The 576,716-nt window shown below is 43.0% G+C and overlaps 2 protein-coding genes across 2 annotated transcripts; one reads left to right on the top strand and one right to left on the bottom strand.

Moving 5' to 3' along the window:
* Window positions 1–48,474: 48,474 nt before the first annotated feature.
* Window positions 48,475–116,749, top strand: CCDC3 (coiled-coil domain containing 3). The gene is made up of 3 exons (XM_067468884.1): window positions 48,475–49,055; window positions 60,456–60,630; window positions 115,289–116,749. Exons 1-3 carry the CDS (start codon window positions 48,673–48,675, stop codon window positions 115,562–115,564), a joined length of 834 nt encoding a protein of 277 aa, XP_067324985.1. The 5' UTR covers window positions 48,475–48,672; the 3' UTR covers window positions 115,565–116,749.
* A 42,471-nt stretch (window positions 116,750–159,220) lies between these two features.
* On the bottom strand, window positions 159,221–526,376 carry CAMK1D (calcium/calmodulin dependent protein kinase ID). The gene is made up of 11 exons (XM_060778236.2): window positions 526,096–526,376; window positions 354,888–355,019; window positions 289,487–289,561; window positions 209,297–209,435; window positions 198,427–198,553; window positions 175,840–175,915; window positions 173,575–173,687; window positions 169,804–169,882; window positions 167,371–167,458; window positions 162,340–162,478; window positions 159,221–160,737 (listed from the first exon to the last, which is right to left on the bottom strand). Exons 1-11 carry the CDS (start codon window positions 526,185–526,187, stop codon window positions 160,619–160,621), a joined length of 1,179 nt encoding a protein of 392 aa, XP_060634219.2. The 5' UTR covers window positions 526,188–526,376; the 3' UTR covers window positions 159,221–160,618.
* Window positions 526,377–576,716: the final 50,340 nt, after the last annotated feature.

Below are 576,716 nucleotides of genomic sequence, written 5' to 3'. Positions count from 1 at the left end.
AGAACCGTACAGGTTAGCTACAGAGCGGAAACTGAGCACAGTTGTTCCCGAGGCATGCCGGTACACGACGCACGCGCTCGTTGCGGTATGCGCACAAACTACTAGTGTCTACAACAAAACGGACCTTACTTAAAAAATACCCCTCGTATAAAACTGTAACTTAGGATGGAATTTGTAACTAGGATTAAATCATTATTATGCCATTTATTCTTCAATATAATTGAATAATCACCATAACTACTTTTTGCCAGGGGATAGATAATTTTTTATTAAAGGATAGATACCATTTGGGGCACCCTGCATTTTTTTTCTATCAAATGCTTTCCTGACCTGGTTACATGTCACATGTGCATATTATTAGTTTTTGTTGAACTATTCTTGTTTTTGTGGTGCAGGAACTGATTATGTTCTTTTTAAAAATTCTGATACAAACTTTCTGCCCAGGGATACATCTGTTTTATTAACTGTATTTCAGTTTTTGTGACAATTAATATTTTGTATTTCTTGCATTTCTTCAGAAGATGGCACTGAAGATCTTGCTAGGTTCAGAAGGTAGACTGGATTAAGCAGGTTGTAAACTTCCATATGATACACACACACACTCATGTTTGTTCCTGATATTTTGTACTCTAATTTATCTATCTATATATAAATGCTCTGTGCATAATGAGTAACTTAAAAACAAAAGAACCAATGAACGAAAACACATACTGCTCTCAAGCTAGATTTCCCCCATTCTGTATCTTTGCATTTCATTTTTTCTGCCTAAGTGGAGTATCTTGCATTTGTCACTGTTGAATTTCATTTTGTTAGTTTTGGCCAATCATCTCTCTAATCTGTTAAGATTGTTTTGGATTCTGTTCCTGTCTTCTGGAGTATTGGCTGTCTCTCCCAATTTGGTGTTTGTTTGCAAACTTGATGATCATGCCTTCGAACCCTTCATCTAAGTCATTAATAAAGACATTGAACAGGACTGGGCCCAGGATGGAACTCTGCGGCACTCCACTTGTTACTTCTTTCCAGGATGAAGAGCAAGCATTGGTGAGCACCTTCTGGGTTTGTTCACTTAATCAATTACAGATCTACCTCACCATAGTTTTGCCTAGCTCACATTTGACTAGTTTGTTTGCCAGAAGGTCATGGGGGAAGTTGTCGAAGGCCTTACTGAAGTCCAGATACGCTACATCCATGGCATTCCCTACATTTACCCAGCTTGTACCTCTATCGAAAAAAGAGATCAGATTAGTCTGACATGACTTGTTTTTGATAAATTCGTGTTGACTATTGACTATTAGTGATGACCGCATTTGTTTCTAATTGTTTGGAGACCACTTCCTTAACGATCTTTTCCATAATCTTGGTATCGACATGAAGCTGACCGGATAGTAATTGTTTGGGTCATCCTTTCCCCTTTTTGAAGATAGGGACCACATTTGCCCTCCTCCAATCTGCTGGTACTTGTCCTGTTCTCCAAGAACTCTCAAAGATTATTGCCAGTGGGTCTGAAATAACTTCCACTAGTTCCCTCAATACTCTTGGATGTAGTTGATTTCACCCTGGGGACTTGAATTTGATTAGAGTGTCCAGGTAATGACTTGTTTCCCTCTTGGGGTTGGACTTTCTTTTTGTGAGAAAACTGAGGCAAAGAAGGCATTAAGTAGTTCTGCCTTTTCCCTGTCCCCTGTCAGCATTACCCCCTCTTCTCCTCGCACCTCTTTGTTCTTTCTTTTTCTACCGATGTAAGCAAAAAACCCCTTTTTATTGTTTTTAATGTCCCTAGCAAGCCTAAGCTCATTTGCACTTTAGCCTTGCGAAGCTTTTCCCTACAGGAGTTGGTTATTGGTTCAAATTCTTCTTTGGTGATTTCTCCTCTTTTCCACTTCTTGTGCTTGTCTCTTTTGAGTCTTAGCCCAGTTAGAAGTTCTTTGGACATCCATTTTGGCTTCTTTGCACTTGTCTTATTTTTCTCTTTCTTGGCACTGTTTGCAATTGTGCCCTGAGTATTTCACTCTTGAAAAACTCCCATCCATCCTGAACTTTCTTGTGCTTTAGTATCAGTGTCCATGGAATGCTGCTCAGTATTTCCTTCATTTTTTGGAAGTCAGCTCTTCTAAAGTCCAGAATGCGGGTTTGGCTTGTCTTAGTTTCAGCTTTCCTTCGTATCGCAAACTGCAGGAGTACATGGTCACTTGTCCCTAAGGATCTGACCGCTTCAACTACATTGATTAGGTCCTCTGCATTTGTTAGCATGAGATCTAGAGTAGTCAATCCCCTTGTTGCCTCCCCTATTTTTTGGACCATAAAATTGTCTGCAAGGCAAGCGAGGAATTTGTTGGACTGGTGTCCTTGGCAAAACTATGAATTCCCTGATTACGGGGCGGGGGGGGGGGGGGGGAATGACACCTACAACTACATTAGGGCCTGAGATTTGGGTGCCAAATAAAATATTTGAGAGTCTGAAGGTATTATAGCTAATGTTGCTTTGGGAGTGTCATCTGTTTGTGTACTAATTTTAGAACTTCTTCTGCCATTATATATGCAAGTAGATTATTACAAAATCATTATAAAGAAGGCAGCTGTAGCCTATTTACTAGGTACAAAATGCCCTTTTAATGCCATGAGAGATGTGTTTCTGCAACAGAAACAAACAAATAATACTTGGCTATTCTTTTTTCATAAGCTATTTTGGCCTATGTTTGTACCATTGCTCTTAATTCTTTGACATTTTGTAACAAAGCATCATATAAATGATAGGTTGGCTCCATACTTAGTCATACTTAGAGTCATCTCATTGAAATCAATGGGGATTTGCAAGAGACTTTGGATGCAAGCTTTGCATATTATTTAAGTTTCTAGTTATTCATTTTAAAAATGAATTTAGCTATTTTTGTTCCCATTTCACCAGTTACCTTTATGAAGAAAAAGAGTGCTACTCTGCAGAAAGACCAATAATTACTACTGCCAAAAGGGAGCTAACTAGTATAACACTTCTTCCTGTATCCTGTGGATAAGAGGTTTAATCTCATTATAAAAAGAAAAAAATAATTTAAAAATTGGTTTAGCACATAGTGGCACTAATAAGGGCCGGCACTGCTTCCTTTTAGATCATCCTTTTGACTTTCCTCTCATGTTGATTCACAACTCTTAAAGGTACAAAAGCCATGTCTGCCTTTCTGTCCTAGCAGATTGGGCTCCCTTGCTAATTTTTCAAGCACTTGTTAGGAATAAACACACAAGGGCAGCATTCTAAAATCATACCAGTACTACCAGTAAAATATATATAAAAGCAAAACCCTGTGTCTTTTCTCCAGGAAATTATGTTGCCCCACATTCTTCCTTTATGTACAAGTAAAACCTTCTATAAGTACTAGGGAGATGGGTGAAACAGGCTATTTTCCTATCTCTTTTTCTGTTTAAATCCTCATTCCCTACAATATTTTTGGATTAAAAACAAAAAAGGTTGGCAAAAAATATATAACTATGTAGAAGATAATTTTAAGATAAAATTAAACAGTTGTGCCTAAGCATGCATGGAGCTCTATATTCATCAAGAAATCTATCATAGAAATTTAGTGTCAGCAAATCTTCTCCTTGAAGGAAGCCCAAAGTGATGGCAAACACAAATTTGGGAGGCCCTGCCAAGGCAGAGACCAGCCAGACCCAAAAGGATGATCCAGAATACCTGGCGAGATGGCAATTGCCAAAAAGATTTTTCCATAATTTTCCCAAATAAATTCTCACCAAGTTGAAGGAAAGCTACCGAAGCATTTATTTCATTCCAGCTGGAAAGGATGACAATTGCAGTAATTTGCCAACAAATTGACATGTTTGCTAGGCAGGTAAATACAGAATATATATACCTTTCAGATTCAAAAGTTTCCATGCCCACCCACCAGCGAACCAGGAGGAGATCCAATGAGGGTCCTGGTCCTGCTTTGGCCGCTCAGCCAATGAGGTGGGAGGGAGGTGGGCAGCAGGGAAACAATGAAGAAATATCCAGGTGACTGGATTACAAATTACCAGTGTTGCCAAATGGCTGGGCGATAGCTTAAGGCTCTCAAGCCTGGCCTGAGTTATTGCTTGATTCCTTGAATTAACATTCTTGTCTAGCCTCGAGAGGCCAGGTCCTTTGCCTAACTGTCCTGCGATATAGAGTTCATTGATGAAGTAGATACTGGTTTCGGGAGATCAGGATGTGGCAAAGCAGGGAGGGGGTGACAAATCAGTTCCTCACAAATGGAGAGATGTCCTTTGTGTTGGGTGATCCAAAATGTCCATAGACTCCATCATGGCCTAGCTATTAACCCTCTGAGATCCAGGCAGATAGATTGATTTATTTATAATGCATGCAAATGGGTCTGGTGAAGTCCTTTGTTAGGGGATTATTGGCTCAGAAAGTTTGGAAACTCCAAGAGCCATGAGTTGCTGGTTTATAAAAAAGCAGCTTTGCTTCATATTTTCTTATATAGACGTACATACATATAGGGAATGAGGAATGGGGCATGGGAGCATACACAGAGTTCATAGGGAAGGGGGGATCATGCAGGGTTGAAGGGGAACTCATGCCAGCCCCCTCCCCAAAGTCCATTCATAAAAACAGGAGGAGAGACAGGGGATTATGGGATCATATGCGTAAGGTATGGATAAAACATAGACAGGCTTCATACTTAGGGCCCTTCAACACCGTCATATAATCCAGAATATCAAGGCAGGTAATCCACATTATCTGCTTTGAACTGGATTGTCTGAGTCTACACTGCCAAATAATCCAATTCAAAGTAGATAATCTGGATGTTACATGGCAGTGTAGAAAGGACCTGAGACTTGGGTCTTATCTCCACAATATCTCAATATCGCACATCCAGGTATTCCAAAATCTGAAAGAAGTGTTTAACAAAACAAAAAGAGACAATATTATATTTTAACATAGTATTTCTTAAAAGTAATTCTCTTCATGTTAATAGACTTCTTCCCAATAATTGATTTCAGTAAGGACACATCATTGCTTTATACGAGGGGTATTTTTTAAGTAAGGTCCATTTTGTTGTAGATACTAGGAGTTCGCGCGCAAACTGCAACGAGCGCATGCCTCGGGAACAACTGTGCTCAGTTTCCGCTCTGTAGCTAACCTGTACAGTTCTGTTCTGTGCTTTAAAAATGTTTAAGACTATCAACTCACCCGCCGCATGTGAGGTTCGCTCAGTGATACGGTTTTTGTCGGCAAGGAACCTGCCTGCTGCAGAAATTCATCGACAGATTTGTGAAGTGTACGGTGATACTGTTATGAGTGAAAGCAAAGTGCGTAAGTGGGTACGACAATTCAAAGATGGCCGTGACAACATCCATGATGAGGACCGCTCCGGTCGCCGTTCTTTGATTACAGACGATTTGGTGGCTTTTGGTGGCGGCAAGTTTTTATGAAGAGGGTATTTTAAAATTGGTTCAGAGTTATGATAAGTGTTTGAACAAACTTGGCAACTATGTCGAAAAATAGAGTGAAGTGTCAGGACTCGGTTTCCTGGCCTTGGATGTTGGCGCAAAAAACCGGATTCCTGACATGGAGAATTGATAAGGGTTTGCAGCTGGTGGCCTTGGGAGGGGCAGTTGGTGGTTTTGGCGGGGAATATTGAGCGGGATCCTTGGTCGGCGGGAAGAGAGGATTCGAATGTGGGGGAGGGTATATAAGGGTTGACTTGCGTCTGTATGCCAATCCTGGCTTTCATTGTGTATATGCATCCAGTAGTAAAAGTTTCCTGATTGATTACGGATTGGCGTCCTGTGTCCTTTCTGGGAGCGGCTGCTGTGAGCTTACATTAAGCCAGGATTCTTCGGTGCCATCCCACGGCTGTGGTGAGGTACCCCTATGCAACAGGAGGAAGATCCAACGGAGGGGGGAGAACCAGCCTCCCCTTTCGAGAATGCGGAAGAGGAGCTGGAGAGAGTGAATGCCTTGGCTTCATCGACTGCGTACGCCCAGCCCAACGGAGTCACACAGAGGCGAGTGAAGGGGGCAGGGGCAGCAACGAGAGAAAGCAGCGGGCTAGAGTTTCCCTCCCCGCAGAGGTTGGATTTCCTGGAGGAAAAGATGGCATCAATGGAGACCACCCTCGCGATGATGTCAAAGGTGATGGAGCGGTTGGCCCCCCTGTTAGAGGAACCACCACCCCGAGGGGAATCGATGTGGAGCGCGGGGGAGAGGAGTGACCGGGGACCCGGGGCACGTCCAAAAGCGCAGACGAGTTGGAGGGCCGCTGCGGAGAGCGATGAGGAGGAGGAACGACCCCGGGGACTGGCGTCCCAGCAGACGTTCCTGGTGCCCCCGGCCGGAGCCGGGCGCGGCACAGGGCGTCAGGAATTGCCCCCGGAGCAGAGAGGGCTCCAGGGAGGGCCACCGCGAGCGGAGAACCGGGAGAGGCAGCCCCTTCTATACCAACCTAGGAGGGAGGAGCTGAGGATCGAGTTCGGAGGAGAAGCCGGGAACCTCGCATACTTCCTGACTATGGTGAGGGGATATCTAGAAGATAACGCCCTTACCTTCGGGTCAGAGGCAAGCAGGGTGCGAGCAGTGGGCGCAGCACTGAGAGGGGGAGCAGCGGAGTGGTACGTCCAGCTCCACGCCAGGCGCGACCCATGTTTGGGATCTACAAGGCGATTCCTAGCTGCGATGGAGGCGCGCTTCAGGGATCCGCTCGAGAGGATCCGGGCGAGGGAAAAGCTGCAGACGATAACCCAAGGACATCGCTCCGTGTCCGAGTACGTGGAGGAATTCCGGTTGAGGGCGGAGAAGGTGCCAGAGTGGTCCAATACCACCAAGGTCCAGATATTCAAAGAGGGCCTACGGAAAGAAATCTTGATCTGGGCACTCCATCGTGACGATCCGGAGGAGATAGGCGGATGGATTGAGCTGGCCGGCCGCATCGAGACAACCTTGGCACAGGTCAAGAGGCATCAAGGAGCGGCGCCGCAGCAGACGAGAGCAAAGGAGGAGAGTCGGAGGACGGAGAGAGGCACGGTCGGGAAAGCCCCAACCGGAGGACCCAAGGAGCAGAGGGGCGGCTGTTATGTATGCGGTCGCCTTGGCCATCGGGCTGCCGAATGTCGGCAAAGGAAAGGGGGAGAGTCCCATTTCCCAAAGTTCAAACCGGCTGCAGGGAAGAGAGCGGAGGAGAGCCCCCCTTCTAGGGCCCCAGTGGGAGATCTGGTGAGTCACAGTCCAGGAATGCTGGTGTTCCCGATCAGGCTAGAAGGGGAGGGGAAGTGGGCCAGCTGCAAAGCCCTCATGGATTGCGGCTGCTCAAGAAACATTATGACCCCTGAATTAGCGGACGAACTGAAATGTGAGAAAACCCCCTTGCAGAGCCCCATAGCATTCTCGCAGCTAGATGGATCGGTGGCGGCTGGAGCCCCGGCGCGATTTGAAGTGGGGGAAGTGAGATGTAAAGTGGGGAGCTGGGAAGGCAGCATAACCTTTGTAGTATCCCCTATGGCTACTTACAATGTAATACTGGGGATGCCATGGTTAAAGGAAGCCAACCCACAAATCAATTGGAGGGAAGGCAGCATGACATTCCCGAGCGAAGAAGGGGGGGAGTGTTGCAAGGGGGCAGAAGGCACAGCAGGCGGAGTGCAGGAAATTCCCCCTGAGTACAGAGACTTCGAGGATGTCTTTGACGAAAAGGAAGCAGATCAGCTTCCCCCTCCTAGGAGGGTCGAAGTAAAGATTGAACTCAATGAGGATGCTAAGTTGCCCAGGAGTAGATTGTACCCCATGTCGGTCAAGGAGATGGAGGAACGGAGGAAATATATTGATAAGAACTTGGCCCGAGGGTTTATAAGGCCCTCCGAATCACCCTTGGGAGCCCCAGTGCTGTTTAGGCACAAAAAGGACGGCTCGTTGAGACTGTGCGTGGACTATAGGGGGCTGAACGCAGTGAGCACCACCAACAACTACCCCATGCCACTGACTAAGGACTTACTATCGAGACTGTCAGAAGCAAGGGTGTTCACGAAAATTGACTTGATCGAAGCTTATCATAAGCTGCGCATAAGGCCCGAGGACAGGTGGAAAACGGCGTTCACCTGTGCGCTCGGCCATTTTGAATTCTCCGTTTGTCCCTTTGGTTTAAAAGGCTCTGGATCAGCATTTATGCAAATGATTAATGAGGTGTTACACCCACTATTGTATCGCGGGGTGTTTTGCTTTGTGGATGATGTAATTGTGTTTACCCGGGATAGACGATCTCATGTCAAATTGGTGAGAGAGGTGCTCCAGAAATTGAGGGAGGCAAAACTGTTTGCAAAGCTGCCAAAATGTGAGTTCAATAAGGAACAGATAGACTTCCTGGGATACCGAATCTCCAAGGGAGGGATAGCAATGGACCCAGCAAAGGTGGAGGATGTCAGGGGGTGGAGCCCTCCCCAAACGCGCAAACAGTTGCAATCATTCCTCGGGTTTGCAAATTTCTACCGGGGTTTCATAAAGGACTTTGCTCAAGTAACATTGCCCCTAACTGAACTGCTAAAAACAAAGGGAAAGGGGGAAACGGTGAAGGTACAATCCCCGGGAGCAAAGCTAAATTGGTCAACAGAGTGCCAAGGGGCTTTTGAAGAACTGAAACGCAGATTCACTGAGGAACCAGTATTAATCCACCCCGATTTGACCAACCCGTTCGTAATCCATTGTGACGCATCGGATTGGGCTTACGGGGCGGCTCTGATGCAAAGGGACCCAGAAGGGAGGTTGAGACCCTGCGGGTTCATTTCAAAAAAGTTCAGCGAAACTGAACGGAACTGGCCAGTGTGGGAGAAGGAGGCTCTGTCAGTGGTGAGGGCTCTAGAAACGTGGAGGCACCTATTAGAGGGAAGCGGCATCCCCTTTGAGGTGTGGACCGACCATAAAAACTTACAATACCTCACTTCACCCAGGCAGTTGTCAGCAAAGCAAATAAGATGGGCCCAGTATTTCAGCAGATTTGATTTTAAGCTGCGGTTCCAAAAGGGAAAACAAAATGTAATCGCAGACACATTGTCAAGAATGCCGGAGGATGGAGGGAGGGGGCGAGGCCCAAAGGGGAGCATATTCTCAGAACAGCAGTGGGGCATGGCAGTGCAAACCCGAGCACAAATGGAGCGCAGCCAAAGACTGGTGGGGGTTGAGAGCAAGGACGGGGGATGGGAGGAGGAGATAAGGCAAGCATGCAGGGAGGATAAGTGGCTGGAAAGAAATAAGGAAAAGGTGGAATGGAAGGATGGATTGGGATTTGTGCACAGAAAGTTATACATCCCAGGCAACCTGAGGGAAAAAATGATGGTCAGATGCCATGGCAACAAGGGAGTGGGACACTGGGGAGTAACAAAAACCTTGAAAATGTTGGCACGTCAATGTTGGTGGCCCGGCATGAGGGGTGACACCAAAATGTATGTATCCCAATGTAGTGCGTGTGCACAAAATAAGGCAACTACACAAAAGCCGATGGGGTTGTTGCAAAAGGTGGCAGAACCCTCAAAACCATGGAGGGTGATTGCTATGGACTTTGTGGGCGAACTCCCAATTAGCCGAGGTCAACGTTACATATGGACGGTGATGGATCTGTTCTCAAAGCAAGCGCATTTCATAGCGCTGCCTAAATTGCCATCTGCAGAGAAATTGGCTGAGTTGTTTATCAAACATATCTACCGGTTACATGGTTGCCCGGACCAGGTGATTAGTGATCGAGGGGTGCAATTCACGGCCCGGTTCTGGGAAGGATTCATGCAGTTGATGGGGGTGGAAAGGACCCTGAGTTCGGCGTTCCATCCCATGACTAATGGGGGGGTCGAGCGCACACAACAGACCTTGGGAATGTTCCTAAGAACATACACAAACCAATGCCAAACCGATTGGGCCGATCTACTTCCGTTTGCAGAAATTGCGTACAATGGAGCCTGTCACGCGTCCACAGGGAAATCCCCCTTTGAGGTAGTATACGGCATGGAAGTAACCCCTTTACCCAAACTGCCGAGTTGGGGGGAAGAACTGGAGGGAAAGGAAGGATGGCCAGACAAAATGAAAGCGAACTGGGAGGGAGTGGCAAAATCACTACGAGAGGCCCAACGAAAATATAAGTTGTTTGCAGATCGGAAAAGGAGGGAAGGTGACAAATTGGAAGAAGGGGATTTAGTGTGGCTGAGCACAAAAAACCTTAAGCTAAATACCCCCTCTCGGAAGTTGTCTCCCAAATACATCGGTCCTTTTAGGATTTCTGACAAAATAAATGAAGTGACATATACCTTGAAACTACCTAAGGTATTGGGGAAAATACACCCAACGTTTCATTGTAGTTTGTTGAAAAAATACCAAGGTCCGCTAGACAAAGAAGGAACATGATGGTGATGTATGTTTCCCTTCCAGGAAGAAGAAGAGGTGGAGGGGAACGTTATGTCAGGACTCGGTTTCCTGGCCTTGGATGTTGGCGCAAAAAACCGGATTCCTGACATGGAGAATTGATAAGGGTTTGCAGCTGGTGGCCTTGGGAGGGGCAGTTGGTGGTTTTGGCGGGGAATATTGAGCGGGATCCTTGGTCGGCGGGAAGAGAGGATTCGAATGTGGGGGAGGGTATATAAGGGTTGACTTGCGTCTGTATGCCAATCCTGGCTTTCATTGTGTATATGCATCCAGTAGTAAAAGTTTCCTGATTGATTACGGATTGGCGTCCTGTGTCCTTTCTGGGAGCGGCTGCTGTGAGCTTACAGTGAAGTATGTACTTTCTGAAAATAAATTTCCTTTTTTGAAATAAACTTTCATTGTGTACTTATGTTCCAACGGACCTTACTTAAAAAATACCTCTCGTATATTGTAAAAAAGAAAGGAAGGAAGGGAGGGAGGGAGGAAGGGAGGGAGGGAGGAAGGGAGGGAGGGCGGGAGGGAAGGAAGGAAGGAAGAGAAAGAATGAAGGCAGAAATCTAGGTCATTTGAAGGGGAGGAAAACATCCTAAGACATTATGTGGGGTGTAGAGTCACAACTTGAAGAGACATGGTGCGAGACACGATAGTAAAGGGAAATGCTGAGAGCAGATCAGCATGTGAATGAAGATAACCTGAATGAAAAGAGCAGATACTATCATCACATCATTGTATCAACCCCATTCTTCCTCCAATTTTTACTCTATGCAACAAAGGAACTGCATCTCAGAATACAATATAATAGAAACAAAGAGCAGGTGAGTTTGAGTGTGATGTTTGGGGCATTTGTGTGGTGTTGACTATTCCATATTGAAAATGAAGTGACAAGGCTTAATCCACACTAGTGCAGCCTTGTTTACAAAAATTACCAGTCCTCTTGGCCACACATATCTGTTACATCTGTTCATCCATGTAGAGCAGTGGTTCTCAACCTTTGTAATGCCGCGACCCCTTAATACAGTGCCTCACGTTGTGGTGACCCCCAACCATAAAATTATTATTATTGCTACTTCCTAATTATAATTGTGTTACTGTTATGAATCATAATGTAAAAATCTGAAATGTATTTTCATTCACTGGACCAAATTTGGCACAAATACCCAACAACAGCACTCCATGCCGTCATGTCAGCCACATGACCTTGGAGGTGTCTATGAACAATACCGGCTCTTTGGCCTAGAAATGGCCAGTCGTGTCCAACTCCCAGAGTTGGACACGACTGGACTTAATGTCAGGGGAAAACTTTTACCTTACGTTATGCAATATGCCCAAATTTGAATACTGGTGGGGTTGGAGGGAAAATTGATTATGTCATTTGGGAGTTGTAGTTGCTGGGATTTATAGTTCACCTACAATTAAAGAGCATTTTGAACTCCACCAATGATGGAATTGGACCAAATTTGGCACACAGAACTCCCACAACCAACGAAAAATACTGGAAGGGTCTGGTGAGCACTGACCTTGAGTTTGGGAGTTGTAGTTCACCTGCATCCAGAGAGCATTGCAGACTCACACAATGATGGATCTGGACCACACTTGGTACAGATACTCAATATGCCCCAATGTGAACACTGGTGGAGTTTGGGGAAAATAGACCTTGACATTTGGGATATGCAGTTGCTGGGATTTCTAGTTGACCTGCAACGAAGAGCCCCCGCCTGCTCCGCACCCCTGCCTGCCGGCGGGAGAGCGGAGCAGGCAAGGGCGCCTGGCGCAAGGCCTTGCCTGCCGGCAGGAGAGCAGAGCAGGCGAGGGGCGCCCAAGGAGCCACTCGCCCGTCCGTCGCCTCCTTCTGCCATCAGAAGGAGATGAGGGACAGGCGGATGGCTTCGTGCGCAGGAATGCCAGTGGCGCAGGGGGTCAGCCGCCATTTTGGAGGGGGTGTGGCCAGCCAATGCGGCTTTGCGACCCCCAGAAAATGGCCAAACGACCCCCCGAGGGGTCGCGACTCCCAGGTTGAGAACCGCTGATGTAGAGTCTGTAGAAGGGGCCTGAGTGTTAGACTAACCTCCTTATCTCATTCAGAAATGTCCCAGTCGTATTACACTTCAGCCTCTTTTCAAGCATGGAGAGGCCCTGAACTCATCACATGAGTTAAACTACTTCTGGGTGTCATGAATAGCCCTCTACAAAGATCGCACCGCTGCTCTTTCAAATTATAATGACCACACAGCATTTAAATTTTTTAAAATACTGGGCATGACAAGGTGACATATAACTAGGATAAGTATTTGGAGAGAGATGGAACGAGCCTCCAATCCTAGATCATTAGTAAAGTGCGATTAGGGACATGTTGCTTAGGGTTCCTTATTCTGGGAAGGCTCACTGGAACAACCACGTTTTCAGGCTCCTCTTAAAGACGGCCAGAGTTGGGGCATGTCTGATGTCCTTGGGGAGCGAGTTCCAGGAGTCGAGGGGCCACCACCGAGAAGGCCCTATCCCTCGTCACCGGGTCCATCACACTCAATCTCAGAAAGCCCTGTGATGTGATCTTGGTTTTAAAATAAATAAGAGATTACTTGAAGGCACACAATAACCACAAATTAATTGGTAATTTAAACAAACTTTACCACTTAATAGTGGGTAAAAATTGTATCCTGTTCTGGTGTCCCAACTCATGACTGGCTTCTGGGAAAAATATGCCCAGAGGAGGCCCTAGGTAATTTTCAACGGTAAGCAAACAGTATTTTGGTGCCCCCCCCCCCAACCAATCATTGATACATATTTTCTGTTCGTCGTGGGAGTTCTGTGTGCCATATTTGGTTCAATTCCCTCATTGGTGGAGTTCAGAATGCTCTTTGATTGTAGGTGAACTATACATCCCAGTAACTACACTTGCCGCACTTGCTCCCTTGCCTGGCCCGCTTTGGGTCCGGAGGCGTGCCTAAAGAACCCGGCGTGTGCACCAAAAGTCACCTCTTCTCCTGACTTTCTCCTCAGCCATTGGGACCGAGAGGGAGAGAGAGAGACACACACGTGGAGATGCCCACCTTTCCTGAGGTAGGCGCAAAAACAAAGGAGGGAGCAGAGGTGGGGGTTACCTCCAGCCGGAGGAGCTCTCTCTCTCTCTCTCTCTCTCTCTTTCTCTCTCTTGGTCCCAATGGATGAAGAGAAAGTCAGGGGAAGAGGCAACTTTCGGTGCTCACGCTGGGGTCTTCAGACATGCCTCTGGACCCGAAGCGAGCCAGGCGCGGCAGCTCCGCCCCTTGGCCCACCCGCAGATTGGGGAGAGAAGAGGAGGCGGGTGGTGCGCCAGGGGGAACCGGCCATGGGGAAGGGATTGAACGCGGAGAACGATTGAGCGCCGGCTCTGCTTGCGCACCCGGTGGCCGGGTGGAGCAGGAACGAGAGGGGCTAGGTGAGGCTCAAGGGCCCGGCCCCTTTGGGAAGAGGATCGCCCGGCAGCGAGGCAAGAAAGCCGAGGCTCCCCCAGACTGCTAGGGCTGTTGTGAGCTGAGGGGGCGCTCCTCAAGTGGCGGTCGAGGGGCATTTACAGAGGCGCCTCTGCGCCCCTGGCAAAAAAAAGTGTTCTGCGACCGCTTACTTCGCGTAATGGACGAGCCGCCTCTGAATATGCCCACCATTAAAAACATGACCTCTTGGATCCTTTCATGGAAAATGCAGTTGTTACTAAAGAAGCTGCTTAGACATCACAATTGCTTTGGATATTCAAACTCTTTGTTGGCCTGACCTGCAAGAGAGCTTTTGCAGAATCTGAAGAAACTGGGTTAACTGAGCCTCCAGCGAGCTGTAATGAATTCATGCTCCTGGAAGCTAGGCTGGCATTGTGGGGGAGCCTTGTGTGGAACAAAGGGTGTCACAGCAGGTATTAAAAAGGAGCATTCTAAGAGCTCCAATGGGCATGGCTTGTATCCTGCGGAGAAGTAATGGGATCTTCCTGGGAGGTGTGGGAATTAATTCTGTCAATTAGAGGAACATTTCAGAAACGGACAAAAGTAATGCAACTGTACTGGATTCATTCAGTTATTCACCTAGGGCCTCTTCTTGGAACTTCCATTGTTCTTCCCATAGGAAATAATAGAGTTAATATTTTCTGAAGTTTCATGTATGCGTGCAAATTTTGGGAATGCATTAATCACAGATAGTATTATTTATTTATTTATTTAGGGCTTTTATATCCCGTCCTATCTCAACCTCCGCAGAGGGACTCAGGACGGCTAACAAAATGGCACCCCATGGCGCCCACATCAAAACATAAATGTACAATTTAACGACAATATAAAACAGTATAAACCGCTCTGAGTCTCCTAAGGGAGATAGAGCGGTATATAAATAAAGTTTTATTATTATTAATAAATACAACAAAATCCAAAATCTGCAACTTCTTTTCAGTTAGCTCCAACTTGGCAGCAGTAACAGCAACAAATGCTTGTAATGATTTTGTAATCTTTTAAATGTGTTGCTTTATTGAGATGATTTTGGTTGTGTTTTAAAATTTTATAATGTTTAGCTGATTCTGGATCCCACTTCCGAAGAAAAATGGTATCTAACTGAAATAAAATACTGATAAAAAATACCAAAAAGGTCAAAAACAGTATTTCCCCTTCACATGGAAGATGGTTTGTCAACTAAATATCTGCAGCCAAATTTATTTATTTATTTATTTATTTATTTATTTATTTTATTTGGGGTGCTTCTACCCTGTCCTTCTCAACCTCCTAGGGGGGGGGGGGACGGGACTCAGGGCGGCTTACAAAAGGCACAATTCGATGCCTAACAATTCACAAAATACAATACAATATACAACACACAAATTTACCATATAATGTCACCGTTATAACTAATTAAACAATCAAACAGTATACTAGCAGCAATAAAAACATCTTGTGGTCAATGTTCACCAAATCCAAGTCTGTAAACCATCTAGCATCGTCATTGTCCTTTCCTACTCTGGTTATTATTGGTTGTCTTTGTCCATCTGCCATCTTACCCGAAGGCCTGGTCCCACATCCAGGTTTTTAGCTTCCTTCTGTAGGAGAGGAGGGATGTTGATGTTTCCCCAGGGAGCGCATTCCACAGGCAAGGGGCCACCACCGAGAAGGCCCTGTCCCTCGTCCCCACCAGTCTCGCTTGTGATAAAGGTGGGACCGAGAGCAGGGCCCTCTCAGCAGATCTTAAACTTTGAGGTGGGACATATAAGGAGATACGTTCGGACAGGTATGCTGGGCCGGAGCTGTAAAGGGTTTTGTAGGTCAAAACCAGCACTTTGAATTGTGCTCAGAACTGGATCAGCAGCCAGTGAAGCTGACATAGCAGGGGGGTGGTATGCTCCCTGTATGACGCTCTGGTGAGTAATCTAGCCGCCGCCCATTGGACTGATTGAAGTTTCCGAACAGTCTTCAAAAGCAACCCCATGTAGAGCGCGCTGCAGTAATCTATTCGGGATGTAACAAGAGCGTGGACCACCGTGGCCAGATCTGACTTCCCAAGGTACGGGCGCAGCTGGTGCACAAGTTTTAATTGTGCAAAAGCTCTCCCGGCCACTGCCGAGACCTGGTTTCCAGGCTCAGCGATGAGTCCAGGATCACTCCCAAACTGCGAACCTGCGTCTTCAGGGGGAGTGTAACCCCGTCTGAATGAAAGAAGTGTGAATTGGTTGAGTGTGATGCTTATTAGAATTCCATCCAATGTTTGCTTTCTTTTTGTTCTTTGCCCATATGAAATATAACCCTCTTTCCACCGTGCTTACTGCAAACACAATTGTAAGGATAGAGTCTCAGCATGTAGTAAATTACCATCATAGCATCAGATCTGAAAAGCCTCTCTTAAAATATGCTTTCATCTATAAACAGTTTCTTGAAAGCTAAAAATTTACATTTCTAGATGCCCGTGTAGCTTCGTTTAAAAAAATAAAGCAAAACCAGAGCATAATTTTCCTTTTCAGCAGATGGCAGTGTGGATAAGCTCAGGAATATATCTGTGGGCTCTTCCACAAAGCCATATAACCCAGAGTATCAAGGCAGAAAATCCCACAATATCTACTTTGAACTGGGTTATCTGAGTCCACACTGCCCTATATTCCAGTTCAAGTCACAGGGAGGAGGGAGCAAGCTTGTTTTCTGCTTCCTTGGAGACTAGGACGCGGAACAATGGCTTCAAACTACAAGAGAGGAGATTCCACCTGAACATTAGGAAGAACTTCCTGACTGTGAGAGCCGTTCAGCAGTGGAACTCTCTGCCCCGGAGTGTGGTGGAGGCTCCTTCTTTGGAAGCTTTTAAGCAGAGGCTGGATGGCCATTTGTCAGGGGTGATTTGAATGCAATATTCCTGCTTCTTGGCAGGGGGTTGGACTGGATGGCCCATGAGGTCTCTTCCAACTCTTTGATTCTATGATTCTATGATTCTAAGGCAGATAATGTGGGATTTTATTCAGCTGTGTGGAAGGAGCCTGTAACAACATAGGTTAATTGGTTGTTTTTAATCATCATTATTATTCATTTCAAAACAATATGTAACCATCTTATGCTGAAATTGAGAAAAGTATTCAGTTATCTCTAGAAATGATGAAACATTATTTTAGATTTTAAAACAGTTGTCTGATACTTGCTTGCCATTTAAAACAACTTAAAACATAAATCTCATTTAAAAATTCCAGTTTATAAACACTCTTTGGGCACATGTTATAGTTTATCAGGGTTGAATGAAAAGTAATGCCTCCACCTTCATTACTTGGGCTTGGATGGAAATATTTTAATAAATCAAACACAGAAATAATCCTCTTTACCACTATTCACTTTTCCACATAATCACCAGACAATTGGATACATTTCTGTCAACGATGAACAACAGAAAGGAGGAAACCATGAAAATGAACAAAATCTGACTACCAGTATTAAAAAACTCTAAAATTAGAACAGCACAACAACAGAGAGGAAACAAACAAGGACATCTAATCATCTCTCATCAAAAGATTGCTCCAGGCACTGCCAGGCAATCAAATGCTAATCAAGGTGGTCAGTTGAAACATTCACACCTAGCTCCAGCAGACAAGAGTCCTTTGTCTCACCCTGGTCATTCCACAGATATATAAACCCTTTTTCCTAGTTCCAACAGACCTCACTACCTCTGAGGATGCTTTCCATAGATGTAGGCGAAACGTCAGGAGAAATGCCTCTAGAACATGGCCATGTTGTTGTTCATTCGTTCAGTCGTCTCCGTCTCTTCATGACCTCATGGACCAGCCCACGCCAGAGCTCCCTGTCGGCCGTCACCACCCCCAGCTCTTTCAAGGTCAGTCCAGTCACTTCAAGGATGCCATCCATCCATCTTGCCCTTGGTCGGCCCCTCTTCCTTTTGCCTTCCACTTTCCCCAGCATAATTGTCTTCTCTAGGCTTTGCTGTCTCCTCATGATGTGGCCAAAGTACTTCACCTTTGTCTCTAGAACATGGCCATATAGCCCAAAAAAACCTACAACAACCCAGTGATTCCGGCCCTGAAAGCCTTCGACAATACATTTTCTATTCCTGGTTTGAAAGTGTCATTTCCTGTTCAATTGTGCAGTACTTCCTTTGAAAGTATGTAGTTGTTATACTCCAGCAACTTCGTTTTTGTGGCTGAATTGGTTGAGGCTCATTGAGATATTCATTGAACTATAGCAAGATGTGCGGCAGGATGTCCCACAAAAACAACGTTTTTGCAGTTTAATAACCTTTCCCCATGTTTTATGATAGACCCAATTGGGAAATGACATTTCTAACCCAGGAACAAATGTTGTATTACATAGCGTAATCAAAAGTGATGGAGCTGTCATTCAATAACATCTGGGGACCCAAACTGGGTAAAAACTAAAGAGCACTGAGCACTATTTTTAATAATAATAATAATAATAATAATAACTTTATTTACATACCGCTCTATCTCCCCGATGGGACTCAGAGCGGTTCCCAGGTAACAATTGATACAGTGAGAGAACTTGAGACTCTGTGGCCACTTGCTGGGCCTGTCCTTGACCGGTTCATCCTGCTGGACGCAGAGGCTGTCGATAGGCTCTTAGCTGCAGCTAGACTGACCACTTGCTCCCTCAATTCGTGTCCCTCTTGGTTGGTGAAATCCTGCTTGAAGGGATTACGTGACCCTCTGTTGAAGATTATAAACAGCTCCCTTGAGCAAGGAGTTTTTCCAGTGGGTTTAAAAGAGGCGGTGGTCTCTCCCCTGCTGAAGAAACCAGACTTAGATTGTTCGGTTCCCTCCTGTTACTGCCCAGTGTTGAATCTCTCGTTCCTGGGCAAGGTGATTGAGAGGGCAGCAGCAGAGCAGTTGCAGCAATTCCTAGACGACACAGCCGGACTAGATCCCTTCCAGTCCGGCTTCCATGCGGGGCATGGGACAGAGACTGTGCTGGTCTCCATCACGGATCACCTTCGATGCCAGCTTGACCAGGGCGGGTCAGCGCTGCTTGTGTTATTGGATCTCATTTGACACAGTCGACCATAATCTTTTGATCCACCGGCTTGCTGTTGCTGGAGTCAGGGGGACAGCTTTAAATTGGCTGTCCTCCTTTCTTCACAACCGTGGACAGCGAGTGGAGAGGGGAGGCCTGGTCTCTGAGAGGTCCCCTCTATCTTCTGGGGTTCCTCAGGGGGCCATTCTCTCCCCTCTGTTATTTAACATCTATATGCGACCACTTGCTCAGCTGGTTCGAGGTTTTGGGCTTGAGTGTTACCAGTACGCTGATGACACTCAGCTGGTGCTGAAGATGGAAGGCCTACTGGACTCTGTACCCAATTATTTCCATCAGTGCCTCGAGGCCGTTACTGGATGGCTGCGTGCCAGCAGGTTGAGGGTGAATCCAGCAAAGACGGAGATCCTATGGCTGGGTCAACCGGGCAGTGGGGCTATCCAGCTGCCTACCCTGGATGGCGAGGCGCTATGCCCGTCATCATTGGTAAAGAGTCTGGGAGTCCTTTTGGACCCTCTGCTGACGATGGAGGCCCAGGTCTCCGCCATTAGCAGAACCGCTTTTTTTCATCTGTGACAGGCAAGACAGCTGGCCCCCTACCTGTCCAGGGACGACCTAGCTACGGTGATTCAGGCTACGGTCATCTCAAGACTGGACTACTGTAATGCCCTCTACATTGGCCTTCCTCTGTCGGTGATCTGGAAACTCAAGTTGGTACAAAATGCAGCTGCTCGGATTCTTGCGGGAATTCCGATGAGATGCCACATAACACCAATCTTACTGCAGCTGCATTGGTTACCAATTGAGCACCGGATCACTTTCAAAGTGATGGTACTTACCTTTAAGGCCTTGCATGGTCTGGGGCCGATGTACCTGAGGGGCCAACTCACCCCCTACCAACCCCAGAGATCCCTCCATTCTGAGGACCAAGATCTATTGGAAGTCCCCAGTGTCAAGACCTTGCGTCTAACAGCAACCAGACGCAGAGCCTTTACAGCAGTGGCACCATCACTCTGGAATACTCAGCCACCTGAAGTCCGTGCCTTGCGGGACTTATCAGCATGTAAGACATATCTGTTTCGACAGGCCTTTGATCTCTGACATTGTTGTTTTAAATTGTTTTAAAATTGTTTAAAATTGTTTTTAAATTGTGTTAGATTTTAGCCTGTTCTTGTAAGCCGCTCCGAGCCCCAGGGGAGTGGCGGCATATAAGTTTGAATTATAAATAAATAAATGACATCACAAAACATACAAAGTAAAAACGACATAACCATAAGATTAACAATACAATAGAAGCATAAAAATTGTCACCATAACACACATATATTAAAAGTAATCCTGCCTGTTCAAGGCAATTTAAAAGGCCGGGCCAAGATTTGTGCAAGCCCAAAAATGCTAGGGGACCCGAGAATTAAGTGCAATGCTATGGCAGGCAACAGTAATATTAAGTATGGGTCTGTGGCCGATTAGAGGAAGTGATCGGGGTAGGAAGAATAAGGCCGCATTCAACAATGTGTAAGACTGAGTTAGAACTGGTCATTTACAAAGGCTTGTTGAAACCACCAGGCACCGGGATTGTGTCGCAGCTGGCTGAGTGTCAGCTGCATTAAGATCACTCTGACCAAAAGGTCATGAGTTCGAAGCCAGCCCGGGTTGGAGTGGGTTTCCAACCAATTGTGTAGCCTGTTGTCGACCTTTGCAACCTGAAAGACAGTTGCATCTGTCAAGTAGGAAAATTAGGTACCACCTTGTGTGGGGAGGCTAAATTAACTAATTTATGAGGCCATAAAAAAGACTCCAGCAAAGCACTCCAGCAAAAAAAGCATGCAGGGAATGCGGAAGTACTTCATCAGCATCGCAGATGGACGATGAAAGCGACAGCTCCCCTGGCAGCCAGAAAAGTTAAATAGCCTCTGTGTATGTCTGTATACATTGTATGTCAAAATTGGCATTGAATGTTTGCCATATATGTGTACACTGTAATCCGCCCTGAGTCCCCTGCGGGGTGAGAAGGGTGGAATATAAATACTGTAAATAAATAAAGAAATAAGCAAACAATTCAAGCTCTTACGAAAGGAGGGTAGGGATGGGGCCTGTCTTATTTCCCTTGGAAGGGCATTCCAGAGGCGTGGGGCTACCACCGAGAAGGCCCTCTCTCCCACCTCCACCAACTGCGCTTGTGACAGAGGTGGGACCGAGCAGGGCATCCCTGGAAGATCTTAGAGTACTGTTGGCGCTCTGTATCCACAGATTCTCTGTCCATAAATTCAATGGCCCTTTGAAGACAACCATTGATGTAGCCCTCATTAACAATGGATTCAACACACTGTTTTAGACTCTCTTTGCCACCAGGTGAAATCCAGAAAAGTAATGGTTTTAAACTCCATCTTAGAAATCTTCTGATTGAAGCTTTAAAATATCTCAGGAAGAAGAGTGCACTTTGCCTGATGATCTCACTTCTGCTGGGTATTAACTAGAGCTTGCATCTGTCACTGAAGAATTAATGAAGCTCAAAGTAATTGCGTATCCAGGTCCATGCCTAGCAGCCTTCTCTCTCTCTCTCTCTCTCTCTCTCTAAAGCTAACACCTGTGATTACCTTGGTATGCCATTTGTCAGGTTTGCTTCAGTTCTTGGGGGAATCAAAATGACAGATTTATACAGAGTTGCAGTTTAGAGGAATATGTGCCTGTGGGGAGCCCTTTTATCAAAAGCTTCCTTCCCCACCCTTCGTAACTCTTAAGCACAGGAATATAGCCATTCTGGAAAAAGGCAGAGCCCTTTGCTTTTTTTAAAAATGTTTGCAGCTGTTCCTTGCATCTGGAGAAAATTAAGTTATATTAGCAAAAACGTCTTAGCAGGTTAATTTTCTTCTCATGGCACATATATGACTTCCAGTCGAGTGGCAGAGGCTTGGGGCTGGGGAATTACTTACTTACTTAGGCGATCCCTCGTTGGACGAGTAAGATGGTCTTTCATTATGGATTTCCTTGTGGGTCCGTAGGTGGCTGTGGAGCCCTATTCTTGCTCTGCATCTTCTTCCGCAGTGAGGGCATTGGTTTCCAGGTGGAAGGCGATCCCGGTCGGGGTTGGCTTGACGCGCCTTCCTCCTGGCACGTTTCTCTCTTTCACCCTCCACTCGTGCCTCCTCAAATTCTGCAGCACTGCTGGTCACAGCTGTCCTCCAGCTGGAGCGCTCAAGGGCCAGGGCTTCCCAGTTCTCAGTGTCTATGCCAGAGTTTTTAAGGCTGGCTTTGAGCCCATCTTTAAATCTCTTTTCCTGTCCACCAACGTTCCATTTTCCGTTCTTAAGTTCGGAGTAGAGCAACTGCTTTGGGAGACGGTGGTCAGGCATCCGGACAACGTGGCCGGCCCAGCGGAGTTGATGTTGGAGGACCATTGCTTCAATGCTGGTGGTCTTTGCTTCTTCCAGTACACTGACGTTTGTCCGCTTGTCTTCCCAGGAGATTTGCAGGATTTTCCGGAGGCAGCGCTGATGGAATCGTTCCAGGAGTTGCATGTGACGTCTGTAGACAGTCCACGTCTCACAGGCATAGAGCAGGGTTGGGAGGACAATAGCTTTATAAACAAGCACCTTGGTAACCCTACGGATGTCCCAGTCCTCAAACACTCTCTGCTTCATTCTGGAAAATGCTGCACTTGCAGAGCTCAGGCGGTGTTGTATTTCGGCGTCGATGTTGACTTTGGTGGAGAGGTGGCTGCCAAGGTAGCGGAAATGGTCCACATTTTCTAATGTGACACCATTAAGCTGTATTACTGGCATTCGAGAGGGATTGGCTGGCGACTGCTGGAACAGCACCTTGGTTTTCTCAATGTTCAGTGACAGGCCGAGCTTCTCATATGCTTCTGCGAAGGTGTTTAGAGTGGCTTGTAGATCTTCTTCTGAATGCGCACAGACGACATTGTCATCAGCATACTGGAGTTCTATAACAGCTGTTGTTGTAACCTTGGTTTTGGCTTTCAGTCTGCTGAGGTTGAATAGCTTGCCATCTGTCCGATAGATTATTTCCACTGGGAAGTGGGAAGTGGAAACTGTTGAAACCCGCCACTAAAACCCATTTTGAGATTGGGTGAAGTCTGAAGACTTGACTTCTCTCCCTGCTGTGTGCCTGGAAAGAGAGCAACTTGCTTTTTAAAGATTACAAACCCCCAAGTCCTGTAGACATAGTGATTGTGAGAAATTCTGAGAGTTGTTTTTGCACACATCAAAACTGAGGAAGCTGCTGTGTTCTGGAAAATTCACAAGAAGGAGTCAGTGAAGAGACGTAACTTTGGGTACATCTACACTGTAGAATGAATGCAGCCCAATATCACTTTAACTATTTATTTATCGTGTCATCAGCAACCATACCATTGTGTTACAATTCTAACAGAACAAAACAAACACACAGATTAAAAAGAAAAAAGAAAAAAAAACACACAGATTTTGCAAACTTGGTAGCTGGTTAAATGTCCTTTGACCAGTATCTGGCCACTTGGAGTGCCTCTGGTGTTGCCACAAGAAGGTCCTCCATTGTGCATGTGGCAGGGCTCAGGGTGCATTGCAGCAGGTGGTCTGTGGTTTGTTCTTCTCCGCACTCGCATGCCGAGGATTCCACTTAGTAGCCCCATTTCTTAAGATTGGCTCTGCATCTCGTGGTGCCAGAGCGCAGTCTGTTCAGCGCCTTCCAAGTCGCCCAGTCTTCTGCGTGCCCAGGGGGGAGTCTCTCATCTGGTATCACCCATGGATTGAGGTGCTGGGTTTGGGCCTGCCACTTTTGGACTCTTGCTTGCTGGGGTGTTCCAGCGAGTGTCTCTGTAGATCTAAGAAAACTATGTCTTGATTTAAGTCGTTGATGTGCTGGCTGATACCCAAACAGGGGATGAGCTGGAGATGTCTCTGCCTTGGTCCTTTCACTATTGGCTGCTACTTCCCGGCGGATGTCAGGTGGTGCAATACCAGCTAAGCAGTGTAATTTCTCCAGTGGTGTGGGGCGCAGACACCCTGTGATAATGCGGCATGTCTCATTAAGAGCCACATCCACTGTTTTAGTGTGGTGAGATGTGTTCCACACTGGACATGCATACTCAGCAGCAGAGTAGCATAGCGCAAGGGCAGATGTCTTCACTGTGTCTGGTTGTGATCCCCAGGATGTGCCAGTCAGCTTTCGTATGATGTTGTTTCTAGCGCCCACTTTTTGCTTGATGTTCAGGTAGTGCTTCTTGTACGTCAGAGCACAGTCCAGAGTGACTCCCAGGTATTTGGGTGTGTTGCAATGCTCTAGTGGGATCCCTTCCCAGGTAATCCTCAGAGCTCGGGATGCTTGTCTGTTCTTAAGGTGAAAGGCACATGTCTGTGTTTTAGATGGATTAGGGATCAGTTGGTTTTCCCTGTAATAGGCAGTAAGAGCACCTAGAGCTTCGGAGAGCTTCTTTTCAACCATCTCAAAGCTCCCTGCTTGAGTGGTGATGGCACGATCGTCAGCATAGATGAAACTCTCTGTCCCTTTAACTGCCATGCCCCAAATGCTATGGAATCCTGGAATATGAGGTTTGGTGAGACATCGAAGCTCTCTAACAGAGAAGGGTAAAAGACATTGTAAAACTCCTATAATTCAATAGCATGGTAGTTAAAGTTGTGTCTGAGTGCATTATTTCTACACACTTTTTTTCTTAGAAATGAACCAATGCTTGACATGAAGACATTTGGGGCAGTGTTATTGGAAAGAGAGGAAACATTCTGGAAATTGTGACCAGTCTAACCTTTACTACTTGGCCTGGTAGTTTATTTGCTCCAGTGCTTAAGATCAGCCATGCTTTGTATACTTTATTTATTTATTTACAATATTTATATTCCGCCCTTCTCACTCCACAGGGAACTCAGGATGGATTACAATGTACATATTTATGGCAAACATTCAATGTCATAGACACACAACATATATAGACAGACACACAGAGGCTATTTAACATTCCAGCTTTTTCATGAGGGTATTCTGGCCACCAGGGGAGCTGTCGCTTTACCGTCCATTTGTTACACTGATGAATTACTTCCTCATTCTTTGCATGCTTGCTGGAGATTTTTATGGTGCCGTAAATTAACCTCCCAGCATAAGCGGTACCTACATTTCCTACTTGACAGATGCAACTGTCTTTCGGGCTGCAAAGGTCAACAGTAAGCTACAAAACTCTTTCATTATCTGGGCGGAGGCCACGGGGGGGGGGGGGGGCACTAGAGAGAGACCGATAGTCAATTTTACAGCGGGGAGTTGGAGGAAGAAAACCATTTCCCAATTTTTGCTAATTATTCCCCTTCCTTCCCCTGTCATAAACTAGGGTTGTTTCCACAATGGGGACATGGGTGGGGGAAATAATGGGAAAACATGGCAAAATGGTTTTCCTCCATTTTCAACCCACCCTCCACCCCCCATAAAATGGACTAACCTTCTCTCTCTAGAACCCCCTTGTAGCTTCTGTCTAGGTAATGGAACTGTTTATTTATATTGTTATACTATACTTGCCGTCCCCTGCCACGCGTTGCTGTGGCCCACATGGGGTTCTGTGTGGGAGGTTTGGTCCAATTCTATCATTGGTGGTGTTCAAAATGTTCTGTGATTGTAGGTGAACTATAAATCCCAGCAACTACAACCCCAAAATGTCAAGATTCTATTTTCCCCAAACTCCACCAGTGTTCACATTTGGGCATATTGAGTATTCGTGCAGAGTTTGGTCCAAATCCATCATTGTTTGAGTCCACAGTGATCTCTGGATGTATGTATGTATGTATTTATTTATTTATTTGGTAGTTTTGTATACCGGTCTTCTCACCTCCATTCGAGGGACTCGGGCCGGTTTCCAACATCAATATTACAGACCTGCATTAAAACATCATATTTCTAAATCACACTAAAACATTAAAACATTGAAACAATTAAAATGGCAAAAAATACAATCATATGATTACAGTGGTCAGTCATCATCAAAGTCATTATTCGTTGTCATCCATCCATATCACAGGATCATGGCTCATTCATTGAATGCCAATCCCCAAAGCCAGGCTTTCACCTGTTTCCTGAACGTTAAGATCGAAGGGGCAGTTCTGATCTCCAGTGGAAGGGAGTTCCGGAGTCGAGGGGCCACCACCGAGAAGGCCCTGTCTCTCGTCTCCACTAGCCGCGCCTGTGAGGCCGGTGGGGTCGAGAGCAGGGCCCCTCCAGACGATCTTAGTAATCTTGATGGCTCATAGGGGAGGATACGTTCGGACAGGTAAATTGTAGGTGAACTACAACTCCAAAACTACAACTCCACTGCCCACCAAACCATTCCAGTATTTTCTGTTGGTCATGGGAGAACTGTCTGCCAGGTTTAGTTCAATTCCATCGTTGGTGGGGTTCAGAAGGCTCTTTGATTGCAGGTGAACTATAAATCCAAGCAACTACAACTCCCAAATGACAAAATCAATTTTTTGCATGAAGGACATACATTGAGTTGTTAGGTGTCTTGTGTCCAAATTTGGTCTCAATTCGTCCAGTGGTTTTTGAGTTTTGTTCATCCCACAAACGAACATTACATTTTTATTTATATAGATTGGTATTTCCTGCTTGATCTGTATCATGCAGTTTGCTGTGGAGTATTATGTTATTCATCACTAGTTGTACTACTATGCTATCTTAACAAATGTATAAGTTGCTAATTGGAATTAAAGCATATTCTAGAAGCTAACTGCCCAGTAGAGGCTGGTACAATGTCTTTCTTTAACTAGGCATCTGCAGATAACAAGACTTGTTTTGAAGATGGCTAGCAGCCCAAGGTCTTTCTCATGTGAAACAGAGAAATCTTGGGATGAGACAATGTTTTATTTGCTTGGCAAATGAAAGAAAAGATCATGGAAAGTGTAATGAACAGGGTCTTTGGACAAAATGTTCAAATGTACAATCTAGTCTGATTTTATGTGGAAGCTTGTACCTGTATTTATTTTTTTTAAAAAATAAAAATTTTCTCCTTCAAATGAGTTTCTTTTTGGGACAGCAAAAGTCTGCCTCTGACACCATCCAAGCCGAAAACTTCCAGTTTGCTCTGTATTTGACAACTCTCTTGTTTCTGCAGTCCTTAGGAACCAGCAAAACTATGTTTATTGCTCTCCCCACGAGCAATTTAGTGAGCCTCAGCCTGCTTCATCCTTTGCTACCTGGTTTAATGTATCTAAAATATATATTTATAGAGTTACCAGAGTTTATTTTAATGCCTCTAAGGGCAGGCAGCAAAACAATATATATTCACTATCAACATAATCCGGGATTGTGGCGCAGCTGGCTGAGTGTCAGCTGCATTAAGATCACTCTGACCAAAAGGTCATGAGTTCGAAGCCAGCCCGGGTTGGAGTGGGTTTCCAACCAATTGTGTAGCCTGTTGTCGACCTTTGCAACCCGAAAGACAGTTGCATCTGTCAAGTAGGAAAATTAGGTACCACCTTAAAGTGTGGGGAGGCTAAATTAACTAATTTATGAGGCCATAAAGAAGACTCCAGCAAAAGCATTCCAGCGGGGAAGCATGCGGGGGATGCGGAAGTACTTCATCAGAATCGCAGATGGACAATGAAAGCGACAGCTCCCCTGGCGGCCAGAAAAAGTTAAATAGCCTCTGTGTATGTCTGTGCATGTTTGTATGTCAAAAATTGGCATTGAATGTTTGCCATATATGTGTACATTGTAATCCACCCTGAGTCCCCTGCGGGGTGAGAAGGGCGGAATATAAAAGCTGTAAATAAATAAATAAATAAATAAATAAATTTAAAAGTATTACCAAGTGAACAGACTTTTTTGTTCATTGAAAAGCCATAGCATCAATAATTCCATATGAAATTTGTGCAGTTCAGTAATTCTGGTTTCAGCAAATGAGAAAGAAAAACAGTAAAAACACAAATGAGAAGCTGGTTGTGAAATTTGAGCATCCCAACCTAACTTGGTTGCATACACACACAGACACAGACACAGACACACACACACACACACACACACACATATGTGTGTGTGTAAAGTATACCTTTAATCAACACTTCATTCCAGTGTTCAACAATTCCCTGCCAAAATGTATAAGATGCTGACATCTGCAATAAATCAGTTTCCTTAAACTATATTAAAAACTTTATGAAGTTAAATGTATTGTCGAAGGCTTTCATGGCCAGAATCACTGGGTTGTTGTAGGTTTTTCTGGGCTGTATGGCCATGGTCTAGAGCAGGGGTCCTCAAACTTTTTAAACAGAGGGCCAGGTCATAGTCCCCAAAATTGTTGGAGGGCTGGATTATAATTTGAAAAAAACATGAATGAATTCCTATGCACACTGCACATATCTTATTTGTAGTGCAAAAAACACTTAAAAACAATACACTAATTAAAATGAAGAACAATGTTAACAAATATAAACTTATTAGTATTTCAGTGGGATGTGTGGGCCTGCTTTTGGCTGATGAGATAGGATTGTTGTTGTTGTGTGCTTTCACGAAGTTTCAGACTTAGGTTGACCCTGTGCAAGGGCCGGGTAAATGACCTTGGAGGGCTGCATCCGGCCCCCGGGCGTTAGTTTGAGGACCCCTAGTCTAGAGGCATTATCTCCTGACGTTTCGCCTGCATCTATGGCAAGCATCCTCAGAGGTAGTGAGGTCTGTTAGAACTAGGGAAAAGGGGTTTATATATCTGTGGAATGACCAGGATGAGACAAAGGACTCTTTTCTGCTGGAGCTAGGTGTGAATGTTTCAACTGATCACCTTGATTAGCATACAATGGGCTGACTGTACCTGGAGCAAACTTTTGTTGAGAGGTAATTAGATGTCCCAGATTGTTTCCTCTCTGTTGTTGTGCTGTTGCAATTTTAGAGTTTTTTTAATACTGGTAGCCAGATTTTGTTCATTTTCATGGTTTCCTCCTTTCTGTTGAAATTGTCCACATGCTTGTGTATTTCAATGGCTTCTCTGTGTAGTCTGACATGGTGGTTGTGCGAGTGGTCCAGCATTTCTGTGTTCTCAAATAAAATGCTGTGTCCAGGTTGGTTGATGGATGATATAACAGCCTACATATCCGGATAAATCCATACTGACTATTAGAATCATAGAATCATAGAATCAAAGATTTGGAAGAGACCTCATGGGCCATCTAGTCCAACCCCCTGCCAAGAAGCAGGAATGTTGCATTCCAATCACCCCTGACAGATGGCCATCCAGCCTCTGTTTAAAAGCTTCCAAAGAATGAGCCTCCACCACACTCCAGGGCAGAGAGTTCCACTGCTGAAAGGCTCTCACAGTCAGGAAGTTCTTCCTCATGTTCAGATGGAATCTCCTCTCTTGTAGTTTGAAGCCATTGTTCCGCGTCCTAGTCTCCAAGGAAGCAGAAAACAAGCTTGCTCCCTCCTCCCTGTGGCTTCCTCTCACATATTTATACATGGCTATCATATCTCCTCTCAGCCTTTTCTTCTTCAGGCTAAACATGCCCAGCTCCTTAAGCCGCTCCTCATAGGGCTTGTTCTCCAGACCCTTGATCATTTTAGTCGCCCTGCTCTGGACACATTCCAGCTTGTCAATATCTCTCTTGAATTGTGGTGCCCAGAATTGGTCTTACTTACTTACTTACTTACTTAGGCGATCCCTCGTTGGACGAGTAAGATGGTCTTCCATCATGGGTTTCCTTGTGGGTCCGCATGTGGCTGTGGAGCCCTATTCTTGCTCTGCATCTTCTTCCGCAGTGAGGGCATTGGTTTCCAGGTGGAAGGCGGTCCCGGTCGGGGTTGGCTTGACGCGCCTTCCTCCTGGCACGTTTCTCTCTTTCACCCTCCACTCGTGCCTCCTCGAATTCTGCAGCACTGCTGGTCACAGCTGACCTCCAGCTGGAGCGCTCAAGGGCCAGGGCCTCCCAGTTCTCAGTGTCTATGCCAGAGTTTTTAAGGTTGGCTTTGAGCCCATCTTTAAATCTCTTTTCCTGTCCACCAACATTCCGTTTTCCGTTCTTGAGTTCGGAGTAGAGCAACTGCTTTGGGAGACGGTGGTCAGGCATCCGGACAACGTGGCCTGTCCAGCGGAGTTGGTGTTGGAGGACCATCGCTTCAATGCTGGTGGTCTTTGCTTCCTCCAGCACGCTGACGTTTGTCCGCTTGTCTTCCCAGGAGATTTGCAGGATTTTCCGGAGGCAGCGCTGATGGAATCGTTCCAGGAGCTGCATGTGACGTCTGTAGACAGTCCACGTCTCACAGGCATATAGCAGGGTTGGGAGGACAATAGCTTTATAGACAAGCACCTTAGTATCCCTACGGATGTCCCGGTCCTCAAACACTCTCTGCTTCATTCGGGAAAATGCTGCACTTGCAGAGCTCAGGCGGTGTTGTATTTCGGCGTCGATGTTGACTTTGGTGGAGAGGTGGCTGCCAAGGTAGCGGAAATGGTCGACATTTTCTAATGTTACACCATTAAGCTGTATCTCTGGCATTGGAGAGGGGACGGCTGGTGACTGCTGGAACAGCACTTTGGTTTTCTCGATGTTCAGTGACAGGCCAAGCTTTGTGTATGCTTCTGCAAAGGTGTTGAGAGTGGCTTGTAGATCTTCTTCTGTGTGCGCACAGACGACATTGTCATCAGCATACTGGAGTTCTATAACAGATGTTGTTGTGACCTTGGTTTTGGCTTTCAGTCTGCTGAGGTTAAATAGCTTGCCGTCTGTCCGATAGATGATTTCCACTCCGGTGGGAAGCTTCCCGTCAACAAGGTGAAGTATCATGGCGATGAAGATGGAGAATAAAGTTGGGGCAATAACACATCCCTGTTTGACACCCGATTCCACTTTAAATGGGTCACTTTGGGAGCCATTGCTGTCCAAGACTGTTGCCATCATGTCATCGTGGAGGAGCCGCAGGATGTTCACAAATTTGCTTGGGCACCCGATTTTGTGGAGGATGGTCCAGAGAGCGCTGCGATTCACTGTGTCGAATGCCTTTGCAAGGTCGATGAATGCCATGTACAGAGGTTGGTTTTGTTCCCTGCATTTTTCTTGGAGCTGTCGTGCAGTGAAGATCATGTCCACAGTTCCTCTGGAGGGGCGGAAGCCGTTCTGGGATTCTGGGAGGGTGTCTTCTGAGAGGGGCAGAAGGCGGTTTGAAAGGATTCTTGCGAGGATTTTTCCAGCAGAGGTTAAAAGGGAGATACCTCGATAGTTTCCACAGTCTGTTCTTTCCCCTTTTTTGAAGAGGGTGATGATGGTGGCATCCTTGAAGTCTGCTGGGATTTTCTCGGTCACCCACACTTTTTCTATGAGCTGGTGGAGTTGGTGTGTCAGCGCAGGTCCTCCCTCTTTAAAGATTTCAGCAGGGATCCCATCCGGTCCGCTGGCTTTGTTGTTCTTTTGTTGGCTGATGGCATTGCTGACTTCTTCCAAACTAGGCAGTGCTGCAAGCTCATCCCTGGTTTGTTGTTGCGGGATTTGTGAGAGGACCTCTTCGGCCACACTGGAGCTGCGGTTTAGGAGGCTTTGGTAGTGTTCTTTCCAACGTAGTGCAATTGACTTTTGGTCCTTCAGGAGTTTGGTTCCGTCTGATGAACGTAGAGGCTGTATGCCATGGTTTCTTGGCCCATAGATGACCTTTGTGGCTTTGAAAAATCCTTGAGCATTATGGGTATCTGCCAGGTGTTGGATTTCTTCGGCCTTCTTTGTCCACCAGATGTTCTTGAGTTCTCTTGTCCTTCTTTGGACCTCAGCTTTTGCACTGGCGTAGATCTTTTTCTTAGCAGCACAGTTGATGTCTCTCTGCCATGTTTGGAAGGCTTTCCTCTTCTTGTCGATTAGCTGTTGGATCTCGATGTCATTTTCGTCAAACCAGTCTTGATGTTTCTTGGCTTGGTATCCAATAGTTTCTTCGCAGGCTTGGATGATGGAAGTCTTCAGTTTGTTCCAATGTTCCTCAACATTTTCGGGGTGTACTGTGGGTAGATGGTCCTTGAGTGCTGTTTGGAGATGGGCTCGCCTGGAGGGCTCCTGAAGGGCTTGGGTGTTCATTTTGCGCCTTGTCTTTCTTCCTTGGAGTCTGCGCTTGGGGGCGATCTTGATAGCCATCGTGGATCGGATTAGCCTGTGGTCGGTCCAGCAGTCGTCAGCACCTGTCATGGCTCTTGTGAGGAGTACGTCACGGTGGTCTCTGGCACGTGTGATTACATAGTCTAAGAGGTGCCAATGCTTTGACCGAGGGTGCTTCCATGATGTCTTGAACTTGTTTTTCTGGCGGAAGAGCGTGTTGGTGATGACAAGGTTGTGCTCCGCACATTTGGTGAGAAGCAGGATGCCATTCGAGTTGCTGTTTCCAACCCCGTCTTTTCCTATGGTGCCTGGCCACAGGTCGAAGTCTCGCCCGACTCTTGCATTGAAGTCCCCCAGGAGAATGATTTTGTCCTCCTTAGGTATCCCCGATAGGACGGTGTCCAGCTGACAGTAGAATTTCTCCTTGATGTCTTCATCAGCGTCTAGTGTTGGTGCATAGGCACTTATGATGGTTGCCCGTTGGTTTTTGGCAAGATCAATTCGGAGGGTGGAGAGTCGTTCGTTGATGCCAGTGGGTGCTTCGGACAGATGTTTCATCAGATCATTTCTTATAGCGAAGCCAACTCCGTGCATTCTTTGGTCTTCTTCGGGCAGTCCCTTCCAGAAGAAGGTGTAGCCTCCTTTTTCTTCCTTCAGCTGTCCCTCTCCTGCTCTCCGGGTCTCCTGAAGGGCTGCTATGTCGATGTTGAAGCGTCCCAGCTCCCTTGCGATGATGGCAGTTCTGCGTTCGGGGCGTTCACTGTCACTGTTGTCCATCAGTGTCCGTACGTTCCACGTACCGAAGTTCATTTTTCTTTTTTGGCCGCAGGATGGTGACCCCACTGGACGCGGCAGTCCAGTCAGGGATAAGTGAGGCAGACTATGTTTAGGGCACCTTTTCTAGCCCCCTCCCCGTGTGGGGTGAGCAGAGTGAGTCCTCAATAGGGCTGCTCAGTCGCGGATACAGCTGCCGAGCTACTCAACTGCCTCGGACCTTGAGGTAGAACGACTGAGTCCGTACCCACCGCCCATGTGCCAGTCTGTGACTAGGGGCTTCCAGATTTCACAGTCCTACCCCCGTCGCCACTCGCTGATCGCCATGGGACTTTGGTTGCTTGGTTTTTATTTTCTTTGGAAGACGCCTGTGCGTGGGTTTTTTTAATGTGTGGAGGTCAGTGCACAACTGAACAACACACAGTCTTCACAGAGTGAGGTTCCACTGGTGATGTAGTTTAACACAATGACCGTGGCTTCTCAGTCTGTTGCAGCCTTCTTCCGCCTTCGCAGCCGTTGTAACATGTGCCAGGTTATCCTCCGCCTGCTCCGCCGTTGAGGTCTTTGGGTCTTCGGACTGTGCTTGGTCTGGGACCTCCCCCGCGGCCACTCCTGGGAGTGCACGACTCCAGTTGTTGTGCCCACAGGTTCATCGGAACACGCAAGCCCCCTCACCACGACAAGGTGACAGTCCATCGAGGGGGGATGGACTGCCCAGAATTGGTCTAACCAAAGAGGAATAGAGGGGTAGCATTACTTCCCTAGATCTAGACACTATGCTCCTATTGATGCAGGCCAAAATCCTATTGGCTTTTTTTGCCGCCACATCACATTGTTGGCTCATGTTTAACTTGTTGTCCACAAGGACTCCAAGATCTTTTTCACACGTACTGCTCTCGAGCCAGGCATTGTCCCCCATTCTGTATCTTTGCATTTCGTTTTTCCTGCCAAAGTGGAGTATCTTGCATTTGTCACTGTTGAACTTCATTTTGCTAGTTAGTTAGTTATTAGCGATGACCGCATTTGTTTCTAAGTGTTTGCAGACCACTTCCTTAACAGTCTTTTCCAGAATTTTGCCTGGTATCGACGTGAGGCTGACCGGATGGTAATTGTTTGGGTCATCCTTTTTTCCCTTCTTGAAGATTGGGACCACATTGGCCCTTCTCCAATCTGCTGGAACTTCTGTTGTTCTCCAAGAACTCTCAAAGATGATTGCCAATGGTTCCGAAATGACTTCCGCTAGTTCCATGTTTGACAAGTTTCAGAAAAGAAGTTTACCAAACTTCTGCCATGGCAAATAGCCAAGATGTCAAAATGCTGCTTTTTCAGAATGTTGTTGTTTCTCCCCCAGGTTCAGTATTGCTGCCCTTTGGGGCCCCAGGAGAGGAAGACATATTTTATTGTGCTGGTTATCAAAGGGAATTTAATTATAGTTGTGTTTTTTTAAATAGATGACAGACCATCTCAAATGAACTCTTCATTACTTCATCTATCATTTCTACATTAACCTAATTATGTTTAATTTATAAAGTCATTAAGCACTCCCAACTTTCCAGGAATGATAAAAAACAAGGAGGTCCCATTTACTTTGGATGACAGAAAGCACTGGAGACTGATGGGGGTCTTAGTTTCCTTCCACTATGTTATGCTTGTAGATTTGATAAATAAATAGATATTATGTGGAGAGTGGAACCAATAGCCATTGCGTCATTTCCCTCAAAGACTGCACCCCAAGGAGACTTTGGATCTAGCCAAGTTTGAGCTAAAAGCTTTGAGATCTCTGCTTTTTTTCTGAATTCAAAGTTCAAACTGTTGTGCTTAAGCGGAATTTAGTCTGGTCCAATGCAAAAGAAACAATAACTTTGCACAAAAGCAGAAAACTTTAAGGCCGGGAGGGCTTTTGCACAATTAAGACTCGTGCGCCAACTGCGACTGTACCTTGTGTAGGCGGATCTGGCCAGGGTGGTCCATGCCTTAGTCACCTCCACATTGGACCACTGCAATGCGCTCTACGTGGGACTGCCCTTGAAAATGGCCTGGAAATTTCAACTGGTCCAATGGGCGGCGGCCAGTTTCTTAACTGGTGCTCCTTAAAGGGAGAGGTCAAGCCTCCTGTTTAAGGAGCTCCATTGGCTGCTGTTCATTTTCCATTCCCAATTAAGGTGCAGGTGCTTACCTACAAAGCCCTAAATGGTTTGGGACCCGCCTACATGCGTGACCGCATCTCCGTATATGAACCCACACGCTCCCTCCGATCATCTGGAGAGGCCCTGCTCACGATCCCACCTGCGTCGCAGGCGCGTTTGGTGGGGACGAGGGACAGGGCCTTCTCTGTGGTAGCCCCCCGACTCTGGAACTCTCTCCCTAAGGACATCAGACAAGCCCCAACGTTGGCTGTCTTTAGGAAGAGCCTGAAGACCTGGCTGTTCCAGTGTGCCTTTCCAGAATAGGAAACCCCTGGCTTCAAGTCCCAAATGCACTTTGTTAGAGATTCAGGATTATCTGCACATTGCACCTACCTCCAAATACTTCTACATATTACCTGTCAGGCTCAGCACTTTTAAATACATTTGCCCCGGCCTCTAGGTTTTTAATTGCGTCACGGTGTCATTGTTTTATTGTTTGCTTGATGTTTTATTATTTGCTTATGAGTTTTACTGTGTATTATATGTTGTTGTTGTTGGCAGCCTTGGCCTTTGTAAGCCGCATCGAGTCCTTTGGGAGATTTTGCGGGGTATAAATAAAGTTAATAATAATAATAATAATAATAATAATAATAACAACAACAACAATAATAAACCAACAGCACCCTTGCACCCTTGCACCCTTTCATGAAATGTGACATCCCCATTGACAACTGGAAAATAGAGGGAGAAAATGTGGAGGCCGTGACAGACTTTGTATTTCTAGGTGCAAAGATTACTGCAGATGCAGACTGTGGCCAGGAAATCAGAAGACGCTTACTTCTTGGGAGGAGAGCAATGTGCAGTCTCGATAAAATCGTAAAGAGTAGAGACATCACACTGGTAACAAAGATCCGCCTAGTCAAAGCCATGGTATTCCCTGTAGTAACCTACGGGTATGAGAGCTGGACCTTAGGGAAGGCTGAGCGAAGGAGGATAGATGCTTTTGAGCTGTGGTGCTGGAGGAAAGTGCTGAGAGTGCCTTGGACTGCGAGAAGATCCAACCAGTCCATCCTCCAGGAAATAAAGCCCGGCTGCTCATTGGAGGGAAGGATACTAGAGACAAAGTTGAAGTACTTTGGCCACATCATGAGGAGACAGCAAAGCCTGGAGAAGACAATTATGCTGGGGAAGGTGGAAGGTAAAAGGAAGAGGGGCCGACCAAGGGCAAGATGGATGGATGGCATCCTTGAAGTGACTGGACTGACCTTGAAGGAGCTGGGGGTGGTGACGGCCGACAGGGAGCTCTGGCGTGGGCTGGTCCATGAGGTCACGAAGAGTCGGAGATGACTGAACAAATGAACAACAACATGACCATCAGGCAAAGAATTTGTGCCTGAGCTTTGTACTTCTCTTTTGATGTACGAGGGGTATTTTTTAAGTAAGGTCCGTTTTGTTGTAGACACTAGTAGTTCGCGCACATACCGCAACGAGCGCGTGCGTCATGTACCGGCATGCCTCGGGAACAACTGTGCTCAGTTTCTGCTCTGTAGCTAACCTGTACGGTTCTGTTCTGTGCTTTAAAAATGTTTAAGACTATCAACTCACCCTCCGCATGTGAGGTTCTCTCAGTGATACGGTTTTTGTCAGCAAAGAACCTGCCTGCTGCAGAAATTCATCGACAGATTTGTGAAGTGTACGGTGATAATGTTATGAGTGAAAGCAAAGTGCGTAAGTGGGTACGACAATTCAAAGATGGCCGTGACAACATCCATGATGAGGACAGCTCCAGTGAACTCTTGGTTATCGGAGCAGGCGGCAAGTTTTTATGAAGAGAGTATTTTAAAATTGGCTCAGAGGTATGATAAGTGTTTGAACAAACTTGGCAACTATGTCGAAAAATAGAGTGAAGTATGTACTTTCTGAAAATAAATTTACTTTTTTGAAATAAACTTTCGTTGTGTACTTATCTTCCAACGGACCTCATTTAAAAAATACCTCTCGTACAATGTCCTGGTGGCCTACATCATGAAAGCAAAGTTGCATTCTCATTCTTCAAATATCTATTGTTATAAAGGTTGGGTGAAAAAAGTGTTCAAATCCCCATAGGGACTATTTTTCAGTTTACATCTCTGTAAAAAAAATGGTGTGGTTGGGGTAGACATGGGTCTGCCTGATTTCCACTATCTGAGAAAAGGAAGTGAATGAATAAGCTCTGCATGCATGAATGGTTAAGAGCACAGGCCCAGCAGTAATTGGCTCTATTGAGTTTTTTCTGATTAGCTAGTTTTGGCTACAGCTGTTCTGTCAGATCCACGCTGAGTTCAGAGGCAAGGGGTGGGCAGTGGGTAGAGAATTTGATGCCGTTCCATAGAAGAAAGTCTCAGATAAACATTCAGATCCCCTGTGAAGACACAGCAGACGTAAGTCTTGAAAAAGGTGAACTTCGCCGCTCTTCTTCTTCTTCTTCTATGAAATAAATCCTTCCCTTGATATCACTACCACCTTGTTTTCTAAAGTTTGGAGAGGATGAAAAGAAACCTGTGAAGAACATAGGAAGGCTGTTACATTTTAATGCCCAGCCGGGGATGAAGGAGTTCCTATGGCATGAATATGGATCAGGATCCAAAGACGTACATCCAGTGAAGTTAAGAGGAACTGTTCTCCCCACTGCAACACACATGGATACATTTGGAAATAGAATTCCTGAATAGGCTGATTTGTAAAAGCCACCTTGAAAGCCATTTCCACCCATGTGGGAAAAGAAAGTACAAAAACAAAGAATGGCTCAAGAGAACTGTCACCAAAAGACAACCCACTCTATAAGCTCTTGAAGTATTTAGCGGTCTCCTGTTGATGTTACAATATCTATATTTGGTTCACCATACATTGTTGGCTGCTGGATGTGCAGAGGAATAGAAATTCAGAACTCTGCAATGGTAGTAGGATAAGGCTGGAAGTTATAGAAGGGGAGATAGAAGAGGAACTAGACCAGGGGTCCTCAAACTTCTTAAACAGAGGGACAGGTCACAGTCCCTCATAGAATGATAGAATCATAGAATCAAAGAGTTGGAAGAGACCTCATGGGCCATCCAGTCCAACCCCCTGCCAAGAAGCAGGAACATTGCATTCAAAGCACCCTGACAGATGGCCATCCAGCCTTTGTTTAAAAGCTTCCAAAGAAGGAGCCTCCACCACACTCCAGGGCAGAGAGTTCCACTGCTGAATGGCTCTCACAGTCAGGAAGTTCTTCCTAAGGTTCAGATGGAATCTCCTTTCTTGTAGTTTGAAGCCATTGTTTCGCGTCCTAGTCTCCAGGGAAGCAGAAAACAAGCTTGCTCCCTCCTCCCTGTGGCTTCCTCTCACATATTTATACATGGCTATCATATCTCCTCTCAGCCTTCTCTTCTTCAGACTAAACATGCCCAGCTCCTTAAGCCGCTCCTCATAGGGCTTGTTCTCCAGACCCTTGATCATTTTAGTTGCCCTCCTCTGGACACATTCCAGCTTGTCAATATCTCTCTTGAACTGTGTTGCCCAGAATTGGACACAATATTCCAGATGTGGTCTAACCAAAGCAGAATAGAGGGGTAGCATTACTTCCTTAGATCTAGACACGATGCTCCTATTGATGCAAGCCATTGGCTTTTTTTGCCGCTACATCACATTGTTGGCTCATGTTTAACTTGTTGTCCACGAGGACTCCAAGATCTTTTTCACATGTACTGCTCTCGAATGAGGCGTCCCCCATTTTGTATCTTTGCATTTCGTTTTTCCTGCCAAAGTGGAGTATCTTGCATTTGTCACTGTTGAACTTCATTTTGTTAGTTTTGGCCCATCTCTCTAATCTGTAAAGATCATTTTGAATTCTGCTCCTGTCCTCTGGAATATTGGCTATCCCTACCCATTTGGTGTCATCTGCAAACTTGATGATCATGCCTTCTAACCTTTCATCTAAGTCATTAATAAAGATGTTGAACAGGATCGGGCCCAGGACGGAACTCTGCGGCACTCCATTGCTCAAACTGTTGGAGGGTCGGATTATAATTTTTTTTTTAAAAAAAGAATGAATTCCAATGCACACCGCACATTTCTTATTTGTAGTGCAAAAAATACACAAAAACAATACAATAATTAAAATGAAGAGCATTCTTAAGAAATATAAACTTATTAGTATTTCAGTGGGAAGTGTGGGCCTGCTTTTGGCTGATGAGATAGTGTCTAGATCTAGGGAAGTCATGCTACCCCTCTATTCCGCTTTGGTTAGACCACACCTGGAATATTGTGTCCTATTCTGGGCACCACAATTGAAGAGAGATGTTGACAAGCTGGAATGTTCCAGAGGAGAGCGACTAAAATGATCAAGGGTCTGGAGAACAAGCCCAATGAGGAGCGGCTTAGGGAACTGGGCATGTTTAGCCTGAAGAAGAGAAGGCTGAGAGGAGATATGATAACCATGTATAAATATGTGAGAGGAAGTCACAGGGAGGAGGGAGCAAGCTTGTTTTCTGCTTCCTTGGAGTCTAGGATGCGGAACAATGGCTTCAAACTACAAGAGAGGAGATTCCATCTGAACATGAGGAAGAACTTCCTGACTGTGAGAGCTGCTTAGCAGTGGAACTCTCTGTCCTGGAGTGTGGTGGAGGCTCCTTCTTTGGAAGCTTTTGAACAGAGGCTGGATGGCCATCTGTCAGGTGATTTGAATGCAATATTCCTGCTTCTTGGCAGGGGGTTGGACTGGATGGCCCATGAGGTCTCTTCCAACTCTTTGATTCTATGATTCTATGATTGGTGATGTTGTTGTTGTATGCTTTCAAGTCGTTTCAGACTGAGGTTGACCCTGAGCAAGGGCTGGGTAAATGACCTTGGAGGGCCGTATTTGGCCCCTGGGCCATAGTTTGAGGACCCCTGAACTAGACAGATAATTTTTTCAGCTTAGCCTTAGAGCAAAAAACTAAACCTATGCCACATAAATTCTACAGTTTTAAAATGGAAAGCATAGGAATACAGTTTAAGTGTTAATTTAGAAATGAGTTGCCATAGTTTCTCATTGTCTTAATGTAGTAGTGGGGAAAATGCAAGCCTTAAAAACTGCTCCAGGGCTACTTTTGGAGGGCCACTTTTGGAGTTGCAAGCCTTAAATCTCTCTCCAGGCTTGTGGACTTCAAGCTGTACTACACATATGTGTTGGGGAAGTCTGCAAGCGCAGCATTTTTCCGAATGAAGCAGAGAGTGTTTGAGGACCGGGACATCCGTAGGGATACCAAGGTGCTTGTTTATAAAGCTATTGTCCTCCCAACCCTGCTTTATGCCTGTGAGACGTGGACTGTCTACAGACGTCACATGCAACTCCTGGAACGATTCCACCAGCGCTGCCTCCGGAAAATCCTGCAAATCTCTTGGGAAGATAAGCGGACAAACGTCAGCGTGCTGGAAGAAACAAAGACCACCAGCACTGAAGCGATGGTCCTCCGCCACCAACTCCACTGGACCGGCCATGTTGTCCAGATGCCTGACCACCGTCTCCCAAAGCAGCTGCTCTACTCCGAACTCAAGAACGGAAAACGGAATGTTGGAGGACAGGAAAAGAGATTTAAAGATGGGCTCAAAGCCAACCTTAAATACTCTGGCATAGACACCGAGAACTGGGAAGCCCTGGCCCTTGACCGCTCCAGCTGGAGGTCAGCTGTGACCAGCAGTGCTGCAGAATTTGAGGAGGCACGAGTGGAGGGTGAAAAAGAGAAACGTGCCAAGAGGAAGGCGCATCAAGCCAACCCCGGCCGAGACCGCCTTCCACCTGGAAACCAATGCCCTCACTGCGGAAGAAGATGCAGAGCAAGAATAGGGCTCCACAGCCACATACGGACCCACAAGAATATTGGAAGACAATCATCCTCGGAAAGCGAGGGATCGCCTAAGTAAGTAAGTAAGTAAGTAAGTAAGTTGGGGAAGTACATATACACCTGCCTGCCTGTGGTCATGTGTCTTTGGGAAGTTGAAACCTGCGTTACATGATCAATATCAGAATGTGACAATTATGGCAAAGGTTATTAATGATGAAGAACAGATAAGCCAGGAATGATTATAGCAGTTTGCTGTTGCCCGAGCCTACTGGGAACAGCAAGATCCCATGTTCACATCTCTTTCCCTTGCTGCATTAATTGAGTACAAACTACTTTTCAACCTTGAACTCATGCTTGCAACAATGGAAGTAAGCTGAGGACAGGTGTGAAAGCAGGAAGGGAGGAGAGGGACATTGATATTTTTAAAGCAGCTGAAAAAGTGGAGTGCGAGAGGGTGAAATGGGACTGTCCCTGACAAATTAAGACTGTTGAAGGGTATGACATGCACTTCTGCCAGCATTGAAGAGGGGCTGTAGCAGCTGCTCTGACAACTGAGTAGACTTTCTTGGGGTGTGGTGGAAGCACATTGTGTGTTCTCTTGTCTGAGACAATCACTTGCCTGAAACTTGTAATAAAGCTAGCCCTGGTAATCATCATCATGCCCCACAATTCAGTGATGTATCTCTTGTTGGCTGTTATTATATTTGGTTTTGGAAGTCATTTGGATTGTCAGGATACAAGATCCAAGTGGCTGGTGGGTAACAGGAGAACTACAGTACATTTTTTTGTCATGTCAGGAGCGACTTGAGAAACTGCAAGTCGCTTCTGGTGTGAGAGAATTAGCCGTCTGCAAGGACAATACCCAGGGGATGCCCGGATGATTTGATGTTTTTATTATCCTTGTGGGAGGCTTCTCTCATGTCCCCGTATGAGGAGCTGGAGCTGATAGAAGGAGCTCATCCGCCTCTCCTTGGATTCGAACCTGCGACCTGTCGGTCTTCAGTCCTGTCAGCACAGGGGTTTAACCCACTGCGCCACTGGGGGCTCCACTGCAGTACATTAGTTCCATCTTATCTCAAAGAAGCTGTGATGAGGTCCATACTAAAAACAAAAATAACCCTCCCTAAACCCAACATATGCTGGATAACTAGTCAGTGACCAATATGCCTTTTTCTCAGCAAGATTCTGGAGCGTGAGGTACTCTGAGCTCCAGGGCTTCCTGAATAAAATGAATTCAGATCGGAAACCACAGAACATCACATTCTGAGTTTGCCCCTCCAAGAATCACTGTGTCATCATAAGCTATCACCAGGGATGGCTCGTCCATTATGTGAAGTAAGCGGTCGCAGAACACTTTTTTTTTGCCAGGGGTGCAGAGGTGCCTCTGTAAATGCCCCTCGACTGCCACTTGAGGAGCGCCCCCTCAGCTCACAGCAGCCCTAGCAGTCTGGGGGGAGCCTCGGCTTTCTTGCCTCACTGCCGGGCGATCCTCTTCCCAAAGGGGCTGGGCCCTTGAGCCTCACCTAGCCCCTCTCGTTCCTGCTCCACCCGGCCACGGGTGCGTAGAGAGAGAAAGAGAGCCCCTCCGGCTGGAGGTATCTCCTACCTCCGCTCCCTCCTTTGTTTTTGCGCCTACCTTCAGGAAAGGTGGGCATCACCACCTCTCTCTCTCTCTCTCTCTCTCTCTCTTGGTCCCAATGGCTGAGGAGGAAGTCAGGAGAAGAGGTGACTTTTGGTGCACACGCCGGGGTCTTCAGGCACGCCTCCGGACCCAAAGCGGGCCAGGCAAGGGAGCAAGTGCGGCAAGTGTAGTTACTGGGATGTATAGTTCACCTACAATCAAAGAGCATTCTGAACTCCACCAATGATAGAATTGAACCAAATATGACGAACAGAAAAAATATATCAATGATTGGTTGGGGGGAGGGGGGGCGCCAAAATATTGTTTGCTTACAGTTGAAAATTACCTAGGGCCGTCTCTGGCTATCACTCACAACCAAGTATGATTGCTTTCCAAGTGTAGGGCCTTGGTGGTGGGGTTGTAGGTGACCATAGAGACCTGGTCTTGATCTGAATTTTCTTTCACATTATGATTCATAACAGTAGCAAAATTACAGAAACTAAAATAATGTTATGGTTGGGGATCACCACAACATGAGGAACTGTATTAAGGGGTCATGGCATTCGGGAGGTTGAGAAACACTGATCTAGATAATCCAGTTCATTCAGAAACAGATTGTCTAGATCAGAGGTCCTGAAACTAAGGCCCGGGGGCCAGATACGGCCCTCCAAGGAGATTTACCTGGCCCTTGCTCATGGTCAACCTAAGTCTGAAATGACTTGAAAGCACACAACAACAACAACAATCCTATCTCATCCGCCAAAAGCAGGTCCACACTTCCCATTGAAAGTTTATATTTGTTAAAATTGTTCTTCATTTTAATTATTGTATTGTTTTAAAGTTTGTTTTGCACTACAAATAAGGTATGTGCAGAGTGCCTAGGAATTCATTCATGGTTTTTTTTTTCCAGATTATAATCCGGCCCTCCAATAGTTTGAGGGACTGTGACCTGGCACACTGTTTAAAAAGTTTGAGGACCCCTGCATTAGTGTGTCACCTGCAGTGCGTGGGTGTGTTGCACAAACTTGAGGAAAAATGGCAAAAAATCTTAGAAATGTTACTATCGTAGAAATCATATAAGTTTAAAAATATAAATGAAAGGATTTCATGAGATATGTTCTGTCCCCATACATTTTGTTATTGCACTTTATCTTTCTCTCGTAAGGGATTGATTTAACCTCCGGTTTGCAAGTAAAACAGAATGGCTGTGTCCCAAAAGTGATGCAGGTCTAAAAAGTGTGTTCCCATCATGAACATTTTGGAAAGCTCTGATCTAAGGAATGACAGCTTTTGGCATATGGGGATTTAGGGCCTAAAAGGGGGAAAAGTATGAAATGGGTTTAAAAAAACAAAAAACAACCTTTGCCTTAGAAATCACATGCAATGTGCTTATTTTTTTAAACAAAGGAAGGAATTAATTTTTCAAAAATACACATGCTGCAGTTTCTAGGATCAAGAATTTCCTGAGCATTATGAAGGTGTGCGTTGCTTGCCAAGACATAAATTCATAAGTATGTTGGGTGAGGAGGGGCGCATTCGAGCCATGAGGAGAAATAAAGAAGAAATATATTTATTATTATTATTATTATTATTATTATTATTATTATTATTATTATTGTTATTATTTGAAACACAAGATGAGTCCACAGCAGATCACTCTGCTGGCTGTTGTATTGGATCACATGTCGGACACTTCCAAAGCCGTTCAGCAGTGGAACTCTCTGCCCCGGAGTGTGGTGGAGGCTCCTTCTTTGGAAGCTTTTAAACAGGGGCTGGATGGCCATCTGTCAGGGATGATTTGAATGCAATATTCCTGCTTCTTGGCAGGGGGTTGGACTGGATGGCCCATGAGGTCTCTTCCAACTCTTTGATTCTATGATGTATCAGTGAATAATGCGTGCATATCCCAGTAAGGTGGCCTTCTGCAGCTGGTAATTTTATCAGCGCCGATTGTGTTTAAGTGCAGGCCAAGGTCTTTAGGCACTGCACCGAGTGTGCCAATCATCACTGGGACCACCTTGACTGGCTTGTGTCAGAGTCTTTGCAGTTCAATCTTTAAATCCTATTATTGTTCTGTTGTGTGCTGGGCTTGAAATGAATTGCTTTTAAAACAGGACGTGCAACTTTAGCCCAGCAGGAAGCCAGGGGGCCCGAAGAGAAATTCTTAAGGATTTTCACCATAAACAGTCTTTAGAAGGCTTGTGAAATATAACAAAGTCTTTTATTGGTGAACAATCAACAGAAACTTCCTTTGTCTTCAAAGGGTTAAACAAATGCTTCCAGGCTTTTGTGCAACTGGTGGCTTCTAACTGTTACTTTACTCTAAAGGAAAATCCCTTTCCAAACTTCTCCCAGGCTAACTGTGAACCTAAACCTAACTGATGTGGGCGCCACTACCGGGTTGAACTGCGTCTCAAAGCACCGAGTGGACCTACCAGTAGGCCTGTAGTCACTTCAGCTGGAGTTCTTAGATATTCAAAGCTGTTTTTCCCTCCAAAATTCCTCAGAGCTTTAGGGCTGAATCCCTGGGAATCTTTGGGAATCCCTTTGCTCTTAAGACTGGTCTCCCCCAGGAGGTCTTAAGGGTAGAAGCCTTTGTACAGGAGAAGTCTGTACACATCCTGTACATTGACTTTCCTTGCTGAGACTGACTAAAAATGGCTCCTTCTCAATTGTCCTGAACAGGGGGCGGAACCAAACTTAACGATGATGGACAGGGGGCCTGCCCTATAACTGCAAACCTTAACAGGAAGCCACCCTTCTGCAGAATCCCAAGCCTTGTGCTGCAAGCAAACACTTAATACAAGGCAAATACAAGCTTTTGGTACAACTGTACCAGCACAATTATTATTATTATTATTATTATTATTATTATTATTATTATTTCCAGATTTGGACAGAATAACAAAATGGGACAACATAACAGCATTTGGGATTTTTGTTTAGAAAAAAGAAAGCTTAAGGGAGAGGCATCATATGAAATTACAAGTGATGTGGAAAGTTGGACTACTATGTGTGTGTATGTGCATTTATTTATATTTCTCCCTCCCTCTCTCATACCATTAAAATTCAAGGTCAGTTGTAGAAACTCAAGAGGGATCAAAGACATTACAAGTTTATCCACTCTATAATTCACTTTTGGAATCCATTGTTGCAAGATGTAGTGACAGTTGGCAGTTTTATTGGTGATAAAATAAATTCACAGCAAAAGACAGCTTTATTGGCGACTATTCATCATTAATGCTGTATGGTATGGCTGGAGGATGTTTGACTTTCCAGATTTTGTGGGCTTCAGCTCCCACAGATCTTCACCACTGGCCTATCTTGCTATATATCAACCCAGATATGAGAATGGCTGGCGTTGCATTTTTCTTTTTGTAAGAGGACCTAATTCTGCACTATGCTTTACTAAAAGTGTTTGATGCTTCTTTCCTTCCACTCTCTTCTCAAAACTCTATATTCGCCCTCACCTTCTTTTTTAGCTCATCCATTTTCTTTTCTCATCTTTGCTTTTCTTGTATGAACTAATAAAGCATTTAATCCAGGGATAGTCTGGCTGACAGAATCATAGAATCATAGAATCAAAGAGTTGGAAGAGACCTCATGGGCCATCCAGTCCAACCCCCTGCCAAGAAGCAGGAATATTGCATTCAAACCACCCCTGACAGATGGCCATCCAGCCTCTGTTTAAAAGCTTCCTAAGAAGGAGCCACCACCGGGGCAGAGAGTTCCACTGCTGAACGGCTCTCACAGTCAGGAAGTTCTTCTTCATGTTCAAATGGAATCTCCTTTCTTGTAGTTTGAAGCCATTGTTTCGCGTCCTAGTCTCCAGGGAAGCAGAAAACAAGCTTGCTCCCTCCTCCCTGTGGCTTCCTCTCACATATTTATACATGGCTATCATATCTCCTCTCAGCCTTCTCGTCTTCAGGCTAAACATGCCCAGCTCCTTAAGCCGCTCCTCATAGGGCTTGTTCTCCAGACCCTTGATCATTTTAGTCGCCCTCCTCTGGACATTTCTCAATCAACTTTCCAAGATCCTTTTCACCCAAGATATCAAGACTGACCTGACTTTGGTTACTATCTTGTGTGCTTTTTTATCTCGAATGTCCTGTACATTTTGAAAGTTTTTCCCGTGGCCTTTGGCTGGCACAATAAACATAGTGAACTTGAACTGAGGAACATCTGCACACAATGCATGTGTTCTACTGTTGAGCTTCAGTCTCTGCCAGATGCCCTTTTGCTTTATCATCTTGCTTTATAACCATCTCAATATCTGCTATATTATTATTTGCCATTATTCCACCTCACTTTCAGCCCCTTAACTCTGCAAACTCCTGGCTTTCCTTTTCTGAAACAGTAGTGGAAGACTGATAACTTTAAAACTGCCTCTCTTTGAGAGGAGCAGCAGTTTCTAGCTTTCCTTTTCCACTAAGTTGTTCCCCCTCCTATATATATGCCCCAGGGCAGAGAGTTCCACTGCTGAACAGTTCTCACAGTTCAGAAGTTCTCCCTAATGTTCAGATGGAATCTCCTTTCTTGTAGTTTGAAGCCATTGTTCTGCGTCCTAGTCTCCAGGGCAGTAGAAAACAAGTTTGCTCCCTCCTCCCTATGACTTCCTCTCACATATTTATACATGGCTATCATGTCTCTTACACCACTGGAGAAATTGCAGGTATTGCACCACCTGACATCCGCCGGGAAGTAGCAGCCAATAGTGAAAGGACCAAGGCAGTGACATCTCCAGCTCATCCCTTGTTTGGGTATCAGCCAGCACGTCAACGACTTAAATCAAGAAATAGTTTTCTTAGATCTACAGACACTTACTGGAACACCCCAGCAAGCGAGAGTCCAAAAGTGGCAGGCTCAAATCCAGAACCTCAATCAGTGGCTGATACCAAATGAGAGACTCCCTCCTGGGCACACAGAAAAGTGGGCAACTTGGAAGGCGCTGAACAGACTGTGCTCTGGCACCACGAGATGCAGAGCCAACCTTAAGAAATGGGGCTACAAAGTAGAATCCACGACATGCAAGTGTGGAGAAGAGCTGCATTGCAACCTAAGCCCTGCCACATGCACAATGGAGGACCTTCTTCCAGCAACACCAGAGGCACTCCAAGTGGCCAGATACTGGACATTTAACCAATTACAAAGCTTGTAAACTGTGTTATGTCTGTTTGTTAAAAAAATTGTTAAAAATGTAATACAATTGCCTGGTTGCTGATGGCACGATGAATACGTATGTCTCCTCTCAGCCTTCTCTTCTTCAGGCTAAACATGCCCAGCTCTTTAAGCTGCTCCTCAGGGCTTGTTCTCCAGATTCTTGATCATTTTAGTCGCCCTCCTCTGGACACATTCCAGCTTGTCAATATCTCCCTTCAATTGTGGTGCCCAGAATTGGACACAATATTCCAGGTGTGGTCTAACCAAGGCAGAATAGAGGGGTAGCATGACTTCCCTGGATCTAGACACTATAATCCTATTGATGCAGGCCAAAATCCCATTGGCTTTTTTTGCCGCCGCATCACATTGTTGGCTCATGTTTAACTTGTTGTCAACAAGGACCCCAATATCTTGAGCCACGTGTCCCTCATTCTGTATCTTTGCATTTTGTTTTTTTCTGCCTAAGTGGAGTATCTTGCATTTGTCACTGTTGAACTTCATTTTGTTAATTTTGGCCAATCTCTCTAATCTGTTAAGACTGTTTTGAATTCTGCTCCTGTCTTCTGGAGTATTGGCTATCCCTCCCAATTTTGTGTCGTCTGCAAACTTGATTATCATGCCTTCTAGCCCTTCATCTAAGTCGTCAATAAAGATGTTGAACAGGACCGGGCCCAGGATGGGACCCTGCGGCACTCAGCTCGTCACTTCTTTCCAAGATGAAGAGGAAGCATTGGTGAGCACCCTCTGGGTTCGTCCGCTTAACAGATTACAGATTAATCACTTTGGAAAAGTTATTCTTTGGAAGGCAGAACCACAATTTATAAGCTGCAACGCTGGAAGATTTTGGAAACTGCGATCCCAAAAAAGACACTTTCCCTGCGCTCTTGTTTGGGACAGCCTACAGATCTTCATCCTGCTGCAGCTACTGCTACTGTTTGTGCGGTGTCCCTGGGAGTGTGCAGCAGCAGCCGAACTTCTGTCTCTTGTTTCTGCTCCTCCTTCCCTTTGATCAAGGGATCCGATTGGTTTGCCTCAGAGCCACTGGGGAACACAAGGCCCCCAGTCTCTTGCCAATTCAGTTGTTGCATTTCACAGAGATCTTGTTTCATAAACTTAGCCTCAGGTTTTGTGCCTCTGTGTGTGTATGTGTGTCTTTTCTTTCTTTCTTCTTACACACTTGGGAAACTTTAGCATCCAGAGTGCAGCCTGCTGCATCCTCCTCTCTTTCTCTCTCATCCATCATGCTGCAAACCCTGCTGCTCTGCTTTCTTGCCCTCCTTTGCCTAGGAAGTCTGCTTCGTCCAGGTTTGGGCTGTCAGCTGCCCTCGGACTGGAGACCCTTGAGTGAAAGCTGTCGGGCCGAGCTGGCAGAAATCATTGTCTATGCCAAGGTTTTGGCACTGCACCAGGATATGTACAGCATGTACAACTACTTGCCCTGGCAGTATGAGGCCACGGACGGAGGGCTCTTTTACTCAGCCGAGATTGAGATGCTGTGCGACCAGGCTTGGGGGAGCATGCTGGAAGTCCCTGCTGGATCCAGGCTGAACTTGACAGGCCTGGGGTATTTCTCTTGCCACTCTCACACCGTCATGCAGGATTATGCTTACTTCTTCTTCCTCAGGTGAGTACATCAACCAGACTCAGCATGAACACATGCACATGTGTCACAACTTGGAAGCGGTTCTTTTTCTTTATTGGCTCCATCTCCCTGGATGCCCAGACAGCGTGGACATTCCCAACGCTGGTGTGTGTTTGGCAATAATGCTCGTGTGGTTTGAGATCACACAAAATTTATTTTATTTATTTATTTATCGTGTCATCCGCAACCAGAACATTGTATTACATTTCTAAGAGAACAAAACAAACAAACAGATAAAAAAAAAACACAGATTTTGCAAACTTGGTAGCTGATTAAATGTCTTTTGACCAGTATCTGGCCACTTGGAGTGCCTCTGGTGTTGCCGCAAGAAGGTCCTCCATTGTGCATGTGGCAGGGCTCAGGTTGCATTGCAGCAGGTGGTCAGTGGTTTGCTCTTCTCCGCACTCGCGTGCCGTGGATTCCACCCTGTAGCCCCATTTCTTAAGATTGGCTCTGCATCTCGTGGTGCCAGAGCGCAGTCTGTTCAGCACCTTCCAAGTCGCCCAGTCTTCTGTGTGCCCAGGGGGGAGTCTCTCATCTGGTATCACCCACGGATTGAGGTGCTGGGTTTGAGCCTGCCACTTTTGAACTCTCGCTTGCTGAGGTGTTCCAGCGAGTGTCTCTGTAGATCTAAGAAAACTATGTCTTGATTTAAGTCGTTGACGTGCTGGCTGATACTCAAACAAGGGATGAGCTGGAGATGTCTCTGCCTTGGTCCTTTCACTATTGGCTGCCACTGCCTGGCGGATGTCAGGTGGTGCAATACTGGCTAGACAGTGTAATTTCTCCAGTGGTGTAGGGCGCAGATGCCCCGTGATAATGTGGAGTGTCTCATTAAGAGCCACATCCACTGTTTCAGTGTGGTGAGATGTGTTCCACACTGGGCATGCGTACTCAGTAGCAGAATAGCATAGCACAAGGGCAGATGTCTTCACTGTATCTGGTTGTGATCTCCAGGCTGTGCCAGTCAGCTTTCGTATGATATTGTTTCTAGCACCCACTTTTTGCTTGATGTTCAGGCAGTGCTTCTTGTAAGTCAGAGCACGGTCCAGAGTGACTCCCAGGTATTTGGGTGCGCTGCAATGCTCCAGTGGGATTTCTTCCCAGATGATCCTCAGAGCTCGGGATGCTTGTCTGTTCTTAAGGTGAAAGGCACATGTCTGTGTTTTAGATGGATTGGGGATCAGTTGGTTTTCCCTGTAATAGGCAGTGAGAGCACCTAGAGCTTCGGAGAGCTTCTGTTCAACCATCTCAAAGCTCCCTGCATGAGCGGTAATGGCACGATCATCAGCATAGATGAAACTCTCTGTTCCTTCTGGCAGTGGCTGGTCAGCAGATCACACAAAATGTAACAGCAATATTGTTGAACTTTTACATAGATTTTATTAGCGAACATATTTCGTATGCTATGACGTGGTTGTTTTTACAAATGGGTTAGACCAGTGTTTCTCAACCTTCCTAATGCCGCGACCCCTTAATACAGTTCCTCATGTTGTGGTGACCCCCCAGTCATAAAATTATTTTTGTTGCTACTTCATAAGTGTAATTTTGCTACTGTCATGAATTTTAATGTAAATATCTGATATGCAGGATGTATTTTCATTCACTAGACCAAATTTGGCACAAATACTTGATACAACCCACATTTGAATACTGGTGGGGTTGTGGGGTGGGGTGGGGTGGATTTTGTCATTTGGGAGTTGTAGTTGCTGGGATTTATAGTTTATTTATTTATTTATTTATTATTTACTGTATTTGTATACCGCCTTTCTCAGCCTATCGGCGACTCAAGGCGGTTTCCAACAAAACAGTATACACAGTATCATAGAACATTTTAAAACATTACAATTACATAAACCACAACAGCAATAAAAACAACATCATTAGCGTCTCCTTATTGCAGTGGTTCTCAACCTGGGGTCCCCAGATGTTTTTGGCCTACAACTCCCAGAAATCCCAGCCAGTTTACCAGCTGTTAGGATTTCTGGGAGTTGAAGGTCAAAAACATCTGGAGACCCCAGGTTGAGAACCACTGCCTTATTGTCAAGCATTGTCCAGTTCCATCGTCAATTGTCCATTCCTATATCATTTATCCATATCCGTTACTCTGTGTTTGAGAACGCTTGCTCAAACAGCCATGAAACGTGAGGAGGGCGGGAGCAGATCTAATTCCTCTAGGGAGGGTGTTTCATAGCCAGGGGGCCACCGCTGAGAAGGCCCTGTCTCTCGTCTCCGCCAAACGTACCTGAGACGAAAGCAGGACCAAGAGCAGTGCCTCCCCGGACGATCTCAAGGTCCTTGATGGTTCATAAGGGGAGATACATTCGGACAGGTAAGTTGGGCCAGAACCGTTTAGGGCTTTATAGGCCAAGACCAGCACTTTGAATTGGGCCCGGTAGCAAACCAGCAACCAGTGGAGTTGACGCAACAGGGGGGTTGTATGCTCCCTGAGAGCCGCTCCTGTTAGCAATTTGGCTGCCGTTCGTTGGACTAATTGAAGCTTCCGGACTGTCTTCAAAGGCAACCCCACATAGAGCGTGTTGCAGTAGTCTATACGGGATGTAACCAGAGCGTGTTCTACCGTGGCCAAGTCAGACTTCCCAAGGTTAACCTACAACCAAAGAGCATTCTGAACTCCACCAAGGATGGAATTGAACCAAACTTGGCACACAGAACTCCCATGACCAACAGGAAGGGTTTGGTGGGCATTGACCTTGAGTTTTGGATGTTGTAGTTCACCTACATCCAGAGAGCACTGTAAACTCAAATAATAATAATAATGATTGGTTTATGATTCTACGATGAGACGGCGCGGATGATTTAGTGTAATTGTATTAATGATTGTTATGTTGATATTATTGTTGTGATATTCCCTTTTGTAAACTGTTTTTTTTATGTTGTACACCGCCGTGAGTCGCCCTAGGGCTGAGAACGGCGGTCAACAAATGCAGTAAATAAATAAATAAATAAATAATCTTTATTTATACCCCGCCACCATCTCCCCGATGGGGACTCGGAGCGGCTTACATGGGGCCAAGCCCGGACAACATTACAATGAAACAAAACCAAAAACATAACCAACAATCACCATCATCAAAATTACATAGAAGAAAGAAAGAAGAAAAAAAACATTCCAATATACACAATCACGATAGTAAGATAAAATAGGAGCAAATTATTTAGAGTAAGGATGGATCTGGACTAAACTTGGCACAAATACTCAATATGCCCAAATGTGAACACTGGTGGAGTTTGGGGGAAATAGTCCTTGACATTTGGGGGTTGTCGCTGCTGGGATTTATAGTTCACGTACAATCAAAGAGCATTCTGAATCCCACCAATGATAGAATTGGGCCAAACTTCTCACTCAGAACCTCCATAACCAATAGAAAATACTGTGTTTTCTAACAGTCTTTTGGCGACCCTTCTGACACCCCTTCACGACCCCCCAGGGGCCCCAACCCCAAGGTTGAGAAACACTAGGTTAGACAATCAGTAGCCCTCCAAATGGGATTGTACTAAAATATGTGTCATGAGGAAGAGGGATCAGACTTGTCTTCTGCTGCCCTGGCAACTAGGACTTGGAGCAATGGGTTCAAATTATAGGAAAGGATATTCTAACTGAATATTCAGAAAAATTTCCTGACTGTAAGAGCTGTGTTGTTGTAGTTTTTTTCGGGCTGTATGGCCATTGTCTAGAGGCATTCCCTCCTGACGTTTCACCTGCATCTATGGCAAGCATCCTCAGAGGTAGTGAGGTCTGTTGGAACTAGGAAAAAGGGTTTATATATCTGTGGAATGTAAGAGCTGTGTTCAACAGTGGAACTATCTGCCTTGGAGTGTGGTGCAAGATCCTTTCTTGGAAGCTTTTAAACAGAGGCTGAATGCCCATCTGTCAGGGGTGCTTTGACTGTGCTTTTCCAGCATGGCAGTGGGTTGGGCTAGATGGCCCTTGTGGTCTCTTCCAACTCTATGATTCTGTGATTCTATAATTCTGCAATTCTCAACATCTCTCTCTATCAGCAATGCAGGCTATGATTTATCTGAAAGGTGACAGGTTACCCATCCAAAATTAACATCAACTTTATAAAACAGGGAAATATTATCTCTGTGGAACTGCATTAATTCCACTATGTAGATGCTCTTAGTGACCATAGGTCAAAAGATCGGAAGGTTCAGATAATTCAATTGCCAGACCAGCCACTTGAGCTGTTCCTCATTGTATGTAAACTGTAAGTAAACTATTTTATTTGAGCATGTGCAAAGTGCCATTCTGCCATTAGTGAACAACATGAATGAGGATTTCGAGAGCAAAAGATTGATAAAACTAGATTAGAATTTTTCAAGCTACGCATGCTTTTAACAGTTATTCATTACAACTACATTTAATATATATAAAACTAAAGGTTTTCCCCTGACATTAAGTCCAGCCGTGTTCAACTTTGGGGCGTGGTGCTCATCTCCATTTCTAAGCCGAAGAGCCGGCGTTGTCTATAGACACCTCCAAGGTCATGTGGCCGGCATGACTGCAAGGAGCGCTGTTACCTTATCGCCGGAGCGGTACCTATTGATCTACTCACATTTGCATGTTTTTGAACTGCTAGGTTGGCAAAAGTTGGGGCTAATAGCGGGTGCTCATGCCGCTCCCCGGATTTGAACCTGCGACCTTTCAGTCAATAAGTTCAACAGCTCAGTGCTTTAAGCCACTGTATTAGTGTTGTACTGGAAAGTTTAAATTCCAGTTTAAACACTGTCTCTTTCTGACAACAGATTGTTTTATTTTCAATATATTGTGTTTGGGTTATTGTAGGTTTTTTCGGGCTATATGGCCATGGTCTAGAGGCATTCTCTCCTGACGTTTCGCCTGCATCTATGGAGAGAGAATGCCTATAGGTCATGGCCATATAGTCTGAAAAAACCTACAACAACCCAGTGATTCCAGCTGTGAAAGCCTTCGACAATATATTATGTTTGTTTCGTATTTCCAATCGAGAAAAAGAGTGAGCATAATACACTATTTTTTCTTCTAAGGAGAGTGCACATTTGGAAGTGGTTTTGTGGTTTGTGTGTCTTTAAGTGGTGCCCCCCCCCCCTGGCTACATGCCTGGCTTGAAACCAATGTCGCTTAGCCATAGATACATGCATCAACTATCCACTGCACTTCAATCTGATCTATGTACTCCAATCTCCTTTTAGCAGCTTTAAACAAATAAAGGGCAACTTTTGTTGTCAGAATGGGCATTTCTTTTGAGTTTTTCTGCAGTTGAATAGGTTTTTTTTCAGGGACCACACTGCAGTATAAATGCTAAAACTAAAATCTACTCCTTTACCAAGTTTTATTCCCCTTAAAATTGATGTTCAAATACAACCCTTCACACACTGTTCTGTCTTAAAATTGCCCTTGGACTATCTTGTCAAATGTTTTATGTCAGAGTTACATTCTAGTCGTTAACACTGGATAATTGAAATGTATTTTCTAGGAAGTCTATCTTGCAGGAGACCATATCAGAGAATCTACAGTGGCCAGTAATTCCACACCAATGCTTCCTCTTCATCCTGGAAAGAAGTGACAAGTGGAGTGCCGCAGGGTTCCGTCCTGGGCCCGGTCCTGTTCAACATCTTTATTAATGACTTAGATGAAGGTTTAGAAGGCATGATCATCAAGTTTGCAGACAACACCAAATTGGGAGGGATAGCCAATACTCCAGAGGACAGGAGCAGAATTCAGAATGATCTTGACAGATTAGAGAGATGGGCCAAAACTAACAAAATGAAGTTCAACAGTGACAAATGTAAGATACTCCACTTTGGCAGGAAAAACGAAATGCAAAGATACAGAATGGGGGAGTCCTCGCTCGAGAGCAATACGTCTGAAAAAGATCTTGGAGTCCTCGTGGACAACAAGTTAAACATGAGCCAAGAATGTGATGTGGTGGCAAAAAAAGCCAATGGGATTTTGGCCTGCATTAATAGGAGCATAGTGTCTAGATCTAGGGAAGTAATGCTACCTCTCTATTCTGCTTTGGTTAGACCACACCTAGAATATTGTGTCCAATTTTGGGCACCACAATTCAAGAGAGATATTGACAAGCTGGAATGTGTCCAGAGGAGGGCGACTGAAATGAACAAGGGTCTGGAGAACAAGCCCTATGAGGAGTGGCTTAAGGAGCTGGGCATGTTTAGCCTGAAGAAGAGAAGGCTGAGAGGAGATATTATAGCCATGTATAAATATGTGAGAGGAAGCCACAGGGAGGAGGGAGCAAGCTTGATTTCTGCTTCCCTGGAGACTAGGGAATTGTATACCAAAGAGCTCTCGAAATTGCTGCACAAAATGATCTAATGAACATAGCGCAAGCTAGAGCCACTCCATACCTGGCCAAATTTAAATGTAACGGGGGAATGGAACCTTACCTCTCTTTTATACTTCCACTTTATATTAGAAAACTTTTTACCCAGGCTATATTTGAGCCCCCGGTGGCGCAGTGGATTAAAGCACTGAGCTGATGAGCTTGTTGATCGAAAGGTCGCAGGTTCAATTCCGGGGAGTGGCATGAGCTTCCGCTGTCAGCCCTAGCTTCTGCCAACCTAGCAGTTCGAAAACATGCAAATGTGAGTAGATCAATAGGTACCGCTCCGGCGGGAAGGTAACGGCGCTCCATGCAGTCATGCCGGCCACATGACCTTGGAGGAGTCTAGGGACAATGCTGGCTCTTTGGCTTATAAATGGAGATGAGCACCACACCCCAGAGTCAGACATGACTGGACTTAATGTCAGGGGACTACCTTTACCTTTACCTATATTTGAGCAGCTCGACATTAAATCCAAGTTGGGACGACATCAGAATATTCCCTACACGAGGAGAACCTGTGGGTGACGTGAGGTAGATGCAAAAGTGGAGGACTCAGAACATTTTGTCTTAAAATGTCCCTACTACAACAGGATCCGGTCTTACTACCTAGAGCCTCTGCTAGAGAATAACACTTATTTAGAGAATAAGGAGAAATTGCACATCCTCCTTCAGGGTTCAGATAAAATCTCTATTTTAAAATTGACCCTTTTAACCCAAAACGCGCTGGCCATCCGCAAGAAGATGGAAGCAGGGAGAGGTGACCTTGCTGCCATCAACAAAACTCAAACTTAAAAACTTAATATGGACATGCCACTAGTTTTACCTACCCATGCCCCCGCGCAAACCCTACTTTAGGGAATTGATCGATTTTTAATCTTTTAATCTTTTTATCTTGTAGTTGCTCAGTTATTTAGGAGTGGGTCGACAGGCCAGTAGGCCATGATGCCTTGTATTCATATATGGTTTTACTGTATGTGTATGTTTTGTATGTTTTGCATGTTTTGATATGGTCAAAATTGTATTATTGCTATGGCTATTTTCTCCTGCAGTTGCAATATTCTGGTAATTGTGTGGCATGAATGGGTGTGGTTCTCTTCCTCTCCCCTTTGTGCCCCCAAAGCAGTGTGAGCTTGCTTTTACTCATTTTTCCTTCCTTTTTATATTTTTACTTTTTAAATGTCATTTTCATGCAATTGTACAATCACGGCAAAAATACATTTTAAAATTGAAAGAAGGAGCTGGGGGTGGTGACCGCTGACAGGGATCTCTGGCGTGGGCTGGTCCATGAGGTCACGAAGAGTTGGAAGCAACTGAACAAATAAACAACAACAAGGTAAGTCATCAAAGAGCCCATTCCAATGTAACATTTCAGTAATTTGGGATGACTTCTGGAAATTAATGCACAGATGCCAGGAGAGGCAAGACTTATATCACAATGGGATAGTTTTGCAAGGGTTTGATTCAAACCGGAAAGCAAAGTCCTGTTTTTAGAACATACTGTTCTACTGCGTGTTGTGTTAATAGCACAAATGCTTTCATTTGTGATGGTTATCTGTAAAGGAGGTCAGGGCGGGCTTTTTAAAATAGCCCTATACAACAGGGGAGGAACTGGCCTTCCAGATGTTCTAGACTCCAATTCCCAGAATCCGAGTCAACATGGCCAATGGCAAGACATTATGAAAGTTGTGAAGTTCCCTTTTCTATGGTCTGTACTGTATTTTATAACTTACAAGCTTTGCCCTGCCACGCATTGCTGTGGCCTATATTAAGAGTTTTCGAAGTAGAGGTAGATATCTAGATTATTATGAAAGACAGATACCTACCTATTCCTTCCCCCTTTTTTCCCTTCCCCTTTCTCTCCTTTCTTCCTTCTCTGCCTCTTTCTTTCATTCCTTCTTTTGCTCTTTGGTTTCATCCTTCCTTCTCTCTTTCCTTCCTTTCCTCCCCCCTTTCTCTACTTCTTCTTTTGTCTCCTTTCTTCCCTCCCTGTTTCCTTCCTTCTTTCACTTTTTATTTCCTTTTCTCCTTCTTTCTTTACCTCTTTCCTGCCTTTCCTTCCCCTTTTCTTTCCTTTCAACTTTCTCCTCTTCCTTCCTTCGGTACCTCTTTCTTTCTTTCTTTCCTTCCTTCCTTCCTTCCTTCCTTCCTTCCTTCCTTCCTTCTCTCCTTCCTTCCTTCCTTCCTTCCTTCCTTCCTTCCTTCCTTCCTTCCTTCCTTCCTTCCTTCCTTCCTTCCTTCTCTCCCTTCTTCTCTCTTTCCTTCCCCTTTTCCATCCTTCATTCCTTCCCTTTTCCCCTCCCTCCTTTCTTCTCTCCTTCCTTCCTGTCTGTTCTTCCCCAATACCATGGTAGAGTCCCTTCTAACTCTATTCTATGAGTCAATTTTATATATATATATATATATATATATATATATATATATATATATATAGGTAAAGGTAGTCCCCTGACATTAAGTCCAGTCATGTCTGACTCTGAGGTGTAGTGCTCATCTCCATTTCTAAGCCGAAGAGCCAGCGTTGTCCGTAGACACCTCCAAGGTCATGTGGCCGGCATGACTGCATGGAGCGCCGTTACCTTCCTGCCGGAGCGGTACCTATTGATCTACACACATTTGCATGTTTTCGAACTGCTAGGTTGGCAGAAGCTAGGGCTGACAGCGGAAGCTCACGCCGCTCCCCGGAATCGAACCTGCGACCTTTCGATCAACAAGCTCAGTGCTTTAACCCACTGTGCCACCGGGGGCTCCTATATATATATATATATATATATATAACTGTGTATATATATATATATATATATATATACACACACACACACACACGCACACACACATCATATACCATATACCATATATATATATGGGTATGACAATTCAAAGATGGCCATGACAACGTCCATGATGAGGACCGCTTCTTTGATTACAGACGATTTGGTGGCTTCAGTTGAAGCGAGGATTCATGAGAACAGGCGCTTCACAATAACAGGTCTCTCAAACGAATTTCCTGACGTGTCGAGATCAGTGCTTTACAACATTGTTTCTGAACACCTAAAGTTTAGGAAACTGTGCTCCTGTTGGGTCCCGAAACTCCTAACAGAGGACCACAAAAACCAAACATTTGAGTGTGCGATCAAATCAAATCGTCTGTAATCAAAGAAGGGCGACCGGAGTGGTCCTCATCATGGACGTTGTCATGGCCATTTTTGAATTGTCGTACCCACTTACGCACTTTGCTTTCACTCATAACAGTATCACCATACACTTCACAAATCCGTCGATGAATTTCGGCAGCAGGCAGGTTCCTTGCTGACAAAAAGCGTATCACTGAGCGAACCTCACATGCGGTGGGTGAATTGATAGTCTTAAACATTTTTAAAGCACAGAACAGAACTGTACAGGTTAGCTACAGAGCGGAAACTGAGCACAGTTGTTCCTGAGGCATGCCGGTACATGACGCACGCGCTCGTTGCGGTATGCGCGCGAACTACTAGTGTCTACAACAAAACGAACCTTACTTTAAAAATATCCCTCGCGCGCGCGCGCGCGTGTGTGTACACACACACACACATATATACATATACACATTTCTTGGGGCTCCATTAGAAACTTTTGCTTCAAAAAGCCTGTGGCTGAAAAGGTTTGAGAACTTCTGGTCCAAATAAAGTAATTTCTCCAAGCTCTGATCACTCCATTGCCTTGCTAAACATGACTACAGGGAGGAATCCAGGAGGAATAGTTAAAAGGCTGCTATGTTTGCCTCTGGCTTCTTGTAACACTCACATAATTTCTGCCTAATGGTAGAGTTGGCCCTGTACTAGAGTAGCTTCTAATGAATTCCTGGAGAAAAATGGCTAAATAATAAAGTATAGGCAGTCCCTGACTTACAAAGGATTCATAGTTAAGAAAGGAGGTGGGAATAACAGGAAGTGAGAGAAATCTACCCCTTGGAAGGGAAATTTACTCTTGAAAGAGTTATAATGGGGAAAATTTGCTTGTTGCAGAAACAAGAACTGGTGAAGCTTTCTTGCCAATTCTTGTTTTTGCAACAACAATGTTTTTTCAAAATCCAGTTATCACATGGACAGAAAGGGAGGTGAAATCTTCTGAACAGGGGCATGGACAGCAAAGCAAACTCTACAGGGGTGCTAACCCTTCCTTATACGTGTATATACGTGTATATCCGAACGTAACTCCTTCTATGTCCCACCGCGGAGTTTAAGATCTTCTGGGGAGGCTCTGCTCTCGGCCCCACCTTTATCACAAGTGAGGCTGGTGGGACGAGGGACAGGGCCTTCTCGGTGGTGGCCCCTCGCCTGTGGAATTCACTCCCCGGGGAAATCAGGTCGTCAACATCTCTCCTCTCCTTCAGAAGGAAGCTGAAGACATGGATATGGGACCAGGCATTTGGGTAATCTGGCAGACTAACAAGGAAATGATGACTAGAGTTGGAAAGGATTATGGTAATGCTAAATGGATTGATGGATTTTAGAACTCAATAAACGTGTGCTGTAGATTGGCTTTTTAGTTGATATTGTATTAATTGTTTGTTTTTAACTATTGTGTTTATTGTTATTTGCATTTTTATTGTACTTGTTGGCATCGAATTGTGCCGGATGTAAGCCGCCCTGAGTCCCCCCTAGGGGGTGAGAAGGGCGGGGTAGAAATGCCCGAAATAAATAAATAAATATAGCTGGAGTTACACTTACAAAATGTACCTGTTACGACTTACATAGAAATACATCTACAGAAACTATCTTCACAACCTCTGAGGATGCCTGCCGTGGATGCAGGTGAAACATCAGGAGAGAATGCTTCTAGAACATGGCCATATAGCCCAAAAAACCTACAACAACCAGTGATTCCAACCATGAAAGCCTTCGACAATACAGAAACCATCCTGTTTGTAACTTAGGGACTGTCTGTATAGTGACGTCTGTAGTAATGGCTAAAAAAGTGTTTGTTATGTTCTACAGAAGAGTGGGCAGTTTGTAATAGAAGTTACTTACCCATTATCCCTGCTTTCCTTCTCCAGAATGGATGAGAATTATAACCTCCTTCCACACGGAGTCAATTTCCAGGATGCCATATTTCCAGATACCCAGGAAAACAGGCGGATGTTTTCCAGTCTCTTCCAGTTTTCCAACTGCACTCAAGGGCAACCTGCCATAAGTTTCTCCAGTGACTGGGAGATACAAGAGGATAACAGGGTAAGGTTGTTTTGTTCTACTGGGGACAGTTATCCAGGAGGACGAAACCCTACATACGGTCAGAACAGTCAACTGTGGTTTTTTACCTGCAAAGTTTGGAACAGTTCCTTTTTTACACAACAGCTTCTTCAAACCTCCAGTTAATATAGCCTTGTTGGAAAGAAGATTCTCTGAGAGTTGTAGTCAAAAAGTAACATTTCAAAACTCTCATTTTTTTTAGTTATGAGAACTATTTTGAGCTTACCGTATTAGTAAACTTCCACAATATCTCCTAAAGCACAAAGTGTGAACAGAGTGGATGGGATTCCTTTTACGATCTTCCTCCCATTACAACTGGCGCCAAGTTCTGTAGCCTTGGGGACCTCAGAAGGCCCACATAGTTTTCCAAACAGATATCAGTTGTGGAAATGTTCACTCCTTCTGATTTGGGAATGATTTTCTCCCTTTCCAGGTTAAAAAAGACTTTGAAACAGTAACAAGAAAACTCTCACTTGTAATTTTAGTGAAAGAGGAATGGTTGCCTTAGGCTTAACTTGTAAAATGGTACTTATTTTAAGTATAGTCCTATTTGGCAGTTATATTGCACCATCACTGCAGAGGGCTATTTACAATGTAGTGAAAAAGCAAATGTAATACTACAAAAATAATATTTCTAAGTTAAAAACCATCTGTCTAGAGCAGTGGTTCTCAACCTTCGTAATGCCGCGACCCCTTAATACAGTGCCTCACGTTGTGGTGACCCCCAACCATAAAATTATTATTATTGCTACTTCCTAATTGTAATTGTGTTACTGTTATGAATCATAATGTAAAAATCTGAAATGCAGGATGTATTTTCATTCACTGGACCAAATTTGGCACAAATACCCAACAACAGCGCTCCATGCCGTCATGTCAGCCACATGACCTTGGAGGTGTCTATGGACAACACTGACTCTTTGGCCTAGAAAATGAGCACCAACTCCCAGAGTTGGACACGACTGGACTTAATGTCAGGGGAAAACTTTTACCTTACGTTAGCCAATATGCCCAAATTTGAATACTGGTGGGGTTGGAGGGAAAATTGATTATGTCATTTGGGAGTTGTAGTTGCTGGGATTTATAGTTCACCTACAATTAAAGAGCATTTTGAACTCCACCAATGATGGAATTGGACCAAACTTGGCACACAGAACTCCCACAACCAATAAAAAATCCTGGAAGGGTGTGGTGAGCACTGACCTTGAGTTTGGGAGTTGTAGTTCACCTGCATCCAGAGAGCATTGCAGACTCAAACAATGATGGATCTGGACCAAACTTGGCACTTATACTCAGTATGCCCCAATGTGAACACTGGTGGAGTTTGGGGAAAATAGACCTTGAATTTGGGAGATGCAGTTGCTGGGATTTATAGTTCACCTGCAACGAAGAGCCCTCGCCTGCTCCGCACCCCTGCCGGCCAGTGGGAGAGCGAAGGAGGCGAGGGGCGCCCAAGGAGCCACTTGCCCATCCCTCACCTCCTTCTGCCATCAGAAGGAAGCGAGGGATGGGCGGATGGCTTTGTGTGCGGCCTAGCCACCCGTGGAGCCGCTCGCCTGTCCCTCGCCTACTTCTGCCATCAGAAGGAGATGAGGGACAGGCAGATGGCTTCGCGCGCGGAAGTGCCAGTGGCTCTGGGGGTCGGCCGCCATTTTGGAGGGGGTGTGGCCAGCCAATGCGGCTTCGCGACCCCCAGAAAATAGCCAACCAACCCCTCGAGGAGTCGCGACCCCCAGGTTGAGAACCGCTGGTCTAGAACCATCCATTGTCGGCACACAGGGACGGCTCAACCCATTACGCAAAGTAAGCATTCGCAGTATATTTTGCCCAGGGGTGCTCTTGAGGCACTCTTGGGGGAAAATAGACCTTGACATATGCGAGTTGTAGTTACTGGGATGTATGGTTCACCTACAATCAAAGAGCATTCTGAACTCCACTAATGATGGAATTGAACCAAATATGGCACACAGAACTCCCACGATGAACAGAAAATATATATCTGTGATTGGTTGGGGGGTGCCAAAATAATGTTTGCTTACCGTTGAAAATTACCTGTCGGCACACACCGAATTGCGATATGTGGGGTTATTTCCACTATTCTACAAAGCTCACCCTGCTGGGAACTTTGCCATAAGGCCCCTTGTAAGCAGACCACGAATCAGGCCCATTAACTCAAGTAATAGAAGGCACATGTCAAAAATCCCAGTGGCAATACTGGAAAACTGAGAAGCAAATGTGTTATAATCTAAGTTGCAGCTGCCTTGCCCCCTGACCTCTCGCAGCTGTGAACAGATTATAGCGTAAAGAAACTGCTGTTTGAATGGATATTTAAATAGTGATTATTGGGAATATACTTCCAGTTCTTGGTCATACTCATTTTAGATGTAAAAAACCTTTCCTTCAAAACTGCTTGATATATATAACACACACATATACACATGCATGTGTGTGAATATTTTTGTGCAGACATTTTAAAAAGTGGATTCCATGGATGAATTGCTGTAGCAAGTAGCTAGATCAGATTCCACAGTGGTAGGTCTATATAATGAAGTGTAGAATTTAAACGCTGGCAGCTATGCGGACCTTCCCTGTTCAAACACACTGTGAAAATTCTGCATGCCAGCTGATCCAGTGGGGCAGTTCCTAGGAAAATCTAGAAGAATGTGTTGCTTCTGCCAGCAGAATTCGGTGGTGGAATATTCTTCAAAACCTCCCAGAAGACCCTCTGGAATAGGTTTTTTAAGTAATGCAGTGAGCTACAGGGAAAAAGGGAAGAGCAGAAATGTTGTTGCAGGCATGGTGTTAGATGTTTTATACCAGGGGTCCTCAAACTATGGCCCGGGGGCCGAATATGGCCCTCCAAGATCATTTACCCGGCCCTCACTCAGGGTCACCCTAAGTCTGAAATGACTTGAAAGCACACAACAACAACAACAACAACAACAACAATCCTATCTTGTGTCCAGTTCTGGAATATTTGTCCAATTCTGGGCACCACAATTCAAGAGAGATATTGACAAGCTGGAATGTGTCCAGAGGAGAGCGACTAAAATGATAAAAGGTCTGGAGAACAAGCCCTATGAGGAGCGGCTTAAGGAGCTGGGCATGTTTAGCCTGAAGAAGAGAAGGCTGAGAGGGGATATGATAGCCATGTATAAATATGTGAGAGGAAGCCACAGGGAGGAGGGAGTAAGCTTGTTTTCTGCTTCCCTGGAGACTAGGACGCGGAATAATGGCTTCAAACTACAAGAGAGGAGATTCCATCTGAACATGAGGAAGAACTTCCTGACTGTGAGAGCCGTTCAGCAGTGGAACTCTCTGCCCCGGAGTGTGGTGGAGGCTCCTTCTTTGGAGGCTTTTAAGCAGAGGCTGGATGGCCATCTGTCAGGGGTGATTTGAATGCAATATTCCTGCTTCTTGGCAGGGGGTTGGACTGGATGGCCCATGAGGTCTCTTCCAACTCTTTGATTCTATGATTCTATGATTCATCAGGCAAAAGCTGGCCCACACTTCCCAATGAAATACTAATAAGTTTATATTTGTTAAAATTGATCTTCATTTTAATTATTGAATTGTTTTAAAGTGTTTTTGCACTACAAATAAGATATGTGCACTGTGCATAGGAATTCATTGATTTTTTTTTCAAATTATAATCCGGCCCTCCAGTGGTTTGAGGGACTATGACCTGGCCCTCTGTTTAAAAGGTTTGTGGACCCCTGTTTTATATTATGTATTATTTTCAAGTATGCATCATTTTATTTTGGTGCAGTTCTGTGGTAAAGTTGGCATTTTGTGATGGTTTGAATGTTGAACTAAAATTGTGGAAACCAAGGTTCAGTTCCCCACTCAGCCATGCAAAGCCACTAGGTAACTATGAGAGTGCCACACAGGCTCAGAAAATCCCATGATTCGTTTGCCTGAGGTTCACAATAAGAGAGATAATTTGAAGACATAGCAACAAGTAGTACTAGCAGTAGCAGGGGGAGGTGGAGGAGGAGTAGTAGTAGTAGTAGTAGTAAAGAACCTATTTGCTGTATTGTTGAAAACTTTCATGGCTGGAATTACTGGGTATTGTAGGTTTTTTCAGGCTATATGGCCATGTTCTAGAGGCATTCTCTCCGGGCTATATGGCCATGTTCTAGAGGCATTCTCTCCTGATGTTTTGCCTGCATCTATGGCAAGCATCCTCAGAGGTTGTGAGGACCTCACAGATCACCTTCGATGCCAGCTTGACCTGGGCGGGTCGGCACTGCTAGTGTTATTGGATCTCACAGCAGCATTTGACACAGTCGACCACAATCTTTTCACGCACCGCCTTGCTGCTGTTGGAGTCAGGGGGGCAGCTTTAAATTGGCTGTCCTCCTTTCTTCACAACTGTGGGCAGCGAGTGAAGAGGGGAGGCGTGGTCTCTGAGAGGTCCCCTCTGTCTTGTGGGGTTCCTCAGGGGGCCATTTTCTCCCCTCTGTTGTTTAACATTTATATGCGACAACTTACTCAGCTGGTTCGAGGTTTTGGGCTTGAGTGTTGCCAGTACGCTGATGACACTCAGCTGCTGCTGAGGATGGAGGGCAGACCGGACTCTGTACCCAATTATTTCCATCAGTGCCTAGAGGTGGTTACTGGATGGCTGCGTGCCAGCAGGTTGAGGGTGAATCCAGCAAAGACGGAGATCCTATGGCTGGGTCAACCGGGCAGTGGGGATATCCAGCTGCCTACCCTGGATGGCGAGGCCCTATGCCCGTCATCATTGGTAAAAAGTCTGGGAGTCCTTTTGGACCCTCTGCTGACGATGGGGGCCCAGGTCTCTGCCGTGAGCAGAACCGCCTTTTTTCGTCTGGCCCCCTACCTGTCCAGGGACGACCTAGCTATGGTGATCCAGGCCATGGTCATCTCAAGACTGGACTACTGTAACACCCTCTACATTGGCCTTCCTCTGTCGGTGATCCGGAAGCTCAAGTTGGTACAAATGCAGCTGCTCGGCTTCTTGTGGGAATTTCGATGAGATGCCACATAACACCAATCTTACTGCAGCTGCATTGGTTACCAATTGAGCACCGGATCACTTTCAAAGTGATGGTACTAACTTTTAAGGCCTTGCATGGTCTGGGGCCGATGTACCTGAGGGACCGCCTCACCCCCTACCAACCCCAGAGATCCCTCCGTTCTGAGGACCAAGATCTATTGAAAATTCCCAGTGTCAAGACCTTGATCTAACAGCAACCAGACGCAGAGCCTTTACAGCAGTGGCACCATCGCTCTGGGATACTCTGCCACTTGAAATCTGTGCCTTGCGAGACCTATCAGCTTTCCGCAGGGCGTGTAAGACATATCTGTTTCGACAGGCCTTTGACTTTTAATATTGCTGTTTTTAAATTGTTTTAATTGTTTTTAAATTGTGTTAGATTTTAGCCTGTTCTTGTAAGCCACTCCGAGCCCCAGGGGAGTGGCGGCATATAAGTTCGAATAATAAATAAATAAATATAGCCCGAAAAAACCTACAACAACCCAACCTATTTGCTGTCATGTACCCAAGAGCTTGTAAGGGGAATAGTAAGGAGGATCACCCTCTAGATTGAATGTGTGTACTGGAGTGCATGTGATACCTTCATATTTCAAGATGGAACGACAACCAGAACCATGAAGAAAGTCTTTCCATTACATTTTCCACAGGCAGATCCTTATCACTAAAAGATGTCATGTTGCATAAAATCATGTTCTGAAGTACAAGGGAAGTTAAGTTCAGTTAGCCAACAGAGTCTTAACCATGTGTTTAGGATTAAACTGTCCACTGACCAAAATAGAAAATGGCCTGTCTGTTGTTTGTTGTGATCTCTGGAGAAGTTTTCTTTGGCTTTTATATGAATCTATTTGGCAAATTGTGCTTGGAATATTATTCATGGTTCTGTGTGTGCGTGCATGTGCCCTGAGGTCATTATCAACTTGTACAGATGCTAAGGTGAACTTATCATGGGGTTTTCTTGGCAAGGTTTGCTCAAAGAGGGTCTGCCAGTGTCTTCCTCTGAGACCAAGAGATTGTGATTTGTCCAAGGTGCTCTGGTGGGATTCTATGGCTGTGTGGAGGATTGAACCCTGGTCTCCAGAATCCTTATCCAACACTTGGCCATTACACCATGTTGCCACAATTCTGACCATTGTATTCTACAAAAGCTATTGTAGACATGGGAAATTGCAAGGTTCTCCAGTATGATTCTTTGGTGATGTCTGGTAGAAGCATACCATAGAATTATTAGTCTGGAGACTAGAGTTAACATTCTTGCTCTGGAAAACCATAGAGTGACCTTGGGCAAGTTTCACACTCTGAACAAATCATGCCAAGGGGATCCAGTGTCAGAAGTCTGAGATGACTGGTAGGCACATTGCAACAACAATTTTGTAAGGACTGTAGAACACACACACTCGAGGGCAGTGGTTCTCAATGTTCCTAATGCCGCGACCCCTTCATACAGTTCCTCATGTTGTGGTGACCCCCAACCATAACATTATTTTCATTGTTACTTCCTAACTGTAATTTTGCTACTATTATGAATTGTAATGTAAATATCCGATATGCAGGATGTATTTTCATTCACTGAACCAAATTTGGCACAAATACCCAATATGCCCAAATTTGAATACTAGTAGGGTTGGGGGGAGGGACTGGTTTTGTCATTTGAGAGTTGTAGTTATATATATATTTATAGTTAATCTACAATCAAAGAACATTCTGATCTCCACCAATAATGGAACTAAACCAATCTTGGCACACAGGACTCCCATGACCATCAGAAAAAATTAGCAGGGTTTGGTGGGCATGGATCTTGAGTTTGGGAGTTGTAGTTCATCTACATCTGTGGACTCAAACAATGATGGATCAGGACCAAATTTGGCACAAATACTCAATATGCCAAAATGTGAACACTAGTGGAGTTTGGGGAAAATTGACCTTGGCATTTGGGAGTTGTAGTTGCTGGGATTTATAGTTCACCTACAATCAAAGAGCATTCTGAACCCCACCAACAATAAAATTGGACCTAACTTTCCACATGTAACCCAGATGACCAAGAGAAAATACTGTATTTTCTGATGGTCTTTGGCGACCCCTCGGACACCCTCTCGCGACCCCCCCAGGGGTCCCGACCCCCATGTTGAGAAACACTGCTCTAGGGAGTTAAACTGTCAGTTGAAATAATGTGTTGCTTCACTAGGCTTTATTTATTTATTTACAATATTTATATACTGTATAAATACAGGGACTCAGAGCGGATTACAATGTACATATACATGGCAAACATCCAATGCCATAGACACACAACATATATAGACAGACACAGAGGCAATTTAACATTCCAACTTTTCATGAGGGTATTCTGGCCACCAGGGGAGCTGTTGCTTCACCGTCCATTTGTGACACAGATTAAGTACTTCCTCATTCTTTGCAGGCTTGCTGGAGATTTTTATGGCATCATAAATTAGTGAAATAACCCCCCCCCCCCCCCGCATAGGCGGTACCTAAATTTCCTACTTGACAGATGCAACTGTCTTTTGGGCTGCAAAGGTCGACAGCGAGCTATATGCAGCTGACTCCCAGCCATCTGCGCCCCAGTCCCGGTGCTGGTGGATCTAGGTGATCAAACAGTTGCATTTGCTGACAAGAAGGTCAGGAATTTTTTGACCCAGTCAAGGAGGGTATTGACATTGTCCTACAATTGCATGCAATTCTTCCAACTTCTTCTGTCTCCCATATAAAGAACTATAGTGGTAGAGTAAAGTATTATTTTAAAAGACCCTATAATAAGCATCTAATCCTGCGGAAGCCCTTATTTGTGTTCTGAGCATAGTTTTGAGATGAGAGCTGCTGAGCTTTTGAAACTGGATTTGTAGCAACCTGCTAGTCTTTTAATGGGTTTCTTCCTTTTGCAATCTTATAATCCCAATCGAAAATCTCTTTGTTCATTTAGTTGTCGTTCTCTGTGTCTGTGCGTGTTGGAGGAGGAGGGGGGTAGTTGGCCTCTTTCCAGGATGGATTTGAGAAAAGATAACATGCATTAGAAGTGCTGCTGTGTTCCTTTCTTTGGTAGTTGTTTTTTAAAAACAGATGTTTGGCTGGAGTCTTTCCCACAAGACTCAAAACTCTGTGTGTGTGTATTTGTGTAAGTCTGTGTGCGCAGGTGGTTTGATCATGCAGTGGATTAGGACTGAATGGGTAAAACGCAAAAAGGACTGGATACCTTACAGTAATAATAAAAAAGAAAAGTGTTTCATGGTTATGATCACATCACTAACTTATATTCATGTAAGCTTCATGTACTTCCTTCAAGGCTGTAATTTGCCCCAGTCAATGGCTATGAAAATGATGTACAACAGAGAAGTGCCTCAGATTAGAAAAAATGCAAAATTTAGTAGGACAGGTTCAATTTTGGTGGGAAGCCTTAGCATTGAATGGTTGTGTTGTTAAACTGTGAAGTATGGAACCCTGCGCAGACAGTCAGTCAATGCGACTTAAGCAATGTGCAATCATTGAATTCTTGACAGCCAAAGGTGTCACCCCAAAGGAGATTCATCAGATAATGCAAGCTGTTTATGGTGATTGTGTTGATGTGAATACTGTGCATCGTTGGGTGAGCAAGTTTAAAGACGTTGAGATGACACCTTCTGCTGTCAAGAATTCAATGACTCACGTTGCTTAAGTCGCATTGACCGACCATCTGCGCAGGGTTCCATACTTCGCACTTTAACAACACAACAGTTAAATGCTAATGCTTCCTGCCAAAATGGAACTGTAGAGGAGAGTCTACTGAACAAGCCAGTACCTGCTGCATACCAGTACTGCCATCTGTTGAGAAGTTACAAAGGTGGAGGCATTACTTTTCAATCAACCTGTCTGAACGCATCTCTTCCTATGAACCATCTAGGTATTTAAGATTGTCTGGAGAGGACCTGCTCTTGGTCCAGCCTTCTTCGCAGATCTGATTGGCGGGAACAAGCATTATTTCCAATTTTAACTCTACATTTGGCCTTCCTACTGTTTTTAATTATGTGTTGCTTTTTTGATAATGTTGTGTATTTTATTGTCTATGCTTTTTAATTGCTTTTATTGATGTTTTATTGCTTTTGTTGTTGTGTTTGGGCTCGGCCCCATGTAAGCCGAACCGAGTCCCTTGGGGAGATGGTAGCGGGGTACAAATAAAGTTAATAAAATAAATAAGTACTCATCTGGACTGGTGAAAGTACGAGTATCTCTCTGTGCCTCTAAGTTGCAGTACAGTTTGGAAAGGAAGGGCATCTTTCAAGTATGTTGTGCTTCAAAGGAAGGGCTTAGGCCAGTCTTTCCACATGCTTGGGCAATACACCATTGTCCAAGTCATCAGGCCAAGCCTGAAAGCATCTCTTTCTTTTCTTTTGCTTGACAGGCATGCTGAGAACTAAGCCTATTTCATAAATATGTTAATGGTCTGACTGATGTTCTTTTGTCATCTTAACTAAACAAATTTGGCTAATGTGCTATGCATAAGGTCAGGGGTCCAGTGCATTCATGCACAGCAGTCTAAGGAAGTCCTCAGCTTTCATAAAAGAAAAAGGAACTGGCTTGGAAAACACAAGGGCTTTTGAGTCTCCTGGAAACCAGGACCTTTAATGATGTAATACTAGCAAAATTGCTGGCATTAGGGAGATAACTACTGCCATTAGCAGAAAAGGGCAAGTCTTTATAACCCTCATCCTTCTGATATGATTTGATGCACTTTCTAAAATGCTTCTGTTGCATTTGCCAATAAGAAGTGTCTCTCTTTTAATAAATGTACAGTAGGTAAAGGTAGTCCCCTGACATTAAGTCCAGTCATGTCTGACTCTGGGGTGTGGTGCTCATCTCCATTTCTAAGCCGAAGAGCCGGCGTTGTCCGTAAACACCTCCAAGGTCATGTGGCTGGCATGACTGCATGGAGCGCCGTTACCTTCCTGCCAGAGCGGCACCTATTGATCTACTCACATTTGCATGTTTTCGAACTACTAGGTTGGCAGAAGCTAGGGCTGACAGCGGAAGCTCACGCCGCTCCCCGGAATCGAACCTGCGACCTTTTGATCAACAAGCTCAGCAGCTCAGTGCTTTAACCCACTGCGCCACCGGGGGCTCCTGTAGTTAGCTCTAAATCCTAACTAAAAGGAACCTTTCATTTCTTCATGCTTTCAAGATGTTGCAGCTACTATGTGTTGCAGCTACCATGTGTGAAAAAGATGGAGTCCTCGTGGACAACAAGTTAAATATGAGCCAAAAATGTGATACAGCGGCAAAAAAAAAATTAAAAAAAATCCAATGGGATTTTGGCCTGCATCAATAGGAGTCTAGTGTCTAGATCCATGGAAGTCATGCTACCCCTCTACTCTGCCTTGGTTAGACCACACCTGGAATATTGTGTCCAATTCGGGGCACCACAATTGAAGGGAGATATTGACAAGCTGGAATGTGTCCAGAGGAGGGTGACTAAATTTATTTATTTATTTATTTAAAGCATTTATATTCCGCTCTTCTTACCCTGAAGGGGACTCAGGGCAGAGCACGACATATAAACAGCAAACATTCAATGCCGAAACATATTAGACCATACAGATACAAAAGCATTAAAATCACATATCTCGACGTTAAAATCCACTAGTTAAAACTGTCTCAAGGGAGTTCCATAGCTATGGGGCAATTACTGAGAAGGCCCTGTCTCTCGTCCCCCGCCAAACGCACCTGTAATGGTGGTAAGACCGAGAGTAGGGCCTCCCCAGAAGATCTATTTGAAGCTTCTGAGCAGTCTTCAAAGGCAACCCCACGTAGAGGGCATTGCAGTAATCTAACCTAGATGTGATGAGAGCATGGACCACCGTGGCCAAGTCTGATCAAGGGTCTGGAGAACAAGTCCTCATGGGTCATCCAGTCCAATCCCCTGCCAAGAAGCAGGAAAATTGCATTCAAAGCCCCCCCGACAGATAGCCATCCGGCCTCTGTTTAAAAGCTTACAAAGAAGGATCGTCCACCACACTCCGGGGCAGAGAGTTCCACTGCTAAACAGTCAGGAAGTTCTTCCTCATGTTCAGATGGAATCTCCTTTCTTGTAGTTTGAAGCCATTGTTCCGCATCCTAGTCCCCAGGGCAGCAGAAAAGAAGCTGCTCCCTCCTCCTTATGACTTCCTCTCATGTATTTATACATGACTATCATGTCTCCTCTCAGCCTTCTCTTCTTGAGGCTAAACATGCCCAGCTCCTTAAGCCGTTCCTCATAGGGCTTGTTCTCCAAGACCCTTGGTCATTTGAGTCACCCTCCACTGGACACATTCTAGCTTTTCAATATTGCTCTTCAATTGTGTAGCCCAGAACTGGACACAATATTCCAGGTGTGGTCTAACCAAGGCAGAATAGAGAGGTAGCATGACTTCTATGGATCTAGACACTATACTTCTATTGATACAGGCCAAAATCCCATTGGCTTTTTTTGCCGCCGCATCACATTGTTGGCTCATGTTTAACTTGTTGTCAATGAGGCCCCCAAGAACTTTTTCACACATACTGCTCTCGAGCCATTCATCCCGCATACCTTATCTTTGTATTTCATTTTTTTCTGCCTAAGTGGAGTATCTTGCATTTACAAATAGCTACTGTCCTGTTAAAATATCGGCACACTTCAAGTTGCTAACTTGATTCAGTCATGACACATATAAGTAGCCCAATACAACGGTGATAACAGAGTTATCCCATAAATGGTACACATTTTAAAAACATTCATAGGATAAATAAGGGAAAGGAAATAAGGGAGTAAATAATTTTGATGTACTGCAATGTCAAAGGCTTTCATGGCCAGAATCACGGGGGTGTTTTGTGGTTTCCAGGCTGTGTGGCCATTTTTAGCAGCATTTTCCTTGACATTTCACCTGCGTCTGTGGCTGGTATCTTCAGACAAATACGTTTGTACAGGTTTGCAACCCCCAACACACAAGGTGTCCTGGAACCAAACCCCAATAAATGCCAAGGGCCTGGGTGTCAAAATCACATGACATGAGTGATTATTACACTGGGATAAAGATCTGTGTAAAGTTAATAATATAATAATAAACTTTATTTGTACCCTACCACCCTCTCCCCAAAGGGGACTTGGAGCAGCTTACATGAGGTCAAGCCCAGCGATACATTACAGCAAAATAAAATATATACAACAAAAATAACATCACAATAAAATAAATAAGCCATTAAAATAAAATAAACAGTGCAAAATAACATAATGGAAAATCAAACACAGTGGGCAGGCCAAATGCACGAAATAAAATGATAAAACTCTGGATGAAATAGTTTTTTTTTTGTCATGTCAGGAGCGACTTGAGAAACTACAAGTCACTTCTGGTGTGAGAGAATTGGCTGTCTGCAAGGATGTTGCCCAGAGGACGCCCGGATGATTTGATGTTTTTATCATCTTTGTGGGAGGCATCTCTCATGTCCCTGTATGAAGAGCTGGAGCTGATAGAGGGAGCTCATCTGCCTCTCCCTGGATTCAAACCTGCGACCTGTCGGTCTTCAGTCCTGCCAGCACAGGGGGTGTAACCCACTGCGCCACCGGGGGCTCCGAGATAGTAAAGAAAAAGGTATATTTGTGGGGGAGTAGCTCATCGGGAAACGAACAGTGGAGTTAGACTTAGACTTAAAGTTTCCCTTAGTTAAACTTTTGTTTTGAGGAAGAAAGAACGGATGAAAAGTAATTAGTTAATTCCAAGACCAGACTGAGTCATGCCCCTTTCCTTCCACTCTTCTCATTTTTTTCCTGGAAAATATTTTGGCTTTGCTTTAAGTTGCTATTAAAAACATGGGGCTGAATCCAGCATTTGCATACTGAGAGCATGCAATCCTCTTGAAAGCAGTTGGACATAAGTCATGGCTAATGTAAACTGGTTATGGCAGTATCCATATTGCAGAATACAGCAGCTTGACACACCATTAACTTTCATGGTTCAAGGGCATGTAATTTCTGGATTTGTAGTTTTGAGGGGTATTTAATCATCTTTCTCAGAGAGCTCTGCAACAAACTATAAATCCCAGGATTTCATAAGACGGAGTCATGGAATTCTACATTGTGGATGGTCTATATCAGACACGGGCAAACTTCGATCTGCCAGGTGTTTTGGACTTCAACTCTCACAATTCCTAACTGCCAGTAAACTGGTTGGGATTTCTGGGAGTTTAAGTCCAAAACACCAGGAGGGCTGAAGTTTGCCCATGCCATGCCTGGTCTATATGAGCATGAATGTGATTAAATTATGTCTCCATCCTACGGATCAGTTGTAAACCTGTTGTTATGGCAAATTCTGTTCTCAAGGTCTAGTTCAGGGGTCCTCAAACTAAGGGCCAGGGGCCGGATACGGCCCTCCAAGGTAATTTACGCGGCCCCGTTCAGGATCAACCTAAGTCTGAAATGACTTGAAAGCACACAACAACAACAACAACAATCCCATCTCATCAGCCAAAAGCAGGGCCACACTTCCCATTGAAATACTAATAAGTTTATAGAATCATAGAATCAAAGAGTTGGAAGAGACCTCATGGGCCATCCAGTCCAACCCGCTGCCAAGAAGCAGGAATATTGCATTCAAATAATCCCTGACAGATGGCCATCCAGCCTCTGTTTAAAAGCTTCCAAAGAAGGAGCCTCCATCACATTCTGGGGCAGAGAGTTCCACTGCTGAATGGCTCTCACAGTCAGGAAGTTCTTCCTCATGTTCAGATGGAATCTCTTTTCTTGTAGTTTGAAGCCATTGTTTCGCGTCCTAGTCTCCAGGGCAGCAGAAAACAAGCTTGCTCCCTCCTCCCTGTGGCTTCCTCTCACATATTTATACATGGCTGTCATATCTCCTCTCAGTCTTCTCTTCTTCAGGCTAAAAATGCCCTGCTCTTTAAGCCGCTCCTCATAGGGCTTGTTCTCCAGACCCTTGATCATTTTAGTCGCCCTCCTCTGGACACATTCCAGCTTGTCAATATTTATTAAAATTGTTATTCATTTTAATTACTGTGTTTTTTGCACCTCAAATAAGATATGTGCAGTGTGCATAGGAATTCATTTTTTTTTCAAATTATAATCCAGCCCTCCAACAGTTTGAGGGACTGTGACCTGGTCCTCTGTTTAAAAAGTTTGAGGACCCCTGGTCTAGTTCACCAATGACCTTGGGGACCTCTTATGGAAAATCCCTAGGAGCACTTTAATCAATCTGCAGTTCCCAGGGTTCCCTGAAGGAAAACCTTGAGAGATAAGTAGTCACAAATCAGTAGTGCAAATATATCATTACTACTGCTTTGATATACTTGCCCCTTCTTCCATAATACAACAACTTCCATAATACAACAAATTGCCCCACTTCTCTGAGCTATTTTACATTTAGAAGTACATGTAATTAACATTGGCAAAACTGCTTTCTTCTGGTAAATGTCTAGCATCTGCATAACCCAGAAAGCTTGTCCTCGTATATGTTATAGTTGGATGCTTCCTTTTCTGGACACAGTATTTATTTATATCTTCATCTGCTCCCACAGATGGAAATAATTGAAATGTATGGGATTACCCAAATTGATTCTTCCCACACAATATTTCTGGAAGCACTGATGAAGTTTTCATACCAGGCACTGAAGCACTTCCACCATACAAATGCAAAGTCTACATGGGAAGAATGCAAATGTGCCAAATGACTTGCCCATTCATTTATGCTCAGATCAATTTAATACTAGAATCATAGAATCATAGAATCAAAGAGTTGGAAGAGACCTCATGGGCCATCCAGTCCAACCCCCTGCCAAGAAGCAGGAATATTGCATTCAAATCACCCCTGACAAATGGCCATCCAGCCTCTGCTTAAAAGCTTCCAAAGAATCTCCTCTCTTGGAGTTTGAAGCCATTGTTCCATTGTGTCCTAGTCTCCAAGGAAGCAGAAAACAAGCTTGCTCCCTCCTCCCTGTGGCTTCCTCTCACATATTTATACATGGCTATCATATCTCCTCTCAGCCTTCTCTTCTTCAGGCTAAACATTCCCAGTTCCCTAAGCCACTCCTCATAGGGCTTGTTCTCCAGACCCTTGATCATTTTAGTCGCCCTCCTCTGGACACATTCCAGCTTGTCAATATCTCTCTTGAATTGTGATGCCCAGAATTGGACACAATATTCCAGATGTGGTCTAACCAAAGCAGAATAGAGGGGTAGCATTACTTCCTTAGATCTAGACACTATGCTCCTATTGATGCAGGTCAAAATCCCATGTCACCCTTGTCTCAGGGGAGCATGCTCGCTCCATCAATGTTCAACATTTACACAAATGACCAGCCACTGCCAGAAGGGACAGAGATGATGATCGTGCCATTACCGCTCAAGCAGGGGGCTTTGAGATGGTTGAACAGAAGCTCTCCGAAGCCCTAGGTGCTCTTACTGCCTATTACAGGGAAAACCAACTGACCCCTAATCCATCTAAAACACAGACATTTGCTTTTCACCTTAAGAACAGACAAGCATCCCGAGCTCTGAGGATTACCTGGGAAGGAATCCCACTGGAGCATTGCAGCACACCCAAATACCTGGGAGTCACTCTGGACCGTGCTCTGACCTACAAGAAGCACTGCCTGAACATCAAGCAAAAAGTGGGTGCTAGAAACAATATCATACAAAAGCTGACTGGCACAACCTGGGGATCACAACCAGACACAGTGAAGACATCTACCCTTGCGCTATGCTACTCTGCTGCTGAGTACGCATGCCCAGTGTGGAACACATCTCACCACACTGAAACAGTGGATGTGGCTCTTAATGAGACATGCCGCATTATCACGGGGTGTCTGCGCCATACACCACTGGAGAAATTACACTGCTTAGCTGGTATTGCGCCACCTGACATCCACCAGGAAGTAGCAGCCAATAGTGAAAGGACCAAGGCAATGATATCTCCAGCTCATCCCTTGTTTGGGTATCAGCCAGCACGTCAATGACTTAAATCAATAAATAGTTTTTCAGATAAAAAAACCCCCACAAATTTTGCAAACTTGGTAGTTGATTAAATGTCCTTTGACCAGTATCTGGCCACTTGGAGTGCCTCTGGTGTTGCCGCAAGGAGGTCTTCCATTGTGCATGTAGCAGGGCTCAGGTTGCATTGCAGCAGGTGGTCAGTGGTTTGCTCTTCTCTACACTCGCATGTCATGGATTCAGCTTTGTGGCCCCATTTCTTAAGATTGGCTCTGCATCTCGTGGTGCCAGAGTGCAGTCTGTTCAGCGCCTTCCAAGTCGCCCAGTCTCCTGTGTGCCCAGGAAGGAGTCTCTCATCTGGTATCACCCACGGATTGAGGTGCTGGGTTTGAGCCTGCCAATTTTGGACTATCACTTGCTGAGATGTTCCAGCGAGTGTCTCTGTAGATCTAAGAAAACTATTTATTGATTTAAGTCATTGACGTGCTGGCTGATACCCAAACAAGGGATGAGCTGGAGATGTCTCTGCCTTGGTCCTTTCACTATTGGCTGCTACTTCCCGGCGGATGTCAGGTGGTGCAATACCAGCTAAGCAGTGTAATTTCTCCAGTGGTGTGGGGCGCAGACACCCTGTGATAATGCGGCATGTCTCATTAAGAGCCACATCCACTGTTTTAGTGTGGTGAGATGTGTTCCACACTGGGCAGATGTCTTCACTGTGTCTGGTTGTGATCCCCAGGTTGTGCCAGTGAGCTTTCTTATGATATTGTTTCTAGCGCCCACTTTTTGCTTGATGTTCAGGCAGTGCTTCTTGTAGCTCAGAGCATGGTCCAGAGTGACTCCCAGGTATTTGGGTGTGCTGCAATACTCCAGTGGGATTCCTTCCCAGGTAATCCTCAGAGCTCGGGATGCCTGTCTGTTCTTAAGGTGAAAAGCACATGTCTGTGTTTTAGATGGATTAGGGATCATTTGGGACAGATATGCTGGAACAGAGCCATATAGTGTTTTATAGGTCAAAACCAGCACTTTGAATTGTGCTCGGAATTGGATCGGCAGTCAGTGGAGCTGACATAACAGGGGGTTCCCTTGACATCACAACTTGCAGGAGGAGATTCCCATAGTGGGAAGAGAGATAGCTGGTAATTGGTCAGCTTGAAGGACCAATCCATTGCAGGGATCATGCGACCCTGGAGGAAATGGTAATGTGGATATTCTGATGAGTCCCTGCTTAACTCAGGCGTCCAGTTCTATGTGAAACAAAGGGTGCAAGATCCAAAAGGCAAAGGTAATTCTAGACAATCAAGGGCATGACTGCCCATTCAGAGATTTGATGAATTCGTGTTTGCTCAGCCCCCTCTGTCAGGATCATCTGTCTGCATATACACACACGGGTTTTGATATTTGTCTGGCTTGGGAAATAGTTTGAGGGGCCCTGGCTGTGATCACTGTTCCTAGAGGATTGTCCTTATTCTTTTAGGGAGGGGGTGCCATAGCTCGATAACATTTGGACTTGGATATCAGATGTGAAATGTATTTATTTATTATTTATTTACAGCTTTTATATTCCGCCCTTCTCACCCCGCAGGGGACTCAGGGCAGATTACAGTGTACACATATATGGCAAACATTCAATGCCAATTTTGACATACAAACATATACAGACATACACAGAGGCTATTTAACTTTTTCTGGCCGCCAGGGGAGCTGTCGCTTTCATCGTCCATCTGCGACGCTGATGAAGTATTTCCGCATTCCCCGCATGCTTCCCTGCTGGAATACTCTGCTGGAGTCTTCTTTATGGCCTCATAAATTAGTTAATTTAGCCTCTCCACACTTTAAGGTGGTACCTAATTTTCCTACTTGACAGATGCAACTGTCTTTCGGGTTGCAAAGGTCGACAACAGGCTACACACAATTGGTTGGAAACCCACTCCAACCCGGGCTGGCTTCAAACTCATGACCTTTTGGTCAGAGTGATCTTAATGCAGCTGACATTCAGCCAGCTGCGCCACAATCCCGGATGGCATTTTGATATACAGAGTAAGCTAGGATTCTGCTCTGTATATTTGGTGAAGTTGTCAAAAACTGTCTTACGGGAAATATAATTTGGAATTTGGGATACTTTCTATGCCAAGGCACTGGAGTGGCTGCTATCTACTTTCTGAGCACAAATCTGTAGCCTTCTTAGCTGTTTGCCTGTCGGCATGTCATTGTAATAAACAATCTGTCACTTTTGGAATGTTTGCAATGTGCAGCCCCAGCAGCAAAACAGATGACATGCGTCTGTGCTCAAAGCTCAAATATGCATGCCAAAGCTCCAACTGCAAGGGTTAATTGGGAAATCATCTCATATGTGGGAAGGTGATTGGAGACATGCTGCTTCATTGTTTGAGGCTGCTGGTGGTAATTCTCCAGAGCTGCAACTTAAACACCATTCTGACAAATGCACTATGTCCTTCTGGGACTTGTGACATGAGCGGCTGTATCAGATTTCCATAGAAGGGAAATTAGTAGGCAGACGGAAGGAGTCCTACCATTGCCTCTGGAATGTACTCATTCAAAGCAGACTTTCGCTTCATAAGCACGGTAGTTAATATGCATGTGAGGGAGGGCAGCATGGTGTAGTGGTTTGAGCATTGGACTATGACTATGACCAAAGTTTGAAACTCTATTTATATAATAATAATAATAATAATAATAATAATAATAATAGTAATAAACCTTTATTTGTACCCCGCTACCATCTCCCGAAGGACTCGGTGTGACTTACAAGAGGCCGAGCCCAAATACAATAGTAAAAACAACAACAACAACAGACAGCAAAATAACTCGGAAAACAAAGCAATAATATTGACAACACACAATGACACAATTAAAAACAATGGCAGGGCCAAATGTAACAATTAAAATTAAAAGTGCTGGGCATGACCAAGTGGAGTGTTTGAAAGGCTATAGGTTTTGTAATTTATTGTGAAAAAACAAAATCAAAACAGAGGAATAAAGATGCAAAAGTTCAATACGCAAAACAGAGTCTTAAATGCAAAGGTAAAGTTCCCAAGATCCAAAGGCCAATAACATGAAGCATAATGGTCAAATAAGAGTCCATGGTAGACAGGTAACATCAGGATCAAAATTCCAAGTTTCAAAGAAGCCAAAAGCGTTCCACAAAAGCCAATGTGATTCCACAGAAGTTAACCAGGAAAGAGCAACATTGGACTGACAGAAAATGCCTGCCAACTACATCATTAAATAAGTTTCCCTGACATGAAAGCATTGCGTTGACCTTTGGCTTCATGTTTGCTGGCAAGGCATGTGCTTCTGCGAACTCTAAATTGTAAACGGTCCTGTCTACTCATTAATTCACTATTATCTTCAAGGCTAGACAACTCATTATCTTGGCCCAGCTGGGCCTGATCACCCTGGGAACCAAAAGGAGTCTCCACCTGCAGTTGTGGAGTTTCACTGTCTTTATCTACAGGCACATTCCTTTCCCCGGGGAACAGACTATCAGCCCCATCTGGAACATGTACAGAAATCTGTAACACATCAACCTCCTCATCATCCTACAGAAAGTCAGGCTCAGAAGGCCCAGCATAAGGCCCAGACAGTTCAGTCTCAGACTCAGGCTCAGGCTCAGACTGAGCCACAACACTTAGATTGTCTTTATTGTCTCTATTCATTGGTAGCAGGAACATTTGATCTGACCACAGTGGTCCACGCTCTTGTTACATCTCGAATAGATTACTGCAACGCACTCTACATGGGGTTGCCCTTGAAGACTGTTCGGAAACTTCAACTGGTCCAGCGAGCGGCAGCCAGATTGCTCACCGGAGCGTCATACAGGGAGCACACCACCCCGCTGTTGTGTCAGCTCCACTGGCTGCCGGTTCAGTTCTGAGCACAATTCATGGTGCTGGTTTTGACCTACAAAACCCTATACGGTTCCGGTCCAGCGTATCTGTCCGAACGCATATCCCTCTACTTCCCACCTCGGAGTTTGAGATCATCTGGGGAGGCCCTGCACTCGACCCCACCGGTATCACAAGTGAGATTGGTGGGGACGAGGAGCAGGGCCTTCTCGATGGTGGCCCCTCACCTATAGAACTCACTCCCGGGGGAAATTAGGTCATCAACATCCCTCCTCTCCTTCAGGAGGAAATTAAAAACGTGGTTGTGGGACCAGGCCTTCGGGCAATCTGACAACTAGATAAAGACAATTGGACGACTGGGACTGACAGGACTGACAAAGTGGAATTGGAATTTGGACTATGAGATGGCAAACGCTGAGCCTTAATTAGGTGAAATCGGTTTTATTGGTTTTATTGTTGCAGTGCAGAAACTGATTGTTAATTGTTTAACTGCTGCTATATTGTTTTTATTCTACTGTTATGTTGATGCCGGCATCGAATTGTGCCTTTGTAAGCCGCCCTGAGTCCATCTCTAGGGTGAGAAGGGCGGGGTAGAAGTAACCGAAATAAATTTGTACTAGGGTAAAGCGGCTCGGGAGAGCCAGTGTACTTTTGTATATTTGCACCAACATCACACTTGGTTTGGATGTCTCCATATCTGAAAGCACTGACTGTGATCTAGAGGGAGTCATAACTAGGATAAGACAAGTCGGAGACACGAGAACATATCTCTTTTTGTCCCAGTGTATGGAAATGTAAAATGCAACATCTAATCATGGCTTGAGTCAAAAATAGGCAGGTCTGGTTTTCATTGTATTTGTATTGTTTCCCAAAGGGTTATATAAGAAGACGATCTTCTTGATATGTCTATTGAAAGAAAAACACAGCCTTATTTATTCTTTCAACAGATTGTTGAGCAATATCAAACATCTTGAAAAACACGATTGGTGCAAGCGGTGAACAGGAACACATGTGCTCCACTGTTCCAGATGTGAAAATAAACAGGGATTCCATGAGACTTAAAATCCCAGCCATCATAGTCATATTTTGCCCCAGTTTGTCCTATTTTTTTCCTATGGTTTGCTTTGCCCTTTTAATGTGCCGAGAAGTTGGAGAGGCCAGGAATATGGCCAAGATCATGCTTTTATGTGACTTGCTACTAAACAAGGACATCAGGAAAAGGAAATTACTTGGGGTGATTTTGGAAACGTCCCGTAGTGAAGTGCAGTCCAGCTTTTTAAGAGGTTCCGTCTGTATCTTCCATTAGCAATATCATTTGTATGCCAAGCTGGATTGGAAGAAGTTTAAATAAATGTCAAAATGAATATAGCGGAATAAAATCCGTCTGGGGTTGAAAGATTGTATCTCCTTTCAGCCACCAAAAATGACTGGATTACAGATGATAGAATCATAGAATCATAGGGTTGGAAGAGACCTCATGGGCCATCCAGTCCAACCCCCTGCCAAGAAGCAGGAATATTGCATTTAAAGCACCCTTGACAGATGGCCATCCAGCCTCTGTTTAAAAGCTTCCAAAGAAGGAGCCTCCACCACACTCCGGGGCAGAGAGTTCCACTGCTGAACGGCTCTCATAGTCAGGAAGTTCTTCCTAATGTTCAGATGTAGTTTGAAGCCATTGTTCCGCATCCTCGTCTCCAGGGAAGCAGAAAACAAGCTTGCTCCCTCCTCCCTGTGGCTTCTTCTCACATATTTATACATGGCTATAATATCTCCTCTCAGCCTTCTCTTCTTCAGGCTAAACATGCCCAGCTCTTTAAGCCACTCCTCATAGGGCTTGTTCTCCAGACCCTTGATCATTTTAGTCACCCTCCTATGGACACATTCCAGCATGTCAACATCTCTCTTCAATTGTGGTGCCCAGAATTGGACACAATATTCCAGGTGTGGTCTAACCAAGGCGGAATAGAGGGGTAGCATTACTTCCCTAGATCTAGACACTATGCTCCTATTGATGCAGGCCAAAATCCCATTGGCTTTTTTGGCCGCTACATGACATTGTTGTCTCATGTTTAACTTGTTGTCCACGAGGACTCCAAGATCTTTTTCACATACTGCAAGTCGTATTTACCAGCATTGACTGGATCTCAGTAGTTTTTGGAGATGTAATGTCCTTCTTTGTGTGTGTGTGTGTGTGTGTATTTCACCAGATGTGTTCTGTCACCGCTGGGCCTGTATTTGGTTGGCTTCAAATATAGGATGTGTAACCTTTGCCCAGCGGGAAGCCAGGGGCCTAAGAAGAAATTCTCAGAGGTTTCCACTACAAAAGAGTCTTGATATGGCTTGAAAAATACAACAGTCTTTTATTAATGAATCAAACAGGTATTTCAAAGCTTTCTTGATAAAGAATTAGTTCTCTCAATCTTGCCCGCAGGGGACAGGCACTATCTTCAATAACTTTCTTTAAAGGAAAATTCCCCTTTTTTGACTTCTCTCAAGGCTGACAAAAATACAACCCTCACTGGTGTGTGTTCCGCTGCCAGGCCGAACTGCTTCTAGAGCGCTGAGAGGACCTACCAGCAAGGCAATGGATGTTCTCCAGTTGGAGTTCTTTAGACCTTAAGGCTGTCTTCCTGGAAACTCCCAAGGCTGTGGGAAGGCTTCCCTGGAGTTCTTAGGAGACTCTTAAAGCTGTTCTCCCCTGGAAATTCTTTCCCTGGAGGTTCTGTTGTAACCCTGGAATTCTTAAAAGTTGAAGCTTTTGTACAGGGGAAGTAAACACATCCTATACATTGGTTAACCTGGCTGAGACTAAACACAAAATAGCTCACTTCCCTACCAAAGACCAAAAAGGCCGCGGGACTAGAGAACCTAAGGATAATTGACAAGCAATTGACCCAATAACTGCAAAATAAGGAGAGCCACCTAACTGCAAAGGCATATAACTTCAAAATACATGCAGCAACGAACAAATAGCAAGATAAGCTGGAACTCCTGGTGCGGCTGTACCAAAACAAGATGGTTTGATACAGAAAAATGGAACTGAACTGAATAGCCAAGATAAAAAGTAAGATATAAATTTTACACATGACAAGCATACCTTGAGATAATATGGTGCAGGGTTTTGACCCTGGGCAAGCCACACTCTCTCAGCCTCTGCGGAAGGCAAGGATAAATCTCCTTTGAAAAAACTCTTGCCAAATAAATATCTGTAATAGATTTGCTTTAGGATCATTTGAACTTGGAAACAACTTGGAGACATGAAACAATAAAGTAGCATACTTTCTTGTGCTGATCGAAGGAAATCTGTCAGCCCAGTTTTCCCCAAGCAGATGCCCCCAGATGTGTCAGACTATAGCTGACTGGGGTGACTGAATTGGAAAGACATTAGTCCCAAACGTTATGTATTGGGAGCAGGCAGCCTGTGACTCTATACATCTTGTTTCACTGCAATTCACACAATTCTCTTGATACTGTTGGATTGCAACTTAAGCATTTTGTAAGATAGCATACCCTGCAACCTTTAACAGATGAAAACTGGGACCTGTGTGGCCAAACAACATCAAAATATGATCAAGATGGCAAGAAATATTCATGTAGGAAGCAATATAAGCTAGAAGAAATGGCTGCAGTCTGGACTGGATTTTTATTAATTTGTCATTAATTTTTATTATAATGATGTATGTGCCGTCACACCCAAACACTATAAAATTAAAACTAAGATGTGCTCCTCTCTTTATCTGGGTGAACCGCGGGGGTCTTTCTTAAAAGCTCAAGATTTTTCAGCAATGGAGGCCAGTCCAGGTTTTGAACATCAACCAGAATATTTATTTCTCAAAGTCCTTGGCAGACTTGGCACAGCTTGGTGAAGTTACAACCAAAACAGTCAATTTGTGAAACCATGTAGATGTTCTTTTCTTCCTTTTTCCTCCAGCTGCTGAGTTAACTTCCTCCAAATGGTAGAAAAATCCTGAGATTTTCTGCCCTAGCCCTAATCTGCTATCTTTTAAAAAGAGCAGGTCTTCCCCTATTCAAGCTTAAGGCTACTTTTGGAGATGAAGTAATGGAACCTCTTCCAGTGGCAAAGAAATCCGGAGATATTCCCTGCCCCAGCACCAAGCTGTAATTTTCAGGAAGAGCAGGTCTTCCCCTATCTAAGCCCAGCACCAGTTTCAAAGGCAAGAGGGTCCCTAACCTGAATCTCATTCTCAATCTCAATAGTACTCACTAACTATCTCAATAAGCTTCTCTATCTATTTCTCAATACTACTCAAAAACTCAATTACTCAGTAACTCAATTACTCAATTCTCAATTGTACTTACAATGGCTTGTCAGAGCTACCTAGCTTGACCTAACAGCACATTTGAGGCTTTTTTCTATACTGAAGGAGGCAGGGGAGATTCCAAAATAGAGAACTCATCCCCAGGAAAAAGGGCGGTCTCTAGACCCAAAGAGATACTTTTCTAAACCAATAACTTTACTCCCCCAGCAGAGCTGTGAAAAGTGAAGCCTTTGTGCAGGTGGGATAGGGAAACCCACACGCAGGCCCGTAGCGAGGGGGTGGTTTTAGGGGTTCAACCCCTCCCCGAAATGTTTCAGATTTTTTTTAAAAAAACCTGGTTTACTCATGAATTTTAACTGGTTAACCCAATCCCCATGCTAAGTCTATGAGATGCAAAAAATCAAGAGTCCCTCCAGAACTGCAAGCACTATCTCAAGCCAATATTAGCAATTTATTCACACTGTCATTACTTGCAGCAATAGCCAATGTCGTTGTTCTGGTACAGCTGTACCAGGAGCTCCAACTTTATTTGCTTTGTATTAAATGTTTGCTTACAGTCCTAGGTTTCAGGGACTCTGCAGATAGGTGGCTTCTTTGGTTGCAGTCATAGGGCAAGTCACCTGTCCATCATTGTTAAGTTTTGGTCCCGCCCCTTGCTCAGGGCAATTGGGAAGGGAAGGGAGCCATTTTTAGTTAGTCTCAGCAAGGTAAGCTTATGTATAGGATGTGTGCAAGCTTCCCCTGTACAAAAGCTTCAACCCTTAAGACCTTCCGGGGGAGAAAGGTCTTAAGAGTCTCCAAAGAATTTCCAGGAAAACAGCCCTAAAGACCAAAGAACTCCAGCTGGAGAGCATCTACTGCCTTGCTGGTAGGTCCACTCGCCATTTGAGACGCAGTTCGACCTGGTAGCGGAGCCCACGTCAGTAAGGGTTAGATTACAGTCAGCCTGGGCGAAGTTAAAACAGGGATTTTACTTTAAAGAAGAAGTTATTGAAGACAGTTGCCTGTCCTTCGTGGGCAAGATTAGGAATTCACCAGTTGCCTAAAAGCTTGGAATCATTTGCTTAACTTTACTGAAGACAAGAGAAGTTTCTGTTTGATTGTTCATCAATAAAAGACTTTGTTGTACTTCTCAAGCCATCTGAAGACTGTTTGTGGTGGAAACCTCTGAGAACTTCTCTTTAGGCCCCCTGGCTTCCTGCTGGGCAAAGGTTGCACATCCTGTTCTAAAGACAATTATTTACAGGCCCAGCGCGCGACAGAACAGTAGTGAAGCAACCAAGTTGGGGTGGGGGGGTGGGATGTTAAATGCTCTCATTAAGGAGGCCAGACTTGGTGGAGGTGGTTGACAAGGGCGGAGCTGCAGGCTATGGAAGGCTGCTCTGCCCCCTGCAGATGTGCTCTTGGCTTCAGCGTGAGCTAGGAGGCAGGTTTCAACCTCCCCCTGTGAAATGTTCAAACCCCCCCCCCCCCCGAAAATTTCAACCCCTCCCGAATTTTTTTTCTGGCTACGGCCCGGCCCACACGTCCTGTTGTTAGGCTTCAAACAGTGAGACTGAACAAAAGTCCTCCTTTGCCTCCAAAACCCTGGGGAAAGAGGTGGGTCTAAAGACTCTAACGATGATTGTCAGGTTGCTGGCCCTATGACTGCAACCTGGGGAAGCTACCTGATTGCAAAATGCGTGGCTAAATAAATTCATACAAACTAGCAGTGCAAGAAAAAGAAATTCAAATCTCCTGGCACTGCCGTGCCAGCACACGAACATATATACACACAAACACATATACACAGACTGGGCCACAGCAATGCGTGGCAGGGCACGGCTAATACATACATATATGTTTTGGACAGCATAGAGAAGAGTAACCACCCCTGTGGTGTTTGTCTTGCTGTCTATAATAATAAATAAATAATAATAATATAATAATAAACTTTTATTTATACCCCGTTAACATCTCCCGAAAGACTCGGTGCAGTTTACAAGAGGCCGAGGCCAAATACAACAGTAAAACAATAGCATAACAAATACAACAATAAATAAACTCATAAAACAAAGCAATAAACATTAAACAATAGCAATAAACATTAAACAATAACACCATGACACAGTTAAAATCTAAGACTGGGCCAAATGTAATGATTACAATTTTTAAAAATGCTGGACATGATCAAGTGAAATGGATAGGTTTTTGGAGATAGGTGCGGTATGCAATTAATCTTAAATATCTAGTAAAGTGCATTTGGGACATGATGCTTGGAGTGGAAACTGGGAAGGCACACTGGAACAGCCACGTCTTCAAGCTCTTCCTAAAGACTGCCAACGTTGGGGCTTGTCTGATGTCCTTGGGGAGAGAGTTCCAGAGTCGGGGGGCCACCACAGAGAAGGCCCTGTCCCTCGTCCCCACCAATCGCTCTTGCGACGCAGGTGGGATCGTGAGCAGGGCCTCTCCAAATGGTCTATGCCCCTGTTCAGAAGATTGCACCTCATTTTCTGTCTGTGATAATTGTATTCTGAAAAAAAATTGACTTGTTATGGAAACAAGGATTGGTGAGAAAGCTTCTGTGGCAACACTTCCAGGGGTGGATTTCACTTTCGAACGGTAGATTTCTCTCACTGTTATCTCACCCCTGTTCTTAACTATGAGTCATTTGTAAGTCAGATGTTTGTAACTTGGGGACTGCTCGTATATATTTCTGCTCTCTCTAGATTTCTTCCTAAAAGGCCAAAGAGGGACATGTATAATTTTAGCTACTAAGCTACCCCGAGAATAAGCAGGCTAAGCAGCTTTAGATGGCATTTTTAACAACGAATTAAAATGCCATCATTCCTGAATGCCATTTTTCAAGGAAAGAAAATGCTTGACATCCACTTTGCCACCCCTCCCACATAATGCCAAATGGGTTTGCAGTGACAAGAAATGTGGTGCTAATTATATATCCTCTGTCGGAAGATGCAGGAGATGAGAGAAGACTTCTTCAGGAATGCTACCCATTCTCCCCTTCTGACAGCCTAAATATTTATACTTAAATCGGCTCAGTGTAGAGCTCCCTCCACCCCTTGGAAAGAGATGATGGACATATTGTCATGCTTTGCTACTTTTCCAGAGATGTAGAGTTGGCAAGTAGATGAATCCAGGGAATAACATTTCAGGTTAAATTTTCCCTTGCTTCATTGAGAAATGGTTCAGTGCAGTGTTCCATAACAAAAGGTTTCCTGTATTCAGCTAAACTGCTGAAATGCGAACATGCAAAGTATGTTCAGTGGCATTCTCTAGCCACCGGAATGCACCCCACTCATTAAACATTATCGCTGCTCTCGAAAACACTTAACAGATGTTAAGGCAATGAAGAGGCACACTCTATCCTTCATCAGACTCAGCTTGATAACAGAAAAATCCCTCACGAATGTCAAGAGCAACCAACTTTCACAATGCCTTCCTTTATGACAGGTTGTGGTGCATGTATGTGTGTTAGAAATCTTCTGGGATACCTACAGAATGACTAGGACAGTTCTTATTGTAATTACTAGTGGTCCCCTGCCACACGTTGCTGTGGCCCAGTCTGGTGATCTGGGAAATAAAGTAATCAGGAAGTGTTGGTTTCTAATTTTTGTAATTTCTTTATGCTTGTGGATAAATGATATTTCTTGTTGTTTCTTTGTCAGTGTTGATGTGGAGATTGTGTGGTTTGCCTACTCTGGAACATGCAACATATAATTGTCCTTCTTTAGGGGTCCCTTTCAAATCTACGATACTACTATGTGTGTGAATCATCTACGTTTTCTTGGCCTGGTGAAGGGAGTTGGACTGGATGGCCTTAAGTATTTTCTGTTGTTCATGGGGGTTCTGTATATGTTCTGTCGCACGCTGGTCCTGTAACAGCTGTACTTTTCTATAGGACGTATACTTTAAGCCCAGCGGGAAGCCAGGAGTGCCTCAAAGAGAGGTTCTCAGGGATTTTTCTGAAGTGATGGTCTTTACTGATACAACAAAGTCTGTATTATGGAACAAACAACAAATCTTCAATGGTTCAAACAACACTTCAAGGCTTTCTTAGTCTAGTCCTCAATGGGCTGGTACCTGACTTTGATTAACTGAACCTTCTCTGTAGGAAAAAACCCTTTTAACCTCTCCCAGGCTGTTTACTATCTATGCCTCATCGGTGTGGGTCCTACTACCGATTCCAAATGCGTCTGGGTATCGAGTAGACCTACAGCTGAGGCTTGAAGATATTTCAGCTGGAATTCTGTGGATCTGTAGTGCTGTCCTCCCTCAGAGAATTCTTTGAGAACTTCAGGGCTGTTTTCCCTCTGTTTGCTGTGAGCTCTCAGCCAGAGCCTTGGGACCTTTTCCCTGGAATTTCTGTTTCCCCGGATGTTCTGTTTCCCTGGATGCTATTGAGAAAAGAAGCTTTTCTACAGGACGAGCTGGTCTATGTCCTATAGTTAGCTTCCTTAAGTGAGACTGCCCAAAAATGGCTCCTTTCCCTCCCAGAGCCCAGAACAAGGGGCGGAACAAAAGCTTAATTATGATGGACAGGAGGCCTGTCCTATGACTGCAAAACAGATAACAGAAAAAAACAAAGTTGGAGCTCCTGGTACAGACGTACCAGCACAGTATGGGAAGTTTGCACCAATTCTGTTGTTTGTGGGGTTCAGCATGCTCTTTAATTGTAGGTGAACTATAAATCCCAGTAACTACAACCCCCAAATGTCAAGGTCTATTTCCTCCAAACTCCATCTGTGTTCATATTTGGGCATGTGGAATATTCATGCCACGTTTGGTCCAGATCCATCATTGAATCCACAGAGTTCCCTTGATGCAGGTGAATTACAACTCCCAAACTCAAGGTCAATGCCCACCAAACTTGTTTAGTGTTTTCTGTTTGTCATTGGAGTCCTGTGTGTCACGTTTGGTTCAATTCCATCATTGGTGGAGTTAAGAATGCTCTTTGATTGTAGGTGAACTATAAATCCCAGCAACTACAACTCTCAAATGACATTTTTTTAGTGATGGTCACTCCTTGGGTTAGTAAGTGTCTTGTGGCCAAATTTGGCAGCAATTCGTCCAGTGGTTTTTGAGTTATGTTAATCCCTCAAACAAACATTACATTTTTATTTATATAGATTTTAATCATTCCAGCTTTTGGAAATCATATTATGGCAGTTCCCTTTGTTAAGCAGAGAAGTAGTGGATAATCCGGCCAATTGTTTCATCCATGTGAGCTAAATGAGGGAGCTGTTTTCACAATGAGAAGCTTTAGGGCCCTATCACTGGGCACTATTGTAGTACTACAAGGGTTGAATGAAAAGTAATGCCTCCACCTTTGTTACTTGGGTTTGGATGGGAATATTTTAATAAATCAAACGCAGAAATAATCCTTAGACTACCACTATTCGTTTTTCCACATAATCACCAGACAATTGGATACATTTCTGCCAACGATGAACAAGTTTTCTGAAGCCATCAAGGAAGAAGTCGACACTCTGTTTCCGCAACCAGCATCTTACAGTTCTCTCAGTGTCTTCATCAGAAACATAATGATGTACCCGCAGATCTTCTTTCATTATCGGGAACAGGTGGAATTCAGACAGTGCTAAATCTGGACTCTATGGAGGATGATCGTCCTCAATCAATCTGTCAACCTTTTGCTTATCTGTCAACCTTTTGCTTATGAAACCCGGTGGTTGCTGTCACAGGACATCCAACTCTTTGTTTGTCATGCAAGTCAGATGTTCCCACCTCAACATCTTTAAACTTACTCGCCCAATGACGCACAGTACTCACATGACGCACAGTACTCACATCAACACAATCACCATAAACAGCTTGCATTCTCCAATGAATCTCCTTTGGGGTGACACCTTCTGCTGTCAAGAATTCAATGACTGCACGTTGCTTAAGTCACATAAGGTTCCATACTTCGCACTTTAACAACACAACCGTTCAATACTAAGGCTTCCCGCTAAAATGGAACTGTAGAGGAGAGTCTACTGAACAAGCCAGTACCTGCCATATACCATTACTGCCATCTGTTGAGGAGTTACAAAGGTAGAGGGGCCAACCAAGGGCAAAATGGATGGATGGCATCCTTGAAGTGACTGGCTTAACCTTGAAGGAGCTGGGGGTGGTGATGGCCGACAGGGAGCTCTGGCGTGGGCTGGTTCATGAGGCCATGAAGAGTCAGAAGCGACTGAAAGAATGAACAATAACAAGAAGACATATTTCACAAAAGTAGTGTAAGGTAGTAAACTTTTCCAGCTCTGCAGCTCTGCCAGGTAGAGCAGTTATTACTGAGTTGAATGGGGGAAAAATGGATTCAGCATAAGTCAAAATCACTTTCATATATCATATTTTCATCTTAGGCAGCAGGGAAAACAAAGCACACATGACACATCTAACTGACTTTAAAGAAGAGGTAAGTACAATCTTTAAAAGGCCATTCAAGTTCAGATGGCTGGGCAAATAGGTTTCCATATAAATGTCCAAAGGAAAAGTGCAGATCTCCAAGATATTATTGGAGCAAACCGTATTTTGCTGGGTTTGCAGCTGAAAACAAATTCACTTGCTGAGCAAAGTGAGCCAAATAATAGGGGTAGCCTGCGGTGCCTCATATATTCCACTTGAAGAAAACAGGCTAAGGATCCATGTTTGCTCTTTCTCTCTCTCCAAGGAATCATAGAATCATAGAATCATAGAATCAAAGAGTTGGAAGAAACCTCATGGGCCATCCAGTCCAACCCCCTGCCAAGCAGGAATATTGCATTCAAATCACCCCTGACAGATGGCCATCCAGCCTCTGTTTAAAAGCTTCCAAAGAAGGAGCCTCCACCACACTCTGGGGCAGAGAGTTCCACTGCTGAACGGCTCTCACAGTCAGGAAGTTCTTCCTCATGTTCAGATGGAATTTCCTCTCTTGTAGTTTGAAGCCATTGAGGGGTAGCATCCTCCACTTTGGCAGAAAAAATGAAATGCAAAGATACAGAATGGGGGACAATGCCTGGCTCGAGAGCAGTACGTGTGAAAAAGATCTTGGAGTCCTCGTGGACAACAAGTTAAACATGAGCCAACAATGTGATGTGGCGGCAAAAAAAGCCAATGGGATTTTGGCCTGCATCAATAGGAGCATAGTGTCTAGATCTAAGGAAGTAATGCTACCCCTCTATACTGCTTTGGTTAGACCACATCTGGAATATTGTGTCCAATTCTGGGCACCACAATTCAAGAGAGATATTAACAAGCTGGAATGTGTCCAGAGGAGGGTGACTAAAATGATCAAGGGTCTGGAGAACAAGCCCTATGAGGAGCGGTTTGGGAACTGGGCATGTTTAGCCTGAAGAAGAGAAGGCTGAGAGGAGATATGATAGCCAAGTATAAATATGTGAGAGGAAGCCACAGGGAGGAGGGAGCAAGCTTGTTTTCTGCTTCCTTGGAGACTAGGACACGGAACAATGGCTTCAAACTACAAGAGAGGAGATTCCATCTGAACATTAGGAAGAACTTCCTGACTGTGAGAGCCGTTCAGCAGTGGAACTCTCTGCCCCAGAGTGTGGTGGAGGCTCCTTCTTTGGAAGCTTTTAAGCAGAGGCTGGATGGCCATTTGTCAGGGGTGCTTTGAATGCAATATTCCTGCTTCTTGGCAGGGGGTTGGAGTGGATGGCCCATGAGGTCTCTTCCAACTCTTTGATTCTATGATTCTATACACTGTGAACTGCAATTTTGAAATGATTTTTAGCCATCTGCATTTGCCCTTGATTAACACATACAGTATAAACTTGACTTGCGTCCCAACTTAAGAGCATTTGCGTCCCAACTTAAGAGCTCAGTCAGAATTAAACTCCTAAGTCATGGTTTCACTGTATTGCATTACATAGATATTCAGTACAGGGGTATTGGGGCATTTCGTATAAAGGCAAAGTCACTCTGCTGGTGCATTACATTACATTCAAGTGATATAGGATCTCACCACTTGTGTCACTGGATAGCATTTGCATCACATAATCTAGTTGCTCATACAGCTGCTTTAAGATTACTTTCAATCTTTTAATCCTTGCCTTTAATCATATACTCTGATTGGCAAGACCTATTGCTTCTGTGAATTCCTACTAAATGGTCACAAGAAAGGTGTAGACCTGGAGTTGCCTGTTGTGGGTCATGGAAAATGGCCAGACTCTGTGTAACGTGTTCATTAGGGACATGTTAACTCAGCTGCCACAGCAGATGGTGGCTGCTAGCGCAAGGAATGTGATTGCTGGTGGTGAACTGAGCAGATGTCTCTTCTTTCCTGAAGGCCTTTAGAGCAGCAGTGCGCCAAAAAACAAGAAAACATGTTAGGAATTTCATTGTTACCTCTTGATTTCATTCATCCATAAGAAAACAGGAATCATGCTCCCTCTCCCTCTCATTACTTTCGCTTCGATAAACTTAAATTATGGTGATTTAAATGCTTTTAAATTGTTTTAAATTAGTGATGTTTGAATGGCAGTGTCGATTGTTTCAAACAACTCTTTAACCATTAAAAACCATTGCTATCATTCTGTAACCATAGTAATTGTGACTATGGAGTATGATGGATTGCAGAGCAGGTTTGTATTCAATAAGACTACATACTCACAATTTGTAGCACTAAGGACCTTATCCCATGGACAGGAGGGGGGAAGCACCCTTAATGTCATATGTTCCGCAGGTGATGGTGATGGTGATGGAAGGGTTAATGAGAGTAGTAGTTCTAGAGGGTTTAATATTCTGTAAGTGGGGGTTCATGGGTGAAAGCAATTAAGGGTGGAGGTATGCAGGAGATGGGTTGCAGCTGGGTGTTACTGGATTTAAGGAGCTAACCGTGAGATTGATCTTTGGGAGAAAAGTATCTGTTGCATTTTGGTGGTGGATGCTGCTGGTTTTTCCCCCAGGTCTGTTGGATTTTCGGTATCCTGACTTGTCTCCTGTAATCTTGGAACCCTGGAACCTTAAACCTTTGGATTGGCTTTTGACTATGGTATAGACCAGGGGTTCCCAAACTAAAGCCCGGGGGCCGGATCCGGCCCCCCGAGGGCATTTATCCGGCCCGCGGGGTGTGGAGAAGGGGGGGAGGCAGCGGGCGAAGCAGCTTCGGGGCCGCTTCCTCCTCCTCCTCCCTGGGCCCAGCCGGCTCTTCTCCTGCCTTCAGGAAGGGGCCTGGCCTCATCCCGACGGCAAGAGAAGGAGGGGGGAGGCGGCGGGCGAAGCACCTTCGGGGCTGCTTCGTCCTCTGCCTCCCTAGACCCAGCCGGCTCTTCTTCTCTACCCTTCTTTCTTTCCTTCTTTCTCTCCTTCCCACCTTCTTTCCCTTCTTCTTTCCCTCTTTCTTTCTCTCTTTCTCTCCCTCCTTCTCTCCTTCCTTCATTCTCTACCCTTCTTTTTTTCCTTCCCTCCTTCCTTCCCTCTTTATTTCTCTCCTTCTTTCTCTCCTTCCCTCTTCTTTCCCTCTTTCTTTCTCTCCCTCCTTCTCTCCTTCCTTCTCTACCCTTCTTTCTCTCATTCTTTCTCTCCTTCCCTCTTCTTTCCCTCTTTCTTTCTCTTTCTCTCCCTCCTTCTCTCCTTCCTTCTCTACCCTTCTTTCTTTCCTTCTTTCCTTCTTTCTCTCCTTCCCTCCTTCTTTGACTCCTTCTCTCCCTCCTTCTCTCTTTCCTTCCTTCTTTCCCCCTTTCTGTGTATGTGTTTTGTGTGTGTATATACATAGATGTGTGTGTGTTTGTGTGTGTATATATATGTGTGTGGTTTTGCGCATGGATTGTAATATATTTTGGGGGGGGGGGGAGGGGGTAGGTTGCTTTTTAAGTCTCTTCCACTTTGTATTTCAGTGTTTTTATGAGTGATGGTCACTCGTTGGCCTGATAGATGTCTTGTGCCCAAATTTGGTGTCAATTCGTCCAGTGGTTTTTGAGTTCTGTTATTTATTATTTATTTCTTTCCTGCATTTATTAACCGCCGCTCTCAGCCCTAGGGCGACTCGTGGCGGTGTACAGCACATAAAAGACAATTTACAATGAGCCAAGACAACAAAACTAACATATCACTAATACACAACATCTAATTATACTAAAATAATCCGCTCCGTCTTATCGTGGAATCATAATCAATCTCGTAGTCGTAATCCATTCCAGTTGTCATTTCCAGCAACATAGCACTCAGTTGAATGCCATCTCGAAAAGCCATGTCTTCAGGCCCTTACGGAAGGCCATAAGGGAGGGCGCCTGTCTGATGTCAGCAGGGAGGGAGTTCCACAGCCGGGGGGCCACCACCGAGAAGGCCCTCTCTCTCGTCCCCGCCAGACGTGCCTGTGAGGCAGGCGGGATCGAGAGAAGGGCCTCCCCAGATGATCTCAAGGTCCTCGTGGGCTCATAGGCCGAGATGCGGTCCGCAAGGTACTTTGGGCCGGAACCGTTTAGGGCTTTGTAGGATAGCACCAGCACCTTAAATTGGGCCCGGTAGCAAATCGGCAGCCAGTGGAGCTGGAACAACAAGGGCGTTGTATGCTCCCTGCGTCCTGCTCCTGTTAACAACATGGCTGCCGTGCGCTGGACTAGCTGAAACTTCCGGGCCGTCTTCAAGGGCAGCCCCACGTAGAGAGCGTTGCAGTAGTCAAGGCGGGATGTGACCAGAGCGTGTACCACCGTGGCCAAGTCAGACTTCCCAAGGTACGGGCGCAGCTGGCGCACGAGCCTAAGCTGTGCAAATGCTCCCCTGGTCACCCCTGTTAATCCCACAAACGAACATTACATTTTTATTTATATAGATTTTTCAAATTATAATCCGGCCCTCCAACAGTTTGAGGGACTGTGACCCGGCCCTCTGTTTAAAAAGTTTGAGGACCCCTGGTATAGACTCTGGCTCCCTGGACTCTGTTATTGAACTCTCGGCGTTTGACCACTGGACTGGACCCTTTTGACTATGAAGTTATTTTTGCTATCAGTTTTTGTTTATTCTGTAGCGGAGTGCTATCTTTATGTTTTATGTTTTGGTCTATTAAAACAGCCAGCAAGTAAGTGCTGTTTTAATTAAACAGTTTGTTAAAACTGGGAGTTTGGTTCAGCTCCATGTGAAAGTTTGATAGTAGAAACCATGACAGTTACAAACCTGTAATTTTACGCAATGTCCTAGTGACCACAGAGCTTATGTAATGCCGGAATGGATTATAGAAAAGCAATTCAGAAATCCACAGACTGACCACAGAATGTAAACTGATCCACACTGAAATCTAAATAGTGTGCCTTTGCTACTAAAATTGGATAACTGGTCATATTATGTGACTCGGGATCTGAGTATAAGTTACTGAAATGTTTTAGCGTTTTGTTTGTTTCACAAAGGGATGAGGTCATTACATTGGTTTGTTTCAAAAGGAGCTACAGGGCTAGCAGACCATTCATTTTGCTTTAAAGTATTTAATTTTGGAATTGAAGGATTTCAAGTTGTATTAGCTGTCTAGCTTCCCCATGATTCTTTGTTGTCTTTACTACAACAGATTACTTACTTAGGCAATCCCTCGTTGGACGAGTAGGATAGTCTTCCAGGATCAGTATTCTTGTGGATCCGTAGGTGGCTGTGGAGCCCTATTCTTGACCTGCATCTTCTCCCATAGTGAGGGCATTGGTTTCCAGGTGGAAGGCGGTCTTGGTCGAGGTTGGCTTGACGAGCCTTCCTCCTGGCACGTTTCTTTCTTTCACCCTCCATTATTCATGGGTGAAAGCAAGTAAGGGTGGAGGTATGCAGGAGATGGGTTGCAGCTGGGTGTTACTGGATTTAAGGAGCTAACCTTGAGATTGATCTTTGGGAGAAAAGTATCTGTTGCATTTTGGTGGTGGATGCTGCTGGTTTTCCTCCCAGGTCTGTTGGATTTTTGGTATCCTGACCTATCTCCTGTAATCTTGGAACCCTATCCCTCAGCTACTACTTCTGAAACTTGGAGTAATAGTAATAACAACAACAACAACAACAACAACAACAACAACAACGTATTGTCGAAGGCTTTCATGGCTGGAATCACTAGGTTCTTGTGGGTTTTTTCGGGCTATATGGCCATGTTCTAGAGGCATTTTCTCCTGACGTTTCGCCTGCATCTATGGCAAGCATCCTCAGAGGTAGTGAGGTCTGTTGGAATTAGGATCAGCCAGGCCTTCAAATGCTAATGAAGGTGGTCAGCTGAAACATTCACACCTAGCTCCAGCAGAGAAGAGCTCTTTGCCCCACCCCAGTCATTCCACAAATATATAAACCCATTTTCCTAATTCCAACAGACCTCACTACCTCTGAGAATGTTTGCCATAGATGCAGGCGAAACGTCAGGAGAAAATGCCTCTAGAACATGGCCATATAGCCCGAAAAAACCCACAAGAACCTAATAATAATACTTTATATTCTGCCCTTCTCACCCCGAAGGGGACTCAGGATGGATCACAGTACACATTTATTTATTTATTTATTTATTTATTTATTTATTTATTTACAGTTCTTATATTCCGCCCTTCTCCTCACCCCGCAGGGGACTCAGGGCGGATTACAGTAAACACATATATGGCAAACATTCAATGCCAGTTTGACAAACAACATTTAACAGACAAAGGCTATTTAACTTTTTTTCTGGCCGCCAGGGGAGCTGCTGCTTTTCATCGTCCATCAACGACACCGATGAAGTTCTTCCGCATTCCACATTATTTATTATTATTATTTATTTCTTGCATTTATTGACCGCCACTCTCAGCCCGAGGGCGACTCGTGGCGGTGAACAACAACATATAAAGACAGTGTACAAAAAATGGCGACAATACAAACACAGCTACTACTACATAACATATACTTATGCTAAAAATCCGCTTCGTCCAATCCTGGGGTCATAGTCAAATTCGTAGTCATAGTCCATTCCAGAGTCGTTCCAATGATACACTCAGTTGAAGGCCTGCTCGAAGAGCCATGTTTTCAGGCTCCTGCGGAAGGCCATCAAAGAGGCCGGAGTCTTCTTTCTTTATGGCCTCATAAATTAGTTAAATTTAGCCTCCCACACAAGGTGGTCCCTTATTTTCCTACTTGACAGATGCAACTGTCTTTCGGGTTGCAAAGGTCGACAACGGGCTACACAATGGCTGGACACCCACTCCAACCCGGGCTGGCTTCGAACTCATGACCTTTTGGTCAGAGTGATCTTAATGCAGCTGACACTCAGCCAGCTGCGCCACAATCCCGGTGCCGGTACATGGCAATCCCGGTACATGGCAAACATTCAATGCCGATTTGTATAGACAACACAGACAGAACAGAAGGAGGTGGTTTGTTTCAACTCAGTGTCCAGCTGTTTTTGGTGCCATTGAAGGTTGGGCTCGAGTTTAGAGGGTGCTGTTGCTCTATCCTCTATGGCAAAGAGTTGTCAGTGCATTTCCACAGAGAATGCTGCAATTGTCTCCCAGCATAACACGAATAAGCTTCCACATCATCTCTTTCTGGATACTTCAGGACAATTAAGAATAAGAAAAAAGATTTTCTGATCTTTTTTCTTTATGGCGTCATAAAAACCTTCCTCGCTTTTAGCGGTACCTAACTTCTCTAGTCACAGCTAAAGCTGTTTTCAAATTGCTTAGGTAAACAATGAGCTAGGCTAACAGTTAGCAGCTGACTCCAATCCAGGGCTTCAAACTTGCAACCTTTTTGATTGATAGATCTTATAACTGCTGATGATTTCCCAGCTGTGCTAAACCTCCGGCCATCCGGAGTAGGAATTATGGGCTTTATCACATGAACCACTCTTATTGATAAAAGGATAATCTGAACACTATGTTCCTAAGATGAATGGGAGTACTAAAGTGTAACGGGAGTGGACTGGTATGGTAGGCAAAGTACATAGTCTTGCTTGTTCCCTCATTTTCAAGGCTTTCTGTGATCAGGAATTCTCAAATCCCACTACCCTGTCAGAGTCAGACGATGCCCACCGGAAGGAATGCTAGATCAGCAGACACGGAGTTGCAAAATAAGGACTCTGCAAGCTTTGAGTTACAAAAGAAACTAAGTTTACTAAGCACATACATCAGACACGTCTTACTACAGCAAGCTACAATTCAGGAACTAGTCAAAACGAAAGCCTCTTCACATCTGCTTATCTTCTCTTGCTGAGACTGATTACTCCCTTCTGTTCCCAGCAAGAGCAAACCTTATCTTACTTTTCTCAAGTTCCCTTAATCACAGCCTCATAGTATAAACATTCTGCACAGCATTTCTAATTCACAGTAGCATCCATATTTGCAATACATAGAAGCACATTTAAAACACACACATAACTAAAGTAATCCTGACATACCCTTCCTGTTCCAAATTTTTACTGTTATTATTGTTGTTGCTGTTACTGTGTGCTTTCAAGTCATATACAATCACGTATAATTGACCTCATGTATAAGTTGAGAGCAGGCTTTGAGGTCAAAATTATATCAAGTAACACAATTTCTGTTCCTGGGTTATAAATGTCATTTCCTAATTGGTTCTATCTTAAAATAATGGAAAAAGTTTATTAAACTGCTAAAACTTTGTTTTTGCGGGACATCCTGCAGGTCTTCCTTTTTCATTCCAATTTTCCAAACTGTGTCTTGGTACCGAGTAAACCTACCAGACAAAGCTTGTAGATTTTCCAGTTGGAGTTCTTTGGGTCTGTAAAGCTGTTTTCCCTCTGGAATTTCTTTAAGACTTTAGGGCTGTTTCCCTCAGATGCTGTAAGATTGAGAGGCTGCAAGCTCCCAGCCAGAGCTTTGGGAATTTCCCCCCCGGAATGTCTTGAGAAATGAAGCTTTTCTGCAGGCGAAGCTTGTCCACGTCCTCTAACTTAGCTTTCCTCACTAAGACTAGCTAAAAATGGCCCCGTCTTCCCTTCCCATCTCCCTGGGAGAAGGGGCGGATCCAAAATTAACAATGAAGTCTCCTCATGATTTGGCCAAAGTACTTCAACTTTGTCTCTAATATCCTTCCCTCCAATGAGCAGTCAGGCTTTATTTCCTGACGTATGGACTGGTTGGATCTTCTCGTGGTCCAAGGTACTCTCAGAATTTTCCTCCAACACCACAGTTCAAAAGCATCTATCTTCCTTCGCTCAGCCTTCCCTATGGTCCAGCTCTCACAAAGATCCGCTTTAACTATGCGGATCTTTGTTGCCAGTGTGAAGTCTCTACTCTTCACTGTTTTATTGAGATTGGTCATTGCTCTCCTCCCAAGAAGCAACTACATATAACAAAGCAATATAACAGCAATTAAAACAATAAAGCAGTATTATCCATGGAGGGTCTTTGAACCTACCCGTCATGGGTATATGAGGAGTTTTACTGTATTCCAAGGTTTTTGGAAGGATTTCTGAGAGTCATAGTCCCCAACGTAACTTTTCAAAATCCTTCACCTCACTTCAAAAGATCCCTTCTGCCTTTCGTTCCATGGTAGATTTCCTATGGCAAGTTTAAAGATCATAAATACACAGGATACCTACAAATGGGAGACAACTCGTTTGAAACCCTTGCACAATTCACAGGACAACTGTACAATCGATGTTTCTTCTTGAAGCATTACAATTGTTAAATGTAAATATACAATATATCACCTGCCACAAAGTTGTCTTTCTCTATGCAGCCAAGGATATAATTCTTATAGATCTTTCTGTCCTGATAATCGTTTTTCCTTCTGCTTTATCTTTGCAGTCACTGATCTCATAAACCAAGACATGTTAGTGAGTTGATGAAATTTATTAAACTTCACACACACACACACACACATGCACACCCTCTGTCTTGTGTACTGAAGATTTCTTGACTTGATAATTGTTAAAGCAGGTCCAAATGCTGTGAAGTGATCTTCCTAGCAGAAGACAAAACACAAATCAAGTGGTAGTATGCTCCCAAGGTAGTTTTACAAATTGTAAAATACATGTGCTCAAAGCAACAAGGCAAGTCACTTGGGAAGACAAAATGTGCTTTGCAGATGGAGATGCTGAGATGAACACTAGCTGGAACAGATTTCAGACATGAACATTACTTTGAGAAACAGGCCTGGAAACTGTATTCTAACAATTTTTAGCTTTAACTTTGCATTGCTCTAGCAAATCCAAATAGATGCAAGGGGAGCCCAGACAGGTGCTCTGTGTGCCAAACAAATTTCTTTTCACATGACAATGGCACCACTGTAAACAAGATTAAAAATAAGAATATTCCAGTTTAAGATTTTGGATCACAAAGCATTTTAGCCAATAAAAATCAGTGTAAGTCTTCATTTTCTTTTTCTTAGAAAGACTTTCTAAGAACAGAAATTCGCCCAGTCAAATGTTGAAACATTTTCGCAATGCTCTAAAAAAAACAGCAGTTGCAACATTTTCTCATATTATGGGAACCTGAATGGAAGCAAAAGCATGGCAGGAATGGTTAGCTTTTCCCCAGAGAGACCACGTGACCAAAGGAATGATTGGGAGACTGAACCTCACAACCTCTGAGGATGCAGGTGAAATGTCAGGAGAGTATGCTTCTGAAACATGGCCATACAGCCCGCAAAAACTTACAGAAACCCAATAAGTGAAGAAATGACTTGTGATATGATTAACTATCCCTGGCATGAAAAACACAATGGACCTAATAGGTCTCCAAAACTTTTATTGTCACCTAGATGCATCCTAGACCCCTGCCCATCCTGGCTGATCAAAGAAGCCAGAGGAGGTTTGGCAGAGTGGGTTAAGGTGGTGGTTAATGCCTCCTTAAAGGAGGGCAAGATTCCAGCCAGCCTAAAACAGGCAGTTATAAAACTGCTGTTGAAAAAACCATCACTGGACCCCACTCAATTCATCAACTATCGGCCAGTTTCCAATCTTCCCTACTTCGGCAAAGTCATGGAACGTGTGGTGGCTTCGCAAGTACAGGGGTTCTTGGTAGACACTGATTATCTTGATCTGGCACAGTTTGGCTTTAGGCCAGGACACGGTACTGAAACAGCCTTGGTCACCTTAGTAGATGATCTTTGCCAGGAGCTCGACAGGGGGAGTGTGTCCTGTTGGTTCTGCTGGACCTCTCAGCGGCCTTCCATACCGTTGACCACGGTATCCTTCTGGGACGCCTCGCAGAAATGGGACTTGGAGGTACTGCTCTGCAGTGGCTTCAGTCCTTCCTGGAGGGTCGGTCTCAGAAGGTGTTGTCTTGTGGAGTCCCTCAGGATTCAGTGCTGTCCCTGATGTTATTTAACATCTACATGAACCCGCTGGGGGAGATCGTCCGGAGTTTCGGAGTAAGGTGTTTTCTGTACGCAGATGATGTCCTTTCCACCTGTTACTAAGGAGGCTGTCCAGACCTTGATTGTTCAGTGCTGCTATTAATAACTGCTGATATTACAATCTTTCTGCTAGTTCTGTTCCCACTGTCAATCCCGGCTCCCTCATCTCTTTAAATATCCCTTGACTGGTCCCTGGTTTAGCACTTTACTCAATGTTAGGTCAATCAAGTAGCCTGCCTTGCATTTGCTGTTGCTCCTAAATCCATTACAATTTACTTCTGCACTTTATATTTGTACTTTGCACATGCCCAGAGGACGGGCAATTTGGAGGGAAGCATAGACTGCAGGGCAGGGGGTGGTGCAAGGGGGAATCCAGCATACGAAGATGTATTATTAGACTATGGAAGTTTACGCAAACCACTTACTGAAGAGAGGAAGGGAGGTCTGGCTGGGGAGGGGGGATGGCATAATGGTAACGGGAAGGGGGAGATACGGGAAAGGGAGACCCAAATTATCAATTCAGGCCAAAACATGGAGAAGATCGAAATCATCAATTGGGCCTGAAATATGTGAAGAACCTAAATTACTGATTTGGCCAAGAATTTGTGACAGACCCAATTTACCAATGAGGCCTAGAGTAAATGAAGGAACTCTAAATCGGGCTCCTGATGGTGCCCGAATTAGGCCTAGAGTAAATGAAGGAACTCTTAATCGGGCTCCAGGATGGCGGTCCCTCCAGGTTAAGAGTGGTGCTGTTCAATGCCAGGTCATTCAACGGAAAAAGATCTATAATCCTTGATCCATGCTGCTTTGGCAATGCTTCCCCCGTGTGATGGGGGAAGCGTCACCACGGCAAAGTGGCAGACAGGGCAACAGAGTCACCCCTCATCCCTGCTGTTTCATCATGGAGGCTGGCAAAACGGCCCTGGAGGGGTGGGATCCAACGTAGATATTTCAGACTTACACAGCCATGTCTTTGAATGATGCCTAGGGCTGGGCGGTTTCGTTCGTTAATTTCGTAATTCGTTATTAATTCGTATTTAAATTAGCTTACGATCCGATATTGAGCCATGCAGGGCTAATTAAAAATCGAAACGAATTTTTCCAATTTATTTCGTAATTGATTCATAATTGATTCGTAATTATTTCCGTATGTCTGGTGCAAGTTTTAGGGTTGTTGTTTGTTTTATAAAAAATTATAAATTATAAATTATCACACCAACAGTCAACAACAGAGGGAGAGGGAAGCTTCAGAAGTTCCCCCTGTCCCATTTGGAGGGTTGTTTAGCATATTGCGCAATTGCGTCCGCCATTAACGAATCGATTCGTAATTGTTTCGTAATTGTTTCATTATTTTACGAAATTTCGTATATTTCGAACTTTTTTAAAGAAAAATTTCGGAATTCTTTTAAAAAACGAAACACAAAAACCCCCTAAAAACGAAACGAGTTTAGAAACAAACTTTTCCGTTGTTACCCAGCCCTAATGATGCCCCCAGTATTTGTCCTGAGCTGATTCAATATGACAAAGACCAGGTGCGTTCCTCCTATCCACCTATATTGTAATTTTAAATAATATCACAACCCACTGCCAGAAGAAGTGGTTGTGCACCCAGGGCATCTGTGTTTCTCTTCTTAAAATGTCATTATAAAACTTGTCAGACTGATTTGTATATCCCCTCTCTCCCTTCTGCCATTGCTCTGACAATAGGCAAATTGGTTTTTGTTAACCATGGTCCTTAATATCCCTAAACACATCTTTAGCTTTCTACTGTCTGACTTGGCAGAGCAGAGAAGCCACTTCCCACCCCAAGAGATCATGCCCTGTGCCCTGCCTACTTCACTCAGACTGAAATTGAAGATAATAATAGCTTGGAAGAATTATCTTTTGGATTATGACTCCCATCATCCCCCAACCTGCATGACCAATGGCATGCTGGCGTGCCATCCCCCTTTCTCTATAACCTTCTCAAGTTTTGAAGAGGAGGAGGGCCAATGTGGTCCCAATCTTCAAGAAGGGAAAAAGGAGACCCAAACAACTACGGTCAGCCTCACATTGATACCAGGCAAGTTTCTGGAAAAGATTATTAAGGAAGTGGTCTGCAAACACTTAGAAACAAATGCGGTCATTGCTAATAGTCAACATGGATTTATCAAAAACACGTCATGCCAGACTAATCTGATCTCTTTTTTTTTTATAGAGTTACAAGCTGGGTAGATGCAGGGAATGCTGTGGATGTAGCATACCTGGATTTCAGTAAGGCCTTTGACAAGGTCCCGCATGACCTTCTGGCAAAAAAACTAGTCCAATGTGGGCTAGGCAAAACTACGGTTAGGTGGATCTGTAATTGGTTAAATGGACGAACCCAGAGGGTGCTCACTAATGCTTCCTCTTCATCCTGGAAAGAAGTGACGAGCGGAGAGCCGCAGGGTTCTGTCCTGGGCCCGGTCCTGTTCAACATCTTTATTAATGACTTAGATGAAGGGTTTGAAGGCATGATCATCAAGTTTGCAGACGACACCAAATTGGGAGGGATAGCCAATACTCCAGAGGACAGGAGCAGGATTCAAAACGATCTTGACAGATTAGAGAGATGGGCCAAAACTAACAAAATGAAGTTCAACAGTGAAAAATGCAAGATATTCCACTTAGGCAGAAAAAATGAAATGCAAAGATACAGAATGGGGGACAATGATGTGGCGGCAAAAGAAGCCAATGGGATTTTGGCCTACATCAATAGGAGCATAGTGTCTACATCTAGGGAAGTCATGCTACCCCTCTATTCTGCTTTGGTTAGACCACACTTGAAATATTGTGTCCAATTCTGGGCACCACAATTCAAGAGAGATATTGACAAGCTGGAATGTGTCCAGAGGAGGGTGACTCAAATGATCAAGGGTCTGGAGAACAAGCCCTATGAGGAGCGGCTTAAGGAGCTGGGCATGTTTAGCCTGAAGAAGAGAAGGCTGAGAGGAGATATGATAGCCATGTATAAATATGTGAGAGGAAGCCACAGGGAGGAGGGAGCAAGCTTGTTTTCTGCTTCCTTGGAGACTAGGACGCGGAGCAATGGCTTCAAACTACAAGAAAGGAGAGTCCATCTGAACATGAGGAAGAACTTCCTGACTGTGAGAGCCATTCAGCAGCGGAACTCTCTGCCCCGGAGAGAGGCTCCTGTGGTGGAGGCTCCTTCTTTGGAAGCTTTTAAAACAGAGTCTGGATGGCCATCTATCAGGGGTGATTTGAATGCAATGTTCCTGGTTCTTGGCAGGGTGTTGGACTGGATGGCCCATGAGATCTCTTCCAACTCTTTGATTCTATGATTCTATGAAGAAGTACCTTTTCTTGCCTTGCTTCAAAGAGGGAACTAGGGTAGCTCTCCATTTTTCCTAACAGATGTACACCTCCACAACATTTGGCAGTGTGCATCTTAAGCAATTTTAATGATATACTGTATGATTGTAAGTCTGCCGTCTAGCCTGTGGCTAACCACTTTTGGCAATAGGAGCTGCAGGGAGTAGAAAACCTTTTCCTTCAGACACAACATTATGAAAGGTTTCAGTGCGTGTTTGAGTATGTGTGTAGTTGCTGCAATGTAAATAGTCTATGTATGCCAATTATTATGAAGAGTATCCCGTTTTTTATTTTAAAAATACATTAGGTGCTGAATTACTCTGCCATAAATTTCTTTCTCGAGGCAATTCTGGGAGAACAGATCTCAGGAAATTGGTATGCATGCTGACAGCCATCAAGCATTTAGCTTCAAGTCTGAACAGATATGAAGAGGCAGAAATATATATGGCTGGTCCAACCTCAATTTTTAAACACAAAGAGGAAAAAGTGCAAGTTACAAAAGAACCTTGTAGCACTTTAAAGATTAATAGGTTTAAGAAGCAACAGTTGGTTGCTCCCGTCAGTATGGTTTTAGTCGGAATTTTACAGGCAATATCCCAGATGCCAAATTTGTTTTTAAAGGGTTGTTTTAACCCAATTTCTCATTCTTATTTCCCTGAAAAACCTGCAGCAGGGATGGGTGCCATTGTCTGTTGCTTCCATTCTATGGCAGTAAAAAAGGTTGTTAGACTGGTTCCAGCATTGTTTGGAGTGTTGGAAATATTACTCTGAAGAATAGGGTTTGAATCCCACTTGGACATGGAAAACCATGGGGTGACTTTGGGTATGTCACACATTCTTAGCTTCAGAAAATTATGTGATAGATTTTCTTTAGTCAGAAATGGTTAAGTAGATCTGTAATTGGTTAAATGGATGAACCCAGAGGGTGCTCACCAATGCTTCCTCTTTATCCTGGAAAGAAGTGATGAGCAGAGTGCTGCAGGGTTCTATCCTGGTCCTGGTCCTGGTCCTGTTCAACATCTTAGATGTAGGGTGACAAGGCAGGATCATAAAGTTTGCAGACGACACTAAATTGGGAGGGATAGCCAATACTCCAGAGAAAAGCAGCAGGATTCAAAACGATCTTGACAGATTAGAGAGATGGGCCAAAACTAACAAAATGAAGTTCAATGGGGAGAAATGCAAGACACTCCACTTAGGCAGAAAAAACGAAATGCAAAGATACAGAATGGGGGACGCCTGGCTCGAGAGCAGTATGTGGGAAAAAGATCTTGGAGTCCTCGTGGACAACAAGTTAAACATGAGCCAACAATGTGATGTGGCGGCAAAAAAAGCCAACGGGATTTTGGCCTGCATCAAAAGCTTTTAAACAGAGGCTGGATGGCCATCTATCTGTCAGGAGTGATTTAAATGCAATATTCCTGCTTTTTGGCAGGGGGTTGGACTGGATGGCCCATGAGGTCTCTTCCAACTCTTTGATTCTATGATTCTATGATTTTATGATCAATAGGAGCATAGTGTCTAGATCTAGCAAAGTAATGATACCTCTCCATTCTGCTTTGGTTAGTCCACACCTGGAATATTGTGTCCAGTTCTGGGCATCACAATTGAAGAGAGATATTGACAAGCTGGAATGTGTCCAGAGGAGGGCGACTAAAAAGATCAAGGGGTCTGGAGAACAAGCCCTATGAGGAGCGGCTTAAGGAGCTGGGCATTTTTAGCCTGAAGAAGAGAGGGATGAGAGGAGATATGATAGCCATGTATAAATATGTGAGAGGAAGTCATAGGGAGGAGGGAGCAAGTTTGTTTTCTGCTTCCCTGGAGACTGTGACGTGGAACAATGGCTTCAAACTACAAGAAAGGAGATTCCATCTGAACATGAGGAAGAACTTCCTGACTGTGAGAGCCGTTCAGCAGTGGAACTCTCTGCCCTGGAGTGTGGTGGAGGCTTCTTCTTTGGAAGCTTTTAAACAGAGGCTGGATGGCCATCTGCCAGGGGTGTTTTGAATGCAATATTCCTGTTTCTTGGCAGGGGGTTGGACTGAATGGCCCATGAGGTCTCTTCCAACTCTATGATTCTATGACTGAAAGGCACACGACAACAACAATGAGCATTGTGCTCCTTTCAGGGAAGAGCCAGCATCTCAACATATGTATGTTTGATTGAGTCCGTTGCATGGTACTTCTTTTCCCATAAAAGAGTATGCAGGGTAATAGACAAAGTATGAATCTGATTTCTGAGCTTCAAGAAAGTTCAAGTTCCTTTGTGAAGAAAACAGAGATATGGCTTATTTATTATATTTCTATCAAAGATAAGAAGAAATTAATTGTATCCAGAAGAAATGTTCTCAGTATATAATACTTTTTTTTCAAGTGGTGAGAACATTTGGTCTGGTTATACATTGTGAAATGGTTCAGCAAACCTTCTTTCTTGGTCTCCTGGCTCTGAAATAACATCCACAGACCTTTTAAACACTTTATTCATCCTGAGCTTGATGTCAGCAGGTAGAAACATTGAAACAAGGGCCAGTTTTTAAATTAATGAGCCCCATTGTTATAGAGCTAAAATTTAGGGGTCTTTGCCAGGAGGCAGAGACCAATTAGACTCCTCAAAGAGTTATTTTTTCCCTGGCGAGACAGAGAAGCATCCCATATTTTTCTCTGATTTCCCAATGAAAAGTCTCACCAGTTGAAGAAGAGCCATCGAAGTTTAATGCGATTCAGCTGAAACCGGATGCAAAGCTGCAATCATTCGCCAAGCTAAGCATGAGGGGAATACACCAATATAGTCATATTTATAGCAAATTCAAAGTTGTAGAGTTCAAACTCCCCACCCCGGTTTCCCTGTTGTTTCCTGCCATGATTGGGCAATGGGCTCCAGTGGTCCGTAGGAACCAATGGGGAGACCTCTGCCGCCTGGCGGCGACAGCTAATCAGGAGGGATGGAGGTGGGATGAGGGAGCACAAAGGAATCTGGGAAAGGAAGTGCCATGCCATGCAGCCGGCAAGACAAAGGCCAGCCTGATCTATTGTGCTTTGAGTGGAATGAATAATCAGAGTGAAGGCAAAAGGTTTTTTCGAGGACCTTTTGTTCTTCAGGAGGAAATATGATTAAGATTTTTGCCAAAGGGGCAAGCTGAGGGCTGGGCAATTCCTCCGAGGGCCACCAGCTGCCCAGGCTATTGTCCATGCAAAAGGAAGTTGTGAATAAAAAAATTCCTGGAATGTTTGGGGCTTTGTAGTCCCTTTGGTGGAGTTTCTTCATGTATATAGGGGAAACAAAGGGCAGAGGAAAAGGGGAAAGGCTTCTGCCACACAAAGAAATCAGAAAACACATTTCATATATCTAAAGTTCATAAAAGGCAAGATTTCATAAGGTTGGGGGGAAAGAGCGTCCATAGGGGATGGCTAAAACACAAGGGTGTTGCACAAAGGTCCTGGCAGGAGTTCTTGAGTGGCCCCAATGGACCTGGTGTCTCTGGAAGCAAGCTTTGCTCCCCGTCCTTGGAGAACTACAGCTCCCGAGAGAGGCAGAGACCCCAAGGTCTAGCTATTCCCAAAGTTTCATGAGGTCCTCATTGTTGTTAAGGCCTTGGCAAATTGACAAAGACTTAATCCCTATTGTGCAGTCTGGTACCTTTGTCCTTTGCAGAACTATAAGTCACCATCCCTTGTTGGGGGGGGGGGGGTCATGTTCGGCTTCACCTTCTGTAGAGATTGACAAAAATTAAACCAAACTGCTAAGCAAGGGACTTTTAAGAGCATGTTTAAAAATAATTTCTGTGCATACATGCAGAGCTTATGTTCCTTGCAATCTCAGTGTTCTGCTGAGTCAGTGTTTCTTGGTCAGCCATTCGGCACACTAGCAAGAACTGAGAAATTGTGCTCACATTTTCCAGCAAGACACGCAAGGAAATTCTTGGTTCTTGCCAGGCAGTAACTGGGATGTCCATGCCACGTCTTAGTAAACACAACTGAAGTTCATGAGAAACAGGAGCAAAACAATCTAAAAGTATCCCTGCCTTTATATTCTTATAAAAAACATTGGATTTAAGAAGCAAAATGTTGATTTTTTAAAAACATACACAAGTACAATCCAGGAGTTTCCAAGAGTCTCCGTTAGTGTTTGGACAGTAAATATTGAACGGATGCGGCTACAGCTTCCAACTTTAAATTGGTCTTGCTGCTAGCAGGTTGAAATAAAGGTTGGAGGAGTTATTATTATTATTATTATTATTATTATTATTATTATTTGAAACACCACAAGATGAATCCATAGCAGACACTCTGCTGGATCACACGTCAGACACTTCCCAAGTGTTATTATTATCTATATAAATAAAAATGTAATGTTCGTTTGTGGGATTAACAGAACTCAAAAACCACTGGACGAATTGACACCAAATTTGGACACAAGACACCTAACAACCCAACGTATGTCCTTCACTAAAAAAATGATTTTGTCATTCAGGAGTTGTAGTTGCTGGGATTTATAGTTCACCTACAATCAAAGAGCATTCTGTACCAAACCAACGATGGAATTGAACCAAACTTGGCACACAGTTCTCCCATTACCAACAGAAAATACTGGGTTTGGTGAGCAGTGTCCTTTGGTTTTGGAGTTGTAGTTCACCCTACATCCAGAGAGTACTGTGGACTCAAACAATGATGGATCTGGACCAAACTCTACACGACTACTCAATATGTCCAAATGTGAACACTGGTGGAGTTTGGGGAAAATAGAATCTTGACATTTGGGAGTTGCAGTTGCTGGGATTTATAGTTCACCTACAATCACAGAGCATTCTGAACCCCACCAACGATAGAATTGGGCCAAGCCTCCCACACAGAACCCCCATGTGGGCCACAGCAATGCGTGGCAGGGGACGGCTAGTGTTTAATAAAAATAAATTGAACTCATGGTGACAGCATTTTCCATTATACCTAGGAGAGAAAGGTGGGTTAGGAAATGCAATACATATCATGTGCCATGCTCTCCAAGAGGAAAAAAATGTCCCTCATGCCCTCCAGCACCTGTTCCCTGAATTGGTTGATTGCCTCTGCCTAGTGCTAGAGCTGGCCTTAACTTGTATCAAACTAATATATGGATTTCCAGTGGTCTTACAGTCAAGTTTCTGGTTATTTCACCTGGCCAATGCTGAGTGCCTTCAGGGGCGGCTCAACCCATTACGCAAAGTAAGCATTTGCAGTATAATTGATTTTGCCCAGGGGCGCTCTTGAGGCACTCTTGGGGGAAAATAGACCTTGACACATGCGAGTTGTAGTTACTGGGATGTATAATTCACCTAAAATCAAAGAGCATTCTGAACTCCACCAATGATGGAATTGAACCAAATATGGCACATAGAATTCCCATGACGAACAGAAAATATATATCAATGATTGGTTGGGGGGGGGGGGCGGGCAAAATACTGTTTGCTTACCGTTGAAAATTACCTAGGGACACCTCTGAGTGCCTTTGGTCACTCAATGGGAATCAGCAAAGGCTCCTGCATTGCTAGGACAGAGGGAGGAACCCCCCTCCCCTCCTTTTCCCTGGTCTGAAGCTTCATAGCTATCTGTAATGTTGACAAGAGGGTGACATGGAACTGATCTGTCCAATTTTCCCCAATTTGTAAAAGGTGATGGTGGTGGCAGCCCATGTAGGCAGTGGACCAGTTTGGATTGACACTAGTCCTACTTTCCACACTCACACCAAAACTCTGGAGCATTTTCCTGATTTTACTCAATGCATGATGGAGCCAGTTAATCCAGTTTACCCTGGTTGTTGTTTAGACACCCATAAGTGAGTTCTGGTTCATATAGACCAGAGTAGACAATCTCTGGAAGACCAGGATTGAAATCCTCCCACAGCAACCTTGGGCAACTCACACTCTTTCTATCTCACAGGAAGGCAATGGCAAATCGTCTGAAAAAATCTTGCCAACAGAAAATACTGGGTTTGGTGGGCAGTGTCCCTGTGATGGGGTGGTCTTAGGTGTGCCATAAGTCAAGAATGATTTGAAGACACACAGAAGCAACCACAACAGCAACCATGACAACAGATGGACAGTCTGCAAGCTTAAAATGATCTAATTAACACACTTTAAAAAGCATATTAATAAAAATATTTAAACACATGCACCAGCATGGAATCAAACACAGTGCCTTCCTTGAACACCTCCGCAGCTGCCTACTGCCGTGACTCGGTCTGCTTCATACTTCTTTTCCATTTAATTATCATATGATTAATTTCTTTCTCTTCTTATTTTACATTTGGTAGCATCTTGTTAAGAGTTATTTTTGAAATGAGAATTACTTATTGAGTAACTCAGACCAAAACTACAAAGAAAGTGGGCTGATATTGAAAACAGAAACCTTGAAAGAAATTAGCTGCTTCCACCTGGGAACAGAATCCTGGTAGAGCACAAAGCTTCACAGCTTTTTCCTTTTCCCTCCATTTGCAGCCTTCCTTCTTGCTGTTTAACCACTGAATAGCAATGGTTAAACAGCAAGCTTCTGGCTATGTTTTTGTAGTTAGACATAAAGATGACATCTTACACCTTCAGCCAACTCCCATGACATCTGGGATGATCACATTTCTGTGCACCCAACATTTATTTATTTGCTTTAATTCTATACCGCATTTTTCAGCCCTTAACAGGCGACTCAATGCGGTTTACATGGTACAATTATCAAACAGTGTCAGTGCAATTAAAACATAACAATGCAACAAACAGGATCAACAGCATCAATCCACAACAGTTAACAATCAACAAGACAGAACAACAAAACAAAACATAACGCCTCAGTTGAAATCAGATCCGTTCTCATAATCCTTGTGCCATTCCTATGTTCCATTTACCGTCTTCCTATGATTGGTTGCACTGCTTAACCAAACGCTTGTTCATAAAGCCGGGTCTTAACCATTCTCCGAAACGTCAGTAGCGAAGGTGCCTGTCTGATGTCTGCCGGTAGGGCATTCCATAGCTGAGGGGCCACCACTGAGAAGGCCCTGTCTCTCGTCCCCGCCAACCGCGCCTGTGACGCAGGCGGGATCGAGAGCAGGGCCTCCCCAGACGATCTTAAAGTTCTGGTCAGTTCATAGGTGGAGATACGTTCGGAGAGGTAAGCAGGGCCAGAACCGTTTAGGGCTTTATAGGCTAAAGCCAGCACCTTGAATTGTGCCCGGTAGCGGATTGGCAGCCAGTGGAGCTGGTTCAGCAGAGGAGTGGTATGCTCCCTGAGTGCCGTTCCCGTTAGCAACCTGGCCGCCGAGCGCTGGACCATCTGAAGCTTCCGGGCAGTCTTCAAGGGCAACCCCACGTAGAGCGCGTTGCAGTAATCAATCCGGGATGTAACCAGAGCGTGGACTACCGTGGCCAAGTCAGACTTCCCAAGGTATGGGCGCAACTGGCGCACAAGTTTGAGTTGTGCAAATGCTCCCCTGGACACCGCCGAAACTTGGGGTTCCAAGCTTAGAGAAGAGTCCAGGATCACACCCAAGCTGCGAACCTGCGTCTTCAGGGGGAGTGTAACCCCGTCTAACACAGGCTGTAACCCTATACCCTGTTCGGCCTTTCGACTGACCAGGAGTGCCTCTGTCTTATCTGGATTCAGTTTCAATTTGTTAGCCCTCATCCAGTCTGACACAGCGGCCAAGCAGCGGTTCAGGACCTGAACAACCTCCTTAGTAGTAGGTGGGAAGGAGTGACAGAGTTGGACGTCATCTGCGTACAGATAACACCGCACCCCGAAACTCCGGATGATCTCTCCCAACGGCTTCATGTAGATGTTAAATAACATGGGGGACAATATTGAGCCCTGCGGGACCCCACAAGACAATGGTTATGAGGTAGAGCAGTTGTCCCCCAGCAACACCTTCTGAGTACGATCCTCTAGGAAGGACCTGAGCCACTGCAGAACAGTGCCACCAAGGCCCATTCCCGCGTGGCGTCTCAGAAGGATACCGTGGTCGACGGTATCGAAGGCCGCTGAGAGGTCCAGCAGAACTAACAGGGACACACTCCCCTTGTCTAGCTCCCTGCGCAGATCATCCACTAAGGCGACCAAGGCTGTCTCGGTACCATGTCCCGGCCTGAAACCAGACTGTGCCGGATCTAGATAATCAGTGTCTATCAAGAATACCTGAAGTTGTGAGGCCACCACACGTTCCAGGACTTTGCCCAAAAAGGGAAGATTGGAAACAGGCCGATAGTTGACGAATTGAGTGGGATCCAGTGATGGTTTTTTCAACAGCGGTTTTATCACAGCTTGTTTTAAGCTGGCTGGAATTTTGCCTTCCCGAAGGGAGGCATTAACCACCACCTTCACCCACTCGGCCAATCCCCCTCTGGCCTCCTTTAGAAGCCAGGATGGGCAGGGGTCTAGGATGCATGTGGTTACTCTCATTCCTCCAAGTATCTTGTCCACATCCTCAGGTTTCACCAATTGAAATGAATCCAACAAAATCGGATAAGCAGATGCTCGTGTTACATCCTCTGAGACTGCCGTTAACATGGTGTCCAGGTCAGAACGGATCAAAGCGACTTTGTCCGCAAAGAACCGAGCAAATGCTTCACAACGAGCCGTCAAGTTGTCAGGGTTCCCATCCGGAGTGGTGGGATTTAATAGACCTCTGACAACTCGAAACAGCTCAGCCGGACGGTTCTTTGCGGACGCAATATTGGCCGCAAAGAAAGATTTGCGTCCGCAACCGCAGGAACACCGCCAGATAATGCCTGGTGTCCTTGCTCTCACCCAGGTGCTCAACGGCTGTGAGGGGCTTCCTCCACAACAACCATAGAAAGACGTTGTTGTTGTTCATTCGTTCAGTCGTTTCCGAGTCTTTGTGACCTCATGGACCAGCCCATGCCAGAGCTCCCTGTCGGCCGTCACCACCCCCAGCTCCTTCAAGGTCAATCCAGTCACTTCAAGGATACCATCCATCCATCTTGCCCTTGGTCGGCCTCTCTTCCTTTTTCCTTCCATTTCCCCAGCATCATTGTATTCTCTAAGGTTTCCTTTCTTCTCACGATGTGCCCAAATTACTTGAAAGACTTGTGAAATCCCTTTGTATGGACCTCATCACATTGTAATTGGAACCATAGTGAAACTGGAGGGGTCTCGCATGGGGAACCCATCACCCTCCCAGTGTTCGTATATGGGCATATTGAGTATTAGTGCCATGTTTGGTCCATATATATCATTGTTTGTGTCCACAGTGCTCTCTGGATGGAGGTTAACTACTGTCTTGTGTCCAAATTTGGTGTCAATTGGTCCAGTAGTTTTTGAGTTCTGTTAATCCCACAAATGAACACTACATTTTTATTTATATAGATTTTGTTCAATTTTTGTTCCTGAGTTATAAATGTCATTTCTAATTGGATTTTTAATAAAAACAGGGGGGGGGGGGAGTATAAACTGTAGTGGGAGCGGTGAACACTTTCCCCTCCCCCCTCGCCCCATTCGCGGCTTTTCTGCTTCCTCCCGCCGCTGCCCCCGCCACCGCAGCCGCACATGGGACCAGGAAGAAGGAGAGCAAGCCTGCGAAAAAGCCTACCGCAGGGGGTTGCTTTTCCTCTGCCGCCGCCGAGGCCGGCGAGGAACGCTTGCCTTTCCCTCCTCCTCCGTCGTTCCCTGATCCGAATATAAGCCGAGGGGAGGTTTTTCAGCCTGAAAAAAAAGGCTGAAAAACTCGGCTTATATTCGAGTATATACGGTAATCGTAATTTGGCATCCTGTTCAGCAATTGCAAGATTGTAAACTGGATTTACCATTGCTCACAATTGCTGAGGATTAAGATTTACAGTTTTCAATGAGCAAACATGCCCCCTAAACCTTATATTTTCAATTGTTAGTGCTCCAAGCTCCATGACCTAGCTCCTTCAGTTTGTTTTTGCTTAGCATTCCTCTTCTTATGTCATTGCAGCTCATGTGCTCTTCAGTCCAGAAGGCCTTGTTTGATGAGGAAGACCATGTGAAGAAGCTCCAGCAAAAAATCGCAACTTTGGAAAAACGCAACAAACAGCTCAGAGATCGGGTGAAGAAAGTCAAGAGGTCCCTGAGACAAGCCCGAAAGAACACCCGGCACATAGAGCTGATCAACCGAAAGCTGAGCGAGAAGCTGTCCTCTGTCGGCAGCCAGGGCCCGCACATCAACTCCTTCAAGCAAGCCAACTCTCATGCCACCTATCTTAAAGTATAATGCCTTGTTGGGTTCAACAGGGAAAAAAGTGTTGTTGACTTTGTGGTCTGCACTTTTCCTCCTTATTTCATTTTGCAATTGGAAAGAGACACAATAATTTCAAGGTCCTTTTTGACTATTTGAATATAAAATGGACAAAAAAAATCTGCCTTTCCATTCAACATAAACTCGAATGGAAAAGGTACAAATTAATGTTCACTTGGGGTCAATGTGGACAGGGACCAACTGCCTTTCCATAGCCACCTGTCCTTTTTTAAAAGGTCAGTTTGAGACATAATTGGACTTGGCTTTGGGAACAGATAAAGGTGCCCAGGAATTCATCTCGGAGGGTCCAAAGGTACAATGGTGCTGTAGCAAGTACCTAAAGCTTGTCAAGCTTAGGCGCAACTTGACAGAAGGAATGTTAGATCTGACAGACACAGCTTAGTTGTAAAATAAGGACTCTGGAAGCTTAGGTTATAAAAGAAAGTCCAGTTTATTAAGCATACAGCTAATACATCCATCTTTAGCGAGTGACATACAGGAAGAGACAGTAAAACCGAAAGCTAAAACACTCCTCTGCAGTTGTTTATCTTTCTCTAGCTTCAAGCTGTCAACTCCCTTGAAGTTCTCATCAGAACATAGCTTATCTCAAGTTCTCTAGTTCACATAATCACAGCCTCAAATCTAAACATGTATCTGAATGGAAGACTATCAATGACAAAAGAGGTGCCGAACTTCTCATGGAAGGGCTGCGTTTGATCATATAATGTAGGTTCTGTTTTGACCCTGTTGAGATGTCTCAATCTAAATACAGTGAATTCAGCAAGCGCTGGAGGTGGGCCATGTTCAAATCTGTTTTCCAACCAAAGATGCCAAGGTTCCAATGTGTTCCTCTGCTTCCTCATCCCCAGGGATTCCAATGCAGAATTGAAATGCAGGCTTTCCATGTCATCTCAATATTTCCAGAAGGCAATCCAATTATATTTTAAAATCCACTTACTGAGTCGAGCAATTGGGATCTGTGAAATGAAATCACCCCTCCGAAGTCTATATTGTAACCCTTCATGCTAAAATTTCAAATTGGTTTACGATTGCTGGTAGAAGTTGCAATGATAAAGTCTGCCCATTCCTTCAGTCACTTCAACAATTAACAGTTTTCATTTTTCGGATCTCAAAATAAAAAAAAAACGTGTTTGCTGGAAACATGGGATCTACTTGCTCTTTTGGTCTCCCCAACTATTTCATTTCTGTGACGCTTAGGATCAATGCTACCTGGTACTGCTAATAATAATAATAATAATAATAATCCTTTATTTGTACCCCGCTACCATCTCCCGCAGGAGCCCTCGGTGGCGCAGTGGGTTAAAGCACTGAGCTGCTGAGCTTGTTGATCGAAAGGTTGCAGGTTCGATCCCGGGGAGCGGCGTTAGCTTCCGCTGTCAACCCTAGCTTCTGCCAACCTAGCAGTTCGAAAACATGCAAATGTGAGTAGATCAATAGGTACCGCTCTGGCGGGAAGGTAACGGCGCTCCATGCAGTCATGCCGGCCACATGACCTTGGAGGTGTCTACGGACAACGCTGGCTCTTCGGCTTAGAAATGGAGATGAGCACCACACCCCAGAGTCAGACATGACTGGACTTAATGTCAGGGGACTACCTTTACCTTTACCTTACCATCTTCCGCAGGACTTGGTGCGGCTTACAAGAGGCCGAGCCCAATGTACATCATCAACAAAAACACAACAGCAATACAATGCAACAATAAATAAATAAGCAAACAATAAAATAGTAACAAAAGCACGACACTGTTAAAAACCCGTGGCAGGGCCAAATGTAATAGTTAAAATTCTAAAAATGCTGGGCATGTCCAGGTGAGGTAGACTGGATATTTTGGGAATAGAAGGGTGTGCAGACAATTCTAACTCTCATAAAGTGCATTAGGGACAATTGCTTGGGATTCCTTAATCTGGGAAGGCACACTGGAACATCCATGTTTTCAAGCTCCTTCTGAAGACGGACAATGTTGGGGCATGCCAGATGTCCTTGGGGAGGGAGTTCCAGAGTCGTGGGGCCACCACCGAGAAGGCCCTGTCCCTCGTTCCCACCAATCGTGCTTGCGATGAAGGTGGGATCATGAGCAGGGCCTCTCCAGATGAATGAAGAGATTGTGTGGGTTCGTAAACGGAAATGCGGTCACACAGGTAGATGGATCCCAAACCGTTTAGGGCTTTGTAGGTAAGCACCTTGAATTGGACCCGGAAAATGAATGGCAGCCAATGGAGCGCCTTAAACAGGAGGGTTGATCTCTCCCTATAAAGAGCACCAGTTAACAACTTGGCCGCCGCCTGTTGAACCAACTGAAATTTCCAGGCCGTTTTCAAGGGCAGCCCCATGTAGAGTACATTACAGTAGTCCAATCTGGAGGTGACTAAGGCATGGACCACCCTGGCCAGATCCGCCTTCACGAGGAACGGTCGCAGTTGGCGCACAAGTCTCAATTGTGCAAAGGCCCTCCCGGCCACTGCCGACGCCTAAGCTTCAAGCGTGATGAATCCAGGAGGACACCGAAACTGCGGACCTGTGACTTCAGGGGGAGTGTAACCCCATCCAGCACAGGTTGCCACCCTATACCTCGATCTGGTTTATGATCGACCAGGAGGACCTCTGTCTTGTCAGGATTAATCTTCAGCTTGTTCCTCCTCATCCAGCCAGCCACAGCGGCCAGGCACTTGTCCAGCACCTGAGAGGCTTCCTTGGAGTTCGGTGGAAAAGAGTAGTAGAGCTGCATGCCATCTGCATAGAGATGGCACCCAACTCCAAAACTCCGGATGACCTCTCCCAGCGGTTTCATGTAGATGTTAAAAAGCATGGGAGACAGAATGGAGCCTTGCAGGACCTTACAAGTCAAAGGCCAGGGATCTGAGCAGGCGTCTCCCAGCTTCACCATCTGGGAACGGCCCTCCAGGATGGACTGGAGTCACGACAGAAGTGTGCCTCCGAGGCCCATCTCGGAGAGTCGTCCCAGAAGGATACCATGATCGATGGTATCGAAAGCCGCTGAAATGTTCAAGAGAACCAGCAAGGTCACACTCCCCCTGTCCAGCTCCCTGCCGTGGCCTGAAGCCAGACTGTGACTGGTCCAGGTAATTGATGTCATCCAAAAAGCCCTGGAGCTGAGAGGCAACCACCCGCTCTAGCACCTTGTCCAAAAAAGGTAGGTTGGAGATTGGTCTGTAATTGCTCAGCACCATGGAGTCAAGGGAAGTCTTTTTCAGGAGTGGTCATAGCCTGTTTTAATCGCGATGGAAAAATCCCTTGCTCCAACGATGCATTAATGATCAACACAAACCGATCAATCAACCTGTCCCTGGCCGATTTAATTAGCCAAGATGGGCAAGGGTCCAGGGCCGACTTAAAACACAGGAGGAATTAAAATTAATTGACCCAACGCTTTCCTGGTTCCAATACTGACAGATCAAAGAGAATTTCCAAACATAAAAAGCTGGGCTTCAAAGTAGAAGAATCTTTCTGGGATAAAATATTAAAAATTGATACAAAGTTAATAAGAAGAATATGCAAACAACTATTATCATGGTCAACAGAAGAACAGGTGAAGGAGACCATGATAAAATGGGCCAGAGATATAGGTCGCTCAATAAACATATCAGAATGGGAAGAAATATGACTAAAGAGATTAAAATTCACATCTTCAACCAAACTGGTTTAAGATGTTATACAGGTGGTATCTAACAACAGAAAAGCTTTCAAAAATCAATAAAGGTAGAATTGACAAGAAGTGTTGGAAGTGTGGGGAACACACAGGCAACTTCTTACATAGAATCATAGAATCAGAGTTGGAAGAGACCTCATGGGCCATCCAGTCCAACCCCCTGCCAAGAAGCAGGAATATTGCATTCAAATCAACCCTAAAAAAGGGTCATCCAGCCTCTGCTTAAAAGCTTCCAAAGAAGGAGCCTCCACCACACTCCGGGGCAGAGAGTTCCACTGCTGAACGGCTCTCACAGTCAGGAAGTTCTTCCTCATGTTCAGATGGAATCTCCTCTCTTGTAGTTTGAAGCCATTGTTCCGCGTCCTAGTCTCCAAGGAAGCAGAAAACAAGCTTGATCCCTCCTCCCTGTGGCTTCCTCTCACATATTTATACATGGCTATCATATCTCCTCTCAGCCTTCTCTTCTTCAGGCTAAACATGCCCAGTTCCCTAAGCCGCTCCTCATAGGGCTTGTTCTCCAGACCCTTGATCATTTTAGTCGCCCTCCTCTGGACACATTCCAGCTTGTCAATATCTCTCTTGAATTGTGGTGCCCAGAATTGGACACAATATTCCAGATGTGGTCTAACCAAAGCAGAATAGAGGGGTAGCATTACTTCCCTAGATCTAGACACTATGCTCCTATTGATGCAGGCCAAAATCCCATTGGCTTTTTTTGCCGCCACATCACATTGTTGGCTCATGTTTAACTTGTTGTCCACGAGGACTCCAAGATCTTTTTCACACGTACTGCTCTCGAGCCAGGCATCCCCCATTCTGTATCTTTGCATTTCATTTTTTCTGCCAAAGTGGAGTATCTTGCATTTGTCACTGTTGAACTTCATTTTGTTAGTTTTGGCCCATCTCTCTAATCTGTCAAGATCGTTTTGAATTCTTCTCCTGTCCTCTGGAATATTGGCTATCCCTCCCAATTTGGTGTCTTCTGCAAACTTGATGATCATGCCTTCTAGCCCTTCATCTAAGTCATTAATAAAGATGTTGAACAGGACCGGGCCCAGGACGGAACCCTGCGGCACTCCACTCGTCACTTCTTTCCAAGATGAAGAGGAAGCATTAGTGAGCACTCTCTGTGTTCGTCCACTTAACCAATTACAGGTCCACCTCACCGTAGTTTTGCCTAGCCCACATTGGACTCGCGCCGTCACAAAATGGACTATGATAAGCGGAATGAATTTATTAATTACGGACTTGGCGAAACGATGGCCACCAGGCTGGCTTTTTATTTTATTAATGTAATGTTTTAACTGTTTATAATTATTGTGTTGAATTATAGGCATCAAACGCATGCCGTTTGGAAGTCGCCCTGAGTTCCCCTTAGGGGTTGAGAAGGGCGGGGTAGAAATAACTAAATAACTAAATAAATAAATATCCAGACTGATTAAAAAGACTCTGATTTTTCCTGATTTTATATTGGATTAAAATAAACCAGCCTGGAGAGCTAGCATATAGAGCAGTGTTTCTCAACCTGGGGGTCGGGACCCCTGGAGGGGTAGCAAGGGGGTGTCAGAGGGGTCACCAAAGACCAGCAGAAAACACAGTATTGTCTGTTGGTCATGTGGGGTTCTGTGTGGGACGTTTGGACCAATTCTATCATTGGTGGGGTTCAGAACATTATTTGATTGTGAGTGAACTATAAATCCCAGCAACTACAATTCCCAAATGTGAAGGTCTATTTTCCCCAAACTCCACCACTGTTCACATTTGGGCATTTTGAGTATTCATGCCAAGTTTGGTCCATCATTGTTTGAGTCCACAGTGCTCTCTGGATGTAGGTGAACTATAACTCCCAAACTCAAGGTAAATGCCAAATAATCCTTCCATTATTTTCTGTTGGTCATGGGAATTCTGTGTGCTATGTTTGGTTCAGTTCCATTGTTGGTGGAGTTCAGATTGCTCTTTGATTGTAGGTGAACTATAAATCCCAACAACTGCAACTCCCAAAGGACTAAATCAAACCCCCTCAACCCCATCTGTACTCAAATTTGAGCGTATTTGTGCCAAATTTGGTCCAGCGAATGAAAATATATCCTGCATATCAGGTATTTACATTACAATTCATAACACAAGCAAACTTACAGTTGTGAAGTAGCAACAAAAATAATTTTATGGCTTGGGGGTCACCACAACATGAAGAACTGTATTAAGGGGTCGCGGCATTAGGAAGGTTGAGAACCGCTGATATAGAGACTCTGATCATATTGAAATCTGAACATAGATGTGCAAAACATATATGTGGTGGAATTAATCCAGGTAAAAAAATACATTTATCTCGTTTTAGTGGATCAGAAGTGAGACATTAAAAAGAAATTGTGCAAGCACTTACATATTTGTGTCATGTGCAGATTCACTACAATCCATTGAGCTTCTAGAAGTTATTGGCAGCCTTCAAACCACTCATTTGCTAGAGTGTATGTATGTATCTAGATGCACCATCTCATATTCAGAGCATGGCAGTTTCCAAAGGACTGAACAAGGGAGAAAAAAATAAGGACTGAAGGTCACAGCAGGAAGACAAGGACCGCAGGTGGTCCTCTTTCCTTTATTTGATCCATCATTTCAATGCATTTTTATTCCACCTGAACTATCTGTAAAATAATGAAAACAGCCAAAAGTTCAAAGCAAAGGGGCTTTGCTTTCAAGATACCTGAGAGAGTTCCTATTTCCCAAGGCACATGAGGAAAATCTGTGATGAAAGACTCAGTAGCCTATTTGAAATATTTAAACAAAGATATAACTTCCCACTGAGATCTTCTGTTTACTTGAACTTTTTGCTCTTCCTACCCCTTTCCAAATTTACATGGGACTCGTGTTTGCTCAGATTTTTCTTATTGCTTGAAAATGACTGAGAGCAATGAGAAGCTTAGTGGTATCATTTCATAAATGGAGAAGGGAGTGAGAGGTAGAGGAAGCAATCTGTTCTAAATGAACAGAGCCATGGAGAGGTCACCGAAAACAAAAATGAAGAATTGCCCATTGAGTTAAAACAATCCAGAGGAGGAATGGTGGAAAAGCTTTCAAGACTTCTTAATATACTCCAAAGCAATTTCCAGCATCTCAATCTTTGATACACGTATTAGACTCCAGCTCCCAGAAGTCTCCATCGGGATTGCCAATGATGGCAGATTCTGGGATCTGGAATCCAAAACATCTGAAGGACCAAAGATTGAGAATAATTGGTTTAAATTACCCATGGCCATTAAGCCAAGGTCAAAGCAAAAGAGAAGTCACAATTACAGTCCCCTAGCTTTTCTTGTTGTCAAATACAGGATCCCCTAAAATTTATAGTTTTCCAAGGGCAATAAGTCAAAATGAAATACAGCAGCGCCCTTCCTCATACATGAATCATAGAATCATAAAGTTGGAAGAGACCTCATGGGCCATCCAGTCCAACCCCCTGCCAAGAAGCAGGAATATTGCATTCAAAGCACCCCTGACAGATGGCCATCCAGCCTTTGTTTAAAAGCTTCCAAAGAGGGAGCCTCCACCACACTCCGAGGCAGAGAGAGTTCTACTGCTGAACGGCTCTCACAGTCAGGAAGTTCTTCCTCATGTTCAGATGGAATCTCCTCTCTTATAGTTTGAAGCCATTGTTCCATGTCCTAGTCTCCAGAGAAGCAGAAAACAAGCTTGCTCCCTCCTCCCTGTGACTTCCTCTCTCATAGTTATACATGGCTATCATATCTCCTCCGCATTTGTTAGGATGAGATCAAGAGTAGCCAACCCCCTTGTTGCCTCTTCTACCTTCTGGACCATGAAATTGTCTGCAAGGCAAGCGAGGAATTTGTTGGACCTTGTACTCTTGGACGAGTTTGTTTTCCAGCAAATATCGGGATAGTTGAAATCGCCCATGACTACTACATCTCTTCTCTGTGCCTCTTTTGTCAACTGTTGGCAGAAGACTTCATCAAGTTCTTCTTCCTGGCTTGGAGGTCTGTAGTAGACGCCTACAATGACATCTTTTTGAGTCCCAGTTCCCTTGATTCTTATCCAGATGCTTTCAAGCTGGTTTCCTGGATTGCTCTCTTGCATCTCTTCTGCAGCATGGCAGTTTTTGACATATAAGACTACTCCGCCTCCTCTCCCCTTTGTTCGGTTTCTGTGAAAGAGGTTATAGCCCTCGATGTCTACATTCCAGCGATAGGAGTCATCCCACCAGGTTTCAGTGATGCCTATGATATCATATTTGTGGTGTTGTGCTAAAAGTTGGAGTTCGTCTTGTTTATTTCCCATGCTCTGTGCATTAGTGTAAAGAGATGTAAGCCCCTGAGATCTTCCCCTGAGCTGTTTAATTGGGATTATTGTGCTTTTGGTACTTGGTCCTCGTGTTTGTGCAGCCCTCTGTTTAGCCTTCTGGTGGTCCCCTGACATTGTGGGTAAAGTAGTGTTTGCAAGGCTGTTGTACTGTCTGAACCAGATTTTTGTCATGGGCCAAATTGGAGCAACCATGGAGGTTAGCCAACAGTGCCATTTGAAACGCCAGATAATTTGTGGATTTCAATGATAAAACTGGGGCGCAATACTCAGCGCGCTCTGAACAGAGTGGTATGGAATTTAGACTATAATTATATGAGGGAATTGCCTGGCAGACATTATGCTAACCAAAATTAATACTCAGATTCCAGATTAAAGACTCACCAGGAAGCGAAGACAAAAAACAGAGACATTCTGGCCAAGAATGGATGCATGTGGGCTCCTGTCCAAACATGCAAGCATTAAAGAATATGTGCTGCGTAAACGGTTTTTATACAATCAAGTTAATATTGTTCAAGTTTGAATTGTCCCTCCCCTGTCTCTGGTTGGCCAGAAAAGAGGCTGGCTAGGATCCACGCCGGGATTGGTAGGCAAGGGAGAAGGGCAGCAGGGGACTGATCTACGTAGATTGAAGGACCCGTGCCACCTTGGAAATACAGAGCATACAGTTATCTACTAAACAAAGGCAGGGTCTTTAGGAAGCAAAGGGATAAGGCTGAGATGTTGAGGCAGACAAACAAGTTTGGCTAGGCAGGAGATTACCATATGTTTCGGGTTGTCCGGGAACTCCTCCACCCTCCTGTGGTGGAGGAGACCTCTGACGACCCAGCAGCTTGGTGTTGCGATTTCGCACACCATTTTGCAGACAAAGTTGCTCAGATACGCCTTGAGCTTGACTCCAATTTCACCGCAGTGCCAGAGGAGGTGATGGAGGTATCTGCTTGTCCAATTTTGTGGGATTCTTTTAGGCTTGTTCTTCCTGAGACCGTAGAAGAGGTCCTTGGGGCTGTGAGGGCGACCACTTCGGCGCTAGATCCTTGCCCATCTTGGCTTATCAAATCTGCCAAGGAGGGACTAGCTGATTGGTTTGTATTGATCATTAACGCATCGTTGGAGCAAGGGATTTTTCCATCTAATTTGAAACAGGCTGTGGTTCGCCCACTCCTTAAAAAGGCTTCCCTTGACTCCATGGTGCTGAGCAATTACAGGCCTATCTCCAACCTCCCTTTTTTGGGTAAGGTGCTGGAGCGGGTGGTCGCCTCTCAGCTCCAGGGCTTTTTGGATAACATCAACTACCTAGATCAGTCACAGTCTGGTTTCAGGCCTGGTCACGGCACTGAGACAGCCTTGGTCGCCTTGGTGGATGACCTCCGTAGACAGGGGGAGTGACCTGTTGGTTCTCTTGGACATCTCAGCGGCTTTCGATACCATCGATCATGGTATCCTTCTGGGTCGTCTCACTGGGATGGGTCTCGGGGGCACGGTTCTGTTGTGGCTTCGGTCCTTCCTGGAGGGACGAACCCAGATGGTGAAGCTAGGAGATGCCTGCTCGGATCCCTGGCCTTTGACCTGTGGGGTCCTGCAAGGCTCTGTCCTGTCTCCCATGCTCTTTAACATCTACATGAAACCGCTGGGAGAGGTCATCCGGAGTTTTGGAGTTGGATGCCACCTCTATGCAGATGACACACAACTCTACTACTCTTTTCCACCTAACTCCAAGGAGGCCTCTCGAGTGCTGGATGAGTGCCTGGCCACTGTGTCTATCTGGATGAGGAGGAACAAGATGAAGATCAATCCCGACAAGACAGAGGTCCTCCTGGTCGATCGTAAACCTGATCAGGGTATAGGGTGGCTGCCTGTGTTGGACGGGGTTACACTCCCCCTGAAGCCACAGGTCCGCAGCCTGGGAGTTCTCTTGGACTCATCGCTCACGCTTGAGGCTCAGGCGTCGGCGGTGTCAGGGAGAGCTTTTGCACAACTGAGACTTGTGCGCCAGCTGCGACCGTACCTCGCGAAGGCTGATCTGGCCGGGGTGGTCCATGCCTTGGTCACCTCTAGACTGGATTACTGCAATGTGCTCTACGCAGGGCTGCCCCTGAAAACGGCTCGGAAATTCCAACTGGTCCAACGGGCAGCAGCCAGGATTTTAACCGGGGCTCATTACAGAGAGAGGTCAACCCTCCTGTTTAAGGAGCTCCACCAGCTGCCGTTTATTTTCCGAGGCCAATTTAAGGTGCAGGTGCTTACCTACAAAGCCCTGAACGGTTTGGGACCACCCTACCTGCGTGACCGCATCTCCATCTATGAGCCTACACGCTCACTCCGGTCATCTGGAGAGGCCCTGCTCGTGATCCCGCCTGCGTCGCAAGCGCGCTTGGTGGGGACGCGAGACAGAGCCTTTTCTGTAGTGGCCCCCCGACTTTGGAATGCCCTCCCAAAAGATCTTAGACAGGCCCCCACATTGGCAGTCTTCAGGAAGAACTTGAAAACCTGGCTGTTCCGATGTGCCTATTCAGATTAGGAACCTCAACACCAAGTCCCAGATGCACTTTAGTAGAACCACGATCACTGCACACCGCACATTGCACTTATGTTATAACCCTATATTCCTCCCGCAATCTCAGCACTTTTAATCCTGTACCCACTACTTTGGCCGGCCCAGTTTTAATAATTGTCCAATGTATTGATACTGTTTTATTTACTTTGCTTAACTGTTTTAATTTGCTTTTTGTATTGTATTGCTGTACTGTTGTTCTGAGGCTTCGGCCTGTTGTAAGCCGCATCGAATCCCTCGGGAGATGCTAGCGGGGTACAAATAAAGTAATAATAATAATAATAATAATAATAATAATAATAATAAACAATGAGTCTGGCTGATGGCTCTGTCTTGGAAGAAAAATCCAAGGAGGGAGGTTGTTTAACCTTCTGGTTCAGGCTGCCTTGATACATTTAATACAGCTGGGAAAACCCACAGCAACCCACTTTCATAAAACAGTTTATACATTGCAGATTTGGGAAATAGATACGTTAGAAAAAGGATAAAATCTATACAAACATGAGAGCTGCTCCTGATCTTAGTTTTTAAATCCTGGATCAAGCTTTGGCCATCTGGGCATGGAGATGATGGGATTGTATAAATGTAGAGTCCAGGGTGTCGGAGACAATGGGTGATGATCTTTTCTGGGGCCAGCAAAATAAAGAAATGTCTGCAGGAATGCTGAAATAGCTAAAGTCTCCTTTGTCTCTGAGTATGGGGAGTTCACATCTTGGGCTGGTTCCCAACATGGCAAGTACAAAGTTATCTATTGGGTGTTAGAGTCCATAATAGCTGGATGGTTGACCTGAACCATGCCTATTGTTGTTAATAATGTTTAAAATTGATATTTTATAATTCATTGTTTTAACTAATGTTTAATTTGTGTTATATTGTTTTTGTTTGTATGTGTTGGCATCAAATTATTGCCTGTTGTGAGCCACCCTGAGTCCCGTCCCCCCCCCCCCCCCACTTGGGAGGTTGAGAAGAATGGGATACAAATGCTTGAAATAATAATAAATATGGCCCAGGACATTACATTCCCAGGGATCATTGCCTCTTGACCTAGGTCAGGCAGAGGCCAGTGCCTCTTGTCTCAGAAGTAAAACAGAACATATTTAGTAGATGTATAAGAATAAAATGAAATAAAATATAGTTCATAATTAGGTGGATAGAGGAGAGAAGCAAGGGTCTGGAACTAACAAAATGAAGTTCAACAGTGACAAATGTAAGATACTCCACTTTGGCAGAAAAAATGAAATGCAAAGATACAGAATGGGTGATGCCTGGCTCGAGAGCAGTACGTGTGAAAAAGATCTTGGAGTCCTCGTGGACAACAAGTTAAACATGAGCCAACAATGTGATGTGGCAGCAAAAAAAGCCAATGGGATTTTGGCCTGCATCAAAAGGAGCATAGTGTCTAGATCTAAGGAAGTAATGCTACCCCTCTATTCTGCTTTGGTTAGACCACATCTGGAATATTGTGTTCAATTCTGGGCACCACAATACAAGAGAGATATTGACAAGCTGGAATGTGTCCAGAGGAGGGCGACTAAAATGATCAAGGGTCTGGAGAACAAGCCCTATGAGGAGCGGCTTAGGGAACTGGGCATGTTTAGCCTGAAGAAGAGAAGGCTGAGAGGAGATATGATAGCCATGTATAAATATGTGAGAGGAAGCCACAGGGAGGAGGGAGCAAGCTTGTTTTCTGCTTCCCTGGAGACTAGGACGCGGAACAATGGCTTCAAACTACAAGAGAGGAGATTCCATCTGAACATTAGGAAGAACTTCCTGACCGTGAGAGCCGTTCAGCAGTGGAAATCTCTGCCCCGGAGTGTGGTGGAGGCTCCTTCTTTGGAAGCTTTTAAACAGAGGCTGGATGGCCATCTGTCAGGGGTGATTTGAATGCAATATTCCTGCTTCTTGGCAGGAGGTTGGACTGGATGGCCCATGAGGTCTCTTCCAACTCTTTGATTCTATGATTCTATGATTCTATGACATTGTAAAATGCTCCTACAGACAAACAAACAAATGTAATGGAAAACTATCCCAGAAGTCTAGCTCTTCAGCTGGTAGGATAGTTTTGTGAGGACTGGGATTTCTTCTCTCATGGAACACCATCCTGCATGTAGCTCTCCAATTACATTAAGAAGTGATGCAATTCCAGAACAACTTTGCAGTCTCATTTGCTCTTTTGTGTGCATTTCTATGTAGGATATGTTTTCTAGTAGAATCATAGAATCAAAGAGTTGGAAGAGACCTCATGGGCCATCCAGTCCAACCCCCTGCCAAGAAGCAGGAATATTGCATTCAAATCACCCCTGACAGATGGCCATCCAGCCTCTGTTTAGAAGCTTCCAAAGAAGGAGCCTCCACCACACTCTGGGGCAGAGAGTTCCACTGCTGAACGGCTCTCACAGTCAGGAAGTTCTTCCTCATGTTCAGATGGAATCTCCTGTCTTGTAGTTTGAAGCCATTGTTCCACGTCCTAGTCTCCCGGGAAGCAGAAAACAAGCTATCTATCTCCTCTTAGCCATCTCTTCTTCAGGCTAAACATGCCCAGCTCCTTAAGCCGCTCCTCATAGGGCTTGTTCTCCAGACCCTTTATCACTTTAGTCACTCTCCTCCGGACACATTCCAGCTTGTCAATATCTCTCTTGAATTGTGGTGCCCAGAATTGGACACAATATTCCAGGTGTGGTCTAACCAAAGCAGAATAGAGGGGTAGTAGGCTAAGGTTGCTTTGCTTTTTTTAAAGTGAGGATTTAGAATGGCTTTAATTTCTTTTATACAACACTGGTTCTCTTTAAAGAGGAGCAAGTCTGTTGTGTGGTGTTGGAGGAAAGTTCTGAGAGTGCCTTGGACTGTAAGAAGATCCAACCAATCCATACTTTAGGAAATAAAGCCCGACTGCTCATTGGAGGGGGGGATATTAGAGGAAAAATTGAAGTATTTTGGGCACATAATGAGAAGACAGGAAAGCTTAGAGAAGACAATGATGCTGGGGGAAATGGAAGGAAAAAGGAAGAGGGGCTGAGCAAGGGCAAGATGGATGGATGGAATCCTTGGAGTGACTGGCTTGACCTTGAAGGAGCTGTGGGTATGACGGCTGACAGAGAGCTCTGGCGTGGGCTGGTCCATGAGGTCACAAAGAGTCGGAAGCAACTGAATGAATGAACAACGAAAACAACAAGTCTGTTGTATGACTGGTGGAAACACAACTTTATTTCAGCAGCAGGGTGAAGGATTCAGATTCTGTAGAAGCAGGACAAAGGAAACTTGTGACATTTTGGAGATCCACATAATTTGATTATATATCTATCTATCGGTTGAGCATAACAGGAAGGACCATGGCACTAATATTCCAGCAGGTTCGTGTTCTTCATCAGATATGTAAGCAGGATTTTCTGAATAGCGAAAAGGCTTTTTTTAAATCCCCATTCCAGTGCAGACAGTCTAGAAACTTCATGCCTGACTTGTTTCTGTTCTTTTCAGCCTGGACTGTATTAGCTCATTTAACGGGTGGGAGAGACAGGTGAATCATCTGCGTCCTTCATCTTCCAGCGCTTTCTTGGCCGTCAACTGTCTATTGTTGGGTGTTTGAAGAATGGTGCCTCCAGGCAGCTCTACTTACAGAAATTTTAGAAAAGCTAAGAGTTGGATGTATTTCTGAATCTCTATGCAGTCAGAGGCATTACAGAACCTTTAAAGGATTAATGGCAAACTCATCACAATATGTTGTGACTCTTCATAAGTTAGGTTTGTGGGTTTATCTCTTCACAATTTATTTATTTATTTACAGCTTTTATATTCCACCCTTCTCACCCCACAGGGGACTCAGGACGGATTACAGTGTACACATCCAATGCCAATTTTTGACATACAAACATATACAGACATATACAGAGGCTATTTAACTTTTTCTGGCCGCCAGGGGAGCTGTCGCTTTCATCGTCCATCTGCGACGCTGATGAAGCACTTCCGCATTCCCCGCATGCTTCCCCGCTGGGATGCTGTGCTGGAGTCTTCTTTATGGCCTCACAAATCAGTTAATTTAGCCTCCCCACACTTTAAGGTGGTACCTAATTTTCCTACTTGACAGATTCAACTGTCTTTCGGGTTGCAAAGGTCGACAACAGGCTACACACAATTGGTTGGAAACCCACTCCAACCCGAGCTGGCTTCGAACTCATGACCTTTTGGTCAGAGTGATCTTAATGCAGCTGACACTCAGCCAGCTGCGCCACAATCCAGCATAGTTGGGTACCTTCTCATTTCCTTATGTAAATAAACACAGCTCTTGCAATTCACATGTGCTCATTCCTTTAAAAATATTTTTAAAACTTGCATCCTCATCATCATCTTACTCAGTGTCTTAGTCTGTAAGTTATAGAATCCTATAATTTCTTTCTTTCCTTGGAGTTACACCTACTTTTTTTGTCATGTCAGGAGCGACTTGAGAAACTGCAAGTTGCTTCTGGTGTGAGAGAATTGGCCATCTGCAAGGATGTTGCCTAGGGGACGCCCGGATGTTTTGATGGTTTATCATCCTTGTGGGAGGCTTCTCTCATGTCCCCGCATGAGGAGCTGGAGCTGATAGAGGGAGCAGGCCTGTAGTTGGGGGGTGGGGGTGTCTGGGCAGTTAGGGGTTCAACCGCCCCCCCCCCCTGAAATTTTTTAGGTTAAAAAAAAACCTGGTTTACTCATGAATTTTAACTGGTTAACCCCATGCTAAGTCTATGAGATGCAAAAAATTAAGAGTCCCTCTAGAACTGCAAGCACTATCTCAATCAAATATTGACAATTTATTCACAGTGTCCGGGATTGTGGCACAGCTGGCTGAGTGTCAGCTGCATTAAGATCACTCTGACCAAAAGGTCATGAGTTCCAAGCCAGCCCGGGTTGGAGTGGGTTTCCAACCAATTGTGTGTAGCCTGTTGTCGACCTTTGCAACCCGAAAAACAGTTGCATCTGTCAAGTAGGAAAATAAGGTACCACCTTAAAGTGTGGGAAGGCTAAATTAACTGATTTATGAGGCCATAAAGAAGACTCCAGCAAAGCATTCCAGCGGGGAAGCATGCGGGGAATGCGGAAGTGCTTCATCAGCGTCATAGATGGACGATGAAAATGACAGCTCCCCTGGCAGCCAGAAAAAGTTAAATAGCCTCTGTGTATGTCTGTATATGTTTGTATGTCAAAAATTGGCATTGAATGTTTGCCATATATGTGTACACTGTAATCCGCTCTGAGTCCCCTGTGGGGTGAGAAGGGTGGAATATAAAAGCTGTAAATAAATAAATAAATAAACTGTCATTACTTGCGGCCATAGCCGATTAGCGAAGCAACCAAGTTGGGGGGGGGGGTGTTGAATGCTCTCATTAAGGAGGCCAAACTTGGTGGAGGTGGTTGACAGGGGCGGAGCTGCAGGCTATTGAAGTCTGCTCTGCCCCCTATTGTGTTCTTTGCTTCAGCGTGATGTTTCAACACCCCCCCCCCCCGAAATGTTCAACCGCCCCCCCCCCCCCAATTTTTCTGGCTACGACCCTGAGAGGGAGATCATCTGTGCTCTCCCCGGATTCAAACCTGCGACCTGTCGGTCTTCAGTCCTGCCGACACAGGAGTTTAACCTACTGCGCCACCGGGGGCTTGCAATAACTCCTAACTTTCTGCATTCATTGAGTTGAAAATAACAGGGTATCTTTGTAGGCAGAGGTCACTGAATAGTGTGACAAACAATTTCAAGCTTCAAATAATTAATGCCCATTTGAATTTTATCCTACAGATATCAAAGAGTTTTTCTTTCTTTCTTTGCATTCAGGATTGGTCTTCGGACAGCAAAGAACTGAGCCCAAGGCATTTTCTTTCCAGTAGAAGGATCACAGACTCCAATGAAAACTGTTGCTTGTTCCGCCAGCACAGTGGAGCATGATGGCACCATATGCTTCTAATTTGTATTCTGACTTTTTATAGTCCATCCCACAAGAACTGGCTTTCTTCTATTATTTGAATGCCACACAATTCATTCATTTTTGCATGCTGTAGCCTCTGAAAGCTTCCTGGTAGCTTTTTCCACAGCTCAACAACATAAGGAATATCTCATTCGCCCAAGCCATCTGTTTAGAGAGTTGATGGAATTTGGTAGAGCCTACGAGGAGTAATTTGTTCTTGGTTATATTGTCATCATTATGTGTTTTTGGGATTTTAAAAAAACTTAGAAAAGTTACTTTTGGCCCATGTAGGCTGAGATTCTGGGAGCTATGGTCCAAAGGTTATTTTTCCAGACTCCTTTGAATAACCGTGGTCTTTACAATTGTACTCTTGTGCGGCTTCATGTTGGTTTTTCCTATATACTGGTCCAATTTACATGCCTGCCCTACAAGAAAGGTGCAATAGGAAAGACACCTGAAGTAGTAAGTTGTCCTCTGCTGAGTTTATTTAGAAGGAACTGACTAGTGGGGAACAACAGAGTTCAGTTCTAGCTCCACTGTAGTTCAACATTTTTATCAATGACTAACCATCCCCTGCCTTGCGTTGCTGTGGCCCAGTCTCTGTATATGTGTTTTGTGTGTGTATATATGTATGTGTATATATTTGTGTATATATGTGGTTTTGTGCATGCATTCTAATGTATTTTTTATTTTTTGGCTTTTTAAGTTTCTTCTGCTGTGCTTTTCAGTGTTTTTATGAGTGATGATCACTCATTGACCTGATAGGTGTATTGTGTCTCCAATGCCAGAAATACAGCTTAATGGTGTAATATTAGAAAATGTTGATCATTTCCACTACCTTGGCAGCCACCTCTCCACCAAAGTCAACATCAACACCGAAATACAACACCGCCTGAGCTCTGCGAGTGCAGCATTTTTCCAAATGAAACAGAGTGTTTGAGAACCGGGACATCCGTAGGGATACCAAGGTGCTTGTTTATAAAGCTATTGTCCTCCCAACCCTGCTATATGCCTGCGAAACGTGGTCTACAGACATCACGTGCAACTCCTGGAACGATTCCATCAGCACTGCCTTCGGAAAATCCTGCAAATCTCTTGGGAAGACAGGCGGACAAACGTCAGTGTGCTAGAAGAAGCAAAGACCACCAGCATTGAAGCGATGGTCCTCCGTCATCAACTCCGCTGGACCAGCCACATTGTCCGGAAGCTTGACCACCATCTCCCAAAGCAGTTGCTCTAGTCCGAACTCAAGAACGGAAAGCAGAATGTTGGTGGACAGGAAAAGAGATTTAAATATGGGCTCAAAGCAAACCTCAAAAACTATGGCATAGGCACTGAGAACTGGGAAGCCCTGGCCCTTGAGCGCTCCAGCTGGAGGTCAGCTGTGACCAGCAGTGCTGCAGAATTTGAAGAGGCACAAATGGAGGGTGAAAGAGAAAAACGTGCCAAGAAGAAGACGCGTCAAGCCAACCCCGACCGAGACCGCCTTCCACCTGGAAATCAATGCCCTCACCGTGGGAGAAGATGCAGGTCAGGAATAGGGCTCCACAGTCACCTACGGACCCACCGCCAGGACACCAAACTTGGAGGACCATCATCCTCGGACTACGAGGGATCACCTAAGTAAGTAAGTAAATAAGTATTGTGTCCAAATTTGGTGTCAATTCACCCAGTGGTTTTTGAGTTATGTTAATCCCATTAACGAACATTACATTTTTATTTACATAGATTGGATTAGTTTTGGACTTCAGCTCCCACAATTCCTAACAGCTGGTGATATGTCTGGGATTTCTGGGAGCTAGAATTAAAAATACCTAAAGAGCACAGTTTGAGAAATGCTGACTTGGATAATGGCATAGAGGGCATGCTTATCAAATTTGCAAATGACACCAGATTAGAAGGGAAAGCAATTACCACAGAGTTTACACAAAATAATCTATAATGATTCTTGTTGTAGGTTTTTTCGGGCTATATGGCCATGTTCTAGAGGCATTCTCTAGAACATGGCCATATAGCCCAAAAAAACCTACAACAACCCAGTGATTCCGGCCATGAAAGCATTCGACAATATGATTCTGTTTTTCCCTCCCCCCTCATATGTATGCATGTTAACCAAAGTGTTGCCTTTTTTGTGTGGTTTGGCATTGGGGAAATCTTTGTGGATGTACGCTCCTGCCCAGGTGTGCCTCAGATGGAAAAATTTAAATACTTTTGTGGCATGATTTTCAGTAATAAATTGGTTACCTTCTGCTGTAAACATATGAAAATAGGGCACAAAGCTTTGATTAAATGATACACACCAAATTGACCAAGGCTTAACCCTTATTATCCAGTCTGGTGTCCTGGCCCTTAGCAAACTATAAGTTACTATCTCTAATGGGGGGGGGGGGGGGTCATGTTCGACTTCAGTATTTCAGTGGGAAGTGTGGGCCTGCTTTTGGCTGATGAGATAGGATTGTTGTTGTTGTTGCATGCTTTCAAGTCATTTCACGCTTAGGTTGACCCTGTGCGAGGGCCGCATCCAGCCCCCCGGCCTTAGTTTGAGGACCCCTGGTCTACAGGTTAGGATGGAATTAAACCCTGCTAGTCTTGGTAGAGAAAATAGCACAGTTTCCTGACTTTGCTGTTACAGAAGTAGCCATTTACTGCTAATACAATTTCTCATTGGTAAATGATTTCATCCTAGCTTCAGACTATGAAACAGAAACAGATTTTGAAAATCCAAACTATGACTCCGTCCTCATGCTAAGGAAAATAAGCACAGGATAAAATTCCATCAGAGAAATGTTTTGGCTTCACACTGAGACAAAACCACACAGTAATTCAGGTTCAGACTGCGAGAAATGTTAGCTTATGGAGAGAATTAAAAAACACTGCATATTTTGACAGAGTATATGTAAGGAGGTAGATGTTCCAGTCTTAGAACTCTTTTGAAGACATAATTTAGATGAACAATATCTCAGCTGGAAGTGCTCAAGAAAAACAAGTCACTTTTGCCAAAGGAAGCATTGCAAATGGCCTTTAGTCATTCACAATTTATATAAATAAAAATGTAATGTTCGTTTGTGGGATTAACAGAACTCAAAAACCACTGGACGAATTGACACCAAATTTGGACACACGACACCTAACAACCCAATGTATGTCCTTCACTCAAAAAAATTGATTTTGTCAGTTGGGAGTTGTAGTTGCTGGGATTTATAGTTCACCTACAATCAAAGAGCATTCTGAACCCCACCAATGATGGAATTGAACCAAACTTGGCACACAGTTCTCCTATGACCAACAGAAATCTGGTCTCTGCCTGCTTCCTCTCTGTTGTTGTGCTGTTGCAATTTTAGAGGTTCTTTTAATACTGGTAGCCAGATTTTGTTCATTTTCATGGTTTCCTCCTTTCTGTTGAAATTGTCCACATGCTTGTGGATTTCAATGGCTTCTCTGTGTAGTCTGACATGGTGGTTGTGAGAGTGGTCCAGCATTTTTGTGTTCTCAAATAATATTCTGTGTCCAGGTTGGTTTATCAGGTGCTCTGCTATGGCTGACTTGTCTGGTTGAAGTAGTCTGCAGTGCCTTTCATGTTCGTGTTTGGGCGCTGCGTTTGGTGGTCCCTATGTAGACTTTTCCACAGCTGCATGGTACATGGTAGACTCCTGCAGAAGTGAGAGGATCCCTCTTGTCCTTTGCTGAACGTAGCATTTGTTGGATTTTTTTGTGGAAACCATGAAAAATGAACAAAATCTGGCTACCAGTATTAAAAAACTCTAAAATTGAAACAGCACAACAACAGAGAGGAAGCAGGCAGAGACATCGAATTACCTCTCAACAAAAGTTTGCTCCAGCCACAGTCAGCCCATTGTATGCTAATCAAGGTGGTCAATTGAAACATTCACACCTAGCTCCAGCAGACAAGAGTCCTTTGTCTCACCCTGGTCATTCCACAGATATATAAACCCTTTTTCCTAGTTCCAACAGACCTCACTACCTCTGGGGATGCTTGCCATAGATGCAGGCAAAACGTCAGGAGAGAATGCCTCTAGACCATGGCCATACAGCCCGAAAAAAACCTACAACCCAGTTCTGGTATTATTTTTATTCCTCCCCCAAAACAAAGTTCCCTATTCTCTATAATTGGTGGAACAGCATTTGGATTTTTATTATCGAATAAAAATATTTCCTCCCAAATAAATTTCCCTCCTACTTATTATATAGCACACCAGGAAAACCTATGATTTCCGACAACAGGTCCATAACTGTCCTTTAGTCAATAAGATCCTCTTTTAGACTGCATAAATGTTAACAGTCAAACAAAAATAAGTCAGAAAAAGGATGTTTAATCACCCTACATGCATACAAACTGTGACAAATGTCCAGATAGGATGGCACTTGATGAGGTACTAGAGGGCACAGTAGATGACAATTATAGCTAGTGCTGTGATCAATGAAGCAATTGGACTTTCATCTGTTGCTATGCTCAGAAGCAAAAGGAAAGTCTGAAACTGCACAGCACATGGCTATGGCATATGAGGAGCATGAATCAGGGGAAGCTAGACATAATAAAACAACAAATGGAATGTATCATCAACATTGCAATTCTTGGGGTGGGCGAACTAAAATAGCTGAGAATGGACTTTTGAGTCAGATATTTATGCAGTGTTTGACTCAAGAAATGCAAGTCTAGGAATAAATGGGGAGAAGTTTTAGTACCTGTGTTGAATGTAATATATGAATATCTCTGATATCAAAGATGGATGAAAGAAACTGCAGACGACTTCAACCAGAGAAGTCAGCCATAGAGGAGCACCTGATGAACCAGCCTGGACACAGCATATTATTTGAGAACACAGAAATGCTGGACCACTCCAACAACCACCATGTCAGACTACACAGAGAAGCCATTGAAATCCACAAGCATGTCGACAATTTCAACAGAAAGGAGGAGACCATGAAAATGAACAAAATCTGGCTACCAGTATTAAAAAACTCAAAAATTACAACAGCAAAACAGCAGAGAGGAAACAACCATGCACAGCTTAACACCTCTCAACAAAAGATTCTCCCAGGCTCAGCCAGGCCTTCAAATGCTAATGATGGTGGTCAGTTGAAACATCCACACCTAGCTCCAGCAGAGAAGAGCTCTTTGCCCCACCCCAGCCATTCCACAGATATATAAACCCATTGTCCTAGTTCCAACAGACCTCACTACCTCTGAGGATGCTTGCCATAGATGCAGGCGAAACATCAGGAGAAAATGCCTCTAGAACATGGCCATATAGCCCGAAAAAATCCCACAAGAACCTATTTATTTATTTATTTATTTATTTACTACATTTGTATGTAGCCCAGAGGTGACTAAAAAAGTGACATTATGTTTACATTAATTATTCTCCTGTTCTTGTGACTGTTTTTGAAGAGTGGCTTAAGTTTTTCCTATTCTGGATTGTACTGAGCTTTTTGCTAGCATTTTAGAAGATACAGTGAAGGAAGCACACATTAGGTTAGCATTTCACAGGATTGGATCTTGTTGATTGAAAAACTGGTGCCTTAAATCATGATTTCCCCTTGTGGTGTGTAAAGATCCCTTACCTTTCCAGCCTGGATGGCAGGGCCTAGGAGAAGCAGGCCAGTTAGTTGCAGCTTTAGCAAGGCCTGGCAAAAGGGCAGCAGGAGCCATTTTAGTTCAGGGAAAACACCATTTTAGAGAGGGGGAGTGTCCTAGGCCTGAGTTAGCATTAGAACAGCCAGGATTGGTTTAAAAAAGGGGGCGGAGTTTAGAAAGGTTTGGAGGGAAAGAAAGAGGCTTTTTCAGTCAGTCTGTTGTTGTTGGAGTTTAGAGTAGGATTAGAGAAGTAGTTTTAGGAGTTCGTGTTTGAGATTAGTTCAGAATAGACAGTTTGCCTTGGGTTTGCCAGCGAAGTAAGCTGTAGCAAACTGGGAACAGCTATCAGGGAGAGATAGCTGGATTTGTAGTTAGCTAGGCCACAGTTGAGGGTAGCTAAGCTACAGTTGTATCTTGACAGAGATTCAGTTCCTGTCAAGTGTACTTGTTTTTGTTCTAAAGAAGAAAATCTCTGTATTAGTAACAAAGAAAGAGCCACTACATGTAACCGTTACGCTTGCAAGAAGAACCAAAATTTCTATGTAACAGCCAAGATGATTAAACAGCACTTATTTTCTCCTGTATTTTCCTTCAATAAACTTTCCTTGATTATTTTTAAACTTTAAAAAGCCTGAGTCAAGTGTGCCTTTGTGGCTATAGTCCCTTTTCCTTTTCAACCTCAACTGTTTTACCTTTGAAGCAAGAAGAAATAATAATACACAGTGCTTGGTGATCTTAAAAGCCCTTTTTAATATTTTGAGTAGCTAGAGTGTTCCTGTTCATTTATTTATGGTGGCAGCGGAAGTTTAATCAGAGAGACATCCCCTCATAACGTTTATATAGGTGCCAGTGGTGTGAATTCTTTATATTGGAGGGACAGTTGGTGGGATTTGTTTTTCCCCCTGTCAAGATATATTGGTGCCATATACGTATTTATATTTAGATGGCAGTGTGGTGTTATTGATCGATATTGGTATCTTTATATGGTGCATAGGAGCACAAATACATTTTTTGTGTGCTTATGTGAGTTAAGTAGCAGGACAACAGTCTAGAATCATACAATCATAGAATCAAAGAGTAGGAAGAGACCTCTTGGGCCATCCAGTCCAACCCCCTGCCAAGAAGCAGGAATATTGCATTCAAATCACCCCTGACAGATGGCAATTCAGCCTCTGTTTAAAAGCTTCCAAAGAAGGAGCCTCCACTACACTCCGGGGCAGAGAGTTCCACTGCTGAACAGCTCTCACAGTCAGGAAGTTCTTCCTCGTGTTCAGATGGAATCTCCTTTCTTGAAGCCATTGTTCCGCGTCGTAGTCTCCAAGGAAGCAGAAAACAAGCTTGCTCCCTCCTCCCTCTGTCTTCCTCTCACATATTTATACATGGCTACCATATCTCCTCTCAGCCTTCTCTTCTTATCAAATTTAACATGTGATAGGAATTCCGAATTGTCTGCTTGTAAACATAATAATGCAATTCTGGAGGGAGGAGCCAAGATGGGCAATATAGATTCCTTTCTCTTGCCATAATCGTTTTGGGATTGAGGAGGAGGGAATGGTAATTTATATCTTTTTTAACAATGTAAATTCAAGAGATTTAACTTTTGAATTGAGAGCTATCTGTACTTATAAAGAGAAATTGTAATATCCCTTAAACCTCACTGGATTATTAGCACGCAGAAGCAAGGAAGAAGACAGTGAGAGGAGAAATATGTCTCTTCTATTTTATCTCATCATAGTCTGTTAATTGTTTTTTATTCGGAAAATGTGGCCCGCCCATTGTCACGCTCTTGTTACATCCCGTTTAGATTACTGCAACGCACTCTACGTGGGGTTACCTTTGAAGACTGTTCGGAAACTCCAACTAGTCCAGCGGGAGGCAGCCAGACTGCTCACCGGAGTGTCATACAGGGAGCATACCACCCCCCTGTTGTGTCAGCTCCACTGGCTACCGATCCAATTCCGAGCACAATTCAAAGTGCTGGTTTTGACCTACAAAACCCTATACAGTTCCGGCCCAGTGTATCTGTCCAAACGGATCTCCTTCTACGTCCCACCCCGGAGTCTAAGATCTTCTGGGGAGGCCCTGCTCTCGACCCCGCCTCTATCACAAGTGAGGTTGGCGGGGATGAGGAGCAGGGCCTTCTCGGTGGTGGGCCCTCGCCTGTGGAATTCACTCCCCGGGGAAATTAGATCAGCAACATTACTCCTTTCCTTTAGGAAAAATTGAAAACATGGATTTGGGACCAGGCATTCGAACAATCTGGCAGATAAAGAAAGGACTTTGACAATGGACAGGAATGGACTAATGGAATGGAATTATGGAACACTGAAAGACGAACGCTGACCATGAGAATAGTTTTATTGATGTGTTATATACTGATTGTTTTGATTGTTTTTAATTGTGATAATTGTTTTAACTATGGTTTTGTACATTATGTGTAATTTGTGCAGGCATCAAATTATGCCTTTTTGTAAGCCGCCCTGAGTCCCTCCTCGGGGGTTGAGAAGGGCGGGGTAAAAGTACCTGAAATAAATAAATAATAAATCTCTATTGTGATTGTGTCTATTGGAATTTTTATTTGATTTGATATTATTATTATTATTATTATTATTAATGCCATTTTGATAATGTTGTTGTTGTCTGTTGTATATGCTTTGATTTTATTGCTGTATTATGTCGTCTGGGCTTGGCCCCATGTAAGCCGCTCCAAGTCCCTATCGGGGAGATGGTGGTGGGGTAGAAATAAAGTTCCTTCCTGGCATCAAGTGTGACAAGCAGAAGCAATTCTTTGTTGCATCGTGGCTTGCTGATGGGAAGGAACCTGGTTTGTTGTTGTTCATTCGTTCAGTCGTCTCCGACTCTTCGTGACCTCGTGGACCAGCCCACGCCAGAGCTCCCTGTCGGCCGTCACCACCCCCAGCTCCCTCAAGGTCAGTCCAGTCACTTCAAGGATGCCATCCATCCATCTTGTCCTTGGTCGGCCCCTCTTCCTTTTGCCTTCCACTTTCCCCAGCATAATTGTCTTCTCTAGGCTTTCCTGTCTCCTCATGATGTGACCAAAGTACTTCAACTTTGTCTCTAGTATCTTCCCCTCCAGTGAGCAGTCGGGCTTTATTTCCTGGAGGATGGACTGGTTGGATCTTCTCGCAGTCCAAGGCACTCTCAGAACTTTCCTCCAACACCACAGCTCAAAAGCATCGATCTTCCTTCGCTCAGCCTTCCCTAAGGTCCAGCTCTCACATCCGTAGGTGACTACAGGGAATACCATGGCTTTGACTAGGCGGATCTTTGTTGCCAGTCTGATGTCTCTACTCTTTACTATTTTATCGAGATTGGACATTGCTCTCCTCCCAAGAAGTAAGCGTCTTCTGATTTCCTGGCCACAGTCTGCATCTGGAGTAATCTTTGCACCTAGAAATACAAAGTCTGTCACGGCCTCCACGGTTTCTCCCTCTATTTTCCAGTTGTCAATCATTCTTGTTGCCATAATCTTGGTTTTTGTGACGTTTAGCTGCAACCCGGCTTTTGCGCTTTCTTCTTTCACCTTGATTAGAAGGCTCCTCAGCTCCTCCTCGCTTTCGGCCATCAGAGTGGTGTCATCTGCATATCTGAGGTTGTTAATGTTTCTTCCAGCAATTTTCACCCCAGCTTTGCATTCATCCAGCCCTGCACATCGCATGATGTGTTCTGCATACAAGTTAAAAAGGTTGGGTGAGAGGATGCAGCCTTGCCGTACGCCTTTCCCAATCTTGAACCAGTCTGTTGTTCCGTGGTCAGTTCTTACTGTTGCTACTTGGTGCATCCCTCCAAATGCTTTGCTTGCCAACATCACAAAACTCCTTCACTCAGTAATGCTACATAGCATTTAAATGGCAAGGAAAAACTGTGTAAGAAGATCTGCATCAGGAGAAAAGCAGATAGCAATACATATACTTCTTCATATTAAAATTTGCTGGTTAACCAATTCATGAGTAAATCGGAGGTTTTTTAACCTGACACATTTCGGGGGGGGGCTAAACCCTTACAACCCCCCCCCCCCCCCCGCGTGCTACAAGCCTGCCATCTGCTTATACAAACTCGGGCAGCAAAATGCCCTATGTCAACCTTGCCAAACTTTCAAAAACATAAGGATGCATCCAAGAATTTCAGAATGCCAGCTGTTAAGAGATAAGATGCTGATTTCATGATTTCCAAACCATTGGATTATTTCCAAGCATAATTTCTTAAAAAAGAAAAATATGCCTGGGATAGCTATTAAAATTTCTGGCATCAGACCAGTTGGCTGAAGTGTAAAAGAAAAATGGCTGTTCACTCAAAAAGATCCCTGTAATATTTGGCCGGGTTTTCTTTTAGTGCAGTATAAATAAAACCATGCTAGAATTCTCTTCCAACATGTTAGCTACAGTTGTGCCCGAATCTCCTATTCACCCTGGCTTAAATTTTTACAATGAGGAGAGAAATATGTGTAAAAATTGGAGCCCCCGGTGGCGCAGTGGGTTAAAGCACTGAGCTGCTGAGCTTGTTGATCGAAAGGTTGCAGGTTCGATTCCGGAGAGCGGCGTGAGCTTCCGCTGTCAGCCCCAGCTTCTGCCAACCTAGCAGTTCGAAAACATGCAAATGTGAGTAGATCAATAGGTACCGCTCTGGCGGGAAGGTAACGGCACTCCATGCAGTCATGCTGGCCACATGACCTTGGAGGTGTCTACGAACAACGCTGGCTCTTCGGCTTAGAAATGGAGATGAGCACCACACCCCAGAGCTGGACTTAATGTCAGGGGACTACCTTTACCTTTAAGTTGTAAAAGGATCAACACCAAGTGTGTGTGTGTGTGTTAAAGAAAACCTTATACAGTTAATCATTATGTGCAGCTGCTAATCTAGGTCAGCTAGTAAATTTGAGCCACACCTGGTGGGGTATAACTCTATGTGTTTTAGAATACAGTTCAGCTTTTGCTCTGAGGAGCTTATGCTCACAGCATTTTGCTCAACCATTTCCACTTCTCGTTTGAAGGAAGATGAAGAAGCCATGTTCTTTGCATTCTGTAATTCTTACAAGGACAAATTCATTGCCCGACTTACCGGGCAAGGCCTGTTGCGGTGGGGGGGGGGGGGGGGTGCCCATCCCTCTGGCCATGTTGGTAGCAGGGGCTTCTCCTTCCCAGAAGCCCCTGCGTGGCGGGAAGTTTCCCGCCACTGGGTCAGCTGGCCAACCAATGGCCAGCCCCACCCAGCACCTGGCATTGGCAAGGGGCTGGTTGCACCATGTGCCCAGCAACCTTAAATAGGCTGCGCAGGGCCTAGCTTCGAGTTGTCCTCCCACCCAACCTGCATGTTCATGTTTTTGTTCAGTGTTGCAGTTGTTGTTCATTATCTGTTCGTCACAACTCCGGTTGGCATGTGGCATGGGCCCTGGATCTGGTTCTGCCCCTCCTCTACTGGCCGGGGAGGGAACATCCGGCGGTTTCCAGGGGTGCCATGTCTCGTGGCCGGTGGGCCCCATTGGACTCATCAGGTATCGGTCAGTAGCGGGCTGATCGATCTTGATCCAGAACCCATGCCTAGCAGCCAACCCTGTGTTCCTGTAATTAATAAATTAAGTTGTGGCCATTTTTACTCCATCTATGTGTCCGTGTCAGCTCTGGTTCTGTGGGCGGGAGGAGTGTCACCCATCCACACACATTGTAAGTTTGTTGAACTGTATATTTTGCATGCAACACTGCAAGTTTATGTTTTGACCCTGCTGACAAGAGTAAAGCTTTTCTGTTCTTTTTCCTCTTGCCTTTGTGCAAAATTATTGTGTCTTTTGCATTGGACCAGACTAAATTCCACTTAAGCGTAACAATATGTACGTGCATATCCACAACCGTCTGCTTTCACTGACTTTTCTATTTACGCCAATTAGCAGGCAGGATTTTTTGGCTGAAAGCTCGGAGGGGGAAAAGAGCACTTAAGGGTTACCTCACCATCCAAGCAACTCTTTGCTATCAAGTAGGTTTTCCCGAACAAAAATAGGAGGGGGCTTTGGTGCCTTTAACAATTGTGCAAAAGGGGGAGCATCGGCAGGTATTGCTTGTTACCTGGATGAATGAACATCAAAACTAGTTGAAATTATTTTTTTTTCTACAAAACTCCTAAAAGATACTGGAACCCTAATCTGGTTTCCCCTCTCTCGTTCTAGCCCACCTGCAGCTCCCCATGCTAAAGAAAAAGCTCTACTATGAGAGCATTTTGTATGTGTGAGAGTGAGCTTTTTGTGTGGATTGTGACGGGTGGCAGAGAGAATTGATGGTCAAGGAAAGCGGTTTTTAGTTGGGTAGCCTTGTATATTTTAATGACATGTATTGCCAGTTATTTTAAATTTCCATTTTATTAGAATGATTTACTTTGCAATCGTATTGTATAGCTTTGTGATTTGTGTTTACTTTTGTGAATATAAAGGGGTGCTCATGCAAAAAAACCTTAAGAATCAAAACACTCACCTTTGACTTTTTGTTACAGTTCATTTTCCGGTCCCAATTCAAGGTGCAGGTGCTTACCTACAAAGCCCTAAACGGTTTGGGACCCGCCTATCTCCGTGACTGCATTTCAGTGTACGAACCCACATGATCCCTTCGTTCATCTGGAGAGGCCCTGCTTATGATCCCACCGGCATCGCAAGCGCGATTGGTGGAGATGAGGGATAGGGCTTTCTCAGTAGTGGCCCCTCAACTCTGGAACTCTCTCCCTAAGGACATCAGGCAAGCCCCATCGCTAGCAATCTTTAGGAGGAGCTTGAAAACACGGATGTTCCAGTGTGCCTTTCCAGAATAAGGAAACTCCTAGCATTATGTCCCAACGCACTTTATTTAGAGATCCAGGATATCTGCTTGCCCACCCCCCTCCAAACACCCCACCTGTCAAGCTCAGCACTTTTTAATTTTAATTTTAATTATTACATTTGGCCCGGCCATTGTTTTTAACTGCGTCATTGCGTGTTGTTAATGTTATTGCTTGTTTTTTAAGTTTTATTTTGCTGTATTATTGTTGTTGTTGTTTTATTGTTGTATTTTGGGCTCGACCTCGCATAAGCCGCACCGAGTCCTTCAGAAGTTGGTAGCGGGGTACAAATAAAGGTTTATTATTATAGTAAAAACTCATAGGTTTCCCAAAATCAGTTTCATTTTCAACACAAGCAGCAAACTGTACCAGTAATGTGAATCCAAAGGGGCCATTCCTTTTTAAATTAAGGTTACCTGTCGCCATTGGGAAGGCAAGTGCGCTGGGAGGGAGACTAAGAATTCTGGGAAATGTAGTTTGGGAAGGCGAGGACCTTTGTGTCAGAGAGTTCAGAAGGCCATGCTCTAGGCTACATTTCCCAGAATTCTGTTCCCATCAGAAAGCCCCAATGAGGTTGTTGTTCATTCGTTCAGTCGTTTCCGACTCTTCGTGACTTCATGGACCAGTCCGCGCCAGAGCTCCCTGTCGGTCATCACCACCCCAACTCCTTTAATGTCAATCCAGTCACTTCAAGGATACCATCCATCCATCTTCCCCTTGGTCAGCCCCTCTTCCATTTTCCCCAGCATCATACTCTTATCTAAGCTTCCCTTTCTTCTCATGATGTGGCCAAAGTACGAGGGGTATTTTTAAAGTAAAGTGCATTTTCTTGTAGACACTAGTAGTTCGCGCGCATACCGCAACAAGCGTGTGCGTCATGTACCGGCAGGCCTGTAGCGAGGGGGTGGTTTTAGGGGTTCAAACCCTCCCCGAAATGTTTCAGATTTTTTAAAAAAACCTGGTTTACTCATGAATTTTAACTGGTTAACCAAATCCCCATGCTAAGTCTATGAGATGCAAAAATCAAGAGTCCCTCCAGAACTGCAAGCACTATCTCTAGCAAATATTGACAATTTATTCACACTGTCATTACTTGCAGCAATAGCCGATGTAGTGAAGCAACCAAGTTGTGTGTGTGTGTGTTGAATGCTCTCATTAAGGAGGCCAGACTTGGTGGAGGTGGTTGACAGAGGTGGAGCTGCAGGCTATTGAAGGTTGCTCTGCCCCCTGCTGTGCTCTTTGCTTCAGCGTGAGCTAGGAGGCAGGTTTCAACCCCACCCCACCCCACCCCCCAAAATTTTCAACCCTCCCCAAAATTTTCAACCCCCCCCCCGAAATTTTCAGCCCCCCCCCCCAAATTGTCAACCCTCCCCGAATTTTTTTTCTGGCTACAGCCCTGTGTACCGGCATGCCTCGGGAACAACTGTGCTCAGTTTCCGCTCTGTAGCTAACCTGTACGGTTCTGTTCTGTGCTTTAAAAATGTTTAAGACTATCAACTCACCCTCCGCATGTGAGGTTCGCTCAGTGATACGGTTTTTGTCAGCAAGGAACCTGCCTGCTGCAGAAATTCATCGACAGATTTGTGAAGTGTACGGTGATACTGTTATGAGTGAAAGCAAAGTGCGTAAGTGGGTATGACAATTCAAAGCTGGCCGTGACAACGTCCATGATGAGGACCGCTCCAGTCGCCCTTCTTTGATTACAGTTGAAGCTTCAGTTGAAGCGAGGTGGCTTCAGTTGAAGCGAGGATTCGTGAGAACAGGCGCTTCACAATAACAATAATAAAAATCTTTGAATTGTCGTACCCACTTATGCACTTTGCTTTCACTCATAACAGTATCACTGTACACTTCACAAATCTGTCAATGAATTTCTGCAGCAGGCAGGTTCCTTGCTGACAAAAACCTGCAGAAGTGAGAGGATCCCTCTTGTCCTTTGTTGAACGTATCATTTGTTGGATTTTTTTTGTTGAAACCATGAAAATGAACAAAATTTGGCTACCAGTATTAAAAAACTCTAAAATTGCAACAGCACAACAACAGAGAGGAAGCAGGCAGGGACATCTAATTACCTCTCAACAAAGGTTTGCTCCAGGCACAGTCAGCCCACTGTATGCTAATCAAGGTGGTCAGTTGAAACATTCACACCTAGCTCCAGCAGACAGGAGTCCTTTGTCTCACCCTGGTCATTCCACAGATATATAAATCCTTTTTCCTAGTTCCAACAGACCTCACTACCTCTGAGGATGCTTGCCATAGATGCAGGTGAAACGTCAGGAGAGAATGCCTCTAGACCATGGCCATACAGCCCAAAAAAACCGACAACAACACAGTGATTCCGGCCATGAAAGCCTTCTACAATGCCAGATTATCTGATTTGAACTGGATTATCTGGCAGTGTAGACTCATATCATCCAGTTCAAAGCAGATAATGTGAATTATCTGTTTTGATATTCTGGATTATATGGCAGTGTAGAAGAGGTCTCGGTCATGCAGAGTGTAGCTAATCTGAAAACAAAATGACTCAGATTAAGGTGGTATAATTTTATTTATTGAAGAAAAACCATTCTCAATAATCCTTAAATTATCATTATGATAGAAATCTTGATATGTATACATGATTGTCAAGGCAGAGAATAATTTGCAACAGAGCCCCATGAACAATTTGCAGCATCGCAAACTCCATTATGCAGGTTAAACATTTTGCAATGTATTGTTACATGCACTGAGTAAATATACAATTTTCCTTCTCCTGGAACAAGGATGGTATTATGGAACTGAAACAATCACAAGATTTATAATATTAGGCACACCAACATTCCTGGATTAAATCAGTAAGCTTTTTTTCCTCTCAAATTGATGAAACATTTGCATATTTGGGTATGTTTTAAAAATTAAAAATAACAAATAAATGTTTTGGAGTAACGTGGTTTTCTTCTCTATGAAAACTCAATTTTTAAAATCTTGAATGAATGCCAAGTAGGTACATGAAATGCCAATTCCTGGTTGGTTTGGTCACAAGCCATAACAGAAACAGTTGGAAATGCACACTGAAAGAAGCACCCAGAGAATGAAATAGGGTCTACAAGCACAATTAATGCAAAAATTTTGGACAAGTTACTTATGTGGACTATAGTTCCCAAACAGCATTAGCAAAGGGCATGTTGGTTGGAGGTGGGGTGGGTTTTGCAGTCTGAATAGATAGCCCTCCTAAGATCTGGCAATGGTGATGCACATCTTCATTAACTCTGGGCAATACGGACAGAAGAGCCCTTAATACTTGTATCCCTCTTTGCTATACTGGGTAACAGTCTAACTGAGACTGGATTTGCACTGCCCTATATCCCAGGATCTGATCCCAGATTTTCCGCTTATTCCAGATTCTCTGGCAAAATAGACTCTTATAGTCTAGTTTTGTGACGGCGCTAGTGGCGCCACCTATGTGTCAGGAGCAACTTGAGAAACTGCAAGTCGCTTCTGGTGTAAGAGAATTGGCCGTCTGCAAGGATGTTGCCCAGGGGACACCCGGATGATTTGATGTTTTATCATCCTTGTGGGAGGCTTCTCTCATGCTCCCACATGAGGAGGTGGAGCTGATAGAGGGAGCTCATCTGCCTCTCCCCGGATTCGAACCTGCGACCTGTCGGTCTTCAGTCCTGCCGGCACAGGGTTTAACCCACTGCGCCACCGGGGTCTCCAATCTGGGAATAATGAGTTATTTAGGGTCTGGGAATAATGAGTTATTTATTTATTTAGGAAATTTCTATATCGCCTTTCTTCAAAGACTTACTTAGCAAAGTATGCGCACAACCCACAACAATAAACACAATATGTAGAAATGAGAAAAAAATAGTATGAAATCACATTTATTTTTTAGTTGATAAGTGATAAAATAATATAAGATGTTGGCATCAAGGAAGGAAACTAAAAATGACTATTTTGCTTGGTTTTGATTGCAATCCAGGATGGGGAAAATAAATCAAAGTTAGCTAACTGAGGATGGATCTATTTGGTTCAGTTGAAAATTTGTTGAACTTATCATGCTCAGTACTTTGAACTTAAGTAGCCCTGAAACCACACTATTTTTCATCAAAAGCAGTATGAGTAATTTCAAACAAAACCATCATTACATTTCATTTTCCCCTTCCATTTTTTAAGCACAGATAATGACCCCAAACCAAAGAGCAATACGCATTGTCTATTTATGATAGAAATATTATTAGAATTTTCTCTATGAGGAAGTTTACAGACAGCTGAATGGACACTGTTATTGACCACCACCACCACCCCCGCAAAAAAACCCACACGTGGTGTAACAGCTCATATACACCCCAAATCTTTGCTTGTGTTGGATAGGTTTTGCATTCCATGAGAGGTCTATTCATGCAATATTGGCTGCTGCATGTAATTCTTATCATTTCCACAGATCACCGTGGGACTCCATGATAGCTTGTCCATAATACCTAGCACAACTTTTCCCAAAACAAGTGATTCAGCTCTCGATTCTCTGCTGATACTTTAATACGTGTTAAGTCCATGTCAAATGGATCCAAAGTGCTAACTCACACTTCTTTTGTCTATTCCAGAGAAATTTAGAGCACATACTAACACCTTTCTGGCTTAAAGCCTTATAACATACATCTCAGCAAATTAGTAAAGTTTCAGCTTCATTTTACAGAGAATGACATATGTAATCTTTGAGGATTGCTCCCACTTTTTTCCGGGTAACATGTTCAAGCTGGCATGAACCATGCTGGTATATCCTTTCCCTTTGGGATGCATGTTGCTGGTATAATAGAAAACCATTATATCACACAAACTGTGTGAGTGGGATCATACACAGTGCAATTGTAGCATTGGTAGTAATTGCAGTTGCATTGCTTGAAAGATGATAATCAAGGCTTATGTACCAATACACTTTTTACATGCATTTTTAGTTACATGCCTCCTATTGCATCTGAAGGCAGACATCAAAGAGTTAATATGCATTGTATTCCCAACAATTATAGATTATATGAAGTCCTTATTTACTTTCAGCTGTCTCCGAGGAGAAAAGCAAGGCAGATACAATGCAGGAAAACCTCCGAAGGAGGAGGGCAAGAAATATAGCGGAGTGGCTTCCTTTGAGCTACACAAGAAATACTTTGCGATGTGCAACCCAAATTGATTAGTTTAAAAGGCATTCTTATTTTTGATTCTTTGCAAAATAATCCAGCCCTTGTTTTCACTGTGCATAATTGTTTCATGCATGCAAACTCTTATGCAAGTTTGGTTCTACAGGTATAGTACATTCGACTAAGTAAGTGCCAACTTTGCAGGCTAGCTGCTCCCTGGGGAAAGAATAAAAAATGTACATGGCTTTGACTGAGATTCCCATCTTTCAAACCCTGAGGATTCTCCTTCTCATCAATTAGTCTCTGAAGAAACCACTGTGCATTGGCACTGACCAGAAAAAAACTGCACATTGCAAAGGAATCTAAAGAAACGGATGCATTGGCATCAAGACGTGGTAGCCTGGCCATCTGGTTGTAGGTATTGTTCTGTGAAAACTGAGGCAGAATCCTAACCTGTTCCTAACTCTTATGTTAGTTCTGCAAGGGAAGAGTACCGTATATCCCGGGGTACTAGACGACTGGGGTTATAAGACGACCCCAACTTTTAAACACAAAATAGAGAGTTAGGGGTATACTCGGCGCTTAAGACGACTCCGGATTTGAGCCAGGTGGTTTCTTTTCCCTCTCCTCTACGTCTGGTGTGCGGTTGCCCGTGGGCTGCTTCCCGCGCTGCTTCCAGAAGGGCCTCCTGCGCTGCTCAGGCTGCTCTCCTTCTTTCTGGCTCTACTCCGCCACCATCGCGCCTCTGCCTCCCAGCCCCACCAAGCCTAGCAAGAAGTGTCTCTTCTCCCGCGAGACAATGCTTGGAAAAAGAAACCACCATTGCTCAGGCCACTCTCCTTCTTCCTGGCCAGGCCTCGCGAGAAGTGCCTCTTATCCTGCAAGACAATGTTGTCTCACAGCAGTGCGGCACGGGAAGCAACCCAGGGGCCCAGGCGCCAACAAGGGAGAGGCTTGGGCCTGAGCAAGGAAGGCATCCAGAAAGGGAGGGAGGACGGGGAGCCCGCCCAGGAGGCCACCATGAGCCAAGGTAGCGGAGGAGGAAGAGGCGGAGGAGGAGGGGAGTCCGAGGACAAGGCCCTCCACACCAAGAGGCTCTACCGGTGAGGAGGAGGAGGAGAGAGACCCACCCCGCAAGGGCTGTGGTGTGCCTGGGATGGGCTCGCTGAGGCATTCTGGGAGCCGTAGTTTTAAACTTTATTATTATTTTAATTTTATACCCGGCATACTAGACGACCCCCAACTTTTTATAAGATTTTCCAGGCCTAAAAAGTCATCTAGTACCCCGGGATATATGGTAGTAATAGTTGAAAAAACTGTTCTGTCCCGCTCCTTTGCCTTTGTTCAATTTTCTAATCATGGAAGTCAGCTCAGATAGAAAACTAATATGTTGACCCTGACCCTGACCCTAGGTTGCGGAAAGACTCTGCTTGCAAAGCCAGAGTGATCGGCAGATGTGACACACTGCATTTGGGAATATCTTATGTTTTATATCCTTAGCATTTCTCTGCTGATGATGAAAAAATCATATGCTTGGGCTGTTTGCTAGAACATTTGCCTTTCTTATCTTAAGAATGCAACTTGCAGATGAGATCTACTGAAGCTTCTCGGTTTAAAGCAGGCTTCGGGAAACATCTTTCACTTATCTCTCTTAATCTCTCTCTTTGTTTTTTTCTGTAGAAACAATGGGCCTGTGCATAGACAGAAACCTCTTTAAATTGACTTCTAAAATCAACAGGGTTTAGAATATGGTGGGCAGTTCTTGTGGTTCTTATTGACCATTGCCATGCTTTCTTCACAAATCTTTTCACTTTTGTATTTAGCTGGAGTATGTGATAGGCCTTGGATTATGGAACCGGACAATGTTTACATTCAAGGCATCAACAAAAGCCTACAACAGGGGTCCTCAAACTTTTTAAACAGAGGGCCAGGTCACAGTCCCTCAAACTGTTGGAGGGCCAGATTATAATTTGAAAAAAACAAAACAAAACCATGAATGAATTCTTATGCACACTGCACATATCTTATTTGTAGTTTAAAAAACCCAAATAAACAAACAAACTTATTTTAAAACAATACAATAATTAAAATGAAGAACAATTTGAACAAATATACACTTATTAGTATTTCAATGGAAAGTGTGGGCCTGCTTTTGCCTGATGAGATAGGGTTGTTGTTGTTGTTTTCTTTCAAGTCATTTCAGAGTTAGGTTAACCCCAAGTGAGGGCCAGATAAATGACCTTGGAGGGCCGTATCTGGCCCTCGGGCCTTAGTTTGAGGACCCCTGGCCTACAACATAGGAACATGTTAACTCAAAGTTACGCTCAGAAAGGTAAGTTTAGCAACTGCATATTATTGAAACCATGCAGCGTAGTTTCATGCATTTATTGAATATTTTTGTTACTTCAACAGTGATTTCCATCTAAAAACCAACATATGGCCTTCACATTTTTGTCCTTCATCATTTTTTAGAGGTGAATTAAAAAAAACTAACCTAGAAGGAACCATATTTGCTTTCTGGCTGGAGACAGATGGAACATCTGAGGGAAACACGGGATAAAGTTGGATACTATAATTAATCATTATTCTCCTTCCTTCCTTCCTTCCTTCCTTCCTTCCTTCCTTCCTTCCTTCTGTCTTTCCTTCGTTCTTGTGGTGACTCTGGTCAAACTGGCTTTCAGTATGTCTTTACCTGAACTGGGAAAGAAACCCCTTTTGTAGGAAGAATCATTCTGGAAATAAATGCATGATGCACATATTGACAAATTTTTAAAAAGGCAAGCAATATATGTAGCCCTTTCTCTCAGACCATTTTAGTGAACATTTAAAAATAACATTTAAAGCTTTGGAAAGCTGAAGAGTAATGCCACTCTAAATGTTACAATTTTATACATCCTAATTCACATAAAGAGCGAGAGAGAGAAGCATATATTGTGGCTTTTGTTGGACTCTGATACTTAGTAGTGTTCAATTTGTCATGAATGATTGTGATTAGTGATACAATGAATTAGCCTTAATGGGAGAACCTGTTTTAGGGAAAACAGAGACATTAAGGATATCTCTATCTAGAGAAAGGGAAGAAACTAAAGTAGATTACTAAGCTGCCACAGGATAAATTTATCAGACAGAAACCCTTTTCAGTATTACTCAGACTATCTAAGCACGAGAAGTACAGATTTTTACATTCTAAACTTGGAATAAAGGAAAACAAAAGACTGTTATGACTACAGGCTACTCTGATCATATTATGTACGAGGGGTATTTGTTTTAGACACTAGTAGTTTGCGCGCATACCGCAACGAGCGCGTGCGTTGTGTATCGGCATGCCTCGGGAACAACTGTGCTCAGTTTCTGCTCTGTAGCTAACCTGTACGGTTCTGTTCTGTGCTTTAAAAATGTTTAAGACTATCAACACACCCGCCGCATGTGAGGCTCAGTGATATGGTTTTTGTCAGCAAGGAAGCTGCCTGCTGCAGAAATTCATCGATAGATTTGTGAAGTGTACGGTGATACTGTTATGAGTGAAAGGAAAGTGCGTAAGTGGGTATGACAATTCAAAGATGGCCATGACAACATCCATGATGAGGACCGCTCCGGTCGCCCTTCTTTGATTACAGACGATTTTGTGGCTTCAGTTGAAGCGAGGATTTGTGAGAACAGGTGCTTCACAATAACAAGTCTCTCAAACGAATTTCCTGACGTGTCGAGATCAGTGCTTTACAACATTGTTTCTGAACACCTAAAGTTTAGGAAACTGTGCTCCTGTTGGGTCTCGAAACTCCTAACAGAGGACCACAAAAACCAAAGATTTGAGTGTGCGATCAAATCAAATCGTCTGTAATCAAAGAAGGGCGACCGGAGCAGTCCTCATCATGGACATTGTCACGGTCATCTTTGAATTGTCGTACCCACTTACGCACTTTGCTTTCACTCATAACAGTATCACTGTACACTTCACAAATTTGTTGATGAATTTCTGCAGCAGGGAGGTTCCTTGCTGACAAAAACCGTATCACTGAGCGAACCTCATATGCGGAGGGTGAGTTGATAGTCTTAAACATTTTTAAAGCACAGAACAGAACCGTACAGATTAGCTACAGAGCAGAAACTGAGCACAGTTATTCCCGAGGCATGCCAGTACACGACGCACGCGCTTGTTGCACGCGAACTACTAGTGTCTACAACAAAACGGACCTTACTTAAAAAATATCCCTCATAATATGACCCAGACAAAATTAAACACTTTTGGGATCCATCGATTTCATTGGGAAGCAGCTCAGCCCATATACTGCTATGCTATTGACACCATAGTGCTTAATCCTGGATGGATTATTCTCTAATCTTGGTTCATTTGCTGATAGCTGCTGGATGGTTTTACTTGTCTTTCTTTTAATTAATGAGATTGCCTCTAGCATTGAGAATTTTGTGTTGTTATCAATCAAGGTCACGTAGGCTCTACTAGATCTGGATGGCACCTGGCAGGGTAAAACTGAACTAGATATATTTAGGAAGGACATTATGTCAATATTTGGTTTATTCTATTCATCTTGTTTTGATGGCAACTTTGGAATTTACTCCCTAAAATACAGTGGGGGTGGTGTTTGGTTTTGAGACCCCTGAAGATGACAAAAAATGGAGATGGGCATGCCTCATATTATTAAATATGGATGATGATTGTGTCCACAGGCATAACATTGTCATTTTAGGTATGGGCTGTAATGATTCATATTTGGATGCAACTGTAGATTGAGAGCTGTGGGTTGGGAGGGACCAATGTACTCATTTTGTATATTCAGGGAATAATTTGTGTGGGAAAGCTTTCAAATATTCAGCCCCTCCCAGCAGTTCAGAGAAGACCACAGCACTGTAATAGCAAAAGTTACATCACATGGAACTTCTTTTCTTTTTTAATCTAAATTCATTAACACATGGCTTTGAGTTTTGGGTTGTAAAGAATTTGAAAATGCATGTAGGGTGGAGATGTATTCATTTAGCTGGTTTATGGGAGAATCTGAGTGCTAAATTAGCAGGGATGTTCTTTGTAGTCAAGGTAACATGAAGGGGATATTATAATTTTCAGTAGTTGTTTCCCTCCTCTTACAGGGGAAAAATATTTTCCAAGAAGCCACATTCTAGCTGCCATAGTATGTTGTCTGGTTTACAAAGTCAAACATCTTAAGTATTAAATATCCACAATGAAAAGTCAGTGGTATGTTCGGAAACCCTTCTTCACTCACTGGAAATCACATTTCTGTGAAAGGTGGAATATGATATTGTGACTGATGGACATTTCTGGAGGAAATGGGTTACATAATGGCTATAAACCATAAATAGCTCATTACTGAGACCACTCATATTATGCAGTTGTAAATGACACAAGGTCTGTGTTGACTTTCTCAGCATGTTTGGGAGGCTTGATCAAAACTAACAACTTCTCAAAGTTTCAGTACAGAGTAAGCATGCTGAAATATTTTACAAAACATTTATTAGATGTTTTACATATTCAGAAGTGTTTTACTGAACTTCCCCAATTCAGATGCAAGGAACCTCCAAAGTACCAGATTCTGGGGTCAAAGAACAAAGGAAGGCTTTCATCATTTTGATCTTCTGTAGAAGACCCAGAGGCATCAGGTTGGATACAATAACCTCAGTGAGATGGACTGTTGATCTGTGCAGCAAGATTATTATTGCTGCTCTGGACAAGAAAGACCAGACTATTATCAGAGAATCATAGAATCAAAGAGTTGGAAGAGACCTCATGGGCCATCCAGTCCAACCCCCTGCCAAGAAGCAGGAATATTGCATTCAAATCACCCCTGACAGATGGCCATCCAGCCTCTGTTAAAAAGCTTCCAAAGAAGGAGCCTCCACCACACTCCGGGGCAGAGAGTTCCACTGCTGAACGGCTCTCAGAGTCAGGAAGTTCTTCCTCATGTTCAGATGGAATCTCCTCTTATGTGACTTATGAAATTGCCTCATGCCAAGTCACACCAATTCACCCTTATAATTCATTTGACCTTTGAACTACAGGTGGCCACTGTCAAGGATCCCAACAGATACTGACCTAAACTTGGTATCTAAGGACCTCATAAGATGGGGTGATTTCAGTGTCCTAGGACACTTTCACCCTCTCTAGAGGACAGAGCCCCACACCGGACATCACATGACTTTGAGTGAGTTCTAGTGGAGGCTCTGCCCCCAACTGGGGGAAAGTGTCACCCTACGCTTTCCCCTCAACACGGGAAGCTTGTTCCACGCTGAGAGGTTCCACGCTGTCTCCATTGGAGTTAGCACAACACGGGAAGCTTCCCGTGTTGTGCTAACTCCAATGGAGACAGCGTGGAACCTCTCTGTGAAGGCAACACTTTCCTCATGTGATGGGGGAAGTGTTGCGGAGAGGGAGCTGTGCAGAAGGCAACATATTCACCCTCTGTTCCCTCTTTCCTCCTGGTTGCCAGATGAAGTGGGATGCTTTGCCTGGCCTTTAGAATGAGCCCGTAAGACAGTTAAGACAAGTTAACTCTGATAAGAGTTATAATACAAGAATATTTGAGGGCCACAAGTTGCCCTCTTTTGCCTTAACCAGATGACTACAGTGAATCTCAAACATTAGGTATTTAGACCATGGGTATTCAAAGTATGAATTGCTTAGTGTTCCTTTCTTTGGAGATGTCCGAATGTTTTGGGTTAGGGGTGCCACAGCTCTTTCCCCACAATCAAAAACTGAGATGGAGGGGATCAAAGCCAAGAGTGGACATACAGTCACTTGTTTAAGCTCCTCCACTCCCCTCATGAGGCATTTCTGGGTCTTATGCAGCATATAATGGTGGAATGAAAATCTGGCCACCAATATTTTCTAACTTTCACTTACAGCATGTCTTTCAACAATGAGTGACACTACCAGGGTCACAAGATAAATCTTATGATTTGGAAATGTGATACACTGGGGTAATTATGAGTCAGGATGAACAACCACTTATGACGACACATGTTGCTCAGCCCTTTCCTTACATCCAGACCTAAATGCTATAGCCCTTGATCCAGTGAGCATTAACTAATATTCACAGCCCTTCCATTTGGAGGTTTACAATGCACTTTTATCCTTTGTTACATTCTCTTCAGCAGAGATAGAGAGCTCGATAGAGCCATTCTCTGCCAGGCCCTGATCGTCAGACTCCAAGGTGGAGTTTGCACTTTTATCAGAGATGTTGGTAACAGAGATTTAAAATAATTTAAAAATGAGAACCTACGGAGGCCCTTCATGACATTGCACTGCACCAGGGGCGGCTCAACCCATTACGCAAAGTAAGCATTCGCAATATAGTTGATTTTGCCCAGGGGCGCTCTTGAGGCGCTCTTGGGGGAAAATAGACCTTGACATATGCGAATTGTAGTTATTGGGATGTATAGTTCACCTACAATCAAAGAGCATTCTGAACTCCACCAATGATGGAATTGAACCAAATATGGCACACAGAATTCCCATGACGAACAGAAAATATATATCAATGAGTGGTTGGGGGGGCACCAAAATACTGTTTGCTTACTGTTGAAAATTACCTAGGGCCGCCTCTGCACTGTGTTGTTTTGTTTTGAAATGTTGCTTTGGATAATTCAGAATAATTGAAGAGAGGAAGCATATTTGTGCTCTTGCTCTTGGATTTCAACCAAAGGAAGGAGCTGCCCATTTTCACTTTAGGGCCAGATTAATGCATGTTCGTGAAGAGAACAAGTCTTTTCCAAGCCTTGAAATCCTATGAAGAAGCACAAGTTTGCAATGCTTCCACATCTCCGACTAATCTTGAGGTGCTCAGTGTGTAAATCATTTGAAAAACACAACATATTAGAGTACAAAAATCAATCAACAAGTGCACTCAGGGGAGTCAACACGCCATAATAGGACATACAGCCTCTTTTCATTAGAAAACTCCAAAGTTGTTATGGTTAGCCTGACTTGTGACAAGTTACAACAATAGCAGTCAACCTGCTGCTTTCTCCATGTTCAAACTCCTATACAATCCTGCCAGAATGGCCAATGATAATAGATTATTGGAGTCAGAGTCCAAAATATCAAATGGAATTGAAGTTGGCCAACCCTAAACTACTGTATTCCAGGCAAATTAATACAACCATTCTGCCACAACACAATAATAAACCTGCAGAGACTGTGCTGTATGTACTCCAGCATACATCGTACATTTCAGATTTTCTCCCACTAATAAGCATTGACAGAACTGTCGAAGGCTTTCATGGCTGGAATCCATGGGTTGTTGTAGGTTTTTCCGGGCTATATGGCCATGTTCTGGAGGCAATTTTTCTCCTGATGTTTCACCTGCATCTATGGCAAGCATCCTCAGAGGTAATGAGGACCTCATTACCTCTGAGGATGCTTGCCATAGATGCAGGCGAAACGTCAGGAGAAAAATTGCCTCCAGAACATGGCCATATAGCCCGGAAAAACCTACAACAACCCATTGACAGAACTGTCACAAACATGTTAGAGCACTCACAAGACCAGTTTCCATATCATGAAGTCAGTATGATCACATGAATATATTCAAACAAAATATTGTAAGATGACTCCTACTCACCAAACTGATTCAAATGGGCTCAGTGAGAGCTATATCACATCCCCATGTGCACAAGTATAGGGCAGGGATGGAAACAGTTGGAGTCTAGCAGGCAGCCTGGTTCCATTCCAGCCACTCTGGAGCTCTGGAGTGCTCCTGTTGTGACTATTTGACCAGAGGTGCTGTTGTGCAGCATTTCAAAGCCTTTTTAGACATTTAAACATGTTACTCAGCATCATTTCTTGCAAGAGAGGAGCTAGGATCTTTGAGGGGTGGGTGGGATTTCTCAGGGCCGACACTGACCTTCCTGCCTGAAAGGACTACTTGTGAGTTGCCCAATTTCCATTTCTGGTTCATAAAAAGAAATAACTGTAACCTGACATGAGATGATCACACATGTTGCTTCCCTTTCTCCGCTAAATATACATAGAATCATAGAATCAAAGAGTTGGAAGAGACCTCATGGGCCATCCAGTCCAACCCCCTGCCAAGAAGCAGGAATATTGCATTCAAATCACCCCTGACAAATGGCCATCCAGCCTCTGCTTAAAAGCTTACAAAGAAGGAGCCTCCACCACACTCCGGGGCAGAGAGTTCCACTGCTGAACGGCTCTCACAGTGAGGAAGTTCTTCCTAATGTTCAGATGGAATCTCCTCTCTTGTAGTTTGAAGCCATTGTTCCGCGTCCTAGTCTCCAAGGAAGCAGAAAACAAGCTTGCTCCCTCCTCGCTGTGGCTTCCTCTCACATATTTATACATGGTTATCATATCTCCTCTCAGCCTTCTCTTCTTCAGGCTAAACGTGCCCAGTTCCCTAAGCCGCTCCTCATAGGGCTTGTTCTCCAGACCCTTGATCATTTTAGTTGCCCTCCTCTGGACACATTCCAGCTTGTCAATATCTCTCTTGAATTGTGGTGCCCAGAATTGGACACAATATTCCAGATGTGGTCTAACCAAAGCAGAATAGAGGGGTAGCATTACTTCCTTAGATCTAGACGCTATGCTCCTATTGATGCAGGCCAAAATCCCATTGGCTTTTTTTGCCGCCACATCACATTGTTGGCTCATGTTTAACTTGTTGTCCACGAGGACTCCAAGATCTTTTTTACACGTACTGCTCTCGAGCCAGGCGTCACCCATTCTGTATCTTTGCATTTCATTTTTTCTGCCAAAGTGGAGTAAAAAATGAAATGCAAAGATACAGAATGGGTGACGCCTGGCTCGAGAGCAGTACGTGTGAAAAAGATCTTGGAGTCCTCGTAGTTATACTAGAATCTTGTGAAAGAATACTTTGCCAATGATGGGCAACCTTTTGATCTTGGTGTGTCAACATTTGCCAAAAACCTGAGTATAACTTGAGTGGGGGTGTCACTTCGAGAAAAAAACCCACATAATTTTGCTATATTTATAATTTAAATAAGAAAAATGTATAATCCATGCTGAGTTATGGAGTGAACAATGCTCAAACGTGCAGATGTTAAATTTGTAGAGCCTTTTACAAATTTAAGGATGGAATTAGATTGGTTCTTATAAGGTGTACTTCTTTGTATGCGGCTGCATGTGTCTGCATCAAAAATAGCCATGCGTGTCAGTGCTGACACGCATGTCATAGGTTCACCATCAAGGCCTTAGGATGATATTGGTGTGGACTGAGGATGTAATATGAAGATGAGTCCTTTGAGACAAAATCCTCTGAGACTCCTGACTAAAGAAAACATCAGCCATGATTTCCCATTTGCTCCACTCCACTGTGTCCCATTGCCTTGTCCTTGCTTACTCAGTGGCCAGCCTTTGATACTGTACCAGGGCAACATAGAGCAAATTCTCATTAGATCCAAGCAGAACTAATCCTTGTACCCTTGAGGAGAAAAAAATCTGCAAGTTCTCACAATTACTACAAGATTTGGACAAGTTTGCGATCCAACATCAGGGACAATGTCTTGATTTGAAAGATTAATGCAAAATTCTATGTACTCTCTACCCTGAACAAAACCAACACAGACAGAACAATGAAGAAAAAAAGAAGAAGAAATAATGCTTGGAAATTCTAGTTAAATAATCCAGTTGAAATCTTCAGGTAATGGAAAAAAGCATGTAACTGTTACCTATGTTGAAAACAGAGAAGATCATTGAGGAATCAACATGAAGGTCCATTAGGTAGAACATTCCCAGATTTGCTGCCCCAGCACCAGATACTGTTAGGTCTGACCTACAGCCCTTTCCCTCCCCAAACTCCCAGAGTCACTGCAGTTTGCGATAAATGCGACATTTCAGAATTGCAGTATAAAATATGGCCGTTAAAAAAAAAGTCTTTCCTTCTGGTCCTTTGCCAAGTTTTCAATGCAGGATGAGGTCACCCCAGGAGAAGGTCTGCCTGCTTGCCTTCTTGCCCACCTTGGCATTTCCCCCATCTCGGACTTCTTTTGGGGGGAGGTATGCAGGGAAAGGTCTGGCTCACTTGCTTCCTGTATGCACTGTTGTTACTGTAGTTGGCCTCGGTCTTCTCTCTCCAACAGGAGAAATGCCAGGTGAAGCGGATGATGCAAAACTACAAAGAGTGGATGGTGCCATACCTGAAATTGAGAGACAAGACAGCACATAATGCAAGACCTCTTCCCTTTAGCAATCAGTCATAGAATCATAGAGTTGGAAGAGAGGTGAAAAAGAGTCTCTACCTGTCTGCAGAAAGTAGCAAGGAGGGCACCATTCTCACATCTCTAGGAATAGGGTTTTGGACCTGGCAGTAGCCAATAAGCAGGGGCGGCTCAACCCATTACGCAAAGTAAGCATTTGCAGTATAGTTGATTTTGCCCAGGGGTGGTCTTGAGGTGCTCTTGGGGGAAAATAGACCTCCACCAACGATGGAATTCAACCAAACTTGGCACACAGGACTCCCCTGACTAACAGAAAACACTGGAAGGGTTTGGTGGGCACTGACCTTGAGTTTTGGAGTTGTAGTTCACCTACATCTAGAGACCACTGTGGACTCAAACAATGATGGATCTGGACCAAACTTGGCATGAATACTCAAGATGCCCAAATATGAACACTGGTGGAGTTTGGGGAAAATAGACCTTGACTTTTCAGAGTTGTAGTTACTGGGATTTATAGTTCACCTACAATCAAGGAGCATTCTGAACCCCACCGATGGCAGAATTGGGGCAAACTTCCTATACAGAACCCTCATGACCAACAGAAAATACTGTGTTTTCTGGTGGTCTTTGGTGACCCTTCTGACACCCCCCTGGTGACCCGTCCCTCCAGGGTCTTGACTTTCCAGGTTGAGAAATGCTGCCTTAAGGCCATCCAGTCCAACTCCCTACACCAGGGCAAGAAAACCTAATCGCAGCCCTCCTGACAAAAGGCCATCCAGCCATTTATACTCACACACATATATGTATAAGACAGATGCAGTATCAAAGATTTGAAAGGAACCCCTAGAGAAGGACAATGATATGTTGCATGTTCCAGAGTAGGCAAACCAGACAATCTCCACATCAACACTGGCAAAGAAACAGCAAGAAATACTGTTTACCCACAAGCATCAAGACCTTACATAGAAACCAACACTTTCTCATTACTTTATTTTCCAGATCATCAGACTGGGCCACAGCAACATGTGGCAGGGGACCGCTAGTATACTATATTATATTATTAGTAAAGACAAGATGGAACTGTCTTCTGCTCCCCTCTGTCTTTACTCTGGCCAAAGCAGCAGTTGGTACCAGAGGGGGGAAGGGGCTTCCCAACTGATGATATAGGCAAAAGACAAGATGGAAATGTCTTCTGCTCCCCTCTGTCTTCACTTTGGCCAGAGTAGCAGTTGGTGCCAGCAGGTGGAGGGGCCTCCCAACTGATGACACCCTGTTCAACCCGTAAGTACTTTCCAACAATATTTCAATACATTGACTGTAAGCAGTCAATGAAGTCCTCATGTTATGCCAAGGAGGACTTCATTGACTGCTTACATTCTTACCAGCTTAGAGTCATTCTTGAAGGAAACAATGCTACTTTAGGCTTGGAAGCAAAGTTGTATCATCCTATCAAGTGGAATTCATGGAAAGCAGTTTTGACCTAGGCTGCTACTGAGAAGGAACTCAGTCAAAATAGAAGGTGATCAACAGAGGATGGCCTCCAAAGGACTCCAGAAATCAATTGGCTTGCTATTTACTCACAATCTTTCCTGGCTGTTCCATCAGGTAGAGGGTTGGCCGGACTGCGGGAGCTTGACATGTTTACACTTGAACTGTCCAAACTACTGCCGAGATGTAACCTTCTCATGTGTCTCACCACTGCGGTGGCATTAAAGGCTTGCTGGAAAAGTGCAGAAAATAAGTAAGTAAGTAAGTAACTGGATATTTACTTATATATGAACTAATAAACTGAATAAAATATTTAATCTTTGATGAACAGGTAACACTCCCTTAGTAACACTCTTAGGAAACACAATCGGAAAAATCTGAATGAGGTCTTTCATATGATCTGGCATCTTGCTGACCTACCAAGTCATTAGTTGATTTTTTGAAACAATCACTTCCAAGGTATCTATCTGACACAATACTGAATCAATGATTTCACATTATGAAGCCATAAATAATCTAGTTAGATTCTGCATCCATGGATTCAATGATCTATAGCTGGCATTTTTTAAAAAACAAAAATCTAAAAAGCGAACTTGATTTTGTTATATTACGAGAAGGGACTGATTTTACTACATCCTTGTATATAATGGGACTTAAGCATCCATAGATTTTGGTATTCACTGAAAGTCCTGGAAGCAAACCTCAGCAGATACCAAGGGTCCACTGTATATACATTTGCATTGCCAAATATTTCAAATCCAAAGCATAATCTTTGAAAATTGTGCTACCCATCAGCTACATACAGCCCTTTCTGAAGGTCCTCTTAAAAATTCTGCATTATAATTACTTAGGCTCGATAACATACACAAAAGACTGTCTCAAAAGACTTTTTGTAACCCTCACTCCTGCCAGAAAATGACTCATACAGGGAGCTCTCCTTGCCAGAAAATGTCTCATACAAGACTGATGATAAGTCATCAAGTCATCAATTTTAATGGTCCAAAATGGCTAGTACTACATAATGGTGTATAAAAATGTAAATATATTCCTCTGGGACCTGGAGTGCATCCATTTTTTTTAATTGCATAGAATCATAGAATTGGAAAATTCCTCTTGGGTCATCCAGTCCAACCTCTGCCAAGAAGCAGGAAAACTGTATTCAAAGCACCCCTGACAGATGGCCATCCAGCCTCAGTTTAAAAGCCTCTAAAGAAGGAGCCTCCACCACACCCAGGGGCAGAGAGTTCACCTGCTGAACAGCTCTCACAGTCAAAAAGTTCTTCCTAATGTTCAGGTAGAATCTCCTCTCCTGCAATTTGAAGTCATTCTTCTGCAGCCTAGTTTCCAGGGCAGCAGAAAACAAGCTTGCTCACTCCTCCCTATGATTCCCCCTCACATGGTGATTATGTCTCCTCTCAGCCTTCTCTTCTGCAGACTAAAGATGCATAGCTCTTTAAGTCACTTCTCATAGGGCTTGTTCTCCAGACTCTTGATCATTTTAGTCACCCTCCTCTGGACACATTCCAGTTAGCATGCATGCCGAGACAGTTTTAATGGTGAATTTTAAATGTCCACTCTATGTCTAACTTTTGTTTTGTGTTTTTTAATATGTATTTTATGGAAATATATTTTATATGTGTATTCTATGGAGTGTTTTTAAATGATTATGTGTTTAGATTATGTGTTTTAGTACTGTTGTAGCCCACCTTGAGCCATGAGGAGAGGTGGGTAAGAAAGAAGAAGGGTAAGAAAGAAGAAGAAAAAGAAGAAGAAGAGGAGGAGGAGGAGGAGGAGGCGGAGGAGGAGGAGGAAGTTGCTATTTCTACTCACCATGCAAGGTACTGAACAGTGATGCTGTTGGACAGTGTCTCAAACAAAAAATCCTCAAAAGTATAAAACATTACAACTTCATCAACATAATGTTCTATGCCTTTGGGGTAAGAATAAAATCCTCCCAGCTCTTAAAATGCCAGTTCTTCATTTTAGATACAAGCAGTGCAGTCACAAACACAGTTTATGGACCATATCACACTGGGATATAATCTGTTTATATAAGTCTGTATCCCATATTTTTTTAGGACTGGATGCATACAGTATTGACACAAGATGCATATTCTCTCCATCACACTAATTATTATGATTCTTATGCTTTGAAAATACTGCACTTTGACTCATCACACAGTAGAAGGTCGGCTCCTCCCAATCCATGTTATTGCCCCCCTACGTCACCTTTTGTTTTTTCCCTAACATTACGCAGTGACATAGCCTAGAATTTTTGAGCTTGCACTAATCTTGGCCAGGCCTTTTAAATTGCCTTGAACAGGCAGGATTACAATATGTATGTGTTATGGTGACAATTTTTATGCTTATATTGTTTTGTTAATCTTATGGTTATGTTGTTTACTCTGTATGTATTGATGATGTTACTTGGAAACCGCTCTGAATCCCCTTGGGGAGATAAAGCAGTATATAAATAAAGTTTTATTATTATATTATTATAGCCTGAAGCCGTTCCTGAAAGATTTTAGCTGATTTTCTGATCACCTGTATGTAAAAACAGCACCTCAGCAACATGAAAAGTTGTAGTGAATCAAAAAACACAATTAAATCTCATGTGCATTTATTCTGCTTCTGTGATGTTTTGCAGATGGATTCCAACGGATTACGGATGGAATGGGGCAAGTGTCATGTGATAGGACATTTTATTTATTTATTTATTTTTCGAACTTATATGCCGCCACTCCCCTGGCGCTCAGAGCGGCTTACAAGAACAGGCTAAAATCTAACACAATTTAAAAACAATTTAAAACAATTTAAAAACAGCAATATTAAAAGTCAAAGGCCTGTCGAAACAGATATGTCTTACATGCCCTGCGGAAAGCTGATAGGTCCCGCAAGGCACGAACTTCAGGTGGCAGAGTATTCCAGAGTGATGATGCCACTGCTGTGAAGGCTCTGCATCTGGTTGCTGTTAGACGCCAGGTCTTGACACTGGGGACTTTCAATAGATCTTGGTCCTCAGAATGGAGGGATCTCTGGGGTTGGTAGGGGGTGAGGCGGTCCCTCAGGTACATTGGCCCCAGACCATGCAAGGCCTTAAAGGTGAGTACCATCACTTTGAAAGTGATCCGGTGCTCAATTGGTAACCAATGCAGCTGCAGTAAAATTGGGGTTATGTGGCATCTCATCGGAATTCCCGCAAGAAGCCGAGCAGCTGCGTTTTGTACCAACTTGAGCTTCTGGATCACTGACAGAGGAAGGCCAATGAAGAGGGCGTTACAGTAGTCCAGTCTTGAGATGACCGTAGCCTGGATCACCGTAGCTAGGTCGTCCCTGGAGAGGTAGGGGGCCAACTGTCTAGCCTGCCGCAGATGAAAAAAGGCGGTTCTGCTAACAGCGGAGACCTGGGCCTCCATCATCAGCAGAGGGTCCAAAAGGACTCCCAGACTCCTTACCAATGATGATGGGCGTAGCGCCTCGCCATCCAGGGTAGGCAGCTGGATATCCCCACTACCCGGTTGACCCAGCCATAGGATCTCCGTCTTTGCTGGATTCACCCTCAACCTGCTGGCACGCAGCCATCCAGTAACGGCCTCGAGGCACTGATGGAAATCATCGGGTACAGAGTCCGGTCTGCCCTCCATCCTCAGCACCAGCTGAGTGTCATCAGCGTACTGGTAACTCTCCAACCCAAAACCTCAAACCAGCTGAGCAAGTGGTCGCATATAGATGTTAAACAACAGAGGGGAGAGAATGGCCCCCTGAGGAACCCCACAAGATAGAGGGGACCTCTCAGAGACCAGGCCTCCCCTCTCCACTCGCTGTCCACGGTTATGAAGAAAGGAGGACAGCCAATTTAAAGCTGCCCCCCTGACTCCAACAGCAGCAAGGTGGTGGGTCAAAAGATTGTGATCAACTGTGTCAAATGCTGCTGTGAGACCCAATAACACAAGCAGCGCCGACCCGCCCTGGTCAAGCTGGCATCGAAGGTGATCCATGATGGAGACCAGCACAGCCTCTGTCCTGTGCCCCGCACGGAAGCCGGACTGGAAGGGATCTAGTCCGGCTGTGTCGTCTAGGAATTGCTGCAACTGCTCCGCTGCTGCCCTCTCAATCACCTTGCCCAGGAACGAGATATTTGAAACTGGGCGGTAACTGGAGGGAACCGAACAATCTAAGTCTGGTTTCTTCAGCAGGGGAGAGACCACCGCCTCTTTTAAGCCCTCTGGAAAAACTCCTTGCTCAAGGAAGCTGTTTATGGTCTTCAACAGAGGGTCACATAATCCCTCCAAGCAGGATTTCACCAACCAAGACGGACACAGATCGAGGTAACAAGTGGTCGGTCTAGCTGCAGCTATGAGCCTATCGACAGCCTCTGCGTCCAGCGGGATGAATTAAATCCCATGTGCATTTATTCTGCTTCTGTGATGTTTTGCAGATGGATTCCAACGGATTACTGATGGAATGGGGCAAGTGTCATGTGATAGGACATGTTTGGAATTGTTTTCAAAAAGTCTCAGAAATGGAATATATCCCAATTTGATAAGATCTCTTGAAAGAAAGGTATTAACAGCATACACCTTATCCATCTGTAATATTCCTTCCATAGAAGATTACTTCTAACCTAATAATGCCAAAAGATGGCAAGTGAAACTCAAATAACAGAAACAAATTCATTGTATAGCAGAAGATAATTCATCGTTATTGCAATTTCAGGGAGAGTTGATGATACAAAAGTCTAAATGAACTGTGTGACTTTTAATTTATTTAAGTGACATTACAACGTTGTATGGCATTGGAATTGCAGTATTGGAGAAAGTTGGTGAAAGGGATTGGGAGGTACCACTCCATCACCTTGCCAAGTTGTAAAGCAAATAGATAAGAGAATGGAAAATAGTGTGGATTCATTATCTATGAAGACCTTTCCTAGGACTTTGTTCAACTGTACTTCTTCACAAAAGAATGGAAACGCTCCACCAAGCTGAACTTTCATACTGAAAAGAAGAGGGAGTCTTTTGGAAAAGAGCAGGGAAATGTTCATGTTTGGCTCCATAACAGATTCCATGATAAAGTTCAAATCAACTCTTCCCAACAGTATTGGCAACTCAAAACATGATAACTTACTCTCCATTTGCTTTTAGCAAAGTTCTTGCGAATCTGAGCACTGACGGATTCATGGATATTTTTACTGAGTGCGGTGTCCCCAGCAATCCTGAAATAAAAGAGGGGCAAAAAAGATAAGGAAACATTTCACAAAATGTTTTTCATATGCTTTCCTTCTCTCCCGCCCATTCTTTTCCTTTTCATCACAGGCTTAGGAAACTGTGGCCCTCCAAATCTTGTTGCATTGCAACTCCAATCAGGTCTAGCTGGCTTTATTTATTTATTTGAAACATTTATATTCCGCCCTTCTCACCCCGAAGGGGACTCAGGGCGGAACAGCATAGATACGGCAAACATTCAATGCCAGGACACAAATTCACATACAATACATAAACATTTAAAAAATATATCAAAATGTTAAAATACACAATTTAAAACCGTCCTAGTCATCTGTGTAAAATCTAATTGGCCTGGTCATCTTTCCTATTGCTGCTTTATTGCCTTGTCTCGAAAGCTTGGTCCCACAGCCAAGTTTTTACCATCCTTCTAAAGGACAGGAGGGAGGGAGCCAACCTCATCTCACCAGGAAGGAAGTTCCATAGCCGGGGAGCAATCACCGAGAAGGTCTTGTCTCTCGACCCCATCAATTGTGCCTGTGACAATGGCGGGACAGAAAGCAGGGCCTCTCCAGAGGATCTTAATCTCCACGATCGTTCATAGGGGGAGATGCGTTCGGACAGGTAATTTGGGCTGGGGCCGTTTAGGGCTTTATAGGCCAAAGCCAGCACTTTGAATTGTTCCTGGTAGCAAACTGGCAGCCAGTGGAGCTGGCGTAACATGGGAGTTGTATGCTCCCTGTATGCTGGCCCACTTATTAACCCAGCTCCTAAAATCCTACATCATTAGTCATGCTGGCAGAGGCATCTAGGAGATTGAGTGAAAAAACATGTGAAAGGTAGAAGGGTTGATAATCCCTCAGCTTTGCCAAAGATGATAATTGCTGGAAGGAATATAATGGACATAGTAATCCATGCTATGTTATGGTTTACTGATTCCATGCGAAGATAATCAAAGTGAAACTTGATTTAGACAAGATAGAGTTGCTTTTGGTCAATCAAAAGACAAACCAGGGAATTGGAACTTTGCCTGGAAGGGGTTACACTTCTGAAGATGGAGGATTGCTGTTTAGTTGTATTGCTAGATTCAGTACTGAACCTAGATGGTTGGGTTTCTGCTGTGGTCAGGAGTACACTTTCACAGTCAAAGTTGTGTGCTAGCAACATCAATTCCTTAGGACTTGCTCACAGTGACACATTGCCTGAGTAACATCTCAGTTGGATTAGGACAGCAGTTCTCAAACTGTGCTCTGGGGAGTCCTTGGGACTCTGTGAGAGGTGCTCAAGGGCTCGTGAGTGCCCTACCTCTTCTGAGATTTCTGCCATTATTATTATTATTATTATTATTATTATTATTATTATTATTTTACTGACATAAAAGCACAGTATGTCACAGCATATGAGATATATATGCTGGATTTTGTATCACAAAATCACAAGTTGAACACTTCCCAAGCGTCTAGGACTGTGTGATGTATTTTCGAATGATGCACGCAGATTCAAGTTGCAGTTGACAGATCATGATTTTGTCGTTGTTTATTCCTTTTCTCCATCAGTGGTCACCTCGATCCACCAGGAAAATCTCCTATACATACTGGGCACTTGGAAGCTACAAGGTGTAGAGCTTTTTCGACCTATGCTCCAATTCTGTGGAACTCTTTGCCTCCATACATTAGAGCAATGTCGGATTTACGACCTTTTGTAAAGGTACTCAAGACTTGGCTGTTTGCATTTAAGTAATCAGATCTAATTTGCCAAATAGTCACTGTTGAATGTTTTTATGGTGAATGTTTTTATATTGTGTAAATGCTATTTTAGATTGTAAGTCGCTCGGAGCACCTTGGTGGAGAGCGACTAATTAAGAAATAAAGTGAAGCGAAGTGAAGTGAAGCGAAGTGAAATGGTGATCATGTAATATGCAGATCACTGCACACTCACTGCCCCCTGCCTTGCTTGCTAGCTAGAATTTTGAAACAGTGCATATGTATATATGTTTCAGTGTACATAGGTCTAATCCTGATAACCTCCACATGCTGAACCCAGATCTTGGACTAAAATGTTATTGAATGTATGCCCTTTGCAATGCACAAACATATATACTTCTTATAGCTGAAGCATAGTCACCTCTATAGTGAGTTTGTCATATAAAACAATAATCTTTTAGACAATTGAGAGAAAGAATTCCAGTCATGATAATGAACCCAAGATATGCAAGAGAATTTCTACCATTACTCCTTTCTTCATTCACTTGTTTAAGCAAGAGCTTGTTACAATTAACTATGTGGTCAAACAGTGTCAAATATTTCTGCATTAGGCAATCAATTGCAGGACTGCTTACCATGGATGTCGGACTGCCTGTTCACATGTATATCTTTTATTGGGATCTTTCTCCATCAAATTCCGGATAAAATCTTTAGCTATTTTCAGGAAAGGGAGGAGTATGGGAAAAAAGAAATATATTGGATGCCTGAAGCAACAAAGACACATAGTGGTATCAGCACAAACTTATGATTCTCTGAAATAATATAGAAATATTTTACTAGGAAGCATTAAAAATGAAACATGGGCTATCTATGGGATGTCATACATATAAGGCATTTGAGTAATATCAAAGAAATTGATCAACAGAACCACCACACAATTCAAGTCTGCTTGTTTCCCCAGAGTGCTGTATTACTTCATAAATCCATGTTTTATGTACTGAATTACAATAGTATGATTTATAGTATAAGACATAAACTGAAAATGGATTGTATTCAAATGTTTAAAAAACTGCATATTGGCTGTGCTCTAAAAATCAAATGTCACACAAAGAAAAGCATGACGTTACAAACCATACAGGCAGTCCTTGAGTTACGACCTACAAATGACTCATAGTTAAGAACGAGTTGCAAACATCCAACTTACAAATGACTCTTAGCTAAAAAGGGGGTGAGACTACAAGAAGTGAGAGAAATCTACCCCTCAGAAGGGAAATTCACGCCTGGAAGAGTTTTCATGGGGAAAAGGTGGCTCCAGTGAAGCTTTCCCACCAATCCTTGTTTCCACAACACATCAAATTGTTCAAAATCCAATTCTCACAGGGACAGAAAGTGAGGCGAAATCTTCTAAGCAGGGGCACAGACAGCAAAATAAATACCACAGGGGTGTTAGACCTTTCCTATGCCATCCAAAGTATGTGCGAACGTGCACACACACACACACACATTGCTGGAGTTACCCTTACAAAATGTGCCTGTTCCGTCTTACATACAAATTTAACTTAAGAACAAACCTATAGAACCTAACTTGTTTGTAACTTGGGGACTGTCTGTATATATGATTTCAAAAATATGCAGATGTGCATGGTTTGTTACTTGGGGCAATTTATTTTGGTTCTGATATTCCTCAGGATCACGAAGTTCTGATTCAGGACACTGGAAATTTTATTTAGCCTCCCACATCCTCCACATTTTGAGATTTAACAGTAAAGACAAATTTCATAAAAATGTGGGTTTGGAATGTGGATGCGTTACTTTTTTAAAGTATTTATTTATTTATTTATTTATTTTGCACATTTCTACCTCGCCCTTCTCAACCCGGGGGGGGGGGGGGGGGGACGGGACGACTGAGGGTGGCTTACAAAAGGCACAATTCGATGCCAACAGTACAGATAATAAGATAAAATATGTATCTTAAGTTTCTGAGTTAGTCGAATGTTGAACAGTAGACCCTCTCCATTCATGGGGGTTAGGCATGAGGATCTCTGTGAATGTGGAAAATCGTTAATATATCAGACTCTCTTAGGTGTGCCAAGGGAGGGGTGTCATGTATAATGTTCTGCAGTTGCTGGTGGTTGCTGGTGGTAGGACTAGCAGTTGGTGATGGAAGGGTTAATGTATGTCTTAGTTCTAAAGGGTTGAGTAATCTGTAAGTAAGAGTTCATGGCTGAAAGCAACACTGTTCTACAAATTTTCAGTTTTTCTCAGTTGCGGAAATGAAATGTGCCGTTTCTTAATAAATCTAACATGCTGAATTCAAATATAATAATTAAATATGTTAATTGGCTCTGGTTTTTATGCAACAGCTATTTCAATTTTCTCCACAATAGGTAATTCGTTAATATTATGATAATGTGCCTAACCTTACTGCATGTATATAAACTGTGAATATTTACTAAATTTTAGTCAAATTATATTGCCAATAGTTTATACATGAGAAATATTTATTTAATTAGTCTATTGTTTATGTTTGTGCAGCAAGAAACTATATTAGTAGGCCTAATGCAGTTGAAAAGTCTGAAAGTTTAAATGTCGCTTTAATCGTGACTTTAGTTTATATCCTGTTTGCTTCTCTTGACTTTTCTTTTGTATTCAAGGAAAGGATTGTCTCTTACAATGCTCCAGCAGTAGTCTGACAGCATTGACGGAGTCCATTTACCTTGATATCTTTTTTCCATAGTGCTTTATTTACACACGTGCGAGGCATAACAACAGTAAAAAGAACAATGTAAAACGATGTTTAACGATACTGTCTCAGTCTTCTACTGGCTGACCCTCACCGTTCAAAAGTCTGGCCTTATATAGGGCTTTCTGGCTTTTGCACACGGCACTAATACTGCATCATCAAACTTTCTAGAGTATTCTAGAATCTTCCATAGTGTAAGTCGCAACATGCATTTTTTCAACCATACGTGATCACGTGATTGCTTATATCATAAAAACTAGAGCCAATATACATTTTTAAATGTCATATTCGTTTTCAGCACCCCAAAATCATAAAAGAGCAACTATTTTCAGGCCCGCAACTTTTTCTCCGTTGAACAGTGCAATTAAAGGTGGAGGTATGAAAGAGATAGGTTGCAGCTAGGTGTATCTGGATATAAAGAGCTAGCCTTGGGACTGAGCTTTGGGAGAATTCTGACCTGTCTCTTGAACCCTTGGAACCCTGGAACCTTGAATCTTTGGACTGGTTTTTGACTAGGGTATAGATTCTTGATCCCTGGACTTGCTCATTGAACTCTCGGCATTTGACCACTGGACTGGACCTTTTGACTAAGGTGTTATCTTGAACCTGCAACAGCGTTTGCTGTCAGATTTGTTTTATATTCTTTCTGGCTGTTTTGAACTATTAAAACAGCCAGAAAGTAAGTGGTGCTTTAATTGAATTGTTTAACACAAACTGGGAGTTTGGTTCATCTCTGCCTACATATTGGCAAAGCCCTGGCATCATGACAAGGGGGAGGAGTGCCACAGTCATTAATGTGGTCCCCAGAGGGCTCAATTGCTCTCACAGCCTATTTCTTTGTGTGTTCTAGTTGTGGAAAGAAAAGGCAGGAAAGATAGGTGGGCAGAGAAAGAGACAGAGTACAAAGATGCCTAAGGGCCAAGAGGGAGGCAGTGGTCAGCAGGCAAGGGAGGAAAAAAGTTCTACTGGCCAGGTTCTCTGTGATTTGCTCTAGTTGCCCTCTCAAACTATTTCCTTCCACTGCAACTGGCATCTTCATATGTGTCCCAGGTTCAGAAGGAAGAGGAAGGGAGAGTGAGTAGCAAAGAGGGAAGAGAGTCCACTTCCTCTGTGCTCCCCATGGTCTCGCTACTAATTGGCCCAGCTGCCCTGCTGGCTTCCTTCTATCCATTGTGTATCTCCACATGCACTACATGGACCCCAGTTATGGGAAAGAGAGGCCAGGAAGTTCTGGTCAAAGCCCACAAAAATTGGATTTGGAGATGACTGATGACAGCCATGGTGATGTTGTTGCTAACTCATTCTGAAGCTGTTGTGGGAATGTGGATTAGGTTTCATGAAAGGGGATGGCGGCTTTGGAAGGGTGGTGGCAAATCCATGAAAAATCAAATCCAGGAACGTCAAACCCGCAAATATAGAAACTCGACTGTACTCTGCATGTCTGCATCCCATTCTGAACAGACTACTAGTCCACACAAATACATTGAGTCTTTATCATATTATAAGATGCATATTTAAATATGAAGGTTGAAAGACAAGTGAAATGTAATAATGGGAAATGTAGTTGGGAGGAGAAAGAAAGTCTATCTTCTAACATAATGTCAGATGTTTTAAAAGTATGAACAAATGAACATTTGATTAATTATTATACTTTTTTCCTTACCAGAGTCAGAGATATCATCCCAATATGGAGAATCAAACTCATATTCTGCCTTAAGGATTTGCTCAAAAAGCTTGGAGTCATTTTCATCGTAGAAGGGAGGATACCCACAGAGACTAAAAGACAACATAAAAAGCATGACATATTCAGTCTACAAAGAACACCAAAGATATACTTCAGAATTCTTTCATGGTATTTTCTTCTCCCAATCAAGAATTTAAGAATTGGTCATAGTTCCAACTGTTCCAAGGTTCCAACTGTTTTATTAGCCTTCCAATGCAGATATACTAAGCACAAACTATATGCAACCCAGACCATGTAACCAAAATAAAATGACATATTTGTCTTTTTTCTGAGGAAAAACATCAATATCCATCAAAGAGAAGCAGGATTTAGCATATAATAATAATAATAATAATAATAATAATAATAATAAACTATTTGTACCCCGCCACCATCTCCCCGATGGGGACTCGGTGCGGCTTACATGAGGCCAAGCCCAAACAACAATTACATAAAATAAAACCGAAAACGCAAATAACAAACAATAATAACGTACGAAGGGTATTTTTTAAGTAAGGTCCGTTTTGTTGTAGACACTAGTAGTTCGCACGCATACCGCAACGAGCGCGTGCGTTGTGTACCGGCATGCCTCAGGAAAAACTGTGCTCAGTTTCCACTCTGTAGCTAACCTGTACGGTTCTGTTCTGTGCTTTAAAAATGTTTAAGACTATCAACTCACCCTCCGCATGTGAGGTTCCCTCAGTGATACTGTTTTTGTCAGCAAGGAACCTGCCTGCTGCAGAAATTCATCGACAGATTTGTGAAGTGTACCGTGATACTGTTATGAGTGAAAGCAAAGTGCGTAAGTGGGTACGACAATTCAAAGATGGCCGTGACAACGTCCATGATGAGGACCGCTCCGGTTGCCCTTCTTTGATTACAGACGATTTGGTGGCTTTTGGTGGCAGCAAGTTTTTATAAAGAGGGTATTTTAAAATTGGTTCAGAGGTATGATAAGTGTTTGAACAAACTTGGCAACTATGTCGAAAAATAGAGTGAAGTATGTACTTTCTGAAAATAAATTTACTTTTTTGAAATAAACTTTCGTTGTGTACTTATGTTGAAACGGACCTTACTTTAAAAATACCCCTCATAATTACATAAAAAAATGAAAACATAGCAATATAAGATTACAATAAGCACAATCACAATAACAATGGGAAAGCTAAATGTAATGGATAAAAGAAAGGCTGATTAAAAGCAGATTAAAAACTCAGACGAGATTAAAAAACAGAAACAGATTATTTGTGGAGGAGATAGTGGAGGTCGTGGAACCAAGCTTTCCCACAAAGGGGGAATGTACTCCAATGACAAAAAACATTGAGGCTAAACACTAGAGGGAGAATGTAAATCTATTCATCAAATGTGCAGCGGAAGAGCCAGGTTTTAAGGTTCTTTTTAAAGGTTTCTAGGGTAGGGGTTTTCCTAATCTCTCCAGGTAATGAGTTCCAGAGTCGGGGAGCCACAGAGGAAAAAGCTCTCTCCCTTGTACTCACCAGGCAAGTCTGTGAGACTGGCAGGGGCGAAAGAAGGGCCTCCCCAGAAGAACGGAGGGCCCGAGATGGTTCATGGAGGGAGATACGGTCACGAAGGTAGGCGGGTCCCTAACCGTTTAGGGCTTTATAGGTGATAACCTGCACCTTGAATTGGGACCAGTAAATAAACGGCAGCCAGTGGAGCTTCTTGAACAGGTGGGTTGACCGCTCCCTGTAAGTTGCCCCATTTTCCTGGGAAGGGGGCAATATTGTAACAGACTACGTAATTCAAGGCCATACAAACATGTTTCTTGACCCAAAATTAGGAAAAATATTATCCTAATGGAGAAAAGCTGCCTCTCACCTGGCACACGTGCTTTGTTCACCCTCAGCCTCCCTCTGCTTGCTTCATTTTTGTGGTTGAATTGTTTTCTTTTGTCATGTCAGGAGTGACTTGAGAAACTGCAAGTCGCTTCTGGTGTGAGAGAATTGGCTGTCTGCAAGGACATTGCCCAGGGGACGCCAGAATGTTTTTGATGAATGGGTTGGGATTCAATGAGATAGTCAATGAAAAACTAAAGTGAAATGTGCTACAGGATATCCCACAAATTTGCAGTTTAAAAAATGTTTTAATGTTTTTATGAAAGAACCAATCAGGAAATGGCAAAACAAAAATCGTGTTACATAGTGTTATTCACGAAATCATTGACACAACTTTTATAGCACTTACAGAATATATGCAATAACTCCAATGGACCAACAGTCTACAGCTTTGCTGTAGGGTTTCTGTGCAAGCACTTCTGGAGCTGTAATAAGAAATGATAATAATAGTCAATAAATAAGGTAAAATCCAACAAATGTGTCCAATCCACGAACTCAAGAATTGTCATTCGAATACATTGTTCACCTACCTTGTTTCATTGCCACTGAAACAGAATAATTGAATTATGAGCCCTCCAAACATTGGAGATTGTTTACAGGTGTTTGTATAAGAATACATGTCTCTATGACATGTCTCTGTGTTTAAAATAGTAAGAGCACTGTTACTCCAAAGACTAATGTACAACAAGCCAAGCTTCTCCTCTTTTACAATGCATAATATAATTTAAGGTAACACTTGCAGAGCATATGTATACTAAGTCTGTGTTTAAATCTCTCAACAAGTCATAAAATATAGGGCTGGGCGGTTTCGTTTCGTTAATTCGTAATTCGTTAAAAATTCGTTATTTTTTTTGTTAATGAAGCGATAACGAACGATTCTGGAGCAGCTTAAAAACGAAACGAATTTTTCAATTCGTTTCGTAAATGCTTTGCATTTCGTTATGTATTCGTTTCGTTATTGGTTTGAGGTCGTTTCGTTATTATTTCCGCATATCTGGGGCAAGTTTTATAGTTGTTTTTTGTTTAATTAGTGAAAAAAAATTATAATATCACACCAACAGTCAACAACAGAGGGAGAGGGAAGCTTCAGAAGTTCCCCCTGTCCCATTTGGAGGTTTTTTAGCGTATTGCGCGGTCGCGTCCGCCATTAACGAATAGATTCGTTATTGTTTCGTTATTGTTTCGTTATTGTTTTGTAATTTTTTTACCATTTACGAAATTTCGTAAATATCGAACTTTTTTTAAAAAAAATTCGGAATTCTTTTAAATATCGAAACGCAAAAAACCCCAAAAAACGAATCGATTTTAGAAACAAATTTTTCCGTTGTTACCCAGGCCTAATAAAATAGTTTGTTGGGACTGGTTTTTTTTGTCGCCTAAAATGATTGTTAATCAGATGCAAACCACAGTCCGAATATGGACAAACTGACTTTTTTGTTGAAGAAAAACACAGGCAAGATAATGAGAAGAATGAATTGGGACGATCTTCAAGACTATCTGGACAATGGGAGAAAATAAAAAACAAGAGAGACAATTTTACCATCTTATTTTAGTAAGGAAAATATTTTTTGAGTAATAAGAAAATAATAACCAAGAAGATGGAATGGAAGTCACCTCTCTTTTTTGGTGTGTTTTTTTTTATGTTTTTGCCTCCCCCCCCCCCCCATTTTGCTTCTTGTGGGAGTATTTTTTGTAGAATGTGTTTTTATCTTTATCTTCCCCCCCTCACTTTCTTATACTTTATTGTTCTCACTCTTTCATTGTATTCTTTATAAAACCGAATGAAATTCTTTTAAAAAAGATTCTACATAGGAATCGTTTTGATCCCTACTTGGAGATCTCAAGGATTTAACCGGGGACCTTCTGTATGCAGTCGCTGAACTACAGATTATTTTCTACTCCAGATGAGTTTAGACATGAAATTGGCGCAACAATAAAGTGGAAACAATGAATAAGGGGAATGACCACGTATTTGGGAAATGTGTAATGCAGCGTTTCTCAACCTGGGGGTCGCGACCCCTGGGGGGGTCGTTAGGCCATTTTCTGGGGGTCGCCAAGGTGCCTTGGCTGGCTCCGCCCCCTCCAAAATGGCTGCCGACTCCCGGAGGCAGCCACATGGCACTCCTGGAAGGCTCCTCCTCTTGCTCTTCCCACAGAAATGTGGGTAGTCAGGAGGAGGAGCTTTGGAGGCAAAGGAACGGGGGAACAAGACTCACACTTTGTTAGACCGCAATGTGAGTAAAACTCTTCATGCCGTCCTCATGCCTGGCCATCTGTCTATGGGGGGGGGGGGGGGGGAAGGGAATTCTCTGTGCCAATTTGGAGTGCATTGCATGGCTGCATGAGTTCAGAATGCTTTGGGATGGGAGAGGACTATATATCCCAGCAGTTGCCAAGGTCTATGTATCACAGTTATCTCCAGTATTTTCTGTTCACCATGGGAATTCTCTGTGCCAAGTTGGAGTGCATTGCATAGCTGCATGGGTTCAGAATGCTTTGGGATGGGAGAGGACTATATATCCCAGCAGTTGCCAAGGTCTATGTATCACAGTTATCTCCAGTATTTTCTGTTCACCATGGGAATTCTCTGTGCCAAGTTGGAGTGCATTGCATGGCTGCATGAGTTCAGAATGCTTTGGGATGGGAGAGGACTATATATCCCAGCAGTTGCCAAGGTCTACGTATCACAATTATCTCCAGTATTTTCTGTTCACCATGGGAATTCTCTGTGCCAAGTTGGAGTGCATTGCATGGCTGCATGAGTTCAGAATGCTTTGGGATGGGAGAGGACTATATATCCCAGCAGTTGCCAAGGTCTACGTATCACAATTATCTCCAGTATTTTCTGTTCACCATGGGAATTCTCTGTGCCAAGTTGGAGTGCATTGCATGGCTGCATGAGTTCAGAATGCTTTGGGATGGGAGAGGACTATATATCCCAGCAGTTGCCAAGGTCTATGTATCACAGTTATCTCCAGTATTTTCTGTTCACCATGGGAATTCTCTGTGCCAAGTTGGAGTGCATTGCATGGCTGCATGAGTTCAGAATGCTTTGGGATGGGAGAGGACTATATATCCCAACAGCTCCAAAATGCCAAGGTACCCCAATCCTCTCCAGTAATTTCTGTTGGTTATGGGAGTTCTGTATGCCAAGCTTCTTCAATTCCATTTTTGTTGGAGTTCAGAATGCCCTTTTTTTGGCTGAGGAACTATAAATCCCAGCAAGTACAACACCCAAATGTCAAGATCCATTTCCCCCAAATTCCACCATTTTTCAAATTTGGGCATATTGAGTATTCATGCCAAGTTTTGTCCAGATCCATAGTCATTTGGGTTCTCAGTGCTTTCCGGATGTAGGTGAACTACATCTCCCATAAATCACTGTCAACTCCTCCCAAACTCCTCCAGTATTTTCTGTTGGTTATGGGAGTTCTATGTGCCAAGTTTGGTCCAGGTCTGTAATTCGTGGGGGATCTCAGTGGTTTGTAGAAGTCAGAGCTGAATTGGTTGAAGGTACTGCAAATCCCATCATCAATTATCCATACTCCCCTAAACATTTTTTTTTGTGATTAATCACTATGCTTTAATTATGTTCAATTTGTAACAATGAAAATACATCCTGCATATTAGATATTTGCATTAGAATTCATAAGAGTAGCAAAATTATTTATGAAGTAGCAACGAAAATATGGTTAGGGGGTCACCACAACACGAGGAACTTTATTTGGGGGTCACTGCATTAGAAAGGTTGAGAACCACTAGTGTAATGTGAAACAGGAAGTTCCAAAGATAGCCAGTAACAATTACTGTTGTGAGAAAAGAACAATCATGATGAATTGTTGAAGGCTTTCATGGCCGGAATCACTGGGTTGTTGTAGGTTTTTCTGCGCTATATGGCCAGTTGTTGGCTCATGTTTAATTTGGACAACAAGTTAAACATGAGCCAACAATGTGATGTGGCGGCAAAAAAAGCCAATGGGATTTTGGCCTGCATCAATAGGAGCATAGTGTCTAGATCTAAGGAAGTAATGCTACCCCTCTATTCTGCTTTGGTTAGACCACATCTGGAATATTGTGTCCAGTTCTGGGCACCACAATTCAAGAGAGATATTGACAAGCTGGAATGTGTCCAGAGGAGGGCGACTAAAATGATAAAAGGTCTGGAGAACAAGCCCTATGAGGAGCGGCTTAACGAGCTGGGTATGTTTAGCCTGAAGAAGAGAAGGCTGAGAGGGGATATGATAGCCATGTATAAATATGTGAGAGGAAGCCACAGGGAGGAGGGAGCAAGCTTGTTTTCTGCTTCCTTGGAGACTAGGACGCAGAACAATGGCTTCAAACTACAAGAGAGGAGAGTCCATCTGAACATTAGGAAGAACTTCCTGACTGTGAGAGCCATTCAGCAGTGGAACTCTCTGCCCCGGAGTGTGGTGGAGGCTCCTTCTTTGGAAGCTTTTAAGCAGAGGCAGGATGGCCATTTGTCAGGGGTGATTTGAATGCAATATTCCTGCTTCTTGGCAGGGGGTTGGACTGGATGGCCCATGAGGTCTCTTCCAACTCTTTGATTCTATGATTCTATGATTCTAGAGGCATTTTCTCCTGACGTCAGGAAAAAATGCCTCTAGAACATGACCATATAGCCGAGAAAAACCTACAAAAACCCAGTCATGATGAAACTTGGAACTGAAGTTAGGCCATAATAAAATTCAGACTAGAAAGCAGTGTCAAATATTCCGAGGGAAGTGAAAAAAGTGATTATGTTGCTCCAGACTTGGAAGAAATTATTTTTATTAAAATTTTAGAATCCTTCAGCCAGTATGTCCCCAAGCTGCCTCAGGAATTCTGGGCCCTGTAGTCAAAAAGGTACCTTCTGGAAGCTCTATTCCTTCTCCCCCATCCCAAATGTTTGAAAATGAACAGCTAACAGATGGCTGAGGGAGGCCTGCAATCCACCAGTTAATGGATATGATCCACCTCTGATTGCCACCCGCATTTACAATTTGAAATGTTAACGTTTTAAGGAGTTTTTATTTTTAAAAGTGTGAATCATATTCATAATTGTCATCTATCAGATCAGTGCACTGCAAATAAAAACAAGAATGATGGAAGGCCATTGAGTTCCTGCCAAACGGAGGAGAGAAAAAAAGATCTCAAAACAAAAACCCCAGACTTTTTGGAAACTTGAAAAAGTGTTTCACAACAACTGAACCACCTCAACTGGGCTCTCCAGGCCAATGGATACTGCACCTCAGACATCAGAAGAGCTGCAAGACCAAGAACAAGCCACGAGAGTCAAGATGAAGATCCACCCAGTGGAAAAGTGTTCCTGCCATACATCAAGGGAACCACTGACCGCATAGGGAAGCTGATGAGGAAGCACAACATACAAACTATATACAGACCCACCAAGAAAATCCAACAAATGCTCCGTTCAGCAAAGGACAAGAGGGATCCTCTCACCTCTGCAGGAGTCTACCGTGTACCATGCAGCTGTGGACAAGTCTACATAGGGACCACCAAATGCAGTGCCCAGACACGCATCAAGGAACATGAAAGGCACTGCAGACTACTTCAACCAGAGAGGTCAGCCATAGCAGAGCACCTGATGAACCAGCCTGGACACAGCATATTATTTGAGAACACAGAAATGCTGGACCACACCAACAACCACCATGTCAGACTACACAGAGAAGCCATTGAAATCCACAAGCATGTGGACAATTTCAACAGAAAGGAAGAGACCATGAAAATGAACAAAATCTGGCTACCAGTATTAAAAAAACTCTAAAATTACAACAGCAAAACAGCAGAGAGGAAACAACCAGGCACATCTTAACACCTCTCAACATAAGATTTTCCCAGGCTCAGCCAGGCCTTCAAATGCTAATGAAGGTGGTCAGTTGAAACATTCACACCTAGCTCCAGCAGAGAAGAGCTCTTTGCCCCACCCCAGCCATTCCACAGATATATAAACCCATTGTCCTAATTCCAACAGACCTCACTACCTCTGAGGATGCTTGCCATAGATGCAGGCGAAACGTCAGGAGAAATGCCTGTAGAACATGGCCCTATAGCCCAAAAAAAGCCACAAGAACCTAGTGTTTCACAACAACTCTAATGGCAGCAACCAACCAAGTTTTGAAGCCGCAAGGCCTAATGCTAATAAAGGCGGCCAATTGCAACATTCACACTTACTTCAAGCAGACAACATAATAATAATATTATAATAATAATAACTTTATTTTTATACCCCGCCAACCATCTCCCTAAGGGGACTCAGGGCGGCTTACAAGGGACAAGCCCAAAAATTACAAATAAAACACAGATTAAAAACATCTATATAAATAAAAATGTAATGTTTGTTTGTGGGATTAACAGAACTCAAAAAGCACTGGACAAATTTATTTATTTATTTATTATTCAAACTTATATGCTGCCACTCCCCTGGGGCTCGGAGCGGCTTACAAGAACAGGCTAAAATCTAACACAATTTTAAAACAATTTAAAAACAACAATATCAAAGATCAAAGGCCTGTCTTACATGCCCTGTGGAAAGCTGATAGGTCCCGCAAGGCACGGACTTCAGGTGGTAGAGTATTCCAGAGTGATGGTGCCACTGCTGTAAAGGCTCTGCGTCTGGTTGCTGTTAGACGCAAGGTCTTGACCCTGAGAATTTCCAATAAATCTTGGTCCTCAGAAATTGACACCAAATTTGGACACAAGACACCTAACAACCCAATGTATGTCCTTCACTCAAAAAAAATATTGATTTTGTCATTTGGGAGTTGTAGTTGCTGGGATTTATAGTTCACCTACAATCAAAAAGCATTCTGAACCCCACCAACGATGGAACCAAACCAAACTTGCCACACAGTTCTCCCAAGACCAACCGAAAATACTGGAAGGGTTTGGTGGGCAGTGCCCTTTGTTTTTGGAGTTGTAGTTCACCTACATCCAGAGATCACTGTGGACTCAAACAATGATGGATCTGGACCAAACTCTATACAAATACTCAATATGCCCAAATGTGAATACTGGTGGAGTTTGGGGGAAATAGAATCTTGACATTTGGAAGTTGTAGTTGCTGGGGTTTGCTACCAGTTTGCTACCGGACACAATTCAAAGTGCTGGCGTTAGCCTATAAAGCCCTAAATGGTTCTGGCCCTACTTACCTCTCCAAACGCATCTCCTCCTATGAACCGACTAGGACACTAAGATAATCTGGGGAGGCCCTGCTCTCTGTCCCGCCTGCATCACAAGCGTGCTTGGTGGGGATGAGAGACAGGGCCTTTTCAGTGGTGGCCCCTCGGCTGTGGTGCCTGCAGATATCAGATTGGCCCCCTCCCTGCTGGCGTTTCGGAGGAAAGTGAAGACCTGGCTGTTCGAACAAGCATTTGATTAAACAGTGTAATTGAACATAGGAATACAGAATAATGGATGACGAGACTGGATTCTGATTTTACTGTTGAGGCGCTAATGATTGTTATACTGATGTTAATGATTTATGTGATAATTGTTTTAATTTCCCTATACTTGTTTTGTGATGTTTTGTACTGATGTTGTTCACCGCTTTGAGTCGCCCGAGGGCTGAGAAAAGCGGTATAGAAATAAAGTAAATAAATAATAATAAATAAATAGTGTACCATCATTTTATCATTATAGTATTTAAATGCCATTATCATAGCCTTTTCTACATGTGAGTCCAATGCCAGATCAGGCTCGCATTGTGTCTTCATTATTGTCCAGCTTCTCTGAACTGCATTGCCATCCTAGATATCTCTCCACCCCTGTGTGGTGGCGGAATAAACTCACAACACATCACCTACTGCCATCCTGTATCATTGGGCTGCTTGAGCCTCGAGAACATAGAATAGCAGTCAAGACACTTGCAGCCAGTTCCACTTGGTAACCAACCTAACTGTCTGAATCTTGCATCAGGATTTGAGCTTTGCAGGATAGTTAACCCAGTTCATCCCCATCAGTGTTTAGCTACTGCAGGGCTGAACTGAACTGAAAGCCTGATTGAACTCAGTGTTGACATGTCTTGTGCCCTAAATCACTTCCCACTTCAATACATTTTCTGTTTCTTTTTATTTTCAGTAGCTGCTTGCTCTTCTTCACTCTGGCTCGTTTCTCTTTAGCCTGTTGCCTGGGTAACTTGGAACAAACAGACCAAAATGACTCTTGTCATTCCATGTGATTATGCCTTCCATTAGTTCTGCTGTTACTGTTATATATTCCTAGATTTTCTCTGCAGTTTCCTTTATTAGACAGCTCTTCTGAGTCACACTATCACCCTTATTATTAGCAATTTCATACTGTTCCATAGAGCGCATTTACACATGCCACCTAATTTGGAGTAGCAATAGTCCAGCTTGGCCCTAAGGGTACACCCTTGTATACTCCATCCCATAGCAGTTGCAGGATGGAGTCCAAACCGCCCAATTTTGGCCCTACTTACTGCTAGACTGCAACAGAGTTCTGAGAAAATGCCTGGCTATTGCACGATGCCAATGGCTATTAGCTCTCTGGAGCTCCGTGGTTGTCTGCCACAGTGACAAAAGAACAACATGGGCCCAGTCCATCCTCTTTTCCCTGAACCACAAAGTGTAGGGGGAAATGGATGAGAACAGTGGCCTCTGTGGACAGTGGGCCAGTTAGGATCAGAGCTGGCCCATAGCTTGTTTGGTAAAAAAAAAATGGTTTAAAACTCGTTTCGGATGGAAGGGACACTGGTGGTTCGATTCTAAAGTTGTCAGGTTTTACAATGTATTGTAATGTAATATAGCTGAGTCTTGCACTGCTAATAGGCTTCTATTGGAAATGCTGAGTCATGCATTAACTGTATATAGGGAATCATTTGGGGAATGTGTTCTGGCCTAGTCCAGGTGATTGTGAATGATGCAATCCTGGGTTTGAGTTAAGTCAATGAGTTGGGAACCAATCAGAGATTGCTATGTGTAAATGTACAGAATTGTATATAAGGAAGTCATGTACAGTGTATTTCCTCTCCTTGTGCTGTGATGCTGTTTGCCGAAGGCTCTGTGTAATGTATTAAAGGAACCTGTCTGCTAAGACAAGATATAACCGTGTGCTGTGGTAAGTTTGTAGTGTCATCTGGATTGGACGGGGAAACAATAGTAAAACTGACAATGGCCGGGCTTGTGCTCAAGTGCCTGTAAAGAGTTCCAGAGTGACTGCAGTTTGTGGGCGCAGTTGACTGAAAATACTGTGCAGGAAGAAGCTACTGGAAAGCGCTGAAGTTGTGCGACTGATTTGCTGCTGAATTGTGAGATAAAACACAACAAAAGTCAAGTCCGATTTTCACAGAAAAAAAATGTTCAAAACTTTTTGAAACTTCCAAGACTTCAGAATCCTTCCTTAATGGTTTGAAAGTGTTATTTCTTGTTTCATTGGGTGGTCTTTGCTTTGAAAGTAGTTGTTTTACTCCAGAAGCAAGGGGGGGGGGGCGCAAAGGGAGGAAATTCACCCTTCTCTGGTTAAAAAACGGTTTCTCTAGCTTGAGACAGAAGCAGGGGAAAAGGAAAGAGAGGCAATTCATCCACTCTGGTTTAAAACGGCTTTCCAGGCTTGAGACAGAAGCGGGGGGAAAGGAAAGAGAGGAAATTCATCCACTCTGGTTTAAAATGGCTTCTCTGGCTTGAGGCAGAAGCGGGGGGAAAGGAAAGGGAAGAAATACATCCACTCTGGTTTAAAACGGCTTCCCAGGATTGAGACAGAAGCAGGGGAAAAGGAAAGGGAGGAAATTCACCCACTCTGGTTTAAAATGGCTTCCCAGGCTTGAGACAGAAGCGGGGGGAAAGGGAAGGGAAGAAATACATCCACTCTGGTTAAAAACGGCTTCCCAGGATTGAGACAGAAACGGGGGGAAAGGAAAGAAATTCATCCACTCTGGTTTAAAATGGCTTCTCTGGCTTCAGCCGAGGCCAGGGACCAGAAGCGGGAAAAAGCTGAATAATTTCCGAATCACTTACTCCTTCGTAACAGAAATGGCGAAAAAAGCTTTGGAAGGGCAAAGGGACTTCCAGTTTCCTTAAAAACTTTGAAATCGCTTCAAAAAGCAAATCTTTCCTAATATATTCTGAATTAAGAAGATTCTGACCGAACCGAACCATGCCTACTGGCCCATCTGTTCAAACTAACCCTGAAACCCCAGAGTATTGTCTAATGTGGGCTAAAACAAAGATTACTCCAAACATTTCAAATTTTCAAAACAAGCTTTTCCCAGAAATCCAGAATTCACATGAATAACATAAATAATAAATGGTTTCTAAATGATTTCAAATCCATCCTCTTTATTTTTCCTTCCTTCTAATCTCACTTTATATGGTGTTCTGTCCTCTAAGAGAAAGAGAGGGGGGGGGGAAAGGGGGGGGAGATCATTCGAGAGACTGATTTAATATGGAAAACTAATTTATTTCTGCTAGTGCTATTGACTCTGCTCATTTCTAACCATCAAATAAATTTTTTCCTATGCAACTGAAGGGTGAACTATGGGTTGGAATATAACTAGCTTTGACACACACATAAGTACTATGAGTTTGTTGTTGTTACTATGGGTTTTTTATGACTGCCATTTGGTTGTCAGTACAACCAGAAAAAATCGATGTATATAAAATGAGTCCATGTCTTCCTATTGGGAAGCTTTATAGGATTGTGGCAGGTACATGCTATCCACTTCATGTTATCCTTTTCCTTGAAAAAAGTGCTAAGAGTTGCAAAGAAATGGCACATATGTTGGTGTCCATTACCATTGGTTTTATGTTTATTTAATTTGCATGTAGAAACTTCCCTATAGAGTCAAACTATTGCTCTATTCCACGTAACCCAATATTTATGAGAATCAATGCTCTTGAAGTTCTGTGTTTGCCTTGTCAGCTAAGGATAGTATCAATGAACAATTTTATGGAGTATATTATCGAAAGCTTTCATGGCTGGAATCACTGGGTTGTTGTAGGTTTTTTCGGGCTGTATGGCCATGGTCTAGAGGCATTCTCTCCTGACGTTTCACCTGCATCTATGGCAAGCATCCTCAGAGGTAGTGAGGTCTGTTGGAACTAGGAAAAAGGGTTTATATATCTGTGGAATGACCAGGGTGAGACAAAGGACTCTTTTCTGCTGGAGCTAGGTGTGAATGTTTCAACTGACCACCTTGATTAGCATACAATGGGCTGACTGTGTTTGGAGCAAACTTTTGTTGAGAGGTAATTAGATGTCCCTGCCTGCTTCCTCTCTGTTGTTGTGCTGTTGCATTTTTAGAGTTTTTTAATACTGGTAGCCAGATTTTTTCATTTTCATGGTTTCCTCCTTTCTGTTGAAATTGTCCATATTTATACATGGCTATCATATCTCCTCTCATTCCTCTCTTCTTCAGGTTAAGCATGCCCAGCTCCTTAAGCCGCTCCTCATAGGGCTTGTTCTCCAGACCCTTGAGCATTTTAGTCGCCCTCCTCTGGACACATTCCAGCTTGTCAATATCTCTCTTCAATTGTGGTGCCCAGAATTGGACACAATATTCCAGGTGTGGTCTAACCAAAGCAGAATAGAGGGGTAGCATGACTTCCCTAGATATAGACACTATGCTCCTATTGATGCAGGCTAAAATCCCATTGTCCTCCATTCTGTATCTTTGCATTTCGTTTTTTTCTGCCTAAGTGGAGTGTTTTGCATTTGTCACCGTTGAACTTCATTTTGTTAGTTTTGGCCATTCATCTCTCTAATCTGTAAAGATCGTTTTGAATCCTGCTCCTGTCCTCTGGGGTATTGGCTATCCCTCCCAATTTGGTGTCATCTGCAAACTTGATGATCATGCCTTCTAGCCCTTCATCTAAGTCATTAATAAAGATGTTGAATAAATAAAGATGATGTTTCACAAGAATACAGTACTGGAACTGAAGCTGCAACACGTCCAGTTCAAAAAGGACCATGTGTTCTCCAACTTAATTGCCTCTTGATGGGCTCACATTCAATCTATGTTCCTAGAACTAGTTGAAGAAATGGGTTCATTGGCTCTAGATGTTCCTTTAGTCAGTGACTGTTGATAATTGTTGGCTACAATACAAGCATCCTCCAAGCTGAAGAGACATCTTCTGGAAAGATGCACAGAAACCAAGGTTTGAACTTTGTAACTGGCTTGAAGAAAATAAAATGGTTCTGGAAGAGAGGACCTCTACACGCACGGAATATCATTAGAGAAAGTGAAAACACATTATGGGCAGCAGTACAGGTCCATTTGCTTATTTGCATGCCTTTAACATGCATATTTGTAGAACAGAGTATGAGATCATACACTGTCGCAACTCTTGAATGTTCTCTCTGCATGAGGATATAGACCTTATAAAAAGGAGCAGATAGATTTCAAGCTTGCATTGTCTTCTTTGATTTGGCGGGTGGGGTTGAAATAAAATAGTATGCAAGAATAACATACCTTGAAAAAAAGGGTTATTAGCCTAGGAACCTCTCAAAACCCCATTCTTAATTACCCCGACCCTTTTTCCTTCATTTCACCAAGGAAATTTAGGGCAGCATGGCTAGATTTACACTGCCAAATAGTGCAGCTTGACCTGCGTTATGTGGTCAGTATAGACCTTGGGCTCTACTCCATAATAATAATAATCTTTATTGTTGTTGTCGTGTCAGGAGTGACTCCTGGTGTGAGAAAATTGGCTGTCTGCAAGGACATTACCCAGGGGACGCCTGGATGATTTGATGTTTTTTATCATCCTTGTGGGAGGCTTCTCTCATGTCCCCGCATGAGGAGCTGGAGCTGATAGAGGGAGCTGGAGCTGGATGAGGACGAACAAGCTGAAGATCAATCCCGACAAGACAGAGGTCCTCCTGGTCGATGGCAAACCAGACCGGGGTATAGGGTGGCAACCTGTGTTGGACGGGGTTACACTCCCCCTGAAGCCACAGGTCCGCAGCTTGGGAGTCCTCCTGGACTCATTGCTCACGCTTGAGGCTCAGGCGTCGGCGGTGGCCGGGAGGGCTTTTGCACAACTGAGACTTGTGCGCCAGCTGCGCCCGTACCTCGCGAAGGCTGATCTGGCCGGGGTGGTCCATGCCTTAGTCACCTCTAGACTGGATTACTGCAATGCGCTCTACGTGGGGCTGCCCTTGAAAACGGCTCGGAAATTCCAATTGGTCCAACGGGCAGCAGCCAGGATGCTAACGGGGGCCCATTACAGAGAGAGGTCAACCCTTCTGTTTAAGGAGCTCCACTGGCTGCCGTTTATTTTCCGAGCCCAATTTAAGGTGCAGGTGCTTACCTACAAAGCCCTGAACGGTTTGGGACCACCCTACCTGCGAGACCGCATCACAGTCTACAAACCCACACGCTCACTCCGATCATCAGGAGAGGCCCTGCTCGTGATCCCGCCCGCGTCGCAGGCGCGTTTGGTGGGGACGCAGGACAGGGCCTTCTCTTGGTGGCCCCCCGCCTCTGGAATGCCCTTCCGAAAGATCTCAGACAGGCCCCTACTGTTGTAACTCAGCGTGTGCCTCATGTAGCTACTAGTGATAGTAGGAGGAAATGAGGCTTGGAAGAAGAAGACGCTCAGCAACAGCTGAAGCGCATTAGGGAATTGTTCTTAGAGCCTACGGATGAGGAAGACTTTGAGGGGTTTACTCGTGAGGAAATGGAAGTGGAGGATGGTGTAAAGTGAGTAGCACGCAGCTCAGACAGTGATGGGGAATCTATTTCCAAACGGCTTAAAGATGTAGCAGATTGCGGGGAGTTTGACAGCGAGGATGAAGAGCTGGATTGGACCAGGGTCCAAGAAGTGTTAGATGTGGTTAATGCTCCAACTTCCAGCGATGAGTTCCATGGTTTCACAGACACTTGGGTTTCAGATACTGCTTCGCAGGATGCAGTCCGAAGTGCAGAATGGCAGCAATGGAGAAGTCGTGATTCACCTGTGGAAATGGATGCACCTGGAGGAGAATCCAGTGACTCTGATGAGATTTAAGGAGTAGCTTGGGAGCAGTCTAGTTGCAGAGTTCAAAGTGTCGTGTTTCCGTGTGCCTTGTTCCTAAATTCTTGCCTTGAGTTCCTGCTTACAGCTTCGTGGCTTCCTGACTGTGCTGACGACCTTGCCGGAATTGGAATCGTGAGTCTTATCTCCTGCCCTGACCCTTGGACTGCCTTGACCACTCTACGCTCCTGCTTATCCCCTGTGACTTCGTTGGACGGCTCCTCATGCTGATTACTGCTTAATGATTTGTTTGGACTTCGGAATTGACTGAGTTTCGACGCTGACTTCAAGCCTTTTGCCTGTGTTATTCTTGCTTTCCTTTTCGCAGTGCTGACTGCCTGGACCTTTGTTTATTTACATTCTTGCTGGCTGCAAGCTCTTTTGTGTTTATTGCTCTGCTTTTAAGAGCCCTTTTTCATGTGTTAATTGACATTAAAGACCTTCTGTTAACTCTTTAACTGCTGTTCTGCCTTGCTGGTCCGCCTGGGTCTTGACACCTACCTTGGTGGTTTTCAGAAAGAACCTGAAAACCTGGCTGTTCCAACGTGCCTTCTCAGATTAGGAACCCCACTACCAAAGCCCAGAAGCACTTTAGTAGAGTCAAAATCACCCTCACCGCACACTGCACTTATATTTTAATCCCATATCCCTCCGACACTTCAGCACTTTTCATCTTGTACCCTACTCCTGGCCGGCTCAGTTTTTAATAATGTCCTGTTGTACTGCTACTGTTATTGTTTTCTGCTTTAACTGTTTTATTTGCTATGTATTGTATTGTTGTATTGTGTTGGGCTCCGGCCTGTTGTAAGTCGCATCGAATCCCTTGGGAGATGCTAGCGGGGTACAAATAAAGTAATAATAATAATAATAATAATAATAATAATAATAGAGGGAGCTCATCCGCCTCTCCCCGGATTCGAACCTGTGACTTGTCGGTCTTCAGTCCTGCCGGCACAAGGGTTTAACCCACTGCGCCACCGGGGGCTCATAATCTTTATTTATACCCCGCCACCATCTCCCCGATGGGGACTCGGAGTGGCTTACATGAGGCCAAGCCCAAACAACAAATTACAACAGAATAAAACCAAACTGCCTATTTCTCGAAGAAGTAACAATTCATGTGAAACAAGGTTATAGATGCGTAGTTAATCAGCAATGTGCCATGTAAATCATAATCAAATGCAGTTCATTTTCTCAGAACAATTTAGAGAACATTCCTGGCAATTGGTCCATTACAGAGATATACGCCAGATGCTGTTTATTAGTTCATTCTTGCAAAATATGACTTAGGAATGCTTAATGGTGGAACAGACCAAATCACAATAAACTTTCTAATAGTCTTATGCTCAAACTTGATAGGGAAGTGGTTCTCAACTTCTGGGTCCCCAGGTGTTTTGGCCTACAAATCCCAGAAATCCCAGCTGGTTTACCAGCTGTTCAGATTTCTGGGAGTTGAAGACTGTAAAACAACGTGTGTTTTTAAATCATCATCATCATCATCATCATTATCATAATTTAATTACTTATTAATTGCCCTCCATCCAAGATGCTCTAGATGATTTACAAGCTAAATTGTAAAGGATAAAAATACATACATACAGATATTGATAAAATTAACATAGATCAAAAGCTCTAGTAAAAAGCCAGGTCTTAAGTGCTAGGGTAAAAGGCCCTAAGTCACGCATGGCTCTCATGTAGGGCGGCAAGGAATTCCACAAGGCAGGGGCAGAAATAGAAAAAGCTCTGCGTCTGGTCCTTTCCAAGTGCACTTCTCTAGGACTCGGTATATAAAGTAAGTCACATTGGGATGGTCGTTGCGACCTCCGATGATGGGAGAATGAGAGACGGTCCCTAAGATATGATGGACCCTGGCCATAAAGAATTTTAAAGGTCAGAACTAGCATCTTATATAAACCACGGTAATCAGTTGGAAGCCAATGCAAATGCCGCAACACTGGTGTTATATGGCATTTCATGGGTGTTCTTGTGAGTAGCCTGGCTGCCACATTCTGAACAATACGGAGCTTTCGGGTTGTAGACATCGAAAGGTCAACATACAGGGCATTGCAATAGTCCAGCCTAGACGTGACCATGGCATGGATGACTGTTGCCAGAGCCTCATCAGATAGGTAGGGTGCCAATTGCCTCACTTGTTGTGGATGGAAAAAGGCCTGTTTGCTGGCAGCAGCGACCTGAGCTTCCATTGTCAGCTGCGAATCCAAAACAACACCCAAGCTCTTAACGGTAGGCGAAGGAGATAGGGCAGCACCATCGAAGGTGGGTAGCAAATGGGTCAGACCAATCAAGCGGCTATGCCAGAGAATCTCAGTCTTCGCCGGGTTCACATTCAGTCTACTAGCACGTAGCCAGTTCAACAGAGCATCCAGACATAAGGTGAAATTGTCTGGTATTGACATTGCTCCAGGCCCCAAACGCAGAAGGAGTTGGGTGTCGTCCGCATATTGATAGCAGTCTAGGCCGAAGCTCCAAGCCAAACTAGCAAGAGGTCTAACGTAGATGTTGAAGAGAAGAGGGGAGAGAATTGCACCTTGGAGTACCCCACATAGGAGGGGAGATCTTTCAGAGACTTGATCCATATACTCCACACATTGGCTCTGGTTTCGGAGAAATGAGTTGAACCAATTGAGGGCCTGACCGCGAACTCCGGACATGGCAAGACGGTGACTCCACATACTCAGGGCAAATCCAAAAATCTTCTGGCAGGGGGGGGCTTTACTCAGCCATCCCACCACTGCCACAAATACATGCAAAAGCTTAGGGCACCTAAAACTGATTTGAGAGAGGCAGAATAATCTTCAGGCCTTTGCCACCAATTAATGTAACATGCTGCCACCAATTAATAATATCCTGAGGAGATTTTACTAAGGAAACAGGCTACCATCAAAGTCAAAAGGGGTTTTCAGTTTTTGTTTGACTAGTGTATTGAAAGTAAGCTGAATTGGTTCTGAATTCAAACCCTGGGCGCAGGACACTGAGGTGGATATTATTAAGATTCTTCTAAGTATTTGCTGGCACCAATCTGGGAACTCTGTTTCCCTAACTTGCTATGGATACTTCTTCTTATAGAGGCACACTGAGACAGTTGTTTGTTGACAAAGAACAAAGATGTTTATATCTGTAGTTCTCAAAAACACAGGCACTTAAGCATAACGGTTGCAAGCAGGGCCGTAGCCAGAAAAAAATTTCGGGGAGGGTTGAAAATTTCGGGGAGGGTTGAAAATTTCAGGGAGGGTTGAAAATTGTGGGGAGGGGGGTTTGAAAATTTCCAGGGGGGGGGGTTGAAAATTTCTGAGGGGGGTTAGGGTAACGTTGAAGCGAAGAGCACAGCAGGGGGCAGAGCAGCCTTCAATAGCCTGCAGCTCCGCCCCTGTCAACCACCTCCACCAAGTCTGGCCTCCTTAATGAGAGCATACAACCCCCCCCCCCAACTTGGTTGCTTCACTACATCGGCTATTGCTGCAAGTAATGACAGTGTGAACAAATTGTCAATATTTGCTTGAGATAGTGCTTGCAGTTCTGGAGGGACTCTTAATTTTTTGCATCTCATAAATTTAGCATGGGGATTTGGTTAACCAGTTAAAATTCATGAGTAAACCAGGTTATTTTTTTTAACCTGAAAAATTTCGGGGGGGGGGGGGGGGGAAACCTACAACAACCCAATAATTCTTAACATATTTCCATCTGCCTCCAGTTGGTAGACTCGGGGTTGCAACAGTAGATGCTACAAGCCTGGTTTGGGAGACTGGGAGAATTATCTGTATCTCTCTATCTTTATCAATGCTTATCAAGGAGCCTCCGGTGGCGCAGTGGGTTAAACCCCTGTGCCGGCAGGACTGAAGACCAAAAGGTCACAGCTTCGAATCTGGGGAGATCGTGGAGTAGCTCCCTCTATCAGCTCCATCTTCTCATGCAGGGACATGAGAGAAGCCTCCCACAAGGATGGTAAAACATCAAAACATCCGGGCATCCCCTGCACAACGTTCTTACAGATGGCCAATTCTCTCACACCAGAAGTGACTTTCAGTTTCTCAAGTCACTCTTGACATGACAAAAAAATGCTTAACAAATAATTGTGCTCTTTGGCAACAGAGATTAATGAGATTTGGCAACAGAGATTAAAAACTAATGCATTCTCTTCCAGCAACAGAGAATGCATTAGTTTTTCTCTTAGTGTGTGTTACAATAGAAATCAAAGTAACTTCCATGATGGGGCAGATAAGGGCAGAAACTGCCATCAAGGAAATAAGGTTAAGATAATTTCAATGCCACAGTATATACATAAATGCAAGTTCAGGACTATTTCTGTCTTCAGTAGCCAGCACAGAAGTCTTAACATTGCCCAGCAGGATGAGTTAATAAAAGGAATATATCTGTATTGCCAATTTCAGCATGTAAGGTTGAAAAGAATAAATAAACTAGATTCTCAGCTGGATTCTGACAAATCAGAAACAGTGAAATTGCCTGTCAGGATGAAAGTCCAAACACTTTGGAATAAGAAAATTAAAAATGTGTATCAAAGGCTCAGCGATACCCTACTGAAATGTTTAAAAATCCACTTCAAATGGGAGTTGGACCAAGACTTAGAACAAGATGACTAAATGTCAAAATAAGGAATACTTCAAATACGAAAAAGTTAATAATTACTAGATCTGTAAAATAGGAAATTGGGATGTGTATAAATATATACTGTAGAATTTGTCACCCCATGTTTTAGATACAGTTCACATTATAATTTTGGGATAATGCACTTTGAAAATAGTGTACAGTGAAGGTGTAGAGTGGAGACAGCAGTAATGAAATCAGGAGGTGACTAGGACTTGAAAGAAGCTATAAAAGAACCATATAAGGCACTGAATTCTATATATAAAACTTTATTATTGTTCTCACAGTCAGGAAGTTCTTCCTCATGTTCAGATGGAATCTTCTTTCTTGTAGTTTGAAGCCATTGTTCTGTGTCCTAGTCTCCAAGGAAGCAGAAAACAAGCTTGCTCCCTCCTCCCTGTGACTTCCTCTCACATATTTATACATGGCTATCATATCACCTCTCAGCCTTCTCTTCTTCAGGCTAAACATGCCCAGCTCTTTAAGCCGCTCTTCATAGAACTTGTTCTCCAGACCATTGATCATTTTAGTCGCTCTCCTCTGGACACATTCCAGCTTATCAATATCTCTCACCAATTGTGGTGCCCAAAATTGGACACAATATTCCAGGTGTGGTCTAACCAAGGCAGAATAAAGGGGTAGCCTTACTTCCCTAGATCTAGACTATGCTCCTATTGATGCAGGCCAAAATCCTATTGGGTTTTTTTTCGCCGCCACATGACATTGTTGGCTCATGTTTAACTTGCTGTCCACGAGGATTCCAAGATCTTTTTCACACATACTGTTCTCGAGCCCCCCATTCTGTATCTTTGCATTTTGTTTTTTCTGCCTAAGTGGAGTATCTTACATTTGTCACTGTTGAACTTCATTTTGTTAGTTTTGGTCCATCTCTCTAATCTGTCAAGATCGTTTTGAATCCTGCTCCTGTCCTCTGGAGTATTGGCTATCCCTCCCAATTTGGTGTCGTCTGCAAACTTGATGATCATGCCTTCTAGCCCTTCATCTAAGTCATTAATAAAGATGTTGAACAGGACCGGACCCAGGACGGAAGCCTGCGGCACTCCACTCGTTACGTCTTTCTAGGATGAAGAGGAAGCATTGGTGAGCACCCTCTGGGTTTGTCCACTTAACCAATTACAGATCCACCTAACCATAGTTTTGCCAAGCCCACATTGGACTAGTTTGTTTGCCAGAAGGTCATGGGGGACCTTGTCGAAGGTCTTACTGAAATCCAGGTATGCTACATCCATGGCATTCCCCGCATCTACCCAGCTTGTTATTCTATCGAAAAAAGAGATCAGATTAGTCTGGCATGACTTGTTTTTGATAAATCCATGTTGACTATTAGTGATGACTGCATTTGTTTCTAAGTGTTTGCAGACCACTTCCTTAACAATCTTTTCCAGAATCTTGCCTGTTATTGACGTGAGGCTGACCATACGGTAGTTGTTTGGGTCATCCTTTTTTCCCTTCTTGAAGATTGGGACCACATCGGTTCTCCTCCAATCTGCTGGAACTTCTCCCATTCTCCAAGAACTCTCAAAGATGATTGCCAATGGTTCCGAGATGACTTCCGCTAGTTCCTTCAATACTCTTGGGTGTAGTTGATCTGGCCCTGGGGACTTGAACTCATTTAGAGTGGCCAGGTATTCCTGGATGACTTGTTTCCCAATTTGGGGTCGGATGTCCTCTAATCCCTCATCCACTCCATCTTGCTGAGGTTGAAGATTACTTTCTTTTTGTGAGAAGACTGAGGCAAAGAAGGCATTAAGCAGTTCTGCCTGTTCCCTATGCCCTGTCAGCATTGCCCCATCTTCTCCTCGAAGAGGCCCTATCGCCTCCTTGTTTTTCCTTTTTCTACTGACATAAAAAAAGAAGCCATTTTTATTGTTTTTAATGTCGCCGGCAAGCTTGAGCTCATTTTATGCTTTAGCCTTGTGGACCTTTTCCCTAGAGGAGTTGGCTATTTGTTTGAATTCTTCTTTGGTGATTTCTCCCTTTTCCCACTTCTTGTGCATGTCTCTTTTGAGTCTTAGCATAGTTAGAAGTTCTTTGGACATCCATTCTGGCTTCTTTGCACTTGTCCTATTTTTTTCTCTTTGTTGGTACTTTTTGCAATTGCGCCTTGAGTATTTCACTCTTGACAAACTCCCATCCATCTGTAACTCCTTTGTCTTTTAGTATCTGTATCCAAGGAATGCTGCTCAGTGTTTCCTTCATTTTTCGTAAATCAGCTCTCCTAAAGTCCAAAATGCGGATTTGACTTGTTTTAGTTCTGGCCTTCCTTTGTACCTCAAATTGCAGGAGCACATGGTCACTTGCCCCTAAGGATTCGACCGTTTCAACCGCATCAATGAGGTCCTCCGCATTTGTTAGGATGAAATTAAAAGTCTGGCCTTAGTTTGGTGACCTCTGCTATACAGCTTAGTCTACCTTGGCATAGTGTAATAAATGAGAAATATGTAAGCATACACTTCCAAAGCAGAGTTCTCCCTTTGAGATTTCTTCCTCAGGACTGGAAAAGAGGCTTCAGACCTTGAGTTCTGGGAAGGGAGGTTTCTCCCTGCTATGTTTCTAGCTGTGCCCACCAATGGGTCCTTCAAAGGATTTCTCAGCTATCTGTGCAACTCTCCACCTGTCCATCCTTGCCTCAGACAAAAGTACCGAGTTGAGAGACCGACTGACAAATAGCCCTTTAAATCAATTTGCCCGAAGGACACAAAGTCTAATTGGAGATCTCAAAATAAATGCATCTCATATATCATCGCTTCCAGCTTCCACTTATGGCTGCAGGGAGAAGGAAATCCAAACCTCTATAATTAATTAAAATGTGAAATAGGATATACATGCTGTGTTTATATCCAAACTTAACCAAGGAGCCTTTTGTTAGTGGCAGTCACAGCTCAGAGCATCATTCACATGTTTTCAATCAGCAGTAAATGCCAACCTCAAAATATCATTCCATAATGATGATTCTTCAGAGCATCTCTCCTTCAAATAAAGGCCAATATGTCGGAAATATAAAGAATAACCTACATTTTCAAGACAGTTAATCAAGGGTCTTCAATTCATAAGAATCACAGTAGATGATACATTAAATGTGTGTATCACATTAACAAGCTGGAAGAAGAGGCTTAAAATTAAAACCAGGATGGAAAGTATTGCTCATAAAACTTGTCCTTGTTCTTAAAACTTGTCAAATTTGTAGAGAAGGAATCTCTACAAATTTGGTAGAGATTTATTCAATGAAGCTGTTGTATGAGTAGAAAGCTGCAACTGGTACTGTAAGTCTCCATAACCGCATTCATTATTTCAGTCAAGTAATAAAAATAGGAGGTTTCTTGAACATCTCTAGGACACTCAGTTAAACCTGTCAGACTACATGTGAATTGATATGCTCCTCAGATCTTCAGTGGCAGTCACAGCTCAGTGCATCATTCACATGTGTAGCGAAATTGCTACTCTATGTTAAATTTTTGGTGTATAGCTCTATGTTTACATATGGCAGATAGGGAAGAATAGGCACAGACAGGGTAGCAACAGCAGAGATAGGATTCATTTGCATATGGAAGCCGATTGGTCATATGCAGATTAGCGTAGGCCCAGGATTTGAAAACGTTGCTAGGCCAAAATGACAGTTGGGGAATGAGAGCTAAACATTCCAAAGGGGCGGAGCCAAAGTTTAAACATAGGCAGTTAGAGAGTCAAAAGGGTGAGTTAGGAATTGCTGTTTGTGAGATGAGTTAGGGATTCCTATTTGTGAGAGACAGTTAGGAACTTCTGTGAGAGAAAAGAGTTAGGAACTCCTGTTAGAAATAAGCAGTTATGAAGATGTGTTAAAGACTTCTGATATATAGAAGCAGTTAGTTAAACAGAGCTCAAGGTTTAGGAACATAAAGAAAGCTAGTGGTGCTTTAGTCAGAATATTATTTCAGTAAAGAGTGTGTAAAGCAAGTAACATGTTTGTGAATGTGAAACATTGAAAGTCTATTTCAGAAAAGTAAACCAAGTATATAATACTGACTGTAAGCCTCAAGATTGCAACAAAACACAAATGTAACCTCAAGCGTTGGAGCCAGAAGTTATAAATAAACTGTGTTACTTCGTTATACAGAAGTGTGTCTCATTACCTGTACAAAGGTTAAACAGCACACAGAAAATCCCAGCTAATATAAAAGAAGAAACTGAATCAGTATAAGAGCAAAGAGGTTTTTCTTAAATAAAGAAATAGTCTCCCTCCCTCGCTACAACATGTTTTCAAGAAAAGAACAGAGTCACTGAACAGGTCAGATGGAGACACTGAAGAGTTTTACACTTACCAACATATCCAGGTGTGCCACAAGCAGTAGACATGACGTCTCCTTTACCTTCCATTTTTGACAGTCCAAAATCACTAATCATGATCTTAGATTCTTCATCCTGGCTGTAGTATAACAAGTTTTCAGGCTGTAAAGATATTAAAAAGCAAAGAAGAACCTGGTAAGCGAATCTAAGTGATCACAGAATAGGAACACTTGAGGATGAATTATTAATTTTTCTATGTCATCTATGTTTTCTATGTCAGTTCTTAATATAATAATTAGTTTAAATCATTTTTTGTCAGGTATACAGCTTAGTACAGAAAGTTCTGGTCATAGCTTACTAACATATGAAGTGTAGTTTGGTAGTGTGTACTACTACTACTACTACTACTACTACTACTAATAATAATAATAATACTTTATTTGTACCCCGCTACCATCTCCCCAAGGGACTTGGTGCAGCTTACATGAGGCCGAGCCCAAACACAACAATACAAGCAATAATAACAACAATACAAGCAATTAAAAAAACATAGACAATAAAATACACAACATTATCAATAAAACCACACATAATCAAAAACAGTGAGTTAAAATTGGAAATAATGCTGGGACATGAACGAACGGTGATACTGGTGTTTGTGGAAGGGCATACGAGCAGATTTAAAGAAATGTAAAGTGCTTGGAGGACAAAGTGCTATGGGATCATTATTCCGGGAAGGCACACTGGAACAGCCACATCTTCAAGCTCCTCCTGAAGACTGCCAGAGTTGGAGCCTGTCTGATGTCTTTAGGGAGTGAGTTCCAGAGTCGAGGGGCCACCACCGAAAAGGCCCTCTCTCTCGTCCCAACCAATCGCGCCTGCGATGCTGGTGGGATCGAGAGCAGGGCCTCTCCGGATCAAAAGACAATAAGACATCAAAAAGTTTTTTTTGGTATCTTTTTGATGTCTTATTGCCAAGGTACAGACTCACAGATGTTCTTAAGTAACTACTCAGGAACTAAGCTATTTATGTGGCCTACATGACTTATCTTGTATTTTTAATAACAGATGGCATTGCTAAAACCACTGAAATGAAATCTGAAGAACAAAAGCCACACTTCTCATATCATAAATGTAACCGTGTCACAAATAACGTAGACATTGGAAACCATTCATTGGAAATGCCCATCTAATAATGTGCTGCAAGACAATTCAACCATAATTACTGCCTTAAATGGTGGTGTAGCTCTTTTGACTGGTGGTTTTGACCAAGGAATGCAATGATACTAAATTGTCCATCTGTTTTGTGTCATTTCTTGGAAATCCCTGGATGGAACATATGTTGGGTTTAAAAAAAGAAACACATTAAATTATGGTAGGAATTTGTACCACTTTCTAGGTAACCTTGCTTCCAGTGTTATTGTAACTGCTAATTCTGTCTCCCTGAATTAATTTAAACGTATTTAAGAACAGTAACTTTGGCTTCCAAGAATGCCCTAAATTAAACTTAGGGTAGTCAATGCCTCAACAATCAAAAAGGACAAGGAGTCATTGAAACATGGAGGAAAGTTGCCAGCACTTCTTCTGTGAGAGAAGGGATTCATCAATAGTTAATAAAATAAACATGTTTTTGAAGACCAGTCAAAGCATATAACATTTAAGGAGCTCAGTTTTGGTTTAAAGTCAGATTTAAATTAGCATAACTCCCTCACTCCCTACAATTCATTGCATTCCACGAGATAGCCTTTTCTTATCACATGTTATAGTGAAATTAGAGATACCTGGGGCAGGGGGAAACAAAAAAAATCCCACCTCTGCCACCAAAGCAAGGGATGAAAAGGTATTATAAATGACCGATGTTATTGGTAGTATTAGCCGCCGCCACCTCAGCTTTATTGGTCTGAGGAACCAAAGGTGTGAATGTGTTTTAGGTAAGATGTGTTTGCCCTGGGTTCTTCTATTGCTTCTTAACTGGCTGACTGGACTTTAAAAGTGCTTGACAGACTGGAGCTGACACCAGTTAAAAGTGAACTAGAAAGAGTTTATTGAGCTTGGACCAAATATCACCTCATAGCATGAGGGGTACAGAAACTTGATTCAGTTGCAGAGACTTAGTTGGATTAAACAGTTAGTTCTACTGACCAAAAAGCTTTTAAAACTGAGTTTCCTTAAACACACTGTTCTATTCATGTCTCTTAGAGAACAGACTCCTGTCTGTCTCATACACAGGGCAATAAGATATCTTAAACTTCTCCTAAGTTTAAGAAGACAAAACTCTCTTTTACTTGTCCTCTCAACACAGTAAAACCCTAGCCTTTGTCTCAGCCTTATTCCCTAACCTTAAGGCTCACTTTTAAACTCTTCTTCCCTGTCAGAACTCTCACTTTAGCTTCCTCTCCTAAAATCCTATCCTTCTGGGTCTGATGTCAAGACACTTCTCTCTCTCTGTCAAGAGCTGACAGCCTCTTTCCCTCTCTCAACCGACTCCTCCCCTAATTGCTCCACCCAATCAGGAGTCAGCTTGACTCCTCCTCCTGCTTCTGCCTGTCCTTCAAGACGACAGCTACTGATATTCAGGCTTTGGCCTGTTCGCCTAAAAGGTAGATTTCACTACACATGTGCATAAATGTGATTGAACAGAATTGATTTTTTAAAAGATAATGATATTCCCCATAGTCACCTATGGATGTGGGAGTTGGACATAGGGAAGGCTGAGTGAAGGAAGATAGATGCTTTTGAACTGTGGTGTTGGAGGAAAATGCTGAGAGTGCCTTGGACAGCGAGAAGATCCAACCAGTCCATACTTCAAGAAGTAAAGCCTGACTGCTTATTGGAGGGAAGAATAGTAGAGGCCAAGATGAAGTACTTTGGCCACATCATGAGAAGAAAGGAAAGCTTAGAGAAGACAATGATGCTGGAGGAAAAGGAAGGAAAAAGAAAGAGGAGCCGACCAAGGGCAAGATGGATGGATGGTATCCTTGAAGTGACTGGCTTGACCTTGAAGGAGCTGGGGGTGGTGACGACCGACAGGGAGCTCTGGCATGGACTGGTCCATGAAATCACGAAGAGTCGGAAACGACTGAACGAATGAACAACAACATTTTTTCATGCTTCTTCATGCTCATGTTTCTTACAGCCATGGCCTCCTTCCTTGGTACCTCTTGGCTTTCATATTCTTCACTGCCACAAAGCTTGATAAAAAACCCCTTCACTGTGGGGTAACTACTACCGGAAACAAGTAGGTTCACCCTCTTCACAATTCCTCTAGAGAGGAAAGGAAATCTACAGAACTCTTATAACAATCACACCGCTGCTCACCAAATTATAACGCACAAGCCGCAATGTAAGGGAGAGTAGAAAGATTTCAAAATTAAATTCTTATACGAGGAAATGTATATATGAAATAAACCCCAACCATTCGCTGCTTCACCAAAATATAATGATGACACTACTACAGATTAGGCCAGGTTGTTAACTGGTGCTCCTTACAGAGAGAGGTCAACCCTCCTGTTTAAGGAGCTCCATTGGCTGCCGTTCATTTTCCGGTCCCAATTCAAGGTGCAGGTGCTTACCTACAAAGTCCTAAATGGTTTGGGACCTGCCTACCTGCGTGACCGCATCTCCGTGTATGAACCCACACGATCTCTCCGATCATCTGGAGAGGCCCTGCTCACGATCCCACCTGCGTTGCAAGAGCGATTGGTGGGGACGAGGGACAGGGCCTTCTCTGTGGTGGCCCCCCGACTCTGGAACTCTCCCCCCAAGGATATCAGACAAGCCCCAACATTGGCAGTCTTTAGGGAGAGCTTGAAGACGTGGTTGTTCCAATGTGCCTTCCCAGAATAGGAAACTCCTAGCATCATGTCCCAATTGCACTTTACTAGAGATTAAGATTGCACACCGCACTTATCTCCAAAAACCTATCCATCTCACCTGTCACGTTCAGCATTTTAAAATTTTAATCATTACATTTGGCCTGGCCTTAGTTTTAAATGTGTCATGGTGTTATTGTCTAATGTTTATTGCTATTGTTTTAATGTTTATTGCTTGTTTTATGAGTTTGTTGTATTTGTTATGCTGTTGTTTTATTGATGTGTTGGGCCTCGGAGACAGCAACCAAAAAGCCCACGATATGGTTCAGATATGTGGATGACACCTTCACCATTTGGAGCCATGGAGAAGAAGAACTCAACAGGTTCCTGGACCATCTTAACAGCATCCACCCAAAAATCCAATTCACCATGGAAAAAGAAAATGAAGGAAGACTGCCTTTTCTAGCTGTCCTAGTCATCCGCAAACCAGATCAACAATTGGGTCACACCGTCTACAGAAAACCCACACACACAGATAGATATCTACATAAAAACTCCAACCATCACCCAAGTCAAAAAAGAAGCACCATTAAAGCCTTGGCAGACAATGCAAAAAGAATCTGTGAACCCCACCTCCTCCAAGAGGAACTGAACCACCTCAACTGGGCTCTCCAGGCCAATGGATACTCCACCTCAGACATCAGAAGAGCTGCAAGACCAAGAACAAGCCACGAGAGTAAAGATGAAGATCCATCCAGAGGAAAAGTGTTCCTGCCATACATCAAGGGAACCACTGACCGCATAGGGAAGCTGATGAGGAAACACAACATACAAACAATCTACAAACCCACCAAGAAAATCCAACAAATGCTACGTTCAGCAAAGGACAAGAGGGATCCTCTCACCTCTGCAGGAGTCTACCGTATACCATGCAGCTGTGGACAAGTCTACATAGGGACCACCAAACGCAGCAGCGCCCAGACACGCATCAAGGAACATGAAAGGCACTGCAGACTACTTCAACCAGAGAAGTCAGCCATTGCAGAGCACCTGATGAACCAGCCTGGACACAGCATATTATTTGAGAATACAGAAATGCTGGAACACACCAACAACCACCATGTCAGACTACACAGAGAAGCCATTGAAATCCACAAGCATGTGGACAATTTCAACAGAAAGGAAGAGACCATGAAAATGAACAAAATCTGGCTACCAGTATTAAAAAACTCTAAAATTACAACAGCAAAACAACAGAGAGGAAACAACCAGGCACATATTAACGCCTCCCAGCAAGAGATTTTCCCAGGCTCAGGCAGGCCTTCAAATGCTAATGAAGGTGATCAGTTGAAACATTCACACCTAGCTCCAGCAGGGAAGAGCTCCTTGCCCCACCCCAGCCATTCCACAGATATATAAACCCGTTGTCCTAATTCCAACAGACCTCACTACCTCTGAGGATGCTTGCCATAGATGCAGGTGAAACGTCAGGAGAAATGCCTCTAGAACATGGCTCTATAGCCCGAAAAAACCCACAAGAACCTTATTATTATTATTATTATTATTATTATTATTATTATTATTACGAGTGAGTGATATTTGTATGATCCCCTCTCATCCCACTGATTGACAGTCATGCTAATTGTCTTACTTCTGAGACTCTCTCCCAATAAAAGTGTCTGAAGAATGCAACCAAAGAATTTTTAGTCCTTCTGAAGCTATTTTCATTACTGTGTCCTCACATAACTCCCAAGTGATTTGTAAATTAATCCCATTCCATAGACTTCCTTTGAGTCACATTTCATATTTCTCTCTGGCATGTGTAGCTAATAAGATTAACTTATTTTAAAAGTATAACTATGGAATTCCTTTAGGTGCAAAGTGCAGAAGTATTAACAGCTTATTCAAAGCATTGTCTGAATTACTTGAGTTTGCTCTTCAAAGCTTCTGTGTTAGGAATAAATCTTATAAGCAATTTCCTGCAAATCACATTATTTCAGGGTAAGGCTGTGTTAGCAAAAGACGATACTAAGCAACTAATTCCTGAACTGGATTGAAATAACAGTTTAATAAACAAGACAAATACATTTACTAAGAGCCCAGCCTCTGCTTTAAAGTCTTTGTGTCCTTAAAAAACAAAGTGGTGAAGATAGTTTTTGAAATACTTTCCATCCCAACAATGCCCCAAATATTTACATAACCAGCTGCAATTATACAGATGACTACAGTCATAAATCATTATGGGAGGACAAGATGGAGGATTTGAGTTTCAATTATGTTTTCTCAAGAACATCCAGGGAAATGCTATGAAGGCTGCCTACATCTGCAGTTATAGAGCTATCACTGTTGATATAGAGGCCATTAGAACATTAGAAAATGTTGATCATTTCCGCTACCTTGGCAGCCACCTCTCCACCAAAGTGAACATCGACACCGAAATACAACACCGCCTGAGCTCTGCAAGCGCAGCATTTTTCCGAATGAAGCAGAGAGTGTTTGAGGACCGGGACATCCGTAGGGATACCAAGGTGCTTGTTTATAAAACTATTGTCCTCCCAACCCTGCTCTATGCCTGTGAGACGTGGACTGTCTACAGACGCCACATGCAACTCCTGGAACGATTCCATCAGCGCTGCCTCCGGAAAATCCTGCAAATCTCTTGGGAAGACAAGCGGACAAATGTCAGCGTGCTGGAAGAAGCAAAGACCACCAGCATTGAAGCGATGGTCCTCCGCCACCAACTCCGCTGGACCGGCCATGTTGTCCAGATGCCTGACCACCGTCTCCCAAAGCAGCTGCTCTACTCCGAACTCAAGAACGGAAAACGGAATGTTGAAGGACAGGAAAAGAGATTTAAAGATGGGCTCAAAGCCAACCTTAAAAACTCTGGCATAGACACTGAGAACTGGGAAGCCCTGGCCCTTGACCGCTCCAGCTGGAGGTCAGCTGTGACCAGCAGTGCTGCAGAATTTGAGGAGGCACGAGTGGAGGGTGAAAAAGAGAAATGTGCCAAGAGGAAGGCGCGTCAAGCCAACCCCGACCGGGACCGCCTTCCACCTGGAAACCAATGCCTTCACTGTGGAAGAAGATGCAGAGCAAGAATAGGGCTCCACAGCCACATACAAACTCACAAGAATATTGGAAGACAATCATCCTCGGAAAGCGAGGGATCGCTTAAGTAAGTAAGAGGCCATATGTTCACAGAAGGCAGAACATTCCTCTTGGGACAAGATCTGACATTATGAATGACACTAGGCCATGTCAATTTCTTTTCTTTGTTCCCACAGATCTTTTCATCCATTTATTCAGGCATTCCATGACTATCCTGTGATGCAGCTGACATAACTCCCAAAACAGTTTACGTAAAAATATAAATCTTAATTACACAATAAAATCAAAGAACAATAAAAAAGAGTGAAGCAGAACAGATAGGATTCCAATATTAAAACAAAACAAAAGACGGTGAGAATATCAGATACAACTTAATTAAATGCATCTGACTCATCACTGAGCCTGGAATTCCAGGTTGCAGCGGTGGACAGGGGAGCTTTCGCACAATTATTATTATTATTATTATTATTATTATTATTATCTTTATTTGTACCTCGCTAACATCTCCCGAAGGACTCGGCGCGACTTACAAAGGCCAAGGCCCTCAATAAAACAACAGCATAACAAATAGGAACAATAAAACTCAAAAGCAAACCAATAAACATTAAAGCAATAACAGTAAAACAATAAATCAATACATCATAACACATTAAAACTATGGCCAGACCAAATGTAATGGATAAAGTTAAAAGTACTGGGCATGACAGGTGAAATATAAGGATTTTAGGGTAGGTGCGATGTGCAGACTATCTTAAATCTCTAATAAAGTGCGTTTGGAACATGATGCTAGGAGTTTCCTATTCTGGAAAGGCACACTGGAACAGCCAGGTCTTCAAGCTCTTCCTAAAGACTGCCAACGTTGGGGCAAAATCCAGACTAATTATAGCTACACATGCCAGAGAGAAATATGAAATGTGCGCCAGCTGCACCCGTACTTTGGAAAGTCAGACTTGGCTACGGTGGTCCATGCTCTCGTTACATCTAGGATAGACTACTACAATGCACTCTACATGGGGTTGCCTTTGAAGACTGCTCGGAAGCTTCAAATAGTCCAACGAGAGTCAGCCAGGCTAATAACTGGGGCGGCATACAGGGAGCATACAACTCCCATGTTATGCCAGCTCCATTGGCTGCCAGTTTGCTACTGGCCACAATTCAAAGTGTTGGCTTTGGCCTCTAAAGCCCTGAATGGCCCCGGCCCAATTAACCTGTCCAAAGCATATCCCCCTATGAACCATTGCGGCGATTAAGATCCTCCGGAGAGGCCCTGCTTTCCGTCCCACCATTATAACAGGCGCAATTGGTTGGGACGAGAGACAGGGCCTTCTTGGTGATTGCCTCTTGGCTATGGAACTCCCTTCCTGATGAGATCAGATTGGTCCTCTCCCTCCTGTCCTTCAGAAGGTTGGTAAAAACTTGGCTATGGGACCAAGCTTTCAGGACAGGGCAATAAAGCAGCAATAGGAAAGATTACCAGGCCAATTAGATTTCACGCTGTTGACCAGGACGGTTTTAAATTGTGTATTTTAATATTGAGATAAATGTTTTTAATGTCTATGCATGCGTATATGAATTCTGCCCTAGCATTGAATGTTTGCCGCATATATGCTGTGCTCTGAGTACCCTTCGGGGTAGCTGTGTGTTAGTAAGATGTATGTTATGGTCCTGATCTATTGTAACTGTTGTCTTCATGTTCTATGTTCTGTACACCGCCACGAGTCGCCTTCGGGCTGAGAGTGGCGGTTAACAAGTGCAAATAATAAATAAATAAATAAATAAATATAAATGTTTTAAATAAATAAATAATAAAATAATAACAATTTTATAAGTATGCATACACTTGATGAAGTGACATACTGGTATAACCTACCTTAACAGCTTCACAATAGTAAATTTGTTAAGGTAACTTAAACTTTCTAGAATAAATTAGATTAATTTAGGTCTAACTGAAACCAATGTGCCAAATTACACAAGCTCTCAGTAGGCACTGAAAAAGAAATTAGTCTGGATTTTGCTGAATGAACCCAAGACTAATGGTTCCTTACCAGTCAATACTGAGATGCGTGGAGGCTAGCACATATTGATTATCAATAAACATTATTGATATGCAGACTAAGGGAATTACAGAGACACTTTTTGTAACTGCTATTTTTGATTCTGTATTTTCCATATCTGGAAAATTCATTCAGATATTTTCTCATTCCTTTTGGAATCGCTCCCAGAATATCTAATCACCACATTGATTGGTTTTCCCCAGTATATGGCACAAAACCCAACACCAAATCCTATTCTGGATCTTTTGTCACCCAGATCAACAAGGAATGTGTTGAGATGTCCAAATTCCTGCACACCAGACAGGACTTTTGCTTCACTAGGCAGCATTGGAGTTATTGGGCCAATAGCTCTTTTATTTATTTACTAGCCGTCCCCTGCTAAGCGTTGCTGTGGCCCAGTCTGTGTATATGTGTTTTGTGTGTGCATATATGTGTATATTTATATATTTGTGTATATGTGTATTTATGTGGTTATGCGCATGCGTTGTAATGTATTTTTTTTTTTGCTTTTTAAGTCTTTTCCGCTGTGTTTTTCAGTGTTTTTATGAGTGACTGTGGCCAAACCTTCCCTCCTTCTTTCTTTCCCTCCTTCCTTCACTCCATTATTTTCCTTCTTCTTTCCCTTCTTCTTTCATCTTTTTCTACCTGTTTCTTACCTTCCTTCCTTTGCTCTTTGGTTCTTTGGTTCCTTCCTTCCTTCCCTCTCTCTTTCCTTCTTTCACTTTTTTTATTTCCTTCTCTCCTTCCTTCCTTCACTAACTTTCTTTCCTTCTCTCCTTCCTTCCTTCTTTACCTCTTTCTATCCCTCTCTCCTTCCTTTCCTCCATCCTTCCCCCTTTCCGTGTATATGTGTTGTGTGTGTGTGTGTATTTATTTGTGTATGTGTGTTTGTGTATATGTGTATATGTGTGATTTTGCGCATGTGTTGTAATGGGTTATTTGTTTTTTGGCTTTTTAAGTCTCTTCTGCTGTGTTTTTCAATTTTTTAATGAGTGATAAACACTCGTTGGCCTGCTAGGTGTATTGTGTCCAAATTTGGTGTCAATTGGCCCACTGGTTTTTGAGTTCTGTTAATTCCACAAACGAACATTACATTTTTATTTATATAGATAAGAGTAGCCATCCCCTGCCATGCCTTCCTGTGGCCCACTCTGGTTGTCATGGGGGTTCTGTGTGGGAGGTTTGGCCCAATTCTATCGTTGGTGGGGTTCAGAATGCTCTGTGATTCTAGGTGAACTATAAATCCCAGCAACTGCAACTCCCAAATGTCAAGATTCTATTTTCCAGTGTTCACATTTGGGCATATTGAGTATTCGTGTAGAGTTTGGTCCAGATCCATCACTGTTTGAGTCCACAGTGCTCTCTAGATGTAGTTGAACTACAACTCCCAAACTCAAGGTCAATGCCCACCAAACTCTTCTAGTGTTTTCTGTTGGTCAGGGGAGTCATGTGTGCCAAGTTTGGTTCAATGCCATAATTGGTGGAGTTCAGAATGCTCTTTGATTGTAGGTGAACAATAAATCCCAGCACCTACAACTCCCAAATGACAAAATCAAAGTTTTTTGAGTGAAGGACATACATTGGGTTGTTAGGTGTATGCTGTCCAAATTTGGTGTCAATTGGCCAACTGGTTTTTGAGTTCTGTGAATACCACAAACGAACATTACATTTTTATTTATATAGATTTATTTAAAACTTTTATATCCCGATCTTTTCTACCTCTGTAGATTGACTCAGACCGGCTGGATACATGGGACTGTGGAACCAGTTGCCATTCAGTTGTTGCCAAACTGCAACTTTCATCATCTCTTAGTATTGCCCATACAGGGTAGAGCTGATTCAAACACAAAACCGACAACATTTAGAGGGTTATACATTTCCCGATCCTGGAAAAATGTATTATCTTGTATGATTGCAAATCATATTACCTTAAGATCTCTGTGTACAATGCCCATTCTGTGCAAATAGTACACAGCATCCAAAACTTGTCGTATCAGAGTGCTTGCATCTTTCTCAGTGTAAAATCCTTTCTCCACGATGCGGTCAAACAGTTCACCTCCTGATACTCTGAAAAAAATCACAGGATATGGCAATACATTAGTTAATGCCATTCTAAAAGATAACAGAAAAGGAAAAAATAAGAGGAAAGTTAAGAGAAACAGAAGCTTTTCCTTCAACATAGAAACATATTCACACTTATTGGTTTTCCTTCTAATATATGCATTCATGTTGGCCTCAAAATGGAAAAAAGAGTCAAATTATTTTTCAGCATTGACTAAAGTTATTATTTTTGCTCATTTGTTTTAAATAGCTTTCAGACTGATACGAAAAATTACTTCTCAGTGCACTACGTATTGTGTTCTGAGCTACATTTCCTAGAAAGCAGAGAAAACAGATTCAAATAGATAATTTTATTTTATCGAGTCATCAGCAACCAGTCATTTATATTACATTTCTAACAGAACAAAGCAAACAAACAGACAAGATACAAAAATACAAAATACAGAATGCAAAATTTATAAGTTTGGTAGTTGATTAAATGTCCTTTGACCAGTATCTGGCCACTTGGAGTGCTTCTGGTGTTGCTGCAAGAAGGTCCTCCATTGTGCATGTGGCAGGACTCAGGTTGCATTGCAGCAGGTGGTCAATGGTTTGCTCTTCTCCACATTTGCATGTTGTGGATTCCACTTTGTAGCCCCATTTCTGAAGGTTGGCTCTGCATCTCATGGTGCCTGAGCCCAGTCTGCTTAGTGCCTTCCAAGTCGCCCAGTTTTCTGTGTGTCCAGGAGGGAGTCTCTCATCTGGTATCAGCCATTGGTTGAGGTCCTGGGTTTGAGCCTGCCACTTTTGGACTCTCGCTTGCTGATGTGTTCCAGTGAGTGTCTCTGTAGATCTTAGAAAACTATTTCTAGATTTAAGTAGTTGACGTGCTGGCTGATACCCAAACAGGGGATGAGCTGGAGATGTCTCTGCCTTGGTCCTTTCACTATTGGCTGCTAGATAATGGTTTCTATTAATTAAAGTGGGAAAACAGTGGAAATTAAATGTCAAAACAGATGTTCTGGGAATGCGATGGTCAGAAGACAGCTTCAGTACATCCAAATATTAACATACATTTTCCAAAACATTGTTTTTAATGAAATGTTTGACATGAAACTTATTTCAAGAAATACTGCTGATTAAAAAACAAATAGACACACATCTCTCAGTTATACAGACACTTTGTAGAAGAATTCAACAGGATCAGATAAGGATAGCATATAGAATCATAGAATCATAGAATCAAAGAGCTGGAAGAGACCTCATGGGCCATCCAGTCCAACCCCCTGCCAAGAAGCAGGAATATTGAATTCAAATCACCCCTGACAGATGGCCATCCCGCCTCTGTTTAAAAGCTTCCAAAGAAGGAGCCTCCACCACACTCCGGGGCAGAGTTCCACTGTTGAATGGCTCTGAATGAATGCCTGGAAAAGATAATGGGCTGAATAAGGAAAAACAAACTGAAAACTGAATCTAGACAAAACAGAGGTGTTTGCCATCAAGGATGGTAATCAGTGGATGGAGGTATGTAAACCAGTTCTGAATGGGGTTACACTCCCCTGAAAGACTGTTTTCGCAGCTTGGAAGTGCTCCTGGATCCATCTGTCCAAATGTAAACCCAGGTAGATGCGATGGTCAGGAGTGCTTACTACCAGCTCCAGTTGCACCCCTTCCTAGATTTGGAGGACCTTAAGATGGTAGTGCACACAATGGTAACCTCAAGGTTGAACTTCTGCAATGCACTTTAGATTGAGCTACCTTTGTAGCAAGTTCAGAAATTTCTGTTGGTTCAAATACAGCAAGTAGATTAGTTACAAGAACATCTAGAAGTGAGCATCCTAGTCACTTCACTGGCTGTCAATTAGTTTCTGGGTAAAACACAAAGTTGGTGCCTCAGTCTTCTCGCACGCACTGGAGAGAGGGCCTCTTGCGCATGCTCAGGTACTTTTTTGGAGGAGATATTAAAGTTATTTTCCCTTCCTTTTTAAAGATTTTTTTTGTTTGGAAGACATAGATTGGATAAGATTGTCTTCTGCTGCCAAATTTGGTGCTAATTCCCCCAGTGGTTTTTGAGTTCTGTTAATATCACAAACGAACATTACATTTTTGTTTATATAGATATAAGAAGATATATGTGTATGTGTGTGTGTGTATGTGTGAATGTGTGTGCATGTATACACACACACACCTACATATATACATACATGCGAGATAATAGACCCATCAGGGCCGTAGCCAGAAAGTTTTTTTGGGAGGGGTTGAAATTTTCGGGGGGGGGGGGGTTGAAACCTGCCTCTTAGCTCACGCTGAAGCAAAGAGCACAGCAGGGGGCAGAGCAGCCTTCAGTAGCCTGCAGCTCCGCCCTTGTCAACCACCTCCACCAAGTCTGGCCTCCTTAATGAGAGCATTCAACATCCCCCAACTTGGTTGCTTCACTACTGTTCTGTCGCGTGCTGGGCCTGTAAATAATTGTCTTTAGAACAGGATGTGCAACCTTTGCCCAGCGGGAAGCCAGGGGGCCTAAAGAGAAGTTCTCAGAGGTTTCCACCACAAACAGTCTTTAGATGGCTTGAGAAGTACAACAAAGTCTTTTATTAATGAACAATCAAACAGAAGCTTCTCTTGTCTTCAGTAAAGTTAAGCAAATGATTCCAAGCTTTTAGGCAACTGGTGAATTCCTAATCTTGCCCACGAAGGACAGGCAACTGTCTTCAATAACTTCTTCTTTAAAGGAAAATCCCCGTTTTAACTTCTCCCAGGCCGACTGTAATCTAACCCTTACTGATGTGTGCTCTGCTACCGGGTCGAACTGCGTCTCAAATGCCGAGTGGACCTACCAGCAAGGCAGTAGATGTTCTCCAGCTGGAGTTCTTTGGCCTTTAGGGCTGTTTTCCTGGAAATTCTTTGGAGACTCTTAAGACATTTCTCCCCCGGAAAGTCTTAACGGTTGAAGCTTTTGTGCAGGGGAAGCTTGCACACATCCTATACATAAGCTTACCTTGCTGAGACTAACTAAAAATGGCTCCCTTCCCTTCCCAATTGCCCTGAGCAAGGGGCGGGACCAAAACTTAACAATGATGGACAGGTGACTTGCCCCATGACTGCAACCAAAGAAGCCACCTATCTGCAGAGTCCCTGAAACCTAGGACTGCAAGCAAACATTTAATACAAAGCAAATAAAGTTGGAGCTCCTGGTACAGCTGTACCAGAACAACTACATCGGCTATTGCTGCAAGTAATGACAGTGTGAATAAATTGCTAATATTTGCTTGAGATAGTGCTTGCAGTTCTGGAAGGACTGAGAGGAGATATGATAGCCATGTATAAATATGTGAGAGGAAGCCACAGGGAGGAGGGAGCAAGCTTGTTTTCTGCTTCCTTGGAGACTAGGACGCGGAACAATGGCTTCAAACTACAAGAGAGGAGATTCCATCTGAACATTAGGAAGAACTTCCTGACTGTGAGAGCCGTTCAGCAGTGGAACTCTCTGCCCCGGAGTGTGGTGGAGGCTCCTTCTTTGGAGGCTTTTAAGCAGAGGTTGGATGGCCATTTGTCAGGGGTGAATTGAATGCAATATTCCTGCTTCTTGGCAGGGGGTTGGACTGGATGGCCCATGAGGTCTCTTCCAACTCTTTGATTCTATGATTCTATGATTCTTGATTTTTTTGCATCTCATAGACTTAGCATGGGGATTTGGTTAACCAGTTAAAATTCATGAGTAAACCAGGTTTTGAAAAAAAATCTGAAACATTTGGGGGGGGGGGTTGAACCCCTAAACCCCCCCCCCCCTCACTACGGGCCTGAGACCCATCATGGGAAAAGGAATAATGACAGAGAAGGTACAAATACAAAGTCTCCAAAAACCATATGCCAACAAAGCAGAAATGCAATGATGCTTGTAAGAGGTTGCGGAAAACTCATAAATGAAGCTTTCATGAAGTTTGTCAGAAAATGAGATAAAAGGAATATTTCTCTGATATTTTGGCACCAGGGAAGGCCTGAGCTGTTGCAACACTCTTCAGGGTTCCCATTAACAGAACTGAGGCAAAAGCCAGACAATTTGGGAATATTTACAAATATGTTACCATTGGTTTGAGTGGGCTTTGGTTTGTGTTTGTAAGCTGAATTAGTTTGGGCAGGATGTGCTATCTCTCCCCCGTTACAATGATCAGCCACAGTTCGTTCAAGGGGAAGAAATACATTTCACTGCTCTTTTGCTGAAAACAGGAAATGCAGTTTCCTGGCCACAGTTTCCTGGCCAGATAGAGATGGAAGGAAGCATTTCTCATTTTTGTGGTGTTCAGTACATTTCATCATCGACTGTCTCTGCCTTGCAGCTGTGGTTAATATCTAATCTGGATGAATGTATGCTCACTGAACATCTGCACTGCTTAGACTTGTAGCAGCAGGATTTTTCTTCTCTGGCAGTGCTTAGTAATTCTCTTTATGAAGTGAACATGAACAGATGAATGTGATTACCTCAATGATGTTTAACCTATAGATATTCTAATGCTATGTTGTTGCCTGAAGCAACACTTACACAGCTAGTACCTTTGAATTGAATGCAACAGGATACATCGGTGGCTCTGTATAATGTATATATATAACCTATTTATGGTTTGTCATGTTTATGTTTTATCAGTGATCTCTGAATGAAGTTATAATACAGGGATTTACTCCTGTGCATTGGGCATAGGTTTGGTGTAGCTCTTTTAGTTACTGCTGCTAAGAAAGAGAGGCTGAAAATTAAATAACCCACTCTTGAAACAGAATTATGTGTCACTATGATTATGGCCAACTTCCACAGAAATGGGCACTGTTGACCTACCACTCCAAACCGGCAAAAGAACCTCTACACATAGCTGGCATCTGCACAACTAATGAAAGTGAGGACAGATTGAATCCTTTGGCCAGGATCAATAGAGGCGATATGCTCACACAAAGAAGCACCCAATGCCACATTAAGCAAATGGCTCTTTTTCTTCTGTTCACACTGGTTGGACACATCACTTCACAAGTTTTTTTCTGGAATGCTGCAATGGATCTGTAGCAAAATTGCTACTCTATGTTAAATTTTTGGTGTATAGCTCTATGTTTACATATGGCAGATAGGGAAGAATAGGCACAGACAGGGTAGCAACAGCAGAGATAGGATTCATTTGCATATGGAAGCCGATTGGTCGTATGCAGATTAGCGTAAGCCCAGGATTTTAAAAGGTTGCTAGGCCAAAATGATAGTTGGGAAGAGCAGAGCTAAACATTCAAAAGGGATGGAGCTAAGGTTTTAAAAATAGACAGTTAGAGAGTAAGAAGAGTCAGTTAGGAATGGCTGTTTGTGAGAGGAGTTAGGAATTGCTGTTTGTGAAGAGAGTTAGGGATTCCTGTTTGTGAAAGATAGTTAGGAACTTCTGTGAGAGAAAAAAGCGAGGAACTCCTGTGAGAAATAAGCAGTTATGAAGATGTGTTAAAGACTTCTGATATATAGGAGCAGTTAGTTAAATAGAGCTCAATTTTTAGAAACATAAAGAAAGCCAGTGGTGCTTTAGTCAGAAAATAATTTCGGTCAAGAGTGTGTAAAGCAAGTACCATGTTTGTGAATGTGAAACATTGAAAGTCTACTTCAGAAAAGTAAACCAAGCATATTATACTGACTATAAACCTCAAGATTGCAACAAAACACAATTGTAACCACAAGCGTTGGAGCTAGAAGTTATAAATAAACTGTTTTACTTTGTTATACAGAAGAGTGTCTCATTGTCTGTACAAAGGTTAAACAGCACACAGAAAGTCCCAGCTAATATAAAAGAAGAAACTGAATCAGTATAAGAGTACAGAGGTTTTTTTTAATAAATAAAGAAATAGTCCCTCTCTCCCTCGCTACAATATAAAATGGTGGCAGCGGTGGGATAGAAAAGAAAGGTCTCCCCTGCCACACAACCATGCCTTTAGTTCCTCACAATATAAAATGGTGGCAGCGGTGGGATAGAAAAGAAAGGTCTCCCCTGCCACACAACCGTGCCTTTACTTTCCTCACAGGATCCCTTACCTTAGCTGGCTGCCTGAAGCCTAAGGGAGTGGGCCTGGCGAAGAAACAGCATCCATTTTAGAAAAGGGAGACAGGGAGAAGCCATTTTAGTTAGGTTTGCCTTGAGGGGGTGTGTTTCAATTAAAAATAAGAGAGCTAGGATTGGCTAGAAAGATGGGGGCAGAGCCTAAGTGGGCTAGAGGGGGAAAGTGTCCTTTTAAAAACAGAGGCTTGAGGTCCCAGTTAGTCAGTTAGGGTTTTGGGTGTTAAGAGAGAAAAGAAGAGTTGCTGTTAGTGAGAGCGAGTTTGGGTTTAGAGAAGTTTGGGTTAGTCTTTTGTGAAATATTCAGAGTAGCTATTGAGTAAACAGCTAGAATACTGTGGAGGAGCAGTACCCCATTAGTGGTCTGTTCAATTCCTAAGGAAGTCTAGTTCAGGGTATTTTTGGCTAGATTCCTAAGGGGCATTTTTGGAAGTTACTGTCAGAGATTAATTGCCTGAAGTAATTTTCTGTGGTGGAACTTTGAAGACTTGTAACCCAGAAGATTTTAAGATTTTGACTCTAATGCAACCACAAGCTTTTTATTTTACTGAAACCATTAAGCATTTGTACCTGAGTATTTCAAGCCTGTTCAATAAACATACTTGTTATTTTATCAACTTATACCAGCCTCAGTGTTTGTACCTTTGTGGTCAAAGTATTTCTAAAGACAGCTTCACAGTTGGGTGCTCAACCCCGACTTGGGGTTCGAACTTGCTACCTTTTGTTGGACAGTGATTTATTGCAACTAATTAACCTACCAGCCTGGCTCCTAAAATCTTAAAGATAAAGCAAACACTTTCTAAGATGCGTCATCCAAAACTTGGCTTTCCCTCATAACAGACTGCTGCTCTCAGAATAACCACCCATGGGAACTCCTCTCCGCAGTGCACCGAAACAGGAGGAGAGTGTGACAGTTTCCTTCAAATGTGTTTACCAGCTGGTACTATGGATCTTTGAACACAATTGCTCCTCTGTGTTCAGAGCTCACCCCTTTTGCCACAATTGCTCTCCAGTTCAATGATGGAAGGCAGAAATGATGACCAGAAGTCCAGATGCATCATGTGATGGCATCTATGCCTCCCTGTCATTGAAAGTGTCCTACCACTATCCATCTGATGAGGACATCTGTCCCTGTCACTGCCAAATATAGCAGCAATAGGGGGACCTACCTGCTGCTGGGCAGTCTTCCAATTATTTATTGTAACCCAATCAGAGATATGGCTGAAGGGGTGGGGGAGGATTGTGATTTATGACGTGTTTGTAGAGATCCTGAAGCAATGCATTGTAGAAAGCATTTGTATATTTACAGACAATGATGAAAATAGTCTTTTCCTGCTATTGCCAGATTATTTATGCTGACTTGCTTCTTTGTACCAAAGTCAACAGTCTCCATCATTACTCCAAAAGCAAAACTTAATCGATTTTAAATGCCATTGCACCATAGATGTCTGCTTTCTGTTGGTCTTATTATTCCCCATGCTCCTTTAAACATGTCATCAGTTGAGTTTCACTGGGCAAGCACAGTCAAGAAGAGAAAAAGCTAAGGAAAACATGTGGCAAATGAATATCCACATTTACTGCATCAACTGTTTAAGAGCTCAATTAAGAGGAATCCTTTCTTGTTTGATCTAATGATGTTAGAAAATGGAAAAACCATATGTACCTTTTAAAACGTATTTTTTAAATCACAGAATTAAAAACCTTTTAGAAATCATGTCCAGGAGTAGAACTTGAATCCCACTTCTGTGATGCCAAAAGTTTACTAGCAGGTAAATAATATAACGATCTTGACAGATTAGAGAGACGGGCCAAAACTAACAAAATGAAGTTCAACAGTGACGAATGCAAGATACTCCACTTTGGCAGAAAAAATGAAATGCAAAGATACAGAATGGGGGACGATGATGCCTGGCTCGAGAGCAGTACGTGTGAAAAAGATCTAGGAGTCCTTGTGGACAGCAAGTTAAACATGAGCCAACAATGTGATGTGGCGGCAAAAAAAGCCAATGGGATTTTGGCCTGCATCAACAGGAGCATAGTGTCTAGATCTAGGGAAGTAATGCTCCCCCTCTATTCCTCTTTGGTTAGACCACACCTGGAATATTGTGTCCAATTCTGGGCACCACAACTGAAGAGAAATATTGACAAGCTGGAATGTGTCCAGAGTAGGGCGACTAAAATGATGAAGGGTCTGGAGAACAAGCCCTATGAGGAGCAGCTTAAGGAGCTGGGCATGTTTAGCCTGAAGAAGAGAAGGCTGAGAGGAGATATGATAGCCATGTATAAATACATGAGAGGAAGTCAAAGGGAGGAGGGAGCAAGCTTGTCTTCTGCTCCCCTGGAGACTAGGACGCGGAACAATGGCTGCAAACTACAAGAGAGGAGATTCCATCTGAACATGAGGAAGAACTTCCTGATTGTCTGAAGAGCAAGCCCTATGAGAAGCGGCTTAAGGAGCTGGGCATGTTTAGCCTGAAGAAGAGAAGGCTGAGAGGAGATGTGATAGCCATGTATAAATGGCTTCAAACAACAAGAAAGGAGATTCCATCTGAACATGAGGAAGAACTTCCTGATTGTGAGAGCCATTCAGCAGTGGAACTCTCTGCCCCGGAGTGTGGTGGAGGCTCCTTCTTTGCAAGCTTTTAATCAGAGGCTGGATGGCCATCTGTCAGGGGTGATTTGAATGCAATATTCCTGCTTCCCTGGAGACTAGGACACGAAAAAATGGCTTCAAACTACAAGAAAGGAGATTCCGTCTGAACATGAGGCAGAACTTCCTGACTGTGAGAGCCGTTCAGCAGTGGAACTCTCTGCCCCGGAGTGTGGTGGAGGCTCCTTCTTTGGAAGCTTTTAAAGAGAGGCTGGATGGCCATCTGTCAGGGGTGATTTGAATGCAATATTCCTGCTTCTTGGCAGGGGGTTGGACTGGATGGCCCATGAGGTCTCTTCCAACTCTATGATTCTACGATTCTGTAAATGGTGACCAGAAGTCGGGATGCATCGCGTGATAGCATCTATGCTTCCCTGTCATTGAACTGGAGTGAAAGTGTCCTTCTGTGATGCCAGAAGTTTACTAGCAGGTAAATAATATTTCTGTAAAATCTCTTGGCCTACTGCCTTGTTAAAATAATTTTTTGTCTGGAAAATATTTGCCACTTTATCTATATCTATATCTATATCTATATCTATATCTATATCTATATCTATGTATATAATAAAAGTCAAAACTTGTATGCGGAGGACAAAAGTGTGGCGGGAGGAGTATGTGCCAGCGTTTTGATTGGCTGCTGCAGTGGTGCTATTTGCATATGGTCTCTGATTGGCCAGCTTCAATAGGAGCCCCTGGTGGAAAAAAGAGTTCATGGCAGAAACGGGGACATGAGAAGGAAATTTGCATATGGTCTCTGATTGGCCAGCCTCAATTCCAAGATTCCGAGATGACAAAGAGAGGAAAGGAAAAGGCCAGAGGGGGCGGAGTCAGACAATTACCAATACAGACCAGACTTGGCACACAGAGCCTGCAAGACCAACTCGACATCCTACTGCAGTTTGGAGGAGGATGAACCATGGATGATGGGACTTGTAGTACCATCACTCACATTCTGAGACCGTTGTTAATCTCATCCAATGACTGATCAGGACCAAACTTGGCACATAGACCTCTCATGACCCACTTTACGCCTGGTGTGGTTTGGCGGGGGATGGACCATGGATTATGGGACTTGCAGTACCTTTGCTCAATTCTTGAGACACTGCAACCCTCATCCAATTACCGATAAAGACCAAACTTGGCACACTGAGTCTCCATGACCCACTCTACATCCTGGTGCGACTTGGAGGAGGATGCACCATGGATGATGGGACTTGCAATACCTTAACTCACTTTCTGAGACTGCTGTGACCCTCATCCAATGACTGATCAAGACCAAACTTAGCACACAGAGCCCCCATGACCCTCTCTCCATCCTGGTGCAGTTTGGAAGACGATGGACCACAGATGATGGGACTCACAGTACCTTCACTAACTTCCTGAGACCACTGCGAGCCATATAAATAACTGATAAAGACCAACCTTGATATACAATGCCTTTCTCAAATAACCCGGGCAGCGGCGGGTCCCCAAGCTAGTATATAATAAAGAAGAGTGTTTGTTTGTATCGGACAGAGGAAGGACATAGGGCGGTGTATGTGCCAGCGTTTTGATTGGCCAGCCTGAAAGTTCCAACATTCGGATTGGCTGCCGCAGTGGTGCTATTTGCATATGGTCTCTGATTGGCCAGCTTCAAGAGGAGCCCCTGGTGGAGAAGAGGGTTCATGGCAGAAACGGGGCATGACAGAAGGAAATTTGCATATGGTCTCTGATTGGCCAGCCTCAAATCCAACATTCCGAGATGACAAAGAGAGGAAAGGAAAGGCCGGGGGCTGGGTCAGAACACTCCCAATACAGACCGAAATAGGCACACAGAGTCCCCATCACCCACTCTACAGCCTACTGCAGTTTGGAGGACTATGAACCATGGATGATGGGACTTGCAGTACTACCACTCACATTCTGAGACCGCTGTTAACCTTATCCAATGACTGATCAGGACCACACTTCGCACAGAGACCTCTCATGACCCACTTTACGTCCTGGTGTGGTTTGGCCGGGGATGGACCGTGGATTATGGGACTTGCAGTACCATTGCTCAATTCTTCAGACCACTGCAACCCTCATCCAAATAACCAATAAATACCAAACTTGGCACACTGAGTCTCCATGACGCACTCTACATCCAGGTGCAGTTTGAAGGAGGATGCACCATGGACGATGGGACTTGCAATACCTGCACTCCCTTCCTAAGACCATTATAACTGCCAACAATGATGGATAAGGAGAGCCCGCATAACTCACTCTACATCCTGGTGCGGTTTGGAAAAAATTGACAATGGATGATGGGACTTGCAGTCACTTCACTCACTTCCTGAGACCACTGAGACCCTCACCAATGACTCATCAAGACTAAACTTGGCACATGGAGCTTCAATGACCCACTCTACATCCTGGAGCAGTTTGGAGGACGACAGACCATGGATGATGGGACTTCAAGTACCTCCACTCCCCAAGACTGCTGCAAAACTCATCTAATGACCAATCAAGACCAAAGTTGGCACACAGAGCCCCCATGACCCACTCTACATCCTGCTGCAGTTTTGGAGAAGGGTGGACCATGGATGATGGAACTTCCAGTACCTTCACTCACATTCTGAGACCTCTGCAAACCTCATCCAATGACGGATCAAGACCAAACTTGGCACATAGACCTCTCATGACCCACTTTACGTCCTGGTGTTATTTGGAAAATTTTGGAGATGGATGATGGGACTTGCAGTACCTTTGCTCACTTCCTGTGACCACTGAGACCCTCGCCATTGACTAATCAAGACTAAACTTGGCACATGGAGCTCCAATGACCCACTCTACATCCTGGTGCAGTTTGGAGGAGGACAGACCATGGATGATGGGACTTCAAGTACCTCCACTCCCTTCCAAAGATTGCTGAAACCCTCTTCTAATGACCAATCAAGACCACACTTGGCACAAAGAGCCCCCATGATCCACTCTACATCCTGCTGAAGTTTGAAAGGGGATGGACTTTGGATGATGGGACTTGCAATACCTTCACTCACTTACTGACACCACTGCCACACTCATCTAATGACTGATAAAGACCAAACTTGGCACACAGAGCCCCCATGACCCACTCTATATCCTGCTGCTGTTTGTAGGAGGATGGCCCATGGATGATTCAAGTACCTTCACTCACTTCCTGAAAATAATGCAGCCGTTATCCAAAGACCAATAAAGACCAAACTTGGCATACAGAACCACCATTACTCACTTTCTCTAATAACCCGGGCAACGCCGGGTCCCCAAGCTAGTATATAATAAAAAAGAGTGTTTGTTTGTATCGGACAGAGGAAGGGCGGCGGGCGGAAGGGCGGAAGGTGTATGTGGCAGCGTTCTGATTGGCTGCCGCTGTGGTGCTATTTGCATATGATCTCTGATTGGCCAGCTTCAATAGGAGCCCCTGGTGGAGAAGAGGGTACATGGCAGAAACAGGGCATGACAGAAGGAAATTTGCATATGGTCTCTGATTGGCCAGCCTCAAATCCAACATTCCGAGATGACAAAGAGAGGAAAGGAAAGGCCGGGGCCTGGGTCAGAACACTCCCAATACAGACCGAAATAGGCACACAGAGCCCCCATCACCCACTCGACATCCTACTGAAGTTTGGAGGAGTACGAACCATGGATGATGGGACTTGCAGTACCACCACTCACATTCGGAGACCGCTGTTAACCTTATCCAATGACTGATGAGGACCAAACTTCACACAGAGACCTCTCATGACCCACTTTACGTCCTGGTGTGGTTTGGCCGGGGATGGACCGTGGATTATGGGACTTGCAGTACCATTGCTTAATTCTTCATACCACTGCAACCCTCATCCAATTACCAATAAAGACCAAACTTGGCACACTGAGTCTCCATGACATACTCTACATCCAGGTGCAGTTTGAAGGAGGATGCACCATGGACGATGGGACTTGCAATACCTGCACTCCCTTCCTAAGATCATTACAACTCCCAACGATGATGGATCAGGACCACAATTTACACAGAGAGCCCGCAGAACTCACTCTACATCCTGGTGCGGTTTGGAAGAATTTGTCAATGCATGATGGGACTTGCAGTCACTGCACTCACTTCCTGGGACCACTGAGACCCTCGCCAATCACTGATCAAGACCAAACTTGGCACACAGAGTCTCCATGACCCACCCTACATCCTGGAGCAGTTTGGAGGACGACAGACCATGGATGATGGGACTTCAAGTACCTCCACTACCCAAGACTGCTGCAAAACTCATCTAATGACCAATCAAGACCAAAGTTGGCACACAGAGCCCCCATGACCCACTCTACATCCTGCTGCAGTTTTGGAGAAGGGTGGACCATGGATGATGGAACTTCCAGTACCTTCACTCACATTCTGAGACCTCTGCAAACCTCATCCAATGACGGATCAAGACCAAACTTGGCACATAGACCTCTCATGACCCACTTTACGTCCTGGTGTTGTTTGGAAAAATTTGGAGATGGATGATGGGACTTGCAGTACCTTTGCTCACTTCCTGAGACCACTGAGACCCTCGCCAATGACTATTCAAGACTAAACTTGGCACATGGAGCTCCAATGACCCACTCTACATCCTGGTGCAGTTTGGAGGAGGACAGACCATGGATGATGGGACTTCAAGGACTTCCACTCCCTTCCAAAGATTGCTGCAACCCTCTTCTAATGACCAATCAAGACCAAACCTGCCACATAGAGCCCCCATGATCCACTCTACATCCTGCTGCTGTTTGAAAGAGGATGGACTTTGGATGATGGGACTTGCAGTACCTTCACTCACTTACTGACACCACTGCCACCCTCATCTAATGACTGATAAAGACTAAACTTGGCACACAGAGGCCCCATGACCCACTCTATATCCTGCTGCTGTTTGTAGGAGGATGGGCCATGGATGATGGGACTTCAAGTATCTTCACTCACTTCCTGAAAATAATGCAGCCGTTATCCAAAGACCAATAAAGACCAAACTTGGCATACAGAACCACCATTACCCACTTTCTCTAATAACCCGGGCAACGCCGGGTCCCCAAGCTAGTATATAATAAAGAAGAGTGTTTGTATGCGACGTAGGGCAGAGGTAGGTAGGATGTAGGGCGGACGTGTTTGACAGCTTTCTGATTGGCCAGCCTGAAAGTTCCAACATTCTGATTGGCTGCCGCTGTGGTGCTATTTGCATATGGTCTCTGATTGGCCAGCTTCAATAGGAGCCCCTGGTGGAGAAGAGGGTTCATGGCAGAAACGGGGCATAACAGAAGGAAATTTGCATATGGGCTCTGATTGGCCAGCCTCAAATCCAACATTCCGAGATAACAAAGAGAGGAAAGGAAAGGCCGGGGGCTGGGTCAGAACACTCCCAATACAGAACAGACTTGGCACACAGAGCCCCCATCACCCACTCTACATCCTACTGCAGTTTGGAGGAGGATGAACCATGGATGATGGGACTTGCAGTACCATCACTCACATTCTGAGACCGCTGTTAACCTCATCCCATGACTGATCAGGACCAAACTTGGCCTCTCATGACCCACTTTACGTCCTGGTGTGGTTTGGTCAGGGATGGACCATGGATTATGGTACTTGCAGTACCATTGCTCAATTCTTGAGACCACTGCAACCCTCATCCAATTACCGATAAAGACCAAACTTGGCACACTGAGTCTCCATGATGCACTCTACATCCAGGTGCAGTTTGAAGGAGGGTGCACCATGGACGATGGGACTTGCAATACCTGCACTCCCTTCCTAAGACCATTACAACTGCCAGCAATGATGGATTAGGACCACAATTTACACAGAGACCCAGCATGACCCACTCTACATCCTGGTGCGGTTTGGAAGAATTTGACAATGGATGACTTGCAGTCACTTCACTCACTTCCTGAGACCACTGACACCCTCGCCAATGACTAATCAAGACTAAACTTGGCACATGGAGCTCCAATGACCCACTCTACATCCTGGTGCAGTTTGGAGGAGGATAGACCATGGATGATGGGACTTCAAGTACCTCCACTCCCCAAGACTGCTGCAAAACTCATCTAATGACCAATCAAGACCAAAGTTGGCACACAGAGCCCCCATGACCCACTCTAACTCCTGCTGCAGTTTTGGAGAAGGGTGGACCATGGATGATGGAACTTGCAGTACCTTCACTCACATTCTGAGACCTCTGCAAACCTCATCCAATGACGGATCAAGACCAAACTTGGCACATAGACCTCTCATGACCCACGTTACATCCTGGTGTTGTTTGGAAAAGTTTGGAGATGGATGATGGGACTTGCAGTACCTTTGCTCACTCACTGAGACCACTGAGACCCTCGCCAATGACTAATCAAGACTAAACTTGGCACATGGAGCTCCAATGACCCACTCTACATCCTGGTGCAGTTTGGAGGAGGACAGACCATGGATGATGGGACTTCAAGTACCTCCACTCCCTTCCAAAGATTGCTACAACCCTCTTCTAATGACCAATGAAGACCAAACTTGGCACATAGAGCTCCCATGATCCACTCTACATCCTGCTGCTGTTTGAAAGAGGATGGACTTTGGATGATGGGACTTGCAGTACCTTCACTCAGTGACACCACTGCCACCCTCATCTAATGACTGATAAAGACCAAACTTGGCACACAGAGCCCCCATGACCCACTCTATATCCTGCTGCTGTTTGTAGGAGGATGGCCCATGGATGATGGGACTTGAAGTACCTTCACTCACTTCCTGAAAATAATGCAGCTGTTATCCAAAGACCAATAAAGACCAAACCTGACATACAGAACCACCATTACCCACTTTCTCTAATAACCCGGGCAGCGCCGGGTCCCCAAGCTAGTATATAATAAAGAAGAGTGTTTGTATGCGACGTAGGGCAGAGGTAGGATGTAGGGCGGACGTGTTTGACAGCTTTCTGATTGGCCAGCCTGAAAGTTCCAACATTCTGATTGGCTGCCGCTGTGGTGCTATTTGCATATGGTCTCTGATTGGCCAGCTTCAATAGGAGCCCCTGGTGGAGAAGAGGGTTCATGGCAGAAACGGGACATAACAGAAGGAAATTTGCATATGGGCTCTGATTGGCCAGCCTCAAATCCAACATTCCGAGATAACAATGAGAGGAAAGGAAAGGCCGGGGGCTGGGTCAGAACACTCCCAATACAGAACAGACTTGGCACACAGAGACCCCATCACCCACTCTACATCCTACTGCAGTTTGGAGGAGTATGAACCATGGATGATGGGACTTGCAGTACCATCACTCACATTCTGAGACCGCTGTTAACCTCATCCAATGACTGATCAGGACCAAACTTGGCCTCTCATGACCCACTTTACGTCCTGGTGTGGTTTGGTCGGGGATGGACCATGGATTATGGTACTTGCAGTACCATTGCTCAATTCTTGAGACCACTGCAACCCTCATCCAATTACCGATAAAGACCAAACTTGGCACACACAGCCCCCATGACCCACTCTGCATCCTGCTGCAGTTTGAAGGAGGATCGACTTTGGATGATGGGACTTACAGTACCATCACTCACATTCTGAGACCACTGTTAACCTCATCCAATGTCTGAACAGGACCAAACTTGCCACATAGACCTCTCATGACCCACTTTACGTCCTGGTTTGTGTTTGGCTGGGGATAGACCAAGGATTATGGGACTTACAGTACTTTTGCGCAATTCCTGAGACCACTGCAACGCTCATCCAATTACCAATAAAGATCAAACTTGGCACACTGAGTCTCCATGACGCACTCTACATCCAGGTGCAGTTTGAAGGAGGGTGCACCATGGACGATGGGACTTGCAATACCTGCACTCCCTTCCTAAGACCATTACAACTGCCAACAATGATGGATTAGGACCACAATTTACACAGAGACCCAGCATGACCCACTCTACATCCTGGTGCGGTTTGGAAGAATTAGACAATGGATGATGGGACTTGCAGTCACTTCACTCACTTCCTGAGACCACTGAGACCCTCGCCAATGACTAATCAAGACTAAACTTGGCACATGGAGCTCCAATGACCCACTCTACATCCTGGTGCAGTTTGGAGGAGGATAGACCATGGATGATGGAACTTCAAGTACCTCCACTCCCCAAGACTGCTGCAAAACTCATCTAATGAACAATCAAGACCAAAGTTGGCACACAGAGCCCCCATGACCCACTCTACATCCTGCTGCAGTTTTGGAGAAGGTGGCACATAGACCTGTCATGACCCACGTTACGTCCTGGTGTTGTTTGGAAAAATTTGGAGCTGGATGATGGGACTTGCAGTACCTTTGCTCACTTCCTGAGACCACTGAGATTCTCGCCAATGATTAATCAAGACTAAACTTGGCACATGGAGCTCCAAAGACCCACTCTACATCCTGGTGCAGTTTGGAGGAGGACAGACCATGGATGATGGGACTTCAAGTACCTCCACTCCCTTCCAAAGATTGCTACAACCCTCTTCTAATGACCAATGAAGACCAAACTTGGCACATAGAGCCCCCATGATCCACTCTACATCCTGCTGCTGTTTGAAAGAGGATGGACTTTGGATGATGGGACTTGCAGTACCTTCACTCAGTGACACCACTGCCACCCTCATCTAATGACTGATAAAGACTAAACTTGGCACACAGAGCCCCCATGACCCACTCTATATCCTGCTGCTGTTTGTAGGAGGATGGCCCATGGATGATGGGACTTGAAGTACCTTCACTCACTTCCTGAAAATAATGCAGCTGTTATCCAAAGACCAATAAAGACCAAACCTGACATACAGAACCACCATTACCCACTTTCTCTAATAACCCGGGCAGCGCCGGGTCTCCAAGCTAGTATATAATAAAGAAGAGTGTTTGTATGCGACGTAGGGCAGAGGTAGGTAGGATGTAGGGCGGACGTGTTTGACAGCTTTCTGATTGGCCAGCCTGAAAGTTCCAACATTCTGATTGGCTGCCGCTGTGGTGCTATTTGCATATGGTCTCTGATTGGCCAGCTTCAATAGGAGCCCCTGGTGGAGAAGAGGGTTCATGGCAGAAACGGGGCATAATCGAAGGAAATTTGCATATGGGCTCTGATTGGCCAGCCTCAAATCCAACATTCCGAGATAACAAAGAGAGGAAAGGAAAGGCCGGGGGCTGGGTCAGAACACTCCCAATACAGAACAGACTTGGCACACAGAGCCCCCATCACCCACTCTACATCCTACTGCAGTTTGGAGGAGTATGAACCATGGATGATGGGACTTGCAGTACCATCACTCACATTCTGAGACTGCTGTTAACCTCATCCCATGACTGATCAGGACCAAACTTGGCCTCTCATGACCCACTTTACGTCCTGGTGTGGTTTGGTCGGGGATGGACCATGGATTATGGTACTTGCAGTACCATTGCTCAATTCTTGAGACCACTGCAACCCTCATCCAATTACCGATAAAGACCAAACTTGGCACACAGAGCCCCCATGACCCACTCTGCATCCTGCTGCAGTTTGAAGGAGGATCGACTTTGGATGATGGGACTTACAGTACCATCACTCACATTCTGAGACCACTGTTAACCTCATCCAATGTCTGAACAGGACCAAACTTGCCACATAGACCTCTCATGTCCCACTTTACGTCCTGGTGTGTGTTTGGCTGGGGATAGACCAAGGATTATGGGACTTACAGTACTTTTGCGCAATTCCTGAGACCACTGCAACGCTCATCCAATTACCAATAAAGACCAAACTTGGCACACTGAGTCTCCATGACGCACTCTACATCCAGGTGCAGTTTGAAGGAGGGTGCACCATGGACGATGGGACTTGCAATACCTGCACTCCCTTCCTAAGACCATTACAACTGCCAACAATGATGGATTAGGACCACAATTTACACAGAGACCCAGCATGACCCACTCTACATCCTGGTGCGGTTTGGAAGAATTAGACAATGGATGATGGGACTTGCAGTCACTTCACTCACTTCCTGAGACCACTGAGACCCTCGCCAATGACTAATCAAGACTAAACTTGGCACATGGAGCTCCAATGACCCACTCTACATCCTGGTGCAGTTTGGAGGAGGATAGACCATGGATGATGGGACTTCAAGTACCTCCACTCCCCAAGACTGCTGCAAAACTCATCTAATGACCAATCAAGACCAAAGTTGGCACACAGAGCCCCCATGACCCACTCTACATCCTGCTGCAGTTTTGGAGAAGGGTGGCCCATGGATGATGGAACTTGCAGTACCTTCACTCACATTCTGAGACCTCTGCAAACCTCATCCAATGACGGATCAACACCAAACTTGGCACATAGACCTGTCATGACCCACGTTACGTCCTGGTGTTGTTTGGAAAAATTTGGAGATGGATGATGGGACTTGCAGTACCTTTGCTCACTTCCTGAGACCACTGAGACCCTCGCCAATGACTAATCAAGACTAAACTTGGCACATGGAGCTCCAATGACCCACTCTACATCCTGGTACAGTTTGGAGGAGGACAGACCATGGATGATGGGACTTCAAGTACCTCCACTCCCTTCCAAAGATTGCTACAACCCTCTTCTAATGACCAATGAAGACCAAACTTGGCACATAGAGCCCCCATGATCCACTCTACATCCTACTGCAGTTTGGAGGAGTATGAACCATGGATGATGGGACTTGCAGTACCATCACTCACATTCTGAGACCGCTGCTAACCTCATCCCATGACTGATCAGGACCAAACTTGGCCTCTCATGACCCACTTTACGTCCTGGTGTGGTTTGGTTGGGGATGGACCATGGATTATGGTACTTGCAGTACCATTGCTCAATTCTTGAGACCACTGCAACCCTCATCCAATTACCGATAAAGACCAAACTTGGCACACAGAGCCCCCATGACCCACTCTGCATCCTGCTGCAGTTTGAAGGAGGATCGACTTTGGATGATGGGACTTACAGTACCATCACTCACATTCTGAGACCACTGTTAACCTCATCCAATGTCTGAACAGGACCAAACTTGCCACATAGACCTCTCATGACCCACTTTACGTCCTGGTGTGTGTTTGGCTGGGGATAGACCAAGGATTATGGGACTTACAGTACTTTTGCGCAATTCCTGAGACCACTGCAACGCTCATCCAATTACCAATAAAGACCAAACTTGGCACACTGAGTCTCCATGACGCACTCTACATCCAGGTGCAGTTTGAAGGAGGGTGCACCATGGACGATGGGACTTGCAATACCTGCACTCCCTTCCTAAGACCATTACAACTGCCAACAATGATGGATTAGGACCACAATTTACACAGAGACCCAGCATGACCCACTCTACATCCTGGTGCGGTTTGGAAGAATTAGACAATGGATGATGGGACTTGCAGTCACTTCACTCACTTCCTGAGACCACTGAGACCCTCGCCAATGACTAATCAAGACTAAACTTGGCACATGGAGCTCCAATGACCCACTCTACATCCTGGTGCAGTTTGGAGGAGGATAGACCATGGATGATGGGACTTCAAGTACCTCCACTCCCCAAGACTGCTGCAAAACTCATCTAATGACCAATCAAGACCAAAGTTGGCACACAGAGCCCCCATGACCCACTCTACATCCTGCTGCAGTTTTGGAGAAGGGTGGACCATGGATGATGGAACTTGCAGTACCTTCACTCACATTCTGAGACCTCTGCAAACCTCATCCAATGACGGATCGACACCAAACTTGGCACATAGACCTGTCATGACCCACGTTACGTCCTGGTGTTGTTTGGAAAAATTTGGAGATGGATGATGGGACTTGCAGTACCTTTGCTCACTTCCTGAGACCACTGAGACCCTCGCCAATGACTAATCAAGACTAAACTTGGCACATGGAGCTCCAATGACCCACTCTACATCCTGGTACAGTTTGGAGGAGGACAGACCATGGATGATGGGACTTCAAGTACCTCCACTCCCTTCCAAAGATTGCTACAACCCTCTTCTAATGACCAATGAAGACCAAACTTGGCACATAGAGCCCCCATGATCCACTCTACATCCTGCTGCTGTTTGAAAGAGGATGGACTTTGGATGATGGGACTTGCAGTACCTTCACTCAGTGACACCACTGCCACCCTCATCTAATGACTGATAAAGACCAAACTTGGCACACAGAGCCCCCATGACCCACTCTATATCCTGCTGCTGTTTGTAGGAGGATGGCCCATGGATGATGGGACTTGAAGTACTTTCACTCACTTCCTGAAAATAATGCAGCTGTTATCCAAAGACCAATAAAGACCAAACCTGACATACAGAACCACCATTACCCACTTTCTCTAATAACCCGGGCAGCGCCGGGTCCCCAAGCTAGTTTTATTATATTTTAAACTTTAAAAATAATTTTTTGAATAGTTGAAATATGAACTTTTAAAATGCTTCTTCCATGGTATAAATAATAAATAGAGGTCAAACCTATACTTATTGAGTGACTCTGTACCCTGTTTCTATTTCACCAGCTCAAATGTCCTTCTTTGGAAGCTTTTAAACAGGGGCTGGATGGCCATCTGTCAGGGGTGGTTTGAATGCAATATTCCTGCTTCTTGGCAGGGGGTTGGACTGGATGGCCCATGAGGTCTCTTCCAACTCTTTGATTCTATGATTCTATGATTATAAAAGTTTTAAAAACAACTAAACGGCACGGTTAATAGCACATACTGAAAAAAGGTTTCAAAACATTTAAAACTCAAAACTGCACAAGATAAATGCACTTATAACTATGAATAACCTCAGTTTTGTTTTGCCTAGCTCTGCTCATTATTTAAAACATTTGTTCCAAAATATTTTCAAGGAAGAAAAATCAATTAAGTTTCCAGAAGAGGAGATCTACAACAACAGGGAGCCATCTGGTGGCTTGATTCTCTTCTAATTAAAATCTGTCTCCTGGGTTCCCTGCTCCCTGTACCTGTAATGTGAAGTTGCTAATAAATTAAACATTACAACACATAGCTCAGAAGGAATTAAGTATTGTTGCACAGTGTGAAAAGACGACGCAGAGCTGGAACTTGTAACTTCAGGCATTGTATTACAGGTTGGATTTTGTAATTAAGGCTTGGGGAGACTTCAAAGCATGGTGCAAAGTTTTGAAATCCTTATGATGCATCTGTATAACCTGTTGAATTATGGGGACCCCATGAATTCCACAGGAAATTCCCACAGATAGCTAACCCCCTTTTATACCAGTTTCTTTCAGGTTTTTAGGCATGCGTAAAAGGGCCTATGAGACCGGTTTGTAGCAATCAGAAGAATCATAGAATCATAGAGTTAGACGAGACCTTGTGGGCCATCCAGTCCAACCCTCTGCAAAGAAGCAGGAAAATCGCATTCAAAGCACCCCCGACAGATGGCCATCCTTCTTATGTTTAAAAGCCTTCATAGAAGGAGTCTCCACCACACTCCAGGGCAGAGAGTTCCACTGCTGCACAGCTCTTTAAAATAGTTATATTTCTGACCGCATAGGGAAACTGATGAGGAAACACAACATACAAACCACTTACAGACCCACCAAGAAAATCCAACAAATGCTACGTTCAGCAAAGGACAAGAGGGATCAGGAGCAGAATTCAAAACGATCTTGACAGATTAGAGAGATGGGCCATGTACAGAAGTGTTTATTATAATGTGTTTATAACTGTATTTATGTTTCACATTGGTTGCCTATGGCTGGAGCGGCCTAGCTGTGAGAGATATGTTGCCATGGAAACAAGGCAGAAGAGGAGGTGGGAGGAGCTTAGAGAGAAAAAGGTTTAGAAAGTGACAGTTAAATTCAGTCAGGAGGAAGAGACCCTGAGAGAGTAGCAGAGTCAAGAGAGACTCTGGGAGAGTAGTAGAGTCAGGGAAGAGACTCTGAGGAGTGAAGAAGTGTAGTTAGTTTTTAGTGTTCGTGAATATTTCTTCAGCTAGGAAGCTGAAGGGGAAACTCTGTTAGATTGCTTTGAGTAGAAAGAACTAACAGAGGCTTTTTAGGATTGCCAGTCGGTGGAAGACTGGGGATCAGTGATTTGATCCAGTATAGATCAAACAGTGAGAATATTCACAGCAGGGAACACTGAATAATAAAGCGCTTCACTACAGCAAGAGTTTATAAGTGTAACATCAGAAGTCTGAACTGTATCGCAACCAAGTCATATTGTAACCATCAAGTATATGCCAAGCTTAACATCTTCATATTGTAACCATCCAGTATATGCCAAATTTAACATCATCATATTGCAACCATAAGCTTTGTTTAAAAATAAACTTGTTCTCTTTGTTCTTTAAAATTGCCTCATCTCCGTTGATTTTACGTTCGGTGCATCCACTCTACCAAAATTACCTCACAACACAAACAGAGACTTTTATACCAGAGTCTCTTTACACTTTGGTGGCAGTTTAATTAGCATTGTCGGAGGTTCTTTACAATTTTTGGTGGCAGACGACGGGATACGTTTAACAACTGATCAAGTGCCTTAAGACTATTTTAGGAATAAGTTGTGAGGTAAAAGTTATTGGAATATGGCTACCAGGCGACAGAGAAAGCTTGTTGAGGAAACAGAGGGAGACCAAGAAGGAAGTTCGGGCTCTGAAGCAGAAACAGAGCCAGTGCCTGTGTCAGAAATGGCTTATAAGTACAAACTAGAGATGAAACGATTGGAGATGGAGAGAGAGGCGAAACAAAGAGAATTTGAAGAAAGACAAAGAGAGAGAGAACTGGAGATGGAGGCAAAACAAAGAGAATTTGAAGAAAGACAAAAAGAGAGAGAACAGGAGTTAGAATTGAAGAGAATGGAATTTGAGCTGCAGAAGCAAAGATTGGCTTTGTCTCAAACATCCAGTGACATCCAGGAAGGGAGATCTGGAGTGGATACCCCAGATTTGATGAAGAAATTCCCTAAATTTACCAAGGACGATGATCCAGAGAAATTTCTAATCTCTTTTGAGAGATGTTGTGGAGATTTTGGGGTTGCTAAGGAAAAATGGATGACATACCTAAGGCCTCAGATAAGTGGAAAGCTCTTACAAATTTATGGACAAATGCCTGAGGAGTCTTATGGAGATTATGATTTGTTTAAGAAACAGATTCAACAAGAGTTTCGTTTAACTCCTGAATACTACAGATTTAAGTTCAGGACCCTAAAGAGAGATAAAACCCAAAGTTTTGCTCAGGTGGCCTCTAAATTGTCTCAACTGTTCGATAGTTGGCTAAGGACGTCTGAGGTGGAAGATTACCAACAGCTGAGAGAACTTTTAAAGCTGGAACAATTTTTCCAATTAGTGCCTTATGATATTCGCTGGGTGATTCAGGATCGCAAACCATCCACTATTGTAGAGGCGGCGGTTATGGCAGATCAAATAATAACCCTAAAAGAAGGATTCAAAAGGGAAGATCTGCCAAGAGATAAAAGAACAAACAGGCAGCCATTTTATCAACAACAAACGCGCCCACAGCCAGAAAAAGGTTCTGACATAGAAAACACCATCTGGAGGAGGCAGGGTGTAACAGGACAAACTGCTCCTGAGAGAAAAAGAAGGTGCTTCCAGTGTGGAAAATGGGACCATATAAAGTATCAATGTCCCCTGTTAAGGAAAGAGAAAACAACCCTCTTTGTGAATAAAGTAAAAGAAACACAAAAGGCAGAACCAGATACTTTGTCAAAGGAGAGTTCAGATTCAGAGCCTCAAGAGAAACAATGTTTGTTCATCTTGTCGAACAGCCCATCTAAAGATTACTTAGAAACCATTTCTATTGACAACAAAGATGTAAAAGGACTTCGAGATACAGGCTCCGAAGTATGCATAGTACATCCAGAAATAATACCTCAGAAATTTCAGCGGCCTACCTCTGAAATAAGATTAAAAGGTTTGGGACCTGCGATACCAACAGCAGTGGTGACTTTGCCAATAGAATATGGAGGATGGAAGGGTATGTGGGATTTTGCAGTCAGTCCTGACATACCATACAGATGTTTAATTGGAAATGATCTGGCTAAGAAGATTGAAAACTGGAGGATGACGTGTGAGGAGGAAGAATATAACAACGAAAGCCCTGATCAAAAGGTCATGTGTTTTGCCATACAACAGGATGGGGATGAGAGTCCGGAATCCAGTGCTACGGTTGCTGAGCTTGTTAAGAAGACGGGAGGAGTTGAAGAAATTCGGCAGGAACAAGGAGCCGATGAATCTCTTAAACCTCTATTCGCTTTGGCTCAAAACCCCACAGTATCGGCAAAAGGACAGCCCTCCGAGTTTGTGTTAAAGAATGGTGTCTTATATAGAGAAACCAGAAATGTGAAGTCAACAGAAGGATCAGTGACATGTAGTCAAATTGTAGTGCCTCAAAGTTTTAGAGAACAGCTGATGAGGGTGGCACACGAAAACCCTCAAGGTGGACATTTGGGTGTGAGGAAAACCACAAAGAGAATCACTAAGAACTTTTATTGGCCTGGCATGTTCCAGAAGATCAAAGAGTTTTGCCAGTCTTGTGATATCTGCCAAAGATTGAGTATTGGAAGGGATAAAATTAAAGCTCCTATGATCCCTATGCCCATAATTGGAGAACCATTTTACAGAGTGGGCATTGACATAGTAGGTCCTCTTTGTAAGCCAAGCAGACGTGGTTACCGATACATTTTAACCATGATTGACTACGCCACAAGATATCCAGAGGCTGTAGCTCTAACTAACATCGAGACAACAACGATTGCAAATGCACTGTTATCCATTTGGGGAAGAACTGGCTATCCTAGAGAATTGGTTTCGGATTTGGGAACTCAGTTTACTTCCAGACTTATGTTGAAATTGCTTGAGTTATGTGGAATCAGACACTTGACTTCAACAGCTTATCACCCACAGACAAATGGACTAGTTGAAAATATGAACAAGACTTTAGTCAAAATGATAAAGTCTTACAGTCAAAAGAAGCCATACGACTGGGACGTCAAATTGCAACAACTGTTATTCGCCTACAGGACCGTCCCTCATGACAGTACTGGCTACAGTCCATTTGAATTGCTATATGGAAGGAAAGCTCGAGGTCCATTAGACCTAATAAAGGAATATTGGGAGGAAAGTCCGGCAACAGATCCAGTTCCAGTGTCGGAGTATTTAAAGGATCTTCAATCAACAATGCAACTGGCGAGGGACATTGCTCAAGAACATTTGCTTGCGGCTCAGCAGAGACAAAAAGACTATTATGATTCTACTGCTAAACCAAAGATCTTCAACATCGGAGATGAAGTTTTATTTTTATCTCCCAACAAAACCAACAAACTTCAATTGGATTGGTCGGGACCCTGGAAGATCACCAGAAAGCACAACCAAATGAACTATGATATTTATGATGAACATTCCAATGTAGAAAGAAGAGTCCATGTAAACATGTTAAAGCCTTATGTTGGAAGGTCTGCTAATGTATGTTTTGTTGTTTCGGAAGAAGAATCCGGTCCCTTTTCTTTTTGGGAGGGTGATCGTGAACAGTACAAAAATTTGGATCGGGTAGAAATGAACATAGAATTGTCCCAACCACAGCGAAGAGAGGTTGTGAAAGTTTTGAGTAAATATAAAGACATATTTTCGGATTTGCCAGGAAAGGTCCAGGGAGTCCAGCATCATATAAACACCGGTGATGCAACTCCTATAGTATCTCCACCCTACAGGGTCACGGGGAGAATTAATGAGTGTATTGAAAAGGAGATTAAAGAAATGTTGGACCTAGGTATCATTGTTCCATCAGTTAGCTCTTGGGCTTCACCCATAGAGTTAGTACAGATGCCAGATGGCTAGATAATGTGAAAGGAACGAATAACAAATTGTTGAGATGGAGTTTATGTTTACAGGATTTTACATTTGAAATTAGACATGTTTCAGGTAAACGGAACATAGTTGCAGACGCCTTATCTAGAATTTCGTAAGGTTAAAGGTTTGTATGTATGTGTAATTGTAATGTATTTAACCATAATATGTTTCCCTTTCAGAAATGTTGTGTATGTATATATTGTTGGATAATATGTAGAATTATTTTTGCCATTCCGGGATTGAGAATGGTCCAAAAATAATTTTTCTGGGGGGGAAGGTGTACAGAAGTGTTTATTATAATGTGTTTATAACTGTATTTATGTTTCACATTGGTTGCCTATGGCTGGAGCGGCCTAGCTGTGAGAGATATGTTGCCATGGAAACAAGGCAGAAGAGGAGGTGGGAGGAGCTTAGAGAGAAAAAGGTTTAGAAAGTGACAGTTAAATTCAGTCAGGAGGAAGAGACCCTGAGAGAGTAGTAGAGTCAAGAGAGACTCTGGGAGAGTAGTAGAGTCAGGGAAGAGACTCTGAGGAGTGAAGAAGTGTAGTTAGTTTTTAGTGTTCGTGAATATTTCTTCAGCTAGGAAGCTGAAGGGGAAACTCTGTTAGATTGCTTTGAGTAGAAAGAACTAACAGAGGCTTTTTAGGATCGCCAGTCGGTGGAAGACTGGGGATCAGTGATTTGATCCAGTATAGATCAAACAGTGAGAATATTCACAGCAGGGAACACTGAATAATAAAGCGCTTCACTACAGCAAGAGTTTATAAGTGTAACATCAGAAGTCTGAACTGTATCGCAACCAAGTCATATTGTAACCATCAAGTATATGCCAAGCTTAACATCTTCATATTGTAACCATCCAGTATATGCCAAGCTTAACATCATCATATTGCAACCATAAGCTTTGTTTAAAAATAAACTTATTCTCTTTGTTCTTTAAAATTGCCTCATCTCCGTTGATTTTACATTCGGTGCATCCACTCTACCAAAATTACCTCACAACACAAACAGAGACTTTTATACCAGAGTCTCTTTACACTTTGGTGGCAGTTTAATTAGCATTGTCGGAGGTTCTTTACAGGCCAAAACTAACAAAATGAAGTTCAACAGTGACAAATGCAAGATACTCCACTTTGGCAGAAAAAATGAAATGCAAAGATACAGAATGGGTGACGCCTGGCTCGAGAGCAGTACGTGTGAAAAAGATCTTGGAGTCCTCGTGGACAACAAGTTAAACATGAGCCAACAATGTGATGTGGCGGCAAAAAAAGCCAATGGGATTTTGGCCTGCATCAATAGGAACATAGTGTCTAGATCTAAGGAAGTAATGCCACCCCTCTATTCTTCTTTGGTTAGACCACATCTGGAATATTGTGTCCAATTCTGGACACCACAATTCAAGAGAGATATTGACAAGCCGGAATGTGTCCAGAGGAGGGCGACTAAAATGATCAAGGGTCTGGAGAACAAGCCCTATGAGGAGCGGCTTAGGGAACTGGGCATGTTTAGCCTGAAGAAGAGAAGGCTGAGAGGAGATATAAATACATGAGAGGAAGTCACAGGGAGGAGGGAGCAAGCTTGTCTTCTGCTCCCCTGGAGACTAGGACGTTGAACAATGGCTGCAAACTACAAGAGAGGAGATTCCATCTGAACATTAGGAAGAACTTCCTGACTGTGAGAGCCGTTCAGCAGTGGAACTCTCTGCCCCGGAGTGTGGTGGAGGCTCCTTCTTTGGAAGCTTTTAAGCAGAGGCTGGATGGCCATCTGTCAGGGGTGATTTGAATGCGGTGTTCCTGCTGCTTGGCAGGGGGTTGGACTGGATGGCCCATGAGGTCTCTTCCAACTCTATGATTCTATGATTCTCTCACCTCTGCAGGAGTCTACCGTGCATCATGCAGCTGTGGACAAGTCTACATAGGGACCACCAAACGCAGCATTGCCCAGACATGCATCAAGGAACATGAAAGGCACTGCAGACTACTTCAACCAGAGAAGTCAGCCATAGCAGAGCACCTGATGAACCAACCTGGACACAGCATATTATTTGAGAACACAGAAGTGCTGGACCACTCTCACAACCACCATGTTAGACTACACAGAGAAGCCTTTGAAATCCACAAGCATGTGGACAATTTCAACAGAAAGGAGGAAACCATGAAAATGAACAAAATCTGGCTACCAGTATTAAAAAAACTCAAAAATTACAACAGCAAAACAACAGAGGGGAAACAAACAGGCACATAAAATCACTCTCAACAAGAGATTCCCCCCAGGCGCTTCCAGGCAATTGAATGCAAATCAAGGTGATCAGCTGAAACATTCACAGCTAGCCCCAGCAGACAAGAGTTCTTTGTCCCACCCTGGTCATTCCACAGATATATAAACCCATTTTTCCTACTTCCAACAGACCTCACTACCTCTGAGGATGCTTGCCATAGATGCAGGCGAAACGTCAGGAGAAAAAATGCCTCCAGAACATGGCCATATAGCCCGGAAAAACCTACAACAACCCAGTTATATTTCTGTTCTCTTCCATAAAGGCATATGATCATTCTGGTGTTTCTCTCTGTACAAATCCTTAATAAGGAGAATATTCAGACCTCTAGTTACAAGGAATTATTTATGACTTCAACATTTTTCGACAATACGTTTAATTTCCTTGCAGATAGATGAAGGTTACATCTTCTTCACCTTCTGCCTTTACATCCTTGGATTTTTAATCAGATTTTGTCATAACTACTGAAGTCCTTCTGACAACAGTTACTAATTTACTTATTAAAATCTATTCAGGTACAACAATATGAACTGACATGACTTTATCTTATCTTCATTAATAATTCTCAGAAACAGACTTGCTTTCATACAAGGCAATACTTATTTTTTAAAAGTAGATAAACTGAATGCAATATATAGAGAATCCAAACATGGTGAATGTAACCCTAAAACAGCAACGAATACAATACAGCTTTTAAATTCTCCTTTCCATGATTTTCACACACATCCAATGTACTGTATATACTTGGATATAAGCCAAGTTTTTCAGCCCTTTTTTTGGCTGATAAAGCCTCCCTCAGTTCATCATGGGGTCTAGACGCCAATGCTGCTTCCAGCCATTGCTTGCAATATAGGATTTATTTCTCTCTCCTCTTCACCTCCCTTAACAGTGTGTTTTCTTTTCCAAAGCCTTCCTCACTCCACTTATCCTCCCAGGCTGGAGTTGCCCATTTTGAAATATGTGATAATCTCTTGTACAGATATATAGGCATTTCCCCTTGCAAGCCTTTGCAATTCCTATCTATCTATCTATTAGGCTTGGGCGGTTTCGTTCGTTAATTTCGTAATTCGTTATTAATTCATATTTAAATTAGGTTACGATCCAATATTGAGCCATGCAGGAATCGTGTGAGGAGTAAATTAGATTCGAAACAATTTTTTCAATTTATTTCGTAATTGTTTCGTTATTATTTCGAAATTATTTCGTAATTATTTCGTAATTATTTTCGCAAGTCCGGTGCAAGTTTTATAGTTGTTGTTTGTTTTATCACACCAACAGTCAACAACAGAGGGAGAGGGAAGCTTCAGAAGTTCCCTCTGTCCCATTTGGAGGTTTTTTTTAGCATATTGCGCAATCGCGTCCGCCATTAACGAATCGATTCGTAATTATACGAAATTTCATAAATTTTGAAATTTTTAAAAGGAAAATTTCGGAATTCTTTTAAAAAACGAAACACGATGGACCCCTAAAAACGAAACGAGTTTAGAAACAATTTTTTCCGTTGTTACCCAGGCCTACTATCTATCTATCTATCTATCTATCTATCTATCTATCTATCTATCTATCTATCTACTATCTAAATGCTCTGTGCGTAATGAGTACCTTAAAAACAAAAGAACCAATGAACGAAATCACACCAAATTTGGCAACAAAACGTCTCACAACACAAGGAGTGACCATCAATAAAAAAATTATGATTTTGTCATTTGGGAGTTGTTGTTGCTTGGATTTATAGTTCACCTACAATCAAAGAGCATTCTGAATTCTATCAATGATGGAATTGAACCAAACTTGGCACACAGAACTCCCATGACCAACAGAAAATACTGGAAGGGTTTGGTGGGCATTGACCTTGAGTTTGGGAGTTGTAGTTCACCTACATCCAGAGAGCACTGTGGACTCAAACAATGATGGATCTGGACCAAACCTGGCACACATATTCCATATGCCCAAATATGAACACAGATGGAGTTTGGGGGAAATAGACCTTGACATTTAGGAGTTGTAGTTACTGGGATTTATAGTTCATCTACAACCAAAGAGCATTCTGAGTCTGGACCAAACTCTACACAAATACTCAATATGCCCAAATGTGAACACTGGAAAATAGAATCTTGACATTTGGGAGTTGCAGTTGCTGGGATTTATAGTTCACCTAGAATCACAGAGCATTCTGAACCCCACCAACGATCGAATTGGGCCACAGCAACGCGTGGCAGGGGACGGCTAGTGTACCTATATATCTCTATTTATTTATTTATTTACTTTATTTGTATACCGCTGTTCTCAGCCCTTAGGCGACTCACAGCGGTTAACAACAAGAACAGCAAAAATTCAATGCTACCATAACACGATATAAAAAACAGTTAACATCATAACATATTATAGAAAAGTATACAATTAACAACAATATACAGTTAACACCAATAGCCATTCGCTAGCATCTCATCACTAAAACATGATCCAGATCCGTCACCCATTGTTCCATTCATTGCACTGACTATTTGAACGCCTGCTCAAACAACCAGGTTTTCACTTTTTTGCGGAATACCATTAATGATGGAGCTAGTCTAATGTCCATGGGAAGGGCATTCCACAGCCGCGGGGCCACCACCGAGAAGGCCCTATCTCTCATCCCCGCCAGCCGTGCCTGGGAGGAAGGTGGGATCGAGAGCAGGGCCTCCCCGGAAGATCTCAAAGTCCTGGAGGCTTCATAGGCAGAGATGCGGTTGGATAGGTAGCTTGGGTCGGAACCGTTTAGGGCTTTAAAGGCCAACGCCAGCACTTTGAATTGAGCCTGGTAGCAAATCGGTAGCCAGTGGAGTTGGCGCAGCAGGGGGGTTGTATGCTCCCTGCGTTCCGCTCCTGTTAGAATCATGGCTGCCGAGCGTTGGACTAGTTGAAGCTTCCGAGCCATCTTCAAAGGCAACCCCACGTAGAGAGCGTTGCAGTAGTCTAAACGGGATGTAACCAGAGCGTGGACTACCGTGGCCAAGTCAGACTTCCCAAGGTACGGGCGCAGCTGGCGCACAAGCTTTAGCTGTGCAAATGCTCCCCAGGTCACCACCGAAACCTGGGGTTCCAGGCTCAGCAATGAGTCCAGGGTCACACCCAAGCTGCGAACCTGCGTCTTCAGGGGGAGTGCGACCCTATCCAACACAGGCTGTAACCCTATGCTCTGTTCGGCCTTGCGACTGACCAGGAGTACCTCTGTCTTGTCTGGATTCAATTTCAAGATCTCCTGGTTTAATTACTTGCAAACAAAAGAATGTTTTAAAGAAGATCAAAAGTTAGGCTTCAATGCTAGAGAGACATGTTGGGACATCAGAGAAAAAAAGATAATTAAGATAATCTACCAAAGTCTCCTAGAATGGCATAAAGAAAAAGATTTGGTCAAGGACAACATGATCAAATGGGCAGTAGATGTAGACCATTCAATACTTCTAAAAGAATGGGAATATGTTTGGAAGAGAAAATTAAAATATATGAGTGCCATCAGTATAATAGAGAATTGGTACAAGATGTTTTACCGCTGGTACCTCACAGTTGGGGTGTAAGACTGGAAATACATTGCCCCATATTTCAGGATCTGATCCCAAATTATCTGCTCTGAACTGGATTATATGAGTCTACACTACCAAATAATCTGGGATCAGATCCTAGGATATAGAAGAGTATATCTAGTCTAAAAGTCACATTAGTAAAGCCAAATGACTGTGGGTGTACAAACACACAATTTTCCTTAGCTTTCTGGCAAGAGGGGATGTGGGCAACTCCTTTCCAGATGGGGAGGGGGATGTGGGTTTATCATCAGCAGCTTTGGATTTGGGAAGGGAGAAAGCACATTCCTTTTTGTCTTTTGGGGCCGACAAAAATGGGGTGAGAGAAAGAGAGGTGTAGGCAGATTCAACAATAACATGGAGAACAAGCCCTATGAGGAGCGGCTTAAGGAGCTGGGCATGTTTAGCCTGAAGAAGAGAAGGCTGAGAGGGGATATGATAGCCATGTATAAATATGTGAGAGGAAGCCACAGGGAGGAGGGAGCAAGCTTGTTTTCTGCTTCCCTGGAGACTAGGACGCGGAACAATGGCTTCAAACTACAAGAGAGGAGATTCCATCTGAACATGAGGAAGAACTTCCTGACTGTGAGAGCCGTTCAGCAGTGGAACTCTCTGCCCCGGAGTGTGGTGGAGGCTCCTTCTTTGGAAGCTTTTAAACAGAGGCTGGATGGCCATCTGTCAGGGGTGATTTGAATGCGGTGTTCCTGCTTCTTGGCAGGGGGTTGGACTGGATGGCCCATGAGGTCTCTTCCAACTCTTTGATTCTATGATTCTATGATTCTAACCATCACAAAGTATTATTTATACTACAACCACCAAGAGAACCCAAATAGCTCAAAGCGTGTTTGAAATATTTGAGACCATACATTGTGGGGACAAAATGAGATTTTCTGAGATGTAATGTGAATAGCTACATTGATTTAATATTAAACAATCTGGAGCATTTGTTACTATGCAATCTGTGTTTGGATTCATCCACAGTTAGCAAAAAATGGTCATCTCAGCTGCAGTCTATTTTTACAGAGGTAATCCTGCCATATGGTTATGCAGTTACTTGTCTCCCTTCCTTCCCATTCAACTCTGAGTTTAGGAATGATCACTATGTTCTTCACAGAATAAATACGGCCAATCCTGCTGAATCCACAAGTTAATCCTTTTTTTTTTAAAAAAAAAAACTTTTTTATTTTTAATGTTTATAAAATGAACTTTATTTTCTTATTTAAAAACATTTAACCTATGACAATGGCCTTGTTACATCATATCCCCCCAAATCAATACATATCCTCCACCCCGCAACATCATGAATGTTACAAAAATACAGCTCTTTCAGTTTTATTATTTTTACCTATTCTAATTTCATCACCTGCATCAATTGCATATAATTATAATATCTTTTCTAACAGTTTATCCACAATCTTTCTTGATTGTTTGGTGGTTTGAATTCACCATTGCTTTTAGACATAAAGCTGGTGCATTCACTGATGATTTAGAGAGGATTGTGGTATTTCCTGGGCTCAAAGTGATGATTCAAGTCAGGGAAATTATGGTTTTCTCTGTGAGGAAACTGGCTCAGAAAATGCAGGGCTTCAAGGTCAGTCAGAGGAACCAGAAACTGCAACATTAGATAAGGAGTTGGGCAAAGAGCTAAGCGAAATGGAAGGCCTCCAGATGATAGAAGAGATCGTGTGGGTTCGTATACAGAGATGCGGTCACACAGGTAGGCGGGTCCCAAATCGTTCAGGGCTTTGTAGGTAAGAACCTGCACCTTGAATTGGGTCTGGAAAATGAATGGCAACCAGTGGGGCTCCTTGAACAGGAGGGTTGACCACTCCCTGTAAGGAACCCCAGTTAACAACCTGGCTGCCGCCGGTTGGACCATCTGGAATTTCCGAGCCGTTTTCAAGGGCAGCCCCACGTAGAGTTCATTACAGTAGTCCAGTCTAGAGGTGACTAAGGCATGGACCACCTTGGCTAGATCCGCCTTCCCGAGGTACGGTCGCAGTGGACGCACGAGTCTTAATTGTGCAAAGGCCCTCCCGGCCACCGCCGACACCTGAGCCTCAAGCGTAAGTGATGAATCCAGGAGGAGCTGTAACTTCAGGGGGAGTGCAACACCGTCCAGCACAGGTTGCCACCCTATACCCCGATCCGGTTTGCGATCGACCAGGAGGACCTCTGTCCTGTTGGGATTAATCTTCAGCTTGTTTGTCCTCATCCAGACAGCCATAGCAGTCAGGCACTCGTCCAGCACTCAAGGGGTTTCCTTGGAGTTAGGTGGAAAAGAGTAGTAGCGTTGTGTGTCATCTGCATAGAGATGGCACCCAACTCAAAAACTCCGGATGACCTCTCCCAGCGGTTTCATGTAGATGTTAAAAAGCATGGAAGACAGAATGGAGCCTTGCGGGACCCCACAGGTCAAAGGCCAGGGGTTCGAGCAGGCATCTCCCAGCTTCACCATCTGAGATCGACCCGCTAGGAAGGACCGGAGCCACGACAAAGCCGTACCTCCAAGGCCCATCCCAGAGAGTCATCCCAGAAGGATACCATGATCGATGGTATCGAAAGCCGCTGAGATGTCCAAGAGAACCAACAGGGTCACACTCCCCCTGTCCAGCTCCCTACGGAGATCAACCACCAAGGTGACCAAAGCCGTCTCAGTGGCATGAGAAATGTAAGATTTTTATTTATCAAGTCCTTATTCTTTCAAATACTGAAATAATGAGTAGCGCTTTCCTGAAGTATTCCCCCACTATTTGTCTTATGTTTGATAGAACTTCAATCCATAGGCTAATCTGCCCTTCCAGAAGTAGCTGGATGTTCAGTTCTGATTATGAGAAGAGGGAAAAGGCTTTTTAAAGATTATCAAACAATACAGAGAAATCCTGAGATCTATTTAAAAAGCGATTTTCTACTGCTGGAGACTTCTATAACTGGCAACCCACCAGTTTTTTTGTAAGAAAACAGAGTGTCCAGAGGAGTTGAGATGGGCATCAGGGAGGGTGGGAGGAGCTCCATCTACACTGTCATATGTTTCACTATATGGCACTGTAGACTCATATAATCCAGTTCAATTCAGTTAACCCTGAACTGTTTGGGACCTGCCTACCTGCGTGACCGCATCTCCATATATGAACCCACACGATCCCTTCGATCATCCGGAGAGGCCCTGCTCTCGATCCCACCAGCCTCACAGGCGCGATTGGTGGGGACGAGAGAGAGGCCCTTTTCGGTGGTGGCCCCTCGACTCTGGAACTCACTCCCTAAAGACATCATACAAGTCCCAACGCTGGCAGTCTTCAGGAGGAGCTTGAAGACGTGGCTGTTCCAGTGTGCCTTCCCGGAATAATGATCCCATAGCACTTTGTCCTCCAAAGCACTTTACATTTCTTTAGGTCTGCTCATATGCCCCGCAAACACCACTATCACCTTTTCGTCCAGGTCCCAGCATCACTTCCAATTTTAATTTTACATTTGGCCCAGGCCTGTAGTCAGGATTTTGTTTCGGGGGGGGGGGGGGGTGCTGAGTTTGGTTTGGGGGGGCTGAGTCTGAGTGAAAGAGAGTCTACCCTAGCAAACCTTTTGTATTGTTACCCCAATACCCCCATGCATATGGGATATATTGAGCATGGTGATCAGATCATGATATGAATAAACATAACAGTTTAAATAATGTACCAGTAAGGCCTTCTCGCGGACCACCATCAGAATTTCGGGGGGGGGGGGCTGAAGCCCCCCAAGCCCCCCCCTCTACATGCATGGCCTTCCCACTGTTTTTAATTGTGTGCTGTCTTATTGATAATGTTGTATATTTTATTGTCTATGTTTTTATTTTTAATTACTTGTATTGTTGTTTTATTGCTTGTATTGTTGTATTTGGGCTCGGCCTCATATAAGCCACACCGAGTCCCTTGTGGAGATGGTAGCGGGGTACAAATAAGGTGTTATTATTATTATTCTGAAACTGCATTATATTATATGGCAATGTAGATTCAGTCTGTGCCATAGTATTTATCTAGCTGGAGTCACAGTTGTTCTGTGCATTGACTATTTATGGACTATTGTAAGTGTGAGCCATTGACATTTTTAATTGTGCTATTGTGTAAACTATGCCACACAGAAACATTATAGCACCTCTGATGCTGGAGCCAGTGCTGCATGCAAAAAAAGAAAAGAAAAGGGCATTAAACTCATCCTCAGGAAAGTAGTGTCTGTATCCATGGATACAATGGCATAAGAGTACAATCACAACAAAGTGATGACCGTGCATGTGTGTGCAGGCGTACACTAATTTATATTGATTATATGACCTTCCAGCACTAGGGCAAAAGAGATCAAAGCCCACTTAGCAAAAGATAAACCTTGCAGAACAAACATGTGCCATTACATGCATCAAACACAGACTGGCAAGGTGGAAGGGAGCTCCGTTTCAGTTATGGAAGAAAGCTGTGTTTCAGAAGTGGGATGGTAGAAGAAACACATATAGTGGGTCTTGATTTTTCCACATGCAGAAACACACGCACACACATGTGCAACTGCTGTCTTGGAGGAGAGCCAACAATAAACTGTGAACCAGTCTTCACATCTGTTCAAGACTTGAACTTCATATGTGAGCTGGGTGGTGCATTAAAGTTGCCAAGTACTCACATGCCAGAGTATCAAAACGGCCATTTTGAAAATTTCTCCTGGCATTTCAGGTTGGGAGTTGAAGAGCTTTGAGTTGTTGACACTGTTACGGTTCTTTACTGTGAAGACAAAACTAGATGCCATATTCTCTTCACCAGGATGGTGCTATTCTCCGCAGATGTGGAGAATCTGACCCTTTCACCAGTACTCCTTAATCAAGTACACCAAATTCAAGGTGCAGGTCATGACCTATAAAGCCCTAAATGGTTTGGGCCCCACCTATTTTCACCATCACATCTCCTTCTATGAACCGGCGCAAACTCTAAGATCTTCCGGGGTGACCCCCTTTCACTCCCACCACCGTCACAGGTATGGTTGGTGGGGATGAGAGAAAGGGCCTTCTCGGTGGTAGCCCCTGCCTCTGGAACGCCGTCTCCAGGGAAATTAGACAGGCCCCATCCCTCTCCTCCTTTTGTAAGAGCTTGAAGACCTGGTGATTTCAACAAGCATTTGAGAATGACTAGTTCTAGCTCAGCCCTAAACATTGTTGAATATGGCTTTATTCTTCCTACCAATTACCCAGGTCACTTCCTCTTAATAGGCCCCGGAAATGAACAGCCATAAACCCATTTCTATTATTGTTGCTGCCTGCTACACACTGCACTTAATTCCTTGACTACAGGCCTACTGGTAGGTCCACTCGGTTTTGAGACGCAGTTAGGTTTAGGATCACAATTAGCCTGGGAGAAGTTTGGAAAGGGATTTTCCTTTAGAGTAAAAGTAACAGTTAGAAGTCACCAGTTGCACAAAAGCCTGGAAGCATTTGTTTAACCTTTTGAAGACAAAAGAAGTTTCTGTTGATTGTTCACCAATAAAAGACTTTGTTATATTTCACAAGCCCTCTAGAGACTGTTTATGGTGAAAATCCTTAAGAATTTCTCTTCGGGCCCCCTGGCTTCCCGCTGGGCTAAAGTTGCACATCCTGTTTTAAAGGCAATTCGTTTCAAGTCCAGCGCGCGACAGAACAGTGCACGTTCAAGTTATATATGGATTCCAATACAGATTCTGCTGTTTCAAGTATGAGTCACGACAGTTCACTTTTTCACTTGCAGCCTTGCAGATCGGTGGCTCTATTTGGTGTCTTTCGAGCACCAACGTTATAGTACTAATGATCATAAATATTCACTCCTGTGTGCAAGAAGTGCTGGTGGTACCAACAGATGCAGCGAAATTGTCATCTCTGCTTGTGGACTGGTTAATTAGAGATCTTTGGAGTGACTGGAAGATAAATTGCATGAGGAGAAACAAATCTATGTTTCAGCTGTTTAATTATTAACGTGCCTAATGAGATGGAAAACCAAAGGAATAAAAAAGGGCGGGGGACTACCTTATAAATCTTTCAAGGATGAAGCAGTAAGTTAATATAAAATCTCAAATGTGTTAATTTATCTGGGCATTAAAATTTTAGAGTCAATAGCGCCTGAAGTTATTCACAATAAATGATTAACCTGTTACACAATAATGTATCAGGCAGTCTCCAGCTTACAAACATCCCACTTACAAGCAACTCATAGTTAAGAACAGGGGTGAGACAACAGGTAGCGAGAAATTCTAGAGAGTCAAGACTTGGCTCTTTGAGCAGGCATTTCCGAATACATAGGAAAATGGAATGGTTGAATGATGTGATTGGACAATGTTTTAAATAGGAGACTGTAATGTTCATGTTCTTACTGATTTTGTTATGGTTTTATTATCTGACTAGCCGTCCCCTGCCACGCGTTGCGGTGGCCCACATGGGGGTTCTGTGTGGGAGGTTTGGTCCAATTCTATCATTTGTGAGGTTCCGAATGCTCTGTGATTGTAGGTGAACTATAAATCCCATCAACTACAACTCCCAACTGCCAAGATTCTATTTTCCTCAAACTCCACATTTGTTCACATTTGGGCATATTGAGTATTCGCGTAGAGTTTGGTCGAGATTCATCATTGTTTGAGTCCATAGTGATCTCTGGATGTAGGTGAACTACAAATCCAAAACTCAAGATCAATGCCCACCAAACCCTTCCAGTATTTTCTGCTGGTCATGGGAGAACTGTGTGCCAAGTTTGGTTCAATTCCATCGTTGGTGGGGTTCAGAATGCTCTTTGCTTGTAGGCGAACTATAAATCCCAGCAACTACAACTCCCAAATGTCAAGGTGTATTTTCCCCAAACTCCACCAGTGTCCACATTTGGGCATATTGAGTATTCTTTCAAAGTTTGATCCGAATCTATCATTGAGTCCACAATTCTCTCTGTATGTAGGTGATCTACTATTCCAAAACCTAAGGACACTGCCCATCAAACCCTTACAGTATTTTCTGTTGGTCATGGGAGAACTGTGTGCCAAGTTTGGTTCAATTCCATCGTTGGTGAGGTTCAGAATGCTCTTTGGTTGTAGGTGAACTATAAATCCCAGCAACTACAACTTCCAATTGACAAAATCAATTTTTTTTGAGTGAAGGACATGTTAGGTGTCCTGTGTCCAAATTTGGTGTCAATTCATCCAGTGGTTTTTGAGTTCTGTTAATCCCACAAATGAACATTACATTTTTATTTATATAGATTGTTTTTATTGTATTGAAATAGTATTTTATGGTCTTGCCACCAATTGTAAATCACCCCGGGTCATCTGCGGGCTGAGAGGGACGGTATATAAATATAGTCTATATAAATAAAAATGTAATGTTCATTTTTGGGATTAACACAACTCAAAAACAAATGAACAAATTGACACTGAACAAATTGATACGAAATTTGGACAGAATACACCTATCAGGCCAACGAGGGACCATCACTCATAAAAACACTGGAAAATACAGCAGAAGAAACTTAAAAAGCAAAAAAACCCAAACATTACAACGCATGCACAAAACCACATATGTACACAAACACACATATACACAAATATATACAGAAAGATATGAACACATATATGTACACACAAAACACATACACAGAAAGGGGGAAGGAAGGAAGGAAGGAGAGAAGGAGGAAGAGAAAGAGGGAAAGGAGAGAAGGAAAGAAAAGTAGAGAAGGAAGGAAGGAGACAAGGAAACAAAAAAAAATGAAAGAGGGAAAGAAGGAGAGAAGGAACGAAAGTCTATATGGTCTATATGAAAAAAAGAACAACCTCCTTCTCTGTATAGAGTGGTAAAGGATGATAACCTATGAAAACCTAAAAGATGAACCAATCCCCAATACTGTCTTGTCACTCCTTTGATACGGTTCTGGCCCAAGTTACCTATCCGAACGTATCTCTGCCTATCAGCCCGCCAGGACCCTAAGATCTTCTGGGGAGGCCCTGCTCTCTATCCCGCCTGCTTCACAGGTGTGGCTGGCGGGGACGAGAGACAGGGCCTTTTCTGTGGTGGCCCCCCGGCTGTGGAACGCCCTTCCTATGGAGGCAAGATCAGCCCCCTCGCTAATGGTGTTCCGAAGAAGATTAAAAACTTGGATGTTTGAACGGGCATTCGGTTAAACAGTGCAATGAATGTGATGATTACAGGAATGGAAATTTGGACGATGGATTGGATCACGACTCTAGTTATGAGATGCATTGTGTTGTCTATTGTTGTGTCAATATTATATATTATGCTTTTATGCTTTTAAATTGTATATCGTTGATTGATTCTTATCCTTGTTGTAAACCGCGTTGAGTCACCTGTTGGGCTGAGAAACTGCAGTATACAAGTAAAGTAAATAAATAAATAAATAAATACGAAGAGATGCTGCTAATGCTGTCATTTTCATGTCCAGGCATTAAAAAGGTCAAAAGAGGTGTTGCAATGGAAAGAGTAGAGGAGGGTCAGTGTACCATAGGTTTTCCCCAGGATTGACTATGCCATTCAGTACTCTAGAATCCCTGAGATGGAAGAGATCTTGTGGGCCAGAGAAATGTATGGTTCCTTTTTGGTAAGAGCTAAAGTACAGTACTTACCTGTACTTTAGATTTACTGGTTTGATTTTTGAAGTACTGTATATACTCGAGTATAAGCCTAGTTTTTCAGTCCTTTTTTTAGGCTGAAAAAGTCTCCCCCGACATACTCGAGTCAATGTTATTTATTATTTTACTTAGTTGTTATTATTATTACATTTATTATTTTATTATTGTTATTATTTTACTCTATTTATTATTGTTATTGTTACATTTATTATTTTACTGCAGCGTGAGGGGGTGTCAGAGGGGTCACCAAAGACCATCAGAAAATACAGTATTTTCTGTTGGTTGTGGGGGTTCTGTGTGGGAAGTTTGACTCAATTCTATCATTGGTGGGGTTCAGAATGCTCTTTGATTGCAGGTATACTATAAATCCCAGCGACTACAACTTCCAAATGTCAAGGTCTATTTTCCACAAACTCCACCAGTGTTCACATTTGGGTACATTGAGTATTCATGCCAAGTTTGGCCCAGATCCATCATTATTTGAGTCCACGGTGCTCTTTGGATGTAGGTGAACTACAACTCCAAAACTCAAGATCAGTGCTCACCAAACCCTTCCAGTATTTTCTGTTGGTTATGGGAGTTCTGTGTGACAAGTTTGGTTCAATTTCATTGTAGGTGGGGATCGGAATGCTCCTTGATTGTAGGTGGACTATAAATCCCAGCAACTACAACTCCCAAATGACAAAATCAATCATACCCCAACCCCACCAGTATTCAAATTTGGGCATATCGGGTATTCGTGCCAAATTTGGTCCAGTGAATGAAAATACATCCTGCATATCAGATATTTACATTGCAATTCATAACAGTAGCAAAATTACAGTTATGAAGTAGCAACAAAAATAATTTTATATTTGGGGGTCACCACAACACGAGGAACTGTCTTAAGGGGTTGCAGCATTAGGAAGGTTGAGAACCACTGTTTTACTGTATTGTTATTATTACATTCCATTATTTTACTCTATTATTATTATTATTATTATTATTATTATTATTTTACTCTATTATTATTGGAGGACATGTAAGCATATTTACATTGAAGAAGGTTAGAATAATGGTTTAATCAAAATTGATCAGTCTTATCTTGAATTACAGTTTTATGTAAATATTCAAAAACATTTAACCTACTGATGCCTAAATATTAAATAAAATATTAAATAAATAAAATATTATTTTATTTTTATTATATTATTATATTAAATAAATATAAATAAAAATACATAAAATATTAAATAAAATATTAAATAAAAATAGATACCAATAATATAATTTTATTGGTATCTATTTTTATTTTTAAATTTACCAGTAGCTGCTGCATTTTCCACCCTCGGTTTATATTCAAGTCAATCCATTTTCCCAGTTTTTTGTGGTAAAATTAGGTGTCTCGGCTTATATTCGGGTCGGCTTATACTCGAGTATATACGGTATTTTTTTAGACTTAGACATGACTATATGCAGAAGTTTATCATCAATTTTCCACCTGTCAAAGAGTTTTAACTTCACATGCTAGAATCAATTCAAAACATAACCAATCATTAGTAACCACTTTCTTTAATTGTTAAGTCACACAGGACTTATCCGCATGAATCATAGAATCATAGAATCATAGAATCAAAGAGTTGGAAGAGACCTCATGGGCCATCCAGTCCAACCCCCTGCCAAGAAGCAGGAATATTGCATTCAAATCACCCCTGACAGATGGCCATCCAGCCTCTGCTTAAAAGCTTCCAAAGAAGGAGCCTCCACCACACTCCGGGGCAGAGAGTTCCACTGCTGAACGGCTCTCACAGTCAGGAAGTTCTTCCTCATGTTCAGATGGAATCTCCTCTCTTGTAGTTTGAAGCCATTGTTCCGCGTCCTAGTCTCCAAGGAAGCAGAAAACAAGCTTGCTCCCTCCTCCCTGTGGCTTCCTCTCACATATTTATACATGGCTACCATATCTCCTCTCAGCCTTCTCTTCTTCAGGCTAAACATGCCCAGTTCCCTGAGCCGCTCCTCATAGGGCTTGTTCTCCAGACCCTTGATCATTTTAGTCGCCCTCCTCTGGACACATTCCAGCTTGTCAATATCTCTCTTGAATTGTGGTGCCCAGAATTGGACACAATATTCCAGATATGGTCTAACCAAAGCAGAATAGAGGGGTAGCATTACTTCCTTAGATCTAGACACTATGCTCCTATTGATGCAGGCCAAAATCCCATTGGCTTTTTTTGCCGCCACATCACATTGTTGGCTCATGTTTAACTTGTTGTCCACGAGGACTCCAAGATCTTTTTCACACGTACTGCTCTCGAGCCAGGCGTCACCCATTCTGTATCTTTGCATTTCATTTTTTCTACCAAAGTGGAGTATCTTGCATTTGTCACTGTTGAACTTCATTTTGTTAGTTTTGGCCCATCTCTCTAATCTGTCAAGATCGTTTTGAATTCTGCTCCTGTCCTCTGGAGTATTGGCTATCCCTCCCAATTTGGTGTCATCTGCAAACTTGATGATCATGCCTTCTAGCCCTTCATCTAAGTCATTAATAAAGATGTTGATAGCAACAATCTTTTTGTATCCCTAGGTGGAAACTTTAATCAATGAGCTACTTAGGTATTTGCCATAACACATAATCAGTTTCTATATTATCATGATTTTCCCAATTCTTCAGGGAAAAGAAAATATCATAGAAATCAAGTCAATCACACATTTCTGTGTTGAAAATTGCAGTATTACTCAGAATCCGACACATTATGATTTACTCGGCGACAGAGCACTTCAGATTTTGTTTAAACCACCACAATAGGAAAACTGCTTTAAGAGACAGAACTGTCACTCTGTGCCTTTCCTGAATGTGTGGTATGTGTTATAACTGTCTATTCTTAATGTTGAAAGAGCTCTAGGCACTGGAAGGTGGGCTTTCCTTGAACCCACACAAAATGCATCTGGGTTTCACAGCTACCCCACCAGCTCTGAGTCACAACCACGTAGGATACAAGCATCACGAAGGCCACCATCTCAGCTATTTCTCACTAAGCGTTCTCCCCCTCTTTTCTATCACTGAAAAGAAACTCTTCATTCTTGCCAACAAGCACTACATTCTGCATTTTACATTAACACCTACTTATCAGCTGCTAAATTTGCCTAAGATTAAAAAGTTCAAAATGACATTATGCTAGTCCCCCAGAACCACTGCACTCGATGCACAATAAGATACATACACATTTCATATTAATGGGTGTCAGTATACCTACTTCAACCAGAATGTTTTGGTGGGAATACTTTCCTTTTCATTTTTTTTTGTATTATAATAGAAACTGCACAAGTGGCTGTGCCAACTATAGCTTTGTGAAGTATTTCTCATGTATACATAGAGCTACAAAAGTATCTGCACTGCAAACACTATATAGGCAGTCCCCAAGTTACAAACATGATAAGTCTCGTAGATTTGTTCTTAAGTAGAATTTGTGTGTAAGTCGGAATAGGTACGCCATTTTAAAGTGTAACTCCAGCCAGATGGATAGATATTTCTATTTATTTTTATTTACTAGCCGTCCCCTGCCACGCGTTGCTGTGGCCCAGTCCAGTGATCTGGAAAATAAAGTAATGAGAAAGTGTTGGTTTCTAATATATGTAATTTATTTATGCTTGTGGGTAAACAGTATTTCTTGCTGTTTCTTTGTCAGTGTTGATATGGAGAGTGTCTGGTTTGTCCACCCTGGAACATGCAACATATAATTGTCCTTCTTTAGGGGTCCCTTTCAAATCTCTGATACTATATTTCTCTCTGTGTGTGAATCATATCTATATCTATCTATCTATCTATCTATCTATCTATCTGACTGGATGGCTCTTTGTCAGGAGGGCTCTGATTACATTTTCTTGCCTTGGTGAGGGAGTTGGAATGGATGGCCTTAAGTATTTTCTGTTGGTCGTGGGGGTTCTGTGTGGGAAGTTTGCCCCAATTCTGTCATTTGTGGGATTCAGAATGCTCTTTGGTTGTAGATGAACTATAAATCCCAGTAACTACAACTCCCAAATGTCAACGTCTATTTCCCCCAAATTCCATCTGTGTTCATATTTGGGCATATGGAATATTTATGCCAAGTTTGGTCCAGATCCAAACTTTTTTGAGTCCACAGTGATCTCTGGGTGTAGGTGAACTACAACTCCCAAACTCAAGGTCAACGTCCACCAAACCCTTCTAGTGTTTTCTGTTGGTCATGGGAGTTCTGTGGGCCAAGATTGGTTCAATTCCATCATTGGTGGAGTTCAGAATGCTCTTTGATTGTAGGTGAACTATACATCCCAGCAACTACAACTCCCAAATGACAAAATCAATTTTTTTGAGTGAAGGACATACATTGGGTTCTTAGGTGTCTTGTATCCAAATTTGGTGTCAATTCGTCCAGTGGTTTTTGAGTTCTGTTAATACCACAAACGAACATTACATTTTTATTTATATAGATTTCCTATATTTATATCCCATCCTTCTCCCCCCTCCCCCCAAAAGGGGGACTCAGGGCGGCCTAACAAAAGCATCATACGATGCTAGAATCATATAAACAACCACAGTACAATCAAAATATTAAAAATTAAAACAACAATTAATTAATTAATTAATTAAAACACATCAATTAAAATCGAAATCCAAAAAACCAGTCCGGGTCAATTCATTGCCATAAGTTGTGTGATCTTCTTCCACTTGCTGCTCATTGATCAAACGCTTGGTCTTGATTTTCCTTCTAAAAGACAAGACGGAGGTGGCCAATCTGATATCTCTAGGGAGGGCGTTCTATAGGCGGGGGCCACTGCTGAGAAGGCCCTGTCTCTCATCCCCATCAACCGTGTTTGTGATAGTGGTGGGATCGAAAGCAGGGCCTCTCCTGAAGATCTTAAACTTCATGATGATTTTGTGGCAGGAGATACGTTCGGACAGGTAGTCTGGGCCAGAACCATTTAGATAGATAGATAGATAGATAGATAGATAGATAGATAGATAGACAGACAGACAGATAGATGGGTAGAGGTAGGTAGGTAGTTTTTGGATAGCATACGAAAGGATTAGTATCCCATGGTGTTTGTTTTGCTGTCTGTGCCCCTGTTCAGATTTCGCTTTATTTTCTGTTCCTTTGATATTTAGATTTTGAAAAATTTGGCTTGTTGTGGAAACAAGGATTGCTGATAAAACTCCAGTGGAGCTACCTTTTGGCCATGATCACTCTTTCAGGAGTGAAATTCCCTTCTGAGGGGTAGATTTCTCTCACTTCCTGTTGTCTCACCCCTGTTCTTAACTTTGAGTCATTTGTAAGTCCGATGTTTGTAACTAGGTAACTGCCTGTAGCTTAATCAGTCATAACCATAAGCCATTAACACTAACCCAAAGATGATTGCAAGTTCAGCACCCCTGATCCTTCTCATAGTGGTTCCTCTAATGATGCCTTCAAGCCATAATCTTTCAAATAGTCTTCAACTCTCTACTAAATCCAGCACACAGAAAAATGACATGCAGTGTCCAGAGACTTCTCTAACAAAGTGAAATTGTTCTTCCTCATCCAGACAGCCACAGCGGTCAGACACTCGTCCAGCACCTGAGGGGCTTCCTTGGAGTTAGGTGGAAAAGAGTAGTAGAGTTTTGTGTCATCTGCGTAGAGATGGCAGCCAACTCCAAAACTCCGGATGATCTCACCCAGCGGTTTCATGTAGACATCCAAAATACCAGTATCCCATTTGTTGTCTTCAACAACTCTACTACTCTTTTCCACCTAATTCCAAGGAGGCCTCTCGGGTGCTGGATGAGTGCTTGGCCGCTGTGTCGATCAGGATGAGGAGGAACAAGCTGAAGATCAATCCCAACAAGACAGAGGTCCTCCTGGTCGATCGCAAACCGGATCGGGGTATAGGGTGGCAACCTGTGTTGGACGGGGTTACACTCCCCTTGAAAGCACAGGTCTGCAGTTTGGGAGTCCTCTTGGATTCATCGCTCACGCTTGAGGCTCAGGCGTCGGCGGTGTCCGGGAGGGCTTTCGCACAATTGAGACTCGTGCGCCAACTGCGACCGTACCTCGCGAAGGCTGATCTGGCCGGGGTGGTCCATGCCTTGGTCACCTCTAGATTGGATTACTGTAATGCGCTCTACGTGGGGCTGCCCTTGAAAACGGATCGGAAATTCCAACTGGTCCAACGGGCAGCAGCCAGGATGCTAACTGGGGCTCCTTACAGAGAGAGGTCAACCCTCCTGTTCAAGGAGCTCCACTGGCTGCCATTTATTTTCCGAGCCCAATTCAAGGTGCAGGTGCTTACCTACAAAGCCCTAAACGGTTAGGGGCCTGCCTACCTGAGTGACTGCATCTCCATCTATGAACCCACACGTTCACTTCGGTCATCTGGTGAGGCCCTGCTCGTGATTCCGCCTGCGTCACAAGCGCGGCTGGTGGGGACACGAGACAGGGCCTTTTCTGTGGTGGCCCCCCAACTCTGGAACACCTTCCCAAAAGATCTTAGACAGGCAGTCTTTAGAAAGAACTTGAAGACCTGGCTGTTCCGATGTGCCTTTCCAGAATAGGAAATCTCCAATAACAAGTCCTCGAAGCACTTTTAGTAGAACTAAGATTATTGCACACCGCACACTGTACTTGCCCTATAATCCTCGTATACCACCTGCCACATCAGCACTTTTAATCCTGTACCCATTACTCTGGCCCGGCCCAGTTTTTATTGTGTCTTGATATACTGTCTATTGCATGTCGTCAATACTGCTTTAACTGTTTTTAATTTTGCTTTTGGTGTTATATTGTTTGTGTTGTGTTTTGTGGCCTTGGCCTTTGTAAGCCTCATCGAGTCCTTCGGGAGATGCTAGCGGGGTACAAATAAAGTTAATAATAATAATAATAATAATAATAATAAAAATGAAACTCGATGTTATAGCAAATTTTGGGAAATTAAATCAATATGAGGGGAACTTTTATTCTTAGCCAGTCAAAAACAAAACTTGATCACTGTTAAGGCTACTGTCAGAAATCCTATCTGAGTCCACCATCTCCTGCTGAGGGAATGCACCTTTTTGACATAGTTTCTGGTCCCTTTATCCTTCCTGCTGCAGGGTTGATTGCTTTAATTCAGTAGCTCTTTTCAGAAGGTATCTATTGAATTCAAAAGAAAGGCAGTGTAATCAAGGAGGGGTAATCATGCGGTGGTAATGAGCAAATTGAAATAAATTCATTAACCTCCATTGTGGACTGAAATGAAAAGAATGTACCGTATATACTCGAGTATATACCGGGAGCCCCCGGTGCCGCAGTGGGTTAAAGCACTGAGCTGCTGAGCTTGTTGATCGAAAGGTCGCAGGTTCGATTCTGGGGAGCGGCGTGAGCTTCCGCTGTCAGCCCTAGCTTCTGCCAACCTAGCAGTTCGAAAACATGCAAATGTGAGTAGATCAATAGGTACCGCTCCGGCGGGAAGGTAACGGCGCTTCGTGCAGTCATGCCGGCCACATGACCTTGGAGGTGTCTACGGACAACGCTGGCTCTTCGGCTTAGAAATGGAGATGAGCATCACACCCCAGAGTCAGACATGACTGGGCTTAATGTCAGGGGACTACCTTTACCTTTACCTATACATCGACTTTCATGTATTCTAGAATGGCCAAATGGGGGAAACAGCTTTTGCCTATTATTGTTTATATGTGAGTTATATTAATTGTATTGTTTATTTGCTTATTGCTTGTTGTTTTTACTGATGTGTTGTTGGGCTTGGCCTCATGTAAGCTGCTCTGAGTCCCGTAGGGAGATGGTGACGGGGTATAAATAAAGTATTATTATTATTATTATTATTATTATTATTATTGCCTAGACATTTTAAGGAACTAGCCAGCCAAATCAAAGAGGTGATCCTCACTAAAAAAAAAGCATGGGATGGGCAGCCAGAATCCTTAGGGATCCCTAGGAAAACTCTAGATCAGTGGTTCTCAACCTGGGGTCCCCAGATGTTTTTGGCCTTCAACTCCCAGAAATCCTAACAGCTGGTAAATTGGCTGGGATTTGTGGGAGTTGTAGGCCAAAAACATCTGGGGACCCCAGGTTGAGAACCATTGCTCTAGATCTAGGGAAGTAATGCTACCCCTCTATTCTGCTCTGGTTAGACCACACCTGGAATATTGTGTCCAATTCTGGGCACCACAATTCAAGAGAGATATTGACAAGCTGGAATGTGTCCAGAGGAGGGCGACTAAAATGATTAAGGATCTGGAGAACAAGCCCTATGAGGAGCGGCTTAAGGAGCTGGGCATGTTTAGCCTGAAGAAGAGAAGGCTGAGAGGAGATATGATAGCCATGTATAAATATGTGAAAGGAAGCCACAGGGAGGAGGGAGCAAGCTTGTTTTCTGCTTCCCTGGAGACTAGGACGCGGAACAATGGCTTCAAACTACAAGAAAGGAGATTCCATCTGAACACGAGGAAGAACTTCCTGATTGTGAGAGCCGTTCAGCAGTGGAACTCTCTGCCCCGGAGTGTGGTGGAGGCTCCTTCTTTGGAAGCTTTTAAACAGAGGCTGGATGGCCATCTGTCAGGGGTGATTTGAATGCAATATTCCTGCTTCTTGGCAGGGGTTGGACTGGATGGCCCATGAGGTCTCTTCCAACTCTTTGATTCTATGATTGTATGATTCTATGGTTTCTGTCCTTCAAGCAGAGAGCCAGAAGTGGAACAGGCCTCCCCCATATCCCCCACCCACACCCAAATGAGCACAAGACCAAGACCATTTAGTATAGAGAAGGTGGATATTGATTCAAAGAGGCACAAGTAGGGTAACCAAGTATTTATTTGGTTTTGTTTTTTGCTTGAAAACCCATAGGTTGAAGATAATTTTTTTCCCCAATACCTAAGATGAACCCAAGAAATCTTTCCTTGAGCACTTCTCTGTATGTTTATTTCTCAAATCCAGCAAGGACCTGACAAATGCAATCTTCCTTTTTGTGAATAGAAGTCTATTTTTTAGACAGAAAAGGTGGAAGACATACACGTAATAGAAGAGGCTTCTGTGTTCAGGTCAAAATCACTTACTAGATCTATCCACCTCTGTAATAATACTCACTATGTGCTCTTCTGTTTTGCCAACAGGACCTTGATATACAGGAAGTCCCTGAGTTACAAACATCTGCCTTACTAATGACTCATAGTTAAGAACGGGGGTGAGACAACAGGAATTGAGAAGAACCTACCCCTCGGAAGGGAAATTCACTCCTGAAAGAGTCATCATAGGGGAAAGATGTCTCTTTATTTCCACAACAAGTCACATTTTTCAAAATCCAGTGATCACAGGGACAAAAAGTGAGATTAAATCTTCTGAACAGGGTCACAGACAGCAAAACAAATACCACAGGGGCATTCACCCTTCCCTATACTATCCAAAGATAGTTAGATAGATAGATAGATAGATAGATAGATAGATAGATAGAGATAGTAGGCATTGTTTTCTGCTTCCTTGGAGACTAGGACGCGGAACAATGGCTTCAAACTACAAGAGAGGAGATTCCATCTGAACATTAGGAAGAACTTCCTGACTGTGAGAGCCGTTCAGCAGTGGAACTCTCTGCCCCGGAGTGTGGTGGAGGCTCCTTCTTTGGAAGCTTTTAAGCAGAGGCTGGATGGCCATTTGTCAGGGGTGATTTGAATGCAATATTCCTGCTTCTTGGCAGGGGGTTGGACTGGATGGCCCATGAGGTCTCTTCCAACTCTTTGATTCTATGATTCTATGTCCAACCATGGTTCTAAATCAAGGGTCTTCAAACTTTTTAAACAGAGGGCCAAGTCACAGTCCCTCAAACTGTTGGAGGGCCGGATTATAATTTGAAAATACCATGAATTAATTCCTATGCACACTGCACATATCTTATTTGTAGTGCAAAAGACACTTAAAAACAATATAATAATTAAAATGGAGAACAATTTTAACAAATATAAACTTATTAGTATTTCAATAGGAAATGTGAGTCTGCTTTTGGCTGATGAGATAAGTTTGTTGTTGTTGTTGTTGTTGTTGCTGTTGTGTGCTTTCAAGTCATTTTAGACTTATGTTGACACTGAGCGAGGGCCAGGTAAATGACCTTGGAGGGCCTCATCCGGCCCCCAGGCCTTAGTTTGAGGACCCCTGTTCTAAATGGTTCTAAAGTACTTACAAAACTAAAGTTCTGGTTGTGAAAACTAGGGGGCGCTGGTGCTTTGCTTCTACAGTGCTGCTAAAGTTCTGGTGGTGAAAATGTCAGAACTCTTACAAAATATTCAAAATATCATTATTATTTCATTATTGGTGATTTTTATGACAGAACCTATTAGGAACTGCCATTTATAATGTATTTTTGAAAGTTGTGTTAGAGTTCTGAAAGTTTCACCACCAGAACTTTAGCAACACCGTAGAAGCAAAGCACCATCGCCCCCAGGTTTTCACCACCAGAACTTTAGTTTTGTAAGTACTTTAGAACCATTTAGAACCATGGTTGCACATGCCTAAAGATAGATAGATATATAGATAGATAGATGGATGGATGGATGGATGGATGGATGGACGGATGGACGGACGGACGGACGGACGGACAGACAGACAGCTGGAGTAACACTTAAAAATGTACCTGTTCCAATTTACATAAACATTCAATTGAAGAACAAATGTACAGAACCTATCGTTCATAACGTGGGGACTGCCTGTATGTGAGAGAAAGTATGTGAGAGAAAGTCATAGGGAGGAGGAAGCAAGCTTGTTTTCTGCTGCCTTGGACTGGCCGGGGTGGTCCATGCCTTGCTCATCTCCAGATTGGACTACTGTAATGTGCTCTACGTGGGGCTGCCCTTGAAAACGGCTCGGAAATTCCAACTTGTCTAACGGTCGGCGGCCAGGTTGTTAATTGGTGCTCCTTACAGAGAGAGGTCAACCCTCCTGTTTAAAGAGCTCCATTGGCTGCCGTTCATCTTCCGGTCCCAATTCAAGGTGCAGGTGCTCACCTACAAAGCCCTAAATGGTTTGGGACCCGCCTACCTGCGTGACCGCATCTCCATATATGAACCCACACGATCCCTTTGATCATCTGGAGAGGCCCTGCTCATGATCCCACCTGCGTCGCAAGAGCGATTGGTGGGGAAGAGGGACAGGGCCTTCTCTGTGGTGGCTCCCCGACTCTGGAACTCTCTCCCCAAGGACATCAGACAAGCCCCAACGTTGGCAGTCTTTAGGAAGAGCCTGAAGACCTTGCTGTTCCAGTGTGCCTTTCCAGAATAGGAAACTCCTAGCATCATGTCCCAAATGCACTTTGTTAGAGATTTAGGTTTGTCTGCACATTGCACCTACCTCTAAAACCTCTACATTTCACCTGTCATGTCCAGCACTTTTAAATTTGTTCATTACATTGGCCCGGCTTTAGGTTTTAAATGTGTCATGGTGTCATTGTTTTTAGTGTTTTATTTTTTGCTTGATATTTATTGTTTGCTTTATGAGTTTTATTGCTGTATTGTTATGTTGTTGTCTTGTTGGCGGCCTTGGCCTTTGTAAGCCATACCGAGTCCTTCGGGAGATGTTAGCGGGGTATAAATAAAGATAATAATAATAATAATAATAATAATAATAATAATAATAATAATAGGGCGCAGAACACTGGCTTTTAACTACAAGAAAGGAGATTCCATCTGAGCATTAGGAAGAACTTCCTGACTGTGAGAGATGTTCAGCAGTGGAACTCTCTGCCCCGTAGTGTGGTGTAGTCTCCTTCTTTGGAGGCTTTTAAGCAAAGGCTGGATGGCCATCTGTCAAGGGTGCTTTGAATGCGATTTTCCTGTTTCTTGGCAGAGGGTTGGACTGGATGGCCCACGAGGTCTCTTCCAGCTCTATGATTCTATGATTCTATGAGCACGTGGGCTGAACTCAGCTCTTGTCTGTACCACTGCAAAATGTAAGCTGCAGTACTGCAAATTACAAAAACGCAGTGGTGTTAGAAAGAGAGAAAGACAAATATAGCAGCCTCTTGCTAACTCGCAGTATCCCAACTGATTTTTTTAGTGAGGGGTACTTTTTGTTAAATGAAATTGACAGTCTTAACTGCATTGTAACTATGAAATGTAATAACAGCCATTTTTCACATTACTTCAATGGAATTGGTATTAATAACGTGCAGCTGGCGTCTTATCTCCTGGAAGAACCAACTCCCGTGTTACCAAAGATACAGAAAAGAAAAGGCTGCACCTGAGCTCACAGAACAGCACAGGAGGATGTGATATACACATTGGTTATACTTATCGGGCAATTAAGTACAAAAGAGAGAGAGAGGCTCGCATGAAAACTCCAGCCTTTTCATATCACCTATTTCATTAAGAATTACATGTCTACAACTGCTCTGAAAGACAGGCCTGTATGATTATCATCCTTATCTGTGGGTGGGGATTGATGTGCTTTTCTTTCAAAACTATGAAATTGTTCTATTTCCAGCTCACCACAGACTCAAGCAGTCACAATAGCCAGCATCACTCCCACATGAAAATAACAGTATAGGAGGAACGAAGTAAGAAACTAGGAGAGTTATAGATTCAAATACATGATGAAGAGGATAAGATGCCAACCAAACATCCCCCCCCCCCCATTTTTCTTTTTCACCTTTCCCGTTTTCTCAGAAATTGGACAAGGTAAAATAATAAAACCTTGGATGAGGAAGGAATAGAAAACATGTAATGGAGGGGAGCCCAAAAGGGATACTGTTAGGACCCAGTTTCCAAGGCCTTGGTTTTGGCGCCAGGAACCAGGGTTCTGACGTAAACACTGATAAAGCATCTGCTGTGACTGCGTGAGTGGCGCCACCTATGTATAGAACTGTCAGTTGTAAGATTTAAACTGTTGTTTCATGCTTAATCCTGCCCCTTTTTACCCTGCTTATGTATAGTTGTATGGATTGGTTGCTTGTAGCTGCCAATCAGTACTGTTTGGCTCCACCTCTTCCTGCAGGAGGGGAGAGCTTCCTTTTTTCTTTTCATTCTGCCATCAGAGTTCATACCACATGGACGTGAGTAAAAGACTTGATTCTAAAGGACCCTGATTTAAGTTACCTCTTAGCACCAGTTCTGAGGTTTTTACCCTTAGGACTCATGCTTTATGTCCAGATCGTCCTGGATAACATTGAGGAGATCCCAAGCGCCTTCAAGCCGGTTCTTTTGGCAGCAGAGGAAGATCCTGAGTCTTCAAAACATAGGCCATCTGAACTGGGGTTGTGGTTTGCTCCGGCATTCACAGCCATTGAGGAAAGAGGAAACTTGGTGAGGCTTCTCAGCTTCAAACCCCTTGGACCCAGGGCTAATTGAGACTGTAATGTATGTTTTCCTTCACCCCTCCAAAGTTTTCCAGCTCATTGCTTTGAAGAAATGACTTTGTGATAAATAAAACTTATTTTGAGCTATTTACAGCATTTTGGGTTTTTGGAAGTTCCAGTTTTCTATAGGAGGGCAAGAAGCAATCCCCTGTTTTCATTGGGAGCAGCCGCTGTGAGCTGACAGATACACAGTGGGGTAGGCTTTCAGCTTAGGACAGGGGAAAATGCATCATAGGGGCAACACTATAGATGGAGCAAAGAGAAATGGGATAAATGGTCACTCTCCAAAGGCATATCCAAAGAGCCAAGTTTTCAAGTTTTTCTTGAAGGTTGAAATTTCCTTTTTGGCAGATGTCCACTAATGATCACCTCACTTCAGTGACACTCTTGGTCTCTATATCCTTGGTGACTCTTTCTGATATTTTTTAAATTTGTTTTTAATATTCATCCATAGGTTGGGAATATTTTCATAAATAGTAGGCTCAACTGCTATTATACGTATGACCAGTAGATGGAAACATTCACCCAATTAAAGCCATCTACATTGACCACTCAGGTCGGTTCTGAACCGTTTGGCAGAATTCGGATTGGTTGTGCAGATGATTAGACCGATTTGGCAGGAACAGGTTAGAGGCCTAGATGGTGATTACATTGATCAAGGATGGGGGCTCGAACCAGTTGCAGAATCTGCAGTATCCACAGCTTTACAGCTATGGATACATAGTTTTCTGCTCCAGTTTCATTGCTGGATGAGAATCTGTACTCTGGAGGTACACAAGGTGTGGTTAGACCACACCTGGAATATTGTGTCCAATTCTGGGCACCACAATTCAAGAGAGATATTGACAAGCTGGAATGTGTCCAGAGGAGGGCGACTAAAATGATCAAGGGTCTGGAGAACAAGCCCTATGAGAAGCGGCTTAAGGAGCTGGGCATGTTTAGCCTGAAGAAGAGAAGGTTGAGAGGAGATATTATAGCCATGTATAAATATGTGAGAGGAAGCCACAGGGAGGAGGGAGCAAGATTGTTTTCTGCTTCCTTGGAGACTAGGACGTGGAACAATGGCTTCAAAGTACAAGAGAGGAGATTCCATCTGAACATGAGGAAGAACTTCCTGACTGTGAGAGCTGTTCAGCAGTGGAACTCTCTGCCCCGGAGTGTGGTGGAGGCTCCTTCTTTGGAAGCTTTTAAACAGAGGCTGGATGGCCATCTGTCAGGGGTGATTTGAATGCAATATTCCAGCTTCTTGGCAGGGGGTTGGACTGGATGGCCCATGAGGTCTCTTCCAACTCTTTGATTCTATGATTCTAAGAAGGAACAAAGATGAAGTAAATGACAGCAGTAGAGATCTTCTTGCATTGTGTTTTCATGAGATAGTTTGGTTTAGAGTGTAGTTGTGAATGAATTGTGCTCATGGAGCTTGACTTCCACAAAGTAAACTACAAAAGTACTCAAAGAGTGACTAGATGAAACATGTACCAGAACAGAGAATGAAAAATGAGTGTCCAAAGATATTTGACCCTGGGAAACCAGACAGGCTGTTGAAAAAGGACAGAGGCATTCCTAGGCTGGTTGTGTGCAGTATCCTGAAATGACATGTTTATTACACAATGGCACTTAAAGACATCAATCCCAACGTAGTCTGCTTGACATATGCACCATCCAAATACAAATCAGTAATTCTACCAGATAGGTGTGTGCACAGAGTATGATATTCCTAATTTGCATCATGGTCCTGTCACTCAAATCAAATCAAATCAAATCAAATCATTTATTTAGGTCATTGACCAGCACAGGAAATAGTCACGTTTTCATACAAACTTGGTATGTTTGGTACATTAAAAATATAAATATAACTACTGAAGTTATATGTCACTCAAATTCAGTTCTTCAACTAATACCAGCATTTTAGGCCTTTGTGTCTATCTCCTACTTTTCTAGAATTGAACAGCCTCAGAAGAAAAATATTGCAGTCACACTGTATACCTTTGAAAAGCATCCCTCAGATATGAATATTGAAAGTAGCATTTGAGGGAAAATTCTACATTGTGCAGACTGCCTTTGTTCTTCCCTGCTTTACTATTCTGGCTCTGCTCTGGTTGAACGGATACATGAAGTTCTGGAGATACATGGATTAGAATCATAGAGTTGGAAGAGACATCATGGGCCATCCAGTCCAACCCCCTGCCAAGAAGCAGGAAAATTGCATTCAAAGCACCCCTGACAGATGACTGCTTAAAAGCCTCCAAAGAAGGAGCCTCCACCACACGCCAGTGCAGAGAGTTCCAATGCTGAACAGCCAGAATATATTTGAGTTCACTCCACAAGTGAAGAATCCCCTGTGACTGCTATATGAGTCTTCACTTTGAAAGACTTCTGAGATACAAGGCAATAAGTAGAAAGCGATGTAAGGTGACCGTAAGTCCTGCTGCACTTTAAAGACTTTATTGTAATTTTATACTGTTATACCCTCTGTAAGCCGCCCCGACTCCCTTTGTGATGGTGGTGGGATATAAGAATAAAGTTATTTTTAAAATTAATTACAGACAGGGATTGTGGCACAGCTGGCTGAATGTCAGCTGCATTAAGATCACTCTGACCAAAAGGTAATGAGTTCGAAGCCAGCCTGAGTTGGAGTGGGTTTCCAACCAATTGTGTATTTATATTTATTATTTATTTGCAGCATTAATATTCCACCCTTATCACCCCGCAGGGGACTCAGGGCGGATTACAGTGTACACATATATGGCAAACATTCAATGCCAATTTTGACATAAAAACATATACAGACATACACAGAGGCTATTTAACTTTTTCTGGCTGCCAGGGGAGCTGTCGCTTTCATCGTCCATCTGTGACACTGATGAAGTACTTCCACATTCCTGGATGCTTTTTGCTGAAGTCTTTATGGCCTCATAAGTCAGTTAATTTAGCCTCCCCACACTTTAAGGTGGTACCTTATTTTCCTACTTGACAGATGCAACTGTCTTTCGGGTTGCAAAGGTCGACAACAGGCTACACACAATTGGTTGGAAACCCACTCCAACCCGGGCTGGCTTCGAACTCATGACCTTTTGGTCAGAGTGATCTTAATGCAGCTGACACTCAGCCAGCTGCGCCACAATCCCGGTGTAGCCTGTTGTCGACCTTTGCAACCCGAAAGACAGTTGCATCTGTCAAGTAGGAAAATTAGTTACCACCTTAAAGTGTGGGGAGGCTAAATTAACTAATTTATGAGGCCATAAAAAAGACTCCAGCAAGCACGCCAGCAAAAAGCATGCGAGGAATGAGGAAGAACTTCATCAGTGTCGCAGATGGACGATGAAAGCGACAGCTCCCCTGGTGGCCAGAAAAATGTAATAGCCTCTGTGTATGTCTGTATACGTTGTATGTCAAATTTATTTATTTATTTATTTATTTACTTTATTTCTATACCGCTTTTCTCAGCCCGTAGGCGACTCAAAGCGGTTTACATAGTACAAATCAAGACAGTGTCATAGGCAATTAAAACACATTATACATAACATTGGCATTGAATGTTTGCCATATATATGTACACTGTAATCCACCCTGAGTCCCCTGCAGGGTGAGAAGGGCGGAATATAAAAGCTGTAAATAAATAGAAGCGTATCAATCCATTATGTAAGGACCTGATGGGCCTCCTTTCATCATTTAGTAGCTTAACCTCTGTATTCTGAAAAAAATTAAACCTGCTCAGTAGTTTTACTCAAACTCGCATGCATAATGCCCCCCTGCCAATACCTCCTGGTGAGCCTTTCAAGATATTGTCTTTATCTCAGTTCACTTCTCTGTTGTATGCACTGCTATCTATGATGTTTTACAGCTATAGTAATTAGTTCCACTACATACTTATCAGCAATGAAACAAATAGGTTTCTTACCTTTTCCGCAGCCATTATGTTCACTAGCAGAACAACACTAATTTGATACATGCACAAACACACAGGGAAAGAGTAATAGTTACACAAATCCACATTATTACACAATACTGAAACTATGTTATGATAGAATTACAAAAGAGCTATAGAAGGCAATATTAATTTCAGATCCAAAAAGCTTGGCAGGACACCTAGTGGGAGCACTTTCTTAGTATTACAGCATCCTCACCAAGTGAATCTGTATCCACAGAGTCTGCATTCATGGATTCAACTAATCACAGATTGAAAATATTCAAAAGAAATTGCAAAAAGCAAACCTTTGAGCTGTTTGCCATTTTATGCAAGTGACACCATTTTACATCACTGGATACAACAGTACTTGCGCATGAACATATTTAAGTATCCCCAGACCTGTAACCAAACCCAGAGGCGGCCCTAGGTAATTTTCAACGGTAAGCAAACAGTATTGTGGCGCCCCCCCTCCCAACCAATCACTGATATATATTTTCTGTTTGTTGTGGGAGTTCTGTGTGCCATATTTGGTTAAATTCCATCATTGGTGGAGTTCAGAATGCTCTTTGATTGTAAGTGAACTATACATCCCAGTAACTACAACTCGCATATGTCAAGGTCTATTTTCCCCCAAGAGCGCCTCAAGAGCACCCCTGGGCAAAATCAACTATACTGCAAATGCTTACTTTGCGTAATGGGTTAAGCCGCCCCTGACCAAACCCCAGGAGACCACTGTAGTTTGTATTTTTCCTATTTAGATCATCACCAGATGGATATTTTTTAAAATCACCAGAGACAAGTTGCTCCTAACTTTTAGGAGTACGGGGAATGTAGGATTCTTTAGTGAAGAAGAAAAGTCACTTTAGATATGTCAGAGGTATTTTTGGTGAGGGAACTTCATTCACTACAAGATAAAGAGTTTACATGACAGTAGAAAAAAGAATTCTGCTCCCATCCACCCATTTTAAATATACACCTTTTCTAACAGCCTCAAAATGGAGGTTGGAAAAGTCTTCAATTTGGGCTTAGAGTTTGGCAACATTTAAGAGGTTGCTTGGCTGTGCTGCTGGATTGATTTTCAGACTTTCTGGTTATAGAGGTTATGTTGTAGTAGAGCCTGTGAGTAACGTTACAAACAGTAGAATGAGTGCCAGAAGGGGAAAAAGGATTACTCAGGAGCAGGAATCTGATGGTGAGCAGCAGAGAAAGAGGATCCGGGACATACTTACAGCACCTACAGATGAGAAGTTGTTTGAGGGATTCTCTGGGGATGATGGGTCAATGAGTACGGGTGTCAGAAGGGGAAAAATGGTTACTCGAGAGCAGGAATCTGATAATGACCAGCAGAGAAAGAGGATCCGGAACATATTTACAGTGCCTACAGATGAGGAGTCGTTTGAGGGATTCTCTGGGGATGATGGGTCAATGAGTGAAGGAGATGAAGGAGACACCTTGGATTGGACTAAGATAAGAATAATAGAATCATAGAATCAAAGAGTTGGAAGAGACCTCATGGGTCATCCAGTCCAACCCCCTGCCAAGAAGCAGGAATGTTGCATTCTAATCACCCCTGACAGATGGCCATCCAGCCTCTGTTTAAAAGCTTCCAAAGAAGGAGCCTCCACCACACTCCGGGGCAGAGAGTTCCACTGCTGAACGGCTCTCACAGTCAGGAAGTTCTTCCTTGTGTTCAGATGGAATCTCCTCTCTTGTAGTTTGAAGCCATTGTTCTGCGTCCTAGTCTCCAAGGAAGCAGAAAACAAGCTTGCTCCCTCCTCCCTGTGGCTTCCTCTCACATATTTATACATGGCTATCATATCTCCTCTCAGCCTTCTCTTCTTCAGGCTAAACATGCCCAGCTCCTTAAGCCGCTCCTCATAGGGCTTGTTCTCCAGACCCTTGATGCATTTCAAGGGAAGTGCAAGCTATTTGTGAGGAGCCAACAATTAGTGATACCTTTATGGGGTTCTCTGGGGGTGAAGACTGGCAATCAGGGGATCCAACTGAGCCGTGTGGGGAACTAAGTCTTGACAGGAGATGGAGGACTTGGAGGGGAAGACAAGGTGGCTCATGTGAAGAAGCTGCGGGGGATAATGCGGGGGTGGTCAGTTCATCTTCTGATGATGAGTTGTAAATCAAAGTGGGTTCAGGGATGAGGTGTCCTTGCAGAAGGCAAGGTGTTGGAGTACGTTCGTGTTTTGGGTGCTATGTGACTTGCTGCTGCCAGTTTCGTGTTCGATATAGGTTTGGGATCTGCAGTTTGAATCTCTTGATTGTCAGCTTGTTATTGACCAGGATTGGCTTCTCCTGAGTGTGGACTTCTCCCTTCCTGGACCTGGATCAGCTTGGCTAAAGATGCTGCTTCTACGGACTCTGGACCTGTGCTATTTTGGATTTCTCCCGCTTCGACCCTGGACTTCGGCTGACGACGCTTCGCTTCCTGTGGCTTCTCCTTTTGTTAACCAGTTGTGTACTGTGCCTTTTGTTTGACCTAAGTACGCTTTGTTGATTCATTTCTTTTATCCAACTAATCCGGATTATATTTCTGTAAACCTTTTTGAACCAGGACTGGTTGTTTCTTGAGATTTTGACCAGTGGCACTGCATTTAAGTGCCTCTGCATCCTTTTTCCTTTGTTTTAATAAACTCTGTATTGAAGTCACTATTTATTTATTTATTTATTTATTTGACTTGTATACCGCTACTCCCAATTTGGCTCGGAGCAGTTTACAGCAGTAGATTAAAACCATACAATTAACTTTAAAATACAATAAAACAAGAACAGACATAGTCCTGAGTTATTCACCCATCAAAAGCTTGTCGGAAAGGAAAGGTTTTACAGGCTCTCCGAAAAGCAAGTAGGTCTCGGATAGTTCAGGTTTCCACTGGCAAGGCATTCCATAAATAAGTGGCCTAGTAGAGGACAGATTATAAGTTTGGATGTTGGGGACTTCAAGCAAATTTTGGTCTTTGGACCGAAGTAATCTCTGGGGTTGGTAGGGGGATAAGCGGGCCCTCAGGTACGCCGGCACCAGACCATATAAGGCCTTAAAGGTTAGTACCAGCACCTTGAAGGTAATCTGGTACTCAATCGGTAGCCAGTGCAGCTGTTGTAGAATTGGGGTGATACGATACCTCGCCGGCACCCCAGCAAGAAGACGAGCTGCCGCATTTTGCACCAGCTTCAGTTTCCGGATCACTGGCAAAGGAAGGCCAATGTAGAGGGCGTTACAGTAGTCAAGCCTCGAGATGACAGTCGCCTGGATCACCGTAGCCAGGTCGTTCCTAGATAGGAAGGGAGCCAGTCGCCTAGCCTGACGCAGATGGAAAAACGCAGATCTGCTCACAGCAGAGACCTGGGCCTCCATTGTGAGCAGAGGGTCCAATAAGACACCAAGACTATGTTTTAATTGCTGCTTATGTTTTAATTTGCTTTGAATTGTATTGTTATTGTTTTGCCGTTGTTGTGTTGAGGCCTTGGCCTTTGTAAGCCACACCGAGTCCTTCGGGAGATGCTAGCGGGGTACAAATAAAGTTTAATAATTAATAATAAAAAGACTTTTTACAGAAGGTTGAGTCTGGCCCTTTAAGGTGTCTGTGATTCTAACAGGTTACAATTTGATATTTATTTTTTAGAGTGTGCATAATTTCAGTGTGATATTAAAAACCTCTGATTTAGCTCATAAGCCATTTGCTTTCTTTAAGATTGTGAACCTTTGAAGCAACGAACTGTGAGAAAAACAAAACTGTTATAAGCTGCTTTGAGACTATGGGACACAACAGGATGTAAAATGAATAAACAATGACTAGTTTTAGTAAATTGGGGTCTCCTGACACAGTCGATGATTTCCTGGCAGCTCCTGACACAGTCGCAACAAAAACTAAGTATGTGAAATCGTAACTGCCCAAATCCACTCCTCCCATCCTTCCCATGCCTTTTTCCTTGTCAAATTTTACACTGCGAGCTCCTTAGGGATAATATTTCCTCCCTTTTCCATCCTGCTTTAGGTTATAGTACAAGATAGAGAAAAACAACATTTCTCAATGTGTATGTAAATTAAAAGATTTGTGTTGGATCGACATAGGAAAGGCATGCTTTCAATACTGATAGTCTCCCTTCAGAACAGAAATGATTTATCGCCCAATCTTCTAAGTACCTCTTGCTGTGAAACAATTCTTTTATTCATCTTCTACCATTTATTGTACCATATGGTTGAGCTGTCAGTTTTACTAGACGCACCAAGAATGTCGTCACGCCTAGCACTTACAAAGTAGCAGCTGCACACAACCATGTTTGAATGAGGACAGAGAATACAGAACAAAGTGTACCAAGATTCATAGCAAGTTCCACAGAGTTTAAAATAATTGAAAATCAATCTTAGGTCAAAGCAGTATAAATTCAGATTCTGTATGATTCCTCAGGAATGTATGCATGTTGCATTCTTCTTGCTTGATATGAAAAAAAAAGAACTTATGGCAGATAGATTGAAGTCACACAAAGGATCATAGAATCATAGAGCCGGAAGAGGTCCCAAACACCATCTAGTAAGAATCAAAGCACCCCGACAGATAGCCATCCAACCTTTGCTTAAAATCCTCCAGAGACAGAAACGCCATCACATTCCACTGCCAAACGGCTCTTAGCATCAGGAAGTGCATTTTGGATCCAATGCTCCCTGTCTGCAGAGCAGCAAAAAATAAACTTACCCTTACATGCAAATTTTAAGTTTGTTCATTTATTATCTATAATAATTAGCAAAATTATTCAGTTGAAGGGAGATGTTGACAAGCTAGAATTTGTCCAGAAGATGGTAACTAAAATGACCAAGGGTTTGGAGAACAAGCCCTATGAGGAACGGCTTAGCCTGCAGAAGAGAAAGCTGAGAGGACACATGATGAGGGTCATGGATAAATATGTGAGGAGAAGTCATAGGGAGGAGGGAGTAAGCTTGTTTTCTGCTGCCCTGGAGACTAGGATGCAGAACAATGGCTTCAAACTACAGGAAAGGTGATTCCACCTGAACATTAGGAAGAACTTCCTAACTGTGAGAGCTGTTCAACAATGGAACTCTCTGCCCCTGAGTATGGTGGCAGAGATATGAAGTTCAACAGTGACAAATGTAAGATACTCCACTTTGGCAGGAAAAACGAAATGCAAAGATACAGAATGGGGGAGGCCTGGCTCAAGAGCAGTACGTGTGAAAAAGATCTTGGAGTCCTCGTGGACAACAAGTTAAACATGAGCCAACAATGTGATGTGGCGGCAAAAAAAGCCAATGGGATTTTGGCCTGCATCAATAGGAGCATAGTGTCTAGATCTAAGGAAGTAATGCTACCCCTCTATTCCGCTTTGGTTAGACCACACCTGGAATATTGTGTCCAATTCTGGGCACCACAATTCAAGAGAGATATTGACAAGCTGGAATGTGTCCAGAGGAGGGTGACTAAAATGATCAAGGGTCTGGAGAACAAGCCCTACGAGGAGCGGCTTAGGGAACTGGGCATGTTTAGCCTGAAGAAGAGAAGGCTGAGAGGAGATATGATAGCCATGTATAAATATGTGAGAGGAAGCCACAGGGAGGAGGGAGCAAGCTTGTTTTCTGCTTCCTTGGAGACTAGGACGCGGAACAATGGCTTCAAACTACAAGAGAGGAGATTCCATCTGAACATTAGGAAGAACTTCCTGACTGTGAGAGCCATTCGGCAGTGGAACTCTCTGCCCCGGAGTGTGGTGGAGGCTCCTTCCTTGGAAGCTTTTAAGCAGAGGCTGGATGGCCATCTGTTAGGGGTGATTTGAATGCAATATTCCTGCTTCTTGGCAGGGGGTTGGACTGGATGGCCCACGAGGTCTCTTCCAACTCTATGATTCTATGATTCTCCTCTTACCGACCAGAGGCTATTTGTAATGAACCTTTGCTTGCTAGGCCGCAGCCTGGGAGTCAGTGAGTCGGCCTCCATGTTGGGAAGGCAGCTCAGGATGGCGGACATGTATAGGCAGAGAGGCAAGGGGAGGAGTCAGCCAACTCCTGATTGGTTTAGACCCAAGAGGAGGAGTTGAAGGAGAGTGTAAAAGGCTGTCATTTCTGACAGGGGAGGGAGAGATGGATTTGATCTGAGAGAGAAAAGGATTTGATCTAGCAGAGAAAGGATTAGGATTTCAGACAGGGAGAAGAGAGTTTCTTAGTGAGCCAGGAATTAGCCTGTTAAGGAATAATTAAAGAGCAAGTGTAGGTCTGTGTAGTTTGACTAGGGCAGTCAAAGTGAAGGCTTGTTTACTTGTATTAGGACAGAATACAAGTGGGTTTATTTCCCTAAAGTTCAGAGTAGACTAGTGGAAACCTAGATACTCTGGTAGGCAGCCAGGGCGGCTGGTCCAAGAAACACACTGTTACATGTTACTGGATAGTGTGAGGAAAGTAGCTCACGTTAAGGAAAAGTTACTCCTTCTAAAGAAACCATTTGTTTAATAAGTCTGTGCCTCAGAAACAAACTACGCATATGTACCTCTCAGTAATGAGTTGTTTGCTTCAAATACTTCAATAAACCTGTTCTCTAGTTTACCGTTAATCTGCCTCAGCCTTGTTTTATTCAGATAAGGTTAGATCTAGTAAGCCTCTACATCTCTACAGTTCAGTCACCAGAAAGGGAGCCAAAAGGAAGAACCAGTGTATAGAGACATTTTACCTCAAATACAACAACAAGTCAATTCCTCAAACAATAATTAGAGGTGGTGGCAGCAAACCTACCATATACACACACCGTTCTCTCTCATCACCTGTGATTCCCTCGTATATTCTTTTACACTGCTCCATCATTGCTTTCATTCCTGCCGAGGCTCTCACTACAGTTTTCTTCTCTCCCCAATGTAACACACCATGTGAAACTACACCTCCACCACATCACTCACAGGACACACACATCCCTTCCAATTACTACTACTACTATTACTACTATTGAGGTTGGCTGGCCATTTACTGGGGCTAAGATGGTGATTTCCTGTATTAAAGCAGAATGGTTTGGACTGGATGGCCTTTGAAGTCTCTTTCTAATTATTATTATTATTATTATTATTATTATTATTGAGGTTGGATTGCCACTTGTTGAGGCTTTTATATTGGTTTTCCTGTATAAAGGCAGGAGGGGGTTTGACTATATGGCCTTTGGGGTCGTCGCCATTGAGCATGCCTTCACTCTCCTCCTCTTCCTCCATGGCTAGCTGACCATGGAAGAGGAGGAGGAGGAGAATCAGTGTGGCATCGGAGCCGCCTCCTCCTCCTCCATTGCCAGCCAGCCAACAGAGTGGAAGGAGAAGGAGGAGGGAGTAAACATCGCCACTGCCAAGCATGCCTTCACTCTCCTCCTCATCGTCCATGGTCAGCTGACATAGGAGGAGGAAGAAGAGGAGGAGAAGCGGTGTGGCATTGGAGCCTCCTCCTCCTCCTCTTTGGCCAACCGGTCAAGAAGGGAACCGGGGGAGGAAAAGGAGGAGGAGGGAGCAAACATCACCACCGCTGAGGATGTCTTTGCTCTCCTCATCCTCCTCTTCCTCCATGGGAAGCTGGCTGAGGAGGAGGAGAAGCTGCGCAGCATCGGAGCCTTGCCTGGGGTTTCATTGCCACCGCCACCACCCATCCTCCTTGTCCTCTATGGCCAACTGGCTTCGGAGCCTTGCTTCTTGGCTCTGCTGCTGGGCTTGACCCCAGCATAAGCCGAGGGAGGCCTTTTCAGCCCCTTTTGGGGGGCTGAAAATCTCGGCTTAAATTCAAGTATATACGGTACTTCAAAATTGCTATGAAGCTAAAACCAGAAGAGAAGCTTTAAAAGTGTTTGCATTTGTCGTGCTCAGTAAAAGACAAACCTTGCTTATCCAAGATATGCTTACTCTAGCACACATAATTGAGGTATACTAGAATGTAGAGGTACCTGTATTTAAAACAGGTGCTTACCCACACTATCTTAGGATTTGCTGAATAAAATTAAAAATTTACCACTTTACTAATTTTCAAACAAAGATTTTTTTATAATTATTTTTATTTTATTTAAGTAAACATACATTTGCAAGTGTTTGTTGCATACAGTGCTATACTTTCTATCTATTAATGTTCTATAATCATTTATCTGATAATATATTTCTATTAAGGGGTCACAGTCTACTATTTCAATAATACATAAAAAGGTATCATAGATTCTTACTTTACATTCACTTCTTCCTTGTCTACAGTCTTATAGGATCCTCTATATACATTTTTAATTTAACTTTACATTAAGGTATTGAATCATTGGTTGCCATTCATTAACTAAGTTATCTAATATTTCTCCTCTTAATAATACAGTTATTTTGTCCATTATCAACATATCTATAATATATTTTCCCATTCTTCTAAAGAAGGTATACTATTCTAGCTGGCACTGTTGTGTAAAACAATTTTTTTCCAAATTTTCTTTCTAATTCTTCCTCAGGTATATTCAAAAGGTACATATGAGGTGACATTTTGAAATTTGTGTTTAACATTTTTTCAAGATATGCATGGATCTGTTTCCAGTAATTTTTTACTTTGCTGCAAGTCCATCATGTGTGGTAAAATGTACCTTTTTCTTTCTCACATTTCCAACATTTGTTGGAGCAATTATACATCTTAGCTAGTCTCTCTGGAGAGAGATACCATCTCAGATGCATTTTATACACATTTTCCTTTAGGTTTTGACATGCAGTGTATTTCATTCTTCTCTTCCATGTCTTTTCCCACTGGGACATTTTTATCTCTTGGCCTATATTTTGGGTCCATCTAACCATAGAATATTTTACTATTTCCTCTTCCGCGTGCCAAGTCAGTAAATTTTTGTATATATATGATATAAGACCTTTTGGTTTCTGAAACATTGCCACATCAAACCATGTTTTCGCTGTCTGGAAGCCTGAGGTTCTAAGGTGTTCTTTAAATTTCTCTCGCAATTGTCTGTGCAGAAGCCAACAAAGATTTTGGAGCCAACCCAGAGCTAAAGAAATATATTGGTTGACTTGGATGATAGAAATCTTTTGGAGATGTCCTCTATTGTCACTTGTGGGGTGGTTAAGCTATTTGCAAACATGACAACATATTGTAAAGAGCTTTAGCAGTCAGCATAGCTATAGTTCCTATTTTATTTCTTCTGGTATGTAACTCGGCAACTTCAATATGTGAAAAAGAATTCCCAAGTTAGTTTATTTTTAAAGTCTGTTCCATGTTAACTGTTTCGCATTTTCTAAAGTGCCTCTCATAAGTTCAAGGACAAAAAAACGCATTTTTATAGCTAGATAATGAAATGCCAACATGAGTCAAACCATTTAAAATAGCAAACCTGCTGCAAAAACGTAGCGACAAAGGGAGAGAGAGAGAGAAAAATCACCACCATCATCACAATTAATGCCTGACAGACAACTTCATAAGCCAGAAGGCAGCATGACACAAATGCTGTTTGTCAAAATGGTAACTTTGCAACAAGGAGTATCAGTCAAAAAATGTTAAAGACAATTTCTCTCAGATACTACAAAGAAGCGTAATAAGAAGGGAACAGCATGTGGGCAATGTTCTTTATATCTTTAGTTACAATTCTTTTGTCTTTTCCCTCAGGTTGCAATATCATTTGTTACATATTATTACAAAGCCATAGCAAGCTAAACGGGGCAGTCCCAAAGTTACGAACAAGATAGGTTCTGTAGCTAAAGCTTTTGGAAATTCAGTTAGCCTACTGCGCAGGTGCAGTATAAGCCAGTTGTGCAATACACAGAGACCACAAAGAAGAAAGAAGATAACTTGAAACTGGGCAGCTGTTTTCATTAACCTTCCATTCATGTCTCTCATACTTTGTTCCACTCTCAGGCTGAATATCTCATATCTGACAAAAGGGCAGGTTTTCTGTGTTGACTTGGGAAATGGGAAAGGATTAGAATAGCAAAGAATTGGAATACCAACAAAAGAAGTAACTTTTGTATTAAATAAAACAGATACTGGATATTATTGCAGCAATCCCTCTAACAATCCGAACACTGATTCCAGCCATGAAAGCCTTCGACAATAAATCCGAACCCTCTTCAGAGGCAGCCTTACATACAATGTATAACAGTAATTCAAACAAGATGTAACTAAGGCATGTACCATTATACACCCAGCATTTCAGGGAATGGGCACAGCCGATGCACACATTTTAAGTGTGCCAAGGTACTCCTGGCCACTGCAGAAACTTGGGCCTCCAAGTTCAATGGCAAGTTCAAACTACAGACCTGTGTCTTCAAGGGTAACCCCATCTAGCAAAGGCTGAATGCCTATTCCCTGATCTACCTTATTGACTGATCAGGAGCACCTTTGTCTTATCTTGATTAAGTTTCAATTTGCCTGCCCTCATCCAGTCTATTACTGATGACAAACATTGGATTGAGACCACGAAAGCCCCTTCACTAGAAACGTTCAAAAAGGACCTTAAAACCTGGCTCTTCCACTGCGCCTTTGGCGAGTAGGTGCACAACATGACACTATTGCTCCCCTCAACGCTTCTGCCACTAAAGTACAAGCCCTCCAAATGGGAAGTTTAGTTCCACAATCCTGTGTGTTTTTATGAGCTCCTTGCAAATTACTTGCTCTTATTTTTATCTCATTAGAGTTTTTATCATTTTATCCGTACATGTGGCCCGCCCACAGTTATCGTGATTGTGTTTATTGGAATGTTATTTTGTTACTGTGTTTATATGTTTTTTCTATGTAATTTTGATGATGTTATTTGTTATTTATGTTCTGGTTTTATTTTGCTGTAACATGTTGTCCGGGCTTGGCCCCATGTAAGCTGCTCTGAGTCCCCATTGGGGAGATGGTGGCGGGGTATAAATAAAGTTGATTATTATTATTATTATTATTATTATTATTATTATTAGGCTTTGGGTGGAGTAATAGAGCTGGGTGTCATCTGCATACACATGGCACTGCCAGGGGCGGCTCAACCATTACGCAAAGCAAGCATTCGCAGTATAGTTGATTTTGCCCAGGGGCACTCTTGAGGCATTCTTGGAGGAAAATAGACCTTGACATATGCAAGCTGTAGTTACTGGGATGTATAGTTCACCTACAATCAAAGAGCATTCCGAACTCCACCAATGATGGAATTGAACCAAATATGGCACACAGAACTCCCACGACGAACAGAAAATATATATCAGTGATTGGTTGGGTGGGGGGGCACCAAAATACTGTTTGCTTACCGTTGAAAATTACCTAGGGCCGCCTCTGGGCACCGCATTCCCAACCTCTGGATGAGCTCTCCCAAATAGCAGACCTTTCTTCTAAATCCAAGCTGGCATTCCCACCCCTTCCGTTACTGAAGTCCTGCCTATGGCTTTTTTCATCTGGCTGACACTTCTGCCTTAGCTTCCATCAGTATAGTTGCTTCAGCAAACTTTCCCTAAAGCTTCCTGTCCCATAGATGTGGAATAGTTTTATCACAATGCTCAAAGATTAAAGAGAATAAGCATGAAATTGTGTGTGCTAGTTCCTTTTAATGCATGAGGATTGTGAAAGAACTGGCCCTTCAGTAAACACACTGTAATTGTTTGGTGATTTTATTACTGGACTCTTTCACAGTTAATTCTTTATAAACAGTTTCTCTCAAGAGTTCTTTCTGCTCTTCGTTTTCTATTTACAGAGTCATGAATACTGAATCCAGTATGACAGCTGTTCACCTATTTTAAAACTTGATTATTTGTACAGTTGCTGCTTTGTCTGGGGGCTCTTCAAATGCAAACAGGGAAGCAGATAAAACTAGTCGACCACCAGATCCCTAACTTACAGAAGAAGGGTTAATTTCCTCTCCCAACTCTACAGTCTCATGATGTAAACCATAACTTTAAAAATTCTTTTGACTATTCTGCCAAATGGAGTCTGAAAAATGAACAAAAATAAATTGGACCTCCTACAAAAGAGACAAATCCTCAGTACCCAAGTATATGAGCTATTATATATTAAAAGAATTGGAGAAGATAAACACCAAAGTAACTTCTCCACACTGTGATAAAAATCATCTAATCTAAACCAACACATCTTTATTAATGACTTAGATGAAGGGCTAGAAGGCACGATCACCAAGTTTGCAGACGACACCAAATTGGGAGGGATAGCCAATACTCCAGAGGACAGGAGCAGAATTCAAAACGATCTGGACAGATTAGAGAGATGGGCCAAAACTAACAAAATGAAGTTCAACAGTGACAAATGCAAGATACTCCACTTTGGCAGAAAAAATGAAATGCAAAGATACAGAACGGGGGACAATGCCTGGCTCGAGAGCAGTACGTGTGAAAAAGGTCTTGGAGGCCTCGTGGACAACAAGTTAAACATGAGCCAACAATGTGATGTGGCGGCAAAAAAAGCCAATGGGATTTTGGCCTGCATCAATAGGAGCATAGTGTCTAGATCTAAGGAAGTAATGCTACCCCTCTATTCTGCTTTGGTTAGACCACATCTGGAATATTGTGTCCAATTCTGGGCACCACAATTCAAGAGAGATATTGACAAGCTGGAATGTGTCCAGAGGAGGGCGACTAAAATGATCAAGGGTCTGGAGAACAAGCCCTATGAGGAGCGGCTTAAGGAGCTGGGCATGTTTAGCCTGAAGAAGAGAAGGCTGAGAGGAGATATGATAGCCATGTCTAAATATGTGAGAGAAAGCCACAGGGAGGAGGAGGGAGCAAGCTTGTTTTCTGCTTCCTTGGAGACTAGGACGCGGAACAACGGCTTCAAACTACAAGAGAGGAGATTCCATCTGAACATTAGGAAGAACTTCCTGACTCTGAGAGCCGTTCAGCAGTGGAACTCTCTGCCCCGGAGTGTGGTGGAGGCTCCTTCTTTGGAAGCTTTTAAGCAGAGGCTGGATGGCCATTTGTCAGGGGTGATTTGAATGCAATATTCCTGCTTCTTGGCAGGGGGTTGGACTGGATGGCCCATGAGGTCTCTTCCAACTCTTTGATTCTATGAGCCGTCGCAAACTCTGTTCCTGCGAGAGAAAACCTTGCTAGCATGTCCCTGACGTCACGAGACTCCGCCTCTCTCCCCGCCCCTTTCTCTGCCCCTTTCTCCATGCGAGCGTGGTTTTTCCTTTGCTAGGGCAGCATTGCCCGCATTTTCTCTCAGTTGGCTGAATTCAACTGAGAGAAAATGCGGGCAATGCTGCCCTAGCAAAGGAAAAACCACGCTCGCAAAGAGAAAGGGGCGGAGAAAGGGGCGGGGAGAGAGGCGCAGGCTCATGACGTCAGGGACTTGCTAGCAAGGATTTCTCCAGCAGAAACCTAGTTTGCGACGGGCCTATGATTCTATGATTCTATAGTTAATGCCACTGAAATCAATAGCCCTAAGCATACTTCATTTTGTACTGAATAGTGGTGTGTGAATCTAAGAGACTATTTTCAGAGGACCGTATATACTCAGATGTAAGCTTGAGTTTTTCAGTCCTTTGTTTGGGGCTGATAAAGCTTCCTCAGCTTATAATGGGGTCAAGACTCCAATGCCGCTTCCAGCCAGTGCTTGCAATATATGATTTATTTCTCTCTCCTCTTCCCCTTCCTTAACAGTGTGTTTTCTTTTCCAAATTCTCCCTCACTCTACTTATCCTCCAGGCTGAAGTTACTCATTTTGGAAACTCTTTAAAGAGAGAGAGAGAGAGAGGAGAAGGAGGAGGAGGAGAATGTTTTGAAAAGGCAGAGGAGGGGGAGAGAAGACCTTGCAAATCAGGAAGAAGAAAAAGATTGCATGGGTGGAAGGGGAAGAAAAAGAAATCTTATAAAAGCATTTCTCCATGAAATATGTGTTAATCTCTCATACAGATATATAGGCATTTCCCCCCTCAAGCCTTTATTATTATTATTATTATTATTATTATTATTATTATTATTAACTTTATTTGTACCCCGCTAGCATCTCCCGAAGGACTCGATGCGGCTCACACAGGCCGAAGCCTCAAAAACACAGTACAGCAAAACATAACACAACAACAAAACAGAAGCAAATCAAATAGTTAAACAAATAGCAACAACAATAACAATACATCAGGACACTTTAAAAACTGGGCCGGCCAGAGCAGTGGGTACAGGGTTAAATGTGCTGAAATGGCAGGAGGAACGTAGGATTAAAATAAGTGCGGTGTGCAGCGATCTTAATTCTACTAAAGTGCTTCTAGGACTTGGCGATGGGGAATTCCTAATCTGAGAAGGCACATCGGAACAGCCAAGTTTTTAGATTCTTTCTGAAAACTGCCAAAGTAGGGGCCTGTCGAAGATCTTTTGGGAGGGCGTTCCAAAGTCGGGGGGCCGCCACAGAAAAGGCCCTGTCCCATGTCCCCACCAAGCGCGCTTGCGACTTGGGTGGGATCACGAGCAGGGCCTCTCCAGATGACCAGAGTGAGCGTGTGGGTTCGTAGATGGAGATGCGGTCACGCAGGTAGGGTGGTCCCAAACCGTTCAGGGCTTTGTAGGTGAGCACCTGCACCTTAAATTGGGCTCGGAAAATAAATGGCAGCCAGTGGAGCTCCTTAAACAGCTCCTTTGCAATCCCTATGTACCTATATATCTGTATCTATCTATATACATTAATTTTATATATGAATGTTCCTCTCATATGTTTGCAGGTCTTTGAAAATCCTATGTACATATAAATATCTAGAGATTTCCATGTACCTGTATATCTGTATCTATATGTATACATTATTTTTATATATGAATTTCCCCCTCACATGTCTGCAAGTCTCTGCAAATCTTTATTGATATCTAGGTATAGATATCGATAAATAGAGGTATATATCTGTATCTCTCTCTCTCCCTCTCTTTCCCCACATGGGATTTTGGCCTACATCAATAGGAGCATAGTGTCTACATCTAGGGAAGTAATGCTAACCCTCTATTCCGCTTTGGTTAGACCACACCTGGAATATTGTGTCCAATTCTGGGCACAACAATTCAAGAGAGATATTGACAAGCTGGAATGTGTCCAGAGAAGGGCGACTAAAATGATCAGGGGTCTGGAGAACAAGCCCTATGAGGAGCGGCTTAAGGAGCTGAAGAAGAGAAGGCTGAGAGGAGATATGATAGCCATGTATAAATACATGAGAGGAAGTCACAGGGAGGAGGGAGCAAGCTTGTCTTCTGCTCCCCTGGAGACTAGGACACGGAACAATGGCTGCAAACTACAAGAGAGGAGATTCCATGTGAACATGAGGAAGAACTTCCTGATTGTCTGGAGAACAAGCCCTATGAGAAGCGGCTTAAGGAGCTGGGCATGTTTAGCCTGAAGAAGAGAAGGCTGAGAGGAGATGTGATAGCCATGTATAAATGGCTTCAAACAACAAGAAAGGAGATTCCATCTGAACATGAGGAAGAACTTCCTGATTGTGAGAGGCATTCAGCAGTGGAACTCTCTGCCCTGGAGTGTGGTGGAGGCTCCTTCTTTGGAAGCTTTTAAACAGAGGCTGGATGGCCATCTGTCAGGGGTGCTTTGAATGCAATATTCATGCTTCTTGGCAGGGGGGTTGGACTGGATGGCCCATGAGGTCTCTTCCAATTCTTTGATTCTATGATTCTATGATTCTATGATTCTATTGGTATCTATTTTTTATTTTAAAACTGGCTGCTGCATTTCCCACCCTCGACTTATACTCGAGTCAATAAGTTTTCCCAGTTTTTGTGGTAAAATTAGGTGCCTCGACTTATATTTGGGTCAGCTTATACTCAAGTATATGCGGTATACAATTTCTCACCTAAAAGGTATAATTTGCAGAGATAACCAGAAAATAAGTTTTGCTGATATGCAAATAAATTCTATCATTAAAGCAAAACAATAGGCTACAATCAGGCAGAATGAAGAGTTCAGAGGAAGAAACAAACCCCTCATTTGTCTCTGTTCTCAGCTGGCAACCTGTTGCTCTCTTCCTAGTGTTATTATACAGTGTCAACAGAATGAACATAGCATGGCTTTCTTAACATAAAACACTTCATGTACATTCACAGGGTAAACGAACACAGGATTTTAATAGTGCTGCAAAAACTCAGTCCTAAATGCTCTGCAGAGCGCTTGACTCTCAACACCTTTGCAGAAGCATACACAAAGCTTGGCCTGTCACTGAACATCGAGAAAACCAAAGTGCTGTTCCAGCAGTCACCAGCCGTCCCCTCTCCAATGCCAGAGATACAGCTTAATGGTGTAACATTAGAAAATGTCGACCATTTCCGCTACCTTGGCAGCCACCTCTCCACCAAAGTCAACATCGACGCCGAAATACAACACCGCCTGAGCTCTGCAAGTGCAGCATTTTCCCGAATGAAGCAGAGAGTGTTTGAGGACCGGGACATCCGTAGGGATACTAAGGTGCTTGTCTATAAAGCTATTGTCCTCCCAACCCTGCTATATGCCTGTGAGACGTGGACTGTCTACAGACGTCACATGCAGCTCCTGGAACGATTCCATCAGCGCTGCCTCCGGAAAATCCTGCAAATCTCCTGGGAAGACAAGCGGACAAACGTCAGCGTGCTGGAGGAAGTAAAGACCACCAGCATTGAAGCAATGGTCCTCCAACATCAACTCCGCTGGACAGGCCACGTTGTCCGGATGCCTGACCACCGTCTCCCTAAGCAGTTGCTCTACTCCGAACTCAAGAACGGAAAACGGAATGTTGGTGGACAGGAAAAGAGATTTAAAGATGGGCTCAAAGCCAACCTTAAAAACTCTGGCATAGACACGGAGAACTGGGAGGCCCTGGCCCTTGAGCGCTCCAGCTGGAGGTCAGCTGTGACCAGCAGTGCTGCAGAATTCGAGGAGGCACGAGTGGAGGGTGAAAGAGAGAAACGTGCCAGGAGGAAGGCGCGTCAAGCCAACCCCGACCGGGACCGCCTTCCACCTGGAAACCAATGCCCTCACTGCGGAAGAAGATGCAGAGCAAGAATAGGGCTCCACAGCCACATGCGGACCCACAAGGAAACCCATGATGGAAGACCACCTTACTCGTCCAACGAGGGATCGCCTAAGTAAGTAAGTAGAGCGCTTGCCAGGCTATGAATTCATTATGTGGTCGGAATAACTTGTTAACAAAACCAACATTGGGAGTTGCAGCTGAGAGCTAAACTTCCTTCCTCTATGTTTTAACATTTAAACAATGTTCTCTGGAAATATCCCATGTTATTAATTTGAACATGAAACAGTTTTGGGTTGACATAATTTTTAAAAGGAACGATTTCCATTTTTTTGCTGAAGGAATTGACATTGGCTTTCACTTTTTGTTACCACAGTCAGCATTACACTATGCTTTTAAAAAACGTATCTGATATAGTGAAATCCTTTAAATGCACATGCATTGTAGAGACCAAGTCCATGTTCCCTGGGCTCCTACATCCAGTTTTAGAAATTCCCCAGATTCGTTCTCTCAAGTCCTTCATTCAGAATCACATGCTAGAAATGAGCTTTGCTCAGTCAGCACCAATCTTAAGGAAGCCCAGTGCATATGGCTGCTGACACCGCCATCAGATAGATAGATAGATAGATAGATAGATAGATAGATAGATAGATAGATAGTAGGCCTGGGTAACAACGCAAAAATTTGTTTCTAAAATCGATTTGTATTTGGGGGGTTTTTGCGTTTCGATATTTAAAATAATTACAACATTTTCCTTTGAAAAAGTTAAGTATTTACGAAATTTCGTTAATTTCGTTTTTTAAATTTTTTTTTAATTTTTTGAAGAATAAAAGAAAGATATTTTTCAGAAATATTTAAAAATGGAAAATTAACAATGCTTGCCCTGTTGTGGAGCGAACACAGCCACAGGACAGGGACAAACTCACACACACAGGCACACAAGGGTCTTTTCTTTTTTTAGAATATTTTTTGAATTTTTTGAAGAATAAAAGAATAAAAAAATAAATAAAAATAAATAAAAGAATAAAAAAATGCTTGCCCTACCCTGTTGTGGGGCGAAAACAGGGCAAAGCCTCCCCGCTGCTCCCAGCAATGAATCTATGCAAGCACAAGCAATGAATGAATGAATGAATGCAAGCAAGCAGCCAAGAGCCAAGCCTCCCTCCCGCACCTCCCGTCTCCTTCGCAATGAGCAATGCGGCCACGCGGAGCCGCTTTTAAAGGGCAGCCCGCCTAATAACAATGAGCCACGGTGCTTGGGAGCGCCGGATTGGCTCCCGGCGCACCCAGCATCCTCCATCCCTAAAATGTCATTTCCGAAACGGGCGGAAGCCCGTAAAAAAGATGGAGGATGCCGTTTCGATATTTAAAAACACTTCCGGGTTTGAAAATATGTTTTGTAATCGTTTTGTAATTGTTAAAAATAACGAATATTTAACGAATTACAAAATTAACTAACGAAACCGCCCAGGCCTAATAGCTAGATAGATAGATAGATAGATAGATAGATAGATAGATACAGTAGTACGAAGCCTTCTGAATGCAGAATACAGACATTCCTCACCAAGTTAAGAATAAGATAGGTTCTATAGGTTTGGTCTTCAAGGACATTTTTAAAATATAACCTCAGGCTTCATTTTTACTATAGTTTGACCAGAAACATACTGTTGATTTACATTGGAGGATATAGAGGGGCTCATAAACACTTATGGGGAAAGATTTTTTTTAGTGTTTTTTTAGTATAGACTCATATAATCCAGTTCAAAGCAGATAATGTGGATTATCTGCTTTGATAATCTGGATTATATCGCAGTGTAGAAAAGGCCATACTTTTGCTAAAACAAGTTTGCTCCTGGACCAAAGAAGGCCCCCAAATAGGTGAAAATTCATTGAGTTCTGCCTTCTTGTTCAATGCTGGAGTTGGGGCTGCAAAAAAAAAGCTGTCTAGGGTATTTTGGGGCTTGTAGACCTAAAAGTAACTTTTCCACATTCTGGCCTATAAATTCTTTTGTGTAAGAAAACCAGCCCCGAATATATTAATATTACAATCCCAGATTGGAGCATTTTATTCAAACCTACCTACAAGTAAATAAATTTGTTTTTTATGACCTCTACTTTAAACCAAATTTCAAGCTCCTTCTGTAGAAAGAAATAACAGCTTTTCACAGAATCATAGAATAATAGAGTTGGAAGAGCCCACATGGCCATCTAGTCCAACCCCCTGCCATGCAGGAAAAGCACAATCAAAGCTTTTAATATACTTTAAGTGAAATTTCCTCTGTTTGCAGGTTGGGATGACAAATAAAACTTGCAAGCTACAACAAAGCAAAGGAAATGTAGAAGCAAATTGGGCAGTGAGGCAACAAAATAGGCACCCAGCTATAACATCTTCTGACTTCTGTATCAAGAGGTCATAGTTTCCAAGGAAACAAGAAAGTCTCCATGAACATTGTGTCCTAGCCTGAATGGAGGAAACGGTGCATGCTTAATTGATTATAGTTATTAGTTTGACAGCAGCAGTTCCTAAAATCAGAAGTTTTGAAGGTGTTTCAGACCACATTAAGCTTCCATCTCCACCATTTCTCAGTTCCAGCTATGTCAAGGAGATTGTTACTTTCAATGTACACCATTTAGAGTGTGTACTTCTACTTCAACATTTAAAAATGTGTTAACTATCATTCTGCCAAGAGATGTTGGAAATATTTTCAAAATAGTAACAGGCAATAGATATAAATATTATGGAAACATCAACACTAAGGAATGTGGCAGATTTGAAAAATATATTTTTTTAAATCCACAACTCAGGCTAACTAACAGACAGGTGAAATAACCATTTTCATTCAAATCAAAAAAGCTAACAGTAAGCAACAAGAAAGAGAAGGAGCTTGGCAAGTCTTGAAAGAAATGGAGTCCCAACAAGATGCAATTGTTGGTAGAACTGCATGAGACATCTACTGTACATTGTAGATTTTTATTTATTTATCGTGTCAGGAGCAACCAGACATTTGTACTACATTTTTAACAAAACAAACAAACAAACAGTCAGACAAAACACAAAGTTTACAAGCTTGGTAGTTGATTAAATGTCCTTTGACCAGTATCTGGCCACTTGGAGTGCCTCTGGTGTTGCCGCAAGGAGGTCCTCCATTGTGCATGTGGCGGGGCTCAGGTTGCATTGCAGCAGGTAGTCAGTGGTTTGCTCTTCTCCACACTCACATGTCGTGGATTCCACTTTGTAGCCCCATTTCTTAAGATTGGCTCTGCATCTCGTGGTGCCAGAGCGCAGTCTGTTCAGCGCCTTCCAAGTCGCCCAGTTTTCTGTGTGCCCAGGGGGGAGTCAGTCATTTGGTATCAGCCGTTGATTGAGGTTCTGGGTCTGAGCCTGCCACTTTTGGATTCTCGCTTGCTGGGGTGTCTCTGTAGATCTTAGAAAATTATTTCTTGATTTAAGTCATTGACGTGCTGGCTGGTACCCAAACAAGGGATGAGCTGGAGGTGTCACTGTCTTGGTCTATTGGCTGCTACTTCCCGGCGGATGTCAGGTGGTGCAATACCAGCTAGACAGTGTAGTTTCTCCAGTGGTATAGGGTGCAGACACCCCGTGATAATGTGGCATGTCTCATTAAGAGCCACATCCACTGTTTTAGTGTGGTGAGATGTGTTCCACACTGGGCATGCATTCTCAGCAGCAGAGTAGCATAGCACATGGGCAGATGTCTTCACTATGTCTGGTTGTGATCCCCAGGTTGTGCCAGTCAGCTTTCATATGATATTGTTTCTTGCTTGATATTCAGGCAGTGCTTCTTGTAGGTCAGAGCACGGTCCAGAGTGACTCCCAGGTATTTGGGTGTGCTGCAATGCTCCAGTGGGATTCCTTCCCAGGTCATCCTCAGAGCTTGGGATGCTTGTCTGTTCTTAAGGTGAAAAGCACATGTCTGTGTTTTAGATGGATTAGGGATCAGCTGGTTTTCCCTGTAATAGGCAGTAAGAGCATCTAGCGCTTTGGAGAGCTACTGTTCAACCATCTCAAAGCTCCCTGCTTGAGCAGTAATGGCACGATCATCAGCATTGTAGATGCCATAGCCCTGTTACAGTAATGTATCAAAATTATGCAATATCTGAAACAGGTCTGAGGTTGTGCGTGCTACTCTTGCCTCCTGGTATCCAAATCCACTAAGCCGAGCCAAAAAGTCAGAGCAGAATTCATTGTTGATCAGATCATTCCCAAACATATTGGCAGTTCTACTTACTTTCAAATGAATGTAAGATGTCTACAGCACTTTTCTTTTGTTAAGACATGCTTTTGTATTCAATACATGAGGAAAGCTCCCACAATTTCAACATTTTGGTACAATTTGCGCCATTTTTACTTTTTGCCTGATGTCTTGAAGACTGATTTGTGATCCCTTTCACATATATACTATTTGGGTGGTTGTAGGTTTTTTGGGGGGCTATATGGCCGTGTTCTAGAGGTATTCTCTCCTGACGTTTCGCCTGCATCTATGACAAGCATCCTCAGAGGTAGTGAGGTCTGTTGGAACTAGGAAAATTGGGTTTTTATACCTGTGGAATGATCAGGATGGGACAAAGTACTCTTGTCTGTTGGAGCTGGGTGTGAATAGACAAGCTCCAACAGTCAAGAGTTCTTTGTCCCACCCTGGTCATTACACAGATACATAAACCCAATTTTTCTAGTTCCAACAGACCTCACTACCTCTGAGGATGCTTGTCATAGATGCAGGCGAAACGTCAGGAAATAATGCCTCTAGAACATGGCCATATAGCTCGAAAAAACCTACAACAACCCAGTGATTCCGGCCATGAAAGCCTTCGACAATACATATATACTATTTGATTCTCTGATACAGTGACAGAGATTAAGAATGTGGTAGGCTACGTGTATATTGATTATTTACTTACAGTTGCATAACCAGGTATAAGTGGTTTGGACTCTCATAGATATCTTCCAGTGCAACAATATTTTCATGTTTGATCCTGAATAATAGATACAAAAAAGAAATACCAGGGGTAAGTTAAGTGTCCAATGGAAATCCATTCATATAAAAACAATGTGAACCATTCAGAATCTTTGCAACTTCATAATAATTCAACACTTGCTGAAGTAAGAGGTGCACATCGGAAGTAGGTAATGTTGGTAAATGCATCTAGTTCTGCTAAAATGTCTTCATATATTGGATTTGCTTTTCCACACACAGTAATGAGCGAAGTCTGGTCAGATCACCCAATGCAATTATATATTGGGCCTAATGGTAGACAGGGCTACAACTAAGTGGTTTGATGATTCACTTAAATCATTTGGAACCTTGACTATTTGAAACCTTAACTTTTCATAAATAACAAGGCATTTATTTTTCAAACACCAAAGAAAATGGAAGGAGCATGATGTAGCCATGTATAAGTCAACCAAAATGCATGAATTTTGAAATGACCTGACCTAAGGGAGCCATCTGACCTTGACCACTGTTGCTATTTTCCTGTCCAAGCTTTCAAAAAGGCCAGAAACAGTGTGGCAGCAAAGAGAATAGATGGGGGGGGGGGGGGGGTTGTATGGTCCTTTTATGTTCTCCCAGATGGATCATCAAGTTTGCAGACGACACCAAATTGGGAGGGATAGCATACTCCAGAGGACAGGAGAAGGATTCAAAACGATCTTGACAGAGATGGGCCAAAACTAACAAAATGAAGTTCAACGGTGACAAATGCAAGATACTCCACTTTGGCAGGAAAAACAAAATGCAAAGATACAGAATGGGGGATGCCTGGCTTGGAAAGAAGTGAAGAGTGGAGTGCCGCAGGGTTCTGTCCTGGGCCTGGTCCTGTTCAACATCTTTATTAATGACTTAGATAATGGGTTAGAAGGCATGATCATCAAGTCTGCAGATGACACCAAATTGGGAGGGATAGCCAATACTCCAGAGGACAGGAGCAGGATTAAAAATGATCTTGACAGATTAGAGAGATGGGCCAAAACTAACAAAATGAAGTTCAACTGTGACAAATGCAAGATGCTCCAATTAGGCAGAAAAAATCAAAATGCAAATATACAGAATGGGGGACAATGCCTGGCTCGAGAACAGTATGTGTGAAAAAAATCTTGGAGTCCTCGTGGACAACAAGTTAAACATGAGTCAACAATGTGATGTGGTGGCAAAAAAAGCCAATGGGATTTTGGCCTGCATCAATAGGAGCATAGTGTCTAGATCTAAGGAAGTAATGCTACCCCTCTATTCTGAATTGGTTAGACCACACCTGGAATATTGTGTCCAATTCTGGGCACCACAATTGAAGAGAGATGTTGACAAGCTGGAATGTGTCCAGAGGAGGGCGACTAAAATGATCAAGGGTCTGGAGAACAAGCCCTATGAGGAGTGGCTTGTTCCTAATGTTCAGATGGAATCTCTTTTCTTGTAGTTTGAAGCCATTGTTCCGTGTCCTAGTCTCCAGGGAAGGAGAAAACAAACTTCCTGACTGTGAGAGCCGTTCAGCAGTGGAACTCTCTGCCCCGGAGTGTGCTGGAGGCTCCTTCTTCGGAGGTTTTTAAACAGAGGCTAGATGGCCATCTGTCAGGGGTGCTTTGAATGCAATATTCCTGCTTCTTGGCAGGGGGTTGGACTAGATGGCCCATGAGGTCTCTTCCAACTCTAAGATTCTATGATTCTATGACCCTGGATTTTGGGGCCCTGGTCTCCACCTATCAGTTCCCATATGTTATTTTTATAAACATGGGCTAACTTTCCCTTGCAACATGCAAATGTGTGTGAAGCAAATTAAACCCATTTAAAATTATCATTTAAATGAAGTACCAAATGCTTGTTTTAGTGCAAACTTCAACAGCTGGAACAAACACAGTGCTAAACCACCATTGGCACAGATACAGAGGACTCAGAGTTCTTGCTGTTTAGGTTATGACTTTCAGAAAAAGAAACATACAAACCACCATCTAATTAGCTCCTCAAAGGCAAACCCTCTCAGGGATTATTACTTAAAGTGGTTCTAAACAATTTCCAGTGTGCATAATTAATTTTCATTATCCCCCGCCCCCAAATGAGGAATCATTTAGCTGTAAGGAATAGAATATTAATTAAGACAAACGAGAGATATTGCCTCAAAGAGGGAAGAGATGTTTAAGGAAATGTAAGAAATCAGCAAGAATCCATAGTGGAGATGAGGGTGTGGGGAGGATCAGTGAATAGGGAATTCCAAGGCAAATATTCTTGATCATTGCAAATACAAAAAATTAGGATAGAATCATAGAATCAAAGAGTTGGAAGAGACCTCATGGCCATCCAGTCCAACCCCCTGCCAAGAAGCAGGAATGTTGCGTTCAAATCACCCCTGACAGATGGCCATCCAGCCTCTGTTTAAAAGCTTCCAAAGAAGGAGCCTCCACCACACTCCGGGGCAGAGAGTTCCACTGCTGAACGGCTCTCACAGTCAGGAAGTTCTTCCTCATGTTCAGATGGAATCTCCTCTTGTAGTTTGAAGCCATTGTTCCGTGTCCTAGTCTCCAAGGAAGCAGAAAACAAGCTTGCTCCCTCCTCCCTGTGGCTTCCTCTCACATATTTATACATGGCTATCATATCTCCTCTCAGCCTTCTCTTCTTCAGGCTAAACATGCCCAGCTCCTTAAGCCGCTCCTCATAGGGCTTGTTTTCCAGACCCTTGATCATTTTAGTCGCCCTCCTCTGGACACATTCCAGCTTGTCAATATCTCTCTTCAAGTGTGGTGCCCAGAATTGGACACAATATTCCAGGTGTGGTCTAACCAAAGCGGAATAGAGGAGTAGCATTACTTCCCTAGATCTAGACACTATGCTCCTATTGATGCAGGCCAAAATCCCGTTGCCTTTTTTTTGCCGCCACATCACATTGTTGGCTCATGTTTAATTTGTTGTCCACGAGGACTCCAAGATCTTTTTCACACGTACTGCTCTCGAGCCAGGCGTCCCCCATTTTGTATCTTTGCATTTCGTTTTTCCTGCCAAAGTGGAGTATCTTGCATTTGTCACTGTTGAACTTCATTTTGTTAGTTTCGGCCCATCTTAGTCAATGACTTAGTCATTGTGGACACATATCCTCTTTCTTTGACCAAGGTGTAAGACCACGACTGAAACAGTGAGAAATACAGGACTCGATGACAGATATCTTTGTAATGCAATTGCTTACACTATGTGTGTGTAAAGTATAAGTCCACAAAACCTGAAAATCCAGAGTCTATTCTTTATTTTCAGCCACTCACTTACTGATAGCTTGAGTGTAGCTGCTTCCTTCCTCTGTGACATGATATGAAGAGACGAAAGTTGGGAAGATGGATAAGAGCATACTATGGGTAAGGCCATCTGGTCGGGGGTCCACAAACTTTTCAAACAGAGGGCCAGGTCTCGGTCCCTCAAACTGTTGGAGGGCCGGATTATAATTTGAAAAAAACATGAATGAATTCCTATGCACACTGCACATATCTTATTTGTAGTGTAAAAAAACACTTTAAAACAATATAATAATTAAAATGAAGAACAATTTTAATAAATATAAGCTTATTAGTATTTGAATGGGAAGTGTGGGCCTGTTTTCAGCTGATGAGATATGATTGTTGTTGTTGTGTGCTTTCAAGTCATTTCAGACTTAGGTTGATCCTGAGCGAGGGCCAGGTAAATGATCTTGAAGGGCCGTATCTGGCCCCTGGGCCTTAGTTTGAGGACCCCTGATCTAAGTCATTAATAAAGATGTTGAACAGGACTGGGCCCAGGACAGAACCCTGTGGCACTCCATTCAACACTTCTTTCCAGGATGATGAGGAAGCATTGGTGAGCACCCTCAGGGTTGATCCACTTAACCAATTACAGATCCACCTAATCGTACTTTTGCTTAGCCCACATTGCCAGAAGGTCATGGGGGATCTTGTCAAAGGCCTTACTGAAATCTAGGTATGCTACATCCACAGCATTCCCCGCATCTACCCAGCTTGTAACTCTACCGAAAAAAGAGATCAGTTTAGTCTGGCATGACTTGTTTTTGATAAATCTGTGTTGACTATTAGCGATGACCGCATTCATTTCTAAATGTTTGCAGACCACTTCCATAATAATCTTTTCCATAATCTTGCCTGGTATTGACATGAGGCTGACCGGACGGAAATTGTTTGGGTCATGGGGAGTTTGATGGGAAACCTTTAGAACCATCTTCTTTACAGCTGTGGTATGACAGAATAAACCTGTTTCCAAAGATTATTCTTTGTGAGCTTGCATTTCATTCCAAGAGCTTTGAGAATCTGACAGAAACTAATTCACATGGTAACTGTTCTGTTGTGCGCTGGGCCTGTACATAATTGTCTTTAGAACAGGATGTGCAACCTTTGCCCAGCGGGAAGCCAGGGGGCCCAAAGAGAAGTTCTCAGAGGGTTTTCACCACAAATAGTCTTTAGATGGCTTGTGAAGTACAACAAAGTTCTTTATTAATGAACAATCAAACAGAAACTTCTATTGTCTTCAGTAAAGTTAAGCAAATGATTCCAAGCTTTTAGGCAACTGGTGAATTCCTAATCTAGCCCACGAAGGACAGGCAACTGTCTTCAATAACGTCTTCTTTAAAGGAAAATCCCCTTTTTAACTTCTCCCAGGCTGACTGTAATCTAACACTTACTGATGTGGGCTCCACTACCGGGTCGAACTGCGTCTCAAACGCCCAGTGGACCTACCAGTAAGGCAGTAGACTCTCCAGCTGGAGTTATTTGGTCTTTAGGGATGTTTTCCTGGAAATTCTTAAAGGTTGAAGCTTTTGTACAGGGGAAGCTTGCACACATCCTATACATTAGCTTTCCTTGCTGAGACTAACTAAAAATGGCTCCCTTCTCTTCCCAATTGCCCTGAGCAAGGGGCGGGACCAAAACTTAATGATGATGGATAGGTGACTTGCCCTATGACTGCAACCAAAAGAAGCCACCTATCTGCAGAGTCCCTGAAACCTTGGACTGCAAGCAAACATTTAATACAAAGCAAATAAAATTGGAGCTCCTGGTACAGCTGTACCAGAACAGTGACATTTCTATTGGGGGGAAAACCCAAGATCCCAGAGGTCAATGTTTTGTGGCTGTTGTTCTCAAAGAAATTCATAATCTGCTAATAGCCATCTTATTCGAGGCAGTACAAAAGTGAGAGCAGCAAAGTAAAGTGGTGTAAATGCTGAACTCCGGCCCTGTGAGAGGAGAGTTTGGGCAGCCTTAGGCAAGACACAACCTCAGATGAAGCAATCTTGACAAGAAAATTCCACCTTAGATTGTCATAAATCAGAAATGACTTGAATGCACACAACAACAACAAAACACACAAAAGGGAAACCCACAGTTATGCCACTAGAAGGGAGTAAAATATGATTTCAAACTGATACTCAACAAAAAAAGATCCATATAGAATTGCCTAACTGAAAGCAAATGAGGAAGAGAGCTACTATAGATGGAAGTTTAGCCTAGGAAATGGGACAATCCAAGTAAATAATCAATTAAGTATCCACATTAATTGTTTGGACATTACCGGGTTTTTAAAACAGATCTCATATAACAGTGAACAACTATGGAAGAAAAGAGCTATAAATGTAATTATACTTATGTTTCGGTTATTGATTGGAAGAATGCTTTTTTGTGATGCATTTACTTTCTATATATAGTTGTAAAATTCAGTAAACCATAAATACATTTTTAAAAGCTTGACTGTAGATGTATTGTTTTGCTTCACGTGTTCCTTGCTTTTCCCCAAAGATGGGACTAATTTCCACTGAAAACTGAGCCCAGCTCTCCAGACATTTTTTATCCTGACATGAATTGGTTTAGCAAACTACCCCACCAACTCTATTTGAAATCCTTAACAAATGTGCAACTGATTCTCTTAATGTCATGTTATTTTCCTTTGTCCTCCATTTGCATTTTATTTTCTAAAAGGGAAGTGCTGTCATGCTTATGTGCAAAGATTTCACATTCAGTTTTACAAGGATACATGCATGTAACAAAGAAAGAATTGGAGGGAAAAGTTCTGCATATCAGGTCTGAAATGTGGGGGCCTCCATAGTGGGAGGAGGTATAGAAGGTCTGATTATATAACATACTAGCCATCCCCTGCCACGCATTGCTGTGGCCCACATGGGGGTTCTGTGTAGGGGTTTGGCCTAATTCTGTCATTGGTGGGGTTCAGAATGCTCTGTGATTGTAGGTGAACTATAAATCCCAGCAACTACAACTCCCAAATGCAAGATTCTATTTTCCCCAAACTCCCCCAGTGTTCACATTTGGGCATATTAAGTATTCGTGTAGACTTTGGTCCAGATCCATCATTGTTTGAGTCCACAGTGATCTCTGGATGTAGGTGAACTACAACTCCCAAACCAAAGGACACTGCCCACCAAATCCTTCCAGTATTTTCTGTTGGTCATGGGAGAACTGTGTGCCAAGTTTGGTTCAATTCCATCGTTGGTGGGGATTCAGAGTGCTCTTTGATTGTAGGTGAACTATAAATCCCAGCAACTACAACCCCCAAATGACAAAATCAATTTTTTTGAGTGAAGGACATACATTGGGTTGTTGGGTGTCTTGTGTCCAAATTTGGTGTCAATTCGTCCAGCGGTTTTTGAGTTCTGTGAATATCACAAACGAACTTTACATTTTTATTTATATAGATATTGTGATCCACCTTCTCTAACTGCTGCTTTGATTCCAGGCCCGAATTCAAAGCGTTGGCCCTAATCTAAAAACCTCATGTCACTGAAACATAACAAGATATCTCTTTCATCGTGGAACAGTCTATACATGGAGGTCAATATAGAGACAACAGACATGGCCATCAGGAGGGTGACAAGAGTATCAGATTTTTCTGATGTGGCTCCTCATCTTTCAAATGCCTGGCTCCAACATTATCATCTTTCCAATGCACGGCTAAGATGGCCGAGATGACTTTTGGAGTTACTGTGGTATGTGTTGTTTTACAAGTTTTGCTTCTAAAAAAATCTGTTTAATTGCTGTAAGATGACTTTTTTAACAATATTTTTAATTAATTTTTCATTGTTAAAATTTCCCCAACCATACCACCTATCACCCAGATCACATACTGTATTTCCTAGCCATGAGCACAATTTTCTTAGTTTCTGTACAATATTTACATTAGGTTGTTGTAGGTTTTTTCAGGCTGTATGGCCATGGCCTAGAGGCATTCTCTCCTGCCGTTTCGCCTGCATCTATGGCAAGCATCCTCAGAGGTAGGGACATCTAATTACCTCTCAACAAAAGTTTGCTCCAGGCACAGTCAGCCCATTGTATGCTAATCAAGGTGGTCAGTTGAAACATTCACACCTAGCTCCAGCAGACAAGAGTCCTTTGTCTCACCCTGGTCATTCCACAGATATATAAACCCCTTTTCCTCGTTCCAACAGACCTCACTACTGCTTGCCATAGATGCAGGCGAAATGTCAGGAGATAATGCCTCTAGACCATGGCCATACAGCCCGAAAAAACCTACAACAACCCAGTGATTCCGGCCATGAAAGTCTTCGACAATACAATATTTACATTGGCTTTGCTGCTTTTGTCCATTCCTTATAAACCATTTATCTATAATTTCTCTTGTTTTACCCTCCTCCGTATCATCCTGAATTAAACATGCTAAAATGTCAGATTGAACCTGTTGATAAAGGTAATTATTCCAGTTTTCCATAGTCCATTTTTTCACCTTTCCAGCCCCATGCTATCATTGCTCATCTTGCTTTTCTGTCTGTGTGTGCGTGTCAGTAGCGACTTGAGAAACTGCAAGTCACTTCTGGTGTAAGAGAATTGGCCTTCTGCCCTATGAGGAGCGGCTTTAGGAGCTGGGCATGTTTAGCCTGAAGAAGAGAAGGCTGAGAGGAGGTATGATAGCCATGTATAAATATGTGAGAGGAAGCCACAGGGAGGAGGGAGCAAGCTTGTTTTCTGCTTCCCTGGAGACTAGGACGCGGAACAATGGCTTCAAACTACAAGAGAGGAGATTCCATCTGAACATCAGGAAAAACCTCCTGACTGTGAGAGCCGTTCAGCAGTGGAACTCTCTGCCCCGGAGTGTGGTGGAGGCTCCTTCTTTGGAAGCTTTTAAACAGAGGCTGGATGGCCATCTGTCAGGGGTGATTTGAATGCAATATTCCTGCTTCTTGGCAGGGGGTTGGACTGGATGGCCCATGAGGTCTCTTCCAACTCTTTGATTCTATGATTCTATGACGTTGCCCAAGGGACGCCCGGATGTTTTGATGTTTTACCATCCTTGTGCGAGGCTTCTCTCATGTCCCCGCATGGGGAGCAGGAACTGACAAAGGGAGCTCATCTTGCTAAAATGATGGTTTTAAACTATTCTTGTTCTTTTATGGTAATCTTGTTGTTGCATAATACTCTATTCTAAATATTGCTTCCATCTTATCTTCGTTCTCCATTTTTCCCCTGAATTTTCCTTGTTTAAAATCAAACGTATCTTTAGTTTTGTAGTAGCCGTTGCTCTTCATTTCCTTCCATCAATTAGAATCAAATTCCTTCTCATATAAGCACTCTAAAGGTGACCATTTAGATATTTCTGGCATAGAAGATGCCTTTTAAAACAAAATTTGGTTTTGTTAAAACCTAACAACAATGCGGAGTGAGTTGTAGTCCAACATATTGGGAGAGCATCTGTTTTGAGTGGTTGGATAATGTTCTCCTTCATTAGAGCAAAACGGTATTTAACGAGAACTAAATCCTACCTCTCTTCACTTCAGGGGCAGAAAGAGCAAAACATACCTTAATTAGTATACCAATCAGGCATGTGATTAATACAAATGGCACACAGCCTTAAGCTTCTGGCTAAAAATGAACTTACAGTCAATACATCATTTGGGGAATGGAGACTATTGATCTGGAACAGATATAAATCTTTCCTCAGTAGATAAAGAGCCTCTTCCAACCTGATAGCACATAAGCTTTTGACATGAGCTGTTAAAATGCTTATTTAAGGGAGCACGCAGACTAATGAAAAACATGAGAAAACCCCAGAGATCAGGGGTCCACAAACTTTTTAAACAGAGGCCCAGGTCATAGTTCCTCAAACTGTTGGAGGGCTGGATTATAATTTGAAAAAAAATGAACGAATTCCTATGCACACTGCACATGTCAGAACCCAGAAGCCTTAATTAGAGCCAAACACAAAATAAGAGTTCAAACACAGCCAGAGGCGGCCCTAGGTAATTTTCAACAGTAAGCAAACAGTATTTTGCCCCCCCCCCAACCAATCATTGATATATATTTTATGTTTGTCGTGGGAGTTCTGTGTGCCATATTTGGTTCAATTCCATCATTGGTGGAGTTCAGAATGCTCTTTGATTGTAGGTGAACTATACATCCCAGTAACTACACTTACTGCACTTGCTCCCTTGCCTGGCCCGCTTTGGGTCCGGAGGCGTGCCTGGCGTAAGTCACCTCTTCTCCTGACTTTCTCCTCAGCCATTGGGACCAAGTGAGAGAGAGAGAGAGAGAGGCGGAGATGCTCACCTTTCCTGAAGGTAGGCGCAAAAACAAAGGAGGGAGCGGAGGTGGGAGATACCTCCAGCCGGAGGGGCTCTCTCTCTCTCTCTCTCTTGGTCCCAATGGCTGAAGAGAAAGTCAGGAGAAGAGGTGACTTTTGGTGCGCACGCTGGGGTCTTGAGACACGTCGCCGGACCCAAAGCGGGCCAGGTGTGGCGGCTCCGCCCCTTGGCCCACCCGTGGATTGGGGAGATGAGAGGAGGCAGGTAGAGTGCCGGGGGATCGGGAAAGGGAGCCGGTCATGGGGAAGGGATCGAATGCGGAGAATGATTGAGCGCCGGCTCTGCTCGCGCACCCGGTGGCCAGGTGGAGCAGGAATGAGAGGGGCAAGGTGAGGCTCAAGGGCCTGGTCCCTTTGGGAAGAGGATCGCCCAGCAGCGAGGCAAGAAAGCTGAGGCTCCCCCTGGACTGCTAGGGCTGTTGTGAGCAGAAGGGGCGCTCCACAAGTGGCAGTTGAGGGGCATTTACAGAGGTGCTTCTGCGCCCCTGGCAAAAAAAGTGTTCTGCGACCGCTTACTTCGCGTAATGGATGAGCCACCCCTGAACACAGCTTTAATGTACAAAAATAGTCTTTCAAAGCACTTAACTTCAGTGCAAAGAGTCCCAGGAGTAATTTGGCATCAAAAATAAAGCGATACCAAAAACAAAAATATAACCCGGATTATAGCGCTGCCTTATAATCCGGATTAATCTCAAAGTTAAGCAAATCGCTTGAAAGTTGGTATAGCACAAAAACACAGTCACAGAAGATGGAAAAACGAAGTCCCAAAGTGAGGAATTGTTCAAGCACAGAGTTATAAGAGTTCAAAGTCCAGAAAGCCAAAAACAATAGTCAAACCGGTCCGTGGTCAAGCCGTTGGTAAACAAACGCTGGAATGCAGGAATCACCGAGGAACAGGAATTCAGGAACACACGAAGCTGTAGCCGAAGGACCCAAATGCAAGAGTTGGCAGTACAAAGAGTTATGTCCAGTAAAGACGCTTTGCCTTCTGCAAAGTATCATGCAAACAGAACCCACTTTTATCTCAAAGTTCCTCATCAGAGCTTGATGAGCTCCCCACCCTTTCCTCATCACTCTCAACTGCCCCCTCCACCTCTGCCAGCATCTGCTAAGACTTAGATCCTGCCAAGAGGTCCCTGGCTGCCAATCCTCAGTGAACCCCTCAAATTCCTCACTGGAGGTGGGTTGGTTACAAATGTCCCTTATTTGTTGAACACGGGTCCAATCTAATTCCTCCTCTTCCATATCACTCCCAGACCCAGAACTCCTTTCAAAGCCCAGGAAGTCCTCATCCTCTGTTGGCGCACTAAGTATTTCCCGGATGCGCTTCCTTTGCAATTCCTCTTTGGACTCCGGATCGCGAGCAGCCCTCTTTACACCTCTGCTCTCCTCCCCATCCCCCATTTCGCAATCCGAGAAGCCTTGAAACATGTCAGTATCACTTGGAGCCATAATGATTTCCCTAATGCGCTTTCGCTGTTGTTCTCCCTACGACTCCTGAGCAAACCTTTTCTCCCTGCTACCAGGAGTAGCAACGCTACCAACACGCTGAACTACAACAGCACATATCTTATTTGTAGTGCAAAAAGCACTTTAGAACAATACAATAATTAAAATGAAGAACAATTTTAACAAATATAAACTTATTAGTATTTCATTGGGAAGTGTGGACCTGCTTTTGGCTGATGAGATAGGATTGTTGTTGTTGTTTTTGTGTGCTTTCAAGTCATTTCAGACTTAGGTTGACCCTGAGCGAGGGCCGGGTAAATGGCCTTGGAGGGCCGTATTCAGCCCTCGGGCCGTAGTTTGTTATTGTTGTTTCTGATTTGATCTAGAAGATTCATACAGGTCTTTTTATCCCAGGATATTTTCTGTCAACTCCCAGTATGATTACAGATTTCTATCAGTTCACTAGGTTGGTTTATTTTAACCTAGTATAAAATCAGAAATAAGAGAAACAACATCTGGGACTTTTCAATAAAATTAGATGTACCCAAAGTAATCTTGCACTAATAGGGATTCAGCATATTTTCTTTTATTTGCCACTTTGGAGTGATATGGGGACTTTTATTTTTACAAATCTGGCTATGAGCTCTCCCCCCTTCACGGTATTGGTTAAATATTCTCCATTTGTAGTACAAGGCTCTTATTTGCTGCTAACAGACTCCATTGTAATGCTTGCTGGTAATCTCTGAAGCTCTTATTTTGTTCCACTTCTGCAACTGCAAATGCCTAGGGAAGATGTGCTCCTCCATTTCTGCTCTTCATTCATGAGTTCAGAGAAGGGCTAAGCAGTAGACCCTGAAATATTGGCATAAGAGCTAAATGAAAAGACAAAATTGCTAAAATGATGAATTGACTCAAGTCTGTCATTAAGCATGTCACTGTTTCTCAAGGAACCATCAACTCCATGGTCTGCCTCCTGGTTTTTTGCCCACCAACAACCTGAATTCAATTTTTTTCTTGGACTGCAATTCTTTGAATCCTTCATGTGCTGGGCCCTGTCGGATCACATTTTTAAAGCAGCATGAAATGCAGGTTTTTTTTAATTGCCCTGCATCTGGCTATGCATAAAATTATGTTTCAGGCTGACTTAGGATGTGTTTGGGAGATACACTGACAACATAAAGTATACCTATGTCCAATAAAATATTGTAGCTTTTATTCACTGTTCTAGCCTCTCAACCATGCTCTCATCCACTTCATTTCATCCCCTATCCAAACTTATTTCCATTTTCACCCTATCAGACTACATTATGAGTCTTCAAATTATTGTGTTTGAAGAGGTGTCTTTGAGTGTGCAGGTACAACTGTACCAGGAGCTCCAATTTTGTTTGCTTTGCATTGAATGTTTGTTGTAGTCCTAAGTTTCAGGGACTCTGCAGATAGGTGGCTTCTTTTGGCTGCAATCATAGGGCAAGCCATCTGTCAATTATAGTTAGATTCCCTGGTCCCACCCCCCTTTTGGGTTTTTTGGAGGGAATAGGAGCCAGTTTGGGTTCAGTCCACACAGAGAAGCTTTCCATGCAGGACATGGAAAGAGCTCCTGTAGAAAGCTTTGTCTCCTACAGCTTGGCCGGGGAGATATACAGCCCACAGCTTGGCCAAGGATTATACAGCCTTATAGCTCCTTTGCTGCGAGTAGCCAGAACTCAACATAGAGCAGAGTATCATATACCACTGAGCCAAAAAATCTGTATCTCCTGAGGAGAACAAATTCTCAAGTATATAACTTTATACCACTGAGCCAAAAAATCTGTATCCCCTGAGGAAAACTAATTCTCAAGTGTATGACTTTTCCACCAGAAGAAGGCCTGAAGTAGGCCGAAATCGGTCGTGGACAGCTGAGCTACAAGCTACTCATAAGAAGATACAACTGTACTAAAATTTGCACGATATTGTTTGTTGTTGCTGTGAGGTTTAACAGTGCAGCATGTTTATATACTGTTGTTGAATTATATTATTGTTTATCTTATATAAGTGGTATTTTTGTTGTTTGAATCGGTATAAGGACCAAGTAGCAACAGTAAGAACTGACAATGGAACAACAAACTGGTTCAAGATTGTTTGCGGTAAGTTCTTGGTGGTATGGGCATACCAAATCACCTTGTCTCTCTCCTGAGGAATCTGTATAAGGACCAAGTAGTAACAGTAAGAACTGACCATGGAACAACATAATGGTTCACGATTGTTTGTGGCAAGTTCTTGGTGGTATGGGCATACCAAATCATCTTGTCTCTCTCCTGAGGAATCTGTATAAGGACCAAGTAGTAACAGTAAGAACTGACCATGGAACAACATAATGGTTCACGATTGTTTGTGGCAAGTTCTTGGTGGTATGGGCATACCAAATCATCTTGTCTCTCTCCTGAGGAATCTGTATAAGGACCAAGTAGTAACAGTAAGAACTGACCATGGAACAACATAATGGTTCACGATTGTTTGTGGCAAGTTCTTGGTGGTATGGGCATACCAAATCACCTTGTCTCTCTCCTGAGGAATCTGTATAAGGACCAAGTAGTAACAGTAAGAACTGACCATGGAACAACAGACTGGTTCACGATTGTTTGTGGCAAGTTCTTGGTGGTATGGGCATACCAAATCATCTTGTCTCTCTCCTGAGGAATCTGTATAAGGACCAAGTAGTAACAGTAAGAACTGACCATGGAACAACATAATGGTTCACGATTGTTTGTGGCAAGTTCTTGGTGGTATGGGCATACCAAATCACCTTGTCTCTCTCCTGAGGAATCTGTATAAGGACCAAGTAGTAACAGTAAGAACTGACCATGGAACAACAGACTGGTTCACGATTGTTTGTGGCAAGTTCTTGGTGGTATGGGCATACCAAATCACCTTGTCTCTCTCCTGAGGAATCTGTATAAGGACCAAGTAGTAACAGTAAGAACTGACCATGGAACAACAGACTGGTTCACGATTGTTTGTGGCAAGTTCTTGGTGGTATGGGCATACCAAATCATCTTGTCTCTCTCCTGAGGAATCTGTATAAGGACCAAGTAGTAACAGTAAGAACTGACCATGGAACAACATAATGGTTCACGATTGTTTGTGGCAAGTTCTTGGTGGTATGGGCATACCAAATCATCTTGTCTCTCTCCTGAGGAATCTGTATAAGGACCAAGTAGTAACAGTAAGAACTGACCATGGAACAACATAATGGTTCACGATTGTTTGTGGCAAGTTCTTGGTGGTATGGGCATACCAAATCATCTTGTCTCTCTCCTGAGGAATCTGTATAAGGACCAAGTAGTAACAGTAAGAACTGACCATGGAACAACATAATGGTTCACGATTGTTTGTGGCAAGTTCTTGGTGGTATGGGCATACCAAATCACCTTGTCTCTCTCCTGAGGAATCTGTATAAGGACCAAGTAGTAACAGTAAGAACTGACCATGGAACAACAGACTGGTTCACGATTGTTTGTGGCAAGTTCTTGGTGGTATGGGCATACCAAATCATCTTGTCTCTCTCCTGAGGAATCTGTATAAGGACCAAGTAGTAACAGTAAGAACTGACCATGGAACAACATAATGGTTCACGATTGTTTGTGGCAAGTTCTTGGTGGTATGGGCATACCAAATCACCTTGTCTCTCTCCTGAGGAATCTGTATAAGGACCAAGTAGTAACAGTAAGAACTGACCATGGAACAACAGACTGGTTCACGATTGTTTGTGGCAAGTTCTTGGTGGTATGGGCATACCAAATCACCTTGTCTCTCTCCTGAGGAATCTGTATAAGGACCAAGTAGTAACAGTAAGAACTGACCATGGAACAACAGACTGGTTCACGATTGTTTGTGGCAAGTTCTTGGTGGTATGGGCATACCAAATCACCTTGTCTCTCTCCTGAGGAATCTGTATAAGGACCAAGTAGTAACAGTAAGAACTGACCATGGAACAACAGACTGGTTCACGATTGTTTGTGGCAAGTTCTTGGTGGTATGGGCATACCAAATCACCTTGTCTCTCTCCTGAGGAATCTGTATAAGGACCAAGTAGTAACAGTAAGAACTGACCATGGAACAATAGACTGGTTCAAGATTGGGAAAGGCGTACGGCAGGGTTGTATCCTCTCACCCAGCCTATTCAACTGGTATGCAGAACACATCATGCGTTGTGCGGGGCTTGACAAATGCAAGGCTGGGGTAAAAATTGCATGGAAGAAACATGAACAACCTTAGATATGCAGATGACACCACTTTGATGGCCAAAAGAGAGGAGGAACTGAGGAACCTTCTAATCAAGTTGAAAGAAGAAAGCGCAAAAGCTGGGTTGCAGCTAAATATATTAAAAAAACCAAGATTATGGCAACAAGAATGATTGACAACTGGGAAATAGAGGGACAAAACATGGAGGCAGTGACAGACTTTGTATTTCTAGGTGCAAAGATGACTGTAGACGCTGACTGCAGCCAGGAAATCAGGAGACATTTACTTCTTGGGAGGAGAGCAATGTCCAATCTCGATAGAGACATCACACTGGCAACGAAAATCCGCATAATCAAAGCAATGATATTCCCCGTAGTAACCTACAGATGTGAGAGCTGGACCTTAGCGAAGGCTGAGTGTAGGAAGATGGATGCTTTTGAACTGTGGTGCTGGAGGAAAGTTCTGAGAGTGCCTTGGACCGCGAGAAGATCCAACCAGTCCATATTTCATAGAATCATAGAATCATAGAATCAAAGAGTTGGAAGAGACCTCATGGGCCATCCAGTCCAACCCCCCTGCCAAGAAGCAGGAATATTGCATTCAAATCACCCCTGACAGATGGCTATCCAGCCCCTGTTTAAAAGCTTCCAAAGAAGGAGCCTCCACCACACTCCGAGGCAGAGAGTTCCTCTGCTGAACAGCTCTCACAGTCAGGAAGTTCTTCCTCATGTTCAGATGGAATCTCCTCTCTTGTAGTTTGAAGCCATTGTTCCGCGTCCTAGTCTCCAAGGAAGCAGAAAACAAGCTTGCTCCCTCCTCCCTGTGGCTTCCTCTCACATATTTCTACATGGCTATCATATCTCCTCTCAGCCTATTTCAGGAAATAAAGCCCGGCTGAAAAGAGGCAAAGCTGAAGAAATTTGGCCACATCATGAGAAGAAAGGAAAGCTTAGAGAAGACTATGATGCTGGGGAAAATGGAAGGAAAAAGGATCCATGAGGTCACGAAGAGTTAGAAACGACTGAATGAATAACAAATATCAGAGAAGGCAATGATACCTCTCTTTAGAAGTATATGGGCTTGTTCCAAAATGGTGCAGCACATCACAGATGTTTTTGTATTATCTGAGTTTATGACTAAAAGATGCACGAAAGGATGCAGATATGGAATATCTGATGAATACTGAGACAAAATCCATCAAGTTGGGAGTGGGGGGCTACAAACCCTCAAATTGATTTAGGGCAGCGGTTCTCAACCTGGGGGTCGCGACCCCCAGAGGGGTCGATTGGCCATTTCCGAGGGGTCACGACGACACCTCCTTTGGCCCCGCCCCCTCCGCCTCCTTGCAATTGTTGCTGGGGCCCCCGGAGGCAATGCAGGAGGGTTCAGGCGTGGCGGGGAGGCGAATCTGGCGGTGAGGAGGAGGAAGAAGAGGCCACGCCCCCCGCAGCAAGGCCTGTAACTCCATTTGGATGAACCGCCAGAAGAGAATGGAGAGGAGAAAAGACCTTTCTGCTGCTTCCCTGCCCTGGGCTCTTCTCACTGCCCCTCGAGGCATCCACTTCTGGTGGAAGACTGGAAGAGCATCGAGAGGAGCGCGGGGCAGCAGCGGCAGGGAATCCTGTCTTCATCCCTCTCCTCTGGCCTCTTCCTCCTCTCCGTTTGGCCTCCCCAAACAGAGGAGGAGGAAGAACCTGGAGGGGAAGCAGGCAGGCCTCCATGCTGCCTCCCTGCCCCGCGCTCCTCGCGCTGCCCTTCCAGGCCTCCACTTTGGGTGGAAGCTTGGAAAAGCAGCGAGAGGAGAGGGGGCAGCAGCAGCAGGGAAGCCTGCCTTCCTTCCTCCCTCTCCTCTGCCCTCTTCCTCCTCCTCCTCCTCCTCCTCCTCCTCCTCCTCCTCCTCTCCGTTTGGCCTCTCCAAACGGAGAAGAGGCAGAGGAAGACCCTGGAGGAGAAGCAGGCAGGCAGGCATCCCGCGCTGCCCTTCCAGGCCCCCAAGCATATTGTTTTTGTGATGAATCACTATGCTTTAAGTATGTTCAATTTGTAACAATAAAAATACATCCTGCACATCAGGTCGTTACATTACAATTCATAACAGTAGTAAAAGTAGCAACAAAAATAATTTTATGTTTGGGGGTCACCACAACATGAGGAACTGTATTTAGGGGTCACGGCATTAGAAAGGTTGAGAACCACTGATCTAGAACCTCTGAGGATGCCTGCCAAAAATGCAGGCGAAATGTCAGGAGAGAATGCTTTTAGAGCATGGCCATACAGCCAAAAAAAACTACAACAACCTTCTCTGAATCTTTCTGGCAGCTTTGACTTTGTGGTGCCCGGAGTCAGAAAGGACTTCAAGGCCCCTTCTATGTCCATATAAAATCCAGATTATCCACTTTAAACTGGATTATATGTCAGTATATTTATTTATGGTGTCGGAAGCGAATTGAGAATCCAGTTATAACAGTGTTTCTCAACCTGGGGGTCGGGACCCCTGGGAGGGTCGTGAGAGGGTGTCCGAGGGGTCGCCAAAGACCATCAGAAAACACAGTATTTTCTCTTGGTCATCTGGGTTACGTGTGGAAAGTCAGGTCCAATTCTATTGTTGGTGGGGTTCAGAATGCTCTTTGATTGTAGGTGAACTATAAATCCCAGCAACTACAACTCCCAAATGCCGAGGTTTATTTTCCCCAAACTCCATTAGTGTTCACATTTGGGCATATTGAGTATTTGTGCCAAATTTGGTCCTGATCCATCATTGTTTGAGTCCACAGATGTAGGTGAACTATAACTCCCAAACTCAAGATCCATGCCCACCAAACCCTGCTAGTGTTTTATGTTGGTCATGGGAGTCTTGTGTGCCAAGATTGGTTCAGTTCCATCATTGGTGGAGATCAGAATGCTCTTCAATTGTAGATGAACTATAAATCCCAGCAAGTACAACTCTCAAATAATAAAACCATTCCCTTTCCCAACCCCACTAGTATCCAAATTTGGGCATATTGGCTATTTGTGCCAAATTTGGTCCAGTGAATGAAAATACATCCTGCATATTGGATATTTACATTACAATTCATAACAGTAGCAAAATTACATTTATGAGATAACAATGAAAATAATGTTATGGTTGGGGGTCACCACAACATGAGGAACTGTATTAAGGGGTCGCGGCATTAGGAAGGTTGAGAACCACTGAGTTATAATGTATTTAAAAAACACCATAAAGAAAGTTAAAAACTTGGTTTTAAACAAAATTTCCTTTGACCAGAAGCTGGCCACTATAGGGCCCTTCCGGACAGGCCCTATATCCCAAGATCTGATCCCAGGTTTTCTGCTTTGTATGAGTCTGCACTGCCAGATAATCTGGGATTTTTTTTCTTTTTTAAAAGATTTTATTTATAAATTTGTCCAACAAAATATATAAGCATATATTCTTCTCTCTTTTTACAATATCTTAGACAAAAGAGTATGTCATATTATATACAATCTAACAGTAAATAAACATCAAAAACATCTTTAATCATATTTCTTATCATTATTTTTAAATTTCCATTGCAACTTATGCTACATATAACTCTATCACACACTTTTATCCGCTTATACATATTGTATTTCTTTATAATAATTTTTATTATACCGTCGTCGTCGTCCCCCCTCTTTCCCTTCCCCTTAGTTTGTGCCCCCTTCACCAGGACCAACCAACTCATGTTGTTTCACCATTGCAAAATATCATTGTTTCTCTTGCTGGCTTATTCCCCTTTTAATTTTAATATCATTAATCGCTATATTCCAAATTTCCCTATACCATTCTTCTCATTGAATTTCTTTTTTTCTTTCCAGTTTTTTGCTATTAACAATTTAGCTGCTGTTATCAAATTAGAAACCAATTCTTTCTCCTCTTGTAAGGGAATTATATTATCAGGTATAAGTAATAATGCTAATTTTGGTGTAATCTCAGTCTCTATTTTTATTATTGCTCTTATTTCTTTGAATATGCTTTCCCAAAAATTTTTGTATGATACTACATGACCACCACATATGAAAGTACGTCCCTATCTCCTGACAACCTCTCCAGCACTGATTTGAGTATTTTTTTTTATCAATTTGATTTAATCTAATGGGAGTTAAATACAACCTCCATATCATTTTGTAGTAATTTTCTTTAATTCTTATAGACATATTTTTAGTATTCTCATATTCCATATGTTTACCCATTCTTAATTATTCACTTTTCCCACAAAGTCTGTTTCCCATACTTCCTTCAAATAATCCTGTTCCTGTTCATTCATTAATAATAGTTTCTAGATATCACTTACTGTGCCTTTTAATGTTATATTATCTTCTTTAGTCTCCCTTTGAGTTATCATCTTTTCTATTTTTGTATATCCCCTACCTCCAATATTCTTTTTCCTTATATCACTTGACCATTTACCCAATTGTAGATACTTGTACCAATCTAGGTCTCCTGATTCCTCTTTTATCCTTTCCATATTTACCATTTTAAGATCCCAGTCTTTTACTTTCATTAAACCTCTTCCATTAAGTTCTACTTCAAGTTCTTTTTTAAAATTTTCTGGGAAGTTTTCTGTCATTAAAACTGGCATGATAGGAGAAATACCTGGCATTAGGGTTTTTTTATATTTTCCCCAAATCTCTAAAATACTTTTAAAAAGGGGATTGTTTAAATTGTTACACCATTTCTTTTTACCCTTTTCTCTATTACCCCTATCAGAGGTGGCCCTAGGTAATTTTCAATGGTAAGCAAACAGTATTTTGGCATCCCGTCCCGTCCCGCCACCAATCATTGATACATATTTTCCGTTTGTTGTGGGAGTTCTGTGTGCCATATTTGGTTCAATTCCATCATTGGTGAAGTTCAGAATGCTCTTTGATTGTAGGTGAACTATACATCCCAGTAACTACACTTGCAGCACTTGCTCCCTTGCCTGGCCTGCTTTGGGTCCGGAGGCGTGCCTGAAGACCCCGGAGTGTGCACCAAAAGTCACCTCTTCTCCTGACTTTCTCCTCAGCCATTGGGACCAAGAGAGAGAGAGAGAAAGAGAGAGAGAGAGGTGGAAATGCCCACCTTTCCTGAAGGTAGGCGCAAAAACAAAGGAGGGAGCGGAGGTGGGAGATACCTCCAGCCGGAGGGGCTCTCTCTCTCTCTCTTGGTCCCAATGGCTGAAGAGAAAGTCAGGAGAAGAGGCGACTTTTGGTGCGCACGCTGGGGTCTTCAGACACGCCTCTGGACCTGAAGCAGGCCAGGCGCGGCAGTTCCGCCCCTTGGCCCATCCGCGGATTGGGGAGAGGAGAGGAGAGGAGGCGGGTGGAGCGCCGGGGGATCGGGAAAGGGAGCCGGTCATGGGGTAGGGATCGAACGCGGAGAACAATTGAGCACCGGCTCTGCTCGTGCACCCAGTGGCCGGGTGCAGTAGGAACGAGAGGGGCTAGGTGAGGCTCAAGGGCCTGGCCCCTTTGGGAAGAGGATTGCCTGGCAGTGAGGCAAGAAAGCCGAGGCTCCCTCCGGACTGCTAGAGCTGTTGTGAGCTGAGGGGGCGCTCCTCAAGTGGTGGTCGGGGGACATTTACAGAGGCGCCTCTGCGCCCCTGGCAAAAAAAAAGTGTTCTGCGACCGCTTACTTCGCGTAATAGAAGAGCCGCCCCGACCCCTATACAAAATGTATTCTAATTTCAGTTCTAATTTTTTATCGTCTTCTTCCAGCCACTCCAAGCTCTTTTGTTTTGCTAAACTTTCTACTATATATCTTACTTGGTTTGAATGCTAATATAACTTGAGGTTTGGTAATCCAAGACCTCCCTCTTTCTGTGATTTATACCACAAACTTTTATTTATTCTAGCTTTTTTGTTCCCATTACAACACAGATTTAAAATGTTTTGCCAGATTTTTATTTCTTGATCTGAAATTACTACAGGTAGCATTCTAAATAGAAAATTTAGTTTGCGTAATATCTTCATTTTAACTAATGCTATCCTACCGAACCAAGATAATTTGAGCTTGTTGTATTCCAGCAGTTTCTTATCAATTTCCTTTCTTAATTTGGTTAGATTATTTATTTCTAAGTTTTTAAAAAATCTTTAGTTATATTTATTCTTAAATATGTACTTGTTTCTTTGTTTTAATTTTCCCCTCCTGTTTTATATTTTTATCTCTTCTTCTTGATAATTAAATATCATCATTTCAGATAATCTGGGATAAACAGAAAACCTGGGATCAGATCCTGGGATATTGGGCCTGTCCAGGGGCCCTTCCACACAGCCCTATATCCCAAAATATCAGGGCAGAAAATCCCACATTATCTGAGTGTGGACTCAGATAACCCAGATCAAAGCAGATATTGTGGGATTTTTCTGCCTTGATATTCTGGGATATAGGGCTGTGTAGAAGGACCCTGGACTGGCCATTCAAGTGCCTCTGGTGTAATTGTAAGAAGGTCCTCCATTGTGCATGTGGCAGGGCTCAGACTGCATTAGAGCAATATAACAACAACAACATCTTTATTTGAATGTATTGTCGAAGGCTTTCATGGCTGGAATCACTAGGTTCTTGTGGGTTTTTTCGGGCTATAGAGCCATGTTCTAGAGGCATTTCTCCTGACGTTTCGCCTGCATCTATGGCAAGCATCCTCAGAGGTGTGAGGTCTGTTGGAATTAGGACAATGGGTTTATATATCTGTGGAATGGCTGGGGTGGGGCAAGGAGCTCTTCCCTGCTGCAGTTAGGTGTGAATGTTTAGCTGATCACCTTCATTAGCATTTGAAGGCCTGCCTGAGCCTGGGAAAATCTGTTGCTGGGAGGTGTTAATCTGTGCCTGGTTTTTTCCTCTCTGTTGTTTAGCTGTTATAATTTTAGAGTTTTTTAATACTGGTAGCCAGATTTTGTTCATTTTCATGGTCTCTTCCTTTCTGTTGAAATTGTCCACATGCTTGTGGATTTCAATGGCTTCTCTGTGTAGTCTGACATGGTGGTTGTTGGTGTGGTCCAGCATTTCTGTGTTCTCAAATAATATGCTGTGTCTAGGTTGGTTCATCAGGTGCTCTGCTATGGCTGACCTCTGGTTGAAGTAGTCTGCAGTGCCTTTCATGTTCCTTGATGCGTGTCTGGGCGCTGCGTTTGGTGGTCCCTATGTAGACTTGTCCACAGCTGCATGGTATACGGTAGACTCCTGCAGAGGTGAGAGGATCCCTCTTGTCCTTTGCTGAACGTAGCATTTGTTGGATTTTCTTGGTGGGTTTGTAGATTGTTTGTATGTTGTGTTTCCTCATCAGCTTCCCTATGCGGTCAGTGGTTCCCTTGATGTATGGCAGGAAGACTTTTCCTCTGGGTGGATCTTCATCTTTACTCTCGTGGCTTGTTCTTGGTCTTGCAGCTCTTCTGATGTCAGAGGTGGAGTATCCATTGGCCTGGAGAGCCCAGTTGAGGTGGTTCAGTTCATCTTGGAGGAGGTGGGCTTCGCAGATTCTTTTTGCACAGTCAGCCAAGGCTTTAATGGTGCTTCTTTTTTGACTTGGGTGATGGTTGGAGTTTTTATGTAGATATCTATCTGTGTGTGTGGGTTTTCTGTAGACGGTGTGACCCAATTGTTGATCTGGTTTGCGGATGACTAGGACATCTAGAAAAGGCAGTCTTCCTTCATTTTCTTTTTCCATGGTGAACTGGTGATCTTTATTTGAATCCTGCTTTTATCGCACAAAGGGGGACCCAAAGCGGCTTACAACATATTAAAAGCCATACAAGTCCAAAATCATCAGAATCTATAACACATAAAACTATCTATAAAATAAAACATAAACAAGCATTTAAAACCAAATACATTAGTGCAGTAAGTAGTCTGTGGTTTGCTCTTTTCTGCACTCACATGTCGTGGATTCCATTTCTAAGCCCCATTTCTTAAGATTAGCTCTGCATCTCATGCTCCCAGAGCGCAGTCTGTTCAATGCCTTTCAAGTCACCCAGGCCCTTTCCACACACAGCTGAATAAAATCCCACATTTTCTTCTTTGAATTGGAATATATGGCAATGCGGACTCAGGTAACCCAGCTCAAAGCAGATATTGTGGGATTTTCTGACTTGATTATTCTGGGTTATAGGGCTGGGTGGAAGGGCCCCTAGTCTTCTGTGTGCCCAGGAGGGAGTTTCTCATCCAGTATCAGCCACTGATTGAGGTTCTGGGTTTGAGCCTGCCACTTTTGGACTCTCGCTTGCTGAGGTGTTCCTGTGAGTATCTCTGTAGGTCTCAGAAATCTGTTTCTTGATTTAAGTAGTTGGCATGCTGGCTGATATCCGATCAGAGGATAGGCCAGAGATGCCCATGCCTTGGTCCTTTCATTGCTGGCTAGTACTTCCTGATGGATGTTAGGTGGTGCAATACCAGCTAACAGTATAATTTCTCCAGTGGTGTAGGGTGTAGACATCCTATGATGATGCAGCATGTCTGTAGTATATGGCAATGTAGACTCTCATAATCCAGTTCAAAGCAAATGATGTGGATCACAAACAATGCATAAAAATCTGCCATGCCCAACAAACATAGCAAGGAAGAGGAAGAACTTGGGAAAATGCCCGGGGTACTGTATTATTCCAATCAACAGGGCTGACTGGGATGGTGTGAAGGTGGTAATGTCCAGCAAAGAGAACCAGCATGGCATAGCGCTTTGACAGTGGTCCCTTCTATACTGCCATATAAAATCTGCTTTGAACCAAATTATATGGCAGTGTAGATTCATAGAATCCAGTTCAAAGCAGATAATGTGGATTATCTGCTTCAATAATCTGAATTATATGGCAGTGTAGAAGGGGTCAATGACTCTGGAGGCCATGTTTTGATTCCCTCAATGATGGAAAACCGCTAAGTGACTCTGGGCAAGTTGCTTCCATGGCTGAGTGGAGTTTTGAACACTGGCCGCAACCCAAACTATCTCTCACTTTGGCTCTTGAGTGCTCCTTGGGCCACTGCCATTTTGGGCCCCTTCTGCACTGCCATAAAACCCATATTATCAAAGTAGATAATCCACAACTGCTTAGAGTTGGTTTATATGAGTTTACACTGCCATATAATCCAGTTCAAATCTGATAATCTGGATATTATATGGGAGTGTAGAAGGGGCTTTGGAAGAAGGAGGCAGACAGCGAAGGCTGTGTTCTAACAGTATAATGGTTCTGGAAACAACTCAGCCTCCTTCTACACAATTCAAAGCAGATAATCTGGATTTTACATGGCAGTGTTGAAGGGGAATTAGGGCACTTCCAGACAGCACTAAATCATGGGATTTAAACAGGGGCAAAAAATCCCAGAACTTCAGAAGAGGTCCACATAAAGACCTGTTGGTCCTAGGATTTCTGCCTCCATTGTCCAGACTTAATGCTTTGTTGCAAGATTTATCGGCTCCCAAGATTTTTCCTTAGCCAAGTTTAGAAAAGTGACTTACATTAGTTTTCACAGTCCTCCAGCTGGCATACTCATGGTTGGACTGACTGTGCTGGTTCAAGATTCCTGGGATCCCAGAATTTCAGGTACAAACTAAAGCATGTCCTAAATCTGCCTACTGAAAAATAATGGAACTTGTTGTGAGCCTAAAAGTCAGGCCTAGAGTGTTCTTGGGAAGATTTCTACTGGGGAGGTTTACCGTTGCCTTTATCTTGTGTATGTGTCTTCTTTAAGGTAACAGAAAGGGCTTCTTCCATTACAGTCCTATAAAATAGAACTGATACCGATACCAAGGTTGGATGTAAGCAAGGTAGATGTAACTTCAAAGGATGTCTTGATTTTTGACAGTTGAAGGAAATGAACAACAACAAAATTTAACAATAAATATTTAACAGTGTGATAGTTCTGAGTGTGGCTAGTGTGTATCAGTGAATTTGTGTGTACATTGTCAACAACCTTTCAGTGCTTCTGCTGATGACTCGTCTCTTTGGCTTTAATATCACATGAGTTTTTGAATAAACAGAAGTTGTGGTTTTAGTTCTGCCTCATGCTTGTTATTTAAGCAACATAAGGAAGCATTTCTGTTTATATATTGTTAATTTCTGTTGTTGCTGTGTTCTTTCAGTTGTTTCCAACATATGACAATCCTATGATGACCCTATCACAGGGATTTCCGAGGCTGAGAGTTTGTAACTCCCCCAACGTCACCCAATGGGTTTCCATGGCTGAATGTGGAGTCAAATGCGCAAATTACACTAGTTCCTTAATTTTTTGAAGGTACTGTCTTTTTTAGATCCATGATTACATTTGTTCGGAAACTGTGAGTTGGATATAAGTCAGATGTTTGTAACTTGGGAACTACCAGTAATGCAAAAGCATTTTTTTTATTATGAATGAATCCGTTATGGTGCAATGCCATGCAAGTCTACTCGAAATTAAGTCAAAACGAAGAGGAGGGCAACTAAAATGATCAAAGGTCTGGAGAACCCTGGAGAACAAGCCCTATGAGAAGTGGCTTAAAGAGCTGGCCATGTTTAACCTGAAGAAGAGAAGGCTGAGAAGAGACATGATAGCCACGTATAAATATGTGAGAGGAGGTCATAGAGGGAAGGGAGCAAGCTTGTTTTCTGCTGCCCTGGAGACTAGGATGTGGAACAATGGCTTCAAACTACAAGAAAGGAGATTCCATCTGAACATTAGGAAGAAGTTCCTGACTGCGAGAGCTGTTCAGCAGTGGAACTCTCTGCCCCAAAGTGTGGTGGAAGCTCCTTCTTTGGAGGTTTTTAAACAGAGGCTGGGTGGCCAACTGTTGGGGGTGCTTTGGATGGATTTTTTCTGTTTCTTAGCAGGGGGTTGGACTGGATGGCCCATGAGGTCTCTTCCAACTCTATGATTCTATGAGTCTATGATTCTAAGTCTCGTATGCTCTACAGGCATGTTCTATGTTTAATATGATTTTAATTGGTTTAATTTATAGTTATATGTTATCGTTTTAGTTATTATGCTTGGTTTTGTATATATGTTGGGATTGAGTCTTGTCATCATTTGATGTACACCATTTTGAGTCTCCCCAGAGGTGAGAGAAGTGGTATATAAACACAGTAAATAAATATCACTAGTTTCAGGTCTTGTTGGGCAACTATCCTATTTGTATGGATTCGGAAAGGGGCCGTTGCTTCCCTGGAGCTTGGTGGCCCTTTGTTTACACCGTTGCTTTAAGAACACAGTTCCGAACCAGATCCAGTGCTGCCCATTCCGTTGCCACGGTCAGGTGAAAGGGAGACATTCTGCTTCCCTGACTCGGTCTGTCTCAGTTTGTTTCTTGTTTCATCTATCATCTGTGAAAATGGCCTTCCGGGTCCTACTCAAAGTAAGTATGGTCAATAAACATTAAGGCCATAAGGTTTTAAATTTTTGTGTGTTATTGCTTATATGTGAGTTGTATTAATTTACTGTTTTATTTGCTTGCTGTCTTGTTGTTTTACTGATGTGTTGTTGAGCTTGGCCTCATGTAAGCTGCCCCGAGTCCCCTTGGGGAGATGGTGGCGGGGTATAAATTATTATTATTATTATTAAGTTCTTGTGGGTTTTTTTCGGGCTATATGGCCATGTTCTAGAGGCATTTCTCCTGACGTTTCACCTGCATCTATGGCAAGCATCCTCAGAGGTGAGGTCTGTTGGAACTGGGAAAAGGGTTTATATATCTGTGGAATGACCAGGGTGAGAAAAAGGACTTTTGTCAGTTGGGCTAGGTGTGAATATTTCAACTGACCATCTTGATTAGCATACAATGGGCTGACTGGGCCTGGAGCAAACTCTTCTTAAAAGCTAATTAGATGTCCCTGCCTGTTTCTTCTCTGTTGTTTTTGCTGTTGCAATTTTAGAATTTTTTAATACTGGTAGCCAGATCTTGTTCATTTTCATGGTTTTCTTCTTTCTGTTGAAATTGTCTACATGTTTGTGTATTTCAATGGCTTCTCTGTGTAGTCTGACATGGCGGTTGTGAGAGTGGTCCAGCATTTTTGTGTTCTCAAATAAAATGCTGTGTCCAGGTTGGTTCATCGGGTGCTCTGCTATGGCTGATTTCTCTGGCTGAAGTAGTCTGCAGTGCCTTTCATGTTCCTTGATTCTTGTTTGGGCGCTGCGTTTGGTGGTCCCTATGTAGACTTGTCCACAGCTGCATGGTACACGGTAGACTCCTGCAGAGGTGAGAGGATCCCTCTTGTCCTTTGCTGAACGTAGGATTTGCTGGATTTTCTTAGTAGGTCTGTAGATTGTTTGTATGTTGTGTTTCTTCATCAGCTTCCCTATGCGGTCAGTGGTTCCCTTGATGTATGGCAGGAACACTTTTCCTCTGGGTGGATATTCATCTTTACTCTCATGGCTTGTTCTTGGTCTTTCAGCTCTTCTGATGTCTGAGGTGGAGTATCCATTGGCCTGTAGAGCCCAGTTGAGGTGGTTCAGTTCATCTTGGAGGAGGTGGGGTTCACAGTTTCTTTTTGCACGGTGATGGTTGGAGTTTTTATGTAGATATCTATCTGTGTGTGTGGGTTTTTTGTAAACGGTGTGACCCAATTGTTGATCTGGTTTACGGATGACTAGGACATCTAGAAAAGGCAGTCTTCCTTCCTTTTCTTTTTCCATGGTGAATTGGATTTTTGGGTGGATGCTGTTAAGATGTTCCAGGAACCTGTTGAGTTCTTCTTCTCCATGGTGAAGATTGAGTTCTTCTTCTCCAAATGGTGAAGGTGTCATCCACATATCTGAACCATATAGTGGGCTTTTTGGCTGCTGTTTCAAGAGCTTGTTTTTCAAAGTGTTCCATGTAGAAGTTAGCTATGACCGGGCTGAGAGGGCTCCCCATAGCTACTCCATCTTTCTGTTCGTAGAATTCATTGTCCCACTGAAAGTAGCTGGTGGTGAGGCAATGGTGAAACAGAGCCGTGATGTCTTCTGGGAACCTCTGGTTGATGAGTGCCATGGTGTCTGGAACTGGGACCATGGTTAATAGAGACACCACATCGAATCTGATCAGTTTGTCATTGGTATTTAGCTTGAGATTGCTGATTTTTTTTAATGAAGTGGGCTGAGTCCTTGATGTAGTGTGTTGTGAGCCCAATGTGGCTTTGTAACTGTGCAGCAAGGAATTTTGCTAAGTCGTACATGGGGGATCCAATGGCACTCACGATGGGTCTGAGTGGGGTGGATTTTTGGGAGTCCATAAAGCCTGGGTAGAAGGGCTTCCGATTTACATAGCTGCTGTCGTATGTCAAAGTTGATTGAGGAGTTCTTAATCAGAGTGTTGGTTTTTCTGGTTATTTTGGAAGTTGGGTCTTGCTTAAGTTTTCTGTATATAGTAGGGTCCAGGAGTTTTCTGATCTTCTCTTTGTATTGTTCTATATGCATGATTACTGTGGCATTCCCCTTGTCTGCTGGCAGAATGAGGATATCAGGATCTGAATTGAGGTCTCTAATGGCTTGTCTTTCCTTCCTTGTAATGTTACTGGAGGGGAGTTTTGCCTTTTTCAGGATCCTTGCTGCTTCTGCTCGTACTTCTGCTTCTTCCTCTGGGAGGTGATAAATTGGTGATTTGACATTGGCAGTCATAGCTAACTTCTACATGGAACACTTTGAAAAACAAGCTCTTGAAACAGCAACCAAAAAGCCCACTATATGGTTCAGATATGTGGATGACACTTTCACCATTTGGAGCCATGGAGAAGAAGAACTCAACAGGTTCCTGGATCATCTTAACAGCATCCACCCAAACATCCAGTTCACAATGGAAAAAGAAAACGAAGGAAGACTGCCTTTTCTAGATGTCCTAGTCATCCGTAAACCAGATCAACAATTGGGTCACACCGTTTACAGAAAACCCACACACACAGATAGATATCTACATAAAAACTCCAACCATCACCCAAGTCAAAAAGGAAGCACCATTAAAGCCTTGGCAGACCGTGCAAAAAGAAACTGTGAACCCCACCTCCTCCAAGATGAACTGAACCACCTCAACTGGGCTCTACAGGCCAATGGATACTCCACCTCAGACATCAGAAGAGCTGCAAGACCAAGAACAAGCCACGAGAGAAAAGATGAAGATCCACCCAGAGGAAAAGTGTTCCTGCCATACATCAAGGGAACCACTGACCGCATAGGGAAGCTGATGAGGAAACACAACATACAAACAATCTACAGACCTACTAAGAAAATCCAGCAAATGCTACGTTCAGCAAAGGACAAGAGGGATCCTCTCACCTCTGCAGGAGTCTACCGTGTACCATGCAGCTGTGGACAAGTCTACATAGGGACCACCAAACACAGCGTCCAAACAAGAATCAAGGAACATGAAAGGCACTGCAGACTACTTCAGCCAGAGAAATCAGCCATAGCAGAGCACCTGATGAACCAACCTGGACACAGCATTTTATTTGAGAACACAAAAATGCTGGACCACTCTCACAACCACCATGTCAGACTACACAGAGAAGCCATTGAAATACACAAACATGTGGATAATTTCAACAGAAAGGAGGAAACCATGAAAATGAACAAGATCTGGCTACAAGTATTAAAACATTCTAAAATTGCAACAGTAAAAACAACAGAGAGGAAACAGGCAGGGACATCTAATTAGCTTTCAAGAAGAGTTTGCTCCAGGCCCAGTCAGCCCATTGTATGCTAATCAAGGTGGTCAGTTGAAATATTCACACCTAGCCCAACTGACAAAAGTCCTTTGTCTCACCCTGGTCATTCCACAGATATATAAACCCTTTTCCCAGTTCCAACAGACCTCACCTCTGAGGATGCTTGCCATAGATGCAGGTGAAACGTCAGGAGAAATGCCTCTAGAACATGGCCATATAGCCCGAAAAAACCCACAAGAACGTAGTGATTCCAACCATGAAAGCCTTCGACAATACATTATTATTATTATTAATTAATTAATTAATTAATTAAGGCCAATACTCATATCTTCTTTGAGTATCATCTCATGGCCTTCCAGTCTCCACCCCCAGCTATTGCCCATTAAAAGGTCATTTTCATCATTATAATTATCAAAATATTTGTTTTAGATAACATCATTTCTTCATTTTTGAACTATACACAAAGTTTGTATATCTCTATTTTAAAAAAATATCTAAAAATAATAAGAGATAAAAAAAAACCATATCTATTTTCCAAAGTCTCTTAGGTGATAGAGGATGTTGGGCGGAAAAGGGGTAAGATATATAGTTATAGAAATAAAAGCAATAATAAGTTTCTTAAAAGTGTTTTAGTGAGCATATCCTATTATAATAATCTTCTTCTGATTCTTTATAAATTCCATGAAGAGTTTCCATTTTTCCTGAAGTGTTTGGGTGTTTGCCTGTTGTCAAGCCAAAACAGCACTGGCCGCAAAACAGCTGCTCTCGCAAGGCGACTCCCTCCTCTTCCCTCTGACCTTGTCCTCTTTTCTCCTTTGCAGAACATCAGGAAGTTTTATGAGGATTGTTTCTCATGCTGCCGGAGGAGGAGAAGTAATCGAGTGGCTCCAGCCAGGTATCCCCCTTTCTCCTTCTCGTCAACTTGTTTTAATTTAATTCACAGATGTTTTAGTGAGCATCCTTGATCAAGGTTCAGTTGCTGACATTTGTTTTCTCTTCTTTTCTAGTGAACCAGATGAAACAAAAGTATCCTCCTCCGAGGACTCCTTGGATTTGGAGACTTGGGTAAGGAGGGAAAGGCAGGAGCACTGTACTTCTGCAAAGAGGAGAGGATCAGAATTTGAACAAAGTCTCCTCTCTCTCGTTTACAGCGTTTCTGGAGGGTATCAGAACCGCAGCCCAACACGGACGCAAGGAGTGAGGACTCCCTTCAAGAGGAGTCCTTTGAATCCTGGGTAAGGAGCAAAAGGCAGGAGGACTGTCTCTCTGCCAAGGGGAAGGGGAGGAAGTCTCCCAAGTGTCACTTTGCTCTTCTCTTTCTTTCGCAGTGCACCATCACCAAGACATCCAAGGAAGACCTGCGCACGGACGCACTTTGGAGCCAGCAGCCTCAGAAAGAGAAGTAACTTCTTCTCCCTTTTAGGGTGGGGGTTGGGTCTTCGCGTGGAGCTGGAGGAGTCTTTGGGTTTTATGTTCTTACATGTGTTTTTTTTTGTTTCACTTAGTGCAACATCAGATATTCAAATTGAAGATTTGGAATAAGAAGATCTGAGGCTGCTGGCTCCAAAGTGTGTCCGTCGCGCTGCCCAGGATTCTTAGGACTCCTTGGAATGGGGTCCTCACTCCTTTCCTCCCTGTTTGGCTGCGGTGCTGATACCACCCAGAAACGCTATAGCAACAGATCGCCCTCCTCTTGGTAAAAAAATCCTTGTTTTATATTGTGTATGATTTTTATATTTTTTAAATAAAAATGTAAAAAGTAGTATAATGCTCCTGCCTTTTGCTCCTTACCCAAGAGTCATGCAAATGTTTTTCTCTCAACAGGCTGATCTCAATCCTCAAGACCAAGAGAAGAGGAGGAGGAAGAGTGGTGGCTGCTGCATCCAATGATGTGAAAGCAAGGTCTTGGTAGAAATGAAGCGGCAACAAAACTTAGGATTCGTAGCATTGTGTAGCCATCTTGAAGTGCAGATGTGAACGGTGTTGATGTGTGGTGTGCTCTGGTTTTTTTATAAGAAAAAATAATGTTTACAAAAATTTGTAAAAAATGTAAATTAAAACCTCTATATAAAAAAAATTTAAAAACAAAATAACCTGAAAAATATTGTATTTTTCCAGTGTGTGTAACTTTCTTATATGTATGTTGCATGTAGATATTAATTTATTGTATCCTGTATCCTGTATATACATACTGTACATTGAAGGCTTGCCTTTTTGGTACTACATGCCTGAGTGTCAAGATGTTTTCTGAAAGCTATTTTCTCTCAAAAGATGACTCAGATGATCTCTGCTTCTGTTCAATAAAACCAAATGCAAAAAATGGATTTACAGGGGTTTTGCTTTGGCTGAATCCTGATGTCTTTTGAAACATATGTATCAATACATTTGCTGAATCTCATATACAATTTAACAAATCAGTCCAAATAAATGTTTATTTTTTCATATACTAAACCAAAATAAAAATGCAGGGATAATAGTAATACTTAATAATAATAATAATTTATTTTTAACCTGCCTTATCTCCCCGAGTTGACACATATTTTTCAATTGACAAATTCAGTAAGAGACTTACAATGCATATACGCTAGAATAAATGAAATTTTAGAAGGTCTTTAGCCTTCTCTTCCAAAGCGTACTGATGCTTCAGCAAACTATAAATTCCTGGATTCCATAGCTTTGAGCCAAGGAAGTTAAGGTGGCATCAATTTGCATTAATTCTATGAGGGTTGAATGAAAAGTAATGCCCCCACCTTCGTAACTCCTCAACAGATGGCAGTACTGGTATGCGGCAGGTACTGGCTTATTCAGTAGACTCTCCTCTACAATTCCATTTTGGCTCAAAGCTTTAGCATTGAACGGTTGTGTTGTTAAAGTGCGAAGTATGAAATCCTGTACAGACAGTCAGCCAATGCGACTTAAGCAACGTGCAGTCATTGAATTCTTGACAGCAGAGAATTCAAGCTGTTTATGGTGATTGTGTTGATGTGAGTACTGTGCGTTGTTGGGCGAGTAAGTTTAAAGATGTTGAGATGGGAACATCTGACTTGCGTGACAAACAAAGAGTTGGACCTCTTGTGACAGCAACCACCGAGTTTCACAAGCAAAAGGTTGACAGATTGATTCAGGATGATCGTCGTATCACTCAGAGAGAAATTTAAGCATAGTCGGCATTTCACAAGAACGTCTGTGTCACATTATTGCTTTGCTTGGCTATCGGAACATCTGTGCATGATGGGTTGCGGGAACATAGTGTCGACTTCTTCCGTGATGGTTTCAGAAAACTTGTTCATTGTTGGCAGAAATGTATCCAATTGTTTGGTGATTATGTGGAAAAGTGAATAGTGGTAGTTAAAGAGCACATTCTAAGGATTATTTCTGTGTTTGATTTATTAAAATATTCCCATCCAAACCCAAGTAATGAAGATGGAGGCATTACTTTTCATTCAATGCTCGTGTAGTGCAGGTGTACCTTTATTTGTCTGCTTTCAGTGTCTACTTTTTCATTAATCTGCACTGGTAATCAATATTTTAACTTGTTAGCACTATTACTTCTCTCTATCAATTCATACACTATAAAGCAGTGTTTCTCAACCTGGGGGTCGGGACCCCTAAGGGGGTCGTGAGGGGGTGTCAGAGGGGTCTCCAAAGACCATAAGAAAACACAGTATTTTCTGATGATCATGGGGATTTCATGTGGGAAGTTTGAGCCAATTCTATCATTGGTGGAGTTCAGAAAATTCTTTAACTATAATGAACTATAAATCCCAGCAACTACTACTCCCAAATTTCAAAATCTATTTTCCCCAGACTCCGCCAGTGTTCACATTTGGGCATATTGAGTATTCGTGTCAAGTTTGGTCCAGAACCACGATTGCATGAGTCCACAGTGCTCTCTGGATATAGGTGAACTACAACTCCCAAACTCAAGGTCAATGCCCATCAAACCCTTCCAGTGTTTTCCACTGGTCATGGGAGCCAGGTTTGGTTCAAATCCATCGCTGGTGGAGTTCAGAATGCTCTTTGACTATAAGTGAACTATAAATCCCAGCAACCACAACTCCCAAATTACAAAATCAATCCTGCCCCAACCCCCCTAGCATTCACATTTGGGTTTATTGGGTATTTGCGCCCAGTTTGGTCCAGTGAATGAAAATGCATCCTGCATATCAGATATTTACATTATGATTTATAACAGTAGTAAAATGTTATGAAGTAGCAACAAAAACAATATTATGGTTGGGGGTTACCACAACATGAGGGACTGTATTCAGGGGTCACGGCATTAGGAAGGTTGAGAACCACTGATTTAGGGGTTATACCAAGGTAAAAAACATGTCACGCTGACTTTAAAACTTTCAAGGGCTTCTTCATCAGACAAAGTAGTAAAACAAGGTGTGAAATTGTTGAGGTCACAGTGTTTACATTTTGAGTGGTACAGGAGGCATACATAGATAAAAAGCGAGGCATCTCCCCATGGCAATATGAAGGCAGTATGACACAAGTTTCCATCTGAAATTTCAAAGTACCCCTACCTCAAACCATATTTGCAATTATTTAAATTTGAAAGGTACATACAATGGGAAAGTGTTGACAGAAGAAGCTAATAGTAGAGAGAGACACAAGAGTCCCCAAGATAGGAATTTCTCAGGTTTCATGTTTCTATGGAAACAGCCTCAATATTTTGGAGGACTTAGCATTTCAGGAACAAAATATTTTCTTCTAATATAGCAAAAACTATGAAATAACAGTCCATCCCATGGAAGCCTTACAACCCACTCTATTGGTAGGCCAAGGACATTATCCACAAGCTCTTATATACCAGGGCCCTGGAAGGGACAACATTAATTCAAACAAGAGAATATAAATTTGGCATCGAGGGCCAAGATCTTGTGTTTATCTGAAAGAGTAAACTGACTAGCTTAAACTATGAAGCTACTGGGTCAGAAAATGCTAAAGCAGGGACATATAGCAGATTATTTATTTATTTATTTATTTATTTATTTATTTATTTATTTATTTGGGGTTCTTTTACCCCGCCCTCCTCACCCCGAAGGGGACTCAGGGCGGCTTACAAAAGCAAGGCACAATTTGATGCCTGCATCATAAAAACAATCAAACACAAAATTACATCAATACACAGTTAACACCAATTATACATTATAACCATAAAATCAATAAAATCAATAAAAAACCAAATACAAACCTAGGTTCTCCTCTTACATGGTCAGCGTTCGCTACTCATAGATCTAGTTTTACGTTCCACTTCATCAATCCTGATGGTCTTACTCGCCTGGTTGTCTGATTTAATTGCCGGAGTGCCCAAAGGCCTGGTCCCATAACCAAGTCTTCACCCTTCTCCTAAAGGCGAGGAGGGATGATGATGCCCTGATTTCCCCCGGGAGTGAGTTCCACAGGTGAGGGGCCACCACTGAGAAAGCCCTGCTCCTCGTCCCCACCAGCCTCACTTGTGACAGTGGTGGGGTCGATAGCAGGGCCTCCCCAGATGATCTCAGACTCCGAGGTGGGACGTAGAGGGAGATACGTTCGGACAGATACACTGGACCGGAACCGTACAGGGTTTTGTAGGTCAAAACCAGCACCTTGAATTGTGCTCGGAACTGAATCGGCAGCCAGTGGAGCTGGCACAGCAGGGGGGTGGTATGCTCCCTGTATGTCGCTCCGGTAAGCAATCTGGCTGCCGCTCGCTGGACTAGTTGAAGTTTCCGAACAGTCTTCAAGGGCAACCCCACATAGAGCGCATTGCAGTAGTCTATTCGGGATGTAACAAGAGCGTGGGCCACCGTGGCCAGATCAGACTTCCCGAGGTACGGGCGCAACTGGTGCACAAGTTTTAATTGCGCAAAAGCTCTCCCGGCCACCGCTGAGACCTGGGGTTCCAGGCTCAGCGATGAGTCCAGGATCACTCCCAAGCTGCGATAATATGCTTATGAGAGGCAGAAGTGGCATTAGTATGGAATCATAAAACTGAGACAACAGTCCTGGCACAAAGTTTGGTTCAAATATTTATTTATTTATTTATTTATTTATTTCGAGCATTTCTACTCCGCCCTTCTCAACCCCCGAGGGAGGACTCAGGGCGGCTTACAAAAGGCACAATACGATGCCAGCAATACACATAGTAAGATAAAATACATAGCAGCAACAATTATAAAAAGTTAAAACAATCCAATTATCCAATAACAACTAATAAAAGCCAATCTAGTTTTCAACGTTCACCAAGTTCAAAATCCGTAAGTTCATTCCGCATTGTCATAATCCTATCCAACTCTAGTCGTCATTGTACAGGGTTAGTCAAAATGCATAGGCCAATAAGCCATTCAATTGAATGGCTTATTGGCCTATGCATTTTGACTAACCCTGTACTTTATCTATCTGCCAGATTACCCAAAGGCCTGGTCCCATATCCATGTTTTTAGTTTCCTTCTGAAAGAGAGGAGGGATGTCGATGACCTAATTTCCCCAGGGAGCAAATTCCACAGGCAAGGGGCCACCACCAAGAAGGCCCTGCTCCTCGTCCCCACCAACCTCACTTGTGATAAAGGTGGGGTCGAGAGCAGGGCCTCCCCAGAGGATCTTAAGCTCGAAGGCGGGATGTAGAAGGAGATGCATTCGAACAGATACGCTAGGCCGGAGCCGTATAGGGTTTTGTAGGTCAAAACCAGCACTTTTAATTCTACTTGGAATTGGATCGGCAGCCAGTGGAGCTGACATAGCAGAGGGGTGGTTTTGTTGTATTTTTTTGTCATGTCAGGAGTGACTCCTGGTGTGAGAGAATTGGCCGTCTGCAAGGACATTGCCCAGGGGACGCCCGGAGGATTTGATGTTTTTATCATCCTTGTGGGAGGCTTCTCTCATGTCCCCGCATGAGGAGCTGGAGCTGATAGAGGGAGCTCATCCGCCTCTCCCCGGATTCGAACCTGTGACCTGCCGGCACAGTCCTGCCAGCACAGGGGTTTAACCCACTGCGCCACCGGGGGCTCCAGAGGGGTGGTATGTTCCCTGTATGACGCTCTGGTGAGTACTCTGGCTGCCGCCCGTTGGACTAATTGAAGTTTCCGAACAGTCTACATAGGCAATCCCACGTAGAGTGCGTTGCAGTAATCTATTCGGGATGTAACAAGAGCATGGACCACTGTGGCCAGATCAGATTTCCCAAGATACGGGCACAACTTGCGCACAAGTTTTAATTGTGCAAAAGCTCTCTCGGCCACCGCTGAGACCTGGGGTTCCAGGCTCAGCGATGTGTCCAGGATCACTCCTAAGCTACGAACCTGCATCTTCAGCGGGAACGTAACCCCATCTAACACAGGCTGTAACCCTATGCCCTGTTTGGCCTTGCGACTGACTTATTTTAATCTAATAAGACGAATTTGAGAATAAGCTTTGTACTTACATGGATTTTCCCTACTTTCCATTAATTCAACATGTCAGAGCTAACTGAAACATGTGGAAACAGCACATGGGACAGCTGTCCTGCTCTGCACCATTGCGCATTATAGGTTAGGGCATACATGTTCAAATGCTTTGTAAAAGATTTTACAAAGCTTTGACTAATAAATTTGCTGTATTCCAAGGCAGGATTCACCCCAGATTGTCCCCTTCATTCTACTTCTTGCTTAAGAGTAGGGTTTTTAAAAAATGGGGAGGCATTCAGGCATGTAATAATTGTTCTACTGCATTCTGAAGTGGTGCAATCTATGAAGAATTGCTGCAGTATGTGCTATTTCTGCCCATTTGAACAGGCTGAAAGGGTATGGCAAATCTCCTAGAACTGAAAGCTGCAATTAAGAGAAAGTAGGAAGGGAGAGGGATGGAGAAAGACGTGATCCCCCCCCCCCCAGTTTTTTTTTTTACCCAAGCCCTTGACATAATTTTGAGTGATCCAATTTAGGAAGTTAATACAATTTTAGTCAATTCACTTCATTTTGCACTGAAAAGGCAGTGTTTAGCTTGACCTGAAGTATAATTAAGTCAAGGAATACATAATTTTAATGAAATCACTAATAAAATAATTACATATCCTACTTCAGATCCCTCAAATCATGCAATAGTTTTGCCCCCAATAAAAAAAGGAAAAATAAAACTGGCTGCTGATATTTCATAGAATCATAGAGTTGGAAGAGACCTTGTGGGCCATCCAGTCCAACCCCCTGAAAAGAAGCAGGAAAATTGCATTCAAATCACCCTCTCGAGCCAGGCATTGTCCCCCATTCTGTATCTTTGGATTTTGTTTTTTCTGCCTAAGTGGAGTATCTTGCATTGTCACTGTTGAACTTCATTTTGTTAGTTTTGGCCCATCTCTCTAGTCCGTCAAGATGACTTCAACAATTTTAACAATGAGTATAACTGGTTGCTGTGGTTTATTGAAGGATGTTTCTTCTCTCGTACCTATCTGTATATTGGCATTTATTGCTCAGCTCATGCTGAACTTTGTAGTAGTATCTTAATCTTAATGGAAAGTTAAATAGTGACACAGATTATTCCAGTATAAAATGATGATTCACTGAGAGTTTGAAAAAATTATGTTTTGTAATCTACTAGTAATCTACTAGCCTGTTTCCAATGTACTGTTCTAAGTGTAGAAATTCATTTATTTATTTCCTATATTTATACCCCACCCTTCTCACCCCTCCGGGGGGGGGGGGGGAATGACTCAGGGCACCCTCACAGAAGCACCATACGATGCCAGCATCATAAAATATTCAACAATACATTAAAAATATTTTTTAAAAAACAATTATTAGATTAAAACACGCCTATTAAAAATCAGAATCCAAAATCCAAGTCTGGGTCAATTTATTGTCACGAGTTGCTTAAGTCTTCTTTCACTTGCTGCCATTCACTGGTCGAACACTTTGTCCCATAGCCAAGTCTTAAGTTCTTCTAAGTCTTAAGTTCCGCAGATAGGGGGCCACTGCTGAGAAGGCCCTGTCACCACCAGTCACATTTGCGATGGTGGTGGGATCGAGAGCAGGATCTCTCCAGATGATCTTAAATTTCATGATGGTTCCTAACAGGAGATACGTTCGAACAGGTAGTCTGGGCCAGAACCATTTAGGGCTTTAAAAGTTAAAACCAGTATTTTGAATTGTGCTCAGAAGCTGATCGGCAGCCAGTGGAGCTGGAAAAAACCAGAGGGGTTGTGTGCTCCCTGTATGCCACTCTGGTGAGCAACATGGCTGCCGACCGCTGGACTAGTTGAAGGTTCCGGGCAGTCTTCAAAGGCAGCCCCACATAGAATGCATTGCAGTAGTCTATTTGGGATGTGACAAGAGCGTGGACCACCGTGGCTAAGTCAGACTTCTAAGAAACTACAATGCAAGTAGCAACCAAAAATATTACAATTGTTAATCTGATAATCCCAGCCACAGTATTTAGAAATAAAGCAGTGAGAATACTGCACTGAGTAGAAGTAAATGTATGCAGCATTTCAGAAAGACAACGACTGGAACGGAGATTCGATGGTGAGACTGTTTTATTGTTTTAATGATTGTTTTATTGCTTGTGGATGCACTGTTTTTAAACTTGATTTATGTCTAATTGTATTGTATAATTGTAATTGTTTGTACTGGCATTGAATTTTGCCATTACTTATGTGTAAACCGCTTTGAGTCCCCCTCGGGGTGAGAAAAGTGGTATACAAATACTGTAAATAAATAAATAAATAATACATATGGAGGAAGATGAGGAATAAAAAGGGTAGAGAAACAGCTTCTACATCGTGTAAGCCATGAGATCAAATGAAGCACAAAAACGTCTTACCAGATATTTCTAGCTCTCTGCATTTTTATTTCAACGTAATCTGAATTGGGGGGGGGGGGGGCAGAACTGTCATGCATATGACTGACAATCTGCATTCATGTGTTGCAAAGGCCTGCCATAAACATGCTGCAGGAACTAGATCTGATATACTTTTATGTGTGATATTTCTAAAATGGAATAGCAGAAAGGATCCCAAATGCCATCTGATCAGATCTACCAATGCAATAACTCAGCACTAAAGCATCCAACACCTGCTTAAAATCCTCCAATGAAGCCAAGTACCCCAAGGATATTCCTTTATTTATACATTTATCCTCCAAAGAATTCCTGCAAAAATGTTTGTTCCAATTCGCCTAAAAACAGAGAAGGCATATAAAATGTAATCATTTAAGCACATTATATAAAAAACCCTAAAGATGACACAAACATCTATAATTGGAAAACAACATTATGCAAGGAATAAGCAAGAGCAAGTCAGCAGTGCCTTGCTTGTGTCTCATATGTCATTGGGATGGGGAATTCATCTGAGGGCTTGGGTTGCTGCAAAGGAGCTGTCCAAGGTGCTGAAAGAGTTTTGCTAAATTAGGGTTTGACACCTTGGGGAGGTCCTTGAAAGACGACAACAGCATTTGGACAGTCACCAACCATTGCTGGGTGACACAGAGATATAAAAATAGCCTAACTGTTGAGGAGTTCCATGTACACAGCATATCAGTGAGATCCTCCCATCACAAAGAGTTGAATGTAAATCATAGCAAGGGCATGGCAGTAAATATACAAAGCTGTCTTGCTGAAGAGCTCTGGCTGGCAGCAATCATTCAAGCTACCATGTCACAAGCAGTTTCAAGATTTTATTTATTTATTTATTTATTTATTTATTTACTGTATTTGTATACCGCCTTTCTCAGCCTATCGGTTTCCAAAGTGGTTTCCAACAAAACAGTATACACAGTATCATAGAACAATTTAAAACATTACAATTACATAAACCACAACAACACTAAAAAGAGCATCATTAGCGTCTCCTTATTGACAAACATTGTCCAGTTCCATTGTCAATCGTCCATTTCCTATATCATTTATCCATATCCGTTACTCTGTGTTTGAGAACGCTTGCTCAAACAGCCATGTTTTGACTTGCTTCTGAAATGTGAGGAGGGAGGGAGCAGATCTAATCTCTCTAGGGAGGGAGTTCCATAGCCGGGTGGCCACCGCTGAGATGGCCCTGTCTCTCGTCCCCGCCAAACGTACCTGAGACGAAGGCAGGACCGAGAGCAGTGCCTCCCCGGGCGATCTCAAGGTCCTTGATGGTTCATAAGGGGAGATACGTTCGGACAGGTAAGTTGGGCCAGAAGCGTTTAGGGCTTTATAGGCCAAGACCAGCACTTTGAATTGGGCCCGGTAGCAAACCGGCAACCAGTGGAGCTGACGCAACAGGGGGGTTGTATGCTCCCTGAGAGCCGCTCCTGTTAGCAATCTGGCTGCCGTTCGTTGGACTAATTGAAGCTTCCAGACTGTCTTCAAAGGCAACCCCATGTAGAGCGCGTTGCAGTAGTCTATATGGGATGTAACCAGAGCGTGTACTACTGTGGCCAAGTCAGACTTCCCAAGGCACGGGCACAGCTGGCGCACAAGCTTTAATTGTTCCCCTGGTCACCGCCGAAACCTGAGGTTCCAGGCTCAGCGATGAGTCCAGGATCACACCCAAGCTGCGAACCTGTGTTTTCAGGGGGAGTGTAACCCCATCCAACACAGAGTGTAACCCTATGCCCTGTTTGGCCTTGCGACTGACCAGGAGTACCTCTGTCTTCTCTGGATTCAATTTCAATTTGTTCGCCCCCATCCAGATCGTCACAGTGGCCAAGCACCGGTTCAGGGCCTGAACAGCCTCCTTAGTAGCAGGTGGAAAGGAGTGACAGAGTTGGATGTCATCCACATACAAATGGCACCGCACCCCGAAACTCCGGATGATCTCTCCCAGCGGCTTCATGTATATGTTGAACAACATGGGGGACAGTATGGAACCCCGAGGAACCCCACAAGACAATTTTAAATGTAATTACTAGCACCCTGAATTGTATTTGCAAATGATCTGGCAGTCAGTTGCGCCAATAGAATAAAAAGGTCCACACAATTCTGCAACTACACAGCATGGATCACAGAAAGTTTCAGTTCGTATACCACAGCCACACATGCTTCTACATGCACATTACTGAATATTGAAATCTATATAAAAATGTAATGTTCGTTTGTGGGATTAACATAACTCAAAAACCACTGGATGAATTGACCCCAAATTTGGGCACAAGACACCTATCAGGCCAACAAGTGACCACCACTCATAAAAACACTGAAAAACACAGCGGAAGGGGCGTAAAAAGCCAAAAAGATGCTACAGCGCATGCACAAAAACGACTCCCCTGGCAAACAAAACACACAATAGCATATCCACACTCTCTTCCGGACTACAGCTCCCAGCATCTCCTAGACCAGGCCCTTTAGGAGAGGAGGGTGATCCAAATTCCAAGATGCAAGCTTTCTTCTCCTTGGATTTCTTTGAGAGCATCCCAGTCCCTGCATATTTCCCATTTCCTATTCCTGGACTCAGGCTCGTAGCCAGGATTTTGATTCAGGGGGGGGGGGGGGCAGGGGCTGAGTTTGGTTTGGGGGGGCTGAGTCTGAGTGAAAGAGGGTCTAGCCTAGCAAACCTTTTGTATCATTACCCCAATACCACCATGCATATGGAATATATTGAGCATGGTGATCAGATCATGATATGAATAAACATAACAGCTTAAATAATGTACCAGTAAGGCCTTCTCGAGGACCACCATGAGAATTTCGGGGGGACTGAAGCCCCCACCCCCCGGCTACATGCCTGCCTGGACTGCAACTCCCAGCAATCCTCCAGATAGAGAAGATAGAGTAGATAGAGATAGATAGATAGGTAGATAGATAGATTAATCAGGAGAACTGATGGGAGTTGCAGTCATAGAATAGGAAGAGAAAGAAGAATGGGGAGAAAGAGGAAGGGATAGAAAAGGGGGGGAAGGGAAGAGGAAGAGAAGGAAGGAATGAGAGAAAGAAAGAAAAAAAGGAAGGAAGGAAAGAGGGAAGGAAGGAGGGGAGAAAGAGTGAGGGAAGGTTGGTGTAGAGAAACGTTTATTACAGAGTGTTTAAGTGTACTGTGTTTAAACTGCATTTATGTATTACATTTATTGCCATGGCCTAGCTGTGAGGGATAGGTTGCCATGGTGACAAGACAAAGCCTCAGAGGAGGTGGGCGGAGCTTAAGGAGAAAAGGTTTGAAAGTGGCAGTTAAGCTCCAGTCCGGTGGAGGAGACCCGGAGAAGAGCAGAGCCAGTTAAGGGCTCTGGGAAATAGCAGAGTCAAGAAAGGACTCTGGGGAAAGTAGTTTAGTCCGGTGGACGAGACCCGGGGAAGAGGAGAGTCAGTTAGGGCTCTGTGGTTGTGAAGCTGTGAGAATTCAGCAGTTCTTAGAATTTGTGAATATTTCTTCAGCAAGAGAGCTGAAGGTGTTACCTTGTTAGATTACTTAGGTTAAAGAATCTAACAGAGGGGGTTTTAAGGATCGCCAGTAAGGAAAGACTGGTGATCAGTGGTTTGTTCCGAGTATAGGGCAAACAGTGTGGACATTCACAATAGGGAACTCTGAAATAGTATAAGCACTTCACTAAAGAAGGAGTTTGTAGATTTGTAACATTCAGAAGGCTGAATGTATCTCAAACCAGCCATTTTGTAACATCAAGCCTTGTGCCAAGTTCAAACTCTCAAAACTGCAACAATTACGTTCTGTTAACAATAAAACTTGCTCTCTTTGTGTTTCAAACCTGCCTCCTCCATTGCTTTTATGCTTGGTGCATTCCACACTACCAAAATCACCTCACAACACAACTAAGGATAAACAGAGACATAAACCAGCGTCTCTAAACATATTGGTGGCAGCTTAATTGATATTTAAAAGAAGGTTCCTCACAGAATATTGGTGACATTAAAGAAGATTAATACTTCCTCACATAATTTTTGGTGGCATCTAGTGGGATTAGCGCTTCTTCACAGTTGGCCACAGCAACGCGTGGCAGGTATAGCTAGTACTGAAATAAAATTGAACAAGAAAAGATTGGGATTTTTTTTCAATCTGAACATGTGAATAATGATAATTCTATCAAACAATAAACAAATAGGTTGTTGTAGGTTTTTTCGGGCTGTATGGCCATGGTCTAGAGGCATTCTCTCCTGACGCAAGCATCCTCACTACCTCTGAGGATGCTTGCCATAGATGCAGGCAAAACGTCAGGAGAGAATGCCTCTAGACCATGGCCATACAGTCCGAAAAAACCTACAACAACCCAGTGATTCCGGCCATGAAAGCCTTCGACAGTACAATAAACAAATAATTACATAATAGACAGGGAAGCATTTTTTCTGGTTTGGATGCCACACCCATTGCAAATATTTGCTTCTGCACTCTTCCATGTGAAGCCATCACTCAAGAAATAATTAGAGGCATGTTTGTTTTCAACAGCCTTGCTAATTGGCACAGCGTTGATTTGGTATGAAGCCATCCCTGATTTTCTCTAATCAAAAGGAAAACAAACTGCAGAGGTAGGAACACAATATGAAACACATCCATTGAATGCCGATGGTTTTGGACATGTTTAGAGCAACAACCATGGATGAGAAAAGAGCTTACCAATTACTACAGGATCTTCCAAGAGTTTTTCATTTCAGTCCCATCATTCCAATAAAGAATGATGGAAGTTGATGTCGAGCTGCTGTACCAAAAGTTTATCCAAGTCCGTATTAGAATTTTGTTGTTTATCAATGAATTTACAAAAAAGTAAAGCAACCCTACATCTTTACCCTTAGTCTATTTTAGCATTTTTAAAGAACCTGTAAGTAGACCAGGAAAGGTAAAAAAAAGAAAAGGGATATCAATAGGAAAAATGCCTCTACTGTACAATTTCCTTGCAACAAAATAACTTTGCACTGAGATTCCCCAGGAGATGCTGGGGTCTAAACCTGGGATCATATATATAACAAAGAATGGTTGCATCCCGTATAGACTACTGCAACGCTCTCTACGTGGGGTTGCCTTTGAAGACTGCTCGGCAGCCAGGTTGCTAACAGAAGTGGCACTCAGGGAGCATACTACTCCTCTGTTGTGCCAGCTCCACTGGCTGCCAGTTTGCTACCGAGCACAATTCAAAGTGCTGGCGTTAGCCTATAAAGCCCTAAACGGTTCTGGACCTACTTACCCCTCCGAACGCATCTCCTCTTATGAACCGACTAGGACACTAAGATCATCTGGGGAGGCCCTGCTCTCTGTCCCGCCTGCATCACAGGCGCGCTTGGTTAGGATGAGAGACAGGGCCTTCTCAGTGGTGGCCCCTCAGCTGTGGAACGCTCTGCCTGCAGATATAAGATCGGCCCCCTCCCTGCTGGTGTTTTGGAGGAAAGTGAACACCTGGCTGTTCGAACAAGCATTTGATTAAACAGTGTAATTGAACATAGGAATATGGAATAATGGATGATGAGACTGGATTCTGATTTTACTGTTGAGGCACTAATGATTGTTATACTGATGTTTAATGATTTATGTTACAATTGTTTTTAATTGCCCTATACTTGTCTCGTGATGTTTTGTATCAATGTTGTTCACCGCTTTGAGTCACCTGAGAGCTGAGAAAAGCGGTAAATAAATAAATAAATAAGAATGTGCTTTCATGCTCAGTTATGGATATTTTTGCAACTTCATCCCATTAGGAAGAATGCAAGGTCTTCCTCGCTTCTCTCTTCTCTTATTCCTCTACTTGTATGGACGACGAACCTGGACTACGCTTGGATGATGAGAAGATTGGGTACGGTTGTTTTTTGTAATAATTGTGCATTGTAATTGCTTATTGGTAATTTATGGATAATGTGTTAAGTCAATTGTTATATGTTGTATGGAACCACTGCTGTTTCTACTGTTTTTACTGTTTGTGAACCGCCGTGAGTCGCCTTCGGGCTTGAGATACAGCGGTATATAAGCAAAGTAAATAAATAAATAAATAAATAAATTGTAGAGCTTAGTAAAAATACTCTTTGGGATGACAGATCTTCAGCTAGAATTGTAACTGTAAATGCAGTCTAGGAACTATGGATGAGAAATAATACAAGCTCTGCACGGAAGTAATTTATGCTTTCTCTAGTCTCAGTGATGTTTTACTCATCACTGTAAAATTGTGTAAAACTTCTACATTGACTTATATTTTTAAATTAGGGGAAACTGAAGCTAGTATGGACCTCCTTGATTAAGCCTGGCTCAAGAAAACCTATTTCGTGTGAGAAATCAGGGTGCAGGGAAAGTAAAAAGACACTGTCCATGCTTTTGCCTGTTGAACTAGTCATGGCATGGATAGGATATATGCCTAGTTTCCTGCCATAAAGGTGGCTTACACCTTGAACTGGTATTTTTATGCTGGTATGGAAAGGTTTTGTATCTCTCTAGCTCAGTGGTTCCCAACCTTTGGGCCTTCAGGTGCTTGGAACTTCAGATCCCACAGTTCCTAACAGCTGGTAAGGTGGCTGGGATTTCTGAGAGTTGAAGTCCAAAACACCTGGAGGCCCATAGGTTGGGAACCTTTGTCACAGGGAGGCGGGTGCAAGCTTGTTTTCTGCTTCCCTGGAGACTAGGACATAGAACAATGGCTTCAAACTACAAGAGAGGGGATTCCATCTGAACATGAGGAAGAACTTCCTGACTGTGAGAGCTGTTCAGCAGTGGAACTCTCTACCCCGGAGTGGAGGCTCCTTCTTTGGAAGCTTTGAAACAGAGGATGGATGGCCATCTCTCAGGGATGCTTTGAATGCAATATTCCTGCTTCTTGGAAGGGGGTTGGACTGGATGGCCCATGAGGTCTCTTCCAACTCTATGATTCTATGATTCCTGGAAGCTCACTGGTAGGATCAGAATCTGATAGTATTAAGAATTTTAATACAGCATCTCATAGCTGAGGCATTAGCACTTAGCTGGAGGTATTGCTATTGTGGTAATTCATCATATTGCCTAACCTAGCTCTAAGAAAAGTAAACTATTTCCAAATTTGGCAGGGCAAATCATTCCTTTTATGATCCCACTAGCCGTCCCCTGCCACGCGTTGCTATGGCCAAGTCTGATGATCTGGAAAATAAAGTAATGGTTTCTAATAGATGTAATTCCTGGTGTTTTCTGTTGATTGGGTAAACAGTATTCCTTGTTGTTTCTTGGAGATCAGAACTGCCCCTTCTATTTTGACGTTTAGAAAACAGGTGAAAACTTGGCTCTGGAAACTGGCATTCGACGAGTGAGTCAATATCCTGCGATATGGATAGATGATGATGAACAACGATTTTATTGTGACGACTGACCATTGTAATTATATGACTGTATTTTGCTATTTTAATGTTTTAGTGTAATATGGAATATGATGTTTTTAATGATTGTTTGCAATATTGTTGTTGGAAACCGGTCTGAGTCCCTCGGTGGACAAAATTTCTAAATAAATAAATAATAAATTTGTCAGTGTTGATGTGGAGTTTGTCTGGTTTGCCTACTCTGGAACATGCGACATATAATTGTCCTTCTTTAGGGGTCCCTTTCAAATCTAGGATACTATATCTGTGTGTGTGTTTGTGAATCATATATATCTATCTATATCTATAGCTGGATGACCTTGAGTATTTTCTGATGGTCATGGGGGTTCTGTGTGGGAAGTTTGCTCCAATTCTGTTGTTCGTGAGGTTCAGAGTGCTCTTTGATTGTAGGTGAACTATAAATCCCAGTAACTACAACTCCCAAATGTCAAGGTCTACTTCCCCCAAACTCCATGTGTTCATATTTGGGCATATGGAATATTCGTGCCAAGTTTGGTCCAGATCCATCATTGTTTGAGTCCACAGTGCTCTCTGAATGTAGGCGAACTACAACTCCCAAACTCAAGAACAATGCCCACCAAACCCTTCTATGGTTTTCTGTTGGTCATGGGAATCCTATCTGCCATGATTGGTTCAATTCAATCATTGGTGGAGTTCAAAATGCTCTTTGATTGCAGCTGAACTCTAAATCCCAGCAACTACAATTCCCAAATAAAGAACTCAATTTTTTTGAGTGAAGGACATACATTTTTATTTATATAGTCCCATTCACAAACTGAACCAGGGAGGATGGGTCTGTTGCTCCAGCACACATCACAATAAAACTGTGTTTTTACACAGTTTCCAACCACAGGGAGAATGACTTGACAAAAATAAGTGTAGTTTTCACAACAGTTCCAGGAAACACTGTCTCAATAGAGAAGAACACACAGAAACAAAATAAGGAAGAAGAAAAACAAGACGTACCATCTCATGCTAAAGGTATATTATATTGCTTGATCAAGAGAATGAGTTCAGTCATATGGAGGTCAACGAGGTAAGTGTGAAGCCTGAAAAATTCTAGACAGATGTAAGAATCGGAAGAAATGTCTCCTGCTTTCAAATGGGATTTCTCCACCAAAATTATCAATGGCACTTTGATTATATCTGTTTATTTAGAAATATAAAGCCTGATTAGGTGAGAAGCAACCAAGCACTCTAACAAGCAGCATTTAGCTCAATCCAACATCAATCCAGCATCGTAATCAACAATTTTCTCATCACAAGTCAACATTGATTTTTCTGCAGTTAAACCATTGCCTTCCCTGAATAATAAAAAAAAAAGATTTCACATGTTTTTCTACTTACTACCTCAGCGGAAAATCCATCAGGTTGAAGAAATCCTTCATGCTTCTGGAATTAGGGATCTTAAGGCTAGTTCTTAAATCTATATAAATAAAAATGTAATGTTCGTTTGTGGTATTAACTGAACTCAAAAACCACTGGACGAATTGCCGCCAAGTTTGGCCACAAGACACCTACTAACCCAATGTATGTCCTTCACTCAAAAAAATTTATTTTAGCATTTGGGAGTTGTAATTGCTGGGATTTATAGTTCACCCACAATCAAAGAGCAGTCTGAACTCCACCAATGATGGAATTGAACCAAATGTGGCACACAGGAATTCCATGTCCAACAGAAAACACTAGAAGGGTTTGGTGGGCATTGACCTTGAGTTTGGGAGTTGTAGTTCACTTTCATCCAGAGAGCACTGTGGACTCAAACAATGAACTTGGCACGAATATTCCATATGCCCAAATATGAACACTGGGGGAGTTTGGGGAAAATAAATCTTGACATTTAGGAGTTGTGGTTGCTGATTGTAGTTCACCTACAATCAAAGAGCATTCTTTGGAGTTTGGGGGAAATAGACCTTGACATTTGGGAGTTGTAGTTACTGGGATTTATAGTTCACCTACAATCAAGGAGCATTCTGATCCCCACCAACGACAGAATTGGGGCAAACTTCCCACACAGAACTCCCATACTTAAGGCCACCCAGTCCAACTCCCTTCACCAGGGCAAGAAAACGTAATCAAAGCCCTCCTGACAAAGAACCATCCAGCCATAGATATAGATAGATATATATGATTCACACACAGAGAGACATAGTACCATAGATTTGAAAGGGACCCCCAAAGAAGGACAATTATATGTTGCATGTTCTAAAGTAGGCAAACCAGACAATCTCCACATCAACACTGACAAAGAAACAGCAAGAAATACTATTTACCCGCAAGCAGAAAGAAATTACATATATTAAAAACCAACATTTTCTAATTACTTTATTTTCCAGTTCAACAGATTGGGCCACAGCAATGCGTGGCAGGGGACAGCTAGTTCACTAATAAAGAGATGGGAAGAGACATCAACACAGCATCGAGACTTAGGTATGTGAGGTTTAAAATCTGCCCTTAATAGCCGCCTGACAATAAAAAGCTAGCAAGTAAAACTGTTACCTTGGACACTATATCCAAAGAGTAAAACTAACAAAAGGATGGAGGCTACACCAGAAATCTGAGACCATACTCCTCAACTCCATTTCATATCCATAAAATACCAATGCTAAGTCACACTTTGAGCAGCAGCTATAACACCATTACAACCACTAGATGATACCAAACATGAAACATTCAGAAAAGTCCAGCAATCCTCAATAATATGGCGTAGGGAGATCGCGGACACTCCAGCCAAAGGATCTTTGTCTTCGCTGGATTCACCTTCAACCTGCTGGCACGCAACCATCCAGTAACGGCCTCAAGGCACTGATGGAAATTTTCGGGTACGGAGTCCAGCCGGCCCTCCATCCTCAGAATGAGCTGAGTGTCGTCAGCGTACTGGTGGCACTCAAGCCCAAAGCTTTGCACCAGTCGGGCAAGTGCTCGCATATAGATGTTAAATAACAGAGGGGAGAGAATGGCTCTCTGCGGGACCCCGCATACCAGCAGAGACCTCTTGGAAACCATCCCTCCCCTCACCACACACTGTCCCCGATTCTGAAGGAAGCAGGACACCCACTTAAGGGCTATCCCCCTAACCCCAGTCATGGCTAGGCGGTGGGTTAATAGATTGTGATCAACCGTATCAAATGCTGCTGTGAGGTCCAATAACACAAGCAGCGCTGACCCGCTTTGATCAATCTGGCAGCAAAGCTGATCTGTGATGGCAACTAGCACAGTCTCCATCCTGTGTCCACTACGGAAGCGGGACTGGAAGGGATCGAGTCCGGCTGTGTCATTTAGGAACTGCTGCAGCTGTTTATTAATCTGCAATGAGTTTATTATCTGGTAAGTCACAATGTTTATAGCATCATATCCTGTTTATACTTCTGTTGACATTCTCTCTAGTTCCAAGTTGTCTCTAGACTCTTGGTAACAGACACATACTCTACAATACACAGAACTTTCTACATTAAATTGTCTATATATTTTTGTGAACCTATTGTTTACATTTCCTGACCTCAAAGTTTTAAACTGCATTATATAGCAGTGTCGATGTGGCCTGTCTCCAAACCCTAAACCTCAGGTGTCAATTCCACCCCACCTGTACTAAGTGTCATTATCATTTTCTGGAGGCGGGAAACCCATATATGTTGTTTCACTCATCTTTCTTTAGGATGGGTGAACTCTTACATTAGCCTGGCAAAGGAACCGAGTATATTATTCACTGGTGGACAGAGACAACGGTGTTGACCCTCTTTATTTGGCAAAATAGTTGCTATATTTTTTACTAAATTAATGAGACCCTTTTCTTCCTCACGTAAGAGCAGATATTAATCTCAATTTAGCTCTGCTGAACAAGTGAAAATAGCAGATGTTTCCATGGAGACTTAAAGCTTGCAAGATGTTCATACATTTGGAACGCTGCACAATGTAGAGAGTTTAAGAGGTATGCAAAACTTTTGGAACCATGAAATCCACACACATCTCACCTGTTGAACTTTCCTGGCTAATGCAATGATTATGCAAAAAAAAAAAAAATCTCCTAGAAGAGTGCTATTCAACATTATGGTCTGTGGATTGATGCCAGTTTGAGTGGACTGTGACTTTCGATGATGGATAGAAATAGTTATAGGTAACTGGTACAAATGTAGTACTGGTTCCTGACACATTGGGGGAGAAAGTCCTGCCAGTAATCCCTCTCCTCATGAGATGATTAATTCTAAGATGGTCCACTTGAAGTTATCAGAATCAGGAACATGTTCCTCCATGCCAACCCTAGCATTAGGTGAAATGTAGTTGTTATCTCAGTCAGGAGATGTTGTCATGTGGCTGTGAATACTTCAAGGAGACTAGGAAGGCGACTAAAATGATCAAGGGTCTGGAGAACAAACCCTATGAGGAGCGGGTTAAGTAGTTGGGCATGTTTTGCCTGAAGAAGAGAAGGTTGAGAGGAGATATGATAGCTATGCATAAATATTTTTATTCTTACCTTTAAGGCCTTATATGGGCTGGAGTACCTGAGGGACCGCCTGACCCCCTACCAACCCCCGAGATCACTCCGTTCAGACGATCAGAATCTCCTTGAAGTTCCCAATTTTAGGACCTTTCACCTGATGTCTACTAGGCGTAGAGCATTCACGGTGGTGGCTCCTTACCTGTGGAATGCCTTGCCAGCGGAAACACGAGTTCTCCGAGACTTACTATCTTTTCGTAGAGCTTGTAAAACTTATTTATTTAGGCTGGCATTTGAATCTTGCTGATCGAAATTTTTCTTTGATTTTAAATGTATATTGCACGTATATTGTAAACCGCTCCGAGCCTTCGGGGAGTGGCGATATAAAAAAATGATTAATAAATAAATAAATAAATATGTGAGAGGAAGCCACAGGGAGGAGGGAGCAAGCTTGTTTTCTGCTTCCCTGGAGACTAGGACACGGAATAATGGCTTCAAACTACAAGAAAGGAGATTCCAGCTGAACATGAGGAAGAACTTCCTGACTGTGAAAGCCGTTCAGCAGTGGAACTCTCTGCCCCGGAGTGTGGTGGAGGCTCCTTCTTTGGAAGCTTTTAAACAGAGGCTGGATGGCCATCTGTTGGGGGTGCTTTGAATGCAATATTCCTGTTTCTTGGCAGGGGGGTTGGACTGGATGGCCCATGAGGGCTCTTCCAACTCTATGATTCTATGAGAGCGCAGCATAAGGGTATCTCTGTGCTTCTATGTTAGGCTGCTACTATGAAGTGACGTCAAAGATGCTGCCGTGTTGTCAATGTTAGAGAAATATTTGGATGTTGAGTATGGAATGAGAAAAGGCACAAGATGGTTTTGATTGGGATCTTGGTCATTGAGTAGTCAAAACAGAGTCCCAATCTCTGCAACAACCAAAACAGAGAGTTCTGATAACATAAATCAAACTTACACCATCGTATCTCACTAACAGAATATCAACCTATGTGTCTAAACTTTTAGCTTTTTTTTTTTTTTTAATTATTGCAATGGTAGGAAGTCAGAATCTGAAGAAAAAATTACATTTCAGTTGGGAAGTAAATCTGGTCCAGGCTTTAGAATCATAGAATCAAAGAGTTGGAAGAGACCTCATGGGCCATCCAGTCCAACCCCCTGCCAAGAAGCAGGAATATTGCATTCAAATCACCCTTGACAGATGGCCATCCAGCCTCTGTTTAAAAGCTTCCAAAGAAGGAGCCTCTAACACACTCCAGGGCAGAGAGTTCCACTGCTGAACGGCTCTCACAGTCAGGAAGTTCTTCCTCATGTTCAGATGGAATCTCCTCTCTTGCAGTTTGAAGCCATTGTTCCATTGCGTCTTAATCTCCAGGGAAGCAGAAAACAAACTTGCTCCCTCCTCCCTATGACTTCCTCTCACATATTTATACATGGCTATCATATCTCCTCTCAGCCTTTTCTTCTTCAGGCTTAACATGCCCAGCTCCTTAAGCCGCTCCTCATAGGGCTTGTTCTCCAGACCCTTGATCATTGTAGTCACCCTCCTGTGGACACATTCCAGCTTGTCAATATCTCTCTTGAATTGTGGTGCCCAGAACTGGACACAATTTAAAGCAATGCTACTCAAAAGTGATAGTCCATGGATCAGTGGAGGTCTCTCAGCTATTGCCTACATGTTTCCAGGAAAGGGGCGGGGGGGGGGGGGGGTGAAGCAATTCTAGCTCAAAGACACAGAATGGTATTGGACCATTGCATATTGGACAACTCCTCACCAGATAGCTTGAGGTGTGCTGGTTATCCAGATTTATCCAAGCTTTTCTCAAAAGCTTCAGTACCTTGAATATCTCCTTTAAGATTTAAAGTGGATTTCTCACCCAGCTGCCATTGTAGCAAAAGATGAGCTAAGTATTACCAATTACCACTCTCTTAACAACCACACCACACATGGCACCTGGAACAGAATGTCTCCATTTCAAGACCAGTGCCTTTTGCTAGCTATACGGTCTCCCACACACTGCCAAAAGCCACGCAAGTGGGGGCTTGATCGCCTTAACGTAACCTTGACTATATCTCAAAATAACAGTTTCAGAAGCGATTGCTTCTGCAGTGCCATGCAAAATCACTATCATAAACCACAGCTCTAAGCCACTGTCGTCTCTATTATACAGGATAGGTTTTTCATAGCTTGGTGTGTGTGTGTGATTCCAACACATTGTGAAGCTAACTTAAGCTTACTTTAGACCCTGAGAGAACTGTTGTACAAAAGAGATATAATCAACCTTGACTTTAAAAAAATAAAATAATATATTTTTCACACCACTGCTCTCCTTCACAAAATATCACTTTAAAACATATAAAGGAGGAATAGATATTAAGAAGACCACCAGAAATATCTCAACAAAAGCGCAAAAGAAACAGAAAAACTTAATCTAGGAACATTGATCAATTTAGCAGCGTCTGCAATACAGTCCCCTGTGCTTTTGAACATCTACATGAAGTCACTGAGAAAGGTCATCCAGAGCTTTGGTGTTGGTGTCATCCATATGCTGCTGATACCCAGTTCTAACTCTCCTTTACAACTGATGCCAAGAAAGCTGTGGTGGTACTGGATACAGTAATGACAGAATGTGGGTGAATAGAGTGAAGCTTAATTCTGAGAAAACAGCCACTAAGGAAACCTCCTTGAGACTGGGATCACAGATGATTCTGGATTGTGTTGCTCTCTTTCTGAAAAATCACATACATAGCCTGGGGTGGGTGGGGGTGATTTCAACACATTGTGAAGTTTGTTTGGTTGGTATATGTAACAGGATTTTAACTGTAGTTGCACCTCCTCTATGAAATTCCCTGCCCAGGTGTGGGGCGTAACATTGCACATAACTGAATACGTGATGCCACACCACATATGTAGTTTTCTGTCACCACCTTAATACCTGGGACATACTCTGTTTCTGTCCTTTTACAGGTGCCTTTCCTTTGCCTCAGTGAGGGGAAAAAGAATTTCCTTTCTAAATCCCTTTACCGCCTTTTACTGCTGCAGTTTCCCTTTTAAATTGGCTGGGGCTGTCTTGTGAGCTGTTTAACCTTTGTGCTTTATATCACAGGCTTGAGACACTCTGGTAAGCAACCAAGTAACAAAGTTTATTTATAGCTTCTGGTTCCAATGCTTTATGGTTACATGTGTGTTTTGTTACAGTCTCAATTCTTACATTCAGTATCATTCACTTGGTTAACTTTTCCTATGAAACTCTCACTGTTTCACATCAACGAAAATGTTACTTTCTTCATATACTCTTGGCTGAAATATATTCTGACTTAGGCCACACTGGTGCCTTTTATTTTTCCTTAAACCTTGAGCTCCATTGCCCAACTGCTTCTCTCTAACCGATGTTCCTAACTGCTCCTACTTTTTTTTTTAACTGACAATCTCTAACTGCCTCTTTCAAATTTGACTCCACCCCCTTAGAATGTTCAGTTCTGTAACTGCCATTCTGGCTCAGCGGCCTTTTCAAATCCTGGCATAATCTCATCTGCATACGACCAATCGGCTTCCCATATGCAAATTAATCCTGCCTTCACTGTTGCTACCCTATTTGAGCTAATTCTTCCCTATCAACCCTATTGTAACCTAGAGCTACACGCCAAAAATAAAACATAGATAATAAAATTCACTACACCAGGTAAGTTAGGTTGGCCCCATCCCTTTTAAGCTTATTGTGTCAATGATATTGTGTCAACTATGTCAATGATTTAATGATGCATGTCTAAAATGTGTGTCACCAACATGAAATGTTTGGAAAGCTCTGTACTAGAGGATCTAGAGATGACATGATTTCTTGAACATGAAAATGAAACTGTGTATACAAATTCTGCAGATACAGGGTAATTCTGTAACAGCAAGCTTCCTTTGAATAAGGCATATAGAAGCAACAACAATAACAAAAGAATGGTGTCGCGAGAGATCTCTGGACGGACACACTGATCTAGGCAAATGGACAATGGGGTAGGCATAGACTCCTTCCAGAACTTCCCACAGTTGTCCATCCTTGCCCTAGATAAAAAGCATTTTCATTCGCTGTACGTGGAATAATATTTTAAGATATGTCTCAGAAAATAATCTTTGTATTTAACCATTCTTTTTCTAATGGAATCATGATAGGCAATAAAGCAAATACACAAATTACATTAGAGATCAATATATGTAACCTATGTTAAGAAGAAATAAACACATTAATTGTTGTGAATTAAATTACATTATAGCTATCTGAGCATATAGTATTTGCAGAACACCCTATACACTTCTCAGGTTTCTAATATTAAGTATCAGGTACTCCTCTATTGTTTGAAACATGGTTTATTTATTACTCTTGTCTAGTTTCATACTGGACTGAAGAAACCCGAAGCTATTTTCTATTACTTTAAGTCAAAAATGTCCCATGTAGTTTCAGCTGTTTCACTTCTCTGTACCAGTAAAAATCTGTAAAACTGCATCATTTATACTGCAACAAGATTCAAACATATCATACAAGATGAAGGTTATCTTCAGTCTTTTAAGCACTTAAAATGATTGACAGCAAAAACAAAATATAGGTCTCCAGCTTTTTCAGCTGAGCTATATAAATAACAACTGAAAATGTGCACATAAAAACAAACACTTTGTGAAACTGGAAATGATCTAAAGATATTGCTGAAATTTGAACATCGTAAACGAGTGCTTTGAGGAATAAGAGGAACCCTTAAAAATTAGCCTATTGTTTTGTTTCGTTTTGTTTGCTTGCTTTGGCAAAACTAGGGAGTTTTGAAATGTTCGGTTTTGCTTTTTGTTAATTCTGATTTATAAATTCATTTGAGCTAACAAACTGTGGTGGACCTTAAGCATGGCTACATTAAAACAAGCCAATGCCACAAACCAAAATTTCTGAAGCTGACATACTTAAGCTAACCACAATTAATGTAAACAAATGTTTGTGGGTATGGATGTCACTGCAAACAATGTTCAATTGCAACCAGTAGCCTTTTTCAGACATCAAGAACATTTGCACTGAAACACAGCTAGGCTTGTTGGATCAGAAACAAGTGACAATGTTGAGACATCGTCCCTTTCCTCCTACAGGTTTGAGACAATTAATGTGAGTGACATCAAACTCAGTATGGACTCCTGATCGGCATAGCCTGCTGCAACAATATCATGGTTGAAATGCTCCTGAAAAGTCAAGGCTGCAAACTACAGCTTGTTCTCAACATATTATTTCCATCTAACCACACAAAAATAACATACAATAAAATGCTTATGATGAATGTTAGTCTTGTTCCAACACACTTTTTGAATATCTAATGGTCTCATACCAAGATTGTTGTTTAAGCTACAGAAACAAACAATCAGCTACAACAGCTGCACTGGCTTCCGATTTATTTATTTATTTTGTCGTGTCAGGAGCGACTTGAGAAACTGCAAGTCGCTTCTGGTGTGAGAGAATTGACCATCTGCAAGGACGTTGCCCAGGGGACGCCCGGATGATTTGATGTTTTTATCATCCTTGTGGGAGGCTTCTCTCATGTCCCCGTATGAGGAGCTGGAGCTGATAGAGGGAGCTCATCCGCCTCTCCCTGGATTCGAACCTGCAACCTGTCGGTCTTCAGTCCTGCTGGCACAGGGGTTTAACCCACCGCGCCACCGGGGGCTCCTAGGCTTCCGATTGAGTACCGGATTACTTTCAAGGTGCTGGTACTAACCTTTAAGGCCTTATACGGTCTGGGGCCGGTGTACCTGAGGGCCCGCTTATCCCCCTACCAACCCCAGAGATTACTTCGGTCTGAAGACCAAAATTTGCTTGAAGTCCCCAACATCCTGACTTATCATCTGTCCTCTACTAGGCAGAGAGCCAGGCATGTAGCCGGGGGGGGGGGGGGGGGGCTTGAGGGGCTTCAGCCCCCCCCCCCCCGAAATTCTCATGGTGGTTTGCGAAAAGGCCTTACTGATGCATTATTTAAACTGTTATGTTTATTCATATCATGATCTGATCACCATACTCAATATATCCCATATGCATGGGGGTATTGGGGTAATGATACAAAAGGTTTGCTAGGCTAGACCCTCTTTCACTCAGACTCAGCCCCCCCCCCGAAACTCAGCCCCCCCCGAAACCCCCCCTGAAAATTTTTAGCCCCCCCCCCCCCCCGAAACGAAATCCTGGCTACGGGCCTGCAGAGAGCCTTCTCGATTGTGGCCCCTTATTTATGGAATGCCTTGCCAGTTGAAACCCGAACCATCCGAGAGCTACTTGCTTTTCGGAAAGCCTGTAAAAAGCTTTCGATGGGTGAATAACTCGGGACTATATCTCTCGTTTTTATTGTATTTTAAAGTTGGTTGTATTGTTTTAATCTACTGCTGTAGATTAAAACAATACAACCAAATACGAGCCAAATTGGGAGTGACGGTATACAAGTCAAATAAATAAATAAATAAACATACTCTGGCATGCAAGTAGTACTCAGTTTGAAAATAATAATAATAATAATAATAATAATAATAATATAATAATAATAATAATAATAATAATAATAATAATAAAAACTTTATTTGTACCCCGCTACCATCTCCCCAAGGGACTCGGTGTGGCTTACATGAGGCCAAGCCCACAGCACATCAACAAACAAAAGCAATAACAATAGTCAATACAAAACAGTTAAAATAAACTCAAAAACAGAAAATACACTATAGGCAATAAACAATAAAAAATATCAAAAATGTTCTGTAAGAAATTAATATGGCACACCGGTATGAAACCAGTATAATAATTCTGGCAAAGATCTCCGCTGTGGCCCCCCGACTCTGGAACTCACTACTAGGTGAGATTAGGCAGGCCCCCATTCTAGAAGCTTTCAAGAAAATGCGAAAAACTTGGCTTTTCCTATGTGCCTTCGGAGAGTGACTACCCAACCCTTTTTGTTAGTTTCCATCTAAAGTTTGTTTACACAATGCATTTTCCCCACTCCAAAGAAGCCCAAACCCCACTGCTCCCCTGTCTTGGGCTCCTCCTTTACAAATACACTTCCTTGTACTTCCTATCTCACCCCGGGTTTTAACGTTTTTAACATTTTGTCCTACACATTTGACCCGCCCTCTCTGATTGATTTTATGATGTTATTCTGTATTGTTTATTTCATTTTGTTGCATTATGGATTTTATTGTGTTTAATTTTCTATTGTTTTGTATATTATTCTGTTGTATTATTTTTGGGCTCGGCCTCATGTTAGCTCACCATTGGGGAGACGGTGGCGGGGTTTAAATAAAGTGTGTGTGTATATCTATATAAATAAAAATGTAATGTTCGTTTGTGGGATTAACAGAACTCAAAAACCACTGAACGAATTGACACCAAATTTGGACACAAGGCACCTAAGAACCCAATGTATGTCCTTCACTCAAAAAATTGATTTTGTCATTTGGAAGTTGTAGTTGCTGGGATTTATAGTTCACCTACAATCAAAGAGCAAAGAACCCCACCAACGATGGAACTGAACCAAACTTGGCACAGTTCTCCCATGATCAACTGAAAATACTGGAAGGGTTTGGTGGGCAGTATCCTTTGGTTTTGGAGTTGTAGTTCACCTACATCCAGAGATCACTGTGGACTCAAACAATGATGGATCTGGACCAAACTCTACACGAATACTCAATATGCCCAAATGTGAACACTGGTGGAGTTTGGGGAAAATAGAATCTTGACATTTGGGATTTGTAGTTGCTGGGATTTATAGTTCACCTAAAATCAAAGACCATGTTGAGCCCCAACACTGATAGAATTGGGCCAAACCTCCCACACAAAACCTCCATGACCACCAGAGTGGGCCACAACAAGACGTGGCAGGGGACGGCTAGTGTATGTATATGTGTGTGTGTGTGTGTGTGTGTGTGTGTGTATATATATATATGTCACACATCAGCTCTTCCATCTATCTACTTAGGGATGCCTGTATAAAATGAGAATCCCTAAAATGACACGACCAATTCAACTGCTGGAAAGGAGGAAGAACATATACTTGAAATGCCTTGTTTTCCATTTGGTACTGTTTGGAAATTATCAAGATTAAGCTAAAAACAAACAAATTGAACTAGCTTGTACTATAGCAATTTTTTTTTCACAGACCCATTCCTGAAATTCTGAATTTAGAAAAAAAAAACCCTATATGCCACTGGAGAGGTAAGGGTGGGCCTACTAATTTGATCAGGGAAGAATAAGAAAGGGTGGGGAACACTCAACAGTTTTGATCACAGCTATTTTCCATCATCAGAATAACCCTGAAGCGTTTTGGCTTGTCAGGGAACAGAAAGAAATGTGTTCCTGGTATTCTCCCCACCTCCTTCATAGAATAAATAGATAGAGGTCATGGGATCGCTGCCTGACTCTTTCACTTGTTTATATCTAATTGTTTGCCCTTAAGCACACTATTAGGATATGAGCTAACTCCAGAGGCCAATTTTATCTTCAGAGTCTGACACAAGCTGCTCCTTACATAGTACTCACAAAATTTAGCACCCAATCATGGTACTTCTAACACCATTAGAACAGGAAGAAAATGCTTATTGCTATGAGGTTTTCCAACGGCTAATTTTAAACTGTTTTTTTTTTAGATGTGCTTTGGAGTGCCACAAAGAAACAGCTTTCTGGGGTTGCATTCAAGGTGTGAGCCATGTGCTACCAAAACTCTGAAAACTGACTACTAAAATACATCCTGATTTCCTGCAGCCTGCCAATGCATAGTTCCATAACGCCAAAACTTCAAAACGCTGAAATGCCAAAACTTCGTTCCCTAAGAAGAATGCCGAGGACCAGATCTCTGTTTTCCATACAGCAGAGCCTGACTCCCTGCACAAAATCTAAGACTCTAAAAGCACACTTATTCCTCTTCCCTTGAGAAAGAAGCCACAAAGTGACCAGAATCATGCTTTCCCATAGCATATCTGACACTCTGAATACACCATCTCTCTCCTTCCATGGAGTAGAGAATGGTAGGTGAACAGTGTCTCTGTCTGTCACAATTTGAGCATTATGAGACTGAGTCTTTTATAGGAATATTCTGTTGATGTAGTCCCAAAGTTGTAAATTAATAATAGACATCTTCCATCCTGGCTCCATCTCAGTTTCCTGGCCAGATGTTGATCTTCTTGATTGGTGTTGACAAACACAAGGCTTGTGTTGACTTCCTTCTTAACATAAGAAAGGTTGCAAACATTTCCTTTATCACTGTCCCGTTTTTATCAGAGATTCTCATTAGCAAGTCCAGCAAGCAGGTAGTCATTGCAGGCCTGGGTTTTTTACTGGTGTTCCCAAAATTATTAACTCCAAACATCCATTCTTCCATTCATTCCCACACATCATATTAAATTCATATTTGTCAAATCTGCACATTGAATTTCTTGTGACATATTGACTATTCACCAAATATCAAGCCAGGCAATATAGCAAATGTTGGGGAACAGTTATATACTTATCACTAACCCATTGATGCATTCTAGTGAACACACTGCCTTAGATACAGATGAAACCTTTGCGGACAAAGTCGCTTTGATCCGTTCTGGCCTGGATACCATGTTAACGGCGGTCTCTGAGGATGTAACACGAGCACCTGCTTGTCCGATTTTGATGGATTCATTTCAATTGGTGAAACCCGAGGATGTGGACAAGATACTTGGAGGAATGAGGGCAACCACATGCATCCTAGACCCCTGCCCATCCTGGCTTCTAAAGGAGGCCAGAGGGGGATTGGCCGAGTGGGTGAAGGTGGTGGTTAATGCCTCCCTTCGGGAAGGCAAAATTCCAGCGAGCTTAAAACAAGCTGTAATAAAACCGCTGTTGAAAAAACCATCACTGGACCCCACTCAATTCGTCAACTATCGGCCTGTTTCCAATCTCCCCTTTTTGGGCAAAGTCCTGGAATGTGTGGTGGCCTCACAACTCCAGGCATTCTTGGTAGACACGGATTATCTGGATCCAGCACAGTCTGGCTTTAGCCGGGACATGGTACCGAGACAGCCTTGGTTGCCTTAGTGGATGATCTGCGCCGGGAGCTAGACATGGGGAGTGTGTCCCTGTTGGTTCTGCTGGACCTCTCAGCGGCCTTCGATACCGTCAACCACGGTATCCTTCTGGGACGCCTCGCGGGAATGGGTCTTGGTGGCACTGTTTTGCAGTGGCTCAGGTCCTTCCTAGAGGATCGTACCCAGAAGGTGTTGCTGGGGGACAATTGCTCGACCTCACAACCATTGTCTTGTGGGGTCCCGCAGGGTTCTATACTGTCCCCCATGTTGTTTAACATCTACATGGAGCCGCTGGGGGAGATCATCCGGAGTTTCGGGGTGCGGTGTTATCTGTACGCAGATGATGTCCAACTCTGTCACTCCTTCCCACCTACGACTAAGGAGGCTGTTCAGGTCCTGAACCGGTGCTTGGCCGCTGTATCGGACTGGATGAGGGCTAACAAATTGAAACTGAATCCAGACAAGACAGAGGCACTCCTGGTCAGTCGAAAGGCCGAACAGGGCATAGGGTTACAGCCTGTGCTGGATGGGGTTACACTCCCCCTGAAGACGCAGGTTCGCAGCTTGGGTGTGATCCTGGATTCATCGCTGAGCCTGGAACCCCAGGTTTCGGCGGTGACCAGGGGAGCATTTGCACAACTAAAACTTGTGCGCCAGCTGCGCCCGTACCTTGGGAAGTCTGACTTGGCCACGGTAGTCCACGCTCTGGTTACATCCCGCATAGATTACTGCAACGCGCTCTACGTGGGGTTGCCTTTGAAGACGGCCCGGAAGCTTCAAATGGTCCAGCGTGCAGCAGCCAGGTTGCTAACAGGAGCGGCGTTCAAGGAGCACACAACTCCTCTGCTGCGCCAGCTCCACTGGCTGCCAGTTTGCTACCGGGCCCAATTCAAAGTGCTGGCTTTAGCCTATAAAGCCCTAAACGGTTCTGGCCCAGCCTACCTATCCGAACGCATCTCTTCCTACGAACCCTCCAGGAAGTTAAGATCATCTGAGGAGGCCCTGCTCTCGATCCCGTCTGCTTCGCAAGCACGCTTGGCGAGGACGAGAGACAGGGCCTTCGCTGTGGTGGCCCCTCGGCTGTGGAACTCCTTGCCTAGGGATATTAGATCAGCCCCCTCCCTCCTGACCTTTCGTAAGAGAGTGAAAACCTGGCTCTTCGAGCAGGCATTCGGAACCCCGGAATAGATAGTCAAGCTTGAGATGGAGAATGACCCAGAAACGGCCAAGACGATGAAATGGACGAGGATTGGAATGAGAGGATATAGCTCTTTTTAAATTGTCATTGCACTGTCTTTTTTGTATAATTGCACTTAACTGTTTTTGCTTTTGTATTGTATTGATGGCATCGAATTGTGCCTATATGTAGACCGCCCTGAGTCGCCTGCGGGCTGATATAGGCGGGATATAAGTGATGTAAATAAATAAATAAATAAACCATGGGTGCTTCTACACTAAGCAAAATACTCTAGAGTACTGACAGTCCCCAAGTTATGAACAACGTAGGTTCTGTAGGTTTGAACTTAAGTTGCATTTGTATGTAAGTTGGAATAGGTACGTTTTAAGTGTAATTTCAGCCAAAAATATAAATATATATTTAAGTAACTGACCTATTTAAATTGGAATACCACAGATTCTGATTTAAAACTAGAGACATAAGGTTGCATAGGGTCACATAGCCCTAGGATGTAAAAACATCCAACAGTTCATTATGGTTCAGGTTATACACCAATCATTTGCAACAGTTAATTGTATCTGCATTTACTGTACTGTCACCCAGACAAGGTCTAGAGTTTTTATTTAGAAGCAAGGCATTTAGTGGAGTCCCCAGCCAGGCTGCATACAGCAAGTTCCTGAAAGTAGAAAAGTATTTGCATCTAAATTTAGCAGCATATACTGAAAAGTATTCTGAATATGTAGACAAGTTTGGCAGCTACATGTCAAGGTCTTAGGTATAGGAAGAATTTGTGGAAAGAGAGTAAGGAGAAATAATATTGTGCTGCTGCAGTTATAAACAAATTTTAGTAGAGGCAAATTTGGGGACGTGATGGAGTCTGTTGGAAATTTCTTATCCTACATCTGTCCTTAACATAAGCTCATTCTGAAAAGAATCCACAACAAGGAGTTATATCTGCTTCAGATTCTGGAGTCAGATCTGTCTAGTTCTGACAGAAGTATGTTGAATTGGTTGAGACTCTATGAGATATCAATTGAAAAACTATAGCAAAATATGCTACAGGATGTCCCACAAAAACAAAAACTTTAATAAACTTTTTCCATGGTTTTATGTTAGAACCAATTAGGATATGACATTTATAACCCAGGAACAAAAATCATATTACAGTGTAATTCGTAATGATAGCTTTTACAAACACAAATGATCGCTTCTTGTAAAAGAACAAAACAAATATACAAAGCCTGCTTTATTTTAAGCACTGTTAGAACATACAGGGTGAGGCAGCATAACTTCCTTTTTAAAAATGCGCACCATTCAGTCGGTTGAAGACGTAGCGGAGCGCTAGTGGTCTTGTTCGAGAGGCGGGAGTATAAAGTTTTGTCCTGACACAGTTCAATTGCCATTGTGCATTGGAACAGTGAGGAGCGTGCTTTTGCCGTTGAGGCCTATTTTTTGAGCAGATTTGGAGTGGCCGGCCCGCTCTCAAGATTTGGCCACTTGTGATTTTTTTTCTATGGGGTTTTTTGAAATCCCGTGTTTATGTGAACCATCCAAGGACCCTAAAAGATTTGAAGACCAACATCCAGGAAGAAATTTGTCAGGTTTTACAATGTATTGTAATGTAATATAGCTGAGTCATGCACTGCTAATAGGCTTCTATTGGAAATGCTGAGTCATGCATTAACTGTATATAGGGAATCAATTGGGGAATGTATTCTGGCCTGGTCCAGGTGATTGTGAATGATGCAATCCTGGGTTTGAGTTAAGTCAATGAGTTGGGAACCAATCAGAGATTGCTATGTGTAAAGGTACAGAATTGTATATAAGGAAGTCATGTACAGTATATTCTCTCTCCTTGTGCTGCGATGCTGTTTGCTGAAGGATCTGTGTAATGTATTAAAGGAACCTGTCTGCTAAGACAAGATATGACCGTGTGCCGTGGGAAATTTGTAGTGTCATCTAGATTGGAGAGGAAAACAATAGTAAAACTGACAATGGCCAGGCATGTGCTCAAGTGCCTGTGGAGAGTTCCAGAGTGACTGCAGTTTGTGGGAGCAGTTGACTGAAAATACTGTGCAGGAAGAAGCTACTGGAAAGCGCTGAAGTGGGCAACTGATCTGCTGCTGAATTGTGAGATAAAGCGCGACAAAATTGCCAACGTAATGCCTGCTATGCTAGAAAGAGTCATGACAAATGCCAGAAATAGGTTTACTCAGTGTATGGAGAATGGGGGACATCACCTACCTAGTTTGATCTTCAAAACTACGTAAAACAAAACTTTAGGTATGCGCCTACATTATATATATTTTTTCTGATTAATACAATGGGATTTATTAAGTTTTGAAAAAAGGAAGTTATGCTGCCCCACCCTGTACAAATCACACACAACTGGCAACTCTATCACCAGCATCACCCAGTTTGATTCTCAAATGGAAAAGTCAAAATGAGTCAAAATCAGTTTATTCTGAGCCAGCAGGGAAATGAAAACAGGATCTCATTGTGTTCCCACAACAAGATGTGATCTTCCTCACCCTTTTGCTCATTTTAACAGGATTTGGAGGATAACCCTAAATGTTCAGGCAACAACAACGAAAAAAAACATTGTTCATACTTACTTTCTGAGAACTGCAATTTCATTCTCTATGCTGCTTTCCTTCCCTTTCAGGGCTTTCTTTGGTATGCACTTGACAGCAAATAGTTTTCCAGTAGTTCTGTGCTCAGCCAAAACAACTTCAGAAAATGCACCTCTGAAAAGAGAAAAAGATATAATTGAGTTTATATTCTCCTAAAAGCTACTATTACCTGGCAGAAGTAGACAGTAATTTATTCTTATCAATACTGAATGAAATTTAATCATAACAAAAAGGGTTTTACTTGCATTGGTACAATATTACGAACAGAAACGACATCAAACTACAAGAAAGGAGATTCCATCTGAACATGAGGAAAAACTTCCTGACTGTGAGAGCCGTTCAGCAGTGGAACACTCTGCCCCGGAGTGTGGTGGAGGCTCCTTCTTTGGAAGCTTTTAAACAGAGGCTGGATGGCCATCTGTCAGGGGTGATTTAAATGCAATATTCCTGCTTCTTGGCAGGGGGTTAGACTGGATGGCCCGGGTGCTAGTGGTCTCGTTCGAGAGGCAGGAGTATAAAGTTTTGTCCTGACACAGTTCAGTCGCCATCATGTGTTGGAACAGTGAGGAGCGTGCTTTTGCCATTGAGGCGTACTTTTCGAGCGGATTTGGAGTGGCTGGCCCGCTCTCCAGATTTGGCCCCTTGTGATTATTTTTCTATGGGGTTTTTTGAAATCCCATGTTTATGTGAACCGTCCAAGGACCCTACAAGATTTGAAGACCAACATCCAGGAAGAAATTGCCAACGTAACGCCTGCTATGCTGGCAAGAATCATGACAAACGCCAAACGCCAGAAAGGACAGGATAGAAAAGCCCTAAATAATAATAATAAAATTATTATTATTATTATTAATAATAATAATAATAATAATAATAATTATTATTATTATTTCTATTTAGATCCAGAGGAAATGCTTGCCACATTCTGACATTTGTCAAAGTGATACACTCAGATAAACATTTTAATTAGTGGCCAGAAATCCTGACTTAAATCATTGCCATATTGATTTTTGTCTTTTGTATGAAATTACACCTATATCTAATTTCTACTTAAAACACTAGCATCATGTTTCCTCATTTATTTGATTAATCAGCAAACAATTTTGACAGTCCTTTCCTAAACTGTATCTGTGGCAGCAACCACAAAGGGATTTTCCTTTCATTACTAAACCTTGCCCAGTTCTAATGACACAACCGAAGTTTGTGATTTTGCAATGTTTCCTTTGGCCTAATGTCAAAGGAGCATGATGTCTATATTCAGGGAAGTCATGCCACCCCTCTATTCTATCTTGGACAGACCACACCTGGAATACAATTCTGGACACCACAATTGAAGGGAGATGTTGATAAGCTGGAATGTGTCCTGAGAAGGGCGACTAAACTGATCTGGAGAACAAGCCCTATGATGAGTGGTGTTCTGTCGTGCACTGGGCCTGTAATTAATTGTCTTTAAAGCAGGATGTGTAACCTTTGCCCAGCGGGAAGCCAGGGGCCCAAGGAGAAGTTCTTGGAGGTTTCCACCACAAACAGTCTTTAGATGGCTTGAGAAGTACAACAAAGTCTTTTATTAATGAACAATCAAACAGAAACTTTGCTTGTCTTCAGTAAAGTTAAGCAAATGATTCCAAGCTTTTAGGCAACTGGTGAATTCCTAATCTTGCCCACGAAAGACAGGCAACTGTCTTCAATAACTTCTTCTTTAAAGGAAAATGCCCTTTTTAACTTCTCCCAGGCTGACTGTAATCTAACCCTTACTTATGTGGGCTCCGCTACTGGTTCAAACTGCGTCTCGAACGCTGAGTGCACCTACCAGCAAGGCAGTAGATGTTCTCCAGCTGGAGTTCTTTGGTCTTTAGGGCTGTTTCCCTGGACATTCTTTCCCTGGAAATTCTTAAAGCTGTGGGGATGCTTCCCTGGAGTTCTTAAAGGTTGAAGCTTTTGTACAGGGGATGTTTAAACACATCCTGTACATAGCTTTTCTTGCTGAGACTAACTAAAAATGGCTCCCTTCCCTTCCCAATTGCCCTGAGCACGGGGCGGGACCAAAACTTAATGATGATGAGTAGGTGGCTTGCCCTATAACTGCAACCAAAAGAAGCCACCTATCTGCAGAGTCCCTGAAACTTAGGACTGCAACAAACATTCAATGCAAAGCAAACAAAATTGGAGCTCCTGGTACAGCTGTACCAGAACAAGTGGCTTAAAGAGCTGGCCATGTTTAGCCTGAAGAAGAGAAGGCTGAGAGGAGATATGATTGCCATGTATAAATACGTGAGAAGAAGTCATAGAGAGGAGGGAGCAAGCTTGTTTTATGCTGCCATGGGGACTAGGACGTGGAACAATGGCTTCAAACTACAAGAAAGGAGGTTCCATCTGAACATGAGGAAGAACTTCCTGACTGTGAGAGCCGTTCAGCTGTGGAACTCTCTGCCCCGGAGTGTGGTGGAGGCTCCTTCTTTGGAGGCTTTTAAACAGAGGCTGGATTGTCATCTGACAGGGGTGCTTTGAATGCAATTTTCCTACCTCTTGGCAGGGGGTTGGACTGGATGGTCCATGAGGTCTCTTCCAACTCTATGATTCTATGATTCTGTAAGTGTTTAACTTCAATGAATCATCAAACATGCGAGGGGAATAACTGAATCAAAGCAGAGTGCAAGAATAGGGAGCAGTGATTAAGTAGAATAGCTCTTACATTTACATGAGTACAACTGTAATTTATTTTGTTAGTATGCATTGTCATGACTGTCAGAGCTAATTACAGAAATTATTAAAGTACTTCCAAAGTTATGTCAATAAAGTAGCCAGAATAATGTTTCCTCTTTCTGATCGCTATGCCATTGTTAAAGTACCAACTAGCACAAGTGTAATAAACATGGCTCAGAAATAATAATAATAATAATAATAATAATAATCCAATGGCACTTCCAAGCCATTAAATGCTAATCAAGGTGGTCAGTTGAAACATTCACAACTAGCTCCAGCAGACAAAAGTCCTTTGTCCCACCCTGGTCATTCCACAGATATATAAACCCATTTTCCTACTTCCAACAGACCTCACTACCTCTGAGGATGCTTGCCATAGATGCAGGCGAAACGTCAGGAGAGAATGCCTCTAGAACATGGCCATATAGTCCAGAAAAACCTACAACAACCCAATAATAATAATCTTTATTTATACCCCGCCACCATCTCCCCAGTGGGGACTCGGAGCTGCTTACATGGGGCCAAGCCCGGACAACATATTACAGCAATAAAATCAGAGCATAAACGACAAATAACAACAACATCCAAAATTACATAAGAAAAAAAAGCATAATAAAATAACAGTTCCAGTGAATTCGGATTTACACCTAGCAAAGAAGTTTACGATCTCAGCCTATTTGAACACTGATTTTGGAGAAAACCCAAGGAAGTATGAGCTGAAAAAGGGAGAGTTCAGACTGTGTGTACACAGGAGAAGCTGCATGTGTCAATTATGACACATGAAATTGACAGAATTGTGCAAGCCTGGAGTGAAATCCTGGAATTATTTATGGAATAGTCATAAAAATAGAAAGAAGATACATAAGCAGGCCAGAAAATTGAGTTACTATTTCTGAAATATCACTAAATAATGATTCAGTGTTATTTTGGAAATGGTAACTTGATTTTCTGTCTAAAGAAAACAAACCATATTGGCAGATATGTAATTTAGTATTCCAATGTCTTCTTCTTTGAAATATTTTTTCCATAAATTATTTGTGCAATGCCTTGACATTTTGGAATTTTTTTAAGTGCCACTGACACTACTACTTCCTATATCATTTAATTGATTTAAAAACCAGAGAAATGTGAGAATTTTTTAAAACATTAGCAAATGATGGGGAGAAAGCTCACCTAATTTGCTTTTACATGCAGTATCCCTGCTAAAGGAACAGGCATTTAATTGCTTTAATTGCAGTCCTCCACACTGCAATTAAAGCAACTGCCAAGTGTGTTTTAAACATCATATTTTCAGTTCCAAAAATATTGCGACTCTGACTTCTATTAAGAGACAATGCCAATAAAGAAGCCTTAATTTTTTATGTATTTTCGAAGGCTTTCGTGGCCGGAATCACTGGGTTGTTGTAGGTTTTTTCGGGCTATATGGCCATGTTCTAGAGGCATTTCTCCTGACATTTCGCCTGCACCTATGGCAAGCATCCTCAGAGGTAGTGAGGTCTGTTGGAACTAGGAAAATTGGGTTTATATATCTGTGGAATGACCAGGGTGGGACAAAGAACTCTTGTCTGTTGGAGCTTGTCTGTTCACACCTAGCTCCAACAGACAAGAGTCCTTTGTCCCACCCTGGTCATTCCACAGGTATAAAAACCCAATTTTCCTAGTTCCAACAGACCTCACAACCTCTGAAGATGTTTGCCATAGATGCAGGTGAAACGTCAGGAGAGAATGCCTCTAGAACATGGCCATATAGCCCAAAAAAACCTACAACGACCCTTAATTTTAGGTGATTTTATTCAAGTAGATCTGCCATTGCCAAGAGGCAACTTTAACCTCCACACCTTGAACATTTTCCGGACTTTTTTTATTGCATCTCAATCTCTTTAAAAAGGAGTATATTAAAATGTATCTGCAGTTTCATATAGTGCATAATTTCTTTCCAACCCAATCCCAAGTGCTTTAAATGCATATATTTATTCCTGCCTCTAATAACCATTTTGTTGCAACATTCCAGGTGTAATCATGATGCTGAATCCCTCTCCAATGCCAGAAATACAATTTAATGGTGTAACATTAGAAAATGTTGGCCATTCTGCTACCTTGGCAGCCACCTTTCCACAAAAGGCAACATTGACACTGAAATTCAACACCTCCTGAGCTCTGCAAGTGCAGCATTTTTCTGAATGAAGCAGAGAGTGTTTGAGGACCAGGACATCCGTAGGGATACCAAGGTGCTTGTTTATAAAGCTATTACCTGCCCTTTGGAACAGTGGACATGATTTTCACTGCACGACAGCTCCAAGAAAAATGCAGGGAACAAAATCAACCTCTGTACATGACATTCATTGCCCTTACAAAGGCATTTGACACAGTGAATTGTAGTGCTCTCTAGACCATCCTCCAAAAAATCGGGTACCCTATCAAATTTATGAACATCCTGCAGCTTCTCCATGATGACATGATGGAAACAGTCTTGGACAGCAATGGCTCCCAAAGTGACCCGTTTAAGGTGGAATCAGGTGTCAAACAGGGATGTGTTATTGCCCCAACTTTATTTTCCATTTTCATCGCTATGATACTTCATCTTGTTGATGGGAAGCTTCTCACCGGAGTGGAAATCATCTATCGGACAAATGGCAAGCTATTTAATCTCAGAGCAGACTGAAAGCCAAAACCAAGGTTACTACAACATCTGTTATAGAACTCCAATGTGCTGATGACAACGTTGTCTGTGAGCATTCAGAAGAAGACCTACAAGTCACTCTAAACACCTTCGCAGAAGCATACGAGAAGCTCAGCTTGTCATTGAACATCGAGAAAACTAAAGTGCTCTTCCAGCAGTCACCAGCCAATCCCTCTCCAATGCCAGAAATACAGCTTAATGGTGTAACATTAGAAAATATTGACCATTTCCGCTACCTTGTGGAGCCACCTCTCGACAAAAATACACTGAAATATAACACCGCCTGAGCTCTGCGAGTGCAGCTTTTTTCCAAATGAAGCTCAGAGTGTTTGAGGACTGGGACATCCAAAGGGATACCAAGGTGCTTGTTTATAAAGCTATTGTCCTCCCGCGGACAGTCTACAGACATCACATGCAACTCCTGGAATTATTCCAATAGCGCTGCCTCTGGAAAATCCTGCAAATCTCTTGGGAAGACGAGATTGGATTGTGATTCTATGATGAGACGTCGCGAATGATTTAGTGTAATTGTATTATTGATAGTGATGTTGTTATTGTTGTTTTTATTGCTTTTATTGTAAATTGTTTTTTTTAATATGTTGTACACCGCCGTGAGTCGCCCTAGGGCTGAGAACGGCGGTCTACAAATGCAGTAAATAAATAAATAATAAATAAGACAAGCGGACAAATGTCAGTTTGCTGGAAGAAACAAAGACCACCAGCACTGAAGCAATGGTCCTCCGCCATCAACTTCGCTGAACCGGCCACATTGTCCGGATGCCCGACCACCATCTCCCAAAGCAGTTGCTCTATTCCAAACTCAAGAAGGGAAAACGGAATGTTGGAGGGCAGGAAAAGAGATTTAAAGACGGGCTCAAATCCAACCTTAAAAACTTTGGCATAGACACTGAGAACTGGGAAGTCCTAGCCCTTGAGGGCTCCAGTTGGAAGTCAGCTGTGACCAGCAGTGCTGTAGAATTTGAAGAGGCACGAAAGAGAGAAACGTGCGAAGACGAAGGCGTGTCAAGCCAACCCTGACTGGGACCGCCTTCCACCTGGAAACTGATGCCCTCACTGCGGGAGAAGATGCAGATCAAGAATAGGGCTCCACAGTCACCTACGCACCCACCGCCAGGACACTACACTTGGAGGACCATCATCCTTGGACTACAAGGGATCGCCTAAGTAAGCAGTGGAAGCACTTGGGAAGCTGTTGTGTCATTCCAATTTTTGGTTTATAAAACAGAGAAGTATAACACAAGAGAACAGGCAAGTACAGAGATCGAAGTTAATAGGATCTAAGGGGAAATCCATTCACCCTTCTACCATACATCCCTTTCAGCTTCTTGCTACCCAGCTGCAAAAACTCAACTCCCCACCTTTTCCACCAGCTACATCCCAACTGCCCCCTTTCTCCTTACCACCCAAGCTGGTGGGAAGTGTCCACAAGCAAGTAGCTAGTAACCAGCAAATTTCCAAAATAATGAAGAAATACATTGCATTACAAAATGCTTTCAGATAGTTATCTTACTACTTGGCACTGCTCAATAGTGTTTCCATTACCTCATATTCCATCTACGGCCTATGATCAGCAACAAATGTTTGGGTTTCTAGTATTCTTGATTTGCTGAGTTCAAGAACACAGATTTTTTTTTCCCAGAAGAAAAGACAGGCCCCTTCTACGCTGCCATATAATCCAGATCAAAGCAGATGATCCACATCATCTGCTTTGAATTGGATTATATGAATCTACACTGCCATATAATCCAGTTCAAAGCAGACAATCTGGATTTTATATAGCAGTGTAAAGGGGGTCTCAGTTGATATAATAATAATAATAATAATAATAATAATAATAATCCTTTATTTGTACCCCGCTACCATCTCCTGAAGGACTCGGTGTGGCTTACAAGAGGCCAAGCCCAAATACAACAATTAAAACAGCAGCAGCAACAACAACACAATAACTAAAAAAATCAAAGCAATAACATTAACAACACCCAATGACGCAATGAAAAACAACGGCCGGGCCAAATGCAATAATTAAAATTAAAAGTGCTGGGCATGACAAGGTGGGTGTTCGGAGGGGGATGGGCATGCAGATATCCTGGATCTCTGATAAAGTGCGTTGGGACATAATGCTAGGAGTTTCCTTATTCTGGAAAGGCACACTGGAACAACCACGTTTTCAAGCTCCTCCCAAAGATTGCTAGCGACGAGGCCTGCCTGATGTCCTTAGGAAGAGAGTTCCAGAGTCGAGGGGCCACCACCGAGAAAGCCCTATCCCTCGTCCCCACCAATCACGATTGTATCGTATCAATGAAGATCTGAACCAGGGGTCCTCAAACTAAGGCCAGGGGGCCGAATACGGCCCTCCAAGGTCATTTACCCGGCCCTCGCTCAGGGTCAACCTAAGTCTGAAATGACTTGAAAGCACACAACAACAACAACAACAACAACAACAATCCTATCTCATCAGCCAAAAGCAAGCCCACACTTCCCATTGAGATACTAATAAGTTTATATTTGTTAAAATTGTTCTTCATTTTAAGTATTGTATTGTTTTTAAGTGTTTTTTGCACTACAAATAAGATATGTACAGTGTGCATAGGAATTCAGTCATTTTTTTTCAAATTATAATCCGGCCCTCCAACAATTTGAGGGACTGTAACCTGGCCCTCTGTTTAAAAAGTTTGAGGGCCCCTGATCTAAATTCAGACATTCTACTGTGTATATTGCAGTAATGCTGAAATACCTAAAACATCAGATCTTGGAAGCTAAACGCAGTCTGTCCTCATTTACACTTGGATGGAAGACATCCAATGACCACCAGGTGCTGAAGGCTTTGTTTCAGAGGAAGGATGTGGCAAAACCACCTCTGAATATATCTTACCTAAGAAAACCCTATGGCATTCATGAGTTCACAAGAAACTAACAGGAAATGTGAAGGATACATAAACACATACATAACACAGTTCGCTCCTTAGTTTTTATTCATGCACTAGCTATACCCTGGCCACATGTTGCTGTGGCCTTCAGAAAACAGGAATCCCAGATATGAAACAATCTGGGCTAGGGAACACCTCCTCACAAAGGTTTCCTGTAGGCAGGAAGAAGCCAGGCTTTTAAGCTGTGAGGCTTCTCAAAAGTTGTGAAGGTGGGCAATGTATGTGTATATGTATATGTGTATGCATATATGTGTGCATATACGAGGGTTATTTTTTAAGTAAGGTCTGTTTTGTTGTAAACACTAGTAGTTTGCGCACATACTGCAACAAGCGTGTGCGTCGTGTACCGGCATGCCTTGGGAACAACTGCTCAGTTTCCGCTCTGTAGCTAACCTGTACGGTTCTGTTCTGTGCTTTAAAAATGTTTAAGACTATCAACTCACTCTCCGCATGTGAGGTTCGCTCAGTGATACGGTTTTTGTCAGCAAGGAACCTGCCTGCTGCTGAAATTCATCGACAGATTTGTGAAATGTACGGTGATACTGTTATGAGTGAAAGCATTGTGTACTTATGTTCCAACGGACCTTACTTAAAAAATACGCCTCGTATATTAAGATTTGGGATTATGACTTTTCCCAACACACTTCTGAGTGCTCAGTGAGGCTTACTTTCTAATAGGAATTTATGCAATATCAGCCTTCATTAATCAAATATTTTCAAAACACATCAGCAAAACCCATGGATTCAGACTTACAAATGGACGGAGTACAAGTTTGTATCTTCTACAACACAAAGATATTGAAAATCTGAGTGGAGTACCTTGAAGACAGAAGACAGAAGAAGCATGACTAAATTGTAGCCTTCAGATTACATGAATAGGAAATATGTTTTTTTTTCCAAATTACATGAATGAAGGTATTTTTTTATCCCAAATATTGAAGAGCTAAAAATGTCAAAGCCATGCTCATAAAAGGCCCATATAAAACTGATTTACTGTCTGTGCTAGTGAGATGATGCCCCCTTGAGTACCATTATGGAGAATATATTAATATTAATGTTGCTCACATTCTTAGAAATCCCATTGCCCTACTGCCAGAAAAAGCACAACTGCTGGAAAACAGCCCAGATACTGTTTTGTGTGTATATATATATTGACAGTCTTTAATGGAGTTTCGTCATAGGCAGAAGCAAGAAAAATGACATCAGCTAGAATTAAGAATGCATTTCTAAGAATTATTGCTAAAATGGAAAATAATGATGATGTAGTTTACAAATCTTATTTCACAGTTCAAAATGATCTAGCAAGTGGGTGCTAAAGCAAATCAGGTTTGAACCCTCCTTAATAGCCAAGATGACTTAACTGAGGCTATCGTACTTTGGCCCTATTTTGAGAAGAGATGATATCTTGTCTTAGCAGACAGGTTCTTTTAATCAATTACATATAGCCTTCAACGAACAAAATCACAGCACAAGGAGAGAAATATACACTGTACATGACTTCCTTATATACAATTCTATACAATTACACATAGCAATCTCTGATTGGTTCCCAGCATATTAACTTAACTCAGACCCAGGATTACATCATTCACAATCACCTGGACTAGGCCAGAACACATTCCCCAAATGATTCCCTATATACAGTTAATGCATGACTCAGCATTTCCAATAGAAGCCCATTAGCAGTGCATGACTCAGCTATATTACATTACAATACATTGTAAAACCTGACAAAAATGATCTAGCAAGTGGGCGCTAAAGCACATCAGGTTTGAACCCTCCTTAAAAGCCAAGACGACTTAACTGAGGCTATCATACTTTGGCCCTATTTTGAGAAGAGATGATTTAACTATAAAATAGAATAATGCTTTAAAAGTGGAAGGCAAAAGGGAAAAAAAGGAAAACCACATTCTAGCTGGATAGTCAATCAAGAAAGCTATCATTTGGATTCTACAAGACCTGTTGATAAGATAGTTTAGCAGTCTCTTATTAATAGGGTTGCAGTTGAAACCACTGCTTTACTGATTGTAGGGCTCTCACTATGCACAACTCTGTGTAGGAAAGAGTTTACATCAGAACAATATGTTATTATTGGAAGGCCACATTCGGAGTCAATCTAGACATGATAGAAGCAGCCAGTCCCCCCGTCGTCGTCCCCCCCCCCACACACACTCCTCCCAAGTCCCTTCCAAACAGCCCTACATCCCAGAATATCAAGGCAGAAAATTCCACGTTAACTGCTTTGAACTGATTTATCTGAGTCCACACTTAGATAATGTGGGATTTTCTGCCTTGATATTCTGGGATATAGGGCTGTGTGGAAGAGCCCCCACTTTCCCTTTGTCTACAGCTTGCTCCATTTGCTGAAAGCCGAGGCCCCTTCCACACAGCTGTATAAAATCCAGATTATCTGCTTTGAACTGGATCATATGGCAATATAGACTCAGATAATCCAGTTCAAAACTGATAATGCGGATCAGGCCCGTAGCCAGGATTTCTATTGAGGGGGGGGGCTGGGTTTGTTTCGGGGGGGGGGCTGAGCCTGAGTGAAAGAGTGTCTACCCTAGCAAACCTTTTGTATCGTTACCCCAATACCCCCATGCATATGGGATATATTGAGTATGGTGATCAGATCATGATATGAACAAACATAACAGTTTAAATAACGCACCAGTAAGGCCTTTTCGCAAACCACCATGAGAATTTCGGGGGGGGGGGGGGGGCTGAAGCCCCTCAAGCCCCCCCCCCCCCCGGCTACATGCCTGATGTCGATTATCTGCCTTGATATGCTGGATTATATGGCAGTGTAGAAGGGTCCCAAGGTTGGATCTACACTGCCTTATATCCCAGGATCTGATCTCAGATTATCTGCTCTGAACTGATTATATGAAGGTTGATTGAAAAGTAATGCCTCCACCTCCGTTACTTGGGTTTGGATGGGAATATTTTAATAAATCAAATGCAGAAATAATCCTTAGAATGTGCTCTTTAACTACCACTATTCACTTTCCCACATAATCACCAGACAATTGGATACATTTCTGCCAACGATGAACAAGTTTTCTGAAGCCTTCACAAAAGAAGTCAACACTCTGTTTCTGCAACCAGCGTATCACAGTTCTCTCATCCCGGGTACCCATCGTGCACAGATCTTCCGATAGCCAAGCAAAGCAATAATGTAACCCACACATTCTTGTGAAATGTTGATTATGCTTGAAATTTCTCTCTGAGTGATATGACGATCGTCCTGAATCAATCTGTCAACATTTTGCTTGTGAGACTCGGTGGTTGCTGTCACAGGACGTCCAACTCTTTGTTTGTCACGCAAGTCAGATGTTCCCACCTCAATATTTTTAAACGTACTCACCCAACGACGCACAGTACTCACATCAACACAATCACCATAAACAGCTTGCATTTTCTGATTAATCTTCTTTGGGGTGACACCTTCTGCTATCAAGAATTCAATGACTACACGTTGCTTAAGTCGCATTGACTGACATTGTTCTGTCGCGCACTCGGCCTGTAAATAATTGTCTTTAGAACAGGATGTGCAACCTTTGCCCAGCGGGAAGCCAGGGGGCCTAAAGAGAAGTTCTCAGAGGGTTTTCACCGCAAAAGACTTTTAGATGGCTTGTGAAGTACAACAAAGTCCTTTATTAATGAACAATCAAACAGAAACTGCTCTTGTCTTCAGTAAAGTTAAGCAAATGATTCCAAGCTTTTAGGCAACTGGTGAATTCCTAATCTTGCTCACGAAGAACAGACAACTGTCTTCAATAACTTCTTCTTTAAAGGAAAATCCACTGATGTGGGCTCCACTACCGGGTCGAACGCCGAGTGGACCTACCAGCAAGGCAGTAGATGTTCTCCAGCTGGAGTTCTTTGGTCTTTAGGGCTGTTTTCCTGGAAATTCTTAAAGGTTGAAGCTTTTGTACAGGGGAAGCTTGCACACATCCTATACATAAGCTTACCTTGCTGAAACTAACTAAAAATGGCTCCCTTTCCTTCCCAATTGCCCTGAGCAAGGGGCGAGACCAAAACTTAACGATGTTGGACAGGTGACTTGCCCTATGACTGCAACCAAAAGAAGCCACCTATCTGCAAAGTCCCTGAAACCTAGGACAGCAATCAAACATTTAATACAAAGCAAATAAAGTTGGAGCTCCTGGTAGAGCTGTACCAGAACAGACAGTCTGCACAAGGTTACCATACTTCTCACTTTAACAACACAACTGTTCCATGCTAAGGCTTCCTGCCAAAATGGAACTGTAGAGGATAGTCTACTGAACAAGCTAGTACCTGCCGCATACCAGTACTGCCATCTGTTGAGGAGTTACGAAGGTGGAGGCATTACTTTTTATTCAACCCTCGTATAAGTTTCCATTGCCAGAAAGTCTGGGATAAGCACATAATCTGGGATCATATCCTGGGATATAGGGCAGACTTTTTTTTCAAACATTAATCCAGTAGTGATACAAGCTTTTCTCTAAGTAAAAATCATATGACTGTATAATTCAGGAAAAAGCTGTGCCTCATTCCCTAGTTGAGAGATGCAATCTTTGTTTCTATTTTTTATAATGCCCCTCTACTTTACCCAGGCCGTGACTGCTAATTGGCTGGTTTGCATTCTGTTTCCGTCCTCCCCAGCTGGGCACAATTAATTCTCTTAAATATTTGTACTCAGAACATTCATGTATTTTTGTATCTCCCACTCCCTCATAATCGTAATTTCTTGTTAAAACAAAAATTACCAAATAAAGAAAAATAATAGCCATCACAGAACACATCTTCCACAAACCCAAATTTAACCGCATTCATATTCAGAAATATTTCTTCTGCAAAGAGCTTGAGTAGTTCTTCCATAGTTCTTCCACAATAGAAAACAAGCGCAACGTCTCTATAACTTGTCTTTTTGATCCAATCAATATTTCAAGATGGTATTTTGTGAGATATAAATATTTTAAGCTGTGTTTTCCCAATTTTTTCTGGATCTCATAAGCATAGCTTTCCTTATTTCTTTTTTCATTGACCATTCTCCCCCATCTGTCTTAACAATTTTGATTTCTATTACACAGATCTGTCCCTTACTAGGCAAGGGACAGAATAATGAGTGTGTGAATAGAATAGGCACATCAACTATCTGAACCAATTCTCACTGTCTTGGAACATTACAAAAGTATAGAACATAATATCTGTGTTGACACCTGGCAACCTTAGCATACATAACAAATTTAGAATCATAGAATCATAGAATCAAAGAGTTGGAAGAGACCTCATGGGCCATCCAGTCCAACCCCCTGCAAAGAAGCAGGAATATTGCATTCAAATCACCCCTGACAGATGGCCATCCAGCCTCTGTTTAAAAGCTTCCAAAGAAGGAGCCTCCACCACACTCCAGGGCAGAGAGTTCCACTGCTGAACGGCTCTCACGGTCAGAAAGTTCTTCCTCATGTTCAGATGGAATCTCCTCTCTTGTAGTTTGAAGCCATTGTTTCGCATCCTAGTCTCCAAGGAAGCAGAAAACAAGCTTGTTCCCTCCTCCCTGTGGCTTCCTCACACATATTTATACATGGCTATCATATCTCCTCTCAGCCTTCTCTTCTTCAGGCTAAACATGCCCAGCTCCTTAAGCCGCTCCTCATAGGGCTTGTTCTCCAGACCCTTGATCATTTTAGTTGCCCTCGTCTGGACACATTCCAGATTGTCAATATCTCTCTTCAATTGTGGTGCCCAGAATTGGACACAATATTCCAGGTGTAGTCTAACCAAAGCGGAATAGAGGGGTAGCATGACTTCCCTGGATCTAGACACTATGCTCCTATTGATGCAGGCCAAAATCCAATTGGCTTTTTTTGCCGCCACATCACATTGTTGGCTCATGTTTCACTTGTTGTCCACGAGGACTCCAAGATCTTTTTAACACGTACTGCTCTCAAGCCAGGCATTGTCCCCCATTCTGTATCTTTGCATTTCGTTTTTTCTGCCTAAGTGGAGTATCTTGCATTTGTCCCTGTTGAACTTCATTTTGTTAGTTTTGGTCCATCTCTCTAATCTGTCAAGATCATTTTGAATCCTGCTCCTGTCCTCTGGAGTATTCGCTATCCCTCCCAATTTGTTGTTGTTTATTCGTTCAGTCGCTTCCGACTCTTCGTGATCTCATGGACCAGCCCACGCCAGAGCTCCCTGTCGGCCGTCACCACCCCCAGCTCCTTCAAGGTCAAGCCAATCCCTTCAATGATACCACCCACCCATCTTTCCCTTGGTCGGCCCCTCTTCCATTTTTCTTCCATTTTTCCCAGCATCATTGTCTTCTCCAGGTTTTCCTGTCTCCTCATTATGTGGCCAAAGTACTTCATCTTTGCGCCTCTAATATCCTTCCCTCCAACGAGCAGTCAGCCTTTATTTCCTGAAATATGGACTGGTTGGATCTTCTTGCGGTCCAAGCCACTCCCAGAACTTTCCTCCAACACCACAGTTCAAAAGCATCCATCTTCCTTCGCTCAGCCTTCCCTATGGTCCAGCTCTCACATCTGTAAGTGACTATGGGGAATACCATTGCTTTAACTATGTGGATCTTGGTTGCCAGTGTGATGTCTCTACTCTTCACTATTTACTAGGCTTGGTTGATCTGGTTCGTAAGCTTCTAAAATTGGAATGAATAAATATTTAAATGACTTTTAAAACAATTTTGAGCCATGCTGGAATAGTGTGAGAAGTAATAACGAATTGAAACAATTTACCCATTTTTCGGAATTATTTTCGAATGTCTATAATATAACCGCTGTTGAAAAAACCATCACTGGACCCCACTAAATTCGACAACTTTCGGCCAGTTTCCAATCTCCCCTTTTTGGGCAAAGTCCTGGAACGTGTGGTGGCCTCACAACTCCAGGTATTCTTGGACGACACGGATTATCTGGACTCGGCACAGTCTGGTTTCAGGCCGGGGCATTGGTCGCCTTAGTGGATGATCTGCGCCGGGAGCTCGACAGGGGGAGTGTGTCCCTGTTGGTGCTGCTGGACCTCTCAGCGGCCTTCGATACCGTCGACCACGGTATCCTTCTGGGACGCCTCGCGGGAATGGGTCTTGGAGGTACTGTTTTGCAGTGGCTCCGGTCATTCCTGGAGGGTCGGTCTCAGAAGGTGTTATTGGGAGACACCTGCTCAACCCCACAACCTTTGTCTTGTGGGGTTCCTCAGGGTTCAATAATGTCTCCCATGTTGTTTAACATCTACATGAAGCCGCTGGGAGAGATCATCCGGAGTTTCGGAGTACGGTGTCATCTCTACGCAGATGATGTCCAACTCTGTCACTCCTTTCCACCTGCTACTAAGGAGGCTGTCGAAGTCCTGAACCGATGTCTGGCCACTGTGACAGTCTGGATGAGGGCTAACAAATTGAAACTGAATCCAGACAAGACAGAGGTACTCCTGGTCAGTTGCAAGGCCGAACAGGGTATAGGGTTACAGCCTGTGTTAGACGGGGTCGCACTCCCCCTGAAGACGCAGGTTCGCAGCTTGGGTGTGACCCTGGACTCATCGCTGAGCCTGGAGCCCCAGGTCTCGGCGGTGACCAGGGGAGCATTTGCACAAGTTAGGCTCGTGCGCCAGCTGCGCCCGTATCTTGGGAAGTCTGACTTGGCCATGGTAGTCCACGCTCTGGTTACATCCCGCTTAGACTACTGCAACGCTCTCTACGTGGGGTTGCCTTTGAACACGGCTCGGAAGCTTCAACTGGTCCAACGTGCGGCAGCCATGATACTAACAGGAGCAGGACGCAGGGAGCATACAACCCCCTTGTTGTACCAGCTCCACTGGCTGCCGATTTGCTACCGGGCTCAATTCAAGGTGCTGGCGTTGACCTATAAAGCCCTAAACGGTTCTGGCCCAAGTTACCTATCCGACCGCATCTCCACCTATGAACCCACCAGGACTTTGAGATCTTCCAGGGAGGCCCTGCTCTCGATCCTGCCTGCATCACAGGCGCGGCTGGCGGGGACGAGAGGCAGGGCCTTCTCGGTGGTGGCCCCTCAGCTGTGGAACACGGACATCAGATTGGCTCCCTCATTGATGGTATTCCAGAGAAGAGTGAAGACTTGGTTATTCGAACAGGCGTTTGAATAAAAAGTGCAATGAATTTTAGGAAATGGAACTACGACTGACGAGTTTGGATCATGATTCTAGTTATGAGACGCCAATTGATTGATTGTCTATTATTGTTAATTGCTTAACTTGTTTCTGTGTTAACTGTTTTTAAGTACCTGTTGATACCGCATTGAATTTTTGCATTGATTGTTCGCTTTGTTTGTGCTCGACTGTTGTAAACCGCTATGAGTCGCCTTAGGGCTGAGAATGGCGGTATACAAGTGAAGTAAATAAGTAAATAAATAAATAAATAAATGTCTGGTCAAGGTTTATAAACTCGCAGTTTCCCTTGCCCCCCTGGCAACAAGCCGTGATGTGGAAGGGTGAGGTGGGTATGGCCATGCCCAGCTCTTCCTGAAGGCCACGCCCCCAGTGGCCGTCAAGAAGAGCTGGGCGTAGCCATGCCCACCTCATTCCCCTGCCATCCATCGCCCTTTGCAGTCACCCACCCAGGGAAGGGAAACTGCAAGATTTTAAAAGTAATCTCGCAGTTTCCCTTCCCCAGGTGAGTGACTGTGAACGGCTATGGGTGGCAGGGAAATGAGGTGGGCGTAGCTATGCCCAGCTCTTCCTGACAGCCACCGCATTGCCGCTTGTCGCCAGGGAGGCCAGGGAAACTGCGAGATTTTAAACTAACAGGGGGGAGGGCACCTTCCATTAACGAAGTAAACGAAGCTATTCAGATTTTTACTATTTCCAATCTTTTTTTCAAGAAAATCTGGGAAATAATTTTAAAAAGCGAAATGCCAGAGCCCCCTATATACGAAACGAGTTTAGAACCATTTTTTTCTTGATCAACCAAGCCTACTATTTACATCTGATTTTTTCCCAATCAGCTCAAGGTGCCATGCATGATTCTCTTTCTTCCACTAAAACCATACAAAAAGTAACCGTTTAATGTGTGTAGGTGTGACTCCAAAACCATCTTAAGCTGCACAGATGATGAGGGAGAAATAATTCATTCATTTCAGAAAAGTGGCAGTAGATGGCTCATCACTCTCTCATAAAGAAAACAGAAACAAGCACCACGACCTCCAATAGCCTTGGATATTTTTCAAATGAAGAGTATCCAAAATGACTAGTCCTTTATTCAAGGTCTACTTTTGAGCTCTTTGGAAATTCAGCAAAAGATGAGGGCTCAGGTGGTCAGTTACCAAAAGCATTCTCCCCATAAAAGATAAAAAAAGAAACACTTGTAGAAACTATGATAGCAGCTATGATTCAATTTCATCTAATATGCAATGTCAATGTGTTCTTACACAGGAACAAGGGTTTCCTAGGAGATTACGGCAGCATGTTCAAACTATTCTGAGAATAGTTTCCCATTTTGTAATTTGATGCATGCAGTAAGTACAAAACAGAATTAACAGTGTTTATCATATTTCTGCCCTTTTCCTTATTTATACATATGCAGCATTTTGGAATGGAGCAGAGCTTTGAGGCACTATAATTAATATTATTTATTTATTTATTTATTTATTGTATTTGTATAACGCCCTTCTCAGCCCTCAGGTGATTCAAGGCAGCTTACAGACAGGGGCGGCTCGTCCATTACGCGAAGTAAGCGGTCGCAGAACACGTTTTTTGCCAGGGGCGCAGAGGCGCCTCTGTAAATGCCCCTCAACCGCCACTTGAGGAGCGTCCCCTCAGCTCATAATAGCCCTAGCAGTCCGGGGGGAGCCTCGGCTTTCTTGCCTCACTGCCGGGCGATTCTCTTCCCGAAAGGGCCGGGCCCTTGAGCCTCGCCTAGCCCCTCTCGTTCCTGCTCCATCCGGCCACCGGGTGTGCGAGCAGAGCCGGCGCTCAATCATTCTCTGAGTTCGATCCCTTCCCCATGACCGGCTCCCTTTCCCAATCCCCCGGCGCTCCACCCGCCTCCTCTCCTCTCCCCATTCTGCGGGTGGGCCAAGGGGCGGAGCCACCACGCTTGGCCCGCTTCGGGTCCGGAGGCGTGTCTGAAGACCACAGCGTGCACACCAAAAGTCGCCTCTTCTCCTGACTTTCTCTTCAGCCATTGGGACCAAGGGAGAGAGAGAGAGAGATCCCCTCCGGCTGGAGGTATCTCCCACCTCCGCTCCCTCCTTTGTTTTTGCGCCTACCTTCAGGAAAGGTGGGCATCTTCACCTCTGTCTCTCTCTCTCTCTCTCTCTCTTGGTCCCAATGGCTGAGGAGAAAGTCAGGAGAAGAGGTGACTTTTGGTGCACACGCCGGGGTCTTCAGGCATGCCTCCGGACCCAAAGCGGGCCAGGCAAGGGAGCAAGTGCGGCAAGTGTAGTTACTGGGATGTATAGTTCACCTACAATCAAAGAGCATTCGGAACTCCACCAATGATGGAATTGAACCAAATATGGCACACAGAACTCCCACAACGAACAGAGGCAACGATTCGATGCCCAATACACCATAAAACATTTAATAATAATAATAATAATAATAATAATAATAATAATAATCTTTATTTCTACCCCGCCAGCATCTCCCCGATGGGGACATGGAGCGGCTTACATGGGGCCAAGCCCGGACAACATAATACAGCAATAAAATCAAAGCATAAACGACAAATAACAACATCCAAAATTACATAAGAAAAAAAAGCAGTAATAAAATAACAGTTCCAGTGAATTTGGATTTTGTTTTTTGTTTTATTGATGCGTTGTCGGGCTTGGCCTCATGTAAGCTGCTCCAAGTCCCCTTGGTGAGATGATGGCGGGGTATAAATAAAGTCTATTATTATATTATTATTATTATTATTATTATTATTAATAAAAGTTACTTACAGACTTATATGACCCATCCTATAATATGGTAATTGCCATGATGAAAATAATCTCAAAGTCTGATAGTTTCGGTCACTCTGTGTATATTACGAACCTTATCAAAACATGGAATTTTAGCTGTTTATCTAGTGTTCCATTTGAGGTCTACCAGCTCACATGAGCGAAGTGACTCATCATGCAACTTACAGAAGAACTGAACTTTTCACTTGAAAACCTCAATGTGTGAAATGAACAGTGTTAACAGATGTTCATTTACAGTCAATATGCCACTTGGAGAATTGGCCAGTTCCCAATAGGAGTTAAATTACAAAGTGAAAACAGCATGCTGGCTGGATATAATCTATGGAATATAATGTCTCTTGATAAGAGTGATATCTTAGTGGTATTTAGAATATAATTTATCACTCAGATATCACTCACTTTTATTTATTTATATTATTTATATTATTTCCTAGATTGATGCCTTAGTCACTTCCAGATTGGACTACTGTAATGCGCTCTACGTGGGGCTGCCCTTGAAAACAGCCCGGAAATTCCAACTGGTCCAACAGGCGGCAGCCAGGTTTTTAACTGGTGCTCCTTACAGAGAGAGGTCAACCCTCCTGTTTAAGGAGCTCCATTGGCTGCCGTTCATTTTCTGGTCCCAATTCATGGTGCAGGTGCTTACCTACAAAGCCCTAAACGGTTTGGGACCCGCCTACCTGCATGACCGCATCTCCGTATATGAACCCACACGATCTCTCCGATCATCTGGAGAGGCCCTGCTTATGATCCCTCCTGCGTTGCAAGCGCGATTGGTGGGGACGAGGGACAGGGCCTTCTCTGTGGTGGCCCCCCGACTCTGGAACTCTCTCCCCAATGATATCAGACAAGCCCCAACATTGGCAGTCTTTAGGAACAGCTTGAAGACGTGGTTGTTCCAGTGTGCCTTCCCAGAATAGGAAACTCCTAGCATCATGTCCCAATTGCACTTTACTAGAGATTAAGATTGTCTGCACATCTCCAAAAACCTATCCATTTCACCTGTCACGTTCAGCATTTTAAAATTTTAATCATTACATTTGGCCCGGCCTTAGTTTTAAATGTGTCATGGTGTTATTGTCTAATGTTTATTGCTATTGTTTAATGTTTATTGCTTTTTTATGAGTTTATTTATTGTTGTATTTGTTATGCTGTTGTTTTATTGATGTGTTGGGCCTCGGCCTCTTGTAAGCCGCACCAAGTCCTTCGGTAGATGTTAGCGGGGTATAAATAAAGGATTATTATTATTATTATTATTATTATTATTACCCTGGTCTTCTCACCCCGAAGGGGACTCGGAGTGGCTTACAGATTGACCACTTCAGTGCCCCATTGCAAATACAAAGTATATAAAATACAACACATTAAACATCAACAAATAAACATAAAAATACAATAAAACTGTTTAAACTATTAAAATCATATCCCTTACTCCTTTCTTTACACCTGTAGGTCATGACTGAGTAACTTATTCTCTTTTTTCCTTACCTTCTCAGATTCCTGCCTCTGGATCACTCTCCTTGCCCTTATTTCAATGAATCATTAAACCTCTTCTGCCTCCTGTTAGGTTTCTCTGAGGTTTTTGACCAGTGACCTGGTTTCCACTTGGAAGACCCCTGCTTCGCTTCTTTTTCTCTAAGCCATCTGCCTGTCCTTGCTCAACTGTAACATCTATACAGCTGAGGGGGAAAGAGCAATCTAATTTGTGTGTGGACTAAAATGATCTGCAAGATTCCTTATCCTTGGAGGAAATTATACCAAGCACAGCAGTTTATTCCAAGTGTCTCCTCTATGCTTGCAAGTCTGGAATGACTATAAAATTACTTAAATTAGACTTCTGGCACAATATTTGTAAAATGAAACTTCTGCACCAATATGAAAGTTTATTTATCTACTCAATTGTTTGTGTATTACTTGGAGGGGGTGGAATGAAAAATACAAAGAAGCCCACGTCTTGAAGACCTAAGCAGGACTCTTGTAAATCTCTTATTCTTTGAGTAGCCATAAGTTAAAGCAACCTGAAGGTGAATAACTACAAAACCCAACAATTTTCGTCATTGTACATACTGCACATTGTTGTTAACAGATTTGTCTATGGGCGGCATTCAGAAAACTTTTACTGTTGCCAATATTTATGACCCCAACATGGAGTTAAAGGGACTTCATTTGGGGTTAGGACACACAGTTTAAGAAGCAGTGCTGTATGTTGCGCTTTCATCATTGAACTCCAGTATGCTGATGACAATGTCGTCTGTGCCCATACAGAAGAAGCTCTACAAGCCACTCTAAACACCTTCGCAGAAGCATACACAAAGCTTGGCCTGTCACGGAACATCGAGAAAACCAAAGTGCTGTTCCAGCAGTCACCAGCCATCCCCTCCCCAATGCCAGAGCTTAATGGTGTAGCATTAGAAAATGTTGACCATTTCCGCTACCTTGGCAGCCACCTCTCCACCAAAGTCAACATCAATGCCGAAATACAACACCGCCTGAGCTCTGCAAGTGCAGCCTTTTCCCGAATGAAGCAGAGAGTGTTTGAGAACTGGGACATCCGTAGGGATACCAAGGTACTTGTCTATAAAGCTATTCTCCTCCCAACCCTGCTATATGCCTGTGAGACATGGACTGTCTACAAACATCACATACAACTCCTGGAACGATTCCATCAGCGCTGCCTCCGGAAAATCCTGCAAATCTCCTGGGAAGACAAGCGGACAAACGTCAGTGTGCTGGAAGAAGCAAAGACCACCAGCATTGAAGCAATGGTCCTCTGCCATCAACTCCGCTGGGCCGGCCACGTTGTCTGGATGCCTGACCATCGTCTCCCAAAGCGGTTGCTCTACTCTGAACTTAAGAATGGAAAACAGAATGTTGGTGGACAGGAAAAGAGATTTAAAGATGGCCTCAAAGCCAACCTTAAAAACTCTGGCATAGACACTGAGAACTGGGAAGCCCTGGCCCTTGAGCGCTCCAGCTGGAGGTCAGCTGTGACCAGCAGTGGTGCAGAATTCGAGGAGGCACGAGTGGAGGGTGAAAGAGAGAAACGTGCCAGGAGGAAGGCACGTCAAGCCAACCCCAACTGCCTTCCACCTGGAAACCAATGCCCACACTGCAGAAGAAGATGCAGAGCAAGAATAGGGCTCCACAGCCACATGCGGACCCACAAGGAAACCCATAATGGAAGACCATCTTACTCGTCCAACGAGGGATCGCCTAAGTAAGTAAGTAAGTATGTTGCGCAGCAGCGGATTTTACCCAGTGCCCCAAGTCCAAATGCAATAGACTCACAGACATGAGGAAAAATGAACAGAAAAATCTTTCCTCTTTACTCAGCAGAGATGAAACATACATTTGCATACAAAAATCAAACCATGAAAGAAACTTACATAGTCCTTGTAAGTAACAGAAAATAAGGCATCTTCATTTTAAATCAAATGAGAGAGAGAAAATAAACCTTGAGTAATAGCTATTCCACCACAGCCTTCTTCAAAGTAGCTGCTCCCCAGAGCAAAGCCTTTTGAGCATAGATCTCCTCAGAGAAAAAGCTCTCCACCACTCACACCCACACTATATTCTAAAAACAAACAAACATATAGATATACCCCAATTGGGTGTGGCCCAAGCTTGCTAGTTGACCTACATTACCAGCTGTGTGGGCCTGCTTTTGGCTGATGACATAGGATTGTTGTTGTTGTTGTGTGTGCTTTCAAGTAGTTTCAGACTTAGGTTGACCCTGAGCGTGGGTCGGGTAAAGTAGGCCGTATCCGGCCCCCGGGCCTTAGTTTGAGGACCCCTGCTCTACAGCGTACCATTCATGATACCAGGACAAAACTGCACAAAAACTTGTCTAGTGAGATTTTTCTGAATGACAAAAAAAACAAAAACCTTTTATCAACCTGGAATGAAAAATATAAATATTCTTTCACTTCTAATCTGTATAGTGGTAGTGTTGCTGTTGCAAAACAGATCAAACTGAAACTTATGGTAGGCAACTACACAGTAATGCAGTGTGTATGGGGAGGTATTCCCTGTTGAGGCCCACATTTCTGCAGAGGTAAATTGTTCAGAGCTGAAAGTTAATAGCAGATAGTAAACAGTGCTGCAGCCAAAAACTGCCAAGAGCACACCTTTTCTTTTTCCATTTTTATAAACCTTGTTCCTCTTTCCCTATTAACGCATAAGCAATTTCATTCTCCTCTCCCTCTCTGATAAGATGGAAAATAAACCGCATCTGCAGACATGAGATGAGTCTGACAGCAACACGTTGCGCTACATGTTGTCTATTCTTGCAGTAGCTGACCCCTGTCCACTCAAGGGAGACCGACAGAAAATATGGCCAATGTTAATATCTTCCTGCAATGTAAGCTCAGCAGGAGATCCTAAACCTGAATGTCTCTTCTTCCTGCTGATCAATCCAATTGTAATGTGCTTCCTGCAGCATCGCTCTTTTCCACGACTTTTCGATTCATATCATGAATTTTAGGTTGCAATGTATCGGATCAGCAGTACAAAAATATTATGAAATGGTTCCATAGCATATTCTGCTCCCCTTTTTTTACAGTAAACCCCATATATTTATATTTTTGTGTTTATCAAATACACCAATCCAAGAGTATGTTGATCACAAGTACTTATCAATATATAATGTGCCAAGAGGAAGGTGCGTCAAGCCAACCCTGACCGCAACTGCGACTGCCTTCCACCTGGAAACTAATGCCCTCACTGCGGGAGAAGATGCAGATCAAGAATAGTGCTCCACAGTCACCTACGGACCCACCAGAATACTGATCCTGGAAGACTATCCTACTCGGCCAACGAGGGATCGCCTAAGTAAGTATCAATTTATAATGAGGATAGCAGCTCTCTAGATTTGTAGAACTGGCCACGCTGGCAAGGGCTGATGGAAGTTATAATGCAACAACATCTAGAGAACCAAAAAGATCCATTTTGCCCTAAAAGATCCATTTTGCTATCTGAGCAGTTTAATGGTACAGCACTGTCCACTGAGGCTTAAGTGAACGTAGGCCTCTTCCACACAGCTTCATGAAATTCACATTGAACTGGATTATGGCAGTGTGGATTCATATAACCCAATTCAAAGCAGATATTGTGGCGCAGCTGGCTGAGCGTCAGCTGCATTAAGACCACTCTGACATCACTCATGAGTTCGAAGCCAACCCGGGTTGGAGTGGGTTTCCAACCAATTGTGTGTAGCCTGTTGTCGACCTTTGCAACTCAAAAGACAGTTGTATCTGTCAGGTAGGAAAATTAGGTACCATCTTAGTGGGGAGGCTAAATTAACTAATTTATGAGGTCATAAAAGAAGACTCCAGCAGAGCATTCCAGCGGGGAAGAATGCGGGGAATGCAGAAGTACTTCATCAGTGTCGCAGATGGATGATGAAAGTGACAGCTCCCCTGGCGGCCAGAAAAAGTTAAATAGCCTCTGTGTATGTCTGTATATATTTGTATGTCAAAAATTGGCATTGAATGTTTGCCATATATGTGTACCCTGAGTCCCCTGCGGGGTGAGAAGGGCGGAATATAAAAGCTGTAAATAAATAAATAAATAATCTGCCTTGATATTCTGGGTTATATGGTGAGTCCCCAAGGGGAGATGGGATGGGGTATAGATAAAAGTTGACTTGACTGTGTGGAAGGACCCTTAGTTGTTTAAACCAACTTTCATTAGCTTTGGCTGATATCCCAGCTGAGACCAAACCTGGATATAGATAGCATGGTCAAAATTTTCCACTCCCCAATAACCTTCCCTTTAGACTTACTGCAACACATTGCATGTGGAGGTGCCTTTAAAAATGAGCCAGCACAAAACAGGTTAAGCATCTCAAGGTGCTCAATAAATGAATGATTTGTTAATAAAGAACCAAACAAGTTTCAGCCTGTATATGCTCTGAAAGACCTTCTTCGGGGTTTAAACATAAATTTCACAAAAAGAATCTATTATAAATTGGCACTCCTGTTCCAGAACAAATTGTTTATATTCTTCTCACACCTTCTTTGTGGCCATTTAATTGATGGGTGAAAAGGTTCTTTTTCCCCCCATAGGGCTTTTAAATAAGATGTTTTATCATTTTACTTTTAAACTTTCAAAATCTGTTTTATTGTGTATACCTTATTTTGCTGCTTCATATTTTGCTTTAGTTGCTTTGTGAGCTGCCTGGGGACTTCATAAGGGTCAGCCAATTGAATAAATATAATTGTATATATTGTGGTACATTCTACAAAACCTGTTGTATTGTGTTTGAAATGCTTGTTTACTCTAGCTGAATTAGTCCAGGAAGAGAAGTGTTTGCTTTCAGGATTACTGCTGTGTAGAACAGTTTGTGCAGACCTTTTGGATACTTAAGGAAATAACTGTATTAGTCTGTTGAAGCACCTTAAAGGTCTGCTTGGTATACCGTTTTACAGGCTTTGCCCATTCCATCAGAACTACAATTTTTATTCTACTTCACTTCACTTTATTTCTTAATTAGTTACTCTCCACCAAGGTGCTCCGAGCGACTTACAATCTAAAATAGCATTTAGGTAAAGGTAAAGGTTGTCCCCTGACATTAAGTCCAGTCATGTCTGACTCTGGGGTGTGGTGCTCATCTCCATTTCTAAGCCGAAGAGCCAGCGTTGTCCATAGACACCTCCAAGGTCATGTGGCCAGCATGACTTCATAGAGCACCATTACCTTCCCACCAGAGTGAGTAGACCTATTGATCTACTCACATTTGCATGTTTTCGAACTGCTAGGTTGGCAGATGCTAGGCCTGAAAGTGGAAGCTCACGCTGCTCCCTGGAATCGAACCTGCGACCTTTTGGTCAACAAGCTCAGCAGCTCAGTGCTTTAACCCACTGCGCCACCGGGGGCCCCAATAAATAGCATTTACACAATATAAAAACATTCAACATAAAAACATTCAACAGTGACTATTTGGCAAATTAGATCTGATTACTTAAATACACAACCAAACAGCCAAGTCTTGAGTGCCTTTACAAAAGGTCGCAACTCCGACATTGCTCTAATGTATGGAGGCAATAAGTTCCACAGAATTGGAGCATAGGTCGAAAAAGCTCTACGCCTTGTAGCTTCCAGGTGTACCTCCCTAGGGCCCGGTATGTATAGGAGATTTTCCTGGGTGGATCGAGGTGACCACTGATGGAGAAAAGGAATGAGGCGGTCTCTAAGATATAAAGGTCCTTGGCCATTTTGAGCTCTAAATATCAGGATCAGTATCTTGTAAGAGATCCGATGTTCTATTGGTAGCCAATGCAGTTGTTGCAAAATCTGTGTGATATGGGATCTTATAGATGATCCCGCTAGCAGCCTGGTCGCTGCATTTTGGACCATCCGAATCTTCTGGGTTGTTGACTTCGGCAGGCCGGCATATAAGGCGTTGCAATAGTCCAACCTCGTGGTGACTGTTGCGTGGATTACTGTTGCCAATGCTTCTACCAAAAGGTAAGATGCCAATTTCCTTGCCTGGCGAAGATGAAAAAAGGCCTGCTTACTTACAGGGGCGAGAGGATAGCACCCTGGGGAACTCCACAGCAAAGGCAGGAGCTCTCAGAGCTTTGGCCTAACCACTCCACCCTCTGTCTCCGGTCCTGGAGGAACGAATTGAACCATTTCAGGGCTAAACCTCATACACCAGACATAGCCAATCGATGAATCAGCAAGTCATGGTCCACGGTGTCGAATGCAGCTGTGAGGTCCAAGAGTACCAATAGCGCTGATCCACCTCGGTCTAACTGACGACGAATTTAATCAGTAACAGCTACCAAGACAGTCTCTGTCCCATGACTGGAATGATAGCCTGATTGAAAGGGGTCCAAACCCGCAGTCTCATCTAAGAATTGCTGTAGCAATTAGTAGTTTTTTGTGTTTGGACTTTGGGTGCTGGGACACTGGGCGAAACGTCACATAACAATAGAGACTAGAAATACCACCCTAACTTCACGCCCTTCCCAAGGACATTAGATCAGCCCCTTCGTTAATGGTGTTTCGAAGAAAACTAAAAACCTGGCTGTTTGAACAGGCGTTCGGATAAACAGTGCAATGTACACGATGAATATAGGAAACGGAATTATGGATGACGAATTGGATCACGATTCTAGTTACGAGACGTTAATGTGTTGTTATTGATGTGTCATTATTCTGTATATTATGTTGTTAATGGTTTTTAAAATCTGTATGTTGTTGGATTGACTTTTGCTCTTGTTGTGAACCTCGTTGAGTCGCCTACGGGCTGAGAAACTGCGGTATACAAGCAAAGTAAATAAATAAATAAATAAATAAATTATATATCTTTATGCTTCAGTATATTGTCTAGTTTCTTCACAGCTACCCTTCCAAGTCTGATTTCTTGGTTGTAGTCTCCATTCTGGTTAATGACTGATCCAAGGTATTGAACACCTTGAACTATTTCAGTGCCTTTCTCATGTTTTACAGTGATGTCAATCGTCTGTGTACTCACTTATTGTTTTCTTCATTTTCATCAACCTGCCTTTGCATTTTTGTTCCATGTCTTTGCTATTTTCTTGTAGTATTATGGCATCATCTCCATATCTTAAATTGCTCATATTCCTTCCTTCAGTTTTGACACCCCCATCCTCTAAATGTAACCCTACTTTATATATGATATTTTCATCATACAAATTAAATGGATATGGTGACAAATGTTCTGTTGCAGCTGGGCCTATAGCTAGTTGACTTTAGATATAGGATGTGTAACCTTTACCCAGCAGGAAGCCAGGGGCCCTAGGAAAAGTTCTCAGAGGCTTCCTTTACAAAAGGAATCTTCAAATAAAAGGTACAACAAAGTCTTTTATTAATGAATCAAACAGGAATTGTAAAGCTTTCTTGGAAACTCCCAAGGCTGTAGGAAGCAATCCCTGGAGTCCTTAGGAGACCCTTAAAGCTGTGGGAATGCTTCCCTGGCGTTCTTTCCCTGGAGCTCTTAAAGGTTGAAGCCTTTGTACAGGGGAATCAAACACATCCTATACATTGGCTAACCTGCTGCGACTGACTGGAAAAGGCTCCCTTCCCTCCAAAGCCTAGAAAGGGGGTGGAACCAGGGAACCCAATGTTAATTGACAGGTGGCTTGCCCTATGAGTGCAGCCAAAAGAAGTCACCTATCTGCAGAGTCCCTGAAACTTAGAACTATAAACAAACACTCAGTGCAAAGCACAAAATTGGAGCTCCTGGAACAGCTGTTCCAGAACAACAAATGCAGCCTTGCCTGACTTGCCAACTAGAAGCCATTCCATTTCTATGTATTCTGCTCTGACGATAGCCTCTTGACCTGAGTGCATCAGGACAAGCAAACATTGATACATAGCCATTTTGTTAAGAGTAATCTTTAGTTTTTCATGATCTACACCAGGAGTCCACAAACTAAGGCCTGAGGGCCAGATATGGCCCTCTGAGGTCATTTACCCGCCCCTCACTCAGGGTCAACCTAAGTCTGAAACTACTTGAAAGCACACAACAACAACAACAACAACAACAACAACAATCCTATGTCATCAGCCAAAAGCAGGCTCCAGAACAAAGTTATCAACCACACATACGGAATGAGTTGGACATGATTTTATCTTTGTGATTTGGCTTATTTGTAATTTTAATCTATATGTATTTTAACTTGATGTTTTTAGTTTGTACTATTAGCATTGAATCCTTGTTGTAAGCTGGTCTGAATCCCTCTACGGAGGCTGAGAAGATTGGGATCTAAAAGTTTTAAATAAATAAATAAATATGATTAATTAATTAATTAATTAATTCTGTAACTTGAGACAGCTCTATTGATACGGCATCTCTTCCTGATGATTTATTTCTCCCAATTGTCCTAAGTGAAGCTACTTTTTAGTAATCCAGTTTCCACAGAACTATTCTCATGTGTATTGACATCACATATCTATATATATGTTGGGGTTCAGCCTGAGTTTGAACTTGAACCTGATTCTCTGTTTGTTCCTCCTGTTGCTAATGAAAATATATTTACTGATGCTAATGGAAATGTACCTTTTGATGCCAATGCTCCTGAAATTAGTGAGGAAGAAACTGCTGTAGGTTTGGAAAATGCCAATGTTCCTGAAATTAGTGAGGAAGGAACTTCTGTAGATTTGGAAAATGAAAGTACCAGTGTTCATGAGAATGTTTCAGAAGGAGACCTTGAACTTTCCCTCCCTTCTGCACCTGTTAACTGTAATGACAACAGAAGGGGCCAAATTTGGGAAGACAGAAGTAAATCACTCAGTTTGCGTTGATCCTCCCGAATTCAAGAATTAAAAACATTGGCTTCAAAAAAGAAGGGTGGTTCACGGAACCAATTCTTGATTTTTAATTGCCTTACGCCGGGCTGACTGTCTTAGTTCAGGCATCGTTTCAGAATTGATGAAGACCTTGGAAGTTCTCCCGGTTCCCTGGCCATAGTTTGGGAAGATTTCTAGGATATCAAGTACGGTTAGTGGATTGCTAACAGGTTCCAATATTTCACAGTGAGGATTTTGGTTTTGCTTTGTCCATTTAAATTCATGTTTGCTGATTTTGCTGTGGCTTTTGACTTGCATTTTTCCTTTATTTTGTAACCATTTTTCTTCAATAAAAAAGGATTGTTTTTCACAGCCAAGTGTGGTGGATAGTTATCTTAGGGCCTCGTTCCCTGCTCTGGATTGCAACAATATAAGCAAAAAATTAACGCTGGGTGTTGAATCTACCTTTTCAGTCTGCTAATGAAAACAACCCTCTCTTTTCTGCACCCAAGAAAAAAGACAAGATAAAATTTGCAAAACATGTTTGAAATGTTCCAAACTTTAAGGAAGATACTGTCATTTGCAGGCATCACTACCTCTGTTTGTCAGGCAGCAAGTCTGAACAAAACAAAACAAACAAAAAACAAGGGAGGAGTGGTGTCCTCTCCATACTAATTTATGAACTAGTTTCACCTTGTATGCAGCACCTAGCAGCCAAGGTAATAGACTCATAACAAATGTGCAGATGAGAGAATGAAGGGAGCAGGAGTGGTGTGTCAGTAACAGAGCAAAAGGGACAATCCAAAGAATATAAATTTTGAGGCAGAAGGACAAATGCTCCAGTGTGTGTCAGAGGGCCCATCCACACAGGGCCCTCTGTCCAAACAACCTATCTGATGAAATTGAACTAATTTGAGACAAAGTGGGGAAAACACTGCTTTGTCCCAAATTAATTAGATACCTGGTAAGACGCAGATTTCTGATAGATTCAGGTCTTTTCAGGTGTGGATTGGGCCCAGGGGCCACATCACACAATCCCTGGGCCCAATCCACAGAGCCGTCTCGGGTTTTTCAGGCTCCATGAGCCCAGAAAATCCAGAAGTCACTAACTTCCTTATTTATTTATTTATTCCAAACATTTTTACCCCACCCTTCTCAACCCATAGGGCCATGATGGTGAACCTATGACATGCGTGTCGGCACTGACACACATGGCTATTTTTGATGACACGCGGCCACATGCGGCCGCATACAGAGAAGTACACCTTATAAGAGCCAATCTAATTCCACATGAGGAACATGAGGAAGAACTTCCTGACTATGAGAGCCGTTCAGCAGTGGAACTCTCTGCCCCGGAGTGTGGTAGAGGCTCCTTCTTTGGAAGCTTTTAAGCAGAGGCTGGATGGCCATCTGTCAGGGGTGATTTGAATGCAACATTCCTGCTTCTTGGCAGGGGGTTGGACTGGATGGCCCATGAGGTCTCTTCCAACTCTTTGATTCTATGATTCTATGAGGAAGAACTTCCTGACTGTGAGAGCCGTTCAGCAGTGGAACTCTCTGCCCCGGAGTGTGGTAGAGGCTCCTTCTTTGGAAGCTTTTAAACAGAGGCTGGATGGCCATCTGTCAGGGGTGATTTGAATGCAACATTCCTGCTTCTTGGCAGGGGGTTGGACTGGATGGCCCATGAGGTCTCTTCCAACTCTTTGATTCTATGATTCTATCCATCCTTAAGTTTGTAAAAGGCTCTACAAATTTAACATCTGCTCGTTTGAGCATTGTTCACTCCATAACTCAGCATGGAATATACATTTTTCTTATTTAAACTATAAATTTTGCAAAATTATGTTGTTGTTTTTTCTCGAAGTTGACACCCCATCCAGGTTTTTGGCAAATTTTGACACACCAAGCTCAAAAGGTTGCCCATCACTGCCCTAGGGGGACTCAGGGTTGCTTACAATTGGCAACAATTCAATGCCGCTTCATAAAATATAAAGAGCAAAAATAACAATTAAAACCATGAACATTAAAATAAAAAATTGAACAGTATACTTACGATCCATTTAGCTATTGCCAGTCTGGTGGCTATTTTTCTGGCCATATACTAATGATTACTCAAGCCATAGTCAAACATTATCCATTATCTCACGGCAATTAGTTTTGCAAGAAGAAAATATTTATGTAAATTTGAGTTTAGATTATACCACCTTAAATACTATCAAAATATACCATATCATCCTTTAGCAGAACACTGGAGGGAAAGTACCAGAAATCGTAATGTATTTTGGAACCCTCAATATGTTCCCAATAATATCAACAGTCGTAGCCCATGCAGTTTAAAACAGCATTATCCCTTATTGTAGAAGAATGCTCTGCTGAATTTTCATGAGATTACATGTCAGGATGAGATGGTAAAGATAATGTTGCTGAAGTCCCCTTCTTTTCATCTGCTCTACTCCATTTTCTGCCTTTACACATACGTTTTTCATCCAATCCACTGATGGGGGGGGAGAGAGGGGAAGGAATATCTTGCACGGTTGGTGGGGACGAGGGAGAGAGCCTTCTCAGTGGTGGCCCCCCGGCTCTGGAACTCCCTCCCTAGGGAGATCAGACAGGCTCCCACCTTGTCCTCCTTTCGTGATCAACTAAAAACCTGGATGTTCCAGTACCAGGCAAGTAGCCGGGGGGGGGGGGGGCTTGAGGGGCTTCAGCCCCCACCCCCACCCCGAAATTCTCATGGTGGTCCACGAGAAGGCCTTACTGGTGCATTATTTAAACTGTTATGTTTATTCATATCATGATTTGATCACCATACTCAATATAGCCCATATTCATGGGGTATTGGGGTAACAATACACAAGGTTTGCTAAGGTAGACTCAAACCCCCCCCCAATCAAACTCAGCCCCCCTCCAAATCATAATCCTGGCTACGGGCCTGCCCCCGCCCCAAAAAAGCCTTAAAACAGAAAATAGCTTACCTAGCCACCATTAAAGTCTTGCCAGAGTCCTTCTGGCACATAACGTATCAGGAATGGGGGGGGGGGGTGATTTTCTGGAAGCACCCAGAGGAAACTTGATTTGTTTCAGTAGAATTAATCTACACATTTTCCAAAACAATGCAGCAGAAAATTGGAAAGAACTATTTAAGAACACATATAGAATCATATTTGCAATGCTAAGCCACAGATAAATCTCCCTTTAGCGAGTATTTTAGGGCATCTGGGAGACAAGATTGGTATAGCCCTCTCCCACACTGGGATGGTTTACTATATGTAAAGAGCTTTTCAACAAGGAAGAATATTCAAAAATATTACATTCTTTACAGGCAGAATGGCTTGCATTCACTTTTCACCACGTCAATATGGCTTTGAAGTTTTCAAATGTGTTGCTATGTTTTCTCAAAATGCTGACAGATGAATTAAATTAACAGCTGCTATTTTCAATAAATGTATTGCAAAATTGAAATAAAAATCCATGCTGAACAAGAAATGAAAGCCTTGGGGCTTGATGTACCATGAATATAGTGCATAGCGCCTCTCAAAGCATTTTAAATCCAGTCACATTCATCTGAATTGCCTGGAAATTGATTGATGATTTGTATACACAACAGCATTTTAATTGATTTGTGGCTTGAATGTGGGTGCAGAGCCAATATAAATATAATGACAGCCTAAAGAGCTAATGTGACGGCATGAGTGTGTAGAACTGTTAGTTGCAAGATTAAAACTGTTGTATCATGCTTGATCCTCCCCTTTTACTCTGCTTATGTATAGATTGGTTACTTATAGCTGTCAATCAGTATTGTTTGGCTCCACCTCTTCCTGCAGGAGGGGAATGCTTCTTTTCTTTTCATTCTGCCATCAGAGTTTCTACCAGATGGACGTGAGTAAGAGACTTGACTCTAAAAGACCCTGATTTAAATTACCTCTTGTAGTGAAATCTACCTTTAAGGCGTCCAGGCCGAAGCCTGAAAGTCAGTGGCTGTCATCTTGAAAGACAGACAGAAGCAGGAGGAGGAGCCAAGCCGACTCCTGATTGGTCAGAGCAATTAGGGGAGGAGTCGGTTGAGAGAGGGAAAGAGGCTGTCAGCTTTTGACAAGGGAGAGAAGTGTCTTGACATCAGACACAGAAGGAAGGGATTTTTAGGAGAGGAAGCTAATTAGGGTTCTGACAGAGAAGAAGAGTTTTTAAGTGAGCCTTAAGGATAGGGAATAAGGTTGAGACAAGGGCTAGGGTTTTACTGTGTTGAGAGGGCCAGTAAAAGAAAGACTTGTCTTCTTATACTTAGGGAAAGTATAAGAGAGTTTATTGCCCTGTGTGTGAGACAGACAGGAGTCTGTTCTCTAAGTGATACTGTTTCTAAGAATAGAGCAGTTTGTTTAAGGAAACTCACAGTTTTAAAAGCTTTACTGTCAGTGGAACTACTTGTTTAAATAACTAAGTCTTATTAACTAAATTACGCTTCTGTACCGCTCATTATATGAGTAGATATTTGTTTAAAGTTCAATAAACCTTTTCTAGTTCATTTTTAACTGGTGTCAGCTTCAGTCTGTCAATCTCCTCAGAACTAAGTCAAGTCAATAATAGAAATCTCTTTAAAGTCCAGTCAGCCAGCGAAGAAGCAATAGCAGAACTAAGGGCAAACACACCTTACCTACAACACATTCACACTTTTGGTTCCTCAGACCAATAAAAGCTGAGGTGGTGGCAGTCATACCTACCAATAACATGGTCAGCAGATAACTACGTTACACCTCTCAGCACCAGTTTGGGGTTTTTTTTACCCTTGAGACTTGTGCTTCATGTTCAGAGCAACTTGAATGACGTTGGAAGTCTCAAGCGCCTTCAAACCAGTTCTTTTGGCACCAAAGGAAGATCCTGAGTCTTCAAACATAGGCCATCTGAACTGGGGTTGTGGTTTGCTCCGGCACTCACAGCCATTGAGGAAAGAGGAAACTAGAAAAGGCTTCTCAGCTTCAAACACCTTGGACCCAGGACTAACTTAGACTGTAACGTATATTTTCCTTCACCCCTCGAACTTTCCAGCTCATTGCTTTAAAGAAATTACTCTTTTGATCAATAAAAGTTATTTTGAATTATTTACAGTGTTTGGGGTCTTTGGGAGTTCCAGTTCCTATAGGAGGGCAAGAAGCAATCCCCTGGGGAAAGATGCCATGTCCATGCCTCTCTCATCAAGAGTTATAGCCCTAAGCGCGACGGCACAGCTAAAGTTTGATTAAAAATATTAGTTCTATTTGCTAATACTAAAATCAAGCAGACTAATAATGCTATCAAATGAACTATCACAAAGCAGTAGAAAACAGCACCTCTTAATCCTGTCCAGCTGGTGATCAATATAGTCACTGGGCCATCACACAGTGCGAAGGGATATACAATCCAAGCTTAGTATATGGTGCATCTTGTTTGAAGGTAGAAACATCACTAACTGTGGTTCTCCCGAGAGTCAAGGAATAAACCTAGATAGATTCTGCACATCTTGATGTTCAGAAAGCAAGATCCTGAAGTCTTCTCAAACCCTTTCCAGGACCAAAACAAAGTTTCAAAAGGTTTTTTAAACTCCTCAACAACAGTTTGCTCATGTAATCACATCCACACTTACCTGAAAATAATTCTCATTGGCATCTGAATAACCTGCACAGGTGTGTGTTGTATTTTTATCTCAATTGCTCCAGACTGCAAACATGTCCTTTCTTCCCTCCCAGCTGGGCAAACTTAGCTCAGCTTCTATCTCGCCCTTTCCTCATATTCTTTAGCATGAGTTGACAGCAGAAAGTGGGAGATGGATGGCAGAAGGCAATAGCAACTGTCCAGGGGAAGCGGTACAGCCTCCCCAGCCATTTAGCTATGTGGCCTTGAATAATAATAATAATAATAATAATAATAATAATAACAACAACAACAACAACAACAGCAACACTTTATTTGTACCCCGCTACCATCTCCCCAAGGGACTCGGTGCGGCTTACATGAGGCCGAGCCCAACCACAACAATACAAGCAATTAAAAACATAAACAATAAAATACACAACATTATCAATAAGACAACACACAATTAAAAACAGTGGAAAGGCCAAATGTAGAGTTAAAATTTGAAATAATGCTGGGACATGGACGAAAGGTGATACTAGTGTTTGTGGAAGGGCATACGAGCAGACCTAAAGAAATGTAAAGTGCTTTGGAGGACAAAGTGCTATGGGATCATTATTCCAGGAAGGCACACTGGAACAGCCATATCTTCAAGCTCCTCCTGAAGACTGCCAGAGTTGGAGCCTGTCTGATGTCTTTAGGGAGTGAGTTCCAGAGGCGAGGGGCCACCACCGAAAAGGCCCTCTCTCTCGTCTCCACCAATCGCGCCTGTGATGCTGGTGGGATCAAGAGCAGGGCCTCTCTGGATGATCGAAGGGATCGTGTGGGTTCATATACAGAGATGTGGTCAAGCAGGTAGGTGGGTCCCAAACCGTTCAGGGCTTTGTAGGTAAGAACCTGCACCTTGAATTGGGTCCGGTAGATAAAAGACAGCCAGTGGAGCTCTTTGAACAGGAGGGATGACCGCTCCCTGTAAGGAGCCCCAGTTAACAACCTGGCTGCCGCCCGTTGGATCATCTGAAATTTCCGGACCGTTTTCAAGAGCAGCCCCACGTAGAGTGCATTGCAGTAATCCATTCTAGAGGTGACTAAGGCATGGCCCACTTTGGCCAGATTATTTTGTGCTGCAGCATCATTTCCATTGTGGCATTTTGTATAAGATGACTGCAGTATGACTGGGCTGCTGTTTACAGACTCATTCAGCTTTGGAGTTTTAAAAAAGTGAAATGAAATAAATGGAAACCACCACATTTCAAAAGGTTGAGACAGTATTCCCTGAAGTGCAAAAGTGACTTTTGCCACCTACATGAGCAAAGCCAAACATTATTCAATACATACAGGGTGAGGCAGCATAACTGGGATTGTGGTGCAGCTGGCTGAGTGTCAGCTGCATTAAGATCACTCTGACCAAAAGGTCATGAGTTCGAAGCCAGCCCGGGCTGGAGTGGGTGTCCAGCCATTGTGTAGCCCGTTGTCGACCTTTGCAACCCGAAAGACAGTTGCATCTGTCAAGTAGGAAAATAAGGGACCACCTTGTGTGGGAGGCTAAATTTAACTAATTTATGAGGCCATAAAGAAAGAGGACTCCAGGGAATGTGGAATGCGGAAGAACTTCAGCGGTGTCATTGATGGACAATGAAAAGCAGCAGCTCCCCTGGCGGCCAGAAAAAAGTTAAATAGCCTTGGTGTATTTGTCTGTTAAATGTTATTTGTCAAACTGGCATTGAATGTTTGCCATATATGTGTTTACAATAATCCGCCCTGAGTCCCCTGCGGGGTGAGAAGGGCGGAATATAAGAACTGTAAATAAATAATAATAAATAAACTTCCTTTTTTAAAATTCAGTCGGTTGAAGACGTAGCTGAGCGCTAGTGGTCTCGTTCGAGAGGCGGGAGTATAAAGTTTTGTCCTGATACAGTTCAGTTGCCATCATGCATTGGAACTGTGCTGATACAGCTGTACCAGAAGCTCCCACTTTATTTGCCTTGTATTGTTTGCTTGCAGCCCAAGGCTTGGGATTTTACAGAAGGGTGGCTTCCTGTTAAAGTTTATACAGTTATAGGGCAGGCCCCCTGTCCATCATCGTTAAGTTTGGTTCCGCCCCCTGTTCAGGACAATTGAGAAGGGAAAGCAGCCATTTTCAGTCAGTCTCAGCAAAGAAAGTCAATGTACAGGATGTATACAGATTTCTCCTGTACAAAGGCTTCAACCCTTAAGACCTCCCGGGGGAGAACAGTCTTAAGAGCAAAAGGATTCCCAAAAGTTCACAGAGAAACAGCCTTACAGCCCCGAGGAATTTCGGAGGGAATAACAGCTTTAAACATCAAGAATTCCAGCTAAGTGACTACAGGCCTATTGGTAGGTTCACTCGGTTTTGAGACGCAGTTTTGGTTTAGGATCACAGTTAACCTGGGAGTTAGGTTTAGGATCACAGTTAACCTGGGAGAAGTTCGGAAAGGGATTTTCCTTTAGAGTAAAAGCAACAGTTAGAAGCCACCAGTTACACAAAGCCTGGAAGCATTTGTTTAACCTTTTGAAGACAAAAGAAGTTTCTGTTGATTGTTCACCAATAAAATACTTTGTTATATTTTACAAGCCTTCTAGAGACTGTTTATGGTGAAAATCCTTACGAATTTCTCTTCAGGCCCCCTGGCTTCCCGCTGGGCTAAAGTTGCACATCCTGTTTTAAAAGCACTTTGTTTCAAGCCTAGCGTGCAACAGAACAGGAATAGTGAGAAGTATGCTTTTGCCGTTGAGGCCTACTTTTTGAGCGGATTTGGAGTGGCTGGCCCGCTCTCCAGATTTGGCCCCTTGTGATTTTTTTCTATGGGGTTTTTTGAAATCCCTTTTTTATGTGAACCATCCAAGGACCCTACGAGATTTGAAGACCAACATCCAGGAAAAAATTGCCAACATAACGACTGCTATGCTGGCAAGACTCATGACAAACTCATGACAAATGCCAGAAATCAGTGTATGGAGACTGGGGGACGCCACCTACCTAATTTGATCTTCAAAACTACATAAAACAAAACTTTAGGTATGTGCCTACATTATTAAAAAAAATCCGATTCATACAATAGGTTTTATTAAGTTTTGAAAAAAGGAAGTTATGCTGCCTCACCCTATATTTATGACCTAGTTTACCCTTTCTTATTTTCGCAAAATTGGGGAAATACTGGGGGGGGGGGGGGCACAAAGAACCAACAAAAATCCTCTGTTACCAAACGATCTATTCACGGAACTAAAAAACCACTGGACGAATTGACACCAAATTTGGGCACAAGACACTTAACAACCCAATGTATGTCCTTCACTCAAAAACATTTGATTTTGTCATTTGGGAGTTGTAGTTGCTGGGATTTATAGTTCACCTACAATCAAAGAGCATTCTGAACCCCACCAACGATGAAACTGAACCAAACTTGGCACACAATTCTCCCATGACCAACAGAAAATACTGGAAGGGTTTGGTGGGCATTGACCTTAAGTTTTGGAGTTGTAGTTCACCTACACCCAGAGAGAAGTGGAGAAGTGTAGAGTTTGGATCTGGACCAAACTCTACACGAATACTCAATATGCCCAAATGTGAACACTGGTAGAGTTTGGGGAAAACAGAATCTTGACATTTGGGAGTTGTAGTTGCTGGGATTTATAGTTCACCTACTATCACAGAGCATTCTGAACCCCACCAATGATAGAATTGGGCCAAACCTCCCACACAGAACCCCCATGTGGGCCACAGCAATGCGTGGCAGGGGACGTCTAGTTCTTTCATAATTATTCAGCTAGATTCAGTACAGTGTCATAGGTAAAGTTTTTTTGTCGTGTCAGGAATGACTTGAGAAACTGCAAGTCACTTCTGGTGTGAGAGAATTGGCCACCTGCAATTCGTTGCCCAGGGGACGCCTGGATGTTTTGATGTTTTTTACCATCCTTGTGGGAGGCTTCTCACGTTCCCGCATGAAGAGCTGGAGCTGATAGAGGGAGCTCATCCGTGCTCTCCCCGGATTCGAACCTGCGACCTGTCGGTCTTCAGCCCAGCCGGACCAAGGGTTTAACCCACTGCGCCACCGGGGGCTCCTATAGGTAAAGTTATTGATAATCTGAAGAAACACGTGTCCATAATTTTTAAAAGAAATCCTTCTACTTTATAGCCTCATCTGGAGAAGAGGAGTTTTTTTGCTACACTTGAGAAGGGAGAAAAAGTGTTTGTTCACCGTAAATACCCCCTACAGTCCAAACCTGATTATCAAACAGCTGGAGGCACAGAAACCATGACTCACGCAGAAGCATCCCACAAACATTTGTAGTTTAAGTTAATCTCCTGTTATTACAAATTCCCTCTTGTCATCCTGGTGGTGCAAACAGTGGCAGCAGCAAGAGAATCCGCAGGCATTCCACAAACATCCAAACAGGATTATCAGGACTGGAAGCTTTCAGCAAGATGCTTGACAGCTACATGACCAGGAGGCCAAAGGCCCACACAAAGGTTAAACTTTCTTTTTGTGAAATTTCAAGCATTCAGGCTGCGGCAAGAAACAGCAATTTCAGTTCCAGATTACAAAGTCAACATAGTCGAGGTCAAGCATTCTGTGGGGGGACTAAGAATAAAGTGCACCTCCAACAATTCTGGCCAGGTAAAGACAGTGAATACAAAAGCACATTTTCACCCAAGAAACCGATTTTGTTTAGAGATAACATAATGGGTGTTTAAAGTGATAGAACCGATTACAGACAATCATAGATTCAAAGAATCAAAGAGTTGGAAGAGACCACATGGGCCATCCAGTCCAACCTCCTGCCAAGAAGCAGGAATATTGCATTCAAATCACCCCTGACAGATGGCCATTCAACCTCTGTTTAAAAGCTTCCAAAGAAGGAGCCTCCACCACACTCCAGGGCAGAGAGTTCCACTGCTGAATGGCTCTCGCAGTCAGGAAGTTCTTCCTCATGTTCAGATGGCATCTCCTTTCTTGTAGTTTGAAGCCATTGTTTCTTGTCTTAATCTCCATGGAAGCAGTAAACAAGCTTGCTCCCTCCTCCCTGTGGCTTCCTCTCACATATTTCTACATGGCTATCATATCTCCTCTCATCATTCTCTTCTTCAGGCTAAACATGCCCAGCTCCTTAAGCTGCTCCTCATAGGGCTTGTTCTCCAGACCCTTGATCATTTTAGTCGCCCTCCTCTGGACACATTCCAGCTTGTCAATATCTCTCTTGAATTGTGGTGCCCAGAATTGGACACAATATTCCAGGTGTGGTTTAACCAAAGCAGAATAGAGGGGTAGCATTACTTCCTTAGATCTAGACACTATGCTCCTATTGATGCAGGCCAAAATCCCATTGGCTTTTTTTGCCGCCACATCACATTGTTGGCTCATGTTTAACTTGTTGTCCACGAGGACTCCAAGATCTTTTTCACACGTACTGCTCTCGAGCCATGCGTCCCCCATTCTGTATCTTTGCATTTCGTTTTTTCTGCCTAAGTGGAGTATCTTGCATTTGTCCCTGTTGAACTTCATTTTGTTAGTTTTGGCCCATCTCTCTAATCTGTCAAGATCGTTTTGAATCCTGCTCCTGTCCTCTAGAGTATTGGCTATCCCTCCCAATTTGGTGTCGTTGGCAAACTTGATGATCATGCCTTCTAGCCCTTCATCTAAGTCATCAATAAAGATGTTGAACAGGACCGGGCCCAGGACGGAACCCTGCGGCACTCCGCTCATCACTTCTTTCCAAGATGAAGAGGAAGCATTAGTGAGCATCCTCTGGGTTCGTCCATTTAACCAATTACAGATCCACCTCACCATAGTTTTGCCTAGTCCACATTGGACTAGTTTGTTTGCCAGAAGGTCGTGGAGGATCTCGTCGAAGGCCTTACTGAAATCCAGGCACGCTACATCCACGGCATTCCCCGCATCTACCCAGCTTGTAACTCTATCGAAAAAAGAGATCAGCTTGTATATAAGAAGACTTCAGCATCCACAGATTTTGGTGTCCATGGGATATGTTAGTGTGGCCTGATATCAAACCACAGTGGATACCATACATTTCCCTCCTCTCACTGAATCCTCAAAAATGTATATAGTAGGCTAACAAATGATGATCCTTTTAAGGTTACTGAATTTATTTCATGGCTACTTCATGTGGATTAAATGCTGTATGCGTATGTGTCAAGTGTTTTGATATGGCCGATGGGCTAATCAATAAAATGTACTAATTTCATGACTGAATGGTGATTTGTACAAGCCCTCCAGTCCTAATCCACCAATTTAATACACTACATAAAATTGACTATCCTTTGTTATTAGCAAACATGTCAATGTGGAATGTTTTGTTGAAACAGAAAGTTTAGAAACCTCCGACTGAGATAACAAAACAAAAAAAACTTAATGGATAGTATGGCTACAGATAGCCTGCATTCTGTCACATAAGTCAAAATTCCCAGGCTGCCTCAATATGGCAGATCCCAACACAGGAAGTAAACATCAATGGATTTCACTTTGCTGAGCAAGCTCCGACAAAGTTATACAAGAAAGTACAAGGCGTGCCTGGTGATAGCAAGGAACGTGTTGACAGCTTGAGGCTCAGCAGTGATATTACACAACATCTATCTCACGGCAATTAGTTTTGCAAGAAGAAAATATTTATGTAAATTTGAGTTTAGATTATACCACCTTAAATACTATCAAAATATACCATATCATCCTTTAGCAGAACACTGGAGGGAAAGTACCAGAAATCGTACTGTATTTTGGAACCCTCAATATGCTCCCAGTAATATCAACAGTCGTAGAGCATGAAGTTTAAAACAGCATTATCCCTTATTGTAGAAGAATGCTCTGCTGAATTTTCAAGAGATTACATGTCAGGATGAGATGGTAAAGATAATGTTGCTGAAGTCCCCTTCTTTTCATCTGCTGTACTCCATTTTCTACTTTCTACATGCCTTTACACATAAGTTTTTCATCCAATCCACTGATAGGGGGAGAGAAGAGAAGGAATATCTTGCACGGTTGGTGGGGACAAGGGAGAGAGCCTTCTCAGTGGTGGCCCCCCGGCTCTGGAACTCCCTCCCTAGGGAGATCAGACAGGCTCCCACCTTGTCCTCCTTTCGTGATCAACTAAAAACCTGGATGTTCCAGTACACTTTTGACTAAGCAGCTCACCAGTAACTTTCTTGACTCTACTTGAAGTTCCGCACTTACACCGGTCCGCATTTTACACTGGCATACATTCTACCCCAACATGTGTTATGACAGTATTTCCTGCCCAATTTACTGTATTGTTGCACTTTCCTGCGCTCCTGTAAAAATGTATTGCACTCATTGAATCTGTACCTCAGCTATGTTTCTTTCAGCCGTATTGGTTTTATATTGCTTTCAATTTATATTGCTTTTCAATATCTTTTGACCCACTGCCTCGCTGTTGCTGGAGTCAGGGGGACAGCTTTAAACTGGCTGTCCTCCTTTCTTCACAACCGTGGACAGCGAGTGGAGAGGGGAGACCTGGTCTCTGAGAGGTCCCCTCTATCTTGTGGGGTTCCTCAGGGGGGCATTCTCTCCCCTCTGTTGTTTAACATCTATATGTGACCACTTGCTCAGCTGGTTCAAGGTTTTGGGCTTGAGTGTTATCAGTACGCCAATGACACTCAGCTGGTGCTGAAGATGGAAGGGCAACCAGATTCTGTACCCGATTGTTTCCATCAGTGCCTCGAGGCCATTACTGGATGTCTGCGTGCCAGCAGGTTGAGGGTGAATCCAGCAAAGACGGAGATCCTATGGCTGGGTCGACCGGGCAGTGGGGACATCCAGCTGCCTACCCTGGATGGCAAGGCGCTATGCCCGTCATCATTGGTAAAGAGTCTGGGAGTCCTTTTGGACCCTCTGCTGACGATGGAGGCCCAGGTCTCCGCCATTAGCAGAACCGCCTTCTTTCATCTGCGGCAGGCTAGACGGCTGGCCCCCTACCTGTCCAGGGACGACCTAGCTATGGTGATCCAGGCTACGGTCATCTCAAGACTGGACTTCTGTAACGCCCTCTACATTGGCCTTCCTCTGTCAGTGATCCGGAAGCTCAAGTTGGTACAAAATGCAGCTGCTCGGCTTCTTCCGGGAATTCCGATGAGATGCCACATAACCCCAATCTTACTACAGCTGCATTGGTTACCAATTGAGCACCGGATCACTTTCAAAGTGATGGTACTCACCTTTAAGGCCTTGCATGGTCTGGGGCCGATGTATCTGAGGGACTGCCTCACCCCTACCAACCCCAGAGATCCCTCCGTTCTGAGGACCAAGATCTATTGGAAGTCCCCAGTGTCAAGACCTTGCTTCTAACAGCAACCAGATGCAGAGCTTTTACAGCAGTGGCACCATCACTCTGGAATACTCTGCCACCTGAAGTCCGTGCCTTGCGGGACTTACCAGCTTTCCGCAGGGCATGTAAGACATACCTGTTTCGACAGGCTTTTAATGTTTGATATTGCTGTTTTTAAATTGTTTTAAATTGCTTTTAAATTTTGTTAGATTTTAGCTATTCTTGTAAGCCGCTCCGAGCCCCAGGGGAGTGGCGGCATATAAGTTCAAATAATAAATAAATAAATGAATAAATATGGTGTTATTTGCTTTATCTGATGTTTTAATTGGTTAAAGTGTTTTACACGTGTGTTTTAATTGTAATCTTGGGCGTGTCCCTTGTAAGTCGCTCTGAGTCCCCTAATTTTATACAATATTTTCACAATTTTGTGCATTAGACAAAGTTTGTGTACACACCATCAGAACGCAACATTGCCACTATCTTTAGACAATTTTGGATTTTAGAGTATTTTAGATTTTGGAATTTCAGATAAGGGATGGTCAACCTGCGTGTTACAATATAGTCTCATATAAGCATACGGTAATATACTAGTGTTAAAATATATCTATATCACAATATAGTAATATATAATTACGGATCATAGTCAAGTGAAAGCCGTTCAGCAGTGGAACTCTCTGCCCCGGAGTGTGGTGGAGGCTCCTTCTTTGGAAGCTCCTTCTTTGGAAGCTTTTAAACAGAGGCTGGATGGCCATCTGTCAGGAATGATTTGAATGCAATATTCCTGCTTCTTGGCAGGGGGTTGGACTGGATGGCCCATGAGGTCTCTTCCAACTCTTTGATTTTATGATTCTATGATTCTAAGTCAATATTTAAACATATCTAAGGACAACAACATCTGCTGATGGATGATGAACAGCATCCATGATTCTGTGTTTGATAATGAGATCTGCAAAACAAATTGCATTGCTCAGTGGTGTTTATAGGTAGGGCTAGAAAATGTCAGTTCTTTAGTCTACAACAGTGGTTCTCAACCTTCCTAATGCTATGACCCCTTAACACAGTCCCTCATGTTGTGGTGACCCCCAACATATTGTTTTTGTTGCTATTTCATAACAGTCATTAAACTACTGTTATAATTCATAATGTAAATATCAGATATGCAAGATGTATTTTCATTCAATGGACCAAACAGGGCACAAATATCCAATGCAACCACATGCAAATGCTAGTGGGGTTGGGGGAGGATTGATTTTGTAATTTGGGAGTTTTAGTTGTTGGGATTTATAGTTCACCTATAATCAAAGAGCATTCTGAACTCCACCAGTGATGGATTTGAACCTAATTTGCCACACAGAACTCCCATGACCAACGGAAAACACCGGAAGGGTTTGGTGGGTATTGACCTTGAGTTTGGGAGTTGTAGTTCACCTATATCCAGAGAGCACTGTGGACTCACGCAATGGTGAATCTGGACCAAACTTGGCACAAATACTCAATATGCGCAAATGTGAACCCTGGTGGAGCTTGGGGAAAATAGACCTTGACTTTTAGGAGTTGTAGTTACAATCAAAGAACATTCTGAACTCCACCAACGATAGAATTGGCTCAAACTTCCCACATGGAATCCCCATGCCAATCAGAAAATACTGTGTTTTCTCATGGTCTTTGGTGACCCCTCAGGGGTCCCGACCCCCAGGTTGAGAAACACTGGTCTACAACTTCACAAACATCAAACTTGCAGCAGCAGACTGTTGCCCTGCATTGTCTCTATCTTTACACTGGTGAAATAGTACCAATTCAGCAGCACATCCTGAAACTAAAAAGTGTGGTTCTGATTACTGCCTAAATGAAAAGTATTGCACCACATGCTATTCCAGACATTTAAAAGAAGAATGGGATACATACACAATATGAAATAATAGACATTGCCTTCTATAACTTAAACAGTAGGGGTTTCCCCCTAATCAAATGAGTGATTGATCACAATGAGATCAGATTTGCTCATTGAGGAAGAACAGTGATGTGTTTGGGGTTTTTTTCGCAGTGGGGGATATACCCACCCAACTAGCTTTTAAATTTTATGCGGGTGTCAGAGTTTTGCAATATTAACAACATCAAAGAAGAGGAATAATAAAACATGCTGCAATTTCGAGTATTATTATAATAAGCAGACAAGATGCCAAGCCAAGAAGGAAAGCAGATGCAGTAATAAAATCTATTAGAGCTGTTCCTAAAATAGCAAGAGGTCTCTTCATGTTACCAATAAACACACAAAACTGTGAAAGGTTTCTAGACAAGTAGTGGGTAGGAGTTGTCAGTTTTTCACCGAGAGGTATATTTTTCCACGGACACATTCACTGATAAAAATAACTTTTTTCAAAAATAATTTTTTCAAAAGCCTAGAAAAAAGAGTTTAACATTTCCTTTCCTGAAATGAATTTTCTTCGATGTCCATACAGTCTCAAAAGCATCCCTACAGGTATAATTAATACGTCTCTGGAGTAATTTTAAATGCTATTATATGTATATCTTATGATGTGTGTTCTGCCGCGCGCTGGGCCTGTAAAGAATTTCCTTTAGAACAGGACGTGCAACCTTTGCCCAGCGGGAAGCCAGGGGGCCCAAGGAGAAGTTCTCAGAGGCTTTCCACCACAAATGATCTTTAGATGGCTTGTGAAGTATAACAAAGTCCTTTATTAATGAACAATCAAACAGAAACCTCTCTTGTCTTCAGAAAATAAAACAAAAGATTCCAGGCTTTTATGCAACTGGTGACTTCCTAAACTTGCCCACGAAGAACAGGCAACTCTCTTCAATAACTTCTTCTTTACTTTAAAGGAAAGTCCCCTTTTTAACTTCTCCCAGGCTGACTGTAATCTAACCCTTACTGATGTGGGCTCCGCTACCAGGTCGAACTGCTTCTCGAACGCCAAGTGGACCTACCAGTAAAGGCTTAGATGTTGTTCTCCAGCTGGAGTTCTTTGGTCTTTAGGGCTGTTTCCCTGGAAATCTTTGGAGACTCTTAAGATTGTTCTCCCCCTGAAAGTCTTGGATGCTCTTAAGACTGTTTCCCCCCGGAAAGTCTTAAGAGTTGAAGCTTTTGTACAGGGGAAGCTTGCACATGTCCTGTACATTATCTTTCCTTGCTGAGACTAACTAAAAATGGCTCCCTTCCCTTCCCAATTGCCCTGAGCAAGGGGCGGGACCAAAACTTAATGATGATGGACAGGTGACTTGCCCTATGACTGCAACCAAAGGAAGCCACCTTCCTGCAGAGTCCCTAAAACCTTGGACTGCAAGCAAACATTTAATACAAAGCAAATAAAGTAGGAGCTCCTGATACAGCAGTACCAGAACAATGTGATCCTGTCCCCCATATATGTACACTAAGCAATTGTCATTTTATAATTGTTATTACTATTGCAAAATATCCCCCTCACATTCAATTCACTTACATCAAGTTCCGCACCACCAGGGTTATGACCTGTGAGCTCCAAGTAGCAGCAGACTCATGAGATCCCTGCAATATGTATCCCTTGCGATATGAGTTGTATTCCCCTTTGAGGTATGTATTCCCCTGGTATAATGTCATGACTGGCTACAGAGTCAGTTGGAATCATGTGTGGCTAATAGGCTTGTTTGATCCCCCCAAAAAATTGGTTCAAAACTCGTTTTGGATGTAGGGGACACTGTCAATTTCGATTTTCACAGAAAAAAATGTTCAAAACTTTTTGAAACTTCTGAGACTTCCGAATCCTTCCTTAATGGTTTAAAAGTGTTATTTCCTCTTTCATTGTGTGGTATTTACTTTGAAAGTAGTTGTTTCACTCCAGAAGGGAGGGCAAAGGGAGGAAATCCATCCAGTTTGTTTTAAAACACTTTCCAGGCTACAGCCCAGACGCGAGGGGAGAGAAAGGGCAGGAAATCCATCCAGTTTCTTTTAAAACTATCTTCTTCCAACTCACTTACTGCTTCGTAACAGAAATGGTGGAAAAAGCTTTGGAAGGGCAAAAGGGACTTCCGGTTTCCTTAAAAACTTCGAAATTGCTTCAAAAAGCAAATCTTTCCGAATTTATTCTGAATTACGACTTTCCGACCGAACCTAACCATGCCTAGTGGCTAATGAACCACCAGAAGAGGAGTTGAGGAAGAAATTATCTCTGGGATTTTCTGTTGACTCCAAAGGGAGGGTTTTAATTTCTACCTTCTATTGTTGTTGTGCCTATTTGCTGGTACAAGAGAGAACACCTCTGAGTAAGTATGGGAGTCTGATTAAGCATTGCTCCTCTTCAGTATCCTCCCTGACACATCATATGTCCTTTTGCACCCGCAGTGTCTTACTGGGATGAAAATTTCACCCTTCCTGTGATTTTCCTCCTCTACCCTTCTCCGAATCTCATTTGCTTAATGAGGTCCCTGAAGGATTTTGAGAGGATCCTTCCAACTTGTACTAGAAGACAAAATGTCTCAACTGCAGTTTGATATAACATGAGATGACATTGAAAAAGACAATATTGTTCAGGAAAGTGGAAGGAAATAGGAAAAGAAGAAGAGAGGAATGCAGGAAGATGGATTCAAATTTGAAAAAGTAATGCCGTTGTTGACTGGGATTATTGGAGGTTTCTAATTCATAGAAGTCATCTTGATGGCAAATACGCATTTAGTAAGAGATGCTGATCTTGTCCATGTATCAATGGAACAATTCAGTAGGAACCATGAACCATGTTTGCAAATAAAGTCTTTAAGAAGATATATCTATATCTATATAAATGTAATGTTCGTTTGTGGGATTAACATAACTCAAAAACCACTGGACGAATTGACACCAAATTTGGACACAATACACCTATCAGGCCAACGAGTGACCATCACTCATAAAAACACTGAAAAACACAGCAGAAGAGACTTTAAAAGCCAAAAAACAAAAAAAATTACAACGCATGCGCAAAACCACATATAGACACATATACACATACATACACACAAAACACATACACACAGACTGGGCCACAGCAAAGCGTGGCAGGGGATGGCTATTGTCTGAGTGTGCGTGTGTATGTATGTATATGTATGCATATATATATATATATTCATTTTATTCTAAAAGCTCCTCGCTTTCAGCCATCAAAGTGGTATATCTGCATATCTAAGGTTGTTAATGTTTCTTCCAGCAATTTTCCAGCCTTGCATTTGTCAAGTCCCGCACAATGCATGATGTGTTCTGCATACCAGTTGAATAGGTTGGGTGAGAGTATACGACCCTACCGTACGCCTTTCCCAAACTTGAACCAGTCTGTTGTTCCATGGTCAGTTCTTACTGTTGCTACTTGGTCATTATATAGATTCCTCAGGAGAGAGTCACGGTAATTTGGTATGCCCATCCCACCAAGAACTTGCCACAATTTATTATGATCCACACAGACAAAGGCTTTAGAATAGTCAATAAAACAGAAATAGATGTTTTTCTGAAACTCCCTGCCTTTCTCCATTATCCAGCAGATATTGGCAATTTGGTCTCTCGTTCCTCTGCCTTTTCTAAACCCAGCCTGTACATCTGGCTCTCTTTCCATGTATTGCTGGAGTCTTCCTTGCAGGATCTTGAGCATTACCTTACTGGCATGAGAAATAAGTGCCACTGTGCTAAAGTTTGAGCAGTCTTTTGCATTTCTCTTTTTTGGTATGGGGATATAAGATGATTTTTTTCCCCAGTCTGATGGCCATTCTTGTGTTTTCCATATTTCCTGGCATATGGCACGCATCACCTTGACAGCATCATCTTTCAAGATTTTAAACAGTTCAGCTGGGATCCCATCGTCTCCCATGCCTTGTTATTAGCAATGCTTCTTGTGCTGGTACAGCTGTACCAGAAGCTCCCACTTTATTTGCTTTGTATTGAGTGTTTGCTTGCAGCCCAAGGCTTGGGATTTTGCAGAAGGGTGGCTTCCTGTTAAAGTTGCAGTTATAGGGCAGGCCACTTGTCCATCATCATTAGGTTCCTTAGTTTTGCCCCCTTTTGGGTTTTCAGAAGAGAAGGGAGCCATTTTCAGTCAGTCACACACAAGGAAGCTAGTCTATAGGACACAGGCAGCTTGTCCCGTAGGAAAAGCTTCATTCCTCAGAATCTTCCGGGGATCATCCGGGGATCATCCAGGGAAATAGAAACAGAAGGAAAAGATCCCAAAGGCTCTGGCTGAGAGCTCACAGCCTCTCCACTGGATGCAGCTCCTTCATCCCCAGAACTGCAATCCATTCTGTCCTCCAATATTACATGTCTGCTTCTGTTTATTTCTCAGGGTTCAGATGAGAATATTTACAGATCTATATCTTTTACATTTTACAGAAAGTCATGCTTTATAGAGCACTTTTAATTTTACAGAGTGCCGTGTTTATATGTAATTACAGCCCACCAAAAAGAGGCATGCTGGTTTCATAAATCTTCCAGTTCTGTGTCATTATTCATTCAGATTGTCTGGTTACTGGAAACTCTGAATTACACTATATTCTACCTCGCAGATAGCATTTACATAAAATATTTTTAACTGCTGACTAAACAAATACATGATCTAATCACTTTTGATTTTCTCTGTGCTTCCTCACATCACATTCATCACTGAGAATGCCTGCTGGAAAGGAAGCAGAATTTACTGACACAACAGTATGAATAATGGAGTTGGAACAGTGAATATAAAGTATATATTTATGAGAGAATAAATTGTTATTAATTTAACTAGCTGCATCTCTGTCCAGAAACCTAATTTACAAACTACAACTACAATCAGGCATAAATATTTAAAGGCCACTTGAGTGTTTTATTTATCTCTATCGGAGAGTGACTTCCAAAATTTCCATTCATTAGTTGATTATCTTGAAAATAACAAGTCCAAAAACTCACAGAAAGTTTTGTGGGTAAACCAGCTGTGTACACAATGCTTATTTGTGCTGGAAATATATGTTTGAACAGTACATGTTGAGAGATGTGTAAGGCACTCAGGGGTCTGACGCAGAGCCTCTTAGCAACAGAACATAGGCACCTATCTTTCCACATCAATGTGGTGTGCGCAGAGGAACTGCGGTGTGGGTCAGGGCTGCTCCAGACCACCCCCAGTACAGATGGCAAGATCATCTTGAAGGCAAATAAGCAATCTCCAATCACAACTAGCCAGTACTGGTTAGAGCAGTGGTTCTCAACGTTCCTAATGCCGCGACCCCTTAATACCGTTCCTCATGTTGTGGTGACCCCCAGCCATTAAATTATTTACGTTGCTACTTCATAATTGTAATTCTGCTACTGTTATGAATCATTATGTAAATATCTGATATGCAGGATGTATTCTCATTCACTGGATCAAATTTGGCACAAATACCCAATATGCCCAAATTTGAATACTGATGGGGATGGGATGGGAGGATTGATTTTGTCACTTGGGAGTTGTAGTTGCTGGGATTTATAGTTCCCAGTGCATTCTGAACTACACCAATCAAAGTGCATTCTGAACTACACCAATCATGGACTTGAATTAAACTTGGCACACAGAACTCCCATGACCAACAGAAAATACTAGAAGGGTTTGGTGGGCATTGACCTTGGGTTTTAGAGTTGTAGTTCGCTTATATCCAGAGAGCACTGTGGACTCAAACAATGATGGATCTGGATCAAAGTTGGCAGGAATATTCAATATGCCCAAATGTGAACACTGGTGAAGTTTGGGGAAAATAGACTTTGTCATTTGGGAGTTGTAGTTGCTGGGATTTATAGTTCACCTACTACCAAAGAGCATTCTGAAGTCCACTAATGATAGAATTAGACCAAACTTCCCACACAGAACTCCCATGACCAACAGAAAATATTGTCTGTGATGGTCTTTGGCGACCCCTCTGATACCCCCTCGCGACCCCTTCAGGGGTCCCGACCCCCAGGTTGAGAACCACTGAGTTAGAGTAACCACTTAACTCATTTGTTTGTCTCCACCTATTACTGTCCCCATGATAAAGCAGCCTTACCTGTCTTTTACAAAGGAGAGATGGAGGCAGGTTATAAATAAAGCTCCGAGGATTACCTGGGAAGGAATCCCACTGGAGCACTGCAGCACACCCAAATACCTGGGAGTCACTCTTGACCGTGCTCTGACCTACAAGAAGCACTGCCTGAACATCAAGCAAAAAGTGGACGCTAGAAACAATATCATACGAAAGCTGACTGGCACAACCTGGGGATCACAACCAGACACAGTGAAGACATCTGCCCTTGCGCTATGCTACTCTGCTGCTGAGTACGTGTGCCCAGTGTGGAACACATTTCACCACAATAAAACAGTGGATGTGGCTCTTAATGAGACATGCTGCATTATCACGGGGTGTCTGTGCCCTACACTACTGGAGAAATTACACTACTTAGCCGGTATTGCACCACCTGACATCCGCTTGGAAGTAGCAGCCAATAGTGAAAGGACCAAGGCAGTGACATCTCCAGCTCATCCCTTGTTTGGGTATCAGCCAGCACGTCAACAACTTAAATCAAGAAATAGTTTTCTAAGATCTACAGAGATACTCGCTGGAACACCTCAGCAAGCGAGAGTCCAAAAGTGGCAGGCTCAAACCCAGCACCTCAATCCGTGGGTGATACCAGATGAGAGACTCCCTCCTGGGCACACAGAAGACTGGGTGACTTGGAAGGCGCTGAACAGACTGCGCTCTGGCACTACGAGATGCGGAGCCAACCTTAAGAAATGGGGCTACAAAGTGGAATCCACGACATGCGAGTGTGGAGAAGAGCAAACCACTGACCACCTGCTGCAATGCAACCTGAGCCCTGCCACATGCACAATGGAGGACCTTCTTGCGGCAACACCAGAGGCACTCCAAGTGGCCAGATACTGGTCAAAGGACATTTAATCAACTACCAAGTTTGCAAAATTTGTGGGTTTTTTTTTTATCTGATTGTTTGTTTTGTTCTGTTAGAAATGTAATACAATGGTATGGTTGCTGATGACATGATAAATAAATAGTGATTTTTTAAAGAGTTTTGACAACATTTTTTTAAAGCCACAGCAGCTATTTCATTGAATCACTCTCATATTAACCAATAGAACTTGCATTTAGGGATTTCTTCCAAACCCAGTCAGTCAGTTCTCCTCTTTATAGGAAATCTGGGTGGCTGCTGCTACGGAGAGACAAATCTCTCCCCTATCTTGATTGGGGCTTTCTGATGCTGAGTAGAATTCTGGGAAATTTACTTTAGAACAGGGCCTTTTGAATTCTCAGGCATAGTGTTCCTTGCTTTCCCTAACTACATTTCCCAGAATTCTGTGCTTTCTTGGTCTCTTTCCCAGTAAACTCTGCTTTCTCTCTGCTGCTTCCTCTCCTAATGGCAAGAAGTCATTAATTTAAAAAGGAAAGGCAGCCTTTAGTCTTTTTGGCTTTGCTTTTTTTGCTTCCTTGCACTGAAAATGAAATTGACACACCCACATGTTGGATATTGCCTTGTAAGTACGAATTTAACTAATACTAGCTGTGCCCTGCCACGCGTTGCTGTGGCCTATAGTAAAACTTATCAAAGTTGAGGTAGATATCTGGACTATTATGAAAGAGGGGTACCTACCTATTCCTTCCCCCTTTTCCTCCCCCTTTCTCTCCTTTCTTCCTTCTCTACCTCTTTCTTTCTTTCCTTCTTTCACTACTTGGTTTCATCCTTCTCTTTTTCCTTCATTCCCTCCCCCTTTCTTCCTTTGCCTTTCTTCCCTCCCTGTTTGCTTCCTTCTTTCACTTTTTATTTATTTTGCGTGTGTGTGTGCGGCGGTGGGGAGAGTGGGGTTGCGTGTGTGTGTGCGGCGGCGGGGGAGTGGGGTTGCGTGTGTGTGCGGCGGTTGGGGGAGTGATGGAGCGTGGGGTTGCGTGTGTGTGTGTGGTGGCGGGGGGAGTGGGGTTGCGTGTGTGTATGCGGCGGCGGGGGGAGTGATGGAGTGTGGGGTTGCGTGTGTGTGTGCGGCAGGGGGGGTGTGTGTGCGGGAAGCGGCGCGGCGGGGCTTGGAGTGGGCATGGTTTCCGCAGAGGGAACGTTGGCCGGAAGGCCATGTGCGCGCGCCAGGGAACTTGCGGCTGGGCGCCAATGAGCATGCTCAGTTGTTTTGCCATTTTGTGAGTGTGTTGTTGTGTTGTTTTTCATTTTGAGTAGATATGTTTGTACCTTGTGGGTTGTGTTATGGGCACGGGGATTTTGGTTAAGTTTCGTTGGGGGATTTTTGAGTTTTGTTGTTTTGCCGTTTTGTGAGTGTGTTGTTGTGTTGTTTTTCATTTTGAGTAGATATGTTTGTACCTTGTGGGTTGTGTTATGGGCACGGGGATTTTGGTTAAGTTTCGTTGGGGGATTTTTGAGTTTTGTTGTTTTGCCGTTTTGTGAGTGTGTTGTTGTGTTGTTTTTCATTTTGAGTAGATATGTTTGTACCTTGTGGGTTGTGTTATGGGCACGGGGATTTTGGTTAAGTTTCGTTGGGGTTTTTTTGAGTTTTGTTGTTTTGCCGTTTTGTGAGTGTGTTGTTGTGTTGTTTTTCATTTTGAGTAGATATGTTTGTACCTTGTGGGTTGTGTTATGGGCACGGGGATTTTGGTTAAGTTTCGTTGGGGGTTTTGAGTTTTGTTGTTTTGCCGTTTTGTGAGTGTGTTGTTGTGTTGTTTTTCATTTTGAGTAGATATGTTTGTACCTTGTGGGTTGTGTTATGGGCATGGGGATTTTGGTTAAGTTTCGTTGGGGGATTTTTGAGTTTTGTTGTTTTTCCGTTTTGTGTGTTGTTGTGTTGTTTTTCATTTTGAGTAGATATGTTTGTACCTTGTGGGTTGTGTTATGGGCACGGGGATTTTGGTTAAGTTTCGTTGGGGTTTTTTTGAGTTTTGTTGTTTTGCCGTTTTGTGAGTGTGTTGTTGTGTTGTTTTTCATTTTGAGTAGATATGTTTGTACCTTGTGGGTTGTGTTATGGGCATGGGAATTTTGGTTAAGTTTCGTTGGGGGGTTTTTGAGTTTTGTTTCCTAGTTGGATGCCCCTAACAAATTTATATATATAGATGATCTGACTTACAAGGACTAACGAAAAAATTACACACCCCTAATGACAACACTATCTATTTAGCATTGTCTGAATTAGAACAAAGATTGCATTTTCTTAGTAACATCATCTGGACAATTATCAATCAGGAATAGAGAAGTTTTGTGGCTGGATAACAGCCTTACCCCCAAATGATGGAGGTTGATACTCACATCATCCTTTTTGTGTCTCCTCTTGGCTTGTTTCATATATTCTCTTTTTTATCAGCTAACAGATCTTTCCCAGTAAATATTCTGTTTATGTAACACCAGGCACTTACGGCTACCTCCCATCAAATTACACCAGCCACCACATTGCATAAGTCATTACTTTTAATGTGGCATCTATCTAGCATCAATAATTGCTCTAAAAGTGGTATCTAACATTATCAATCTATTCACTGTTTTTATAGCTTATCATTGTTCATAATTATGCTGCCATTATGCCCAGAATTAGCCAATGTTTTAGTAACACAAACACATGTGTGCTGTAGTAACACACTACAAAAAGTTATTTGCTTTATAAACACACTATTATGTTTCCAGGTCTTACCATTTGCAACTTTTAACCCAAATTAGTCTGCAGACTGTAGCACTGACCCACCTATACAAGATCATGCAGGGTTGAACAAGGCGTCTATTTTGAACAAACATCAGTGAACACAGTGGTTATTTCTAAAGAAAAAGGATTCTGCTGCCCAGGTGTTTACCAAAACAACATTGTATATATTAATACTAGCTGTACCCGCCACATGTTGCTGTGGCCAAACTTCCCTCCCTCTTTCTTTCCTTCCTTCCCTCTTCCCTTCCTATTTCTCTTCTTTCTTCCATCTCTACCTGTTTCTCTCCCTGTTTCTTTGTTCTTTGATTGCATCCTTCCTTCTCTCCTTCTCTCCTTCCTTCCTTCCTTCCTTCCTTCCCTGTCTTTCGTTCCTTCTCACCTTCTTTCCCTCTCTTTTTCCTTTGACTTTTTTTATTTCCTTCCCTCCTTCCTTGCTTCTCTATGTTTCTTTCTTTCTTTCCTTTCTTCTTTCCCTCCCTCCTTGTCTCCTTCCTTCCTTCCCCCTTTCCCTCCTTCATTCCTTCCCTCTTTCCCTCATTACTTCTTGATTGTCCCTTCCATTTAATTTGTATTATATAGTAATTATATATATATATATATATATATATATATATATATATATATAAAAACATATTATATAGTAATCTATATAACAATATAAAATATTGTATTTATATCTTATATAGAAAGAAGGAAAGGAAGAAGGAAGGAAGGAGGGAAAGAAGGGAAGGAAAAGAAAGAAGGAGGGACAGGAAGGAAATGATGGAGAAGGAAGGGGGAAAAGGAAGGAGGGGGTGAAGAAAGGAGGGAGGGAAGGAAATGAAGAAAGGGAAAGAAGGGGGAAAGGAAGGGGGGGAGGGAGGGAGGAAAAGAAGGAAAGGAAGAAGAAAGGAGGGATAGGAAGGAAGGGAAGGAGGGAAAGAAGGAAAGGAAGGAGAAGGAAGGAGGGAGGGACAGGAAGGAAGAAGGAGGGGAGGAAAAGAAGGGGAAGGAAGGATAAAAGGAAAGAAAGGGAAGGAGGAAAGAAGGGAAGGGAGTCCTTTCGGGAGGAGTGTGGCAGAGGCAGCTACCTCCTGTGTGTGTGTGTGTGTGTGAAATGTGTGCTCGTGTTGCCGGAGACAGGCGAGCAGGTCAGACAGAAAGGAAAGAGTTAAAAAAAAAGAAGGGTCTACAGAAAGTCCCTCCCCCATCCGCCGGCCTCTTCCAACAGGGAAAGGTGGAGGAGGAGGAGCAGGGAAAGAGAAGGGGCTCCATGTGGCAAGCCTCCCCCTCCACTCTTTATCTACCATTTGTATGAGTAAAAAATGTGTGTGTGGGGGGGGAGGGACATGCATGCCCACCTGGCTCCTCATGCTTTATCGGCCGGCTGTTTCCCCACGAGGAGGAGGGGGCGCAGCCATGGGTCTCTAGACATGCAGTTTCTCCTTTGTGGACCTGCAGTTCAGAAGTCCTTTCTGTTTTTTGTTTTCATGGGGGTTTTTTGAGTGGAAAACATATATTGGGTTGTTAGGTGTATCGTGTCCAAATTTGGTGCCAATTGCCTCAGTGGTTTTTGAGTTCTGTGAATACCACAAACGAACATTACATTTTTATTTATATAGATTAGAAAATGACACTGTTTTTCCTAGCAAAAGATGCATTATATTGTTGGACTAACTGCCTCCATTTTCCAAAACAGATTTCCAAAAAATATAGTGGGAACAATATTCCAATTGTCATGTCAATTATAACCTGTAAATGCCAACCTAGTTGGGACCACAGATATATAGAAGGACGTTATTGGCTTATTTCTTTTTTCTCTTGATTTCCTCCAATAAAAACAATCCAAGTTGCTATTCATCATAGAGCAGAAGGTGTTATTAACTTGTTAAGTTCCTGTGAGGCAAATTCCCAAAAATTAGCAAATGAAGGCAAAACATTGGCAACAACAATCCAAGTATATTTAATGCATCCATACTGAGAGTCCTCTCCTTGTCGCTGTCAACAGATATTGCAGTAGACTCACGTGTTTTGGGGGGGGGGGTGCACCCACTCATTTTATTTTACACAGATGATTTTCTACAAGGTTCCAGCTTAATCCCCTCCTCCTATCATGAATTGTCAAAATTGAGGCTGTCAAGCAAAGAAGCAGTTTCTATCTTTTGCTTAGATTCAGCACCATAACCTACTGAATTACTGCCTGTCATGCAGATGTGAAGGGCTTTAGAAAACAGAAAATCACAGTTTTAAAATCACAGTGTTCCTCGTGTCTCCAAGCCTTTGGTGCTTAGAACAACTTTTCAAAAAGTAAGGGAGCCTATTTGGTGTCATCTGCATGATCACCAAGTTTGTGGACGGCACCAAATTGGGAGGGATAGCCAAGACTCCAGAAGACAGCAGCAGAATTCAAAATGATCTTGACAGATTAGATAAATTATTGGTCAAAACTAACAAAATGAAGTTCAACAGTGACAAACGCAAGATACTCCACTTAGGCAGAAAAAATGAAATGCAAAGATACAGAATGGGGGACACCTGGCTCGAGAGCAGTACGTGTGAAAAAGATCTTGGGGACCTTGTGGAGAACAAGCTAAACATGAGCCAACAATGTGATGCGGTAGCTTTAAAAGCCAATGGGATTTTGGCCTGCATCAATAGGAGTATAGTGTCTAGATCTAGGAAAGTAATGCTACCCCTCTATTCTGCCTTGGTTAGACCACGCCTGGAATATTGTGTCCAAATCTGGGCACCACAATTGAAGAGAGATATTGACAAGCTGGAGAGGAGAATGGCTAAAATGATCAAGGGTCTGGAGAACAAGCCCTATGAGGAGTGGCTTAAAGACCTGAGCATGTTTAGCTTGAAGAAGAGAAGGCTGAGAGGAGACATGATAGCCATTTATAAATATGTGAGAGGAAGTCATAGGGAGGGAGGGAGCAAGCTTGTTTTATGTTGCCCTGGAGACTAGGGCGTGGAACAATAGCTTCAAACTACAAGACAGGAGATTCCATCTGAACATTAGGAAGAACTTCCTGACTGTGAGAGCTGTTCAGAAGTGGAACTCTCTGCCCCGGAGTGTGGTGGAGGCTCCTTCTTTGGAAACTTTTAAACAGAGGCTGGATGGCCATCTGCCGGGGGTGCTTTGAATGCAATTTTCCTGCTTCTTGGCAGGGGGTTGGACTGGATGGCCCATGAGATCTCTTCCAACTCTATGGTTCTATGATTATAGCACAGAGAAAATCATAAGAACTGTGAATAATGTTGGTTGATATGGATCGTCTAATGCAGTGGTTCTCAACCTGTGGGTCCCCAGGTGTTTTAGCCTACAACTCCCAGAAATCTCAGCCAGTTTACCAGCTGTTAGGATTTCTGAGAGTTGAAGGCCAAAACATCTCGGGACCCACAGGTTGAGAACCACTGGTCTAATGGGTTGTTGTAGGGTTTTTCGGGCTGTATGGCCATGGTCTAGAGGCATTCACAACAACAGCACAACAACAGAGAGGAAGCAGGCAGAGACATCTAATTACCTCTCAACAAAAGATTGCTCCAGGCACAGTCAGCCCATTGTATGCTAATCAAGGTGGTCAGTTGAAACATTCACACCTAGCTCCAGCAGACAAGAGTCCTTTGTCTCACCCTGGTCATTCCACAGATATATAAACCCATTTTCCTACTTCCAACAGACCTCACTACCTCTGAGGATGCTTGCCATAGATGCAGGTGAAACGTCAGGAGAGAATGCCTCTAGGCCATGGCCATACAGCCCAAAAAAACCTACAACAACCCAGTGATTCCAGCCATGAAAGCCTTTGACAATACACTAATGGATCAGAAATCAAAAAAAATCACAGGGTTCTGAGCTGATAGCATTCTAATTCATATGTAAGCCAAATATTCACAGTACAAACATTTATTAGCTGGTCAGCCTTAATTCAATGATCATATTATGAATGATATAAATTATCTGTTATGAAATGTCTTTTTGCAAGATATCGTCACACTACTACTGTGCCTACTAAATTATTATTCATAATAATAGCAATGTATCAAATAGTAGGATCCTTTCTATCCACACAAGAGTATAAGATACCAATATGACATGAAATGAAGGGAAACTTCATTGCAGTATTTCTACTCAAAAATCTTTCCAAAACTGTTAAGGTAATTCACTGGGATCTGAGATCAGAAAATACTAGACAGAAAATCATTGGGTTGTTGTAGGTTTTTCCGGGCTATATGGCCATGTTCTAGAGGCATTTTCTCCTGGCATTTCGCCTGCATCTATGGCAAGCATCCTCAGAGGTAGTGAGGTCTGCTGGAAGTAGGAAAATGGGTTTATATATCTGTGGGATGACCAGGGTGGGACCAAGGACTTTTGTCTGCTGGAGCTAGGTGTGAATGTTTCAACTGACCATCTAGCTCCAGCAGACAAAAGTCCTTTGTCTCACCCTGGTCATTCCACAGATATATAAACCCATTTTCCTACTTCCAACAGACCTCACTACCTCTGAGGATGCTTGCCATAGATGCAGGTGAAACGTCAGGAGAAAATGCCTCCAGAACATGGCCATATAGCCCGGAAAAACCTACAACAACCCAGTGATTCCGGCCGTGAAAGCCTTCGACAATACATAGAAAATCATTACTTGCTGAGTTAAGGTAGGGTGGAAGAAAACCTGTTAAATATGCAATACACGGATGGGGTTCATTTTAGATTATAGCAGCACACCTCGGCATATGCTAGAGATTTGCTATGTAAACCTCTCTTTTTTCACAGAGGGGATTTTTAAGAGTGAGACTTGTCATTTCACTGGGCGCATGTCAATTCATCAATAATGCTTATTCTGAAATGGCTATCAAACAGTAAGATAGCTAACAGAACATTTTTAGTGACAAATTATTAAAGAATTATTTTGGACAGGACACTATTCCAAGTCATCAAGTGATGCATCTTGCTTCTTCTATTACCAACAAATCTGATTTACTTATCAAATTCCATTATTTTCAGATTCCTAAATATACATATTTTTAAATCTAAATTCTATCTCATTTTGAGAGGAAGAAGTTCCTTGCCTTTTGCCATGAAAAGCCACCATAGCAGCCCCACTGATTCCTTAGGACCAAAACAGAAGGGGATCGCAATCTACCTAATTTATAGTTTACTAGCCGTCCCCTGCCATGCGTTGCTGTGGCCAAGTCTAGTGATCTGGAAAATAAAGTAATGGTTTCTAATATATGTAATTCCTTTATGCTTGTGGGTAAACAGTATTCCAAGCTGGAATGTGTCCAGAGGAGGGCGACTAAAATGATCAAGGGTCTGGAGAACAAGCCCTATGAGGAGCGGCTTAAGGAGCTGGGCATGTTTAGCCAGAAGAAGAGAAGGCTGAGAGGAGATATGATAGCCATGTATAAATATGTGAGAGGAAGCCACAGGGAGGAAGGAGCAAGCTTGTTTTCTGCTTCCCTGGAGATTAAGACGCGAACCAATGGCTTCAAACTACAAGAAAGGAGATTCCATCTGAACATGAGGAAGAACTTCCTGACTGTGAGAGCCGTTCAGCAGTGGAACTCTCTGCCCCAGAGTGTGGTGGAGGCTCCTTCTTTGGAAGCTTTTAAACAGAGGCTGGATGGCCATCTGTCAGGGGTAATTTGAATGCAATATTCCTGCTTCTTGGCAGGGGGTTGGACTGGGGTCTCTTCCAACTCTTTGATTCTATGATTCTATTCTTTGTCAGTGGTGATGTGGAGATTGTCTCGTTTGCCTACTCTGGAACATGCGACATATAATTGTCCTTCTTTAGGGGTCCCTTTCAAATCTATGATACTATATCTGTGTGTATGTGAATCATATATATCTATCTATATCTATGGCTGGATAGCTTTTTGTCAGGAAGGCTTTGATTATGTTTTCTTCCCCTGGTGAAGGGAGTTGGACTGGATGACCTTAAGTATTTTCTGTTGGTCATGGGGGTTCTGTGTGGGAAGTTTGCCCCAGATCTGTCGTTGGTGGGGTTCAGAATGCTCTTTGATTGTAGGTGAACTATTTTTTTTCTCGTGTCAGGAGCATCCTGTTGTGAGAGAATTGGCCTTCTGCAAGGACGTTGCCCAGGGGACGCCCGAATGATTTTTTAATGTTTTATCATCCTTGTGGGAGGTGAATTATAGGTGAACTATAAATCCCAGTAACTACAACTCCCAAATGTCACGTCTATTTTCTCCAAACTAAATGTTCATATTTAAGCATATGGAATATTTGTGCCAAGTTTGGACCAGATCTATCATTGTTTGTGTCCACAGTGCTCTCTGGATGTAGGTGAACTACAACTCCCAAACTCCAGTTCAATGCCCACCGAACCCTTCTAGTATTTTCTGTTGGTCATGGGAGTCCTGTGTGCTATGTTTGGTTCAATTCTATCATTGGTGGAGTTCAGAATGCTCTTTGATTGTAGGTGAACAATAAATCCCAGTAACTACAACGCCCAAATATCAAGGTCTATTTTCCCCCAAACTCCATCTGTGTTCATATTTGGGCATATGGAATATTCGTGCCAAGTTTGGTCCAGATCTATCATTGTTTGAGTCCACAGTGCTCTCTGGATGTAGGTGAATTACAACTCCCAAACTCCAGTTCAATGCCCACCGAACCCTTCTAGTGTTTTCTGTTGGTCATGTGAGTCCTGTGTGCCATGTTTGGTTCAATTCTATCATTGGTGGAGTTCAGAATGCTCTTTGATAGTAGGTGAACTATAAATCCCAGCAACTACAACTCCCAAATGACAAAATCATTTTTTTTTAGTGAAGGACATACATTGGCTTGTTAGGTGTATGCTGTCCAAATTTGGTGTCAATACGTCCAGTGGTTTTTGAGTTATGTTAATCCCACAAACAAACATTACATTTTTATTTATATAGATGCAACCAAGCACTCTGCTTTCCCTGCGCAGCTCAAATCCACAGGCGGCAATGTGGGCCTCCGGGCATCACGTGGAGAGGAAGTAGGAGCATGAGGGGAAACATTGTCAAGGGCTGCCAAAGTATCTTCCCCAGAAGAGCTCTTAGAGGCACCGTTTCCTTCTGTTCGTGAAGGTTTTACATCAAAACTGCCATCCAGATTGCATTTCTCAAGGTCACGGAAAGCCGTCACTTGTTTTTTTCCACATTAGTTTCTATTGTTCTCTATCATGGATAATATCTCATGATCTATGTTTTTATTTAGATATTGAATCATTTGAATCTAGCATTATGAAGTGCCTGTTGTTGTGTGATAAAACCCCTTGGAATAAAATTAGTTTTGGATTTACAAAGGATCTAGGAGGAGAGTAGCCTAGGTAACTGCCAACTCTAATAATATGATCTCCTTTGTTAAAAAAAAGAAGTGTTTTCCCTTTCACTCCAAGCTCCTTTGATTGAGAGTTATTGTCTTTTAAATCCTTAGCACTTTGACAATACAATTTGAGAATCTGTAAATATTTTCTAACTGATGACACTTCATACTCATAGAGATTATGAGAGAGATAGTTCAACATATTGAGAAGGCACCAATTTGATCATCCGGAGTTTCGGAGTGCGATGTCATCTGTACGCAGATGATGTTCAACTCTGTCACTCCTTTCCACCTGCTACTAAGGAGGCTGTCGAGGTCCTGAACCGGTGCTTGGCCGCTGTGACGGTCTGGATGGGGGCGAACAAATTGAAATTGAATCCAGACAAGACAGAGGTACTCCTGGTTAGTCGCAAGGCCGAACAGGGTATAGGGTTACAGCCTGTGTTAGACGGGGTCGCATTCCCCCTGAAGACGCAGGTTCGCAGTTTGGGTGTGATCCTGGACTCATCGCTGAGCCTGGAACCCCAGGTTTCGGCGGTGACCAGGGGAGCATTCGCACAGTTAAAACTTGTGCGCCAACTGCGACCGTACCTTGGGAAGTCTGACTTAGCCACGGTAGTCCACGCTCTGGTTACATCCCGCCTTGACTACTGCAACACTCTCTACGTGGGGTTGCCTTTGAAGACAGCCCGGAAGCTCCAATTAGTCCAATGGACAGCAGCCAGGATACTAACAGGAGCGGGGCGCAGGGAGCACACAACTCCTCTGCTGCACCAGCTCCACTGGCTGCCGATATGCTACCGGGCTCAATTCAAAGTGCTGGCGCTGGCCTTTAAAGCCCTAAACGGTTCTGGCCCAACTTATCTATCCGAACGTATCTCAGCCTATCAGCCCACCAGGACCCTAAGATCTTCTGGGGAGACCGTGCTCTCTATCCCGCCGGCTTCACAAGTGCGGCTGGCGGGAACGAGAGACAGGGCCTTTTCTGTGGTGGCCCCTCGGCTTTGGAATACCCTCCCCATAGAGGTACGATCAGCCTCCTCGCTGATGGTGTTTCGGAAGAGATTGAAGACATGGATGTTTAAACAAGCATTCGGTTAATCCGTTGCAACGAATTTTGATGACTAAAGGATTGGTAATCATGGATGACGAATTTTGGATTGCGATTCCAGTTACGAGATGCATGGGATTATTATTGGTGGCCCAATAATTTGTATTGTATATGTGTTTTATGCTTTTAAACTGAATACTGTTTTTTTAAGTGTTGTAAACCGCAATGAGTCGCCGACTTAGGCTGAGATATTAGCGGTATACAAGCGTATAAATAAATAAAAAAAATTGGGAGGGGGGGAATGTCTGACTCTGGGGTGTGGTGCTCATCTCCATTTCTAAGCCGAAGAGCCGGCGTTGTCTATAGACACCTCCAAGGTCATGTGGCCGGCATGACTGCATGGAGCGCCGTTACCTTCCCACCGGAGTGGTACCTATTGATCTACTCACATTTGCATGTTTTCGAACTGCTAGGTTGGCAGAAGCTAGTGCTGACAGCGGAAGCTCACACCGCTCCCCGGAATCGAACCTGCGACCTTTTGGTCAACAAGCTCAGCAGCTCAGCGCTTTAACCCACTGCGCCACCGGGGGCACACAAATGGTTCTAAAGTACTTATAAAACTAAAGTTCTGGTGGTGAAAACTTCTGCTATTCACCTTGCTTCAGTGTTAGTCGCAAATTCATCTCTTCGCTTATTAAATAACAAGGGTGCAGAGGTTTATGAACGATCATGAATTTTGCCTGTGGCTTACATTTTCTAGATATACTTCTGGCAGCTAGATGACTATTGAACTGTTTTATAAGGTTCAGGACTTTATGAGCAACACCTCTTGTCAGTCTATATCTTCCAAATTTTAGCCCAGCACACAGCTATGTATCCCTTCCCCATTAATTGATGTTCTGTTGCGCGCTGGGCTTGAAATAAATTGCCTTTAATACAGGACGTGTAACTTTAGCTCAGCGGGAAGCCAGGGGCCCCGAAGTGAAATTCGTAAGGATTTTCACCATAAACAGTCTCTAGAAGGCTTGTAAAATATAACAAAGTCTTTTATTGGTGAACAATCAACAGAATTCAAAAGGTTAAACAAATGCTTCCAGGCTTTGCGCAACTGGTGGCTTCTAACTGTTGCTTTTACTCTAAAGGAAAATCCCTTTCCAAACTTCTCCCAGGCTAACTGTGATCCTAAACCTAACTGATGTGGATCCACTACTGGGCTGAACTGCATCTCAAAACCGAGTGGACCTACCAGTAGGCCTGTAGTCACTTCAGCTGGAGTTCTTAAATATTTAAAGCTATTATTCCCTCTGAAATTCCTCAGGGCTGTAAGGCTGTTTCCCTAGGAACCTTTGGGAATCTTTAGATGCTCTTAAGACTGTTCTCCCCCGAGAAGTCTTAAGGGTTTATTTATTTACTTATTTATTCGACTTGTATACCGCCACTCCCAATTTGGCTCGGAGCGGTTTACAGCATTCCATAAATAAGGGGCCACAATCGAGAAGGCTCTCTGCCTAGTAGAGGAGAGATGATAAGTGCGGATGTTGGGGACTTCAAGCAAATTTTGGTCTTTGGACCGAAGTAATCTCCGGGGTTGGTAGGGGGATAAGCGGGCCCTCAGGTACGCCGGCATCAGACCATATAAGGCCTTAAAGGTTAGTACCAGCACCTTGAAAGCAATCCGGTACTCTCCTGTACAAAGGTTGAAGCCTTTGGACAGGAGAAAGTCTGTACACATCCTGTACATTGACTTTCTTTGCTGAGACTAACTGAAAATGGCTCCCTTCCCTTCTCAATTGTCCTGAACAGGGGGCGGAACCAAACTTAACAATGATGGACAGGGGGCCTGCCCTATAACTGCAAACTTTAATAGGAAGCCACCCTTCTGCAGAATCCCAAGCCTTGGGCTGTAAGCAAACACTTAATATGAAGCAAATAAAGTGGGAGCTTCTGGTATAGCTGTACCAGCACAATTGATAAACCTTTCTCATTATTTCCTTATTCACCCAAGAATAAAACAGGCCCAAGGTGACAGAGCTATCATGTTTTTGTGTCCCACAGACATACGCACATGCATGCGTGCGCACACATACATGTGCATACATATAGCCTGTCTAAAGAATAAATTTTAAAAGCTGAAATTAATTTTAAAAGCTGTTTTTGAAAAGTAAGATGGTGTCTTGACAAGCTTTTGTCAGTTTTCAATTTCCTGTAGGTTACACACTCTGGTAGGAGTTTAATAGAGCTGTAAGTGCACATCAGTCCAAAGGAAAAATAATTTGATCAAGCTGGTAACAGAATAACTATCCTGTAATTAATTTTTAGGGTGAGCTGGTTCAATCATATGAAATGTGTAAGTCATAAAGTCAGGATACCTCCATAGCAAAGGGCAGATTATGTATCTTGTGCCTCTGCTTGGAAGGCATTTCAATAGGTGAACTCACACATGAAAGCATTTTATAGGAACATCCTGCCCATAAAGTTGCTCAAAGGGGAACCCATGAACTAGATCTCAAGACTGTTTTCACTCATATGATCATTGCAGTCATTCTAACAAAAAGGTTTTCATTACAATGGGTTATTATAAACATATATGGGAACAATTCTGAATGTTAGATTGCATATGGAAAAATAATTTGGAAAAATAATTACTTTAGAATAAAAACTCAGTGCAAGAAATCTACTTATGGGAAAATAAGAACCCCTGCGGTTAAGTAAGTTGGGTGGCTTGAGGATGTATGGTTACTTTTCATGACTTTTTTTCTTATTATTATTTATAAGCAGACCCTTACAATTTCGGAAGGCTACTAGTTTAATAGGTGAAAACTTCTAAGCAAGGTTATGTCGCCTGTCAGAATTTGATGCATTGCTCCAGCCATATTTAATATATTAAATATAATATAACATAATAAAAACTAACAAAATGAATGTATTGTCGAAGGCTTTCATGGCTGGAATCACTAGGTTCTTGTGGGGTTTTTTGGGCTATAGGGCCATGTTCTAAAGGCATTTCTCCTGACGTTTCGCCTGCATCTATGGCAAGCATCCTCAGAGGTAGTGAGGTCTGTTGGAATTAGGACAATGGGTTTATATATCTGTGGAATGGCTGGGGTGGGGCAAGGAGCTCTTCTCTGCTGGAGCTAGGTGTGAATGTTTCAACTGATCACCTTCATTAGCATTTGAAGGCCTGGCTGAGCCTGGGAAAATCCCCTGCTGAGAGGTGTTAAGATGTGCCTGGTTGTTTCCTCTCTGCTGTTTTGTCCACATGCTTGTGGATTTGTTAGAGAAGCCATTGAAATCCACAAGCATGTGGACAATTTCAACAGAAAGGAAGAGACCATGAAAATGAACAAAATCTGGCTACCAGTATTAAAAAACTCCAAAATTACAACAGCAAAACAGCAGAGAGGAAACAACCAGGCACATCTTAACACCTCTCAACAGAGGATTTTCCCAGACTCAGCCAGGCCTTCAAATGCTAATGAAGGTGATCAGTTGAAACATTCACACCTAGCTCCAGCAGGAAAGAGCTCCTTGCCCCACCCCAGCCATTCCACAGATATATAAACCCATTGTCCTAATTCCAACAGACCTCACTACCTCTGAGGATGCTTGCCATAGATGCAGGTGAAACGTCAGGAGAAATGCCTCTAGAATTTGCCCTATAGCCCGAAAAAACCCACAAGAACCTAACAAAATGAAGTTCAACAGTGACAAATGCAAGATACTCCACTTTGGCAGGAAAAACAAAATGCAAAGATACAGAATGGGGGACAATGCCTGGCTCGAGAGCAGTACGTGTGAAAAAGGTCTTGGAGTCCTCGTGGACAACAAGTTAAACATGAGCCAACAATGTCATGTGGCGGCAAAAAAAGCCAATGGGATTTTGGCTTGCATCAATAGGAGCATAGTGTCTAGATCTAGGGAAGTAATGCTACCCCTCTATTCTGCTTTGGTTAGACCACACCTGGAATATTGTGTCCAATTCTGGGCACCACAATTGAAGAGAGATATTGACAAGCTGGAATGTGTCCCAAGGAGGGCAACTAAAATGATCAAGGGTCTGTAGAACAAACCCTATGAGGAGTGGCTTAAGAAGAGAAGAGAAGGCTGAGAGGAGATATGATAGCCATGTATAAATATGTGAGAGGAAGCCACAGGGAGGAGGGAGCAAGCTTGTTTTCTGCTTCCCTGGAGACTAGGATGCGAAACAATGGCTTCAAACTACAAGAAAGGAGATTCCATCTGAACACGAGGAAGAACTTCCTGACTGTGAGAGCCGTTCAGCAGTGGAACTCTCTGCCCCGGAGTGTGGTGGAGGGTCCTTTGTAATTCCTCTCCAGATTCAAATGGTGTTCACTGGAAAGTAATGAACTGTTAAGGAAAGCAACTGAAGATTGGGAGCTTCAAATATACAGGTACATTTACATGTATAGTTTTGGAGTTATGGTGGAGAAAGATGCAGATGCAATGACAGCAGCAATCTAATGGTAATTTACGGGGTAAGAATCATAGAATCCTAGAGTTGGAAGAGACCTCATGACTTCCCTGGATCTAGACACTATACTCCTATTGATGCAGGCCAAAATCCCATTGGCTTTTTTTGCCGCTGCATCACATAGTTGGCTCATGTTTAACTTTTTGTCCACGAGGACTCCCAAGATCATTTTCACGTGTACTGCTCTCAAGCCACACGTTCCTCATTCTATATCTTTGCATTTCATTTTTTTTCCGCCTAAGTGGAGTATCTTGCATTTGACACTGTTGCACTTCATTTTGTTAGTTTTGGTCCACCCCTCTTATCTGTTAAGAATAAAGACATAATAAAGATTCTGACTCCACTCATCTTATCATCTAAATTCTGACAGGAAGAAAAGCCAAAGGAGTAAGAAATGAATAAAAAAAATTAAAAAGAAAATAAATGGGTAAGAAATAAGAGAGACATATTTTAAAAGAAACTAGCTGTCCCCTGCCATGAGTTGCTGTGGCCCAGTCTGTTATCTGTGTTGGTTTCTAATATATGTAATTTCTTTATGTTTGTGGGTAAACTGTATTTCTTGTTGTTTCTTTGTCAGTGTTGATGTAGAGAGTGTCTGGTTTGCCTACTCTGGAACATGCAACATATAATTATCCTTCTTCAGGGGTCCCTTTCAAATCTATGATACTATATCTGTGTGTGTGTGAATCATATCTATCTCTATCTATGGCTGGGTGGCTCTTTGTCAGGAGGGCTTTGATTACGTTTTCTTCCCCTGGTGAAGGGAGTTGGACTGGATGGCCTTGAGTATTTTCTGTTGGTCATGGGGGTTCTGTGTGGGAAGTTTGGCCTTATTCTGTCATTGGTGGGGTTCAAAACGCTCTTTGATTGTAGGTGAACTATAAATCCCAGTAACTACAACTCCCAAATGTCAAGGTCTATTTCCCCCAAACTCCATCTGTGTTTCTATTTGGGCATATGGAATATTTGTGCCAAGTTTGGTCCAGATCCATCATTGTTTGAGTCCACAGTGCTCTCTGGATATAGGTGAACTACAACTCCCAAACTCAAGGTCAATGCCCACCAAACCCTTCCAGTATTTTCTGTTGGTCATGGGAGTTCTGTGTGCCAACTTTGGTTCAATTCCATTGTTGATGGAGTTCAGAATGCTCTTTGATTGTAGGTGAACTATAAGTCCCAGCAACTACAACTCCCAAATGACAAAATCATAAATTTTTGAGTGATGGTCACTCCTTGTGTTGTGAGACATTTTGTTGCCAAATTTGGTGTGATTTAGTTCATTGGTTCTTTTGTTTTTAAGGTACTCATTACGCACAGAGCATTTATATATATAGATAGATAGATAGATAGATAGATAGATAGATATAGATATAGATATAGATATATGAGGGGGCCCCCTGTGGCTCAGTGGGTTAAAGCACCGAGCTGCTGAGCTTGTTGATCGAAAGGTCGCAGGTTCGATTCCGGGGAGCGGCGTGAGCTTCCGCTGTCAGTCCTAGCTTCTGCCAACCTAGCAGTTCGAAAACATGCAAATGTGAGTAGATCAATAGGTACCACTCCGGCGGGAAGGTAACGGCGCTCCATGCAGTCATGCCGGCCACATGACCTTGGAGGTGTCTATGGACAACGCTGGCTCTTCGGCTTAGAAATGGAGATGAGCACCACACCCCAGAGTCAGACATGACTGGACTTAATGTCAGGGGACTACCTCTACCTTTACCTATAGATATATGAAGAGTCGCTGAATTATTACATTTAGTTCCCCAAAGGCTGAAAAATCTGTCCACCCCACGCTTTAGAGGGGAAAACAGCAAAACACTATTTCGTTAGAACTGAATGGTCACTGAATGGGAGCCTAAAAGACTGTTTTACAGTCTTGCTAATTTTGCTTTTGTAGAGTCTTATCAAGTAGCAATGATCAGTGGAGGATCAAAAATTTGTCAACCAGAGCCACACATTATGCTTTCTCTCCTTGCACTTCCATATTGTAGCAAACCAAGTTATTGAGACACTAAAGATAGGAAGAAAAAAAACACAAGTAATGCTCCTCCTCCCTGGCCGTAAAAATAAAATGATGATATAATAAAATGGAGCAATTTGCTGCTATTTCATGGCACCCCAAATCACTCCCTGAGCCAGCTGCTCCATTCAACTAAGTTAAAGAAGAGAGGCTAAGATGAGATTCTGGAGAGGCAAAAGCAGCAAACAACCCAATGACTAAGATGATCTGCTATTCAATAAGCACCATTTATTAACGACAAAGCTATCAAACTACTCTTTACCTGCCTGATACAATGATGATGGAGCAGCCATAATGCCAAAGCATTCATCACTAAAATGTGAAAGAATCATGTATCTGAAACGCGACAGAATGGAAGCTTACAGCTGCAGAACTAATGGTAGAAGTTTGTCAGAACAGTAGTTTCATCTGAAATGAAATGGAACAGTAATTTGAAACATCCGCATTTAATGATTTTCTCTCCTGTTTTCTAAGGACACTATTTCAAAGGGAGAAGTTCTTTCAGATCTAGTTAGATGTGCAAGGCCCACTGATCCCACAAATACAAGCAACATGCATATTGAGGTAACAAGAGCCACAACTTGTTTTACTGGTTAGAGCTGAAATAGGGTTGGCAGCTACACACATGGGTCCTGGATCCCAGTATCAGTCAGCCCAACTACTGAGCCAATGACACCGAGAGAGAGGCCAATGGACAAGATCCAGTTGGCACCATCAACTGGATCTCCCCCTCCTTTCTTTCCCTCCTTCCTTCCTCTTTCCTTGCTTCTCCTTCCTTCCTCCCTTCCTGTCCCTGCTTCTTTCTTTTCCTTCATAGAATCATAGAATCATAGAATCAAAGAGTTGGAAGAGAACTCATAGGCCATCCAGTCCAACCCCCTGCCAAGAAGCAGGAATATTGCATTCAAATCACCCCTGACAAATGGCCATCCAGCCTCTGCTTAAAAGCTTCCAAAGAAGGAGCCTCCACCACACACCGGGGCAGAGAGTTCCACTGCTGAACGGCTCTCACAGTCAGGAAGTTCTTCCCCATGTTCAGATGGAATCTCCTCTCTTGTAGTTTGAAGCCATTGTTCCGCGTCCTAGTCTCCAAGGAAGCAGAAAACAAGCTTGCTTCCTCCTCCCTGTGGCTTCCTCTCACATATTCTTCTTTCCTTCCCTCCCTTTTTCCTTCCTTCCTTCCTGTCCCTCCTTCCTCCTTTCCTTCTTTCTATGTAAGATATAAATACAATATTAAATGGAAGGGACAGTCAAGAAGTAACGAGATAAGGAGGGAAAGAGGGAAAGAAGGAAGGAGAGAAGGAGGGAAGAAAAGAAGGAAAGAAAGAAAAATAGAGAAGCAAGGAAGGAGAGAAGGAAATAAAAAAGTGAAAGGAAAAAGAGAGGGAAGGAAGGAGAGAAGGAACGAAAGATAGGGAAGGAAGGAAGGAAGGAAGGAAGGAAGGAAGGAAGGAAAGATAGATAGAGAAGCAAGGAAGGAGAGAAGGAAATAAAAAAGTGAAAGGAAAAAGAGAAGGAAGGAAGGAGAGAAGGAATGAAAGATAGGGAAGGAAGGAAGGAAGGAAGGAAGGAAGGAAGGAAGGAAGGAAGGAAGGAAAGATAGAGAAGCAAGGAAGGAGAGAAGGAAATAAAAAAGTGAAAGGAAAAAGAGAGGGAAGGAAGGAGAGAAGGAACGAAAGATAGGGAAGGAAGGAAGGAAGGAAGGAAGGAAGGAAGGAAGGAAGGAAGGAAAGATAGAGAAGCAAGGAAGGAGAGAAGGAAATAAAAAAGTGAAAGGAAAAAGAGAGGGAAGGAAGGAGAGAAGGAACGAAAGATAGGGAAGGAAGGAAGGAAGGAAGGAAGGAAGGGGAGGGGAGGGGAGGGGAGGGGTGGCGAGGGGAGGGAAGGGAAGGGAAGGGAAGGGAAGGGAAGGGAAGGGAAGAGAGGGAGGAAGGAAGGAAGGAAGGAAGGAAGGAAGGAAGGAAGGAAGGAAGGAAGGATATAACCAAACAGCAAACAAAGGGAGGAAAGAAACAGGTAGAGATGGAAGAAAGATGAGAGATAGGGAAAGAAAAAGAGGAAAGGAAGGAAAGAGGGAAGGGAGGAGAGAAAGAGGGAGGGAAGGCTGGCCACAGCAACACGTGGCGGGTACAGCTAGTAGTAATATATAATACTGATATTGTACTGTGCTAATAATATAACATATTGTATGAAAATATATCTTGTAAGCCACTCTGAGTCCCCTTCGGGGTGAAAAGAGTAGCATATAAATGCCGTAAATAAATAAATAAATAAATAGAACATGTGTGAAAGCCTATGCGAAGATGCTTCCCACTGAGATTGGAGTTATAATATAAGCTACCCTTTCCGCATTGCTATGAATTCCTCTGTGGTGGATCAAAACAGCATTTTTTCCTTCTACTAGGCAAGAACTGGCTGAACTAGCTGTTGGAACTGCGAGTCTCAGGGTTTCCATCCACAGGCGTAATATCATGTGACTTTGCAACAGATGTGCAGCTTGGCTTCAGGCTAAAACAAGGCATTTAATGTTTGGGCCTGAAAGCAAGAGATTATTCTGTAATACTTTCCATTCAAATCTGTTTGCAGTTTGTATTATGTCAAATAAATACCGCTGGGGATATTTTTGTTAAAACTGCTTTGTCTCAATAATTACAGTAATAAACAGGGTCGGAGTAGAGAGGACTATAACGCTGAGTGGTGTGAGGAGGAAGACTGTAAAACCTTGGAAGATTTACAGCTATCACAAGGGATGCAGTGAAAAGTCTTAGTGCTTAAGTCATCTCCAACAACAAAGGTTAAAACCCTGTAGAATATCCTTCGAGAAATAATCCTGTCCAGGAACAGCAGTGGAAAAAAATGACCTAAGAAGGGGTTTTCCATTGATGACTCCCAACATTTCTGTGCTGTAGCTCATTTCTAAAGAGTACATGGTTTCAGATTTAGACCAAGGGAAGCTTAACATGTGACTTTCTTCCCTGATCTTGGAAAGCTATGATGCTCTGGAGCTTAGCATCATTCCTCACTCTGCTCAGTTACAAATGGTTTCAGCATATCATTAGAGTAATTCGTAAACAATATATAAATATACTTCAATTAATGCAGTAGATATATTTAAGGCTGAGACAAAGGATTCTTGTCTGCTGGAGCTAGGTGTGACTGTTTCAACTGACCACCTTATTTATTTATTTGTCGTGTCAGGACAACCAGCAAATTATATTAGATTTCAAACAGAACAAAGCAAACAAACAAACAAAATACAAAATTTGTGAGTTTGGTAGTTGATTAAATGTCCTTTGACTAGTATCTGACCACTTGGAGTGCTTCTGGTAGTGCTGCAAGAAGGTCCTCCATTGTGCATGTGGCAGGGCTCAGGTTGCATTGCAGCAGGTGGTCAGTGGTTTGCTCCTCTCCACACTCGCATGTTGTGGATTCCACTTTGTAGCCCCATTTCTGAAGGTTGGCTCTGCATCTCGTGGTGCCAGAGCGCAGTCTGTTCAGCGCCTTCCAAGTTGCCCAGTACTCTGTGTGCCCAGGGGGGAGTCTCTCATTTGGTATCAGCCATTGGTTGAGGTTCTGGGTTTGAGCCTGCCTCTTTTGGACTCTCGCTTGCTGAGGTGTTCCAACGAGTGTCTCTGTAGATCTTAGAAAACTATTTCTAGATTTAAGTCGTTGACGTGCTGGCTGATACCCAAACAGGGGATGAGCTGGAGATGTCTCTGCCTTGGTCCTTTCACTATTGGCTGCTACTTCCCGGCGGATGTCAGGTGGTGCAATACCGGCTAAGCAGTGTAATTTCTCCAGTGGTGTAGGGCGCAGACACCCTGTGATAATGCAGCATGTCTCATTAAGAGCTACTGTTTTTGCGTGGTGAGATGTGTACCACACTGGGCATGCATACTCAGCAGCAGAGAAGCACAGGCAAGGGCAGATGTCTTCACTGTATCTGGTTGTGATCCCCAGGTTTGTGCCAGTCAGCTTTCGTATGATATTGTTTCTAGCACCCACTTTTTGCTTGATGTATTGTCGAAGGCTTTCATGGCTACCAAGCCATTGAATGCAAATCAAGGTGATCAGCTGAAACATCCACAGCTAGCCCCAGCAAACAAAAGTCCTTTGTCTTACCCTGGTCATTCCACAGATATATAAACCTAGTTTTTCCTAGTTCCAACAGACCTCATTACCTCTGAGGATGCTTGCCATAGATGCAGGCGAAACGTCAGGAGAAAAATTGCCTCCAGAACATGGCCATATAGCCTGGAAAAACTTTTTGCTTGATGTTCAGGCACCTTGATTAGCATACAATGGACTGACTGTGCCTAGAGCAAACTTTTGTTGAGAGGTAATTAGATGTCCTTGCCTGCTTCCTCTCTGTTGTTGTGCTGTTGCAATTTTAGAGTTTTTTAATACTGGTAGCCAGATTTTGTTCATTTTCATGGTTTCCTCCTTTCTGTTGAAATTGTCCACAGGCTTGTGTATTTCAATGGCTTCTCTGTGTAGTCTGACATGGTGGTTGTGAGAGTGGTCCAGCATTTCTGTGTTCTCAAATAAATCATCTAATTACCTCTCAACAAAAGTTTGCTCCAGGCACAGTCAGCCCATTGTATGCTAATCAAGGTGGTCAGTTGAAACATTCACACCTAGCTCCAGCAGACAAGAGTCCTTTTTTCCCACCCTGGTCATTCCACAGATATATAAACCCTTTTTCCTAGTTCCAACAGACCTCACTATCTCTGAGGATGCTTGCCATAGATGCAGGCGAAACGTCAGGAGAGAATGCCTCTAGACCACAACAACATAGTGATTCCGGCCATGAAAGCCTTCGACAATACATATTCTGAACTCCACCAATGATGGAATTGAACCAAATATGGCACACAGAACTCCCACGACAAACAGAATATATATATCAGTGATTGGTTTGGGGGGGGGGGGGCAAAATACTGTTTGCTTACCATTGAAAATTGCCTAGGGCCACCTCTGTATATATTATATATTATATCACCAATAAATGCACCATGTTAAAAGTAGGAACCCCAGTTACAGTCCATGAAAGCATTCTGTCTTACTCCCCTCTTACATCCTAACTTCTTTATTAATGACTTAGATGAAGGGTTAGAAGGCAGGATCATCAAGTTTGCAGACGACACCAAATTGGGAGGGATAGCCAATAGTCCAGAGGACAGGAGCAGGATTCAAAACGATCTTGACAGATTAGAGAGATGGGCCAAAACTAACAAAATGAAGTTCAACAGTGACAAATGCAAGATACTCCACTTTGGCAGGAAAAATGAAATGCAAAGATACAGAATGGAGGATGCCTGGATCGAGAGCAGTACGTGTGAAAAAGATCTTGGAGTCCTCGTGGACAACAAGTTAAACATGAGCCAACAATGTGATGTGGCGGCAAAAAAAGCCAATGGGATTTTGGTCTGCATCAATAGGAGCATAGTGTCTAGATCTAGGGAAGTAATGCTACCCCTCTATTCTGTTTTGGTTAGACCACATCTGGAATATTGTGTCTAGTTCTGGGCACCACAATTCAAGAGAGATATTGACAAGCTGGAATGTGTCCAGAGGAGAGCGACTAAAATGATAAAAGGTCTGGAGAACAAGCCCTATGAGGAGCGGCTTAAGGAGCTGGGCATGTTTAGCCTGAAGAAGAGAAGGCTGAGAGGGGATATGATAGCCATGTATAAATATGTGAGAGGAAGCCACAGGAAGGAGGGAGCAAGCTTGTTTTCTGCTTCCCTGGAGACTAGGACGCGGAACAATGGCTTCAAACTACAAGAGAGGAGATTCCATCTGAACATGAGGAAGAACTTCCTGACTGTGAGAGCCGTTCAGCAGTGGAACCCTCTGCCCCGGAGTGTGGTGGAGGCTCCTTCTTTGGAAGCTTTTAAACAGAGGCTGGATGGCCATCTGTCAGGGGTGATTTGAATGCAATATTTGAATGCTTCTTGGCAGGGGATTGGACTGGATGGCCCATGAGGTCTCTTCCAACTCTTTGATTCTATGATTCTATAGTTATGCATATTTATTCAGAAGATACTCTCACTCATTTCAGGGAGCTTTGCCTCCCTGTCACTATGGCCAGGATTGCTGCCTCCCATAAAGTCCCTTGAGATGATGAGATCATGAGGTATTTTTAAAGTAATTGGAAGAGCATGCCTAGCTGGATTTGTACTACAGCTTATTAGCTAATCCCCCCTGTTAGAACAAATGACTCTTATAATTATAAAAGAAGATACAGCTACATCAAGAGGCATGAGGACCCCCTAAGGTCTGCTTAACTACTCTGTACATTATAATTTCACAGCAAGACAACTGACAGTGAAACAACTGAGACTGATCAAACAAACCCTGAACTTGAAAAGCAGACAATTACACTTTTGTTTTAGGGGAAAAAATTGGAAAAGGTATTTGCCTTTAACAAGCATTACAGTTTAAAGACTGGATTAAAGTGGGCGGGAGGACAAACATTTTGCTAAAATGGAAATATGTCCTGTTTTAACTTGAGATTATCAAACTTGGACGACTCCATGGAGAAAGGAAAGAGATATTGTATTGCAGATGTAATGATTATGACTGGAGGGACTGTAGTTGGTCCTATCCAAAGAAGAAGAAGAAGAAGAAGAAGAAGAAGAAGAAGAAGAGGAGGAGGAGGAGGAGGAGGAGGAGGAGGAGGAGGAGGAGGAGGAAGAGGAAGAGGAAGAGGAAGAGGAAGAGGAAGAGGAAGAGGAAGAGGACGAGGACGAGGACGAGGACGAGGACGAGGAGAAGAAGAGAACAACAACAACTTTATTTTTCTACCCCACCTCCATCTCCCAGAAGGGACTCGGGGGGAGCTTACATGGGCTTCTGGTTGCTTCTGAGGCAACCAGAATTTTCTCCTCCTGAGAAAAATGTATAATATCACAAAGGACTACCACCTCACCCGCCTCATAGGAAACCTGCTACAAAACAGGAGCTTTTTTGTTGAGTTCCAGTGCCAGAGAAGCAGATGGCGGAAACAGAAGAACGGCCTGCCTCAGGGGAGCATGCTTACTCCATCCATGTTCAACATCTACACAAATGACCGGCCACTGCCAGAAGGGACAGAGAGTTTCATCTATGCAGATGATCATGCCATTACCACTCAAGCAGGGAGTTTTGAGATGGTTGAACAGAAGCTCTCCGAAGCTCTAGGTGCTCTTACTGCCTATTACAGGGAAAACCAGCTGATCCCCAACTCATCTAAAACACAGACATGTGCCTTTCACCTTAAGAACAGACAAACATCCCAAGCTCTGAGAATTACCTGGGAAGGAATCCCACTGGAGCATGGCAGCACACCCAAATACCTGAGAGTCACTCTGGACCATGCTCTGACCTACAAGAAGCACTGACTGGCACAACCTGGGGATCACAACCAGACACAGTGAAGACATCTGCCCTTGCGCTATGCTACTTTGCTGCTGAGTATGCATGCCCAGTGTGGAACACATCTCACCACACTAAAACAGTGGATGTGGCTCTTAATGAGACATGCCGCATTATCACGGGGTGTCTGCACCCTACACCACTGGAGAAATTACACTGCTTAGCCGGTATTGCACCACCTGACATCCGCCGGGAAGTAGCAGCCAATACTGAAAGGACCAAGGCAGTGACATCTCCAGCTCATCCCTTGTTTGGGTATCAGCCAGCACATCAACGACTTAAATCAAGAAATAGTTTTCTAAGATCTACAGAAACACTCGCAGGAACACCCCAGCAAGCGAAAGTCCAAAAGACCATGATGAGGACCGCTCATCTGTCAATGAATTTCTGCAGCAGGCAGGTTCCTTGCTGACAAAAAATGTATCACTGAGCAAACCTCACATGCGGAGGGTGAGTACAGGTTAGCTACAGAGCGGAAACTCAGCACAGTTGTTCCCAAGGCATGCCGGTACATGACGCACGTGCTCGCTGCGGTATGCGCACGAACTACTAGTGTCTACAACAAAACGGACCTTACTTTAAAAATATAGATTTGTGAGAGGAAGCCACAGGGAGGAGGGAGCAAGCTACTACCTCTGAGGATGCTTGCCATAGATGCAGGTGAAACGTCAGGAGAAAATGCCTCTAGACCATGGCCATATAGCCTGAAAAAACCTACAACAACCCAATGGAGGACCTTCTTGCAGCAACACCAGAGGCACTCCAAGTGGCCAGCTACTGGTCAAAGGGCATTTAATCAACTACCAAGCTTGCAAACTTTGTGTTTTGTCTGTTTGTTTGTTTTGTTAAAATGTAATACAACTGTCTGGTTGCTCCTGACACGATAAATAAATACCTTACCTTTGTTTTTTTAAACACCCTTCAGGCTTCCATAGGAACCCCTGTAAGATTCAGATAAAAGATGTAAATATTTACTTTCCTAAATGACTCCATAGCTCTGTTAACTTTAGTTTAAACCAAAAGCTTGTTTCATTAATCCTTTGTGTAGTGAGGGTATTTTTGAAGATGCTCTCTGCAAATTTTCTAGGTATTAATTATTATTATTTATTATTTATTTCGCGCATTTCTACCCCGCCCTTCTCAACCCCCGAGGGGGGACTCAGGGCAGCTTACAAAAGGCACAATTCAATGCCAACAACAGACAATAAGATAAAACATGTATCAACAGCAATTATAAAACAATTAAAACAATCAAGTTATACATCACAATCAATAAAAACCAATCTAATGTTCAACGTTCACCAGCTCAGAATACATAAGTTCATTCCACTTTGTCAAATCCTATCAATTCTAGTCGTCATTGTCCTCTGTCTATCTGCTATCTGTTTTTAGTTTCCTTCTAAAACAGGAGGGATGTCGATGACCTAATTTCCCCAGGAAGTGAATTCCACAGGCGAGGGGCCACCACCGAGAAGGCCCTGCTCCTCTTCCCCACCAACCTCACTTGTGATAGAGGTCGGGCCGAGAGCAGGGCCTCCCCAGAAGATCTTAAACTCCGAGGTGGGATGTAGAAGGAGATGTGTTCGGAAAGGTATGCTGGGTCGGAACCGTATAGGGTTTTGTAGGTAAGAACCAGCACTTTGAATTGTGCTCGGAACTGGATCAGCAGCCAGTGGAGCTGACATAAAAGAGGGGTGGTATGTTCCCTGTATGACGCTCCAGTGAGTAATTTGGCCGCCGCCCGTTGGACTAATTGAAGTTTCCGAACAGTCTTCACTGGCAACCCCACGTAGAGTGCGTTGCAGTAATCTATTCGGATTGTAACAAGAGCGTGGACCATTGTGACCAGATCTGACTTCCCAAGGTACGGGCGCAACTGGCGCACAAGTTTTGATTGTGCAAAAGCTCTCCCGGCTTCTTGACAGGAAGAATTAAAAAGAGAAAAGGGGGTGCTGAGAAATACGAAGAGGTAAGAGGATGGATGGGGTGTGAGAGAGAGCGTGTGCATGACTGAGACTGGGACTGTATGTGCTCCATCTCCACTCGGCAGATGGAGTGGAGTTGTAACATTTCTCCCAGAACAAAACCAGGAACATCCTCCGAGAGCTGTCATTGTTTAGAGATACAATACTGCTCTGGCTTTATCTAATAAATAAATACACACATACACTCCAATTGTTCTAACCACAACTATTCCAACTGACATTTGCCAAATGTGAATCTGTGATATAATACAGGAAAGCCTGACAGGAAAGCAAACACTCCCTCAAGGCCTTATTTTACATGGCTCTGAGGGAAGAATTCCAAATAGGCAAAATCTATCACAGCTTCAACATTCAGAGCACAGGTAAAAATAATGGTTGGCTTCATTGACAAAGCAGCTTCCCTTGAAGGTGTCATGGACCATCCCATTATGAAATGCACCTCAGGAAAAATAATAACCTGTCACTCATAATGTGTTATAGTTATAGAAACTAATGTTCTAGCACAGTGGTTCTCAACCTTCCTAATGCCGTGACCCCTTAATACAGTTTCTCATGTTGTTTATTTATTTGTCGTGTCAGAGCAACCAGTCCATTATATATTACATTTCTAACAGAACAAAGCAAACAAACAGAAAAATACACAACTTGTGAGTTTGGTAGCTGGTTAAATGTCCTTTGACCAGTATCTGGCCACTTGGAGTGCCTCTGGTGTTGCTGCAAGAAGGTCCTCCATTGTGCATGTGGCAGGGCTCAGATTGCATTGCAGCAGGTGGTCAGTGGTTTGCTCTTCTCCACACTCGCATGTCGAGGATTCTACTTTGTAGCCCCATTTCTGAAGGTTGGCTCTGCGTCTCGTGGTGCCAGAGCGCAGTCTGTTCAGTAGTGCCCAGTCTTCTGTGTGCCCAGGAGGGAGTCTCTCATTTGGTATCAGCCATTGGTTGAGGTGCTGGGTTTGAGCCTGCCACTTTTGGACTCTCGCTTGCTGAGGTGTTCCAGCTAGTGTCTCTGTAGATCTTAGAAAACTATGTCTAGATTTAAGTCGTTGGCGTGCTGGCTGATACCCAAACACGTGACCCCCAATCATAAAATTATATTTGTTGCTACTTTATAACATTAACTGTGCTACTGTTATGAATTGTATTGTTTCCTTTTGGATACTTTGCCCGCCTCACAAGGGACTCCTAAGGGGTTCCTCACTGGGTTTTTTATCAGATGCACACTTGGAGGATCTTGGAGTCCTCATGGACAACAAGTTAAACATGAGCCAACAATGTGATGTGGGGGCAGAGAGTTCCACTGCTGAACAGCTCTCACAGTCAGGCAGTTCTTCCTCATGTTCAGATGGAACCTCCTCTCTTGTAGTTTGAAGCCATTGTTCCTTGTCCTAATCTCCAAGGAAGCAGAAAACAAGCTTGCTCCCTCCTCCCTGTGGCTTCCTCTCACATATTTATACATGGCTATCATATCTCCTCTCAGCCTTCTCTTCTTCAGGCTAAACATGCCCAGCTCCTTAAGCCGCTCCTCATAGAGCTTGTTCTCCAGACCCTTGATCATTTTAGTCGCCCTCCTCTGGACACATTCCAGCTTGTCAATATCTCTCTTGAATTGTGGTGCCCAGAATTGGACACAATATTCCAGGTGTGGTCTAACCAGAGCAGAATAGAGGGGTAGCATGACTTCCCTAGATCTAGACACTATGCTCCTATTGATGCAGGCCAAAATCCCATTGGCTTTTTTTGCTCAGCTACAAGTGATTGCCTATGATGGTTTTAAAAAAATGTGTAAAACAAATGGTCCATATATGACTACAGTAGCAAGAATCATCTATGCTCAAAGTTGGCAAAAATAAACTACCCCAAAGCAAGAAGATTGGTTTTGAAGACATGTGAATTAGAAAAAATGAACAAACTCACAATGTTGATGAAGGGGAAATTGCTAGTCAATTTTAAGAAAAACTGGAGCCTATTTATTACTGTACTAGCCGTCCCCTGCCACACGTTGCTGTGGCCCAGTCTGTGTATATGTATTTTGTGTATGTGTATATATGTGTGTGTGTATATATATTTGTGTATATGTGTATTTATGTGGTTTTGCGCATGCGTTGTAATGTTGTTGTTTTTTTTTTTTTGGCTTTTTAAGTCTCTTCTGCTGGGTTTTTCAATGTTTTATGAGTGATAGTCACTTGTTGGCCTGATAGGTGTCAATTCGTCCAGTGGTTTTTGAGTTATGTTAATCCCACAAACGAACATTTCATTTTTATTTATATAGATGTTTCTTCAGCAAAGATGGAGCCAACCTTCCATTACTATTTTTTTTAATTAGAAGAGTGTGATCTTATGGGGAAAGGCTATATTGATGTTTTTTCTTCTTTTAAAGGGCATGGAAAACTGGGGGGGAAAACCATCAGGCGGAGAATGTAAAGCCCTTAGACAAAAAAAATCATAGATTATTTTTTTTTGTTTGCTTTTGTTTTGTTTCTTGGTTAATTTTGTGTTCTGTGCAACACATTCATGTGTTTTATTTTTAACTAGCCGTCCCTTGCCACGCGTTGCTGTGGCCCAGTCTGTGTATGTGTTTTGTGTGTATATATATATTTGTGTATATATGTGTGTTTGTGTGTGTGTATATATATGTGTGTGTGTGTATTTGTGTGTTTATATGTGTACATGCATATTGTGTATGTGTATGCTTGTCTATATGCATATTTGTGTGTATGTATGTGTATATGTATATGTGTGTGCATGTGTATGTATGTATATGTGTGTATATATTTGTGTATTTGTGTGTGTTCATATCTACATGCATATTGTGTATATGTGTGTGCTTGTCTATATGCATATTTGTGTGTGTATGTGTGTATGTATGTGTATATGTATATGTATTCTCCCCTATGAACCATCAAGATTATTAAGATCGTCTGGAGAGGCCCTGCTCTCGGTCCCACCGGCCTCATCTGGTGGGGACGAGGGACAGGGCCTTCTCGGTGGTGGCCCCTCGACTCTGGAACTCTCTCCCACTGGAGATCAGAACCGCCCCTTCTATCCTGACATTCAGGAAACAGGTGAAGACGTGGTTATGGAGACAGGCATTCAACGAGTGAGCCAATACCCTGAGATATGGATGGAGGATGATGAACGATTTTAGTGTGACGACTGACCATTGTAGTTATTGAATGTAATTGCTGTTTTAATGTTTTACTGTAATATGAATTATGATGTTTTATTGACTGTATGTGATATTATGGTTGGAAACCGGTCTGAGTCCCTCAAGAGAGGTGAGAAGGTCGGTATACAAAACTTTTAAATAAATAAATAAATGTATATATATATATGTGTGTATACATTTGTGTGTGTTCGTACACATAACACGCATGTACACATAACACACTACAACTGACCATTGTAGTTATTGAATGTAATTGCTGTTTTAATGTTTTACTGTAATATGAATTATGATGTTTTATTGACTGTATGTGATATTATGGTTGGAAACCGGTCTGAGTCCCTCAAGAGAGGTGAGAAGGTCGGTATACAAAACTTTTAAATAAATAAATAAATGTATATATATATGTGTGTGTATACATTTGTGTGTGTTCGTATGTGTACATGCATATTGTGTATATGTGTGTGTGTATGTGTATATGTATGTGTGTATATATTTGTGTGTGCATACATATATATACATGTGTGTGTATGTGAATGTGTGCATGTGTATATGTATATGAGTGTGTGTGTATATTCATATATTGTGTATTTTGGGGTTTTTTTTAAGTCTGTTCCACTGGGGTTGTGTGTGTTGTGTGTGTTTTAGGGGTGATGGACACTCATTGGACTATTAGGTGTATTGTGCCCAAATTTCGTGTCAATTTGGTGGTTTTTAAGTTATCTTAATCCCACAAACGAACATTACATTTTTATTTATATAGATAGATACATAGTTGTAGTAGGTTAAAGGTACTTGTGTAGTTTTTAAACTATATAACTTAAAAACCTAGTTTGTTCCATTACTTTTGTGAAACTATAGATTTTTCTTTGCTTTTCTGAATAAAAGTATATTTGTTTTAAAAAAGGTGATCCCATGAGAGGCAAATCTAACATTAAAGAGTTCAAACACAAGATACGTTGCAAGTAAACAAAATGAAATCTGCTTACGTAATAACCGGATCTAGGAGTTAGAAGGGTGACAAAGAACTGGAATCTGGACAATACTTCTTTGTTACCTGAGGAGATACACACAACCCAGAACCCCAAAGGAATACTGGCCGCTGTTCATTCGTGTGTATGTTTTGATTTCTACTGTGAATTTTCTTAAAATCACTTTCTCTGCCAAGGTAGTAAGGAGGAAAACAATTCAGTCAAGGATTAAGTGTATATTTACCTGCCAGACAAAAGTACTTAGCTTTGCCCAGGTTACACAGAATGTCAAGATGACAGGCCAGCTCACCAATCCCAGCAAAAAAGGAAAATGATACCATGCCAAGGCATTGAGAACAAAACAGTTTTCTAATAATTGGGTTTTATTTATGTGTTCCTTTTGGTTAAGGATTGGTAACCCGAGGACCATGAATATACTTTCAGAAGCCCATGGATGTGCTTCAGAGAGTCAGTGAATCAGGAACATTTTTTTTCCATTTTTATTTCCCTTCCTACGATTGTATGTTTGTCAACATTACTTCAACCTGATAGTAATAATTGATTCCACTTCTATGTGAAATGTTTCCTCTTCATCTTGGAAAGAAGTGACGAGCGGAGTGCCACAGGGTTCGGTCCTGGGCCCGGTCCTGTTCAACATTTTTATTAATGACTTAGATGATGGGTTAGAAGGCAGGATCATCAAGTTTACAGATGACACCAAATTGGGAGGGATAGCCAATACTCCAGAGGACAGGAGCAGGATTCAAAACGATCTTGACAGATTGGAGAGATGGGCCAAAACTAACAAAATGAAGTACAACAGGGACAAATGCAAGATACTCCACTTTGGCAGGAAAAACGAAATGCAAAGATACAGAATGGGGGACAATGCCTGGCTCGAGAGCAGTACGTGTGATAAAGATCTTGGAGTCCTCGTGGACAACAAGTTAAACATGAGCCAACAATGTGATGTGGCAGCAAAAAAAGCCAATGGGATTTTGGCCTGCATCAATAGGAGCATAGTGTCTAGATCTAGGGAAGTCATGCTACCCCTCTATTCTGCCTTTTTTTATTTATCGTGTCATCCGCAACCAGAACATTGTATTACATTTCTAACAGAACAAAACAAACAAACAGATTTTTAAAAAACACAAATTTTGCAAACTTGGTAGCTGATTAAATGTCGTTTGACCAGTATCTGGCCACTTGGAGTGCCTCTGGTTTGCTACAACACCTTGGATAGACCACACCTGGAATATTGCCTTGGTTAGACCACACCTGGTATCCAATTCTGGGCACCACAATTCAAGAGAAATATTGACAAGCCGGAATGTGTCCATAGGAGGGTGACTAAAATGATCAAGATCTGGAGAACAAGCCCTATGAGGAGCAGCTTAAGGTGCTGGGCATGTTTAGCCTGAAGAAGAGAAGGCTGAGAGGAGATATGATAGCCATGTATAAATATGTGAGAGGAAGCCACAGGGAGGAGGGAGCAAGCTTGTTTTCTGCTTCCTTAGATACTAGGACGCGGAACAATGGATTCAAACTACAAGAAAGGAGATTCCATCTGAACATGAGGAAGAACTTCCTGACTGTGAGAGCCGTTCAGCAGTGGAACTCTCTGCCCTGGAGTGTGGTGGAGGCTCCTTCATTGGAAGCTTTTAAACAGAGGCTGGATGGCCATCTGTCGGGGGTGATTTGAATGCAATATTCCTGCTTCTTGGCAGGGATTGGACTGGATGGCCCATGAGGTCTCTTCCAACTCTTTGATTCTATGATTCTAATGTTAATGCAATAGCCACATTTTATGTGTTTATGTATATCCTTATAAAGATGAAGTCAATAGCGTTTATCAGATTTATCAGACGGGTAAAGTAAGAGGAAGAGAAAAATACAGAAAAGCAGCTGAAAAAAAGTAACCCGACAGTACAGTAATCGGCACTGTTGGAGGCTAGGTATTATTTATTTATTTATTTATTTATTTATTTGCAGTATTTATATACCGCCTTTCTCACCCCTGGGGGGATTCAAAGCGGTTTACACATAAATAATGGCAAGATTCAATGTCTTACATTGGCCACCGATACGATGCCAATACAAACAATTACAATAGTAAAACCACAATTAAACATAAATCACAATTAAAACAATACATCAGCAAGCATTAAAACAATAAAACAGTCTCATCAGTTGAATCGCCGTTCCAGTCAATGTCCCTCTAAAATGCTACATACATCTACTGTCCGAAGACCTGGTCCCAGAACCGTGATTTTAATTTTTTTTTAAAAGCCAGGAGGTAGGGAGCAGATCTTACCTCATTTGGGAGTGTGTTCCATAGACGGGGGGCCACAGCCGAGAAGGCCCTGCCCGACACATTTGTGCTGTTGACGGGAGCGAGAGCAAGGCCTCCCCGGATGATCTTAGATTACAAGGTGGGACGTAGGGGTGGATGCCTTCGGACAAGTAAGCTCAGCCATGTATTTGATGGTTACATAAATCTAAATACTGCATAGGACTGAGTGAGCGCAGACCCATGCAGAATATGAGGATTACGGCAGGGGAAGGAAATGAGAATCTTTGATAAAACCTTTACATAGTGGACCTTCTTAAATGATATAAAATCTTGGAATCCGCTGTCCAACTTAATGTGTACAAGAAGGAAGGAAGGAAAGAAGGAAAGAAGGAAAGGAAACTAAAGTAGACTAAAATAGCTACAGCCCCAAGAGGGTTTGAAATTCTTCATTCATTTAGAACAGGAAGTTATGAATGCAGAATTCACTCTCTCAGGCTCTCGTAATTTAAAGCAGATAGCACTTCTATTTTGGGCCCGAAAAAAACCCACAAGAACCTAGATAGCACTTCCTCCTTAAAACAAGACCTATTATTATTATTATTATTAACTTTATTTATACCCCGCTAACATCTCCCGAAGGACTCGGTGCGGCTTACAAGAGGCCGAGGCCCAACACATCAATAAAACAACAGTATAACAAATACAGCCATAAATAAACTCATAACGCAAAGCAATGAACATTAAAACAACAATAAGCATTAGACAGTAACACCACGACACATTTAAAAACTGAGGCCGGGCCAAATGTAATGGATAAAATTTAAAACATGCTGGACATGACAGGTGAAATGGATAAGTTTTTGGAGATAGGTGCGGTGTGCAGACAATCTTAAATCTCTAGTAAAGTGCATTTGGGACATGATGCTAGGAGGTTCCTATTCTGGGAAGGCACACTGGAACAACCACATCTTCAAGCTCTTCCTAAAGACTGCCAATGTTGGGGCTTGTCTGATGTCCTTGGAGAGAGAGTTCCAGAATCGGGGGGCCACCACGGAGAAGGCCCTGTCCCTCGTCCCCACCAATCGCGCTTGCGACGCAGGTGGGATCGTGAGCAGGGCCTCTCCAGATGATCGGAGAGATCGTGTGGGTTCATATACGGAGATGCGGTCACGGAGGTAGGCGGGTCCCAAACCGTTTAGGGCTTTGTAGGTAAGCACCTGCACCTTGAATTGGGACCGGAAGATGAACGGCAGCTAATGGAGCTCCTTAAACAGGAGAGTTGACCTCTTCCTGTAAGGAGCACCAGTTAACAACCTGGCCGCTGCCCGTTGGACCAATTGGAATTTCCGGGCCGTTTTCAAGGGCAGCCCCACGTAGAGCGCATTACAGTAGTCCAATCTGGAAGTGACTAAGGCATGGACGCACACAGTTACAAGATGTGATGGGAAAGGTTTTCACTTTTTGATTTCTCTCCAAAATAAAATAGTTTAAAGTTATTACAGCCCTGACATTTCCCCACAATACCCCTTCAAAAGAGACAGTAATTCCAAGTAAACTTCTCAAAGCTTTCACTGAGTCTCCATTACTGAGTTGAATCACAATAAAATGTGACAGATTTTGAGCTTTTAAGTAGAATTTGGCATTTTTACTAGGGACATATGAAATCCCAGCAGGATACTGCTTTTGTATCTGCTATTAAGGTGGCTTGCTCAGCTGGTCCATAGCAGCAATTTCTGTGAAAATTCCGATCTTCTGGATGAAATCCAGTACTTTAGGCTGGACAATATGAGACAACCTGCCCTCTCTGGCCACCTGGACACTGCACACAAGCTTCGAAAATGCCTGGCGTTGTGGAGCTGGCAAGTGCATGAGTCTGTATCAGTACCTGTAAATTTCTACATAAGTTGCAAATTGTGTGTGGTAGTTTGACAGCTATTTTCAACTAATACCATTTTGCAAAAAATCTGGTAAGAACACTAAAAAAGATCTGATTTTTGTTGTTTAAGGCATTGTCTATATCAGTGTTTCTCAACATGGGGGCCAGGACCCCTGGGGGGATCATGAGGGGGGTTTCAGAGGGGGCAACAAGGACCATCAGAAAAAACATAGAAATCAGCCAGAGAAATCAGCACCTGATGAACCAACCTGGACACAGCATATTATTTGAGAACACAGAAGTGCTGGACCACTCTCACAACCACCATGTCAGACTACACAGAGAAGGCACTGAAATCCACAAGCATGTGGACAATTTCAACAGAAAGGAAGAAACCATGAAAATGAACAAAATCTGACTACCAGTATTAAAAAACTCAAAAATTACAACAGCAAAACAACAGAGGGGAAACAAACAGGCACATAAAATAACTCTCAACAAAAGATTCCCCCCAGGCACTTCAAAGCCATTGAATGCTAATCAAGGTGATCAGCTGAAACATTCACACCTAGCCATAGCAGACAAAAAGTCCTTTGTCTCACCCTGGTCATTCCACAGATATATAAACCCATTTTTCCTACTTCCAACAGACCTCACTACCTCTGAAGATGCTTGCCATAGATGCAGGCGAAATGTCAGGAGAAAAATTGCCTCCAGAACATGGCCATATAGCCCGGAAAAACCTACAACAACCCAGAAAAAAAAACATATTTCTAATGGTCTTAGGAACCCCTCTGGCAGAGAAGGCTGAAGATCTCTCCGCCTATCCTTCTCTTCCTTTTTGGAAACTGATTGCGAAGCCTCCCACCAAAAGCCCTCCTTTGTTAAATGATGGTCCACTGAATTAAAATACATCCTACATATCATTACGATTCATAACAGTAGCAAAATTACAGTTATGAAGTAGCAACGAAAATAATTTTATGATTGGGGGTCACCACAACATGAGGAACTGTAGTAAGGGATCGCAGCATTTGGAAGATTGAGAAACACTGCTCTATACAGAATCCTCTGGATACAGATATAAGTTACTCAATGTGCTCAGTTCTCCAGAAGTCAGAATTTTGAGCTGATTTCCACCTTTACAGATATTTAGCATTAATATTTGCCAAATTCCTTAGGCCCTCGGTATCTACTATGGTTTGGTTTCAGGATCTCCATGGAATTTTCCATGGCACCGGGATTGTGGCGCAGCTTTCTGAGTGTCAGCTGCATTAAGATCACTCTGACCAAAAGGTCATGAGTTCGAAGCCAGCCCGGGTTGGAGTGGGTTTCCAACCAATTGTGTGTAGCCTGTTTAAAGATGGGCTCAAAGCCAACCTTAAAAACTCTGGCATAGACACTGAGAACTGGGAAGCCCTGGCCCTTGACCGTTCCAGCTGGAGGTCAGCTGTGACCAGCAGTGCTGCAGAATTTGAGGAGGCACGAATGGAGGGCGAAAGGGAGAAGAGTAAGGCGCGTCAAGCCAACCCCGACCGAGACCGCCTTCCATCTGGAAACCAATGCCCTCACTGTGGAAGAAGATGCGGATCAAGAATAGGGCTCCACAGTCACATACGGACCCACAAGAATATTGGAAGACAATCATCCTCGGAAAACGAGGGATCGCCTAAGTAAGTAAGGAAGAACTCCCTGATGGTTAAGGCACAGGGACTGTGGCGCAGCTGGCTGAGTGTCAGCTGCATTAAGATCACTCTGACCAAAAGGTCATGAGTTCGAAGCCAGCCCGGGTTGGAGTGGGTTTCCAACCAATTGTGTAGCCTGTTGTCGACCTTTGCAACCCGAAAGACAGTTGAATCTGTCAAGTAGGAAAATTAGGTACCACCTTAAAGTGTGGGGAGGCTAAATTAACTAATTTATGAGGCCATAAAAAAAGACTCCAGCAAAGCACTCCAGCAAAAAAGCATGCGGGGAATGCGGAAGTACTTCATCAGTGTCGCAGATGGACGATGAAAGCGACAGAAAAAATTAAATAGCCTCTGTGTATGTCTGTATATGTTGTATGTTAAAATTGGCATTGAATGTTTGCCATATATGTGTACACTGTAATCCGCCCTGAGTGCCCTGCGGGGTGAGAAGGGCGGAATATAAATGCTGTAAAGTAATAAAAATAAATAAATAAAATCAAAGTCTGTGAGTGCTCAAATCCCATTATATCCAATGGCATGATTCCATTATATAAAATGGTGAACAACTCAAATGAGTGCTGGAGAAAGGTTTTCCCAAAATGGCAGAAAGCTAAAGAAAGGTATGTCTATGCATCAGCATCGTGCTTAGTGGACAGCAAAGTCTACACTTGCTTTTTTCCTAAAGCACATTTATTTACTTACTTACTTACTTATTTACTATATATCTATATTTACTATATATTTACTATATATCCTCTCAACCTGGAGATGACTCGAGGCATTTTTTCAGTCTAGACTTGGTTTTTTTCCCCTCTAAAGCACATTTATTTATTTACTTACTTACTTACTTACTTATTTACCATATTTATATACCGCCCCTCTCAACCCGGAGACGACTCGAGGCAATTTACAGTCTAGACTTGTTGTTAACCGCTCTGAGTCGCCTGAGGGCTGAGAAGAGCGGTTTACAAATGAAGCAAATAAATAATAAATAATAAATAATAATAGACTTGCTTTTTTCCCCCCTAAAGCACATTTATTTATTTACTTACTTACTTATTTACCATATTTATATACCGCCCCTCTTAACACGGAGACGACTCCAGGCAATTTACAGTCGGCAGTCAATGCCCCCAATCAACATAAATGCAGTTAAAAACATTACATATAATATAAGCCATATAAAAGCAATAAAACCATAAAACCATAAAACACAAGTCCTCAGTGTCTCATCACTAAAATAATTTTTTCCATCACATTGTCCAATCGTTCTGTGGATCTCAATTAGTCTGTTACACTGTGTGTGCAAATGCCTGCTCAAACAGCCAGGTTTTGACTCTCTTTTGAAATGTTAGGAGGGAGGGGGATGATCTAACATCCCTAGGGAAGGTGTTCCATAGCCGAGGGGCCACCGCTGAGAAGGCCCTGCTTCTCGTTCCCACGAATCATATCTGCGAAGGGGGTGGGACCGAGAGCAGAGCCTCACCAGATGATCTTAAGCACTTAGATAGGGAGAGATGTGTTTGGACTGGTAAACTGGGCCAAAACCGTTTAGGGCTTTAAAGGTGAAAGCCAGCATTTTGAATTGTGCCCAGTAATAAACTAGCAGCCAGTGGAGTTGTCAAACAGGATAGATTTGATATGCAAATTACAAGCCAAAAACACACATACAAAAGGACACAGTTGCTCATCCTGGAGTATGCAAAACTTATGTAAGAATGAAGAAAAAAGAAAGATGGTTATGACTAATGATGCACACTGTAATTCAGTGCTTCTCAACCTGGAGGTCGAGACGCCGGGGGGGGGGGGGGTCGTGAGGGGATGTCAGAGGGGTCACCAAAGACCATGAGAAAACAGTATTTTCTGTTGGTCATGGGGGTTCTGTGTGGGAAGTTTGGCCCAATTCAATCCTTGGTGCTCTTTGATTGTAGGGGAACTATAAATCCCAGTAACTACTACTCCCAAGTGTCAAGATCTATTTTCCCCAAACTCCACTAGTGTTCACATTTGGACATATTGAATATTCATGCCAAGTTTGATCCAGATCCAGGCATGTAGCCGGGGGGGGGGGGGGCTGAGGGGCTTCAGCCCCCCCCCCCCCTGAAATTCTCATGGTGGTCCTCAAGAAGGCCTTACTGGTGCATTATTTAAACTGTTATGTTTATTCATATTGTGATCTGATCACCATACTCAATATATCCCATATGCATAGGAGTATTGGGGTAATGATACAAAAGGTTTGCTAGGGTACACCCTCTTTCACTCAGACTCAGCCCCCCCCCCCCCCCCCGCCACAAATCAAACTCAGCCCCCTCCCCGAATCAAAATCCTGGCTACGGGCCTGCCCAGATCCATCATTGTATGAGTCCACAGTGCTCTCTGGATGTAGGTAAACTACAACTCCAAAACTCAAGGTCAACGCCCAACAAATCCTTTCAGCACTTTCTGTTGGCCACAGCAGTTCTGTGTGCTAAGTTTGGTTCCATTCCATCATTAGTAGAGTTCAGAATGCTCTTTGATTGTAGGTGAACTATAAATACCAGCAACTACAACTCCCAAATGACAAAATCAACCCTCCCCCCCAAACCCCACCAGTATTCAAATCTGGGCGTAACGGGTATTTGTGCCAAATTTGGGCCAGTGAATGAAAATACATCCTGCATATCAGATATTTACATTACGATTCATAATAGTAATAACTGTTTCTATACTGTAGCACTGAATTTTTGCTGTTCGTATTTGTTGTGAACCGCTGTGAGTCACCTTCGGGCTGAGAAAAGCGGTATATAAGTAAGGTAAATAAATAAATAAATAAATAATAAATAATAATAATAACACTTTATTTGTACCCCGCTACCATCTCCCCAAAGGACTCAGTGCGGCTTACATGAGGCCGACCCCAAACACAACAATACAAGCAATAATAACAACAATACAAGCAATTAAAAAACATAAACAATAAAATACACAAAATTATCAATAAAACAACACACAATTTAAAACAGTGGGAAGGCCAAATGTAGAGTTAAAATTGGAAATAATGCTGGAGCATGGACGAAAGGTAATACTGGTGTTTGTGGAAGGGCATATGAGCAGACCTAAAGAAATGTAAAGTGCTTTGGAGGACAAAGTGCTATGGGATCATTATTGTGGGAAGGCACACTGGAACAGCCACGTCTTCAAGCTCCTCCTGAAGACTGCCAGAGTTGGAGCCTGTCTGATGTCTTTAGGGAGTGAGTTCCAGAGATGAGGGGCCACCACCAAAAGGCCCTCTCTCTCATCCCCACCAATCGCGCCTGCAATGCTGGTGGAATCGAGAGCAGGACCTCTCCGGATGATCGAAGAGATCGTATGGGTTCGTATACAGAGATGCAGTCACACAGGTAGCAAAATTACAGTTACGAAGTAGCAATGAAAATAATTTTATGGTTGGGGATCACCACCACATTGGGAACTGCATTAAGGGGTCGCGGCATTCAGAAGGTTGAGAAACACTGCTGTCGTTGGTAGATCATGCTGCTAATTTGACAGAAGCCAGTATCAGAAATTTTGAGACTAATAAGGAAAAGGAAGCTCTAGTACAGGGGCTCTCAAATCAAGGCCCGTAGGCCAAATCCTAAGGTCACTTACTCATCCTCCACCCGAAACTTTCGGCTCAGGACTGCCCAAAGTCTGAAACAACTTGAAGGCACACAACAAGAATCCTAATTAACTCGACTATCTCATCACCCCAAAACAGGCCCACACTTCCCATTGAAATACCGGTAAGTTTATCGTGGTTAAAATTGTTCTTCATTTAAAATATTGTATTGTTCTTTCATGGTTTCTTGCGCTCCAAACAAATAAGATATGTGCAGTGTGCACAGGAATTCAGTCCATCCGAAAAGGACTGTGAACTGGCCCTCAGCGTGAAATGTTTAAGAACCCGTGCTTTAGTGCTTCAAGAGCAGATGGGGAAGAGTAGGTCTTAGCATCGCAAGTAGCCAGGGAGTGGCAGGCCTCTGCAGACAAGTCATTAAGGTCTCCAGTGACTGTCTCTCCCCATTAGTCTAAGCCGAATTAGGCTGAACAAAGCTTTAGAGGAGCCACAGAGATTAGCTAAAAATAGTGAAAGAGCCATGGTCTTGCTCTTAAATTCTTTACACAGTGGAAGATAAAACTCTGACCCAGATGACTGGGTAAGTAAAGTGTGGTAAGTATGCAATTGAGCACAGTTCCTCTTGAAGGAATACTATCTGTGCACTGTATCAAAAATACTGACAATTTGATACTGAGATAAAGAAGTAAGTGCTAAAGCAGGATTTGGTTATTTAGCAATCTCTGTTTTTCTCCATAATTAATGGGGAATTTATGCCTCTGTAAACTGCTTGCTTTTAGTTCACTGCCTAATCCTCAGGGAAAATGTAAACAAGGCATGATCATCAAGTTTGCAGACGACACCAAATTGGGAGGGATAGCCAATAGTCCAGAGGACAGGAGCAGAATTCAAAACGATCTTGACAGATTAGAGAGATGGGCCAAAACTAACAAAATGAAGTTCAACAGTGACAAATGCAAGATACTCCACTTTGGCAGAAAAAATGAAATGCAAAGATACAGAATGGGTGATGCCTGGCTCGAGAGCAATATGTGTGAAAAAGATATTGGAGTCCTCGTGGACAACAAGTTAAACATGAGCCAACAATGTGATGTGGCGGCAAAAAAAGCCAATGGGATTTTGGCCTGCATCAATAGGAGCATAGTGTCTAGATCTAAGGAAGTAATGCTACCCCTCTATTCTGCTTTGGTTAGACCACACCTGGAATATTGTGTCCAATTCTGGGCACCACAATTCAAGAGAGATATTGACAAGCTGGAATGTGTCCAGAGGAGGGCGACTAAAATGATCAAGGGTCTGGAGAACAAGCCCTATGAGGAGCAGCTTAGGGAACTGGACATGTTTAGCCTGAAGAAGAAAAGGCTGAGAGGAGATATGATAGCCATGTATAAATATGTGAGAGGAAGCCACAGGGAGGAGGGAGCAAGCTTGTTTTCTGCTTCCTTGGAGACTAGGACGCGGAACAATGGCTTTAAACTACAAGAGAGGAGATTCCATCTGAACATTAGGAAGAACTTCCTGACTGTGAGAGCCGTTCAGCAGTGGAACTCTCTGCCCCGGAGTGTGGTGGAGGCTCCTTCTTTGGAAGCTTTTAAGCAGAGGCTGGATGGCCATTTGTCAGGAGTGATTTGAATGCAATATTCCTGCTTCTTGGCAGGGGGTTGGACTGGATGGCCCATGAGGTCTCTTCCAACTCTTTGATTCTATGATTCTATGATTCTAAGGCATTTTTTAAAATTTATTTATTTACTAGCCGTCCCTTGCCACGCGTTGCTGTGGCCCACATGGGCGTTCTGTGTGGGAGGTTTGGCCCAATTCTATCATTGGTGGGGTCCAGAATGCTCTGTGATTGTAGGTGAACTATAAATCCCAGCAACTACAACTCCCAAATGTCAAGATTCTATTTTTCCCAAACTCCACCAGTGTTCACATTTGGGCATATTGAGTATTCATGTAGAGTTTGGTTCAGATCCGTCATTGTTTGAGTCCACAATGATCTCTGGATGTAGGTGAACTACAACTCCCAAACCAAAGGACACTGCCCACCAAACCCTTCCAGTATTTTCTGTTGGTCATGGGAGAACTGTGTGCCAAGTTTGGTTCAGTTCCATCGATGGTGGGGTTTAGAATGCTCTTTAATTGTAGGTGAATTATAAATCCCAGTAACTACAACTCCCAGATGACAAAATCTTTTTTTTTTTTTGAGTGAAGGACATACATTGGGTTGTTAGGTGTCTTGTGTCCAAATTTGGAGTCAATTTGCCCAGTGATTTTTGAGTTCTGTGAATACCACAAACGAACATTATATTTTTATTTATATAGATTTATTTATTATTCAAACTTATATGCCGCCACTCCCCTAAGGCTTGGAGTGGCTTACAAGAAACAAACTCGAATCTAACACAATTTAAAACAACAAATATACACATATATATCAAAGACTCCATCAATTATGGCTGCAATCCATACCCACTGATTCACATGCTTAAAGGTGAGTCAAAATATCTGAAAATCCAATGAATTCTGTGGCTCTACTAGGTGCAAAGATTACTGCGGATGCAGACCGCAGCCAGGAAGTTAGAAGACGTTTACTTCTTGGGAGGAGAACAATGACCAATCCCAATAAAATAGTGAAGAGTAGAGACATCACGCTGGCAACCAACATCCACATAGTTAAAGCAATGGTAGTCACCTGCAGATGTTAGAGCTTGACCATAGGGAAGGCTGAGCGAAGGAAGATAGATGCTTTTGAACTGTTGTGCTGGAGGAAAGTGCTGACAGTGCCTTGGACTGCCAGAAGATCCAACCAGTCCATACTTCAGGAAATAAAGCCCGACTGCTCATTGGAGGGAAGGATATTAGAGGCAAAGATGAAGTATTTTGGCCAGATCATGAGAAGAGAGGAAAGCTTAGAGAAGACAATTACACTGGGAAAATGGAAGGAAAAAGGAAGAGGGGTCGACCAAGGGCAAGATGGATGGATGGTATCCTTGAAGTGACTGGCTTGACCATGAAGGAGCTAGGGATGGTGATGGCGGACAGGGAGCTCTGGTGTGGGATGGTCCATGAGGTCATGAAGAGTCAAAAGCGACTGGTCCCTGGTCAAAAAAAGGTTGGGAACCACTGATCTACACTGAACGGCTGCTTTGCAACATGGATCACATTCTGACACAGAATCCAGTTGTTACAGGACCACCTTCCCCTTTACATAACCATTTATTTCTGCATATAGAATCATAGAATCATATAATCAAAGAGTTGGAAGAGACCTCATGGGCCATCCAGTCCAACCCCCTGCCAAGAAGCAGGAATATTGCATTCAAATCACCCCTGACAAATGGCCATCCAGCCTCTGCTTAAAAGCTTCCAAAGAAGGAGCCTCCACCACACTCCGGGGCAGAGAGTTCCACTGCTGAACGGCTCTCACAGTCAGGAAGTTCTTCCTAATGTTCAGTGGCTGTGGCTGTTCTGAAATCTACCAAATTTCTACTTATTGAAGCAATTTGATTCTCTCGCTCAACACAGTTTCCACTGCCGGTATGAAAATTCCTTCTGTGCTTTTTATATGGTTGCCATGAATAACACTAACTTAGGGTGTGTGGGGTTCTCCCTTCTGGCCTTTTATGACCCAGAAAGCACACACATGCAGCTGTTTTTTTTCCCCTGAAGTGAAAGGTCATGTTATCATACTGTCCTGGCTGCTTGTCCCAATTTGGCAAGAAAAATCAGGTCAAGGAGGGGCTGCCCATGAGTGAAAGTCCTCCCCAGGGCAACATATTTCTGGAAGGACTCCTCTCTAATAGCTAAGAGATGCCTCAAACCCAGATGTCTAGGGATTTCTATCAGCTACGAAATCTTGTTACTATTTTCCAAGAGGAGAAAATGAGTCCACCTTGGAAACTATGAAAACCATATAACCAGAGGAGAGGTGCTGTGATTTCTATTTAATAGGCCACAATCAGACTGACATATAACGAAAGCTTGTTACATTTTATTTCCCAGTGTTAAAACCATGTTCACTCAGACTATGACAGGTTGTTCAGTAAATCCCACATCTGTTACTTAAAAGCCTCAGATCATGGGATTCAGGTGAAGAAATGACAGGATTCATTTGGATTTTTTTTTACTTGTCTGCTGATTGCTGAGAATATATTCCCATTCCAGTTCCAGCTATAGTGCCATGTTTATGAAAGGGCCATAAAGGTGGCCAAAATGTAGCTGAACAGAGACCATGTGGTATATAAAATGATCTAGCCTAATAGTTTCCGAACAATTTCTCCCAAGCACGATTGACAAAAACTGTAACTAAATTCTTACATGTTGTTTTCCTTTAATTTCCATTAGATGTTGTATATGTGATGTTATGGAGTTTGCTTTAAACATTTATTCGTGTTTTGATGTTTAAAGATAAGAATAATAAGAGGTTGTATGCAGCCAGGACATCAGAAGATGCTTACTTCTTGGGAGGAGAGCAATGACCAATCTTGATAAAATAGTGAAGAGTAGAGACATCACACTGGCAACAAAGATCAGCATAGTTCAGTGGTTCTCAGCCTGGGGTCCCCAGATGTTTTTGGCCTTCAACTCCCAGAAATCCTAACAGCTGGTAAACTGGCTAGTCTCCAAGGCAGCAGGAAACAAGTTCGCTCCCTCCTCCCTATGACTTCCTCTCACATATTTATACATGGCTATCATGTCTTCTCTCAGCCTTCTCTTCTTCAGGCTAAACTTGTCCAGCTCTTTAAGACACTCCTCATAGGGCTTGTTCTCCAGACCCTTGATCATTTTAGTTCAGATTTTCATTAGATGTCAATTTCTGACCTATATCTGACAGTAATCTATAGCATATTGTAGTTTATGCAAACTCTTCTGCCTGTTTTGTTAGAAATGATTTTTAGCTATCAACACACAATCCCCCCCTCCTGCCAACTCTGCTGTACTGAAGGTGCATTCCTAAAAAACACATCAATGTAACAGGAGTTCAACTTGTGTGCCAGCTGTGCCCGTACCTTGGGAAGTCTGACTTGGCCACGGTAGTCCACGCTCTGGTTACATCCCGTATAGACTACTGCAATGCTCTCTACGTGGGGTTGCCTTTGAAGACTGCTCAGAAGCTTCAAATGGTCCAGTGTTCGGCAGCCAGGTTGCTAACAGGAGAGGCACTCAGGGAGCATACTACTCCTCTGTTGCGCCAGCTCCACTGGCTGCCATTTTGCTACTGGGCACAATTCAAAGTGCTGGCGTAACAGTTCTGGTCCTACTTACCTCTCCGAACGCATCTCCTCCTATGAACCGGCTAGGACACTAAGATCATTTGGGGAGGCCCTGCTCTCTGTCTCGCCTGCATCACAGGTGCGCTTGGTGGGGACGAGAGACAGGGCCTTCTCAGTGGTGGCCCCTCGGCTGTGGAACGCCCTGCCTGCAGATATCAGATCGGCCCCCTCCCTGCTGGTGTTTCGGAGGAAAGTGAAGACCTGGCTGTGCGAACAAACATTTGATTATACAGTGTAATTGAACATAGGAATACGGAATAATGGATGATGAGTATGGATTCTGATTTTACTGTTGAGGCGCTAATGATTGTTATACGGATGTTTAATGATTTATGTTACAATTGTTTTTAATTGCCCTATACTTGTCTCATGATGTTTTATATTGATGTTGTTCACCGCTTTGAGTCGCCTGAGGCCTGAGAAAAGCAGTATATACATAAAGTAAATAAAGTAAATAAATAGTAACCGTACAGCAGTCTGAGCTACTGCCTGACAAGTCATCATGAAGTGCGTTCCCTGAAACATCAATGCTCTCTACGTGGGGTTGCCTTTGAAGACTGCTCAGAAGCTTCAAATGGTCCAGTGTTCGGCAGCCAGGTTGCTAACAGGAGAGGCACTCAGGGAGCATACTACTCCTCTGTTGCGCCAGCTCCACTGGCTGCCATTTTGCTACTGGGCACAATTCAAAGTGCTGGCGTAACAGTTCTGGCCCTACTTACTCATAAAGTAAATAAAGTAAATACATAGTAACTGTACAGCAGTCTGACCTACTGCCTGACAAGTCAACATGAAGTGCGTTCCCTGAAACATCAAAATGATTGAGTTGGAATATTGTGAACAAGATATCCTGTTTAAATAACTTAATTGCTTTTGGGTTCAGTTTACAATTCAAAACCATACTAAATCCTGGATGGGGTTCCATTGTAGCTTTTTGATCTTTATTTATTGAAACCTTATGTCCCTGCTATCAAAAATCACTCCAGGTGGAAGTACTAAAATCAGATTAAAAACAAATACAATCCAAGCATTAAAAGCACAATTGTGTGTACATTCCCTTTACTCCTTGACATCCCCTCTCTCCTCTTTCCTTTTCCACTGATGGTAACCGAGAGCAGTATTTGGCTCATAGCCATTCATTAGTTAGGACATTGTGTTGACAAACAGGACAAGTACAGTAAGATCAAGTAGCCAGATAGACTAAGCCTCATCAGACTTTGGTTTCATCAGACCTTGTTGGACCTGCTGTTATTGTAAAGGCACATTCTGGCAGCTTGAGCTTAAATGCGTTCTGCTGTTAAAAGCAGGAGTTACTTCCTAACCATTTTGCTTAGAATTGTAGCTCTTAAGAGTTGCACTTGGTTTGGTTCAGATGGAATTCCATCTGTGAATCAAAAATAAGGTGAGAGCTGTCTCGTTCACAGTGTGTGATGATGCTCTGCCATGCCACATATTTGGAGCTGACAGCTTATATGCCATCATCAGGTGCTATATGACAAGATGCACACATATTCCATTTGCCATGATAAAGGTTGACGTGAAAGGCAATGGAAACTGTTGTGCATATATATAAGCTGTCACTGTCTTGGTCTCTTTCCTGCTTTCAGAGGGTAGAAGGATTATCTAACAAGGGAAAGCAACAGGACACGGAGAGGTGATATTCACATTATAATACCCATCTTTTCCCAAGCTTGCCAAAACAGCTGTAAGGGATTTAAGTAGCCTGGAATTTGGAAGAATGGAAAACATGGCATAATATACTGTATATACTCGAGTATAAGCCTAGTTTTTCAGCCCCTATTTTAGGCTGAAAAAGCTCCCCTCGGCTTATACTCGAGTCAAGGTTATTTATTATTTCACTCTGTTATTAGTATTATTTTTAATTCATGTATTAGGTTCTTGTGGGGTTTTTTTGGGCTATAGGGCCATGTTCTAGAGGCATTTCTCCTGACGTTTCGCCTGCATCTATGGCAAGCATCCTCAGAGATAGTGACCTCTCTACCTCTGAGGATGCTTGCCATAGATGCAGGCGAAACGTCAGGAGAAATGCCTCTAGAACATGGCCCTATAGCCCGAAAAAACCCACAAGAACCTAGTGATTCCAGCCATGAAAGCCTTCGACAATACAATTCATGTATTATTTTACTCTCTTTATTATTATTACATTTACAGTATTTTACCCTATTATTATATTTATTATTTTACACTATTTATGATTATTATTACATTTATTGTTTTACTTTATTATTATTGCATTTACTATTTTATTCTATTATTACATTTATTACTCTATTATTACTGTTATTATTGCACTTCCATTATTTTACTTTATTATTATTATTATATTTAATATTTTACTCTATTATTGTTGGAAGGATACGTAAGTACATTTACATTGAAGATATGTAATGATTTAATCAGAGTTGGGCAATCTTATCTCAAATTACAGTTTTATGTAAATATTAAAAAACATTTCACCTCCTGATGCCTCAATTAATGTAATTTTACTTGTATCTATTTTTGTTTTGAAATTTACCTGTAGTGGCTGCATTTCCCACCCTCAGCTTATACTCGAGTCAATATGTTTTCCCAGTTTTTTGTGGTAAAATTAGGTGCCTCGGCTTATATTCGGGTTGGCTTATACTCAAGTATATACGGTACATATGTTTTTATTAATGTTTTTTAAATTGTAAACAGGTAGAATAATATTAAAATCAGTCGCCATTTCAAAATACATACAGAACGTTGTTCTCTTAATATTCTTAACATTGCCAATTCCACATTTATCTTGCACCTGAGTCTATTGATATTACTCTCCCCTCTCCCCCCACTCTCCGGGAATAAGAACATATTAGAGCTCAAGCAATCTGTAAAGATTATTTATAAGTGTTCTCCTAACAAAATGAAGTTCAACAGTGACAAATGGAAGATACTCCACTTAGGCAGGAAAATTAGCTAATACTCCAGAGGACAGAAGCAGGATTCAAAATGATCTTGACAGATTAGAGAGATGGGCCAAAACTAACAAAATGAAGTTCAACAGTGACAAATGCAAGATACTCCACTTAGGCAGAAAAAACGAAATGCAAAGATACAGAATGGGAGGCGCCTGGCTCGACAGCAGTATATGTGAAAAGATCTTGGAGTCCTCGTGGGCAGCAAGTTAAACATGAATCAACAATGTGATGCGGTGGCAAAAAAAGCCAACGGGATTTTGGCTTGCATCAATAGGAGCATAGTGTCTAGATCTAGGGAAGTCATGCTACCCCTCTGTTCTGCTTTGGTTAGACCACACCTGGAATATTGTCCAGTTCTGGGCACCACAATTGAAGAGCGATATTGACAATCTGGAAAGTGTCCAGAGGAGGGCGACTAAAATGATCAAGGATCTGAAGAACAAGTCCTATGAGGAACAGCTTAAAGAGCTGGGCATGTTTAACCTGAAGAAGAAAAGGCTAAGGGGAGACATGATAGCCATGTATAAATATGTGAGAGGAAGTCATAGGGAGGAGGGAGCTAACTTGTTTTCTGCTTCTTTTAAACAGCTTTTAAAAAGAGGCTCGATGGCCATCTGTCGGGAGTGCTTTGAATACAATTTTCTTGATTCTTGGCAGGGAGTTGGACTGGATGGCCCATGAGGTCTCTTCCAACTCTATGATTCTATGAACAAGTTTTCTACCCTCATTTGGAAGATTTGTTCTATAACGAAGTCATGAGGAATCAGTATTGTCGGAGGGACTGTGTCCCTGTGCCCAGAACCTATGAGTATTTGGCTAATCCATTTCTCAAACATCATTTGTACAGCAAAATCCATAATGACCCCCAAAGCGTCTGTCAAGGAAGCTAGTGATTATTACTACTGCAGTACCTCAGATCATTTTGCCAGGAACACAATGTAAAAATTTTGTCATGTAGCCCGAGGTTGCCTAGTTAAATAAGTCCCAATTCCCATTCAATTATATGAGCCTCCACTTCAGTCTGAGGTTATACAATCCAAAGTTGTATCCATCATCTTAATGAGAATTAAATTATGCAGAACTCCATTTTTTCAGTACATCGCAGCTTCACGACACCCTCTTTTTATTATTTTGGTAATACTTATTATTTTGCTGTTCTTTACACTGAGCTACTATCTAGCATCTCTATAGCACTTTTTATATAGGGGTTGAATGAAAAGTAATGCCTCCCCCTTCATAACTCCTCAACAGATGGCAGTACTGGTATGCGGCAGGTACTGGCTTGTTCAGTAGACTCTCTACAGTTCCATTTTGGCGGGAAGCCTTAGCACTGAATGGTTGTGTTGTTAAAGTGCAAAGTATGGAACCTTGCGCAGAAAGTCGGTCAATGTGACTTAACCAATGTGCAGTCATTGAATTCTTGACAGCAGAAGGTGTCACCCCAAAGGAGATTCATCAGAGAATGCAAGCTGTTTGTGGTGATTATGTTGATATGAGTACTGTGCATCGTTAGGTAAGCAAGTTTAAAGATTGGGAACATCTGACTTGCATGACAAACAAAGAGTTGGATGTCCTGTGACAGCAACCACCAAGTTTCACAAGCAAAAGGTTGACATTGATTCAGGACAATCGTCGTATCACTCAGAGAGAAATTTCAAGCTCAATCGGCATTTCACAAGAACGTGTGGGTCACATCATTGCTTGGTGAATTTTATGATTTATGTTTTATTTTTGGTGTGTAGCTCTAGGTTACAATATGGTTGATAGGGAAGAATTGACTCAAATAGGGTAGCAACAGTGAAGGCAGGATTAATTTGCATATGTGAAGCCGATTGGTCGTATGCAGATGAGATTATGCCAGGATTTGAAAAGGCTGCTGAGCCAGAATGGCAGTTACAGAACTGAACATTCTAGGGGGGCGGAGTCAAGTTTGAAAAAGGCAGTTAGAGATTGTCAGTTTAAAAAAAAGATAGGAGCAGTTAGGAACCTCGGTTAGAGAGAAGTAGTTGGAAAATGGAGCTCAAGGTTTAAGGAAAAATAAAAGGCGCCAGTGTGGCCTAAGTCAGAATATAGTACAGCCAAGAGTATATGAAGAAAGTAACATTTTTGTTGATGTGAAACAGTGAGAGTTTCATAGGAAAAGTTAACCAAGTGAATGATACTGGATCTAAGACTCGAGACTGTAACAAAACACACATGTAACCATAAAGCATTGGAACCAGAAGCTATAAATAAACTTTGTTACTTGGTTACTTACCAGAGTGTCTCAAGCCTGTGATATAAAGCACAAAGGTTAAACAGCTCACAAGAAACCCCCAGCCAATTTAAAAGAGAAACTGCAGTAACTGCAAGGCAGTAAAGGGATTTAGAAAGGAAATTCTTTTTCCCCTCACTGAGTCAAAAGGAAAGGCACCTGTAAAAGGACAAAAACAGAGTACGTCCCAGGTATTAAAGTGGTGACAGAAAACTACATATGTGGTGTGGCATCATGTATTCAGTTATGTGCAATGTTACTCCCCACACTTGGCTATCCGGACATCTGTGCACAATGGGTACCCAGGATAAGAGAAGTGGGAGACGCTGGTTGCGAAAACATATGGCTTCAGAAAACTTGTTCATCATTGGCAGAAATGTATCCAATTGTCTGGTGATTATGTGGAAAAGTGAATAGTGGTAGTTAAAGAGCACATTCTAAGGATTATTTCTGTGTTTGATTTATTAAAATATTTGCATTCAAACACAATTAACAAAGTTGGAGGCATTACTTTTCATTCAACCCTCAAATATTGCAAGAATTTATTGTTTGTTATCTCATTAATTCTTAAAACCATTCTGCATAGTGAGAGACAGCAGCTCAATTAAGGGCATACCTAGAGTCACTGAAAAGTCCTAGAATTTGTTTTTACACACACACACACACCCCATTTTATTCTCAACACGGCCTGCCTCAGGGGAGTGTGCTTGCTCCATCCATATTCAACATCTACACAAATGACCAGCCACTGCCAGAAGGGACAGAGAGTTTCATCTATGCTGATGATTGTGCCATTACTGCTCAAGCAGGGAGCTTTGAGATGGTTGAACAGAAGCTCTCCGAAGCTCTAGGTGCTCTTACTGCCTATTACAGGGAAAACCAACTGATCCCCAACCCATCTAAAACACAGACATGCGCCTTTCACCTCAAGAACAGACAAGCATCCCGAGCTCTGAGGATTACCTGGGAAGGAATCCCACTGGAGCATTGCAACACACCCAGATACTTGGGAGTCACTTTGGACCGTGCTCTGACCTACAAGAAGCACTGCCTGAACATCAAACAAAAAATGGGCGCTAGAAACAACATCATACGAAAGTTGACTGGCACAACGTGGGGATCACAACCAGACACAGTGAAGACATCTGCCCTTGCGCTATGCTACTCTGCTGCTGAGTATGCATGCCCAGTGTGGACCACATCTCACCACACTAAAACAGTAGATGTGGCTCTTAATGAGACATGAAGCATTATCACAGGGTGCCTGCACCCCACACCACTGGAGAAATTACACAGCTTAGCCGGTATTGCACCACCTGACATCTGCCGGGAAGTAGCAGCCAATAGTGAAAGGACCAAGGCAGAGACATCTCCAGCTCATCCCCTGTTTGGGTATCAGCCAGCACGTCAACAACTTAAATCAAGACATAGTTTTCTTAGATCTACAGAGACACTCGCAGGAACACCCCAGCAAGCGAGAGTCCAAAAGTGGCAGGCCCAACCCCAGCACCTCAATCCATGGGTGATACCAGATGAGAGACTCCCCCCTGGGCACACAGAAGACTGGGCGACTTGGAAGGCGCTGAACAGACTGCGCTCTGGCACCACGAGATGCAGAGCCAACCTTCAGAAATGGGGCTACAGGGTGGAATCCTTGGCATGCGAGTGCGGAGAAGAACAAACCACTGACCACCTGCTGCAATGCAACCTGAGCCCTGCCACATGCACAATGGAGGACCTTCTTGCGGCAACCCCAGAGGCACTCCAAGTGGCCAGATACTGGTCAAAGGACATTTAACCAAATACCAAATTTGCAAAATCTGTGGGTTTTTTTCCTTTTTCTTTTTAATCTGTGTGTTTGTTTTGCTCTGTTAGAATTGTAATACAATGGTTGCTGATGACATGATAAATAAATAAATACCCCATTTTATACTGGATTGAAATAAATCAGCCAAGAGTGCTGGTATAAAAATTCTCTGAACATGCTGGGAGATAACAAAAAATAATCTGGGATCAACCAATGTGTATGGTTCTCCAAAATAAAATGAGAAAGAATAGGAACAGATTCTGGGTTTTCTTGTTTTTTTAATTCATCTGGATGTTTCCAAAGGTTGCCAAGAGAAGTCATGGGTGAGAATGTAGTGTGGGATACTTTCTGGGCAGCCTCTCTAGATCCTATTTACACAGCCACTATTCTTCAGAGCTTGTTACTGCAGAATCACGAGGCAAATCCTGGTGCAGCTTTAGCCTTTCTGAGATTAACATTCCATAAAAACCTGCAAGTTCACATGCCATGTGGAATCCATGTGGTTAAAGCCTTCCACAACAGTCAAGGAGAACCTACTAAACTGAATGTATAATCTCCGTCTAAAACAGTTTGCACCTGAAACATTCATCCTGCTATTGCACTGCTTTTCTACCCATATATAAATTTACACCAGCGAAGTGTTATTCTGAACTTTGTAGATATGTCGTATCTACCAACATTCAGTCCCAAAATACACTGTGTTCCAGAAATAGAGTTCAGTTACGCAGGATGTAAATCAGATTTTTAGATAAACATAGTTTCATATTTTATTCCAAAACTATGGATGAAAAAAAAACCACAAACAAACTGATGTCATGCCTCAGGCACTTGGTCATTCTTACATTTTGTTTCCAGTTCTGTTCCCCTGGGTCATTCTTAGGCTGTACAATTTTGTTATTTCAAATGACTATTTTAACTGTCATCTGTGGGGGAAGAATTAAAGATTACATCAAATGTTATTTTGCTCTAATATAACATGACAGAACCAAGTGCAAACTTTATCAAAACTATTACCCCCTTGTGGATGAACGTAGGGCAGAAGTTGGTATGCAAGGTGGTTCCAAAAAAGCAGGCACAGTGCCTGCCAAGGCCTGGGGCAGCCCTTAAATGGGCTGCCCAGTAAGGAGGGTGGCGGGCCCTGAACAATTGGGTGGTGGGGTGGAGCCTGCCACCAATAGGCCAGCTGGCCCAATGGCGGGAAACTTTCCACCGTGCAGGGGGTTCTAGGAATAAGAAGCCCCCGCAGGTGCCGTGGCCAGCCAGAGGGTGTCTACTAGGGCTGGGCAGTTTCGTTTCGTAATTTCATAATTCGTTAAAAATTCGTTATTTTTTTTATAACGAAGCAATAACGAACCATTCAGGAGCAACTAAAAAACAAAACGAATTTTTAAATTCGTTTCGTAATTGTTTCGAATTCGTTTTGTATTCGTTTCGTTATCGTTTTGAAATCGTTTCGTTATTATTTCCGCACGTCTGGGGCAAGTTTTATAGTTGTTGTTTGTTTAATCAGTGAAAAAAAATTATAAATATCACACCAACAGTTAACAACAGAGGGAGAGGGAAGCTTCAGAAGTTCCCCCTGTCCCATTTGGAGGTTTTTTAGCGTATTGCGCGGTCGCGTCCGCCATTAACGAATCGATTCGTAATTGTTTCATAATTGTTTCGTATTGTTTTGTAATTCACGAAATTTCATAAATATCGAACTTTTTAAAAGAAAATTTTCGGAATTCTTTTAAAAATCGAAACGCAAAAACCCCCAAAAAACTAATCGATTTTAGAAACAAATTTTTCCGTGGTTGCCCAGCCCTAGTGTCTACCACTGCAACCGCTTTGCCAGGTAAGTCAGGCAAAGCATTTCTTGATCTCTGAGAAGCATCCGAGGTTGTTCTAGCACTGGGTACAAAGGCTACAAATGGTGATGCCGAGGAAAGCTATGGTCGTTTTTCTTGCTGCTTTTTCTTTTGGAGGGAGGGGGGAATCAGCAAAAAATTGATGTCTGTGTCAAAATCTATGTCCCAACTTGTTTCACCATTTATGAGAATGGAAACATTGTGCGTGTGTGTGTGTGTGTGTGTGTGTTGAATGGCTATGCATTTACAAACACTATATTGAGTTTTCAAGTGAATAGAAAGACCATGGACTCCTTAAATAGGGATCCACAAAGTCTTTAAACAGAGGGCGAGTTCATAGTCCCTCAGACCGTTGGGAAGCTAGGCTGTAGACTGAAGAAAAAACAGGAATTCCTATGCACACTGCACACATCTTATTTGTAGTGCAAAGAAACATGAAATAACATTTTTTTAGGCTTTCCCTGACATTAAGTCCAGTCGTGCCTGACTCTGGGGGTTGGTGCTCATCTCCATTTCTAATCCGTAGACACCTCCAAGGTCATGTGGCCAGCATGACTGCATGGAGAGCTGTTACCTTTCCGCCAGAGCGGTACCTATTGATCTACCCACATTTGCATGTTTTCAAATTGCTAAGTTGGCAGAAACTGGGGCTATCAACAGGAGCTCACCCCGCTCCCTGGATTCGAACCTGCGACCTTTCGATCAGCAAGTTCAGCAGCTCAACGGTTTAACCCACTGCGCCACCGGGGGCTCCTGAAATAACAATACAATATTTAAAATGAAGAACCATTTAAACCAACATAAACTTACCAGTATTTCAATGGAAAGTATGAGTCTGCTTTTGGCTGATGAGATTGTCAAATTAATTAGGATTGTTGTTGTTGTGTGCTTTCAAGTCATTTCAGACTTAGGGTAGATGGCTAGATAAACAGCCACCAGACAGGCAATAGATAATCAGAGTGTAAGTATACTGTTTGAATCTTTATTTAATGTTCATGTTTGTTGTTGTTCATTCGTTCAGTCATCTCCGACTCTTCGTGACCTCATGGACCAGCCCACGCCAGAGCTCCCTGTCGGCTGTCACCACCCCCAGCTCCTTCAAGGTCAGTCCAGTCACTTCAAGGATGCCATCCATTCATCTTGCCCTTGGTCGGCCCCTCTTCCTTTTACCTTCCACTTTCCCCAGCATAATTGTCTTCTCTAAGGCTTTGCTGTCTCCTCATGATGTGGCCAAAGTACTTCAGCTTTGTCTCTAGTATCCTTCCCTCCAATGAGCAGTCGGGCTTTATTTCCTGGAGGATGGACTGGTTGGATCTTCTCGAAGTCCAAGGCACTCTCAGCACTTTCCTCCAACACCACAGTTCAAAAGCATCGATCTTCCTTCACTCAGCCTTCCCTAAGGTCCAGCTCTCACATCCGTAGGTGACTACAGGGAATACCATGGCTTTGACTAGGCGGATCTTTGTTGCCAGTGTGATGCCTCTACTCTTTACTATTTTATCGAGACTGGACATTGCTCTCCTCCCAAGAAGTAAGCGTCTTCTGATTTCCTGGCCACAGTCTGCATCTGCAGTAATCTTTGCGCTTAGAAATACAAAGTCTGTCACGGCCTCCACATTTTCTCCCTCTATTTTCCAGTTGTCAATCATTCTTGTTGCCATAATCTTGGTTTTTTTTATGTTTAGCTGCAACCCGGCTTTTGCGCTTTCTTCTTTCACCTTGATTAGAAGGCTTAATGTTCATGTATAATTGTTATATTTGTTATTCTGTATTTTATGATGCGGCATTGAATTATTGCCAATTGTAAGCTGCCCTGAGTCCCCCCAGGGGTTGAGAAGGGCGGGGTAAAAATGTTTGAAATAAATAAATAAATAAATAAATAAATAAAGTTTAGGGCAAGGACCAGGTCAATGACCTTGGAGAGCTGCATCCGGACCATAGGCCTTGGTTAGAGAACCCCTGCTCTTAATAGTAGTTTGATGTGCAGAAAGAAAGAAGACACACTTTTTACTACATGGAGATAAACACAATTGTGTATCAATGGAAAAGGGACACCACAAGGGTGAGCAGCTAAAAAATAGACACACCTACATGGCATGCAAAGCAGGCTGTCCCCATTTACAATCAGAATAAGGACTTCCCAGCCACATAAGTAAGCAGTAATAGGGTTAAATTGCCAGGACGTAACATTTTAAGACAACTATAGCAAGTGGCCACAACTTTAGCTGTGGAACAAAAGGAACTGTAACCTAAAATAAGTTTTCCAAGCTCTAAAGCAGGGGTCCTCAAACTAAGGCCCGCAGGCCAAATACGGCCCTCCAAGGTCATTTACCCGGCCCTCGCTCAGGGTCAGCCTAAATCTGAAATGACTTGAAAGCACACAACAACAACAACAACAACAATCCTATCTTATCAGCCAAATGCTGGCCCACACTTTCCATTGAGATACTAATAAGTTTGTATTTGTTAAAATTGTTCTTCGTTTTAATTATTGTATTGTTTTTTAAGTGCTTTTGTACTACAAATATGATATGTGCAGTGTGCACAGGGATTCATTCATGCTTTTTTCAAATTATAATCCGGGCCTCCAACAGTTTGAGAGGTTGTGTCCTGGCCCTCTGTTTAAAAAGTTTGAGGACCCCTGCTCTAAAGGATGCTAGAGGAGTCCCCCACTTGCACGTCCATGCTAATAGGCATCCCCTATCAATCCAGGAAAAACATGTGAAATGCAACTGAATTCTGTAAATAAGATTAACAACAATTCAGACAGGAAGCATAAGAGCTGAAAAATAAAGAAAAGGAGCAAAGAAAGAAAGAAAGAAAGAAAGAAAGAAAGAGAAAGAACTGGCTCTCCTCTGGGGAAAATACTCCATTTTAATGAATTGTGGTTTCTGCAAATTTTTGTGGAAGCCCTTGAAACAATAAAGCAGACATGGGATAAGAAAATGGAAAGCCTATGAGAAAGTTATTCTGAGGCTGCAAAAGTCTCTCCAACTTTTACGTAACCAAAAGAAGTACACTAAAACAAACATAACATGATTTCAAAACCCCTCAGACTGAACCAGAGAGCAGTGTGCTGAAGTGGTTTGGGAATAAGACCAGGAGACCAGGGTTCAAATTCCTGCTCAACCATGAATCCTGGGTGATCTTGAGCAAGTCACACTTTTTCAGCCTCAAAGGACGGCAAGGACAACTATCCACCCCGAATAAATCTTGCCAAATAAAACTCATGACAGGATCACCTTACAGTCACCATCTATATAAATAAAAATGTAATGTTCATTTGTGGGATTAACATAACTCAAAAACTACTGGATGAATTGCCGCCAAATTTGGCCACAAGACACCTACTAACCCATGAAGTGACCATCACTCAAAAAACGGATTTAGTCATTTGGGAGTTGTAGTTGCTGGGATTTATAGTTAACCTAAATTCAAATATCATTCTGAACTCCACCAAGGATTGAATTGACCCAAATGTGGCACACAGGACTCCCATGACCAACAGAAAACACTAGAGCAGTTTGATGGGCATTGACCTTGAGTTTGGGAGTTGTAGTTCACCTACAGAGAGCACTGTGGATTTAAACTATGATGGATCTTTATCAAACTTGGCAGGAATATTCCATATGCCCAAATATGAACATATATGATGTTTGGGGGAAGTAGACCTTGACATTTGGGAGTTGTAGTTACTTGGATTTACAGTTCACCTACAATCAAAGAGCATTCTGAACCCCACAAATGACAGAATTGGGGCAAACTTCATACACAGAACCCCATGACCAACAGAAAATACTTAAGGCCATCCAGTCCAACTCCCTTCACCAGGGCAAGATAACATAATCAAAGCCCTCCTGACAAAGAGCCATCCAGCCATAGATAGAGATAGATATGATTCACACACAGAGAGATATATAGTATCATGGATTTGAAAGGGACCCCTAAAGAAGGACAATGATATGTTGCATGTTCCAGAGTAGGCAAACTCTACATCAAGGAAACAAGAAGAAATACTGTTTGCCCACAAGCATAAAGAAATTACATATATTAGAAAACAACACTTTCTCATTATTTTATTTTCCTGATCACCAGACTGGGCCACAGCAACGCGTGGCAGGGGATGGCCAGTAAATCATAAATGATATAAAGTGTTACAACAAGGACAAGGACTGAACCAATGCTGGCACTGCTGTTGCCTCAAGCAGATTAACAGCAATCCTTTCTGTAACCCACATACTTAAATTAACTAGTAAAGAAGAAGAAACTGGCTAATAGAATGCCTATTTCCATGTCTTATTATGAGAATTGCCTTTCTGAAGCTGGTGCTCAGGAATTAAGAGTCTTGGGGATTTAATGGAATCAAAGATTATCCTTTCCATGAAAACAATCTGTGTTCCATCCCCACATAGTCTATCAGAATAAACCAGTTCATTGTATTCAGAAAAGTAAACAGCTTGATCTTGATGGGTTTTGTTTTACAAAACACCAATATCAAATGCATTCTTACATTAACTGAAATACATGAGCAATGAATTCAGCTATCAGTACCACACAATCTTTGCTCAAATTTGCATTTTATATTTTTTTATCTGAGTTTACTATATACCTGAAATCTACCCAAGGATAAGATTTTTAAAGAAACGAACATAAACAGGTTTGTCTTTACAACAGAATTTTATATTTTGATAAGTGAAAAATAAAATATTTGTTGGGTTGTTGTAGGTTTTTTCGGGTTATATGGCCATGTTCCAGAAGCATTCTCTCCTGATGTTTTGCCTGCATCTATGGCAAGCATTCTCAGAGGTAGTGAAATCTGTTGGAACCAGGAAAATGGGTTTACAGGCCAATGGATGCTCCACCTCAGACATCAGAAGAGTTGCAAGACCATGAGAGTAAAGACAAATATCCATCCAGATGAAAAGTGCTCTTGCCATACATCAAGGGAACCACTGACCGCATAGGGAAGCTGATGAGGAAACACAACATACAAACTATTTACAGACCAACCAAGAAAATCCAACAAATGCTACGTTCAGCAAAGGACAAGAGGGATCCTCTCACCTCTGCAGGAGTCTACCGTATACCATGCAGCTGTGGACAAGTCTACATAGGGACCACCAAACGCAGCATTTCCCAAACACGAATGAAAGGCACTGCAGACTACTTCAACCAGAGAAGTCAGCTATAGCAGAGCACCTGATGAACCAACGTGGACACAGCATATTATTTGAAAACACAGAAATGCTGGACCACTCTCACAACCACCATGTCAGACTACACAGAGAAGCCATTGAAATCCACAAGCATGTGGACAATTTCAACAGAAAGGAGGAAACCATGAAAATGAACAAAATCTGGCTACCAGTATTAAAAAACCTCTAAAATTATAACAGCAAAACAGCAGAAAGGAAACTATTTGGAACATCTAATCACCTCTCAACAAAAGATTGCCCCAGGCACTAACAAGCCGCCCCAAACAACAGCCAGGCCATCAAATGCTAATTAAGGTGGTCAGTTGAAACATTCACACCTAGCAGACAAGACTCGTTTGTCCCACCTTGGTCATTCCACAGATATATAAACCCTTTTCCCAGTTTCAACAGACATCACTACCTCTAAGGATGCTTGCCATAGATGCAGGCGAAACATAGAATCATACAATCAAAGAGTTGGAAGAGACCTCATGGGCCATCCAGTCCAACCCCCTGCCAAGAAGCAGGAATATTGCATTCAAATCACCCCTGACAGATGGCCATCCAGCCTCTGTTTAAAAGCTTCCAAAGAAGGAGCCTCCACCACACTCCGGAGCAGAGAGTTCCACTGCTGAATGGCTCTCACAGTCAGGAAGTTCTTCCTTATGTTCAGATGGAATCTCCTCTCTTGTAGTTTGAAGCCATTGTTCCCCATCCTAGTCTCCAGGGAAGCAGAAAACAAGCTTGCTCCCTCCTCCCTGTGGCTTCCTCTCATGTATTTATACATGGCTATCATATCTCCTCTCAACCTTCTCTTCTTCAGGCTAAACATACCCAGCTCCTTAAGCCGCTCCTCATAGGGCTTGTTCTCCAGATCCTTGATCATTTTAGTCGCCCTCCTCTGGACACATTCCAGATTGTCAATATCTCTCTTGAATTGTGGTGCCCAGAATTTGACACAATATTCCAGGTGTGGTCTAACATTGGCTTTTTTTGCCGCCACATCACATTGTTGGCTCATGTTTAACTTGTTGTCAATGAGGACTCCAAGATCTTTTTCACACGTACTCTCAAGCCAGGCATTGTCTCCCATTTTGTATCTTTGCATTTCGTTTTTTTCTGCCTAAGTGGAGTATCTTGCATTTGTCCCTGTTGAACTTCATTATGTTAGTTTTGGCCCATCTCTCTAATCAGGAGAGAATGCCTCTAGAACATGGCCATATAGCCTGAAAAAACCTACAACTAACGTTGGGGGGTCATCTTATAGCCCCAGTCATGTAATACCCCGGAATATACGGTAATTAAATATAAAACCAGATAAAACAACATTGAATGGCCTTGGAGCTTCAAAGCCTGGCTGGTTGCTGCCTGGGAAATCCTTTGTTGGGAGATGTTATCTGGCCCGAATTGATTCTTTGTGCAAAATTATCTTCAGGCTATGAGTATAAGGTGTATACACAACATAAATAAATTTCATGTTTAGGTCTGGGTCCCATCTCCAAGGTATTTCCTTATGTGCATACTGTATATGGAAATACAAGTGGAATATGCTGCCTGGGAGTGTGGTGGAGTCTCCTTCTCTGGAAATGTTTAACCTGGCCATCTGCCTGGAGTACTTTAATTATGCTTTTCTTTCTGACAGAATGGAGTTGGACTGGATGGGCCCCGGAGTCTCTTCCAACTTGATGATTCTGGGTATTCCAAAATCTTCGGACTCCACACCAGGGGCTTTTTGCAGCCCAAGCGTCTCCACAGCAGCCCCCACCTCCCCATTGCAAGAAGACCCTGCAAAAAAGGGGGGTTGCAACTTTCGGAGGTGGGGGAAAAAAAACACAAAAGCACTGGAGGGTATGGCTTCCATGTTGCCGATTCAACAAACCTGTTCTCCATGAGGCTGAACTCTCTCTCCTAATGGACTCAGCACCCTGGATAGCTCTTTAAAACTTCATGCAAAACCATATTGCCTGTGAGTTTAAGATTCCTGGTAGGAGAGTAGTTATCTCATGGGTAAAAGATAGCAAAGAGCAAGAGGAAAGAAGGCAGCCCTTTGCCTACTCCTCTCTTACTCAGACCCTGCCTTTTGAATTTAGACAATGTATTTTCATGTAAAAGGCATTCCCCCACTAGGTATTATTTTGGTTTCCAGTAAACCACAAGGTGAACTTGGGTTTCAGATTCAAAATGAATTTCTTTGGAGTGTAGAACAAGTAAGTAGCAAAACGCCATCATGTTCTGCATTCTGTTCCCCTTTTCTACAGATTTACAACACATTTGTTTCCTTTTCAATTATTCTTTGGTCTCCTCTGCTTGCTTTGCACGAAACACCTGATGCAACACCTGCTATTATTTAGAAATGTTCTTTTGCATTTCAAAGTTCCATGTATGTTCAGGTGGAAAAGATCCCAACTAAATTTACTTATCAACCTGTAGGGGCTTTGTAGAATAATCAAATGAGCCTTTAAAAGAGAACACAAACAGACAGGAAAGTCCAAAGTCTTCCTGCTGCAAAACATTTCATAAGGCCTGGAGGTAGGGAGATAAATTAACACTGAAAAACAATCAAATCCAGTATCATAGAATAATAGAGCTGGAAGAGACCTCGTAGGCCATCCAGGCCAACCTACCAAGAAGCAGGAATATTGCATTCAAAGCACCCCTGACAGATGGCCATCCTGCTACGACTAACTGTAACAGAGACAAACAGTGCATCTACACTGTAGAATGAATGCAGTTTGGCACCAATTTAACTGCCAAGATTATATGTATGAGGATACGGTTTTATGGTTCTATCGGTGGGTTTGTGGACTGAGTATTGTTTAAATGACTGTTATGATAACTTGTTACTTCCCCAATAGATTACTGCAATGCACTCTACGTGGGGTTGTCTTTGAAGATTGTTCGGAAACTTCAATTAGTCCAACGGGCGGCAGCTAGATTACTCACCGGAGCATCATACAGGGAGCATACCACCCCCCTGTTATGTCAGCTCCACTGGCTGCCGATCCTGTTCCGAGCACAATTCAAAGTGCTGGTTTTGACCTACAAAACCCTTTACGGCTCCAGCCCAGCGTACCTGTCCGAACGTATCTCCTTCTACGTCCCACCTCGGAGTTTAAGATCCCTTGGGGAGGCCCTGCTCTCGACCCCACCTTTATCACAAGTGAGACTGGTGGGGACGAGCTTCCTCCCTCCTCCCTGTGACTTCCTGTGACTTCCTCTCACATATTTATACATGGCTATCATGTCTCTTCTCAGCCTTCTCTTCTTCAGGCTAAACATGCCCAGCTCTTTAAGCTACTCTTCATAGGGCTTGTTCTCCAGACCCTTGATCATTTTAGTCACCCTCCTCTGGACACATTCTAGCTTCTCAATATCTTTCTTCAATTGTGGTGCCCAGAATTGGACACAATATTCCAGGTGTGGTCTAACTAAGGTGGAATAGAGCGGTAGCATGACTTCCCTAGGTCTAGACACTATGCTCCTATTGATGCAAGCCAAAATCCCATTGGCTTTTTTTTTGCTGCCACATGACATTGCTGCCTCATGTTTAACTTGCTGTCCACGAGGACTCCATGATCTTTTTCACATGTACTGCTCTTGAGCCAGGCGTCCCCCATTCTGTATCTTTGCATATTGTTTTTCCTGCCAAAGTGGATAAAGGCTAAAGATCTTGTAAAGCTATATTTCCCAGAATTTCTTAGTAATTGAGCCATGGCAGTGAAAGTGATGTCGAACTGCACCGTAGATGACAAAGACATCATATACACAAACACACAGTGAAGCATATATGGTGTGGAGTGAGCTCGGGGTTGGTATCCAGGCCCAGATTTACTCCTTACAGTACTGAGAACCACAGCTGATGTGCTACTTTTCCAAGGATAAAGCTGCCACAACGTGCCAGGACAAAAACAACCTTCCTCAACAGTATTTCTGGTACCCTTGAACTCTCATAAGAGATGGGTAATAACTCTGCGCTTATTGCACCTACAGAGAAAAACACAGATGTTATTGTTGTCTTTGTTGTCTGGAGACGCTCTTAAAGGATTTAATCTCCTTCTGCTGCCAGCTAATATCCAAGGTCTCACTGAATAATGTTTAACAGAACTGTGGATAAAAATAGACGCTTTACTTTTAGCCTCCAAATTTAATAACAAGTGTTAGAATGGGCTACTTTTCCTCATGCATCAAAAGAATACTAAGTCTACAGATGAACAGGTTCCACCCCAATAATATACCGTATATACTCGAATATAAGCCGACCCGAATATAAGCCGAGGCACCTAATTTTACCATAAAAAACTGGGAAAACGTATTGACTCGAGTATAAGCTGAGGGTGGGAAATGCAGCAGCTACTGGTCAATTTCAAAATAAACATAGATACCAATACAATTACATTAATTGAGGCATCAGTAGATTAAATGTTATAGAAATAAAGCTTATTATTATTATTATTATTATTATTATTATTATTATCACGTGGTTTGCACCGGGATTGCAGTGCAGCTGGCTGAGTGTCAGCTGCATTAAGATCACTCTGACCAAAAGGTCATGAGTTCGAAGCCAGCCCGGGTTGGAGTGGGTTTCCAACCAATTGTGTGTAGCCTGTTGTCAACCTTTGCAACCCGAAAGACAGTTGCATCTGTCAAGTAGGAAAATTAGGTACCACCTTAAAGTGTGGGGAGGCTAAATTAACTAATTTATGAGGCCATAAAGAAGACTCAAGCAAAAGCATTCCAGCGGGGAAGCATGTGAGGAATGCGGAAGTACTACATCAGCGTCGCAGATGGACAATGAAAGCGACAGCTCCCCTGGCGGCCTGAAAAAGTTAAATAGCCTCTGTGTATGTCTGTATATGTTTGTATGTCAAAAGTTGGCATTGAATGTTTGCCATATATGTGTACACTGTAATCCGCCCTGAGTCCCTGCGGGGTGAGAAGGGCGGAATATAAAAGCTGTAAATAAATAAATAAATAAATAAATAAATAAATAAATATTATTATTATTTTGAATATTTACATAGAATTGTAATATAAAATAAGACTGTCCAACTCTGATTAAACCATTATTCTCACCTTCTTCAATGTAAATGTGCTTATGTATCCTTCCAATAATAGAGTAAAATAATAAATGCAATAATAACAATAATAGAGTAAAAAACAATAAATGTAATCATAACAACAATAATAAAGTAAAATAATACATGTAATAATAATAGAGTAAAATGATAAATATAGTAATAATGAATAGCGTAAAATAATAATAATAATAATAATAATAATAATTTATAAATAAAAACTTATAAATAAAAACTCTTCTGATAAATACTGGAAAGGTTGTCATCAGATAGGTGCCTTTTATCATATGTGGTGAACATGTAAAGAAATAGTGAAATATTGGTCGATGGTACATGAAGAAACACAAAAAATCCTGAAGAGAGTATTCAAGAAGAAACCAGAATATTACTTATTAGGTTTTACAGACCTAGAATTACAATTAGATGAAAATGAGGACAAATTATTTACATATTTTACGACGGCGGTGAGAATATCTTTAGCAAAACTTTGGAAACAGGAAAGTATCCCTACCATACAAGAATGGTTAGGGAAAATTAGAGAAATAAGAGAGATGGATGAATTAACTTTTTTCTTGAAGAAAAATACCGGGAATCGAATAAAGAGGACAGATTGGACCCTTTATGATAATTATGAGAAAGAAAGAAGAACGTAAGAGGAAATGGTTTTGTTTTGTTGTTTTTTTGAAGCAACGGAAACATTTTTTTTCAGGAGATACAACACCTGAGGATGAGATGGAAGTCAACCTTTTTAATTTTTATCTTTTTTATCTTTTTTTTTTTTGGAACGGTTGGGGGGGGGGGGGGATTGTGGTATTTTTTTCTCTCTCTCTCTTTCTATTCATTTATTATTTCCTACTGTTCTATCTTCTTTTAAATATTCACCCTCTTTTGCTGTAATTCTATAATATTTCAATAAAAACTACTTTAAAATAATAATAATAATAATAATAATAATAATAATAATAATAATAATAGAATAAAATAATAAATAACCTTGACTTGAGTATAAGCCGAGGGGGACTTTTTCAGCCTAAAAAAAGGGCTGAAAAACTAGGTTTATACTCAAATATATACAGTACTTACAGCCAAATAGAAGGAGAGTAAGGTTAATATACACATCTTTGCACCCAGATTTTAGGTCTACTTTCCAAAAGAAACTTTAAGCATCAAGCACACTTTCCTAAGAGTAAGCATAGTAGAGCTTATTTACGAGGGGGAAAAACTGTACAGGAGTGTGCTGTAATTGTGCTATTTTTAAAATTTAAAGAAATCCCTCAACATAAATACTTCTTCATTCCCCCACCCCAGGCGAATGTGCGGATCTGTCTGAGTTTTGAAAGAGATCAACCTCAGAAGAATGTCTTACCCAGGCCAGCTGAAATACACACAGAGGAAAAATAGCACTTACTACTAGTTTTACTGGAAGGAAAAAGACTGTTTTAAATTTCCAGTGATATCTGGAAACCTGGCAAGAGATTTGGTGAAGTAAGGAAAACAAAAGTAATCCCAAACGAGAGAATGTTTTAACATTTATTTTGGGTTTTTCTCCACTTACGAATGCAGTGAAGAATGTACGATCTTATGGTATTACACGAACAACTCTTCAGCTCAGTTAAAGGACGTCACTTAAGGAACAATATTCTAAAATATAATGAATGAAGTCAATTGAAGGTATGCAAATAGCTAAAGTAAGCTGATAAAAAGGTCATCCCACTTTTAGAACAATTAGCTGATAACCGGTGTATGATGAATTCTGTGAGATTTGCTCTCAAGTAAACAGACTGCACACAGCGTTACTGATTAAGGCAGTGGTTCTCAACTTGTGGGTCCCCAGATGTTTTGGCCTTCAACTCCCAGAAACCCTAACAGCTGGTAAAATGGCTGGGATTTCTGGGAGTTGTAGGCCAAAACACCTGGGGACCTACAGGTTGAGAAAGACTGGATTAAGGGAACATCTACACTAGAAAATGAATGCAGCGTGGCACAACTTTAACTGCTATGGTTCACTCTAGAACCCCAGAAATTGTAGTTTTAGCCTTCTCTGCTAAATAGTGCTGGTATCTTACCAAACTACAACACCCATGATTCCGAAACATTGAGCCATAGCAGTTAGAGTGGTCTCACACTGATGTAATTCTACAGTGTAGATACACCATATCTCTTTATTTATTTTTTATTTTTTATTTACGGCATTTATAGCTCGCCTTTCTCAACCATACAGCGACTCAAGGCATGTTACAAATTGGCACAATTCGATGCCATGCATTCATAAAAGTGCGATTAAAAACAGTCAACATCTATATATATAAAAATGCTCTGTGCATGATGAGTGCCTTAAAACCAAAAGAACCAATGAACAAAATCACACCAAATTTGGCAACAAAACGTCTCACAACACAAGGAGTGACCATCACTCAAAAATTATGATTTTGTCATTTGGGAGTTGTAGTTGCTGGATTTTATAGTTCGCCTATAATCAAAGAGCATTCTGAACTCCACCAACGATGGAATTATCATAGAATCATAGAATCAAAGAGTTGGAAGAGACCTCATGGGCCATCCAGTCCAACCCCCTGCCAAGAAGCAGGAATATTGCATTCAAAGCACTCCTGACAGATGGCCATCCAGCCTCTGTTTAAAAGCTTCCAAAGAAGGAGCGTCCACCACACTCTAGGGCAGAGAGTTCCACTGCTGAACGGCTCTCACAGTCAGGAAGTTCTTCCTAATGTTCAGATGGAATCTCCTCTCTTGTAGTTTGAAGCCAGTGTTCCACGTCCTAGTCTCCAAGGAAGCAGAAAACAAGCTTGCTCCCTCCTCCCTGTGGCTTCCTTTCACATATTTAGACATGGCTATCATATCTCCTCTCATCCTTCTTCAGGCTAAACATGCCCAGGCCCTTAAGCCGCTCCTCATAGGGCTTGTCCTCCAGACCCTTGATCATTTGAGTCGACCTTCTCTGGACACATTCCAGCTTGTCAATATCTCTCTTGAATTGTGGTGCCCAGAATTGGACACAATATTCCAGGTGTGGTCTAACTAAAGCAGAATAGAGGGGTAGCATGACTTCCCTAGATCTAGACACTATGCTCCTCTTGATGCAGGCCAAAATCCCATTGCCTTTTTTTGCCGCCACATCACATTGTTGGCTCATGTTTAACTTGTTGTCCACGAGGACTCCAAGATCTTTTTTCACATGTTCTGCTCTCGACCATGCGTCCCCCATTCTGTATCTTTGCATTTCGTTTTTCCTGCCAAAGTGGAGTATCTTGCATTTGTCACTGTTGAACTTCATTTTGTTAGTTTTGGCCCATCTCTCTAATCTGTCAAGACTGGTAATGATTGGAAACTAAATACTCTACTTGTTTTCGCAGGCCAGGTGTCAGTATGGTAACTGCAGTGAAAGGATATGTGTGTGTGTGTGCGTGTGTGCGTGCGTGTGTGTGTGTTTGGAAATGCTGACTGGGCACAAGAGTCTGGCTAAGCAAAGAAGTGAGTAGAGGACACAAAGCTAAACTTGACATGACAGTATCATATCCCTGCAGCCATTCTGCCTTCTACACAGAAAAAAAATCCAAAGACTTTATTCGGGGCTTTACGCATATATTTTCTTGACTCTTCTGGGAAATTTCATCCTCTTTTTGCCTGATGAAAGACTATTATGACACTAAAAGAGCTTTCAGTTAAAATACCCAAAAGGTTTCCCTGAAAGCTGATAAGGAGAAACCATCAGTTATAAAAGAAAAAGACATGATTGCTAATCTTCAACATTCCTTGAACAAAGGATCACATTAGAAACTCAATCAAGTATCCATGTTTAATGTGCAGCCTTCTGACATTCATCCAAATCTAAGTTTTAATTCTAAGGCAGATTCAATTCTAAACTGAGAAAGAACAGATGAAATCTGACAAGCTGAGAGACAGACACAAAGCAATATTCAAAATAAAAATAGACAGGTATTGTTTCACTTGACAAAGAAGAAGAGAGGAACTTTTCTCCAACCACGTCACAATGCTCCTTTCTTTTCATTCTCTCTTTTTTTAGTAAGTTATTAAGTGCCACAATGTTCTTTAAATACCATAATTTCAAAGACAGGGCCCACAATCTGGAATCCTGAGATTACAATAGCAATTACTAACACGATTCATGCATAAAAAGTCTCTCTACCTGAAATTTGGATGGTACTCTCATTGGGGCAGGGACACGTCTGTTGTTTTTAATGCTGATTCTACTGCTGCTTCACTTATTTGTAAAGAAACTTTATTTATTTATTTAGGACATTTTTATGCCGCCCTTCTCACCACGAAGGGGACTCAGAGTGGCTTACGAGATATATATACATCTATATATATAAAAAGGGAAAGGGCGTTCAACGGGACAGCAAAACGCGAAAAACCCCTGACAAAAACTCACCAAATTTGCCATGCACATACTTCAACCCACAAGGTATGCACAACACTCATCAAAATTCCAAACAACATTTCAACAAACTCACAATTACATAAACCAACTGAGCATGCGCAGTGCCCAGGGGAGGAAGTACACACGCAATGCACTCTGGGAACTGTAGTTCTAGAATGCGACCTACCCGCTGACGCTGAAGCCCCGGCCTGGGAGTTGGAGCTCGGCCGGCTGTGCTCGCTGGGGGCCAGGATGCTGCACAACCAGCGGAGGCTGCCCGGGAGGCCCCCGCTGCGCGCCTTCCTGGTCCAGCCAGGAGAGGCCGCGGCCCGGCTCTGCCGAGGACAGCCCATCGGCCACCGGAACGCCCAGCCCAGCCCCCCCCCCCCCCCCCGCACACCACCGTCTGGCTCCGCCATCGGTGAGGAAGGGGAAGGAGGGAAGGAAGCAGGAGAGGGAAAGAAGGACGGAAATGAGGGGAAGGGGTGTAAATAGCAAGGAAAGAAGGGAAGAAGGGAAGAAAGAAGAAAAGTGGGAAGGGGAAGGGAAGGTGAAGGAAGGAAGGAAGGAAGGAAGGACGGAAGGAAGGAGAAGTTGAGAAGGTATATGAAACAAGAAAGGAAGAAAAGAAAGAAGAAAGGGAGAGAAGGAGGATGGGAAAGAAGGAAGGAAGGAAGGAAGGAGAAAGGAGGGAAGGGAAGGTGTATGAAGGAAGTAAGGAAGAAGAAGTTGAGAAGGTATATGAAAGAAGAAAGGAAGGAAAGAAAGAAGAAAGGGAGAGAAGGAGGATGGGAAAGAACGGAGAAAGGAAGGAAGGGAAGAAAGGAAGGGAGGGAGGGAAGGTGCATAAAGGAAGGAAGGAAGGAAGGAGAAGTTGAGAAGGTATATGAAAGAAGAAAGGTAGGAAAGAAAGAATACAGTGAGAGGAGGAGGATGGGAAAGAAGGGAGAAAGGAAGGAAGGAGGAAAGGAAAGAAAGATAGAAAAGAAGAAGAAAGGGAAGGGGAAGAGAAGGTGTCAAAAGGAAGGAAGGGGAATTTGGGAAGGGGAAGAGAGGGAAAAAAGCGAAGGAAGAAGAGAAAGGGAGGGAAGAAAAGAAAGAAAGAAAAGGAAGTCTGGAAGTCAAGAGCGAAGGAAGGAAGGAAAGAGATAGAGAGGGAAGAAAGGAGAGAAAGAGGAAGGAAAATAAAAAGGGAGGAGGAAGGAAAGAAGAAGAGAAGGAAGGAGGAGAGAAGGAGAGAGAAAAAGGGAAGGGAGGAAAGACGGAGCAAAGGAAGAAGAGAAAGAAGGAGAGAAAGAGGGAGGGAAGGAAAGAAATAAAGAGAAGGAAGGATGGGAGCAAAAAGCTAAGGAAGGAAGTAAACGGGTAGAGAAGGAAGAAAGGAAAGAAGAAAAGGAAATGAAGGAAGGAATGAAAGAAGGCGAGAAAGAGGGAGAGAAGGTTGGCCACAGCAACGCGTGGCGGGTAAAGCTAGTACAATATATTATATTATTAGCATAGTACAATATCAGTATTAAATACTAGCTGTACCCACCACGCGTTGCTGTGGCCAACCTTCCCTCGCTCTTTGTCTCCTTCTTTCTTTGGAGGGAGATGTAGTGCATACACACACACACATACACATATGGGTGTGGATAATATGGTAATGTCTATGTTGAAGGAAGTTGTGGAGAACACCTACATGGATGTTAATTTTACTATATTTCCTCAATTCTCCCCTCAAATACACACAGACACGCGGGAAATAAGTGGCTATGCTGGAGTGCATGTCTTGAGGGGTTATTGTGGGGATGATCTTGTATGTGCATTAATTCCACTATATTTTCACAACTCCACACACCCATACGCACTCACTGTTGCTCTGCCAACATGTGTATGTTGCCAAGTTGTAAAAGATAGATAGATAGATAGATAGAATGATTTTCCATTCATATAGCAGTTCAAAAACATGCAAATGTGAGTAGAGCAATAGGTACCATTCTGGCAGGAAGGTATGGGCGCTCCATGCAGTCATGGCAGTGGCCACATGACTTTGGAGGTGTCTATGGACAACGCTGGCTCTTCAGCTAAAAAATGGAGATGAGCACCAGAGTCCCAGAGTTGGACATGACTGGATTTAATGTCAGGGGGAAACCTTTAGCTTTAACCTACACACACACACACACACACACACAGTGTGGATATGCTATTGTGTGTTTTGTTTCGTGAACAAATTGTGGGACTATAGATACCCTGGAGAATAAGCCCTATGAGGAGCAGTTTCAAGAGCTGGGCATGTTTAGCCTGAAGAAGAGAAGGCTGAGAGGAGACATGATAGCCAACATGTATAAATATGTGAGAAGAAGTCACAGGGAGGAGGGAGCAAACTTGTTTTCTGCTTGCCTGGAGACTAGCACGTGGAACAATGGCTTCAAACTACAAGAGAGAAGATTCCATCTGAACACGAGGAAGAACTTCCTGACTTTAAGAGCTGTTCAGCAGTGGAACTCTCTGCCCTGGAGAGTGGTAGAAGCTCCTTCTTTGGAAGCTTTTAAACAGAGGCTGGATGGCCATCTGTCGGGGGTGCTTTGAATGCAATTTTCCTGTTTCTTGGCAGGGGGTTGAACTGGATGGCCTGTGAGGTCTCTTCCAACTCTATGATTCTATGACTGGAAGCACCTCGTTCAGTTGTCTTATTATAGGATGTGATTGAAGTCTAGATGACAGGTTCTGGGATCCTTCTGCAAGTCGCTTTAAATTTTCTATACAGTTATGCCATTTACAAATTACTCTGCTGCTGAGTATGCATGCCCATTGTGGAACACATCTCACCACGCTAAAACAGTAGATGTGACTCTTAATGAGACATGCCGCATTATCACAGGGTGTCTGCGCCCTACACCACTGGAGAAATTACACTGTTTAGCCGGTATTGCACCACCTGACATCCGCCGGGAAGTAGCAGCCAATAGTGAAAGGACCAAGGCAGTGACATCTCCAGCCCATCCTGTTTGGGTATCAGCCAGCACGCCAACGACTTAAATCAAGAAATAGTTTTCTAAGATCTACAGAGACACTCACTGGAACACCTCAGCAAGCGAGAGTCCAAAAGTGGCAGGCTCAAACCCAGAACCTCAACCAATGGCTGATACCAAATGAGAGACTCCCCCCTGGGCACACAGAAGACTGGGCGACTTGGAAGGCGCTAAACAGACTGCGCTCTAGCACCACGAGATGCAGAGCCAATCTTAAGAAATGGGGCTACAAAGTGGAATCCACAACATGCGAGTGTGGAGAAGAGCAAACCACTGACCACCTGCTGCAATGCAACCTGAGCCCTGCTACATGCACAATGGAGGATGTCAGGTTTTACACTGTATTGTAATGTAATATAGCTGAGTCATGCACTGCTAATGGGCTTCTATTGGAAACGCTGAGTCATGCATTAACTGTATATAGAACTTCATTTGGGGAATGTGTTCTGGCCTAGTCCAGGTGATTATGAATGATGTAATCCTGGGTTTGAGTTAAGATAATGAGTTGGGAACCAATCAGAGATTGCTATGTGTAATTGTATAGAATTGTATATAAGGAAGTCATATACAGTGTATATTCCTCCTTGTGCTGTGATGTTGTTCGTCAAAGGCTATATGTAATTAAAAGAACCTGCCTGCTAAGACAAGATATAACTGTATGCTGTGGTAAGTTTGTAATATCATCTAGATTGGGGGAAAGACAATGCTAAAACTGACAATGGCCGGGCATGTACTCAAGTGTATGTAAAAGGTTCCAGAGTGACTGCAGGCTGTGGGAGCAGTTGACTGAAAATACTGTGCAGGAAGAAGCTACTGGAAAGCGCTGAAGTTGTGCAACTGATCTGCTGCTGAATTGTGAAATTAATCTCAACAGAGGACCTTCTTGCAGCAACACCAGAGGCACTCCAAGTGGCCAGACACTGGTCAAGGGACATTTAATCAACCACCAAGCTTGCAAATTTTGTGTTTTGTCTGTTTGTTTGTTTGTTTGTTTTGTTCTGTTAGAAATGTAATACAATTGTCTGGTTGCCCCTGACACGATAAATAAATAAAATTTACAAATTTTAGAAGGCTGAGAGGAGACATGATAGACATTTAAAAATATGTGAGAGGAAGTCATAGGGAGGAGGGAGCATTTTCCTGTTTCTTGGCAGGGGGTTGGACTGGATGGCCCATGAGGTCTCTTCCAGCTCTATGATTCTATGATTCTAAGGTACACTGAATATCATATTACTGTATTTATAGGCCTAGCTATGGAATGCTATGCAACCCGAAAAAGGACTTGGAATACTGAATGTGTCGGCTGGTTTACATATGGTAGCCCCTTTACCAGCTCCAGTTTGCAGAACATTGGCTGCTGGACTAATTTAGCTGCAGAACAAGCCTATGAAGTCAGTGAGCCTGGAAAATAATGACTGATCCAAGGTCAACCCGCTGGTTTAATGGATGGGCAGGCACTCCAATCCTAGTTTCTTGACCCACTCTGTTCATGTCACTTAAGCACAGATATCGAGATTTTATTTCACCTTGTTAGCTAGCTCCTGAAAAAAAATTTCTTTCTCGCAGACAGTTAAGAAAGAGGAAGGACTGGTGGTTATACGCTGTCACTTAATGAAATGCTAATTTAAGAATTACCCACAGGCTAAGCTTTTTTAAAATGCAAGAACGCTTGCTTGAAAACAGTAGTCATAACAACAAATAAAATAAAAAGGAGGCATGTAGAAATATATTTCACTGCCTTTTTTCAGTACTCCCATTGCAGCCCCCAGGCCAGAGGACATTTTGAACACTAGGAAATAACACGGTGCCTGGTGACAAATGGAATCTGGAACTTAATGCGACTGCTCATCTGCAAAGATCCCAGGACCCAAAAATACAATTTGCAATGCAATCATATATTTAAAGATAAAAGAGGAGCTTTTAGCACACTTCATCACCGAATGTTATGAATGTGAGAGAAATCAGGTTGAACACTGCTAAATGTGAGAGAAATAAGGTTGAACACTGTGAAAGCCACCCACTACATGGCTACCAGCCTCCTCCCAGTAGATTCAAATCAAAGAAAAGCTTCATGAGAACTACCACTTTTCTTGGCGTCCCCCAGCAACAGCAAGTGTATCCCTCTGGGAAGTTAAACCAGGAAACCCCAAATGGATGGCCCCCAACGAGGGTCTTCCTTCAGGGGCAAACCAAGAATGGGCAACTTGGAAGTCCCTGATGAGACTCAGAAGTGGAGTGGGCAGATCAAAAGGCAACCTGGAAAAATGGCCTACCTAAAAGAATCCCACACCTCGTGTGACTGTAGAGCAGAACAGACAACTCTGCATCTGTATGCTTGTCCACTATGCCCTGCCTCATGTTCAGAGGAAGAATTGTTGGAGGCTACAGACAATGCCATTGTTGTTGCCCGTTTTTGGTCAAAAGATATTTAGCCACCTGAGCTCCTTTATTTTTATCGGTTTTATACTAATTTATGCAATGCTTTTGATACAAAATAAATAAATAAAGCACAGATATAATAATCTTCTTAAAATGTGCTAGTTCATCTTTGAATGCTTTGGATGCAATTTTCCTGCTTCTTGGCAGGAAGTTGGACTGGATAGCCCATGAGGTCTCTTCCAACTCTGTGATTCTATGATCTTTCAAAGTGGTCCTAGGCTGAATAGCATGAGTGTCTGGATTGGGTGGAAAGGACTGCTAAAAACTTAGGGTGCTACAAAACGTTGGGTGCATCTACACTATAGAATTACCAGTAATACAATTTGATATCACTTTAACTGCCGTGGCTCAATAGTATGAAATTTTTGAATGTATAAGCCACAGCCTGAGCTCAAGTGGCAGTTGTGCTCCCACAGAAGTTGAGGAAGCAAGAAGCCATTTGTTCCCTTCTGCTTCAGGTAAGCCTTGTCTTAGAATGCACTGGGAATCTGAGTGAGTGTTTAAGATTAGCTACTGTGAGTGTTTCGCTTTGTTTGAGAGGTGGGGTGAGATTACATTATTTTAGCCAGCAGTGATTGACAGTTGCAGGGCAGCAATTAGTGACTAACTGTTCTCAGAGTGAATCATTGCTGCTTCCTGTTTAACCTATATAAGCCAGGGCCTGAGCTCAAGTGGCAGTTGTGCTCCCACAGAAGTTGAAGGAGCAAGAAGCCATTTGTTCCCTTCTGCTTCAGGTAAGCCTTGTCTTAGAATGCACTGGGAATCTGAGTGAGTGTTTAAGATTAGCTACTGTGAGTGTTTTGCTTTGTTTGAGAGGTGGGGTGAGATTACATTCTTTTAGCCAGCAGTGATTGACAGTTGCAGGGCAGCAATTAGTGACCCATTGTTCTCAGAGTGAGTCGTTGCTGCTTCCTTTTTAAGAACTCACACACTCACTAACCTACACTTTCACCCCTGCATACAGACAACAACATAAAACACACACTAAAAGAGAGGTAATTAGCAGCTTGCAGATGGAACAAACACAAAAACTTCCAGTCTCATGCACAAGCTGTGGCATGTTCAGCTTTTTCATGCAACAATTACTCAATTACATCTGCCCCAAGTGTAAACAGATCACTCACATGGAACAGAGGATCCAACAACTCGAGGACCGTATTAAGACCCTTAAGGACTGTAAACGTCTTAGGAGAGAGGAGGGACGATTTATTATTTATTACTCTTAATGGTGCCACCAATGTGTGATGTGAGGTATTATTGGGAGATATGGCACACTGGACGCAGAATTAATGGAGATGAGGCAGTCTTCAAACAAAAGTTAACAAGTTTATTGAGCACAAAGCGTGTGGTTGCAAATTGTAACTTTTCTTATAGAACTCAGAATAATGCTTGGTTAGTTGAATGTTACACTTTTTCAGGTTATACAGTATCTTCCTGAGGTGAAGCACTTATTACAAAACAAAGTTCCAATACAGGGATGTCTCCCTTATCTGATCCTCCCTTGATCAGATACTTAATAAGCTTATTCTTTAGCCTTTCTTTAGACTAACGGAATACTGGTTATGTTTCCCTTATCAGACTCTCTGGCTAAGAAACTTCCAGTAGCTTAATCTGGCTTTCCAAAGCCTCGAAATTTTGCTTCACAATTCACTCTTTTACAGCTATAACCTCCTAATCTTTCCTCTACCAATTCCTCACCCTCCAATCTTAACTCCTGACTGCTCACTCCTCTAACCCTAAACCCTAACTCCTCGGAACCTAAAACCTAACTCTGACTGAACTTAAACTGTCGTTTTTCAAACTCTCCCCTCTAAGCTCCTCCCACTTCTCTACAGCATCGTCTCCATGGTAACGCACTCCTCTCAGCTAGGCCGCTCCAGCATTAGTGCCACCAATCCAAACACAAATACAGTTAAAGTCATACAATTTATAATCAACTTCTTTACAAGGACATTCAGGAACTTCAGCTGTTCTTAGACACCACACAGCACACTGTCCTAGACATGCAACCCATATCACACCAACATTTTGGGGAGGATCAAGAGGAGATCACCTCAAATGTGGACAACCCTCAGGCTTGGAGGAATGTCACCCTTAGAAAGAGACATAGGACCCGGAAGTCTCCTCAGAATACTTCTGCTCAGCTGCAGTTACAAAATAGATTCCAAATTCTCACACAACAAACACCTGACCAAGAAACACAACATATTGGGGAAGAGCAGAATGGCTTAGATACTGATCAGTGGCTCGTCCTTGATCAGTGTGCGGGGGATAGCCCTGACTGGGACAACACTTCACAACATTCACACTTACACAATTATGCAGGTGTACCATCCTCAGCCATAGACCAGCTGCAACAGGAACACATATAGGAGAACAATAAGCTCTTGGACGAATCTCAGTGGATTGTCCTTGACGAATGCACCGGGGATGTTGAGGAGGAGGACAACACTTTACACCTACACAATTCACATCAACAGGATCAATTTTCTGGGGACCTACACACTACATTGCACAAAAGGGATCCCGTCAATCCTGAAAGTAAACAGGTCTTGGTAGTGGGTGACTCCCTCCTTAGAGGAACAGAAGCCGTCATTTCCAGACTAGATGGGATGGCTCGAGAAATATGCTGCAAAAATACACCATATCACTCAGAGGTTCACCAGGCTCCTCAAGCCCCATCACCATCCTCCCCTCATGTTGATTCATGTAGGAACCAATGATACTGCTAGGCATACTTATCAAAAGATTATAAATGATTTTCGGGCTCTCGGAACAAAGCTAAAACAATGTTATGTACAGGTGGTCTTTTCATCCCTCCTCCCAGTTGTAAGACACGGTCCATAAAATGGAGCTATGACTTAAGGTAGTATCAAACTGCATCAATTCTACCATGCAGCTGTGTTTTGAATCTTATTGATAGTTCCAATGAAAATAGGCCCATTTAGATTACTATATTTAGATTACTATGGACTTAGATTACTATGGACTCATCATCCAATGGGTCTATTCTGTTTGGAGCTCTCATAGAATGTGAACCCCATGTTAACTTAGTAAAAAGAAAAATCCTGTCAGTACTACAATAGGTATACAATTATTTCACCTCTGTATAGGCAATGAAAGCTATATAGGTCAATGGGCGTCAGTCAACAATTAAGAATAACTGCAAGACCGCAAAGAAATAAAAATCATATTCTTGAGGGCACACAATTCCCTTCACATCATAGAAAAGTTGGGAAAGCTTTGTGGGGGAAAAAACATGGGGGTCATGAAGTAAAGCCTAAGAAACATTAATATCTACCTACCCACTTCCATTTTGTTACTTAGTACCTTTTATGCTGCATTATATACTGTATATTGTGCTGTAATCTATGCATGTATCTCTCCAGTATAAAAATAAGGAATGATTGAGTGTTCTGTCCCAATTCTGAAGTTTCTGGTTTTGAGACAGTAAGGCTACAGGAGAGCAAATGGGGATCCAAGAATGTAGAATTAATATATAACCAAACGGTGTTTGGGTATTTTGAACATGGTTAACATTTGTAATTTGGAAAGTAGAGTTGCCAAAATTTAAGTGAGACAGATGACTGGCTTTTGTGTTGGGTGATGGAACATGTGTAGACTTGCAAAGAGCAGATAAAAGCATTTAGGAGAGATGAAAAGTTGCTTGATAGGTTATGCATTATATTAATCAGTTGGATTGGAGTATTTGAAGCACCACTGCAGCTAAAAGCATTTCGAATGGAGGTCCTGGATCCATTTATCAACACTACCCATCTCTAAAACAAAACAAACACCTACACATTTGCAGCTGATCTGACCTGAAACAAACTGGTTGCCATGGCAGGATTATTTCATAGCAGCACACAGTAATGATCTCACTGAATTCACACTATACCTCCCCCTTATTTATATGAAAAAGCTTTTGCCATTGCTAGTTAAAACTATTGTCAACCAGAAAAACTAAAGAACTCTCCAGAGAAAAAGAAGGCGGCAAAGTGCTGGAACTTAACCATGTCTCACTTTTTCAGTATTATTTTCATAGAATCATAGAGTTGGAAGAGACCTTATGGGCCACCCAGTCCAACCCCCTGCCAAGAAGCAGAAAAATCGCATTCAAAGCACCCCCAACAGATGGCCATCCAGCATCTATTTAAACACCTCCAAAGAAGGTGCCTCCACCACACTCAAAGAGATCCACTGCTGAACAGCTCTCACAGTCAGGAAGTTCTTCCTAATGTTCAGATGGAATCTCCTTTCATAGAATCATAGAATCAAAGAGTTGGAAGAGACCTCATGGGCCATCCAGTCCAACCCCCTGCCAAGAAGCAGGAATATTGCATTCAAATCACCCCTGAAATATGGCCATCCAGCCTCTGCTTAAAAGCTTCCAAAGAAGGAGCCTCCACCACACTCCGGGGCAGAGAGTTCCACTGCTGAACGGCTCTCACAGTCAGGAAGTTCTTCCTCATGTTCAGATGGAATCTCCTCTCTTGTAGTTTGAAGCCATTGTTCCGCGTCCTAGTCTCCAAGGAAGCAGAAAACAAGCTTGCTCCCTCCTCCCTGTGGCTTCCTCGCACATATTTATACATGGCTATCATATCTCCTCTCAGCCTTCTCTTCTTCAGGCTAAACATGCCCAGTTCCCTAAGCCGCTCCTCATAGGGCTTGTTCTCCAGACCCTTGATCATTTTAGTCGCCCTCCTCTGGACACATTCCAGCTTGTCAATATCTCTCTTGAATTGTGGTGCCCAGAATTGGACACAATATTCCAGATGTGGTCTAACCAAAGCAGAATAGAGGGGTAGCATTACTTCCTTAGATCTAGACACTATGCTCCTATTGATGCAGGCCAAAATCCCATTGGCTTTTTTTGCCGCCACATCACATTGTTGGCTCATGTTTAACTTGTTGTCCACGAGGACTCCAAGATCTTTTTTTTTTAATAAACTTTATTGTCATTTTCAGTACAACTATAAAAACAGTAACAAAAAACCACTAAAGAACACAATGGTCAAAGGATAGGAGGGGGGGAGAGCGTGGGGGGGAGTGTCTAGGGGGGGAAGCCGGGAAGTGAGAGAAGGAGGGACTAGGGGTTGGGAGAAGGAGGGACAGGGGGGATGGGTACGGAGGGGGGGGGAAACAACTTTTAAAAACTGGACACACTGGGGGTAGGTTTACAAGTACTTCCAGGTTGAGCAGACAGATCAATATTCATATAAACATATATTGCTACTGATAACATACCTATCAGATTCTATTCTAATACATTGACAGGCTACCACTTAAGTTTGTTTTTTGAGGTTTATCTTTCTTTGTCCAGGTACTCCAGAAATTTCTCCCAGTCAGTATGCTTCTTTTTCTCTCCATTATTTGATAATCTCTGCGTTAGAAGGTCCATATTCATCACGTCATATATCTTTAGAGTCCACTGTTCGATTGTAGGGATTTCTCGAGATTTCCAGTAACGGGCCAGTTGGATTCTGGCCGCTGTCGAGAGGTGGAAAAGGATCTTACTGTCATTACTGTCCATGTCAGATTCAGTTATCCCCAACAGAAAAAGCTCGGGTTTTAAGGGGAATTTCTTTTTTAGTATCTTTTCAGATTCTCTTTTGGCGAGCAATTCACAGGACTCCAAGATCTTTTTCACACGTACTGCTCTCGAGCCAGGCATTGTCCCCCATTCTGTATCTTTGCATTTCATTTTTTCTGCCAAAGTGGAGTATCTTGCATTTGTCACTGTTGAACTTCATTTTGTTAGTTTTGGCCCATCTCTCTAATCTGTCAAGATCGTTTTGAATTCTGCTCCTGGACGACTTCTTTCTTGTAGTTTGAAGCCATTGTTCCATGTCCTAGCCTTCAGGACAGCAGAAAACAAGCTTACTTCCTCCTCCCTATGACTTCCTCTCACATATTTTTACATGGCCATCATGTCTCCTCTCAGCCTTCTCTGCTTCAGGCTAAACATGCCTAGCTCTTTAAGCCGCTCTTCATAGGCTTTGTTCTTCGGACCCTTGATCATTTATTCTCCCTCCTCTGGACACATTCCAGCTTGTCAACATCTCTCTTTAATTGTGGTGCCCAGAACTGGACTCAGTGTTCCAAATGTGGTCTAACCAAGGCATGACTTCCATGGATCTAGATACTATACTCCTATTTATGCAGGCCAAAATCTCATTGACTTTTTTGTGGCTGCATGATATTGTTGGCTCATGTTTAACTTATTGGACTCCAAGATCTTTTTCACATGTAGTGCTGTCGAGCCAGGAGTTCTCCATTCCATATCTTTGATTTTGATTTTTTTTTCTCCCTAAGTGGAGTATCTTGCATTTGTCACTGTTGAACTTCATTTTGTTAGTTTTGGCTCATCTCTCTAATCTGTTCAGATCATTTTGAATTCTGCTCCTGTCTTCGGGAGTATTGGCTATCCCTCCCAATTTGGTGCCATGTGCAAACTTCATCATTATGCTTTCTAACCCATCATCTCAGTTATTAATAAAGATACAGGACCAGGACCAGGACAGAACCCTCTAGCACTTCACTCATAACTTCTTTCAAGGATGAAAGGAAGCATTGGTGAGCGCCCTTTGGGTTCATTCGCTTAACCAATTACAGATCCACCTAACTGTAGTTTTGCCTAGCCCACATTGGACAATTTTCTTTGACAGAAAGTCATGGCGGACCTTGTCGAAGGCCTTCCTGAAATCCAGATACACTACATCCACGGCATTCCCCACATCTGCCCAGCTTGTAACTCTTTAGATACCTATTAGGCCTGGGTAACAACGCAAAAATTTGTTTCTAAAATCGATTTGTATTTGGGGTTTTTTTTTGTTTCGATATTTAAAATAATTACAAAATTTTCCCTTAAAAAAGTTCGGTATTTACGAAATTTCGTTAATATTTACAAAACATTTTGTAAAGATGGCGCCCTTTTTTTCAATATTTTTTAAATATTTTTTTAATTTAATTATTAATTTAGTAGAATAGGGAGGAGAAATTATTATTAAGGAGGGAAGGCAGGCACTCACTCTGGCGGGCCCTCTCGCTCGGCACTCGCCCTCTCGCTCGGCGCTCGCCCTCTCGCTCGCCCTCTCGCTCGCTTGCTCAGCCGGCGCCTTCCCCGCCTTCTCCTCCTCCTCCTCCTCCTCCTCCTCTTTCAGGCTCTGCCTCTGACTGGCTAAGAGAGGAGAGAGAGGAGAGCTCCCAGCAAGCATCGCCAGGCGGCCATCTTACGTATTTCCGAAATGGACGGAAATACAAAATTTTTTGGCGCCTGCCGTTTCGATATTTAAAAACACTTCCGGGTTTAAAAATAAGTTTTGTAATCGTTTTGTAATTGCTAAAATTAATGAATATTTAACGAATTACAAAATTAACGAACGAAACCGCCCAGGCCTAATACCTATATCAAGAGAGAGTTACTATAGATACTCATATATACATTTTGAAATTTTACTTAAAAATGACTCCCCAAAACTGGGTCAATATATCCACAGGTCAATGTACTGTAATTTAACTTTTATAACCTTGTCTGAATTGGGTGGGAGCTTAGTTTATCCCTGGAGAACTTAAAAGTAGTGCAAATCCTCTTTACTTTCTCCATTTGTGCAACTTTTGGCCTTTTCAAATGTGTGGAGGGGGAAAAAAGATGGGAGTGGCCAGGGGTGACACTTTGACATCTATGGGGGGATATGAAAACCCATAATTCTTGCCCCAAAACTTACCCTCAGCATATACATAAGGTTGACTTACACAAATGTTTGAACAGTAGTACATGCCATGATGTCTTATTTCCATTGGTGAGAATGCTATGATATAACCATTGTGCTAAATACTTGTCTTTATTTGTAAGTTGGCTACTGCCCTTCTCAATTTGCTGAATCACCACCTGGCAAAAGTCTGTAACCATCTGTGAAGTTCTTTGGGTTCACCACAGTTCTGTGAAGTTCAATAAAAGACTTGGATTTTCAAGACATAACTTGAACAAGAGGCGTATTCTACTGTGCATCTCTGTATGGCTTCCATTGCACCTCATTTACTTTCCCCGGTATCCCATATGTTCCTTTTTGGTTGCCAATGAGGTGCAATGGAAGCCGTACAGAGATGCACAGTCATTGTTAGAAATTACTATTTTCCTGTATCTCTTTTACACCCCTACAAATTTCACCTCTAGCATGAACTCATTTAGTATTTTTTTTCAAACAACTGCATTACTCAATTTTAGTCTCATATCATTTCTCAAAACAGCAGAAATTATATTCATCAGCAGTGCTATAAGTCTTTAACATACATTACACACTAACATGATGCATAAATGCTAAGAACTGTATTGTTATTATCTTCTCCGAAAACATAAAAATACATAAGAGAATTTAGATTCAATCTAGGACAGTGTTTCTCAGCCTTCCAAATACCATAGAATCATAGAATCAAAGAGTTGGAAGAGACCTCATGGGCCATCCAGTCCAATCCCCTGCCAAGAAGCAGGAATATTGCATTCAAATCACCCCTGACAGATGGCCATCCAGCCTCTGCTTAAAAGCTTCCAAAGAAGGAGCCTCCACCACACTCCGGGGCAGAGAGTTCCACTGCTGAACGGCTCTCACAGTCAGGAAGTTCTTCCTCATGTTCAGATGGAATCTCCTCTCTTGTAGTTTGAAGCCATTGTTCCGCATCCTAGTCTCCAAGGAAGCAGAAAACAAGCTTGCTCCCTCCTCCCTGTGGCTTCCTCTCACATATTTATACATGGCTATCATATCTCCTCTCAGCCTTCTCTTCTTCAGGCTAAACATGTCCAGCTCCTTAAGCCGCTCCTCATAGGGCTTGTTCTCCAGACCCTTGATCATTTTAGTCGCCCTCCTCTGGACACATTCCAGCTTGTCAATATCTCTCTTGAACTGTGGCGCCCAGAATTGGACACAATATTCCAGATGTGGTCTAACCAAAGCAGAATAGAGAGGTAGCATTACCATGACCCCTTAATACAGTTCCTCATGTTGTGGTGACCCCCAACCATAAAATTATTTTTCTTGCTACTTCATAACTGTAATTTTGCTGCTGTTATGAATCGTAATGTAAATATCTGATAAGCAGGATGTATTTACATTCACTGGTCCAAATTTGGTACAAATACCCAATATGCCCAAATTTGAATACTGGTGGGGTTGGGGGGATGATTGATCTTGTCATTTGGGAGTTGTAGTTGCTGGGATTTATAGTTCACCTATACTCAAAGAGCATTCTGAACTCCACCAATGATGGCATGCAGAACTCCAATGAGCAACAGAAAATATTGGAAGAGTTTGGTGGGCCTTGACCTTGAGTTTTGGAGTTGTAGTTCACCTACATCCAGAGAGCACTGTGGACTCAAACAATGATGGATCTGGATCAAATTTAGCACAGATACTCAATATACCCAAATTTGAACACTGGTGGAGTTTGGAGGAAATAGACCTTGACATTTGGGAGTTGTAGCTGCTGGGATTTATAGTTCACCTTCAATCAAAGAGCATTCTGAACCCCCACCAATGATAGAATTGGGCCAAACTTCCCACACAGAACCCCCATTACAAACAGAAAATAACGTGTTGTCTACTGGCCTTTGGTGATCCCTCTGACACCCCCTCACGACTCCCCCAGGGGTCCCGACCCCCAGGTTGAGAAAAGCTGATCTAGGACATAATCATCATCCGGACGGAGCACATGTTTGCACAGAACAGGTTCAAGGAGATTAAGGTAAACAAGGTGACATAGAACAAGTTCAATGTGAAGACAAAAAAGTCTGAAAACGAATGCATTAAAGGGAAAAACAGAACAAATAATTATTAAAATGATACATCATTCAGTTTTCATTCAGATCTAGACTGCACTGTGATCAGACTGGGGAGAGATAACTGATAAAGGGTTTCATAATTCTCTGATCTAAGACCTAATACGAGCAATATCGCTGAAAGCAAATGACTGAACTGCAATTGCTGATTATTAAAATCATCGGGCTTTTATGAAAGTAACACCCAGAGGAAAAGAAATTGAGTATTTATATTATCTGCTCTGCAAATTGGCTTTTGGTTTTTCCTGCTCCCTTGTCAAACAAGAGAAGAGAAATTGTTAATTTCTGAAAGAAGGATGATACATAGGTGTCAAATTTATGGATAGCCCAATGTATCAACACCTGCTTGTTTTTGGCCTTGTTGAAGGCCCAGCAGAGGATCAGAAACTGTCCTGCTTTTACACCCTGAATGGGGTTGCAAATAGCCAAAGAAGATGGCTGGAAGATTGTCGTGCTTAGTTAATGGGCTATGTTTCGCTTGTGGGTCATAAGCCTTCAAGTCTGATCTGGCTAAGAGCAACACAGATCAAACAAGGCAAGGAGAACAGTTTGGTATTCCCTTGGTTAGTGTAATATTCATTCAAGATCAATGCTTTAAAAAAACTGGTTTTCATATCTATTTCCACCTGTCAACTAGGGCCACCTTCATCTAGGGCCAGATTCGCAAATACATGTTAATTGTTTGTCTTCTCCACATTTCATCTCTGACAGTATGAAATAGTTTGGGGCAAATCCAAATAGGGTGGATATCATGGCTAGAATACTGGACTATAAAAGAAAGGTACAAAAAAGATAAAAAAATTGGCTTTAACCAAGAAAAGAATTTCTGGGATAAGATATTGGACACCAAAAACAAATTAGTCACAAAGATATATAGAAAACTGCTGGAATGGAAATTAGAAAACAAAGGAGAAAAGAATTACAAAAGAAGATGGAACGAGAACATCAGGAGAAACATCAGGCAGGAGGAATGGGAGAAAGTCTGGAGAGAAAAGCTAAAGTATTGCCACGCATCGGATTTGAAAGAAAATTGGTTAAAAACAGCACATCGCTGGTACATGACCCCAAAAAAAATTGGAAAAGGGAACAAAAACATCAGCACAAATTGCTGGAAATGTAAGGAAGAAGAAGGGACATATTTCCATACCTGGTGGACCTGTAAAAGGGCCAAAGAATATTGGAGAAAGGTACAAAAAGAACTGCAAGAAATTCTAAAAATTAACATACCATGGAAGGCAGAACTATTCTTATTGGGCATACATGAGCTAAAAATAGAGAAAAACACTGATAAAATTCTATTTCTGATGACAACTGCTGCAAGAATTTGTTACGCTAGGAGGTGGAAACAAAGTGAGATACCGGACGAGAATGAAAGATTAACAAAAATTTTGGAAATAAAAAACATGGATAGACTCACTTTTCTAATAGCAAGAAGCAAAGGGACTAATATGAAAGAAACACATTGGGAAGAAGTGACGGACTACTTCAGACAAAAAAATAAGAAGATTCTGACCTAGAGGAATGAAAGGGATAGAGAAAGAAGATAAAGATAAAAGAAGTTGGGGAGAAGAGAAATTGAATAAAAGCAAGAAAAGATGACTGACTAGACCTTAAGAAGACCCTGGGAAGTCAACAATACTTTCTACTCTGTATTTTAAATGGTGGTGGGCTTTTATTCTATCCTTTGTATTCCCATCTCTCCCCCCCGTCTCCCCTGACCCATTCTTACTCTCTTCTCCTACTCTATCACCCATCACACTCTATTGGGAGCCTTTCAATTCTATTAAATGCTAATTTCACTCGTTTTATACTTCACACTCTGTTTTTATATGTAAACTGGAAATTTAATAAAGATTATTATAGAAAAAAAAATCCAAATAGGGTGGAAATTATGACAGCTATACCAGTAATCTCACATTTAAATTTGCTATTCACACTGCACAAGAAAACCACTCCCTTATCATAGAATCATAGAATTGGAAGAGACCTCATGGGCCATCCAGTCCAACCCCCTGTCAAGAAGCAGGAATATTGCATTCAAATCACCCCCGACAGATGGCCATCCAGCCTCTGTTTAAAAGCTTCCAAAGAAGGAGCCTCCACCACACTCCGGGGCAGAGAGTTCCACTGCTGAACGGCTCTCACAGTCAGGAAGTTCTTTCTCATGTTCAGATGGAATCTCCTTTCTTGTAGTTTGAAGCCATTGTTTCATGTCCTAGTCTCCAGGGAAGTTTTCCATGTTTGACTGGCCTCCTAGAAATTAGTACTCAATTCACCACACTGCTCTGGCTTAGCCCGATTTTACCCACTCTAAAAAGGGATACTACACTCTCCTACCTTCAGATATAAAGGAACAAAGAGAATCAAGAAAAAGCAACTCCTATCATTGCTTCGACTATGAAAAAACAACCGTTTCTGGGGAATCCAGATATGCTTTATCCAATTAGCAAATCTATACATCAGAGAAAAGGGCATCAGTGAAAAATTGGGAAGAACGCTGAGAACTGAAAGGCCCGGGTCTAATTGGGGGACTACCCAAAGGTGAGTCCCCACAGCCATCTCACTTCTTCTGACTTCCAATAGCCCCCACCCCCACCCCCAAGAAGCACTTCAAATGTAAAACAACTTTGTTGTTCATTCATTCAGTCGTCTCCGATTCTTCGTGACCTCATGGACCAGCCCACGCCAGAGCTCCCTGTCGGCCGTCACCACCCCAAGCTCCTTCAAGCTCAGTCCAGTCACTTCAAGGATGCCATTCGTCCATCTTGCCCTTGGTCGGCCCCTCTTCCTTTTGCCTTCCACTTTCCCCAGCATAATTGTCTTCTCTAGGCTTTGCTGTCTCCTCATGATGTGGCCAAAGTACTTCAACTTTGTCTCTAGTATCCTTCCCTCCAATGAGCAGTCCTGGAGGATGGACTGGTTGGATCTTCTCGCAGTCCAAGGCACTCTCAGAACTTTCCTCCAGCACCGCAGTTCAAAAGCATCTATCTTCCTTCGCTCAGTCTTCCCTAAGGTCCAGCTCTCACATCCGTAGGTGACTACAGGGAATACCATGGCTTTGACTAGGCGGATCTTTGTTGCCAGTGTGATGTCTCTACTCTTTACTATTTTATCGAGACTGGACATTGCTCTCCTCCCAAGAAGTAAGAGTAAAACAACTTACCAGGCCACTATTAAGGTACTGCTGGAGTCCTCCTGGCTCAAAGAAATGATGTACCAGGAGTGGGGGGGGGGGGGGGCGCCAAGGGGAAAATTGCTCCATGCTCCCCCCCTCGCCCCCCCCCCCCCCGGTCTCCTGGGACATCATTTCTACACACCAGGAGGACTCCAGCAGTACCTTAATGGTAGCCTGGTAAGTTGTTTACGATTTTAAGGGCTTCTTTGGGGGGGGGGGGAGTTGTGTGGTCCCATGTCATCCAGGAAGTTACCGGGATGGCATGGGGACCCTCCCACCCCACCCCCACCCCCACCCCGGAAAAGCCTGAATTTTGTGGGTGGAGGTGGGGACTCAAATCTGCACCAAAGTGAGTTTTTAAACTTTGGTGCAGACTTGAGTGCTGTCTGGAAGCGCCCTCTGAAAGCTCAGAAATGTACTATAGCCTCATGTACTTTTGTCTTTCCCCTTTCAAGCATATAAAATCTTCCATGATCTGCTTTTTAAAATAGTTTTTGGCATATCTGCAAACATTACTTTAGTACCTTACTTCCAAACCAATGTTTCACACTATGAAAACCTGTTTTGAAGGATATGTACAACCATGGTTCGAGTGCCATAAAGGGGAAAACGAAAAAGTAGAATGTATACTAATCAAAAATTCCCAAACTTTCTGTAATATTTAGGAAGGCTGGGAATAATTTCATTATAGCAGAATCATAGTATATGAGGTGATGGGAGAAAAAAAATTACATTCTAATGTTACAATAATCATGGAATCAGAGTAATAACAGTGTTAAATCAGGTCAAAGGAATGCCAAAAGAGAAAATGAGGATGATCTGGCATTATTTTTATGTGCTTACTGTTTCAGATGTCAACAAATCTTATTTTGGAAATAAAACTTAGTGCCAGTTTTAAGACACTTCATTCTCAATTGACTTGGCTATAGATGCAAATGAATAACAAGTCAGACATAAAGAAGAAATGTTCCAGCCTTCCGTGTGAGTAGTAAAATAAAGTAAACATTGAGTGCTCAGCAGTGGAATTGATTTGACCTTCCCTTCTGGACATCCAGAGTCTTCTCTCATAAAACGTTAGCAAATCTATCATTTCTGGGAGAAGACAGAATGCAGTGAAATGCCTAGGCCCTCCAGAGAAGGAATCTGGGTTGTCCTTGGAAGAAGCAAAAATAGGAAGGAAAGGGATGTTAGCGCAAAGTTGAACCAAAACATTACATCTGCAATTGGATTCTGCAAGAGATATCTATATTCAAGAACATTTTGTAAAATACGTCTTAGGTATTCTCTCATAAGAATGAAACGTGGTTGTTCCAATGTGCTTTCCCAGAATAAGGAAATACCCTCAGCAATATGTCCCTAAATGCACTTTATCATTGATTTAGGATTGTCTGTGCGCCCCATCTCTACCTGAAGGAGCCCCCAGTGGCGCAGTGGGTTAAACCCCTGTGCCGGCAGGACTGAAGACCAACAGGTCGCAGTTTCGAATCCGGGGAGAGGCGGATGAGCTCCCTCTATCAGCTCCAGCTCCTCATGCGGGGACATGAGAGAAGCCCCCCACAAGGATGATAAAAACATCAAATCATCCAGGCGTCCCCTTGGCAACGTCTTTGCAGACGGCCAATTCTCTCACACCAGGAGTCACTCCTGACACGACAAAAACATTTTTTTTAAAATCTCTACCTGAAAACTCTATCCCAGTTATATCCTCCCTTGTCCATGTCCAGCATTATTTTTAAATTTTAAATTATTGCATTTGGCCCAGCCATATGTTTTAAATGCTTGTTGTTATTGTTGCTGTTTATTGTTTACTTTTGTTTATGAGATTTATTTTAACTGTTGTATTGATTGTTTTCTTATTGCTTTTACTGTTGATGTACTTTGGGCTCGGCCTCATGTAAGCCGCACCGAGTCCCTTGGGGAGATGGTAGCGGGGTATAAATAAATTATTATTATTATTATTATTATTATTATTATTATTATTAGGAGGTAACTAATACCTTTGCATCTCTTATAGAATGATAGTACAGTTGTCTCTCCACCTTTGGAAGTTTGATTTTTGCAGTTTTCATTATTGTGGATTTAATAAATGGTCTTATAGTAATAATCTCTAGGTCTTTTGGTGCAATTCTGTGGTCAGATCCTGGTTATGCTGAAGGACACTGAGATTTCTAAAGAGATGTGCTTCCAGATAAAAAATATAGCACATATAGGGTTTTTTTCACTTTTTGTGGGAGTCATCGAATCATAGAATCAAAGAGTTAGAAGAGACCTCATGGGCCATCCAGTCCAACCCCCTGCCAAGAAGCAGGAATATTGCATTCAAATCACCCCTGACACATGGCCATCCAGCCTCTGTCCAAAGAAGGAGCCTCTACCACACTCCGGGGCAGAGAGTTCCACTGCTGAACGGCTCTCACAGTCAGGAAGTTCTTCCTCATGTTCAGATGGAATCTCCTCTCTTGTAGTTTGAAGCCATTGTTCCGCGTCCTAGTCTCAAAGGAAGCAGAAAACAAGCTTGCTCCCTCCTCCCTGTGGCTTCCTCTCACATATTTATACATGGCTATCATATCTCCTCTCAGCCTTCTCTTCTTCAGGCTAAATATGCCCAGCTCCTTAAGCTGCTCCTCATAGGGCTTGTTCTCCTGATCCTTGATCATTTTAGTCGCCCTCCTCTGGACACATTCCAGCTGTTCAATATCTCTCTTGAATTGTGGTGCCCAGAACTGGACACAATATTCCAGGTGTGGTCTAACCAAAGCAGAATAGAGGGGAGGCATTACTTCCCTAGATATAGACACTATGCTCCTATTGATGCAGGCCAAAATCCCATTGGCCTTTTTTGCCACCACATCACATTGTTGGCTCATGTTTAACTTGTTGTCCACGAGGACTCCAAGATCTTTTTCACACGTACTGCTCTCGAGCCAGGCATTGTCCCCCATTCTGTATCTTTGCATTTCGTTTTTCCTGCCAAAGTGGAGTATCTTGCATTTGTCACTGTTGAACTTCATTTTGTTAGTTTTGGCCTATCTCTCTAATCTGTCGAAATCGTTTTAAATCCTGCTCCTGTCCTCTGGAGTATTGGCTATCCCTCCCAATTTGAAGAAGAAGCTGGCAAATAAGATGCAGAACAGCTTCAAATTCACGCTGTTCAATTTGCAGATTTAAATACATTATTAGTGCAAAACCACACACTTCTCCCCTTCTAAACAATTTATCTTACTACTCCTGCTTCCTTCCAAGTTATTACCGTTGGTATTTATATGACATAGCTTCTGTTTGCCTCCCACTAAGAATACTTCTGCTTCGTGCAGTTTATGATGACAAAATATGGAAGACAGTTAATTCAAATTAATGCATTGAGCTTTATAATTAGAGCTATTTAATATATTACAGTCTCTGTTATACTCATTACAATGCAACTTCTTCTTGGAGACAAGCTGAGCCTTTAGTCACTGTGCAAGAACCAAATGCAAAGACTATAGCATGTTTTTAAAAGTCTTCCAGTGGGCTTTTGGTGTCCAGTGCAATAATTTCTTGCATTTGGGAGCTTCCTGACACCTGCTCTACAGTGTTTGGTGTAAAAAAATATGTTGCGCAAAATGTAATGTGTTTTCACAGAAATTAATTTTGAGCAAAACTATTTTCGGTTATATAAAAAGACAACACATTTTATCACGCTTGATCTATTTAGATAGCCACAGAGCCTCTTTTATATTGCCCTTGGCTAAGCCATCTTAGAAATCTGAGCTAATTGCTCCCCCACCCACTTGATCCGCAAGATCTGCCAACTGAGCAAGAGCAATAGCAATCCCAACTCAGATGGGGGAGAGTGTCGTTCATCTGCTGCTTGGATCTGGATCTGCCTTGCTTTCTTTCCCTTTGGAGGCCACAGTAGTGGCAATTTGAATGGACGGGAGGTCCTTTGATCTGCTGCTGAGACCAGGGGCGGCTCAACCCATTACGCAAAGTAAGCATTTGCAGTATAGTTGATTTTGCCCAGCGGCACTCTTGAGGCGCTCTTGGCGGAAAATAGACCTTGACATATGAGCGCAGGTGGCTAAATATATTTTGACCAAAAACGGGCAACAGCAACGGCATTGTCTGTAGCCTCCAACAATTCCTCCTCTGTACATGAAACAGGGCAGAGTGGACAAGCATACAGATGTGGAGTTGCGCGTTCTGCTCCACAGTCACATAAAGTGTAAGATTCTTTTAGGTAGTGCCATTTTGCCAGGTTGTCTTTTGATCTGCCCATGCCACTTCTGAGTCTATTCAGGGACTTCCAAGTTGCCCATTCTTGGTTTGTCCCTGGAGGAAGACACTCGTGGGGGGCCATCCAGTTGGGATTTCCTAATTTAGCTGCCCAGAGGGATACCCTTGCTGTTGCTGGAGGGACGCCAAGAGGAGTGGTAGTTCTCATAAAGCTTTTCCTTGATTTGAGTCTACTGGGGGGAGGCTAGTAGCCATGTAGTGGGTGGCTTTCACCGTGTTCAACCTTATTTCTCTCACCTTTAGCAGCAACTTCCCGTCGCACATGGGGGGGGGGGGGGGCAATGCCAGCTAGCTTGTAGAGTTTATTAGCAGGTGTAAGTTTAAGACACCCTGTGATTATTCTGCATGTTTCATTCAATGCTATGTTCACCTGCTTTGCATGGGGAGGCCTATGCCAAACAGGGCAGGCATAGGGGACAAAAAACTGGCTTTCCCTACCCCTGTAAGAAAATATAGGAACTCCGCCACCATGCCCTCTAACTACTTTTAAAATGTCTTTGTCTGAAGTGCAAAATTAGGTTTTACACAGTAAAGACAGCAGAGGACCTGTGTGTTCCTTCTCAGTTATGATTTTTGCCACCTTGACCACATTCTGATATTGTTTCACCACAATTATCCCAGTTCTCACATGTAAAATGCTGGATGAGATGTGTATGATATGTGTTGCTATAAAACCTCACGAGAAAAAAAAATCTACTTGGACATTCTAACCAGGAGTTCAGGATAATGGCAAGTTCTTCCGAAAGCTATAACTGTCTGGCTTACTACTAGGCTAATGTGTAACACTGCCTGGCACCACAGATGTGCAGCAAAAAGAAAATGTCTGGTCTCTCTCTACTTTAGAGAATAACGGATAGATGCAAATATCCAAACAAGAATGTTCCATATCTATCACTTCACTCAGGGCGCATCCACACAGCTCCCAAAATGCGCTAGTTCACACACTTTTACCTGAGACATCCAAACAATCTCTCCAGTAAAAGCAAATTAATTTGGGACAACGCTTTGTTCCAAATTAATTTGATATCTGGAAAGACCCAGGTCTTTCATAAAACCTGGGTCTTTCCAGGTGTGAGCCCTTTGTTTATTGGGGCTGGGAATCGCGTCACACAACTTCTGGGCCCAATCCACACATTTATGGGCTACTGGAGCCCAGAAAACTCAAACAGTAGCCACCCCACCCCCCAAAAGGGCTAAAAGTAAAAATTACTTACCCGGCCACCATTAAAGTGGTGCCAGAGCTCTCCTGGTGTGCAAAAATTGCTCCTCACCTCCCCACCCCCCACTTTCCCCTGGTGTGTCATTTCTACACACCAAGAGAACTCCGGCACCACTTTAATAGCAGCCGGATATGTAATTTTTTTTACTTTTTAGTCCTTTGGGGGGGTTGTGTATGGGTTCCCTGCCTGAAGGTCCGGCAGGCATCTAGACACCCACCCCCCAAAAAACATGGGTTTTGTGGGCAGATGTATGGACTCTAATCCGCACCCAAATGGTTTTCTTAAACCCGATTGGGAGCAGAGAAAGGCCTGTGTGGAACCAGCCTCAGTCCATCAAAGGTGCACTGTTTTCCCTTGCCCTTGGACAATGTAAAGATGAAAACAGTCAAGCCAGAAATTCACAGATATCTTGTTATGTCTTCCCATCACTGTGTTGGTACAGCTGTACCAGGAGCTCCAATTCTGTTTGCTTTGCATGAGATGTTTGTTTGCAATCCCAGGCTTGGGATTTTACAGCAGGGTGGCTTCCTGTTATAGTTTGCAATCATAGGGCAAGCCACCTGTCAATTATCGTTAGGTTCCCTGGTCCCGCCCCTTTTTGAGTTTTGGAGGGAATAGGAACCTTTTTAAGTCAGTCCACACAGAGAAGCTTTCCATGCAGGACACAATACCAAGAGATCCTGTAGAAAGCTTCGTCTTCTATGGCTTGGCCAGGGAGATATACAGCCTACAGCTTGGCCGGGGATATACAGCCCCACGGCTTGGCCGAGGATCATACAGCCTTACAGCTCCTTTGCTGAGGGACTTCAGTCAGCCATCACAGAAACCTGAACTCCTTTTCCCCTGGAAGTCTACAAGGCTCTGCTTGGTAAGGGTCGCTCGCGGAAGCCAGACGCAGTTGGTACCGGGTGCAGGGGCTCCACGCCAACAGAGGCAAGTACAGACTGCCCAGATTAGAAGTTAAGGATTTCCCCATTAGTTAATTACAGTTAAGAAGATAGTGCCTGTTCCCAGTGAACAAGATTGCAAGAGCCAATAGACTGTTAAGAAAGCTTGAAAGTACCTGTTTGTTTTCATTAATAAAAAGCATTGTTGAATCTTTAAGCAATCTAAAGACTCTGTTTGGGGGGATCCAAGGGCCTTTAATCTGAGGCAGCCCCGGCATCCCATTGGGCACACAGAATTTATGTCCTGTCTACAGTCTTATGCACAAGCCCAGAGTGCGACAGCACAATCACATTGTTAATTACATGCAACTATTTTATTCCTAACATGTTTTTTTAAGAACTCCTATTTGTTCCTGCTGTAAAATGTTAGCAGAAGCTTTACAGATTGAGTATCCCTTATCCACAAATCTGAAAGTCAAATTTTCCCAAATTCAAAATTGTCCACATGAGTGGCTGAAATAGTGACAGCGTTTCTGATGGTTCAGTTTACATACATTTTGTTTCATTCACAAAATAATTTAAAATCTATTGTTTAATTGTTTAATAAAATAAAATTACTCCCATCCTTTGTTTACAAGATATATATGAGATGTAAAAAACATATTTAAACTTGTGTCCCATCTACAAACATCTTGGCCACTGTGGTACACGCTCTGGTTACATCCCGTATAGACTACTGCAACGCTCTCTACGTGGGGTTGCCTCTGAAGACTGCCCGGAAGCTATAACTAGTCCAACGAGCGGCAGCCAGATTACTAACAGGAGCAAGGTACAGGGAGCATACGACTCCTCTGTTACATCAGCTCCACTGGCTGCCAATCAGCTTCCGAGCACAATTCAAAGTGCTGGTGTTGACCTATAAATCCCTAAACGGTTTCGGCCCAATTTACCTGTCCAAACGGATTTTCCCCTATGAACCATCAAGGTTGTTAAGATCTTCTGGAGGGGCCCTGCTCTTTATTATTATTATTATTATTATTATTATTATTAAACTTTATTTGTACCCCGCTAGCATCTCCCGAAGGACTCGATGCGGCTTACAACGGCCAAGGCCTCAACACAAAATATAACAATACAAAACCTAAGGCAAATTGAAAACAATTAAAGCAATATAATATGCTCTCGGTCCCACCCCTTTCGCAATCGCACTTGGTGGGAATGAGGGACAGGGCCTTCTCGGTGGTGGCCCCTCGGCTCTGGAACTCCCTCCTGATGGAGATTAGATCTGCCTCTTCCCTCTTAACTTTTAGAAAGCTGGTAAAATCATGGCTTTGGGACACTGCATTTGCAGATTGATGACTGAGTCAATAACTGTTGACCTACTGGCGGATGGCGACGAATTTGTAATTTGTGATTTCACTCTGACGAACTGACTTTTTTGTAAATGGTATGAATTGTATTTTAATGTATTTTATATTGATGATGTATATTTGCTGTATCTTGTTGTATTGAATCCTCTGTTGTTAGCCGGCCTGAATCCCTCTCCGGAGGTTGGGAAGACCGGGTTATAAAAACTCTAAATAAATAAATAAATAAATATCAAGCAAATACTGTATTCTAAAATTCCCCCCAAGAAAACCCAAAACCCAACTATTTTTAATCCTAAGGATGGTGGCGGAGGTGGCTAAAACAACAAGCTTTACATTGAATTGTTAGTTCTTAAATTAAGGTTTAAAGTAATTATTGGTACACTTTCAGATTGTCCTAGAATATAATTAAGTTTGTTTCAGAGAGATTAAAACCTATAATTCTACCAAATGCGTAAAACAGGAGGCAACCTTGAAATGTGAAAATGCAACTAAAAACAATGTCTTTCTTCAGCAGGACAATTGCAATGAAAATCCCAAAGAATCCCCAACATAGCATATGCTGCTCGTCTTCTTCATGTTTTGGAAATGTGCTTCCCAGTTAATTGGTGAGACGAATTGAATATAATTACTTTATGACCTATCATGGCATCACAACACCAAACACAGAACAAGGTTACATGTGGGTTGCTCTATTGACCTAAAAACATTTACATTACAAAAATCCTGGAAGAAGCAAGAGGGGAGCAACCTAATATGGGTCGAAGCGCCTGGCCCAGGGGCAGTTCAATAATTGGGATGCTCACTGGCTGGCCATCATTGATTGATTTAGGAAATTAATTGGACTTAATTGGAACAGAAATATCACTGATCTACACTTAGATTTAAACAGGCTAATTTGTTACACTCTACTCAAACCCAAACTGGTCACAGTTAAAATAACATGAGCAATATTGTGTGTATTCAAAGTTAACTGCTCATCTTAGTCAAGAGCTGCATATTTAAAAGTACATCAACACATATTGACTTTCTAGCAGATGTTTCATATCTAAACCTCACAGTATGATATTTCAGTTTATCAACTGATTGACACAGTAGCAAAGTTGTGATTTAAGCTCACAGTTAACTGGGAAGAACATTTTGGCAACATTATATATTGTATTTATATACTTCAAAACAGATTCTGCTTACAGCTACATCAATCCAAAGCAAGGCCAAAAAAAAGACATACGTTTAGAAATTACTGTTGTGCTGTCGCGCGCTGGGCCTGTGGCAATGTCTATTTACAGGACATGCTTTTGAATGCCCAACGGAACACCCGGGGTGCCTCGGCTGAGAGGCCCTTTAGATTTCCCCACACAAAGTTCTATCGAGGCTCAAGATAAGTCCAACAAAGTTCTTTATTATGACTAAAATCTTCAAAGACATGGATTAAATACTTTATAACTTTAGAAATTTGGTAGCTTCCTTGATCTGCCGACAAGGGGCAGGCAACTGAGGATAAACTGCTTCTTTCTTCTTTAAGGGAAATCTTTAGACCCCCTCCCAGGGCAATCTTTACTTTAGTTTTGCTGGCATGAGGCCCCCACTCCCGGCTCCAATCTGCATCATGGATAACACTGTTCAACGGAGAAAAAGTTGCGGGCCTGAAAATAGTTGTTCTTTTATGATTTTGGGGTGCTGAAAATGAAAATGACATTTAAAAATGTATATTGGCTCTAGTTTTTATGATATAAACAATCACGTGATCACGTATGGTTGAAAAAATGCATGTTGCGACTTACACTATGGAAGATTCTAGAAAGTTGCGGGCCTGAAAATAGCTGTTCTTTTATGATTTTGGGGTGCTGAAAACGAAAATGACATTTTAAAATGTATATTGGCTCTAGTTTTTATGATATAAGCTATCACGTGATCACGTATGGTTGAAAAAATGCATGTTGCGACTTACACTATGGAAGATTCTAGAATATTCTAGAAAGTTTGATGGCGCAGTATTAGTGCTGTGTGCAAAAGCCAGAAAGCCCTATATAAGGCCAGACTTTTGAACAGTGTGGGTCAGTCAGCTGAAGACTGAGACAGTATCGTTAAACATCGTTTTACATTGTTCTTTTTACTGTAGTTATGCCTCACACGTGTGTAAATAAAGAACTATGGAAAAAAGATATCAAGGTAAATGGACTCCGTCAATGCTGTCAGACTACTGCTGGCGCATTGTAAGAGACAATCCTTTCCTTGAATACAAAAGAAAAGTCAAGAGAAGCAAACAGGATATAATCTAAAGTCACGATTAAAGCGACATTTAAACTTTCAAACTTTTCGACTGCATTAGGCCTACTAATATAGTTTCTTGCTGCACAAACATAAACAATAGACTAATTAAATAAATATTTCTCATGTATAAACTATTGGCAATATAATTTGACTAAAATTTAGTAAATATTAATGGTTTATATACATGCAGTAAGGTTAGGCACATTATCATAATATTAACAAATTACCTATTGTGGAGAAAATTGAAATAGCTGTTGCATAAAAACCAGAGCCAATTAACACATTTAATTATTATATTTGAATTCAGCATGTTAAATTTATTAAGAAATGGCACATTTCGTTTCCACAACTGAGAAAAACTGAAAATTTGTAGAACAGTGATAACCCAAGTGGTCCCTGCCAGGCAAAGTCTCTGTAGAATTTCCAAGATGAAAAGGAGTCCTCTACTTTTCAGCGAAGCTGACTGTAAGACAGGCATGTGGCTGGGGGGGGGGGGGGCTTCAGCCCCCCCCCCCCCCCCGAAATTCTCATGGTGGTCCGTGAGAAGGCCTTACTGGTACATTATTTAAACTGTTATGTTTATTCATATCATGATCTGATCACCATGCTCAATATATCCCATATGCATGGGGGTATTGGGGTAACGATACAAAAGGTTTGCTAGGGTAGACCCTCTTTCACTCAGACTCAGCCCCCCCGAACCAAACTCAGCCCCCCCCCCCCCCCCCGAAAACAAAATCCTGGCTACGGGCCTGCTATAAGATCTGCTGTCTTTCTCCAGAAAAAGCTGGCTGTCTTTCCCCCCACAACATCCTGTCTGTAAGGCTTCACTGTAAAAACTGAACTGAAAGTCTCTTTTCCCTCAAAAACTGGGGAAAGGGGTGGATCTAAGAGTTCTAATAATGATTGATAGGTTGCTGGCCCTATGATTGCAACCTGAGAGAAGCTACCTTATTGCAACATGCATGGTCCAAATAGAGCTTTAACAAACTAGCCATGCAAGAAAAAGAAATCAAACTCCTGGCACAGCCGTGCCAGCACAACTGTTGTTGTTAATTATTGCATTTACTTTATCGCTGAACCACCAGTCAGCTTCCAAAGCAATAAAACTGACAAGCCTTAGCTCTAGGGAGTTTCTTGTTTAAGTCTAACATGCTTCAATAAGCTGCTTGTGCATAACTTTTCAGATCAACCTTGTTTTCATACACTTGAAATATAATAGCAGAAAATTAAGTCCCATTAAGTAATCACCAGTGTCAGCTATGACTCACTGGGTATATGAGCACTATTATCAGTAATAAATTGAGAATCTCATTATCTGAGCTCATAACTAATAGCAAATGATACAATTTAGATATTTCCCTTTATTGTATACCTGTTACACTTTACTTTAAGAAATTACCACAGAGCAAGACAGAGATGGCAATTATATAGTTCTCCAAATGCTGTGAGTATGCAAGTCCTATGTAGCATATTCAATGGCTAGGAGTGAGGAGAGGTGCAATTCAGTGACAATTGCATAATTTCCACATCAGGTTTTAGTGTCAACACATAATGGACATTTGTGGGTGGGATAAAAATGTTTCAGAATCTGTTACTGATATTTCCAATTTGATTCCTCTGGACATTAATTTTTCTCACTTAGAATAATAATAATAATAATAATAATAATAATAATAATAACTTTATTTATACCCCGCCACCATCTCCCCAAGGGACTTGGGGCAGCTTACATGAGGCCAAGCCCAACAACACATCAATAAAAACAAAAAGCAATAAACAAAACAATAAATACAATACAATGAATATAAATCACATATAAACAATAACCAATTAACAGTAACATACAAGAATTTAAAAACCTATGGCCAGGCCAAATGTAATAGTTTAAAATTTAAAAATAAACAATGGCATGAACAAGGTAGGATATATCTGGTATTAGGTTTTAAAAGAAATGAGGGAGCGCAGTCCATCCTAAACCAATAGTAAAGTGCATTGAGAGGACATATTGCTGGGAATTTTCCTTATTCTGGGAAGGCACACTGGAACAACCACGTTTTCAGGCTCCTCCTAAAGATTGCCAATGTTGGGGCATGCCTGATGTCCTTGGGAAGTGAGTTCCAGAGTTAGGGGAGTTCCATCTCTGTCCAGAAGATCAGCAATGGTGAACAAAATGGTTAAGAATCAGTTTATCTCCCGTGATCGTTTTCCCTCCATATAGAATAAATACACCTAAATTAATATTGGGCACATTCAAGGGTGTTTTCAGTTTGGCTGGGTGGGCATAATAAGATTCTGTGGCTGTGAATGGGCCCTGCGGTTCTGGGGCTCTGAGCATGGCCCTTGACCCATTCAGATTCCCATCACCCCAGCTTTTTTCTGAACAAAAAATAAAAAGGAGAGGGTGAATGACTTTTCCGCAGAACCGGAAATAGATTGCATGGAAACCTGAGCTGTTTCATCTAAACAAAACTACTCTAAGTATGCATGCCCAGTGTGGAACACATCTCTCCACGCTAAAACAGTGGATGCGGCTCTTAATGAGACATGCCGCATTATCAAGGGGTGTCTGCGCCCTACACCACTGGAGAAATTACACTGTTTAGTCATTATTGCACCACCTGACATCCGCCGGGAAGTAGCAGCCAATAGTGAAAGGACCAAGGCAGAGACATCTCCAGCTCATCCCCTGTTTGGATATCCAGGGTTTCCATTGTATATGACCTTACATCCTTAAAACCAAGCCTTTGGAATCATCTTATTTGTGCATTTTAAAAACTTATTAAATGTATTGTCGAAGGCTTTCATGTCCGGAATCACTGTGTTGTTGTGTGTTTTCCAGTCTGTATGTCCATATTTCAGAAGCATTCTCTCCTGATATTTCGCCTGCATCTATGGCAGGCATCCTCAGAGGTTGTGAGATCCTCACATAGATGCAGAGGAAATGTCAGGAGAGAATGCTTCTAGAACATGGCCATACAGCCCAGAAAGCATAAAACTTTGCACCTATCTCCAAAAACCTATCTATTTCACCTGCCATGCCCAGCATTTTAAATTTTTAATCATTACATTGGCCCGGCCTTAGTTTTTAAATGTGTCATGGTATTATTGTCTAATGTTATTTGCTATTGTTTTAATGTTTATTGCTGTTTTATGAGTTATTTTGTTTTATTTGTGATGCTGTTGTTTTTGTTGTGTTTGGGCCTCGGCCTCTTGTAAGCTGCACCGAGTCCTTCAGGAGATGTTAGCGGGGTACAAATAAAGGTTTATTATTATTATTATTATTATTATTATATTGTTTGTTTTTAGAGAATGTTTTTATTTTTTCTACATCATCTTGTGAGGGTCCAAGCAGACTGAGATTTGCTAATGTAAAATTAATAAATGTAACAATCAGGCCCGTAGCCAGGATTTTGATTCAAGAGGGGCTGAGTTTGATTCGGGAAGGGGGGCTGAGTCTGAGTGAAAGAGGGTGTACCCTAGCAAACCTTTTGTATCGTTGCCCCAATACCCCCATGCATATGGGATATATTGAGTATGGTGATCAGATCATGATATGAATAAACATAATAGCTTAAATAATGTACCAGTAAGGCCTTCTCGTGGACCACCATGAGAATTTCGGGGGGGGGGGCTGAAGCCCCTCAAGCCCCCCCGCCCCCCCGCTACATGCCTGGTAACAATGCTTAACCAGTGTCATGAGAAACTCATGTCAAGACACATCCTTTCTACAACAACAAAACTGTGAGTCATCTGATCACACACTAACAGCACCATGGCAATGCAAACATGATTCTATTTCAGTATCGCTATCATAGCAGAATTTAAGTTCTCACATTATGGCATGGCAGGCTCGCCAAAGTACTATAGCCATCTGTAAAAATATGCATCGATTTTTGGTTACATTGTTCAAAGAGTTAAAAAATAGAAGACAAAGCTTTCAGCTATTCTTAGAATCCTTAATAGTTGTTAATGTACATGCCTGAAGCCTTTAAAAGGTGCACTAGAAATAAGACAAGAATATACCATTATTTCAACTGTGAGATTCTACACCAGTTATGGGCAAATTTTCTAACTTGGGGGCTGCATGGCAGACCAAGATAGAGGGGGTTCTCCCCAAGTCCTTTCCCTGCCTTTCCTCCCCTTCCTCTTCTCTTTCGGAGGCAGAAAGTGAAGGAAAAATGGAAAATGTTTGGATCCCAAAAAGGTTAGCCTCGGTCAGGATGAGATGGTGGATGGGAAAGGAAAAAGTGTATCTCAGTTCTTGTGGGTTTTTTCGGGCTATATGGCCATATTCTAGAGGCATTTCTCCTGACGTTTCGCCTGCATCTATGGCAAGCATCCTGAGAGGTGAGGTCCTCATCAACAATGAAAAAAATTCAAAATTTGGCAAAAAGGTATCTCAAAATTTATTTGGACTGGGAAAGAACCAATTGTAAAAATGAAGGTACTTAGTGATAATAAAACAAGAGGCGGCTTTCTTTTCCAAATTGGCAACTCTACTTTGGGTGATCCTAGAAGACAATGAGCTACTAGATTTAGAAGGCATAAATCTTCCATTTGGATGACATGCATATATGGACATACAAAAGGCCAAACCAACAGGCATATTTAATGACCATTATATATGGAGACCAATTATAAATAGATATTAAAAAAAGAATTCACACGAAGAACCGGAGTGGATGTCCCCACATGAAGCATACTACAAAAGGGAGAATGTCCTATATGGGAAATGGTTAACATACAGGGAGCTGATCCAGATCGGCTTAGAAAACCCAGGAATGAAACCACTAGAAGAATTTAACCAAATGGGCCTTAAGAGCAACTGGTTTTTATATAGACAGCTGTGTGAGAAATTTAAAGAACAACTTTGAACCTCGGGTTTCCAGACTGCGAAACATGGTTTTATGTGGCAATGTTCCAGAAACCGAAAGGACTTATATATATATATACACACACACACATATAAAAATCTACTGACTTGGTACACGGAAGAGGAAGTAGTAGAGGACAGAGGACACAGTGGTTAGATGGGCTCAAAACATAGGCCAAGAGATAAAAATGGCCCAATGGGAAAATACATGGAAGAGAAGAATGAAATACACTGCAAGTCAAAACCTAAAAGAAAATGTTTACAAAATGCACTTGCGATGCTATCTCCCTCCAGAGAGACTAGCCAAGATGTATAATTGCACCGACCAATGTTGGAAATGTGAGAAAGAAAAGGGCACATTTTACCACACATGGTGGACTTGCAACGAAGTAAACAACTACTGGAAATAGATTCACGTATATCTTGAAAAGACGTTAAACACAAATTTCAAAATGACACCACAAATGTATCTTTTCAACATGCCTGATGAAGAACTACAAAAGGAAATTTGGAAAAAAATGTTTTACAGCTCGAATAGTATATGCTAGGAATTGGAAACCCTCAGAGATACCTTCTTTAGAAGAATGGGAAAAATACATTACAGATTTGCTGACAATGGATAAAATAACTGTACTATTAAGAGGAGAACTATTATAGAACTTTGTTAATGAATGGCAACCAATGATTCAACATCTTAATGTAAAATTAAATTAAAAATGTATATAGAGGATCCTATATGACTGTAGACAAGGAGGAGGCGGATATTAAGTTAGAGCCTATGATACCTTTATATATGTACTATTGAAATAGAAGACTGTGACCCCTTAAAGAAAATATATTATCTGAGAAATGATTATAGAACACTAATAGTTGGAAAGTATTTCAAGGCATACAACAAACGCAAATGTCTATCTGAATAAATCAATAAATCTAAAAAGAAAAATATCTAAACAGCATTAAACTGCATTTTGTTATGAGTGAAGGAAGGCCAGGGTACTTATGTACAAAGAGAGATACTACCACTGCCACAGACACCCACTCAGGCCCAAATTGCAGGATACACAGGAAAGACTAATGAAGTTTCACACTTGATCACTCACCCAAAGGTCATCCTATCCTCAGCTTAAACGCTTCTATAAACCTCAGGAACTATTAATACTTTCCAGCTGAAAAGTCATGATCAGACCATTTTCTAGTTCTTCACCCAAGAGCCTTGAAGCATGCCCTGCATGAGTGAAGAAAATTGATAGCAAAACACAAGACTCCACTTTTTCTGGGTGTCTGTTGCACTCCAGGTCAGGAAAAAGCCCTCTGACTTTAAAACACACCACATGAAGAGTGAAGAAACAAATCTTCTTTTATTGAAGTTTAGTAAATAGCCAGGAGAAATAAATGCTTGTAAGAAAATAAGAAAGTTCCAAAAAAGTAATAAGTCCATAAAAGGCAATGTCCACATCGGATATAAAAGCAATCCAAGACAGTATTAATCCAGACAGGAATCAACAGGATCCAAAGACAATCCAAAAGGCTAAAAAAACTCCACAGGAACAAGACCCCTTGAACAGGATTTCCATGGCACATGAACTTGATTTCCAAACAATGCCTGATCTAACAGGTTTCCCCTTGAGGCAAACCTTATATCCCAAAACTCAGAAATTGGTTTTGCTTTCCCCCACATTTACCCCTTATCAGACGAAGCCTTTCAGAGCGACGTAAACACTGAGTTTGCTGTCAATCCTGGCTAATCTCCAGCCGCCTATTCTTCAGCTCATTAAAATTCCCAGGAGTCAGATTTTTTTTCCAAATCCAAATCTTGAGAGCTCACAGAGAGAGGGAGTGAACCATCATTGCTAGGCCCAGCAGGAATATTCTCATGAGAAACTGCCCTTTGCACTGGGGCCTCTCTGTCATTGTCTGCTTGAAAATCACTGACCAAAACATCTCCATTTTGTACCTCAACCTCAGCACCATCATTTCTCTCATCATTTCCCTCATCATTTCCCACATCAGGATCCTGAAGCACAAACACAGGGTGATTCCCAACAGTGTTCCCGCATCATATGGGCCTTTGTAAAGTGACACTTACAGGACTCAATAAGAATGAAGTCATCATTCCAACACTGATGGATGGCTGAGTGGAAAGCAGCTGGATTTTGCAAGGTATATGACACAAGACAACATGAACAAAAAAGCACTTGACTTGATACAGTTCCTGTGTGTCGTGTTTCCAGAACATTTCACGAAATTGGGAAAGGAAGACATTTTATTGATTACTTGTTCTAAAATATTTATATTTATTTATTTAAATTATTTATATCCTGCCCATATCAGCCTGCAGGCGACTCAGGGCGGTCTACGTATCGGCACAAATCAATGCCATCAATACATACATTCAAAAAGCAAAAACAATTAAGTGCATTTAGACAAAAAAGACAATGCAATAACAATTTAAAAAGAGCTTTATCCTCTCATTCCAATCCTCATCCGTTTCATCGTCTTGGCCGTTCCTGGGTCATTCTCCATCTCAAGCTTGACTATTTATTCCGGGGTTCCGAATGCTTGCTCAAAGAGCCAGGTTTTTACTCTCCTCCGAGAAGTCAGGAGGGAGGGGGCTGATCTAATATCCCTAGGCAGGGAGTTCCACAGCCGAGGCGCCACCACAGAGAAGGCCCTGTCCCTCGTCCCTGCCAAGCGTGCTTGCGAAGCAGACGGGATGGAGAGCCGGACCTCCTCGGATGATCTTAACCTAATCCTAATAATCCTATGCAAATTTATATAGAAGCAAATCCTCCGTCGTTCGGGACAGGGATGCGCCTGGAGATGCCTCTGTCTGTCCGTCCGTATGTGTCTGTCCTTCCTTATGAATTGTGGAATCCCAGCAAATTGTGGATTTGCTGTAGAGTAAATGGGCCCCCTTGTGGCGCAGTGGGTTAAACTGCTGAACTTGCTGACCAAAAGGTTGATGGTTCAGATCCAGGGAGTGAGGTGAGGTCCCGCTGTTAGTACCAGCTTCTGCCAACATAGTAGTTCGAAAACAAATGTGAATAGATTACTTCTGTGGGAAGGTAATGGTGTTCCATGCAGTCATGCTGGCCACATGACCTTGGAGGTGTCTACGGACAACGCCAGCTCTTCAGCTTAGAAATGGAGATGAGCACCACCACCCCCAGAGTCAGCCACGACTAGACTTAATGTCAGGAAAAACCTTTACCTTTATTTAAATAAGATTGCTTCCTTCATTGATGTTTGGTGTGTACACATCTCTTGTATATGCCATAATCGCAATGAGTACTGCAAAAGCATGGTGTTTAGAATTAGATGCAGAAACTAGCCCTCAGGTGGTTTGGTTTACTTTGGATTTATAGCCCTCCACACAACAAAAACGTTCCTAAAGGCATGCAGGCAAAGTGTGGTGAATTTTCTAAAACAAATATTCCAATGGCATGCCAAGTTTTAGTCCTCTGCATAACTCCCATTACTGATAAATTCTCTGCATAGAGATCAGTTTCTGTGATACAAAACAGGTTTATTTTGAACTGATCTTCTTTAAAGGGTGCAGACACTCCAAAATATACATCAACACAATGGTTTATAATAAAAATTGTCGTATCATGCCTGCTGCATTTTGGACCAAACTTTTCTTTCTAATGGCTATCATTCAAACAATCAAGTTCACACATTTCATAAAAACGCACCACAAACAACACAAAGTAATCTAACTGATTATTATACAGTTAAAGATTGTCTTGTAGACATAGGTCATAAATCATAGCCATACGTAACTTAGCTTATCTACATGGGCCACACATAGCTAATCAGGTTAGAAGTTGGTCTTGGACATTTGGCAAATATTCAGAGACTTCCAGCCCCTAATGCAGGATAAAACTTTATTCTCCATCATTAGCAGAAGTTGGAGAATGCTCCAAAGCTTCCTTCAAACTCCAGAACACTTCAGGGTTGATGTGGACAGCTGGGCTGGTTCTCATTCGAACTGGTGCAGCAGTGTATATTTATAGTTTGTTTTATGTTCCAGCATTCAATGTTTGCAGTATATATGTCGTGCTCTGCTCTGAGTTCCCTTCAGGGTGAGAAGGGCAGAATATAAATGCTTTAAATAAATGTAAATAAAGTAAGGGATTAAAAATTCCATGTACCTTAAGGACAGTCCTCACACGAAATGATTAGTTCCAGGAAACGGTCTCATGGCATCCGGAAAGGTTTGGTTAATGCAGATTGAAAGGAACAGCAAAAGGTACAGGACATCTGCCAGAAGTTTTTTTTCTTAATGACTTTCTGTGATACACTGTACTTCATAAGCATTTTGCCAATGCTTATGAGAGCTAATGCACTGATGTGGATATAATAAAGTGCACATAAGCGTGTTTCTTGTCGTCATCTCTCCTTCCCCCCTTGTGCTTTTAAGTTTGCCCTTTTGAATCCTATTTCCCTTTGGGGTCACTTGCCTGTCATGCTGGTGTCCACTGTGTAAATTCAAGCTCCATTTCTTTTTACAAATATGAGAACAAAATAATGGTTGGAGAGAGTCTCGTGGGAACTGCTTTCCTCTTGTGCTTCCATGTAGCCACCTGTGTGTCTCTGGCTCCATCAGTTTACATCCCTCATCAGCTGCTTAAATATTTTAAATTAGAGATAAGTGCAATCTACATGAATGTAGAAGACGCTTACTTCTTGAGAGGAGAGCAGTGTCCAATCTCGATAAAATAGTAAAGAGTAGAGACATCACACTGGCAACAAAGATCCGCATAGTCAAAGCCATGGTATTCCCTGTAGTAACCTACGGATGTGAGAGCTGGACCTTAGGGAAGGCTGAGCGAAGGAAGATCGATGCTTTTGAACTGTGGTGTTGGAGGAAAGTTCTGAGAGTGCCTTGGACTGCGAGAAGATCCAACCAGTCCATCCTCCAGGAAATAAAGCCCGACTGCTCACTGGAGGGAAGGATACTAGAGACAAAGTTGAAGTACTTTGTCCACATCATGAGGAGACAGCAAAGCCTAGAGAAGACAATTATGCTGGGGAAAGTGGAAGGTAAAAGGAAGAGGGGCCGACCAAGGGCAAGATGGATGGACGGCATCCTTGAAGTGACTGGACTGACCTTGAAGGAGCTGGGGGTGGTGACGGCCGACAGGGAGCTTTGGTGTGGGCTGGTCCATGAGGTCACAAAGAGTCGGAGACGACTAAACGAATGAACAACAACAACATGAATGTACCACAAAAAAATCTGTTTGGGGGCGGGGGGGTATTGGAATATACAGTGCTCTGTAGTAATGCATTTTTCACCCAATATCAGATTTTATGCTAATCTTTTTATTATGCAGTCCTGCTATCAAGCACATATTTTTGGTCTCATTTTTTATCCACCCACCCCCTTTTATCCCACTTTCTTCTGGGTTTGGGGGCCTGTGTAGATAGAGCCTGAGGCTGCTATAGTTTGGCAATGCAGAAAGTTTAAAAATCTGCAGAATTCAGAGCTGGTCCAAAGCAGCAATGCTTCAAACTAGCCCTGGGTTTAGGTGCTTGTACAAAAAACCATTTACACCAATGCATCCAAAGACTGATCTTGGCAGCTAAGCAGAGTCAGATCTACCTAATACTTGGAGAGAAGACCATCTAAAAGTACCAGGTAGTAAAGATTATAGGAAAGATCAAAACAATCTCTGAATATTCCTTCCAAGGAGTCACCCAAAGTCAACAAGCGACTTGAAGGCACATACATATACACATATAACCCAGGGACAAGATGATACCATTATCTGTAAAAGAACAAGAATGTTTCTATAAGTCAAATGCCCTTTGGGTCATCGAGCACCTAAACTCATTCAGAGTAGATTGCTTTACAGACAATTACACAGAGCCATTGATTATGTAATCACTCTACATGCTTTTTCAAAATGATCTGCTCAAGATTATATTAGCTCATATGAAATATTACATACGTTTATGTTCTATAAAATTCTAATATAAAAGATAAAAAATAAGACAAGACCAAAAGTGAATTGGCTGGCGTCTGACCTTGACATTATGTCCGTAGTGTGGCACTCATACAATCCAATTAACTGAAATATGTTTTGCTATCTATCTCTCTCTATCTATCTATCTATCTATCTATCTATCTATCTATCTATCTAAAAATGCTCTGGTCATAACGAGTACCTTGAAAACAAAAGAACCAGTGAACGAAATCACACCAAATTTGGCAACAAAACATCTCACAACACAAGGAGTGACCATCACTCAAAAAATTACGATTTTTTCATTTGGGAGTTGTAGTTGCTGGGATTTATAGTTCACCTACAATCAAAGAGCATTCTGAACTCCACCAACAATGGAATTGAACCAAACTTGGTACACAGAACTCCCATGACCAACAGAAAATACTGAAAGTGTTTGGTGGGCATTGACCTTCAGTTTTGGAATTGTAGTTCACCTCCATCCAGAGAACACTGTGGACTCAAACAATGATGGATCTGCACCAAACTTGACAGGAATACTCAATATGCCCAAATGTGAACACAGATGGAGTTTGGGGGAAATAAACCTTGAAATTTAGGAGTTGTAGTTACTAGGATCTATAGTTCAGCTACAATAAAAGAGCATTCCGAACCCCACCAACGATGGAATTGGGCCAAACATCCCACACAGAACCCCCATGGCCAACAGAAATGGGGGTGGTCTTGGGTGACCCTTCTGACACCCCCCCTGGTGACCCCCCACCCCGGGTCTTGACTTTCCAGGTTCAGAAATGCTGCCTTAAGGCCATCCAGTCCAACCCCCTACACCAGGGCAAGAAAACTTAATCAAAGCCCTCCTGACGAAGGGCCATCCAGCCATTCACACACACACATATATGTATATGACAGGTGTAGTACCAAAGATTTGAAAGGGACCCCTAAAGAAGGACAACGATATGTTGCATGTTCCAGAGTAGGCAATCCAGACAATCACTACATCAACACTGACAAAGAAACAAGAAGAAATACTGTTTACCCACAAGCATAAAGACATTGCATATATTAGAAACCAACACTTTCTCATTACTTTATTTTCCAGCTCACCAGACTGGGCCACAGCAATGCGTGGCAGGAGACCGCTAGTCTAATATTACAATCTAATCATTTTCAAAGCACAGGAAGACCCTGGATCTGTGAGGAATTTGTTCCTAGACCTTGCTATGGATACCTTAAACCATGGATAACAGCAAACCCTATATTCGACCATATTTAGGCTGGAACAATATCATAGATTTGCACTGGGGGCCTTAGAGAGGCTCCCAGACACTACTGAGAGTGATATTTTTCAGAGCATGGGTATGTGACACAATGGATATCCTGGATAAGAAAACCATACTGTACAGACACAAAGTATTACCATGTTAAATTTCTGCCTAGTGGTCTCATGTTCAGATAAATCAATAGTGCACCGACATTAAGACAATATTAGTTTTGGAAAGCCTTGCTTGAAAACAAAGTACAACAGAAATGGAATACCGTATATACCCGAGTATAAGCCGACCCGAATATAAGCCAAGGCACCTAATTTTACCACAAAAAACTGGGAAAACTTATTGACTCGAGTATAAGCCGAGGGTAGAAAATGCAGCAGTTACTGGTAAATTTCAAAATAAAAATAGATATCAATAAAATTACATTAATTGAGGCATCAGTAGGTTAAATGTTTTTGAATATTTACATAAAACTGTCATTTAAGATAAGACTATCCAGCTCTGATTAAATTATTATTCTAATTTTCAGTGTAAATGTGCTTATGTATCCCTCCAATAATTATAAAGAGAGTAAAATAATAATAATAATAATAATAATAATGAAATGCAGCATATATACCTCATTTGCTGTGTCATACTGTGTTTTTGTGTCAGGATAATAATAATAATAATAATAATAATAATAATAATAGAATAAAATAATGGAAATGTAATAACAGTAATAATAATAAATGCAATAACAATAAAAATAAAGTAAAATAATAAATGTAATAATAATAAAGAGTAAATAAATAATAATACTAATAATAAATAGAGTAAAATAATAAATGTAATAAAGTAATAATACTGTAGAGTAAAATAATGTAAATATAATAATAATTAATATATTAAAATAATTCATGTAATAAAATGATACTAATAACAAAGTAAAGTAATAAATAACCTTGACTCGAGTATAAGCCGAGGGGAACTTTTTCAGCCAAAAAAGGGGGCTGAAAAACTAGACTTATACTCGAGTATATACAGTAAGTTGTTCTTGAAAGCACAGTATACGTTGAATGGCCACCCTGCCTGCCACTATAGAGCTGTCTAAAAGAAAGATATACATTCAAAACACTGCTGTAGTGGATCACAGAGCCAGATGTGTATATAAACCTAATATCAATAACCACATGGCAGCCCATATGTTGACCTTTCTTATAATGCACAGCCATCTGCACCTACATCATATTTTTGGTATATTGCTAAAAATATCAAAACTTTCTCTTCCTATCACACCTTTTCTTTTAAACTATTGGATCACAATGACTCAGATGAGTAACAACGACAACAAAAACACCCTTCACTTTTGCTAATCTTCATATTCAGCCTCTATAAATAAAGGACGGGAGGGAAACACTCCAGCAACAACAGCTAAGCTAAAGCAACACAGTGGATAAAACGGATCCAATCCACACTGATTAATTCTGCTCTTCTTTCTATGAATAGACTCTGCTGTCAGCTTTAGAGGAAAGCATAGAAGTCACAGCATATTTACCCTGTCCTTTTAAATTCCATTCTATTAATATGTATATCTGACTCTTTCCGTTCCTATTAGACAACACATGCTTTTCCCCAAAAGAGAAGTGCGGCTATAATTGCAGTGGGTGGAAGGGAGCCTGTGATTTTGTCAATGCAGACGCATGACACACTTAAACAGCACACTTTCAGAAGTTCATAAGACCTTCAAAATCTAAAATAGCACAGCACACAGGCAGATATACTTTCGCCAGCACATCCCACATACTTGCAATGTTGTGTGTGTGTTTTTTTTTAAAAAAAAGAAGACTCTTGTGGCATCTTAGAAATGACTTTATCATGACCTATGTTTTTGTGGATTCGGTTCACTTAGTCAGAAACAACTGGGTCATGAAAGCCTCTTCCGTAATAGATTTGGTAGCCTAGGAAAGGAATGGGCAAAGTGTGGCCCCGGGTTGTTTATGCAGCCCTTGATCCTTCCAAACTGCCTGGACCTCTCAAAATAAAATCTGGAAAGGGATCCATTTTGGTACTCTGAAGTTTCCAGGAAAGGCAATTCATTTTTTCTAAGGTTGCTCCTGCTGTCCCTATAGATGAAGATTTCACAACACACATTTTTTAAAAAAGGATATTGTGATTCTCAAGTCACTTCCAGGGATTTTTAAAGTTTTCTGTATGTCTGCTGGACATTTTTGGAACCCAACTCCACCTCACGGAGAACCCAGGGATGGAAAACTGTCCTCCAAAAACAACTGCGGTTGTTCACTCTTGTCTATAAAGGCACCCTCTTTGCTATGTTTGCTGCAATACACTAATGCCTCTGTAATCTGCACTAAACATGCACATTTACACTTTTTTATACACTCTTTTATTCCCATCTCATCCAGGGTTTTAACATTTTAGCTCATGCATTTGGCCCACCCTTTGTGTTTGATTTTTATTTTGTTATCTTGCACTGTTTATTTTATTCTGTGATTTTATGTATTTTGTTGTTTTGTTTGGTTTCTATTTTGCTGTATTGTTTTCGGACTTGTTAGGTGCCCCGAGTCCCCTTTGGGGAGATGGTTGCAGGGTATAAATAAAGATTATTATTATTATTATTATTATTATTATTATTATTATTATTTGAAACACAACAAGACGAGTCCACAGCAGACACTCTACTGGCTGTTGAATAGGATCACACGTCAGACACTTCCCAAGTGTCTAGGACTGTGTGATGTATCAGCAGGGGTGGCTCAACCCATTACGCAAAGTAAGCATTCGCAGTATAGTTGATTTTTCCTAGGGGCGCTCTTGAGGGAAAATAGACCTTGACATATGCAAGTTGTAGTTACTGGGATGTATAGTTCACCTAAAATCAAAGAGCATTCTGAACTCCACCAATGATGGAATTGAACCAAATATGGCACACAGAACTCCCATGATGAACAGAGAATATATATATATCAATTATTGGTTGGGGGGGGGGGGCAAAATACTGTTTGCTTACCGTTGAAAATTACCTCTGTGTATCAGCAAATAATGCGTGCAGATCCCAGTAAGGTGGCCTTCTGCAGCTGGCAGATGGTAATTTTATCAGTGCCGATTGTGTTTGAGTGCAGGCCAAGGTCTTTAGGCACTGCACCCAAGGTACCGATCACCGGTGGAACCACCTTTACTGGTTTGTGCCAGAGTCTTTGCAGTTCCATTTTTAAGTCCTCATATCGTAGCAGCTTTTCTGGTTGTTTCTCTGCAATCCTGCTGTCATCTGGGATTGCGACATCAACAATCCATACTTTCTTTTTTAACACGTAGAATCATAGAGTTTGAAGAGACCTCATGGGCCATCCAGTTCAACCCCCTGCCAAGAAGCAGGAATATTGCATTCAAAACACCCCTGACAGATGGCCATCTAGCCTCTGTTTAAAAGCTTCCAAAGAAGGAGTCACCACCGTTCAGCAGAGAGTTCCACTGCTGAACGGCTCTCACAGTCAGGAAGTTCTTCCTAATGTTCAGATGGAATCTCCTTTCTGGTAGTTTGAAGCCATTGTCCTGTGTCCTAGTCTCCAGGGCAGCAGAAAACAAGCTTGCTCCCTCCTCCCTGTGACAATTGTGAGGTCAGGAGTGTTGTGCTCCAAAACTCTGAAAGTCTCAGAGGACGTATTATTATTATTATTATTATTATTATTATTATATTATTATTATTATTATTATTATTATTATATCATTTATATTATATAGCACCGGGATTGTGGTGCAGCTGGCTGAGTGTCAGCTGCATTAAGATCATTCTGACTAAAAGGTCATGAGTCCGAAGCCAGCCTGGGTTGGAGTGGGTTTCCAACCAATTGTGTGTAGCCTGTTGTCGACCTTTGCAACCCGAAAGACAGTTGCATCTGTCAAGTAGGAAAATAAGGTACCACCTTAAAGTGTGGGGAGGCTAAATTAACTGATTTGTGAGGCCATAAAGAAGACTCCAGCAAAGCATTCCAGTGGGGAAGCATGCGGGGAATGCGGAAGTGCTTCATCAGTGTCACAGATGGACGATGAAAGCGACAGCTCCCCGGCAGCCAGAAAAAGTTAAATAGCCTCTGTGTATGTCTGTATATGTTTATATGTCAAAAATTGGCATTGAATGTTTGCCATATATGTGTACACTGTAATCCACCCTGAGTCCCCTGCGGGGTGAGAAGGGCAGAATATAAAAGCTGTAAATAATAATAATAATAATAATAATAATAATAATAATAATAACTCTTTTTTACTGCATCACTCCATACCCCATTCATATGCTCACCAGTGCGCACTGTTCAATTAACACACAAACCCATATGCAAGAAAAGAGCAGCACACCCTCACATCTACACCAGCACACTCTATATGGTCCTGTGCCAAGCTGTCAAATACAACCTCTGCAGTCTTGGAAAAGTGAGCCATTCTCAAGGCACACGACAGAATAACCCCCACCATATTAGAAACTGGATTAAAGATAGCTTACCTGCATGATCTTAAACATTCTATCACACACTTTAGGACACTAGTGTGTGTGTGTGTGTGATTTATCTTATAGCCACTGACATGAGCACCGATGATATTGAAAATATGAAATGCATGAAAAGAGAGGATGCTCAATTGGTTTCAGTCATTCAGCAAAAACGTCCTTGCAGCGGAACATCACATGGGTGCTCTATGCTGTGGGCTGTGTTCACCTGACTATCCCAACTGCAGCAGACCCACAGAATCAACATTAAGTCTCACCATTCCATTGGGATAACAAAGCACTATATGGCAGTCTATTCTTAACAGGTATGAGGTAAGGGGTTCTGAAGAGTTGCCTTCCCTCCACTACAGGGATGTTCCTGAGGGGGTATTCCCAGGATTTCCCCTCTGGTGGTTTCTGTCTGGGGAGGGGTGGGTTAATGGGACCTTGTCAAGGGAAAGAGGCATTTCCCCCATGGAAAGCTGCTGTTACACTAGATTTGGAGTGTACCATTCTCAGGCTGGATCTACATGCCAAATAATGCAGTTAGGGTTGCATTACATACATATAGATCAGTGGTTCTCTACCTTCCTAATGCCGCAACCCTTTAATACAGTTCCTCATGTTGTGATGACCCCCCCCCCCCAGCCATAAAATTATTTTTGTTGCTACTTCATAACTGTAATTTTGCTATTGTTATGAATCGCAATGTAAATATCTGATATGAAAGATGTATTTTCATTCAAATTTGGCCCAAATTTGAATTCTGGTGGGGTTGGGGGGGATTGATTCTGTCATTTGGGAGTTGTAGTTGCTGGGATTTATAGTTCACTTACAATCAGTGAGCATTCTTAACTTCAATGATAAAATTGAACCAATCTTGGCACACAGAACTCCCATGACTAAGAGAAAATACTGGAAGGGTTTGGTGGGCATTGGCCTTGAGTTTTGGAGTTGTAGTTCACCTACATCCAGAGAGGACTCAAACAATGATGGATCTGGACCAGAGGCGGCCCTAGGTAATTTACAACGGCAAGCAAACAGTATTTTGGCACACACACACCCAACCAATCATTGATATATATTTTCTGTTCGCCGTGGGAGTTCTGTGTGCCATGTTTGGTTCAATTCCATCATTGGTGGAGTTCAGAATGCTCTTTGATTGTAGGTGAACTATACATCCCAGTAACTACAACTCGCATATGTCAAGGTCTATTTTCCCCAAGAGCGCCTCAAGAGCGCCCCTGGGCAAAATCAACTATACTGCAAATGCTTACTTTGAGTAATGGGTTGAGCCGCCCCTGATCTGGACCGAAGTTGGCACAAATACTCAATATGCCCAAATATGAATACTGATGGAGTTTGGGGAAAATAGACCTTGACATTTGGGAGTTGTAGTTGCTGGGATTTATAGTTCCTCTACAATGAGTGAGCATTCCGAACTTCACCAATTTAATTATTTTTTTTGTCGTGTCAGGAGCGACTTGAGAAACTGCAAGTTGCTTCTGGTGTGAGAGAATTAGCCGTCTGCAAGGACGTTGCCCAGGGGACGCCCGGATGTTTTGATTTTTTATCATCCTTGTGGGAGGCTTCTCTCATGACCCTGCATGAGGAGCTGGAGCTGATAGAGGGAGCTCATCCACGCTCTCCCTGGATTCGAACCTGTGACCTGTCGGCAGGGGCGGCTCAACCCATTACGCAAAGTAAGCATTTGCAGTATTGTTGATTTTGCCCAGGGGCTCTCTTGAGGCGCTCTTGGGGGGAAATAGACCTTGACATATGCAAGTTGTAGTTACTGGGATGTATAGTTCACCTACAATCAAAGAGCATTCTGAACTCCACCAATGATGGAATTGAACCAAGTATGGCTCACAGAACTCCCACAACGAACAGAAAATATATATTAGTGACTAGCTGTCCCCTGCCAGGTGTTGCTGTGGCCCAGTCTGTTGATCTGGAAAATAAAGTAATGAGAAAGTGTTGGTTTCTAATATATGTAATTTCTTTATGCTTGTGGGTAAACAGTATTTCTTGCTGTTTCTTTGTCAGTGTTGATGTCAAGATTGTCTGGTTTGCCTACTCTGCAACATGCAAGATATAACTGTCCTTCTTTAGGGGTCCCTTTCAAATCTATGATACTGTATGTGTGTGTGAATCATATCTATTTATATCTATGGCTGGATGGCTCTTTCATAGAATCATAGAACCAAAGAGTTGGAAGAGACCTCATGGGCCATCCAGTCCAATCCCCTGCCAAGAAGCAGGAATATGCTTTGTCAGAAGGGCTTTCATTATGTTTTCTTGCCCTAGTGAAGGGAATTGGATTGGCCTTAAGTATTTTCTGTTGGTCATGGGGGTTCTGTGTGGGAAGTTTGGCCCAATTCTGTCGTTGATGGGTTTTCAGAACGCTGTTTGATTGTAGGTGAACTATAAATCCCAGTAACTACAACTCCCAAATGTCAAAGTCTATTTCCCCCCAAACTCCATCTGTGTTCACATTTGGGCATATTGAGTATTCGTGCCAAGTTTGGTCCAGATCCATCATTGTTTGAGTCCACAGTGCTCTCTGGATGTAGGTGAACTACAACTCCCAAACTCAAGGTCAATGCCCACCAAAGCTGTCTAGTGTTTTCTGCTGGTCACGGGAGTCCTATGTGCCAAGTTTGGTTCAATTCCATCGTTGATGGAGTTCAGAATGCTCTTTCATTGTAGGTGAAGTATAAATCCCAGCAACTACAACTCCTAAATGACAAAATCATAATTTTTTGAGTGATGGTCACTCCTTGTGTTGTGAGACGTTTTGTTGCCAAATTTGACGTGATTTCGTTCATTGGTTCTTTTGTTTTTAAGGTACTCATTATGCACAAAGCATTTTTATATATATAGATTGGTTGGGGGGGGGGGCGCCAAAATACTGTTTGCTTACCATTGAAAATTACCTAGGGCAGCTTCTGCCTGTCGGTCTTCAGTCCTGCTGGCACAGGGGTTTAACTCACTGCACCACTTGGGGCTCCTAACTGGGATGTATAGTTCACCTACAATCAAAGAGCATTCTGAACTCCACCAATGATTGAATTGAACCAAATACAGCACACAGAACTCCCACAACGAACAGAAAATATATATTAGTGATTGGTTGGGGGGGGGGGGCGCCAAAATACTGTTTGCTTACCCTCTGCCTGTCGGTCTTCAGTCCTGCTGGCACAGGGGTTTAACCCACTGCGCCACTGGGGGCTCCTAACTGGGATGTATAGTTCACCTACAATCAAAGAGCATTCTGAACTCCACCAATGATTGAATTGAACCAAATACAGCACACAGAACTCCCACAACGAACAGAAAATATATATTAGTGATTGGTTGGGGAGGGGGGGGGGCGCCAAAATACTGTTTGCTTACCCTCTGCCTGTCAGTCTTCAGTCCTGCTGGCACAGGGGTTTAACCCACTGCGCCACTGGGGGCTCCTAACTGGGATGTATAGTTCACCTACAATCAAAGAGCATTCTGAACTCCACCAATGATTGAACTGAACTAAATACAGCACACAGAACTCCCACAACGAACAGAAAATATATATTAGTGATTGGTTGGGGGGGGGGGGGGCCGCCAAAATACTGTTTGCTTACCCTCTCCCTGTCGGTCTTCAGTCCTGCCGGCACAGGGGTTTAACCCACTGCGCCACTGGGGGCTCCTAACTGGGATGTATAGTTCACCTACAATCAAAGAGCATTCTGAACTCCACCAATGATTGAATTGAACCAAATACAGCACACAGAACTCCCACAACGAACAGAAAATATATATTAGTGATTGGTTGGGGGGGCGCCAGAATACTGTTTGCTTACCCTCTGCCTGTCGGTCTTCAGTCCTGCCGGCACAGGGGTTTAACCCACTGCGCCACTGGGGGCTCCTAACTGGGATTTATAGTTCACCTACAATGACAGCAGGAGGAGGGCTTTTGGGGGGCGGGGGGGGGGGGAGAGAGATTCCCTGTCTGTTTCCAAAAAGGAAGAGAAGGACAAGTGGAGAGATAGTCAGCCTTCAGTACCAAAGGCGTTCCTAAGACCATCAGGAATATGTGGTGGTCTTAGGCGACCCCTCTGAAACCTCCCCAGGGGTCCTGACTGATGATCAGTACTATTGAGCAGTTCCTAGGCAGTGTGAAGGTTGTGGAACACTACTAGAAGGGGGCAACCCCAAGAGGGAAGCGGCACTGTCATCGCTATGCACTCCGCAGGAGGGAGGGCTGAGTCCCTAGCCCAGGGGAGGATGAAGTTGCCCACCCCACTTGCCAAGAGAGGGGCCACCCTGCTCGCCCCCCGAGGCGTGGCGGGACGGGGAGAGACTTACGTCCCCAAGGTCTCCTTGAACTCGAAGATCTGGTTGATGTCCTCGGCGGGCTTCTTCCAGGAGGAGCCATCCTCGCCGTTTTCCTGGGCCATGGCGACCAGGCAGGCAGGAGCAAGAGCAGAGGGAGGCAGGAGCAGCAGCGCCCGCTCGGCTTTTGCTTTCTCTTCGCGGGAGCTTCTTCTTCTTCCTCCTCCTCCTCCTCCTCCTCCTCCTCCTCTAGGAGCTCCCTCCCTCCTCCCTCCTTCGCGCCGAGCAAAGACTTCCTGGTTGCCGATCCGCTCCCTCGCCACCCCCCTCCCCTCTCCCCTCAAAGAGGGCTGCTCTTCCCTTCTCTGCTTCTCCCCCCCCCCCCCCACCTCCGCCCGCTTTGGTCCTTCCTTTCTCCTTTCTCCCTTCTCCTTTCCCCCACCCTTCTTTGGCGCTCTTGCCTTTCTTCACCAACTCCTTCCTATGCTCAATTCACCCCCCTATACACACACACATACGTGTGTCTGTGTGATGCCTCACAAGTATGCGTTGCAGCATTTCTTGCTTTGACACTTTATGGGGTGGTCCACGCCTTGGTCACCTCTAGAATGGACTACTGCAATGCGCTCTACGTAGGGCTGCCCTTGAAGACGGCTCGGAAACTTCAATTGGTCCAGCGGGCAGCAGCCAGGATGCTAACCGGGGCTCATTATCAAGAGAGGTCTACCCCTCTCCCCCTACTGGAATATATGGCAGTGTGGACTCAAACAAAAGAACAAACTGGATGGGATTCAAAGACTTCATTAGAACGAGGGGAATCCCACTACAAATAGACTTGTCTTGCATTTAAATTATGAACCTAAAAGAAATACAGTTGGCAGACGGACAGAAGGACTGACACGATAAGAAAACTTCTGGAAGACTTTTGGGAAGTCGCGACTCCCCCTAACCCTAACCCTAACCCTAACCCTTTCCCCATACCCTCCCCCCCCAACCCCATCCCAATCACAACCCCTTATCCCACCCCTATTCCACCCCCCCTCCCATATCCCCCACAATATCTTGCTGTATATACACGAAAATTGAATAAAAATGATAATAAAAAAAGAGAGAGAGAGAGGTCTACCCCTCTATTTAAGGAGCTCCACTGGCTGCCATTTATTTTCCGAGCCCAATTCAAGGTGCAGGTGCTCACCTACAAAGCCCTAAACGGTTTGGGACCACCCTACCTGCGTGACCGCATCTCCATCTACGAACCCACACGCTCGCTCCGGTCATCTGGGGAGGCCCTGCTCGTGATCCCACCCACGTCGCAAGCGCGCTTGGTGGGGACACGGGACAGGGCCTTCTCTGTGGCGGCCCCCCGACTTTGGAACGCCCTTCCAAAAGATCTCCGACAGGCCCCTACTCTAGCTGTTTTCAGAAGGAATTTAAAAACTTGGCTGTTCCGTTGTGCCTTCTCAGACTAGGAATCCCCACCCAAGTCCTAGTAGCACCTTAGCATAACTAATCGTCGCTGCACACCGCACTTTTAATCCTACGTACCTCCTGCCATTTCAGCACTTTTAACCCTTGTACCCCATTGCTCCGGCCGAACCAGTTTTAATAATGTCTTGATATACTGCCATTGTCGTTATTTTGCTTATTGTTTTGATTTGCTTTGTTATTGTTGTGTTATGTTTTCTATTGTATTGTGTTTTGAGGCTTCGGCCTGTGTAAGCCGCATCGAGTCCTTCGGGAGATGCTAGCGGGGTACAAATAAAGTTAATAATAATAATAATAATATGCTCTCTTCACTCATAGCTATATCTGGCCACAGTGGTCCACACTCTTGTTACATCCCGAATAGATTACTGCAACGCACTCTACGTGGGGTTGCCTTTGAAGACTGTTCGGAAACTTCAAGTAGTCCAACGGGTGGCAGCCAGATTACTCACCGGAGTATCATACAGGGAGCATACTACCCCCTCTGTTATCATCATCATCATCATCATTTAATAACTTATTAATCGCCCTCCATCCAAGAATGCTCCAGGCGATTTACAGCTAAATTATAAAAGATAAAATACATACATACAGAAATTAAAAATTAACAGAGATCGAATGCTCTAGTAAAAAGCCAAGTCTTAAGTGCGAGAGTAAAAGGCCCTAAGCAGGGCCGTAGTCAGAAAAAAATTTCGGGGAGGGTTGAAAATTTATGCTCAATGCACTCATATTACGTATCGATATCTATATACTAGCTTGGATACCCAGCGTTGCCTCTGTTATTAGAAGAAAATTGGGGTTTTTTTTAATTGCACAAAATGCGTACGGTTGTGGGTGAACTACAACTCACTTTGTGCCAGGTTAACCCTCTGAATGTTAACCCCCCCCCCCCAATCAGTACTTAAAGCTTGTCATGTTGGGCACAACTTCTAACTGTGCTAAGACTCAAAAGAGATATACACAAGAAGTGGAAAAAGGGAGAAGTCACCAAAGAAGAATTTTGGTTGTCTCATGATGTGTATGCAGAGGCAGCCCTAGATAATTTTCAACGGTAAGCAAACAGTATTTTGACGTGCGCCCCCCACCCCACCCCAACCAATCACTGATATACATTTTCTGTTCGTCAGGGGAGTTCTGTGTGCCATACTTGTTTCAATTCCATCATTGGTGGAGTTCAAAATGCTCTTTGATTGTAGGTGAACTATACATCCCAGTAACTACAACTCGCATATGTCAAGGTCTGTTTTCCCCTGAGAGTGCCTCAAGAGCATTGGGCATCTAGGACATTAAGATCATCTGGGGAGGCCCTGCTCTCGGTCCCGCCTGCATCACAGGCGCGCCTGGCGGGGACGAGAGACAGGGTCTTCTCAGTGTCTCCCTGCCTTTCTCCATTATCCAGCGGAGACTGGCAATTTGGTCTCTCGTTCCTCTGCCTTTTCTAAACCCAGCTTGTACATCTATCTCAGTGGTTCTCGACCTTTCTAATGCCGTGACCCCTTAATACAGTTCCTCATGTTGCGGTGACCCCAAAACATATAATTATTTTCGTTGCTAATTCATAACTGTAATTTTGCTACTGTTATGAATTGTAATGTAAATATCTGATATTCAGGGTGTATTTTCATTCACTGGACCAAATTTGGCACAAATACCTGACACGTCCAAATCTGAATACTGGTGGGGATTTGGGGGGTTTATTTTGTCATTTGGAGTTGTAGTTGCTGGGATTTATAGTCCACCTACAATCAAAAAGCATTCTGAACTCTACCAAACTTGGCAGACAAAACTCCCATGACCAACAGAAAATATTGGAATGATTTGGTGGGCATTGGCCTTGAGTTTTGGAGTTGTAGTTCACTGTGGACTGAAAAAATTATAGATCTGGACCAAACTTGGCACGAATACTCAATATGCCCAAATATGAACACTGGTGGAGTTTGGGGGAAATAGATCTTGATATTTGGGAGTTGCTGGGATTTATAGTTCACCTACAATCAAAGAGCATTTTGAACCCCACCAATGACAGAATTGGGACAGACTTCCCACATATATTGGGCATGGTGATCAGATCATGATATGAATAACATAACAGTTTAAATAATGTACCAATAAGGCCTTCTCGCGGACCACCATGAGAATTTCGGGAGGGAGGCTGAAGCCCCCCAAGCCCTCCCCCCCCCCCCGGCTACATGCCTGCTGGGAAGGCACACTGGAACAACCACGTCTTCAAGCTCTTCCTAAAGACTGCCAATGTTGGGGCTTGTCTGATGTCTTTGGGGAGAGAGTTCCAGAGTCGGGGAGCCACCACGGAAAAGGCCCTGTCCCTCGTCCCCACCAATCGCGCTTGCGACACAGGTGGGATTGTGAGCAGGGCCTCTCCAGATGAACGGAGAGATGCGGTCACGCAGGTAGGCGGATCCCAAACCATTTAGGGCTTTGTAGGTAAGCACCTGCACCTTGAATTGGGAGGGGAAAATGAATGGCAGCCAATGGAGCTCCTTAAACAGGAGGCTTGACCTCTCCCTGTAAGGAGCACCAGTTAACAACCTAGCCGCCGCCCACTGGACCAATTGGAATTTCTGAAGCCATTTTCAAGGGCAGCCCTACGTAGAGCGCATTACAGTAGTCTAATCTGGAGGCGACTATGGCATGGACCAACCTGGCCAGATCCATATCCGAGCAACTATTATTAGGCCTGTAGCGAGGGGGGGGGGGGTTAGGGGTTCAACCCCCCCCCCCCCGAAATGTTTCAGATTTTTTTAAAAAACCTGGTTTACTCATGAATTTTAACTGGTTAACCAAATCCCCATGCTAAGTCTATGAGATGCAAAAAATCAAGAGTCCCTCCAGAACTGCAAGCACTATCTCAAGCAAATATTAGCAATTTATTCACACTGTCATTACTTGCAGCAATAGCCGATGTAGTTGTTCTGGTACAGCTGTACCAGGAGCTCCAACTTTATTTGCTTTGTATTAAATGTTTGCTTGCAGTCCTAGGTTTCAGGGACTCTGCAGATAGGTGGCTTCTTTGGTTGCAGTCATAGGGCAAGTCACCTGTCCATCATTGTTAAGTTTTGGTCCCACCCCTTGCTCAGGGCAATTGGGAAGGGAAGGGAGCCATTTTAGTTAGTCTCAGCAAGGTAAGCTTATGTATAGGATGTGTGCAAGCTTCCCCTGTACAAAAGCTTCAACCCTTAAGACCTTCCGGGGGAGAAAGGTCTTAAGAGTCTCCAAAGAATTTCCAGGAAAACAGCCCTAAAGACCAAAGAACTCCAGCAGGAGAACATCTACTGCCTTGCTGGTAGGTCCACTCGGTGTTCGAGACGCAGTTCGACCTGGTAGCGGAGCCTACATCAGTAAGGGTTAGATTACAGTCAGCCTGGGAGAAGTTAAAACGGGGATTTTCCTTTAAAGAAGAAGTTATTGAAGACAGTTGCCTGTCCTTCATGGGCAAGATTAGGAATTCACCAGTTGCCTAAAAGCTTGGAATCTGAAGACAAGAGAAGTTTCTGTTTGATTGTTCATTAATAAAAGACTTTGTTGTACTTCTCAAGCTATCTAAAGATTGTTTGTGGTGGAAACCTCTGAGAACTTCTCTTTAGGCGCCCTGGCTTCCCGCTGGGCAAAGGTTGCACGTCCTGTTCTAAAGACAATTATTTACAGGCCCAGTGCGAGACAGAACAGTAGTGAAGCAACCAAGTTGGGGGGGGGGGATGTTGAATGCTCTCATTAAGGAGGCCAGACTTGGTGGAGGTGGTTGACAGGGGTGGAGCTGCAGGCTATTGAAGGCTGCTCTGCCCCCTGCTGTGCTCTTTGCTTCAGCGTGAGCTAGGAGGCAGGTTTCAACCCCCCCCCCTGCGAAAATTTCAACCCCTATCTATCTCTTTACCTATATCTATGTATGTGGTGCCTCACAAGTGTGCATTGCAGCGTTTCTTGCCTTGCCTCTTAATGCTCAACTCATTAGAGAGAGAGAGAGAGAGAGAGTGTGTCTCACAACTGTGCCTGGATTTTTTTCTCCCTCTCCCTCCCCCTTTATATAGAGATGCCTCTCACTTCTGCCTTGCCGTGTTTCCCGCCAAGTCCCTCAGTTACAAGGGCTGGCTAGTCTCCACCGACTGGGGCTTCCCCCTCACGGCCCGCTCGCGCTCTGTCCCCGAGCAAAGCGGGGAAGGGAAAGAGGAGCGCGCGCCGCCTCACGCGCCGGCTTCGAGCCCTCCCTCTCTCCCTCCCTCCGGGGCCGTTCTGTCAGGGCTCTTTTCGGCTGTGGTTGGTTGTTATGGTAATAAGGGGCGGGGTGAGCGTCCGGTCAAGCCCCGCCCCCTTCGCCCTCCCCACTTCTGCTTTTTTGGCTTTTGAAGTTCCCCTCAGGAGTGACTCGAGACAAATTCGCACTGCAGCAGAAAAAGCCGCGGCGGGATTGTCTTCATCTTGCCAAACTCTGCCCCTCCCCCCGCATCTCTCTCTGGCCGGCCTTTTCTCTGGGCTTCCTTTCCTCCCTCTCCTTCCTCAAGGACAGAGCCCAGCCGCATTGGAGGCGCTGGGGAAAGAGGCAGCCCAGGGCTTGCCTGACTTTGCCCAGGCAGGAGGGAACAAGTGCGCTCCCTCCTCCCTATGACTTCCCCTCACATATTTATACATGGCTATCATGTCCCCTTCAGCCTTCTCTTCTTCAGGCTAAACGTGCCCAGCTCTTTAAGCCGCTCCTCATAGGACTTGTTCTCCAGACCCTTGATCATTTTAGTCGCCCCACTCTGGACACATTCCAGCTTGTCAATAAAACCCTTAAGTCAAGGTATCACTGTATTGATACCTTGTTATTCTGCTGCTCTTCTGTTACCTTCCCACCATTGATCTACTCACATTTGCATGTTTTGAACTGCTAGGTAGGAGCCCCTGGTGGCGCAGTGGGTTAAAGCCCTGTGCTGGCAGGATTGAAGACCGACAAGTCGCAAGTTCGAATCCGGGGAGAGGCGGATGAGCTCCCTCTATCAGCTCCAGCTCTTCATGCGGGGACATGAGAGAAGCCTCCCACAAGGATGATAAAAACATCAAATCATCCGGGCATCCCCTGGGCAACGTCCTTGCAGACGGTCAATTCTCTCACAACAGGAGCAACTCCTGACACGACAAAGAAAGAAAGAACTGCTAGGTTGGCAGAAGCTGGGGCTAACATCAAGCAATGGGTTCAACCAGCAAGAAAACAGATTCCACCAAAACATTAGGAAGAACTCCCTGATGGTTAAGGCTGTTTTCGTGTGGAATATTTTGCCTCAGAGCATGTTGGAGTCCCCTTCCCTGGAGGTTTTTAAGCAGAGAGTAAATGGCCATCTGTTGTAAGTGCTTTCATTGCATATACTAAACGGTTCTGGCCCAACTTACCTGTCCGAATGTATCTCCCCTTATGAACCATGAAGGACCTTGAGATCGTCCGGGGAGGCACTGCTCTCGGTCCCACCTTCGTCTCAGGTACGTTTAGCGGAGACGAGAGACAGGGCCTTCTCAGCAGTGGCCCTCCGGCTATGGAATGCCCTCCCTAGAGAGATTAGATCTGCTCCCTCCCTCCTCACGTTTCGGAAGCAAGTCAAAACATAGAATCATAGAATCAAAGAGTTGGAAGAGACCTCATGGGCCATCCAGTCTAACCCCCTGCCAAGAAGCAGGAATATTGCATTCAAATCACCCCTGACAGATGGCCATCCAGCCTCTGTTTAAAAGCTTCCAAAGAAGGAGCCTCCACCACACTCCGGGGCAGAGAGTTCCACTGCTGAACGGCTCTCACAGTCAGGAAGTTCTTCCTCATGTTCAGATGGAATCTCCTCTCTTGTAGTTTGAAGCCATTGTTCCGCGTCCTAGTCTCCAAGGAAGCAGAAAACAAGCTTGCTCCCTCCTCCCTGTGGCTTCTGTAGACTCCTGCAAAAGTGAGAGGATCCCTCTTGTCTTTTGCTGAACGTAGCATTTGTTGGATTTTCTTGGTGGGTCTGTAGATAGTTTGTATGTTGTGTTTCCTCATCAGCTTCCCTATGTGGTCAGTGGTTCCCTTGATGTATGGCAAGAACACTTTTCCTCTGGGTGGATCTTCATCTTGACTCTCATGGCTTGTTCTTGGTCTTGCAGCTCTTCTGACGTCTGAGGTGGAGTATCCATTGGCCTGGAGAGCCCAGTTGAGGTGGTTCAGTTCATCTTGGAGGAGGTGGGGTTCGCAGATTCTTTTTGCACGGTCTGCCAAGGCTTTAATGGTGCTTCTTTTTTGACTTGGATGATAGTTGGAGTTTTTATGTAGATATCTATCTCTGTGTGTGGGTTTTCTGTAAACAGTGTGACCCAATTGTTGATCTGGTTTACGGATGACTAGGACATCTAGAAAAGGCTTCCTTCATTTCCTTTTTTCATGGTGAATTGGATGTTTGGGTGGATGCTGTCCAGGAACCTTTTTAGTTCTTATTCTCCATCACTCCAAATGGTGAAAGCGTCAACTCTAATACACCTTGTTGTCTCATTATTTCCAATTTTAATTCCAATTTCTTGACCATTGCTTCTCTTGGAGAGAGTATCTGAAACTACCAGTATGGTGCCTCCAAATGCCATATGCCCCTGGTCAAATAGCACAGACCGTGACTTTAATCATAATGAAGGAGTATTAAAGTCCAGAAATGTATTCATTTAGTATGGAAATAGAAGATTGAAGGTAATCTGCATTGATATAAAACTCTTTAAAACACCATCTTAGAGCAATCTTGCATCCTTGATTGTTGTTTATTCGTTCAGTCACTTCTGACTCTTTGTGACCTCATGGACCAGTCCACGCCAGAGCTTCCTGTTGGCTGTCACCACACCCAGCTCCTTCAAGAGCAAGCCAGTCACTTCAAGGATACCATCCATCCACCTTGCCCTTGGTCGACCCCTCTTCCTTTTTCCTTCCATTTTCCCCAGCATCATTGTCTTCTCTAAACTTTCCTGTCTCCTCATGATGTGGCCAAAGTACTTCAACTTCAACTCCCTGTTTAAGGAGCTCCACTGGCTGCCGTTTATTTTCCGGTCCCAATTCAAGGTGCCCTAAACGGTTTGGGACCCACCTACCTTCGTGACCGTATCTCCCTCCATGAACCATCTCGGGCCGTCCGATCCTCTGGGGAGGCCCTGCTCTCACCACTGCCAGTGTCACAAGCTCACCTGGTAAGTACAAGGGAGAGAGTCTTTTCTGCAGTGGCTCCCCGACTCTGGAACCCGTTGCCTGGAGAAATTAGGAAAGCCCCTTCTTTAGAAGTTTTTAAGAAGAATCTTAAAATTTGGCTCTTCCATTGTACCTTTGATGAGTAGGTATACAATTTCACATGACTGTTTAGATGATAATTCTGTCATTAGAGTAGACGTCCCCCATCCCCCCTTGTGGGAAAGCTTGACTCCACAACCCCTGCCATTTATTTATTTATTTATTTATTTGGGGTTCTTTTACCCCGCCCTTCTCACCCCGTAGGGGACCCAGGGCAGCTTACAACAGCAAAGGCACGCTTAGATGCCTGCCATACAAAACAATCATCACAAATCTACAACAATTCACAGTTACCTCAATTCATGCATTAGCCCAATAAAATCAATAAAACCAATAAAACTAATACAAACCCAATTCCTCCTCCTATACTGTCAGTGTTCGCTATCTCATGGATCTGTTTTTTGATTCCACTTCGACAATCCTGCTGATCTTACTCGTCTCATTGTCTTATTTAATTGCCTGGTTGCCCAAAGGCCTGGTCCCATAACCATGTCTTCACCCTCCTCCTGAAGGAGAGGAGGGATGATGATGCTCTGATTTCCCACGGGAATGAGTTCCACAGGTGAGGGGCCACCACTGAGAAGGCCCTGCTTCTCATCCCCACCAGCCTCACTTGTGATAGTGGTGGGGTCGAGAGCAGGGCCTCCCCAGATGATCTCAAACTCCGAGGTGGGGCGTAGAGGGAGATACGTTCGGACAGATATGCTGGACCGGAACCGTACAGGGTTTTGTAGGTCAAAACCAGCACCTTGAATTGTGCTCGGAACTGAACCGGCAGCCAGTGGAGCTGGCACAGCAGGGGGATGGTGTGCTCCCTGTATGTCGCTCCAGTGAGCAGTCTGGCTGCCGCTCGCTGGACTAGTTGAAGTTTCCGAACAGTCTTCAAGGGCAACCCCACGTAGAGAGCGTTGCAGTAATCTATTCGGGATGTAACAAGAGCGTGGACCACCGTGGCCAGATCAGACTTCCCAAGGTACGGGCGCAACTGCCATGATGAGTACTACTCCGCATATTATCTACTTCTCCCTTTTATCTTGTCTGAGTTTTTAATTAGTTTTAATTAGTTGTTTTTAATAATTACATGTAGCCTGCCCATTGTCTCTGTCTCTGTGTCTATTGTAATTATTATATTGTTATGTATTCATATGTTCTATGTAATTATGATGTTGTTTATTGTTTGCGTTTTCAGTTGTGTTTTGGTTCTCTTAATTGTAATTGTTGTTCTGGCCTGGCCCCGTGTAAGCCGCTCCGAGTCCCCATAGGGGACATGGTGGCGGGGTACAAATAAAGTTTATTATTATTATTATTATTATTATTATTATTATTCAACTGTGTTTCTAATATCCTTCCCTCCAATGAATGAGCAGTCGGCCTTTATTTCCTGAAGTATGGACTGGTTTGATCTTCTCATGGTCCAAGGCATCCTTGATATAATGAATGAATTGTGTTCTGGTACAGTTGTACCAGGAGCTCCAATTTTGTTTGCTTTGCATTGGATGTTTGTTTGCAGTCCTAAGTTTCAGGGACTCTGCAGATAGGTGGCTTCTTTTGGTTGCAGTTATAGGGCAAGCCACCTGTTCATCATCGTTGAGTTTGGTCCCGCCCCTTGCTCAGGGCAATTGGGAAGGGAAGGGAGCCATTTTTTAGTTAGTCTCAGCAAGGAAAGCTATGTACAGGATGTGTGTAAACTTCCCCTGTACAAAAGCTTCAATCTTTAAGAACTCCAGGGAAGCATCCCCACAGCTTTAAGAATTTCCAGGAAAACAGCCCTAAAGACAAAAGAACTCCAGCTGGAGAACATCTACTGCCTTGCTGCTAGGTCCACTCGGTGTTCGAGATGCAGTTCGACCCGGTAGCGGAGCCTACATCAGTAAGGGTTAGATTTCAGTCAGCCTGGGAGAAGTTAAAAAGGGGGATTTTCCTTTAAAGAAGAAGTTATTGAAGTCAGTTGCCTGTCCTTCGTGGGCAAGATTAGGAATTCACCAGTTGCCTAAAAGCTTGGAATCATTTGCTTAACTTTACTGAAGACAAGAGAAGTTTCTGTTTGATTGTTCATTAACAAAAGACTTTGTTGTTCTTCTCAAGCCATCTAAAGACTGTTTGTGGTGGAAACTTCTGAGAACTTCTCCTTGGGCCCCTGGCTTTCCACTGGGCAAAGGTTACACATCCTGTTTTAAAGACAATTAATTACAGGCCCAGCGTGCGACAGAAAAAATTGTGTATATTAAAAAACATGGAAGAGGCACGCCACCATAGTGAGGAGGGTGCTTGAGCCCACAACTGGCAAACACTCGCTGTTTGAATTTAGAACTGCAGCTGCAAGCCACATAGGAGAGTTGTGTTGACAATGGCACCCATAGTGGCAAAGATCAATTTCAAAAACAGCATAAACATAACCCATTTATATTACGAGTAAATGGAGCAACACACCATATTCATAACAAAGCACTTAATGGAATTCTAAACCAGTTACAGTAGGTGCTGTGATGAATTTCGCTTCCTCCATTCTCTTCTTGGTCTCTCACTGGCTTTGTCTACATATTGTGCAAACAGAGCAAGACTCATGATTGCTGCCGGTCAATAAACTAATCAGAGGGATTAGGAGGGCAAAAAGAGATGCTTGTTAGAGGAGGAGAAATATCAATATATCCAGTCAAAGAGTTGCCACAGAGCAAACAATGAAATCAAATCTTTAGTTTGACTTGAGTCAGAAGGAAAGCTGTGCAGCCACATGAATCTGACTTCCTAAGAATTTGACTAAAGATGACGAACGTGTACCTGCAAGTAAGTTTGCACTCTGCAGGCTCCATGTTCATTATTCATAAAATGTGGAATAATTCCTGTCACTTTGGTTTTGTTCTACACTGCCAATATTGGTAACTCCAGTTTCTATGAGAGAAGGCTGTAACTACAGTAGGTATACACGCCTCAGACCTTCTGCACTTCAATCAAGTGCAAATATTGGCTAACCTATGCTGTTGTCTGACACTGCCCTCTACTGGATGTGAGGAGCTGAAACTGTGTTTGTTAGCTAGAAAAATGAGGCTTATTGAAAACAGAATGGATTGGGTTGTTGTAGGTTTTTTCAGGCTATATGGCCATGTTCTAGAGGCATTCTCTCCTGATGTTTCGCCTGCATCTATGGCAAGCATCCTCAGAGGTAGTGAGGTCTGTTGGAAATTAGGAAAATTGGGTTTATATATCTGTGGAATGTCCAGGGTGGGACAAAGAACTAGGTGTGAATGTTTCAACTGGCCACCTTGTAGCATTTGATGGCCTGGCAGTTTTTTGGTATGGCTTGTTAGTGCCTGGGGGAATCTTTTGTTGAGAGGTTATTAGCTGTCCCTGATTGTTTCCTCTCTGGAGTTTCCCTGTGTTTGGGTGTTGTTTTACTGTTATAATTTTAGAGTTTTTTTAAAATACTGGTAGCCAGATTTTGTTCATTTTCATGGTTTCCTCCTTTCTGTTGAAATTGTCCACATGTTTATGGATTTCAATGGTTTCTCTGTGTAGTCTGACATGGTGGTTGTTAGAGTGGTCCAGCATTTCTGTGTTCTCAAATAATATGCCATGAAAATGAACATGCAATCTTACTCACTAGGGCATCCTGAGTTGGAGCTTCCCCAATATTGTTCTCAGGATCAGCCCCCTCAGAGTTTCTTCGGCCAGAGACATCTCCTCCGGGGGAACTCCCACTGGAAGCTGCCGCTTCAGATGGATTCTCCTCAGGAGCAGTTCTTTTGGAGATGTCTCTCCAGAAGTAGGGCCTTTCCCTAGGTGGTGCTTTCGTCTCTTTCTTGTACGACGTTTACGCCTGCGCTGTTTCTCTTTGGGACTTAACCATAGGGAAGTCGATTCCCCTTTAACAATCCCCACACCAGGCGCCATTTTCAAGACCTTAATCTGAGCTTGTCTTTCAGACAACGATGTCTGTGGCAATCTTCCGGCTTTTGGGTTTTGGTGATCGTCCTTGGATCACCAAGGAGATTCCATCTGAACATGAGGAAGAACTTCCTGACTGTGAGAGCCGTTCAGCAGTGGAACTCTCTGCCCCGGAGTGTGGTGGAGGCTCCTTCTTTGGAAGCTTTTAAGCAGAGGCTGGATGGCCATCTGTCAGGGGTGATTTGAATGCAATATTCCTGCTTCTTGGCAGGGGGTTGGACTGGATGGCCCATGAGGTCTCTTCCAACTCTTTGATTCTATGATTCTATGATTCTGCAGAATCGCAGAAATGTCCAATGGCTCCACTTCCATCCACTGAGGCAGGTCTGCCCCTGTGGCCTTCCCAAGTTTCTAGCAGACTGCAGAGGGGAAGACGTCAGTAGCAGTCATTTTTCAACAGTTAGGCTCCAACAATACTGTTTCTTTCAGAGAATGTAGAAATTATTACTGCAATCAATATCGTGTTACAGCATACCAGAAGTAGGCTCAGAATCAGTGGGAGCTATCTCCTGAATTACTTTGGAGATATCTACAATTACTAGTACTACAGAGCGTGGCGATATTGCACTAGTTTGAATGGATTGCACCACTCTCAACACTAAGAATGCAACACCCTTTATTCATAGGTGATAACATAAAGAGAAAATTTTAAAAGAATCCTGCTGGGTAATTGGCTCCCTTCCATTTCTCCTCTCTAAGGAAATGTATCCCTTTCCAAATGTGGGTAGAGTTTATTCAGAGATGCATTTCCATCACTATAAAAGATTGGAGTGAGTGAGCGAGGGAAGCACGGTAATGCAAGATGAAGTAAGAGTAGCAGAGAGATGCCAGTCATTGTGTCCCCTCCTCCCCCCCCCCCCCCAGCAATGTGACATATAGCGGGGCAAGGAGAAAATCACAATAGTAGGGTGCAAGCTAGGAAGGCATGACAATGCAAAGGCAGAATGAAAACCATGGTAATGTGGCTTGGTGAGGTAAGGCAAGAGAAAAGGAGGCAGAAAATTGGCACGACAAGGTGATAGTGCCATACAAGAGAGAAAGGAAGAGGGAAAAACCAGGAGCAAGGGAAGTCCTTGGGAAGAGGCAGCAAAGCAATCCTCCATCCCTTACCCAAAACCTCCAGAGACAATTGCCTCGCTCTGCTAATAGAGTCAACAACTCTGTGTTGCAGATAACATTTTGGAAGTATTTTTGAAGTACATCTATGATTCAGCAACTTGAATCGGGTCAGTATGGTTGTCCCCATATTGAAATATAAGCTTTAGCATAACTGCAATAAGTTGTGTAGACTAGAAAGAGGGCCATTAATCAATGTTAATATGTACTTCTTCACACAGTTCAAAATATTTTTACAACTCTTCTATGGTTGCATTGTCTACCAACTAAGTCCCTGGGCATGCTAGAATACTGTTTTTGAAAACTTTCCTTGTTTTGAAATGAGCCCTTACCATTTTATAAAATTATTATTTTTTTTTAAAAAAAAATCTTTATTTCATTTTTGTTATTGTGCTGTTGCAATGTACCCTGGGCTCGGGAGTCCTGTGTGCCAAGTTTGGTTCAATTCCATCGTTGATGGAGTTCAGAATGCTCTTTGATTGTAGGTGAAGTATAAATCCCAGCAACTACAACTCCAAAATGACAAAATCATAATTTTTTGAGTAATGGTCACTCCTTGTGTGGTGAGACGTTTTGTTGCCAAATTTGACGTGATTTCGTTCATTGGTTCTTTTGGAATCATAGTGCTATAATTATGTTGTGTGAAAGGGCCCTAAAATAGGCATTTTCTTTTATGATATCCTGAAATTAAATGCAATAAAGACAACAGGCCAAGCGCAGGCTGGGGGGACATGGGCCCTCACACACACAAGACAGAACAGTGGGATGCTACCACTGTATATTATATATTTCTTTGTTATCACCAATTGACTATTAAGTTTTCTTTTCCGCCACCATTTATTGATCCGTAGACCACCTCCTTCACTAGAATGTTCAAGAATACACACGAACTCTTCAGGTGAAATAAAACAAGAATGTGTTGTTTATTTTGTTCTTGAACAATAAAGATGCGTAGTGGTTTCAATAAACTGTCAGGCTTTTCTTTTACAGAGATTTTTTTATATGTTGAGTTTCTTAAAAGAATACAAACAGGTTGTTTTAAACCTTTTGAATCCTCTTTCTAAACCAGCACTCTAACACTATAGAGGCTCACTATATTTCCTTTCCTATTTCCTTTCCTACTTTAATTACTTTCCTCAAAGAGGTATCTTTCTAAAAACAGTTCCCAAACTCTCCCTCCCTCCCTCTTCAAATCTCCTAACTAACTCTTCTAACTCCAAAACTCCAAACTTCCAAACTGCATTAACTATGGCTGCATTCGCTTCTTCTTCCCTCTGGCTCCGCCCATCTCCGGTTGCTAAGCAACTCCAATTTCATCAGCCAATCAGACTGCACTTCCAGATATGAAGTTGCCTAATCTCTCCTCCCGCTTGCTCTCCTTATCTTTCCAAGCCAGGCCTGTTACTGCGTGTACACCAAGCTTTTAAGGTAGGTTAATCTGTTACATTAAACATCAGATTTAAAGCAGCATCTCAGGTCCCAGAAGCTGTGAGTAGAGAGCAATCCACCTTTCTGCCAGGTTCAAGTATTTGCCCTTTACATAGGGCCCTTCCACACAGTCCCCTTATCCCAGGATCTGATCCCAGATTATCTGCTTATCCCAGAATATCTGGCAGTGGAAACTCATATATTACAGTTTAAAACAGATAATCTAGGATCAGGTCCTAAGATATAGGGCAGTGTGGAAGGGCCCTAAGTCAACAGCACTGTGAACTAATATTCTCACAATGCACATGTGAACAAACAAAACAAGGCCCAAAAGCCACCATTTGCATTTGATATATGTTCTTTCAATTCTCTACACTGAATTTGAATCTTTTGCATCTTGAGATATTGCTATGACTCTCTCTGCAGAGATAGCACAGTCTCTATGAAGCCGGTAATGATGTTGATTGTTAGATGCACCTCTAAGGCTTGCCAAAGTGTGCAAGTCAAATATAGATGGTGACAACCATCAGCTTTAGATTTCTACCGAATAATTATGTGACAGAATATTGTCCTTGTACCAGCAGTGACATTGCGCTAACAAAAGCCAGCATTTGATATAACCACTAACAGAAGAGCCCTTTGGAAACATTTAGAAGCTTAACAAAGACATGCCAGCGAGAGTCCTGCCTGCTGTGTATCAATGACACAATGGGCTTTTACTATTCCCTCTTACTCATTACAATCAGTATGAACCCGCCAACGCTTTAATCTTGGTTGATGGACAAATTCAGCTAGGGAATCAAGTGCTCAGGAACATAATTTTTCCTCTTTTACAAAAGCCCTGCCTGTTACTAACTCACTATGCCAGTTGTTTACAACTATATTTTATATATAATGCATGCTGATTTTAAAAACTGTGTGTATATATTACCTATGTGCACAAATTACACAGAAGGAACATAATGACTAGAGTCCTACAATATATTTCATGGAACGTTATACTCCTCCTTCCCACCCAAAGCAGCTTCTGTGCAATGGCACATATTTCCACAGCCATCCAAAGGAGCAATATCTTCTTTTTTCTCCCAACTGCAGTACTCTCCAAACCTCTCCTGGTCTCACTTTGGGGTTGAGACGATACCTTGAAGAAATTAAAGAAGGCTTTTTCAATATCACAAATGTTACATACTGTGACTGGTGTAACTTCTGGCTATGCCGGTCAGTTGGGTAGATATAGAGGGAGCAAAACGGGGCTTCGTGTTCCCCTGAAATGTTCCATTTATTTACATCTACAACTCTTACATTTGTTGCATTCACATTCCTTTGGTAGCATTGCCTGTTTGTTCTCCTTGCATTGCTAAACTGCATTGTTCAATGGAAGCTTTAATTTACTGCAATACTAGAAACATGGGGCTGAAGGGAAATGTAATTTGGGTTGATTCTATGACACTTCAGCCTCTTTTCAGACCAGGAACATGTGATGAGCTTCACGCCTCTCTGTGCTTGAAAAGAGACTGAAGTGCCCCACCAGGGGGAAATTTCTCAATGTGATGAGGTTGACTGCTTGAGTTCCCTCCTTTTGGGACACTTCTGCCTCTTTTCAACCACGGAGGGCTATGCATGACAGCCAGAAGTTGTTTAACTCATGTGATGAGCTTAGGGCCTCTCCATGCTAGAAAAGAGATTGAAGTGTCCTACGACTGGAAAAGTTCACTAGAGTCCTAGTCAAGCACTCAAACCACTATATCACTAAGACACTTTCATAACAGAAAAAACACAAAGAAAGCAATTCATAGAATCATAGATTTGGAAGAGACCTCTTGGGCCATCCAGTCCAAACCCATGCCAAAAAGCAGGACAATTGCATTCAAAGCACCTCCGACAGATGGCCATCCAGCCTCTGTTTAAAAGCCTCCAAAGAAGGGGCCTCTACCACATTACAGGGCAGAGAGTTCCACTGCTGAACAGCTCTCACAGCCAGGAAGTTCTTCCTAATGTTCAGATGGAATCTCCTTTCTTGTAATTTGAAGCCATTGTTTCGTGTCCTAATTTCCAGGGAAGCAGAAAACAAGTTTGCTCCCTCCTCCCTATGATCTTTTTCACACTACTGCTCTCGAACCATGCATCCTCCATTCTGTATCTTTGCATTTCATTTTTTCTGCCTAAGTAGAGTATCTTGCATTTATCCCCATTGAACTTCATTTTGTTAGTTTTGGCCCATCTCTCTAATCTGTTAAGATCGTTTTGAATTCTGCTCCTGTCTTCTGGAGTATTGGCTATCCCTCTCAATTTGGTGTTGTCTGATGATGATCATGCCTTCTAACCCTTCATCTAAGTCATTAATAAAGATGTTGACCGGGCCCAGGACAGAACCCTGCGGCACTCTGCTCGTCACTTCTTTCCAGGATGAAGAGGAAGCATTGGTGAGCACCCTCTGAGTTCGTCCACTTAACCAATTACAGATCCACCTCACCGTAGTTTGCCTAGCCCACATTGGACTAGTTTCCTTGCCAGAAGGTCATGGGGGACCTTGTCGAAGGCCTTATTGAAATCCAGGTATGCTACATCCACGGCATTCCCCGCATCTACCCAGCTTGTAACTCTATCGAAAAAAGAGATCAGATTAGTCTGGCATGACTTGTTTTTGATAAATCTGTGTTGACTATTAGCGATGACCGCATTTGTTTCTAAGTGTTTGCAGGCCACTTCCTTAACAATCTTTTCCACAATCTTGCCTGGTATCGATGTGAGGCTGACCGGACGGTAATTGTTTGGGTCATCCTTTTTTCCCTTCTTAAAGATTAGGACCACATTGGCTATCCTCCAATCTTCTGGAACCTCTCCCGTTCTCCAAGAATTCTCAAAGATAATTGCCAATGGTTCCGAGATTATTTCTGCTAGTTCCTTCAATACTCTCGAGTGTAGTTGATCTGGCCCTGAGGACTTGAACTCATTTAGAGCGGCCAGGTATTCCTGGATGACTTGTTTCTCAATTTGGGGTTGGATGTCCTCTAATCCCTCATCCACTCCATGTTGCTAAAGTTGAAGATGACTTTCTTTTTGTGAGAATGTTAGAGCCCCAAATTGGGTCTTAATATTCGAGTCCAGGTCACGGGAGCACGTAAGGAAGGAGACAGTCCCGAAAAAGATCAAAAACAAGGTTTTATTTTCATCATGGCCATAAGAAGTCAGACAGTCACGTTGAATCCACACAGGCACCAACACTTACAAATGACTGCTGCACCCCTCCTTGATTTCTGCAAACCTTTATACCTTTATGTTAACAAGGCAATGGAAAGTACCTTTGACGGTTGACCTTTTACTCTTTCCAACACCTCCTCCCATCAACCTTTTGATGCTTACACCTGGCCTGAACCTTTGTTTGTTCTTTACTTGCAAACTTTGTTCTTAACTTGCAAACTCTGCGCTTCACTGCAAACCCATTTGCTATGTAAGCTGAGTAGGTTAGCATCTTCTTTTTAGAACATGCTCCCTCTTGCTGATATGTTGTTCTTTCTCTGCAGGGAGGGGTACATTTCTTATGTTTTGTTGCCAAAGCTTAGCTATTGCAAAAATCACTCATCGTCTCCTTCTAGAAGACCGAGGCAAAGAAGGCATGAAGTAGTTCTGCCTTTTCCCTATCTCCTGTTAGCATTGCCCCATCTTCTCCTCGAAGAGGCCCTATCGCCTCCTTGTTTTTCCTTTTTCTACTGACATAAGAAAAGAAGCCCTTTTTGTTGTTTTTAATGTCCCTGGTAAGCCTGAGCTCATTTTGTGCTTTAGCCTTGCGGACCTTTTCCCTACAGGTGTTGGCTATTTGTTTGAATTCTTCTTTGGTGATTTCTCCCTTTTCCCATTTCTTGTGCATATCTCTTTTGTATCTTAGCACAGTTAGAAGTTCTTTGGACATCCATTCTGGCTTCCTTGCACTTGTCCTATTTTTTCTCTTTGTTGGCACGGTTTGCAATTGCGCCTTGAGTATTTCACTCTTGAGAAATTCCCATCCATCTGTAACTGCCTTGTCTTTTAGTATCTGTGTCCACGGAATGCTTCCCAGTGTTTCCTTCAATTTTTGGAAAATCAGCTTTCCTAAAGTCCAAAATGCGGGTTTGACTTGTCTTAGTTTCGGCCTTCCTTTGTACCTCATGACTCACTCTACATCCTGGTACAGTTTCAAGGAAGATGGACTATGGATGATGTGACTTGAAGTACTTCCACTCACTTCCCAAGACCGCTGCAACCCTCATGCAATAACTGATCAAGACCAAACGTGACACACAGAGCCCCCATGACCTGGTGCAGTTTGATGGAGGATGGGCCATGGATGATGGGATTTGCAGTGAAGTGATCATTCTGCTTATCAAAACACAACAGTCTCTTGTGATTCATGGTGTTCCCCTCAAAAGTTAAAATTGCCTTTATCTCCTCTTTCTCTGCTTACAGACTTGCCAAGCAGTTACTGTTGCTCTGCTCCTAACACAGCCGAAATTAACTTGGCAAGAGGTTTTATTATCTCACATGTGCATTAGTGTTGTTGAATGGTGAAGTGGGAAACAGGCTTTTAATTAAGGCTTGTAAATGCCGCCTTCCCAGGTGCTGCAGTACTCTCATGGCAGTAAATCTAAGTTGGCTGGCTCGAATAGAAGGAAAACTCAGCAGCAAACAAGCTGGGCCTCCTACTATGTTTCACTTTTGTCAGAGGTCAATTGTTAGGCAAAATAATATGCACTAAATTGGTTTATTGGTGTGTGTTTAAAGAACGAAGGCTTCATCTTGACTTTGTCAGTCCTGCCAACACAAAATATAGTGACTGAGCTGTGCAATCAAAGGAAACAGCCAGTAACTATTTCTTTGATAGAATTACTACTTTCTGTGCTGTAGTGGTTTTGTGTGTTAAATTACAACTCTGAGTGCGCCTTTAATGCAGTCTGGCATAACTTTATTTCTTCTCTGCCAAAGAGTGCGGATGCCTCACAAAAGTACCAATCTCAGAAATCTATATCATTGAGGCCCCTTCTCCACTGCCATATGAAATCCAGATTATCTGCTTTGAAGTGGATTATCTGGCAGTTAAATCAGTTCAAATCAGATAATGTGGATTATCTGACTTGATATTCTGAAAAAAATTATATAACAGTGTAAAAGGTCTCTGAGACACAGCAGTTGAAGTATAGTAAAACTGCATTACTTCTACACTCTAGATGGACTCCAAGGCTCCTTCTATGTTTTCAGTTTAATATTTTATTTTTAGTGTGTTTTTTCAGGGTTTTTTCTTTAGTATTTTGTGGTGTTTTTACTTTATTTTTATTTTATTTCTTACTAGCCGTCCCCTGCCACGTATTGCTGTGGCCCAGTCTGTGTATATGTGTTGTGTGTGTGTATGTGTATATATTTGTGTATATGTGCGTATATATATGTGTGTGGTTTTGCGCATGCGTTGTAATATAATGTTTATTTTTTATTTTTTGCTTTTAAGTCTCTTCTGCTATGTTTTTCAATGTTTTTATGAGTGATGGCCACTTGTTGGCAACTTGTGTCCAAATTTGGTGTCAATTCGTCCAGTGGTTTTTGAGTTATGTTAATCTCACAAACGAACATTACATTTTTATTTATATAAATTTTTATCTCTTGCTATTTTGATTATTAAGTTATAGTTATGGTGTTTTATATTGTCTAATGTGTCTTGTCATGATGTAAACTGTTTGCATGGGTTTTTTTGGGGGGGGGGGGGTGTTGAATGTTTGCCATATTTGTTGGAAACCAACCTGAGTCCCTTCAGGGAGATAGGGAGGTCTATAAATTAAGTTTATTGTTATTAAGTTTATTATTTCTACACTGTCATATAAAATGCAGATTATTTGCTTTGAACTGAATTATATGGCAGTGTAGACTCCTGGTCCTTCCAGATAGGTCCTAAACGACTCCGGCCCAGTTTACCTGTCCGAACGGATTCTCCCCTATGAACCGTCAAGGTTGTTAAGATCTTCTGGAGGGGCCCTGCTCTCGGTCCCACCACCCTCGCAATCGCGTCTGGTGGGGACGAGGGACAGGGCCTTCTCGGTGGTGGCCCCTCAGCTCTGGAACTCTCTCCCATAGAGAGTAGAACTGCCCCTTCCCTCTTGACCTTTAGAAAGTTGGTGAAAACCTGGCTCTGGAACCTGGCATTTGATTAGTGAGTCAATAACCCTTGACCACACGGATGGGTGGTGATGAATTGTGATTTTATTCTGACAACTTGGCCTTATGTAATTGTATGATTGTATTTTAATGTGTTTTATATAGAGTGTTATAGGATGTGATGTTTTAACTATTGTGTATGAACTCCTCTGTTGTAAACCGGCCTGAGTCCCTCGTCGGAGGTGAGAAGACCGGTATATAAAAGTTCTAAATAAATAAATAAATATCCCAGGATCTGATCCCAGGTTTTCTGTTTATCCCAGATTATCTGGCAGTGCAGAATCATATAATCCACTAAAAGGGGCCTTTGTGGATCATGAATGTGTGGAGCTCCTTCTACACTGCCATATAAAATTCAAAGTATCTGCTTGGAATTGGATTTTATGGCAGTGTAGACTCATATAATGCAATTCAAAACAGATAATGTGGATTATCCACTTTGATAATCTGGATTATATGGCAGTGTAAAGGGGGCCCGAGAAAGAAGAAAATACAATATTCTAAATAGGAATCCTGGAATAACCTGACTAGAGATCCTTCTTAGAACTGTAACAGCATTTGCATTCTTCTCCAGTGAGCTGTGAACAGACAGATAAATTACTTCTACAGGTGACCTTAAATAAAGCAATGAAATTTAACCTGCCAGGGAACAAAAATTAATCACAGTAAAAAAAAAACTATTGCTAGCTGTGGAATAGTGCTATCAACAGACAAACAGATGAAGTATTATCAGTAACATACAAATTTGAGGGCTTCTACAATTACTTTTACACGGTCAAACACAGTCCTATAATCTATATAAATAAAAATGTAATGTTCGTTTATGGTATTAACAGAACTCAAAAACCACTGGACAAATTGACACCAAATTTGGACATAAGACACTTAACAACCCAATGTATGTCCTTCACTCAAAAAAAATTGATTTTCTCATTTGGGAGTTGTAGTTGCTGGGATTTAGAGTTCACCTACAATCAAAGAGCATTCTGAACCCCACCAATGATGGAATTGAACCAAACTCGGCACAGAGTTCTCCCATAACCAACAGAAAATACTGGAATGGTTTGGTGGGCAGTGTCCTTTGGTTCTGGAGTTGTAGTTCACCTACATCCAGAGATCACTGTGGACTCAAACAATGATAGATCTGGACCAAACTTGGCACAAATACTCAGTATGCCCAAATGTGAACACTGGTGAAGTTTGGAGGAAATAACCTTGACACTTGGGAGTTGTAGTTGCTGGGAGTTATAGTTTACCTACAATCAAAGAGCATTCTGAACTCCAGCCACAACGGAATTGAACCAGTCTTGGCACACAGAACTCCCATGACCGACAGAAAATACTGGGGAGTTGTAGTTGCTGGGATTTAGAGTTCACCTACAATCACAGAGCATTCTGAATCCCACCAACGATAGAATTGGGCCAAACCTCCCACACAGAACCCCCAGGTGGGCCACAGCAACGCGTGGCAGGGGACAGCTAGTCTATATAAATAAAAATGTAATGTTTGTTTGTGGGATTAACAGAACTCAAAAACCACTGGACAAATTGACACCAAATTTGGACACAAGACACCTAACAACCCAATGTATGTCCTTCATTAAAAAAAAAATGATTTGTCATTTGGGAGTTGTAGATGCTGGGATCTATAATCAAAGAGCATTCTGAACTCCACCAATGATGGAATTGAACCAAACGTGGCACACAGAACTCCCATGACCAACAGAAAATACTGGAAGGGTTTGGTGGGCAGTGTCCTTTGGTTTTGGAGTTGAAGTTCACCTACATCCAGAGAGCACTGTGGACTCAAACAATGATGGATCTGGACCAAAATCTACATGAATACTCCATATGCCCAAATGTGAACACTGGTTGAGTTTGGGGAAAATAGAATCTTGACATTTGGGAGTTATAGTTTCTGGGATTTATAGTTCACCTACAATCAAAGAGCATTCTGAACCCTACCAACAATAGAATTGGGCCAAACCTGCCACAAACAACACTCAGGTGGGCCACAGCAACGCGTGGCAGGGGACGGCTAGTAATAATAATAATAATAATCATCATCATCATCATCTTTATTTATAACCCACCACCATCTCCCCAAAGGGGACTTGGGGCGGCTAACATGAGGCCAAGCCCAAAAATAATACAACATAGTTAGACACCAAACAACAAAATCCATCAAGCAAAATATATAAAATAACAAATAAAATAAATATCATAAAATAGCATAGTAAAATCAAACATAAGGGTGGGCCAGATGTATGAGATAAAATGTTAAAAGGTTAAAACCCTGGGTGAGATAGGAATGGAAGTGTATTTATAAGAGAGGAGCCCAAGAGGAGGAGCAGTGGGGTTTAGCCTTTATAAAGGATGGGGGGGGGGGCAGTTTTAGATGGGAGGCACACTGGAAGAGTCAAGTTTTCAGCTCTTGAAGCAATAATAACAGTACAAGCAAATTAAAATAAAACATAAACAATAAAATATACAACATCATCAATAAGACAACACACTATTAAAACAGTGGGAAGGCCAAATGTAAAATTAAAATTGGAAGTAATGCTGGGACATGAACAAGAAGGTGACAGTGGCGTTTTGGAAGGGCATATGAGCAGACCTAAAAAATGTAAAGTGCTTTGGAGGACAAGGTGCTATGGAATCAATTATTCCGCAAAGGCACACTGGAACAACCACATCTTCAAGCTCCTCCTAAAGACTGCCAAAGTTGGGGCCTGTCTGATGTCTTTAGGGAGTGAGTTCCAGAGTCGAGGGGCCACCACCGAAAAGGCCCTCTCTCTCATCCCCACCAATCTCTCCTGCGATGCCGGTGGGATCGAGAACAGGGCCTCTCCAGAAGATCGAAGGAATCATGTGGGTTCATATACAGAGATGCGGTCACGCAGGTAGGCGGGTCCCAAACCGTTCAGGGCTTTGTAGGTAAGAACCTGCATCTTGAATTGGGTCCGGTAAATGAATGGCAGCCAGTGGAGCTCCTTGAACAGGAGGATTGACCACTCCCCGTAAGGCGCCCCAGTTAACAACTTGGCTGCCGTCATCCCTTGGGACCTCCAGGAAGCCGACAAGCCATCCTGGTCCTTGACAAGATGGGATCTATAGTTTTCTTCATTTTTCAGGATGGATCCCAACGTCCAGCACTGGCAATCACTTCCCAAAGACCCTATGGACTCTGGGGAACCTTCCCCATTTTGCCCTCATGGATTCAGCAACTTTTCTCGAACTTTTATCAACTTTTAGAACTTTTGAAAACTTTTTAGGAACTTTTTCTTCCCCAAACTTCATGGATTTCCATTCTGATTTTAGACCTTAAATGAACTCGGGTGGGTGGGATGAATTTCTTTTCCCTCTTTCCCAGTGTATGCCTTATGAACCCCATATATTTGTCTATGTATAAAATATGAAATGCCATCCTTTTTGTGACCCCAACATGCCGAAATCTTAGGAAATTCTTTTTCATTTCCTGAGATGGATTTCCCCATTGATTAAAAGGACTCAACAATGACTTCTTGCATGGACAGAAACAATGGTGCACCCCAGGCCTCGGAGCATGGCCACCTGGAGGAAGCACCCCATGAAGAATCAGTCACTCATCAACAAAGGGGACATCTTGCCCTCAGGAGGATCAGGGTGCCCCAACTATCTCATCCATTGTTTCCATACCGTCGGATGGAACCAAAGACCAGATAACATCAATTGATCCCATACCCAATACTAGAGATTACCGGGGCTTGGCATCCACACCAGCCACTTCTGTATATTTAACCCCCATGAAACAGTACTAGGCTAGCTTAAGGAATATTCGGATTATCGCCGACAATTGGACACACATTAAGAAACATTAATTTTCCTCCCAGTTCATTGTTTCCCGCTTGTACCACCTCCTCGCTCTCCATTGGCTGAGGAGCTGAAGCGGCGCTGGCTTTCCCATTGGCTGAGGCACACCTGAGCCGGCCATGCCTCCCCTCCAGCTGATGACTCCAACCAATCAGCATGAAGCCAGAAAGGGGGTGGGGGGTGGGAAGTTTGGATTTGACAGTTCTGTATTTCTATAAATATGCACCCTTTTGCCCTGCCAAGCATGTTGACTTGGGCAAGGGGTTGCGGTTTGACATCCGTACCAGTTGGGACGAAATAAAGACAACTCAGTGGCTTTACTTCAACTTGGTGAGACTTTTATTGGGAAAAAATAGAGAAAATTCTTTGGGTGCTTCTTTCTGTCTCGCCAGGGCAAACGGACTCTCCTTGGTGGGTCGGACGGGTCTCTGCCTCCTGGCAAAGACCCCCAAATTCTTGCTTGATATCACAAAATCTAAATTAGCTCTAAATTAGAGGAGATTCCATCTGAACATTAGGAAGAACTTCCTGACTGTGAGAGCCGTTCAGCAGTGGAACTCTCTGCCCCGGAGTGTGGTGGAGGCTCCTTCTTTGAAAGCTTTTAAGCAGAGGCTGAATGGCCATCTGTCAGGGGTGATTTGAATGCAATATTCCTGCTTCTTGGCAGGGGGTTGGACTGGATGGCCCATGAGGTCTCTTCCAACTCTTTGATTCTATGATTCTCTGTTCTGAGAGTCTAATAGAGTCTCTTCTCTCTAAAGCATTCAGTTTCTACAAACTTCTAAACTGTATTGTATAGCTTCTGATGCAAACACTGCCTTCTAAAATGGAGTCTGAGATCTGAGGGCAGTCCCAGATCTGATATCATCAAGGTGGAATGTGCGCAGAGAAAGATGACAAAGATGAGAAGTCTGGAGATGAAGCCTTGTAAGGAATGATGTAGGAAGCTGGATATGCTTAATTTGAAGAAGATTGGGACATGATATCTATCTTTAAATATGCAAAGAGATGTCCTGTAGGAAATGAAGCAAACTTGTTTTCTGCTGCTGGGGATACTAGAACACAAAGCAAAGGATTTAAATTACAAAAAGAAAGAAAGAATTCATGTAGAATTGAATTTCTGCTGTTCTTAGTCGTTCTGAGTCCCTCCACGGAGGTAGAGAAGAACGGGATATAAAGGTTTTAAATAAATAAATAAGAAAGAAAGAAAGAAAGAAAGGGAAAGAAAAAGAAGATAAATCCACATTTTTTTTCTGCAAGAGCTACTTGAGAGTAGATTAGACTGACTCAAAAATTGATGGATTCCTTATCTTTGTAGTCTTTAAATAGGTACCATTTATTAGTGTTCTATTCCGTTAAGGCAGTGAGGTGAACTAGTGGTACTTATCATCTGTGAGCAATGATTACTAATATCGCAAATTCTGTAGTACTCTAGCAGCAGGATTTACTCTATTTGTTTCAGAGATTGGCATAATCGTCATGAAACATAGAATTATAGAATAACAGAGTTGAAAGAGACCACATGGGCCACCCAATCCAGCCCCCTGCTATGCAGGAAAAGCACAATCAAAGTATCCTGGACAGATGGCCATCCAACCTCTGTTTAAAAGCTTCCAAGGAAGAAGCTTCCACCAAACACCAATGCAGAGAGTTCCACTACTGAAAGACTCGTATGGTCAGGAAGGTCTTCCTAATGTTCACTGGGGCTCCTTACAGAGAGCGGTCAACCCTCCTGTTCAAGGAGCTCCATTGGCTGCCATTCATTTACCGGACCCAATTCAAGGTGCAGGTTCTTACCTACAAAGCCCTGAACGGTTTAGGACCCACCTACCTGTGTGACTGCATCTCTGTATACGAACCCACACGATCCCTTCGATCATCCGGGGAGGCCCTGCTCTCGATCCCACCAGCATCGCAGGCACGGTTGGTGGGGACGAGAGAGAGGGCCTTTTCGGTGGTGGCCCCTCGACTCTGGAACTCACTCCCTAAAGACATCAGACAGGCCCCAACCTTGGCAGTCTTTAGGAGGAGCTTGAAGACGTGGTTGTTCCAGTGTGCCTTCCCATTATGATGATCCCATAGCACTTTGTCCTTCTAAGCACTTTACATTTTTTAGATCTGCTCATATGCCTTTCCACAAACACCACTATCACCTTTCGTCCATGTCCCAGCATTATTTCCATTTTAACTTTACATTTGGCCTCCCATTGTTTTTAATTGCGTGTTGTCTTATTGATAATGTTGTATATTTTATTGACTATGTTTTATTTTAATTGCTTGTACTGTTGTTGTTTTGCTTTTATTGTTGTATTCGGGTTCGGCCTCATGTAAGCCACACCGAGTTCCTTGGGGAGATGGTAGCAGGGTACAATTAAAGTGTTGCTGTTGTTGTTATTATTATTATTATTATTATTATTATTATTATTATCAAGTGGAAACTCCTTTCCTCCTCCTCTGTTGCTCCCCGACTCTGAAATTCTCTGTGTGCTGGTACGGCTGTACCAGGAACTCCAACTTTATTTTCTTTCTGTTATCTGTTTTGCAGTCATAGGACAGGCCTCCTGTCCATCATAATTAAGCTTTGGCTCCGCCCCTTGTTCTGGGCTCTGGGAGGGAAAGGAGCCATTTTTGGGCAGTCTCACACAAGGTAGCTAAACTATAGGACATAGACCAGCTCGTCCCATAGAAAAGCTTCCTTTCTCAATATCCATCCAGGGAAAAAGGAACATCCAGGGAAACAGACTATCCAGGGGAAAAGAGCTTCCAGGGAAAAGGACATTCCAGGAGAAAGGTCCCAAAAGCTCTGGCTGAGAGCTCACAGCCTCTCAGCCTCACAGCTATCAGAGGGAACAGCCCTGAAGTTTCTAAGAATTCTCGAAGGGAGAACAGCATTACAGATCCACGGAACTCCAGCTGAAATATCTTCAAGCCTCGGCTGGTAGGTCTACTCGATACGCAGACGCATTTGGAATCAGTAGTAGGTCCCACACCGATGAGGCATAGATAGAAAGCAGCCTGGGAGAGGTTAAAAGGGGCAAGTTACAGAATTTCAGCCTTAGATGGAAACAATGGCACTCCCTACTTGAATGAATTTGATCCAGAAACTGTCTGATGATGATGATGATGATGATGATAAACATCATCATCAACAACAACAACAACTACATTTTATAAAATACACATATTAAAGCGTATTTCTACAAAACTATATAAATAAAAATGTAATGTTCGTTTGTCGTATTCACAGAACTCAAAAACTACTGGGGCAATAGGCACCAAATTTGGACACGATACACCTAACAACCCAATGTATGTTCTTCACTCAAAAAATTGATTTTGTCATTTGGGAGTTGTAGTTGCTGGGATTTATAGTTCACCTGGAATCAAAGAGCATTCTGAACCCCACCAATGATGGAATTGAACCAAACTTGGCACACAGTTCTCCCATGGCCAACAGAAAATACTGGAAGGGTTTGGTGGGCAGTGTCCTTTGGTTTTGGAGTTGTAGTTCACCTACATCCAAAGATCACTGTGGACTCAAACAATGATGGATCTGGACCAAACTCTACATGAATACTCAATATGCCCAAATGTGAACACTGGTGGAGTTTGGGGGAAATAGAATATTGACATTTGGGAATTGTAGTTGCTGGGAATTTGTAGTTCACCTACAATCACAGAACATTCTGAACCCCACCAACGACAGAATTGGGCCAAACCTCCCACACAGAACCCCCATGTGGGCCACAGCAACACGTGGCAGGGGACGGCTAGTACATATATAAAAATACCCAGAACAATGATTACAATATAGTGTATATAAGTCACAAGTTTAAATTCACGATAGGGTTGGCTCAAAGGCACCCAACAAGGACGAGAAAACGTATATATTTCAATTTCACTACTACATTAGCCAGAGCATCTAATTTATCTGCCTTTTTAATTATCCTATTATTGATTGTTGATTAAGTTGGATAAACAACTAGTGTTTGTATACATCAGAATAGCAAGTCTTAACACACTTGTGTATATGCATGCGCACTTTAAATGGCTACTGTTGCCCGTTTTTGCCTTCAGTCAGTTTTTTATAAGAGGGAAAGGAGGTAAAATATGCTGATTTTAAAAGCTTTTTTAAAAAATTAGTTATTCTCTGTTTGCATGACTCCGGTTCCAAATTAATTACTAGTTCTATACACTGTGCGTTCTAAATATTGGGTTATGTTTCTTTTTCTAATTGCAAGTGTTCTATAGTTTCTAAGCTTTCAGCTCCCCTATTAGGTGGAATAAAATGCCAACCAGCAGTGCTTTTCTTTCACCCCTTCCCCTTCATAAGGCAACCCTGCTTCCAAAGCAGTCATTATAACAGCACGTACAAATTGTGCTTTTCGTTGTGAGGGCTTACATCCACATCTTACAAAATCAGCATCTGAAATACCAGAGAGGCAAAATGCTCTCAGTCCAGCACACCCTGTTTCGGGTGCCTATTTCTATCATTTCAGTGTGTGCTGTCTTGGATAAAAAGCACATGTTGTACAAACTAAGTAAAGGATTGTATTTCTATTTACTTCATTAAGTTTTCCAGGAATAGTAAAAGCCCTCAAAGAAATAATGATGCAATTATTCTTGATGAGGCATAAATGAACCAGCGTTCCCTGGGAGTGACGCAAGTCGTTTGCTTTTGCAGAGCCTCCTTTGATATAGGCTGTCATGAAAAACTGTATGAATCCTCTGTTATTAATAAAATGATTTATATAAACCATAGTCATCCTGCTTGCAAGCATTTCTGTAGCAATTTGGCTATGGTGGGTTTTAGTGATTTTCAGTTAAATCTTCAGATACAGACTTGGAGAACAGATTGGTTATCAGAACTGATTTAGAATCGGTTATTCCTCAAGATTTATTCCTTAAATCTAGAAATAGTTTTCTAAGATCTACAGAGACACTCGGCGGAACACCTCAGCAAGCGAGAGTCCAAAAGTGGCAGGTTCAAACCCAGCACCTCAACCAATGGCTGATACCAAATGAGAGACTCCCCCCTGGGCACACAGAGGACTGGGCGACTTGGAAGGCGCTGAACAGACTACGGTCTGGCACCACGAGATGCAGAGGCAACCTTCAGAAATGGGGCTACAGGGTGGAATCCTCGACATGCGAGTGTGGAGAAGAGCAAACCACTGACCACCTGCTGCAATGCAGCCTGAGCCCTGCCACATGCACAATGGAGGACCTTCTTGCAGCAACACCAGAAGCACTCCAAGTGGCCAGATACTGGTCAAAGGACATCTAATCAACTACCAAACTCACACATTTTGTATTCTGTATTTTGTATTTTTGTATTTTGTCTGTTTGTTTGCTTTGTTCTGTTAGAAATGTAATATAATTGACTGGTTGCTGATGACTCGATAAATATATCTGTATTGTAACCCTGGAACATCCTAGCCAGCATGGTATACTCCTCTTCCCCATGCTGTTGTAGACATACAAAATCTAAACAAGTTTATGTTGACCACTAGTCTATATTTCCTGCGGATGCCACGGAGACTATGCTGGTCTCCATCACGGTGAAAGGAGCCATTTTTTTGTCAGTCTCACATAAGGAAGCTAAACTATAGGACGTAGACCAGCTCATCCCGTAGAAAAGCTTCTTTGCTCAAGAGCATCCAGGGAAACAGAGCATCCAGGGAAACAGAGCATCCAGGGAAACAGAGCATCCAGGGAAACAGAGCATCCAGGGAAACAGAGCATCCAGGGAAACAGAGCATCCAGGGAAACAGAAACAGAAATTCCAGGGAAAAGGTCCCAAGGCTCTGGCTGAGAGCTCACAGCCTCTCAGCCTCACAGCAATCAGAGAGAAAACAGCCCTGAAGTTTCAAAGAATTCTCTGAGGGAGGACAGCACTACAGATCCATGGAACTCCAGCTGAAATATCTTGAAGCCTCGGCTGGTGGGTCTACTCGATACCCAGACGCATTTGGAATCGGTAGTAGGACCCACACCGATGAGGCATAGATAGTAAACAGCCTGAGAGAGGTTAAAAAGGGGTTTTCCTACAAAGAAAGTACAGTTAATTAAAGTCAGGTACCAGTCCATTGAGGACTAGACTAAGAAAGCCTTGAAGTGTTGTTTGAACCAATTGAAGATTTGTTGTATCATTAAAGACTCTAAAGACCATCACTTCAGAAAAATCCCTGACAACCTTTGGGGCATCCCTGGCTTCCCGCTGGGCTTAAAATATACGTCCTATAGAAAAGTACAGCTGTTACAGGCACAGCGCGTGACAGAGCAATTTGTATAATTTTTAAGTCTCCCCGAGTCACTATGGGAGACAGTGGTGGGGTATAAAAAATATTATTATTATTATTATTATTATTATTATTATTATTATTATTATTTGAAACACAACAAGATGAGTCCAAGGCAAACTAGATCACTCTGCTGGCTGTTGTATTGGATCACATGTCGGACACTGTGTGATGTATCGGTGAATAATCCGTGCAGATCCCAGTAAGGTTGCCTTTTGCAGTTGGCAGATGGTAATTTTGTTAGCACCGATTGCATTATTCTTATTCTTATTTGTGGGGGAAGATAAGGATGTAAGAGCCATAACAAATTTCTTTTGGTCTCCCCAATCCCCTTCCTCTTCTTCGGTGATACAGCAGGTATTTATATAACTAATTTAAAGGTATAATAATATAAAATCTATAATAAAAAAGATTGTGAACAAGTTAGTAATGGGAAGAACACAACAGATAGTGCAGCTACACCAACTTGCATTTGTCTGAAACTACAGGAAAGGGCTCAGGACTTCATGTCTGCCATGGCAACCATGGGGCTGTCCCAACAAATATCTGGCCCCACCCACTGTGCTGGACATACATTGGACTTGGTTTTCTGCCAGGGATGGGAGCAGGGTGGCGGTGTGGAGGAGTTGTCCATCTCTCCGTTGCCATGGACTGACCACTTCCTGATCAGATTTAGGCTCACTGCGCCCCCTAACCTCCGCAAAGGTGGAGGACCCATTAAGATGGTCCGCCCCAGGAGGCTTATGGATCCGAATGGATTCCTGACGGCTCTTGGGGATTTTCCCGCCACCTTGGTAGGTGACCATGTCGAGGCCTTGGTCGCTCTCTGGAATGGGGAGATGGCCAGAGCAATTGACATGATCGCTCCGGAACATCCCCTCTCAAGTAGCCGAGCTAAACCAGCTCCTTGGTTTACTGAGGAGCTGGCAGTGATGAAGCGAAGGAAGAGGGAACTAGAGAGCGTGTGGCGTTCGGACCCAAGCGAGTCAAATCGAGCACGGTTTGTGTCCTTTCTAAGGGCATATGCCGCGGCAATAAAAGCCGCAAAGAAAACTTTCTTTGCGGCCACTATTGCGTCTGCAAAAAACCGTCCGGCGGAGTTGTTTCGGATTGTCAGAGGCCTTTTAACTCCCGCCACCTCAGGCGGGAGCCCTGACAATTCGGTCACGCGCTGCGAAGCATTTGCTCGGTTCTTTGCAGACAAAGTCGCCTTGATCCGTTCTGGGCTGGACACCATGTTAAATGCAGTCTCTGAGGATGTGACACGAGCACCTGCTTGTCCTATTTTGATGGATTCTTTTCAGTTTGTGAAGCCCGAGGATGTGGACAAGATACTTGGAGGAATGAGGCCCACCACGTCCATCCTAGACCCCTGCCCATCCTGGCTTCTGAAGGAGGCCAGAGGGGGATTGGCTGAGTGGGTAACGGTGGTGGTTAATGCCTCCCTTCGGGAAGGCAAGATTCCAGCGAGCTTAAAACAAGCTATTATAAAACCGCTGTTGAAGAAACCATCATTGGACCCCACTAAATTTGACAACTTTCGGCCTGTTTCCAATCTCCCCTTTTTGGGCAAAGTCATGGAAAGCGTGGTGGCCTCACAACTCCAGGTATTCTTGAGAGACACGGATTATCTGGATTCGGCACAGTCTGGTTTCAGACTGGGACATGGAACCGAGACGGTCTTGGTCGCCTTAGTGGATGATCTGCGGCGGGAGCTAGACAGGGGGAGTGTGTCCCTGTTGGTGCTCCTGGACCTCTCAGCGGCCTTCGATACTGTCGACCACGGTATCCTTCTGGGGCGCCTTGCGGAAATGGGTCTGGGGGGCACTGCTCTGCAGTGGCTCCAGTCATTTCTGAAGGGCCGTACCCAGAAGGTGTTACTGGGGGACTCCTGTTCAACACCACAGCCTTTGACCTGTGGGGTTCTACAGGGCTCTATACTGTCCCCTATGCTGTTTAATATCTACATGAAGCCGCTGGGTGAGATCATCCGGAGTTTCGGGGTGCGGTGTCATCTGTACGCAGATGATGTCCAACTCTGTCACTCCTTCCCACCTGCTACTAAGGAGGCTGTCGAGGTCCTGAGCCGGTGCCTGGCCGCTGTAATGGTCTAGATGAGGGCGAACAAACTGAAATTAAATCCAGACAAGACAGAGATACTCCTGGTCAGTCGCAAGGCCGAACAGGGTATAGGGTTACAGCCTGTGCTGGATGGGGTCGCACTCCCCTTGAAGGCGCAGGTTCGCAGCTTGGGTGTGATCCTGGATTCATCGTTGAGCCTGGATCCCCAGGTTTCAGCGGTGACCAGGGGAGCATTTGCACAGCTTAGGCTCGTGCACCAGCTGCGCCTGTACCTCGGGAAGTCTGACTTGGCCACGGTGGTACACGCTCTGGTCACATCCCGCCTTGACTACTGCAACGCTCTCTACGTCGGGCTGCCCTTGAAGACGGCCCGGAAGCTTCAGCTAGTCCAGCGCGCGGCAGCCATGTTACTAACAGGAGCGGGACGCAGGGAGCATACAACGCCCTTGTTGTTCCAGCTCCACTGGCTGCCGATCTGCTACCGGGCCCAATTTAAGGTGCTGGTGTTATCCTACAAAGCCCTAAACGGTTCTGGCCCAAAATACCTTTCGGACCGCATCTCGGCCTATGAGCCCACGAGGGCCTTGAGATCGTCTGGGGAGGCCCTTCTCTCGATCCCGCCTGCCTCACAGGCACGTCTGGCGGGGACGAGAGAGAGGGCCTTCTCGGTGGTGGCCCCCCGGCTGTGGAACACCCTCCCTGTTGACATCAGACAGGCGCCCTCCCTTATGTCTTTCCGTAAGAGCCTAAAGACATGGCTATTTGAGAAGGCATTTAACTGAGTGCTACATTAATTGGCAATGACAACTGGAACGGAATATGGATTACGAGATTGGTTATGATTCTACGATGAGACGGAGCGGATTATTTAGTGTAATTATATTATTGTGTATTAGTGATATGTTGATTTTTCGTTATTGCTTTATTGTAAATTGTCTTTTATATGTTGTACACCGCCATGAGTCGCCCTAGGGCTGAGAATGGCGGTCAACAAATGCAGCAAATAAATAAATAAATAAATAAATAAATAAGGGCAAGACTCTATACACACCTCTCCTCTTTTCCTGCGGAGTTAAAAGTGTACCTACTTTTGCAGTAGTTGCTAAGGATGTCAAAGGGAGAAATTGGAAGAAAAAATCCAAACATTTTAATATCAACTGGAAAAATAGAATGACAGAGGATTATTCAGGACTGTTCTTAACAAATCAGGACAGGTGAGGGCATGACATGACTGATGGTCAGTGTGTAGTGTCCCAACCACTGAGAAGTTCCCCTGGTCAAAATATATTGAAATTAAGAAGTACAGTCATGTTCTATTGTAGGTACCATTCATTTCAATGGGCCTCATATATTAGAATTTTCTAATGACAGTGTCCCATAAATTTAAACGTTTCCAGAGAGTAAATGCATCAATTATCTTCCAATTGTCTTGCTCACACATTAATTAGAGTCAACAAGTAGGCTCGTCCTTTAGCATTTATCCTTGACTAATAATGGCTTTTCACACATAGGCAGGAGTGCTGTACACAAATTTATGTTCCCCATGAGCCACTAGAATAATTTAATAAGTCAATTAATAAATAATTGGAAGGGTGGAAATGGGTCTATGGAAGGAAATGAGAAAAGAAGAGGTGAGGATACAAGGGAAAAGGTGAGAACACAACGGTAAGGAATTGTTATTTTTTATGATCACCAAAGAAATGCCGGTATATTGATATTAATGTACTACACATGTATGAGGATATGCTCAAGAGGATAAAAATGGAGAGGCTGCCCTCTCCTGGTCTGAACTGCACATACTATCACTCATTCATGATAGTAAGCTCCCACCATCCTACAACAGCGGGAGATGGCACTGAGGTTATAACCCAGACCTCTTATTTGTGAGCGACAGCATTGTACAGCAATGCACTAAATCAGTGGGACCACCAATTCCAAACACACAGCACCAACCAATAGTATGCCAACTGTTTCCAACTATAAGGCCCCAGGAAGTTTGATTTAAACAAAGATTCAACTTCAGAAAGGCAGATTGGACTAAATTCTCAGACATGTTAGATGACATGATCATATCGGTCGTGCCAATCCCTGAGGAATATGAGCACTTTATTGAAATAGTGAAAACCTGCTCACTCCATACCGAGGGGCTGCAGAACCAACTACCTTCAGATCATTATTCCTGAAACAGCTGCCTTGTTGGAAAACTATTACAGGCTCCACAACGAAGACCCATTTAGCGAGCAAACCCTTCAGGCAGCACAGAGCATTGTGTCCTCCATCTCTGAAGCCAAGAAAGAACAGTGGATCAAGCTGATCACAGAGGTCGACATGGGCAGGAGCAGCTAGAAGGCGTGGAGGCTGCTAAGACAGTTGAGCAATGACCCCTCACAAACTAATACCCATGCCAACATAAAGGCAGATCAGATAGCACACCAACTCTTGAAGAATGGGAAACCCAACCTTGCCACCAAAGTAGGAAAGAAACCAATAGCCAGACAATCAGAGATTGAGAACAACAACCTTCATGAATCCTTTACATCTACTGAATTGGACATGGCTCTCAATAAATGTAAAACTGGCAAAGCAGCTGGCCTGGATGATCTACGGATGGAACAAATCAAGAACTTTGGTCCAAAAGCAAGGCGCTGGCTGCTGGAGCTGATGAACAACTGCACTGCATCCTGTCAGATCCCCAAAATCTGGAGGAAAGCAAGAGTCATCGCCATCTTGAAGCCAGGCAAAGACTGTAATGATCCAAAAAGCTATAGACCAATTTCCCTGTTGTGTTACCTCTACAAAGTTCTGGAGAGACTTATTTTGCATAGAATTATGGAAAAAATAGACCCATGTCTGATTCCACAGCAAGCTGGCTTCAGGAAAGGCAAAAGCTGCACATCGCAAGTGCTGAACCTGACTCAGCACATAGAAGATGGCTTTGAAAGGCAGCAGATCACAGGAGCTGCCTTCATAGACCTGTCAGCAGCCTATGATACTGTAAACCACCACCTCCTCCTGAGAAAAATGTATAATATCACAAAGGACTACCATCTCACCCGCCTCATAGGAAACCTGCTACAAAACAGGAGCTTCTTTGTTGAGTTTCAGGGCCAGAGAAGCAGATGGCGGAAACAGAAGAACGGCCTGCCTCAGGGGAGCGTGCTTGCTCCATCCATGTTCAACATTTACACAAATGACCAGCCACTGCCAGAAAGGACAGAGAGTTTCATCTATGCTGATGATCGTGCCATTACTGCTCAAGCAGGGAGCTTTGAGATGGTTGAACAGAAACTCTCCGAACCTCTAGGTGTTCTTACTGCTTATTACAGGAAAAACCAGCTGATCCCTAATCCATCTAAAACACAGACATGTGCTTTTCACCTGAAGAACAGACAAGCATCCTGAGCTCTGAGGATCACCTGGGAAGGAATCCCACTGGAGCATTGCAGCGCACCCAAATACCTGGGAGTCACTCTGGACTGTGCTCTGACCTACAAGAAGCACTGCCTGAATATCAAGCAAAAAGTGGGTGCTAGAAACACTGCCCACTAAACCTTTCCAGTATTTTCTGTTGGTCATGGGAGAACTGTGTGCCAAATTTGGTCCAATTCCATCATTGGTGGAGTTCAGAATGCTCATTGATTGTAGGTGAACTATAAATCCCAGCAACTACAACTCCCAAGTGACAAAATCATTTTTTTGAGTGAAGGGCATACATTGGGTCTTGTGTCCAAATTTGGAATCAATTCGTCCAGTGGTTTTTGAGTTTTGTTAATCCCACAAACGAACATTACATTTTTATTTATATAGAAGATGATGATGATGATGATGATGATGATGATATTATTATTATTGTACATTGTGTAACTTAAAATGCATTTGGAAAATGTGGATAATATGTTAGGTTTACTGAGAAATGCACAGCTAAATCAACTAAAACCCATACCTTTATTTTGCATTCAAGTGTATAACACAACCTTTTTAATAGCCTCTTCCTAATGATCAACTCTGCATGTCATGAATTTTGTAATTGCTATTTTGAACACACAGAGGTTTTGAGTGGTATTAAAAATGAGCCAGCGTTCTTAAAATTCACCTGTTGCCATTTAATCTTGAGTATATCTTATATGTGTGTGTGTGTGTGTGTGTATACACACACACACATGCACACACAAGCTTCATAAACTTTAAAACTTGAAGCTGTTTTAGAGCAGGAATTTAGAGGTGTTTGCCAGGAGGCAGAGACCAATTAGACTCATCAGAGAGTTCTTTTTCCCTGGCGAGACAGAGAAGCGCCCAATCCCTGATTTTTCCCAATCAAAGGTCTCACCAAGTTGAGGGAAGTGCCACCGAGGTTTATTAGCGATTCAGCTGAAAAGGATGCAGAGTGGCAATCATTCGCCAAGCAGAGCATGTGGTTACAGAAGTAAAGGCCATTTTTATACAGAGTTGTGAGTTTCAAAATACCCACTCCCCCCTCCCACCCAGCTCAAAGGGGATTGGCTGACACACAAACAGCTGGGAGGAGGCTTGGCCATCCCCCATGCATCAGGGCCAATCACAGGGCTTTCACGGGCCGCCAGAGCCTATCAGGAGGCTCCTGCTGCCTTGATGCTCCAGCGAATCAGAAGGGAGGGAGGTGGGATGAAGGGAGACAATGCATTCTGGAGTGGATTATGACAAGATTGTCCCTGAGGCTTTGCGAGATCCGGGTGGGGGGTCTGCCAGCCCAGCCATTCTATTGTGTTCATGAGTGAAGGCAATAAAGATATGTTAAAGAAATCCGGTTTTTCCTGTCGCCATCAGATATGACACAAAGGGGAAGACTTGGGTGGAAGTTCTTTGTGGAGAAGTTTGAAAGAAAAACTGCTTGGAGGAAAAAGAGGACTTTTCTAAGGTCACATTCCCCCCATTGTTATATGATTAAAAAGTCTGCCAAACAGAAATCCTAATGGTGGCCCAACTCTGAAGACAAAAGGATTTCCTTTACTATTGTCCATGCAAAGAATGTCCAAAGATAAGGGTCTTTTCCTGATCACTGATTGCTTTTCCAGAGGCAGGTCAGCTTCCTTGTAGATTTCCCCAAGGAGAGGGGAATGGGGCAAAGAGTTCAGGGCAAGGTCAGGAAACATGAGGGGAAATATAGAAATACAGGAGAAAATATGAAAATATAGAAATCATATTACAGAGAGTAAACTCAACTACCTTCCCCCAGTGTCCATAGTTCATATTATTCATAGGAAGGTCCATAAAGGGAAATATATCCACGAGGGGGGAAAAGAGTCCCTTGTTTGTGAGATGGGGGACCATCAGGAGCCCAGGTGTGCCTCAGATAGAAAAATTCAAATACTTTTGTGGCATGAAATGGGTTACTTTCTGCTGTAAACATATGAAAATAGAGCATAAACTCTTGATTAAATGATACACACTAAACTGACCAAGGCTTAACCCTTATTATCCAGCCTGGCGTCCTTGCCCTTAGCAAAACTATAAGTTACTATCTCTTAAGGGGGGGGGGGTGGGGTGGTCATGTTCGACTTCAAAGCACTCCCTATAATGAAAGGTCTTTGAAACAGAAATTTAACATTGAAAGAGTTAATCTTCTACCCAACGAACAACTTATTTATCGTGTCATCAGCAACCATTGTATCACAATTCTAACAGAGCAAAACAAACACACAGATTAAAAAGAAAAAGGAAAAAAACACACAGATTTTGCAAATTTGGTATTTGGTTAAATGTCCTTTGACCAGTATCTGGCCACTTGGAGTGCCTCTGGGGTTGCCGCAAGAAGGTCCTCCATTGTGCATGTGGCAGGGCTCAGGGTGCATTGCAGCAGGTGGTCAGTGGTTTGCTCTTCTCCGTACTCTCATGCTGAGGATTCCACCCTGTAGCCCCATTTCTTAAGATTGACTCTGCATCTCGTGGTGCCAGAGCGCAGTCTGTTCAGTGCCTTCCAAGTCACCCAGTCTTCTGAGTGCCCAGGGGGGAGTCTCTCATCTGGTATCAGCCATGAATTGAGGTGCTGGGTTTGGGCCTGCCACTTTTGGACTCTCGCTTGCTGGGGTGTTCCAGCGAGTGTCTCTGTAGATCTAAGAAAACTATGTCTTGATTTAAGTCGTTGACGTGCTGGCTGATACCCAAACAGGGGATGAGCTGGAGATGTCTCTGCCTTGGTCCTTTCACTATTGGCTGCTACTTCCCGGCGGATGTCAGGTGGTGCATTACCGGCTAAGCAGTGTAATTTCTCCAGTGGTGTGGGGCGCAGACACCCTGTGATAATGCGGCATGTCTCATTAAGAGCCACATTTACTGTTTTAGTGTGGTGAGATGTGTTCCACACTGGGCATGCATACTCAGCAGCAGAGTAACATAGCGCAAGGGCAGATGTCTTCACTGTGTCTGGTTGTGATCCCCAGGTTGTGCCAGTCAGCTTTCGTATGATGTTGTTTCTAGTGCCCACTTTTTGTTTGATGTTCAGGCAGTGCTTCTTGTAGGTCAGAGCACAGTCCAAAGTGACTCCCAGGTATTTGGGTGCGCTGCAATGCTCCAGTGGGATTCCTTCCCAGGTAATCCTCAGAGCACGGGATGCTTGTCTGTTCTTAAGGTGAAAGGCGCATGTCTGTGTTTTAGATGGATTAGGGATCAGTTGGTTTTCCCTGTAATAGGCAGTAAGAGCACCTAGAGCTTTGGAGAGCTTCTGTTCAACCATCTCAAAGCTCCCTGCTTGAGCAGTAATGGCACGATCATCAGCATAGATGAAAATCTCTGTCCCTTCTGGCAGTGGCTGGTCATTTGTGTAGATGTTGAACATGGATGGAGGAAGCACGCTCCCCTGAGGCAGGCCGTTCTTCTGTTTCCGCCATCTGCTTCTCTGGCCCTGGAACTCAACAAAGAAGCTCCTGTTTTGTAGCAGGTTTCCTATGAGGCGGGTGAGGTGGTAGTCCTTTGTGATATTATACATTTTTCTCAGGAGGAGGTGGTGGTTCACAGTATCATAGGCTGATGGCAGGTCTATGAAGACAGCTCCTGGTCTGCTGCCTTTCAAAGCCATCTTCTATGAGCTGAGTCAGGTTCAGCACTTGCAATGAACAACTGCATGATTAGAAACACCATGGCAACAATTGTATTCATAAACAATATTTACAATTTCTAGAAGAGCAGATTAAAATAAAACTAGTTTATTATATTCATGTTTACTACAGAACAACATTTCTAGCAGGTTACAATTCAAGCAATTGGCATTCTGCACTATAAAATAAAGTTAAAAATAAATCTTATTGTGTAGGTAGAAATAGAGAGAAATTATCATCTTTAATTAGCCAACTAGCCTCCCTCTGTGTATGGTCATTATCATAAGAGGATAATCTAATTTAATGAGCTCACCATCAAACCTGAAGGAAATTATCCAAGACACTAAAAAACCCTGCTATCTACAATCTGTGCCTGAATAATCATGAAGCAAAGGGATGTAATTTGAAAGGAGCAGAGGAAGCGCTGGGGAATCGCTACACTAGCCTCATTAAAAGCCCAAAGAACGTAATTAATTTACAATATTAATAGACTGCCCATTTGTACTTTATCAATGGAAGGCGGGCAAACAAGCAACTCTGGTCCAGTTTTGAAAGGTTTCCTTTCTGAGTTGGTTCTCTAATAATTGAATGTTATTATCAATTCAGGAGACATGTTGAAGTATAAAGAAGAATCCATTACCTAGAATCATAGAATCAAAGAGTTGGAAGAGACCTCATGGGCCATCCAGTCCAACCCCCTGCCAAGAAGCAGGAATATTGCATTCAAATCACCCCTGACAAATGGCCATGCAGCCTCCGTTTAAAAGCTTCCAAAGAAGGAGCCTCCACCACACTCCGGGGCAGAGAGTTCCACTGCTGAACGGCTCTCACAGTCAGGAAGTTCTTCCTAATGTTCAGATGGAATCTCCTCTCTTGTAGTTTGAAGCCATTGTTCCGCGTCCTAGTCTCCAAGGAAGCAGAAAACAAGCTTGCTCCCTCCTCCCTGTGGCTTCCTCTCACATATTTATACATGGCTATCATATCTCCTCTCAGCCTTCTCTTCTTCAGGCTAAACATGCCCAGTTCCCTAAGCCGCTCCTCATAGGGCTTGTTCTCCAGACCCTTGATCATTTTAGTCGCCCTCCTCTGGACACATTCCAGCTTGTCAATATCTCTCTTGAATTGTGGCGCCCAGAATTGGACACAATATTCCAGGTGTGGTCTAACCAAAGCAGAATAGAGGGGTAGCATTACTTCCTTAGATCTAGACACTATGCTCCTATTGATGCAGGCCAAAATCCCATTGGCTTTTTTTGCCGCCACGTCACATTGTTGGCTCATGTTTAACTTGTTGTCCACGAGGACTCCAAGATCTTTTTCACACGTACTGCTCTCGAGCCAGGCGTCACCCATTCTGTATCTTTGCATTTCGTTTTTTCTGCCAAAGTGGAGTATCTTGCATTTGTCACTGTTGAACTTCATTTTGTTAGTTTTGGCCCATCTCTCTAATCTGTCAAGATCGTTTTGAATTCTGCTCCTGTCCTCTGGACTATTGGCTATCCCTCCCAATTTGGTGTCGTCTGCAAACTTGATGATCATGCCTTCTAGCCCTTCATCTAAGTCATTAATAAAGATGTTGAACAGGACCGGGCCCAGGACGGAACCCTGCGGCACTCCGCTCGTCACTTCTTTCCAAGATGAAGAGGAAGCATTAGTGAGCACTCTCTGTGTTCGTCCACTTAACCAGTTACAGATCCACCTCACCGTAGTTTTGCCTAGCCCATATTGGACTAGTTTCCTTGCCAGAAGGTCATGGGGGACCTTGTCGAAGGCCTTACTGAAATCCAGGTACGCTACATCCACGGCATTCCCTGCATCTACCCAGCTTGTAGCTCTATCGAAGAAAGAGATCAGATTAGTCTGACATGACTTGTTTTTGATAAATCCATGTTGACTATTAGCGATGACTGCATTTGTTTCTAAGTGTTTGCAGACCACTTCCTTAACAATCTTTTCCAGAATCTTGCCCGGTATCGATGTGAGGCTGACCGGACGGTAGTTGTTTGGGTCATCCTTTTTTCCCTTCTTGAAGATTGGGACCACATTGGCCCTCCTCCAATCTGCTGGAACTTCTCCCGTTCTCCAAGAACTCTCAAAGATGGTTGCCAATGGTTCCGAAATGACTTCCGCTAGTTCCTTCAATACTCTGGGGTGTAGTTGATCTGGCCCTGGGGACTTGAACTCATTAAGAGCGGCCAGGTATTCCTGGACGACTTCTTTCCCAATTTGGGGTTGGATGTCCTCCAAACCCTCATCCACTCCATCTTGCTGAGGTTGAAGACTCTCTTTTTGTGAGAAGACCGAGGCAAAGAAGGCATTAAGTAGTTCTGCCTTTTCCCTATCCCCTGTCAGCATTGCCCCATCTTCTCCTCGAAGAGGTCCTATCGCCTCCTTGTTTTTCCTTTTTCTACTGACATAAGAATAGAAGCCCTTTTTATTGTTTTTAATGTCCCTGGCAAGTCTGAGCTCGTTTTTTGCTTTAGCCTTGCGGACCTTTTCCCTACAGGTGTTGGCTATTTGTTTGAATTCTTCTTTGGTGATTTCTCCCTTTTTCCACTTCTTGTGCATGTCTCTTTTGTGTCTTAGCACAGTTAGAAGTTCTTTGGACATCCATTCTGGCTTCTTTGCACTTGTCCTATTTTTTCTCTTTGTTGGCACAGTTTGCAATTGCGCCTTGAGTATTTCACTCTTGAGAAATTCCCATCCATCCGTAACTCCCTTGTCTTTTAGTATCTGTGTCCACGGAATGCTGCTCAGCGTTTCCTTCATTTTTTGGAAATCAGCTCTCCTAAAGTCCAAAATGCGGGGTTGACTTGTCTTAGTTTCGGCCTTCCTTTGTACCTCAAATTGCAGGAGCACGTGGTCACTTGCCCCTAAGGATCCTACCACTTCGACCGCATCGATCAGGTCCTCCGCATTTGTTAAGATGAGATCAAGAGTAGTCAATCCCCTTGTTGCTTCTTCTACCTTCTGGACCATGAAATTGTCTGCAAGGCAAGCGAGGAATTTGTTGGACCTTGTACTCTTGGCCGAGTTTGTTTTCCAGCAAATATCGGGATAGTTGAAGTCGCCCATGACTACTACATCTCTTCTCTGTGCATGTTTGGTCAACTGTTGGCAGAAGACTTCATCAAGTTCTTCCTCCTGGCTTGGGGGGTCTGTAGTAGACGCCTACAACGACATCTTTTTGAGTCCCAGTTCCCTTGATTCTTATCCAGATGATTTCAAGCTGGTTTCCCAGATTGCTGTCTTGAATCTCTTCTGAAGGTGATAAGGAATAACACTCAGGATACCTTGTCGTAACCTGGTCACCATGTAGAACTCTTCTCTGGCACAACCTTGGATGCCACAAATAGTCCTTCGAAGCACCTGTAAGTGACTTTTCAAATCATCAAACAGATTGGACTATTATGTTTATCTACATAAATATGGACATTTCTCCATGATAGAGATAAGTTGTTCCTCTATATCAGGGGTCCTCAAACTTTTTCAACAGGGGGCCAGGTAACTGTCCCTCAGACCATTGGAGGGCCAGACCATCGTGCGAGGGATTTTCTGCCTTGATATTCTGGGTTATACGGCTGTGTGGAAGGGCACCCAGGTCTCCTCCACACATCTCTATATCCCAGAATATCTGCTTTGAACTGGGTTATCGGAGGCAAGGGAGGCTACACCGCATTTCCTGTTCTCACGTGAAGCCCTTGCCGCTTCCATTACTTGCCAGGCCCGACTGGCAGTACGAGGCAAGTGAGGGCGGCCTTGCAAGCGTCGAGGGGCTTTGAGCGAGGCCAGACCGCGCGGTGCAATTTACCTACCTCACACTACCCATCGTGCAAGCCGGGAAAGGGAGGCTGCACTGCGCAGCCTGGCCTCGCGCAGAGCCCCTCGCCACTTGCAAGGCCCAATCCCCTCACTTTGCCAGTCGGGCCTGGCAAGTAATGGAAGCAGTGAGGGCTTCATGCGAGAACAGGAAGTGCGGAGTAGCCTCCCTTGCCTCAGATAACCCAGTTCAAAGCAGATATTGTGGGGTTTTCTGCCTTGGTATTCTGGGATATAGAGATGTGTGGAGGGGACCTGGGTGCCCTTCCACACAGCCGTATAACCCAGAATATCGAGGCAGAAAATCCCACTGGAAAATCCCGCTTTGAACTGGAATATATGGCAGTGTGGACTCAGATAACCCAGCTCAAAGCAGATATTGTGGAATTTTCTGCCTTGATTTTCTGGGGGCCCTTCCACATAGCCATATAACCCAGAATATCAAGGCAGATAATCAACAATATATGTCGAAGGCTTTCATGGCCGGAAGCACTGGGTTGTTGTAGGTTTTTCCGGGCTATATGGCCATGTTCTAGAGGCATTTTCTCCTGAAGTTTCACTTGCATCTATGGCAAGTATCCTCAGAGGTAGTGAGGTAGAAATAACTACCTCACTACCTCTGAGGATGCTTGCCATAGATGCAGGTGAAACGTCAGGAGAAAATGCCTCTAGAACATGGCCATATAGCCCGGAAAAACCTACAACAACCCAACAATATATGCTTTGAACTGTCTTATCTGCGTCCACACTGCCATATAATCCAGTTCAACGTGGATTTTATACAGATATGTACAAGGGACACCTATCTGCTTACACACAGCTGAATAAAATCCCACATCACTTTCTTTGAACTGGAATATATGGCAGTTTGGACTAAGATAATCCAGTTCAATGCAGATATTGTGAATTATTTGCCTAGATATGGCTGTGTGGATGGGCCCATTGTGAAGTCCCTTCACTTTTTATTCCTGGTTTTAACGGAAAGACAAGTTAATGCATTTTGATCCTGAACCTTTTAATCTGACATTTGCAAATCCAAGGCCCTTCCACAAAGCCCTATAACCCAGAATATCAAGGCAGAAAATCCCACAATATCTGAGTGTGGACTCAGATAACCCAGTTCAAATCAGATATTGTGGGATTTTCTGCCTTGGTATTCTTGGATATAGGGCTGTGTGGAAGGGCCCAGAGTTGGATGAGAAAGTGAAGTCGAACATGACCCCCCCCCCCCCCCCAATTAGAGATAGTGACTTATAGTTTTGCTAAGGGCAAGGACACCAGGCTGGATAATAAGGGTTAAGTCTTGGTCAATTTGGTGTGTATCATTTAATCAAGGCTTTATGCCCTATTTTCATATGTTTATAGCAGAAAGTAACCAATTTATTACTGAAAATCATGCCACAAAAGTATTTGACTTTTTCCATCTGAGACACACCTGGACTCCTGATGGTCCCCCATCTCACAAACAAGGGACTCTCTTTCCCCCTCATGGATATATTTCCCTTTATGGTCCTTCCTATGAATAATATGAACTATGGACACTGAGGGAGGGATGCCTGGATATGATTTTTCATCGTGATTCCTATATTTCTATGTTTCCCTTCATGTAAAGAAAGAAAGAAGGAGAGAAAGAGGGAGGAAAGGATGGCCACAGCAACACATGGCAGGTACAGCTAATAACATATTTGAAGTTTTAACAACAATAACGTAATATTTTGTATCTTAGTATTAGATATCTGTATTCTATGTACTGCTGATATATAAAGCTGATCATCTACTGGTAAAACCCAAGGATTTTCTGTGGAAAAGAAAATAGAAGTAACAGAAAAGAATGAGGTGGAGTATACACTTTGTCATAGATGGATCAGACGTTACAAACCATCATGAAATTTAAGATCATCTGGAGAGGCCCTGCACTCATAGAATCATAGAATCATAGAATCAAAGAGTTGGAAGAGACCTCATGGGCCATCCAGTCCAACCCCCTGCCAAGAAGCAGGAATATTGCATTCAAATCACCCCTGACAAATGGCCATCCAGCCTCTGCTTAAAAGTTTCCAAAGAAGGAGCCTCCACCACACTCCGGGGCAGAGAGTTCCACTGCTGAACGGCTCTCACAGTCAGGAAGTTCTTCCTAATGTTCAGATGGAATCTCCTCTCTTGTAGTTTGAAGCCATTGTTCCGCGTCCTAGTCTCCAAGGAAGCAGAAAACAAGCTTGCTCCCTCCTCCCTGTGGCTTCCTCTCACATATTTATACATGGCTATATCTCCTCTCAGCCTTCTCTTCCTCAGGCTAAACATGCCCAGCTCCCCAAGCCGCTCCTCATAGGGCTTGTTCTCCAGACCCTTGATCATTTTAGTCGCCCTCCTCTGGACACATTCCAGCTTGTCAATATCTCTCTTGAATTGTGGTGCCCACCGAGGATCAGGGACAGGGACAGGGACGAGGGACAGGGCCTTCTCTGCAGTGGCCCCCCGTCTGTGGAACTCCCTCCTCAGGGACATCAGTTTGGCCACCTCCCTCCTGTCTTTCAGAAGGAAACTTAAGACCTGGCTATGGGACCAAGTGTTCAACCAGTAATAACAGCAAGCAAAAGAAGTTTGAAGACAATGAATTGACCCGGACTGGACTTTGATACCAGATTTTGGATTCTGATTTTAACCGGCGTGTTTTTAATCAATTGTTTAATTACTGTTTTTAATATTTTAATGTATTGTTGATTGTTTTTATGATGCTTTTGTGGGGCGGCCCTGAGTCCCCCCCTCGGGGGTAAGAAGGGCGGGATAAAAATATAGGAAATAAATAAATAAATTTTTAAAAAATAGGGTGAAAGAATAGAATGTGAATACTCATATCCCATTCATTTCAACAAACAAGATTGTCTGGATACAACCCATGACGGTGATAAAAATTGAAAAACATATAGTTTAAATCTGCTATATTGTGTGGCAATATTTCCCCTCCCTGATGCTTGTTGTACTGCATCACAGAGGTTTAAAGAGACTTGTAGTTTAAAGAACAAGCAGGTTTGAAGGGGGGGGGGGTTGTTGAAGGCATTTTTCTTTGACTTCAACTCAAGAAGCAGATAGCTAGAAGTGTGGTGGCATTGCACGACCTAAGAGAGTCTTCGACCTCAGCAAGATGGAGTGGATGAGGGATTGGAGGACATCCAACCCCAAATTGGGAAAGAAGTCGTCCAGGAATACCTGGCCGCTCTTAATGAGTTCAAGTCCCCAGGGCCAGATCAACTACACCCCAGAGTATTGAAGGAACTAGAGGAAGTCATTTCGGAACCATTGGCAACCATCTTTGAGAGTTCTTGGAGAACGGGAGAAGTTCCAGCAGATTGGAGGAGGGCCAATGTGGTCCCAATCTTCAAGAAGGGAAAAAAGGATGACCCAAACAACTACCGTCCGGTCAGCCTCACATCGATACCGGGCAAGATTCTGGAAAAGATTGTTAAGGAAGAAGTCTGCAAACACTTAGAAACAAATGCAGTCATCGCTAATAGTCAACATGGATTTATCAAAAACAAGTCATGCCAGACTAATCTGATCTCTTTCTTCGATAGAGCTACAAGCTGGGTAGATGCGGGGAATGCCGTGGATGTAGCGTACCTGGACTTCAGTAAGGCCTTCGACAAGGTCCTCCATGACCTTCTGGCAAGGAAACTAGTCCAATGTGGGCTAGGCAAAACTACGGTGAGGTGGATCTGTAATTGGTTAAGTGGACGAACACAGAGAGTGCTCACTAATGCTTCCTCTTCATCTTGGAAAGAAGTGACAAGTGGAGTGCCGCAGGGTTCAGTCCTGGGCCCGGTCCTGTTCAACATCTTTATTAATGACTTAGATGAAGGGCTAGAAGGCATGATCATCAAGTTTGCAGACGACACCAAATTGGGAGGGATAGCCAATACTCCAGAGGACAGGAGCAGAATTCAAAACGATCTTGACAGATTAGAGAGATGGGCCAAAACTAACAAAATGAAGTTCAACAGTGACAAATGCAAGATACTCCACTTTGGCAGAAAAAATGAAATGCAAAGATACAGAATGGGTGACGCCTGGCTCAAGAGCAGTACGTGTGAAAAAGATCTTGGAGTCCTCGTGGACAACAAGTTAAACATGAGCCAACAATGTGACGTGGCGGCAAAAAAAGCCAATGGGATTTTGGCCTGCATCAATAGGAGCATAGTGTCTAGATCTAAGGAAGTAATGCTACCCCTCTATTCTGCTTTGGTTAGACCACATCTGGAATATTGTGTCCAATTCTGGGCACCACAATTCAAGAGAGATATTGACAAGCTGGAATGTGTCCAGAGGAGGGCGAACAAGCCCTATGAGGAGCGGCTTAGGGAACTGGGCATGTTTAGCCTGAAGAAGAGAAGGCTGAGAGGAGATATGATAGCCATGTATAAATATGTGAGAGGAAGCCACAGGGAGGAGGGAGCAAGCTTGTTTTCTGTTTCCCTGGAGACTAGGAACAATGGCTTCAAACTACAAGAGAGGAGATTCCATCTGAACATTAGGAAGAACTTCCTGACTGTGAGAGCCGTTCAGCAGTGGAACTCTCTGCCCCGGAGTGTGGTGGAGGCTCCTTCTTTGGAAGCTTTTAAACAGAGGCTGGATGGCCATTTGTCAGGAGTGATTTGAATGCAATATTCCTGCTTCTTGGCAGGGGGTTGGACTGGATGGCCCATGAGGTCTCTTCCAACTCTTTGATTCTATGATTCTATGATTCTAATGTAATCCCACACTGTGGTTTCTTTTTATTTATTTTTTTACAAAAGCTTCCACAGGCATTAAGTCATTACATTTCTCCTCCTTTGTAGCAGGAGCCTTAGGCTGCACATACAGAGCCCTACACAAAGTAATGAAAATAATACTTCAAAGCTTAATAATAAGGTAGACTTCCATGACAAATGGACATTATTTATGCAGGGAATGTTCAGGCAATTGCCAGAGGTAAGAATTAAGAATGATCTTAATGTATGCTTCCTAGTAATGTAATTAATTTTATAAAAATTAAATGCAGAGCCTAGAGTTAGTAGATTGCAATAGTTCAAAAACATATATCAAAGAGAAACCACACCAGCCCACCTAGAATTGCTAAAGAGGGTGAAATAGGGTGAGATGTGGAGACTATGGATTCCGTAGCCTTATATAAGATTTGGGAAAATTATAAACCAAAATTCTACCAGAAATCACCACTCTGGATTTCCCCATTAGAGGCAATCCATAGAAGAGAATGGGGAAGAGAAAATTGGCCAACGTATAAAGAGATCCTCAAAATACAAGAAGGTACACATACAATGAAATCTCAGGAAGAACTTAACCCAACATATAAGACTATAACATGGCTCCAATATAAACAAATTCAAGAATTTTACCATAAAGATAAAAAATTGGGATTCTCAGAAAAAGATACAATATGGGACAAAATACTGTTGATAAAAAAGAAGACAATAGCAAAAATTTATAAAATCTTGTTGCAATGGTCTATGGAACAAGACCAGGTCAAGGACTGCATGGCAAAGTGGGCTGCACATATTAGAAGACCAATAAAAATGGAAGAATGGGAACTTCATGTATATGGCCATTTCTGTGGAACTTGCATTGAAAGTATCATGATATCAGAAATAGTTATATCCTCCCAATGTGACAAACTTCACGTATATGGCTATTTCTGAGGAACTTGCATTGAAAACATTCACAGTATCATAAATAGTTATATCCTCCCAATGTGACATGTATATGGCTTTTTCTGAGGAACTTGCATTGAAAACATTCACAATATCAGAAATAGTTGATATCCTCCCTCTGTGACAAACTTCATGCGTTTGGCCATTTCTGAGGAACTTGCATTGAAAACATTCACAGTATCAGAAATAGTTGATATCCTCCCAATGTGACATGTATATGGCTTTTTCTGAGGAACTTGCATTGAAAACATTCACAATATCAGAAATAGTTGATATCCTCCCTCTGTGACAAACTTCATGCGTTTGGCCATTTCTGAGGAACTTGCATTGAAAACATTCACAGTATCAGAAATAGTTGATATCCTCCCAATGTGACAAACTTCATGTATATGGCTTTTTCTGA

The sequence above is a fragment of the Anolis sagrei genome, chromosome 5, assembly GCF_037176765.1.
Source record: "Anolis sagrei isolate rAnoSag1 chromosome 5, rAnoSag1.mat, whole genome shotgun sequence".
In the NCBI taxonomy this organism is placed as follows: domain Eukaryota; kingdom Metazoa; phylum Chordata; class Lepidosauria; order Squamata; family Dactyloidae; genus Anolis; species Anolis sagrei.
The sequence above is the reverse complement of the archived record's forward strand: the minus strand, read 5'-3'. Positions and strand labels throughout refer to the sequence as shown.

Coding starts and splice junctions, on each gene's coding strand:
- CCDC3 (XM_067468884.1), top strand. CDS start 48,673: ATGCTGCAAACCCTGCTGCTCTGCTTTCTTGCCCTCCTTTGCCTAGGA. Junction 49,056..60,455: donor GCTTACTTCTTCTTCCTCAG/GTGAGTACATCA, acceptor TTCCTTCTCCAG/AATGGATGAGAATTATAACC. Junction 60,631..115,288: donor AGATACAAGAGGATAACAGG/GTAAGGTTGTTT, acceptor ATGTCATTGCAG/CTCATGTGCTCTTCAGTCCA.
- CAMK1D (XM_060778236.2), bottom strand. CDS start 526,187: ATGGCCCAGGAAAACGGCGAGGATGGCTCCTCCTGGAAGAAGCCCGCC. Junction 173,688..175,839: donor GGAGTTATTGCATATATTCT/GTAAGTGCTATA, acceptor GTTGTCTTTTAG/TCTCTGTGGGTATCCTCCCT. Junction 167,459..169,803: donor CAGGCAGTCCGACATCCATG/GTAAGCAGTCCT, acceptor CTTTTATTTCAG/GATTGCTGGGGACACCGCAC.